The sequence below is a fragment of the Panthera onca genome, chromosome E1 (assembly GCF_046562875.1).
Source record: "Panthera onca isolate mPanOnc1 chromosome E1, mPanOnc1 haplotype 2, whole genome shotgun sequence".
Taxonomy (NCBI): Eukaryota; Metazoa; Chordata; class Mammalia; order Carnivora; family Felidae; genus Panthera; species Panthera onca.
Window position 1 is genome coordinate 235,734 of NC_138352.1, and position 576,716 is coordinate 812,449.

Below are 576,716 nucleotides of genomic sequence, written 5' to 3' on the forward strand. Positions count from 1 at the left end.
TGAGGTGGTATCTGCTGTTTTTCTCCACTGAAAAGTTACTAATAGGCATTTCATAGGGTAATGCTTTGAAATCGGGTAAATAACCCATTCCTCATCAATCTTTACCCTCCATTTGGCATCTGTGTTCCAGTTTCTTGGCTGAATTACTATGATGGTAGCCTGTGAGTGTCTCCTAACCCTACCAATTTTTCTCCATATATTGGTTCTGTAAGGAAAGCTTTTTTTTCCTATTCATTTACTTCTCTTAATCTGGATTCAGATTTCTGTTTTATTTAGTGATTATTACATCTACTGTCATTGGTGCTCCTGTTACCCCAGATTTGGCCAGTGGGAGCCTCTTCAAATGCTTCTGTGATCTTGTGACTGTCCCCACGATTCTCAGAGCACTTCAAGCACAAGTTGTTCCAAGCTTATTTTACAGTTTCTCTGCCCCAGTCTGAATCCAGCATTTCCCCCCAAGAGGTGCTGGTTTCTTTTAGTGCAGAAAGGTATTTAGAAACCAAGCTGAGTGTGCTCATTGCTCCTGGTATGTGCCCGTTCCCAGCCCCCTGAGTGGATGGAGCGCCAAGATATTTGCATGTATGTACACACACACGTACTTGCATCTGTATTTTTATACTACTGCATATTGAAAACCATCAGTTCTGGGGCGCCTGGGTGGCTCAGACGGTTGAGCATCTGACTTTGGCTCAGGTCATGATCTCGCGGGTGACGGGTTTGGGCCCCGCGCCAGGCTCTGTGCTGACGGCTCAGAGCCTGGAGCCTGCTTCAGATTCTGTGTCTCCCTCTCTGCCCCTTCTCTGCTCACGCTCTGTCTCTGTCTCAAATATAAATGAACATTAAAAAAAAAACCAAAAAACTATCAGTTCAGATCACTGCCTTTAGTACCGATCCAACACAAGATTTATTCTAGTTTTTATTCTTCTCTGTACTTTAGTTTCCTTTTGCAACAATCCCAAACTCCTGTGGTCCTCAATATATGGGGGCCGATGCCCTCATATATATATTCTGATGCCCACACCAAGTCACTACTGCCACAGCTCCCCGCCTCACACAGAGGCCCTGCCAGAGTCCAGCACCCCACCACCACCACCCCTCCGCCCTTGCACTAACCTCCACCTTGCTTGGCTTCATCTTTAAAGGGTAAGAGAAAGGGAACTTCCCATCTCTTCCATTACACTGAATGCATTTAAAACTGGAAAAGGCTGAGTCACTGGGATGGTATTTCACTTATCTTTTGGGATGAGGAACAGATATATTAAATGATCCACTAAAACCTTCCTTTGGCATTTCTGAGGCATTTCCAAGCAACAAGAAGAGTTTTGATTCCATCTTTGGGGCACTTGACTTGGGCTTTGGGCTTTAGGTGTAAAAAAAAGAGCCTCTTTCTGCCCGCTGCTACCTTTTCTTCTCAGTCATCTGCTACACTCTGTTCCCTTGCCCTCTGACTTTATCTGTCAGCCTGCCTGAAACGCTGCCGGAACTTTGTGTAGTTTTCTAGCCTCGGAATCACTAATACTGGGCAGAGAACCATTAAACACGGTCAGGGTAGATTAAAGTAGGACTTTGGTGCCGCTCAAAAACACACAGACTGGACTGTGTCTGACTGCCAACAGTATCTCTTGATAGTCTCTTTTACGTTTATTTATTCAATTGAAGTACAGTCAACACACAACGTTACATTAATGTCAGATGTACAGCGTAGTGATTCAACAACCCTCTATTATGCTGTGCTCGCCACGAGTGGAGCTACCATCTGTCATCATGCAACACTATGACAGTACCATTGACTGTGTTCCCAACGCTGTACCTTTCATCCCCTGACTTATTCATTCCATAACTGGAAGCCTGTACCTCCCACTCCCCTTCCCCCGTTTTGTCCATCCCATCCCCCAACCCGCTCCCCCCCCCCCCCCCCCCCCCCGGCAACCACCAGTTTGTGCTTTGTATTTTCGAGTCTGATCTCTTGATAGTCTTGATGCAAGAAAAGTGCTGCGTTGGCTGGGAAGGTAGCTCCACGTGTGAAACTGCTCAGGAAGTTGTGTGGTTTAGATTCAAGTCTAATGGAGAAGTTTCTGAAACTGACTGGTCTGCCTGAGTAGCAGTTAATTAGGCGGAGGAGATAGATTCAATATTGCTTGGAAAATGAGTAACGGTCTGAGAAAGGTGGGTGCACGGGGACTACCGTGGGAGTGAAGCCATGTTCATGCGGGTGGCGTCCAGGGTCAGGTAACACCTGGAGTGCATGGGTTCTTATGCCGCGAACCCATTCATCATCAAAGATTCATCCCCTGGTTTATATACTTCACTGGAGCCTGGCCTCTGCTAATGCCGTCAAACCTGTGCTTTGCAATGGCTCCACTACCTGCCTTCGTGTAAGTTCCCACTCCCTGGGGCTCTGGTTGGAAAAGTAGGGCCTGGGACGCCTGGGTGGCTCAGTCAGTTAAGTGTCTGACTTCATCTCAGGTCATGATCTCACGGTTCATAGGTTCAAGCCCCACTTCGAGCCTTGTGCTGGAGCCCGCTTCAGATTCTGTGTTTCCCTCTCTGTCTGTCCCTCCCCCCACTCGTGCTCTGTCTGTCTCTCTCAAAAATAAATAAACATTTTTTTAATTAAAAAAAAAAAATCAGAACCCTGGTGACTTAACAGGAAAATGAAAACCCAACGTATTAAGACATTCTACTTTCCTCGGGTTGATCCCTATCTTTGCCTAAAGATGTTACTTTAGTAATCGTGGGGAGTCGTATGTAGCTTAAACGACGAACTCAGGACAAACAGCTTCTTTCACTCCGTTCACAGAGGTCTGTTCTTTGGTTTGTGGCTTCTGCTGCTATTTTCAGAGCCCTCTGCATCGATGCATTGCAGGCTTTTATATGCTTCTGAATGTGTGCAGGTGTGCAGGTTGTGCAGGTTGATTTGGGAACCTCGGTTAGGAGGTGGAAGGAGCATTAATGGTAAGTTTCACAGGTAAAAAATACTGAAATGGTGCACTATGGCCCCCTCCCTTTATTTCAGTGAATTTCTAGGTTCAAGATTGGACATCGCCTCACCTGCAATTCATGGAACACAGTGCATGACCAAGTTACCGAGCAAACAGCCACAGTTGGATTCCATGCTCCAGTGGGGGGACCCTGAGACACAGTAAGTAGCCAGTATCCTCGACAAAGGCTCAAGCTTGGCATCTTCACCCTGAGGCGAGCCCCAAACTGCATTCATTCCTTCATTCCCCACCTTCCTTTCTCTGAGTTTGGATTTCTCCATTGAAACTTAAAATATCCTCAGAAGGAGCCGTACCTTGAACCTTTATCAGCAGTGGCATGTTAGAGAAACCCCTCCAAGGGGGAGGAGAAAGCCCTGACATACCTGCTGTGGGTAAGCCCCCCACCCCTTCCCCAGCCTTGCTTCCCATTCCTCAACGTACATTGGGTGAGTAAGGCTGACGGTGGAGCTCATCATTTAGTGGGGAACTTTGGATTCTCAACACTTAGCAGAGCAGCAAAGCGCCTGGCCCTTGGTTGGCACACAATGAACGGGGACTGACTAAACAGCTTCTTCCTGCCCTGCCCCCACGCCCCCCCCCCCGACACCCACTGACACACAGTTTGTGTTTAACTTCAGAAGACCATCGTGTACAGGGCTATGGTTGCCAGTATCAGCAGCTCAAGCTGGTTTAAAGGCGAAGACAGAAGGTAGGAAAACACAGGGTGTCTCATGACCCCCAGGACAGAAATGTACAGGGGCCTCAGAAGAGCCCTGGGAAGTGTGTGCCCACCATTGCCCCATCTCTCTGAGATCCGCTCTCCGCCCCTGTAGGAGGCAACCATCACTTGGCTCCTGAGACCTGATGCGTCTGTTAAATGGGTGCACAGTGTGTGCGTGTCTTTGTCAGTAAGCTGGTCCCAGAATAGGTCTACAGGCCAGGCAGAGTCTCAAAAGGCATCCCCAGAGCACTGTTTTGTTTCATCCTCCCAAATACTGACCCCTGCGCACCATCATTATTTCCTTGGTCTTTTAAAATAACTGATATTCTTACATTTATTTTGAAAGGAAACTTTATATCACTACTATAAATGTAAAACAAGTATCACTCATCATGAGCAGAAGGTTTTTTTTTTTTCTTTCTCTTTCAGAAGGTATTTTAAAAAATAAATACGGTGAGGGGTGCCTGGGCGGCTCAGTCAGTTGAGTGTCTGACTCTTGATTTCGGCTCCGGTCGTAGGATCCAACCCCACGTTGGGCTCAGCGCTGAGCATGGAGGCTGCTTAAGATTCTCTCTCCCTCTGCCCCTCTCCCCCGATCGCACACTCTCTCTCTCTAAAATTAAAAAAAAAAAAAAGTAAAATACATACATACAATGAAAATTTAAAAATCTTATAAATTCCAGCTGGATCCCGTTGCTGACCAAAGGCTCTGAACCCCAAGCCTAGAAACACCAAGCAGAGTCACAGCTGTCGTGGAGCTCACGTGTGGTTCATCCATAAAACATGAATCAGGTGGGCATGTGCCAGGAGGATTGAGCAGGGTAGACAGAGGTGGAGGTGGAGAGTCGGAGAAAAGGCCCTTGCAGATGGGGTCTCCTGGAGGAGGTGACATCCCTCCCGGATGTCTGAACAAAGAGGCTTCTAGGCAGAAGGAACAGCCACTGGCCTAGTGAGAGGACCATGATAGACTCCACTCTCCCTGCCCCACAGCATCGGGAGTGCTGAATTGCTCACCCTTGTCAGAAATGCATCTGCCTTTAGCACATTTTATTTTTTTTATTTTTTTTTTTTAACGTTTTTTTTATATTTATTTTTGAGACAGAGAGAGACAGAGCATGAACGGGGGAGGGTCAGAGAGAGGGAGACACAGAATCCGAAACAGGCTCCAGGCTCCGAGCCGTCAGCGCGGAGCCCGATGCGGGGCTCGAACTCACGGACCACGAGATCATGACCTGAGCCGAAGTCGGCCGCTTAACCGACTGAGCCACCCAGGCGCCCCTGCCTTTAGCACATTTTAATAAGAGCATTACTCAAGTGCACTATGTACTAAGAAATGAGTAAGAATGATTATCTGTCTCCTACTGACCCTCACGTCCAGGGTCTGGAGTCTTCTCAGTTCATCTAGGGACTAGTAACATTATGAAGCCAGCCCAACTCACCAGAACCTGGCATATAAACCAGGATTATTGACCTGTGATCTCAAACTTAACTGACAAGCCGAGGGGATCCCCCCAGGAAAGGAAGCTGCTTGAGAAACTGAAGATCAGAAGTTGATTGTTAAGAATACACCAGAGCCCAGTAGTCAGGTGGCCCCAAGATTTCTGTCAAACTGTGGCCGAACCAAGGTCCCCCGTCCGCACCAATGAAGCTGATGCTGAGCAGATCTTTAGTAACATTAACCGGCGTTTGTTTAGACCTTAATACTCTTTAAAAAGCTTTTCATACATTTAATCCTCACAGCACCCCTGTGAAATATAAGTGTAATTATCTCCATTTTACAGATGAAGAAATCTGGTGTTCAGGGAGGATAAATGGTTTACCAAGGTCAGATGGCTAGTGTTAATTGTCAGGTAATTAGCCTAAGATTCAGGAGGGGTATTTTGATATAAATGGTATTTGACATAATATATGGGTTTAAACATTCTTGGCTCCAACCAACTGTGCCTGTCTGGAAAATGCCACACCTGCTCAGAGGTCAGCCCTGTTGCCTCCCACGTGGGGGCGGGGGGAGAAGAAAGAGCACTGGCCCCACACCACCCACCCCCCACCCCAAACCTCCCAAGAAAAAAGAAAACACGGCAACTCTCAGAAGTGTGAAACAATTATAGGTAGTCCATGAAATCTCTTGCGTAAATTGTGTTGGTTTTGCAACATTGTACAATTTGCGACATTTTCCTCAAAATAGTAAAAAAATGTAATCCACCAGTTTTACCCGGTGCCTGGGAGGCTCCCACCCCCTGGGGTGAAGGAAGGATCCGGGCCTGCTTTTCCACAGACACTCCAGCCCAGGGGGGCGCGTCCTGTTCAGTCACACCCCTGAGCACTCAGAAGGGCCCAGCTAGGCTCAAAGCTCTGCTGTTGCCATCTGGAAATGCTTGATAATGTTTAACAAAGGGCCCCTCAAACTGTGTAGCCAGCCTTGTCGCTGCGTCCTTCTTGCTCCTTCTTCCTGTCTCTTTCTCCTTCCTTAGAAAAGAGTGGTCTTCTCTTGACTTGTTTTTCCCTCCCCACCTGTCTGCTGATCCTTGGCTGCCCCGGGTTGGGCCTTCTTGTCCAGGGAAGGACCGCTTGCCCACCTTCGGCTCTTCCTGCCTTTCCGTTCTCCTACTCAGGCAGGCTTTCCAGACGTGCCATACCTGGACCCCTCAGGACTCACTGCTCCTACTCTCCCAGAGCCCTGCAGGTACCCTGTCTTCTCATGACTTGTGGTTTCTCCTCATTCAGCTTTCAACTCAAATGTCCCTCAACCTGCGAGAGTCCTTCTCTGCTGATGCCCTTGGCCAATGTCACTACCACCCCCTACAGCTCTCTCCTTTCCCTCAGTCATACCGCATTATGGGGCTTTATCTTCTTTATGACACACTACCTTATTCTTTTTTTTTTTTTTTTTTTTTTTTTAATGTTTTTGAGAAAGAGAGAAACAGAGCACAAGCAGGGGAGGGGCAGAGAGAGAGGGAGACACAGAATCCGAAGGAGGCTCCAGGCTCCAAGCTGTCAGCACAGGGCCTGATGCGGGGCTCAAACTCATGAACTGTGAGATCATGACCTGAGCAGAAGTCGGACGCTTAACCAATTGAGCCACCCAGGCACCCCATACACCGTATTATTCTTAATTGTATATCTACCTCCTGTCTACTGTGAGCTCTTTGGGGTCAGGGATTTTGTCTGCTTTGATCACAGTTGTATCCTCAGTACCTACAATAGTGTCTGGCCCATAGTAGGTGCTCAACAAATATTTCTTGGGTGGGTAAGTACATAGAAGGTCACCCAGGAACTGGGTCCCTAGTTGCCCATCATGGAAAGTGAGGAAAGTCAAGTTGTGTCATCTAATCCAGTGAGAAATAGTTTGTCTGGAGATGGAAGGTGCCCCCTAAAAGTTTCTCAGAAACCAACCATCCCTGGGAAAGCATAGGGACCAAGAGCCACCAAGGGAGCAAGACTGCCCAGCTACCCGAGAGAGGAGGCCCAGTCAGAATGGTTTAAAGGTGCAGAAACAGCCATAGGGAACTGGCTGCTTGGGCCCCATGATACAGAGAGACCAACACAGTGAACAAGATGATCCACTTTGAATTTTGAAAGGTCACCAATACTTGGATAATTCCTCAGTTTTATGTCATGAGCTAAGGATCTCTCACCTGAGCCTTGAACTAGTTTATCTAAATACCTCCTAGACATGCCTCTCCCCTAGAGGGCCTTTGGGTACCTCAACTCTGTCCAAAACCACTCATAAGAGCACAGACTGAGGTTGAAATCCTAGAGTCGACATTTCATTTGTTCTCTGTGTCACCCGGGCCCAGTCAGTGGATTCCTCTGATTCTCAGTTCCTTCAACTGCGATTTGGATATAAATAACAGGATACACATAATCCGGCAGCCCTAGTGGCCCCCGTAACACAACCCCAACTCCTTGCAGAGAACACCATTGAACGCCAAATTCAGTGGGCTATTTATAAGACTCCTTTGTGGAAGATACATGTCATTATATGTTGTGTATTTAATAGTTATACCAACCGTTTGTCCCTTGGCCTGGAAAGAATAAACATGTGTTACTGTGTGATCGTTGACAAGATTGTAGCAGAAAGCACAAAGCTACATGTCTTCTCTAAGCTCCCAGAGAGCAGTGAAGAGGAGGTAAGACCTTTGGGCTTTCAACAAATTTCAGGTTTTCCCCCTTAGTCAAGGCCAGCTTCTCCATCAGGTACAGAGCACATTCAGCCTCAGGCCCATGATCCTTCGGGGGTCCTGGGAAATGTTTTAATGTTAATTTATTTCAAAAGCAGAAGGAAAGAAAAGTGAATATAACTTTAATGAATTTAATGAATATATGATAATGAAGGCAGCCTAGCTTATGTTTGTTTTTATATCAACACATGTGTGTAATACAGTTACTTTTTTTTTTTTTTTTTTTTTTTTTGAGGAAAGGATCCATGAAAGCAGACATGCCCAGAACCCACGTAAGTCACAGTGTGATCCCACTGTCGTCAGCCCATCAGATGCGGGGGCAGAGGTGATAGAGGTAAATGTGGGTGAACCCTTCCCTCTACCTTCCCTCTCTGTCCAACTCGCACTGCCTTAGGGAAACACATTTGTGGAAAGAAGTGTTTTGTAAGGTCTTTAGCATTTATATATGCAGGTAGGGCAGTCTAACTGGGAGAACGTATCTATGGGTGAAGAGTGTGGCATGGCAGCATCCAGGGCGTTGAGGAACAAAATCTAACCTTTTGCATTCTTTCTTTCTTGCATTCTTTCTTTCTTTCTTTGAGAGAGAGCACGAGCAGGGGAGGAGCAGAGAGGGGGGAGAGAGGATCCAAAACAGGCTCTGTGCTGTGAGTGTGGAGCCCAACATGGGGCTCGGACTCACGAACCGTGAGATGATGACCGGAGCCGAAACCAAGAGTCAGACGCTTAACCAACTGAGCCACCCCGGTGTCTCCCCTGCTCATGCTCTCTCTCTCTCTCTCAAAATAAATAAACTTAAAAAAAAAAGACATTTAATAAAGTTACCTCTGGCAACAATTCAGAGAGATAATCACAGAGGACAAAAGGGTGTGGTGGGGAGAACTGTAGGGGAGACCAGAGCCGGGAAGGTCCTGGAGAAGATTCCACTAGTTCCAACACTGGATGAACCAGCGCTATGGAAGTGAGGGCAGAAAGTTGGGAACAGGGCCAGCCCGCACTTAACCAGTATAATGGACAGAAGTGGTGGTGGGTATGAGGTAAGGGAGGCAGGGAGTGAGACAAACAGAATAACCTGGAAGTTTCTGGCTTTAACCATGGTGGGATGTTAATGCCATAATTAGGGTTTCAGTCAAGAGAAAGAGGAAGAGATTTGAGGCTATGGAGGGAGAGTAATGAGCCTATAGTTTGAGTCACCCACAGGTATCTCCTGGAGAGGCCAGATCCAAAAACCAGATACAAATTTGTAGCTAAGAAATAGGCAGGAGAGGATTTAATGAGGGAATCACCTGCTCAAAGGTGGTGATTGAAGCCACTACAAGGGATGAGTGAGTTGGAAAAAAAAAAAAATGGGGTTAAGAATCAGAACTGTGGGGGTGCCTGAGTGGCTCAGTTGGTAGAACACATGACTGTCAAACTTGGGGTCATGAGTTTGAGCCCCACGTTAGATGTGGAACCTACTTAAAAAATATTTTTTAAAAAAGTTGGGGCACCTGGGTGACTCAGTCGGTTAAGCATCAGACTTGGCTCAGGTCATGATCCCGATCCTAAGGTTTGTGAGTTCGAGCCCTGCATCAGACTCTGAGCTGCCAGTGTGGAGCCTGCTTGGTATTCTCTCTCTCTCTCTCTCTCTCTCTCTCTCTCTCTCTCTCTGCCCCTCCCCCACCTGTGATTTCTCTCTAAATAAATAAATACTAAAAAAAATAAATAAGAAAAAGAATCAGAACTGCACTCTGAGGGGGCTGAGAGGAGAAGGGCCCTTCAGTTTCATGGCTGGAGACTGTCCAAAGAGAAGACAACAGAGTGATTAGAGGCTAACAGTGGTTGTCACCAGCTGGTGGAAATCTAGAGTCTCCTTCCCCTCTATTTTCTGTGTTTTTGAACTCTTTCATTGGTAACTATACATTCCCCTTTTTTGGTTAAAAGTCTTTCATTGGAAAAATTAAAAGGGCGGTTCCCCGATAGGTTAAGTGCTGCCCAGCACACTGAAGACTAAGCAGAGACGTGGAGAAGACGAATTGGGGTGTTATACACACACCCCTTTCTCCAGGACCAGCTCCCCTTCTTCAGCCCCTCAGCCCCGGAAGAACGAGGGCAGCTCCCGGCAGCCATGTTTCCGCCCGGTGACCTTCTCCCTGGCCACAGGTGATTGGACAGGGTGTGCATGTGACACTGGCTAAGCCAATCAGAGCCCTTCCCAGGACATTTACAAGGGAGGGCCGAGGACGCTGGTGGGCAGATCTTTGCTGTGTGAGTTGAGGGATGTCGGCAGCCATGAAGGCCGAGGACAGGGCAGCTGAGGAAGCTGAGGAGACCCAGAGTAAGAGCATGGCCGCCCGGAGGCAAAAGCCAGTACAAACAAAGCCCTGTGGGAGGCCAGGGTTTGGTCACCAGAAACAACTTCCTGGGAGGAGGTTGGAGAGAGGCGGGGCTGAGACCACCAGGGCCTCATAAACCCTGCGGAGTTGGGATGTTTTCTCATTATAATGAGAAACTGTTGGAAAGTTTTACGAGAGGGAGCTGCCTGACCTGGATTACATTTTAAAAGATTAGCACGGGTGGAAAATGTATTGTAAGGGTGGAGAGCAATTTGGAGGCCCCCAGGGTATCCAGGCCGCTAAGGGTAGACCAGGCTTTGGTAGTGGCTGTGAAGATGGGAGTCCAGACCGGACCCAGTGGGGGGTGGGGTGGGGAGGGGGTGTGGCAGGGAGGAAGGGGCGGAGTCAGAACCAGAGGGTAAGTGAAGGGTGATGCTGTTACTGAGATGGGAAAGGCAAACCTCGAGGCTTCCATTTGGACATTTTAAGTTGGAGGTGCTGATGACACGTCCCAGGGAAGATGCTGAGAAGAAGGCAGTGGGGTACATCAGTCTGGAGCTGGGGAGCTGGGTTAGAACTGGTTGGCCCCGGATACGGGAAATGTGGGAGGCATCAGACTGCAACTGGTCTAAAGCATGGGCCTAGATGAGACCCCCTGGGAGCTCGAGAGGAGCACAGAGGCCTGAGGAGGACATTCAGAGGACTGGTAGAGGAGAAAGAGGAAGGCGGAAGGAGAGGAATGTGCGGTGACCCAAAAGCCCAGAGGAGACCGCTCTGGCTGAGCCCCAGCTGAGGCCAGAGAAGCACCCTTTAGATTTGGTGATGAAGTTACCCTGATGTTGGACAATCTGGGTGGAGGTTTAATCTGGAAGTTCAAATCCAGTCATCCTTCACTGGAATCTGTAAAACATAGCTACGAAGGACATTTTGGGGGCAAATGGAGAAATCTGAAAATGGACTTTATACTGAATATTTACTAGCATTCGCTTTCTTGTGTGTGATAATGGTGTGCAGTTAAGTAAGGAGTATCCTGGTTCTTAGGAGACACACGTTGTAGTATTTATTGTAGTATTGAGGGGTGAAGGAGCAGGATGCCTGGCAACTTTCCAATGGTGCAATAATAACAAAACCAAACATACCTACCGACATATATTTACATATACTCATTTATGTCTATTACCTGTGTATATATGTTACATACTTTATACAGGTATATTATCTATTAGAGCAAAGGAAAGCAAATGTGGCAAAATGCTAATTGGAAAATCTAGGTCTAGGGTATTTTAATACTTTTCAACTTTTCTGTTGGCTTATGTAGGAAAAAAAAAAAATTGGAAAAAAGATAACTTAAGGGCGCGTGGGTGGCTCAGTTGGCTGAGTGTCCGACCCTTGGTTTTGGTTCAGGTCACGATCTCACAGTTCATGGTATTAAGCCCTGTGTCAGGCTCCACGGCCTGCTTAGAAGTCTCTCTTTCCCTCGCCCTCTGCCCCTCCCCCACTCACACTCTGTCTCTCTCAAAATAAGTAAGCAAACAAAAAAAAGATAACTTAGGGATGCCTGGGTGCTCAGTCAGTTGGGCGTCTGACTTCGGCTCATCAGTGAGTTCGAGCCCCGCCTCAGGCTCTGTGCTGACAGCTCAGAGCCTGGAGCCTATTTCAGTTTCTGTGTCTCCCTCTCTCTCTGCCCCTCTCCCCCTTGCACTCTGTCTCTCTTTCTCTCAAAAATAAATAAACATAAATTTTTAAAAAAAGATAACTTAGAAAAAGTGAGTGAGAGATGAACAGGTAAGGGATACAGCAGAGTTTTCAAGGAGAGAAATGGTACAGTAGCTGGAAGGCAACACGAGGCCAAGGGAGGGTTTTATACAAAATTTTTAGAAACGAGAGCATGTGTGTGTGTTGACAGGAATGATCCTGTGGAAAGAGAAATTGGTGATGTAAGAAAGGGGTGAGAGGTGCAGGGCAAGGTCCTCGGGAAGGCCAGTGGCAGATGCCAGCCACGAGCACACGGAGGGCAGCCTTGGCCCAAGGGGACACTGATCTGTGCTGGGCCTGGCCACGGGGTCATCGGGTGGTGGGTTTTCCTGTCTGATGACTTCCAGTTTCTTCACGAAGTAGGATCTTGGGCTGTGGGCTGGCTGACGGGACCTGGAGGTCAAGTGAGAGGTTCAAGCAGCTTGGGGCACAGGGCCAAGAAAAAAACTGGCAAATTTATTGTTTTGTGTTTAAGATCTGAATGAAGACTTATTCATTGGTTTAAGAAAGGAGCCAACAGAGGAGAGATTTAAGTGCTTATGCCTCAGTTTTTCCATCTGTAACACAAGGGGATCGTTCTGGGAGATCTCACAGGACCCTCCAAACTCCTGTACGCTGAGGTCCCTTCGGGACACCTGCTGGGGAGCTTTTACTGAACAGCATGTGTTCGCATTGTCTAAGAATTAGAGATAGCTAGTAAAAACTGGACGCTTGCCTAAGAGATTTCTAATTGAGGGTAAAAACTAATATATACAGAGAGACACTTGAAAGACAGGACTGTGTAAGGCTTCAGGGCACCCCTGGGGAGTGTGGGGGTGGCCCAGAGGTCCCTGGGCCTCTGAGATGCCTTGACGAGGCGCCGTTTGGGTGAACACAGCACGAAGCCCTTTGAGAGTAAATTCTGCTCTCTCCTGGCTCTCACTGAAGTTGGCACCACACAGCGTGAAATGAAACAGCAGATTAATGTGATTAACACTGAATAAACCTCTGTGTGTGAGCAAATATAGCATGAAGTGGGTTCAGGAATTTTAAAATATCTATTATTAAAGACAGCCCGCAGGGCTGCGGTGGCATCGGATGACAAGCCATAGACTGTACTGGAACCTAATATTCCCACAGTCCTTTCCTCAGGCAGGGTGCAGTTGCAGGCTTCCACACTCGTGCTCTTTCCAGATCCTCTCGGGAGATTACCACCTCTATCCCATTTTAGAGATGAAGAAACTAAGAGCAGTCAACAGTAGGTTTCTAGTATCGTTGAGGGCAGAGACCGCGGATGTCATCACCGGCTCCCCGTGACTGGCTGAGCGCCAGCGGGAGGGAAGGAGCCTCTCAGCTCCTGAAAGCCTGCCAGCACGCCAAGTGCACTGCACCGGGCCATCCATTTCTGGCGTGCTCTCTGGGCGCCAGGCTCTGTGCTGAATGCTTTGTGCAGATGGTCTCACTCAGTCTCGATGACAGCCCTTGGCGGTTGGCATTATTAACCCCAAGAGGAAACCAAGGGCAGAGCGGTTAAATAACTTGTCAAAGGCCACCCAGGAGAATCAGGATTCAAATTCAGATTCGAGTGAACTGAAACTTGTTCTCTTGACTGCCCAGCCAGCCCAGCTGGCTGCCGTCGTCCAGGAGAGCACCGTGTGGACGTTGGAGTTCTTGTAGCCCTTTACTCGAAAGCCTTAGCGCGGTGCTGAGCGCAGGTAACAGGGCACTTGACAAGGACCAGTGACTGTTGACAGAGGGACAGATGAATGAATGAGTGGAGATGTGAATTCCTGTCTTGTGGGGCCTTCCTCTTCAAATTGAAGATTTCCCCATAACTTATGAACGCTCACTCTAATTAAAGCAAAGAGGCATCAGAGAATCACTGGGCCTTTCCTTTATTAACTGTCAAGTCCAATCTGTAGGCTGTTTACGTGCCAAGGTCAGAGATCAGTCTTTAGCTGCTCTCCTTTGATTTCATTCCGCAAAGCCCTGAACATAAAGTTTATTGATGTGAAACTGATTGGCAGGCAGAGGTAACGAGGTGGCAGGGACAGGGCATATCAGAAGGAGTCTAAGTCACTCTAGGAATCAGTCCTGCTCCTTTGCCATGCTAACTTCCCATGCTCTGGGTTATCAAGGCATGGCTCTGTGCGCTACAGTCCAGATGAGCAGCAAATGTCATCTGGACCTTGGGCAGTGTTCACAGACCTCATCAAGATGGGGAGGGGAAGAGGCACCTGGCTGGCTTAGCTGGTAGACCATCTGACTCTTGATCCCAAGGTTGTGAGTTCTGGCCCCACACTGGGCATGGAGCTTATGTTAAAAAAAAAAAAAAAAAAATGGGGTAGGAAGGAGCCCTTACTTCTGGTTTTGTCTATTAACTTGGAAAAGAGAGAGTGAGGGACAGAACTTAGGTAGGGATGGTCTTGAAACTTCACAGATCAAAGGAACTCCTGTGTAATCCTCCCTCAGACAGGCCTGGGAATCTGAAAGAGGGAGGTCATTGTTACATGTGCAGTTTGCAGCCAGCCCATGACTGGGATTATCACCACTACCCCACTGTACAGCCCTGTGTCTGTTGAGCAAGGTAGAAAGCACGGGCTGCATACCTGCCTCCTGCAGAGCATCCCAGGGATAAAAACCAGGACTTAGCTAGTAAGTTTCAGGAGAGGGAAGTGGCCACTAGAGTGGCTGAGAGTGGCTGAAGCTCGTGCCACTCAAAATATGGAAAGGTCTTTAATATTATTCCTTTTTATCAAGACCAAACTTGCTTCTGTCTGATCTGAGAAAAAGCCATGTCTACTTAGTCTCTATAACTTAGAAATAGTGGTTTTCCAGAGCAAACACCTATTTGGATTCCCCCCCCCCCCACATACTTACAAATTAAGATAGTCCATTTAGAAGCAAAATAATGATGATGATAATTGTAACAAAATTAAACCAACCCTCACCCTCTCTTGTTTTATTTCCTTAGGAAATAGTCCAGGTTCAAGGTCTAGTTTGAGCAGGAATGTCTCCTTTCCTGGTCTGTTTCTGGGCAGGCAGGGAGACAAAGTCCCTTTTCCTCTTCTCCATGGCAGGGCTGGGCCCAGGGGCATAGAGTGCCAGACAGAAATGTCCACTGAGGAGCAGGGAGGGACCTGGAGCCTCAATGGCTGTGACCTTCCCTTGAATTCAATGAATGTTGAGCAACTGTTATGGTTAGGCACTAAGATGGGAAGATGATTAAGAAAGGATCCCAGAGGGGCACCTGGCTGGCTCAGTTGGTAATACTCTTGATCCTCCGGTTGTAAGTTCAAGCCCCACGTTGGGTGTAGAGCTTACTTAAAGATTTAAAAAAAAAGAAAAGGATCCTGGAGACCCACACACTGACCATTAACCATAATATAATATAATATAATATAATATAATATAATATAATATAATATAATATAATTAATATAATATAAGCTGTGTTTGCAACAGGAATAAAGTATTTTAGGTGCACGTAGGAAGAAGGGAAGTGGGAAAGGCTACAGTGGTTCTAGAGAGGCTCCCAAAGCAGCGGCCTCAGCCTCACCTGGGAAGTTAGAATTGCAAACGACGACAGGCTCCACCCCAGACCCACTGAATCTGAAACTCTGGGGATGGAGCCCAGTGATCAGCCTCTGAGGAAGCCCCCAGGTGATTCTTTTTTTTTGAGCTGTAGGCAAAAGTTGATTAGAGTATAAGATTAGAAAGGAAGAATAATAGGAAAGCTCTCTTTACAGAGGGGACATTCGAAAATGAATGCCCGGAAGAAGTCCCCTTCGTGCTTCTAATGTCAGTTACAGTTTGAGAATCATGCAGGGGTTGGCAAACCACCTTTGCAAGCAGCAGCTTGTTTTTGCAAACGGAGTTTAATTGGAAATAGCCATAGTCCTTCACTTATATATTATCTGTGGCTATTTTCCTGCTAGCCCTCAGAGTTGCAGCAGGGTCAATAGCCTGTGAAGCCTGAAGTATTTACTATATCTGACCCTTTACAGAAAAAGTTTGCTGCCTCCCAAGGAGTGGGGGGAAGGAGAGGCTGGGCCCCTCTCCCCCCTCCATCCCTCTTCTGTGGCTGGTGCTGCTAGGGCCTCTGGCCACCACACTTCAGTCAGCAATGCTGGAACCCAGCTCTAGTGCAGAGACTTCCTGAAAACTCTATAAAGTCAATTTTATGTATTATAAATCTGTACCGGCCAACACAAGTGGGAAGGTGGTTTTTTTAAAAGTCAAATGAGCAAAAGAAGAAGTCCTCATTCCAGGAAGACCCATGTTACAGCCTGTCTGTTTGGCCAAGCACTGTGCTTGATGCTTTAGGTATGTCCTTCTGGAAGGGTATTGTATCCCCATTTTATAGAGGAGGAAGTTGGAGCTTGGAATATGAAGTAACCAGCCCACGTTCACAGAATGGCGTTTGGACTGGATCCTGGTTCAGCATTTGCTCCGAGGTCAGGCTCTTTGCCCCACACCCTACACCTCTGTTTTCCCAGTTGTAAGACAGAATGCCCTCAGTGGACAAGGGGACACTCCACAGGAATCTGTTAACATAACACACACACTTCTCTTTTTCTGGTGGAGGAGACAGACCAGCAGGAGCTGGAGAACCAAACCCAAGCCTACTCCCTAGGGGTGGGCTGTGCTGGGGAGCCCGGTGAGGGGAGGGGAGGCCGTGGAAGGCCCACGAGGGCCCAGCTCCCCACCCGCACGAGCCCAACAGGGCAGCACAGAAATGCAGCATCAGTGCCAGGTGTGATGCCAGCTTTCTGGAGGCATGAACACCTGAGGCCTCCCAGCCCCCACCCCTTCCCTACGAACCAAAACCCAGGCCGCAGGGCCTTAGCTCAGCTCCTGGTTGTCAATGTGGGGGTTTGTGTAAGGGTTCCCCAGGGAAGAAGGACTTGTTTGTCAGGTGAGTCTTGCGTCTGTGTGAGAGGAGAAAGGCACCTATCAGGGTGTTCGTGCTTTGACACAGGAGTGGCATGGATGGGTCAATAAGATTTCAAGTTCGCAATCAGACTGGGGAGCCTGTTACCATGTGATATCCTTGCAGCGTTGAAGCTGGTGACCGAACCTCAGAACAAAAGTAAAATCTTAAGTAACATGGGGGCTAACACACCATTGTCTTGGTGGCTAAAACAGTGACCAAGAAGTCCCCCCCTCGTACACACAGTTATCTATTCTGGCTTCCAAATATTTTGTTAGATTAGGAAGTCAAAAAAACATTCTTAACAAACAAACAAAAGAGCTTGGGATATCAGGCAAAAGTCAAAACCTCAGAAGAAAGCTAGCATTTTGAGGCGATTAATGATAGACTGTTTTCTCTTGTCAAATCAGTTGCCGTGACTGATGTTTTTATTGTTTTAAACAAGCTTCTTTGGAAAAAATATTAGCAAGCATCTTTGGAGTCTCTGCTACATGCCAACCTTCATGCTAGTCTCTCTTAACTTGGGTCACCACGTCGTGGCCTCACAGCCGTTCTGAGGGCAGGTCATCTGAGCAGCCCTTTTACAGACGGGGAGCAGCCAGGAGCTCAGTCCGGGGAGTGACTCTTGGCTGAGCTTCACTGATAGGCAGAGCTGACTTTTGAACCAGGTCTTATGACTGTGTCTTGTATTCCTTTCACAGCATTGCACTTACTCTGCACCAAAATCTGGATTTAGGGAAGAACAATGGGAGACCAGGCAAACAATATCCCTAGTCTGTGGATGGCTTCAAGTCGAGATATTAAGTATTTTTTAGGGCAGTGGTTCTTGGACCAGATAGAATCACGCTCCCATCAATAATGGACACTGGGCTGCTGGGTAGACAGTACAGGCTGTAGATTGTGTGCGGGTTTCTGGGGCCAGCTCTGATGTCACTTTCTCTTTCCCTGTTGCAACTGTTGATATAGGGAGGTCTTGCCTTGAAAAATAATTTCATTTTTAGGGGCGTTCACTTTTGAATGCCCACTCTCTGTAAAGAGAGTTTTCATACTGTTCTTCCTTTCTAATCTTATACTCTAATAAACTTTCGCCTGCTGCTCATTTTTAAAAAAAGGAAAAGAAAAATCATCTCAATTTTTATTTACATACTTTTTTTTTATAATTCTCAAAAAGCTTTGTTGTGTTAACAGGCTTAATGCTTGAGAAAGCTGGGGAGGAGGACAGGTGTTAGCTCTCAGTTTGATAGATGAGGACGTTGAAGTAACTTTCCCAAAGTCTTTTTTTTTTTTAAGAGTAGGTTTTATTTTTATTTATTTAGAGCGAGAGGAGGGGAGAGGGACAGAGGGAGAGAGAGAGAATCTTTTTTTTAATTTTTTTATTTTAGAGCGCATGCAAGTGGGGGAGAGGGGCAGAAGGAGCAAGAGAGAGGCATGCTGAGCATAGAGCCTGATGTGGGGCTCGATCCCTCTGGGATCATGACTTGAGCTGAAAACAAGAGTCAGACACTCAACTGACTGAGCCACCCAGGCACTCCCTAAAGTCTTATGCTAATAAATAGAGCAGAGCCTAAAACCTGAGGCCTCACCAAGATACCTGCAAAACCCTGAGAACAAGACTTGGAAGATTCAACAAGTGTAGGATGAGATCAGCCACCTACAAAGAAGCAGAGTTGGCTAAAAATGGGCGATCCAAATGTCTAAGAAAATGTAAGCCTCTACATTGCTTGTGGTTTCAGAAGAGCTGTGATCTGCCCACCCAGCATCCAAGAGAGGAGTCTAAAAAGCAGGGCTTTGGTGTAATTTCAGGACAGGGACAGACCAATGCTCTGGCCTTTTAGAAGACCATGTCCTGTCTTGAGGAATTGAGAACAGCAGCTGAACACAGCTTGACAGGTGGAGCCGGTAAGATTAGCCCACTCATTCCCCTGGCTCACCGAGCCACCTCCTGGGGCGGTCTGCCTTCCTGAGTAGCTTTTCTGTGAGGAGAGTCTGCTGGTCAAACGCCCCTGCTTGGCAGTCACGTTCTCCTTTTAAAATGAGTGAAGTGACATCATGGGTGTGTCCCATTCTCTCAGTGTTTTGATTACATTCTTCCTGAGCTAGATGAACTCTGAAGCAAGGGACCTGAACCAGATTCTGGGTGCTGATGAACTTGATAAGAGTCTTACCTGAGTAACCACCTGCCTGGGTGTGAACTTTCAAAGGAAATGAGAACTAGCTGCCAGCTAAGGAAAGACGTGGCACACAATGAATATGGGGTAATGAAACAAGAAACCAGAATGAGGTGAAGGAAAGTTAGAGTTAACTGAACCAAACTAAAAGAGCAGGTGGAACCTGGGGCAGGCCAGGAGGGGCAGAACTGGGCACTCAGCCCACCTGCTGCCACCCAGGCCCAGTGGCACAGGTGGCGAACTGCCCTGGCTCTGGAGCCAGACGTTCTCTGGGAGGATTCCCCTGCAGCTGCCTGTGAGCTGGCTGGGGACTTCATACCTCTCCTGCACTTCCTCCTTGTCTGTATGGTGGGCCTCCCTCAAGATTGAAAGGATTAAATGTGATAATGAACATGCTCTTATTCTAGTGCCTGCCCTATAAATGCTCAATAAGTGCTTTTTGTTATAATCCCTGTCCTTTGGGATCAGACATTAAACACAGGCTCAAAACTGCTGAAACTCGCTACAGCATTGAGTACCCTGTTGTAGCAGAACCTTGCTGCACCTGTGGTCTGCCCGTGTGCTCTGCTCTGCGGCGGGCATCTCTCTCACTGTATCACACAGAGCCCAGAAAGCCCAGAAACACGCTTTGACAAAATAGGCCTGCGAGTTTGTGGGCCCAGGGCATTTTCATTCACTGTTCTCTCTTCCTGGAAGGCTCTTCCCGTAGACAGTGACGGAGTTTGTACCTTCATTTCATTTAGGCACCTGCTCAGATGGCATGTTATCGAAGAAAGGCTGTCTTTGACCTACCTCCCTATAGAAAGTAGCATCTACACTGCCACCAGGGCCTGGTGCTCTATTCATGTTTCCTGCTTTCTCCCCACAGCAGTCATAACCCTTGACATAGTCACGTGTTTATTGTCTGTTTCTCCAAGTGGCATGGACATGAGAGCAAACATTTGATTTGGGGCTATGCTCTTCTTTTTAAAATACCCTCCTCACTTCTTCTACTCAAAAGCCTGTAATGGTTGTCCCTTGGAAGAGGTGGGAGGCTCTTCTCACTCTGTCATGGAAAGACAGCTACTTGCCAGCTCCGTATCATTATCAAATGTACACAGAAGATAGGACGCACTTCAGGTGATGTCAAAACACGTGGCCAACGCCAGTTAGGCATCTGATGGAGAGCATTCCAGGTGGAGGGGCAGTAAGTACAAAGGCTCTGAAGTGGGAGCAGACAGGCTGGAATGAAAGAGCTGGGGGTAAAATTGGAAGAGGATAATTCCAAGCTTTCTGGTCTAGATTGTAAAGAATGGAATTGACATTTGCTAAACCAAGTCAGCTAGGGGGAGAAACAGGTTTGGGGTATGTGACTTTTTTTTTAATGTTTTATTTATTTGAGAGAGAGAGAGCGTGTGTGCATGAGCAAGTGGGGAGGGGCAGAGAGAGAGAGAGAGAGAGAGATACAGAAACTGAAGCAGGCTTCAGGCTCTGAGCTGTCAGCACAGAGTCCGACGTGGGGCTCAAGATCAGGAACCATGAGATCATGACCTGAGCTGAAGTCGGACGCTTAACCGACTGAGCCACCCTGGTGCCCTGGGATATATGACATTTTGAGATGCTTGCACAAATCCAGTGTGGCATACCACGTGCTTTGCAAACATCATCTCTGTTGCGCAGGTAGGGAAATTGAGGCATGAGAGCTTATGTGTCCCTAGGTCTCAGAACATGTATATAGAAGGGCTAGATTTGAACCCAGGCTGTTTCTCCAAGGGTCTGAGAACACTGGTCACTGAAGGAAGAGCTAAGAGAGGAGACTTGCCTCAAATTAGAAAAATCAAGAATAATTTGGATAAGGTCAACTCAGACCTCTTTCTCAAGTTCCGGAACACCTAGAAAGATGACCTTTCTGTAGCTGGGATGATAAGTTTAGGACAAATAAAAGGGAGTCTTGGGGCGCCTGGGTGGCTCAGTCAGTTAAGCGGCCGACTTCGGCTCAGGCCATGATCTCGCGGTCTGTGAGTTCGAGCCCCGCATCGGGCTCTGTGCTGACAGCTCAGAGCCTGGAGCCTGCTTCAGATTCTGTGTCTCCCTCTCTCTGACCCTCCCCTGTTCGTGCTCTGTCTCTCTCTGTCTCAAAAAGAAATAAACGTTAAAAAAAAAATTAAAAAAAAAAAGGGAGCCTCACATAACAGGAGTGTTGGGGCCCCCATCCCTTTGGCCTCAGTGAGGTTGCTGGCAAATCCATTTCCACATCCTTCAGGCTGTCACATGATGCCAAAACAATGGAACGAAATGTGGAAAGTCTGTTTGAGGTTATTATGGGTTGCACTCCAAGTTTTCATGTTTTCTAAGATTTGCTTACTTAGAAATCATTCACAAAAATTGATGTAACAGACAAGCCTTACAAGGCCTTGATGCTCAGGACGGTCTACAGAGCAGCAGCAATAGCATCACCTGAGAGCCACTGGAAATGCAGAATCTCAGGCCCCATCCCAGACTTCTTAAATCAGAACCTGCGTTTTTGCAAAACGGTCAAGGCTTAGTACAAATTGAGAAACCCTTGGCCTGGAGCCAAGGTAGACACACATTTTCTGTAAAGGACCATATAGTAAATGCTTCAGGTTTTACTGGCCTGTCATGATTATCGAGTTTTGTTTTTGTGGTGCAAGGGCAGCCACAGACAAACATGTAAAGGATTAGTGTGGCTGTGTTCTAATGGAACTTTATGGATGCCAAAATTAGAGTTTTATGTAATTTTCATGTGCCATACTATGCCTCTTTTTATTTTCTTTCAACCATTTAAAAATGTAAAGTACATTCTTTTTTTTTTTAATTTTTTTTTTTAACGTTTATTTATTTTTGAGACAGAGAGAGACAGAGCATGAATGGGGGAGGGTCAGAGAGAGAGGGAGACACAGAATCTGAAACGGACTCCAGGCTCTGAGCTGTCAGCACAGAGCCCGACGCAGGGCTCAAGCTCACAGATCGTGAGATCATGACCTGAGCCGAAGTCGGACGCTTAACCGACTGAGCCACCCAGGCGCCCTGTAAAGTTCATTCTTAACTCAGAGGCTATACAAAAACACGCTCATCTTCTGACTTGCCTTTCACGGCTGACCGTCCCCAAGCGTCCTGCCCCTTGCTGGGTGATCCCCTTTTTTTCATATGGGCATGGGGCTTGGGCCCCCTTTCCCTCATGACCTGTGTCACTGTGTCAGAAGGTTAATTACTTAAGCCTAATATAAAAAGCCAACAGAAGAGGGATGCCTGGCTCACTCAGTCAGTCTGACTCTTGATCTCAGGGTTGTGAGTTTGAGCCCCATGTTGGGTTGTATAAAAATAAACTTTAAAGACCTGTATTTACAAGAAAAAAAAAAACCACAGGAGAACTGAGATTTTAGCAGAGTTTTATTTATTTTTATAGTTATTTTTTAAAGTAGGCTCCACCTCCAACATGGGGGCTTGAACTCAAACCCGAGATCAAGAGTAACATGCTCTACTGACTGAGCCACCTACCCATCCCTGAAGAACAGAGATTTTCAAAATACACTTTGTCCGTTTCCAAAAATATCGTGTGTTTGCTGTTGTTTCCTGTCTTGAAGTTTTCTGAGAAAGACCAGTATGGGGGATTCAACAGCTAAGGGGAGGGGGCTGGCTACACGTCAGTGGCCTTTACTCTCTTTCACTCCTCTATTTGTCTATCTTGCATTGCAGCTGCTGGGAAGAAGGAACACACAATGCAGGGAAAAGGCAATTATTAAAAAAATACCATTTGGGGATGGAGTTGGAAGAGGAACTTAGAGAAGGGAGATACTCTTTAGGAGAATAAGAATATTGTTCCACCCTCAGGAGGCTGGGGGGGAAGAATGCAGGACATGATAAATAAAGCAAATGGTGTCAAGGGCATCTGCTCAAGAGGGGTTTGTGGAGCAAGCTAGTCAGTAGAGGACATGTCAAACAGAGATAGGAGAGTGACTGGCAGAGAGTCTTATGAAGGACAAGATCTGAATTTTTAAAATCTGTAGTGCATGTTCATGGCAACCAGACTCTTTTCCATTGTTAGGAATGGGGAGAAGAGGGGAAATGATGTTGACTAAATGCCTATTGTATGTCCCATCCAGCATGGTTATGACATTTTCCATCACTGTTTCAATTTTTTTTTTAGTTTTTTTTGATGTTTATTTATTTTTGAGAGAGAGAGAGACAGAGTGTGAGCAGGGGAGGTGCAGAGAGAGGAGACACAGAATCTGAAGCAGGCTCCAGGCTCTGAGCTGTCAGCACAGAGCCCGACACGGGGCTCGAACTCACAGACCGCGAGATCATGACCTGAGCTGAAGTCGGACGCTCAACCGACTGAGCCACCCAGGCGCCCCATCACTGTTTCAATTTTAATTAAAGCAACTCATGGAGTTAAGATGTGCTGGCCAGTTTTCAGATGGGGAACCCAGAGGTGAAGAGACAGGATCAGAACCTAGCTCTGTCCAGTCACAAATACTTTAGTGGTGTATACTGTCCTGCCTAGTGCAATCTATAGTGGAAATATTGCCTGCATGAAATTCCGTATTTCTTCAGAGGATGAGAAACCCTCAGTTCTTAGGGGTGGGGGAAAACGACATAAAGAGACCAAGCAGGCAACTTTTGTTTTTCTCTACTCCCTACACCACTCCCCCACAACAAACATAATGCTTCATTAAAAAGACATTAAGTCTTTTTTTTTTTTTTTCCTTTTTCTGTTATGAAACAGCACACCTAAACAACTCAGTGCATTGGCAGCCTGGTTCCCAAAGTTAAACTGTGTGCCTCTAAACCAATCTAATGACAAATGTACATAAACCCTTTGCAGAAATGCGGAGTTCGGGAATCATTTATTCAGGGATTACTCTATCAGGCACATATATATTATCTCATTTAATCCTCCAACAGTCCTGGGAGATTTTATTTTAACACCATTTTATGGATAAGCTAAAGGTATGGAGAAGTTAAATATCTTGCTTAAGGCCATACAGCTGGTAAGAGGCGAGACAGATTAAAATCAAGGATCTTGACTAATAACTATGTCCTCTTTGCCACCCCACTGCAGGCTCCTTTTAGAAAAGGTGCAATCACACTAAGACTCACTGTCAACCTGCTCAGTAAAATATGCCAGGATCTTTTTGCTGCAGATGGTGGATATTATGAAACATTCAAGGAGATGCCGGACAATCATTAGTGTGGTATAGGCCAAGAGCAAAAGGAAGTTAAAACTAGTTTCCCCCAGTGTCTTCCTCAGAACACCTTTCCCATGGCTACACTGAACCAACCAATCAACAAAAAACAGTGATGATTCCAAAATTAAATGGGAACGTGCTGAAAACCTCCATCCCCCTCCTGGAGATTGCCATATGCATATTACACATTTTAGGCTCCAAGTAGTACTGAAATAACGGATTCCATTTAGGGTTTTTTTAAGTTTATTTATTTATCTTGAGAGAGAGAGAGAGAGAGAGGCAGGGAGGTGCAGAGAGAGAATCCCAAACAGGCTGCGCAGTGTCAGCACAGAGTCCTCCACAGGGCTTGAACTCACAAACTGCGAGACCATGGCCTGAGCCCAAATCAAGAGTCAGCCACTTAACTGAGCCACGCAGGTGCCCCAACGGATTCCACTTAGCTTTAAGCAAGAACTTCCCAAGGACCAATGTACATCTCTTCCCTTTAAAGCATATTAACCTACTGAGGTTTGCAGAGCACTCCTTGGGGAGGATCAGAACTAGTCTGAGGCACGTCCAGCCAGCTCCGTGTTCTTCTCTGTGACTATGAACATAAACCTGGAGGAGCTGTCCTACATTCCCCTGAAGATAGGAAGGAGCAGCTTGCACAATGTGGACAGCTTCTATTTGGATCTATTTGCCCACAGCCAGTGGGCCTTTGCATGGGGAATGTCACCATTTGCCAGTCTGTGACAAGCTGAGTCTGACAAAGTTACCATGTGAGCAAACATACTTTAAACACATTGATTCATGAACCAAAGGTTCAATCACATTGTGAGAGGAACCATTGGACAATTTTAAAATTGCCCATCTGGGGGTGCCTGGGTGGCTGTTGGTTAAGCATCTGACTCTTGGTTTTGGCTCAGATCCTGACCTGTTTGTGGATTCCAGTTCCACGTTGGGCTCTGTGCTTGCTTGGTGTGCAGGGCCTGCTTGGGATTCTCTCTCCCTCTCTCTGCCCCTCCCACTCCCTCACTCATTCTCTCTCTAAATAAACTTAAAAAAATTGCCCTTCTTACTCTGGGAAAGGGTAAGGTTATTTTCCCTTGCTGTTGATATTTGATATCTTCTTGTATATGATGCTTATAAACAGAAGCACCCAATCTTTGTGGTAAGCAAATTCATTAAACCCCTAGAAGCAATTCCTACTGGGATGAGTGTTAAATCTAGAGCATGGCTGTGAACAGGCCTGTGGCAGTGGAAGTTCTCTGACATGCTGAGAAAACACACTTGGAAAAGTGAAACGAAAATAACACCTTTCCCTGTATTCCAATGATTATTCTAAATAATTACTTCAAAAAATGGAATCATAGCATTTTAGGTCTGGAAAGGACTCCTTCATGGATGAGGTTGGCAAAGCTTGAAAAGGTTAGGTAACAGGTCCATGTGGCTTGTCTGTGGATCAGCAAGGCTAGAACTCAGCTCTCTGTCCAGTGCTCTTTCTCTTAAACTCTTTTCTCTCCACTTAAGACATTCCAGTGTCATTTAAGGAGTTACTTTCCTGATTATTCATTAGAACGCAATTTGCTGGTCTTCTGTGTTGGAGTGGAAGACAAGCCGTATGTATAATATGCGTCCCTTGGTTCACCTGCTCTCTGGATAGCCCTCCACCTTGACCTTTTTTCCCTACCCTCTGCCCTCCACTGGATCTCCCCCTCCCCTTCAAACACTGTTATCTTTGGAGACATGTGTGTGCACTTTCCAACCTGGCTGGGATCAGGGGCAAGGTGCCGCTTGGTTTAATGGATTTTTTTCCCACAGTGCCTTAATTTGCCCAAGGGTTTGGAAGGTCACACAACTAACAAAAAGTAAACCGCAGTCGTTTGCCCTTTCAGCAGGTCTGTGTTTTGTGAATATAGCAAGAAATAAGAAAAAACTAGTAAGGAAAAAAAGGCAAAACTCCACTTGAAGTAACTGCGGACCCCCTGGAAAAGTTCAAGGCTGTTGTTGATTGTTTGAACTTTCCCCCTTGTGATTCACTTGTATTCCTTAAATCATCTTCAGACGTCTGATCAAGGAAGTGTTAGAGGAAAACACAAAGTCGGGTATTGGCATTGCAGTGTCCTGGCTCCTAGAAGTCGGTGGAGAATGTGCTTCTTTTCTTTGGTGCTGGGTGATCAGAGTGGGAGCCTTTTCCTGTGCAGGAAGCCCTCTTTGCTGCTGGGGCTACTGTGCGCAGGAACGCACCCCTTCCTAGTTCTCGTTCCTCAGTAGACATTCTGTGAAGGGCAGGCCTTTTTTTTCCATTCTAGTACTTACACTCAGGTCCCGCTAAGTACCAGGAGGGCCGTGTTTTTTTGTTTTGTTTAATCAGAGGTTGAAATGGAACCTCCCCCTGGGTGCCCGGGGAGTCGCTTTGGGGTAGCGCCCCCCCTTCCGGAGGGCAGCATCCTGGCGGGGGTGGGGGGTTCAGCTTTGATCCCAGGGCACCTTTTGTCCCTGGAGGCGCCCTCTGCCAGCCAGGTATGTGGAGGGAAAGTGCTGTCCGCTTTCCAGGGCGGCCAGTGTGGGTCTGGGGAGCCGGAAAGTCCCTTTGGAGAGTGGCGGGGCGTGCGAGAAGCCAACACGGTGGCCACAGCGAACTCACTGGGCGTCTCCGAGGAAGTTCGGGTGGGGTCCGCCGGCTCTCGGGCTTTCTTCCTCTGAAATCCATCCCTGGGCAGAGCAAGCCCACTTCTCACCCAAACTCGTGGAGACGAGGGACTAGGCGGGCGCGGGGTTCGTTGAAGCGGATCGGGGAGCGCCTGGCCCAGGCGGCGAGGCCCCTCCAGCGCCGGTCCACGGCCCAGGGCGCCGGCTCAGCCGCCTCGGCCGGGCCGGTCCCGCGGGCGGGGACCGTTTACACGCTGACGGCGGCGGGGGCTCCGGGACTCCGGCCCGGGTCGGGCTCCGGGCGGCCAGTCGCCGGCGCCGCCCGTGCGCCAGCCCTCAGCCGCCCGGCGAGGCGGCGGCCTCCTCCGCCGGCGCGGGGTCCCCTGGTTAACCCCTGCCCGCCAGCCTGGCCGCTGATTGGAGGAGGCGGGGCGCCGGGGCAGCGGGGACCCCCCCCCCCACCTTCCTCGTCCCCTCCCCCTCCTCCCCCACTGTCGGCTCTTCCCCCACCCCCCCAGGACCCCCCCCTGCCTCCCAGCCGTGCAAATCTCGCGAGGAAACACGCGGTTTCACTAGTGTGTTTACACCGATCACTACTAATCCGGACCGAACCGATCCGGATTAAGGGGCCGGAGGCGGGTCCTGGGCACCAGCGGTTCCGACCCCCCCGCCCTCCGCGCCGCACCCGAGTGGCCCCCAACCGAGCGGGCCCCCACCTCCCGGCCCGGCCTGGGCCCTCCTGCGCCTCCCTTGGCCTTTGTCCGGCGCCAGGAGGCCGGTCCCGCGCCCCCCGCGGCCGCCCGGGCCCGGGCCCGCGTCGGGCGCCTGGCTCTGTACGCGAGCCCGGGGATCTGCGGCCTCCGCGGCCCCCCTCCCCCGCCCGCCCTCTCGTGGAGCCCGGCGCCGGCGGCGGCTGCCCGGGCGGGGGGTTGCGGCGCTCAGGAGAGGCCCCGGCTCCGCCCCGGGCCTGCCCAGGGGGAGAGCGGAGCGGTCGGCGGCCGGGTCGGGTCGGGGCCCCTCCCGGGAGGAGCGTGGAGCGGCGGCGGCGGCGGCGGCGGCGGCGGCGGCGGCAGGTGAGAGGCTGAGCCCCGGGCGGGGGAGGGCGCCGGGCCTGGGGCATTAACCGTCCGGGGGACCCCCCCCTCCGCTGAGGAGGCTGCGGCCCGGGCCCACCCGGGGGCCGGGCCGCAGCTCCTCCGCGCTGAGGCGGGAGGGGCTCCCCGAGGGCTGCGGGTCGCCGAGGGGCCGGGCTGAAGATGGGGGAGGCCCAGGCAGCCCCGGCCTGGGAGTGGGGCCGGCGGCCGGCAGGGCGAAGGGGACGCCCCGGCAGCTGGAGGCCCCGGCAGCCTCCTGGGCACCCCCGAGAGCCGGCCCGCCCTCCCTCCGTGACAGGTGGGCCTAGAGTTGGGGAAAGTTTGGAGCCGGCGGGAGGCAAGGGGCGCCGGGACCAGGCCCCATCGGTTCTGTTTCCCGGCTGTGGGCTGCAGGGAGGATCCCAGTCCAAGGCCCCGCAGGAATGAGACAGAGTGGAGATTTCCTTAACATGAGTTGACATTAAATGGAATAACCGCTGGGGCGTCATTTTCTGGGCCAGGCCTGGGGATGGAGGTTTAGGAAATGTTCTGAGAGACCCTAGGGTTTGAGGGAGGCTGCAACCTCTGCCATTCCGGCCTTGATTAGGGCAGGGCGAGATGCGAGGAAGGCCACTTAGGGGAAGCACACTCTGTCCCCTTTTTCCTTTCTTTCTTTTTCTTTTTTAAGATGCCTTTCTGCCTTTTCGAGAATTTCCTTATTCCCTCGCTAACCTGCGCTCGTTTGTGTGGGTGAAACTTTAATTTGTCACCCTTTCATTCCCCTTTGCCCCAGGCTCTCAATCCAGGAAGGGAAATGAAACTGGAAGACTGGTAGGGGTTGTTACAGTTAATGTGGAGTTGTTAGATTGCAGAGGAGCATGTTTAATTCATGTTCTCAGTGAACTTTTAAATCATGCCAATCATTCCAATCGCTGTTTAATAATATGTTCAAAGGGGTTCTGTGTAATGGTATATGTTCCTATTCCACTTGTAATATTAGGTTTCCAGTGGGCTCTGCAAGAGTTGATCTCTTGCGATGGATGGACGTATTTGCTGAAAGTAGCCTGTGCATTTATTGGTTGTGGAAGGAGTTTAAAAATGGTGTCCTCCTGCCCTTCCCTGCTTGGGAGGAGTGCTAAAAGCAGATGTCTAGAGAAACCTACTGCTCCGGGGAGTGGTCAGAAAAAAGATTTTGTAAAGGGATGGTTATGGAGCTCTGCTAATTTCCTGAGTGAATGCTGGTTGATGGTTTTACCATGGGTTCTCTATTAAATTTAAAATAATTAATTCCTTTTTTCATGAGCTACTGTGAGCTCTTCAGAGAAAGGAGCTATATAATAGCGTTATTTGAAGTTATTTGTAGCATCTGATTCATGCTGCATTATTTTTAAATTATTATTAATGATTCATATTTTTAGTTTAAGAACTAGTTCCTGTGGGTTTGGGAAACAAATATCCGAAAGTACTTCGTTAAATTCAAAGGTTGATGGAAGGAATTTTTGTCGTTGTTTTGCAAGCTAGTCCTTGTTCAACTTTTACTGAGATTATATGAGGGGTTTGAGGTTCTTTGCTGTTAAAATCAGAACTAGACAAGGATATAGTAGCCCTCCGAAGAGGACTTCTGAGCGTTTTAACTTTCAATGTATTACTGTTTGATGCAGCACATTGTAGTTTATCGCTTGTATGCCGTATTTACTTGAGGTTTACCTGTATGTGACCATTCAATGAAATAATTACGTTTTGTTGTAACTAAAAATCGGTGCCTCGTGTTTTAGCTTTTATGGTCTCACAACCTACTTTTTCTTTTCCAGTAGAAATGATGGAAGAATTGCATAGCCTGGACCCTCGACGGCAGGAATTACTAGAGGCCAGGTTTACAGGGGTTGGCGTTAGTAAGGTGAGTAAAATGACCATAATGAGCACTGTTCACGGTCAAATGGAAACACATTTAGAAAACAGGTATGATCATTTTGGGTGGGTCATACTGGTAGATTGCAGGGGAGATGGGCTCACCTGTTCTGATGAACTTTTAGCTCCTACCAGTCATTCCGCTACCTTCACGGTACATTTGAAGGGATTCTAAATGGAACTATATGCATCTCTTTCCCCTCTAATTTAGGAGAGGTTTCCCATGGGTCTTGTTGCAAGGATACTAATGGGATGTGTATCTGGCTTTTGTGCCATATTTTGTCAAAACAACTCAGTCATTAAATTAAAAAAAAAAAAAAAACTTAACGAAAAGGTATTGGCATAGATTCATTACGGTAGGTTTTTTGGATAGTTCTGTGATAAGAGTTTGAAAAATCTGCTTCTGCTGTTTGTCAGTTCTCCAGATCTGTAGCTCAGCAGATTCCTCCTGGTTGCACCCCCAGACTGCTTTCTCTCCTCCTATTTTTCCTTCTTGTTCACTGTTTTTGTTCAGGGAAGATAAAGTAAGATCAAGCCCCCAGGTGGTTACATTAAGCAACGTTATGGCTTCCTCTGCGTCCTTATGTAGTTCACTCTGCTCTCATAGGACGGTTTTAGTACAATATACTTATGATTTTAATACAATATGTAAAATATATTTACGATGTTGTATTTAAAAGCTTCACCATTCTAAGATCGTTGCATTCATTGGGCTTGAGACTTGTGAATTTTTGATCTTTGACTTCACGTGATACATACCTTTCCATGCTTCTCAAGAAATCTTATTTCTCATGGAGACCTGAATGTCAGTGACCTGCTTTGGTCAGTAGCTTCTTAAAGAAGAAGGTGTTTGTCAAGGTTTAGTTGGAAAAACTGGCTGCTTTGAGGGGTCTCATAATTTTGGTGAGCTGGAGTAGGTTGTTAGTTTTTGTTCATTCAACAGATAAATTGAGTGTCTACCGCATACTGGACACTGTGCAGGGTGTGAGGAATGACACCCCAACTTAGAGCCTCCAAGCCTCCGTCGTGGAGGAAGCGAGAGAGAGATGATACCTCGGTGACATCTGGGTTAGAACCGTGACCGGGTGCTGTGGGAACACAGGATTTGTTGCACATTTTGTAGTTCTTGGTTTCTTTGGCCACTTTGATTAAAGTGGCACTTAGGGCACTTTGGGAAGGCTATGCTGACTGTTGACACGTATTGAAGATACACGTATAAGTGTAAGTTTTCTGATCTAGGAGAAGTAGCTTCAACTGGAAGTGAGCAGTATGTTTGAGTATTAAATTGATCTCTGGATTAAATTGATTATGTGTCTTCTCATTTGGGAATTCAGCACAAGGTTCCTATCCAAATCTGTCTGTTCAAGTGGTCACCTATGGAATAAAAGTAAGTTTGTATTCAAATTGTATGGTAGTTTAAACTCATTGGGTTTTGTTGTTAGTATGCCTTTCTTTTCCTCGATTTTTAAGGTCGTGATAGCTATATCCAAGTACTCTTTTGGTGGGGTGGAGCATAAGTGATGGCGATAATTGACCTTGTGAATCTTGCTGCCCAGGCCTAAGTTAAAATCTGGTAATTAAGGTGTCAGAAGACTTAATCTGTTTAATAGGAAGTTCTTCCTGTTGTATATGTAAGGAAGTATATTTATATCCAAATGTTTTTTATGCCAGTAACTGTATGTTATGTTGATGTTTTTAGTCTACTATGACTATACTTACTGTAGTATATCATAATAAATATTATTCAAGGACTGGCAAGGGATTTTTTTTTCCCCATAGCAAAGAAACTTGGGGGGGGGGGGGTGGGAAGCAAGTAAATATTCTGTAATTTGGAGTTAGGAAGAAGAAAAGAAAATATCCATTTTGTATAACTTCTTTTGCCTGCAAGACATTGTATCCCTCAGACCACTGATTTGAAATGGGACTGAGGAGGAGGAGGCCATGTACTGGGAGAAAAGGTGCTTTGAGAAAAACTCCGCCTCCTAGCTTTGAATTCCTCATTATGGGTCATCATTTCCCATTGAGGATGTCACTGAGTTGATAGTTTTCAGTTTCAGCCCTTGCTCCAAATGGGAGAGGAGAGTGACTTTCCTGTGATAGTGCCATCTAGTGGGACTGGTGCAGCCACAGGGGCTGTCTCTTGAGTTTCTCCTAACTATTCGTAACATTTTCAGTACTTTTTGATGTCCATAGAAGGAAGAAAGTTAGTGCCATTGTGGATTCTTTCCTAGTGGACAAGGGTGTTTTAAGTGGCTGCAGTCTTTGAACTTCCTGGTTGTTAATAGATCTTTTGTTATGTCGCTTCAAGTTTTTTACACCTGCAAGTTAGATCTACATCACAAGACTTAGACTGAAATAAAATGGTCAAAAGCCACCACATTTATTATTTATGTTTAAGTTGCTCTTATGGGTAGGATTTTAATTCACAAATATAAAATTTTCTTGCATTTAAATGCATTCAGTTTCTCTTTCTTTCAGCGTGTTTAATTTTTAATGACTGGTAAACCAGAAGGATTTGTTTTGTGCCTTGGGATGCATTGTGTGGATTTTTAAGAGGTTGGGGTTTTCTGTCACTAGTGGGTTGATGATAGGGGAAAGTAGCCTGATGGACACCAAGAAAATAGGGTTGGTTTTTCTCCTCTATCTAGCTGCCAGTTTTTTTAGGAGGGCATGTAACCATCCTTTTAGCATTTTTGAGGTGATAAGGTTAAATTGGGTTGTGAACCTACTTCTTCATTTCTTGTTGACCTGATATGTGAGCTATCCTACTTCTTTTTTTAAGGTCTCCTCCCTTATACTGGATAAGCCACTTCTAGTTATGTGAAGCTGACTCTACCTTGTATTTAAATGTTTTCAGTGAGGACCTATTGTAGCTTATATTCCCTACCCTGCTTTCTCTCTCTCTTTTTTCTTTTAAGATTATATTCTTTTAAGTAATCTCTGTATTCAAACTCACAACCCCAAGATCAGGAGTCATATGCTCCACCATTTTAGAGCCAGCAGGGCACCCCATTTGACAATTTAAGTACAGGTAGTCTCTGTGATTCCAGAGGCCATGTGAAGTAGGTAGAATTGCACCCCTGCACGCACTGTATTTATAGCTAGTTTAGTTTTTTTTTTTTTTTAAGTTTATTTTTTTATTTAAGTAATCTCTATACCCAACGTGGGGCTCAAACTCACAACCTCGAGATCAAGAATCTCATGCTCTTCTGACTGAGCCAGCCAGGTGCCCTTGTAGCCAGTTTAGTTTTAATGCTAATATAGTAGTAAATACTTACACGGTACTTACTAAGTGCCAAATACAATAAAAGTGATGTGAATTTAAATCTTTTGTAACAGGGATACTAGTCTTAATAAACCTCTGTTCTCTTTTTGTGAGACCTGCTAATGCCCACTGCATTGCTCCCGCTGGTTGAATTCTGGACTTACCAAGGATCACATTGTTACAATTTGCACTTGTATTATAATTACATAATTTAATAAAAAATTTTGGAGACCAGTGAAATATAATTGCAAAATGTAAGAATTGTTGATTCTATGAAAACTAAGTTGACTGCCATGGAAAAACTGTAAGGTGAGCCAATAAGGAGATACTTCTAAAGGTTTATAAGTTTTTGTTTTTTTGTAATCTGGAAGAATTCTTCATTTAGATCCTTGGCAAATATCTCTTAAGTCTTGCTTCACTTTTGAAGAAGTTGAAACTAGAAATTGTGGCTGATGCATTATGGGTGTGGTTTGTGTGAGACCAGGACTATAGTCTGTGGATCTGTAACTCAAAAGGGCTGCATCAAAAGACTTGCAACAGAATATACATTTACATGTTGCAAGTTCAAAGAAAATGTCTAAGGTGTAGTTTTTTTTTTTTTTATATTCCCCACTGCAACCTACTTTTTTGATTAATGTTATTAGTTTCAGTTGTATTGAATAAAAAGGATTAATATGGTCTGTGATGGATGGTATCGAAAAGAAGAGAGGGGCGCCTGGGTGGCGCAGTCGGTTAAGCGTCCGACTTCAGCCAGGTCACGATCTCGCGGTCCGTGAGTTCGAGCCCCGCGTCAGGCTCTGGGCTGATGGCTCAGAGCCTGGAGCCTGATTCCGATTCTGTGTCTCCCTCTCTCTCTGCCCCTCCCCCGTTCATGCTCTGTCTCTCTCTGTCCCAAAAATAAATAAAAACCGTTGAAAAAAAAATTTAAAAAAAAAAAAAAAAAAAAAAAAGAAAAGAAGAGCAAAATGAGAATCCATGAAAGTGGGACGGTCTGTACTGACACAAGAACCTTCACTTTATAGAGCCTGCTGTAAGACCATATATTTTTAAGTAGTATCACATAGTAGATTTTTTCATGTCTTGAAGAAAAGTGATCATTTTCTACCTCTTGTAAGTTTGTGAGTGATACGTGATCAGCGTATTTAAAATATTTTTATTTTTTTCTGATACACGATCAGTTTAAATGATCAGATTTAACTTCTGAAAAGATATTTAAGCAACTGATAACTTTTTCTCCTGTTATTTAGTTAATTGCATCAATTAGAAGGTGTCAGTTTTGGATAGCTAGTGTTAGCTATTTTACATACCAATCCAGTAATTTAAAAAAATATATGTTTAGGTGTTTTGCATTTAATACATAGTTAGACAGTGCTTAATAAGCATAAATTCTGAGAGAAAGTCTGTACTTAAACCATTGAATTTTAAGGCACTGTTAAATTTATTGTTATGTTTGCCTTTATGTTGACTTCTCCCTTTCGTTCACTTCGTATTTGTTTAATTCTCACATTTCACATCTAGCCAATATCAGCTCCTGTCTCTTCTTTCTCTGAAATTTCTCAAGCATTTGTCTGCTCTCCCTGCTACTTTCTCAATCCTTCCTCGTTCATAACTGTAATAACCAGCCTCTCCTACCCCATTTATCTTTCTGTAAACTGTCTCCAGTTATATTTCTAAAAGTACCAGTGTTGTTTTATTCCCTTGCTTTAAAGGTTCCCGTAGACTGTTGGACTGAATTAAAACTCCTACCCTAATTTTTCAACTTCACAGCCAGTGGTCTGTTCTCCTAGTGCTGTGCTCTGCTTGCTCAAACCGTGACTGATCTGTTAGCAAACAGGCTCATGCTCTCTCCTTTACCTTTCCTTTTTTATTTGCCTGCTGAACTTTCAGCTTACTGTTCAGAGCGCAATGTGTCTTTATAGCTTTTCCAGATACTTGCACCATTCTCGTTGAATTATTTTATTAGCACCCGATAACCTACTTTTATTATGACATGCATTGTTTGTTTCCCCTATTAGTCTCCTTGAGAACACGTATGACTGTTGAAATGCTCAGCACATCATGCACATTGAATAAGTCTTTGTTGAGTTAGAAAAGAGTATTGAGAAGATGAAAGTAAAGTTAGTTGTCACCCATAGGCATGGTCTGCTCTAGCTTATTGTTTTACTCCAGTCTCAAAATTCTTGTCTTTTATTTAGGAGATTTAATTCATCCACATATAATGCTATGACATATATTCAGGCTTAAATCTTCCTTGTGTTTCTTTTTAAATCTTTCTTACGCCTCTTTTACCTTCTCTTAAAATGATTTTTTTCATTTATTGATTTTTCTATTATGAAAGATAAAGAAATAAGCATTTAATACTTTTTCTCTCTCCATCTCCAAATTTTTGTCAGTTATTGTTAAATGTTTATTTTTTTGAGAGAGAGAGTGAGCATGAGTGCATGAGCCGGGGAGGGGCAGAGAGAAGGGAACAGAGCATCTGAAGTAGGCCCCATGCTGACAGCAGAGAGCCCAGTGTAGGGCTCGAACTCATGAACTATGAGATCATGACCTGAGCCCAAACCAAGAGTTGGATGCTTAACCGACTGAGCCACACAGGTGCCTCATCGTTTTTTTAAAAAATTATTTATTAAAGGAAGAGCGAGCTCTCGTGAGCATATGCGCACGAGTGGGCGAGGGGCAGAGAGAGAATCCCAAGCAGGCTCCACACTGTCAGCGCAGAGCCCAGTGAAAGGCTTGAACTCACACACTGTGAGTCTAACACTCAACTGACTGAGCCACCCAGGCACCTTGATTTTGACCCATCATTATCACCCATAGTCTGTAGTTTACATTAGGGTTCACTTTTGGTGTTATACATTCTATGGGTTTGCTCAAATGTACAATATTTCTCTATTATAGCGTAATACATAGTAGTTCTATTGCCCTAAAAACCCTCTGTGCTCTGGCTCTTTATCCCTCCCTCCCCAGCCTTTAGCAACTACTGATCTTTTTACTGTCTCCATAGTTTCATTGTTTCTGGAATGTCATATAGTTGGATCACACAGGATATAGCCTTTTCACACTGGCTTCTTTCACTTTGTAATATTCCTCTTAAGTTTTCTCCGTGGCTTTTCATGGCTTGTTAGATCATTTCTTTTCAGCACTGAATAATATTTCATTGTCTAGATGTACCGCAATTTATTATCCATTCACCTACTGAAGGACATCTGGTTTGCTTTCAAGTTTTAGCAATTATGAATAAAGCTGCTATAAACATCAATGTGCAGATTTTTGTGAATGGTTGAAGTACTTTTATTTATTCTCTTGGGATTCATTGGGCTTCTTGAATCAATGGATTGCTGATTTTGATCAGTTCTAGAATATTCTCAGCTGTTGTCTCCTCATATGTCTCCTCTGTCATTGTCGTCTTGCACTCTATTTAAACGTGTTAGAACTTCTTACTGTATTTTCACTGCCTCCTACCTTGTTTTCTGTATTGCTGGTCTTTATCATTTCCCAGGGCTGAATACTGTGTTGTTTCTTCTGACCTACGTTCCGCTTCTTTATTTTCTTTTTAAATTTGTCTAATCTGCGTAAACCTATCCATTGACTTTCCATGAGGGCTGGTTTGTTTCTGGGTCACTCTTGCCCTGAAAAGGTAGCCCTGTGCTCCTTGTTTAAAGTATGGGGTGGATTTCTCAGACTTTCCTCATTGGGGAGGTCCCAGGCTTTGACTTTATTCTCTCCCGACACCCCAGGCCTCCTGAAAGTATAGCTCATTTTCGAAGTTTTTCTTTGGAATTAAATCTGCAAATGCCCTCAAATAGAAGTAAATTTTGAGTGCTGAACTTACCTTTCTTTTTCTTTTTTTTTTAAGTTTATTTTGAGAGAGAGAAAGAGTATGTGTGCAGGTGGGAGGAGGGGCAGAGAAGGAGGGAGAGAGAGACTCTCTGGCAGCATGAGCCTGATGCGAGCCTGATGTGGCTCCAATTCACCAATTGTGAGATCCTGACCTGAGCCAAAGTCAGGCGTCAGAAGTTTAACCAACTGAGCCACCCATCTGAGCTTACCTTTCTGAGTTTTTGTTTTCTCATGGATTTTGGTGCAGTAAGTCCTCATTTCATTTTTTAATTTAAAAAGTTTTTTTTAAGTTTTATTATTATTTTGAGAGAGAGTGCACATGGGAGGGGCAGAGAGAGAGAGAGAGGGAATGAGAGAGAGAATCTTAAGCAGACTCTGCACTGTCACGGTTGCAGAGCTCGATGTGGGGCAGGATCATGACCTGAGCTGAAATCAAGAGTCAGTTGCTTAACCCACTGAGCCTCCCAGGTGCCCTCTTTTGTTAGTTTTAGAATGAGAGTGAGAGCGCACACATGTGTACACATGAACAGAGAAGGGGCAGAGAGAGGGAGAGAGAGAGAGAGAGAGAGAGAAAGAAAGAATATCCCAAGCATGGAGCCCAACATGGGGCTCAGTGCCACAACTTTGGGATCATGACATGAGCTGAAATCAAGAGTTGGTTGCTCAACTGACTGAGCTACCCAGGCACCCCAGACTTTTTACAGTCAGTGATATTATAAACCTGTTTAACACTTAAAAAGTGTGCATGAACTCTTGTGCCACAGCAGGTAAAGAATCCATTTAGGTTTCTCCCTTGTGATTTTTCACTTCTCATCTGCTCCCTTCCTTCCTGTATGGGGTGTTGTCATCACTCCTGGCCATTAGTGTCACTTGTGTTATTTCTTATTCTCTGTTTACTTTTAGGTGAATAAAGATTGAATTGAAATATTCCTTAAAACTATTTAAAAAGGCAAGGAGAAGGGAAATAAATAAGGTATATTATCAGTGATTTCATATTTCAACCCTAAGTCTAGGGATGATTTGGCTTGGTCGGTCTTGTTCTTCTTGGCCTTGTCTGGGTCTCAAATTGCTAGGTCTCTCTTGGTGGTAGGTTTCACTTGGCCCTAATTACTACTAGATGTGATGGGACTGGATTAGTTTACATTATGCTTCCTAGTATGTTAGCCATGTTAAATGCTTCTTGGGCTATTCTCTTTGAGCTTTTACAGTGCAGTTGCCCCGTTACCCTAATCCAGAAGGAAACTACTTTTTTTCTAGTTCTAGATATTCCTTCCTTGGACTTTAGACATATTAAAAAAAAATCATTTCTGGAGTATTTGGTGACTTTGCCCTACAGAGGGGTTCACCTTTCCGTTTCTCTATTCTCTTTGGTTCATTTGAGAGTAGTCTTTTGGCTTAGTGTGGGGCCACAGAGCTTCTCTTGTAGGGTCATTTGTCTTAGCACCTGCCTGCCCCTTGGTCAACTTTTTTGCCCTTACAGCGACTTTAATGGGAAATCTGGTTTTATAATTTGGACTGTTCTTTTTATTTATGTATTTTTATTTTAGAGAGAGAGAGAGAGAGAGAGAGAACATGAGCAGGGAAGAGGGGCAGAGGGAGAGAGAATCTTAAGTAGGCTCCATGCTCAGTGTGGAGCCCTACCCCACGACCCTGGGATCATGACCTGAGCTGAAATCAAGAGTTGGACACTCAACTGATTGAGCCACCCAGACACCCCTGTTCTTCTTTTTTTTTTTTTTCTTTTTTTAAGTTTTTAGTTCCAGTATAGTTAACATACAGTGTTATATTAGTTTCAGGTGTATAATGTAGTGATTCAGAAATTCTGTACATCATTCACTGCTCATCAGGATAATAACTTTTTTGTTTTAAGAAATACTTAAAGGGGCGCCTGGGTGGCTCAGTCGGTTAAGCGTCTGACTTCAGCTCAGGTCAAGATCTCGTGGTCCGTGAGTTCGAGCCCCGCGTCGGGCTCTGGGCTGATGGCTCAGAGCCTGGAGCCTGCTTCCGATTCTGTGTCTCCCTCTCTCTCTGCCCCTCCCCCGTTCATGCTCTGTCTCTTTCTGTCTCAAAAATAAATAAACGTTAAAAAAATTAAAAAGAAATACTTAAAAACATTTCTTTTAATGTTTATTTATTTTTGAGAGAGAGAGAGAGAGAGAACATGAGAGAGAGGGAGACACAGAATCTGAAGCAGGCTCCAGGCTCTAGAGCTGTCAGCATAGAGCCTGATGTGGGGCTCGAACTCACCAACTTGTGAGATCATGACCTGAGCCAAAGTCAGACACCCAACCAACTGAGCCACCCAGGCGCCCCTCCAATCATTTTTCAAAAAAATTTTTAAGTGTTTATTTTTGACAGAGAGAGAGAGAGACAGACAGACAGACAGAGTGTGAGTGGAGGAGGGGCAGAGAAAGAAAGAGACACGGGATCCAAAGCAGGCTGCAGGCTTCAGGCTCTGAGCCGTCAGCACAGAGCCCGGATGCGGGGCTCAAACTCACGAACCGTGAGATCATGACCTGAGCTGAAGTCAGACACTTAAACCGACTCAGCCACCCAGGTGCCCCCTAATAATTTTTTTTAATGTTTATTTCTTTTTGAGAGAGTGTACATGTGGGCACCAGTGAGTGGGGGAGGGGCAGAGACAGAGGGAAGCAGAATTCAAAGCAGGCTGTGCACCATCAGTGCAGAGTCTGATGTGGGACTTGAACCCATGAACTGTGAGATCCTGACATGAGCTGGAGTTAGATGCTTAACTGACTGAGACACCCAGGCAGCCTCCCCCATTCTAATCATTCTTGAGTGTCCAGTGACATTAAGGACATTCACTTTGTTGTGCAGCCATCACCACCATCTCTCTCAAGAAACTTCATCTTGCAAAAACGAAGTCTATACTCATTAAACAGTAACTCCCCATTTACTCCTCATCCCAGACCGTAGCAATTACTATTCTGCTTTCTGTTCCTATGAATTTAACTGCTTTAGAAATGTCACATAAATGGGGTCATACAGTGTTTGTCTCCTTGTGAATGGCTTACTTATCTCACCTAGCGTAGTATGCTCAAGGTTCATCCATGTTGTAGTGTGTGTCAGACTCTCCTTCCTTTTTAAAGCTGAATAATACTCCATTATGTGTACCACATTTTATTTATCCATTTATCTGTCACTGGACATTTGGGTTGCTTCTTCCTTTTGGCTACTGTGAATACTGCTGTGAACATAGGTGTACAAATGTCTATTTGAGTCCTTTCATTTCTTTTGGGTATCTAGGCAGAAGTCAAATGGCTGGATCATATTAAATTTCATTATTTGGTTGGAGTTTGACCTCCCTTCAGCTCTTATAATGGACAAAGGGCGGCCAAAAATGGTGATTCTTTTTCTTTTAGTTTACATCTACAAAAACCTAAGCTTAGGAATTGCATTAACATCTATAGAAGAACTAGTAATAATACTCATTGCAGTTTTTCAGATAGTACAGTTGGCCTAGGAAGTTGAAGAAATAAGCCATCGTGTAATTTGATGAGTTACATAGGATAGCCTTTTATTTTAGCCAGCTTTAGAACAATAATAGCAATCTATCCAAATTTGGTGTCGTAGAATTTTATTTTAACCAGTATTGTCTTAAATATTAGGTCCTGTGAAGACTGTTAATGTTGCCCACATAAAGAAAATAAGATATTAATATCTGTTGTAATGGATGTGACCTGTAATGACTGATAACTTTGCTTCTATATGGAGTAAATATGTGACTTTTATCACATAAACTGCTGCCAGAGTTGGTATTAATATGGTTCCTGTTTTGCCTGACTCCAGAGGAATACTAAGGATTAATTGTGGAATTAAAATGTAATCTGAAGGGCTGGCTGATCTCAGGAGATGGTGCCTCCAGCTCAGGATATCTTCTGTTAATTAACTCTAACAGACAGATTTAATGTTGAAATTTAGGAGAAGCTACTAGCATCAAAGCAAAACCAACTTACCCAGTCTGTGTTAGGTTAACGATTGACTAGCTAGAACCGAGACACAAAACATTCCATCAATTTCTTATGAACCGTTTGACCCTCTTGTATGATAATCTGGATAAGATGAAGGAAAAGAGACATAATAGCTAAATTGAAGTTTTAATGCTCAAAATTTTCAGCAGTTAGAGTTCAACCAACTTCTATTGAGTCTGTACTAAGTCTAGGTGTTGTGGAGGATTATTAAAAAAAAAAAAAAAAGCAAGATGCACTATATGTTCTTGAGGCACTTAGGCCAACATGGACCCAGATGTCTATAGCACACAGCTGAGGGTGAATATAGAGATGTGAAGGTACTGTGAGCCTCAAAGAAGGGAGTGTAGTTTGCTCAGGAGTCAGATTGTGTGTGGAAAAGATGAGACCTTTTCTGTGCTGCTCAGAAAGATCACCGTAAGATACACCACAGGTTAACAACCTAAGAAAAGTTCTGATAAAATGTTATTACAGAATAAGTCACAGAATGATAGCACAGCTTGGTTTTGAAGCTTAACAAAACTGCTTGGGGTCTAGGGTAGAGGTTCTTTTTTAAAGATTTAATTTCAGTTAGGTATGATATATTTAGTTAGTACAGAACTCAGAAGATTTCAAAGATATACAGTGAAACATCTCTTTGACACCTTTCCTATGTCCATCTGGTTTCCCTCCCTGGAGACAACCATTAACAGTTTCTTTTATTTATATATGTGATAGGATAGGTGTGATACAAATCATATATATTTGTTGTGTATGTAATATATTTTATATATACATATGTGTGTGTATATATGTATATGTATATATATATATATACATATGTGTATATGTATGTGTGTATACATACATATGTGTGTATATATGTATGGGTATATATACACATATATACATATATACATATGTATATATACACATATATACACATATATACATATGTATATATATACATATATACACACACACATATATGTGTATATATATATACATATATATGTATATGTGTATATATATATGTATATATATATATGTGCAAATACATTGCTATATTAGCCCCTTCCATTTTTTTTAAAGTTTATTTATTTATTTTGAGAGAGAGCAAGTATGAGCAGAGAAGGGGGGAGAGAGAAAGAGAATCCCAAGCAGTCTCTGTACTGCCAGCTCAGAGCCTGTTGTGGAGCTCAAACCCACAAACTGAGATCATGACCTGAACCAAAATCAAGAGTTGGATGCTTAACCAACTAAGCCACCCAGGTGCTACAACCCCCTCCAATTTTTAAAAATACAGTGACAAGTATATTATATATACTATTGTATATTTTGCTTTTTGTGCTTAAAATCTTAGAAGTTGTTTTATAATAGGATGCATAGAGCTTCCTAGACCTTTTTCCAGAGGCTGCTTAAATTCCATTGTACAGCTGAACCATGTTTCCTGTTGATGGACATTTAAAATGGACAAGATTTGTTTTTGAAGTTTATTTATTTAGAGAGAGCACGCAAGTTGGGAAGGGGCAGAGAGAGGGGCAGAGAGAATTCCAAGCAGGCTCCTGATGCAGAGCTCGAACTCAGGAACTGCAAGATCATGATCTGAGCTGAAATCAAGAGTTGGATGCTTACCAACTGACTGAACCACCCAGGTACCCCAAGCTTTTGTTGATATAAGCAGTGCTGTAGTGAATAGCCTTGTACATAATGGCATTTCACATGTGTTTATATATGTTTACAGGATAAATCCCTAGAAGTGGAATTGCTGGGTCAAAGGAAAGGAGCCTTTGTAATTTCAGTAGTTATAGCCACATTCCTGTCTGTGGAGAGGAGGAATATAGTTTGATACCTGTCTTTAAGTCAGTCAGTGTTCTGTATCTCTGAATAAAACCATTGGTTTCTTCATAGTCAGTTATGGCAGAGGAGTTCATGGACAGGTGTTAGGGTTCTTGAACCTCGTCAAATGGTAGGTAAAATTTGTATACATTTATGGATGTATCTTAGGTAAAATTTGTACATATTTATGGATGTATCTCTTCTGGGAGGTAAGGGTTCTGCAGCTTTCATATATTCTTAAACAGTCTTGTGACCCAAAATAGGGTTAAAAAACACTGTATAGCAGTTGGTTACCTCAAATTAGAACACATATTTGTCTTTTACAAGAAGTATTTGAGTGGGGCGCCTGGGTGGCGCAGTCGGTTGAGCGTCCGACTTCAGCCAGGTCACGATCTCGCGGTCCGTGAGTTCGAGCCCCGCGTCAGGCTCTGGGCTGATGGCTCAGAGCCTGGAGCCTGTTTCCGATTCTGTGTCTCCCTCTCTCTCTGCCCCTCCCCCGTTCATGCTCTGTCTCTCTCTGTCCCAAAAATAAATAAATGTTAAAAAAAAAAAAAAAAAAAAAAAAAAAAGAAGTATTTGAGCATGTAAGTAGTTATTAGAGGGATGTTGTATGGAGAGTTACTGTGCCGGAGACTTGACTAATTCCCAGTCTTTTGTTGTTCTTCCCTCACTCCCTTGAGAGGCCATGTTTTATTTTATTTAATTTATTTATTTGTTTGTTTTATTATTTTTTCATGTTTATTTTTGAGACAGAGAAAGGGAGAGCCTGAGCAGGGGAGGGGTAGAGAGAGAGAGGGAGACACAGAATCTGAAACAGGCTCCAGGCTCTGAGCTGTCAGCATAGAGCCCGACGCAGGGCTCGAACTCACAAACTGCGAGATCCTGACCTGAGCCGAAGTTGGATGCTTAACTGTCTGAGTCACCCCGGTACCCCCACCTCAATCTTAAGGAAGGGAAAGGGAAAAAAACCCCAAGATGTGACAAATAGGAGAAAAATTAGTAATATGGCAGATTTAAATACAAATGTATTGATATTAAATAGTTAAAGGTCTAGCACTCCAGTTAAAAGGGAATGTCAGGTTAGGTCACTGTTATATGCCCCACCAAATGCTGTCTATAAAGAAACCCACTTTATTTTTAATCTGTATCTTTATAATTAAAAGGATGGAAAAAAATACTGTATAAACACTAAGAAGGCTGGAGTGGCTATGTTTGTATTAGACAAAGGAGTCTCCAGAACAAAGAAAATATTGTAAGGGATAATGAAGCACATATCATAATGAAAAAAGGATCAATTCATTGGGAAGACCCAGCAGTCCAAAATGTCTGTGCATCCAGTAATAGAGCAAAGCAAAAACTGACAACTGAAAGCAGCAATTGACAAATCCATAATTGTAGTTGAAAATTGCAACATCCTCTCAATAATTGATAGAATAAGCAGGCAAAAAAAAAAAAAAAAATCAAGGATATAAAAGATTTGGACATGTCTATCAATGGACTGTACCTAATTGACAGTTCTGGAACACCATGCCCACATTCTTTTCAAGTGCACAAGGAACATTTATGAAAATAGATTATGCTGGGCTATGAAACATGTTTCAACAAATTTAAAAGGATTTAAATTATAAGGAGTATTCTCACTACAATGGAATTAAAGAAATCAAAAAGAAAAAGATATCTGGAAAATTGCCAAATATTTAAAAGTTAAATAACATACTTCTAAATAAAAATAACATACTTCTAAATAAACTTTAAATTTGAATTCACAAGGGAAATTAGAATCTATTTTGAACTAAATGAAAATGAAAACACAGTATATCTAAATTTGTGGAATGCAGCTAAAGCAGTGCTTTTAGGAGGAAACTTAAAGGTTCAAAAGAAAGGTCTAAATAACCCATGCTTCTTCTGCCTTCAGAAGCTAGAAAAAGAGCAAACTAAGTGGAAGGAAAGAAATAAAGAGCTGAAATAAATGAAAGAGGCAAATTTGAATAACCCTATATTTATTTTTAAAAAATGGATTTGTAATTAAAAACCTTTCCACAAAGAAAAGTCCAGACTCACATGGCTTTATTGGTAAATTGTATCCATCAAACATTTAAGGAAGAAATGGTAACAAAAATTTCACAAATGTCAGAAAACTCTAATGAGGACAGCATTATCTAGATATCAAACCAGGCAAAGACATGAGGTAAAAAGAAAACTGTAGCTCAACATCCCTCATGAAAGTATAGTCAAAAATCATTAAAAAGTATTAGCAAATTGAACCTCTCTCTCTCTCTCTATATATATATATACATACACACACATACGTAAAGGGTAATACATCATGACTTATTGGGTTTAATCCCAATTACAAGGTTGATTTAACATTAAAAGTCAGTGTAATTCACCATATTGATAAAAAAAAAAAAAAAAAAAAAGCAGAAAAGCCAAATGACTTTGTAACAGATGCATGAAAAACATTTAAACAAAGTTGACTAATCTGTGATAAAAGCTCTCAGCTAATGAGGACTGCTAGAAAGGAGCCTCCTCAATCTGATCCAAGGCGTTTGTGAAGAACTGGCAGTGGCCCTCATACTTCATGGTAAAAGATTGAATGCTTTCCATCCATTGTCCAGAACAAGTTAAGGATATTCATTCTCACTTCTGTTTAACCTGTTCTGAAGATCCTAGCTGTGTATTAAGGCAAATAAAAGGAATAAGCCTACAGATTGGAAAGGAAAAGTAAAACTATGTTTATTTTTTAGATGTCTTATAAATGACATGATTGCATATGTAGAAAGTTCTAAGTAATCTATAAAAATGCTATTAGAGTTTCAGTTTAGGATACAAGATCAATTTATGAAAATCAGTTGTATTTCTGCATACTAGGAATGCACAGTTGGCAATTGAAATTTGAAAAGCAATACCATTTACAATAGCATCAAGTAATATAAATATAAAAACATTCCCCAAGAACAGAAGAGAATATTTGTTGCAGTTCCTTGTAATAGAAGTTACCTTGTGTTCTCATTTCATTGTGAGGGCATCGAGATACAAAGGGTTATAGAACGCTTACTTGTTCATGAGCCCGCCTTTATTAAACACCTATTAAGTAACAGATACTGTGCTGGGGATAGTAGTATATGGTAGTGAATAAAGAAGATAATTCCTGCCCTCATGGAGTTTATAATCTAGTGGAGATTGAAGGAAGAACTGGATTTAGGTCACTGAATTTACAGCTTTGGCTTAGCATTGTTAAATTTTACTTATCTTTCTATTTTTAAAGTAAACTCTACACCTAACACATGGGGCTTGAACTCACAACCCTGAGACCCATGCTCTGCCAGCTGAGCCAACTGAGCCAGGCGGGGGGAGAAGGGGCTGCAGCTTTAATTTAGGTGAATGGTTCAAAGTCTTTACCTTTTGGTTGTATCTGAAATATTGCAACTAGTTGAATAATCTGGTCTCTGTGTGGGCAAACTGTTTTGTTGTAATACACGCTTGACAGTTTATAGGGTGAGTAAAACTGGTTGGCTTGGCTTCTTGAACTGTTGGTGGGAATGCAAACTGGTGCAGCCATTGTGGAAAACAGTATGGAGGTTCCTTAAGAAATTAAAAATAGAACTACCCTATGATCCAGGAATCGGACTACTGGATATTTACCCCAAAAATATAAAAACACGAATTCAAAGGGATACATGCACTCCTATGTTTATTGCAACATTCTTTAGTATAATAGTATATAGTATAATGCTAAGTGAAATAAGTCCATCAGAGAAAGACAACATATGACCTCACTTGTGTAGAATTTAAGAAAATAAGACAAACAAGCAAAGGAAAAAAAGAGAGAGAGATAAACCAAGAAACAGACTCTTAACTCGGAAGAACAAACTGATGGTTACCAGAGGGGAGGTGGGTGCAGATGGGGGAAATAGAGGATGAGGATTAAAGAGTACACTTACCATGATTTTAAAAAAGGAAAATGTTTTTTAGAAAGAAAAGGATGTGCATCTTTGTCCTTCTAGCGATGAGTCCTTTCTGTGCTGTTGAGATACACATTAAGTTGTGCAAAACTGATAGCAATGTGGGAAAAAACAAGACAAAACTCGTTTGGTTGGTTGGTTAAAATTTCATGTTAAAGATGGTCTGTGAATAGCCTCCCTATTCCCAAGGGGAAAGAAATGCCTAGTCTTCATTGAGCACCACCTCATAGAAGAGGCGTTTTCTTCCTTCCCCAGTATATAGTATTATTTTAGTTAATCCTTTTACTATCCCTAAGGTGGGTGTTTTTCCCTCTTTTTATCATGGATGAAAAGAGCTCATATATCACAGAGCTCATATATCATATCAGTGATTTGCCCAGTTTCATACACTGGTTCACTGATTCCCACACCTGTCTGATTTTAAACTGTTGGTACCAGCCGTTCTCAGTAATTTTTCTATTGGTCACACTCCTGAGCCATCTCATTCTTTCCCATTCAGGAAATGCACTTAACGGTTCTAAGTTTGAATCTATTTTTTATTTTATATTTTTTTTAAATGTTTGTTTTATTTTTGAGGGAGAGAGCATGCAAGTGGGGGAGGGGCAGAGAGCAGGAGACCCAGGATCCTAAGCAGGCTCCGTGCTGACAGCTGAGAGCCCCATGCAAGGCTCAGACTCACAAACTGTGAGATCATGACCTGAGCCAAAGTCAGATGCTTAACTGAGTGAACCACCCAGGTGCCCCAAGTCATTGATTATATAAACTTAAAATTACTGTGTTACATTCTAGCTTTTGAAGGGGCAGAGAGTGCATTAGTGATGTCTGACTTTTTGGTTTCGGTCTGCCTGGCTCTTTACAGATGAGTAAATTGAGGCTCAGAGCAGTTGACTTGCCAAAGGTTGTACCACAATCATTAAATGGCAGAACTGGAATTTAGACTACTGACTCCTATGATTGTACCAATATATTGGGCTCTGCAATAGAAATTTTGTGATAGTTTCCTGTAAGAGATGGCATAGGTTTGTTTCTTACAGATTAATTAATGATCTCCTCAAAACAGTAAAAGCCAGGAACTTAAACTTACTGATCATCAAACTTTTTTCACGGTTTTGTACTTCTTGCATATTTTGAATCTAGATTATGTTGATCTTTGTTTTTCTTATGACCATTTCTTCTGTGTTGTCTTCACTGTGAATATGCCCCCAGAATTTTGTACAGAACTCCTCTTTTCTATTTGTAAATATTGAATTTGTAGTTTTTAATCTGTAAAGGAGTTTCTAAGCATAAGGAGAAAGACTGAAGCTAAAATATAAGCTTTCTAGTGAAATACATAGTAAGTAGTCCGTATGACTTGCTTCTACATGTGTTGAAGTCATATTCCTTTCCCTTACAATTAGTTTTTATTGATTTTTAATTATATAAGGAGTGCATGCATACTTTTACAATGATGTAACTGTAATTGCTCTGAAAAGTTTGAGATGTATCCGTCTAGACTTAAAAAATTTTTTTTAATGTTTGTTTATTTTTGAGAGAGAGACAGAAGGCGAACAGGAGAGGGGCAGAGAGAGAGGGAAACACAGAATCCGAAACAGGCTCCAGGCTGAGCTGTCAGCACAGAGCCTGATGTGGTGCTCAAACCCATGAACCGTGAGATCATGACCTGAGCCAAAGTCGGATGCTTAACCAACTGAGCCACCTGGGCGCCCCTAGATTTTTAAAGTATTGTACTTATCCACTTGCATACGTATTTTTGCATAGAAAACACATTACTGATTTTTGTGATTTTTACAGAAATTGAATCCAACTATCATTGCTGTTCTGCAACTTGCCTATTTTTCACTCAGCAGATGATTTTGAGATCTGCCATTTAGATGTTGCTACATAGACCTAGTTTGGATGATTGTTCTTTCTTTCACTCTCTTTTTTTCTTATGTTTGTTTACTTTTGATGGGGGGAGTGAGAGAGAGACAGAGACAGAGAGAGAGACAGAGAGAGAACTCGCACATGTGCACACTCAGGAGCAGGGAAGGAGCAGAGAGGGAGACAGAAGATCCGAAGCAGGCTCCTCGCTGACAGCGGAGATGTCACCCCCCAAACCCCCTCCCCTCTCAGTTCTAGGCAACTACCAGTCCACTTTTTGTTTCCATAGATTTGCATATTCTGAACATTTCGTATAAATAGAATCATACAATATGTGGTCCTTTGTGAGTGGCTTCTTTCATTTAGCATCATATTTTCAAGGTTCATTTATGTTATAGCCTGTATCAGAACTTCTTTTTATTGCCAAATAATATTCCATCGTATGGATATACCACATTTTGTTTATCCATTCTTCAGTTGATGGACATCTGGGTTTTTTCCCCCATTTTTTGGCTATTATGAATAATGGTGCTGTGAATATTCATGTACATATTTCTGTGTGTACATGTATTTATTTCTCTTGGCTGTATTCTTAGTGGTGGAATTGCTGGATCTTATGGTTAAGAGATACTTTGTTAAAGGCTGGAGCTAACGTAAAACTCAAAAGATCTCTTTTGTAAAAAAAAAAAATTTTTTTTATTTTGGGAGGGGGAGAGAGAGAGAGCGCGAGAGCGAGCGCGCGTGTGTGCCTGTGCATGAGCTGGGGTGGGGCAGAGAGAGGAGGGAGAATCTCAAGCGCGCTCTGTGCTGTTAGCTCAGAGTCTGAGGCAGGGCTCAATCTCACTAACAATGAGATGACTGAGCCACCCAGGCGCCCCTAAAGATCTCTTATTTTAGTCATTAGTCTGACTATTTGAGGAACTGCCAGACTTTTCCAGTATGGCTGCCCTATTTTATATTCCTGCCTGCAGTGTGTGAGGGTTAAGCTTTCTCCGTATCCTTGCTGACACGTTATTATCTGTTTTGATTATGTGCATCAAATCTTGAGTGAATTATGTAGACTTTTATAGGCAGGTTTCCAGGAGAGAAGACAGTTAAAAGATTTCTTGTTTTTCTTATTGTTGGGCTTGCTTGTTGTCTGGAAATCGATATTATTAAATTACATGGTTAGAGTTTGGCATGACTGAAATGTTACAAAAAATCATTAATATCAATTAAGGATTTTTTTGACAGTGTAATACATTTTTGTTTACTTACTAAAACAAAAATCATTTAAAATCTCTGTGTGTGTGTGTGTGTGTTTGGGTTTTTTGTTTTTGGTTTTTTTGGTTGAAGGTGTGTTTTTGTTGTTGTTTTGGCCTGGTATATTCACTGTAAATTTCAGTTAATCTGATTTTTTGTTTGTTTGGGGGGAGGTTGATTTTTTCAGTTTTTAATTTTAATTTCAGTATAGTTAGCATACAGTGTTATATTAGTTTCAGGTGTACAATATAGTGATTCAGAAATTCTGTATTACTCAGTGCTCATCATAAGTGTATTCTTTTTTTTTAATTTTTTTAAACGTTTATTTATTTTTGAGACATAGAGAGACAGAGCATAACAGGGGAGGGGCAGAGAGAGAGGGGGAGACACAGAATCTGAAACGGGCTCCAGGCTCTGAGCGGTCAGCACAGAGCCCGACGCGGGGCTCGAACTCACAGACCGCGAGATCATGACCTGAGCCGAAGTCGGACGCTCAACCGACTGAGCCACCCAGGCGCCCCTCATAAGTGTATTCTTAATGAAGGCTTTTTTAAATGAGGTGTAATTGTCATACAACATTATATTTCAGATAGACAATAAAATCACCCCCCTTTGCTCAAAATTAAATGGAAGTAAAAAATGAACTTCCTTATACCTATGCCACCCAAGTATGTTTGCTACTGTTATTATTAGAGTTAAACCACTTGATTCATTTGAACATTTTTTCGGGTTTTCTAGGATAAGTAGATAGCTTCACTTGGAATCGTGACTGATTATCATAGTAAAAAAGCTACCTCAGTTACCAATAAAAGTTATATTGGAATGGATTGAGATGGTGCTGCCAGGTTTTAAATAAGTCAAATTGTTTTTGTTCTTTACACATTTTTTTTCTTTAGGAGAGTGTTGCTGAAAATGATTTTATAAGTTTAAAGGTACCGTACTCCCTGCTCAATTGGGAACATTCTGGAAGTAAGGGGGTTCTGCCAGTTGCTGAGTATGTGTATTATAATTATGCATTCTGAAACTGGAGAAATAACCACATCAGTGTTCATGACCCACTGTTAGGTGGGCCTGAGCTAAAACTGTATTGTGATCACCTGACCTCCATCAGCCCCTCTTCTGACTGGTGGACCACAGTGATGTTTTGAGTTTTCTGGAATTAGTATCTGTTCAGAGCCAGTGTCTAATAATCCTCAAAATGTCGTTGATGATTTCATTTTCCCCCAGGCGGTCGCCTTGGTAAAAGGTGTAGTCCTTTTGGGGAAAGCCTGGAAGAGAAAGATTAAAAGTGTAAATTTTTGGTTGTCTTCCTCAAGGAGACCCCCCCCCCCCCCCCATTCACTGGTTCTGGGCCTATAAACTGACTCAAATCTTGAGATTGACTGAAGGGTTGTGGCTCTGTGTTTTTAACGATTGAGGTTATGCTTTTGTTCACTTGACCTAGACTCTTCTGCTCATACAGATCAGGAGGATTAATAAGACTTCTCATCTATTTCACTGCTGAGAACACTGATCAATTAGCCAGTGCCAGAGGTCTCTGGGAGTTAGACTGCTCTGATTGCTGACTTGACTCGGCTATGGTGTGAAAAGGCGGGGCTACTACAAGTGTGGAGACCCTTAGTTTTAATTTCCGTTAGATATAGACTAATGGAGTATCTTCACTACATCAGGTAGTTTGACCCTGTCGTCAGCTGTGCTCCTCTATACTTAATCAAGTTTTGTCTGCTGTTCTCAATTCCTTTTAAGATGCCAATTTAGTCTCAGGAGGAAATGAAAACTTTAAAAACTCAACAAATGTTGACATTTTAAGCTTTTACAGGAGTGAAAAGATTAACCTTTGGCCCCTACTTCTACAAGTTTTTCTTCTGTTCATACGGGCGTCATTCATGTGCTAAAGGTGGTTGTCAACCTTTTTTCAAGGGTTTATCATTTATCCACTTTTTTTTTTGGCTTGTGACTAAAGTACTTTTTTAAGCCTCCCCCCCACCACCCAAGTGCATTTTAAGTATATTAGAAATGTGTTTTGTTTTTGAAAACCATACTTTTCTTTAAACAAACAAAAAAAAAAATGGATTTTTTGTCAATTTCTTAAACTGTCATTGGTTTTTTTACTTATGAAAAAATGATCAGTAGCAGGAGACAGGGTAAATAGTTGAAATGTTGGCATAGAAAATGGGGCTTTTGCTAAGGAGTCTTACTATCATACATTATTAAAAAAATTCTTTCTAGCTTCTTTTTGAGCCTGAGAGGACTCTTTGAAGGGACAGTTTCCTCTGCCCAGTGACTTGGATGTTGGTAAGCGTTCTTCTAAATAGCTATTGTGTATCAAATAACAAGTGACAGACTATTTTACTTAAAAAATAAATGAAAAAATACTATGTAGTTATTAAATTTATCTCATGTGGAAAAAGGCATACTTAACATAGAAGAGTATGAATTTGCCATCACAACTTAAGGTTTTAGGGAAAAAAAAGAACAAAATAATAAAAATACAAGAAGAAATAAGTACACTGCAAAACAGAAGACTAGCAGTTAATCCAGAGTTGGAAAATTGGGAAACAGGAAAAACTGAGGGAGTAAATTGGGTATAAAAAAAGATACTGAGGACCTACAAAGTAAAAAAACCTGGAAATGGACGCTGTTGGTTATAGCCTGTTCATTTAAAAGTCTTAGTGAAGTAGATGATTTTACTCAGTAGGAATTCATGTTCACAAAGTAAGATGTAAAAATCAGGATAGTCTCCTCTATTACCTAGGAGAAGTCAAGATTATGAAATGATCTCCTCCTCCCTGTCCTGTTCTTTGAAGGAGGCAGAAATCCGCTCCCTATTTACTGGTGCTCTCTCCTAATTTTTCAAGGACTAGATCTATCTAATAATAACACAGAAATAATAAACACCAATAGCAAAATTTGACAACATTGAGGAATTAAAAATATAGCCTTATCTCATTTATGATCCTGAGCCGAAGTTGGACGCTTAACTGAGTGAGTCACCCAGGTGCCCTGACAAGGATGTTATATTAAAAATATATTTTGGGGTGCCTGGGTGGCTCAGTCTTAAGCTTGCAACTCTTGATTTCAGCTCAGGTCATGATCTCACAGTTCACGGGTTGGAGCCCCACATCGGGCTCTGTGTTAGGGGGACGGAGCCTGCTTGGGACTCTCTGCCTCTTCCCTGCTCATGTGTGCTCTCTCACAAAAATAAACAAACACTTAAAAAATTGATTAATGTCTCTAGAGTCAGTATAGCTCAAAGTCACATATTTTGACGCCACATTGCTTAGGTCTGGATCCTGGCTCTGCTTCTTACCAGCTGTGTGATTTTAGGGAGTTTACTAAGTTTTCTTATAGTTTCTTCATCTGTAGATGAGAGTAATCATAGCAACTCTCTTATAAGACTGTGCAGCCCTTAGTTTGCTAGGGCTGCCATAACAGACTGCGTGGTTTAAAGAACAAAAATGCATTTTCTCAATACTCTGGAGGCTGGAAGTCTAAGACCAAGGTGTTAGCTGGGTTGGGGTTTTTTTCTGAGGCTTTCCCTCCTTGGCTTGCAGATGGCCACCTTCTCGCTGTGTCTTCATACGATCTTTCCTCTCTGTGCATATGCATGTCTGGTATCTCTGTGTCCTGATTTCCCCCTTATGAGGCCATCAGTCGTCTTGGATTAGGGTCCACCCTCACAATCCCATTTTAACTTAATTACTTCCTTTAAAGGCCCTATCTCCAAATACATTCTGATGGGGGCGCCTGTGTGGCTCAGTTCATGGTTTTGTGGTTCATGAGTTCGAGCCCCACGTTGGGCTCTGTGCTGACGGCTTGGAGCCTGGAGCCTACTTCGGATTCTGTGTCTCCCTCTCCTTCTGCCCATCCCCCGCTCATGCTCCATCTCTCTCTCTCTGTCTCAAAAATAAATATTTAAAAATATATTTGTTTAAGAAAAGAAACAAATACATTCTGATGTCCTGAGGGTTAGGGCTTCAACATAAATTTAATAAGGACACAGTCGAGTCCTTAACGGGTTGTTAACGAGGATTAAATGTGCTAATATAGAATGCCTTGCCTATGTAGCAACCGCTACCTAAGTATTATTACTTACCTATAGCAAGTAAATAATACATAAAACCTAAAACCCTTTTTATTTCAGAATAATTACAGATTCAAAGGGAATTGCAAAAAAGGTATTGGGAAGTGTCATGCATTTTTCCTTCCCTAATGTAACCATCTCGCATAATTACAGTATAGTATTAAAATCAGGCAATCGATATTGGTAAAATCCACACAACTCACTCAGATTTCACATTATACGAGCACCATTAGTGTTTGTGTGTGTGTGTGTGTGTGTGTGTGTGTGTGTGTGCATCTGTGCACTTTGATCACTTGTGTAAGCTTCTTGTACCCACAATCAAGGTGCAGAACTGCTCCTTCACTATAAGGCTCTCTTGCGACTCCTTTTGTAGCCACCCACACCTCCTCTTTTGACACCATAACTCCTGACAACTGCTAATGTTTCTATCTCTATAGATTATTTCAAGACATACGTACATATATGTTATATGTATAATATAAAAATGGAATCATGTGGTATGTATCCTTTTGAGATTGGGTTTTTTGACTTGGCATAGTTTCCTTGAAGTCCATCCGGATTGTTGCATATATAAATAGCTCATTCCTTTTTATTACTGAGTAGTATTCCATGGTGTGGATGTCCCAGTTTGTTTGACTTTTACCCATTGAAGGACATTTGGTTTGTTTCCAGGTTTTGGCTATAATGAATAAAATCACTGTGAACATTTGTATGTAGGTTTTTACGTGAACCTTATTTCTCTGGAACAAATGTCCAGTAGTACTATTGCTGGGATATGATTTGTGTTACGTACATTTTTAGCTTTTAAAAGAAATTGCCAAACAATTTTCCAAATTGGCTGCATCTTTTTACATTCTCACCAGCAACGTATGAGTGATTCAGTTTTTCTGTATACTTGCCAGCATTTAGTTTGTCACTATATTTCATTCTGGCATTCTGAAAGGTATATAAGGAAATTTTATTGTGGTTTGAATTTGTATTTCCCTAATGGCTAATGATGTCGAACATCTTTCTCATGCTTATTGGTCTATATATCCTTGTCAGTGAAATGTCTGTTCATGTCTTTTGCCAGTTTACTAATTGGATTAGAAAATTTATTGAGTTTTGAGTTTTTTATACAGTTTAATTTTAAGTCCTTTGCCAGATACGTGGTTTGCAAATCTTTTCTTTTAGTCTATGATTTGTGTCTTCCTCCTACAAGGTCCTTTGCTGAGTAAAAGTTTTTGATTTTGATGAGGTTCCATTTATTAATTTTTCTTTTTATAGATCAAGATTTTGGTGTCATGTCTAAGACCTCTTCACCTACTCCTGTGTTGTGAAGATTTTCTCCCTTTTTTTCCCCCTAAATATTTTATGGTTTTGTTTTATATTTAAGTTATTGATTCTGTTTGAGTTAATTTTTTTTTTTAGTCTATTTATTTTGAGAGAGAGAGAGAGCATGCCCAAGCATGAGGGCAGGGGTAGAGAGAGAGAGGGAGAGAGAGAGAATCCCAAGCAGTCTCTACGCTGTGAGCACAGAGCCTGGCATAGGGCTCGAGCTCACGAACCTGAGCTGAAATCAAGAGTCAGATGCTTCACTGACTCAGCCGCCCAGATGTCCCTGTTTGAGTTAATTTTTAATTTTTTTAATTTTTAAATTATTATTTTTTATTTTGAAAAAGAGACAGCAAGCAGGGGAGGGGTAGAGAGCCAGGGAGTCAGAATCCCAAGCAGGCTCCGTGCTGTCAGCACAGAGCCTGAGGTGGGGCTCAAACTCACAAACTGAGATCATGACCTGAGCCGAAGTCAAGAGATGCTTGACCAGCTGAGCCACACAGTTGATGCCTGAGCTAATTTTTAAAATAAAGTATAAGGTTTAAGTCAAGGTTCACAATTTGGCCTATGGGTGTCTAGTTGCTGCAGCACCAATTTGTTGCAAAGGCTATCAAAGTGTTTTTGTGACTTTGTCAAAAATTAGTTGGGACATATTTGTGTGGTCTATTTTTAAGTTGTGAGAATGAAATGTGCTAATATAGAATGCCCAGCCAGCCCAAAGAAGCGCTACGTAAGTGTTGACTATTATTACAATAGCAAATAAGTAATAACTTTTAAGAAAGTATTTGGATGAACTTAGTAGCCGTCCGAACTTCCTAATTTAAAAAACAATAGTTTTTTTTTTTTAAAAAAGCTTTGATTGTGGTAAAATACATATAAAATTTACCATTTTACATCCCAACTAACAGTGCACCAGGGTTCCGATTTCTCCACATCCTTGCTAGTGCTCGTTACTTTCCTTTTTTGGATAGTAGCCATCCTAACAGGTATGAGGTGTTAAGGTATCTCCTGTAATTTTGATTTGCATTTCCCTAATGATTAGTGATGTTGCATCTCTCCATGTGCTTGTTGGCTGGCCCTTTTCCTTTTGTATATCTTTGAGGAAATGTCTGTTCAAGTCCTTTGCCCTTTTTTTTTATTAAAAACATTTTTTTTCTTTAATCTTTATTTTTTTGAGAGAGAGACAGAGTGTGAGCAGGAGAGGAGCTGAGGGGAGGGAGACACAGAATCAGAAGCAGGCTCCAGGCCCTGAGCTGTCAGCACAGAGCCCGACGCGGGGCCTGAACTCACGAACCATGAGATCATGACCTGAGCCGAAGTCAGACGCTTAACCGACTGAGCCACCCAGGCGCTCCATTTATTTATGTATTTATTTTTTAAAGTAAACTCTACCCCGAACATTGGGCTTGAACTCATGACCCTGGGATCACGAGTTGCATGCTCTACCAACTGAGCCAGCCAGGTGCCCCTGCCCAGTTTTTAATCAGGTTATTGTGTTTTTGTTGATTTGTGGGAATTCTTTGTATATTCTGGATATTAGCTCCTTATCATAGACTATATGGTTCACAAATATTTTCTCCTGTGGATTCCCTTTTCACTCTGTTGATCATGTGTTTGGGTTTTTTTTGTTGTTGTTTTAAAATTTTTTTTAAGTGTTTATCATTTTTGAGAGAGAGAGAGACAGAGTGAGTATGGGAATGACAGAGAGACCAAGACACGGAATGCAAAGCAGGCTTCAGCCTCCGAGCTGTCAGCACAGAACCCTACGTGGGGCTCGAACTAACGAACCAACTGTGAGATCAACTGTGAGACCTGAGCCAAAGTTGGCTGCTTAACCAACTGAGCCCCCCAGGTGCCCCTGTTGGTCATTTATGTTTATTTGTTTTTGAGAGAGAGAGAACACTAGTGGTGGAGGAGCAGAGAAAGAGGGAGACACAGAATCCAAAGCAGGCTGCAGACTCTGAGCTGTCAGCCCAGAGCCCAATGTGGGGATCGACCTCCTATGACCTGAGCCAAAGTCGGACGCTTAACCGACTGAGACACCCACGAGCCCCAATCATGTTTTTTGATGCACAGAGGATTTTAATTTTGGTGTAGTCCACTTTATCTTTTGTTTGTTTGTTTGTTTGTTTGTTTGTTTGTTTGTTTGTTTTTGGTTGCCTATGCTTTTGGAGTCCTCGATTTTGAGTTAATTCCTGTATGTGATGTAAGATAAGGGTCCAACTTCATTCTTTTGCATATGGATTTCCGGTTTTCCTAACACCATTTGTTGACAAGAGTGTCCTTTTCGCTGTTGAATGGTCTTGGCATTCTTGTTGAAAATCTTCTATGTCAAGTCATACTTTAAAAAAATTTTTTTTGGGGGGTGCCTGGGTGGCTCAGTCAGTCGAGCATCTGGCTTCGGCTTAGGTCATGATCTCGCAGTTTGTGGGTTTGAGCCCCGCATCGGGCTCTGTGCTGACAGCTTAGAGCCTGGAGCCTGCTTCTGATTCTGTGTCTCCCTCTCTCTCTGCTCCTTCCCCGCTCATGCTCTGTCTCTCTCTCTCCTTCAAAAATAAGTAAAAACATTAAAAAATTTTTTAAAAAAAATTTGTTTAATGTTTATTTATTTTTGAAAAAGAGACAGCACAAGCAGGGGAGGCGCAGAGAGAGAGGGATACACAGAATCCAAAGCAGGCTCCAGTCCCTGAGCTGTCAGCACAGAGCCCGATGTGGGGCTTGAATCCGCAAACTGCGGGATCATCACCTGAGCCACACTTGGATGCTTAGCCGACTGAGCCACCCAGGCGCCCCTCTATCAAATCACCCTTCTTATGCAGTACATCTTAAACTCATACAGAGCTGTGTGTCGATTAAATCTCAATAAAACTGAAAAAAAAAAATCAAAGAAAAAATTGGAATAAAAAACCCCCCAACAAACCATTTGACCATATATGTGAAAGTTTATTTCTAGGTTTCTGCTTTATTCCATTTTGTCTCTATCTTGTGTTTATGCCAGTGCCATACTGTTTTGATTACTATAGTATTATAGGAAGCTTTGAAATCAGAAAGTGGGAGACCTCCAACTTTGTTCTTTTACAAGATTGTTTTGGCTATTTGAGGGTTTTTTTGGTTTTTTTGTTTTTGTTTGTCTCTCTGTTTTTGCAGTTTTATACCTTTATTTGACAATCAGTGATTAGTTCTCATCCACATTAACTGTACATTTTTGAAAGTAGTGACCGTGATAGATACATAGGTAGCCAACGTATAGAGCTTGTTTGGTGAATCTTCATCCTTGTTACGTTTTCTGGATAACCATACGCGCATATGGGGTGGAACATTCTTTATTTCTTTGATGCAGACAGCTTTGTCGAGCCTGGTGTCGGTGCGCACATCTGGAGTTCCTATCTCCTATATGGCAAATTTCTGGGTCTCTTTGAGTGTGCAAGGGGCACTCTTCTTGAAAGCCACTCCTTGGGTGCACTTGTAAATGTTGATGGTACGTTGTCTGGTCACTACCTTGATGATGGCAGAATGGCCCTTCTTCTTCTCCCTGCTTTGCGGGAGCCATTCTGCCAGGCCCTGGCTGGAAAGTGCTATTTGAGGTCTTAATACAGCTTTTAATGGTAAAGCACTAGAGGACTTACCTTGAAAAAGAAAAGAACTGTGTTCTCTCTATGCTTTGTATTTCTGTTTTTTATTCAGTACAGTAAAATGTGAAACAAGTAAGAGATACAAATTGTGGAAAGGAAGATATAAACTTATTACTTAAAAATGCTGTGATTTTGTATCTGGACAAGTAAACCAAAGGAACAAACTAACAGATGATTAGAAAGAATAACAATTCAGTTAAGTGATTTAATGAAATATATGAAAATTATATAATTCCTGAATGTCAGCAGTGTAAGAGAAATTGGAAAAATTAAGTCCCAGTTGTTAGAGCTTCAAATATATGACATGGTCACAGTGGTGAATGGGAGTTAAACTTGATGGCCCCTAAGCTTTTCTGCTTTCGGGTTTAATTTACCCCTGGGGGTGGTAATTGAGTCCAGAGGTCTGAACTGGAACTGTATAAAGCTGGGAATTGGAAAGCTTCTCTGTGAGCTAGGACTGGTAAAACGGCCCACTGGTCCAAGACATAGGACAGAAGTGAGCTACTTATATTAGGTTTGTGGCTGTTAAAAGCCACCTTCAAGAAGTGGGGCACCTGGCTGGCTCAGTTGGTAGAAGATACGACTCTAGGTCTCGAGATCCTTAGTTTGAGCCCCATGTTGGGGTGTAGAGGTTACTTAAAAAAAAAATAATTAAAAGCCACCTGCAAGAAATGGGAACTTCAACCTTGTGTGGAAATCTTGGTCAGGATGACTAATGTATAAATAAATGTGTTTGGAACTGATGAATAGTATAGGGCATTGGCAGAGGCAGACATTAAACTGTTTTTGGGACTGCCCCTGACCCCTGAAATGTAGAAGACGCTCGGAAAGCTGGACATGAACTCATACAAAACGTACAAAGCACTCTATTAAAAAGATGCATCCAGGGGCGCCTGGGTGGCTCAGTCGGTTAAGCGGCCGACTTCCGCTCAGGTCATGATCTCGCGGTCCGTGAGTTCGAGCCCCGCGTCGGGCTCTGTGCTGACAGCTCAGAGCCTGGAGCCTGTTTCAGATTCTGTGTCTCCCTCTCTCTGACCCTCCCCTGTTCATGCTCTGTCTCTCTCTCTCTCTCTCAAAAATAAATAAAACGTTTAAAAAAAAAAAAGATGCATCCAATGGAAAAATTTCAGTTGAGGAACTGATAATAATAGACCAATTTGTAAAAGCACTTTATAGTCCATATTCAGTTTCTGCCTTTGTCTCAATAATGCCCTTTATAGCTGGTTTTGATTTGTTTCAATATTCAGGGTCAGATCAAGGATCATATATTTAATTTACTCATACCTTCTTATCCTCTTTTAGTTTAGTTGAGTTTTTCCTGCCATTTTTGTTTGTTTTTTAGTGATAGTGGCATTTTTGAAAGATAACATTCAGTTTGCCTAAAAGCTTTTATTTAGCTCTTTTACTAGACAGTAAGCTGCCTTAGAACAGGGAATATATGTCATTTATCCCTGCTAATCTAATTTAATCTAATGATTTTATAATAATTTGGGATGCTGTGCTTCAGAAAAGGACAGCAAAAGGGAGGATTAAATAATTCTTAATCCTTTTTTCTTCTGGTTAGGCACAGAGAACCATAAGAAGCCTTGTGCCTCACACACAGCATTTCAAACACAACAGTGTGCATCACTGTTAGGTACACTTGTCAGTGTATTTCATTATCAGTAATTCCGAGTAAAAAGTAGACTGTTCAGTTCTCTGTTCTCTGTATCACATTTGCCATTTCCTCTTGAAAGTGAGGGATATTTGGTGAGTCAAGTGTATAGTTAAAATACGATGTGTGGTTTTATTACTATCCAAAGGAAAAAAAATGCTTCATAATGGTTACAATAAAGGTAATTCATGAACAGAATATTTTGAAAATTTGGGCATAGGAATGTTCAGTTTAAATTATTGTAGAATTCTTGGGGCGCCTGGGTGGCTCAGTCAGTTAAGCGTCTAACTTCAGCTCAGGTGATAAACTCATGATTCGTGGGTTCGAGCCCCGCGTTGGGCCCTGTGCTGACAGCTCGGAGCCTGGAACCTGCTACAGATTCTGTGTCTCCCTCTCTTTCTGCCCCTCCCCCACTGATGTTCTGTCTCTCTCTTTCAAAAATAAATACATGTTAAAAAAAAAAAAATTAGGGGCGCCCGGGTGGTTCAGTCGGTTAAGCGTCCGACTTCAGCTTAGGTCATGATCTCGTGGTTCATGAGTTCGAGTCCTGCGTGGGGCTCTGTGCTGATAGCTCGGAGCTTGGAGCCTGCTTCGGATTCTGTGTCTCCCTCTCTCTCTGTTCCCCCCTACTTGCTCTCTCAAAAATAAACAAACATTTAAAAAGAATTATTGTAGAATTTTTGTGTAAATAAAACTCCTTTTTGTCTCATTCAAAACATCATGGAACTCTATACCATTGTAGGAATAAGTCTTTTGCTGAGTTATGTCACTAGGAATACATGATTTGATTTTGTTTCTTCTCCCTAGTTTCACTTTATTATTTTCGCAGCTTCCCAAGTATCTCACTGTGAAGCTCTCTGTTGTAGTGTGTTTATTAAAGTAAGTGTGTTAAGAATATGGCGAAAGGAATACTTGATACACCCTAGTAAGAATGCAAATTATTTTTGATAGTAAGCCTAGTGACTATTGGTTTTTAATAGTTTTATTGAGATATAATTCATATACAGTACAATTTACCCCTTTTAAAATATGCAATCCATTGCTTTTTTAGTATATTCACAGTTACATACCATTCCGTTCCATTGTATGGAATTTTGTTTATCCATTCATCAATTGGACATTAAATGTCTTTTGTGAATAATGATGCTGTACATTTGTGTCCAAATTTTTGTGCATATTCGTTTCTTTTCCTTATATACCTAGGAGTAGCATTCTGGGTCATACAGTAATTATGTTTAATTGTTTGAGGAGCTGCCTGTTTTTGAAAGCAACTGCACCATTTTATGTTCCCACCAGCAATATATTTCTGGTGAGAACATAGTTTCTCCACATTCTTGCCAGCACTTTTTTTGTAAATCAAGTATAATTAGCATATAGTGTTATATTAATTTAAGGTGGATAATACAGTGATTCAACAATTCTGTGCATATCTCAGTGCTCATTGCCAGCATTTTCTTACTTTTTTTTTTAATGTTTACTTATTTTTGAGAGAGAGAGAGAGAGAGAGAGAGCGAGCAAGTGAGCTGGAGAGGGGCAGAGAGAGAGAGGGAGACACAGAATCCAAAGCAGACTCCAGGCTCTGAGCTGTCAGCACAGAGCCCGACACGGGGGTTGAACTCATGAACCTTGAGATCATGACCTGAGCTGAAGTCGGATGCTTAACTCACTGAACCACCCAGGCACCCCCCTTACTTCTTTTTTAGTCTAGCCATTCTAGTAGGTCTGAAATGGTGTCTCATTTTGGTTATGATTTGTATTTCCCGTGAGCTAATGGTGTTGAACTTCTTTTCATGTGTTTATTGACCATTTGTATATAGTCTTTGGAGAAATGTCTGTTCAGATCTTTTGCCCCTTTTTAAATTGTTTTTGCTCTGAAGTCAGCTGTTAATCTTATTGGGATTCCCTTGTAAGTGATGCATTATATTTCTGCTTTTTAAGACTTTCTCCTGAGGGGGTTCCTGGGTGGCTTAGTAGGTTAGCGGTCTGACTCTTGATTCCGGTTCAGGTGATTGTTTGTGGGGTTGTAAATGGGGTCTAGCCCTGCTTGGGATTCTTTTGCTCCCTCTCTCAACGCCTCTACCCCACTCACACGCATGATCTCTGTCTCTGTCTCAAAAATAAATAAACTTTAAAAAAAAAAAGAGGGGGCGCCTGGGTGGCTCAGTCAGTTAAGCATCTGGCTTCACCTCAGGTCATGATCTCACTGCTTGTGAGGTCGAGCCCTGTGTTGACCGCTCAGAGCCTGGATCCTGCCTCAGATTCTGTCTCCCTCTCTCTGCCCCTCCCCTGCTCACACTCTGTCTCTCTCTCTCCCTCTCAAAAATAAACAAACATCAAAAAAAAGGGGGGGGGTGTGTGTGCCTGGGTGGCTCCGTTGGTTAAACATCCAACTCTTGATTTTGGCTCACACTTGGTGGGTTCGAGCCCCGAGTCAGACTCTGCACTGACACAGCATGGAACCTGCTTGGGATTCTCTGTTTCCCTCTCTCTCTGCCCCACATGCGCATGTTCTCTCCCTCTCTCTCACTGTCTAAAATAGATAAATGAACTTTAATTAATTTCTTTATTTTTAAGATTTTTGTCTTTGTCTTTTTTCTTTCCTTTTTTTTTTTTTTTAGAGAGACAGAGATAGCATGAGCAGGGGAGGGAGAGGGAGAGGGAGAGAGAGAGAGAGAGAGAGAGAGACAATATCCCAAGCTGGCACTGCCTGCTCGAACCTACAAAGCCATGAGATAGATCATGACCTGAGCTGAAACCAAGAGTTGGACGCTTAACTGACTGAACCACACAGACTCTCCAAATAAATAAACTATAAAAAATTTTTCTTTCAGAAGATTTTCTCCTGTCTTTGCCTTTGAGCATTTTTCCTGTGATGTGCCTGTTTGTGGGTCTCTTTGTGTTTATCATGCTTGGAATTCATTAAGCTTCTTGGATGAATAAGTTGTTGCTTTTCAGTAAATTTGAGAAATTTTCAGCCATTATTTCTTTGGATATGTTTTTCTGTTTCTTTCCTGCTCACCTCTCCCTCCCTCCCTCCCTCTCTCTCTCTCTCTCTCTCTCTGTCTCTCTGTCTCTCTCTGTCTCTCTCACCTCAATTATGTGCATTGTGGCATACTTAACATTTTCCCACGTTTCTCTGAAGCTGTTTATTTTTCTTCTATTTTCTCTCTGGTTTTCAGCTTGCATAATTTCTATTGATCTATCTTCACATTTGCTAATGATTTCTTCTGTCACTTAATTTCTACTCTTGAGCCTCTCTAGTGCATTTTTTTATTTCCATTATTGTGGTTTTCAGCTCCATAATTCCCCTTTTTAAAAAAATATATATTTCTTTGTTTCTATTGATATTCGCTGTTTAATACAACATTGACATTCACACTTTTTTTCTTTAATTGTGGTTTCCTTTGGCTCTGTGAACATACTTATATGGCTGTTCTGAATATTTTTCTGTTAAATCCAATATCTAGTCACTCTCACAGGTAGTTTCTTTAGTCTGCCATTTTTTCGTCCTGGTATATGGGTCATATTTTTGTATTTCTTTGCATGCCTCATGATTTTTTGTTGGAAACTGGTCATTTTAGATGACGTATTGTACCAACTCTGGGTACTGAGTTCTCATCCCAGTCTTGAACTTGTTATTGTTTTGTTTTTAAAGAGAAGCTCTTACTTTTTTTTTTTTTTTAAGTTTATTTATTTTTGACAGAGAAAGACCGAGAATGAGTGGGGGAGAGGCAGGGTGAGAGGGGGACAGAGGCTCCAAGTAGGCTCATGCTGACAGCAGAGAGCCCAGTGCGGGGCTTGAACTCACGAACCATGAGATCGGGACCTGAGCTGAAGTCATGCTTAACTGACTGACCCACCCAGGTGCCCTGATGGACTTATTATTGTTGTTTGCTTGTTTATTTGTTTAGCGACTGGTTAGATTATTTTAGTGACGTCTTTTCTATCCACTGTTCATCCAGTGTCAAGCCTCTGGTGGTGACTTTGGGGAGACACAGCTTTAAGTATGCCTACAGTCACCCTGGGATGACTGGTACTAACAGAGCTTTCGTTCCCTGACCAACCCAGCTGTTAAAACTCCACTAATTGCCCGGATTGCTCTCTTGTTTTCAACAGTGCCCTGAGGCTTAAATTCCTCTACAAACTAATCAGATCAAATTGGGGCTCCTTGGAAGGAAGAGTTTCTGAGGTCAGTGTTTGCTGTTTGTTCTGACCCCAGGAGGACTTCTCCCAGGTGTCTTATTCCCTGGTTCTCTTCTGCAAACTAGCTGGCCTACAATCTAAGCCGTATCTTCATTTCACCCACAGATCTTCTGTTTGCCTTTCTTTTACCACAGCTTCCACTGTTCTTGAGAATACTCTTAGGCTTAAACTCGTCCATGGGAATGAAGTCAAGTCTTTTGGGAAGAGATTTGGTACTAAGTGTTCCTGCCTTTCTCCTGAGGCAGAGTATTTGAGTCAGGTTCCTGGACTTGGGGATGGGGATGATGGCAATCTTTTCTGTGAGTGACATTCTGGATCTGGGAGCTGAGTGCTGGAGCTGGTGGAGGATGGGAGTAAGGTGGGAGGGAAGTGCATGCAGCAGCCTATCCGGATGTGGAGCCACCATCATCTCATGAGCGGGACGGAAGAGCTCTTGGGGTCCCACTATGCTCAGTGTGCCACGCCTGAGGTATAGCTTCTGTTCTGCAAGTGGGGGTTGCACACGGGGGAGCCCCTGCTTTTGATGTACTTGCCTGGGACTTAGTGTCAGCAGCAGGGGCCTGGGGACAGTCCAGCTCCTTAGAGAAGAAAGCTCTTGGACTGAGAGCGGGGGGAAGAAGGAGCCATGTGTTCTTGGCCGGTGCAAGAACGGGAACATTGCTGACATGGGAGAGGGGAGGAGTGGGAGTGGTCTGGGTTCAAATTCCTCAGACTTTGACCTTTGAGCCTAAATTTTCATAGATTTTATTGAATGATTATTTTCTTCATTTACTGTTTCCCCTTAGGGACTATTTCCAGAGGCTTTGAATGATGGGGTTTTTTTTGTTTGTTTGTTTGTTTTTTAAATAATTTTCACCAGTTTCACTGAGGAGCGGGCCAGCAGAGCCCCTCATACCATTAGGGTGGAAGTCAGTCTCTTGTAACTTTGGTTTTTGAGCTAGTGGTCATGCCTCCTTAAAGCCTGACTCAGAAAAGCAGTTCCTTCATATTCTAGTCTCTGACCATTCTTTGTAAGAAACTCTTAACATCCTCCTTAACATATCAACTTTCAGATGATGCCTGTATGATACAGAAGGGCAAGAGAATGGATTTCCCTTGCTTATTTTCCTTAAAAAATGAATTCACTGCGTGCAGAAGTACTCTAGAAGGGAAAATTTGCACATGATTACAGAGTTGGTATTTTTAAATGTTTATGTATTTATTTTTGAGAGAGAGAGCACGAGCGAGAAAGAGTGAGCAGGAATGGGGGAGGGGCAGAGAGAGAGGGAGAGAGAGAATCCCAAGCAGGCTCTGAGCTGTTAGTGCACAGCCCCTCGCAGGGCTCAAACTCCTGAACTGTGATCATGACCTGAGTCAAATCGAGAGTTGGACACTTAAAGATTTTATTTTTAAGCAATCCCTACACCCTACATCATGGGGCTTAAACCTACAACCCCAGGATCAAGAGTTGCATGGTTTACCGACTGAGCCTAGAGAATTTTAATGTGAGGGCACCATCGTATAGTTGATGGAGTTCTTTTCAAGTTGGCTTTTACGGGTACTGTAGTTAATTCTTGACTTCTTTGACTTCAGACATCAAAATTGGCAGGCTTCTTCAGTGTTGCTGTCATCTTAAATTAGTTTCTTTTGATTCCTTTTTTTTTTTTTTCCTCTCTTTCCAGGGGCCACTCAATAGTGAGTCTTCCAATCAGAGCTTGTGCAGCGTGGGGTCCTTGAGTGATAAAGAAGTAGAGGTAAGAGGCCACATTCACTGTGAGACTACACATTCCCACACCCTCAGTCTGGGTTGAAAGGTAGCACTGCATAACTCCAGGATTCTGATTTAGGACTTGCCTTCTATCTTCTTATAAGTTTGATATTTTGTACCTACCCTCATACTGTGAAAAAGTTAACAAAATGCTAATTGTGATGTATATGGTATTTAACAGACTCCTGAGAAAAAACAGAATGACCAGCGAAACCGGAAAAGAAAAGCTGAACCATATGAAACTAGCCAAGGTATTAATAATTTCATACCAATAAAAATACTAAATTCTTGGAAGTTAGATACTTAGAATTTCCAACTCACACGAAATAATTAGTTCCTACACAGGGATTCCTAACAAAGGAGATTTGTGTACCTTAAGGGAATATCAGGCTGTTTATTATAGACTCGCCATTTGATACACACTTGCCAAAAGTGTCAGTTCTTTGGGGACCCTCGTTTTCCCTGTTGTAAGTTAACGATCTTCTCACCACAGGTTTTTCTTCAGACTAAGCGTGTATTATACAGAAAAGAGGTTACATTGGTGTTGTAACCATGTCTTGCATTAGCTCAGTGATTTGTTAATAATTGGTAGCCAGAAATGGTTTCATTTACATGGCTGTCCTTTGTACCTGCTCTCCTGTGGCAATTCAGTTGAGCATTGGCACCCAGTGGGCTAAATCTATAAATATGATGGGTTATGATGCCGAATATCTTTGTGTAATTAAAGAGGGAATAAATGGTTTGCTTCGTCACCTCCACCCCCTCTGAGGAATGGAAGTCACAGTCTTTTTTGCATTTTTCTTATTTTTTTATCTACAAATTATTTTTTACTTTTGGGCAGGGGGCAGAAAATTGTCCCAAAGCGACATGGTCACATAAAGTTTTTTGTGGCCTAGCATAAAACCCTTTAGTCCTGATGAGTTTGTTTTGAATTTTTTGTTCTCTTGATTGAGGGCATGGACTGTACATTTGTTTTATTTTGATTCATAGCTGTGGCCTAGGTTTTCTTACCATATTATAAAAGAAAGATTAGCAAATCTTAAAGGAAAGCAAGCTGAGAAAAAGTCTTCCTTTCACTGCTTATTAAGGCTTTTATTAGATGGAGGAAACTGTCTCTGTTCTTAGGATACAGGTAATTTGGCTTATTTGTTAAAAGTAAAGCCAGTACTTGAATTGATGATGACATACGCAGTTAGTGAATGCATAGTACGTTTTAGTGAATGATGGTTTACGTATGTTGTTGAAAAAACTATACTTACTTTGGTTTCGTTTTCAGGGAAAGGCACTCCTAGGGGACATAAGATTAGTGATTACTTTGAGGTAAGTTAAATTTTTGGAAAAAAAGCTTATAGTGACTTTTTAAAAATCTGAATCCTTGCCTTCATTTAAGGCTTTAGAAAGCAATGTTTTGCCTTTACTGTGCTCTCCTCCCCTTCCTCCCCGTCTTCATCAATCTGATGTTGGCCCATCTCTCTCTGTTAAGAGGACACTGCTGCTGACTTCCTAAATTTAAATTTGTTTATGATGTGTCTTGTCTGTGATGATATAAAAATTCACAAATGGTGATGTTTCTCTTGGCCAGACTAGGTTTCGGGTCTTGCAAAGATTGAAATGGAGTGACTTGGACTCTTCTTTTGTCCTCTTCCCTTTAGTTCGGTGGGACACGTAGCGAGCTCACTGACCCATCGTTAGTGGTTCCTAAAGAAGACACTAACATCCACTGTACCACTCACTGTATTCCTGCTTCGGGTTATTTTGAGACAAGAAGGGAAAACATTCTTCTCTGGTGTCCTTTCAAAACCATGTGTACCTTCAGCTTTCAGCCACGTTTTCTTTATATCTTTTTGGTACATTTCTGCTGGAGCTCCTTCTTAAAATCTCGCTGAAAAGCTAGCCAAAATTTGACTTACATGGTATTTTTCTCTTTAGCATGAGATGTATTGACTTAAAGGGGCCATATAGTTAAGACCTGTTTGTGTGTTAATCTTTTACTCTCCTTATCTGAAGCACAGTACTGTTTTGAATTATTCATATCCGTTTTTCCCTGTTGGCCAGTTTGCTGGGGGAAGCGGGCCAGGAACCAGCCCTGGCAGAAGTGTTCCGCCAGTTGCACGATCCTCACCGCAACATTCCTTATCCAATCCCTTACCGGTAAGCATTCACCTGGAGAAATTTGACACCTGTTGTAGGAGGCGAGAACCCAGGATCACTCCAGCAGTTTCTCCTCCGTTAACTACCCAGGGGAATCAGGCACTGAGGAGAAACATTCAGTGCTACCTGTGAGTCACTGAGACTCAAGTCTGTCTCCGTAAATTTATGTTGCACAAGAGCTACCCCTGTTTCTCAGTATAGTAAGTTACCTCTAAGCCTACAGCTCAGTTCTGTCAAGGAAATGATTTCCAATTTAAACGTAAACTTTGTATCCTTGCCAAACTTAAATATAAGTTTGGCATTTGATTTATTTTCAAGGCTTTCTCAGTGATGTGGTAGAGAAACTCATGTTACTCAAATTGGAGATGGGTTTGTTACCTTCCCCCTTTTTTTTTTAATAAGATTTTTATTTTTAAATAATCTCTACGCCCAGTGTGGGGCTCGAACTCACAACCCCTGAGATCAAGAGTCGCAGGCTTCACCGACCGAGCCAGCCAAGCCCATCTGTTTCCTTCCTTCAAGTGAGAACTGAAGATCTTAAGACCATTATAGCCAGATTAGTGGTTCTCAACGTGGGGTAGTTTTGCCTCTCAGGGAATATTTGGCACTGTTGGAGTAATTTTTGATCACAACTGGAGGGTGGGAGGAGGGGGCTGTAGGCATCTAGTAGGCAGAGGCCAGATGCTAGTAAACATCCTACAAAGTACAGAACAGGCCCTCATGGTAAAGAGTTACTTGCTCCAATTGTCACTGGTGCCGAGATTGAGACTCCTGAGCTAGCTACCTAATAGGGGATTTTGTGTTAATTTACTTGAGTGCCTTTGGATAAGTTGTTGATACCATACGAGATCTTTGTACTCAGGAGTGTGTTCTCTCTGCTGATGCCTCAGGTATTGCTTTGGGATTTGGGGGAAGAGGGATCTCCCTATGTTCAGTTTTTGTGCTAGGTCTGTTTTTAGGAAAGCTGTTTGACTCTGCTACCTTAGCAGAATTGGGTAATACTGATCTTCTCCTAAGTGATTTAGTCTTCTGTGTTAAAGTGTTTAGAATGCATTTCTTTTCTTCTTCTATCTCGTAAAGACATGCATTCATTAAGGTGACCGCAGTTATTAAAGCACTTAGTAAACTGTATCCAACTTGAAAATTTGGCTATTATCTTGTCATCCTTGCTATATTTAAAAATGTTAGAAATGTGAAGGGGTGCCTGGATGGTTCAACTGGAAGTGTCCTCCTCTTGATCTCAGCTCAGGTCACGATCTCACGGTACATGAGATCAAGCTCCACATCAGGGTCTATGATGACAGCACGGAACCTGCTTGAGATTCTCTCTCTGTCTGTCTCTCCCTTTCCCTCTCCCTCTCTCTCCCTCCCTCTCCCCAACTCCCCCCCCCCCCCCCGGCACTCCTGCAAGTGCATGTCAGCTCTCTCTCTCTCAAAATAAACATTTTAAAAAAATGTTAGAAATGTTTGATGTGTAGATCTATTTGGTTAGGTTGAGGGTTTTTAGGTAACTGTTGAGGAGGCTTGTGTCTTTATTTTTCTTAACATTTATTTATATGTTCATTAAAATTTTTTTTTAGAATTTGTAAAGTAATCTCTACACCCAACGTGGGGCTCAGATTCACAGCCTCAAGATCAAGAGGTGCATGCTCCACTGCCTGAGCCGGCCGGGCACCCCTATTTTTAATTTTTAAACCAATTAAAGTGCTTAAAGTATTCCAACACAAGAAAGAAATATTACCAGCCTCCCTCCCCAAACCCCCTTATGCTCCCTGCCAGTTATTAGCCCCCTCCCTGTCATTGGGAATAGTCACTGTCCTGATTTCTAACAGCAGAGATGTTTTTTTCTTTCTGTTTTTGTATTTTGTATGAAAGAAATCATACAATGTACACTCTTATGTCTGTCTTCTTTTGTTCAACATTACTTCTGTGAGATGAATCCATATTGTCGTGTGTTATTTGTAGATTACTCATTGTCCCTGGTGTGTGGGATGATTTTAATATTTTTATTTATAACATTTTAATTAAAAAAATTTTTTTAAGTTTATTTATTTTGAGAGAGAGTGTGAGCAAGCAAGCAGGGCAGGGGCAGAGAGAGAGGGAGGGAGAATCCTAAGCAGGTTCCACGCTGTCAGCACAGAGCCCATCATGGGGCTCAAACTCAAGAACTGTGAGATCATGACCTAAGTTGAAATCAGGAGTTGGACATTCAACCAACTGAGCCAACCAGGCGCTCCTATATTTTAATTTTTAACTATTTGGTTAATCTGTTGCACATCTTCTTCCACTAGAATGTTAGTCTCATGAGACCAGGGACTTTGCTTTGTAGTTGATTGCTGTTTCCGTCTCTCAGTCTTATTACCTAATGGTATAATTATTTTTACTGTTTTTTTGACTTGACGTGAAGAGATAATATCTTGTTCAGTTTTTGGTCTTTAACACCCAAAACCGTGCTTGGCACATATAGCAGATACTCAGAGTTGTTGAAAAGAAGAATCGAGGGGCGCCTGGGTGGCTCAGTTCGTTAAGCGTCCAACTTCGGCTCAGGTCATGATCTCGCGGTCCATGGGTTTGAGCCCCGCGTCAGGCTCTGTGCTGACAGCTCAGAGCCTGGAGCCTGTTTCAGATTCTGTGTCTCCCTCTTTTCTGACCCTCCCCAGTTCATGCTCTCTCTCTCTCTCTCTCTCTCTCTCTGTGTTTCAAAAATAAATAAAGGTTAAAAGAAAAAAAATTAAAAAAAAAAAAGAAAAGAAGAATCGATGGATAAAGAATTATTTTAGTTTCTTTCCCCCTAAGTATTTTTTTTTGTATTTTTTATTTTTAAAAATTTACATCCAAATTAGTTAGCATATAGTGCAACGATTTCAGGAGTAGATTCCTTAGTGCCCCTTACCCATTTAGCCCATCCCCCCTCCCATGACCCCTCCATTAACCCTCAGATTGTTCTCCATATTTATGAGTCTCTTCTATTTTGTCCCCCTCCCTGTTTTTATATTCTTTTTGTTTCCCTTCCCTTATGTTCATCTGTTTTGTCTCTTAAAGTCCTCACATGAGTGAAGTCATATGATTTTTTTCTTTCTCTGACTAATCTCACTTAGCATAATACCCTCCAGTTGCATCCATGTAGTTGCAAATGGCAAGATTTCATTCTTTTTGATACTCCATTGTATGTAGGTATATATATACATATATACATATATACATATACATATACATGTATACATATATACATGTATACATATGTATATGTATACATGTATACATATATACATATACATGTATATGTATATGTATACATGTATACATGTATATATATACCACATCTTCTTTATCCATTCATCCATCGATGGACATTTGGGCTCTTTCCATACTTTGGCTATTGTTGATAGTGCTGCTGTAAACATGGGGGTGCATGTGCCCCTTCGAAATAGCACACCTGTATTCCGTGGATCTGTGCCTAGTAGTGCAATTGCTGGGTGGTAGGGTAGTTCTATTTTTAGTTTTTTGAGGAACCTCCATACCGTTTTCTAGAGTGGCTACACCAGCTTGCATTCCCAGGTTCTTTTGTATTTTTTGTTGAAAACAAAGAAGTACCTAAAACATGAGGCTTTTAATGCAGGAGTTTGGTAAAAACTACAACTCATAGCTGGCAAACTAAGAATGATTTTTAGATTTTTAAAGAGTTGTGGAGACAGAAGAATATATCGCAGAGATGTTATATGGCCTGTAAAGCCTAAAATATTTGTGTGGCCCTTCACAAAAAGGAAATCCTTATAAAGTTAACTCCATATACTCATTCCTTAGGTCAAGAAGTAAAATATTTTCAGCACCCTGGAAACCTGTGTGCTCTTCTCTGATTACAACGCTCTCTACCCTGGAAACAGCCACTGTTCTAACTTTCGTGATTATAATGTGCTCTTCCTTACAGTTCGACCATGTGTGTATCCCTAAACAATATAGTTTTGTTCTGTCATTAAGTCAGTTTTGTTAATCATGGCGTTTAATCATAGTTTTTAAATTTTCTGTATTCTGATTTTTGGTTGTTTGTCCTGGCAGTTACCAAGAGAGGTGTATTTATTATCTCTCATGATTGTGCGAGTTGTTTCTTCATGTATTTATAGTTTTGCTTTGTGTATTATTAAGTGACCCTTCATCTCTTATGATACTTTTTGCTCTAAATGCATTTTATCCAATATTTAATGTATCCAAACCATTATATGGTATAGATATTTCCATTTTTATACTACCAGCCTTTTCATTATGTTTTCAGTATACTTGACAAATAGTTGAATTTTTCTTTATTCTGTCTAAAGTATTTTTTTAACGTTAGCTTTTATTTTATTTTATTTTATTTTATTTTATTTATTTTTAACATTTATTTACTTTTGAGAGACAGAGAGAGGCAGAGCATGAGCGGGGGGTGGGGGAGAGAGATTCAGAATCTGAAGCAGGCTCCAGGCTCTGAGCTGTTTGTTAGCACAGAGCCCAGTGCGGGGCTCGAACTCGTGAACTGCGAGACCATGACCTGAGTTGAAGTCAGGTGCTCAACCAACTGAGCCACCCAGGCGCCCCTTTAGCATTTATTTGCCATCTTTTAATGTGTTTTCTCTTCATGCTGCATATTCTCTTTTCTTTCATTCCTTGCTTTATTTGGGTTGTTGTTTTTTTGGGGGGGCGGGTTAATCATTGTGTATTCTCATTCTCCACTAGAAGCTAGGTCCTGTTCGGTGTTTCTCATAGAAATTACGACACATATCTTCAGTTTGCCAAAGTTTGATGTTAATAGTATCTTTATCCTCCTCCCAAATAAACAATGACCTCAGAACATTAACTCCATTTACTTGCTACTAACTTGGTGGTGGTGGTGTATGTTTGTATTTTGCTTTTGTTTGTTTTTTTTTTAGCCTCATAAAACATTATTAGTTTATATTGTCACTGTTCATCTATTTGATACTGTCAGTGTTCATTTACCTCTTTCTTTGTACTTCTTTTTTGCATCTTACGTCTTCTACCTAGGGTCCCTTTCCTTCTACCTGAAGTATTCCTTTAGTATTCTTTTATTTTTTTATTTTTTTTTTTTCAACGTTTTTTTTATTTATTTTTGGGACAGAGAGAGACAGAGCATGAACGGGGGAGGGGCAGAGAGAGAGGGAGACACAGAATTGAAACAGGCTCCAGGCTCCGAGCCATCAGCCCAGAGCCCGACGCGGGGCTCGAACTCACGGACCGCAAGATCGTGACCTGGCTGAAGTCAGACGCTTAACCGACTGCGCCACCCAGGCGCCCCTAGTATTCTTTTATATGTATCTGCTGAGGAGTTAATTGTCTAGGTTTTGTTTACTTAAAGTACTTAATTTTGCTTTTATTCTTGAAAGATACTTTTGCTGTGTATATTTTTACATTGGCATTTTTTTTCTCTTAACAGCTGAATGTATTATTACCATCTTTTGACTCCCATTGTTACTACTGAGAAAACAACTTTCATATATCTCTCATTTCTTTGAAATTACCTGCTCTTGTTTTCCCCTGGCTGGTCTGCAGTTTCACTATGATGCATCCTTTTATTTCTCTTGTTTGTAATGTGTTAGGGTTTTTTGTTGGGTCTTGTACCAGTTCTGGATAATTATTAGCCATTGTCTCTTCAGATATTGTCTCTGCCCTGTTCTCTTTTTCTTTTTCCTATGAAATTCCAATTAATTGTATGTCACACCATCTCACCTTATCACTTTGCCTTTTGACTTTTTTCTACTTTCTCTTAGTCTCCATTTGCTCCATTCTGGATAGTTTCTTGCCTTTCTGGTCCCAGATTCTCTTGTTTTGTTGCATCTAATTTGCTGTTAACCTCACTGAATTATTATTATTATTTTTTAATGTTTATTTATTTTTGAGAGAAAGAGCGCAAGCAGGGAAGGGGCAGAGAGAGGGGGACAGAGGATCTGAGGATCTGAAATGAGCTCTGTGCTGACGGCAGTGAGCCTGATGTGGGGCTTGAACTTGCAAATGTTGAGATCACGACCTGAGCCGAAGTTGGACACTCAATCGACTGAGCCACCCAGGCTGTCCAACCGCACTGAATTGTTAATTTTTGTTATTGTGTTCCCTGCTGATACTTTCAAGTTTGTCTTTTATTTATTTATTTAGTAGAGTATTTATAATCTGTATTTGATAATTCTGGCATTTGATGTGTTATGAATCTATTTGTTGTCTGTTGTTTTTCCTAGCTGTTGCTCAGGGCTTTATTTCTTTTACACTTCTTTGGTTTTTTGACTGTGTGACGCTCATTTTTCCTGAAAAATTATTTGTGAAATTTCTTTGAGATCTAAAAGATGTGTTCCTCCAGGGAGAATTTTTCTTTGCTTCTTCCAAATGCCTAGAGATTTTACCCATCCAGTACTACTTTAAACCACTGAATTCATGGCTTGCATTTTGTTTGATTGGTTTATTTTGTTTGTTTGTTTCAGCTACCCAGTCGGTATTGATCTGGATTGTGTTAACATTTCTCAGGGGAGCCCCCACTCCCTGTATTGCCAGGGCAACTTCCTTGTAGTTCTCTGAGGGTGGAGGAAATTTTTCTCCTGGTTTACATTTTCCCTTAGAGTGTAACCCTTTGAAAGTCCTTGAAGCTTGAAGTGCGAAGGGTTTCCTTATTGAACCCCCTGCCCTCAGTGGACTTTGGCCTGTGACGATCCGTTTGGCACCTTGTGCTCTGTAAGCGGGATGGTCAAGATCTGCAGGTACCCTTAGGGCAAATATGATTTTAATGCTTCATTTAAGTGTCTTGCATTCCTAATTTCCCTTAGATTTTTGCCCTGGCAGATCCCTTATTTTATCAACTCTTCAATGCTTTTAACATCTTTTTTCCCCCCATGTTTTGTCCTGTTTTTATAATCATTTTCTAAGGGAAGGTTAGTTCAAACATCCTAGCCTGCTGTATTTCCAGAAATATTCTATAAAATCTTTCAATCCTTGGCAAAACATTTATTGAGTACATAGCAGAATGATTAATTTTAGTATTGGGGCTTCGGAGATACAGTCTCCCAAGTAGTGCAGATATTGCTGTGAATGGGTATCACAAGCACATTGGAGCCTGAATTTAAACAGTTGCATTTGGTTGGGGTAGGAGTGTTGGTCTCGAGGAGGTGGACTCTGCTTACAGATTAAAAACCTAAATTCTTTTGTTGGGATCATTTTGGTTAGTTTATTTTACTTTTATTTTCTAAAATGAAAATGTTAGTTTTTCCTCATGAAGGGATACATACATGTTGATTATGAAAGTCCAACCATTCAGGTCTCCTCCAGAACTGTTATTAAAGGGTTTACTGGGCATATATGTGTGTACCTGTATGTTCATATAATAGTTTCCTAATTTCTGTTGTTTTATTTGTTTAACCAGTATCCTGTAAACATTTTTTTTGTCCTCTAAATAGTGCCGTAACAAATGTCCGTGTGTGTGTGTGTGTGTGTGTGTGTGTGTGTGTGTGTGTGTGTGTGTTCTTTCGCATTTCTTTTCTTTTGCTTTGGATAAATTTCCAAGCTCTAATGCCCTAGTCAAAGAATATGCTTACTTTAAAATGTCATCACATAATTGCTAGCAGATTATCAGCAGTTCGCAGGTCCCAGTTTCCGTGTACCCTCCAAATACTGAAGTTTATCACTGTAATTTTGTCAGTGAGAAGAATACCTTGTTTTACCTTGCATTTCTTCATTAGTGATATTAAACATATTTTCATAAGTTTAATGGCCTTTTGGATTTCTCTTTTAACGCTTCTATAAGTTCTTTGCCTATTTATTTATCAGAGTGTTTGTTTTTTTCTTCCTGATGAGGAGCACATTATTTATTAAGGTTGTTAACTCATTGTCATTTATATGGTAAACATTTTTGCCTATTTATAATTTTATCTTTTAACTTCAGGTTGACTTTTGCCGTTCAGGAGTAAAAATATTTGGAGTCAAATTTGTCACTGTTTTCCTTTATGTTTTACTGGTTTTATGCTATTCTGAGATATACCTGAATGGTTTGTATTTTTAATATCATGTTTAAAAAGTCCTTCACCACTAGAAAGTCATAAAAATACTTGTTTGTATTTTCTTGTAATTTTTATGTATAAGGAAGCAATCTACTTTTCTACTTTTTTCTGATACCTATACAAATACCCTACCATCTATTTAGTAAGTTCCCACTAATCTGAAATACAGTTTAATCACAGATTATATATCCATATTATAGGGGTCTGTTTCTGAGTTTTCTGTTCTGTGCCACTGGTTGATCTGTCTGCTCATGTACCGGTATTATACTGATGTGGTCTTGCTGTTTTGTGGTATGTTTTAATAACTAGTCAAGTTTCCCTGCTGTTCTTTATCAGAAGTTGTGTGGCTAATTTTGATTATCTTTCCGAGTGAACCTTAGAATTAATGTGTGAAATTCCACCAAATCAACTCCCAAAAGAGAGCAAGAGTGACACTGTGATCACTGCACCACTACAGCACTCTCTCGTAGCAGGAGAGAGAGAGAGAAAAGAAAAACAAAAGTAAATAAAAAGCCACATGCGTTGGCTTTTAAAGAAATTTGACATTTATAAAATTTGAATGCAGGCGCATGGTATTACCGTGTAGATCCTCTTTTACATCTGCCAGTGAATCTGTAGTTTTTCTTATATGTAATCTCCATATTTCTTAAGTTTATTTCTAAACTTATTTCTCTCGTATAGATTTTTTGAAATTTTGAATCTGCTTTTTCTTCCATTATATATTCTGGTAATAATCAATTATTGGTATATGGGGAAGCTGTTGTTTTTTGTATATTTATTTTATATTCGACCATCTTACCGAGCTCTTATTTGTTGTTTTTCAGTTGATTTGCTTAGTTTCCTTTGTGAATAGTTATATCATCCAAAAATGACACTTTTTAATCTTTAATATTTCCCCTTGTTTATACCTCATTCCCCCCCTTATCACATTGCTAAACCTTCTGTAATAATGTTGAATGATTGTGATATTAATGTGTTAACCCCTTTCTAGTTTTCTTAACTTTCTTGAGAGTGTCTTTGGTATGGCACCATTAATTTATGTTCATCTCTGAAAAAAAATACTGTGTTGTATTAAAGATGGATACTCCCAGTGTTTTTTGTTTTTGTTTTTAAGAGTTGCCCAACAATGTGCAAATCCTCTTTTGGCATCTAAAGGGAAGAATCTTGATATCTCTGCTCCCCAATACTAATGTAATGAATTATATCGGTAGATTTGCTAATGATGAACCATCCTTACATTTCTGGAATAAACCATACATAATTGTGTTATATTACTCTTTTAGTGTTCTGTGGAAATTGTGTTGCTTGTATTTATTTTCGATTTTTGCATATAAGTATAGCATGGTAAGGATAGAATTGAGAGTGAAATAAGCTTCCTGTAAATTAGGGGACAAATGTCTTCATCCTCATTTACCTACAGGATAGAAATAACATTTCCTTTGTAGGTTTGAAGGTATTGTGAAGTCGATTTGTTGAACTCTGCAAAGTAAACTGCAATTTCAGTTGTAGAAATACGGAACAATTAAAATTGTAAAATACAATTAATTTTACAGAATTCAAGTGAGATACTGTCCCAGATTTACAGATAAGTTATAATCCAGCGACAAACATATTTGTTTTCAGAGAAGGTGTTTTTCAAAAATTACTCTTCTGTGCGCTGTGTTTTAATCCATTATGTGTTTTGGCAGTTTCTGGCTGCTTTCTCATGTAATCCGTGGGGTTTCTTTGATGTTTTGCAGCGGCGGGTAGAGCAGCCCCTCTATGGCTTAGATGGCAGCGCTGCAAAGGAGGTGTCGGAGGAGCAGTCCGCTCTGCCAACCCTCATGTCGGTGATGCTGGCGAAGCCTCGGCTTGACACGGAGCAGCTGGCGCAGAGGGGAGCTGGCCTCTGCTTCACCTTTGTGTCAGTGAGTACCAAGGCTGACCTGATGCAGATCCGTGTTGCCCTCGAGCTCCTTGATGGAGTTTGGGGAATTATGTTCGTGAAGAGATGATGCCGTTACTAACTGTGTGCCTTCTGAAGGTAGCGTGGTTTTCTTCAGTGTCCCTTCGTTCCAGGGGGCGAGAGGGACTACTCTGTTAAAGTCTGGGCACACCGTGGGAAAGAAAATACGGTTTTAGGTTGACAAAGAAGTGAAGAAGATACAGATCGAATTCCGTTACGGCCAAAGTACTTGTCTAATTAAAATCGCCAAACTCCAGGCGTCACTTATTTGAAGCAGCGTGTAGGTCAGAAAATGTTAGCAGGTAGGCGGGCATTCTGTAGTGTGTGTGCCAGTCTGTCTCCCCTCCGTGGTACTGGCGTGACCTGTACGCTTGCCTCCTCTCACCTCTTCACAGTGTTGGGACAGATACTTTTTCCAGGAGTATTTGGCTACCTGTTTGCTGTTCTCAGCTTGCTTCTTTCTCTCTCCTTGGAGAACAAGTAGGTCTGACCCCATTTTTACTTACCAAATTATCTAGTGCAGTTTGACTCCAGAGTTGTTATTTTTCTTGGTTTCTGTGCCCCACCACAGATGATACAGAGCAAGGGAAAGCCCCGTTACCCTATTCTTCCATTTTTGGGGGCCTCTTTCAGAGCTAAAGTCATCACTGATCCAAATTTCTTTCTCTTCTCCTGGTTCATTCGCTCCACTTGTAACCTAAGTTTTCTCTTTATTTGTTTCGTGGATTCTGAGTCATTAATCCACATGCAGTTGTATTCAAAAAGGCCATGAAAAGGGTGGGTGCCTTAAGGAAAGGAAATAAAAATTATGAAGTAATTAGCGAACCATTGGGCACAACTTGGAATACTTTCTTACAGTTATTATTGCTTTTCCTCAAAGAGATATTACAGCTTTTTTTTTTTTTTTAATTTTTTTTTCAACGTTTTTTATTTATTTTTGGGACAGAGAGAGACAGAGCATGAATGGGGGAGAGGCAGAGAGAGAGGGAGACACAGAATCGGAAACAGGCTCCAGGCTCCGAGCCATCAGCGCAGAGCCCGACGCGGGGCTCGAACTCGCGGACCGCGAGATCGTGACCTGGCTGAAGTCGGACGCCTGACCGACTGCGCCACCCAGGCGCCCCGAGATATTACAGCTTTTAAACTTAGAGAATTTTTTAAGCATCAAAGGAATGGAGAGACTTCTTGTGTGAAGAGGGTCTAATTTTATCTGTGGGTGTCAGAAACACAGCACAAAATTGGAGAATTGACCAATACAGTCCTGTGTGTGGGCCTGACAGTAGTATGGCATAGTTTGTGTGAGAATGTTGTGGTGCTCTATAGTATGCTTACAGAGTGTGTGTCTGTGCGCGTGTGTAAAAATTACATTGTTTACTATTCACTGACCATTAAATCTTCATCTTCGAGCTAACTTTTCCAGGCAAAACCTTGGATAATCAGAGGTTTGTTTGTCCTTATGTTCTTTTATTGCCTTTTTGAAAGCTATTTCCATTTCACTTGAGGGGAGTTCCCTTTGTTTATTGCACGAATACTTACTGAATGCCCACTGTGTGACAGGCATGTAGCTAAGTACCCAGGATTTCGATCAGCAAAACTCGGTCCCCTATTGTGAGCCTTCCAAAAAAGGTATTGGGATGGGTGCACGTGGATAACGGCTTCCTCAGTCCTATCAGCTAGTGCACTCAGGCTGTCAGAGGAGTGCAGATGCTATAGCCAGATTGTTCTCATGGAAGGGAGAGATGGCAGAGAAGAGTAAGAAATGAACGTGTCTGAAGAAGGAACAGGGAAATAAATGTGAAAAACAAAGGCTTAAATGGTTTGGTACCGTTCTGGATCTCTCTGCTTCTCTGCAGTTCCAGCCAGGATATAAGCTTTGTAGTCTAAAGAAAGAAGAAAGCAAAAGAGTTAACATTAACATATTTAAAAAAACGTTTTTAGTAAATAAAGACCAGCAGTTTCCTGACAAATAGGCAAAAGCTATTAATTAGCAGGCAGTTTTACGGGGTAGGTGGAGGGAAGACAGATGACTAATAACATGAAAACTGCCTAACTTCAGCCGTGGAGAGATGCAAAATAAAACAAGGTATAACACTTTTGACCTGTCACGGTGTTAAGGATTGTTACATTTGATAATTCTCAGTGTAGATTATAGTTTAGATACACATGCAAGTTTTATACTGACTCTAAATTGGTGCAGTCTCTTGGGCAAGTTGGTTTGTATCCGAGTGTTAAATTTACATGTCCTGGGACCCAGGAATTCTATTCCCATAAAACTATATGAAGATGTTTATTGCACTGTTTATTATTGCAGAAATCCGGAAGTGGTTTCCCTTCACCGGTGTTTCACAGGAACTTGTATCGAGGGTGTCTGTGGCCTCCACACTGCTGCACCCAGTGATCAGTCCTCAGAATGTATCTGTCCAGCATGATTCATTAGCCATAACTGATGACTCCTTTCTCCAAGCGCGTCCTCTTGTGCTCCCCTCCGCTTCCACTCTTTTTGTTCTTTCTCATTTCCCAGACCTCTAAACAGTGGAGTGCCCCAGGGCTCAGTCTTCAGACTTTTGTCTACCTTTATTCTCTACATAATCTCATTGAGTTTCTTTGCTTTAGTTATCACCCATATGCAGAGCACTTCCAAGTTTATATCTCCAGCCCAGAGCCCTGCCCCGAATTCCAAATGTATGTAGTCAGTTGCTTCTAGACTTTTCTTTATGTCTGATAAGCATATCAAACCTAACGTGTCCAGAACTGAATTCAATCCAAACCCATTTCTTCAACAGCCTTCCACATCTCAGTAACTGTCCATTCTCTCCTTCTAGTTGTTTAAAAACCATGGAGTCATTCTTGTCTCTTCTCTTTATTTTATATCCCAGTTACAAATCCATCAGTAAATCTTACTATTACGGTTATGTTCAGATTCCTACTGCTTCTAACCTCTTCACTACTCCTACTACTACTTGAACTAAACCGTTGTCCCCCACTAAGGTTATCGTAGTAGCCTCCTAACTGGATTCTTTGCTCCTACCTTCTTTGCCTTTTAATCTGTTTTCAACCGATGAGAGTGATTCAGTCATGTTTGCTCAAAGGTACTTAAAATGGCACATAAAGACTTGCGTGGTCTGTTTCTCACCACTTGGCCATCTCTTACTGCCACCTCCCTTCCTTACTAGGTTCCATCCACACCGGCCACCTTGCCTTCTCAAATACTACCTGGCATGTTCTCACCTCAGGGACTTTACACTTGGTGTTGCCTTTGTCTTAACATTCTTCCCCCAGATAGTAAGTCTGGCATGCTTCTTCAGTTCTTTGCTTGAATTTACCCTATTAGAGAGGCCTACCCTGATCACACTCTATTAAATAGCAACTCCTCCTTGCCCACTCCACACAATGTCTACCTCCTATGCCCTGCTTTGTTTTTCTTCTCAGTCTTATCACCAGCTGACCTGCTATAATTTACTTGTCTGACTCCTCCCCTGCCCCCACTGGCATGGAAACTCCATCAGGTCAAGGACTTTGCTTTGTTCGCTTTTCTTTTTTAATGTTTGTTTGTTCTTGAGAGACAGAGCATGAGTGGGGGAGGGGCAGAGAGAATGAGGGACAGAGGATGTGAAGCAGCCTCCACACAGAAAGCAGCAAGCGCGTGGGGCTTGAACTCGCGAACCCTGAGATCATGACCTGAGCCAAAGTTGGACACTCAACCAACTGAGCCATCCAGGTTCCCCTGCTTTGTTCCTTTTGATTTTCCAGTACCAGAACAGGATCTACTCTAACACACTCTCAGGGCAATTATGTGTTGTGTGAATTGATAAAGGCATCCTTCATATAGAGTCTAATGGAATGTTATACAGTTGACAGAAGAAGTGAGAAAGGTATATACGCAGTTGACCCTTGAACAACATTGGGGACTGGGACACCCAACACCCTGCTGGCAGTCAAAGATCATGCAGTATAACTTTTGACCACCGCCCCCCCCCCCCCCAACTTAACTATTAACAGCCTGTTTTTGACCAGAAATCTTACTGATAACATAAACAGCTGGTCAACACATACTTTGTATGTTATTTATATTGTATACTGTATTCTTGGAATAAAGTAAGCTAGAGAAAAAATGTTATTAAGAGCATCATATGAGGGGTGCCTCCGTGGCTCAGTTTGTTGAGCATCTGACTCTTGCTATCAGCTCAGGTCATGATCTCATGGTCATAGGACCAAGCCTCACATCCATGCTGAGCATGGAGCCTGCTTAGGATTCTCTGTCCCTGTCTCTCTCTGCCCCTCTCCTGCTCATGCTCTCTCAAAATAAATAAATAAACATTTTTTAAAAAAGAAAAGAAACTCATAAGAGAAAAAATACACTTACAGTACCTCACTGTATTTACTGAAAAAAATCTTCATATAACTGGACCTGTACAGTTCATACCCCTGTTGTTCCAAGGTCTACTGTATATGCTGACAGAGAAAGATGTCTAGATAGGTGTTGATAAATAAAAATAGCAGGTGGCAGAATATCGTGAGTTCGATCCTTTTTATTTTTATTTATTTTTGAGAGAGAGAAAGCCTAAACGTGAGTGGTGGAGAGGGGCAGAGGGAGAGGGAGAGAGATAATCTCCCGGGGAGGCGGGGGGGGGGGGGGGTGCTAGATCACATGACCCTGGGATCATGACCTGAGCCCAAGTCAAGAATTAGATGCTCAATTGGAGTGAACCATCCAGGCACCCCGAGTTTGATTCTATAAATATCTAAAATTATATTGTTAATGTAATTTTACATGTTTTAACATAGGAAATTCAATTTTTTCTTCTTTTTATTGTAGTATAATTAACATACAGGAAGTTGATTTTTTAAATTGTAAGATAATATAAAAATGTTTTTTTTTTTAATGTTTATTTTTGAGAGAGAGAAGGAGACAGAATGTGAGCGGGGGAGGGACAGAGACAGAGGGAGATGCAGAATCTGAAGCAGGCTCCAGGCCCTGAGCTTTCAGCACAGAGCCCTATGCGGGGCTTGAACCCATGAACCGTGAGATCATGACCTGAGTTGGTCTGACGCTCAACCGACTGAGCCACGCAGGCACCCCGTAATACAATTTTCTAAATTGTAAAACTAGTATATGTACATTGCCCACAAAAAAATTAAAATGATGGAGAAGAGTCTTTCCTTTGCAACCCTCAGAAATGTAACTACTGTCCAGAGTTTGTTTTAGATTTTCTACTGATTTACTGTTTTAACTTCAAATAATGTATCTCTTTTTAAAAAAAAAATTTTTTTAATGTTTATTTTTGAGAGAGGGAGAGACAGAGTGCAAGCTGGGGAGGGGCAGAGAGAGAGAGGGAGACACAGAATCTGAAGCAGGCTCCAGGCTCCTAGCTGTCCGTACAGAGCCTGACACGGGGCTCGAACTCATGAACCGTGAGATTATGACTTGAGCCGAAGTCGGACACTCAACCGACTGAGCCACCCAGCCCCTAAATAATGTATCTCTTAATTAACTATAAACAAGATCTCCCTATCCTCCATTATTTTTTAAATTTTTTTAACGTTTATTTATTTTTGAGAGAGAGCGCACGAGCGAGTGAGGGAGGGGTAGAGAGCCAGGGAGACACAGAATCTGAAGCAGGCTCCAGGCTCTGAGCTGTCTGCATAGAACCCAACGCGGGGCTCTAACTCATGGATGGAGAGATCATGACCTGAGCCGAAGTAGGACACTTAACCAGCTGAGCCACCCAGGCTCCCCTGTCTACTCTCCATTATAAGAGATGAATTTAACATACAAACTGTCACCCAGCTGCTTTCTCATCTTTCAGTTTTTTAGTTAATGTTACGTTGTAAGTGTGTGCTATTTATTTTTTATTTTATTTTATTTTTATTATTTTATTTTAACCATAATTTAGTATTTTCTGTTTTCCAAATTCTTCTATAACTTTGAAAACACTTAAGGAACGTTTACAATATTATGACGGTTTCATTATTAGGCATTGCAAAACCAAGTCATTGTGTTGGATTCACTGAGAAAACCATCCTAGTCATTGATGAGTTTTGATTGAATGAGACAATTCTAGTTGTCAGGGTCTTCTGGATTTTTTTTTTTAACGTCAGGTTTATTATTTTCTTGAAGGCTGCATCTTTTAACATTACACAGGATATTCTTAAAAGCTTGGATTTTTAAAAATGTACTTTCATATTGTTTTATGCTGAAGTATTTTAAAGTACATTTCAGAAATTCTGAACGCCTATCTCTGAATGACTTAACAGGTATTTTCTAAGAAATATTGATATTTTCCTAGATAGCGTGATTAACATTATCACACTTACCTTTTATTGATGTCTATTCTTATGTAAAATAGAACTTTCCTGTCAGCATCTGGGCCTCTTTGGCTACATTGACTTACAGTTCTTCAGAAAAGCAGGTTAAATGCTTAGTTCTTACCTTTTAATTACCAATTTTAATTTTTTAAATAAAATTTTAATTTTTAAAGGAAGGAGGAATAGCTGTATGAAATGTTGACAAATAACTTTCTTTTTTTTAATGTAACTTTTTTTAATGTTTATTTTTGAGAGCGCATGTGTGTGCGTGTGTGTGTGTGTGTGTGCGCACGCACACACAAAGGGGGGAGGGGCAGAGAGAGAGAGGGAGACACAGAATGTGAAGCAGGCTCCAGGCTCTGAGCTGTCAGCACAGAGCCCAATGCGGGGCTTGAACTCATGAACCACGAGACCATGACCTGAGCCAAAGTCAGACACTTAGCCAACTGAGACACCCAGGCGCCCCTAACTTTCTCTTCTTTGGTTATCCTTATGGTCTCATGGATTTTTGAGGATGTGTATCTGTAAATCTAATCATTCCTCCTGGTGCTCAGCTGCTCACAGCCTTTTTTATCCTTTCATCATTTAATGAACATTTTGGTTGTTTCCACTTTTTGGTTATTATGAATGATACTGCTGTGAACATTCATGTCCAAGTTTGTATAGGCGTATGTTGTCATTTTAGGTATGTGCTAAAGAGTGGAATCGTTGGGTCTTATGGTAACTATCTCTTCAGAATTGCCAAACTCTTTCCAAAGCAGATGTACCATTTTACAAACCCAGCAGTAATACATGAGGGTCCTCCACACATCCTTGTCAACACTTGTCATTATCTGTTGTTTTGATTATAGCCATCCTAGTGGATGTGAGGTAATATCTCATTGTAGTTTTGATTTGCGTTTCCTGAATACTAATGATACTGAGCACTTTTAAAATTTTCTTATGGCCATTTGTATATGTTCTTTGAAGAAATGTCATATAAATCCTTTGTCCATTTGTAAATTGAGCTATTTTTGTTGTTGTTGAGTTGAAAGGGACCCATGTCAACTATATGATTTGCATGTATTTTCTCTTGTGGGTTGTTGTTTTACTTTCTTGAAAGTGTTTGAAGCACAAAAGGTTTTAATTTAGAAAAAGTCCAGTTTATCTTTTTTCTTTCGTTGCTTATGCTTTTAGTGTTTTAGCTAAGAATACTTAACCTGACATAAGGTCATGAAACTCTACTTCTGTATTTTCTTCTCAGTGTCCTTTTGGCTCTTATATTTAGGTCCGTGATCCATTTTGTGTTATTCTTTGTGTGTGGTGTCAGAAAGGGGGGGGGGGGCAACTTTATTCTTTTGCATATGGATATCCAGTCAGCCCCCCCTGCCCTCTCCCCCCCCCCCCACACCATTTGTGTGGAAAGACTATTGTTTCTCCATTGAATTGTCTTGTCTTGGCACCTTGTCAAAAATCAGTTGACCATAAATGTAAAGCGTTTATTTCTGGACTCAAATTCTACTCCATTGATCTATATGCCTATGCTTATGTCAGTACTACAGTCTTAGTGACCATAGCTTTGTAGTAATTAAGTTTTGAAACCAGGCAGTGTGGTTCCTTCTACTTTGTTCTTTTTCAGGATTGTTTTGGCTGTGGGATCCCATGCATTTCCATAAGAATTTTAGAATCAGCTTTTCAGTTTCTGCAAACAAACCACCTGGGATTTATGGCAGTTGTGCTGAATCTTTTGATCAATTTGTGGAGTATTGCCTTTTTAAAAATACTAAGTCTTTATTCCATTAACATGAGATAACTTTCCATTTATATAGGTCTCTTTATTTTCTTTCAATGTTGGCAGTTTTAACTTAAAGTGGTTCAAGTGGACATCCTGTCTTATTCCTGATCTTACGGGGGAAAGCATGTGATCTTTGACAGTATTAGGTTAGCTATATGTTTTTCAGAGATGCCTTTTTGGGGGTTGAAAAAGTGACCTTCTGGGGCGCCTGGGTGGCTCAGTCAGTTTAGTGTTCGACCTAGGCTCAGGTCATGATCTCGTGGTTCATGGGTTCAAGCCCTACATCAGCCTCTGCGCTGGCAGTGCAGAGCCTGCTTGGGATTCTGTCTACCTTTCTCTTTCTGCCCCTTTCCCAGTTGCTCTTTCTCTCTCAAAAGAAATAAATAAAAACTTAAAAAAAAAAAAGAAAAAGTATCCTTCTATTTCTGAGTCTGTTAAATATCTGTGTCATGAAAGTGCTGGATGCTTTATCTAGATCTATTGAGATGTATATGGTATCTTTTTGTTCTTGAAGTCTGTCTACTGTGTTTTTCTCCATTAATACTACTTGTCATATAGTAGGCTTTTTCACTCTTAAAATGTGCCTTTTTATCTCAGAGAAGTTTTTATTTTACTCTTCCTTGATTATTTCTTTCTCTTTATTTTTTTCTTCAGGAGAGCCTATTAGATCGTTTTGGAGCCTCTGTGTTGTTCACATTTCTGAACTTTTCTTTCCTTTATTTGACTTTTTTTTTTTTATCTTCTGGGAGATTTTCTTTTTCTTTTTTTTTTTTTAATGTTTATTTTTATTTTGAGAAAGAGAAAGAGTGAGTAGGGGAAGGGCAGAGAGAGAGAGGGAGGGAGGGAGGGGGAGAGAGAGAGAATGAGAACCCCAAGCAGGCTCCACACCGTTAGGGCAGGGCTCAATCCCACGAACTGTGAAATCTTGACCTAAGCCAAAATCAAGAATCAGGTACTCAACTGTGCCATCCAGGCACCGCCCCCCACCCCCCTTTTTAAAGTAGGCTTTACACCCAACATGGAGCCCAACATAGGGTTTGAATTCACAACCCTGAGATCAAGACGTGAGTTGAGATCAAGAGTCTGACTTTTAACCAACTGAGCCACCCAGGTGCCTCACTTCTGAGAGATTTTCTTGGCATTGTCTTCCAGATGACTGATTCTATATTCAACTATGTTCATTTTGTTATTTAGCTAATCTATTCAGTTTTCAAATTTTTGATAATTTTAAGTTTATTTTCATGTTGTTTGCTTTTTCATTTTTATAGATGTATCCTTTGTCTGAGGACATAATTTATTTTTGAAGTTGTTTTTATGGAGTTATCTGTTTTCTCTTGGATCTTTGTCTTTTCACATTGGATCTTCCTTTTTGCTGTTGGCTTTCTTGAAAATGTGTATTTAGCTTTAGTTGGATGAAGTAGTAAGGTGGTTAATATTGGTTATTGGCGTGGATTTTCCTTTGCAAGTGGCATAGTTCTTCTTCCCAGATGGTGGGAGGGCTGACTGTGTGAATGTTTGGTAAGCTCTGGGCAGGAACGCCAGCTCCTCTACCAGTGTCTAAATCAGGAGGGCTTTGTTTTGATGGGTGAACTGTTTTACTCTTTGCAGTACCTTCCATTTCTTTCTCCATTATATCAGTTGTGGAGGGCAGGGGTACTGTACTTTCTTTGCTTTTTCCCTCAAGCCACAATGTTCACACCAGGAGCCCTCCCCTGGACCCACTTAGTTTTCATTTTTAAATCTTTCCTTTTTTTTTTTTTTAAGCCTTATTTAAGAGATCTGTTCTTGTGCTTTGTCCTGGGGTCAGAATGGTAGTATCCAGGCCCTTCAGTATGCAAGGGGAGGGATCCAGGGGGTCCTTACTGGACCTTACCGGTTTTAAATGCATGGTAATTGTCACATGGTTTACTCCTGGTTTTTGTGAATGTAAATCTCAAGTGGAGCTTTTCAGGAGCTCCCTTGAAAAGACCCAGTCTAAGGGCACCTGGGTGGCTCAGTTGGTTAAGCTGACAGCTCAGAGCCTGGAGCCTGCTTCAGATTCCGTGTCTCCATCTCTCTCTCTGCCCCTCCCCTGCTCTCTCTTCTCTCTCTCAAAAATAAATAAACATTAAAAAAAATTTTCTTTAATTAGAAAAGACCCAGTCTGTTTCACTGGTGATGTTTTAAGCTATGAATGTATTTCACTTTCTCTACCTGAACCCAACTGTTTTTGAATGGTTCTTAAAATTTAATGTTTTAAAGCATTTCTGATCCTTGACTCTCTCTTGTTTCTTAGTGCTCTTGTGATTTCATTTTAAAAGTGTTTCTGCATATCAGTAGGACTTTGGAAGATCCATCTTGTCATCATGAATTAGAAGCCAGTATTACTTTTATAATAGGAACAAAGAATACGGACATCTGGGGAGGTGTTTTGCAAGGTTGGGGTTGGACTAAATTAACAACTACTGTGGCCGGCTTAGAAGAGCCAGCGACTTCTGTTCTCATTTGGGAGACTAAGCTCTCTTTGCTTTCCAGTTTTGCATTTCTAGAGTTTAACCAGGACCAGGCACAGAGAAACACAGTTAATATTGAATGAATGATCAGAATGAAGGCATTTTTTTTTCTACCATGGACTCATTTATCACAATAATAGGTCCTTCTATTTCTGTAGTTCTTTTGCCTTTGGAAAGTATTGTTTCCCTTTTTATGAGGATTTGCTACTTCCTAACCTATGTCCCACTTGCTCAGCTAACTTTTTGCATTTTTACTTCTTATCATTGAACTATTTTACATATATCTTTACAGAGAGCTTTAATTTGGCACATCCCACTGAGTTACATTCTAGCACCCTGTTTGCTGAAAGAAAACTCAGAATCAGAAATGAGCACATATAAAAAGGCATTTTAGCAAAGCTTGTATACCAAAACCTGAAAGTTATAGAAGAGCCTTTTAGTCAGTCATGTGATTCTTACTGGCTCTTATTATATATAGTTTGAAAGTCATATTTGTTTAGAAACACTTCAAAAGGAGAGGATTATGAGAGAAATCTAATGATAACTGAAGGAGATAATGCTCATATAGTTCAGTATAATACTTGAGGTTCATATCAATGACCCTTATTAATTAGCAAGTAAAAAAAAAAATTTGCTGCATCGTAGAGGGTAAAGAACATTTTCCGTTATTTGGACTTCCCTGAATGTGGCTCTGATCCCAGCTCTGTCATTTCGGGCTTTGCACGGTGTTCAGCCTTTTTGAGACTGGTTTCTCATTTTCGACTTCTTTGATCCCCACATCAGTCTTCTCTCTTCCCCTTGTGTTTATGTATACATTCTCTCCTGGGAATGACCTGACCGTCTCCTCCTTGACTGCTTATTTCCTTCACATCTTAACTCTGATGCTGCTTTCCTGAGGCAGTCATCCCTGACTCTAGATTAGATTATGTGCCCTGTTGGATACTCTTCTTTCCCCCCCCCCCTGTTGAATACTCTTTACAGCACTTATCCCAGTTGGAATTTTGTGTTTACTGTGTGATTGTTTATTTAGCAGTTTCTTTCAACAAATATTTATTGAGTGCTTAATAAATCTTCACTGGGATTCTAAGCTCTGTTAAGGCAGAATAATGACTGGGTCTGTGGGTTTTATTTCTGTTTGACTTGGTCATTGTGTTCTTAACATCTAACACAGTGGTTAGACATAGGGAGTGAGTAGTTGTTGAATGAAGAAATCCACGTGCAGAATATAATACTGCCTGCCTTATTTTACAAGGCTGTCGTGAGCCTCCAAGATAATTATGTGTATGAAGTGCTTATTAGCTTGCTTGTGGCCTGGTGAGACAGTAACTCTGTTACTGAGAGGGAGTCAGTCTGCTGTGGCCATTGAGAATGGTTATTGTAGATGAAAGTACTCCTTAATTCATGGTCTCTCACTTACTAGCTCTGTGACCGTGCATAGGTGCTTAGAATCTCTGATTTGCATTTCCTTTATCTATAAATGGAAGTAATAATGACTATCTTACAGGGTTTTGTACAGATTGCATGTGACCATGACATTGAAGCAGTTAGCTGACAGTAATTCTCAGTAGGTGGTGGTTATAGTATCGTTTATATGTTAATGGATGAGAAAACTAGTTTAAGGAGTGTATAGAAAGTATCAAAATTCACATATGTGGAAACACTACATCTTCTCTGATAAGATGGTAGCAGTAGATCTCAGATAAGATTATGGGATTAGCCCATAATCCTCAGAATAGCCAATATTTTCTAATTATGTCTGTGAAGGGTTGTATTATGTTAGGTTCAATCTTGTTTTTTAAAAGGACTTTTGGGAGTATAAGGATTGTATACTCCTGAATAGATGAATTACATTAAGACCTAAACCCTATAAATTTTAAATGCCTTAGAATGCCCAGTGTGACTATGTGACTATGTATTAAAGTCACATCAGCAAGCGACATCATTGGAAATCAGCCTGGATTTTTGGACTGCTGAATGTTCATGGGTAAGGTTTATGGATTTAGGAGAGTATTCTGAATAGTAGTTCACAGTTCTTTCTGCCTAGAGTCACAAGCATCCCCTGTGTGGTGGATGCTTTGCCAGCCTTTTCCAACAGAAGCATATTGCCATGACGTACAAGTAAAAAGAATATATTATTACAGGAATAGCTTTCAATGTTCTGTGACTTGCAGATTTAAAAATTCATTTGGGCACATTTGAGTACTTCACACTATTTACAGGGACATGATCCAAGCCACCATGTTATAGCCCTCGCTTCTCATTTTTATTTATTTATTTGTTTGTTTGTTTGTTTGTTTATTTAAGTTTATTTATTTTGAGAGAGAGAGCAGAGGAGGGGTAGAGAGAGAGGGAGAGAGATAAAATCCCAAGCAGGCTCCACACTGTCAGTGCAGAGACTGACACAGGGCTCGAACTCATGAACCATGAGATCATGACCTGAGCCGAAACCAAGAGTTGGACACTTCATCAACTGAGCCACCCAAGTGCTCACCCCGCCCCCCCCCTTGCTTCTCATTTAAATTGTTTTACTTTCATCTTGGGCTACATGACCCTGACTTCTGACTTTCATCAGAAGGAGTGTGTTTTATATAATTGTTTGCATGCCTACAAACGTTTGTGGGGAGGGTGCGGGGGCGCCTGGCTGGCTGAGTCAGTGGAGCATGCAACTCTTGATCTCGGGTTGTGAATTCAAGTCCCACTTTGGGAGTTGAGATTACTAAAAAAACAAAAACAAAACTAAAAATGTGTGTGGAGAAAGATGCAAAACTTTCTAGTGATTAGTTGATATACCTTTTTTACAGGCTCAGCAAAACAGTCCCTCTTCTACGGGATCTGGCAACACAGAGCATTCCAGCAGCTCCCAGAAACAGATCTCCATCCAGCACAGACAGACCCAGGTAGGTTGGTGATCAATATGCAGAGGAAAAGATGTGCTTAGGAATAAATGCTAACCACATATGATATCTTGGAGTCCTCTCTGTCTTCCCTTTATTTCTCCAACATTACCTCATTATTTGTGTGTATTATACTCAGAACTTGCATTTTGAGTATTTAAAGTCTTTTGGAAGGTGCTTTAACTTTTTGAGGTGTCTCTTTACCATTCTCGTGTGTTGCAGTAGAAATGCCTACACCGTAGCATGGTGTTGGGGAAAGAGCACTCGTTTTGGAGAGCTAGGCTGGGGTTCAGATCCTCACTCTGCAACTTGCACTGTTATTTTTTTGGGCCTCAGTTTTTTTTTTAATAGAAATCATCTGTAAAATACGGTTGATTCTATTTATCTCAGTGTATACGAAATGCGTATTAGGACAGTGCTTACAGTACACCTCAGTGATTTTTCATTCCCTACTCTATGAAAGTAGTTGATTTATTCCTTATTCTTGTTTATTTGGCAAGAATAAAGCTAAAATTCTTAAACATGTGGCACACCAACACAATTTCCTCCTTAAAGAGTTTTTAAGAAACTTTTAAATTCAGGGAATGTTGGGAATAATCAAAGTTAGTATGTGAAAAGGATAGCGGATGCATCCTCCACTCTGTAGTTTTGATATAGCCAAATCGTATACTGTATTTTCTTTGAAGCATCTTGGCATTGTGTTGCCTTTAAGACAAGATGCTTGGCAATCTAGGAGAATTTCTTAAATCTCAAGAGCTTTCGGAATAGATTTTTATTTTATCTGAATTACCAGCTTTTGGCCAGTTGGACAGACTTTAGATTCAGGTAACTTCATTCTCTCCCCTTCTGATGTTCTGTATTTCCACTAGGTGGCATGTGTGTTCTTTAGACATTTGGGCCCTGTCTCCTCTGAAGTCCTTTTCTATTCAAAGTTAGTTTCATTTCTAGAGTAGTATGTTTCTGCATTATTCAATGCACAATAGTTTGAAGATTCATATATTTGATACCAGAGGTAACATGTATTTGAAGTGCACGTGTAATAAAATACAAGGCCTAAAGAATGGGCTAAGGAAAGCATATTTAATTTCTTTAGCTATGTGATTCCAGACTATTTGTGTTAGCAGGTGTTTTGGTTTTTTGTTTCCCCCCAGAAAGGTAATGAGAAAAGTATGATAACATGTAATATTTTGAGACTAATCCTAAATTTGTTTTCTCTTTGTATAGTCTGACCTCACCATAGAAAAAATATCTGCACTAGAAAACAGTAAGAATTCTGACTTAGAAAAGAAGGAGGGAAGAATAGATGATTTGTTAAGAGTAAGTATTAAAATATGGTAAGAGATTTTATAGGAAGCACTGATTGATGTTGTATATATTTGGATTATGTACATATCATAGAGATCATTATTTCTAAATAACAAAGATAAATACTAAACATTTGGATATTTTCCTTTAATCTGAGGTAATCTGAGTAGGAACTAGGATCAAACCTATATTCTAAGCACTGTCTTTAAATTGGATATCTTATGCTGTAGAATTTTAATATTAAAATTTTTTTTTAATGTATGTTTATTTTTGAGACAGAGACAGAGCATGAACGAGGGAGGGTCAGAGAGAGAGGGAGACACAGAATCTGAAGCAGGCTCCAGGCTCTGAGCTGTCAGCACAGAGCCCGACGCGGGGCTCGAACTCATGGACTGTGAGATCATGACCTGAGCCGAAGTCGGCCGCTTAACCGACTGAGCCACCCAGGCGCCCTGAATTTTAATATTTAAATATATACGAGAGAGATAGGTGGAGTATTCTGTTTCATCTAGAACTGTGGGAAATGATATAAAATACTGTTTTCCTATTCCAGAGAAGTTTTAAAATATTCTTGAACTTTTTAAAATATTTTATTATTTTACAGAGAGAGAGAGTGGGGGAAGGAGCAGAGTGAGAGAGAGAGGGAGAGGTAGAGAGAGAGAATCTTAGGCTCCACGCTCAGTGAGGACCCTGATGCAGGGCTCGACCCCACAGCCCTAGGACCAGGACCTGAGCCGAAATCAAGAGTCAGACAGTCAGCCAACTGAGCCACCCAGGCACCCCAATATTCTTCAATTTTTAAAACTATCTCACAAGTACTTTTCAGCCCTGGTTTTACATTTTGTATCTTTTATAAGTATTTGTCTAAAGTTTTTTTGTGCTTATAAGACAAACTTCAGAAATAATCTGGAATTGAAAAGATACTTCTAGAAAATATACCATGATATATATATATATTTTAATGTTTTTCTATTTTTGAGAGGGAGAGCACAAGCAGGGGAGGAGCAGAGAGGGCGGGGGTGGTCAGAGGATCTGAAGCAGACTCTGGGCTGACAGCAGGGGGGTTTGAATTTATAAACCATGAGATCATGACCTGAGCCGAGTCGGCCGCTTAACTGACTGAGCCATCCAGGTGCCCCTATCCCATGATGTCTTTAAGGATAGATTTTTTAATATGCAATTTATCATATTGACTGACACATTCTTAAAAAAACTTTTTGTTTTAAATAAAAGCAATATATGCTTTTTACAATAAATGTAGAGAATACTGAAAGATAGGATACCCATAATTCCATTAACTAGGTAAAACATTTGGCACATTTCCTTCAGTAATTTTTTTGAGCCATTTTGTAGTGTATGTGTGTGTATATATGTATATACACATATAAATAACTATTACTGATATATAAATAAAATTGACTAACATTTTTATCTTCTCCAGTGATTTAGAAGGTATAGGTTTGATTCTTATTTGTACTAATGCAGTAGTTTTCCACCTGGCTCTATGGGGCCTTGAAGGTTCTGTGGAGGAACCTCCAGGGCTCCCATGACACAGCTGGGTGCGGATCTTGCAGTCTTTTTTACTGGGTAAGACTGTCTGAAGGAAGGGTTTTGTTTATTAACAATAATAATAATGTTTAATAATAAAAATAATAAGAGCCACTGTATTTGTAATTTTCTCCCTCCAAAAATGTTTACCTATATTTCTGTAATTATCAAAATATAGTATTAGTTTATTTGACTCCCTCCTGTATAAAACCTGGAATTTAGCACATATCTAAACCATAAACCTGGTCGTAATGAGTAAAATCTGATGTTTTTAGGCTATTCTTATTAAATTATTACTTTTAATATCATATATAAGAATAATTCTTATATGAAAAGCAGTTTTATGACCTAATTTACAATAATTAGTTACACGTGTTTGTTAAACTCATTGGTAGTATATTTTTTAATTTTTGTTTTATTTTTTAAACAATTTTTTATTTTTTTATTGTTTTTTAATTTTTAGAGAGAAAGTACATGTGATTTGGGGAGGGGCAGAGGGCAAGGGAGAGAGAGAATCTTTTTTTTTACATGTTTATTGATTTGAGAGATAGAGAGAGAGCGGGAGAGGGGCAGAGAGAGACAGAGACACGGAATCTGAAGTGAAGCGGGCCCCGACCTATCAGCGGAGAGCCCAACGTGGGGTTAGAACTCATGAACTGCAAGATCATGACCTGAGCTGAAGTCGGACATTTAACTGACTGAGCCACCCAGGCGCCCCTTGGGAGAGAGAGAATCTTAAGCAGGCTCCATGCCCAGTGCAGAGCCCAACACTGGATTTGATCTCATGACTGTGAGATCGCGACTTGAGCTGAAATCAAGAACTTAACCACCTGAATCTCCCAGGCGCCCCAACTGAAATACATTTTAAGTAATTACTTTTCAAGAAGGATGTATTAGTGTTAAGTTTTTTTGTTTCCTTGTAGATCTGAGAACTCTTTCTCTTGCCTTTCCATATAAAAGGTATTTTTGTGTTACAACCTATTAGCCTTCACCTCTTACCTTCTTGTAACACGCATACACACATGTGTGAACCTTTGCAATTTTTTGTAACATTCAATTTTTCTGAGAAGACCATGACCAAAGGAACAAACACTGCACTGTAATCTGTTTTTTGTGATGAGTATAGGTACTCTCCCCCCTTATTCTTAGATTTCAAAAAATTTTGCCAGGGTACTTCTGTATGCATGGGTCTCTAAATTCTTATTCTGGAAATGTGTGGTTATGCTTAATTTTTGCCTCTTTCTGTCTTGTGTTGGCCTCTTCCTTGGTTTCTAGGCTGGATCCCTGATTTCTTCCCTTTATTTCTATCACTTGGAGTCTTATTTAATATGATCAACCTTCTTTTCTGAATCTTACTAAAATGTTAATTTGTGTTCCATATATTTTCTGCTGTTTACTGTATCTTATGTAATTTTGATTCTGTTATCTACATTTGAACTTACTTTTTTCCCTTATCTAACTCACTTTCTTATTCCGTCCTGTACATTCTTGATGGTTTTTTGCTCTGATTTCATAGACAATCATGTCTTTTTGTGTTTTATGGACTATGACAAGCAGTATTCTAAAATGTTCTTTTCATTCTTTAGGGAGATCATTTTCATCATTCTCAAGCTGATGTTCTTTTTCCTTATTCAGAAGTAGTTTTCCTTAGGTCTGATTTTTGGTTGTTTCCTTTTCTCCATCTTTTGATTTGGAGAGGCATATTTAGAGTCAGTACCTATCTTCCATCTTTTATTGTTAGCATATGTGCTTGCTTGGGGTTGCTCTTAACTCCTCTTTTTGTTCATGTGGGTGCTGGTTGTATTGCCAGGGTTTTAATTAGCTAGACTGTGGGTTTAGAAAGCTCCTAGCCCAGTTCTAGTACCGGTAGGCTTTTGTCCTGAGAATCTCTGCTGGATTGAAAAAGGAGCATGGGTTCATCTTTCTTCATCACCCAACTCTTTCAGAAAAGATTGAGGAGTATATGAAAAACTTGAATCCTGACTTAGCACTGTTTTTGAGTTAAAAAAAAAAAAAATGCTTTCGTTTTCTAGAAAGTAGTATGCTCCCTTTACTCACCATTGCCCACCTTCTACTACCTTGTTTTCTAAAGGTTGTAGTCTTTTCTTTGGCTGTAGAACAATACCAAAGGAATGGATACATCAAAAAGGAAGACACTGATGGCAGCTGCCATTTTTCTCAAATTGATTAAATTTTGTGTTTGGATCGGGCAGGATGGGCAATGAGCACTCCTCATGTCTCCTTTTAGGCAGGCATGGGTGGTTCATTGGGTTTTTCCATTTTAGTGATATGTTGGATAAGGCGACATCAGGAACTGATAGGCAGGTGCTGTTGTAGACCTGAACACAAATTGTTAATGCTAGAAAACCAGAAAAATTTAGAGTTCTTAAAATCATTTACTTAGTTATTTATTTTTAAAGAAAGCTCTCCACCCAGTGTGGGACTTGAACTCTTGGCCCTGAGATCAAGAGTTGTCACATGTTCTAGTGACTGAGCCAGTGAGGCGCCTGTCGAGTTCTTAAGATTTTAAATAAGCTGCCAGAGATTGATTGGTTCCATACATTTGATTATAGATTTTAAGGGAGTGTTTACCTTCCAAAAAAAGATTGAATTTCATATAAACATTACATAGTCTTTGTCTTAAAGATTCTTTTTTTTTTTTTTTTTTTTCCTCCAAGATTTTATTTTTAAGTAATCTCTACACCCAACGTGGGGCTTTAGTTCACAACCCTGAGATCAGGAGTCGCAGTCTCTACTGACTGAACCAGCCAGGCGCACCATGGATTCTTTATTATGAATTAGTTACATTTCCCCAAATGTACTTGCACTTTGCCTTTGATAGAGTGGTACATAGAACTCTGTACAAAAAACAGGTAGAAATTAAACTTATGAGAAGAGTAGAAATTTGGAGATGGAAGCTGTTGTACACTGGTCACTTTAAATATGAAGCTGAAAAGTCTCTAAAATTGCATGTGCTGTAACATCTTCCATTTGTGCTTTTTACTGTTTCAGAAACACTTATATCATTTGATTGGGAAATACCAGATTTTTTTTCACAACTCAAGCACATTATTATAAAGTAGCGTTTATTTGTTGAAAGAGTAGAGATCTTTTGTTAATACAAGAATAAATTTAAGAATCGCAGGGCAAAATTGACCTTGGGTTAGTGGTTCTTCCCTTCTCTGTTATTGTAGGAGGTTTGAATTTTCAAAGTATTTAGCCCATCCTTCTGACCGCAGCTAAATTAACTATGTATTTACATTCTGGCATTCTTGAGAACCGGGACCTTATATTCATCCCCTTTGTTAGTTCTGTCTTATGCGGGCATAGGTGTGCCTGGCTTCTCTGGAAGGAAACACTTATGTAAATTCATGTCTCTTTTTCTTTGGAAACAAGAATAGAAAAACAAAGAACAATCGATCCTGAGAACGTTATGTGGTTTAAAAAAAAATTCTGCAGTTTTTTTTGTGTTTAATTACCCTTTGAAAGTATTCTGTGAGTGCTGTAAAGTGCTTCATCAACTTTTGTATGTATTTTAAACATCTCCCTAATTGTAGGTTTTTTATTTTGTGACAGTTTAGGTATATGTGATGTACTAGATTTACCTATAACTGCTTTTTGAGAGGAGTGAAATACGATCAGTAGAAAAACATGCCCACTTGTAACAGAATTCATCTTTACTAAAAAGATAAGTTTATTAAGAGAAAAAAAGGAAGGAAATATTATAAAAAATTTTAAACATAATTAATCTTAGCTCTTTGGACTTTAATTTTGCTTTTAATTAACAATAGAAATACTGTTTGGACTCCCTAGAAACTGCTTTTGTATTCATCTATCTTCCTTGGAGCTAATATAAAAAATATTTTCCATTGAAGGCCAACTGTGATTTGAGGCGGCAGATTGACGAACAGCAAAAGATGCTAGAGAAGTATAAAGAACGATTAAATCGGTGTGTGACAATGAGCAAGAAACTCCTTATAGAAAAGGTGAGTGATTAACGGTGGCCTGACCCCTGCTCCCAAGATCCTCAGGGTATTATTTTGTGCCTCCTTATTCCTTACCTGAGATGGAAGTATTTTAAAGTTGGGCTTTTTAGGGAAAGACTTTTTTTTTTTAATGTCTGTTTGTTCATTTGTTTATTTTTGGAGAGAGAGCATGAGCAGGGGAGGGGCGGAGAGAGAGAATCCCAGGCTGTCAGCGCGGAGCCAGATGCAGGGCTTAAACCCACAAGTCGTGAGGTGATGATCTGAGTTGAGACCGGGAGTCGGATGCTTAACTGACTGAGCCACCCAGGCACCCCTTTAGGAAAAGACTCCTTATAATTTGACAGTTAGAATTCTTTCTTCCATGGACACAGCACCAGACATCCAGAGTGATAATATGGGACATCGTTTCTGGTTGTGCTTTGCTCTGAGTGTGATGTTGATCAGACAGGGACAGCTTGTCCTGGTTTGTTTGCGGTGTGGCGCTCCTTGGTTCTTAACACTCATCCTGACCTTTGAAGTACATACCCTAGAACTCTTACAAACATGTAGCAGTACTTACATTTCCATTTTAGAGATGGTATTTGAAGTAACTTATGTATATAAAAATGTGATAATTAAGTGCTTTGTGCTTTAAAAAATTAAGTCAACCTATACTTATGTATGGCCGATGTTTCCTTTATTATAGTAATTGATTAGTTGTGACTTGACGTTAATAGTTGTTAGTAACTGTTTCTTGAAAGTTTTTTAATATGTCCCCAACACACACTTATCTTATATTGAAAGCAGTACTTGCTAATGAAATTATTATAAGCTAGAAGTTTGAGAGACTGGTGGTTACTTTTGCTGAAATCTTTGGAATGCTGTTAAAAAGACAGGGAACGCTGATAGTAGGTCATTTTATTAATGTCAGAGATAGGAGAACTTTGTTTCAGCTTTTAATTCATTGATTTTATAGAAAAGAAACTGCTTTTTTCCATTTTTATTTTTGAAATAAGACGGTATATGTTAATGCAGAGAATTTAAAGTTTTAAGGTACTTCCCAGAGTCCATGTAGAATCAGCCAGTTGTACTAAATGTTGATCAGTACAGTACAGAAAGTAAACATCATGCTATATCTGAATTCTCATAGGAGAATAAAATTATTTTCTATTTGTCCTTTCTCCTAAGTCAAAACAAGAGAAGATGGCATGTAGAGATAAAAGCATGCAAGACCGCTTGAGATTGGGCCATTTTACCACTGTTCGACATGGAGCCTCTTTTACTGAGCAATGGACAGATGGTTATGCTTTCCAGAACCTTATCAAGTAAGTGAAGTGCGATGATCACATTGAAATTGAAAAGTTGCTTTAAGTTTGCTGTAATTGTAGTCATTAAAAATCCTAGTAGTAGAAGTCCTCTTTTCATTCAGCTTTAGTCCCCACATGTGTAATGAAAGGTAGGGAATGAGGTGAAGTCCTGGGAAAAATGACACAAGTTATTAGAGAAAAAAATAAAGGAGTTCTACATTAAAGCTTAACAAAGAATAAGAATTGCTGAAGCTAAGGAAGAAAAATCCTAGGACTTGTTATCTTTTAAATTATGTAATGGATTTTCACGACGAGTCCATGAACGTATTTGTTCTGGCTCCATAGAAAAATGACATAGGTAAGGACCTGAGGAAGAACATCCTGAGTTAGGTATAAAACAATAAAAACCCTAGGCAAACCTTTAGGATCTGTCCCTGAGGCCCTTTAAGGAGACCGTGTCTAGACCTTAGAGAGAGCGGCTACCTCAAAGGCAGGGGCTGAACCAGTGGTCAGGCTGGTGGCCAACCCCAGTGTCTGTCAGTGACTTGGAATCCTAAGCACTCAACATTCAAGTATTTACTCCAAGGAGGGAATTACCATTTAAAATCCTAAAATTCCAATTGTGTAAATAGCTAATATTGGCTCTGGACTTAAGCAGATCTTTAGATTGTCGTGTATTTGGGTATATCTTATTTATTTTTATTAGATTATTTCCATCTGAGACTGGGGAGAACGGCATTGTGTTTTTAATCATGGGCTCTCAAACTTGAGATCTGTAGCTCACTATGAATTAGAGGATTCTATAGACTGCTTTTCCTACCTTTTTTCCTAGCTGAAATAACTTCCTGCGCAGTAATTGGAGAGTGTGGGACTCCTTTAATAGTAAGGAAACATAAGAAACAACAAATATATGCCTGAAATAAAGTATAATACTAACCTGGATTGCATATTAGTAGTCACTGCTTTATATGTGATACATTACCCTCCCCTTGGCTTAGATATGTTTTTGCCTCACACATGTACCTCGAGTATGTGTAATTTGGTGTGATAAGAGGCTAGCTGTTGAGTCAAAGATACAATACCCACGAAGGAAAACAAAGCCTTTTGAGTTAAGTCAGGTGCCAGAGGCTCAGAATGACATCCACTCCGAGCACTAAGCATGGGTGACTGGTGATAGCAGGAACGCACCAGCGCACTATAAGTGGCTACGACATGGAGTCATGGTACCCACCCATTCCTTAACACCCTGACCAGGACGTGCACATTGTCCTGCAAGTGACACCCCATCCAGTTTCATTAGAGTGCGATCTGAAGATACAACTTACATCCCCAGTACTGGCCATAGCCACCTCATGCTCAGACTGAGTCCCAGATGTGATAGTGACCCTACAAGTCTTTGACAATGGTTACTTCTTAGATGGCTGTCTTTAAAATATCTGAAGACTTTGACTGAAGATAGTGTGTTTGTATAGAGATGTAAAATGTAATTACTTTTAAGAAAAATGTTCATAGTTTTTGCTGACAGCGATATTTTATCTTTTTACTCTGTAAGCAGCCCCCGAGTCCCAGAAGGTTCTGGAAATCTTACAGAGTACAAAATGATGACTTAGCTGTAGAGCCATCAGAGAAATTGGGACTATCTAAATGAGATCCCTAACTAGGATTGTTCCTCCTAGGTGGATAGCATTTTTTCATGCTTTTATGTCATATAAAATATCTCCATCTCTTTTGGGAAGCTGTCTGGCCAGTGTCTAGTAATTACAGGTATTTTATTTTCTAAAGTTTTGCTTTAATAAATTAATTCCCTTTCAGTTTTAATGCAGCAGTTGAAATTCTTCAGTTGTAAAGGCTATGTTTGATATCCTTATAAATGATTATTTTCTGTATATGAGAAGCTCCATGACAACATAATTTGTGGGTGACGTGGCTGAACACCAGGTAGCAGTACTAGGTTTTACGAGAAGAGACCATCCTCAAAACATTTAAAAATTTAATCAGATAATCAAGTACAGTCTCAACAGGACCTCCAGTGCAATTCTTTTGTTTTCACTGTGTTCTTCTGCTCTTTTCAAGTGATCTTTATTCCCTAACACCGAAGATTTACCAGCTAATAAGAAAATCATATCAAATTTATATTATCTTTTGTCCAGGTTAGCAATTTTTCCTTTCCAAAGTATGTTTGAACCTGTTGAAGAAGTAGTTTATTTTATAGTTTTGAGAAACTAGTTCTGTTACATACTATTGTTATTCAATATACTCTTTCTTATTTGAATAAATCTTAAAATCTCAGTCAATGGCAAGGCAATAAAAAATTTGTTTTTGATGGGGGGGCATGGTTTTAATGTTTTTTATTGAAGTGATCTAAATTTCACCGTTAAATATTGAGCCTAAGTATATGCTTGTCCTTAGGTCAAGATTTCTGAAATGCAGAGCTCGAACAGATCACTTTTGAAGGATGTAGAATATATTAGATAATTAGAGAATCTCGGGGGAGTGGTAAATTCTCTCAAACATTTATGCATTTAGTGACACAGATAAACTGTAGGAAGAGCATGATGTGTAAAAGTTTGGATTGGAATTGGAGGAAAACCCATTTAGGACAGAAGGGAGGTCCTTGTTGCTGAGAAGAATCTCCCCTTGACTTCAGACAAACTAAGACTCTTGTCAGTTTACAAAAACCACTGAACTTCACAAAATCCCCATTAGGCAGGAGAAACAGTATCAACAGGATAGATGAAGGATTTGGGTTGTGGGAGTTGGCAGGTCTGCAGAGAGAGCAAGGGTGGCTGGGCTGGAGGTCAGAAACACAGCTGGAGGCTGCCACTCAAGTCCAGCAGCTATAGATTAGAAGAGCAGGCTGGAAAGTCTGGATGCAGCGTGGTTGGTGCATTTCTCAAAAGGCTTTGCTTTCCAGTTAAGTTCCTAGGATGTTTTCCTCAAAGAGGGAAAAAATTCTTTACTAAGATTTTGTTTAGGGGCGCCTGGGTGGCTCAGTCAGTGAAGCATCCGACTCTTGATTTTGTCTAAGGTCACGATCCCATGATTTGTGAGATAGAACCCTGTATGGGACTCCAGGCCGTTAGCGCAGAGCCTGCTTGGGATTCTCATTCTCCTTTCTCTCTCTCTCCCCCACCCCATCTCTCTCAAAATAAATAAATAAACCTTAAAAAAAAAAAAGATTTTGTTTAGGGACACCTGGCTGGCTCAGTCCGTAGAGCATGTGACTCTTGATTTCCTGGTCATGAGCCCCACATTAGGTGTAGAGATTAGATAGATAGATAGATAGATAGATAGATAGATAAAGTTTTTTTATATTGAAATGAAACAACATTGAAGTAATGGGATTTGATTTATAAACAAAATTGTGGTCATTTAAGAAGTGGATTATCAGCATGAGTAAATTAAACATTATAGCATCATAATGATACTCTGGTGTATAAGGAATTATAGAATCCCATTTTTATTTTATTTTATTCTTTAAAAAATTTTTTAAGTTTATTAATTTTGAGATAGAGCGAGTGGGTGGGGGAGGGGCAGAGAGGGAGAATCTCAAACAGGCTCTTTGCCGCCAGTGGAGAGCCTCATGGTGGGGGGTTCGAACCCATGAAACGGTGAGATTGTGAGATCGTGACTTGAGCTGAGATCAAAAGTCAGATTCTCAACCAACTGAGCCACCCAAGTGCCCCTAGAATCCCATTTTAAAGTGATCTTGTGAACCATCTGATTCTTGGTTACATGATCCATAATGAAAAACTCTCTTGATTCTGTAAGTGTCAAGATCTCCCTTGGGTATCCATACTGTTTGGCAGTAGATACAGAACATGAAGTTGTGGGAATCTTTAAAAATTCTTACCTGGGCTATTCAGGAGCTACCTGTAGATCATTGCTAAATTATTTTTGGTTAAAGTGATATCTGAAAATACGTGCGTTTGCTTTTTAATACCTCCTACTAGTATGTATGTATGGTGGGTTGGAGTCAGGAATACAGTGTTACTGTTGAGAGCGCCTATCATTCATTTCCTAGGGCTGTTGTAACAAAAATACCATAAACCGGGTGTGTTAAACAACATAAATTTACTCTCTCATAGTTCAGGAGACCAGAAATCCAAAACCAAGATGTTGACAGACCATGCTTCCTCTGAAGCCCCTAGGGGAGGATCGTTCTTTGATGTTCTGTGGCTTGTGGCAGCATAGCTTCAGTCTCTGCCTCCATCTTCACACAGTGTCCCCCCCCCCCTCCCCGTGTGTCTCTGCGTCTTCTCTCCCTTTATAAGGACATCAGTCATATTGAATTAAGGGCCCACCCTACTCCAGTATGACCTCATTTGAAGTAAGGACATTTGATGACCCTATCTCCTAAGGTTATAATCTGAAGTTCTGGGAGTTAGAACTTTTAACATACCTTTTTAGGTGACCTACCTCAGCCTGTAGCCTGTAACGATACCTAAGGCAAATTGTCTTGTTTTCTTGTAGAGGCAGTGGCTTTTTAAATAGGATTATTTAGATTTGAGTGAGATGGATTTATCAAATCATCAATACTTGTGTAAAAGATAGTAGTAGTGGTGGTGGTAGTACTCTTTCCATGGGTGGTAAATGGCAAGCATTCTCTAAACCTGATGCAATGCAAGAAATAGTTAAGGATCAGTTCTAAAAGGCAGTGTCAGATGTGTTGGAGATACAAGGCTTGATAAGACACGGTCCTTTTCTAAGAGAAGTTTCCAAGTTTACTGACATAACTCCAGATTCTACTCCCAAAATAAACCTAAATTAAGTATCACTGATGGTCTACCTTTAGATAACTTTTATTTGTCAGTATAAATAGCTAAATCATTTCAAGAATATCAAGAATTAACGTAGGAATTGTTATATATAATCGTGAACTCTGGCGCATCCATTTTTGTGTTCAAGCAAGCGCTTGTTCTTAGTATATACGGTTTAATATTTCCCCAGAGGTGTTTTGGCATCATCGCACCCTGTGTTTATGCTTTAATATGTATGATGACTGTGGGGCCCCTTTCTTTATGAATCTCTGGAGATCAAGTTTTTGGATTCTTACTGGAAACCATAGAAAATTAGTTGTATGTTTGATAAGGGTGATTGCTAAAAATCTGTCTTCCAAAGCAGCCAGTCTTCAAAGATAAAATGTTGTGGTACTTCACTAGCCCCACTATAGTTTATAGTTTAAACTAAATATTTATGGTTATCTCCAGAGAGTTTATTGTGCCTTGCATTCATGGTCCATGAAAGGATAAAAAGGAGCTAAAGATACTTTACCATTTTTTTTAAATTGGGAAACTCCTCTTTTTTTTTTTTTTTTTTTTTTAAATATATGAAATTTATTGTCAAATTGGTTTCCATACAACACCCAGTGCTCATCCCAAAAGGTGCCCTCCTCAATACCCATCACCCACCCTGCCCTCCCCTCCCGGGAAACTCCTCTTGAGAGACAGTTCAGAGACCATGCTATCTCATTGAGTCAAAAGGAGGATTTTGATTTTACCTAAGGATTCTATGTCTCAATCCAGAATTCTTTCGAGCCAGGAAGGATTCATATTACATATTCTTTGGTGGGGAGGCATATCTCTAATGATAGTTGAAAGGGTTTTTCAGACAAGAAAACTCTTGAGTTTTGATTTCCATTCTGTTACATTGACATCCAATCAATGACCCAGCTCATCCTAAAGCCAAGGGAATTGTATTATGAGATGAATGGTTATTTATTTAGAGTGTTTGGACTAGGTTAATCTTGCTTACATTATTGTCCTTATAGATAATGGCAGCATAAATTGTATAATGGGCATCTGCCCTGGAATATAGGCTTATTTTTCTGGTTGCCATTCTTCTAAAGAAAATACACTGAGTATAGGGAAAGTCTAGAGACTGACTTACTACAGTGTTCAGGAAAGAGAGTTGAATAGATTTCATTTGAAAATGGGTTAAAAACTTAGATTCTCTTACTTTGCAAAAATGAAGGTGGAATCAAGCAAAGGAGGTAGGGGAAAGCATGGTAGAAGAAAGAGAAGGGAGCTAGCATTTGATTCTCAACTAGGGTTGGTGATTTACAGATTTTAGTCTTTTGAATGGTTAATCTGAAATCTTGGTATATTTTTAATATGCCAGGTCTCCAAACTTTAATATCTATTAGACATATACAAGAGAAAGTAGTTTTCATATATTGGTATTTTTATTGGCTACTAATGTGCAAATGGGTTTATTACAGAAAATTCAGACTTCTTTAGGAAATCCTCTAATGGTAATGGTGTTAGATATCTGAAGAACCTTTTTTTTTTTAATTTTTTTAAAAATTTTTTTTAATGTTTATTTATTTTTGAGACAGAGAGAGACACAGCATGAGCAGGGAAGGGTCAGAGAGAGAGGGAGACACAGAATGTGAAGCAGGCTCCAGGCTCTGAGCTGTCAGCACAGAGCCCGATGCGGGGCTCGAACTCATGAACTGTGAGATCATGACCTGAGCTGAAGTCAGACGCTTAACTGACTGAGCCACCCAGGCGCCCCTTAATTGTTTTTTAAACATTTATTTATTATTGAGAGACAGAGAGACAGAGCATGAACATGGGAGGGGCAGAGAGAGGGGGAGACACAGAATCCGAAACAGGCTCCAGGCTCCGAGCTGTCAGCACAGAGCCTGACGCGGGGCTCAAACTCACAAACCGCGAGATCATGACCTGAGCCGAAGTCAGACACTTAACCTACTGAGCCACCCAGGTGCCCCGATATCTGAAGAATCTTTATGTATATTTTTTGTGAATTCATTTTACGTCCTAGTCCCTAAGGAGTTTTTTACTAGCTGCAAGGCTTCATTGTGGTTTCTCTGAATGTACTTGATTTTTAAAAACTTAGTTTAGGTTTGACCATATCAGTGAGTGGGAATGACTATGGGGGTGGTAATGGCTCACTTAGAGTTAGAATAAATGATAGATCTAAAAGCAAAATCTTTTAAATTTTTTTTTTAACGTTTATTTATTTTTGAGACAGAGAGACACAGAGTATGAACAGGGGAGGGGCAGAGAGAGAGGGAGACACAGAATCTGAAATGGGCTCCAGGCTCTGAGCTGTCAGCACAGAGCCTGACGTGGGGCTCGAACTCACAGACCGTGAGATCATGACCTGAGGCTGAAGTCGGACGCTTAACCGACTGAGCCACCCAGGCGCCCCGCAAAATCTTTTTTTTACTTTGTTCAGCATCCCTCATATTAGCTAACTTTCTAGATATAATTTGAGGAAACTTTAATTCAAATAAAAAAAATAAAAAGGCCCTTGGGACCTTTTGTATTATTTTTCTTACATAAATACAGTTTTTTAATGGAGCCATACCAAGAGTTGTTTTCTTTTTAAAACAAAAAAAAATTTTTTTTTTGTTTATTCATTTTTGAAAGAAAGTGCGAGCAGGGGAGGGACAGAGAGAGAGGGAGACACAGAATCCGAAGCAGGCGCCAGGCTCCGAGCTGTCAGCACAGAGCCTTGACGGGCTCAAACTCGGGGACCGTGAGGTCATGACCTTAGCTGAAGCGGACACTCAACGAACTGGCGCCCCAAGAGTTCTTGTTAAATTGATACCACCCAGGCGCCCTGAGAGTTATTTTCTTAACTGTTAAAAAGGAATCAGAAAATTCTTTCTGGAGTCAGAAAATAAGGTCGCAGTGGAAATTTGATATTGTTCCTGCCTACTTTTCCTGTTCGGAGAATAATCATAACTACTGTCTTAAAGCACAGACTCATTCCAAAAAAAAATCTTTCTATCATCAGTTATTTGGCTTTTCTAACCTGAAGTTATAATCAAATTTCTACTTGATTTAAAGGGGCTTACTTTTTCTCAAGTCTATCAAATATATAGGTGCCAAGATATTTGTGTTTACTCTCCAGCCATGTTACAGTGTTTTGACCTTCTTCTCTGTGCAACATCTTTTATATCTGTAGGCAGCAGGAAAGGATAAATTCACAGAGGGAAGAGATAGAAAGACAACGGAAAATGTTAGCAAAGCGGAAACCCCCTGCCATGGGACAGGCCCCTCCGGCAACCAATGAGCAGAAACAGCGGAAAAGCAAGACCAACGGAGCTGAAAATGAAACGTATGTTCTTTATTAATGTGAACTCTGTGAGATACCACAGTCTTCCCCAAAATACAAATGCCCTGTGGAGTGCCACTGGAAAAAAGGATAAATTACGAGGATTTCTAGGGCGTAAGCTTTCTTTTTAGTTACGTTGGTGAATTTGCTCACAACTTATATAAAAACCACGTAAAATTCATTCATTTTCTTAGTCCTCACCTTATTTGGGTATTTTCTTTCTTTTTTGTTGGGGGGGTGGTTGGGTGTATTTTGGGGTTTGTTTTCAGTTTTATTTAGATACAACTGACTATAACATTGTATCAGTTTTAGGTGTACAACATAATGATTAGATATGTGTAGATATTATAAAATGATTCCCATAATAAGTTTAGTTAACATCCATCACCTCACAAAGTTACAATTTTTTTTCTTATGAGAATTTTATGATCTACTCTCAGCACCTTCCACATATACAATACAGGATTATTAACTTTAGACGCCATGCTATGTATATGTATATCACAGTTTCTTTATCCATTTATCCATTGGTGGACACTTAGGGTTTTTTTTCATGACTTAACTGTTGTTAATAATACTGCAATGAAGATGGGGGTGCATAGGTCTTTTTGAGAGAGTGATTTCATTTCCTTTGGATAAATACCCAGAGGTGAAATTGCTAAGTCATAGGATAGTTCTATTTTTAATTTTTTGAAGAACTGCCGTGCTGTTTTTCATAACGGATGCACCAATTTACATTCCCGCCAGCACTGCACAAGAGTTGCCTTTTCTCCACATCCTCACCACCACTTGTTATTTCTTCTCTTTTTAATTATTATTTAGGTATTTTCAAGTGAGCGGGACAAATAAGGTCACTTGACGTCATGGTCTTCGGCCACTCTCACAACAAATGTGGTATCAGCATGGTGGTCAAATGCTAGAGTTGTTTATGTGTGGTTCTGGGTTATGGTACATTGGCATCATCTTAGGGGGATTACCTGGCTGTTCTTTTGAAGTAAAAAATGTCTAGCTGGAGAATGCTCTTAACTGGTCTAAAGAGCATTTGGTTAACAGTCACAGAAACTGTAGGAGCAAGCTAAGAAAAAAATAGGTATTATTTTAGGAAAAAGATATTTTGCCACTAAGCCAAATCTTGACATCACCAGTATTTTTTCCTGTTCTGTGGACCTGTGGGAAACACCAATATCTTCGGTTGCAGTGTGGTCACATAGCTGCCATGAATAGGAGGGATAGCATAGCCTTGGTATAGATGCTTTCTTTTTTCACCCCTGCCCTGTGTCAGATTTCCCTAATTGATCATCGCATTCTTTTTTTCTTTAATTTTTTTTTAATGTTTAATTTTGAAAGAGAGAGACCAAGTGTGAGCGGGGGAGGGGCAGTGAGAGAGGGAGACACAGAATCTGAAGCAGGCTCCAGGCTCTGAGCTGTCAGCACAGAGCCTGATGGGGGCTCAAAGCCATGAACCGTGAGATCGTGACCTGAGCCGAAGTCAGATGCTTAACTGACTCAGCCACCCCGGGCGCCCCTGATCATCCCATTTTGACCACTAAGAGAATCTTCGTCTAGGGCAGGAGTTGACAGGCTTTTTCTATACTGGGCCATGGTAAATACTTTTAGGCTTTGTAGGCAGGCTGGTCTCTATTGCATCTACTCTGCACTGCTGACTGTTGTAGCCTGAAAGCAGCCATACACAGTACGTAAATGAATGGGGGTGGCTATGTTCCAATACGACCTGATTTACAAAAACAGACTATGAGGTGAATGGTCCATGGGTCAACTAAGCAGGAACTGCCAAACAGAATTGACATGGGAAATAAAACCTATATATTGTTTACCTATTTAAAATATTTCTTATACGTACTTAATATGAAGACATTTAAGTCATGGCCTCTGTCTTCAAGAAGCTTTCACATAAAAAAGGGAAAAAAGAGGGGCACCTGGGTGGCTCAGTCTGTTGAGCGTCCGACTTCAGCCCAGGTCATGATCTTGCGGTTTGTGGGTTTGGACCCCATGTTGGGCTCTGTGCTGACAGCTCGGAATGGAGCCTGCTTCAGATTCTGTGTGTGTGTCTCTCTCTCTCAAAAATAAATAAACATTGGGGTGCTTGGGTGGCTTAGTCAGTTGAGCGTCCTACTTCGGCTCTGGTCATGATCTCATGATTCCTGGGTTGGAGCCTTGCGTCGGGCTCTGTGCTGACAGCTCAGAGCCTGGAGCCTGCTTCAGATTTTGTGTCCCCCACTCTCTCTCCGCCCCACCCCTGCTTGTGCTTTGTCTCTCTTTGTCTTTCAAAAATGAATAAACATAAAAATTAAAAAATAATAATAATAAATAAACATTAAAAATTAAAAAAAAAAGGCAGGGGGAAAGATCTATAGATAGTAGTGTAGGCAATCCCTGAAGAATTGATGGTAGCCATGAAGCTCATTCCTGAATTGGATGTTTGAAATTTAAAATACATTTTTCATAAAAACAGTAACCAGTATTGTTATCTGTGTATCTGTAGTGGCTTCATTGGTTTTTCAAGGGAAAAAGAAATTTTGCAAAGCTGTCATTGTGGGAGTCTTTGGCTGAAAATAGGTTTTAGGTCTAAAGATAGACACAAAAGATAATGATATTGTATAATTTATTGAAGAATATGTCTTTTTCCTTTATGTTTTCGTATCAGTTCTCAAAAACATTAACCTCCAATCCACCAAATATAATAGTGTGTGTACTGCACTATTGTTTAAGGTCCATGACATCCCATTCCAGTGGGAAAGATGGCTTAATACCATTCCTTACTCCATACATACTTGATGTTTTGGGGAGCCTTTTCCTGGACATTCATTTAGTAAGTTTATGGTAAATGCATATTGTACAATTGGCCTTGGTCTGGACACTGGGGATACAGAGCTAAAGGATACAGCCCTAGCCTTAGGAGCTTACGGTTTCTTTAGGGGAAATGAACAGGTAAATAAACTAATGATTTCATTGAGGATAGTGATAATAGTATACACAGTGAATAAACTTGGACAACATCTTCATTCTTATAACTAAATATTTTACTAAATATTTTAAAACTAGATTTTAAATTTAAAATATTTTCTTTCAGAAAGTCCAAGTAGGAACCCAGATTTGGAAGATTCTCTGGGCAAATGTTGTACACATCAGTCTGATCATTGTCTTTTTTGTGACCACTCCCAGATTTATTTTGTGAAGAGACTGTCCCTCCAGTATTACTTGAAAATTATTTAATGCTAATGCATAAGACTGTTGGCTTAGTAGTAATAAAGAAGGCATAGGCTGTTTCCTTGCCATAGAACAATAATTAGAACTCAGTCTAGGCCAGTAGTGTGTCAGTAAGCAGTTGCCATCTGGAGTCCTGTGTAAAATCCAAGCTGGAAGGCCTTTAGTCCAGTTTTTAATTAAAGTATCTGTAACTTGGCTCATTCCTTTGGCCAGAAGCCAAAAACAGTCCTCTGGAGCCTTAGAGTGAGTCACATTATCACCTCTGATATCAGTCCTATTTCAGGCAGAGAGAATCCCTAACTGTATTTTCATTTCTCCCTTTTCTACTCGTGTGATACGGAGTATGGATAGAAGTACTTCTGCCTCTGTGAAGGGACAGATGTAACAACCTAGTGGATGTATTTCCTCTTGTTAGTCTCTTTTAGTCAGACCTCAAAGGCTATTTTGTAGCTCTTCCTGGTTGATGGGATAGCTGTTCCTTCTTTCTCCTGCTATTTGGAATATAACTGAACAGTGACATCTAACACACTGAAGTCTGTGTGTCTGCTTCTAGAATGTGAAGAGGGTGAAGATGGAGGAGTAAGTGATCACTCCTTAAATGCTCGTTCTTAAGATACAGAGTTGTGATTGGAGTAGGTGGAACACAAGTGACCACCCATTCAAGTCAGCCCTTTGAGTATTGTATTCAAATACCATTTTACAACTTAGGAATTATTTCCCATTCTCACTTAATAGTCACAACAGCTTTCTTAGATGGGTGCTATTGCTTGCCACCCTCTTAAGAAACTGAGGCTTAAAAAGTTGCTTGTCCAGGTCACATGGCCATTGGCCTGAGTTGCACTTTGAACCCTAGACCTCAGACTCCAAATCCTGGACTCTTCCGTTATGTCGTCCTACTCCTTGTTACCATGGTATCAGAGTCTAAGAGATTCTCAAAAATCATCACATCCATTGGCTTATTACTGTCTCTTCAAAAAGAAAGTTCAGGCATATAATTTTTGGCTACTTTCCCAATGGATTTTCATCTGAGATTGTATGGACAAAACTCATTTCATAAATAATGTAAAAATATAAGCTCATTTATTTTTCTCATTTTTTTATAAATTAGCCTCCTTTCTTCATGTCACATCTGATAAATCACAGAAGTTTTCTTTTGTCAGATTGCAAGATAATCTAGCTTTTAGTTATTTTAACAGACTGACTCTACCATATGGCATGCTTTGGCATTTCTCTTTTGATAGGCACACTACAATTTCAAATAATTTACTGGAATTTCTACCATTATCTTCTAGGTTAACATTAGCAGAATACCATGAACAAGAAGAAATCTTCAAACTCAGATTAGGTCATCTTAAAAAGGTAAGTATAATGAGCAAAATATGTCTGGAGAAATCAGTCTACATGTAGTATTAAAGCAAATGTCATAGTTGGACATACCTGCTAAAATCTGGAGTAGTTCTTCTCCCTATTATATCCTGTATTCCACCGTGAATGGTGGAATTCATGTCTTTGAATTTTTGAGTCAACTCCAGCCACCCAATGAGAGCACTTTTTTCAACCAGTGATATACCAATAGATAACTCTGCATATCTCATAAAGTTTCATAAGTAGTTATCCTTAGGTAAAAATTAAATATTCAATATGAGCAGGTGGTTCAGATTTGATCTGAAAGCTCTTAATATTTTAAACTTGTACCAACCACACAAAGTCACCTACATAAAAATAGGTATTGGGGCGCCTGGGTGGCGCAGTCGGTTAAGCGTCCGACTTCAGCCAGGTCACGATCTCGCGGTCCGTGAGTTCGAGCCCCGCGTCAGGCTATGGGCTGATGGCTCGGAGCCTGGAGCCTGTTTCCGATTCTGTGTCTCCCTCTCTCTCTGCCCCTCCCCCGTTCATGCTCTGTCTCTCTCTGTCCCAAAAATAAATAAAAAACGTTGAAAAAAAAAATTAAAAAAAAAAAAAAAAAAAAATAGGTATTGATGATGTTCACAGAGGCGTCTTAAATATGGATTGCCCATCTCCTAAATTCAACAGCCCATACATTTTTGGTAGATACTACTTATGGGGATGATGGTCAGTAAGCATTTAATAAACTGCCTTTGGTGTGTGTTTTTCCAACTGGGTTCTCAGATCTTGTTAAATCAGTGGAACTTAAGGCACCAAACATAATCCATACTTACAGAGCAGAACCAGATACAGAACCTGATTTTTGAAAAAAAAAAAAAAAAGGAAAAAGAAAAAAAGGAAAAAAAAGATTGTACGCCTGTATATAAATACAGAGAACATTTCTGAAAATTTACACAGGATACTTAACAGTAGTTACATCTGGGGAATGGGCATGGAGACGAGAGGGCAGGGCAGCAAGAGGGCTTTTTTCTTACTTGTACTCCTTTGTATGGTTTCAGTTTTATTTATTATTTACTGTGATCTTGCTTTTTATGATTAAAATTCTAGTCCTTAAAAAAAAAAATCCTTTTTAATGTGGAAGAAACATTTTCCTTTAGTTTTTCGAAAGAAAAATGTCTGTTTTTGAAATGAGATTCCTAAAGGGTAGTTTCCTGTGTTCTGAGCTTTTTCTTTCCTTTTCACTTTAGGAGGAAGCAGAGATCCAGGCAGAGCTGGAAAGGCTAGAAAGGGTTAGAAATCTACATATCAGGGAACTAAAAAGGATACATAATGAAGATAATTCACAGTAAGCAACTTGGGGGTATGTTGGGTTGGAGATTGCTAAACAGTTTCTGACATGAATTGAATGGTCTAGAATGATGGTTCTGCTTAATATAAATTGGGTATATGATTCCATGGTGTATTTAGCTCTATTGCAGGGTGTAATACAGGTTTGTGAACACAACTATGACTTGCTTTAATTTAAATATATATAGGGGTGCCTGGGTGACTCAGTCAGTTGAGCATCCGACTTCGGCTCAGGTCATGATCTCATGGTTTGTGAGTTCGAGCCCCATGTCGGGCTCTGTGCTGACAGCTCAGAGCCTGGAGCCTGCTTCGGATTCTGTGTCTCCATCTCTCTCTCTGACCCTGCCCTACTTGCGCGCGCGCGCTCTCTCTCTCTCTCTCTCAAAAAATAAACATTAAGGGGTTCCTGGGTGGCTCAGTCAGTTAAGCATCCGGCTTCGGCTCAGGTCATGATCTCACCGTCTGTGAGTTCAAGCCCCATGTTGGGCTCTGTGCTGACAGCTCAGAGCCTGGAGCCTGCTTCGGATTCTGTGTCTCCCTCTCTCTCTGACCCTCCCCCATTCATGCTCTCTCTCTCTCTCTCTCTCGCTCTCTCTCTCTCTCTCTCTCTCTCTGTCTCAAAAAAATAAATGTTAAAAAAAACTAAAAAAAAAAAAAAATCAAAAAAATAAATATAAATAGATTTATATGTTAAATATGTATACATGTATTCTAGCATTTTCACACAAATAGAGGTCACTAAACAATATAGCTTTGCAGTTGTAGGTGGTTGGGATACTCTGTGTTTTCAGATTCCTGCAGAGCCCTGCTAAATGGAAGCACGGGTGACAGTGTCATGGCATGGAAGGGTTCCTGGGTTGGGATGGCATGGTTTTAGAATGACCTTTAAGGCCCTTTGGGTGCTGAGATTTTAAACAAGACTGTCTTAGGTTTAGGTATTAATTGTAGATGAATGCCCACCTTTGTTTATAAGTCATTTAAAAGATTGAAACCGAAAAGTAGATTGATATGGGAAATACCTTTAGTTTGTAATCTTTTCTTTTTAAAATTTTTCTGACTCTGAAACATGATTTTTTTGGACAGAGCTATTGCTTGTGTATTTTTGTTTGGCCAGTGTGAGCCATGGATTTTTCTTTCTGGGAGGTGGCAGGCCACAGCAGTTACCGTGACCGAGCACTCTGTATGTGTCAGGCATAGAGCTGTCTTCATGAGAGCCCCACAAAATTACGTTGACTTGACCAGGGACCCACAGCTGTGCGACTAAACAAAGAGCCGAACTTGCTGTGGAACGCCAGAGCCGACCGCCACGCAGCAGTGGCACCCCTCTGCAGGCACGCCACTGTCTCAAAATTAAAATAGTTTTCCAGGATTAACAGTGGGGCAGTTTAAGATCAGGAACTAGGTAGAAATAGTTTTAAAGTTATTTTTGCCAGAATCTCTCTCGTCTTTGTCTTATTGTTAGAAAACAACACAAGGTGGAATCCTGTGTGGCAGAAACAGTTATATCATGAGACTGTCTCAAAGAGGGAAAATAAATGTACATAGAACGGACATGTGATTTACTTTATAGTCAGATCTGTTTTTAAGGCTATGTAAAATATCTTGGAGTTTCATTGTGTTAGTTTTGGAATGGTGGGAACATGTGGCTTTTGAATACTTTGGAGGAACTGAGTAGTGCACTTTGGAAATCCCTGATCTAGTGTAGTCTACAGTCCCCTCACTTCATAGCGAGGCAGACAGGGAGGAAGGTCAACACAGGTCACAGCTCCAGTTGTGACTGTGCTGAGGCTGGCATCTATACCTTACGGCTCTGTAGCCAGTGCCATCCTTGTATTTATGTAGTCTCTTTGAACTATGTAACTTATTTCATGTTTACAATTAGCTATATTGGTGGTGTTACCAAACTGGCAGCAGCAGCTATAATCATGTGCATAGCATGTTGGATATTCTGGGAATTTTGCTAGTATGGAAGACTGTGTAGTCCTTGACCTCAGTATGTTCTGTATTCCCTGTTTCCACAGATTTAAAGATCATCCAACGCTAAATGACAGATATTTGTTGTTACATCTTTTGGGTAGAGGAGGTTTCAGTGAAGTTTACAAGGTAAGTGTAAGAAACTGGATACAAAGACTAAGATTAAATTATTGGTTATTACTGACTTGGAGAACATTAAGAATAGTGATAATTGTGGATTGATATCTTTTGGTTGAAACTCAAAAACTTACTAAGGCAGGATATAGTATTTTGCCCTGTTCTCAAGTTTGGAAAATTAAAAAAAAAAAAAAAAACAAAAAAAAAAACAGGAAGGAAAAACAGCACTGTTTCTCAGTAGTGAAATTATGGTGATTTATATTCTGTTTCTGTACTTCCTGCCTCACTTACATTTGTTAGAAGTAAGTATGGGGGTGGGGCGCCTGGGTGGCTCAGTCAGTTAAGCATCCGACTTCGGCTCAGGTCGTGATCTCACATTTCATGAGTTCAAGCCCCGCATCGGGCTCTGTGCTGACAGCTCAGAGCCTGGAGCCTGCTTCAGATTCTGTGTGTTCCTCTCTCTCTCTCTCTCTCTCTCTCTGCCCCTCCCCTGCTCATGCTCTGTCTCTCTCAAAAATAAACATTAAAAAAATTTTTTTTTAAAGAAATACGTTTGTGTTACTTTTATTCTTATGATTTTTTTAAATAGATGCCTTAAAGTTCATTCTTATTTGAAAACCTGCTTCTTATTTTTAAAAAGTTCTCATGTTGGGTGCTTGGGTAGCTCAGTCCATTAAGCGTCTGACCTAGGCTCAGGTCTTGATCTCGTGGTTTGTGAGTTTGAGCCCTGCGTTGGGCTTTGTGCTGACAGCTCAGAGCCTGGAGCCTGCTTCATATCCTGTGTCTGCATCTCTCCTGCTCGTGCTGTTTCTCTCTCTCTCTTTCTCTCTCTCAAAATAAATGAAACATTTAAAAAAAAAAAAAAAGTTCTCATCTTCTAAGAGCGTTAATTAGCTCTGGGATTCTGAAGCAGCGTCCTGGCTTTTTAGCCAGGCCAGTGAAGGTCAGACCACTGTGCCTTTAGTTCATTTGTACTAAATGAGAAATTCAGCAGGTTTTCAGTGTAGCTGCAGATCCATAACATGTTCACCAGTCACCGCCTCCTTGTTTCTGTAGGTGTTTCTGGCACCAGGATTTTACATGCAAAGTCAGTTTATTAAATGGTCTCTACTGCCTGGCCCTGTGAATTCCCTTTTCCTGAAGTGCAGTCTTCACTCTTGGGATTTACATTATGCCTTGTGAATTTATATATGGGAAATAGTTTGAGCAAAATAATGTTTTCATTTCAGATAAAAACAGTAAAAACTAGTTATGTACCCCCCTTTCTTTTTTAAATATTTTATTTTATATTTATTTTTAAATATTTTATTAAAAAAAATTTTTAATGTTTGTTCATTTTCGAGAGAGAGAGGGAGTGAGCGAGCATGAGTGGGGGAGGAGCAGAGAGGGGGAGACACAGAATCCGAAGCAGGCTCCAGGCTCTGAGCTGTCAGCACAGAGCCCCAACACGGGGCTCGAACGCACGAACCGTTAGATTATGACCTGAGCCGAAGTCGAACGCTTAACCAACTGAGCCATCCAGGCGCCCCATGTGTATTAATGTTTTTTAATCGAAGTTAGTTGGCATACAATGATATATTTGTTTTAGGTGTATAACATAATGATTTGACGGTTTTCTTTAGTGTTAATTTTTACTGTGATGATATATATAAAAATTTACCATTTTAAGTGTGCAATTTGTTTGCATTAAGTATGTTCATAATGTTGTACAACTACCATTACTGTTCACTTCCAGAACTAGAATATTATTTTTAGTGTACTACTGGGCTTGATTTTCTAGTATTTCATATTTTTTATCTCTATTCATAAGTGCGGCTGGCCCATAGTCATCTTTTGTGTGCAGGCAGCATTGTCTAGCTTTTATGTCCTAGTTATCCAGAGTAAGTTGTGAAATTTCTTTTTTCCCATGCCCTGGGATGCATTGCATAGGAATTGTTGGCTCCTTAAAAGAGCAGGGGTACCTGGGTGGCTCGGTCTGTCAAGCGTCCAGCTTCAGCTCAGGTCATGATCTCATGGTTCATGAGTTCGAGCCCCGCGTCAGGCTCTGTGCTGACAGCTCAGAGCCTGGATCCTGTTTCAAATTCTGTGTCTCCCTCTCTCTCTCTGCCCCTCCCCTGCTCATGCTCGTGTGAGTTCTCTCTCAAAAATAAATAAACATTAAAAAAAAAATTAAAAAATAAAAGAGCAGACTTCGAATCACATGGGTAGATGTCATTGTAGAGGAAAACATTTTGATAACCTTTTTAATTTCTTCTACAAATACTGATTTGCTATTTTCTTCCCCTTCTTAAGCCAGTTTTGATAATTTTCCTGGAAAATCTCCTATTTCACCTTGGTTTAAAAATGTCATCCATGGGGCACCTTGAGTGGCTCAGTCAGTTAAGCATCTGACTCTGGGTTTCAGCTCAGGTCATGATCTCACGGTTCGTGAGGTGGACGGAGCCTGAGTCTGGTTCTGTGCTGACAGCATGGAGCCTGCTTGGGATTCTCTCTGTCTCCCTTTCTGCCCCTCCGTTACTCTCATGCTCATGCTCTGTCTCTTTCTCTCTCAAAATAAATAAACATTAAAAAATATATATCATCCATACCTTAGTTATTTCTCTTTTTTATGAAATGTTTATTTTTATTATTTATTTTTAATTTTTTTATTTTTTGAGAGAGGAGACAGAGCACTAGTGGGGGAAGGGCAGAGAGATGGAGACAGAATCCAAAGCAGGCTCCAGGCTCCAAGCTACGAGCTGTCAGCACAGAGCCCGACTTGGGGCCTGAACTCATTAGCAGTGAGATCATGACCTGAACCAAAGTCAGACTGAGCTACCCTGGTGCCCCTGAAGTGTTTATTTATTCATTTTTTTTTTAATTTAATTTTTTTTTTAACGTTTATTTATTTTTGAGACAGAGAGAGACAGAGCATGAATGGGGGAGGGGCAGAGAGAGAGGGAGACAGAACCAGAAGCAGGCTCCAGGCTCTGAGCCATCAGCCCAGGGCCCGACGCGGGGCTTGAACTCACGGACCGCGAGATCGTGACCCGGGCTGAAGTCGGACGCTTAACCGACTGAGCCACCCAGGCGCCCCTGAAGTGTTTATTTTTATATCTCTTGAGTGATAGGTCAGAGATGAGTCAATGTTTATTTTTTCCTCTAAGAATCAACTTTTTATTTTGTTGATCAAGTCTACTCTTTGATTTTTTCATTAACTTGTGTTTTTTTTTTTAAATTTTTTTTTTTTTAACGTTTATTTATTTTTGAGACAGAGAGAGACAGAGCATGAACAGGGGAGGAGCAGAGAGAGAGGGAGACACAGAATCTGAAACAGGCTCCAGGCTCTGAGCTGTCAGCACAGAGCCCGACGCGGGGCTCGAACTCACGGACCGTGAGATCATGACCTGAGCCGAAGTCAGATGCTTAACCGACCGAGCCACCCAGGCGCCCCATTAACTTGTGTTTTTAATCTTTCCTTCCTTTTGCTTTCTTTGTTTTTGTTTTCATTCTTGAATCAAACACTCTATTTTTTGTTTTTGATAATTTTAAAGTGTAAAAAAAACACAAAATTTATCATAACCACTTTTAAGTGTACATTTTAGTAGTGTGAGGTGTATTTATGTTGTTGTGAAACAGATCTGCAGAATTTTTTCATCTTGCAAAACTGAAACTTTACCCATTAAGCAACAAGTCTCCTCTCCCAGCCCCTGATAACTGCCATTCTACTTTCTGTTTCAATGAACTTGACTACTTTTAGATACCTGTGTAAGTGGAATCACAGTATTTGTCTTTTTGTGACTGGCTCATTTACTTAGCATGATGTTCTCCAAGCTCATCCATGTTGATGTGATAGGATTTCCTTCTTTTAAGGCTGAATAATACTCCATTGTATGCATATACTTCGTTTTCTTTATCCATTCCTCTGGCAGTGGATGTTGGGGTTGCTTCCTCTCCTGGTCTGTAGTGAATTGTGCTGCTTTGAACATGCATGTGCACATACCTCTCAGAGAAGTTGCTTGTAATTCTTTTGGGTATAAACCTACAAGTGAAACAAATACTTTTTAAAATCATCAGCATTTGTTCTTGGTGCTTCCCAGTTACTTGTTAGTTATTTCTTCATCCTGTGTTTTCCTAGTGTGTTCCTTAGTCGTGTTTACATTCCTGAAATTTAGATGCTTCTTAAATCGGTGGTGGATCACAGTGTCTTGGATTCAGAAATAGGGTACAGTAGGTGGACAAAAAGACACTTATCGTCTCATTAGTGCTCTTACAAATTAGGTGGTATTTGATCTGGCTTTTAATGGTTTTAAATGGTTTTTTCCTGTAAAGGCATGATGTTCTATAAGCTTGTAGGTGGACTTCAGATTCTATAAGAAAAACAGAGTTCAGAAGTTTCCATTTCTGTGAAATAAGCTATTCTGTTTAAATTGTGTAGTTTTTATATTTAAAAAAATGCTGGTTTAAATTTAGTATAAATTAGAAGTTTCTTTCATGAGTAGCCATCTCTTGCAGTTAGTGCTTCCCTAGAGGTAGCTTACATTTTAAAAGATCCGTAGAACGGGAGTCATGACTTACCCTGTACCTGTTGCTTTCATCTGTCCATATATTTGTGGAAACGGGTAGATGGGTGGTAATAGTGCTGGAACTGAGGCATTAAATTTCTTACTGAACTTTAATTTGTTTATGAGTTTATTTATTTTGGGGGGGGGGGAGGGGCAGAGAGATAGAATCCCAAGCAGGCTCCACACTATCAGTGCAGAGCCCGATGGGCTCAATCCCAGGAACCATGAGACCATGACCTGAGCTGAAATCAAGAGTCAGAGGCTTAACCGACTGAGCCACCCAGGCACCCCTCATCTCAACCTTAAGAATTAAGAAAAACTATTCATCCCAAAGGAGTTGTTCAATAAATTCTTTTGTATAGGAGAAATACCCTGTTGTGTTAAAATACTACTCACGTTATCAACTTGTGATTTACACTTAGCATCCTCACAAACCCACCTGTTCCCCTTCTTCCCCACCCCCGCCCCACGATCTAGCACTACCTAGCTGATGCAGGACTTTCCAGCAGTGGCGGTCTTTGGGGAAAGTATGTCCTTTTCTTTGGACAGTGCTGGAGACGTGATCTGGTGTGACAACTTTCAGACATGTTGGGATTGAAAACTGCTTTTTATTTGCCCATTGTATATGGGTGGGGCTAAAGGCAGGGTGTTATTTTATTTGTTTGTATTTTAATAAACAGTGTAACAAATTACGAGGTTATTTTCTAAACAAACAGTGAAGAGGTGTATCTGGAGGGGTTATTTCTCAAGGAGCAGATAGTGTGTGTCCCCAGCATTTTAGAAGTGTCCTGTCCCAGTGTCAGCAGAGGGGCGAGATACAACGCAAGGGAGTGAGGCCCCAGAGCGGGTGGATATTGTCCACAGAGAGAACTGTTTGGCAATGACTGGTAAGGCACGGGCTGTCTTGCTGTTTGTGGTGTGTACTTGGTTGTTTTCTAAGCCCCTTGGTGCCAGTGAGTCTGGAGACTTCTAAATTATCTGATCACAAGTTTCAAGAAGATGGTTGCAACTCTGAAACAAGTATGTGATGTGTTGTCATCCACTGTTGTTTTTATTTTACAATGCATTTGGGATTTTGAATCACGGATGTGTTAAATAGAAGCTTTGAGTCCGTTACTTGCCTGTAATTCTTGTTAGCATTTATCCAGAACATAATTTATTCCTTTTCTTTGCAGGCATTTGATCTAACAGAACAAAGATATGTAGCTGTGAAAATTCACCAGTTAAATAAAAACTGGAGAGATGAGAAAAAGGAGAATTACCACAAGTAAGTGATCCTAGAGTATCTGATTTTTCAAAATCTGGAAGTAACAGCTGTAGTTTGGGCCCTGTGCTAACAGCTGTACATGCATTGTTGTTGTTTCATTTAATCCTTATGACTATCCTGGGAGAGTGAAGAAATTTTCCATCTTACTGATGAGCAAATTGAAACTTACAGAATTTGAGTAATAGTTAAGAAATGGCTGAGCTGGTGTTTAAATCTAGACTTCCCTTAATCCAAAACCCATGCTCTTCAACCTCCCTTTCCGTTATGTGTGTAACATTAGCTACAGTAAACAAGTAAAGCCTCGGAAACCGTCTTGCTGTCTATAGAAAGCAGATGATGGAGTCCTTCAGTGGCCTGGGCATCCTGAGGGGCTCTGGGCTGGGCTTTTTCCTGCTTGTTCAGTCATTTGTTCATGGAGGAAACAGGAAGGGGGGGGGGGGGTACCTGGGGTGCCTCTTGACTGCAGTGGTGCTTGTTGGACATTCAGTTCCTCGGTGCTGAGTCCCCCTCCCCCTCACAGTTTCCCCTCCGAATTCTGTGTTCAGGGTCCTGAATGCCACTGGCTGGCGCTCCTCTTCTGTGTTGGGAGAAGGGCTGGGAGGGTGACTTCTTTAGCTTGAATAATGATTACACGTACAGGTGTGAATTTCTTTGATCCACTAATGGTGGGTTTTGCTTGTTTTCCCCACCCTGCCCCAAGCTTCAGAACGTTGGAATTCATGGCTCATTCGTTGGAATTCATGGCTCATTTGGTTTGGAGGCCACTCATACCTGATTTGCTGTTAGGATCCCCACTGGGCTTAGTATTGTTTCCTTGTTGTAGGTAAAAGCACTGAATTAGACATGTCCTGACCCAGGAAGGAGAAGATAACCACTTTTAATGTAAACTCACCTCCTTTCTATGAGAGCAGTTGTGTTTTTTTTCTTACAGGTTGTACTTTGAAGGGAAAAAAAGCAGTAGACTTTGAAGTAGCCTTTTTTTTTTTTTTTTTTAAGTTTATTTTATTTTGGGGGGGGGGGGGCGCAAGTGGCGAAGGGGCAGAGAAAGAGGGAGAATCCCAAGCAGGCTCCGCGCCATCAGCACAGAGCCAGATGCAGGACTTGCACCCACAAACCACGAGATCATGACCTGAGCCAAAATCAAGTCAGACGCTTAACTGACTGAGCCACCCAGGCACCCCTGAAATAGCCTTTTAATTGGCTTCTAAATCTCAAGGGAAAAGTAAAACATTTCTATATCATCAATTGTTCTTGGGGCATAGACCAAGGCAACTCTTGCTGTATACATGTTCCTTATCAGGGGTCCAGGAACCTCCCCTCCCCTCCGCTGCTCCCCTCCCCCCCCATTCTGTGCTGGATGGCACTCAGCACTGGAGAAGTGAAGGTTCCTGTGGCGTTAAGAGAAATTGGGCTTAGCGGAGGTAGCAAAAAGGATGAGGTGTGCTTTATGCATGGCACCTTGTGTGTGTATCTTACGTGACAGGCAGCTGCAGTCCAGATGCTTCTGAGGAACAGTTACATTATTACAAGCACATTCCAGTCACTTGGCGTTCAGGGACGAATGGCATATGCCACAGTGAATGCCAGGAGCACTTCAGAGAAGGAAGCCACATGTTGCTCTGACCAGTTAGAAACGCGAAACGTCCCCCTTACATTGAGACTCTCAGAGTGCGTAGGGAGTTGGAATGGTACTTGCTTCTCTTTAAAAATGCTCTCCGGCTATCCTTGGAGCCTGTTCTGTATCTTATGTGTGACCTGACCACTCTAAACCACTTGACTTTATGAGGGGCCAGCCTTGATTAACCTTGAGAAGGTGGTTCCTGTGCTGGGATTTGCACATACTTTGCCTAGTTTCAGCGTCCAGCTCTTAGGCTGGCCCTAAAGAGAACTCTGCTGAGGAATACTGTGATGACTGCTGATGGGGTGCTGCCCACCTTAGCCTTTTGAAACAGTGAGGGGTCGAAGCCTGGACCTTGTACCTCTGTGACACATCTGGCAAGCTGCTTTGAGTGCTGGTGGGTAGAGATTGGGTATGTTCCTCATGTTTCTCTACCAGGCAGAGTCCTAGAGCAAGTGAAGGGGGGCGTCTCAGCTTTCTGAGCTCTTTACTGGTCCCGCTCCAGGCTCATGGTGGTACCTTTCTACTCTTCATTTCCTCATCAGAGGTGGAATCATGGCACCCAAGTACCTTCTATGGAGCCGTCTCTGCAGGGGCCATTTCCTAGCTGACAGACAGACACATGGGGAGGGAGCGTGCCAAGTTCTTAAGACCTTTGCCCAAACCTAGGGAGAAATTCTTACACACTTCCACCTTTCTTTGAAAGATTTTGCTTATTATGAAATCATACTGATGAATACAGGCTATACAGATGATAGTGAATTAGCAAAATGTCATTAACTCCTTGGAACTTACAGAGGTGTATATCAAACATATAACAGATTTTAGACAGTACTTTCAAAATTTAGTATTAAACTAAAAAGTGGTACACTTTAGTGTTAATGGTAACATTATAAAATATGAAAATGCTGCTATCCTGCATAGTAACATCTCTGATTGCTTTTACTTTCATGGGAGTGACTTCCCAGTCCCATCTGGAATAAAGACATTTATTTGAGTCTTTATTAAGAAAAAAGGAAGAACTCAAAAGGTTGTTGTTTTAATTTTGAGTTCTGCTCTGCACCTCCTTTCTTCTCCTTCCTCCACAAACGAAAAGCAAACTGATTATTTTACTTTTGCATTATTAAAGCATTAGTAGGTATTATAAGATTCCTTTTTTTTAACAAGATTTCTTTGACTCCCCCAAATAACATATTAAAAACTCCACAGTAGGAAACCTTTCATATAAAGCTGTCCACAGAAATAATTTTATCTGAGTTAGTATACACTTACATATGATGGTCTTCTAATTTCTTAGGATAAAGTCATTTTGTAAGCCTATTGAATGTATACCCACTTATAAAAGAGTAAAAGACTAACACATGAGCGGATAAGATTCTTCCCGTTTCTAATTAAGCTTTCTGTAGTGCATTAATCCCTTGGATGCTAAATTAAAAGTTGAACATTCGAGGGATGTGGAAAGAGCCACGGCCTTGCCTGATGAAGCTCGAGAAGCGGGCTTAGAGCTTCACATGATGCTGAGGGAGTGTGCTCAGTGACACAGCAAATGCCGTTAGTTGGGGAGGACTTTGACCCTTCCTTTGGTTCTTAAGTTTTGCCTCCTTTAGTTGCCTCTGTTTCTTGTACTTTGAGGGAGAAATCGGTCTCTGCCCTGAAATGCACAACAAAACCAAAAAGTTACAACAGAAGGGCAGAGAATTGTAGATTTTTAGTATGTTAGAGGAAGAAATGACTTGAGGGTTATCTGGTTAGTTCCTAGCTTTCTAAACTTGGTTTTTGTTAACAGCATCGTCTGAATTTTACTGAACGAACTATTAGGTGGGATCTCGAGATACGAAAAGGACACATGTGATGCTGCTTAGGTGGAATGAGGAGCTGGGCCAGAGCTACATTTGCTCAGGGTCCGCACCGGGGCTCTGGAGGCCTGCATCTCCAGGGAGCGTCCTCGGAAACCTCCAATCCTGCGCAGCGTCGGGGAAGCCCAGCGAAGTGGCGTTACACAGCTGGGACTCTTGCAGCCAGGTTTCCAGGTCCCAGTGTAGTGGTGTCCTGACACTTCTCTGCCTCAGTGCTTGGCATGTCTTTTCTGTTCGGAAAGACATAAAGATGAGGAAATGAAGTATCACAAGAAGCAAAAACTGCTAAAAGTGGCAGCTTGAAAAACAAGCTCAGTCAGGCTCAGTTTCCATTCGGGAAAAATAGATTTTAATTACTTTTAGATTCTTGTTCCTCTCTCCTCATTGCCCTGATCATTTCCTCATCTTTTCTTTAGTTGAGTACTTTCTGTGTATTTTTGACATACTGGGACACACCAGTTTCAGAAAACATCACCTGATTATATTTTACCATACTCTGGAAAGTTTCTCTTTTCTGATCTTGCCTTATAAGAAAATGCCCCAAGCTAAATGGTGCCGGATTACTTAAAATATAAGAATTTTCCGTTCTTCTCTTTGTAAATAAGAACTACCTTAAAAATTATTAGTAATTATATTGAATAAACACGTTCTAGTCTTTTAAAACTCAATGAATATGTCGGATTATGTAGTATATTTTTGTTCCTAATCTCATTAAGTGATTTGAAATTGGAAAAGTATTTAATAAAAAGATGTTAATTTGCATATATGTAGATTCTCATTCCAAGAAAACTAGGGCTTCATAATTTTCTATCAGATTCACATTTTCTTAGAAGAAAGTCAAGCTGATAGCCCTTTAAGTTCTTTTTGTAAGGAGAGTTTAAAAACAAATACAGAATACTACTAATTGCCTTGTACAGTCAGTAATCCTTTTACCCAAGGAGTTTACATGCTAAAATTGATTTCCTTGATGTATCCCCAGGATATAAACAGTTAGAGATATTAAGTTTTTGAGGAGAGAGAAAAACTGTCTTTATAATTTTTAAAGCTTCGATATTTGGGTATAAATATAAAACAGGTGAGATTGTGATAGAATGAACTTGAAACGGTCGGCATCCATTCATTCAGCGATATTTGAGCACCTACTATTTTCTCAGATTGGTGGATACTATTTTCAACAGATTGGCGGATACTAATAGTGAAAACGGGATGAGGAAAGATACAGAGCCAGCCGCATCTGAATGGAATGAATAGGCAGAAGCAAGGAAAAATGAGAGAATGTGTAGAAGTATCCTTTTAGAGGTCTAAAAGACAGTCCAAAATACAAAATGTTAATTTTCCACTTTGTTTGCAGGCACGCATGTAGGGAATACCGGATTCACAAAGAACTGGATCATCCCAGAATAGTTAAGCTGTATGATTACTTTTCACTGGACACTGACTCGTAAGTGCCGTGACATTTTAGCTTAGCAGTTATGCTGTTTTCTTCCAGTGTGTTGACTACTCATGAAATGGAGCTTAAATCTGGGTCAAGGAAATACTCTCTGAGGGAGTCAAGTGTATGTATTTATGGGCAAATGATCGTGTGTGAATTCATGTTTGGGTCAGCAATACATCTCTTAGCCACAGGACTTGTATAGTTGTGTGCTGGTTAATGTTTAACAACCAGCTTGGTGGGGGTCGGAATAGGGCTAATATGTAGTATTTGACAATTTCTGTGATAATAAATTTCTCAACAGGTCCAATTTCAAGCTACTAACTTAAAAAAAGAAAAAGCTTTATTGAGATATAATTTAAATGCCATATAGTTCACCCACTTAAAGTAAACAGTTCAAGGCCTTTAGTATATTCACAGATCTGCAATCATTGCCATAGTCATTTTTTTTTTGCCATAGTCATTTTTAGAACATTTTCACTACCTCAAAAAGAAACCCCATACCTTTTGCTGTCACCCCGTTATTCTTCCACCCCACCGCCACCCCACTCCCAGCCCTAAGCAGCCACTAGTCTGTTTTATTTTTTTTTATTTTTTTTTTTTTGGTCTCTATAGCTTTCCTATTTTGGACTTGTATAGGAATCACTCATGTAGTATCTGGAGTCTTCTGACTGGCTGCCTTTATTTGAGATGATGTTTTTTCAAGGTTTTTTATTGTAGCATATATTAGTACTTCATTCCTTTTTACGACCAAATATATTCCATTGTATGAATAAACCACCTTTTGTTTGTCCTTGCATCCTACCAGTGGCTTAATAACCAGCTCATAAAATTCCTGAAAATTAACTGTCAGCTCTTGGTAACTGTCACAAGTTGGTGCCAGCTGCCTCTGACGTGCCCCAGTGGGTGTGGACTATACAAGAGAGCCTCTGCCCCACCCCAGAGATTCTGATGAACCGTGACGGGCCTTTTAAAGAAGTACCAGCAATGTGATTTTATCATAGAATGGGAACGAATGTGGCACAAATGAAGGCATAACCCAGTGCTGCCTGTGAAAACATAGCCTCACAGGCATGTGGGATGTTAGAGTTGGAAGGGATCTCAGTTCAGCTTTATTTTATAGATGGAAATTTGAGGCCCAGAGAAGTGAAATGACTTGCCCAAGATCTTTAATACTCTTAGGCATTGTTGTATTTTATTACTGGGTAAGGTAAGCTCTGTCACCTCTGGGTTTACCCAGGAGTTTAGGAATATTTCAGCATTTGGAAATGTTTTCTCTGTAGGAGTCTGAACTTCAGAGTCTGGTCGGCAGGTCTTCCCTCTTAGCCTTCCGGGTGATTCTAGGCGTTCAGGCCTATTCTAAACAGCAGGTGTCTCAGAGACTGCTATGCCAAGAACCACCCCACATTTAGAAATGTTTCCCAAAGGGAGAGACCTTCATTCCCTTTGGAAATGTGTACGATCCCTTTTTCCATCTGCTCAGGGATGACCCCTTTCCAGAAGGGTGGCCCTCGGACCAGGCATAGTCAGTGTGTGTTTAGCGTGGATGGGGTTTAGAAGAATATCTGGTTAAGAGAACAGGTTTCGAAGGGTGATTAAATTCCTTGAATACTAGGTAGACTGCCCCCCACCCAATAACAAAAACATTTCAGAAATAAGGAGAACGACTTAGATTATCTATGGTTTCAAATTGTATATATACTTTTAACTAATCTAAGAAATTGACTTGGTTGTGTGCTATTCTTGAGTGGTTTATTTTGTTCTTCCTATTGTGTATGTGGTGACTTTTCACCATCATGTTAGAAAATCTTCTGAGAGTTATTTGGGTGTTAAAGTGACATTTTATTTTAAGCTTGCACTTGGATCAAAGAATACCTCCACTAAACATGAGAATCTATATCTTAGATCAGAGAATCTATAAATTTTTGATATTCATTCTCAAATAGGGTGCTAGCGTGCCCTAATATGCTTCATAGAAAACACAAGCTGCTCAGTTTGGGGATCCTGCAGGACGGTGTATGTCCACCTTTCATCGCAGTGCTTTTTGAAGGCCTCACATTTCCCAGAGGCCTTCTAGTCCTCTCTAGTCCTGAGCCTGTTAGCGCTCAGGTCTGCTCCTCACCCTTACCCTGTTCTGCATCTTAGGGAAGATGACCTTTGTAGGCTGTTCTGCCAGGCTCCGGTGTCAGTTGTTGTTCAGCTGGGCTCAGCCACTGGGGAGACCGAGATGGTGGTGGGTAGGGACACTCCTCCCCCTCCCCGCTGTGATTCCAGTCTCTCTTGGTGACCCTGGGTTCAGGTTGCACCATCTCCGCCCTTTGGCCCCTAGGGTGCTAATGGCTTCCTGTTCTGGATGATCTCTGGGGTGCCTCACTGGCCAGTTTATCCTCTCAGCTCTTCCATCATCCATGTGATCAATTCCCTGAGCTAAAACTTCTCTGTTTTAAATACTCAGGTGGTTTTTATTTCCTGGCTAGATCCTGAGTGATACAACCATATTGTCACAGCTTAGGATAGTTTAAAAGGTCTTCATCTCTCAGGAATACTCAAACAATTCAGGAAGCCTTACTTCAGTTTATAATTCCCTTAGAAGATAGACACATGACCCTTCATGCCACAAATGGTATGTTTTACAAATGGTAGTTTTACATTTGGGTCTATATGATGAATTGATATAAGTGAAGGAAAAAACTCACACTATGCAATAGCATATTTGTTAGAACAACAGATACTGTACTTTTAAAAGTTCTCTTGTGTTTAGCAAAAAGCAATTATATACAGTATTGTGCCAAACTACCAGGAGACATGACATGAAACCAGTTCTTGGGACGTGGGCAAACCCTAGATTTTTTCTCACTGTCAGCGCTTAGGATCATTTGAAATGTTTGCATTGAGACTTGTATACTTGAGTACCGTATGCTTGTTTAGAACTGGAGCACGGTGTGGAAATGTGTAGGAGACCCCTCTGGAGAGATATCTAGCTTAAGTACATTACAGTTCTTGTCAGTGTTCTTATAGACTAGATTTAAGAAGAGGTATGCGTGGGCGAATTGTAACACAACAGATTCCAGTGTGGAGGGTGTGAAGGCTCTTCACCAGGAGAGAAAGCAGTTTCCTTCCTGGCAAACACTCAGGTAGCTACTACTGAATAAAGAATAGAAGAGTACTTTAAGGACTAAAGAACAGAGCAAGAAGCTAATTAAAGTTTTCGCTGGGGCTGGCTTAGTTAGTCTTGATTTGCTTGCTGTTTCCCACAGTCAAAAATGTTGGTTTATTTGTCTTCAGGTTTTGTACAGTATTAGAGTACTGTGAGGGAAATGATCTGGACTTCTACCTGAAACAGCACAAATTAATGTCGGAGAAAGAGGCCCGGTCCATTATCATGCAGATTGTGAATGCTTTAAAGTACTTAAATGAAATAAAACCTCCCATCATACACTATGACCTCAAACCAGGTATGTCCTAACTTTTAGGTGACAGTATTGATGGCTTTTCTCTGGTCTTAAAAGTGACTTCTAATCTGATAAAGTTAGAGAATGTGGCAGGAGCCTAGAAGGCCTAGTAATGTCTGGCTTTGCCTGGGTAGGTGTGGGAATGAAAGAGGCCCAGCCACACAATGCTGGGTTTGAGAGGATGAGTTGGATGAAATGCTCTGGAGAAACGATGCCCTTGTCTGTAGAGCCAGGGCAGGTCACTGTGTCAGCCCGATTTAGCAAGGACTGCTCTGGGTGAGCTCCATTTCACACTACATAGTAGTCCTCTAGTCCAAGTCTTTTCGACGAAAGTGCCTCTAAATTAATGACTTATTTTGCAGGTATGCCTCCCATTTCATTAAATTCGAACAGATTTACATCTTTTTGTATGGTTACTATCTAATTTCAGTAGTCCTCAGCAAACAGTAGAGGGCAGTTAGACTTTTTACCTCTGTTTTTTTTGTTTTTGTTTTAAAATGTTTCTTTATTTTCACGATAGAGAGGCAGTGCGAGCGGGGAAGGGCAGAGAGGGAGGGAGACACAGAATCTGAAGCAGGCTCCAGGCTCCGAGCTGTGAGCACAGAGCCCGGTGTGGGGCTCTAACCCACAAACCATGAGATTATGACCTGAGCTGAAGTTGGACGCTTAACCGACTGAGCCACCCAGGCGCCCCACCTCTGTTTTTTTTGTCGTCATCCTCAGTTGTTTTTTAGAAGTCTGCATATGTTCTCTGTAGACAGCTGGAACCAGCTTTGGCTTGGGTGTTGGGAAGATGGTTCCCATTTACCTCCTGGTGGGCGCAGTTGTTAACTCTGCTTTCCTCTACTGGTAGCTACCTATTAAATCTCACTATTCACTATTCTTTAATGTTCTAATACAATTCAAATGACAAAAAAAGTCATTATAATGAAGTGGTTTTTAAAACGACAGCTATTTGTGTTATTGGGTTTTCCGGCACTGAATCCAATACATTTTCCCATCATAGGAACTGTAGGTGGCACTGTGGTACTAGTTTTGATTCCCTTGTGTGGGTTGTTTTTTTTTTTTTTTTTTTTTTTTTTTTTTTTTTTTTTTGGGTTTTTTTTGTTGGTGTTTTTTTTTTTTTTTTTTTTTTTTTTCCGGTCCTGAAACTACTGTTCTAAACAGGGTGGTTTAGAGATTGTTACTGAAAGCTCAGATGAAACTTTCCCACCATTTTTGACCAGCCGTCCAAGTGATATTTTACTTTGGCGAGTTGCTATTTTTTTTCCACTGCTCATAGTGGTGGTTTTGGCACATCTAGCAGGTGATTCTTGGAAAATGGAAGTTTGCAGCCAGACACTGAGGACTCTCCTCTAGCATCCAGAGTCCAGATCATTTTATTCCACGAATTTAGATGTTTGCTATTACGTGCGAGAGTTTGAGTTCACTTGTCCCCTTCTTGTCTGTTTTACCTTGAACTTTTCTCTTAATTAGTAAGTCTCTTTTTATTCATGAAGATTTTCATCTTTTTAGGTAATATTCTTTTAGTAAATGGTACAGCATGTGGAGAGATAAAAATCACAGATTTTGGTCTTTCCAAGATCATGGATGATGATAGCTACAATTCAGTGGATGGCATGGAGCTGACGTCACAAGGTGCTGGTACTTATTGGTAGGTATCTGGGAGATCTGCCAGGTTGGCTGGTGGAGATATGGCTGTGCTATACTGAAATGTTGGTAATTGATCATTAATATCTACATCCTGTCTTAGGCAAAATGCAGTAAACCAAAGTAGATTTTCCTCCCCAAATATTACTGCCTTTTCGGCCGTTTGACTCTCTGTATTTATATTAACTTGTCTTAATTTTTCTTTCCTTTCTGGAAAACTATTGAGAGAGATTATATATGGCCAGGTGTTGGAGTTGTGTGTTTCTTTAGAGCTGGCTGGCCCTATGGAGTAGGGAGAGAACGAGATTGCTCCTGTGTATTTAAAGAATGGCCCTAAATTTTTTTCAGTACAAATGTAGGTCTCTTGTTATGGGTTAATGGGATGAGGGATTCATTTCTAGAGTTGCCTACGGATGATGCCCTGTCAAGAACTAAGAAGTTGTAAAGATTAGTATGTAAAGTAACCCCAGCATCCCTTGAAATCTAAACAGGAAAAAAGTAAGCACAGTTTGCAAAGAAATTTATCCGTACCCATCAGCCATGTTCTAAAATGTTTTGAGCCACATTTCTTCCCATCTGTTGTCACTCGTCTCCCCACCACCACCCTACCCCAGCTAGCTCTACCTGCTTATTCCATGACCTCTTATTTCTGCCTGCTTTTGACAGCAGGAGCCATAAAAGATACCTACAGCCCAAACAACTCACTTTGTGATTGTAAAGGTGTGTTAACAGAGCTTTCTTTTTCCTTCTGAGGTGGTAACAGAAAGCTGCCAATTGGACATTTGATTCCAAACTGAGGTTGGGGGCGGGGTAGAAGTCCCACATATATTAAACCCCAGGGTCAGTTGGTCAGATCACTTAACTTTGAGACTGGAGGGCCCTAGGCTTTAGCAGAATACTGACTGCCTGGGAATGAGGGCGTTGATTGGAAGCAGACAGAGAAGGGAGAGTATCGTTTACAGCCCACAGGATGAGCTTTATTCTCATCAGTCTGATCATATGTAAATTATGTATATTAGAGAATCCATCAAATCCTTAGAAAAGTATCATGTGCACAAAATTCCTACTCTTCATTGCTCCTTATTTTTTGTGGAGATGGTACCTATAGTGAAAATCAGTCCCTAAATTAAACCTTTGAGATCCTGGGTTTAAAATAGAAGCTACATTTACAGTGTTTATTTACTATGGTGGTTATTGTGGGTTAGTGTTCCTGTCACTAAATGGCACAAAAATATCTGTTGTTGGAAATTCTGGAAACAGGTCTATACCTCTGCTATATAAATTCACTGAAACTTAGATTTTAGCTTTTTTGTTTGGTAACTTGTTCTTATAAAAAGTTAAGCCTTTTCGTGTTAAATTCATTTTCTCATTGCTACCTATTGCTGTATTTGCTGAGCTATAAAAATTCAGTGCTTGGAATTTAAATAATAATTATGTGATGTTTGGGATTTGCTTCAGAGTAATCTGTTGGTGGGGGGAGGGGTGTATATGAACAGAGATTGGCCCCATGTTGATAATTATTGAAGCTCAATGATGGTTACTTGGGGGTTCATTTTACTGTTCTTTCTACTTTAGATTATATTTGGAGATTATTTTCATAACAGAGAGGTAAAAAGGGGGCTACTGAGAAAACTTAATTCTGTGGGTTCCTCTGAAGGTTTAAAAAATCTCCATATTGGTAGTGCTAATAAGCATTGTCATAATCACACTCCTCATATGTCATCCTCTTAGGTCCTAGAGGATCGATACAAACAGGGTGGGAAGACATAACAAATTCTAGGCAACGGTTTGCAGTATTTTGGTAGTTGCAGTGTTTGGTAGAATTCTTCTACATTGAATACTAGTTTTTTAAAAAAATATTTTATTCTTAAGGAATCTCTATACCCAGCATGGGGGCTCGAACTCATAATTGTGAGATCAGCGCATGCCCCACTGACAGCCAGCCAGGTGCCCTCAATACTACTTATAAATAAATGACCTATAGATTAGGCCCTGAGAATCCTGTTTCTGTAGGATGATTTTATTATGACAGAATATGCAATTATGTTTTTAAACATAATTTCGTGCAATATCATAGAACCGTCCTCTACTCTCTCCTGAAGTCCTTGATAGGGAATTAGAGTACTTATTATTGTCAGTATTATTTGAGTGAAGAACTAGTTTATTTCTTCATTTATACATGGGGAAACTGAGACCTAGAAAGTGACTTTTCCAGACTGATACTGTCAAGTGGCAGTCAACGTCTTTTTTTTTTTTTTTTTTTTAAATCAATGTCTTTTGTACTGTGAATATTTGGCTAAATTATTACTCATCATTTGGACAAATTCAACAACTTCTGTCCTTCTCTACCACCTCCACAAGAGTTATAAATACATTAAAATGATCATTTTGGAACCAAGGTTCTATTTGTTGTTTATGCAAGATCATATTTAAATTATGTATGTTAAAGAATCAAGAACCGTGAAAAGTCAGGTTCAGGGAGGTTTTAGTGACATTTGGAAGAGCTGTTCTTTTTATTCTTTTTCCTATATTCTTGTTACTTTGTTTTTTTCCCCACTTCATGAGTTCAGTGTGTGTTTTGGCTAACAGTTTTCATTGTGAAGTAATAATGTAGGTCAGTGGTCTTAATCATCCCCAAATGTCTGTTAAAAATAAATAAATAAGAAACAAGAACATAAGACTAAACTTTTTTAAAAGAAAAGAAAAAAGCCCATCATGGAACATTTTCTTCCTCTCAGCTCTTGTGGCCCCCTTCGAGTTGTAAGTTTAGATTTTTATACCAGAAGCACAGCAGGGTCTAAAATAAAGAATTTTTCACAGAATTGATTTTGCCAGCATGAAATCTGCAGAAATCGATCTGTTATCTTCAGAATGCTGCCTTCCAGCTGTGCCATGGCTAAGACCCCAGGCAGTGAGTGGAAGCGTATTTGTTTGGTTTCCTAAATGCCAAGAGGCACTTACCTTCCACACCATACAATTTGGTGTGGTTGGCTGTGCAGCCAGTCTTTTTCCAAGCCAGGAGTGGGTGGGGAGGGAAGGAATTCAGATGAGGATTGAGTTGTGCTAACTACTAGTTTGGTGGGCTTTTTCTCCCCTATTTGTTAGTCTTCAGGAAGCCTCTGATCACCCTTCAAGTGGGCAACACAAAATACCCTTAGATAACTTGGACTGTAGTGTCACCATTTATTATATATTGTAGTTATTCCCAGTCCAAATTTTACAAAGAGAGCTACCTTATGAAGGCAGACAGCCCCTCCCCTCAGAGATTAATACTGGGTTCTGAATTCATTTGGACTTTTATTATTTTTTTTAATGTTTATTTTAGAGTGAGAGCATGTGTGCAAGCAGGGGAGGGGCAAAGAGAGAGGGGGCAGAGGATCCAAAGTGGGCTCTGTGCTGACAGCAGAGAACCTTATGCGGGGCTTGAACCCATGAACTGCGAGATCATAACCTGAGCCAAAGTTGGACACTCAACAGACTGAGCCACCCAGGCACCCCTCCCCCCCCCGCCCCCGACTCCTTTGGACTTCTAACATAGTTATTTTAGAGACAGTCCTCTTTCTCAGCTAACATGAAAGCAAACCCACACCACTTCAAGTTCTGTTTTGATGTTTGTTGCTGCAGCTCGTATAAAAGGGAATGCACTGCTTTTGTGTTCCTCCTCCTTTTTGGAACTTGTTGAATGACACTCCTATTAGGCGCAACCCTGGGAAAAGATGCTGTGGTGGGTGAAACGGGCCAGGGGGAGAATATTTGCCTCTCTCGGTGAACTGAGAAATGTATTTTAAGGCTTTTAGGACATGCTGCCTCCTTAAGTTACAGTGTTTTCTCACGGACTTTCCCCAGCAAGGCCCATGTCGCTTTTTCGTCTAAATTTCAGTTAAAATTCAGATATTTTTTATTTCCCACAAGGTCTTCTACTTTGCCTTTTTGTATATGTCCTAGATTTATACAGTCATTTTATTTTCCTTTTGTCCCAGGTATTTACCACCAGAGTGTTTTGTGGTTGGGAAAGAGCCACCAAAGATCTCAAATAAAGTTGATGTCTGGTCAGTGGGTGTGATCTTTTACCAGTGTCTTTATGGAAGGAAGGTAAGGAAGGTCGGATGTGGTGGCTTGATATCCGGCTTGGGTGGCACATGTATGTACTGGCATGGTGTCTGTTATTCTCTTGGAATTAATCGTTTGGTTGTACAGAACTTTTGGATGTGGTTTGAGGAAAACACAGACAACAATAACAGCTTTATGCATAAGCAGAACTTTTCAACAGAGTACCTAATGAATTTCACTGGGCTATTGAAAAACATACATTTTTACCGTTTTCAATTAGATCCAGGATCGGTTTTGATTCTGATAATATGTATAAGGAATTATATGACCTGGTTTATTTCAAATATACAGTTGTCCCAGGAGGCATTCTTCAGGGTCCCACGGACTGGAACTTGGAAAATCTACAGGGGTCTTCATTCCCAGCTACCCCAGTAGTTAAAGCTATTATTAATAAAAGCGTGGTTTCTATCTTCTGTACTGGGGAGATGTAGTGTTAGAAAATATTCACCGTCTGTTACCTCTGGATCAAGGTGATAGGTCATTTGGACACATAATAACCTAGGTAGTGAACTGTACCTAATGAATTGTTCACATTTATGTTTTCCTTATGAGAATGTTCCCTTAGGGTAAACATACATACTAGGATACAGGGCACATATAGCCGTATTTTTGCTGTCAGTGTGTTATAAATAATCAAAATTTGTAGGTGGTTCCAACAGTGTAGGTTGTGAGTATAAGCCATTTGGGGGTTCTGCGACTCCCCTGGACTCTTAATACTTTTGTTACAATCCCTAGACTAAGCTCTTAATTTAGATTTCAGCTTCCTCTTTAACTTCTCCTTGGTCTTTGTTTCTCTCTTTTCTTTTCTTTTTTTTTTTTTTTTTTAATTTATTTTTGAGAGAGAGAGAGAGAGACAGAGTGTGAGTGGAGGAGGGGCCGAGAGAGAGGGAGACACAGAATCTGAAGCAGGCTTCAGGCTCTGAACTATCAGCACAGAGCCTGACCCTGGGGCTCGAACTCACAAGCCATGAGATTATGACCTGAGCTGAAGTTGGATGCTTAACCGACAGAGCCACCCAGGCGCCCCTTGGTCTTTGTTTCTGTATCTTACCCTTTGTAATATGGGGAAACTTCAGAGCCAGTAATGGTTAATTATATTATTATCATTATTGTTATTATTATTATTATTAGGTTTTATTTTTAAGTAACCTCTACACCCAACGTTGGGCTCGAACTCATGGGCCCAACATCAGGAGTTGGGTGCTCCACTGACTGAGCCAGTCATGCATCCCAAGTAGGAGTTAATTATTATTTATACTCTCTGATAATGAGGAAGTACTGCTGATAATGTTGGCAGAGGTTATGTAGAAAGAATTGTGATCTCTTAGTAGAAACATTGTAGAGATGACACTGAACTTGAACTTGTATTTTAAGGCTATTAGAAAATGGCACATTGGGGCCCAGTGAAGCCGCTAAGTAACCCCAGCTTTTATTCCACGCGCCTGTTCTTACTCCGTCTCCTGTTTGCTTCCTTTTCCATCTGTCTTTATCTGGGTCTTGGGTCTGCCAGTGGCACACATGTGTACTACTTAAGCCTACAGTTGTCACTCAGGGCAGAAGAGGTTGCCGGTTCCTCCTAGGATGGCTTTTGTTGTCAGCAAACCTCAACAGAGGTATTATCCTGTGGCAGACGCTGCTTCCAGTGCCAGCCCTGCCTTAACCTCCGTGTTGGACCGTGAGCTTGTTAGTACGTAACCTCTGACCCTTTCCACCCCTTACCTATAAAAAGAGAGCGAGGAGACCATCTCCGAAGTTCTTTCTAGCAGTTCTCATCAAAGCAGATCTTCTCCTTTCCCTTCACTATGGTTTTGAATTGTGTTCTCTTTAATTTTAACCACAGGCCCACCTTTGTTTGTTTCGTTTTTATCTGATAGCCTTTTGGCCACAACCAGTCCCAGCAAGACATTCTACAAGAAAATACTATTCTTAAAGCTACTGAAGTGCAGTTCCCGCCAAAGCCAGTAGTAACACCTGAAGCAAAGGTAAGTTTTGACCTACTGGTCAGCAGGAAACAACTGCTCTGTTTTCTGGATTATCAGTACAAAATTCAAGAGTCATTAAAAGCCTTCTCCCCTTCTAAATGTGTATTTTTTCAAACCCTTACCCTCTTCACCCGCTCTCCTACAACAGATACTTACCGAGTGCCTGTCGAGTACTAGACACTGTACTAAGTCATAGAGAGGGAACGGTGAGTGTGTAGCAATGAAGTACAGACAAGTTCCCTGCCTGCTAGGAGGTTCTGTTCCACCAGGTGAGATGAACAGTAACTAACAACGGTTCCATCTCAGATGGTGATAGAGATTATGAAGAAAAAGAAAGGGAGGGTACAGGGGTGTGGGAGCAGGAAGTGATGTTTTTGAGCAGTCTTGAATAATGTGATGGTGGGAGCCCTGTGTAGATTTGGGAGAAGAATTTTTTTTTGTTTTTAAGTTTATTTGTTTTGAGAGACAGAGCAGAGGAGGGGCAGAGAGAGAGGGAGAGAGAGAATGCCAGGCAGGCTCCATGCTGTCAGCACAGAGCCCCACGCAGGGCTCGAACTCATGAACCCTGAGATCATGACCTGAGCTGAAGCCAAGAGTCAGACGCTCAACCGACTGATCCACCTAGGCACCCCTAAGTTTGTTTATTTTTGAGAGCACACGAGTGCGAGCAGGAGAGGTGCAGAGACAGGGAGAGAGAATCCCAAGCAGGCTCCGTGCTGTCAGTGCACAGTCCCAACTCGGGCTCAGTTCCACGAATTGTGGGATCATGCCCTGAGCCAGAATCAAGAGTGGGTCGCTTAACCGACTGAGCCACCCAGGTGCCCAGGGAGAAGAATATTTTAGGCAGAGAAGCGCACGAAGCTCAGATGTGAGGACAGGCTCAGCAGATCCGTAGAACAGGCAGAACAGAGGCGAGTATGGTAGGCAGGGCAGAGGATGCAGAAGGAACAGAGGAGAGTGTGGTAGGCAGGGCAGAGGCTGCAGGGCAGATTGTAGACCGAGATGGGAGAGATGGGAAGCATAGGAAGGTTTTACTCAAGGCAGCCGTGTGATCTGATGGCTGTTTCAAAAGCCTGCCCTGGAGGCTGTGTAGAAAGAAAGTTCAAGGTGGCAGTTTGACCAGTATTGTATCCAACCCAAAGTAACCCATTTAACTCAAGTTACCGTGTCACATATCTCACTGAGAAGGGTCGTTCTTAAAGGCCAAGGATTATTAAGTTTATTTCTGTGAATGCGTTTTTATCTTCCAAATACTTTAATCAGGCAGCTACCTACAGGTGTTTTTTATTTTGGAAAACCAGGATTGTTGTTATACTTACGTGTTTTATTAATTAAACATGGGGAAAAAATAATACATTTCGTGTTTTAGGTTGTTTTTTTTTTTTAAGTAGGCTCCACACCCAGTGCCAAGCCCAACACCAGGCTTGAACTCAACGACCCTGAGATCAAGACCTGAGCTGAGATCAAGCGTCGGATGCTTAACTGACTGAGCCACCCAGGCGTCCCTGGATTTTTTTTTTAATAGACTTTGTTAGACTTTATTTTTTAAAGCAGCTTTAGATTCATAGCAACACTGAGCAGAAAGTAGAGAATTCCCATGTACTTCTGTCCCCACACATGCACAACTTCCCTCACTGTCAGCATTGTGCACCAGAATGAGACATTTGTTACCCTCGATGGACCCTACATTGGGACATTATGATCACCTGAATGTAAAGTATGATCTTTGGGTGGTAATGACATTTTAGATTTTTAAAAGTCCAATTCCTGTATTTAAAATAATTGCATTATGAGACTTTGATTAAAATGGTCTGGTTAAAAAATAGGAAAAGATAAACCATCTGTTTAAGGGCCTCTGTGATACAAATTACAGAAACTGATCCTGTGTAGCCCTTCATACCTAGCACAAAGGAAGCTTCCATGTTGGTAGTAAATTAGGATTCTTTTTTTTTTTTTTTTTTTTTTAAAGTTTATTCTGAGAGAATGAGCTAGTGCAGATAAGCGGCAGGGGGGGGGGGGCGGGGGGCGGCAGCGCAGAGAGAAGGAGAAAGAGAGCATGGAGGCTGATGTGGGGCTTGAACTCAGGAACCACAAGATCATGACCTGAGCTGAAATCAAGAGTCGATGCCCAACCGAGCCACCCAGGTGCCACTAAATTAGGATTCTGAATGAAACCCCACTCATAGCATGATTCTCTGTCTGCAGAGCTCTTGGGAAAACAAGTCCTGTTCAGGTTTTCTTTAGTACTTAGGTGTGTGCCTCATCATTTGCTTGATCACCTTTTAGGGAAGAATGTGATACACAAGGCAAGCATTTACCAATCTGTGACACGTTGTAGTGTTAGTGTTGGTCTCCTCACCCTGCACGTGGCAGTGGTTTGTCATTACAATTTTTACTTTCTCAGGATGTGGCGAGTTCACATGGGGCCGTGATTTGTACACGCAGGACCATTAGGTTAGATGTGCCTGTGTAAACCGTCCAAGGCAGAGAGATTTTTGCGTTGGTCTTTGTGCTTTGGGGGCAGAGGTCTCTAGAGGCCAGGTCATGCCCCATCCCCACTCAGGAATGGCTCAGGTGCCTCTGTCAGGGAAGGAGCCTGTGGTCATAGAGAGGTGCTGCTGCCCGTGTGTCTCCTTGCCTGGTCCTCTCCGGGCATGATTTCCGGGAAAGGCCCCAGGCCCCTTCTCTTTATAGAGGGTGTTTGCTCTGGGCCTGGGCCCTGGCAGCTGCCACAGAGCCTCAGGGTTCCCTCTGGGAGCAGCAGGATTATCTGCCTCAGGCTTCTTCAAGAAACTTTCCTTTCAGGCGTTTATTCGACGATGCTTGGCCTACCGAAAGGAGGACCGCATCGATGTCCAGCAGCTGGCCTGTGACCCCTACTTGCTGCCTCACATCCGAAAGTCGGTCTCCACGAGTAGCCCTGCTGGAGCTGCTATTGCATCGACCTCGGGGGCGTCCAATAACAGTTCTTCGAATTGAGACCCACTCCTAGGCTGCAAACTGTTCAGCACACACAGAGTGGACAAATGGCATTCAGCAGCGGGTTTGGAACATAGCGAATCCGAATGGATCTCATGAAACCTGTACCAGGTGCTTTTATTTTCTTGCTTTTTTCCCATCCATAGAGCATGACAGCATCGATTCTCATTGAGGAGAAGCCTTGGGCAGCTCTGGCCAGGCCTCGTAGGAAAAGGCCCCGCCCGAGGTTCCGGCGTCAACGGCCACTACGTGTGGCTGCTCTGAGTGAGGAAAAAATGAAAAAGAAAAACTGGTTCCATGTACTGTGAACTTGAAAACATGCAGACTCAGGGGGGTCCCTGATGCAGTGCTTCAGATGAAGAATGTGGACTTGAAAATACAGACTGGGCTAGTCCAGTGTCTATATTTAAACTTGTTCTTTTCTTTTAATAAAGTTTAGGTAACATCTCCTGAAAAGCTTGTAGCACAAAGGCTCAGCTGGGGATGGTGTTTGACTTCGGAGGAAAAAAGTTGCTATTGCCCGTTAAAGGCACTAGAGTTAGTGTTTTATCCCTAAATAATTTCAATTTTTAAAAACATGCAGCTTCCCTCCCCCCTTTTTTATTTTTGAAAGAATACATTTGGTCATAAAGTGAAACCCGTATTAGCAAGTACGTGGCAATGTTCATTCCAGTCAGATGCAGCTTTCTCCTCCGTCTGGTCTCCTGTTTGCAATTGCTTCCCTCATCTCAGTAGGGAAAACGTCGAGTGGCAGGACTGAGATGTGTGGGGCTTTGCCATTGGACAAAGAACGAGGTTAGAAGCCCGCAGCTTGGAGTCTCTAGGTTTTCAACTATTTCTTCACAATTTGAACACTTGACGGTTGTCCCTTTTAATTTATTTGAAGTGCTATTTTTTTAAATAAAGGTTCATCTGTCCATGCAGTCCTCTTGAATTCTCTGAATGTAGTAACTATCAAAAAACTGTTCCAGAGGTAGGCAGAAAATGGGCCAGGGAGCCAAATGCTCCAGGGATCAGGAGGTCCTACCTGTGGTCTCTGTGTGCTTGCTAAATGGTGTACCTTTCTTGTTAACCACGATATTAAAACTTGATCAGCTCATAAGCTTTCCTCTGTTAGATCCTTTGGCAGGAAACAACCTCCAAGCCACTAAATTTTGTGGGTGTGTGCTGATGTGTGTGTCTGTGTGTGCATGTGCACACACGCTTTGTCTAACTCACCTGAATAGATCGATCAAGTGGAATTAAAAAAATAATTGCAGGGGGGCGCCTGGGTGGCGCAGTCGGTTAAGCGTCCGACTTCAGCCAGGTCACGATCTCGCGGTCCGTGAGTTCGAGCCCCGCGTCAGGCTCTGGGCTGATGGCTCGGAGCCTGGAGCCTGTTTCCGATTCTGTGTCTCCCTCTCTCTCTGCCCCTCCCCCGTTCATGCTCTGTCTCTCTCTGTCCCAAAAATAAATAAAAAAAAAAAAAAAAAAAAAAAATAATTGCAGGGAGATAGGCATTTTGAATATGAACATTCTTTTGGAGCTCTTGTTTTTTTGTTTTGTTTTGTTTTGTTTTTTTACATTTGGTCGCTTCTGAGATGTGCGAGCAGCTGAAGACGGAGCTGAAACAGGAGATGTGCGGCCCCACGTGCCCTTGAAACAGCACAGCACTCGACAGCAGGGAGGGGAGGAGGCCAGAGCCTGAGCATGTGGTAGCCAGCTTGGAATGTTACTGACATATGTGGCAAGAGGGCTCAGCCAGAAATATTTAAAGATGCAGCATTCAGGCATGCGAGTTCCCTGGGCAGGGGGAGGGCAGTCAGGAAGGGCAGAGAGCTCTCAGATAACTGTAGTCTCTCTTCCACGTGTGAAAAATGTCACTGGTGACACTTGCGCTGGGACCTTTGTTGGTTTTGTGGACCTGCTCTGCCCCAGTCTCCCCAGTACCGGGAGATCTTAGGGGAAGAGGGGGTAATCCCAGTCGGAGAGATGTTTGTGGGTAGATACGGTCTGCGGAACTTCGAACGGAAGGAAGTCGGTCCAGGAGTCCTCGGTGCCCCCAGCTTTCCATTTTATCATCGCAAGTGTCTATGCATGGGTTGTACACATGATCTATGTCTGTGTGTGTTTGTGTAGTACCTTTTTTTAACCATTACTTTCAAGCTGCTAAGCAGAGAGTCCCTACAGGGTCTCAGGGGTTGAGCACGACCCTGAAAGCCCTGAGAGGATGGTGTCTGCGTATGTGAAGAGACGGAGGAGGCGAGACTTACTCAGCATTATTACGTTCTCTTCCTTGTTTTCTTCTCGTGCAGTGATCTTGCGCGACCTTTTTTTTCTTAAGGTTGAAAGAATGCCGCTTCTTTGAGCCGTCCCTCTAACTTCCCGCCGCCTTCTCCCCATGTGCTTAGGTAGAAGAGAAGCTTCAGGACTTTATCTGTCCATCTGTCTTTTCTCCCCTCGCCCTGTCTCCTCGCTTCCCTCGGGTCTGGGGCCTGGCTGGAGCTGACGGGGCTCGCTTGAGTCTGGGCAAGGCCTCTTTCTACTGCATGGACTAGCCCCGGAGAACATGCGGAACGCTGACTTTTTCTAGACTTTTAAGTAGCCAGTGAAATCACGAAGTGGGGTTCTTCCATGACATATTTTGTTAATATGGGTTTCACTTTTTTCAAGGATGATCCCTTATTGCCACAACTGATTTACTTTAAACAATGACAAAAAAAAAAATGTGTATTAATTTGTAATTAAACCCAGTCAGACTGTTTTGGACTTTCCCAACTTGGGGGGCGGGGTGGGGAGGATATTAAAATAAGTTTCAAGAAGTGAATCTCCCAGCCTCTTGATTTTGCTCTAGTTCTTAGCTTCAAACAGGGCTCTTAGCATTTAGGGGGCGGGTAGGTAGGGGAGTCCTGCAGGGACCGAGTCCCAGTGGACATCGCAGGCATGATGGCCATGTGTCGATTCGTAGAACACCTTTTGTACCTCCAGTGTGCCAGCAACGAATGCTTGTTGGTGGGGATACAGCAGTGAACAGGATAGGGAAAGCCCACAGCCATCGGCTTGCAACCCAGGGGTGAAGGCTCTGGGCCCAGGAAGGGAAGGGATACAGGGCTCTGATGGGAATGAATCGGGCTCCAACTTAACCATCAGGAGATGGGCAGCTTTACATGGAGACTTGCTGCTGACAGCAGTATGTACCCCACTTGTGTGGCCGACCCACACACACCTGCTATCCTCTGCCTTTCCCCCAGGGCTGTGAGGACAGGTTTTCCTCCAGGTGAGAAGATGAGCAGTCAAGGAGCTCTTGGTTTCCTCATTTAGAAAAAAACTCTCTTTAAACACAGTCATCTTCTAGAATGCTAGAGCTAGAAGAATCTTCAGGTCCAGCTCCTCGTTTCTAAGAAGGCGACATGTACAACTAGCCTGACCCACCTTGGGGAGTTCTGCTTTCTGAGAATCTCTACCCCTCCCCCCTCCCACTTACTCATCATTCTACTTGCCCAAGCTAGCTCAGTCTGTAATTAAAATCAGCCCCGGGGTAAGTGGGGGAGAGACGTGGTACACACACTAGTTGAGGTATGGAAAATCTCTGCTTCCTAAAATTAGCTGTTCTCTTTTTATTTCTTAAGGCAGAATCACCTAGAAGTTAAGATTGTGGGCTTTACAAGTAGGTCTGGTTCAGATCCTACCTCTGTAAGCTTCAGGGATAGCTCCTTGCATGGTTGTCAAGAATAGAAATAGGGTATGTAAAGCACTTGGCACGCAAGAGGGGAGTAAAAATGTGGTTTAGAGACGGATCACAAGATCAGTGAGTAAGATTGCTGAGACTGAAACCCCCAAGTTTGCTGGTGAAGAGTCAGAGCCTTTCTACTTGCCAGGTGGTCAGGAGGTCCTTTTGCCTTGGGTAAGTGATGCACACTTTAGGCTTGAGATTCCCTGTAAACCTTTATAGGTTCATTCAACAGTCTCTTATTACCCTGGGTCCAAGACTGCTCTGGCTGAATCTGGGAGGAATGGCTAAGAGGCCAGTGTGGTTCCCAGGCCGGCAGCATCCGCATCACCTGAAACCTGTTAGATATTCACATTCTCAGCACTTCCCCGCCCCCAGTCTGCCTCCCAGATGGCTGGAGCACTGGAGGGTCACAAGTCCTCCTGACTTCCTATCAGCTGCAGCAATAAGGATGGGGCAGTTGGAGAGGGTGGCTGTGAGGCTTTGTCTAAAACTCACCTGGCTGGAAGACAGAGATGACTGTTTTATTTTCTGTGTTAGAGATGAAAATCTGTCTCCTGCTCTGGGCTGTTCTATATGTTCATGCATATATACTCCGTTACGGGGAGCCCCAGGAGTGGCCAGACAACACATCTCATACTGGTGCCTTGGTACCTAACATACTATTCAGGAATCATTCACTCCTTTGGGCAAAGCTTCTCATCCTTGGTCTTCTCTTAAAACATATAACAACTCACCGGTACTTTATCGTGAATTAACTTAGCATTTTTTTTCCTTTACCCGTGGGGTCCAGAGCTGCAGGAAAGAGGTGCGACCTGGGTCAGACCTGGATGGGCCCGTGAATCCAGCCCGGCACTCTGGATCAGGAGTGAGGAGAGCCTGGGATTGCAGCTCTTTGGATGGAGTGAGGGTGGAGGAAGCAGAGAGTTTGCAGGGAGAAGAGGGTTAAGGAGAGAGTGGTTAGGGACTCTGGCTGCTGCGGGGCTCTGCGGGTGGGTTGGGGGAACCTGCCAGAGGGAAGTAGTGGGACCTGGTAGGGGCAGGAAATACAAGAGACCCATTGTGCTGGGGTTGCTCAGCAGGGGCCCGAGACAGGCTGGAGTCAGCAAAAGGGTGTGTGTGTGGCACTGGACAGGAGACCCCCACTGTGGGTAGCAAGGGGTCAGACAGCAGCTGGCAGGCTGACTCGGCCCCACCCACCTCGGGCCTGTGGGTTCGGGCCTCCCTGCCTGGGAGGAAGTGCCTGGCTGGAGAAGGAGGGTAACCTTTGCCCTCAGTAGCCTCCAGGCACCTGCAGCTGTGGGGCACAGTGGGCAGTATCAGCAAGGGGAAGGGGCTCTAGCACTGGTGCCGTGTAGGGAAGTTTCAGCTGTGTTGCTTCACAGCCCAGGGGTAGACAAGGTAGGAGTATCTTGCTGATTTTGCAGATGAGGAAACGGAGTCCCAGAGATTTGGTGACTGGTAGTAGGTTGAGCAGGATTGAATGGGGAGGGACTACAAGCCTGAAAATTTGGGGGGGGGGGGAGGGTGAGTCTCTGAGTGCCATCCTTGGGCACCCACGCTGTGGGTGAAGGCTGTACCTCGGTTCCCAGCTGGAAGCTATCTTGCCCTAACCTAGGGTTCCACTCTCCCACACTCCCTCACGGCCAGGCCAGTCTTAGAAGTCTAGCTGGAGGCCCAGCTGGCCTGAGCACCAGCTCTGTCTCTATAGTCCTAGGCCAGAACTGAACTGAGGTGGGGAAGCTGGGGGCATGGCTTCACAGAACATGTGTTCTTCAGGTTCCTGCGTATTCTAGAAGATCATGTCATCTATAGATGAGGAAATAGAAAATCCTGCCCCACACCCCAGCCCTGGCCAACTGCTGTCTTCTTGTCCCTCGGTGTCCTAATGGACCGGCAGTAATGGCCCCCTCTGCCTTGGCACCTCCCAAGTTGCTGTCAGGCTTGGAGTGAGTGGGAGATGTGTTGTTTTTGGCAACTGAAAAGGTAAAAAAGGGTGTTGCTAGATGCCGGCTCTATGTCACAGGGGCCCCTAGAGAGAGGTTTGCAGGATGTAGAAGCTCCCCCAGTGAAGGCCTTGGCCTGTTCTAAAAGGAACCTGTTCTAGAGCCAGACCTGAGCCCTTCAGCCTGGCTCCATGCCCTGAGAAAAGGGCATGCCACTGGGAAGCATGAACAGGAAGGCCTTCCCACATACCAATACTCCCACATACCTCCAGGCCTTTGCAAATGCTGTTCACCTGCCTTGGCTGTCTGACCTCTCTGAAAATTTGGCTCTGGCATCACCTGCGGCCAGCCTGCCCGTGTCTGGACTCTCACATCGCCTTATACACCTTTCCCTGAACTCTTGCCTTGCTATGTGTATGTGCTCATTTGGCACCAGGAGAACTGAGCCCTCGGTAAGCCTAGGGACTGCTTAGAAGGATGAAGTAGTTAGGGGCCCAGGACTGTACCGGTGGGGGCGGGGGGGGGGGACCTCAGATAGGAGACAGAGGAGGAAGTTGGGGCCGGTCAGGGAGTGAGCAGATAGGAACTGGGCAGGGCCAGCCAGGGAGCTGAAGTAGCTGGTTCCAGGTCCTCAACAGCAATATTAAAAAAAAAAAAATTACACTCTATGCCTAACATGGGACTCAAACCCACGACCTTGAGGTCAAGAGTTGCATGTTCCACTGACTGAGCCAGCCAGGTGCCCCAAATATTTAAAAATTAAAAAAAATTTTTTTAATGTTTATTTTTGAGAGAGAGAGAGAGTCAGAGAGAGGGAGATACAGAATCCAAAGCAGGCTCCAGGCTCTGAGCTGTCAGCACAGAGCTCAATACCCCCCCCCCAATATTTTTAAAAAATTTGATGGACCCACAGTAAAAAGCACATAACATCTCAACCCAATACATATTTCACAGAACAGAATTTAGCTCAACATGCAATATACTCTGATATTTACTGTTTTCTTTTTTTTAAATGTTGGTTACCACCTGCTGGGGCCCCGACAGGTCCACTTACTGCTGTGTCACTCGGGACTCTGGAAGGTCTGGCCAGCCTCTCAGAGCTGGGGTGGGATGGTGGGCCAGCTGGATGCAGCCGCCTGGCTCCTGTTCTCGTCAGGGGCTCTATTCCAGCAAGGGTCTAGGATGGGTCAGGGGAGGTTCTGTGTCTGCAAAACCACCTCCTGCATGTTTTGCCTCCAGGCCAGAATCCGCAAGAGTCCCAGGAGGCTATTGGCTAAGACTGGGCCCAGCCTTGCTTCGGAAGGTCAAGTACTGAGACTAGAGTAAACCTCCTGCCTGTCCTCCCTGAGTTGGGCAGAGGGAGGCAAGGACCAGGGAACCGCGTCAGATGACCTCCTGAAGAGGCAGGTGCAGAAGCGTCCAGCCTAGCCAGTGCTGTGGACCAGGGTGGGCCTCGACTCCTGCCTCAGCCCTACCCTCGGTGCAAGGACAGGCTCAGAGGAGCTGCAGCTCCAGGTTGGGAGAGGCCCCTGAGAGCAGACAGGATAATGTGGCATTTTTCTTCCCCTAAGCCCTGGTACCAGCTGGGTAGGGCTGTAGAGGGTTCTGGAAACTACATCCCATCCAACTGCAGCTGGTTCTTCAGCTCAGCTCTGCCATCCCCACTTTGGCACCTCAGGCCAAGCTCTGCTCCTCTCTGAACCCCCACTGGCCAGCTTGCTCCTGACCTGCTAAAGCCTTCCAAATAGAGACAGGAGCCAGTGATGATCCTGGAGACGATGGATTTGTGGCCCCTGCTGCAGCCTGCGACCTGGGCTCTGCTTGGCCCACCTGCTCTGAACTTAACTCCAAGGCCCTGACGACTTCTGAAGGCTTGCCTCCTTGGAGGGGTTGTGAAGTGATCATCTCCTACCCCTAGGGTTTGGATCCCTTTAAAGGAACGATCTTCTAATATAGGCCTTGGGCTGAAAGCCAATGGATACAAACTCAGTGGCCCTCCAGGGAGTGGGGGGGGGGGGGGTGTTCTCCAACAGAAGGTAAAGTGGGCAGAGTTTTTCTCAGGTTGTATCTGTGGTCATTATAGGGTAGACTAGTCAAGAGAGAGTGGTAAGATTCCTCAGTAATGTTGCTACGGGGGAAATACTTCCTTTAGGTTAACTGTCCCAAGGTCGTACAACCTAGAAGAGGAGGAGCCAAACTTTGAAACTTGGGTCTGTCTGAATCCCAATCTGCCGCCTTTCTTCCCTTTATAGTCCAGTCCCTTCTGAGATCCTCAGTGCTGCGGACGAGGGGGTAGTAGCCGCATGGACTCAAAGGGTGGTTTGTCTGAGTGGAGACCCAGGTGTTTGAGTTGTAGGAAGAGTGGGGAGAGGAGAGAGGGGGTGGGAATGGCATAAGCCAGCCCCTTGCTTGGCCAGACTTCTCCCCTGGCTTGGAAAGGTCCGGGGTGAAGAAAATCATGGCTGCCCCTTTGGGTTCACACCCTCTTCTCCAGGTAAGGACCGACTGCATCTTTCTTTACATCCTCCTGCTGGGGGTGTCCAGAGGTCTGCATCTCCCGGGCACCCTCTGGCTGGAGAGGCTGCTGAGCTCCAGAACCAGGGAAGAGGAGACTAATGCGAGAGGAGCCTGAAGCACAGTGAGTAATGATGCCAAGAAGTGCACATCCAAGGGCTCCAAGGCTCAGAAGGGAAGTGACTTTGCTCAGGGAAACATGGTGAGAACTGACAGCTGGCATTCCAATTCAGCGGTAGCCCCCAGGCCTGGACTCATCCCATTGCTCCGTGCTTGGTGATTTATGGGCGTGCATTCATTAGCCAGCCGTGGTGGGCATTGACCACGGTTACACTCCAGAACACCAGTTTTGTATACAATTTAATATGAGATGTTCAGACAGGGAGGGGAGGTTGTATTCTCTCAGCCAAAGGAAAGCCCCCAGTGTTGCAATCCTGATAAAACTGCCCTGTGCAGCTCTCATGGACAGTGGGGTTGATGGGTGGCTGGAGAGGCAGGCAGGGTGAGGGATAAGGAGTAAGGAGACACCCTGATGTTCAAATGGCGAAGGTGGGAAGCAGGGAGGGGACGAACATTCCCTGAACATCTTTATCTGGGGCTGTGCCATCCCTTTATACGTCACGTTTAATTGTCAGGACAAGGTAAGAATTGTTGCCTCGTTTATAATAGGAATCATGAACTCAGAGCTTTAGTAACACTGAATGCCGCAAGGCTGGTAAGGGAGAGAGTCAGAATTCGAACTGGGGTCTTTCTGACTCCAGAGTCTGCTCTTTGTACTCACTGAACTGGTTTTGCTGAAATCCACAAACCCACAGTGCCTACTGCTGGCTGTGTCTGAAGGAGAGCCATTTCTCAGTATCGATGGCATCATAGTAGATATCATCCCGGTAGAAATCTCCTAGACCAGGTCACAGACCTCACTAAAGTCCCAGCACCTAGCCTCATGCCTGACACATAGTAATGAATGGCTGTTCAGCTGAGCTTTAACAGGAATGGTGAGGAGGCTGTAGGCACAGAGGACACTGGCCCTTCTTTGGAAGTAGAGGAGGGCCTGGGTGCTAGTAAAGGGTCCCATTGAAAGCCTTAGCCCTCTCAGGACACCCACCACTCCTGCAGACTGTGACCATGTTCTGTTATCAACTGATGGTGTGCAGGATCTTGAAGCAGTGGGGGACCGGCCGGATTTTCCAAAGAGAACTGCCCAGACATGGCCCAGCTCTCTGCCCTCCGAGTTCAAGATCTAAGACAGATGGTGGCCGCAGATGTGGGCCCAGACAGTCAGCAGAATACAGCATGTAACCCTGACACACTGGAGCAGGAAGTCTCACGCTCGGCAGAGACTAGAATAGGGCTTCAGAGACTTGGCCAGACATCTGTCCCCGCGAGCGCAATGCGCTTGTGCTCCTCAGCCCCCGAGCTGCCTGCCGTCTTCTCTGCCTGGAGGATGGCAAAAATTGGGTCTATTTTCCCCACTAAACAAAACTCTTCTAGGGCTACGACTGTTGGCTGATCTTTGTTCCCCCAGCAGCTAGCACAGGGCTAGCAATCAGTGGTCATGAAGTGGGTGAATGAAGAAATGAGAGAGCATCTCCTGTGTGCTGGGGACTCTGTGTCCTGTGCAGGCAAGTAGTGGGGCTTTTGGACCCACGTGATTGACTGGTGAGGTCAGGTAGTTGGCTTCTGCCCTGCTGGTGGCAGGAATGGTGGGGAATGTTGAACCGGCCCTATTCCAGAACATGGAGGGCTCCTCGGGTACCCTGCCTGAGTTCCCCTTCAGAAGAAAGGGGACCGCTTGGTAAGGACTGCGGCCAGCACATCCAAAGATAAGTCAGCAGCCTGTAAGATGACTTCGAGAAAAAGCATCCTGTGATCTGGCCTCTCAGGACAGAAAAAGAGCAGCTTAGTTAAAGCTGGCCAGTCGTCAACCCCTTGTAGATAACAGGACTGTGAACAGGGGAGGCCAAGAGGATGATCTTTGAGGCAGCCCCAGCATGGCCAGTCACCTGCAGAGCACTGGGGTCCTGGGACATGCCACATCAAGAAGATGTGTCCCAGAAGGCACTTGGTTCTGTCAGACTTCCCCAAGCCAGCTGTGCAGTGCCAGGGGCTCCCCTGGCCTGGTGGCTAACCATTTTTTTAGGGCCAAAGTATGGATAGTGGGAATCTTTTCCAGGGGACTGTAGGCGATTTCACACGGGTGCTCACTTTGGGGCCCTGCAGCCTCTGGACTCACATTTGCCAAGAATCTCAGCCCAGCAGAGACAGAGTTAAATGAGCATCTCTGGCCCCGTATTCTTACTGCAGAGATGGGGAGGGGAAGATTTACTGAAGGTAGTTAAAAAGAAAAAAAAAAAAAAAGCTGAGTTCCCTATTTCCAAAAATAGCACCGAGGTGGACAGCCCAGGAAACAATAAAATTTATATTACAGTTTCCTAGTGTTTTTATTGGATTACTCGTGGTGGGAGAACGTGAATCTCCTTTGCATTTAGGGTCTCTGAATGCCTCAGTCCTCCTTCGAGCCCAGAGATCCCAAACGACTTTCCAGAGTTGCTCAGGGAATCAGAGGTAGAGCTGGGGCTAGGCTCCAACATCCTGACTCCCAGTCCAGTGCTCTGCACTGCGGTGACCTGTTGCATAATACGGAATAACTGTGGATTGTCTTTCCTTTTATGAAATTTCCATTCGGCCCTCTGCGACCGGCCAGCAGTATGGTTGCTGGTAAGAGTGAGGACGTCTGTCTTCAGTGGACAGATTTTTCTCTAGGTTTCTGGATGCAACCGCAACTAGCAAAAGCACTGCGCCCCTTTGCGCCAAGGACGCTGACCCAGGGGTCGCGCAAATGCTAAAACGACGTGCAAGTGTTTGCGCTCCGCACACGGCCGGGGGCCCTGCCTCCCCCTCCCCCCAATCTTCGCCCTGGTGGCCGAGCCCTGGGCTCCGCCCCTTTCCCCCCAGACCCGACCAGGGGTCCTCCTAGGCGTGGAGGTAGCGGATGCTCGCCAGAGCAGACGTCCGCAGAAAGGCGGGATAGAGGGGGCGCCCGCGGCAGGGCTCTGGCCGCCTGGGTCTGCCGCGCGCCCCCGCCCCACCGAGCCTCGCAGCCCAGGTCCCGCCACGCCGTGAAGTTTGCGGAAACTTTTGCAGTCGCTTCCCCGCCCGCGCCAGCCGGGGAGCTGTGACGCAGCGTCTGGGGCTCCAAACCCGGACTGAGAAGAGAGGGAAGGCGAGGCGGGGAGAGGGAGGGCGACGGAGAGCGAGAGAAAGAACGCACGCCGGGGTCCTCCTCGACCCCGCGGATCCTCCTCTCCGCTTCCCCTTTCTTTCCCCCTTGGCGCTCTCTCTGCGGCCCGGGCCCCGGCCCCGCGCCCGCCCGCGCCTCCTCCCCTTCCCATCCCACGCTGCCCGCTTCCCTTCCCCTCTGCCCCTCAAACCCTCCTCCGGGTTCTGCGCTCCTCCCTCCGCCCTCCCTCCCCCCCCCCCCCGCTCCGGGCCAGCCTCCTTCCCTCCTCCTCCCCTCTTCTCCCCGAGAGGCATCACTTCGTCCCGACCCGAGGAAGACGCGAGCCCCTCGCGGGCGGTCGTCACAGCCCAGCGCCCGCTCTGCCACCGCGCGCCGCGCCCGTGCGCCCTCGGTCCCCGCGTCCCCCAGCGCCGCGGGCATGGGGCCCCGCCGGCCGGGCCCCGCTCCCTGGTCTCGTCACCTGCTGCGCTGCGTCCTGCTCTTCGGGGGTCTGCACCTCGGCCACCCCGGCGCCCCCGGGGACGCCGCCGCCTCCGCCCTCCCGGGTAAGGCGCTGCCAACTTGACCAACTTTGGGGGCCGGGCCGGGGAAGGGGGGGGCGCCGGGGAGCGGGCCGCTCTCGACTTTTCCCTCCTTTTTTTTTTTTTCTCTCAGAAGCGCGTGTGCGTGTTCGTGTGTGCGTGTGCGTGCGTGTGTGTGTGTGTGTGTGTGTGTGTGTGTGTGTGTGTGTGTGTGTGTGACTGGGTTTTTAAAAATCGTCTCCGCTTTTCTGAAAGCGGGGTGGGGAGGAGAGGGGAGGAGGAGCACGCCGGGAGGTGGGGGAGGACCTGAGTGGAACCAGATGTGGCAGGCGGCGGGGGAGGGGAGCTCGGGGGTCTCGAGCTGCCTCGGAGGAAGAGGGCGGGCTCCGGGAGGACCCCCGCGCCCGCCCTCGCGGACCACCCGGCGCCGGCCCTGCCCTGGGCCCGGAGACCTGCAGGGCGCGTCCGGGGAAACCAGAGGCTCCCTCCAGGCCAGTCTCCTTGCTTTGCCCCAGGACCCATACGTTATTATTGTTTTCGAATTATTCGTAAGGGCTCCTTTGCCCTTCCTGGCATCTCGGGGGCGTTTATATTTTCTTTTCCACACTTGTTTTTCAAGGACAGCTTGTGGCATGTGGCAACCTCACTGTTTGAAGGAAACATTGTGGGGCACTTTTGTGCCCCCAGGATGCAGCGACAAGCTGGGCACTGTGTGTGTGTGTGTGTGTGTGTGTGTGTGTGGTGGTGTGTGGGTGGCTCTGACCAAACTGGCACCCCTCCAGAGTAGACAGACCTTGGGCCCCAAAAAAGCTGCTAAAGATGCAAAAATCCAACCAACCAACAAAACAAAAAACCGAACTTGTGCCTTTTCTTTCTGCTGCTCTTTCAAAGGGTGACAGTGACGTGTGGGGACAGACAGACCCCTCACCAAGAATCTGAGAACTAAAGGGAAAGATCTACTTCCGGAGGTGGGGGGGGGTGGCGGTGCAGGAGTCAAAGCTGGAACCTCCCAGGAGTGTAGTTACTACAGCCCCAGTGCTGGGCCCAGCTTCATCTTGCTTTATGTTTAATTTGCGGATGGGGGTCAGTGGAAGGGGACAGTAGTGCAGTGTTTGCAGTTTTGCGCAAAACCCAAACAGCCCCCCGGAGGGTCTGGGTTCTCTAGCCATGGCCGATGCTTGCTTGCTTGCTTGGCCTGGGCAGTGTGACGTAGAGGACCACGACACGTATTTGCCCGATTGTGCTGTCCGGATTGTGTGGATGGGAGCGATGGGGTTTGGAGTGACCCACATTCACGCCATGTAGACACCCCACCCCCCACCACTGAACTCCACACCCACCTGGAATTGAATGTTAGACGCAAACCAGGCAGCATCTCCCTACCCCCCGCTGTCCCCTGCCTCCCTGCCCTCCTGCCTGTGTCTTGCTCCTCTGTGAAGGATCCCCCAAGAGGCAGGGTGGGAGGGGTGGAGGAGGATGGCCCTTCCAACAGCCCAAGAGCACATTTGAAAGTCAGGCCCTGGGAGAGTGGTGGCCTAGATGCTGACTCGGCCTTTTCCCTCATGGAGCTTTTGACAGAGGGAGCTGGAAATGCCTGGGGAGAGGCCCCATCAGGGAGGGGGAGAGGGTCCCTTCTCCCTTGCCGTCCCCCCTCTTCTTGCCCTCCCTCGGGCTGCGTCTCAGGACGTGTAGCCCCCACAGCCTCAGAGGGGCCCCTTCCCAGTGGCATCGCATTGAACACCCCCGCACGAAGCTTAGGTGTGGGCAGGGAGGTGGCGGTGGGGGGACGGGTCCCCACAGCGGCAGTGGAGTGATGGGAAGGAGAAGTTGTTACCAGTGCTATCCCTGCACATCATTGTTCCCTCGGCCGGAATGCCGCTCCTCTAGGCCGCAGTCCTTCCTCATGCCCCTGTACCTGATGAATTTGGTAGCCACGGGTGGGAACAGTTTACCGCCGTCAGGATCCTAATGGTCCAGGAAATGCTTGGGGGGGATGGATTGGGCTTGGCAGGCCAGTGTGCTGGGGCGGAACTTAACCCTGGGGGGTGGGGGTTGTCTGCGAGTGGCTGTCTGACCACCAGCAGGGGAGCCCTGTGGGGTGAGAGTATGGGGCACCACAGAGCCCCTTGGGGGCAGCGAGGCAGCAGTTTGGCAGTGCCTTGTGGGTGTGTGATGGCAGAACCCGTCTCTTCTCCAGCACCGTGGAGTGCCCCACACAGTGTGGCTGGAAGACCTCTTTGTTAATTGCAGGGTTGGTGTGGGTTTTTTTTTTTTTTTTTGTAGCATTCACTGCTCAAGGCTGAACCAGATACTTGGGGGGGGGGGGGGGCGGGTGGAAGGTACAGAAGAGTGTAAGACGCATCCTCAGAGCAAGTTTTGTTGGAGGCGGGAGAAACTGAGTGGGGCAAAGGGTCCCCAGGGCTCTCTGTGGGACCAGGCTTTGCAGCGGCAGGGAGGGGAGCCGAGAGGGAGACCCGGAAGGTGGGCTAGCTGTCTGGGAATGATGTGGGTGAGTTGGGTGGAGGAGAGGCTTGAAAGGGGAAGCCGGCCAGGTGGCTGGGAGGCCAAAATGGGGGAACCACTTGCTGGTGGGGGTGGGGAACCCCAGGGACCCCCTGGGGTTTCTGAACAGAGGAGGAAGGGGATGCTGACTGGAAAGAGGGTTGCTGGGGTCCCGGGGATCAGGTACCCAGGTTGAAGGGTGAAGAGACCTTGGGAGGTCTTCCTGTGGGGACAGACCACTGTCTGGAGAACAGGGAGGGAGACGTTCCTTCTGAGAGGCAGGCAGGTATCCCTGCTGCTGCCAGTCAGCCAGACAAATAGCCTGCACTTCCGGCCCCGCTCCTGGTGAGTCACGGAGTTCAGAGCCTCCTTATTACCCGCCAGCCCCCCAAAACCCAATCTTCCCTGCTCCACCCCGCTTGCCTTCTGTGGGCTGCCAGGGCCGGGGTGGCGCCTGGCTTGAGCCGCAGTTGATGCTGGGGAGCTGGCCCTCCGCCTCAGGCTCACCTGGACAAGGCGAGGGCGCAGGCAGGGGAGGAGGAAGCCCAGGTCTTTGTCCCCATCAGTGCACATTAGAGAAATCTTCCCTTTCTGATGCTTGCGTGGTGCAGGGATTTGGGCCGGTGAGATGATTTCAGAAGTGCCATGAAATTCTCAGAAGAGTATTCGTTTGGATTCACCGCTAATTTAAGCCCTGTTGCACCCTGCGGAGGGATGAGGTGATAACAGCGACGGCTACCATTATTCATGGGCGCTACCATTATTCATGGGCCGGGCGCCGCGCCCAGGGCTCAATAGGCAACAGCTCTTGTATCTCACAACCCTGGGAGGGCGTCACCACCACCGGCAGTCAGCAGATGCGAGATGTTAAGTCATGTGCTCGAGAGCACACCGCCACAGCGCTAGAAGGTGGTAAAAGCAAGATGCGAACGCAGGTGTGGCTGCTGAGCCTGAACACTTCGGTACCAGAACATGCTGCGTCTCCGAATTACGTGGTATGTGTTAGGAAAGGCTGGAAAATTCTGCTGGGTGGGTTTTTCCCCACTAGCTCTAAGCTCTCTAGAACATCCTCTCGATGAGTCTGTCCTGAGAGGAACCCTAGGAAGACGGTAGAGCGGGCAACCCTGTGTTTATTTATACCTTGGCTGTGTCAGGGGGCTTGTCTCTCCCCCAGTCCCACTGGGCCCAAGACACAGGGACTGAGACCTGCTCAGCGTCCTCAGGATATCTGAGATGCCCCCTCTGAGGAGGCCTCCATAAGCGAGTGACGGAAGGGGTCTGATGGAGGAGGAGCCAGCCCTCCTCCCCCCGCCCTGCACCCCAGCTTCCCAAAGGTTAGGGATTCATAGGCTCATTCATTTGGTCCGAGGATCGTGGGGCTGCGCTGAGAGCAGGGATGGCTGTGGCCTGTTCTTTTGAGCCCACCTCCGCCTACCCCTCTGGTGGGGGTCCCTGGACTTGGAGGGCCTGGGCACTGCTGACAGGAGTGTCCCTTCCTGTTTGGTCCTTCATGAGATGGGAGGGGCCGCTTCCCATGACTGGATCCTATAAATCTGGGTGGGGTGGACCATGGCAGTGGTGATGCAGCTCTTGGATCTCACCCTGGGCACTGCAGATCCCCATTACTCCTCACTCCTCAGTGGTGTCAGTAAACAGGCAGGCTGGGTGAAGGCCACACAGTGGCATCTGTGACCCTGGGGACCTGACCTGCCGGCATCAGCCAGCTCCAGCCACTTAGGGGACAGATTGAGTCGGTTCCCAAGCTTCACACGTGGCCTGATGGACAACGCCAGGGGGGTTCCTGCCCTTCCCCCTCCTCTCCCCTTGACTGTGCAGACCCCTCCCATCCTCCTTGGCCACAGGGTGGGGGGATGGGGGGATGGGGGGGCTGCTTCTCTGCTTAACCTCAGCCCTGCCCTTCCCCACTTCGGTTCCTCTGACTGTGCATTCTGCCCCCACAACTCTGGTTGTGTTGCTAGATGATGGCTAGGAGACCATAGCCTCTTCCCAGGTCCCCCGGCCCCCGCACCTTCCCCCTGTCCTTAGCACGGTCTGCTCCATCCCCCCTGAACCTTCCTCTGCCCCGGGATGCCCTTCCCTTCTTCCTCCCTGGCTCCTGCCACTCTGCCTTTCAAAACTCAGGAACCTAGGGGCGCCTGGGTGGCTTAGTCGGTTGAGCATGCGACTTCAGCTCAGGTGTTGGTCTCACAGTTCGTGAGTTCGAGCCCCACGTCAGGGTCTGTACTGACAGCTCAGAGCCCGGAGCCTGCCTCGGATTCTGTGTCTCCCTCTCTCTGCTCCTCGCCGCCCCCCATGCTCTGCGTCTCAAAAATAAATAAACAAACAAACAAACAAAAGGACTCAGGATGCTGGGAAAGACACAAAGGAGTCTTGGTCACTGCCTCGGGCTCACCTGGGCTAAGGGGAGACCAGCATGCAAACACTGCACGTGGGGCTAAGCCCCAGCATGGGGTGGGGTGCCCTCTCTGTATCTCTTTCTCTGGGTCACCTCTGGGATGACACAGTGACACACTTTTGTCCTGAGCTTCCTACAGGTAAAAACAGGAAGCCAGATTCCCATCTGTTCCTGGCACCCTCCCGAGAGTGTCTGGAAGGGAAAGCTGATGTGGTCCCCCCACCCGGCCCAGGTGTAGACTGAGGCAGAAGCAAGGTGTGCCCAGGAATGTCCCACCTCCCCTCAGTCCTCCAGAAATGTAAATCAGGACTGAGGTAAGGCCGCTCACCAGCTGTGTGAGTTTCTTCATTTGTAAAAGGGGAAAAATAAAACAAAACCCCCTCTTAGGGGTATCATATTACACAGAGATGAGATAATATGTGTATGAGATGCATGCCTGGTACAGAGTCAATTTCCTAGCAAACCGTATTAAATTATTGCTATTTTCATTATTATTAGGAAGGGAGAACACGAATACCAAGGGACTTAAATGTGAAAAAACACAGTCCTCAACAGATGAGATCCTAACTGTAGCACTTTTGTTTGGAGATCAAAGCCGGTCTAAACCTGTTACATCTCAGTGACACTTCACCAGCTACTCTGAAAGTAACCATATTTTTTCTGAACCTCAATTTAAATCCGAAAGGAAAAAAAAAATCCTATCCTCAGTTGTTCTTGCTCCTAAAACCCTTCAATCCCCCACCTTCCCTCTTCACTTCCCTTCTTTTTTTTTTATTTTATTTTTATTTTTTTTTAACATTTTTTTTTTTTTATTTATTTTTGAGACAGAGAGAGACAGAGCATGAATGGGGGAGGGGCAGATAGAGAGGGAGACACAAAATCGGAAGCAGGCTCCAGGCTCTGAGCCATCAGCCCAGAGCCCCACGTGGGGCTCGAACTCACAGACCGTGAGATCGTGACCTGAGCCGAAGTCGGATGCTCAACCGACTGAGCCACCCAGGCGCCCCTTCACTTCCCTTCTTCATGAAGCTTCTCCAGCTGACCTTCACGTAGGAACTGAGGAGTTTCCTAGACTGGACTTTAAGTGTGAAAACCCAGACAGTCCCCGGCAAATGGAGCTGCTTCCTGACCCCCGGCCACTGTAGCGTGCTGCGTCTCAATGGTCCCGGTAACTAGGCTCCCGGATTATTAATTCCAGAGACCCTCCTCAGGCCTCACCTTGCAGCGTGGGGGTGCTGTCGATACCCTCGGTTTAGAGAATGCATGCTCGGTGGAAAACAGACCATACGGAAGTGAAACATAAACAGTTTGGGGTCCTCCCTCCCCTCAGCCCACAGCTTACAGTAACCCCTGTCATGGGGTCATCTTCCGGTTTTTATGCATATGCACACACACACATAAATACTCCTTTTAGACAGTTGGGGCCTCATTTTATACTCTATGGTGTGACAAAGTAATTTTTATTTTATAATATTCTTGTGGGTCTTTCCATGAGAGGCTAGAGAGCTGCCGCATCCTTTTTTTTTTTTAATTTTTTTTAATGTTTATTTTTGAGAGAGACAGAATGCGAGTGGGGGAGGGGTAGAGAGAGAGAGATGAGACCCAGAATCCAAAGCAGGCTCCAGGCTCTGAGCTGTCAGCACAGAGCCCGATGCGGGGCTCAAACCCACAAACCACGAGATCATGACCTGAGCCAGAGTTGGATGCCCCACCGACTGACCGCCCCCCACCCCCCCCGCCCCGGGTGCCCCACTGCCACCTCCTTAATAGTGCCCAGGATTCTGGTGAAGGGGTGTACAAAAAAACTCCTTTCCTACGGATGGACACTTTTTGAAAATTCTCTCCTCCTCTGGCCTTTGTCACTCAGTTTGCATCCGTGGTCACTGCCTCCTGTCTTCCCCTCCATCCTCAGTGCAGAGCCCAGCATTGCTGCCACATTTGTTCCTAAAAGGCAGATTTAATCCTCAACAGAACAAGGTCTGAACTTTCAGAATTGGGAATTTGAGGGCCTGCTGAGTTCAGGTTCTACCCTTTCTCTTCAACCCCTGGCACAAATCAAACCGACCTACTTGCTGTCGTGCAGAGATGGCCCTGGTTCTGCCCAGTGCAGCCTCTGCTCAGGCTTTTCTCCCAGCCTGGAGTGCCTGCTTCCACAGGTCCGAGTCCCGGCTCATACCTGAGGCCTCAAGTTGCCCTCAGCTGGAAGAAGCCTTTCTTTCTAGAACTCCTCTCATGTTTCATCACTGCCACCTGCCTGGTGGAGCCACTCCTTCCCTTCCTGGACTCCGGGACAGGCATTTATGGCCCCACACTGGCCCCGCACAGTGCCTTGGACACGGTGGCATTTAGTAAGTAGTTACTGAAACAAAAAAAGGAAAGAAAGAAAAGAGCAGACCAGTGTTCCAAAGAACCTCCCGTCACCGGTTTTACTGAGGTATAATTGACCTGTAACATTGTATTAGTTTAAGGTGTGCAGCATAATGATTTGACACACATATATGTTGTGAAATGATTGCCCCATCCATTGCCTCAAATGGCTACAAAAATTTTTTTCTCATGATGAGAATTTTTTTTTGTAATAGGCAATAAGGAGAGCTATCCTTCCAGAGTTTTAGATGACGTCACAGTCATGAAAAACATATGGCATGGAATTAAACAGAAAAGAATCCAATGGACTGGAATAAATTCCAGAAGTAGACTTAAACTTGTTATAAGAACTTAATGGGAGAAACACCAGAAACAACACATTAGTGGGGGAAAGAATCTTTACTTTTAAATATTATTGGACAAGTAGATTATAATTATTACAGTTTTAATTTCAATCTATAGCTGATCACACTTAAGGGAATTTATAGGGCCTGTTGTCACATGTAAAGTGAAAAGATCGCTAGCAATTAAAGAAATTAACTTTCTTTAAATATGTAATTAAACTAGCAAAAACAGAATATCTAATCTTGACAGCTATGAAGACACCAATCTGTATGACTAGGGCACTATAAATTGGTTCGGTTTTTCAGGATTCAGTCTTTCAGACAGTATGTAAGAAACTAGTTATGTAAGACTCCATATCCTTTGACCTCATTATTCCACTTTGGGGAATTTATAAGGCATTAATCCCAAAGAAAAAAAAATGCTCATAGTAGTGCTATTTATAGTAGCAAAACAAACTGGAAACCGTTTAAATGCCAGATGGTAAGATAATGGATAAGCACCTAAGGTGTCTTAACACAATGGACAATTTATGTAGCTCTAAATGGCAAATATACAACTAATGTCAGTGCATGCAGATGTGTCTAAGAAGGCAAGTTCTCATGACCACAAGGCAATCTTACAAAACACTATGCACATGCTAGTAACAAGTGGAGACACATGCCTTATCACGGACCTTCATTTTTCGTTTATTCACTTAACTGTTTTGGTTTTGTTTTCCTGAGTGCAGACAATGTGCCAGGAGGACCCCCAGGGGTGGCTCAATTAGTTAAGCGTCTGACTCTTGATTTTGGCTCAGGCCATGGTCTTGCCGTTTGTGAGTTTGAGCCCCACATCAGGCTCTGCACTGACAGCTCTGAGCCTGCTGGGGATTCTCTCTCTTTCCCTCTCTCTCTGCCCCTCCCCCATGTGTGCTCTCTCTCTCTCGCTCTCGCTCTCTCTCTCAAAATAAATAAATAAACTTTAAAAAAAGAAGAAAGATGGGAGCCATAGACATCTCTGCAATCTCAGACATGGGGTTGGGAACCTGAGAGGAGAGAAGCTGTGAGTGAGACCAGCCTGGGCAAGTAGGAATTCAACTGGAAACAGCCTTGCAGTCAGTCATGGCCCCCAAGAAAGGATTTTCTGGTATAACCCCAAAGATGCTTAACCTCATTTCTGAAGGATCTGAGGCTAGAAGAGCAATGCTGGTTTAGAAGAGCCTGGAAGCACTTTATAATAGCCAAACAAACAAATGTACATTGAAAGAAATATGGATAAATTACAGAGTATAGACACACAATGAAATATAACGCAGCAGTGAAAGTAGTGAACCTCAGCGACATGCGTCATCATGGGTGAATCTTGGAGACAGAATGTCGAGTGGGGTAAAAAATCCCAGAGTACTACTTTGATATTATACTTCCTCAAGCCATTGGAAAAGCTGAGAAAATAGTGAACACCCATATACTCTTTACCTAGAAGCACCAACTGTTAACGTTTAGTCACATTTGCTTTAGCTCACTGTGTGTGTGTGTGTGTGTGTGTGTGTGTGTGCGTGCGTGTGTGTCTGTCTGGTGAAGCTTTGAGACAGTTGTAGGCATGACATTTCACACCTAAATACTTCACCATCAACTCAAAACATAGACATTATCCTTTATAATACCATAATCACATTCAAGAAATATACAACCTTTTTTTTTTCTTACATGCAGTCCTTGTTTGGATTTCTCTAGTTGTCCCAAGAATACCCTTTACAGCTGTTTTTTTTAAAGTCCAGGATCCAATTTGTTGTCATGTCTCCTCAATCTCTTTTATTCTAGAATAGTTGCTTGGTCTTTTTGTCTTATAAGCATTGCATTTTTTTAATGACTTCAGGCCAGTTGTTTTGTAGAATGTCCACAGTCTATATTTGTCTGATGTTCACTCATTACATTCATGTTAAACATTTTTGGAAAGAAAACTACATGGGAGATGTTGTGTCCTTTCCATTGTGTCACATTAAGTATGTTTGTTCCTCAGTTGGTAATGCTAACTTTGGTCGCTTGGTTCATGTTGTTTACCAGATTTCTCCACTAAAAAGTTATGTTTTCCCCTTTGTGTTTAGTAGATAATCCAAGGAGCTTCAACTAAAACAAGGAAAGGAACAGCTAAAAAAGCAAAGTTATTAATAGCAGCACTATTCATAATAGCCTCAAACTGCAATCCAGCCCCAACTAAAAACTACCCAAATGCCCATCAACAGTAGAAGGGATACATTATAGTAGCCCCACACAAGGGCATAGTATAGAGCAATGAGAAGGAACAATCTGCAACTCTGTGCAACAGTGTGGATGAAGTTCACAAACACTGAGCAAGACGCAAGGGAGCTCATGATCCCGCTAATATAAAATACAAGAGGCAAAATTAATCTATGCTGTTTGAAATCAGGAGAGTGGTTACCATTAGTGAAAGCAGTTGTGACCAGAAAGAGTCTTAAATAAAATTTAAAAAGAACAACACACAGGGAAGAGAGATCTATTATGTCTTTGGCAAGAAGCTCATAGAGGCCAATAGGGAAAAACACAAGAATCTCCAGTAGGTTTTGTTTTTGTTTTTTTTTTAAGTTTATTTATTTCAGGAGAGAGAGAGTGAGAGGGGAAGAGAGGCAGAGGGAGAGAGAATCCCAGCTGGCTTCATGCTCTGTGAAGAGCCCAATGCAGGGCTCGATCTCACAAATGGTGAGATCATGACCTGAGCAGAAATCAAGAGTTTGGCGATTAACCCACTGAGCCATCTAGGTGCCCCTCCCCAGTAGTTCTAAGGCATCTAAAATCAGAATAGGTAAGACAGCACAGGCTGTGAACAGAGTTTTGCAAAGAAGACGAGTAACAGTATCTAATAAGCCTATGGAAAATGTTTAAAATTACTAGCAAACAAGGTACCATTTTCACCCCTGACGATAGTGCCAACAAAGATTGATGTAACAATATGTTCAATATAACATTATTTATAATTATGAAAATCTATAAATTGAAGACTATTAATAGTGAATAAATGAAAGGTAGTATACAGCGCCTCATGGAATAGCATAGCCATGAAAATGGTTTTTACAAAAGTTTTTAGAGACAGAAAAATCCTTTTGCTGAGATGTTAAGGACAAAAACAAGATTCAAAAACGTCTGTGTAGGTGTGTGATGTATCTGCATATATAATGTGTGTATATATATATACACACACACACACACACACTGTACACATATATGCATATTATGTGCATACACATGAGTATATAGTGTATTTTGAGTCTATAGATAAAATTGGTAGGAAAGTCATACCAAAATTTAACAGATTATAGGTCACATTCTACTGTTCTATACCATATTGTGTTATGTATTATCCAACAAGGGTGATTATAGATAAGGCCTTTTTTTTGTTTGAACACGTCTGCGTGTTTGGCAATTGGGAGGCAGGGGGCAACTTTCTCCTCGTCCAACCACGTGACGCCAGCAGCACTCCCCTGACTTCCACCGCGTAACTGGTCCGAGCCCGAAGCACGTGACTCCGCAGAGCCAATCAGGGGCGCTCTGGAAGGGCGGGCCTTTCTTGGGCGGCCCGGACGCCAAGGTATCTGTCCTGGGCTGCGGTTCGGCCAGGCGACAGCGGCCTGGCCCCGGGAGGCGGGAGGGATGCTGGGGAGCGGGGTGGGCGGCCCTGGGGCCTGAGACGCTGACCTGCCGAGACCTTGGCTGCGGTTTTCCCCCCGCTGTTACCCACCCTCCTCTCCCGTCGTTTTTTTAAGTGCCGAATCGGAGTAGGGCCTCTCCACCCGGGGCTCAGCCTTCGGGGCGGGTTTTCCGGAAACGCAGGCAGGTTCCCGGGGCGAGCGCAGGGTCGCGGAGCGGCTGTGGGGACCCACCTCCACGCTCTTCCCCTTAACAGCCCTCCAAACGCGAGGCTGCCCCTCTCTACCTTGTACTTAGCCGCCGAGTGTGTACAGAAGGGGGCTAGGGGAGAGGACCCACGACGCTGAAGTGCAAGTTTGCACTTAGACAACAGCAGGACACAGCACTCTAGAAGCACTCGGTAGCACTACGTACGTCCCATACTGGAGAGCACATCAGAAGGGCGCCAGTTAAGGGACGGGCTTTTGGAAGGCTTTGTGCTTTTTAGAATTGTATACGTTTCTGTATAACACTGTTTGTGCAACAAATGGGAAATGGAGACTACACGAATATTTACTGAGCGCATCAAGTCGGCCAGAGTCAATGTTAAGCAATTCCACGTATACAATATTTTAAGTCTCCTATGCCTCCCTTTCACAGATGAGGAAATTGAGCCAGAAACACTCAGAGCCAGGATTACATAGCTGGTGAGTGGCAGAGCCAGGGATGTAATGCTGGCCTGTTTGGTTCCTTCCATGGTCTTCTTTTATTTTACAAATAAGTATTGATTAATGTATAATGAACGTTTGGGAACCCACCACCTAATCCAAGACAGAGGACATTCCAATACTTCTGTCTAGCTATGTGCTTCTCATCTGTCTTCCTCTTCATTCCCCCCAACCCAACTCTGCCCTGAACTTTGTGTTTATCAATCCCTTGGTTTTAAAAGTTTTAATTCTTGGGGCGCCTGGGTGGCTTGGTCGGTTAAGCGTCCGACTTCGGCTCAGGTCATGATCTCACGGTCCGTGAGTTCGAGCCCCGTGTCGGGCTCTGTGCCGACAGCTCAGAGCCTGGAGCCTGTTTCAGATTCTGTGTCTCCCTCTCTCTCTCTGCCCCTCCCCTGTTCATACTCTGTCTCTCTCTGTCTCAAAAATAAACGTTAAAAAAAAAAAAAATTTAAAAAAAAAAAAAGTTTTAATTCTTGAAGTATAACATAAATATAGGAAAGTGAACATACAAATGTTCAGGTCAATGAGTTTTCACAAACAACACACCCATGAAGCCAGTGCTCAGATCCAGCAAATAAGAGCATTACTAGTATTACTAGTATTCCAAGTGCTTGTAAAGATGTTCCGTGGCCTAATTAGACATGAACATTTTTTCTTTGTGAACTGTGTTCCTATCCTCGATCATCTTCTCGCTTCAGATCTAAGCGGCTTAAAATTTTGCAGGTGTCTGTGTTTTTCTCATTGACTTACATAAGCTTCTTGCTGCATTTGTTACAAGTACCTTCCAGTTTGTTCTTAAGTTAATTTTTTTATTTGGGTGGCACCTGGCTGGCTCAGTCACACAGCATGTGACTCTTGATCCGGGGTCATGAGTTTGAGCCCATTTTGGGTGTAGAGATTACTTCAAAAAATACATCGTAGGGACATCTGGGTGGCTCAGTCGGTTAAGCAGTTAAGCATCTGACTTCAGCTCAGGTCATGATCTTGTGGTCTGTGAGTTCGAGCCCCACATCAGGCTCTGTGCTGACAGCTCAGAGCCTGGAGCCTGTTCCAGATTCTGTGGCTCCCTCTCTCTCTGCTCCTCCCCTACTCATGCTCTGTGTCTTTCTCTCTCAAAAGTAAATAAACATTAAAAAAATACATTTTGGGGTGCCTGGGTGGTTTCGTCAGTTGAGCGTCTGACTCAGTTTCGGCTCATGTCATGATCCTGGGGTAGAGGGATCGAGCCCTGCATGGGGCTCTGTGCTGAGTGTGGAGTCTGCTTAGGATTCTCTCTCTCTCTCTCTCTCTCTCTCTCTCTCTCTCTCTCTGACTCCTCCCCCACTCGTGCTTTCTCTTTCTAATAAAAAAAGAATACATTTCCACGATTGTAAAAAATTGCACTTACTTACAGCATTAAAAAAAATCAAATAGAAACAAGTTACCAAAAAAGAAAATTTACCTGAAATCTCATCACTAAGAAACAACCACTGTTAACATTTTGGAGAATATCCTTCCAAATTGCCTCCCTTCTCTCTCCCCTTTCTTTTACGAAACTTGACATAAATGTTTTCATGTTGTTTTGTAACATTCTTTTGTATGCCAATACGTTATTGAAGCATTTCTACCCAATGCTTCTGTTGGTTGGGTAGGATTCCATTGTATGGTTATACCATAACTTACCCCTTGTTGGACATTTGGGTCATTTCTCATCTCGCTGTTGTGGATAATAACTCTGTATGCATCTTAGCACATTGGATCTACGAAATAATGGGTATCCTGTCTCAGGCTGGGGAGGTGGCTTGACTGGAATCAGTTTAATGCATCCGGACTCACCCAGCTTCTTTGTTGTTACGAGTCTCTGCTCCTTGGCACAAGGACTAGGTGTTTTGTCTCCCCCATCTGTAGACTTTCCCGGGGAGCATCTCTTCTGGTTTATTTCTGTAATCTCCCTTTCCAGATGGGCTGAGTTTAGTGTAGAACTCTGCACATATAGGTTGAGGTCACTTAGGGCTACATTTGAAACAAAGGACAGACACACACACACACACACACACACACACACACACTCTCTATCTTTTTAAAATTAGCAAATATGTTCATTGTAGAAAATGCAAGGAAGAGAAAAAAACCCACCAGCTATCTCTTAAGTCAGTGATAACTAACCACTGTTGACACTTAGGTGTATACAGTGGTTCCGAAACTCTGGGGTTGCCTGGGAATCTTGTTTACAATCCAGATATTCCTTTACTCTGCGGTTCCAATTCAGTAGGTCTGTTGCCAGGCCTGGGCGCCTACATTGCTCCCCAGGCAATTTAGACACTCAAGTTTAAGAACAAGAAAGTACCAAATGTTTTTCCAGACATTACTTGATTTAAAAGAAAATAGAGGGGTGCCTGGGTGGCTCAGTTGGGCAACCAGCTTTAGCTCAGGTCATGATCTCACAGTTTGTGGGTTGAGCCCCGCATCAGGCTCTATGTTGACAGGTCAGAGCCTGGAGCTTGCTTCGGATTCTGTGTCTCCCTCTCTCTCTGCTCCTCCCCCACCTGTGCTCTGTCCCTCTCTCTCAAAAATAATAAGTAAGCATAGACATTTTTAAGGAAAATAGAAGTGAGATTGTTTTGTTTTAATATTTTATTTTATTTTAGTTTTTAAAAATATTTATTTATTGAAGTAGTGTCTACACCCAGCATGGGACTTGAACTAATGACCCTGAGATCAGGAGCCGCATGCCCCACTGACTGAGCCAGCCAGGTGCCCTGCATTTGTGCTTTTGAAGGCTTTTGATATATGTTGTCAAATTCTCCTCCAAGAAAGTCACCCTCCTACTACCATGGAGGTTACTGCTACTTCCATAAGCTCACTTTTCGCTGGGCAGGTTGGTGAGGCCTTTCTGTCCATGGTCTCAACCAGTACTGCCAACTACCTGGTGGGTAGTACCCAGCACGGCCCCTGGCACAGGCTAACCCTTTTCTCCACTGAACAGATGACAATACTGAGGGATGAAGAGGTCACATAACCAGTTTGAGAGCAGGGATTCAAACCCAGCCTTGTATCTGGAGCCTGAGAGCTCTTAACCACACTATGATTTTATTTATTTTTTATTTATTTTAAAATACATCTTGTTTTCTTTTTTTTTTTAATTTTTATTTTAGAGAAAGCACACGTGAGCAGGGAAGGTAGCAGAGGGAGAGAGAAAGAGACAGAGAGAGAGAGAGAGAGAGAGAGAGAGAGAGAATCTCAAGCAGGTGCCACACTCCTGGAGGAGCTGGACTCAGGGCTTGATCCCATGACCCTGGGATCACGTCCTGAGCCGAAATCAAGAAGTGGCCATTCAGCCAACTGAGCCACCCAGGAGCCCCACCACACCATGATTTTAAATTGATATCAGAGAGTGATGGTTGTGGGAGCAGTACTTTTTTTTTAATATGGTTCTAAAAAATGTACGAAAGAAATCAGGAAAAGGCATCGGAGGCTGGGGAGAGAGAAGTAATATGAGGGGACCGGCACAGACGTTCCTTTGTAGGTCAGGTCTAGTGTGTTACTGTGGGTCTGGGTGATGTCACAATGGTGGTGGCTGTAGTGCGGTGTTGTGTATGAGACCCTTTGTTTCCGTCCAGGGCAAAGCAAGTTACATTCACAAACATTGGACACTGAGGCAGGTTCTGTGGGATATACTGAAATATTTGGTTTCTTCAAAGGTGTTAAGATCCCCTGTGTCTTCCTTCCCTCAGTTTTATTTGCTCTAGAAACATTATAACAATATAATCGAAAGTTATGTGTAATCCCAACCTCCTGGCACAACAAATAATTTTGTGGTTTCACTTTATTCCCTTCTGTTCATTGTCCATATGGAGATCTGTTTTTAAGAGGGTATAATTTAGAGGATGTTAAACCCTTACCCATAGGACACAGCTTGCCTTCTCCCTCCCCTGGTCCTGTTCAATTCAGCACACACATAGGGAACGCCTGCTGTATGCCATGCGCTCGGGAGGCGCGTGGATGAGACACAGCTCTTGTTCTCCAGGAACTGGTCACTGAGGGAGACAAAACCCTAAAAGGATCGTGTCAGTATTCCATAGACTTCTCTCCCTGTAGATCTCCCCAGGAGTCTGTGAAGAGTCAGGGAGAATATTTTATAATTCAGTTTACGGGTAAGAAGAGAGTCCCCTGGGGCGCCTGGGTGGCGCAGTCGGTTAAGCGTCCGACTTCAGCCAGGTCACGATCTCGCGGTCCGTGAGTTCGAGCCCCGCGTCAGGCTCTGGGCTGATGGCTCAGAGCCTGGAGCCTGTTTCCGATTCTGTGTCTCCCTCTCTCTCTGCCCCTTCCCCGTTCATGCTATGTCTCTCTCTGTCCCAAAAATAAATAAAAAAAAAAAAAAAAAAAAAAAAAAAAAAAGAAGAGAGTCCCCTAACGTCATTGAGATTGTAATGGCAGGATCAGAACCTGAACTCCTGAGCCAGATCTGAGATTTCCTTTCCAGCCTCCTTCTTGTAGGTAATGGGGCCCCGCAGCCGTGTGACTGCTTGAGCCCCAGAGAAGGTCCCGTGCAGACTCTGTCCACCCGCTGTCCCAGCATCTGCCAGGCCGAGTGGTGTGGGCGCTACCCCACTCCCTTCCACACTCTCCCTTCCAGCTGCGTATTTTGTGACCTCATTTTCCCTTTACAACGGCCCTTGGAGTTTATTTCTGCAGAACCGGAATGTGGTAGGGACCAGGGTACACCCCAGGCCGCCCTAACTCTCCCAGAGACCCCCTCGCTTTGCCCTGACACACTGTGCGGCCTCTTCCGCCTGTATCTCCCTTCCAGGCCCACCTGGGGAGGGGCCGAAAGTTGAGAGGCCAGAAACAAATGGTGGCTGCCAAGGCACCCACGGGAATTGGGGGGAGGATCCTGCGTCCGGACTGTGAATTTATTTTTCTTTTAATTCTGTGGAAGACCAGCTTAAACACTTTCGTCCTTGGCCTTATTTCCTCTTATCGTTTCCTCTCATCCAGATAGCAGCATCTGCTAAGCCTGGTTCCCAGGCTCTCTGCTGCAAAACAAAGATTCTTGAGCTCACAGCCGCAGTCAAGGCAGAGGCTCTTGCTTAAATATCAAAAAATAGTTATGGCCCTTCCACTTACCGAGGACTTATCAGGTACAGAGCATCTTCAAGCATTTTCTTGCATAATCCTCCCAGAAACCCAGGAGACGGGCCTTATTAATGTCCTTCCAAAAGCAAGGCTTGCAGAAGTGAGGCAGCCAGCCCCAGGGCCCACACAGGGATTTGAACCTGGGTGGGTACAGATTGCAGAGCTCATCTCCTAACTGCTCCACCGCTGTGCTTCCCGGAGAAGGTGTGGGCAAGGTGCTCTCGGCCTGTCATTCCAGAAGGCGGCAAACATTTGATCTTCGGCATATCATGTTAGGGAGATCTAAAGAGTGCCACGCTTTGCTTCTAGAACCAAACAAGTCATCTTTGGCTGCTGCCACGTCAGAAGGTCAGGAAGTTGCCAGAGAGCAGAGGAAAGGGGTCATTATGAAATGTGTCATGATTTCTCAGAGTCTTGTGCTGCGATTCAGAAATGTGTTACGAAAGGGATACGACATGTCACAGGGACATTGTGCTTGCAATAGAGCCTCACTTAGAGGACCCTCCCCCCCTTTTTATTTTTGGTTTTGAAATAGGCATAGCTCTCTGGTCATTTTTTTTTTAAGTTTATTTATTTATCTTGAGAGATAGAGAAAGTGCAAGTTGGGGAGGGGCAGAGAGAGAGGGATAGAGAGAGTATCCCAAGGAGGTTCCACACTGTCAGTGCAGAGCCCCAGCCCAACCCGGGGCTCAAACCCAGGAACGGCCAGATCATGACCCTAGCCAAAGTCGAAGCTTAACTGACCAGGCCACCCAGGCGCCCCCTCTGGTCACTCTTAATAGAGACCAGGATACTGAAGAACATTTCTCCTCTCTGATAAAAACAGTCGTGCAAACATGATAATATGTGGCTGCTTTCATTCTACCTCAGTGTTGGGTTGGGGACTGGGGGGTTTGCAAAAGTGGTGGGTGGGGACTGTGGCAAGCTAGTGAGCGCCCTCCCAGGTGGGCAGCTCCACCCATGAACCGGGACTGGCTGCCTGTGGACACACTGGAAACTGGAAATCCAGATTATTATGTAAAATCTGTCTCTCTCTCTCTCTCTCTCTCTCTCTCTCTCTCTTTAAGTAGGCTCCATGCCCAATATGGTGCTTGAACTCGCAACCCTTAGATCAAGAATTGCATGCCCTACTGAGCCAGCCAGGGGACCCTCTGAAATCTCTTCAGTTTTAAATGTTGCCTCACTTTTCTTTCACACACTGTGATGACCAAATATAACCCACCTGTAGGTTATCAATTTAAAGCACCTGGAATAAGTTGTTCAGTGCTCAGCTCTGCACCCGGTCCTCTTGGACTCCCCTCTGAGCTCTGCCCCTTATCAAGCTGTTATCAAGCTGTCTTAATCTCTCATTTAATACCTTATGTTCCTCATCTGTCAGGTGGAGATGGTAATTTTACCTACTTCTGAGGGCCGCTATGAGAATTAATGAGAAAAGGCTTGAAACCTGGCACCTGGTACCTAGCAAGCCCACAGTAAACATTAACTTTTATATTTCAATACTTTTACATATCATTATTTGTGTCTCTTTCCATAAGTGCAGGGTGACGTTATGTCCTAGTTTGCCTGGGACAGCCCTGGTTCAATCTTGTGGTACATGTGTAATTATCATGAACTCCCCTTGTTATTTTCAATTTTAGACAATAAATTATATGGTCAACCTATTTAAGCAAATGCTGGCATTGTGCCATTTAGGACTTTAACAAATTGTATTTCAAATGAAAAGATCATGGTTCCAGTTGACAAGTCACTTAGGCTTTCCATGTTTCTGTTTCCACATTCTTGTCAAAGTTTCAGAAAAAAGAATGAATCACTGAAGTATAATTAGTAAAAGTTTCTTGTGCACACACCAAAGATTGCAAACCAGGAGGACTCAAACCAAAACATGGAATGAGGCTCAGCAGTATATTATTATAAAGCACTTAGATAGTGTGGAGGCAGTGATTGTTTATACTTCACAGTGATTAGTTATAATATTAGAGCTTTCTTTTTTTTTAAGTTTATTTATTTATTTTTGAGAGACACACAGAAAGTAAGTGGGGAAGGAGCAGAGAGAATGGGAGAGAGAGAATCCCAAGCAGGCTCTGCACTGTCAGCACAGAGCCCGATGCAGGGCTCGAACTCCCAAACTGAACTCACCAACCGTGAGATCATGACCTGAGCTGAAACCAAGAGTCCCATGCTTAACCGGCTGAGCCACCCAGGCACCCCTAATATTAGAATTTTCTTAAATGAAAGGGAAATGGTTCATGGTTATCTCGTATGAATTTTGGGGATCCATTTAAGTTTTGCTTATGATTTTCAGAGGCATACGTTAAGTATTGACCCAGTTCAAGTTAGATTTGCTTGTGTTGCAAAATAAGCTAAATTAAGCTTTGCTTTTATGACTAAACTGGTTTTGTCTGCTCAGGGAATTTTCAAGTCTGGTCTCCCTATGTGTTTGATTTCACTATTCTAAAGGATTGACAAGATGAATTCTAAGATTCCCACAGTCTGTGTTCATTTTGTCATTTGACAAACATTTATTGTGAGTCCAGACTATGCCAGGCAAATGCCCAGCATGTGGAGAGGCCAGAGACGGAGGCCAATAAGGACCTCTCGGGCAGCGGGGTGGGAATCCCTACCAGGTTTTAAAAGTGTTATTTGAAAGACTTATCTAGAAATTGTTCACAAAATGTTTCTAGTGAATGGAATGTTTATATTTGAAACCTCAGTTTCTAGCAAACAAACCATTACATGCAGTGTAATTCTCTACACATTTCTATCTTGTGAGTGGCTATCTAATTTTAAAAAATTATTTCAGTGTGGAAAATTGGAAAATACAGAAAGGCCCAAAGGAAATTCTTCCGTTGACTCTTCAATGAGCCAGGGGCCATCTAATGTTTTAGCTTTAGGTTACTCCTCGCCCCCACACACCTCTGAGGCCACTTTGTCAAAGCTAAACTTTAAAAAGCTGCTCTCCCCACATTTGCGTATTTCCTAATAAAGTAATTCTCCAGCCATCCATCCATCCTCCATCAACCAGGTATGGAATACCCAACCTGGCGCTGTGCCTGGGGCCCCAGACGGCTCTCTTGTCAGCGATATAATGAAATTGTCCGTTCGCGACTTCATTGTCCCAGCGACTGCACTGCTGGGCAGGTGACTTGGGCGCCTCGCCTCCAGTCCTGAAGCTGGCTCTTCGCGGGCGGGCCAGTGGGGTTGGACGGTGCCGGCCCAGAAAAAGCCACTTCCTGCCGCGACCTGAGCGGGCCGTCGTTGTGAAAGCGGCCCCCTGGGGGAAGGAAGTGACTTTGCGCTGTTTATTTTGGCTGCGGGCTGGCAGACGGCGCCGGGGGCCGCGGGCCGCGCAGACCCGGCGTTCGCAGAACGGGGCCGTGGAGCCGGTGGGCCGAGGCCCCGCGCCGAAATGCTGGGGGCGCGCTGCCGAGAGGGGGCGCCGGGAAGGGGGGCGGCGCGGCGCGGAGGGGGGCGCGCGGCCGGGAAGGGGGGCGGCGCGGAGGGGGGCGCGCGGCCGCGAGGACCCAGAACTCCGGGGGCCGGCGGCCCCCTGCCCCCAGGTCCTGGGGCGGGGTGAGGAAGGGGTCGAGGTGTGCCCGCCCCGGGGATGCTCCCGTGAGGAGTCCAGCTGGGGAAGGGGCACAGAGGACAGGCCTGGGAGCCGACGGTCCGTCCGGAGCTTAGAGGCGTGATCGCTTCTGTAGGGGCCCGGCGGCATCCCCGTTTCATCCTGCCAGATGGGGCCCGGGAAAGGACAGGCCGCAAAGATTGTGATGCCTTAGTTTGAGGAGACAAAAGCCGGCAGAGGGTGAGATCAAACACCACTAAATCGCCAGAGGGGAGGCCAGGGCCTGAGAGTATTTGGTTCCCAGAGAGCCCGGAGGGTGGGGGCCGAGGGGTGGGGGTGGGGGGACCCGGCAGAGTTGCAGGAAGGTGAAAATCGCCTCTCCGATTTTACGAATAATCCAGGTCGCTCCCACCCGCTTCACGTACCCCCTCTCTTGCGTTTATTACGTGGACGTGACAAGTCCACCTCAACCCGTTCCCGCCCAGAGTCTGCTTTAACATCTTCCTGGGATGGAGCAGGTCACATTTTGCAGCACATACGTTTTAAGGGGGGAGAAGAACACCTCTAGAAATTACTGATAGAGGAAGCTCACCATGGCTGGAGGGAGAGAGGGAGAGACACCACACACACGTGTGACAGCAGCAGAGGGGGGCTGCGTGTGCCGAGTTTGGTCACATGCACTTTAAGCAATGGAGAGCAGGCAGTTTGGCCCCGCTGGAATGCAGGGGTGGTTGGGAGGAGGGAGGAGAGTGTGAAAAGCCTGGAGGGTGGAGAGTAGACGGAAGCCCACAATCGCCCAGGATTTGGGTGGAGATATCGCACAGTTGGACAGGGCATTGGGCCCCTGTGTCTGTAACTGTCCTGCCCTTCTGTGAAGGGATGCCCCGCCTCTCCCATCCAGGTCCAATGTGCGCATGGACCTTCTAGCAGAAGGTAGGGCAGGGTGGGGTGCTGGGTCCCCAGGGTTAGCTTTTCAACAGGGAGGGGCTGGCAGCTTCTGCTGACTCAGGGACATTTCCAGGCCTGGCCTCAGGGCCAAGCAGCTTATTGAAAGCAGCTGCTCCTCTTGGCTGGTGGCCCTACTGGCCCCTGGCTCTCCCTGGGATGACCCTTTGCCTCTGCGTGGCCTGAGGAGGCCTGAGGAGAAGGGCCAACTACGAGAGACTCAGTGGTTAGAGGTCACCCTGCCATGCCCCCGGGGACCAAATGTGGTCAGCCCCCAGGGCTCACCAGCTGGTCCCTAGGAGCTGAGCCAGGCTGGTGACTGGGTCCCCAATCTTTGCTCTCGCCATTCCCCCACCTTGGAACACCTTCCCTTGCTCTTGTCTCTGCTGGTGCCTCTCAGGGTTTTGTTTGACATGCCTCTCATTCAGCAGATTTTGAGAGTCTGTTGAGTGCCAGACACTCTGCTAGAATTAACTTCCCCTCTGCTTCCTTCAGCACCGTGTCTTTCTTGTAATGGAGAGCAGCCGTCTTATCCGAGGTCAGACCTCTGGCTGCCTTCGCTGCTGGGCTGAGTGCCGGGAAGCTGCTGGGACAGCTGAGAGCTTTGCTCCTGAGAGACAGAGACAGTTCTGAATCTTTTGCACTCAGCCTCAGGACTCCGCCAAAGCATTGCGTGTACCTCACAGCAGATGGGAAAGGAAAAGAGGCCACAGTGAGAGTCAACAGGGAGGGAGGAGACAGGGGCTCCTCAATGTAGGGCACATAGCCTTAAAACCCAGTTGCTTCTGAGCACAGGCATAAATGTCTAGGCTGACGACTTGGAGATGTCTGAGAAGGAAGGAAGTGTGGACACTGCAGCAGAAAGATTCCTGTTATCTGGAAAATCCATGCTTTCCAACACCTTCATCCCCAGCCACGCAGTATGAATTGGACCTGGGGGTTTTACACACTGGCTGACGTGTTGCTTGTAACTTTTTCATGGATTGCTTCGTGAGTTCTGCCTCTCCGGCTTCATTGTAAATGTCACGAGGCCAGAGGCTGCATTGTCTAATTTCCCCGTCGTACCTAGTCATAAATGCTTGTCATCTGCACAAGTGAGAAAGCCTCTGGGGGAGCAGGCAGAAGGGTGATTAAGGAGGATGGGGTGGGGGTCTGGCCTCCAAGTACCTCCTCTGACAAGCCCAAGAGGCCCATTGCTGGTCTGAGGGTCAGAGGGAATCCTGGAATGGTAGCCTCTGGGGAGTAAGGAGGCTGGGAGAGAGGCTGTGGCTCCAAGACGCAGGGTTGTGTGTTTATCAGGGTCCTTTTGGTTACAAGGACAGAAACCCTTGTAGACAAGCTCAGCACAAAGGGGGAATGTGGCTGCCAATGAGCCGGAGTGATTCACAGGCTGGAAGAAGAGCCACAGGAACTCTGGGTCTGGGACTGGGTATTCAGCACATGAAGACTAGTTTCCTCCCCTTCCACTGCTCAGCTGTGTCTCTTTCTGCAGTGTCCCCATTCTCGTCTGTAGCAGGAAGAAGGTCTTTCCCTCATGGTAGGAGACATGGCCATTGGCAGCCGCAGTGTAGCGATCACAACAGGGAGAGAAAATCACGTATTCCAGGGGAGGCCTCTGATCAGCCCTGTTTGAGTTATGTGCCCAGTCACCGTGCCAGGGGGATGGACACTGTTACTGGCCAGGAGTGAGCCTTGTGCCCACTCACGTAGCCAGAGCAAGAAAATTATAAATAAGAAGAAGAAGGGATGGGAAGTTCATTGGACAGACAAAAACAAAGGCCAGAGACTGAGAGAAGTTCAGTGAGGTTCAGGGATTCTGTCACCATCTCCATATCTTCCATGTAGAGCCCAGTGCCAACCAGACCATATGGTGGTGGGGGCCAGATTATGTCTCTGTTGCTCCCCACTGTACTCTCGGAACCTGGCACCGTGCCTGGCACCTGTGAAATTCTCAATACGTGTTTGTTGAATGAATGAATGAATGAATGCATGCATGCATGGATGGATGGATGGATGGATGGATGGATGGATAGATGTGCTCAACACATAGCTTCCTGCCCGGTTTCATTCATTTCTTTATTCACCCACTGAGCAAGTACACAAGGAGCCACACACAACCCGGTGCACAACAGTGTGCTGGTCGTGGTGTGGTTGCAAACAAAATGCAGGAGGTCGTCCTTGTCCTTGAGGGATGTACGTACCACAACCCTAGTGAGGGGCATTTCTACTTCCTGTGCTGATGCCTGATGCTCCCCAGGGCATGTGGAGTGAGGCTAAGGGATGGGTAAGGCTGGAGGGGGCCTTCCTGGGATGGGGGGGGGGGGGCATCAGGCCTCTGTACCCTGAGCTCCCTCTGCTGCCTCATGCGGGCTGGCTGAGCACAGGGCTGCAAAGAACACGGTCTCGGCTCAAACACCTTTGTGCCCTTCCCTCGCCCCCTTACCATTTCCAGCTCAGCCAAGGCTGGGCTTGATCTCTTCCTGCATTGGGCCCTGGAGAAAGAGCCTCCTTTCTGTGAGGGCCCAGGCACTACCCCTTAGACTTTGGGTGGAAAATGCTCTCTCAGGAACTCGCCCCACTCAGGTCCCAGCTTGGCAAAGTCCCCTGGATCCACCTCCAAGAATCCCCCTCAGCTTCCCCTTTGTAGCTCTCTTGCCTCCCACCCCTCTGCTCCCAAATTCCTTGTTCTTTTCTCATTTGCTGCCAAGGCAGTTCTTTGACTTGCATTCTTCACCCCTGCCTCCTCCAGACCCTCAGTGTCTTCAGAGAGTCTCCCGCCCCCTCCAGAAGCACAGCTCTCTCTGACGCCCCCAGACACCTGGCTTTTAAGGGCTTGTTTGCCTCATGTTCTGCCATGTCCAAACCCACTGTCCTTCTCTAACCAGGACAGTGCTGTGTGTTTCCTCCTGGCCCCAGCGTTGCCTGGGCCATGCCACACACAGCAGGTGCACCAGGAAGATGCGTGGATTTGAACCCAGAACCTAGGATGTCCTAGGATGGAGGGGACTTGCAGGCGTGGTTCATGTGACAGAGCAGGAAACTGACACCTTGAAAAGTACTGCGATTGGGCATCCTAATCTCTTCTCCTCTCTGGGTCTCAGTTTCCTCATCTGTCAAGTGAGGGAAAGGTGGCCTGACCCTGGGACTGCCTCCCCCCGGCTGACACAGACCCCTTCAGACCCCTCATTTGCCATTTATTATGATGCACAGCCTGGCTGGAACGCTTCAGCCCATATGTGGGTTTTCTGGTTGGGAAGGAGCAGAGGGTTCTATCCCCCTGGGCTGCTGTGGGCTCCTGTGATGTTTTGGGCTGCATTGTCCTGTCCCATCTCTGAGAAACATCTACAAAAGCAAGCACTATTTTCTCCCTTTTCCGGTCCCATGCCCTTTCCCTACCCCCTGCCAAGGGCCACTTTCTGTTACTACTGACTCTTCTCACTGGAGGGGACGTTTTGAGAATCAAACACCCAGTCCTTAGAGGAGCCTCAGGCAGGCCTGGATTAAGTCATGGGGCCAGTTTATGGTTCCAGAGTGTGGCTGGAAGGGAAGGAGCAGGCTGTGGGGAGGGAACAGAGGACCCCCATCCTGGTTTTGTTGAAGAATAGAGTGACCAGTGTCCCTGCACCATCAGCCTTCTTACCGTGGTGTTTTGAGCACTCAGTGACAGAAGCTGTGACAGTGTTCTGTTTTAGGAAAATTAATTTGGCAGCTGGATCAAGGAACAGAAAGATAGACTGATTGGTTGTGATTGTTATCTAGGCAGGAGTTTCGTTCGTTCGCTCATTCATTCCTTCATTCATTCATTCATCCACGTGTTCATCCAGTATTTATTAAGCACTACTGGGTGTAAGGCCGAGTTGTAGGTGCTTTGGGTGCTGTGGTGGAAAAGACTGAGAAAGTCCTTGGGAGCTTATGAACAAGAAGAGAGACACACAAAATAGAAACATGTCAGGTAATGAGTTCTGCTTCTGGAAATACCAGTGTAGTTGGTACCAGTCTAACTCTCTAGTCAAGGGTACTTATACACAAAGGATATAATATAAAACACAGTGGTTTGAGAGCAATCAAAAACAGGCAGATTCTGGGGAGGAAAAAAATCGCCAAAAGAAAAGAAGTGGATGAGGTGAGAGGTTCATTTAAGCAGCATATCTCCCTGAGAGCACTGCCCTATTTGAGGACCTCAGACAGAAAGTAGCAGTTTTACTGGTCACCGTTTGGGGCTTCCGGAAGCTCCTAAACTGTGCATGGGCAGGGCGAGGCATTCGGGAACCCACCAAGAAACAGCAGCTGAGAGACAGAGGTTTCAGATGCTGCCTGGTCCTGAGGGAACAGAGTTTGGAATTCAAGATCCACTAAGTTAGAGGGGCTTGGTAATTGCCTAAGGTTTTCCTTTGAAACTCCAGAAGGGTCTCACCTTATGATTAAACCCAAGGCTAACAGCCGCACCCTAAGACTAAAGGCGAAACCAAAACAACCCCACCCTAGCAAAGCCTAAAGCCAAGCCTCTACAGGATCAAGATGATCCACCAGTAATTTAACTGCCTGCCAGAACAAAACTCAACATTCTTTTCAGGAAGATAAAAAAAAAAAAAAAAATTCAGACTCCCTATAACATGTCATCCACAACATCCTGTATACAATAAAAAAAAAAAAAAAAAATCCAGACTCTTTATAACATTACCCACAATGTCCAGTATGTAACAAAAATTACTAGACTTGCAGGCAGCTGGAAAAGTGACCCATAATCAAGAGAAAAAATAATCATTAGACAAAGGTGCACAGAGAACCCAGATGTTGAAAAAAAATCAGAGAATAATAAATAGTGAAGAGAACTACAGTTGAGCAATATGATAGAAAGTAACTGAGTAGCTACTACAGGTCCGAAGGGGCTCTTTAAATTTTTTTTTTTTTTCAACGTTTTTTTATTTATTTTTGGGACAGAGAGAGACAGAGCATGAACGAGGGAGGGGCAGAGAGAGAGGGAGACACAGAATCGGAAACAGGCTCCAGGCTCCGAGCCATCAGCCCAGAGCCTGACGCGGGGCTCGAACTCACAGACCGCGAGATCGTGACCTGGCTGAAGTCGGACGCTTAACCGACTGCGCCACCCAGGCGCCCCGAAGGGCCTCTTTAAAGATGTGACTTTTCTGAGAAGTGAAACATCAGGCAGAAAAAACCATGCAAAGACCTTGAGGCAAGAAAGTACGAAGCCTGGGGCTCCTGGCTGGCTCAGTCAGTGGAGCACATGACTCTTGATCTCAGGGTCGTGAGTTGGAGCCTCATGTTGGTTGTAGAGGTTACTTAAAAAAATAAAACCTTAAAGAAAGAAAGAAAGAAAGAAAGAAAGAAAGAAAGAAAGAAAGAAAGGACCAAGCCTGTTCAAGGAAGGGAAAGGAGAGCATTGTGATTTGAGCAAGGAGCAAGTGTGATCCAGGATCAGACTGGTAGGCAGGACCAGATCATGTAGGATCTTGTGGCTCATGGTAGAAGTTTGAATTTTATTTGAAGAATGATGAATTAATTGCCTTTGAAGGACTTTAAGTAGGAGGGAAACTTACCTCACGTATGTTATTTTATATCTTACTACGAGTGAGGCTGTTTCAAATAGTTACGAGCCAGTTGCATTTCATTTTTTTAGCTGTGTATGTGTGTTCTTTTCTACTACGCTGCTGATATTTTCCTCATAATTCATTCTATTTTTTGTAGAAACTTTTTATATTAGGGAATAAGCTATTTGCCACCAGTAATTTATGTATATAGTTGTCATTGGAATTCTGGCTTTGTTCATGGTATTTTTTTGCCATGGAAAAGATTATTATGTCATTGAATTCATCACTGTTTACTTTATGACCTTCAACACTCCAATATTATTTTTTAAAAGATTTGGGACTCACTTACATGTTTAAAAAATCATTCTAGCTGGCCAAGAGAATGACGTATAGAGGGATGATAAGACCATGGTGGAACAGAAGGAGCTTGAGGTTTGGACTCCGAAGACCAGGACCAAATTTCAGCTCCTCTCTGACCAGCCTCGTGATCGGTCAAATCATTTCACTACCCTTAGTCAATTTCTTTACCTATAACATGGAATAGTAATGATAATAAATGGCAACAGCAATAATTTACAGTGCTCTTACTGTGTGCCTGACCCTGCTCCAAACACTTTACAGGTATTCTCTCATTTAACCTTTACAATAGTCTGATGAGGAAACTGAGTCAGAGAGAGGGAATGCGGCTTGCCCAAGTCACACGTTAAGTGGCAGAGCTGGGGTTTGTACCCTAGCAGTCAGATTCATGCCTTTAAGACCTGGAAATTATCCCAAGGGGGTAGTGGTTCATGGATGCAAAAATTCCTTGGTGACAGGGATGTGCTGTGTGTGTGTGTTGTGTACAACTAGGTGATGAAACATGGATGTCAGGCCTGGGCTTGCTTCCTGGCTGTGTGACACCGTGAGCAGGTCACCTCATGACTGAACTAACCGTGATCCTCTCTCTTTTTTATTCCTGTCTCCCTCCCTCCCTCCTTCCCTTCCTCCCTTCTTCCTTCCTTCCTTCCTTCCTTCCTTCCTTCCTTCCTTCCTTCCTTCCTTCCATCTCTCCCTCTCTACCTCTGTTTCTCAGCTTTACTGAAATGTAAGTCATGTCTCAAAGAACTCATCCACTTAAAATACACGATTAATTGGGTTTTACTCTATTCACAGAATTTGACAGCTATCATGACACTCTAACTGTAGGACATTTTCATCATCCCAAAAGAAACCCTGTACCCCTTAGCAGTCATCCCCCATTCCCATCACAGCCCAGCTCCCAGGCAACCACTGTCAACTTCCCGTACATTTAAGTCTCCATTTCTTAATCTGTAAAGTCAGTGTGCTCGGGGGCAGGTTGGGTTTCACTGCCTTCCCCAGAGTGTCTGCACAGTGAGGCGATGGGTGAATTGATGAGTGACTGGGGGAAGCCCTAGCTTTAGCCCAGCTAAATGCTGCTTAAAAAATGGTGTGCAATGGTTCTGGGAGGCATGAATGGTTGGATATGGAGGTGGAGGGCATTCTAGAAGATTCTAGAAGTCAGGAAAGGAAGGAGCCAGTGAAGCTGAGGGGCCAAGGGGAAGAACAAGACCAATTACTCCAGGCCAGAGAGGAACTTTGGTGGGAACACCACACTGTGTCACGGAGCCTGGGATAAAGTTGTGATGTGCTGAGTGATGTCAGTGTGTCCACTGCTCCTCACAAGATCTTGGGAAAAGTATACAGCGCCCAACTTGCCAGGTGGAGTCGGGCTTGCTGTTTGAAGGTGGGATGGAGGGCTGAGTCCTGCCTCTAGGCTGAGCATGGGGCTAGAGCAGAGGCTGGCCATGCAGCCAGTTTCAGGCTCAGGGGCAGCATCTGAAGGTGGCACTGGCCATCAAGAGCCAGCCAGGAGAGCCCCTGGGATGGCATCATGCCCTGCCTTCCCTTCCAGAACCCAACGTCTTCCTCATCTTCAGCCATGGACTGCAGGGCTGCCTGGAGGCCCAGGGTGGGCAAGTCAGAGTCTCCCCAGCCTGCAACGCCAGCCTTCCCGCCCAGCGCTGGAAGTGGGTCTCCCGAAACCGGCTCTTCAACCTGGGTGCCATGCAGTGCCTGGGCACGGGCTGGCCGGGCACCAACACCACAGCCTCCCTGGGCATGTACGAGTGTGACCGGGAGGCCCTGAACCTCCGCTGGCACTGTCGCACCCTGGGTGACCAGCTGTCCCTGCTCCTGGGGGGCCGTACTGGCAACACATCCAAGGCCGGCAGCCCCGAGCGCGGCGACCAGACCCGCGGTGGCCAGTGGCGCATCTATGGCAGTGATGAGGATCTGTGCGCTCGGCCCTACTATGGTGAGAGGCCGCTTGCCGGGAAGAGGTGGGCCCCCGCCCCAGTGTCAGGAGGACTGGAGCCACAGAGTGACAGATGCGGGAGCGACAGATACAGACCCTTGGCAGCCGTATCTTTAATTGTAATGGGAAGCATTTGGGAATAATTAAGAATATTAACCTCAAAGCATTTATTTTTAAGGACTTAAAAAATTAATACATGCTTGCGAGGACCTCAAACGGTGCAAAAGCGTATCACGTAAATTTAAAATTCCCTTCTCCCAGGCCCACTCTCCAGGGTAGACCCTAGAGTAACCCCATTGGTGTCTTGCTCCCCATTTTGCAGGGGCGACCGGGGACCGGGGTCACTCGGTGAGGGGCCTTTTGTGGTGGACAGCTCTGTCCAGGGGGGTCCTCTTCCTGTAAGACATCCTGAGTTCTGAGATGGAACTTGTGGGGAGGGGCAGCTGGATTTTGGACAGGCATGAAGGGCGCTGGGGGGACCCCTTCCCAGCGCTGTGGGATGAGCAGCAGGACCTCTCCCAGGCTCCTTGGCTGATCTGACGGCGGAGGGGGCCTCAAAGCCTTAAGCGCCACTTTGGCCTTCGCATCGCTGCCCCATCCCTAGCTCCCTGGGGTAGGAGGTTTTCCCTGAGTGGAGTGGGGGGGGGGGGCGGGCAGCCTCTGGGGTCCAGATGCCAAGACACTGGCTCCGTTCTGCAGAGGTCTACACCATCCAGGGAAACTCCCATGGGAAGCCGTGCACCATCCCCTTCAAGTATGACAACCAGTGGTTCCACAGCTGCACCAGCACGGGCCGTGAGGATGGGCACCTGTGGTGTGCCACCACCCAGGACTACGGCAAGGACGAGCGCTGGGGCTTCTGCCCTATCAAGAGTGAGAGCAGGGTGGAGAGGGTGGGCCAGGGTGGCTCCTGGAGGGAGGCCGACCACGAGGGGCCTCAGCATGGGTGGAAGAACTTGCCGGACTGGGGTGATAAGATGCCCCTCCTCGTAGCGCGGAGCAGCGTGTGTGGGGTCTGCACTCCTTGAGGGACTCCCGTGTGGGACCCATGTCCCGCTGTCGTGGTGGCAGGTAACGACTGTGAGACCTTCTGGGACAAGGACCAGCTGACTGACAGCTGCTACCAGTTTAACTTCCAGTCCACGCTGTCGTGGAGGGAGGCCTGGGCCAGCTGCGAGCAGCAGGGGGCGGACCTGCTGAGTATCACGGAGATCCACGAGCAGACCTACATCAACGGTGAGGCGGCAGGGCAGTCCCCGGGGTGGGGGTGGGGGGATCCTGGGTCTGGCGGCCCCGGCAGGGCAGGGCGGCGGCAGCCTGGGCCCTGCTGCCCATCTTTGGAGGGCCCTGGGCCCTTCCTGCTGGTGGGGCACGGATGCCCTTGGGGGGGGGGGGGCCACACAGTGGGAGGGCCGCGGGTGGGCCAGTCCCCTTCTCACTGTCTCTGACTTGCTGTCAGGGCTCCTCACTGGCTACAGCTCCACGCTGTGGATTGGCCTTAATGACCTGGACACCAGTGGCGGCTGGCAGTGGTCGGACAACTCGCCCCTGAAGTACCTCAACTGGGAGAGTGGTGAGGCGTGGGGTTCGGGCGCAGGGTGGCCTGGGGACTGCACAGGCATCTGGTCTCCTATTTATTCCTCCCCAGGAACCCTTCTCCAGGCCGTGTGGGGGAGGGGCGGCGGGGCAGGTTCCACCCCCTCCTGGACCGGGTCCCGCCCCATCGGGGCCCGGGGCCCGTGCAGTGGCCTTGCGTAAACTAGAACCCGATGCCCTCTCCTCAGGGCGCAGGGCCTGGGGCACGGGCTGGATTTCAGGCCCTGTCCGTCCCTTCAGCTGCACCCAGGGCACCGGCAGCCCGGCCAGGGAGGCCCCGGGGGCCGGTCACCAGTGTCGGGAGGAGGGTTTGGGCCCAAGGGGGGAGGGGGAGGCGGAGGTGAGAGGCAGCGAGGGGCCCCGAGGGAGCCGGAGGCTGTGAGGAGGGCCCGGAGGAGGCCCGGGTGTGAGTGAGTATCTCTCTCCCGGGCTGCTGGCGCCCTCCCCTCCCCTCCCCACAGATCAGCCGGACAACCCGAGTGAGGAGAACTGCGGGGTGATCCGCACGGAGTCCTCGGGCGGCTGGCAGAACCGCGACTGCAGCATCGCGCTGCCCTACGTGTGCAAGAAGAAGCCCAACGCCACGGCCGAGCGCCCGTCCCCCGGTGAGCGGAGGTCCCGGCGCGGGGCGGGGGACGGGCCTGTCGGGCGGCCGGCGACGCAAGGGACTCTCTGCTGAGGGACTAACCGGAATGTGGTTAAATGCTGGTAATCCGCACGGTCCTTGTAGCAGTCCCACTCAGCTGGAGGTGACAGACATCTCAGCACACAATTGGACTATCCCGAGTTGTGTACCACTATAAAAATATGTGTAATAAATGTTAGAGAAGACATGCCTAGAGAAGACACTGCTTAAGCTCCTGAGAGTTAAGGAGGGCTTCATGGACGTGACATTTGATTTGGGCTTTTTAAGTTGACTGTAAAGAGGTGTAAGGGAAGGGCATTCCTGGCAGAGGGAACAGCATGTGCAAAGGTGCAGAGGCATGGGAGTATACAGCAGCTTTAAGTTTGGTGAGGATTGCAGTCTAGTTGGAGTGTAGACTCTTCATAGGGTGTGGTGTTTGGACCGGCGGCGTGATGCTGTTCTAAATGCAGACTCTCAGCCCCGCCACCTGGCCTCCATTTCACAGGATCGTCAAGCAAGGTGTGTGTGCAGGTGCAGCCAAGGCACCCTGGCTTAGAGGGCATGCTGAAGAGAACAGTTCAGAAAGGCAGGTTGCAGCCAGTCCCTGAAGGGTCTTGGCTGCTGGGTCAAGTTTGGGTGGGGCCAGGTAGGCTGTGGGGAGCCTCTGCGGGTTTTTAAGCCAGGGAGTGTCTTGCTCACATTTGCGATTCACAGAGATATCTGTAGGGGCCTATGGAGGAGGTTGGGGTAATGGGCACAGCACTGTTCTGGGGACTGCTGCGTGTGGCTTTGGGCAAGGAGCTCTGTCTCTGAGCGCAAATCGCGAATAAGCTCCTACCCCTTGCAGGGTTGTTGTAAGGCTGGAGACAGGGCCTTGCCCAAAGGAGCGTGACCGTGGGTAGCAGAGGATGTTCGTCAGTGTGGGTTGGAAGGGCTACGACAGGAGTCCAGTAGCCGTGGGAGCCACTGCTTTCTCTCCTCCTCCCCTAGGGATTGGCACCCCACACATAGGGCACCTCCCCTCTAGCTAGAGGGGGCCTGGGGCAGGCACCAAGTCAAGGTCTTCTCAGACCTAGAAGGAAGGAGGGCCCTACTGTGGGCAGGCCTGACCTATCTGTGGCCCCCTTTGGGCCTAGCTCCTCACCAAGTCCCCTGGCTCCTGGATCTCCCCAGTGTGGCCCCATTGGGGGAGGTCTCCTCTGAGGCCTCCTGGATCTGCAGATGTGTCTGTGGCCTTGGACTGACTCTTTCATCCTGCTCTGCATGAGGCATCTTTTCCGAGCAATTTCTCAAATGCGTTCTGTCTTCTGGGTCTCATCATGCAAGGCATGTCATTCCAAAGGCAGGCACCGTTGTGTCCGCAAAGCATCCATATTTCCTGAGTTTCTTTCCTCCCAACAGCTGGAAGAAGGCCCCCTTGGGTCTGAACTTGGGTTCTGTCTGTGGCGGCAGCCTTGGGTCTTAGCCGGGAGGCCCAGGAGATGATTGACAAGTCAGAGCCGAGGAGTGAGTCAGCTCAGGCTCAAGCCTCTGAGAAACACTATGCTGGACCCTGGAGCGTCTCACAGAATGGAGTGGATCCCAGAATCCCGGTCTGGGGTGACGCTTCCAGTGGGTGCATGCTTTCCTGCCTGGCTGGGCAGAGTCCTGCCCGAGCCTGACGTTGTGGGTGGTTTAGTAAAGTCTTGTTTTCTCTTGCCAAGGCCCAAGTGAGGGCTTGTTTGCTTCAGCTGCTCTGGGACCCCGATCTCTAGAGACTGACCCTGAAATGCATGGAAGTGGGGGTGAGGAAGAGCCTGTCCCTGGTTAGTTTCTCAGCCCTGAGTGGAGCTGAGGGTAGGGGAAGGAGCAAGTGACTTCTTGGGCCTCTGGCCTGGTGGCCCCACTTCCCCATCCCTACATCCTGGACTGCCAAGGTCAGCACTGGGTCCACACTCAATATATGCTCTCTGAGGTAGTGACAGTGGTCTCATTTATTAAGCAAGGTGGACATGAGCTAAGTTTGAATCTTATAATAGGAAATCCCATTAAAAAATGTTTTTAATGTTTATTTTGAGAGAGAGAGAGAAACAGCATGCGCGGGGGAGGGGCCGAGAGAGGGAGACACAGACTCCGAAGCAGGCTCCAGGCTCCGAGCTGTCAGCACAGAGCCCAACGCGGGGCTCGAACCCACGAACCGTGAGATCAAGACCTGAGCCGAAGTCGGTCACTCAACGGACTGAGTCACCCAGGCACCCCAGGAAATCCCATTTACAGAGGAGGAAACTGAGGCTCCCAGGGCTGGTCTGACCTGAGTCTCCCCACTCATCTCTTTCTGAAAGCCCTAGCTGGAGGGGCTGTCCTGTCCTGGGTGAAATTTGCCACCACTTCCTGGGGCTCTGCTTCTGGGCTTCCAGCAGCCCTGGAGGGCTTTGTCTTTTTAGAACCTTTCAGCATTCGGGCCTGTTCTGGCAGCCAGGGCTGATCTGAGGCAGGTGTGGGGAGGAGGTGACTTCAGGGCCCTGCCCATGTTGACACTCAGCGGGTCAAGGCATCCTGGCTGGGTGGCTTGGTCCTGAACGGCATCTCGTGGGTCTCCGCAGACGTGTGGGCCAACGTGAAGGTGGAGTGCGAGCCCAGCTGGCAGCCCTTCCAGGGCCACTGCTACCGCCTGCAGGCTGAGAAGCGCAGCTGGCAGGAGTCCAAGAAGGCGTGTCTGCGGGGCGGGGGCGACCTGCTCAGCATCCACAGCATGGCCGAGCTGGAGTTCATCACCAAGCAGATCAAGCAAGGTGAGCGGCTGCTCGTCCACACCCGGAGTGGAGGGCAGGGCCTTGCCAGCGCCCATCCGGTCCCACCCAAGAGGCTGTGGGACTGCCCCTCTGCTGCTGGTGGCTGAGGCTGACCTCTCCGTGTCTTCTCTCCCCTGTCCCCTGCTGCATCCCAGAGGTGGAGGAGCTGTGGATTGGCCTCAATGATTTGAAACTGCAGATGAATTTTGAGTGGTCTGATGGGAGCCTCGTGAGCTTCACCCACTGGCACCCGTTTGAGCCCAACAACTTCCGGGACAGCCTGGAAGACTGTGTCACCATCTGGGGGCCGGTGAGAACCCCCTCTCCCCACCCTCCTGGTGCCGCTGTCAGCTTCTGCCTCTATACCACCACCCCATGGCCTCTCAGAATCCCCCACTTCCCCACCAGCCCCTTCCCTTCCATGTGCAGAGATCGTGAGGATTTGAATCCTCCCCACCCCCAACTGGCTGGGGCACCTTGGGCAAGTTACTTAACCTCTCTGTGCCTTGGTTTCCTCATCTGTCAATGGAACACTAACAGTGCGAACCTCATACGGTCATTGGGAAGATTAAAGGAGTTAATTCTTGTGAAGCCTTTGGATTCTGCCTGGCACGATCTTGGTCTACCGGCTGCCCTTGCCTACCGGCAGGTGGCATCAGAAGCCACATTTTGTGGACACACTCCATTGGCTGGGCTGCTCTGTGCCAGCCCTACCCAGCCCAGGGTCCTGTCTCCTCAAAAAATTATGGGGTGATGGCTGTTTGCCATGGTTTGGGCTCAGAGGCAGTGTGGGTAGATGTAGGAATTGATGTAGGGCTTCAAGTAGAGACAAGAGAACCTTTAAAAAGAGACCAAGTCAGAGGGACAGAGGATGGACTCCAGGGACAGACAGGACATTCTGCTGTGAGATGCTGCAAAACGGTGCCAGGACTGCAGAGACAGAGCCATCTGGCATAAGGGACGCTATTTAAAAATTTATAAACAATTATTTGTTGAGTGTCTGCCACGTGCCAGGCATTCTCCTGGGGACTGGGACACAGACACCTCTGCCCTCTGGATGGAGCTAAAGGCAGATAAACCGCTGGCGAGGAGACTGGGGACACAGGACAGTCTGGAACACAGAGAAGACAGGTCTCTTGCTCAGGATCACACAACAAGTTGGAGGCAGGGGCAGGTCTAAAAGTCAGGTCCGCCAAAGGGTTTGGGGGAGGGGGGGCTGAGACTCTCCCTCATCCTGTGTCCCTAGGAAGGTCGTTGGAATGATAGCCCCTGTAACCAATCCTTGCCGTCCATCTGCAAGAAGGCAGGCCAGCTGAGCCAGGGGGCCGCCGAGGAGGACCACGGCTGCCGGAAGGTGAGGGTGCTTCTGGAGCTGCCCCTGGGTGGGGCCAACCAGAGGGGCTCCCAGAGGAGGGAGGGAGGGGGCAGCCTCCCCCGGCATCCTCCCGTGCTTGGCACATCCCTTCCTCCTGCTCTCCACACTGCTCTGTTCCAGAAAGAGTGATAGTGGCTGAGGCAGGGTGGGGGTAGGGTGGGGGCTGTTGGGAGGAAGCAGAGCTCCCCACCCCCGCTCTTTTTGGGGAAGCTACTTCTCAGAGGCGGCAGGGAACAGGAGGTGGGTGCGGGCAGGCCCCCAAGTCCTCACCTGAGTGAGACTGCCGGGGTGCATCCCCCACCCCCGCCCGCCGGCTCTGTCTCTGCTGGCCCACACCTTGCCGTCTGACACACGGTGCGCTTGTCTGTCTCCTGGAGGAATGAAGCCCTTCTGGTGTCTCCTTCCTTGCATTCCTAGCCCCAGGGGCTTCCAGATGTTCAGGGAGGGAGAGGGCCAGGACTGCCCACGTTAGTGGGGCAGTGCGTGTATGAATGAGGGACCCATGTCCTCCTCCAGGCCCTCCCAGGCTCCCCACAGCCTGGCCCTCAGCCAAGCAGGGGCGTAAGTGGTGTGGATGAATAAGGGGAGGTTACTCAAAAAAGACACTTAATGATGTTTTGGCCCCTGGTGGCTCCATCTGCCGAGGCCACGTTCCTGCCAGCCCCTTGCTGCCAGTCTGGCTGCTCACTCTGTTTTCCTTTACCGCACCCCCACCTCACTTGAACCCCATGCTCTCCCCCGGGGAGGAGCCCGATACAACGACAGGCACGACCTGAAGTGGGGAGGAGAGAGAGCAGGGGCCCTGCTGAAGCATCTGGGGGGCCGGCATGGGCAGGGACTGGCCCGGGGGCTCTGTCCTGGCTTGGGTGAGGTGGGGGCAGGGGAGAGAGGAGGAGTGACTAATGGCCCTGGCCCCAGGGCCACCTGAAATGTGCGTGCAATGTTGAGCAGCCCCAGTTAACACCCTGGGAGACCTGGGGTCTTAGCACAGCCTCCCCCCCCCGCCCTCCCCCCCGCCCCGCCCCACCAGCTTCTCTTTTGCTTGGGCTCATGCTCAAGGGGCTGTAACTTTCTCCCAACCTCAAATCCACCCCAGGCCTTCCCATTTCAAGAGCTCCTGGAGGTGAAGGCCCTGGCAGGCACCTTGTGTCATCTTAGGATGGAACAGGGCTGTGGTCAGGACAGGAGCAGCCTTTGTGGTGTGGGTTCAAGTCTGAGCTCCACCTTGTACTGTCTGTGTACAAAGTCCGATCACTTAATTTCTCTGAGCCTCGGCTGCTGTTGTGAAAGGCAGGAGCAGAGAGCTCAGGGTGGCCCAAGGGGCGGGAGGTCTGTTGGGTGAAGCCTTGCCTGGTCTCGTGGGGGTTGGATGGTAGAGGACCAACCATCAAGGAGCAGCTTCGCTGCTCCTCGCTGAGGGTCCGTCCCCCCACCCCAGGCTAGCTGCCTCCTCTGCTCACTGTACCTTTTCCAGGACCTGAGGATTACCCAGCCTTTCCTGGCAGCTCTCCCAGCTTTTCAGCTCTGGTCTCGCAGCCAACTGGCAATTTTCCCACCGTGACTCTTGGTTTAAATGCCCGAGAGAGGAGTCCAGTGGGCCGCCCATCTTTCTTCACTGGCCCACAGGCGGGTCACTGGCTGCCTCCAGATCAGCCGCCCTTGGGCCATGCTTCCACCTCTGATCTGGCAGTTGTGGGTGATGGTAGGGAGTGGGGAAGTGAAGTGGTAAGATGCAGAACACAGCACAGGAAGAGCCGTCTCTGGTGTCCAACCAGTCCCCTCTGTCCTGTGCCCAAGCCTGTGGCACATTCAGTGGTGCCACCATGGCATCCCCCACCCCAGGAATTCTGGCTGAGGGAGGAGAGTCCTTCCCACGGACGTCCCTCTTTTGCCCACTCTCTCGAGCCAGGGTTGGACATGGCACAGCCCATCCTGCTACTGGCTGGGAGAGGACCAAGTAAGCTACGGTGAGGCCCGGCGGCTATGCACCCATCACGGCTCTCAGCTGGTCACCATCACCAACAGGTACAGGCCGGGACCGTGTACCCAGACTAGCCCTCAACGCCTGTCTCAATGCCTAATGTGGACCTTGCACCAAACGGGGTGGCGTTGTAACATTAAGCACAGAGGGACCTGAGTCCTGGGAGCCTCAAATGACTTCAGGACCTTTTTTCTAATATTGCCATGAGAATGATTCCCGTTTATTAAGTGACCCCAGTGTAGGGCAGGGCCTGGGCAGGGGCAGGAGCAGGAACAGGTGTAGATATGGGTTGGATGCCCAAGAGAGGCCTTGGCTGTGTCTGATTTTCTCTACTTTCTTAGCAAGGCACGAAGGTGCAGGCAGTGGGCAGGGAGCTTGGTTGCTATGTGTCAGCTGTAGGGTCCCCATGGGTCCCCCAAGTTACTGGTTGGGGGGGCAGGGCATCTGGCCTGTGGCCCAGGGAGTGGTCGGGGCTGGGGCGAGCTCCCTGCCTGACCAGCTTCTCTTCTACAGGTTTGAGCAGGCCTTTGTCAGCAGCCTCATCTACAATTGGGACGGCGAGTACTTTTGGACCGCCCTGCAGGACCTCAACAGCACCGGCTCCTTCCGCTGGCTCAGCGGGGATGAGGTCATGTACACCCACTGGAACCGTGACCAGCCTGGTGAGCCCTTCCCGCACGGCACTTGGCCAACCCCTTCTTTGACCTTCCTTGGTGAAGCCAGGAGGCCATATGGACCTGCCCTGCCGGGACCGAGTCCCAGGGCTTCCCAGTAAACTGATTATTGGTACAGTGTGGTGAAATGGTTAGGGGCACAGGGTCTGGGGCCAAACCGCCTGGTGCATCTTTGAGCCTCAATTTCTCATCTGTCAAATGAGGATAAGGTACTTCGGGGTTGAGATGGATTAATAGATGTGAAGTGCCTAATTATTGTATGTGATGCTAGCACAGGTGCTTGCTATTATGATTATTGCCATTTCACATTCATTATCTTTTGTAGCCTTTTCAATTTCCTGATGAGATAGATGGTCAAATAGCCTCAGAGAAGTTAAGCGACTTGCCTAAGATCTCACGCAGGAGTAAACACAGAGCTGGGACTCTGCCTCCATTCCCTTCCGGGTCCCTGCTGCCGGCCGAGCTGGTCACCCAGTGTGCAGGGCCCGGCTGGGGTGGTGCCCTGTGGGGAGGACTGGACCACGAGTCCTCAGCAAACGGGTCTCTTGCTCCCCCCTCCAGGGTACAGCCGTGGGGGCTGTGTGGCCCTGGCCACAGGCAGCGCCATGGGGCTGTGGGAGGTGAAGAATTGTACCGCGTTCCGGGCCCGCTACATCTGCCGGCAGAGCCTGGGCACACCGGTGACGCCTGAATTGCCTGGGCCAGACCCCACGCCCAGCCTCACCGGCTCCTGTCCCCAGGGCTGGGGGTCAGACCCCAAACTCCGGCACTGCTATAAGGTAGGCAGCCTGCCGGCGTGGGAGGAGGGAGAAAAGCGGGAGCAAAGGAGCTGCACGCCCGGGGTGAGGGCAGCCCCAGCAGGGCCCAGGCTCGATCCAGGCAACTGGGCCCCAGGGACAATGTTTCCCCACAGCAGCTTGCAGACAGAGGTAATTTCTGATGACAGTCTTGTCAGTGGAATGTCAGGTGTGGCACATAATAGGTGCTCGATATACATGTGAGGGATTGAAAAAAAATCATGGAGATAATCAGTTTCAGAGGTTCCCAAATGTTGGGGCTGGGATGTCTGCTTTTCAGCATCATCTGGGCAGCTTGATAAAAATAAACGCCTGGGGCTGCCACTGTGGAGATTGGGATTTGCTAGATTGGGTGGGGCCTAAATTTTTAAACCGTGCTGGGTTCGGGAGCCACTGACATAGTCCAAGTTTTTTTGATACATGAGGAAAGAGTCCAGGGAGGGGAAGGGAGTGGCCCACAGCACACTGTGGCTGGTTCAGGGGTCTGGGCAGGGGTATTCTCTAGGAGCTGGCTGTGCTGGCTCCCCTCCCTGGAGCTCATTCTCTGAGGCTTGTCTTGTCTTAGGTAGCCTGCACCCCCGTCCAGTGCGGCCCCAGCCCCCCTCCCCACTGCTGTCATGGGAGGGCGTGTGGACCCATGGGGACAGCTGGGACACCTGGACTTTGTTCCTGTAGGTGTTCAGCTCAGAGCGGCTGCAGGATAAAAAGAGCTGGGTGCAGGCCCAGAGGGCCTGCCAAGATTTGGGAGCCCAGCTGCTGAGCCTGGCCAGCTATGAGGAGGAGCACTTTGTGGCCAACATGCTCAACAAGATCTTTGGGTACGGAGCCTGGGGCGGTGGCCTGCACGCACCTGGGTGGGCTCTTGGTTCTGCCGGGCGCAGGGCAGGGGGCAGGGTGAGGGCGCCCCCGGTGAGGCCTGTCCGAGGGCTCAGAATGACCTGTGTATCCGCAGCGAGTGCCAGGACCATGCTGTCCTCCCTCAGGTAGCCGTCGTCTCCCTGGACTTGGAAACTTTGTTGCTCACCAGTGTCAGGGAGCCAGCAGTGGCCCCCTCAGACTCACAGACTTTGACAAAAGTAACTGCCCTTCCCATCCCTCTGCAAGCTGATCCAAGTTGAGCATCAACACCCAACACCCCCAACACCATCCCGTAACAACCCACTCTCCTCAATAAACCGCTTTTCCTGAGAAAGAGGAGGACAAAAGCTACAAAAGTGAGCATTTGCCCATGGGGGTCCCTCCAGGACCCTGTGTCTGTCCTGTGGGCTCCCAGCACCCTATGACACAGAGCACCTTTAACCCCTTGGCACTGGGAAAAGGCCAAATGGACCAGGCTTCCTGAGATCTTAATTCCAGGGCCATGTCTTCCCAGCAAACATCAAGGTTACGTTATTTGACGTAAATACAGCTCTTGTCAATGGCCTCTCACCACGTCTCAGGCACTGCACTAAACATTTAATCCTCATTCAGGCTTGTTTTCAACCCTACGAAGTAGACATTGCCACTGACCCATGTGGGCTGATAGAGAGGTTGGGTTATTTGCCCACTGACACGGAGCTGCTCCACGGGTGACCCCGGACTGGAATCTACTTTTATCTGAGTTCAGAGCCCCAGGTCAATGCTCCATCCCCATCGACTTACTGAAATCCTGAAGTGAAAGCCCACAGTCTTGCTGGCAGGGCAAACCCCACCGGAAGGGAGCCAGGCCACCCTCCCCCAGTGAGCTGGGCATCTGGTCCAGCGAGCTCAGTTCTCTGGGTGTGAAGTCCAGACGGGAGAGGCCCCAGGCCCTTGGGACTGCTCCTCTTATCCCCATGTCTTCTGTCCCCACCCCTGTGTTGTGCTGAAGTGAATCAGAGCCCGAGATCCACGAGCAGAACTGGTTCTGGATTGGTCTGAACCGTCGAGATCCCGGAGCGGGACAGAGCTGGCGCTGGAGCGACGGCTTGGGGGTGAGCCGGCCTAGAGGGGACAGGCCAGCTGGTGGGCGGGGCTCGGTTGTAGGCGTGGTCTTTCCGGGCAGGACTGGTCCTGGAGGTGGGCGAGGTTTAGAGGACTTAGGGTATTTGGCTTGACCCCACACGTTAAAGAAAGGGGGGAGGGGCGTCCAGCCCAGGTTAGGGGTTCCCAGCTCAGGTCGGGCCCCTGTTCGTCTGTCCTTCGGACGCTGAAGCGTGTGCCTCGTGCCTGATAACTCTCTCGTACCTCGACCTCCAGTTCTCTTATCACAATTTCGACCGGAGCCGGCACGACGACGACGACATCCGGGGCTGTGCAGTGCTCGACCTGGCCTCCTTGCAGTGGGTGGCCATGCAGTGTGAGACGCAGCTGGACTGGATCTGCAAGATCCCTCGAGGTTGGGTGGGATGGCGCTGGGAAACGGGGGGATGGGGTGAATGGCGTCGGTGCCGGGAATCCAGGGGAGGGGTCTCCTTTCCCTGCAGCGTCTCTGTCCCTGTTGTCCCTGTAGGCACAGACGTGCGGGAGCCCGACGTCAGCCCACAAGGTGAGGCCCCCGCACCCCCCGGGGCTGTGTGGAGAGGGTGAGGGGGCGTCACCTCCCGGGCAGGGCCTGGCTGAGATGGAACGAAAGGAGTTAGGGATTCGAGCCCAGGGAAGGGGAATCGGGACGCCTGGAGCCCTGTCGGCCTCCGTCTCCAAGCAGGGGCAAGCGTGGGCCTGGAGTGGTTCCTGCCCCGGGTCCTAGCGGCTCGAAAGCCACCTACTACCTGCCTTTGGACCGGGCCTTGCCCACCGGGAGAGCAAGCAAACCCTGGCTGGCCGCTACTCGCATGCTCACACTGCCCCCGCAGGCCGGCGGGAGTGGCTGCGGTTCCAGGAGGCCGAGTACAAGTTCTTCGAGCACCACTCCACGTGGGCCCAGGCGCAGCGCATCTGCACGTGGTTCCAGGCCGAGCTGGCCTCCGTGCACAGCCAGGCCGAGCTGGACTTCCTGGGGCACAACCTCCAGAAGGTGAGCATTTGAGCGGGCAGGGGCCTGCGGGCAGGACCTGGAGGAGAGGCCCTGCCACCCCTCATCTGCCTGACCGGTTTCCCCAGTTCTCTCGGGGCCAGGAGCAGCACTGGTGGATCGGCCTGCACACTGCAGAGAGTGATGGGCGTTTCAGGTAGGAGCCTTCCTGGGGGGGGTAGCGGGTGTGGGGGATACACATGCCTGGATGGCCACCCACGGCCCAGGTGGGAGCTAGGGAGGCTGAGGACAGAGGCAGATAGACCTGAATTTGAATCCAGCTCTGTTCCTCACTGGCTGTGTGGCCTTGATCAAATGGGCCTTGATTTTCTCACCTAAAAATGAGAATAATGCTGCCTGGTAAGATTGCTCTGAGGATTAGAAAGAAGGTATGTGAAGTCCTTAGCACAGCATCCAGCATATAATTGGGCACCAAATAATGGCAGCTCATATTATGCTGGGGCCACTCTTGAATAAGGCCCCCTCAGGACATGGGCAAGAACATATGGTGTCCAGAGGGCTCTCTCTGTATTCAGTACCCACCTGCCATGCATGAAGAGGCTTGAGGCAGCGAGGACCAGGAGCACATAGGTATCTCAGCACACTGTTGCCCTTGGGCCTCTGCTCTGGGATTCTTGGGCTTTTCTAGGTAGAGAATGAGAGCCCAGGGAGGGCTGGGCTTTCCCTGGAGGCACCAGGTCTCTGGGTCCCCAGCTGCCCTGAGCTCAGTAGCCTCATTCTCAGCCTGGAGCCCCTGGACTTGGGCCCTTTCCTGCCCCCCTTTTGGTGGCCTTCATTGCTGCATACAAGGGAGGTTGGGCCCAGGGCCAATGCTGGAGTCACCTCTGCCTGGTGCCATTGCAGGTGGACAGATGGTTCCATTATAAACTTCATCTCCTGGGCACCCGGTAAACCTCGGCCCATCGGCAAGGATAAGAAGTGTGTGTACATGACCGCCAGCCGAGGTGAGAGCAAGGCGGGGGCAGAGAGGGTGCAGAAGCCCAGGAGAAAGTTGATGTTGGGGGCAGTGAGGTGAGCCTAGGCAGGGCCGACAGTCTCTTCTCATTCTCTTTGTTCCCACAACCCAAGAGGGGCTAGACCCAGAGAGGGGACCTGTCCCCACGGTCCAGCAGCCATAGAGGACTAGAGTTTAGATAGAGTTGGATACAGGCACCTGACCCCCATGCTCTTTTCTTAGGGCATGAGGTAAGGGTGCTGCCCGCCCTGCCCTATGCTAGAGCGACCGCCCCCCTCTTTCTGCAGAGGACTGGGGGGACCAGAGGTGCCTGACAGCCTTGCCTTACATCTGCAAACGCAGCAACAGCACTGGAGAGCCACAGCCCCCAGACCTGCCGCCCACGGCCCTGGGGGGCTGCCCCTCTGGCTGGAAGCAGTTCCTCAATAAGGTAGGAGATGGGGAGGGGGCCCCCCAAGGGAGTCAGGGGAGACGATGTGAACACGGCAAGGCCGACTTTCAGGAGTCCTGGCCCTTCGGCAACATCAAATTCGTGGCCCCTTGCCTATGCCCACCAACGTCTCTCCTGCTTAGCCCTGGTGCTGGGGCTAGACTCCCTGGAAAACAACTTCTTTTGGTAGCACCTTCTAATCCACCAGGTAGAGTGTCCACATAGTGCGGTGAGTTTTCGAGATTAGTGGTTGCCAAACATTTCGATAATGTTTGATAATTTTGATAATTCCTGTTAGGAAACAAAATACTGAACGTTCAAAGAATATGTATGTACATTGTATATATGTGTATGAATATGTATATATTTACTTCTGTACTAATGTGATTAATGTTATATGTATTAAAATATGCACAAGAACAAAAGTATATAAAGCATGAGCTAAAGATTGAAAGAGAATACAGGTATTTTTTTGAAAAAGTATTTAAAAAAATTTTTTTAATGTTTATTTATTTTTGAGAGAGAGAGAGAGAGAGAGAGACAGAACATGAGTGGGGGAAGGGCAGAGAGGGAGAATTTGAAACAGCCTCCAGGCTCTGAGCTGTCAGCACAGAGCCCGATGAGGGGCGGCTGGGTGGAGGGGGGTGTTGAACTCACAAACTGTGAGATCATGACCTGAGCTGAAGTTGGATGCCCAACTGACTGAGCCACCCAGGGGCCCCTTGAAAAAGTGTTTTTAAGTTAAGTTTAAAAATGTTTTCTATATTAGTGGTATGAGAAAAGGCCTCAAAAATGATCAATGATAATAATTTTTTGTATTTAAGTAATTTGGATAAGAGAAGGTAATTGCATTATTTCATTATTTAAAAAAATATCTTGGTCTGACACTTTGTGATTTGGGGCTTCACAGGTCTTGTTTGAAGTTCGAATTATTTTGGATTTAATGGTTATTGTAGATGAAAAGGTTGCCTCACAAAGACAAATACATCAGAATGAAAAAGTTCATTCATTGTTGGTTGGACTTTTTTCATTTTCCAGTCTTTCTACCAGTTAAACAAAGGTTTTTGTTTAAAAATCAGCTACGAAGTTTCCGCATTCTAAACTAATCTGCCTCATAAACTAATCAGAAGATCTGATTAAGATGGTTTAAGAACAAGCCTTTGGAAGATTTTTTTGGAAACGCCATTTAGGAAATTCTTTTCCCAAGGCTTCTGAGTGTGCAGATAGGAAAGTTTGGGGCGGTAACATGAATCAGAAGGGATATGTTTCCAAACAGGGCTTCAAAATGTTCCTTCAAGAGTGTGAATTTCTTCCCCACAGTGGTTACTTCTGCACTAGTGGGTTGACTTATAGATCTGATTAGACCTTCATTGTTTTCACCTCGTGGTGAAAACACTGCTGAGAGGAGCAGCGGTTTTTTGTTTGTGCTGGCATCATGAGTACGAGCTTCAGTCCCTGCTTGCTTTGCCGAGGTTGTAAAACCACTTAGCCGAATTGTGAGGATTAGATTAGTTAACCCTGGATCATATAATCCGTAAATCTTTGTCCTGTAATGGAGTGCAGCCAGCCCTTGGTGTCGTGGAGCTCTTACTGTCTTCAGAATATTCAAGAGAATATTATACCTTTTCTAGAAACAAACAGGTGTATTATTAAAACTTCAGAAAACACAGAAAGAAAAAAATAAAATTCACTCACTCATCCTCTCCAGAAATAACCACTATTAATATCATTACTCCGCTTCTTGCCTTTTTCCACATAATTGAGATTGTACTACCTAACACGATCAAACTACGTAACACGATTTTCTTTCTCAGGGCTGTATTGTGAGCATTTTTCTCATGTCATTACCTTTTTCAAAAACTTACTCTTGTGGCTTCTCCTACCTGATATAAAACAATATATTATGTGTAGGTAATTGGTCTTTTTCTTTAAAAAAAATTTTTTTTTATGTTTATTTATTTTTGAGAAAGAGAGCGTGTGAGCGGGAGAGGGGCAGAGAGGGAGACACAGAATCCGAAGCAGGCTCCAGGCTCCGAGCTGTCAGCACAGAGCCCGACGCAGGGCTTGAACTCACGAACTGCGAGATCATGACCTGAGCCGGAGTCGGACACTTAACTGAGCCACCCAGGCGCCTCTAACTGGTCTCTGTCTTAATGCATCAGCATCATTGTGAAGATACCAGTTACTCCCCTGTCAGAAGCCTTTGAATTATGAGAGGCTGTTTGCCCCTTCGCTACCTGGCCCCAGATACCTTGCTCTGCTAGTTTTTTGCCCTCTTTGCAGCCCCATAGCATTTGGATGTAGGGCGAGAGGGTAAGGATCCACCTCTCCCACTAGCCTTAAGCTCCTGGAGGGCAGGGCCACTGGCTCCTGACATATCACTAAATATACTTGCACATGATAGGAGGTCCCGTAGTGTTTGTTGGGCTGGGCTGAATACTTCCTCTCTTTAACTGCTGATACTTGCTGATACGGGTGTGACCTTGCTGCTTCTCATCTTGTGACTAATTTTGCTAGTTATTTAGAGGAGGCCTCAGTGTCTCTGAACTGCTTCTGTGAAACCAAATGCATGGGCTTCATGATAAACCTCCCCCAAACTCTTGCGTTATTTCTGGGCTTATAGTTTTCTACCCCAAATCTGACATTTGCATCAGTAAGCTCATGCTAGAGCTGCTCATAAGAGTAATAGTAAGAGCTTTTACTTGTTAAGCTCCTGCTCCTGTGTTGTGCACTGTTCTCTTTAACCTTTAAAATGACCCCAAAAGGCAGATTTTTTTAATCCCATTTTACAGAAGGGTTAAGTTAGATCTGGAATCTGAGCTGCACGTCCCCCGGCCCTCTGTGACTCCAAAGCTTCCTTCCTTTCTTTCTCCTCCATCCTACCAAGGAAGAAATCACTGGAAGTCATTCATTTTTAAATAGTCTTCACTTGAAAGATTTCCCACACAGGGTTCCTTTGACCTTACAGAAGTAGTGAAGGTGGGAACAGAGAAACAAAATTACAGAGTTACAGGCTGCTGCCTAGTAAAAATCATTCGAAAGTAAAGCTAAGGATGGGGGCGCCTGGATGGCTCAGTCAGTTGAGAGTCCGACTTCAGCCCTGGTCGTGATCTTGCGCTTTATGGGTTCAAGCCCCGTGTCGGGCTCTGTGCTGATAGCTCGGAGCCTGGAGCCTGCTTCAGATCCTGTGTCTCCCTTTCTCTCTGCCTCTCCCCTGCTTGTGCTCTGTCTCCCCAAAATAAATAAACATTAAAAAAAAAGATAAGGATATCATACAGGTGAACTTTTAAGTTCATGGGGTAAAATAGCGGATTTCAGGCAACACTCAAAAACGTGTTTAGCTGAAATCGAGACAGACCTTGTCTCCATGCGTGGTCCAGGCTCTGCTGTCATAGGTAATAGAGACTTTGGTGACCCAAAGAAATCCTGCCACTGACAAACTCTCCCGAGTGTAGGGACGTGTGTGTGAATGTGGGGTGCTGGGCTGAGAGGGCGCCAGAGCCTTGCTCAAGGAGCCCCAGATGTCCTGATTCTGATTTATTGTTCTCACAGCCCTCAAAGCCTCCCAGGGCCTGCCACTGAGGGCTGCACAGCAGAGTTTCTGGGTTTGTGGGACAGGATGGTGGGGCAGGACATCATGTCTCCCCCTCCGCCCCAGTGTTTCCGAATCCAGGGCCAGGACCCTCAGGACCGGGTGAAGTGGTCAGAGGCACAGTTCTCCTGTGAACAGCAAGAGGCCCAACTGGTCACCATTGCCAACCCCTTAGAGCAAGGTAGGGCCAGCCCATGGGAGGGCCCCAGTATCCTCTGACACGATCCCACCGCCCCTCCCCCAAGATGGCTAGAGCCGAGTGAGCAAGGGGCTGTCCTGTCACTCATAATTCTCTCTTCTGGGGAACTGTAGCCTTCATCACAGCCAGCCTGCCCAATGTGACCTTTGACCTTTGGATTGGCCTCCATGCCTCTCAGAGGGACTTCCAGTGGGTGGAGCAGGAGCCTCTGCTGTATACCAACTGGGCACCTGGGGAGCCCTCTGGCCCCAGCCCTGCTCCCAGTGGCAACATACCGGTGAGGAAGCCCCTCCCTCTGCACCCCCACGCCAACCTGCCGCACTTGCCTTCACTCCTGGGGTCCCCCTGTCTTCCAGCCTCTTTGCTCAGAGTGCAGCCTTTCCAGGGCAGTGGCACAGGGGAAAGCTGCCGGGGCTTCCCTGAGCAGTTCCTTTCCCCCAGACCAGCTGTGCGGTGGTCCTGCACAGCCCCTCAGCTCACTTCACTGGCCGCTGGGATGATCGGAGCTGCACGGAGGAGACGCATGGCTTCATCTGCCAGAAGAGCACGGGTACGTGTCACCAGCGAACTCAGAAACATCAGCACTGGGGCCAGATGCTGTGGGCCATGCCAGGAGGAATGAAACATAGTCTCATAGACCCAGGACCCCCCCTGAGGTCACCCCCAGAGTCTAGTATCTGCTTGGGAAGCAGATGGGCAGAAAGGCCAGGCGCCGGTCAGAGGGAAAGGCAGTGAGTGCTGAGGGTCTCAGGAGGAAGGTTTGGGAGGATGGAGGGCTGACAGGGGGCAGCTAGACACTGCGCGTGCCTGTTGTCAGGAACCTGAAGTTCCGCATCTGAGGCACCTGCAGCCCCGTGCATGTTCTATGGGTTCCTGGGGTAGGACTAGGTTGCTCCTCTGTTTATCAGCAAGAATGTGTTCTTAGGAACAGTGGCTAACATTTCCTGTTAGTCTGTGCCAGGCACCGTGCCCGGCAGAGACCTGGTTTCTGCCCCGTGGCTGGTGCTCTCTCAGCTTCATGCCTGGAAGTGGGGTGAGGGAGGCAGAGCCTGGCCTGAGCTCTGCCCCCTTCCCTGTAGACCCTTCCCTGAGCCCATCCCCAGCAGCGTCGCCCCCTGCCCCGGGCACTGTGCTCTCCTACCTCAACGGCACCTTCCGGCTGCTGCAGAAGCCTCTGCGCTGGCATGACGCCCTCCTGCTGTGTGAGAGCCGCAACGCCAGCCTGGCCCGCGTGCCTGACCCCTATACCCAGGCCTTCCTCACTCAGGCCTCCCGAGGGCTGCGCACCCCGCTCTGGATCGGGCTGGCCAGTGAGGAGGTGGGCCCCCAACACTTGTCCTGACGCCGGGGCTGGGGACCGCTCCCCTGATTTCCCTCCCTGTCTCCTCCCGACTCCTTGCCTTACCTTACCCACCTCCCCCCACCCCCCCATCCCCTCCCCCCACTGGCCCCCTTCTTCCCACCCTGATGGCCCCCTCATGCCCAGGGCTCCCGGAGGTACTCCTGGGTCTCGGAGGAGCCGCTGAGCTATGTGAGCTGGCAGGACGGGGAGCCCCAGCAGCCAGGGGGCTGCGCCTACGTGGACGTAGACGGGGCCTGGCGCACCACCAGCTGCGACACCAAGCTGCAGGGTGCTGTCTGTGGTGGGAACAGTGGTGAGTGCCCAGCCGCTGGGGCCGAGGGGTGGGCAAGGCGCAGGTTATCCCGGGGAGGACTCTGGGACACTTCTTCAACCCTGCACCCCCGCAGGGCCCCCTCCTCCCCGAAGAATAAGCTACCACGGCAGCTGTCCCCAAGGGCTGGCCGACTCCGCCTGGATTCCCTTCCGGGAGCACTGCTACTCCTTCCACATGGAGCTGCTGCTGGGCCACAAGGAGGCGCTGCAGCGCTGCCAGAGAGGTGGGCCGGGGCAGGCGAGTGCCCACGCGTGGGCATTTCAGGTGGTGACCCCTGGCGTGGACACTTACAGACTCCATGGATGCAGTCCCCCTGCTATGCTCCACCTGTAGGCCGCACTCACACATAAGTGCCCCGTCGTGTTCCGATTTACAGGGACCACATGTGACATTACACGCATGTAACACCTGCCACGCACACGCAGACGCCCAGACTCCACACCGTCCTCTACCCAGGCTGCCAGAGAAGAGGGCTGGGGCCTCTGGGAAGGGGGAGGGGGGTCTCCGCCACCCCCTGGGGAGACCTGTCTGCCCTGACATGGGCCTCCCTTGTGTCCAGCGGGTGGGGCAGTCCTGTCCATTCTGGATGAGATGGAGAATGTGTTCGTCTGGGAGCACCTGCAGAGCTCCGAGGGCCAGAGTCGGGGGGCCTGGCTGGGCATGAACTTCAACCCCAAAGGTGGGTACCCTGTGTGTGGCATCGGGAGGGTGAAGCCTCAGGGTACAGGGGGGAAGCCCTCCACCAGGGCTTGGTGGGGGTGAGGGCTTGCAGGAGATGGGAATTGGTTCTAGAACAGGCCTGCTCTCTTGCACCCGCTCCTGCTCCACCTTGTGTCCTCTCCCCCACACCCCTCAGTGTCTTGTTTCCCATAGGAGGCACCCTGGTCTGGCATGACAACACAGCTGTGAACTACTCCAACTGGGGGCCCCCCGGCCTGGGCCCCAGCATGCTGAGCCACAACAGCTGCTACTGGATCCAGAGCAGCAGCGGGCTGTGGCGCCCCGGCGCCTGCACCAACATCACCATGGGCGTCGTCTGCAAGCTCCCTCGAGGTGAGTGCGCTGGCAGACGCTGCGCTCAGCCCCCTGCCGCCCCCACAGCCGCCCCCACACGGCCGCCGCCACCGGCCGGTGCTGGGCCTGGGCCAGGGGCCTGCTTCTCATTCCGCCGGAGACACGGCGGGACAGGAGGGCGGGAACCGATGGGCCCCGGGGCTGCCAGGACCCTCCCCCGGGATAAATTGGTCCGTAGGAGGGACTGGCCCTTCCTACAAATTTCCAAACTAGACAGCAAACCCATCATTTTGTAGCGGTTAAGGGCAGGGACAAGGTTCAAGCCCCGGGCAAACCACTTTACCAACTCTGTGACCTTGGGCAAGTTACTTGAAGCCTGTGGCCTCAGTGTCTTCCTATGTAAAATGAGGATAATAACAGTACCTACGAATTTAAACGAGCTCGTGAGCTCATAACGTGGCTGGCACTCGGGAAGTGCTGTCTCCGTGTTTGCTTATTATTTCTGTTAACTACTTCGGTTATTGACTGGTCCCTCCCTCTCCCCTGCAGCTGAGGAAAGCAGCTTCTCTCCATCGGGTGAGTCTGCAGCTGGGCCCAGACCAGCCCTCTCCCCGCTTGTCCCCGCATGCAGGGCAGCAGGTGGGCAGGTGGGCAGCCGGCGGGCAGCCTGTCCCCTGAGTGTCCGGCTTGCCGCAGCAGCGCTCCCGGAAAACCCGGCGGCCCTGGTGGTGGTGCTGATGGCGGTGCTGCTGCTCCTGGCCCTGCTGACTGCGGCCTTGATCCTCTACCGGCGGCGACAGAGCGCGGAGCGTGGGACCTTTGAGGGCGCCCGTTACAGCCGCAGCGCCTCTGGCCCCGGCGAGGCCACTGAGAAGAACATTCTGGTGTCTGACATGGAAATGAATGAGCAGCAGGAGTAGAGCCAAGGGCGTGGGCAGGGTGGGGACAGGAGGAGTGGGGAGGCTGGGCCCTGGGTCAGCGGGGCCCCCCCACCAGCTACCAGCCCAGGTGGCCTATGGAGGGGTGCCTTTGGGATCACTGTCGGGAGCTGGGGCTGAGCAGGGCCTGGCTGGTGGGGTCCCTCCCTCCCATGAGGGCTGGGCTGAGACCTGGCTGAGTGCAGAGTGGTGTTTCCCTTTTGGGGGGCCTGAGGTCTTGTCACCTAGGCCTGTGCCCCCATGGTGACCGGAAGCAGGACGGGAGCCTCTTTCTGCCCCTTTCTCCCCAGGCCCCACTGCCCAGGCCTGCTGACCCACGCCCCAGGACCCCCTTCTCATTGCAGAACCTGAGGGTCCTCCCCTGAGCCCTCAGCCAGCCTCTGTCGCTTCTCTCCTTCCTGGCAGCCTAGGCTCCCAACCCCTCTCCCCCATCCCCTCTCCCTGCTTCTCATGCAGCCCTTCCTTCTGAGCCAGAGCCCCAGGGTTTGGGGAGCCCTGTTGCTCATGGTGGGTGTCAGCGGAGGGAGCCAAGCATCTGTCACTCCTGTGCCTGCTGGAGTGGCCCATGGGGCATGGCAGGAGGGGCCTAGGTTGGGCCTGAGAACCAGGGCACCACTGGGGTGTCACCTGGGCTGGAGACAGGACTGGGAGAGACGCCCTGACCTTCTGGGGGTGACCGGGCTGAGGTGTCATCTCCTGCCGGTTAGGGGAGGGCTCTGTCCCTAAAGAGTCCCCTGTGGGGACCAAAGTAAGTTCCCTAACGTTTCCAGCTCCTGGCTCTGGTTGGGAGAGAGGAGGGGGTTGCTAGAGCCCCGGGGACCTCAGAAGCAGGAGACCGCCCTCTAGTGGGGCCCAGAGGAACAGTGCCCAAGCTCCTGGGGGGCCCAGTCCCAGGGCGCTGACTCAGTGCCTTCCGGAACCCCGGCGGGGGCTGGGGCGGACGGCCAGTCCCTGTGCCATGGCGCGGGGCAGTGTGAACACAGACTCAAAGACGTCCTTTTTTGTAGTTCTTAATTTTTTTAATGTGCCATTATTGTGAAAAAAAGAAAAGAGAAAGAAGCAAACAAATAAAACACCTTTAAGAGGCTTGAGAGAGAAGGGTTCGTGCTTTGTTCTGTCGTCAAAACTTCCTCGTGTTGCCTCAGAGAGAAATGTCGTGTTTGGAGTTAGTGTTGTGTGCTCTTTCTGCAGTCCACCATTTTGTTACTATGCCTTGGCCCCATGGAGACCCCTGCACCCTTGTCTCTTCTTCTGGACCCTTGCCTTTCTGGGCCTGCTCCCCACGTTCCCTATTCCTGGGGACGTGTGTGTAAGTAAGTGACAGCTCAGGAGCCACCTGATGGCTATGTGAGCTTTGGCAACTTAGCTCACTTTTCAACGTGTGTAAGATAGGAGGACCGGATGAGCTTCCTGGGGCTGCTTTAAGGATATTTGAGGATTAAATGAAATCATCTGTGCAAAGCAGTTAGCAGCCCAGCACCTCCGAGCTCAGCCAGTAAGGGCCTCATAAATGCCAGCTGTTACTGTTATTTCTGGGCGGCGGCCCCCAGGGAAGCCTTGGAGGTGCTCAGGCCAGCCCTGGGCTGGGGGCTCCACGTCACCATCTTTCAAGGCAGCCACATACCTGTCTCTGAGCTTTGAGAAAGTGCACATTTGTTCTTGGGGAGTTTGGGCTCTGAAACCCCCCAGAGGCGGGGTCGGTGGCTTGCAAGACCTTTCTCCCACCAGCATTCACTCCGGATATTTGAGCTGCAGACAGCAGCGAACAAAGAGAAGGCTCTGCTAGTCAACGATGCCAGGTACGTGCTAGGTGCTATGGGGAAGACTGAACTAGGCCATGGGAAGGGGGTGTTAGTTTGGACTGGCTGGTGGGGTAGAGTCTTGTCAGAGGAAGTGAGATGAACCTGAAGGAGGTGAGGGAGTGAGCAATGGAGACACCTAGGTAGGTCCAGGCCGGGGGGGGGGGGGGGGGGGGGGTTGGGGGCGGTGCGGGCTGGGCCCTGCTGTGTGTTGGTCCCTGGTGCTTCAGAGGACCAGCAAGGAGGCCAGGCTGGCTGGAGGGTTGGGAAGGGGAGCATGGGGGAGTCCAAGGCCTTGAAGGCAGTGGTAGAGAGTATGGACGTTGTTTGAGGTGTAATAGGAAGTCGGTGGGAATGGCTAATCCGATTGTCCTTTGAAGATGGTGGTGTGGACCGGTACCTCGGTGTGGCCAGGTTCTGGGCGCCGGCACATACTACGTGCATGTTTTACCTTGTTTGTGATTTTGAAAACAAGTTTCTGTTTTTTGAGTAAGTTGTAACACCACGTGGTTCAGAGTCTAAACCTAAACAGTATGAAAAGATACACATTGAGAAGTCCAAAGCTTTTGGCCTGGACAGTAGGGTAAATGGGATGCCATTTTTTGAGCCGCCCCCCCCCCCCCACCGCCGAGGTTGGGCTTGTGAGCTGCTTCTCTGAACCCGTGACTGAGGCCAAGCCCGAGGCCATCGTCCAGCTCTCACCTCCCTGCAGTGGCTCTCCTCTGACGGGCAGCAGCAGGACCCGTGGAGGGAGCTGGTCACTTTGGGGAGGGAGCCCCAATCCCACAGGGGAGGGGTCCTTAATGATTAATCCACTTCCCCCTGAAACGATTTGCTCCCCAAATTAGGGAGCGGCTCCCTTTGTGCGCTAAGGGCCCTGCCATTATCTGCAGCTCAAAAGACTGCTTGACCGGCCTGCAGGGAGCCACCTGGGGGCAGAAGCTCCCTGGGCCTCTGCTGACCCCTTGCCCTGGGAGGGAAGAAAAGCTGAGGGGTAAAGGCAGGGTCACGGGATTCCTGGGGGTGGGAGGAGCAGCCAAGGAACTGAGGACGCAAATGTCTAGTGCTGCCTGGGGGTAGCGATGGTGAGTGTCCAGAGGTTTAAATTATTCCAGAAATACCTATCCTGGCCCCTCTATCCTTCCCTCAGGTGGCTGTTGTTCTCACCAGAGCCCTGTTCCCCGGCTAAACGCTGGACTTCACAGACACCTGGGGGCTCCCTGTAGACTTTGTTCTTTATGCTTGGGGGCTCCTGCTGGCCCAGAGGAAGGTAAGGGGACGCTCTGGCAGCTCTCTGTCAGGGCAGGAAGAAGGCTCTGGGCCGGGAGCAGCCATTTCCCTCGGGCTTCTCAACAGTGCTGGTTCTGATGGAGTCCGCTGAACCTCCTGTCTTTCTGTTCATTTCAATTCAATAAACATTAAGGACGCCTCTGCATTCCCTCTCTGCTGGCGGCAGGATCTCATCCCGGTGGGCCTGGCCGAGGGCACTGTGTGCCAGGCACCGAGGCCAACCTCCACCTGCAGGGCTAACCTGGCTCAGCTCTGGCCTCCTGGATGTTCGGTGACAGCTCACTGAATCCATGAATGAACGGGAGAGTGGGGCCGCCCTCCGGAGAACAGTGTCAGGCCTTTTCTCACAACCTCTCCTTGTCAAGGCAGAGATGGCCTCCTCCCAGGTGTCCTGGCAGAGCTGGGCTGGCCCAGTGGGCAGCACTATGAGGCCGCAGGGGTGAGGAGCCAGCCAGCCACACCACATGGCTTTCCTGGAACGGGCTGTCTGAGCCCTGCCAAGCTGCCTGGAGCACTGGGGCTCCAGTGTGTGACAGGCACAAGGTAAAGAGTTGCATCTTGAGGGCAGACCGGAGAAAGAAGGGCAGGAGGGGGAAAGGAGAGGAAAAAGGGAGGGGCCTCAAGGGGGGACAATGAGATCCAAGTGCCCAGACGTTCAGGCCTTTATCATAGGGCTCAGGGCTGCCAAGAGGCCCCAGGGAAAGGCTGACCTCAGTCTTGACTGCCACCAGAGTCGGCACAACCCGAGGTGTGATTTCAATCCTTCCTTGTCCGGAAAAGCAGGCGGGCAGCCAGCCCTGGAGGGAGGAGAGGAGCTAAGCAGTAAGCAGGCATCCGCCCCCCTCCCCTTGAAATGGATTCGTCGCTGGCACTCAATGCAAAAAATTGACTATCTTCTGATAGCAGATGGTGGAAGTTTAGTTTTAGCCGTTTCCAGGGAATCCTGCTCGGCTAAGGCTTTCTGGTCCACTGGGCGGTTTTCTCCTTTCCTCCCTGGCTCCTCTAAGTTCTGTGGTCCTCTGGAGTATCCAGCGACATGGTCCCTAGTCATTGCAGCTCCCTGCTGGTTGATGAAGAGATGCCCTTCTTTTGCCCTTGTGTATCTCCCTTTGGGACTTGGGAAACTTTTGGACAGTGTCTTTCCCCATACGGGGGCTGCAGGGGGCTCAGGACACTGCCTCAGACAGGCCATTCCTCCATGATAATGGTAAAAATCAAAATATTCATTGAGTATTTACTATGTGCAGCCCTGTTCTGTTTGCCATGAACTAACTGATTTTATCCTTTCAAGACACCACGAACAGGTGAGGAATGGAGGCACAAGAGGGGAGGACTTGCCATGTCACCTCTTCCCCACCCTGCCCCCCGCTGCTCTATAGGAATTGTGGCAGAGTCAGCCATGGGAACAGAGGGCCCCTGGGATCTTGAAGCCAGTCTCTGAGACTCAAGAGTTTTGTCTCAACCTATCATTTCTGCTTAGAGTTTCAGAAGCCTATTTTGAGCTTAAGGGTGGAGAAGGACGGCTTTCTTTTTGCCCTTCCAAGGCAGTGGAGGAGGGAGACGTGGGTAGCCTGGGCTGGGGTAGGGCTGAGGGTTACAATGTACGATGTGCGGAATTGCAGGGAATACACAGAAATGAGGTGGGGACTCGGTTGATATATTAGACATTTACAAGGTTAGGGATATTTAAAAACTCATATTCGCCTCCTCAGTGGGAGTTGACTCATCCAACGTGCTGTTGTGACAGGGTGCGCTCCCCTCTTTCCTACTGCCTGTTCTTCTGGGTCCTACTCTCATTGTGCCAGCCTGGGTTGTGACTATGGAAGCTTCCTGCTGCCTATGTGTGGACTCTCAGCTCCCTGTCTTGGCCCCAGGGTCCCCTAGCTCCCCTGCCCAATGAGCCCTTTCTAGCCAGTGGCTCCCACCATACCCTATGTTTGTATGTGCTCCCCACCTGCCCCTCCCTCCACCACCTCTCTGCTTACCTGAGCTCCACCATCCTTCAAGGCCCTTTTCTCCTCCACAAGCCTTCCCTGAACCTTTGGCCCTCCTGGAGCTGGTTAAGGATATTACTCCCTCTCTTAGGCAGTCTGGGAGCCCGGCCTTGGCCAACAGACTTCATCCTGTAAACTTTGGTGCATCACACAAAGTTAGGTTTGTGATGGTTAATTTTATGGGTCAATTCGACTGGGCTAAGGATACCCAGATAGCTGGAAAAGCGTTACTTCTGAGTGTGTCTGTGTTTCTGGAAAAGAGTAGCATTTGAATGGGTCGACCGAGTAAAGAATATCTCCTTCTCCAGGGTGGGTGGTCATCACCCTATCTGTTGAGGGCCTGAAAACAACAAAAAGGCAGAGGAAGGGTGAATGTTCTCTCTGCTTTGGCTAGAACATTCGTCTTCTCCTGCCCTCAAAAATAAGCCTTTCTGGATCTTAGGCGTTCAGTTTTTGGTGATTTTTTTTTCTTTTTTCTTTCTTTCTTTCTTTCTTTCTTTCTTTCTTTCTCTCTCTCTCTCTCTCTCTCACTCTCTCTCTCTCTCTCTCTCTTTCTTTCTTTCTTTCTTTCTTTCTGATTCTTATTTTTAAGTAATCTTTACATCCAATGTGGGGCTTGAACCCACAACCCTAAGATCAAGAGTCACACACTCCACCGACTGGGCCAGCCAGGCACCCCTGGCCTTCAGGTTTGAACTAGAACTACCTCACAGACTTCACTGGCACTTCAGTTTGCATGTGGTAGATGGCAGGACTTCTCAGCCTCCGTCATTGCGTGAGCCAATCCTTCATAATGAATCTCTTTCCATATATTTATAAATATACCTTATTGGTTCTGTTTCCCTGGGGAACCCTACTACAAGTTTCCTCTCAAGTAATGTGAGGTTAGTAATATCTGCCTCACAAGCTTATTGTGAGTCCCCAGGCCCAGCTTCTAGAAAGTGCTCTATGGGTGGCATCTATATTACCTTGATTTGACTTTTTCTGTATATATCCTATTGCCCCAGAAAGGCTATGTTCCTAGGGGGCGGGCATCATTTGTTTTCTGTGTGTCCTTACAACCTGGCAAATGGTTGATGGTTGATAAATGTTTGAGGGTCATGGTGAAGGCAAAGGTTTTGTTTTGTTTTTTTTTAATCCACGTTCCATCTACTGTGTCTGAACCTCTAATAGATTTTGACAATATTTACTCAGTTAGAAAGGGGCAATGTAGCCCTTTTCACCAGGGCCTTTTAATAAATGACACTTGATCCTTGAGGCACCTCAGGCCATGAGAAGCCCCATCAGTGGAGCCCTGGGCCACAGCAATGTTGAATTAATGGTGCAGGTAGATATTAGTTCTGCTGTGTCTTTCCCACTGAGACCTCAGAGGAGGAACTCTGAGGCACCCGAGGAGGGTAAATCCTTGAAATCGTTTTCAAAAAGTCAGTGTTGGCTGGTGTAAACCTGTGACAATCTCAGGGTAGCTGCCTCAAACACTGTCCCATCTTATAGTGGATTGGGCCTGTCAATGTTTATACGGCCACCTCAGATTCCATCAAGCTCTCTATAAAACTTATTTATTTTTTATTTTAGAGAGAAAGAGAGCACAATTCGGGGAGAGGGGCAGAGGTGAGGAGGAGAGAGGAGAGAATCTTTTTTTTTTAAATTTTTTTTAACATGTATTTATTTTTGAGAGACAGAGAGACAGAGCATGAGTGGGGGAGGGGCAGAGAGAGAGGGAGACCCAGAATCCGAAGCAGGCTCCAGGCTCGAGCTGTCAGCACAGAGCCTTATATGGGGCTCGAACTCACAAACTGGGAGATCATGACCTGAGCCGAAGTCGGACACTTAACCGGCTGAGCCACCCAGGCACCCGAGAGAGAGAGAATCTTAAGCAGGCTCCTCGCTCAGCACAGAGCCTGACTCAGAGCTCCATCCCATGACCCTAGAATCATGACCTGAGCCAAAGTCAAATGTCGGACACTCAACTGACTGAGCCACCCAGGCGCCCTAAAACTTTTTTTTTTTTTTTTTAAATATGTATTGTTCCTTCTTAGACATTTCTCAGTATTGGCTCCTGGACCAATTCTTTAGTCTTGAGTCAACCTTTGAGTGCAGTTGAAAAATAAAGGCCCATTTTCTCATAGAATGATTAGGGCTTGAGGCTGCATTTGTGAATGGAAGAATTTGAGGTTTTAGGAGTTTTATTTACATCAGGGAGATATTTTCAACTGGAATGGCTCTTGTAGATTCTATTAACATTCAAAGGCGTCCCTGTGCTTTGCTCTCAGCTCTTGGAGCTAGGCTGCCTGGCCACACCCACCAGCTTGCAGTAATAGAGTCACTTTAACTGGATCGTGTCAGGGATGGACAAGATTTTGAGGGAATTCAGTCAGAACTCAGATTTCCTAAAACCCTGCCGGCACCATCGCTCGTCTCAGGTGACCCCATCTTTGTGGCAAAATCTGCAATGGCTACTCCTGGTCTTGGAAGGTAGGAGGGAGACATACTTCTTTCTTCTCATTTTCCCTTTCTCTCTCCCTCTTCTCTCTCATTCTCTGTCTTTTCCTCCATTTTTAGAGAAAATTTATTGAGGCGTATTTTACAGTTATACCACAGAGTTCATCCATTGTGAGCACCCAGTTCGATGAGCGTTAGTAAATTTGTCCAGCTGTGGAAGCATCACCCAGGACCCAGCTTTAGAGCAGCCTCCTCACCCAGATCCTCTTGAGCCCGTGTGTAGACAGTCTCTCCTTCTGGTCCCAATCCTGCCACTCCTGATCTATCTCTATAGTTTTGCCTTTTCTAGAAATTGTGTGTAAATAGAATCGTACAGTGTTGTCTTTTGTGCCTGGCTTCCTTCACTTAGCATCATGCTTTTTTTACATGTATTAGAACTTCATTCCCTCCATCTTTTATTATTTTTTTGACCTTTGTCCCTCTCTCATACACACACAAACCTTCTCTGAGCTTTTAATTTTTTTTAATATTTATATTTGAGAGAGAGAGAGAGAAAGAGAGTGCGTGAGGAGGGGAGGGACAGAGAGAGAGGGAGACACAGAATCTGCAGCAGGCTCCAGGCTCTGGTCTATCAGCACAGAGCCTGATGTGGGGCTCGAACTCATGAACCGCAAGATCATGACCTGAGCTGAAGTCAGATGCTAAATTGACTGAGCCACCCAGGCACCCCTGACCTTTTTTTTTTTCTTAACCTCACATGTTGGCCTAGTCTTTGGGCCCTACGGTGTCAATAGGAGAGTTGTATGGAGTCCACACACCAAGCCCGACCTAAGTAGGTACTACAGGGGCTGCTGGCCATTCAGCCTGTCACAGTCCACAGGGTCCAGGACATGTCACCGTGATGGTGGGGAGCAAGGAGAGGTGGAGGTGGGGAGAGGGGTGAGATATGCTTCCCTGTCCCCCAAGTTTGAGGCCCTGAGCCTTTGTGCAAAGAGACCAAAACAAAACACACACACACACACACAAAAGGGAGCTGGGTGAATTAAGTCCGTTTACTGAGGATGTGGCTCGATTCCACTCAGCATGGAGTAAGGCCTGACCAGGTGCCCTCAGCAGAGGGCCCCCCGGGCTGCTGGGCTGGCAGGGCTGCTGGGTCACCTGGGCTTCTGGCTGAGCCAGCAGCGGGGCCACCTGCAGGGACCCAACAAGCCCCGGGCTGCTTGGCTTGCGCTGTCTGGGACTGCACTGGGGCTGCGCCGGTCGCTGCTGCCGTCTGTATTGCTCGGGCCAGACCCCGAGAAGAGAGGGGCACGAGCGGAAAACGGTAATGTAAACACTTTGGTTTCCGTTTCAGTAAAGAGGAGGAGGAGGAGGAAAGGAGGCATACGGGGATGTAGAAGAAGCGGCTGTGGGGCGATGTCTTTGCAGAGCTCCAGGGCCAGCTCCCTTGCTAGACAACGTGGCCGTTGCTATCGTTTCCATCCCCCAGCTCGGAATCTGGAAAGTAAGAAGGCGTCTCAGGCTGTGGAGCCATAGTGGACAGCGAGCTCTGTCAACCAGGGTGTGGCTGGGCTTCCCCTCCTGACCCCCACCCCAGCACCTGTGCCCGGGCATTTGCGCGCACGCATACAAACACACTCTCTCTCTCTCTATCTCTCTCTCTCTCTCTCTCTCTCTCTCTCTCTCTCTCTCTCTCGCTGCAGTGCCGGCAACAGCGTGGATAAGGGCCCGCTGTCCGGGGAATCCTCGAATGCCCCTCGGGGCTTCCAGCCAGGCCAGGGCAGAGGGGACTGTAAGCCCCTCCACAAAAGCACATCCTCGCCTGACCTGGTGCTGCAGATGTTTGCAGGGTGAATCCCCAGAGGAGCCTTGCTGCCTCTCGGGGCAATGCCTCCACATAAACCTCTACTTCCTTGCTGGGTGGGGGAATGGGGAGAGGGTTGACCTAGGTCTTTAAGAAATCTTTCAGGGGCGCCTGGGTGGCGCAGTCGGTTAGGCGTCCGACTTCAGCCAGGTCACGATCTCGCGGTCCGTGAGTTCGAGCCCCGCGTCAGGCTCTGGGCTGATGGCTCGGAGCCTGGAGCCTGTTTCCGATTCTGTGTCTCCCTCTCTCTCTGCCCCTCCCCCGTTCATGCTCTGTCTCTCTCTGTCCCAAAAATAAATAAAAAATGTTGAAAAAAAATTAAAAAAAAAAAAAAAAAAAAGAAATCTTTCAGAGATCAAATGGCTGGAGGTAGAGGGTCCTGGGATGGGAAGACAGGGAGCAAAGAGGCAGTGGGGTGGCAGTGGGGGCCCCGGGGAAGAGGGGGAGTATGGGGGAGTTGTCTTTATTCTTGGGGGAACTCTTGTTCTCAGAATACTTTTCCCATTGGCATCAGGAGTGCTCCCTGACTTATCTGGAAACCACTGAAGAAGGGCAGGGAGCAGGATTAATTGACATCCTGGACCCTCTCTGCCTCTGCCTGTGCTACAAGGAAGCTCCAGCCCCACGAGCTGCCCCTGTGCCCTGGCCTATCCTGTTCTTTCCCCCAAAGCTAGTTGCCTAGACTTGCGTCTATGGGGGTGAGGTGGTTTGGCCCAGCCTTTGGCCTGAAGACCCTCAAGGCTGCACCTGTCCACACCAGTACAGCTGGCTACAGGAGGCATTGTTCCCCTCCCAGGCCTTGGAGTTGGCTGTGGTGACAGTCATTTGTGTCAGTCATTTGTGAAGTGCCTGTTGGGGGGGGTGGGGCTGGGTCACAGAGCCATATGGCAAGTGGTGGAACTTGGGCACACCCACCCAGGAACTCTCCGAAGCTGCTTTTACCTCAGTGCTGCCGGTGGCATTTGTGTGCTCCAGATCCAGGGGAGGGGGGAACCCAGTGAGAAGCCTGGCATGGGCACCATGGAGCCCCAAAGAGGTTGGCGTCTCCTTGTGCCACCTGGTGGGCCCCGATGTTTCATCTTTTTCCTCCCTTTTTACCTGAACTGAGCTAGGGCAGCTGTGACTCAGCTCTGGCAACCCAACTTTAAAAAGTGCTGCCGACCAGTTGAGCCATGCCAGGCTGCTGGGGAGCAAAGGAGAGTGTGGCTGGAGGAGGACCGGAGGCATGTGCATCTGTCTGCCTCTGGCTGCCCCGGCTTGTCTGGGTCTTGATTGTGGCCCCGGCCGGAAGCTAGGCAAGCGCGGCACCTGACCAGCGTGCCAAGATAGCCCCTCTGTGCAGGGCCCTCTTCCACCCGGGCTGTATCCCCAGTGTCTGGGATAGTGCAGGGAGAGAAGGCCTAGACCCGCATTTCCAGGGGAGCATTGGCTGGCCCGCGTTGGGGCAGATCCTACAGCTAGTCCCAGCTTCCTGAAGAGGGGAGGGCAAGTGACGATCAGCGGGACCATCTGCCTCTGAGCGACGCAGGGGGGCAGCAGCGCAGCGCCAGGCACTTGCAGGGAGGGCTCCCTTAGGTCTCGGCGGAGACTCTTTTTTTTTTTTTTTTTTTTTTTTTTTTTTTTTTTTTTTTTAAGCAGAGCCCCAGGGATGCTCTTCCCCCTCTCTCCAGAGAGGGCAGGCTCCCCTGCGGCCCGGGCGAGGAGGCCCCCAGACCCCCGGGGAAAGGCTGCGTCCCCGGGACCGCAGGGCGACAGCGGCCCGCGCTGGGCACTAGGGGTCGCCCCAGCCCAGCCCAGCCCAGCCATCGCGCGCGGGCCGCGGGTTTCCCGGGACCGGTTAGAGCCTCCGGGGCGGGGGCGCTGGGAGGGGCGCCTCCGCCGCCCTGCCCGGAGCCGCGGCCCACCCCCCCCTCCTCCCCGGCCGGAGCGCGGGCCCAGGCGCCCGAGGTCGGCTCCCGGCCGCGCCCATTCGGAGCAGGGGCTCTCGCCGAAGGCTGCCGCTGGGACCTGCGAGCGAGGCGCAGAGGCGCTTTCCCCGAGACACAAAGGTCTTTTCTAAATCTCCACGCTCCCTTCCCGGCTGCCGCAGGGGGAGCAGCGGCTCCGGGTGGGCCCAGGCGGCAGGGCCGGGAGGCGGGGCCCCGAACGGCCCCGGGACCTGGCGAGGGCGCCAGGGGACGCGGGGGGGACACCGTGGCGCGCTCTGGGCTCCTTTTGTGAACGGAGGGAAGCGTCTCCTCCCCGCGTCCCTGAGAACGGTCAGTCCGGGTTCTCAGCGCTGCGTGCCCCGAATAACAAATTGGGTTCTCTGGGGTCGGAATCCGGGCCCCACCCTGCGGGGCTTTGAGCTGGTCGGGGTTCCCCAAAGCATCGCCGCGATCGGCCGCGTCGGGATCCCCGGGGGTCCACCCCACCGTCTGAATCCGAACCCCTGGGAGGGGCCCAGGAACCTGCCCTTTTGGTAAATCGCCCAGGTGATTCGGATGGCGAGGCCAGTGTGGGAATCGTCGTTCTAAACCTTCCACCTGCCTTAGGGCGGGCGATTGTAAAATTTCTCTCCTGAAGAACTTCTGGAGATGGGATTGTCACACCCGCCTCAGTCCACGGTAACGTTCATTCTCCCTGCTGATGGAGGAATCCTTCCTGAGTCTGGCTGTAAACCCTCCTGCTTTAATTAAGCACATTTTCTTCCGTGTGGTGGGGTGTTTTTGTTTTAGTTTTTTTTTTTTTCTTTTCTTTTTTTAATGGGATAACGAACCTGTTGGAAGACAGCTGTGCTGCCTCCTTTGTGGGACCTTTCTCGGGAGACCTGCTGTCCTCGTTCAGCCTCCGTATCCGGCTGGGCCCCCTGACTGGACCGCGTGGTGAGAGGATCCAGGACAGCCACTAGCCCGTGAATGAACATGGTCCCTTCCCGTGATGGCTAAACAGCTCCCTTCCAGGGTTTAGAAGATAACCCAGGAGGCTCCCCAAGTACCGGATACTGGAAAATCCCAGCAAAGGCGAAGGGAAAAAAAGCCTGCAGCCAGCCCTCCGGAGCCCGCCTGACCATACCATCTTCCCTTTGGCTGGCCCTTGTCCTTGATTTCAGGATGAGTTAAAATTCTTATCTGCTGTGCCTCCAGCCTACTCGGACTCGCTTTCCTGACTGCTGCAGCTAGACTTTCCCAGGCTTGGTGGGGTTATTTTTGCCTCTGGGTGGTGGTCATTACTTCCTTCCACAGTATGAGGTTCAACACAGCCACGGGGGGGAAAAAGAGTAAGTTAGCAAAAACACCCTCAAGATGGCAGGACTGACCCCCAAACCTACTTTCATTTTCTTCCGGTCTGGGTTGTGGGTAATTTCTTGACAACTATGAGAAAGAAGACAATGAAAAATGAATTTTTTTTTTCTCCAAAGCAATTGTGAACAGATGTATAATTCCCCGCTCTCAGGAATGTCCTAGGACTCCCTTACATCACCTTAAAGGGGCAGAGGTGCCAAGGGCAGTGTTGATATTCACCCGCAGGGCTTAGCCTCTCCTAAAGACCCCGGCGGCCACGACCCAGGTCACCTTTGCTGGTTCAGGGCTTCTAAATTTGGCCATGTGTGCGCAGACTTGCTTCCTTTCAGCAATTGATCTGAGTAGCAGAATCCCATTCTGGATGGCCCGAATCATCTACAAGCCAGTGGGGGTGAAGGCCGTGCTAATTGGCCACTTGCCTCACCACTGGCTTTTAAACAATCGGTTGTATTCTCTGCCCGGCAGGAAGCAGCAGGCCCATCAAGGCTCTGGGCTCCCTCTTTGTTCTGACTTTATGGCATTTTATGCCACAATGAGAAACACTGTGTACTCCGTGGGAGCCCATTGTGCCAGGCTGCAAGGATGTGGCTCCTGTGCGGAAGGGCTGGTGGTCTTCCCCCCAGCAGAAGAGGGGCTTTGTGACAGGCTGGAGGACAAAACGAGGGGTGCCAGACACTGTTCCTAGGGCAACTGCTGGCCATTGTGGAGGCAGCGTTGGCCCCTGGGTCCCTGTCACCCGCAGACTAGGGGGAGGGCAGGAGAAGGATGGACTCTGTCCTAAGTAGCAGTCCTGGGTATGGGGTAAATTATACGCCAGGACTGAGCTATCCGCAGCTCCCATGCCCTCCTGCTGAGCCGGCCACATCCCAGCCTAGACTCAGAGCCAGGTGACCGCATCTATATTAACCAGGCCTCATTCCTCAAGGAAATGCCTTCTGGGTGAGCAGGGAAGTTTCCCCAAATGAGGGCCAAGCCTGGGCCTCAAATATTTTGGGTAGACTTGGTCCTTTGAGGCAAGAGTTTGGGGTTTTCTACGAACAGTGTGAATGGGAGGACCTGGAGAAAGTCCCTGTGGCCTCACACGTGAATGGGCCAGTGGGGTTTCAGAGCTCCTTCAAGACCCTGCCCGCCTCCCAGGCCAGCCGCTGCGTTCCCTGCCCCTCCTCCCAGTTTCACACAGGTGGAAGTTTCTACAGGTGAAATGTTAATACAGCACACCCGGGGCAGGAAACCAGGGCGGGTGCTCACTCCAGGAGGACACAGGCACTGTCATGATCGCTGAAAGGCCCGGGGTCCCTTCTGCTCTTTGCCTTTTAGCTCATGGACCGAGATTCTTTCTATGGTTTGACGTAGTCCATGGAGGTCGGCACTTTGGGGCATCGGGGAGCTGCCTTGGGCAAGCAGGAAGAGGGATTCAGGGTACAGGTACATTTCATTGAGGAAATGGAGAGCACGATACTGACAAAACCTATGGCTAGGAGAGAGCCCAGGACAGGGGACTTTGGGGGTACAGGCCCTGAATAATGGAGTACCCCACATGGGCACTGAGAGGGAGGGAGGTGAGGGAAGGCGAGTCCATTTAGCTTCCCCACAGAGGACAGCCCTGTGTCCCCATCAGCTTAACAAGCAGCTGATGGGGTCCTGTGTTCTCTGGAGATGCTTCCACCGCGAGCATTTGGAGAAAAGGCCAGTTTCCTGCTGGGCCCTTGCAGAGAGTAACAGTCACTGTTTCCTTCAGCCTGGACCTCACTCTGTGCCCTTTCCGTCTTCAGTGCCCCCACCTGGGCCCCCTTAACCCATCCCACTGCAGCAGCAGCTGCCCGCCCTCCACGTAGCTGCTGCAGTTTTCGCTCAAAAATGCAAATCTCCTGGCCTGCCAGCCTGGGGCTTGAAACCCTCCCAGAGCTGCACACAAACCCTCCAGCCCCTGCTCCCTGCCTCCGCCTCCACACTCACTTCCTGCCAGCTCCAGCCGTACTCCTCTCCTCGACTCTCTCAAACATACAAGTCTTCCTCATTTCTCTGAGCCTCTGCCTTTCCTTCTGCATGGAATGCCCTTTCCCTCACCACCATCCCTTGTCCAGCTGCTAAACTCCCCAAGATTTGGTTGGGACATCACCTCCTGAACTGATCAGGTGGGGGAAGCAGCTTTGGCACGAGGCTTCTCAAGCAGTGGGAAGGCCCATGGCAGAGGGTACAACCCAACTGGATTAAAAGCAAGTCCTCTTGGAACGTTAGTTTGTGTCTCTGAAGACCCTGCCTGGACAGTTGGTCCTGGAGAAGGAGTGGTAGGAAGGGGTGAGAAGGGTGGTTCCTCCCGGGACCTAACTGCTCTGGGCGCTTCCGCATCTGGCTCCTTCTTCCATCGTAAAGCACATTTCTTGATACTCTTGGTTACATGCTTATCTCTCTTCAGACTCGGAGCCCCTTATAGGCAAGGAGTTTGTATTCCCAGAATTTAGTATAGAACCTGGCACGTAGTAGGCATACAGAAATTCTTTGAATAGATAAATATATACCTTGAACTTGAGAGGGTTCCTTTACCTAGAATATTGTTCACACTCCACAAATTTGTGCTACGTTCTCCAAAACATAACTCAAAACTCACTTCCTAGAGAATAGGCTTTGGTTTATTAGTTCATTGATTTGAGCATCAAAGGTTACTGAGCACCTACTATGCGGCAGGCATTTTCTAGGCACTGGAGGTTTGTGGGGCACAAAGAGAGATAAAAATTCCACAACGGAGCTGCCAGTGACCGCCACCGTCCCCCACCCCCCAGGAGACCATGTCCTCATTTGCAGTCATTTAGCATTTTGGTAATCACTCAATGCCCCTGGCATCCACAGTGCCTGTGACATGATCATCAAATATGATTGGTTCACTGTATGCCCAGATCATCAGACAGGTGTAGAAGGCCCGGCTTTGCCTTCAAGTAACACAACCTCATGAGGGAGACAAATTGTTTGTTTATGGGATCACTGGAAACCCCAGAAGTCCCAGCCAGGGAAGATCTTGTTAATTCACAGCCTCTAGAAATTCACTGGATCCACTGGTTCTCTTGACCAAGTGCTACTTTCCAGTTATTTCCAGTCTTTATAAATATGTGAGTCTCATCTTCCAGCTTGGTCAGAATGGCACAACATGGCGTCATGTCAGGTGCCCACTTCCCCTGATTCGCATCTCGGCACCCGAAACAAGCCAGGGCATGGATGAAAGAGTGAGTGAATGATCATTGCCATGGGCAAGGATTCATCACTGGGTGTCTTAATGAGACACCACCAAGGAGTCAGACATGAATGGGTTCTCCAGTTCTGATAGGTAAAGGACAGAAGGGTTTTTTCCCCAACATAGGGCCTTTTTTTTTTCTTTTTTTTGCTACATGTTACCCTCAGATTCTTGGTATTTTCTACAAAAAGATCCCGAGACTCCACTCCAGGAGAGTGTGAATTTGACAAAAGTCATTTGTTTTCGTCCTTCCATTTGGGTCCCTCTTAACTGGCTATTTGTACCGGTTATTGTGTGGTGGTTTTAGTGCGTGAGATCTATTTCAGGGTTTCCCAAATTAAATGTAAGCCTAAGAGTGTTGCCCTGTCCATTCTGCTTCCTTCTTCCTTCCCAGCAATCTGGGTTCCCAGATTGCTCCTGCTGTCACTCCTTCTCTAGGATAGTTTTACCAGAAAGTTCTGTAGACTCAATGCTTTAAGGCCTTGGTTTTCACCCATGGGGTTGTAGTGTACATTGTCCTCTCATGTTTGTCCTGCAGTCCTGGAGGCTAGCATTGCTTACATTAGCCTGTTGATGTTTTAGCCATCTGTAACCTATATCAAACACTGGGTGCTTTGAAGTTCAATGTGCAATAAAAAGTTCATTAAAAAAGATGTGGAATCATGAAAATAAGGTTACAGAAATGTTAACAAAGGATCGTTTCCTGCTTCCTGTATTTTTTTTTTTAAATGTATTTCTCTGAGGAATTTATGTCACCATTAAAACTACGGAAGAGTTAAAGGAAGGACAGGCCTGGGTCAAAAAGAGGGTGAGATTCCTGAGGAGATATCTTGGCCAAGACCCAGCCTGTTTTCTTAATTGAGAGCTTGAGGTCTAAGGGGAGAACTTACGCCAGAAAAAAAAAGGAGGGACAAATCCAGAATTCTTATGACTGATGGTTTGAACCCAGCATCATTAATAGGGATGGCTTAGAAGCCTGCTGTCATTGCAAGATCTGGGCTATGTCAGGGACCCTCAGAATCACTGGGTTCCAGCCTCCAGGCAGGTGCCTCTTACCCACTTGAGGAAGAAGAGGAGAGAGACATGAAGACAGACAGCGGGGGACAGAGAAGAGAAAGTCAAGAGAAAGAGAGATGCATAGGGAAAGGGTGACAGAGTGTCACCAAAACTGCCTTGTGACACCACTGGTGGCTTTCCCGTCGCCCACACTGCCTTGCTTGCCAGTCACGACCTCCTGATAGGAGCAGAGGTCAAGTTTCAGGCCCCGAGGGGCATTGAACGCTAAAAGCAGACCGGTCCCTGGCATGACCTTAAGGTAAATGAGGTACCCATGTCCGGCTACAGAGTACGCTTTCCTGGCCTGGCCACAGACAGGCATTTAGCCAAGAGGGAAGTCCCTTGGGGCTCTGCGTTCTGACTGGACAGTGACCAAATGTACATTTTGCTGGACTTTGCTAAGTCCAGGCTCCGATTAGTAGCGGAGCCAGGCTTCTCCCCCGAAACTGCGTGGCCTCATAGAGGGCTCCTGGTTCTCCTGTTAAACGAAGGGCGGCCCCAGATGACTATTCCCGGTGAACACATTGTCTCCTCTCTAATGACAAATGGGACACTGTCGGCACCTTTATTTCCTGGCCTCACACATGCAGAGACACTGGAATAACACACTCTGGGAGCCGAGGCAAAAGAAACAGTTCTCCTTGGGGGAAGGCCCCTGTTTTTTACGGACCCTCCGAGCTTGGGCCGTGGGCACGCCTCACAGCCTTGCTGGCCTCTACTTGGGGGAGCAAATATCTCCAGAGACTCACTTGCTTATATGACCAAGAGTGACCATTTAATTGCTATTTATGTTCAATAGGAAGCAATCATGTGATTATCCCTTACTTTTCAGCCAGAAGGCCCACTGTGCATACACTTAGCAGCCACTACGTCTTAGTCCTAATGATGGCAGTGCCACATCCTACCAAGTGACCGTGAAGCCCCCAACAGATTGCACACGTATTAACCAGCGCTGCAAGGTTTGGGGGACTGCTGCCGACGGCCCGGGTCGGAGCCACACTCACCCTCTCTCTGATGACTCGGTTGTAGTTGCGTCTCATGAGTTCTGCAAACCTCTGCTCGTAGAGGTGAAGCAGGAGCGCCAGGTACAAGCCTGAGTTCATCAGCTCATTTTGTGCCTAAATATGGAAAAGAGACTCCTAAGTGCATCTATAAACTATTCACGGTCTACATCACAGGGCAGAGGGTAGTAAGGACACCGGGTGACAAGAAGTGGGACAAGACCCCAAACCCCAAGGCAAGGCCTGCCTTTGGGGATCAGAGAACAGAGCAAGAGAGGGGGGATCCTTTACTGCTCTCTCAGGGCAGAGGCTGGAAATTCTTTACTGCTTAGTGGAGGGTGCCCTGAAAAAGCCCCGCGTTCCAGGCTCAACCCCATGCCTCGAACGTTTATTGAGCAGTTACACGTCAAAGCCTTGAGCTGGGTGTTGTGGGGAATATGAGGTCCTGCTGGGAGCCCATCGTCTGGTGTGGGACAGCCTCGTCCAGAGACGGTTCCAGTACCAGCTGCAAGTGTCACGTGCTACACTGGAGATGCACGGGGAAGAGAGACCAGTTTACTAAGACGTGGGGAAGGCCCCTTGGACGGTCCCGAACGGATGGGAGCACCTTGGGTGGGCTCTGAGGGTTGGTGAGGGCCTTTCAGACAGAGGCATGGAATGCCAGCAAAGGCACAGGGGCGGAGAGAGCAGAGCACGTATTGGGTAACATTCCCTACGCACTGGTGTGGCTGGAGTGTATGGGGAAGGTGTTTGTCTTGGACTGAAAAACTGTTTGGGCATGGGCTGGCGAGATGGGAAGGTGGGAGGGTATGAGGCCGAACCAAGAGTTTGGATGTCCTGCTGTGTGTGTATACCTCGCTACCTGAGCGGAGGAGTAAACACAATGAGATGTGCATCTTAGGAAGGAAAAGTTTTCTGTGGGAGAATGTGGAGCACAGATGCCACGGGCATTTTGTTTTCCTAAGATCCCTTGTTTGTCCAGAGAAAAGGCCCCAGGTCTTAGTTCTGTGTGTTTCTCTCTGTATAATTGGGCTTAATGATGGTCTCACCTAAAGCCCCCAGCCCTGGCTGGTCCATTAACTCCTAGAGAGCAAGCTGAGCATGTGCCCTGTAGAGTTCCAGATGGACTGCGAACCTCAGGGCCTTGGCTCCCCTCTTCCTCATTCCATCGGTGGGCTTGGTTTGTTCTTCTGTTTTGAGTGCCCCCCGACCCCCTCCCCTCCCCCCCACTCCTTTCACAGGACTTCCTTCTCAATGTCTCCTGCTTGTAGAAGCCTTCCTGATGAACCTCTTTTTGTTCCGATCATTCCTTTACTCTCTGATTCCTAAGTCTTTATTTTGTACACTGCATCTTGCACTTGTTAACGTTTTTGCTTTTCCTCAGCGGTGGGTTGTGTTTTATTTTTCTCACAGGTGCTGGGAACATAGGGAGGTACACAGGGAGGGTCTGGCTGTCTGGCTGAGGACAGCTCCTCTGTCCTCAGTGCCTTTGGTGGTCTATGCCACAAGGCCTGTGGACCCTTCCTGGACCTTCAATAAATTAGGGGCATTAGAAACGACTCCTCCCCCTCCGCTTTGTTTCCCTGCCTGGCCTCCCATCAGATCCCCATGGGTGGGGGATGGAGAAAGGCCAGACCAAGCTCAGGAAGCCCCTGGGAGACTAAAATCCCTAGCAGAGGACATGGCCCTCTGCATCACCCTGGGGAAAGGTCAGAAGTGTGACTGTTTCCCTAGGATAACTGAAGCTCAGACCTGACGCGGCGACCACCTCAGTGCTTTTCCCTTCCTTCCGGGCCTATCTCCCTGTTCCCATTGCATCAAGGGTAGCTCAGGAAGAACAAAACAGCTGCCAGAAGAGGTGCCCAGGTTGAGCAAGGATCGGTGCACTCTTCCTTCTGGATCAGGTCCAACTCTGGATCTTGACCACTGGCCCCAAGGTCACGGCTCAAGGCCCTTCCGCTCAGCTGTCCTTAGCAGTTAGCCTCCTATTTTTAGCCTTTGGTCGTGTTTTCTGTGCTCTCCTGACCTTGGCCTAGAGCGGGCAGAGAGGAAGTTGCTTGTTTTCACTTTTTTCCTAATTGCCTCCTCCCACCTGCCTCCTTGTCGTCTGTCTCGCAAGCCACCGCCTCCGGGAAGCCTTCCTAGTTCACACCCTTCGGCTCCTCCCTGCACACCGAGCCTTCTCCCTTGCTTGCTTCTATCGCTGGCTGGCGGTGGCCTCCCGCGAGCTGCTGCTGGTTTTCTCTCCAGCACCCTCTTCGCCAGTAAGCCTTTGTGCTGAGAGACACTCCGATGCATAATGGCAAATCAATCAGCTAGAAAATGGCTTGGAACGATCAGGTTTGTCAAAGCATTCAGGGAAATCATTTACTTTTTATGACTCAATAAGGCCCGGAGGCATGCAGATGGGGAAAATATCCACTAATGTTTTCTGCAGATAATTTGAAAAGTCACTTCTAGCAGATTGTGTCTCTTCTCTGGCCTGTGGGAGGGAACCTGTCACGTGGCGCCATAAATCTCACTGGCCGGGGCCCCTTGATGTGCGCCCTTTGCAGAGCTGGTGATGCACCACAGAGGGGCTGGGCTGACCAATCAGAGCATGCGTTTGCTAGTGAACTCAGTCATCTCAGGCTCCGAGCCACAAGTGGGAGGGACTTGTTATCACAGAGAGTTCCAGGGCATTTGTTCGGCAAGGGCAAAATGAGCTAGGTTTTGGAGCGTTATTTTTGTAGCTCTCCTGACCCTCCCTCCCCGAACCATTCTGGTGGGGCATTGACACCCATGTGCAGTGTCGGCAGTGGGTGGGTGGGGGGCAGGGAGGCTCGAAAGAGAGGAGGCTCATGAAGCCATGGACAGGAGGCCCGAAGCACTCAGGCTGCCTGCCAGATGTTTTTCTTTCTTTTCTCCCACCTCCCTCCCACCCCTTCATTTTGTTAATATTCATTTGGGCCAAGAGATTTGCTACCTATGGAAATTCTCCATATAATCCACTCAAAGACGCAGTCAGCCTGGCTGAATGTCCTATCAAGTCTTCAGATGTGTTCAAGAGATGCTCCTAGGTGTGAGGGTGATTAGGTGGCTGCGTGTGTCCAAGGACATCTGTCCGTGGCTGCGATGGAGCAAAGCCAGGCCTGTGCTTCAGAGCAATGACAGCCAGAGGCCCGCTGAGACCCTCCTGTGCAGCCGGGCAAAGAAGACAGCAGCACATCTCCATCACGCAGTGGGCGTGGGCCCCCAGAGCGGGCAGCCTGGGGCCATCGAGTGCTAAGACTTTGGGCAGAGTTTTAACCGGGCCTGACCCAAGTGACTCCAGTTATAAAAAGGGGAGAAGTAACCTCTATCCTGCCTGTTTCCCCAAGGTGTTTTTGGCAGAATGAGCTAATACAAGTGGACGTGGTATTTTGCAAAAAAAAATATCCTATGAGAGGCAGAGAGGAAAGATAGGACTCAGGGCAAGGACCACATGTGCCTGTTTGATCCTGTGCTCGTGCCTAGCCCTGGATATTTGGTGTGTGCTCAATAAATATATGCACAGATGAAAGAATGACAAAAATGTATGATTTTGGACCAGACAGTGGCCCATTTAGCCGTGTCTTTTGACCCTAGTCACTCCCAACTTGAATGTGCATCAGAATTACTGAAAGGGCCTTTTAAAACATAGCTGCTGGGGGTCACCTGGGTGGTTCAGTTGGTTAAGCATCTGACTCTTGATTTCAGCTCAGGTCCAGATCTCATTGTTCGTCGGATTGAGCCCAAGCCTAGCATCAGGCTCCGTGCTGATAGCATGGAGCCTGCCTGGGATTCTGTCTCCCTCTTTCTCTGCCCCTCCCCTGCCTCTGCTCATATGCAGTACACATGCTCTCTCGCTCTCTCACTCAAGATAAATAAATAAACTTAAAAAAAAAAAAAAAAGCAGTTGCTGGGCACCACCTCTCCCCCTCCCCCAGATTCTGATTCAGTGGGTCTGGTGGGTAGAGCCAAAGAATGTGTATTTCTAACAAGTTCCTAATTGATGCTGATGCTACTGGGGATCACCCGTCTTGGAGAACCACTGCTCTAAGCTATGGATCAACAATGTGGTCTGGGGATGTGCTCTGGTGGGAAGGAAGGAAGGAAGGGAAGGGAAGGGAAGTAGGGAGGGCGGAAGGAAGGGAAGGAAAGAAAGGGAACGAAGGAAAGGAAGGATGGGCAGACAGACACGAACTTCTCCAGTTGGAGACAGTACTCTCCATTTTGCCTCGGTGACCACCTCCCTTTATTATAATGATGCCTGCAGGATTCCGACCGTTTAATATGGGCCTGGCCTCTATGGCGTCTGAGTGTACAATCTGTGATCTAAACTGTGCTTCAGCCTGCTTTCTCCTGGCCCGTCTTGGAGTTTGGAATGTTAGTTCGAGCTCTATCTGGGGGGTTCTTCCTTGCACCCCAACACTGAGTGCCCCAGCCAGAGCCAGATCTGAGGCCTACTTCCCAGGTGAGGAACGTCACACAGGACTCCTCCTTCCTGGACAGCACCCACAGAGCGAATGGATGCTTCTTGGGCTTCCTTTTCAGGCATCCTTGAGTAAGGAGGGTGGGAGGGTTGAGCTATGATTGGGCCACCAGGTGCCAGTGGCCCCAAAGTGCTGAGTCCAGGTCCTAGGGCCCCCGCAGTTGTTTCCGCTTCACGGGGCCACTCTGCACACAGCCTGTAGGAGCTCCTAATCCAGCCACTAGAAGCCAAGTAACAAGCCTTGATGTACGGGGCCTACAGGAACCACCCAGTGTCCGAGGGATGGGGCATAATCACATTTCAATGCCCTGTTAAAACCCATGGGCAACATTCACTCTACTCCTACTCAGGTGCATCGAAGCAAACCAGGAAAACACTGGTCTAAGCCCCTCCACACCCTCAAAGCCATAGACAATGCTGACTGGACACCCAGTGGGCATGACTGCGATCTGGGATCAGATCTTGCGCCAGGTGTCTTTCTTTGATATCTCAGATTTTGCCTTCAAGGGCACGTGGATAGAGAGCTCACTCCTCTTTTTCCTTCCTGGTCTTAACTGTCTCTACCTCAGGGAATCTTTCTCTGGTCCTGAGAACGGGTCAGACCTCTTTGTGGCTGTTCCCAAGCTGCCTGCGCATCCCTCGTTGTGATGCTCCCACACTAGGGTTACCCTCCCTGTGCCCTTCCCGTTAGAAGGAAGTGACTGTGTTGGTCTTGGGCACCTCGGTGTCTCCAGCAGAGCATCTGATATACAATAGGCTCTCAATATGTGTTTTAAAAGTTAAACTTTTATGTGTATTTTGCCACACTTCAAAAAAAAAAAAATTTGATACCTGGGCCCATCCCAGATCAATTAAATCAGAATCTCTGGGGCCCAGCCTAGACACGAATACTTTAATAGGAAAATAAAAAGGCATGCAGCTAAATGTTAATTATAGGGGATTTTTGCATGTTTGTGATTTTTATAATTGAGGAAAAGCAAAAAAAAAAAACCAAAACCAAAACCAAAACCAAAAAACCCCAAAACCACCTAAAGAAAAAATGCATAAGATAATAAGTTAATTGTTAATTAGTGAGTTAGCAAGTTAGTTGAGGTCAAGTGAGACCCAGACTGGGCTGAAGTCAGTTCTAGGCTTCTTCTGGTTTTGATCTTTTCCTTGTATATGTCTGTTTTGGGGACCAGCTACCTCACGTCTCAACAAAGGAACTTGTTTGCCAGGAGTGAAGGGCACTGGGCATTGGTTAAGATGGCCAGAGGACCAAGGTTTGGGAGTCGGGAAAGGCCTGGACCTCAGGAGCCCGTGTAGACATAACAACTCCAAGGCCAGGCCAAGGGGCCTCCCCGGCTGGGGACGAGCCGAGAGCATATTATATCCTCCATATCTTTCTGTTCAACAATAGTTTCTTCCGCCTTGGTCCACGGAGTTTCTGAACTTGTCTAAGTCATGCTTCCCTACTGTCTCAAGTTTAACTCAGACTGTTGGCAAACAGACTCCATTAAATCCACGAGGGTCCATCAGAGCAGTCAGAACCATTGCGAAAGTGTGAGCCCGCAACTGTTTTCCACCTGCAGGTGAATACTGCGCGTTGGTTCCTGGGACTGTTGTTCACCCACCAGGGTGGGTCTGTCAGTCTGGTTTCCACCTGTGGTTATAATGAAGGGCATTTTCAAAAGGCTTTGATGGCCTGTCAGGTTCTTGCTGAAACTCATTTAAACTCTTTTCTGCTTCCATGTAGAGTAATCACTGTGCTGGGTATTTTCTGCTTTCCCCTCCAGATTCAGTTTCCACCCTGTGCTGTGACCTACACGCCGATCTCAATGGATCGCATTAACTAGACCCCCTTGTTCTCTGGCTTCCCGTTGGGTTTGGCCAATGGGAGGCCCTGGCAGGGGACCAGAGGGCGGGAGGAGAGGGAGGCCGGGTGGTTATTCTTCTTGTTCCCTCTCTGCTGGAGAGTGGTGTGGCAGTGGCTGCTTTCCGTTACTGAAGGTCACAGGCCATTGCGGACTCTCTCTCCTATACCTACAGGTCTCCTGATCCTGGTGGTTGCACCCTCCCCTTGTCACTTGAGGCCTAGGAATGGTCACGATGCCAGTCTCAGGATACTTCATCCTACCTTGTTGGTTTCTTTTCCTGCACATTTCTGCTCTTAGGTCAGCTCTCCTTACTCACCCCTGTTGAGGGTGCCTCAATCTCTTCCACCAAGATTCTGGCTAACACAGTGACTTCCACGGTTCTGGTTAGGACATGCTTGTAGATGCTTCTCTCCACTGGTAGGATGCAGTGAAGCCAAGGTTACGGGTATGACCCCTGCATGGGCTGGTTGGCTTTTTTCAGTGATGGACTCTAGCCTTGTCCTGGCGTGCTTAGCTGCCTCCCTCGAGTCCAGAGAGGTTGGGCATCTCTGGGGCTGTAACACAGTGGATCTCATTTCCTGAGCGCCTTCTCTGCACAGGTCCTGGATTAGGGGTTATCCTCAAGTCTTTTCCTACCTCCCATCCTGCGGGGTAGGAACTATCTCCTCCTTCCTACAGATGAGAGAACTAAGATCCCGAGAGCTCGTGTAGTTTCCCCGAGGTCACACAGCAACTGTGGGGAGGGGAATAGGGATTTAGGTTCACACCTTCATCAAAGCTGGTGTGCTCTTCGGTGGGGTAGGCTGCCTCTGGCTACGTGAGGGCAAACATTTTACTACAACTTGAAAAGTCTGCTGTGAGTGAGTGAATTCTACAAATACCAACGGTAAACCAACAGCGCACGGTGGTGGTAGGTGCTTTGCAGAGGGTGGACGATGCAGAAATACTTGGAACCAACAGGGGTCTTTACTAGACAAGGCAATCCCTTGGGCTGCACTGTGTGATGTCTGCAGACCGTTCTGGTAGCATTCCACATAACCTGGCCTTGTCTGGACATGTCCTTCTCAGGAAGTCCCACAGGTTCCATTTCCGGAAATAATCCTCCAAGATGACCACGTGGAACCTTCTGCACCCTGGCTGGCATCCTGATCTCAGGTGCTCACGGGCCCTGGTTCCCTTCAATAGTGTGGTTCCAGAATCACTTCTGTTTCTCATCTCAGTGCCTGGGGTTTGTGACCGAGTGATTCAAGACCCTCAGGCCTCAGAAAGGATGGACTCAAAATACATTTATTTCTCAGGAAATTCTTTCTTCCTTTTTTCCAAGTTTTCCAAGAAACTTCTTGGTTGTGCTATTCAAATATTTCCTTCTTATCAATAGTTTGTCCTTCTGTCTCGAAGCCTTAGGGTTTTAAAAAAGGTAACTAAACAATTGCCTAGACTCAGATGCAGCATTTTGACTCAGCTGTGCTTTTTTCCAAAAAACAAACAAACAAACAAACAAAAAGGTCTGGGCACAGGCTAATGATTTAAAAGTCAAAGGGACTCCTCTGAAGAATGACATTTTAGTTACTAACAATGATTTTATAGTTTTAAAGTAATGTGCTTTACAGTTATGGTTATTAATCCTTTTTTTTTCCTAATCATGTTAAATCATAATGGTAATGATTATTTTCATTTGATAAATACTTACTGACTGCTTATTACATGCAAGGCACCTTGTAGATAAACATCACCCGATGGAAATACAATGTGAGTCACAGATGCAACCCCGGTATGTAACTTGATTCTTCCCAGTAGCCACATTAAAGAAGTGAAAAGACACTGGTGAAATTAATTTTAATAGTATGTTTTATTTAGCCCCGTATATTCAAAATATTATTTCAACATTTAATTAATATAAAATTATTTATGTGATATTTTGCCTTTTTTAATACTGAGTCTTTGAAATTCCGTGTGCATTTGACACAGCACATCTTTCTTTTTAATTTTTTTTTTTTTTTAATTTTAGAGAGGGGTGGAGCAAGGGAGGGGCAGAGGGAGAGAGAGAAAGAGAGAGAGAGAGACAATCTCAGGGAGGCTAGCGTGAAGCCCTACGTAGAGCTCGATCTCATAACCCTGGGATCATGACCTGAGCCGAAATCAAGAGTCAGATCTCAACCGACTGAGCCACCCAGGTGCCCCTCACATAGCACATCTTGAGTGGCAGTAGCTACTTGTTCATTAGCCACATGTGGCTTGTGGCTGCCATATTGGACAGTGTAGTTCTAAGGAAAAAGATCGTTTGCCTGAGAACTGAACAGTTAACTATTATTCTGAGCACGGATCACCTTCCCACATAAGGTTACCTAGCTTTTTCTTTCTTTCTTTCTTTTTTTTTTTTTTTTTAAATTTTTTAACATTTATTCATTTTTGAAAGGCAGAGAGAGACAGAGCGCGAACGGGGGAGGGGCAGAGAGAGAGGGAGACACGGAAACAGAAGCAGGCTGCAGGCTCCGAGCTGTCAGCACAGAGCCTGATGCAGGGCTCGAACTCACGGACCGTGAGATCACGATCTGAGCCGAAGTCGGCCGCTTAACCGACTGAGCCACCCAGGCGCCCCGCTAGCTTTTTCACAGTATTAGAATTGCAACCCAAATGCCCCAGGAGAATTAATTCACCAGGTGTTAAAAAGCACACACTAGGTGCTTACTACCTGTTAATAAACAGTAAAGCAGTTTCTTATTACGCTAGAGTTACTTGTTATGTAAATTAGGGACCATTTTTTCCAAGACCCTGATTTTTTTTTTTCCTTGTCGCTATTAAATTTAAATTACTTCAGCAAATCGGGGCATGGAGCTTGCCAGAGTATTCCTGTTTCTGTGTCCAGTCGGCTACTCTGGCTTCCTACTTTTGCCCCTGACAACAGCGGGACCTCAACCCCAGGTGACCAAGACTTTGAACCCTCCCGACGGTCTGATTTAGTAGCAGACCTTCTTGGAGCCGCGAGTGGGGGGGGGGGGGGGGAGCATTCCCAGAATCACGCCATGCACAGGCCTAATACCGTCCCTTTATCAGGGAAAGCATGTCTTCCTACCATGCGCCGCCTCTAACTGACTTTGACCCGTGGAAGCAGATTGGCGTGAGTGTCTCTTACCCGGGATTGCTGGTGTTTGTGGTAGAAGTCGGTCACGTTAAAATCATCCAGATCGACCAGCAGGTCTTGCTTACACATTTCGCAGGTCTTTGCGGCACCTAGATCCGCTCCTGAAATTAAAGAATTCTTTGTTACATGTAGCCCTGGGTCTCTCTGTGCTGACATTTTGGGAGTGAACTTGTGTCTGTTATGAATTCTGAGTTTCAGTGACCTTTTTAAAGCCAGCCATTGTCTGTAGAAAAGGACCTTGAATCTGAGATCTGGAAAATTTCCTTCGTAATCGTTTTCATTATTATGTACGCAAGCTTTGTATACATGAAATTCTCGTGACTTTTAAATAGGCCTTGCTTTCTGTTTAAATATAAACACACTGCTTCATAAAATTGGAGTTGCTACATGGAGGCAGAGAATCTGTAACATAGGTGTTTGCCAAAAGAGTGAAGATTGGCCTATGTTGTTGTTTTTGTTGTTGTTGTTGTTTTTCTGACAGACATAACACAGGTCCAAGCAAATAAATGAGGACCACATTGATGGCAGAAGCTATTCTCAGTCTGTGGCCTAAAAATCTGCCTTTACTCTCACCCAGGTGACTTCCCTCCTGAGGGGGTGAGGGAGCCGGGGGCCACGTATGGGAACTAGCACGGCAGTATCTCCGGCCAGCCCCTGAGACTGAGCTCAGCCTCATCTGGGAAAAGAAACATGAGAAGCCTTCCTTTGTTGCTGTGGGGTTGTTGGTTTTTTTAATTTTTTTTTTTTTTTAACATGCATTCTAGATCAGCATTTTTTCTCCGCTTATCCTGGTCCCCAAAGCAAAAATGGAAGATGCAGAACTGTGCTGTGTTGAGGCAAACGCTATGCCCAGCGTCTTTTCCCGGCACGTAGGTGCTGCAGTTTTGCTAATGATGTCCTGGTGTTTATTTTTATGCATTAGAAACTAGAGGCCTGGTTAGTTACCTGCATTTATTTGGGAAAGGTAGGGTTGGTGCAGTTTTATACCCCAGTTCTACTCTGCCTCAATGGGGACGTAAAGAAATAGTAAATGGTAGAGAACGTCAAAAGACAAGGATGAATGGTGATCCCGTGTCTGCATTTTGTTTGCTTGATTTTTTTTTTTTAGGGCCTCTCGGTAATGCTTTAGGCTACTGAGTGTCCCATGTGCCTCTGATCTTGATGGCGCTCAACACACCCCTACTGATGCTGGCGTTTTACAAGCAGTTAGCAGCGTTTTCATTGCACATTTCATGAGTGATCTTTTCCTGTGCTAGATGTTTAATTGGCCCAAATTTGTGGTAAGATAAAACACTGCATGACAGGGTCATTAGCGGCCAAGATCCCCGTTTCCTCCCCGTCTGAAGGACTGAGTACCAAGCTCGCTACGTGGAGATGTGTTTAAGCAGCTTGGATGATGGGCCCAGGTTTGTTTCCCTTGCTCGGGAAAATGCAGAAGGTGGACAGGGGATCAGGGAGGAGACGGTTAATGTGATCGGCCCACGGTTCCTGCCTCTTTCTCTGGAGGGGACGTGGCCACTCCCTATGGGGACAGGATAAAGCTCTTAAGTCTCCCAGGCTGCCTGAAAGAGTGATAACCAAGGAGGAAAACACGGAAGAGAAGAGAACTAGGATCCAGCTATGGGGTAAAAGGTTTTCAGGGAGTTGTCTCTGAAAGACATAGCAGCTATTTTGTAATGGGTTCTTTGCATTGCCGTTTCCTGTTTTGGGTTTTTTGTTTGTTTTTGTTTGTTTATTTTGTTTTGGTTTGTTTGTTTGTTTTTGGTTGTTGTTATTCAAGTTGCCCTTCTTCCTCAAACCATGTTTTAAAGAAACCCCCTGTTTTCTGCCAAGAAAACCACAGCTGACCTCCCCATGTGGCCGTATTTAGGTTATAACCTCCCCAGGGAGTTGAGAAAGGGCTTCACATTCAGTTACAAGATCTGCAAAAGACAGAGCTGACAAAGCCAGCACGCGGAAATCTCTTTACCTAATACGGTTCTAGAAAATTAGATCAGCGCTCTTTCCCTGCCCCTACTGCCAAAACGCAGCTTTGCTCAGTTTCTTAGGTGACACCCTCCTTCCCCCGCAAATAAAAGGAAGCAGAACTGCTTTTGCCAGGTGTCTATTAGCAGGCATGGCTGCTGTGTGCTTTTGCTGAGGTGCAACCACTGACCTATTTCAGTTTCCTTCCTCCTGGGAGGGAATCTTAGCATCTCTGCTCAGGCTCAAGCGGGGTAGGATTTAATAGCATCGCCAAGATTCTTCTCTCAGACTTGGAAAACAAATTCATTTCTCTCCCATAATTTAAAGGCAGCATTTAGACCCGCTACTATCCATCAGCGCTGTGAGCAAGAGTCCTGGGGTCAGGGGCCATGGTTCTTCTGGCTACTGCTTAGGAGGAGAGGGGACAGTTGTCCAGGCTCGGAGTCCCGCACGGTGGTGTCTCATATTAATTATATGTTGGCTCACGTTTTCCGCTTCTCCTTCCCCACCCACCTGATGTTATTTTCACTTTCAGCCACTTTTTCAGGCACTCCTGATGAACAAACCGCAGGCTTCCCACACAGCCGCAAGGCTCCAGGAGGGGGTTGGTTGGGGAACCCCCGGCTATCTGACAGATGCGACACAAGTCTCCCTCCTCCTCTGAGTCCTCCTCCAGGAGACTAAATGGAAAACAAGCCCTGGTGAGCAGGGGTCTGCACAGTTGCAGTGTCTACAAACTACAAATACCACGTCCCGGGATGTTCAAGGGGGAGGCCCCCCCCCAGGACTCCCCAGGCCCACCCCCTGCTCCCTCCCACCCTGCTGAAACTTCTTCCGGGTTACTGATAGCAGGTGCACAAAGTCTTGTGTCAGGCTCCTCTGAAGCTAGTGGTACGTGTGAGCTGACCAGGAGAACCAGCAGTGCCTCCATAAATCTAGAGGCGTGGGACAGGGCTACAGAGGAAAGTCATGGAAAGGGCTGGGCGCCCCTCCCCCTGTCGTGGCCACTGTGAGGGAGTTGGCGGTGTGGCTTGTTGTTGAGTACGTGGGATTTGCAGGCAGGGGGCCTGGGTTTGAGGCTTGCCTCTGAAACGTGTGGGTTTGGTGACTCTGGACCAGTTCTCGAAGCTTCTCAGGTCTCTGTTTCCTCACGTATAAAGCCATGTGGTGCCAATACCACCACTACTTATCTAACAGGGTCTTGGGCAGCCTGGATGCCATGATGGCGGTGTCACCGCTCTGCAAAGTGCATCGAGAGCCTGGCAAAGTATTTGCACATAGAGACCCCTCGCTAGATGTCGTTTGGGATGATGATGAACCAATGAACCTGGATGTGAATTCACCAATAGCATAACACTTGCCAAGAAATTTTGCCAACATTCCAGAATGTAAGCTGCTGGGATCTGATAAAGATGGAATTAGTGAAAACGTAAGCAGATATGTTTGTGTCTAATCGACGGGGAGTGAAGACTAGCTGGTTGATGTTCATGTTGGGAGGCCCTTGGGAAGTCTATGGCTTGTTCTTTAGAATCCTCATGGCCTGGGGACTGTCTGGTCAAGGAAAGGAAACTGGCTAGAGACTCAAATCAAAGGAGAGGAAGAAATGGGCATTGCTCTGGAGATAGAAGTGTGTGCTGAGTTTCTGAAGAGACCTTCCTCCCCAGGAAACAGAAGTCATGAAAAGGAACCGAATTATAGTTTTCTATTATGGGCACAAACAAAAGAGGAGATAACTCATATTTTTTAAAGACTCAGTATCTCTAAGATGTCAGTTCTCCCCAGAATAATCTACAGATTCAATGCAGTTTCAGTGAAAATCCCAACAAGCTGATTCTGAAACGTGTATAGCCCAGGACTCTTAAGGAACAAAGTGGGGAGGCCTACCAAAGGGCACCACTGGCTACCAAAACTTATAAAAGCCACAGACATTAAGGTGACGTGGTATTGGATTAGGGAAAAACAGAAAGGAACAGGCCAGAATAGAGAGCTCTGAAGCAGACTCGTACATTTATAGTTATAAGACAGAGGTGTCCCTTCAGTTGAGCAAGGAAAGATCTTGGGACAGTTGGGCATTCACAAAGCATACCTCACATCACATATTAAACATTACTTCACATTTAAGACCAAAATCCATTTCACACTAAGTCCTAAGTGTTCAAAGTGAAACTGTACAGATTTTAGAAAAAAATAGGAAGAATATCTTTAAAACAATTTTTTAAAAATGTTTATTTATTTTTGAGAAAGAGAGAGAGACAGAGCGTGAGTGGAAGGGGGGCAGAGAGAGGAAGACACAGGATCCGAAGCGGGCTCCAGGCTCTGAGCTCCAGAGCCCAATGTGGGGCTCGAACTCATGAACCACAAGATCATGATCTGAGTCAAAGTCACTCAACCTATTGAGCCACCCAGGTGCCCCAAATAGATAGAACATGTTAATGGCCTTCAGTTAGTAAAGGATTTCTTCATCAAGATAACAAGATACAAATCACAATCCATAAAGATGGATATATTTGCCTCCATTAAAATTAAAAATTTATTTTCATTAAAAGACATCAAGAGGGGGCCCTGGCTGGCTCAGTCAGAGGAGTATGCGGCTCTTGGTCTCAGGGTTGTGAGTTCAAGCCCCACGTTGGGTGTAGAGATTACATAAATAAATAAATAAATAAATAAATAAATAAATAAAAAAAATCAAAGGAATGAGAAATACAATGCAAGAATGGTTTCCTGGGGGCAGAAAGGATATTGGGAGGGGGTAGATGAGATAGGGTGGGTGAGGGGCTCAAGGGCTCCAGTAAAGTTCTATTAGCTGGAAGGTAGGCACAGGGATATCTGGGTTTTGCCTTATTTCGAATTCTCTAATTATTTGTATGCATTAAAGTAACTAAGGGAAAAATTTTTAAAGAGTATAAGTGGCATTGGGAAATGGGCTTGAAATATTTAAATGAGGCATATTATAAAATATGAGCCAATGCTTACTAAAAATTGCATTTATATGCAAAGATAAAAGATGGGAAGCAAAGTTATTTTATAGTGCTTATCTCTGGATTATAGGATTACAGGTGATTTTTCTTTTAAGTTTATATTTTTCATACTTCCTAGAATGAACATTTTTGCGGTAAACAGAAAAGCATAAGGTTTATTACATACAGAAAGAAAAAGGGTGTCTGATAGGCGAAGTACATAACTCATAGCTGTTTAATGCATTGCCATGCCGAGACGTGGATGTATTTTTAAAAGAAATCATTTTTAGCTCCAAGGCATCACTTTGGGATGGTGGAAGACCAGACTCCTGACAAGTGGGTCTGAAGCTGTATTTTTGGACAGGTGTAGATGGGTGAGTGTGAGGCCTTTTGGCCCTTAACCATGAGTCGGTCTGCTGGTAGCTCGTATAATAGGGAAAGGAAAATTGGGGTGCCTGGGTGGCTTAGTCGGTTAAGTGTCCAACTTTGGCTCAGGTCATGATCTCGTGGTTTGTGAGTTCGAGCCCCCCGTCAGGCTCTGGGCTGACGGCTCAGAGCCTGGATTCTGTGTCTCCTTCTCTCTCAGCCCCTCCTCTGCTCATGCTCTGTCTCTCAAAAATAAATAAATAAATATTAAAAAAATAAATAAATATGGAAAGGAAAAGGTACTAATAGGAGAGTGACTTAACTCCTGGAGTTGGATAACAGACCTCAAGGAGTAGTAGGTGTGTGTCCTGTGTCCTCTCTTACCCTCTGCATTCTAATTCATTGCCTTAGAATTTCCCCACTTACAATGAATATCAATAGATAACTAACGGCTGAAATGGGCCATACTAACGTACACAAAGGCGGCTTGCATTCACAGAATGCGTTTCCTGATCAGTAAGCCAACATCAGGGTGTGGTAACACCTATGTAAAGGAAACAGAATCCTGACACGGTATCTAATGATGGCTTTAAAAAGTATCAAATTTCATATATTGTGGATGTTGTGAAATATCCCCACATCATCTTACAAGACAGGGAAGATCAAAGGAAAGGGCAATCCAGAAAAAAGACCTGTTTCTCTCTCATGCGTGAGAAAGAACACATAAAATGGAAGCTGTGGTTACCCCAGCGTAGCCCTTCGGAGAACCGAGGTAACCATGGTAACGGTTTGGGACAGGCCTTTTGGTTGGAAAGATTCAAATTCTAGAACTGTTGGCTGGATTTGCACAAAGTCCCATGAGGGAGAGCTGGTGAACTTCAAGTGTGGAGTGGCTCACTCTCTGGGGAGATAGCAACCTTTTCGTAAAAGATCCTGGTTCCTAATTGCCCATGAGAAGAGCTAGCCCTATGTAGCAGTCAAAAATCCCTTATGTCTAGCAAACTTGCCTTCCTTAAAGTTATGGTATTTGGGGAAAAAAAACATTTGGGGAATACTGGAGAGATTGAGCTGGAACACCAAAATTTTCCTCATAGATACACACATTTTAAGAGCAACAAAATAGATAATGTTGTCGATAAAAGCAATCATTAAAATGTCAAGGAAGGGCCTACTTAGGATTTAAAATTCCCATGATGCTCTAATGAAGGCAGTGCTTATTTCTACCTGGAAAAATGGAATAAAAAAGTATATGCATATCATTATGAAAATTCCTCACCTTTCTTGCAGTTTCTTGAGTTTCTCAGAGTCTGCCTTTATCTTATTGGCTTCCTTTTCATCTGTGAAAGCAGAGACTGCCATTCTGTTCCCGTTATCACTTTGATTTGGGAAATCAGAGACCGCGAAGAAAGTAAAAGGCGTATTTTCTTGCAGGGACCCAGGCACGTGCAAATGGCCTTGTAAGTTCATTCTGGATGGTGAGGAGCTAGAAGACTCCCCCAAGGACAAGTTGCTTTGAGGATTTAGTAAGAGCTCTTCCGTATATTCTAGAGCCCCCTGGGATGGGTTCGTCAAAGGAATATCTTCTGCTCCCCTGACATCAAATTCATGTGCACTATTTACTGGAAAATAACCGTGGTTCTCAGCACTGGCGAGTGGATTCCTATTTCTAATAGGGGACAATGGTCGGCGAACATTAAACCTTGAATTTCCCTCTGAGTCTGAACTGTGAATAAATGTAGACGACGTCGACAAGTCTACTGGAATATCATCTCTCGTGGCAGAATGCATTAGTGATCCAGGAGTGTTATAAGATAAACTCACTGGTGATCTTGGAGCTGTTGGTCTACCAGAAAGAAAACAGTCAAGAGAATTACTAGAACTGCTTAAGTAGGCATGCCAATCTCTTTCATAATCACGGATACCAGGCCTGTCTTCCGTGGAGGTACAGTCTCTAAATCCATTTTCAGCATTGAGGTCATCATCTAGACTAGCTGTGGATTTGGTGTCCCATGAAGGAAAGGTGCTTTTCTCATGTTCACTGTCACCACTGTCATTCCCATTAGGAGAACCTCCACCAGGTGGCTTGAGGTCTTGAAACACCCTTGGCCCCACAGGAAGCTGCTCTGTCACTGGTTCCATTGCATTGCTCATTCTTAATGAGCCACGACTGGACTCAGTTCTTCTTACCGAATTTGCTCTGCAATTTTCAGGACCTTCTTCAAAATTTTTACTTTTGGCCTGAGTGGCCGACGTCCCAAGAAATCGACTTCTCTTATGACTGGGAGGAGAACGAGGCCGGTGCATACCAACCAACAAAAGTTCTTCCTCTATGAGGGTCTCCTCCTCAGTGTCATCATTTTCTTCTCCAGGGTTTAATGATAAAATGGAATAAAAATCTTCATCTCTGAACCTAAATGGTGCCCTTCTTGACCCTCCCATGGTGGTGGTTAGGAGTGGTGGCCCCAAGGACTCACTCGACACTTGAGGGCTGTTTGTTCCTAGGAAGGCCTGAGATAGGCCTGAATGCGGCTCATTCTGAGAAAGAACACTTGAGTCTCCTTTTTTGGCTCTCTCAGAGGTATTCTCAGTCATAGTCATTAGCTGTGAAGATGGGACTAAGTGTCTTCTCTCTCGAGTTGGCCTCTTCAGCTTGGTGCCACTGGCCCACACTGGGCCCTCTTGTTGAACTATTGGATCTGCATGGAGAAAAGACAAGTTTATCATTCTTCTATAGGTGCTCATGGATGAAAGAGCTCGAACACTAAGAGTGAGAGTCCCTCAAGGAAACAAGCAAGCCTAGAGAAGGAAATCTGCATGGTTAAAACGGCCGGAGGTACAGAAGCAGGACAGTAGAGGTAGCTTCATTTTATGCTTCTGGAGTCTTCTTTGTACATTTTGTGGAGCTCGGGCTGGTTCTGGGGCGACAGGGTGACCCTGAGGATACAGGTCTTTTTTTTGTGGAAGCTTTGGGAAGACTGTCCAGCCCAGGTCAGTCAGGGCCGATTACGGGGAAATCTCTCAAATGCTAGTTTTCATAACAGTGTTTGTGGATAAGGAAAACCAGCACTCCAGGAATGGCTTCTACAAAAACCACCAGTGCCTTTTCATCTGGATTCATTCAACACGCATTTATGACACTCCTGCACCACACACAGCTTTAAAAAATCTTGAGAAAATATAATCTACCTGGGCAGATTGGGAGGAAGGCTCTAGAAGCTGGTGTCCAGTTACCCTGATGACTTGGGTTACATTTAGTGCTTAGTGCAATAAAAATTACAACTCTCTCATGACATCATTACCTTCTCTTTGTCACTAGCTCCCAGTCGATTTGTAACCTCGAGTAATAATAGAATTCCTCCCCTGCCCCCTGATTCTAAATTATGAAGAGATGTATGGAGAAGAGGAGGCAGAGTGCCCAAATGGGTAGCAGTTTCTAGTGGTGAAGTCACTTGGTCAAAACTTGCCTTACAAAAATAACGACTAAGCATACCTTACTGCGGGCTTATACTGAATGGGCCAGGCACCATACTAACTTTATTACATACACACATTTTGCCTCAGAATCCTAGGAAATAGGTGCCACAATGACACCACTTTATGATTGAGGGCACCAAGGCTTAGGTCACAAAACTTACCCAAGGTCACGTTTCTAGGAAGTCAGGGTGTGATCATTCAAACTCAAGCCCGCCTGACACTATGGTTTGTGTTCTTAACCCCGACCCTGTGTGCCCCTTAAGAAAATGGCTGGACTTCCAATTTCCTTGTGAAAATGAGTATCCGTTTAATTCATTGTGATGTGCATGTACTGTTCAGGATTTTTTTTTTTTTTTTTAACCCTCTCAGTGCAGATAGGACACTGAAAGTACTTACTTCTCTGATCCCACTTCTCTTGGTTTCCTCCTGGCATCAGCCTCCTCCCGGCCCCACCCCCCCACCTCCCCTGTGCTATCCTGCAGGATCTGGTCCTTATCATTTACTTTCCAGAGCCGTTCGCCCCCTAGAGTGGACAGGACTCCACGGGTTTGGAAAGGCCTGTGTGGTAATAGCTCAGGCAAGTGAAATGCAAATCCGCAGAGCCTCCGTCCCAGCCAAGGGCCAAGTCAATACTGACTCACTTTAATTGAGGGCCTCCTGGGAGCACCAGCTTCTAAAGTCCTAATACTCTCTAAGCCTCTTTTATTGTTAACTGCATGGGACACTCAGCGACTCAGTGTGAATTTTTACTCATCAGCTCTTCTAGAAATCAGTTAAGCTCTCCCAATCAGGCCCCTCGCGGGTTTTATAAACCCCAATAAGAGATATATCAGTGATTCCAGGAAGCTCTGAGCATCTGGCTGTATGTGTATTAGGAGTAGAGCTGGTATGCCCACTCAGATCCCGTTTGGGGGGACAAATTCTTCTAAGTGACCAACTGAATTCTCTTGATTTTTTTTTTTTTTTTTTTTTGAGAAAAAAAAAAAGTGATACAGAAGATTCAGAAATGCAGGCTCCGGTCGATTGCTTTTCATTTTGAATCCAATGAAGCACCGTGGAGATTAGCTAACAAGTTGCTGGAACCTGAATCTTCAGGTCTGTCCCTGAACACACAGCTGTCCCTCTGCCCTGAGCCAGTTCAGTCTGGGCTTCAGGAGACACCTGAGCAAAATGATCGGCCAGGACAACTTTTGCAAATCAGAACTGGACACTCAACAGGAACCACAAGCTTATTTCAAGGAAGCCAGAGAGCTGTCGCCCAGCAACACTGGCTTCTGAATGCTGCAAGGCAGCTCCTGTGTATCCCAAAACACCCCAGGGAATGCGTCTTCACTCTCCTTGTCACCACCACTGCCTTCCTCTTTAAAGGTTCAATCAGCGTTTCCTTGGTGTGTTTCCCCTAAAGGTGGCAGACTGTGCCATTCTATATTTCCACTATTTTAACCCTATTTCTTGCGTCTATCAGATAGGGAGCAGACTTCATAGTGCGCGGGCAGGGAATAAACACCCCATTTGGTATGCCAGGATGCGCTATTCATAGACCAGGCCCTACAGATTCTGCCGAACACCTCTTGGGCCCTGTGTGGACTCCAGCTCAGAAGGGAGGGGCTCCCATTTCCAGAAGTTCAACCAGGTGCCACTGAATGTTCCAGGTGCAACAAGATGAAACCAGAAAAAGCATCCATCCTCTCTGTCTTTGGTCTAGATTTCTTCATGTGCTTGACCAACCAGTCCTAATGTAGGAACCATATACTTTTACCTGTTTTCCTCTGATTATACAAGTAGTTGATGTTCATTTGGAGAAAATTTGGAACTTTCAGAAGAGGATGAAGAAGAAATAAAAATCCCCATAATCTAAGACTCAGACTGCCCTTGTTCCTGTTCTGGAATTCAGGGGTGGGTTGCAAACGCAAGACCCCTGGGCCATTTTCATCCTGCAATAGTGGTTTGGCTCGGCCTCTGAACACTGAGTTAACTGCCTTTAGGTGGAGCTTGTACGTTCTGGTTTACCTCAGTCCCCACAGCCTCGGTTACGTGTTTCTCCTGCCATTTCCATGGGTTCCCTGAAGTCATTTGAATTTATAAGTCAGTGCTCTTACCTAGAAATACTTTTTTTCAAAAAAGTCAATACTGGAATATTCGGGTACATAAAACTTTATGCCCTGCTTTCTTTCCCTAATTTTTTTCTTGTGAGCATTATCTCCTGCCAGAAGTTCAATTATTCTTTAAGAGCATTATATTAAGGACAGGTTAAGATATACAGGGGCGCCTGGGTGGCTCAGTCGGTTAAGCGTCCGACTTCGGCTCAGGTCATGATCTCACAGTCTGTGAGTTTGAGCCCCGCATCGGGCTCTGTGCCGACAGTTCAGCTTGGAGCCTGCTTCCGATTCTGTGTCTCCCTCTCTCTCTGCTCCTCCCCTGCTCATGCTCTGTCTCTCTCTGTCTCAAAAATAAATAAAAACAAAACAAAAAAAAAATCATACTAACTCAAAAAAAAAATAAAAACATTAAAAAAAGATACATTATATAAATGTATCATAATTTGTGTAACTCTTCTCCTATTCTTGGGTACATAAGTGGTTTCACGGTTTTTGGTATTACAGATTACACCATGATAAATGTCCTTGCTCGTACGTCTTTGACTACGTGTCTTCTTAGAACAGATTCGCGGGCATGGGATTGCTAGGTCAAAAGGTATGACCCTTCTAAAGACTTTTCACACATGTTGCCAAATTCCAGTTTGTACCAAATTACCCTACAGGTACGAAATGAAAGCATCTCGTATAGCTGTGTCACCAGCAACTCTTGCCAAGGGCTTGGCATGACATTGACACAACAGTGCGCAGGAAATGTTATTCGTTTCACTATCAGTATTGGGTATTATTGTTAAAACCTTAGCCAATTTCATGGGCCAAATAGATCTTGTGCAAATTTACATTTATTACTTAGTGAGGTTCAACTTGTTGTTTTCTTCCACATGTTTATTAGCTGCCTGCATTTCTTCTGTGAAATTGTCTGGTACGCCTCTTCCCATTTTCCTATCGGGTACTCGGGTTTTCTTATTGATTTGTAAGAGCTTTCTATATATTACCTCTCTGTCACATTGGCTTCAAATTTCTCACAGATGCGATTCAAACATCTGGCTCCTACTCCAATTTATACAAACCACTTGAGAATGTGAGAGAAAGAATGAAAGAGAGACTAGTGAGGAAAAAAATTGGGGGAAGACAAGGAGGCCTTATCCTTATATAATGGAAAGCTGAATATATACTAGAAAATTGGGATAAATTCTCAGTGAATCTCAGGATAACAGAAGATGTCTTCCAGGTATAGGTGGAGGATTATATGAGCCTCATGGGATGTTTCACGCATGGGGAACCTGACCTTTCATATAATATTCAAGGGTTTACTAGGACCATTGGCGCGGTGCAGGAGAGAAACTAACAGTAATTTGGAGCCTACTATAGCTAGGTGCTGGTCGGTGTATTACTTCCTTTAGTTATTACAGCAATAGTGAGGTAGATTATATTATCTTTTATTTTTTTAAGTTTATTTTTATTATTTTTGAGAGAGTGTGAGCTAGCAGGGGAGGGGTAGAGAGAGGAGAATCCTGAGCAGGCTCTGAGCTGCCAGAACACGGAGCCCAACGCTGTGAGATCCCATGAACTATGAGGTCATGACCTGAGCCAAAGTCAAGAGTCAGACAGCTAACCTACTGAGCCACCCAGGTGCCCCTCGTTAGCATTATTTTAGGACAAGGGAACTGTAACCCAGAGGGGCTACTTGACCATCCCAGGCTCCATGGCAGGGAGGAAGAAGACCTAAAATTAGAAGGGAGGTCTGCCCTTCTCAATAGGAGGTGTTACATCACTGGGGGCCTGTGACATATGGTTGTTGCAGGTTCACATATGCTCTAATTGCCCCTAATTCCAAGCCATCCAAACCACTACCCTGTTTGATATTTATAGGTGTCCACTGAAGTATATATCACATTTTAAAATAAAGCCTACTGTGTTCATCGGGTGGTGAGGAAGTGTGATGCTCAGTGGTTTCTCCAAGGGGAAGACTAGGTCCCTGGCGAGGTTGGCTGTCCAGTGTAACTTTCTTTGAGTCCCATGGAGACTCTTCGGGTCCTATTCCTTCTGCCATCACAGGGGAGGGTGATGTGGTCAGTGGAGCAACATGGCCTGGGCCTTTGGATGAATGCTCAGGACGGAAAGAGGACGTATCCACCAGACCAGGGTTTTGAAGGAAAGTGTCTATTTGCTTTGATGGTATTTCTTACACACTGAGATCTCAACACTCTGGATGGCGAGGCGAGAAGATCCCTGTGGGAGGTGAGCAGTCTGCCACCCACAGATCCCCCTCCCCGCCTCTTGGGCCAGGTGAGATAGCCCCAGAACTGCAGACTGCTTCTCCACCCCTTGTCCCCCACCACCCAGATGCCCTCTCCAGAAGCCGAATGGCTGGCCCCCACTCAAAACCATGCACAGTCATGCTTATGGAATAAATGGGAGAAAAAATAAAAACAAACTCCCCTGCCCTACCTTTTCCGGCCAGCCTCTCTCCGAGAAGGAAACTAGATCCAATAGTTTGCTTTCAAATCCTTTTAAGCATTTCATTTTAAGGTACACTGTCCTCCGCATAAAAGCCCAAGTGTCTGAAAACCATATGGAATTCACCAGGTAACCACACAAGTCTGACCTCTCTGAGGACCCAGACGCATGGGTCCCAGGTCCTTACCTGGTCCCCTGAGGGCCGGCGACTTCACTGGCAGCTGCGATTTCTGTCTGCTCCTGTCCCCTGGCACTCTTGGGCTCTGCGTTTCTGGGCTGACTGTCAGTCTCCCCAGGTTTGGCCTCCTCTTCCTTGATAAAATTTGTGGTGCCTGGGCTGCTGAAAGGTGCAAAATCTTTTCAATAATTTTTACAGGGAAACAGCTTCTGCATAAAGAATGCTCCAAAGGCCCAGCAACGGGGAAGGCAGGTAAGGGACTGGGGCCCAGGTGGTCAGAGAAGAGCTGGATTTGAAACCTGGTTCTGTGACCTTGTAGCTGTGTGAACTTGGGCAGATCACCTCACCCCTTGCAGCCTCAGTTTCCTCCCCTGTCAAATGGAAAATCATAATACCTACTTCACAAGGGTGTTATCACTCACCGTTAATGAGCACCTGTGACACCTGCAAGCAGGGTCTATAAGGGGTGTGTCCTTCTGCTAAGATGCTTCTAGCTTCCTGTTCATAGATGTTGGGATGGGCATGCTGGGAACCCTGTCGAGAGCCCTCTGCAGTTGGGACATGCAAAGGCCCTCTCTCCAGCTGCTCTTCCAAGGTTGAATCACAGCCTATTTTGTACCCTCAGGTTGTTTATTAGCAGCTAAGATGGCCTTCCAGAAAAGTCCCAAGCGTCTGGAATCCCAGGTATACCTATTTGCTTGGCTATGTGCTGGGAGGATGAACTCACGGGAAAGACAGTAGTGGGAATGCTAACGTGGAATGAGTTCCCGATGAATTTTTTTTTTTTTTTTTGGAAATTCACATTTTGAACTAGGTTGCTAATTGGTTTGAATAATCTCAAATGTCTTCTGCACATGTAGGAAGCGTCAGTGCCCGCGGAGTTTGGGGCAAGCGTTTCAGTATTTTCCATGCCTCTCTGCAAGTTCTTGAGTTTACGAGGCAGTTGAATTGTGGATATCTGAACTAGATCTTTCCAGGGGAATTTGCCTGGCTCATCCCCTCTTGGACAGTTCAGAAGTTTCACAAATAACCGTCGCCAGCAGGCAACATGGGTAAAGCTGGGAAGGTCCTTGAGTTGTGTGCGAGAGAGCAGCCGTTCTTGGCCTGTGGAGACAACTGGATTTATGTTCCAGAGAGTAAGTTGTGGTTTTTGTCCAGATTCAGGAAATGAATGAAAGTTCTTCCTGGCAGCTCACGAAGCCGAGTTTAATGCGATTAGGTACGACCCGCTTCTCCTGATGGGCCCCAGGAGGGGAAGGCACTCAGTTCTGTGTCCCCAAGACAGAAGGGACCATGTTCTACTGGGGATGTGCGGAAAGAGGGGCGTGGCCGGTGGTGATGACTCACGTAGGGTGAGCTGGTGGGGCCTGGAGGGGTTGCAGGTGTGACCGCAAAGGAGAGAAGGGAGTTCTCCAGGAGATGAGGGTATATTCTTCAGAGGGTGTGGGGTGGTGATGAGACACAATTTCACCAACCTGGAGGAGAGTGAGAGGGGATTTACGCTATGGGAGCCAGGACGGAGGGGGGGAGCGAGGCACTTTCTCGGCACCCAGATTGCTTTCCTGCAACCCACAGGTTTCTCCCTGGTCACCTAGGACCTCATCCCTCCAGCTCTCAGCAGTCAAAGACTGCCTCCTACCTCTCCCCTGATGGCCAGGGCGGGAGGCAATGGGATTCCTACTGAAGAAGCGGCAGCTGGAGGGCCGAGGGAGGGGCAGTCTTGGGATTCAGGCCCGAAGGTCCCGGTCACAAGGATTGCACGTTGATTCCTAGCGGGAATCCCGTTAGAATCTGCATTTCCTTCAGAGCCCAGGGCAGCAGAACCTCACACTGCCCACTGCCCCATGCCCTCGCCCCCCTCCACACCCTCCCAGGGTGCAGGGGTGGGGTCCTCCTCCCCAGGGGCCTTTCTGCCCCAGCCTGCCCCAGCCGGCAGGTCCTTCGAGGCCTATTTCCACTTTTATGCCCACCCATGCGGCTCTGACTGTGCTTTGGCCAGAACTTTCAGGATTCCTAGGACCTTTAGCATTGAAATAGTCTAACGTCGCCCGAGGTATACATCTTTTCTCTTCTTAAGGATGAGGACCCTGTCTTAGCCTGCGTGTGGTCTGGTCTCCTTCAGGACAAAGAGTAATTGCTTAGTGTGATGTGCGAAGGTGCATTCGGCTACCCGGCTACCACGGGGGAGTCCAAAAGTAGAACAAACTTTTTCTTGGGCTAACCATCCAAGATGACTTAAGGTGATTTTGTCTTGTTCAAAAAAAAAAAAAAGCGCTTTCTTCGAAGCATCAGCTCTTTTAAATGATTTCCAGAAATGAGCCTGTCTGTCTCTAACCGAGGGTTTCAGCAGACTAAAGTAATATAGCTGAGAACCCGGAGATGGTTTTACGAGGTCTGGCAAGCGAAGCTGGCAGGGTGGGCAGGAGCCCCTGACTTTGGGCAGTTTGGACCTCAGGCTCGGCATCTCTGAAACGGGAATATCCCTATCTTGCCGAGTTACTGCGACGTTTCGCAATAATGTACGGAAATGGCCTCAGAGTCCGGTGCTTCTTGGCCGCTCTCAATGGTTGTTGCAGCATGTGCCACAGACAGTTTACTGCTACTCCTACTAATTGGGGATCTGAAGTTGCTCCCCGGAGAGAATTGCACTGGCCCAGAACGTGTTCTGCAGGTTTCATCCCTTGAGAATAACCTACTCGATAACCTTCATTTCTGTGCTGTTCTTGCCAAGCCGTCCTCCCTCAATCCTTTATAAAATCCAAAAGGCAAATAGCAACTCCCTATTATAATCTGCTCGACAAATACCCGTGTGCCTTTGCTATGTAATAATTTGAGGGTTCGCAAAGATGAGTAAGACAGTTTGGTCACGACCTTAAAGACTGTAATCCAATTTGGTGGTGCTGCTGACTTCTTCCTTGTGATTACCCTCTCAGAGTCTATGGAAGGCAAACTCTTACAAAATATCCCTTTTCACCACCTGCCGTTGCAGGCACAGATGAGGTGACCTGGGCCGCGCAGCTTGTATGCACCCTGTTTCCGGGTCCTACTCACCTTCCCCGTACCCAAATCAAACCAAACTTCAGACCTCTGGGGCCTTTCTACCGTGGTCCTCCCCGTGGCATGGTACAGACCTTAACCTACAGAGAGACGGAAGTTAGAGTCACACTGGAAGAGGAAATAGAGCTTCCTCTTCAGGTTGGAGGACAGACCCGCTGCCTTGGAGAGAAGGCATCTGTGCTCAGCAGTCCCATTGTTGCCACTCAACACCCTGAAGTTTGTTAGCGAATTTGGGGAAGACTGGTTTGCTTTGCACTGGACCCTCTGCTAGTGTCTGAGCGAGGCGATGCCTCCAGGGACAAAGAAACCAAATGGCTGTTTCGATACAAGGTGCCTGTCCTAGTTCTCTTGAAGATGCTGGGATGCTGTAATTGTTGATTGAATAGTTCTTAATTTGACTAGGGGGGAAAAAGGGTAGTAATCTATTTACCCAAGGCCCTGATGACTGAGAACCAAATCCACTTAATTGTGCACGTTAATTCCATGTGCCTCATCATTGCTCAGTTCTTTGCATGCTTGCCAGACACAGGCACGGTTCTTGATAGACCAGGTCGAAGAGAGAGAAAAATACAACTCCTAAACCTTTACTCCCTCCCCGTCTTGACAAGGAGGTGCCAAGATTCTGTCTAAGAGATGCCTTCTTAAAAAAATGTCTTGCTTCCTTTACTCTCTCAACATAAATAAATAAACTTAAAAAAAAAAAAAAAAGTCTTGCTTCCTTTAGATCGTGGGAAGAATTACAGCTTAGTCGCAAGGGCCGGTGTTGCCCTGGAGTAATAGGCAGCTTTCTGTACAGTCACAAATAACAGACCGCGTCGATTTGCCTATTTGGGTGTGCTGGAAATGTGTGCTGTCTCACATACCCAGAGGAGATCTTAATTAAAGCTTAATTATGTACCATAAATATGTTTTATTTTGGAGCCCAGGAGGTGGGATTTTTTGATTTTGGGAAATGTGGTGCCTAATAAGTAGGCAGGAAAGGGAATGTAAACAGTGAGTGAGCCCTTTAATTTGTCCCCTTTCGGCACGGTTCTGCGTGGCTTCTCAGTCCCAGCGTGTGCCTTGGGAAGGGCCTGCCCCCCCCTCCCCCCACTCCCCGCGCCGCCCTCTCGGGGCTGCCATCGGACACAGGAGGGCCTGCTCTGTTTCTGGGCGTCATGTTCCAGAGTGTGCCAGCCACGGGAGCGAAGAAATCAGATGAGTCTCGAGAGAGGACGGGATTTTATTGGTCGCTCACGCCTTAGCGCTACGAGGAGGTCGAGTCAAGTGGCAGCTGTCTGGTCTTCCTGCTCCCCTGCACACCTCACCGCCTGGGTGTTGCTCGTGACCTTGCCCTCTGGCCCCCCACCTCTCCACCTGCCTTCCGGAAGCCCGAAGTCCCCCTCTCCCTGACTCCTCTGTGCTGTGTGCCTGGCCGAGGGCGACTTACCACACGAGGTAAATCTTACTGGGCCTCCTGGGGCCCGGCAGACACAGCACAGGGGTCTCCGCTGGGGTCGGGCAGGACACGGGGAAATAACACAGGGTGGCCGGGGACTGGGGCACGGGGCCCGGGGACAAGGAAGAGGGGTTGGTGAAGGAAGAGGGGGCAGGAGGGAGTTGGGGGAAGGGGTCCTGGGCCACCGGGGAGGCTGGCGGCAGGAGCGGCAGGAGGAGGCAGCAGGAATTGGTAATGGGCTGCGGGAAGGGGGAGAAAGCAAAGACGGAGCAGTAAGGGGAATATTCAACACAGAACAGGGGGTGCTCGCTGCTGTCACCTGCACAAAAGAAAAAGAGCAAATCAGGAAGCAGCACTCACGGTGGGAAAGCCTGTGAATGAATCAGAACACAAAGAGGGTTCTTCGGGCTGGCCTGTCCAGGTGTCAGAGGGGTGGCCGATGGGATCTCAAAGTCACCCGAGAGTTAACTGAGGGACGTGGCCTCATCATCACACCCTCTTCCAGCCAATAGTCTCTGGCGTCCCTGACAGACGCCGGAAAGTTCTTCCCCCACTAAGTTCCTGCGTGGCAGCGCGGGGTCCCTTCTCCGCCCCCACGGCCAGTCTAATTAGCTGTGCCCGCAGCAACATACGGTGGCTGGCAGGGTCTCACCTCGGTAAGGCTCTCCCCCTCCAGTCCTCCAGCTGCCCGCAGGAGGAGGCGGCAGTCATGCCCTAATCTGGCCTTTCTGCTGCAGAGGGGAGGTTTGAGAAAAAAGAAAGAAGCAGAGATATCCTGGTGGGATCATGGAAAGGGGGAGGGACCAAGGAGGGGAAGAAGCAGGTGGACGAGGGAGGTGTCCAAGTGAAGTGAATGATTTGCCCGCTAAACCCACACTTAATCTGCCAACCTTCTGGAGGCGGAGTATGGGCACCTGATGGAGACACGATCCAGAGAGACCCCCTCGTGCATGACAGATCTCTCAGCGCTGCCACTAGCCAGCTGGGTCACCTTGGATCATCTGTTTCCCTTCTCAAAAACTATTTCCTCATCCGCAAAATGAGACAGGTGTTTTCTCTAGGCCTTGTTCCCCCACGGGTGGTCCTTTGACCACCAGCATGGATGTCCCCTGGAAGCTTCTTAGAAATGCAGAATCCTCGCCCCCTCCTCCCAAACCGACCGAATCACAACCTGCAGCTTATTGGAGTCTCCAGGTATCTCATCAACTTTAATGTTCTAGAATCAAGGCTGTGAGACAGGTGTCCAAACCTCTGTGATGAGAATCACCTGCTGTGCTTGTTAAAGATGTGGTTTTACAGGCTGCCTCAGTGGAGATTCTGATGCTCTGGGTCAGGAACGGGAACCAGGAATGTGTCTTTTCATCAAGTACCTGCCTGGTGACTCTTATCAGAGAAGTTCGGGAAAGGCTGCAGCTGCAATCAGTCCCAATTCTAAAATGCCATCATTGGAAGCATCCAGTTGAAAACCATGATCATTACCTCCAGTATAATTGGGGGTGGGGGTGGGGGTGGGTCTCAGCCCTTAGTTACTCCTATCCTGTGCAAGGTCTGACACAATTATCTGTTCCTTCATTTCCCAGTGCCTCCCTAGGCTTTTGCAGTAGCTGCTACTTCTTGCCTTGTTTCTCTGTGGTTGTCTTCTTCTGTCCTTTCCCCACATCATCCCTGCTTGCTCCATGAGCTCTCACAGGGGAGGCCCTCTTCAGCTCCCTTGCTCTCCCTCTAGGCCCTTGGATTCCTGCTGGTGGCCAGGAGCTCTCTGCCCAGCAGCAGACCTGGGTCCTCCGGTGTTTCCTGGCATTTCCTCCCGGCCATCCTGCCTGCCCCTCAAAGACCACACTCACGGAATGGGGCCCATTCTCTTCTTGCTTTCTCAGCCTTGACAAAGGCAACCTCCACAGGCCTAGTTTTCTGGGCCAGAGCTCCAGCTTCTCTTTGGTTCCTCCTTTTTCCTTATCCCCACACCCAGGAGTCACCACCAAGTACTGCCAGGAGTACTTCCTTGAACATCCCTCAAGCCCAGCCCTCTTCCCCATCCCCTCTGCTTTTACTCTAGGCCAAGCCCTTCTTATTTCTCTCTGGGTGCAGTGCACGTACAGCTTGTCTGGTCTCTTGGCCTCTGTCAGACTGCTCTCACTCCCCTTTCAGGCCCCTCTTCATGCCACAGCCCACTTGTAAAAGTGACAGTTGGGTCGCACCACATCTCACTTAGATCCCCTCCCAGGTTGATGCGCCAATGCCTTTCCGCTTGACATTCAAGGCGCTCAGGGACCTAGTCCTTGTCTCCCTATAGGGTGTCAGCTTTATACTCTCCTCTTCCTAATTTGTAGGCTGACCCTAAAGCAGAGCTTCTCAAACTCATCTGTGCACACAAATACCCCAGAGATACTATCAAAGGCAAGTTCTGGTTTGGTCAGTCTGGACTGGGATCTGAGGTTCTGCATTTCTACCAAGCTCTCAGGTGACGCCTCTGCTCCTGGTCTGGGGACATTTTAAGGCCCAAGGCCCTAGACTACTTGGAGTTCCTCAATTTTTTACAATAAAGTTATAACCTGTCTTACATCTCAGACTAAGATGGCTTTGGTTGAGCAGCTTATAAAAAGATGCCAGGCCTGGAGCAGCAGGTGGTGGGGGTGGGAGTCGGGATTTCCAAGCAGAGGGAGGGTTGGGGACTGACCTTTCCCTAAGGCCTAGTCTCCCCACAAGGTTTTAATCCTCCCATCTACCTGGTGAGGTAGGTAACAACTCGACTTTACTGATGAGGAAACTGAGTTCTGGGAAGTTGCCAGCTCACATTTAGGGCTATAAAGTGGTAGACCAGGATGCTGAGCCATGGTTTCCCGTTCTGGGCCCTGTGACCTCCCTGAGCCCCACGGTCTCGGAAGCATTACCATAAACGACTGAGGATTAGTATTCTCTACGTAGAAAGAGCGTTCACTTATGGTGGTTGTTTTCTAACTTGGGCAGATGGCCTGGAAAGTTGTTGGGACACCAAGGGACCTGCCTGGAAATTCATTAATCTTGGCCTTTCGAGAAAACCTTCCACAGAATTTATTTGCAAGGTAGGTTATGAAGATTTGGGATTTGCGTCAAATTTCTCTTCCAGGCCGCCCTTCAAATAAATATTTCCCGACTCACAAGAGACCACAGTTATGTTAGATGTTTATCTTTTTAAATCTGAGTTCACTGCTTTTTCTTGGTTTTACAAGAATACGTCCTCACGAGAAGCCATTATTAAGCTGAATAGGCTTTGCTACTCCCACAAATGTGAATCTGGTAATGACTAACATTGAACTCAGTAATAAGTGAGGATAATTTCAGAACACTTGGCTTTGTTTAAAAGGGCAAGATTTTGGAAGCAGGCTCTAGGACTCCATCCAGATCCATTTTCCTGGCACAGAACTAGGAGACCGTGCCCAAGCTCTAGGTGACAGGAGAGGGCATGCTCTTTTCCCGTGTGCCGGGCACTGAGGCAGAGAGGTCTGCAGGACTCCGGGCGCCAGAACCCCGCAGCACAGTGGCCTTTGGATGCCTCTACGCATCCTGGAAAAGGAAGATGGCTCCTTTACAACTCGGGCTAGCACTGGGCGGGGTCTCGGGTATAGGCAGGAGGCCAGGAGGCCATAGTAGCTCCCTGTGCTTCTCTGTCCCCCAGCGTTTGCGGGGCCTGGAGACCTGCTCAGCTTCTCCCAGATCCATGCAGAATTCTGAAAGAATATGTAGCTCTGCTTCTGTCCCTCCCTGGACCAGAGTTCACCTTGATCGTGAAATAGGATTTCTGAATCCATTGCACATCAGACACAGCTGGGTCTGGACTCGCTGCCCGACTTTTCCATGTCTTTTTGGAGATGAAGCAAATCTCTGGCTTGGTGAATGCTTTCTGATTATTCATTTCTCCCCCTTTTGTGTTCTGCTCTGGAAATTCAGGGTGTAGTAAAAGTGTTTGTACCTGCATTTATATTAGGCTTTAAAAAATATAACTCGATTTTTGGTAAAGGGGAAAAAAAGGATTGTGGGGAGTGGGGGCAACATTAAGACAGAGAAAGCAAGGTTTTATAATTCATTCCCTACTAAACATAGTTCTTGTGTCCTAGATATCAATATGCTGTAATTTAACAGGTACTTAATGGTAACAGGCACTGTTCTAATGGCTGAGCGTACATTTTATCATTGAAACTTCACAGCAATCCCAGGAGGCGGGATCTGTTTTGACCCCCCACTTTACAGATGAGGAAACTGAGGCACAGAGAAGTCACTTGCCCAAAGGCACACAAGCAAATAAGAAATGGTACCCAGATGCTAATCCAAGCATTTTGACTCTAAGGCACTTCCCCGACACTACACGGAGGCGGGGGGGGGGGGGGTGGGGGGAACGGGTAACACGGAGAATTACAAGCCAACTCATTTAGCAGCAGTTTGATGGGAATATGTGAACTTACTTAATTTAAAATGCGTGAACTCCTTCTAAAAGAGTGTGAAGAACAATGAAAATCTGACACCTTCTCAGTTATAAACCTATTGGTAGAGGGCACCATGGGTTCCTCTATTGTAAATAGCCTTCTTGGGGGTTCTAGATGGTAGGTCACATGGATATAAGGAAAAACTTGATTTCAATGGATTATCATTACATAGATTCGCGTGTAAGGCAATCCACATTTCCCAGCTATATTATTTTATTCAGGAAAAGCCTAGTAGAACTCGGTATGGAAGGTTAGTCTATTACACAGGTGTTGCAAAGGGATTTCACTGGCTTGGATGCTTCAGTTTGACACAGAATCTCAGTTCTGAAATGGGAGGAGTTTTGGTGACTCACTGTCAACTTTGGCTCACCCCCAAAATGCTTTAGGAAAATATTCCTCTACAGAGGTAAAGAAAAACAGGAACCTGGTGAGCTGGATCAATGTGTCTAGATAATTCAGACCCCCAATCCTCTTTTTCTAGAACCACAGGAGAGTCCTTTGAATTTTCTGAGTTGCTAGCGTCACTCAACTAGACTTTTCCTGAAAAGACTCAGCTTAAATTCTCACCATGTCTCTGGGCTCTCATTTCACTGTGCTAATTAAGGAACTCTGAGGGTGCATCTACACATGTAAAACGAGTGGATCTTAACACGCCAACGCTTTGCTTTTAGCCAACTTCGTGAATCCGGTTTGCTGTACAACTGATCAGGCTTCTGTAGCAACCGGCATTGATCACCAGGACCGCTGTGCTCACTGGACAGCCAGGCCCCAGTCTAGCCCCTTCCTGCACGGGTCCTGGACATGGTCTGGGGTCATAATAGGACGATAAAGCTGGTACTTTTTAAAAGCTTTTACTCCAAGTAACATCCCTCATTTGATGAAATAGGTAGCCTTCTGCCAACTTGGCTCTCTTGCCTAAACCTTGGTGTTTCCAGGCTAGTAATTCTTCAGACGTGATGTTTTATAAAATGTAAAGTGAATTAATTCTTCCTTTTGTCAATGTTGTAAGGTCCATCTGGAGTTTGCTCGGTCAGAAAAGCATCTGTATTAATCACACAAACTAAGATCATCTAGTGGCCTAAACCGTACATTTTAATGATTTTACTTGACAGATGACAAAGTAGCCCAAGCAAATAGCTACCCAGTTTTAGCAAGAAGGTTAGAAATCATATCTAGTGAATGGAATTGCATTATTTAAACTTCAATTTTTTTTTTTATTAAAAACCTCCCCAATTCAATAAATTACCACATATATTTTGAAGTAATTGGGGAATCATCTTATCTGCCCTATTCCATTCTTAAACAGCTGAATTTAAAACATGTTTCCTACTGGGGCGCCTGGGTGGCTCAGTGGGTTAAACGTCTGACTGTGGCCTGGGTCATGATCTCATGGTTTGTGAGTTTGAGCCCCGTCGTAGGGCTCTGTGCTGATAGCTCAGAGCCTGGAGCCTTCTTCGGATTCTGTGTCTCCCTCTCTCTCTGCCCCTTTTCCGTGTGCCCTCTTTGTCACTCAAATATAAATATTAAAAAAAATTTTAAACACACTTCCTACTAAATGTCTTAAAAATGAGAAATTGTTAACTATTAATGATACTTTCCCCTAATTAAATAAGGAAAAAGTGTTGGGGCTTTGCTTGGAAGGACATCATTTCAGATTTTTTTTTTTTTTTTTACCTCATTAAAGCAACAAAATGTGGGTGGTTAATCTGAGGGAAAGCTGCCATTTTCTAAAAATGCATTAAGACTTAACTGGACGGGTGGTTGCATGACAAGAGCTATTTAGGATTAGAAAGTAGTTGTGATTTGTATTTAAATGAATTGCACGCTATTTACAAATTCTTCGGCAGTTAATTTGGATCCTTTCCATTCTACTGCAAGCAGAAGGCAGACCTTTCTGCCTAGTTACCCCAACTTCGAAGTCAGTTCCTGGAGGAATCAAGTTTGTCCTCCATATGTTGGCTTTGATGGGGATGAGCCCGAGGGACTCTACGCTTTCACTTGAATTTATCCTCTTTCTGGATACTATTAAATCATTCCTGCCTCAAGCGGAGGACTGATCTCTGCTTCAAAGGCAGCTAAAGAGTGAATTATTTACCAAATTGCACAAAAGGGAGGATGTATCAAGCCCCCTTTCTCCCAGAGAGGACAACCCCAGTATTGGAGGACTTTATTACTCTCTTTCTTGGCTATAAATTATGCCATTCAGATGCTTTTGAAAGCTTCTCTTCATGCTCTCGCTTGAGTCATAAAATTTGATACCTGGGGCCAAATGCCTTCCCCCATCCCCACCCCAGAAGGGTAAGGAAGATGAAAAGGCGCCAATTGTAGGGAAGTGTCACACAAAGCCAATGACTGGGCAGCAAATTTGGGCAGTGGGAACAGTTGTTCTGCATAAGTCACACCTTCTTGATTTGCTCTTCTACTCTAGAAGGAATTTTACCACTTGTATAAGATCACCGGACCCTCCAAAACCTGAATTCGCCACTCAGAGGGCCCTCGGTGTAACCGGTACCACCAGTCTGAGTGTTGGCATTACCTGTAGTGCTGGGATTTTAGAGTTTGTGAATTTCCACACATCAGTCACTCACCTGAAGAGGGTTTGCTGGGGCCCCCCTTCTCCGGTTTCCGTGGGGTCATGGTACTTTTATGTTTCTGTTTGACTGATGTTTGGTCAATTGCCGGGAGTCTGGAATCACCCTTGACCGAAGAACTCTTGGTGGAAAGTCTTGGTTCGGCTACAGAATCCTCCTCGCCAGAACTCTACCAGAAATGAAAGGTGTCTGAGTATTAATGGCCAAATAGGTCATCTCTGCTGGGCAGAGGGAAAAAGAGACTAGCTGACTGCAGGGATCCCTCCAACACTAACACTGGAATATCCCGCCATGCTTAATATGCCCTTTTACCAGTGAGGTTTTGATGGACTGTATCAATTTAGAAGAATCAATTAGAAATAATAGCAAAGTTAATGAGACTATTTTGCAGAACACCATAAAAAGGAGACACTTCTACGAGTCTATCTTATAGAACGTTATGAAAAGAATACATTTCTGACCCTTAAGTAATTTGATGACCAACAAACAGCTCATGTTATGAAAACTATGTATGAAAGCAAAAGAAACAAGCAATGCCCTTAAACTTCTTGCTTTTGTTATCTGAACTGCTTTGGGGGTGGGTGAGGAAAGATGTTCCTAATGGTAATCATATACTTGACAATGAAAAGGAAATTTAGATAGTGTGTTGGGACTGAAAAAATTAGACCTCCGTTTACTGTTCTGAATTACTGGGTGCAACGTGAGACAGACTAATCTTTTTAAGAGTCTCCTAGTTGTCCGTCTTCTATAAAGAAGTCAGTATAAACCTATGCACAGCCAAATCATGATTCCTGCAGTGTCAGAGTGTCTCAGCGCAGCCTTGCCAACACAACAAAAATTATCCAGGCATTCGATAGTTTTCTACTTTGCCGCCACTACGCTCACCAAAAGAATAATGAAAGCAACGTAACTGGCTATGGGAAATCTGGTCACAGTGGGTGAGTTAAGTCCTACCTTATGGTTTTAGGTCCTGGTGTTATGACTTGTGATACACTCTGCAACAAACTAAACCCCAAGGTCTCCGCCCCTCCCTCCCCAGGGGGAGGGTCACTCAGTTCTTCTACAGGCACATTAGTCCAGTCTTGGGAAAGTCCTCTCAGGATGCACGGTCTTCTGCAGACAGAGTGCTACATTAATGCCCCCCTCTTCCCCAAACGTGGCGATTTGTATTGATCTTGCTCATCGTTCCCGCTGACAATTGTGGCATTTTCATTTCAAGGGCTCCTGACTCAGGAAAATAGTGTGTTGAGGAGCTTTGAATTATTGGGTGCAACAGAAGACAAACTAAATTCTAAAAAAAATTCCCCTGCTTGTCAGTCTTCTTCAAAGATGTCTGTATAAATCTACAGGTGGACAGATCATTATCCTCTAAGATTATAAATTGTTGTTTTGTAATTTAGAGTCTGGAGACAGCCTTCAGACAAATCATTATTGTTTCTCCTTGTGTTTTCAGAAAACAAATCAGATAAAGAGACAGGAAAAAGAAAGGACTTAATGAACTGGTTGTTCTCCATTTTCCTTTTCGATTCTGGAATTTAATAGAAATCCTTGAAAATGATCCTGAAATGTCAAAGGTGAAGCATTAGGTCATTTTTTTAAAAGTTTATTTATTTATTTTTGAGAGGAAGAGTGTGAGCAGGGAGGTGGCAGGGAGAGAGGGAAGAGAAAATCCCAAGCAGGCTCTGCACTGTCAATGCAGAGCTCAACATGGAGCTTGAACTCATGAACCGTGAGATCATGACGTGAGCCAAAATCAAGAGTCAGACACTTAACTGACTGAGCTACCCAGGCACCCTATGAAGCATTACGTCCTTTCTGAACATGAGACAGGTTCTCTGTTTTCAGAGTAGGAAATGTGGGCAAATTTTAATTATGATGCCCAAGACTGTCCTAGGCAAGGAGAGCGTCAGTGAACATGGGATGGAATTTTTTCCACAAACTGCCCAACAAATACCTCCTGTGAGTGGGTGGACAATAGAAAGGGTCTATTCTTCAGCCCTTTATTTCTAGCCAATGCAAAGGCAGGAAAGATGCTCTGGGCTACGACTACCAATATCCATGGTTACAGTATCAGGAGCAGTAAGAGCGTCCACCGTTACTGGTGGGTCTGTCACCCTCAGCCAGGGCTGGATTCTTTGCTTGTCCCGGGCAGTGGTGAATTGGGAGGAGTTGGTTACAAGACTTTTGATTGGGTGGGCGTTAAGCCATATTTTATCCTTCCTTCACCCACTCATTATACTTCAAGCCTTTAATAGCACCAAAGGTGAACGAAAGTTTGGTCCACGAGACAGTGCCTATTACATAGGGAATAGTGTTCCTGTGCTCTGAATACATCCTTTTCCAGTTCCTAGTTCCATCAGCCTTACTTACCTCCAGTTGCTAATCATTCTTAAGAGTCTAGAAATTGACGCTGGAAGGGGGTGTTTTGTCAGTGGGAAACTCAAGTCGCAATGGCAGAAATAATAATACTTATGATGAATGTGCTTGCTTCACTAATCGTAAGCAAATCATTTCAACTTTTTTTGTGCCTTTATTCACGTCTTCTTGTGTTCTCTGCCGTTCTCTCTCCTCTCTTATGAAAACACATAATATTAATCAGGGAGGATGATCCTTGGTGTGACAAGTGTAGTAACTCATTCTGGCACCAAAGTGTAGTATTTAAGACTTCCTGGGAGGGGATTCTGGGTTTCACAGGGTTATTGTGTGACATAGTGTTAATTTTGGTTCATCTCTCTGCATCTCAGAGTTTTCCATCCATGAACCATAGTGTCTACCTTGTGGTGGTTCTGCGAGGATTAAATGAGTTAGGACGTGCTCGTAGCACTTAGAACAATACCAGGCATGCAGTAAATGCCATGTGAGTGTTGGCTTTTGTAATTATCCATTTAAAAAATTAACTCGTTAACAACCGAATATTAACTACCTGTGGTTGAAAGCAAAACCCAAATCCCCAGTGAGAAATACTATTGAATTTTCACTTCATCTGAAGAAATGTGAGCAGAGAGGTAGATCAGATCTTACATCAGACTCTTGATTTATTTATTGATTGATTTATTATTTTTGAGAGAGAGAGAGAGAGAGAGACAGAGCACAAGTTGGGGAGGGGCAGAGAGATAGGGAGACAGAATCTGAAGCTGGCTCCAGGCTCTGAGCTGTCAGCACAGAGCCCAACTCAGATCCCAAACCCACGAGCTGTGATATCATGACCTGAACTGAAGTCGGACACCTAACCGACTGAGCCACCCAGGTGTACCTGGACCCTTGGTTTCTTTCACAAGCTATTGAATTTATGATTGTCTTCTAAGTACCCAGCTGAAATTCGTCTGGTCTTAAGAAAATATGGCACGATTTCTTTTTCAGACAGTAAAGCTCTAATGGAAAATATTTAACAACAGTCAGAGATTATCAAACAATAATCATTAAGTTATGTTGATTTAAAGTTGATCTTAAAACTGTCTTTTCCCCCTTGTAATTTTGAACAGTAATTACAATGTTCATTTCTTCCCCCATATGTTCCTAAGTTGAAATGTCACATGGAGGTGGAGGCAACAGCACATTTTGCTATTCCTTTGGGGGAAGAAAACCAGCTTTGTCTTTCAAAATCAAAGTCTAAAGCATTAAAAAAAAAAAAAAAAAAAAAAAAAACCGAACTAGAAAGAAACTTTTAAAAATCAAGCTACAGGATACATGTGAGGATTCTCAGTTCCCTATTCGTAATTTGGTAAGAAAGTCCTACTAAAGCCATGTGAATAGAAATAAGCTATTGTCAAAATGAACATTTTTCTAGAGTGTTATTGCTTTTGTATTTATCATTCTCCCCCGGTCCCCCACTTGCTCTTCTGGCAGAATAGAGAGACCACCTTGCCCAGGGCAAGGCTCTCTCCAAAGTTCAGAGAAAGACTCCTGTCTGGGAGTCCCATTAGGGACTTCCATAGGGAACAACTTATTGATGCTATAATGGTTCTAGTTAGGCCTCCTGGAAGACGGAGACCCAGGGGTTGGGAAGTGGAACACATTGCCTCAGGGACTTGAGAATGATGAGATTATTTCACCCGGGACCTCACAATGTGGGATCTGGAATGGCAAGGTGACAGTGAACAGAGACAATTAGAAGAGAATGAGACCTAAGTAGTCAGGGATGGACGAGACCAGGTTATTTTCCAGCTCTTGCCTGATGGCTCATTTCCAAGACCCAGGAAGCTGGTCCTCAAATGGGATGGCCCCTCTCTCCCGCCCTCCCTCCTTCAGGGTGTGCTACTGCATTCTGATTGACGTAGACTAGCCCCATTTTTGCCACATGTCATGTGATGGAAAGCTGGGCTGAGCAGATCTCCCGATATGGTGTGGATCAGGGTACAACCTGCTGCGAACAAGAGGAAAAGAGTAGTGTCGGGCTATTGCCAGAGAAGGACCGTGTGTTTATGACACTTGAAATAAGTATGTTTTCATGAGAACATGAAAGACAGTGACCAACGCGGTGACACTTGACGTCCAAACAGTAACAACACGGGAAGGGTGACTGAAGGACTGTGGGTGCGAACGCGTACCTTCAAGTTTCCAAAGTCTACATTCAAATTGTGCCTCAGACACAGAAACAGCCTTAGAGAATCGAAGGTAGCTTGTATACGTAGCATTCTGGACAGGGTGGACTCCTTTGTGCATTCAAGAAGCATAAAAGCATGTTCTACACAGAGGGCTGGCTTGTCACAAAGCAGGCTAACCTGTCTCTAATCTAGAACAAACTCTAAAAGCAGCAAAGTCCTTCGCATGTTCAGGACAGTGTTGAGCTCCATTTCGCCGCAAGATGCTTTTTGGAGTCAGGTGGGCTGCCACGTGTGTAAATATCACGTGCACCTGTGTCTACCATGGACTTCGGTAAAGACCGCCCCGCCCCCCACCTGCCGCGGTCTCTGTGATTTTCATGCTAGCAAGTTGGAATGACTCAGCCTGAGACACTGATCTGTCACTAGTGGCCTTGGTCAAAGTCTTCCCAACATCTGATGACCACGGCGTCGGCTCCCTGAAGGAGGGGCACGTGAGACCATAGGATTTGCTTCGTGATGACTCTCCGTCTGACTGTGGAATAGCCTCTGGGTGAAGCTCAGAGCTGCAAGCTACTCAAATGGCAGACATGACAGGTTTTCTGACACTTGCTAGCTATTTCTTGTAATGCAAATTAATCCCTTGTGAGTTGTAGAAATCACTCTTGTGGGTGGTGACACATTTTCATGCTTTTGGGGACCTGTGCGAGTGAGTGAGTGCGTATGATGTGCTCTGGGATGGAGTTCTGTGTGGTGGGCAGCAGGTGAGGAAGTGGTGTGTGGCCAGAAAATGCTGGATTTTTAAAATTTGAACACTAAAGCGTAGTGGTTAGTAGCACATCGAGACTGCCCTCCGTTGGATATTTCTCAAGTAGAGTTTGGCTACAATAAATTTCTCCTCCATTCTTTATTTGAATTCCTGTGCCCCTTTTAGCTGAGAGGAGCCTCTGAGGAACATGAAAGATTTGGCCATCAAATGGAGATCATCTACAAAAGTACCTCCTACTCGAAATAATATGTCATACAACGTGGGAATTAATTGAGAAGCATCATTTGCAACGACTATGCCTTCAACCCTACTCAAAGCACCAGGAAGGCATTTAAAGACAAGAAGCTTGCGGTGGGAGAGATGAGATTATAATCTCATGAAATGCAAAACAACATTTAATTAAGCGATAAATCGGGTGGCACCAATTCTGAATTCCAAAGGAACGCACAGAAAAAGATGCGAAGTCAAGGCAGGGTTCCTGAGGTTTCTGGAACCTGAAGTATGAGTGGCGACTGCCTTAGGCTGGAGGCAGCACAGGAGCCAAGGTATGGATGGAGTAATGAGTAGGGCATGATTCTCAGACGACAGGGCAAGGGGCCAGAGAGAGTGGGGGAGGAGGGGGAGAGAGAAAGCTGGATGGCAGGGTGGTGTCAGATTGGGGGTGGGGGCCCTGAGATGCAAGCAAAGAACTGAGAGTCAGTGTGATAGAAAATGGGGTCCAACTGAAGTTTTCTGAGTAGAAAAATGCTTAACATGGTTCCTAAGATGAGCATGTATGTTTCTCTCAGAGCGGGAAAAGAAAGCATCCTGAAAATTTGCCAGTGAAATGATCTTTTCATAGTTTCAATGGCTTTTTTTGGTGAAGTGTAACTCTTCATTACAAAAGGAATGCATGCTCATAATGGACATATAAAGAGAAGCCTAAGAAAGAAAATTTAAAACATTCAAAGCCCCATTAACCTAGAACTAAAAACTGCAAGCAGCTTGGTCTATATTCTTTAAGACTCCCTTTTAATGACTGCGATGGATTTCCACTGAAATCCCTTCTCAAGCAATAGGGTGAAGCTGGGATATGGCCACCCTCCTTGAACAGAACGTTTCCATCTCCCCTGCCACGTGGTGTGGCCTCGGAGGAAAGTCTCACCCACCGACTGGGAGTGAAAGTGTCTGCCCTCACTTCTGCCTCAGTGTCTGGCCCGGCACTTCAGCTAGAAAGGCAACAACTTTGAAAGTCCTGCATTGAAGACAACCGAACTGTTATCAGCCCGAGTCTCTGAAAGTCTTGGTGGAGGAGAGCTGTCTGCCCATCTGGTTCGTCCAGCCTGAACTGTCACAGGTGCAAGAACTAAACTGCCTTGATTCACTCATCATATTTTTTGGTCCCTTTGTTACAGCAGCTGACATTACGCTAACACACGTTTATGCCTATACAAGTGTGATTAAAAAAATAGAGGGGCACCTGGGTGGCTCAGTCGGTTAAGCGGCCGACTTCGGCTCAGGTCATGATCTCACAGTTCGTGGGTTCAAGCCCCGCGTCGGGCTCTGTGCTGACAGCTTAGAGCCTGGAGCCTGTTTCAGATTCTGTGTCTCCCTCTCTCTGACCCTCCCCTGTTCATGCTCTATCTCTCCCTGTCTCAAAAATAAATAAAACGTTAAAAAAAAAAAAAAAATAGAATTGTGCCATACATACTGTTTCACTTAACAATATGTTGCATCAACAGATACCTTTTAATAATGTTTCAATCTTATTCTGAAAATGTCAAATCTATAGAACAGTTGAAAGAACGGTACAAAAAACAGCCATTACTCTATTTGCACGCTACGCTGTCTTGCGCCCGCTCTCACACAAGTATGCGCACACTCTCTCTCTATATATATTCTTTTTCTAAAGAATTTCAAAGTCACTAGACTTCATGATAGTTCACCCCTAAATACTTAAACATCCATCTCTTACCAAAATAGACATTCTCCTGCAAAGCCACAGTACCAGCCATCTTACCTAAAAAAATGTAATAGTTCCATGACATTGTCTAATACATATAGCATATTCAAATTGTCCCCAAAATGTCTCTCTAGCTGTTTGTTTTGATCTATGATCCAGTCAAAGTACTTAGATTGCATGCAGTTTTTATGTCCCTTTACTCTTTGGTTTTCTGCCTTTTTGGCTTCTTCATGTTTTTTACTGTTTTGGAGAGTCCCAGCCCCATAGAAGGTCTTACGTTCTGAATTTGATTGTTTTCTCATGATAAAATTCAGGTTAACCATTTTGGGTATGCATATTCCATAGGTGGTGTGGTGTCCTTCTGTATAACATCACACATCAGCACCTAACAATGCTATTGATAATGCTGTTTGATCTCTAGCTAAGGTGGTGACTGCCAGATGTCTTCAATGTAAACTACATTTCCCCCCATTGTAATTAGTAGGTAATCTACGAATGATTCTTTGACACTGAATAGCCTATTCATAAACAACACTTTACCCAATGATTTTAGTATCTCTTGATGTACTTTTCCTGAATTGATAATCATTTGGGGGTAGTAGCAAAACAATTGTCTTTTCAAATTCTGTCATTTCTTCTACAATTAATAACTGGCATTCTTCCCTAGAGAAGAACATTCCCCCCACCTTCTCTTTTATTTATGTACATATTTAATTTATTTATTATCACTGCAGTCTCAAGGATATATTTTCTTCAATTATCTCATCACATTCTTTCATGCTCAAATTGTACCAAAATTGGTGAGTGGGAGTCCACTGAAGTTGACTTTTGACATGAGTTTTTGAGCACTTCTTTACTTTCTGGTACAATAAAAATATCATAGTTTCCCCCTTGTATTTTACCTGCCTCAGACCTGGAATCCAAGTAGCTCTGGTTCCTTTTAGTTAAAATGGTAGTTAGGACTTAATATATCCATGCTGGGTGTGTTCATTGCTACTGGAATGACACTGTTTCTAAGTCCTTTCAATAGAATTCATTAGAAATATGTATTTAGGGGCACCTGGGTGGTTCAGTCGGTTGAGTGTCTGACTTCGGCTCAGGTGATGATCTCATGGTTCGTGGGTTTGAGCCCCGCATTGGGCTCTGTGCTGACAGCTCAGAGCTTGGAGCCTGCTTCAGATTCTGTGTCTCCCTCCCTCTCTGCCCCTCTTCTGCTCATGCTCTGTCTCTGTCTCTCTCAAAAATAAATACACTTAAAAAAATATGTATTTAAAAAAATCATGAGTTCACAGCAATCTTTCTAATTAAAATTTAACACTATATGGAGCTTTCCATTCCTTTGAAAAGTTTTATATTCATATTTTACATTTAGCATCTTTATTCCTTAATTATATTAATATTTTTATTCATGTTTTGCTCTGTAATAAATGTGAAATAATGTCAGAATTACAATACAAATATTACTGTAAGAATAAACCCACTAAGTAAAGTTCATTCTTTCTTGGTAGTTCTCTTTGTTTGTTTTTTAATCTTTGTTTACAATTTCTTTTTTTAAGTTTTTATTTATTTAAGTAATCTCTCTACCCAATGTGGGGCTCAAACTCACAACCTCGAGATCAAGAGTCACATGCTCTGCTGGCTGAGCCAGCCAGATGCCCCAGTTCTCTTTGTCTTCAGAATACACTCCTCACTGAATGGATCGATCATAATTCTTTTTGTTGATCATGTACTTTGCTTCCAGCTTTTTGCTATAATAAATAGTGCTATGATGAATATTCTTCTAGATTTATGCACATCTTTAATTATCTCAAGTTTCCCAAAGTGGGAATTTATATTAGTAGATTAAAAGCATCACAAAGATTTAAAATTTTTTGTTCCCAAATTGTCCTCCAGAAATATTGGTATCAACTTACATTTGTAGATGTATGTGAGAATGCCAACTTCCACATAACTTTTCCAACTATTATCTTTTTTTGAAAAGTCATTTTGGGAGATTATAATTTTGAATTGTAACTCATATGTAATTTTAATTATTACACAGGCTCATTTATCTCAGCTATTTAGAATGTATATTCCACCTATTTCTAAAAAGGTTCTGAGATTACTTAAAAGAACTCAAAACCGTTTTTAAGAAATGGAACAAGAAAAGGCAGAAACTAATTTATGGAGAAAATACTTAGAATAGCAGCCGTCTCTGAGAGGGACAGGGACGGGAACTGGCTAGAAACGGGCATAAAGAATCTTCATGGGGTGATGAAAACTTGATGGGGGTGTGGGTTACAGGGCACATGCATTTGTCAAAACTCATTAAATATTACTCTTAAAATCTATTCTATACAATTTACTTCAGGTAATTTCTACCGCCTAAGCAAAAACTGGAAAAAAAAAATGAACCATCAAAACCACAAAAGCCATAAACAGGTATTCAATGCTAGTTAATGACGTACATGCTGAAGTATTTTGGGGGGCAGAGTACTGATCAGGTTGCAAGTCTGCAACTTGCTTTGAAATGCCTCAAAACATGGGCGCCTGGGTGGCTCAGTCGGTTAAGCATCCGACTTTGGCTCAGGTCATGATCTCACGGTTTGAGTTCCAGCCCCATGTTGGGTTCTGTGCTGACAGCTTGGAGCCTGGAGCCTGCTTCAGATTCTGTGTCTCCCGCTCTCTCTGCCTCTCCCCTGCTCGTGCTCTCTCTCCGTCTCTCAAAAATAAACGTTATTAAAAAGAATTAAAATGAAATGCGCCAAAACCCAAGGTGGATCTGTGGATGGATAGATGGACAGATAGATAGGTGATAAAGTAAATATAGCAAAATGTCAACAATTGTAGAATCTAGGTGGTAGGTATATGGATATTCACTATACAATTCTGTCAAGTTTTCTCTATGTTTTGAAGTCCTCAGAGTAAAATATTGGGGGGAAGTGGAGCAGAAATATAGATAGATATTGCCAGGCTGCCAGGATAAAGTAGGTACTTTGTGGGAACACTGCCAGTTTCTTTTTATACCTCATAATAAACGTTTCATTAGATTTAAAATGTTTCCTTCATGATACCATCTGGTAATAATGAGAGATCAATGATCAATACAGAGAAGTCAATGCAGGATAAATTTTAAAAGATATGCCTCATCTTATACTTGGTGATTTAGGATGAACATAAATTTATACTAACAGAGACCCTCCACGGAAGAGACAATACAGCCACATATGTTGGGATATGCGAATGACGAGTAAAACAAAGATTTGGTTCTTACAGAGCTTACAGTCTAGGTAGGAAGGTAGATCATTTAATCAAATAATTATTAATGTAAAATTACAAGTCCTAAATTAAAAAAAAAAAAGGAAGCATATGGAAAACCATAGAAGATAGGGCAGAAGGGTCCGAATCTAGTTGCGGGAGGGGACAGTTGGGAAAAAGCTCCCTGAGGAAGTGACCTGGGCTGACATCTGAGGCATGGTGGGAAGGCAGGGTGCGTGTTGTAAGAGAGGTGTCCTGGCAGGTAGGAAGACCCGAAGCCAGGGTGGACGGACTTGGGGCAGTACGGAGGACCAGATCCTTCAGGCCCTTGTTGGCTCCATGACGAATTCTGGTTCCCATTCTGAAAGTCACAGAAGGCCACGGAAGGGGTTTCAGCGGGCCAGGGACATGATCTGAGTTCCACTCGTCACTGTCACTCCATGTGGTACAGAAAGTGGAATTTAGGGGGAGGAGAAGTGTGAAGACTGGCCAGGAGGTGTCGGCAGTAACCCACGTAGGCAATGGAAGAAAAGTACACACAGACCGATTAAAAAGCTCTTGGGGAAGGGGTGCCTGGGTGGCTCAGTCGGTTGAGTGTCCAACTCTCCATTTCGGCTCAGGTCATGATCTCACAGTTGGTGAGATCAAGCCCTACATTGGGCTCTGTGACAACAGCGTGGAGCCTGCTTGCGATCCTCTCCCTCTCTGCCCCTCCCCTGCTCATGCTCATTCTCTCTCAAAAGAAAATAAACATTAAAGAAAAAAAGCAATTGGGGAAGTAAACGGCATAGACTTGGTGATTGAATTGAATATGAGGGTCAGGAGGAGAGAAAGTGCCAGATTTGGATGATGCCACACAAAAGGAATCATGAAGGACCAGGCTGGGGACTATGGTGTTGGGCCTGTTGAGACTTCCAAGTAGACGTATTGAGTAAACAGTTGAATATTCAGACCTGGAGATTACAAGTGAGTTTTGGGTTGGATATGCAGATCTGGAGGTCTTTGGCAGTTAACATCTTGACTTTGGCAGTTAACATCTTGATGAGGTGACCTAAGGAAAATTTATAGAGCAGGGCTTCTTGGGGGGCGGGTCGTGAACTTGGATGGGGAAAAAAACTATATCTTTATTTCCACTAACCCCCAGCTGAAAGCTAAGCGTAGCTTTCATTTCTGAACGCAGGCAACGAACCACGGTGGTATTGGCAGTTCCTGTGACTTTGTCGCCAATAGAAATCACAGATATTTTCACATTTCATTAAATTTGTTGCAGATGTCTCAAAATACCCTTTACGCCCATCACTTGTTATTTAATGTGTTAATAAAGAAGCACATACATTACTGAATCACAGATTTCTAAAAATATTTTGATGACTATTTCGATAAAAGTGGCTTCCTTTGAAATCCTTTGTATTATTATTTTATGTGTTTGAAATATTCTGAGAAGAGGATCTAAGAGAGTTCACCATAGTGCCCATGAGGTCTGTGATACAAAATTAAGATAAACCCCTTGGTATGGAGTGGGAAGAGAGCCCGAGCCTCGAGGAATCCCGGGACTCAGGGCCTGGGCAGCAGTGGAGGAACAGGAGGAGAAATCACCTCCAGAGATACGGGAGGAAACCCAGAGGAGAAGATGGCTTTGCAGGAGCTCAGGGGCACATGCTTGGGGGGGACTGAGTGAAGGGGCCAGTGGAAGCCACTGGGAGGGCAAATGTGGAGAGGACCCAAAGACCTGCCCCATTCATAGATGTGGAAGTCGTTTGACAAAGTGCCATTTCAGTGGAACGAGGGAGCATGAGAGCCAGATTGGAGTGGGTTGAGGAGTGAGTGGGAGGTGGGGAAATGGAGTCAGTCAGTGTAAATAATTCTTTTGAGAATTCTGACTGTGAAGGAGAAGAAATAAATGGAGGGACAGGATCAAGGGAGAACTTTTTTTTTTTTTTTTTTTTTTTTTTGGTGGGAGACTGTGGATCACGATTAGATGCTGATAGAAGGTTCTGGGTCAGCTGGGGGTGCAGGCAGGGTGAGGGAACTGGATGGAAAAGGGTCTGTGGGCAGCAAGGAGGTGGGATCTTGAGGAGAGGGTAGTGCACAAGAGAGGGGATGGGTGGGCAGGGCAGCAACGAGCTGGGGAAAACTCTGAGGACCACTAAGGTGTGGAATGGAAGAGAGGAGGGATTGAAGACTGGGCAAAGGGAAAGAGGATCCAAGTGAGAGAGCTGAGCAGGGCAACCGGGCAGCACTGAGGGGTTCCAGGAGATTGGTGGCTGTGACCTTTCAGTAAGACCATTTCTCAAATCTGAGTGACTTTTCTGCAGCAGTCACCAGAGGCCTGGATATGGACCCAGAGACCACGGAAGGCTGAGACTGCCAGAGAGGCGAGAAAAAAAGACAAAGGGCAGGGGAATTATTAAGAGGATTAAGCACAGAATCTAGGCTGCTTAGGAAGGGAAAGTCAATAAGGGGGTGGGGGGCAGTGGGCACAAGAGGAGAAAGGGCCAATGGACCAAAGGTTCCCAAGAGGTGGGAGAGACGTCAGAGTAAAAGTGGATGAGCAGGAGAGCTGGAAGACTGTTGTCATCAATGGATTTTGGACATGGAGACCTTTTGGTTGATGGCGTAGTCTGGGATGTGCCGTGGGCTGGGGGAGGCGGCGGCTGAGGGGAGTGGAGGGGGGCACTTAAGACGCATCAGGAACTGAGAAGCCAGGGTGTGGCCTGGTGGGTGCCAAAGTCATCCAGGATTGTGGCAGGAGATCAGGGGATGGGTGAGCAGAGACCAAGCCACTGCCAGCGTCTTCACTGAGTAAGAGAGTGGCCAGGAGACAAGAGGGATGGTGTGCCGGGGGGGGGGGGGGGTGGTGGGGGGGCGGAGAATGGTGGAGCGAAACAGCACAAGCCTTAGGGCACCCGTGTTTCCATCAAAGCCTGGGGAGCAGTGGTCTGGGAGCAGAATTTGGAGTGAGAAGGGCACCCTCCTGTGTCCTGATCCTAAGGAAAGGGTGCAGGGGGGTATGACGGGTGTCCTCCAGGGAGGGGAGCTCTGAAGAGAGGTCTGATGTACATTTCCTGTGCTGCAGGAAGACTGGGCGGCTCACCCTTTCCCAAACATGCCCATCTCTCTTTGATTTCGGCTCTTCCTTCCACCTGTGATGGGAGCCCTGCCTCAGCTCCCCACCCCCCACTCCCAGCTCCCCAAATCCTGTTGTGCCTTAAGATCCAGATGAAAATCTGCATTCCTCTAGGAAGCTTTTCCAGGTTTCCTTTTGCCTTTTTATTACCCTCATCAGATACCGTCTTGAACTGTAGGCATTAGTGTAACGTCTTATTTCGCCCACACTGTGAACGGGCGGGGGCACGGCTTTGTTATTACCGTGTGCCCACAGCATCTAACACCGCGTCTTGGACACAAAGTGGTTTGTAATTCCTTAATGAGTAAAGTGGTATAAAAGCAAAAACAAAAGAAGGTTTCAGGATGAGATGTTGTATGTTCTAACTCATGTTTCACACAGGTATGCACCTGAATAATATCTTGCAAGTGAAAACATTTTTAAGTTTGATAGCTGAGTTTTAATTGGTTTTTAACAAGGTTTGGGTTTTTGTGTTTTTTTTTTTGGTTTTAAAAATTAGGGCCATTTTTTTTAAGTAAGGAATTTTAATAAAAGGTAGTAAACCAAAATACATAGCACTGCATAAAATGGGCAAAAATCTACTTTGTTATAATCTTCTCTCATGCAATTTCGGAGCTGCTGAGTCCAATTAACACCAGGAGCCCTCTGGATCAGAGGCCACCAACTCTCGGCATCCCCAATTTCACTGAACTGGGATAACAATTGGTGTTTGTATCACCCGGCCACGTGGCAGAATTGCCCTAGTGGAAGGATTGACTCTAGGCTTGTCTTGCTTATCTGTTAAAAAAGGCAGGACAACATTCTGGAAGCAGCTGCAATTTGAACTGACAGTTGTCCCATTTTACTGCCATGGCCTATTTTTAAATTACCTAGTGGAACTCAGACAAAGCACAGAAATGAAGGAGAAGGGAAGCATTCCTGGCCTTGGCCACGATACAGTTACTGTTTGCTTGCTCCATTAATGCTGTTGGAGACCTTCAGCACCCTGGTTTGCCCACAGAAGGGCATGCACGCCAGTGTATTCCAATTAATCTATAACCTAATTATAAAAGAAATATCCAATTTAGTCTGGTGACTTATCTGGTGGAACATGAATTCCCATCTTTATAACAACATGACTTCTGTTATAAAGTACAGCAGAGTCCTGGACCAACTTTGGGCTGTTCTGAGTTTCCTCTGTCCACGGAGAGCCTTGAACCCAGCCCTTCTACGTCCTCGTGTTCTTGCCTATCTGTGACAAAAGGAACTTACCCAGAGCTTTGAAGAAGCCATCTGTCCATTCGCGGAAGGGTATGCACGGAAGAGTGCTCTCTTTCATTGGTCACTCTCTGGTGATCACCACTGTGGAGGTTTCCAAGTGGTTGATTGGAATGGATTCCTCTTCAAGCCCAAACTGGCCATTGCACACCGGCAACCTTACTAAACTACTTGCCTCTCAGTAATTGCAAGCAAGGTCAGGGAGCATTCACCACTCCACTCCAAGTAACAACATCTCCTATTTTCTCTCGTGCAGGGTGAGGATTCCTATTTTGGCTGTTTCGGCTATATGCCTATAACACGTGCATGTTCCTAAACCATTCCGGTAACTGTCAGCCGTCAGCCATTCCTTGAGTTCCTGTTACATGGTGGGCATTGGAAATATGACAACAAATGGCACCTGCTCTCGAGTGGCTTCCAGCCTAAGGGAGGAGGGAGATAGGAAGAGGAACCCCAAGGTGGACTTGAGTCCAGAGGGTGTTATGGGAATACAGAGGAAAGACAACAGCAAAGTCACCTGACCCCCAGGAGAAGCTCTAGAAACTTCACAGAAGAGGTGCCCTCAGAGTTGAGAGGCAGGCCGGCCAGGGCCTTGAGAACCTTGCTAATGTGTTTGAACTTGATCTGTGGGGATCCACTACAGAATTTTCAATAGAGGAGTGACACGATCCAGACGGATCACTCTTAGTACCGTCTGGAAGACTGGCTGGAAAGGGTGAGGTGAGGGCAAAATGTCCAAGGAAATGACTCTGACAATTTCCAGGCAAAAACAAGAAAAGAGATGGCCCGGCAGAGGGGAGTGTTGATGGACAGATTCCCGAGAAAGGAGACAAGATGATCTGGCTTTGGTGTGTGATTACTGTGAAGTGTGAGAAATAGCAGCAGAAGGAACCCAAGATAATTTCTGGAATTCTGGCTTGGGCAGAAATTAATTCAGGAAGAGGGACCATTTTGAGGGAACCAGATGACGCAGTCAGCATCTTGAGTCTGAGGTGCTTGTGGGACACGCCATGGGGAAAAGATCAACAGCTAAAATGGAAAACAAACTCAGATGAGAATTCTCACAGATCTGCACTTGTCAAACTGTGAGCTGCACATTCTCTCTCCATGACGTACATTTGGAGCTTGAGATGTCGTGTGCAGAGCCACGTTATTGCTCAGGTGCACCTTGAGGGTGCGGAATCTGAGCTACAGTCGAGAGGGTGGCTAGGAGAAACACCACACCAGGTGCTAACGGTGACTCATAGCCTCCCAGGGTGGGGCCTTCTGGCAGTTAGAACCGGTGTGTGTGTGTGTGACCTGCCTCAGCCGCACACCGGCCTGGAGCCAGAAAGAAGGGAGGCCCGACCCTCAAGGAATCTGACAACGGACAAGCAGAAGTTAGAAAAATGAGAAGGATGAGTCATGGAACGCTTATGCTATGTGCTAAGCCCTGGCTGCTTTCATGACACCGGTAAGGGTGTTGGTGGGTTGACACTGACAGATTAATGGGAGAATAACTTCCCCAAGAGCTGTTTGAAAGAGGAGAAGCTGAAGGTTTCACAGGCAGGGTAGGCTGAATAAGAAGGTAATGAAAGGAGGCATGCAAATATAGCGAGGTCACAGAAAACACAAAATGCAAATTGAGCCAGCCTTCTTGGACAGCTGCACTGTCCTCAGAGAGCTAACATTTGCAAAGAGCCACAGTATGTAAAGCATCGTATTGTGGATTATACTTTCTGGCCCATGGGCTCTTGTCTTGTTTTGTTTTTTTGAACTTGACCACAATCTGGAGCAGCGCTGTCACATAGAACTTTCCGCAATGGTGGAAATGTCCTATGTCTGCGTGGTCCAATACGGCAACCACGGGATACGTGTGGCTACTGAGCATGTGAAATGTTGGCTGGTGCGTCTAAGGAACTGAATATAAAATTTTTCTTTTGATTAATTTAAAGTTAAAGGTAACTAGCCACACATGGCTAGTGGCCACCTTATTGGACGACACATTTCTAGACTTTCGCCGGCCTCACGTATGGATGGACATTCTGACTTTTTAAGCCACTGCAGGTTACTTGAAGAGGCTTTCTTTTTAATTTTAACCTCCAAAGTTTGTGTGGATCATTATGGACAAAACAATTAAGATGTTTATGTTGGGTAGTTGCCTTCACACTTGAGAGTACCGTGCTTTCTGGGAGGTTCAGGTGATCTCACTGGTCAACATCCCACTGAGCCAGGCCTGGGGAAGAGCCAGTTGCTGCTGTTAACAGGTTTACTACCTCTTTCCAATGTAACGTTGGGTCCTTGTGACCTGGAATCTAAATATTTAGTTGCTGGTTGCTGATGGTAAAGGACAATAATCTTGTTCCTATTAGCAAAGCAAACAGTACTCTTGAAAAACCGAGAGCTGGGTGGTCTCCCCCTTCGTTGCCGGCAAAGTAAATGCAGTGACAATCTGTCCTAAGTCCTTGAGGTTTGTGCATTTGGACCAGCAAGGATAGATGAGAAATGCTCATGATGTCCCTTTTCACAGAAGGTTGCTGCCTGCAAAGTCATGGGCTTATCATTTTCATCATTTTCTTTCTTTGAAAAAAAAAAAGATTTTTTTTTTTAATGTTTATTTTTGAGAGAGACAGAGCGTGAGCGGAGGAGGGGCAGAGAGAGAGGGAGACACAGAATCCAAAGCAGGCTCCAGGCTCTGAACTGTCAGCACAGAGCCCGACACGGGGCTCGAACCCAAGAACCGTGAGACCATGGCCTGAGCCGAAGTCACACGCTCAACCGACTGAGCCACCCAGACGCCTCTCATTTTCATCATTTTCTATGGGGAAATCAGGGCTCCTGTTTCTTTTCTGTGAAGGTTTGAGAAGGCAACATATCCTGTCAATCACAGCAGGGAATGATCCAGGCGATGTGTCCTCCTCTAGGCCAGCAGCTCTCCTGGGGACACTGTTTCCTGTTCATATTGAGAGACTGCTTTGTTTTTAGTCTACTGCTCATCCAACTCCTAGTTGATGACTTTGTGGAGCTGTTACGTATTTCCCTATTTATTCTAATCTGATTCGTTAATAAGGTTGCATGTAACTTTGAGAAGGGTCTAAAATTAAGTTGCCACATAAGGTTGGCTTTTAGTAATGTGGCCTGGGATTGGGCTGAGGCAAAAGAAGGTATTCTAGAAGTCTCAGAACCCAATACCTACTGGAGCACCATTTGTAAGAACAGCCGGACACCAAGGCAATTTATAATGTAATCAAATGTTAGTATGAACGCAAGAGTCTCACTTGTTCTTGCATTGATCCCACAAGATAAGCATTAATAATAAGTACCTCCGTGATGGGAAACTGAAGTGCTTACAAGTGCTTTGTCTGAATTCACACTGTAATGAGGGACAGAGATGGCCCTTGATGATAAGTGTTCTTTCTATGCCACACCATTAACTTAAATGTATTTAGGAGGTACCACTTTAAAGAACATCTCAGCACGAGCTGGGTGGTTATTGCTTTATCTTGGATTTAGATGTAAGACAACCTCTGCCTGAGGCACTGGTCGTGGTGAGGCGCTTGTGCGGAATGGTGGGGCCACCGCGTTGGGAGATCTGCCCCCTGCCAGGCAGGTGTCTGGAAGCGATGGCTTGATACTGGATCTGTTACTTGATGATAAATGTCTCACTTATTCCAGGTTCATCAGAACTGTGACAATCTGAGATTGGGGAAAGGAAGGAACGAGTGACAGAAGTTGCAATACCAGTGTCAAAATACGGGTGGTGGTGCACTTCACCTATTGACCGTGTGGTGGAAAACTTCCCATGGATTAAGCAGTCCACTTCCCTACCACCCGCTCAGTCAGAATGAACTTCCCTTCACAGATCAGAGGCAAAGCGTTCCTTGGAGTTTTCAGCCATGGGAGTCTCTAAAAGGGAATTACTTAGGGGAATGTTTACCTAGGGAGGAGGGCTAGGTTAGGTTTACATCTGCTCATGGACACGTATCTTTCTCCTGGTCTTTTCTCATCGACCAATGATCTTTTGCAACTCTAATTGTCTGATGTGACATTCAATACACTGAGTTCTGGAAACTGGGACTAATCTGGCCTGGGTTCTCCTTTGGGAGGTGCCCATGTTCTTATACCCTCCTCTGGGACCTGATGATCCCATCCTCAGGGATCCCCTGGGATCCTCATCCTCCCTGGCACTGAGGTTTGATAAAGAGGTTTGATAAGTTCTGTATCCCCTCAGGATTCAAAATATAGCAGGGCAGGCCCAGACTATGAAGGCTTAGGAACAGCCAGATTTTCATAGAAATTTGGGTGGGGGTCCAAACCTGGGAGGAGAGCTCTCCAAACCAACCCATGATCCTGGGGATTGAAGAGTTCTGGATACGGTTTGTCTCATAAGGGATCTCTGGCTTCACTTGTACCAAGCAAAAGTGGAAGGACTGAGCAGGGGGTGGGGTCAACACTAGGAGCACACAAGTCATATGGCTGTTGAGTGATGCTTTCAGTGACATTCTCGCTCCCCCTGACCTTCCTGTGCTTTTGTATCTGGGGGGAAATTCTCCAGTATCCCCCAAAGAATATCTGTAATACAGACAGGAAAGCAGAGGTGAATTTCACTGGGGAAAATTCTGATTTTGTCACTCTTCTTGACACAGAAGATGTGACCTTGAAGGCACTTGTACAATCAAGGCCCAAACCCTTGGGATATCATTACCTGGAAAATAAATTTGAGATTACTTAAGTAATGTTGTTTTGGGGTTTCTGGCAGGTTGAGGTACAGTGGCATAGTGCAACATGAAAAATCCTGTTCTTACACTTTAGAAATTGCCAGCTTTATGCATTTTAGCACATATTTTTGTCCTTATTTCATAATTACTTTTATATGTACAACCATATCCTTTTTTAGATGTGGTCTGAGCATTTTGCCATGATGATTTAAAGAATGAATAATTTTTATAGCATAAAGAAGAAAACTACAGAAATCTGTCACCAGCCTGTCCCCTAAACAAAGTTTATGGAGAGGAGCATAAAACTTCTAGTCCTAGAATGTCCCAAATGTGTGAGTATTGCCATACAAAATGGCCACGGCTATGCATGTGAATCTTTGCATGAAAATAGAAGAACCCAGCTGCCCATTTCTTTACCAATCTAGGAAGATTGCTACATGCTACCGTTCGACTTAAATTGCCTTTTTTCTTATCAGTCCTTGAGTTTTGTTTCTAAGTGCAAAAAATGTGAGAATTTATCTTAATGCTAGAAGTGTGCTGTTCGAGCCAAACTAGATTTAATTTTTGGATTAATCTCACTCCCTAAGTTCAATCAGCAGCAGGCATTATATTTAGTCTTTGACTAACAGGGAGCGATCCAGGCGATGTGTCCTTCTCGATGCTGCCAATGTTAGAAGATAGTCTCTTTCACCTTTAGACTCTAGGTGGAATATCTCATTGTGTGATTTTACGTTCCTTAATAGGGAGTATAGATCTCACCCAGGGATACATCTACACCCATATACATCAATCGCTGATGTTTCTGAGGGATCCTTTGAACATTAAATAACTGCAGTGTGAACCTCCTAGATTAAAAAGAAATCCCAACAAGAAATCGATTGATATCAGGTGTCCAGGATCTATCTCAGGGATCCACACCGCTGACAGAAAGCGAGAGTCCATCCTCTAGAGTATATTGCAGGCATAAAATATTAAATAAGAATTCATAAAAGGCGTCTGGCTCATCTTAAATCAATTCGCCATGCTAACAAATGGGTGTTGAATGCAGCTTGTGGTGTTTGGTGCTTACATAGGATAAGTAAAATTCTTACTCGGATAAGATCTTAAACATGAAATATGATCGTATCGTTCAGTGGTTCAGAGCACCTTCCCCGGGGTTGGGCTCCCTGGAAAGGAACTCTGACTCTACCACACACTGGCTATGGAGTCTTAGGTCAATTTTCTGGTCTTTTCTGAGGCTCAGTTTCTCATCTGTGAGGGGAGGTAAATATATAGAGATTTATGAGAATTAAATAAGCTAATATGTATAAAACATTTGGCGCAGTGCTGGAACACTGCCACCACTCAGATGATGGTAATGACAGTGACTAGTATTGTCATTGTCTTATCACTATTATTTGGATCTTATCCTTTTTTATTATCATCCAGACAGAAATACTTGAGCAATTTCTAGTCATTACACGATGCAGTTATTACTACATTTTAACTGTATTTGAAAGACCAGACTAAGCAATGCAATGAGTTAGACTATAAGTCCATACACAAATAAGATATATCTTCGTATCCATATCTATGTATGGCTGTGGTTATATGGACCGATCAGATAGACACAGGTGCAGGCGTAGATGGAGAGATGATGCTGTGCTTTAGAAAGCCCAGTGCCTCAACTCTTGAAGTGGAAGAGTTGTAGCATTTCTGATTTGGATGGTATCTCAGAGACCATCGCCATGGGACCCATCAGGAAAGAAGAGCGAGGCCCAACCTGGGTGAAGGGGGGCAGTCACACAGCAGAGGAGTGGCCCAGGCGGCATCCAGGATGGGATGTCCTGCCCCTGTATCTCCCTGCTCTGAACTGTAGGATTTGTTTGTTTCTTTGTTTGCTTGTTTGCTTTATTTATGAGGGAGAGGGTGTGCATGAACATGAGCAGGGGAGGGGCAGAGAGAGAGGGAGACAGAATATCTAAAGCAGGCTCCGTGCTGACAGCAAAGAGCCCGACGTGGGGCTCAAACTCACGACCCGTGAGATCACGACCTGAGCTGAAGTCAGACGCCCAACTGACTGACCACCCTGACTTTCAGGATTCTCCAGTACCTCCTTTGGGAGTTGGCTTTTTCCTAAGTGACGTATGCATGTGCACGCACGTGTATACACACACACACACACACACACACACACACACACGGCAGCAGGAGGGTATCTCCCAGAGTTCTAAGTACCTGTTTGGAAGATGACCCAGTTGAAAACCGGGGTCTCTCCAAATTTGTCTCTTGCCCCCCAAATTGATCTTGTTTCTTCTCATTTGGGTCTCTTCTGTATTCCTGTCGTCTCAGACAAGCCTGCAGAATACAATTTTTTTTAAAAAGTATCGTTGGCTTAGGTCTGCGACAAACTTTCATGACTCTTTGCTTAATTCCTATCGTGAGGAACATGAAATACACAATGTCCAGCTTCAAGGGCTCATCGGCACATTTACCAAGTGTCAAGACGCTCAGCCAGGCATCACGACTCTCTTCCCTTTGCCCCAAAATGCCAGGTCAAAAATAGTCATCTCTGCTTTAATAAGTTACAATGACAAACACACTAAGAGGCGTTTTGACAAGTGTGTCCCCAACAATTGCTTCCTTAAGGCAGGAAGTACCTGAAAGGCAGCATTCACTTCCCCTCTGTCTTCATTCTCTTCAAAGCTCTGCTCATTCCAACGTGGCTCTCTGTCCCCCTGGATCACTCCCAGTTATGGGATCAGACCCTTCCTACCTGAGAGCTTTCGCACCTGCCCTTCCTCCACTTTGAATGCCTTTCACAGGGGTGTTCACAGCACGGCAGGCAAATCTGTGGATCTACTAAGATCCAGCTCAAGAGACATCTCTCGCCTTGCCAAGCTCTTCTTCCCCAGGCCGAATTAATTGCTCCTTTATACAAAAGCAGCTGGAATTACACAATTTTCGTTTTTACTGTTGTATTTAGTTGCTTTGTTTTGAGCCCGTGTCTCCTGCTGATCAGTGAGGACCCCTCAGGGTAAGGACCACGTCTTACCTTTTGAATCCCCTCAGCGTCTAGCACTGCATGTTAGCTCAATTGCATTATTGTTTCAGGGGGAAATATCAGTCCCTGAATGCAAAATAATAAAAACAAAATAACCAAAAAAAAAAATTCCATTTTCAAAAAACGAAATTAGGAGAAAAATCTAGTACCAAAAGATTTCTTCTCCAGTATCAGGACTGAACAAACCCCAAGAAATCATGTGCTATATGGGGGTTTCAAGTGATATTTTAAATAGTTTAAAATAGGAAAACTTCTTGGAGCATTTCTGTAGATCCAGTGCCCAGATTCACCTTTGCTCTGCTAGAGCCAAATTATCCCCTGTCATGGTAAAGAAACGCAACGTAAGGACCCAACAATACTGTTTCTAAACAGGGCCTGACATCTCCCTTTCCTGGCTGGGTTAAGAAAGGAAAGATTCCTTCCGCATTTTCCCCCTTTGTTAGAAAATGCATCTCCTTCTTTGATGTGGAAGGACATGCCAGAATTTCACACCACTGGGAAAGCCTAATATCATGCTACATGGTTACAAATAGAAAGGACCTGATATTAACAAAACATTTACCACTTGGAATTGGGAACAGCAAGTTGGTTTACATTGTGCCTCGCAACAATTGCTGGTGAGGCACTGGCTTGGGGGTTGGGGCGGGGCGGGGGGGGGGGGGGCGGGGGTGTGTGGCTCATGCACTGCTGGCCAGGTGATACATGCAGCAAGTGGAATCCTGGATTCCCAGGAGAAGGGTACCGTTCCACCCTGCCTTATTGGGGAAGGGAGAGCACTCCAAAATGGTTGCCGCTTTATTTTCCCCCCTGTCTCACTGTTAACCTTATTTTCAAAACTAGGCTATCTAGATAGCAAGCCGTTTTAATAAATCGTGGGCAGTGTTTGTTTTAATCAATAATTGAAGCAAGAAAACCCCCCAGAATACTGGACAGTAACTATAATAAATAAGTGAAACAAACACCAAGTAATAAAATAAACCAAGGTAAACCTAAAGAGAGTTAGCCAGAGAGTTCAATGACGTTCAAGTAAATATGGGCCTCTTCTTTTCCATTCCTTTTACAATGACTTCAGATTGGAGCTCGTTTGGGAGGAGTCCTGGCTGCCACTGTTGTTTCCTGGAGCGGCAGATGTCTGTGTTATCCTAACCGACTGGGATTAAAGGCGCAAGAGGCAAATGCTGATAGGCTAAAAGTGCAGGACGGTGTTAGCAAATGCACGCAGGACCAAGGCAGATTTTGTGGGATGAACAGAATTCTTGTGGGTTGAGTGTTTTTTGAAAATTCTCTCCAAGAATGCATGCAACTTAAATATTTCTTTACCAAAGGGGGAGGAGGAGTAGAATGGTTTGCAATGTAAAAAAAAAAAAATTTTTTTCTCCCTCTGGTTCCTTATGCCTCCTCTCACAGAGGAGCAAGAGAACAAACCAGCATCAGGGTAGGTCCTTCCTCATTTTTATCTTGATAAAGCCAAGCAGTCTTTCTGTGTAAATCAAGCATTACTCCTCTCGAAGTTACAGCTTTGCAGAGTTGAAGGGACACCAGGACAGAGAGGCAAGTCTAGACTTCCAGTCCTAGAAATAACAAGAACCTAGCCATAACTGCCACCTCGTCCTCCAGGGGCTGGTTTGCTTGTTACTTGCTTTTTTTTCCATCTTTTTTAAATGTTTATTTATTTTTGAGGGAGAGAGAGTGTGTGTGAGCAGGGGAGGGGCAGACAGATAGGGAGACACAGACTCCGAAGCAGGCTCCAGGCTCTGCGCTGATAGCAGAAAGCCCGATGCGGGGCTTGAACTCATAAACTGTGAGATCATGACCTGAGCTGAAGTTGGATGCTTAACCAGTGAACCCCCAGGTGCCCCTGGTTTTCTCGTTATTTGTAATGTGAATGATTTTTGTTGTTGTTGTTGTTGATGCTGGTGTTGCTTCCTCTTTGGGGGTCCTGGAGTGACAAGGGCAGAGTGTGAAACCCTAGGATGCAGGATGCAGAGGTTGAATTGATTTGTAATGATCACCAGGGGCTCCCCTTCCTCTGGAACTTTAAAAATATTCCCCTTTCAGAGTTCCACATGTCTGGAGCTAGATTGCTATAAATAAGTTTCTGTTCATGTGACAGAACTGGCTGAGGGCAGTCTTAAAATGGAAGGCTTCAGGTAACTCCTCATTTCCTCCTTGGGATGGGCGGCTTCCTCCTCCCCTCCTCCTCTGGTGTAGCAGCCCCCCGCCCCCCAGCCCATCCCTGTGACTGCAGGCACCCGTTAGTCCCCCACCCCCCACGCATCGCTGTGACTGCAGGCGCCCAGCAGCCCCCCAGCCCCCAGCCCATCCCTGTGACTGCAGGCGCCCAGCAGCCCCCCAGCCCCCAGCCCATCCCTGTGACTGCAGGCGCCCAGCAGCCCCCCAGCCCCCAGCCCATCCCTGTGACTGCAGGCGCCCAGCAGCCCCCCAGCCCCCAGCCCATCCCTGTGACTGCAGGCACCCGTTAGTCCCCCACCCCCCACGCATCGCTGTGACTGCAGGCGCCCAGCAGCCCCCCACCCCCACCATCCCTGTGACTGCAGGCACGCACAGAGCACAAGCTACCACTGTGGGGGCAGAACACAGAATGTGCACATGTGCCTGTGGGGCATGACGTGGTTTCTGTGACTCACGGTAACTCAATACGTGTAAACACGACAGACCCGCACTCTGCCACTTTCTCCAACGTGACCTTGGGCAGGCTGACTACCTCCATTGATTCTTGTTTCCCTCATCTGTACGAGGGAGATGCCCTATGCCGCCAGACTGCTGGAGAGCCTGGGGCCCCGTTGGCAGGACGCTCAGCAGAGTGAGTGGCTTATGGGGAGTGTTCAGTGAAAGACACTCATCACCGCCGTCATCGCCGTCGTTAGCATCATTAGGCTTTGTTGTTTCTGATCCCGTTTCTTGGTTTACTTCTATTTCTAAAGTCAGCCTTTGCCAAATCATGTGACTCTGATTCTGGTCAGGGAAGAAGAAAGGATCTTTCTGTCTGGGCCTGAGGTTCATCCTTGTTTTTGTGCTCTGGGACCAGAGGTCTGTCTCCTGAGCCCGCAGTTCCCCCGCCAGACAACTGAGGAAGTCCTGCTCTCAGTCAGTCAGGCTGCCTTGGAAACTGATTTTTCTTCAGTGTTACAGATTCCTTCCTTTCCTTTCCTTTCCTTTCCTTTCCTTTCCTTTCCTTTCCTTTCCTTCCTCCTTCGTTTTTCTTTTTTTCTTTTCTCTTTTCTTTCTTTCTTTCTTTCTTTCTTTCTCTTTCTTTCTTTCTTTCTTTCTTTCCTTTCCTATCTTCCTTCCTTCCTCCCTCCATCTCTCTCTCACTTTCTAAGTGTATTTATTTTAAGAGAGAGAGAGAGAGAGCACAAGCATGAGCAGGGGAGGAGCAGAGAGAGGGGAGACAGCGAATCCCAAGCAGGCTCTGTTCGCACAGCACAGCACAGCGCCGAGCCCTATGATGCAGGGCTCAAACTCATGAAGGGTGAGATCATGATCTGAGCCAAAATCAAGAGTCGATTGATCGTGTAACCTACTGAACCACTCAGGCACTCCAAGTGTTAACAGTTTTCGGAACCTACAGGGGTCCTCAGTTTCTCAATCAGTCCCTCCTAGTCACCATCCAAGCTCCTGGTGCCTTAAGAAGCCACATACCCCAGGAACACTTCCCAGACTCACTGGGTTCTGGTGTGAACCGCCCCCCTCCCCCTCCCCCACTCCCCCTCCCCCTCCCCCACTCCCCCTCCCCCCCCCACCACAGCACATCCCTGCCTCTTGAGCAGGTGGCCCCTGTCAAGGTTATTGTTGCTTGAAGTCTCCAAGCATTTTGAAACGTGGGAGTTGTCCCTGCTTCAGTGGGTACGTTTTTGTTGTTCTTATGATCCAACATTTTGGGATTTAATTATCATTGGGGGGCATTGTTCAAGCTCATTAGTTTTAAGAGGTTAAAAAAACAAAGGTGTAAAAATAATTTGACATGATATTCCCCTCAAATGAGTTTCTTTTCCTGTTCTGTCTGTGAAGAGTATAGAAGCATGTACCCCAGAGGTGAGCAGAGCAGGGAACCCACCTGGCTCCTATGGGAGAGGAAGCCGAATTATCTCTACTCCTTCAACCCCCTGAGTCGATGGTTCCCGAGCCCCTGCTACCTGGTATAGTCACCTAGCACGTCTTTGAACAAGTTTATATCGTCATGTTGAGTTGTTTGCCTGGTACGTGAAAGATCAGGATGAATAAATGACGGGAAATGAAACCCATCTGAACACATTTGACAGATTACCGAATAACATTCTGAAATGCCAAGTGTAATCTTTCTCTCCAGCTTTCAGTAGACATTAATGGCTAAATTCTGCCTTAAGTTACATAAACATGTTTGACCAAAAAAGAAGCCTATGCAGCATGAGCACCCTTGAAGAAATAAGAGCCAGATCCTGAGATGGCATATAATTATGTACTAGTTACCAGATTCCGAAATAGCATGTAATATGCCAAATAGATGTTTATTTCCTCTTTTTTTTCAAAAGGGCCCCACCCAACCACTGAAAGGAGTAGCATCAAAATAACTCAGGGTGGGTTTAACCCACCTCTCCTGTTGCCAGCAGACAGACCTGTAAAGGCACTGCTAATTTGGTGCGTACCAAGCCTTTGCATATTTTAGGATGTAGCAGGAATAGTGCATACAAGAGGTTTCCAAGGGCTTCAATTTGAGCCAGTTCATTAAAGGCAAGTGAAGCGCAGGAAGGAATCTGTGGCAAATGCATGATTTAGGAGTCATATCTAGTTATTAGGTCTTATGCTATTTGTACACCCTGAAATGGGACTCACGGGTGTCCAGTGTCCAAGCAGGTTGCTGTGCTAGGAGCGAGAGCTGGGATTTCTTGGGCCACAAGTAACCGGCCAAGCTCATTGATGACCCAGGATTTCAATACTGACCTAATGCAAAGTCTACCTTGGTCAATTATCTAGATACACACAAGTCATATATGGACCAAGTTATTGAGGGGTTATTAAGGTCACGTAACAGATTCTTAAACCCCTACTTTAAATCCTTCCTGGAACAAGACAAGGGATAGACTAAATAATACGAATAACTTATTACTGTTCCCTTCAAAGTAGTTTTGCTGGGTTGCTACATACTTCATTCAACAAGACTCAGAACATATTAAAGACAACCATAATTATTTTCTGCAGACCTTGTGGTGAGTGGTTTTGAAAATGCTCAATGGGGGTGGACTTGGCCTTGAGGAATAGTTACAAGTCAGCTGAATCTAAGTCTGATAAACAGAGTTGGTGGTCAAGTTGGGTAATGCTGACTCACATCAATGACAGGGCATTCAGTTCAACATAGAAAAGTAAGACTCCATCACTGCCCTTAAGAGGCTGTGGTCCGGATTGAGAGGAAGTCACACAAAAGACAATTTCAATACTATTTCATAAGCAGTGTGAAAGAGTTAGGAAAGGATGTTTTGGTATTGGGAGTGATGGAAATGTTCTAAAACTGGATGATGGTGATGGGTGCAACTTTGGTAAATGTTATTAAATTACACACTTAAAACAGATGAATTTTATGATATGTAAATTATACCTCAATAAAGTTGTTTTTTGTAATTTTTTTAATGTTTATTTTTGAGAGACAGAGCAGGAGTGGGGGAGGGGCAGAGAAACATGAGACAGAAGATCCGAAGCAGGCGCTGCCCTCTCAGTGCAGAGCCTGATGTAGGCCTTGAACTCACAAACTATGAGATCATGACCTGAGCTGAAGTTCGGATGCTTAACTGACTGAGCCACCCAGGTGCCCCTAAAGTTGTTTTTTTTTTTTTTTTAAAGAAGGGTGTGGTGGGAGTACAGACATTCCATTTAGTTCTAAATTCAAACTGCAGTCCTCACCACCCTTGTCAAGAGAGTAAAGAAGGGAGAAGAGGAGATCGGAGACGTGGTTAAGGTTTAGGCTGGTCTTGCTGTGGTTCTTGGGTCTCGGGCCTGCCTTTAAGTGAGGGGAAATAACTCAAGAGCTGCATGCATTCCGACCACATAGTCAAATTCACATTTTAGATACACTTCAAAAAAGCAATCTGAAAGATGCCAAGGTTGGAGGCAAGGAGACCAGTAATAAGGACAATGGAACAATCCTGGAGAGAAACGGTGGCGGTGCGAACCAGAATGGCAGCAACGGCATGGGAAGGAAGGCACAAGTTCACGAGCATTTGGGTAATGGTGGCAGGACTTGGTAACTGGTGGGGTGTGGGTGGTGAGGAAGAGAGAGGAGTCGGGCAGGCTTAGGTCTCTGTCGTCAGGGAGGGAACGCAGAGGAGGATGGCAGGGGGTGGAACAGGCTGGCGTCCCTCTGCAACATCCAGCTGGAAATGCCCAGCAAGCAGGCGTGCACGTGATGTCGACACTTTGGGGGAGACTCGGGATTTCAAATCGTTAGTCTAGGAGTGGTGGTTAAAAACACAGGAGGGATGAGATGGGTCACAGGGACCGTGTGAATTAGAAGAAAACTGGGCTGATGGAAACCTGGGGGAATTAACATTTGAGGGGCAGAGAGAAGACTGTGACAGGAACAGAAGGAAAATCAGAAGAGTGTGATGTCAGAAAGGCAAAGGAGTAATGTTTTGAGAAGAAAAGAGTAATAGTGTCAAATGTAGATAAAGCTTTAGAAAACAAAGCCTAAAAAGGCGTCTGCTGGATTTGGCTACTGACCTTAGTGAGAGAACAGTTTCAGGGGAGGGGAGGTGACAACCAGGCCACAATGGGTTAGGAATGAATGGGGAGCCGGGGAGGGGAGGGGGGAGGTGATAGAAATGTAGCTGTCTGGGGACATCTTGGGCTGTGGCCAGAGAAGGACACAGGGTCCTCAGGCAGCTTTGTTCTTTTGTTCTGAGGACAGGAGGGACTTGAACGGGTTTGTAGGCTGAGCCAATTAGAGGAAGGAAATGTCCATGATACAGATGAGAAGTGCCTGGATGGAGAGGGGCTGGGCACAGCGGGGTGTGGACCAAGAACTCGGGCCAGGCACTGGCAGGGAGAGTGTCACTTCACCCTCGGGACTTGAGGGGCTGGATGGATGCGTAGCCTGGAATGGAAGGGGAGGAGTGCCGTGGCTTCCCACCTGATGGCCTTGCTTTGTTTCCTGTGTGTGTAAAACAGGAAGGGAAGTTCTTTGTTGAAAGTGTGGGGATGGGAGGTCCGAAAAAAAAAAAAAAGGAGAAAAGTTTAAAATGGACGATGACAGAGGAAGCTGATGGACAAGTAAACATGTTGATGTGAGTCAACCTTCGTTCCTTTCTCTCCCACTCCGCCTCTCCATCTATCAGCAAGATGTCTCTTCTGCTTCTGTTTCCTGGGTTGGGCCACATCTCACCGCCTCCACTCCTACCCTCGGGTCCAAGCCGCCATAATTTCTCTCCTAAATTTCTACCAGGGTTTCCTTACTAAGTTTTTCTGCTGCTTCCCTAGCCCCTTTTGGTCCTTTCCCCACACAGCAGCCAGAGTGATCTGGAAAAGCTGTAAATCAGGGGCGCCTGGGTGGCTCAGTCAGCTAAGCATCTGACTTCTGCTCAGGTCATCATCTCATGGTTTCTGAGTTTGAGGCCCGCATCAGGCTCTGCGCTCTGAGCACAGAGCCTGCTTTGGATCCTCTCTCTCTCTCTCTCTCTCTCTCTCTCTCTCTCTCTCTCTGCCCTTCCCTAGCTCATGCACTCTCTCTCTCAAAAATAAATAAATAAATATCACCACCCTTCCCCACCTCCCCGTAAATCAGATCATACCACCATCCAATAATTCTCAGTGAGATAAGTATAAACTCCTAACACCAAGCTTTGTCCTGAGAGATTCAGGCATCATCTGGCCCTTTTTACCTCTCCTACCTTGTCATGTGCCACATTCTCCCTTGGTCAAGGTGTTTCAGCTACTCTGGCCTTCTCTTGTTTCTTCCAGGGCTCCAAGTTAGTTCCTGCCTCAGGGCCTTTGCACTTGCTTTCCTGCTACTCAGGATGCTCTGGCTGACTCTTTCCCATCTTTTACCTCCATGGCCAAATGTTACTACCCAGAACTTCTGTTTATTTGCTTCCTTATATTTATCAGTAATTGAAACTATCTTACATATTTATTTACTTGTGTGTAGTGTTTGTTTCAATCCCAGAATAAGAACTCTGGGAGAGAGGGGACTTCATTTAGGACATAGTAGGTACTTAAGAAGTATTGTTAAAGGACAGTGTTGAAGGCTCAATGAGATTAGAAAAATACGACCGTGGTGACTTTAAGCCACACATTTGTGTGATTTTCTTAAGCACAGACCATCAAATAATGATGGATTTTCTTACATGCCTATTCTGGAGACAATTTCAAACACGTATTTCCAAAGGAGGGTCAGGTGGCAGAGGCATCCTGGTGAAAAGTAGATGGATTCCCAGTGTGACCAGTTCAGATATTTATGTTCTTATTCATTGTACAGAAATTCCGTCAATTTTACAGTCTTGCACGTGGGCTGGCAAGTTGTGGGAGGAAATTGCTGACTTTGTTTCCAATCCCAAAGCTAAGCTGTGTTATACAGGTGAAATCAGGTTACTAAGATAGGTCTGGTTTCCTTGGTGACCCAGGAGGTTTGGTTATATTTGAAATTGCTAAGAAGGAGAAAAATCTGATAACGACAGTTCTGTGTTTTCCTAAGGGAAGGAGCACTTTTCAATCCTCGGCTGAGGCTGAGGACATGCCTCCTTGATTGGCGAGGGTTGACCTCTGGGCATCCGGCTGAGCGACACTTTCTAACTGCTCCCAGAATCCCACACCCAGTCTGGCAAGCTTGTCCTATGCCAGCTCTGGGTAATTACATCATGACTCCTCAGGCTCCCTGTCTGGTTTGTTTTTGCATGTAAACACTGTAACTAGGGTGACGAATAGTTAGCTTGTTGGAGAATGTGCTAACACCTTTTTTTCTGGTGGGATGACAGTGGAAGGCCATATTATTTTATAAATGGTGCGTCGATCCAGTTAACTGTTTAATGGTTTTTTTCTTGATAGCTGTTTTATCAAATGTCATTTGTTTATCAAAGGTTTGTGAGCCAAGCTCTGTGCTAAATACTTTTTCAGTATTATTTTATTTTCATGACACTATTATGAAGTAGGTACTATTATTTTTTTTTTAATTTTTTGAGTTTATTTATTTATTTGGAGAGAGACAGGGACAGTGTGAGCAGGGGAGGGGCAGAGATAGAGGGAGAGAGAGAATCCCAAGCAGGCTCTGCACCAACGATGTAGAGCCTGACATGGGGCTCGAACTCACGAAATTGTGAGATCATGTCCTGAGCCGAAACCTGAGAGTCAGACGCTTAACCCTCCGAGCTACCCAGGCACCCTGAAGTAGGTACTATTATTAGCCCCATTTAAGTTAATGTTTATTTACTTTTGAGAGAGAGACAGAGCATGAGCAGGGGAGGGGCAGAGAGAGAGGGAGACACAGAATCCGAAGCAGGCTCGGGGCTCTGAGCTGTCAGCACAGAGCCCGACGCGGGACTCGAACTCACGGACTGCCAGATCATGACCTGAGCCGAAGTCGGACGCCCAAAGGACTGAGCCCCCTGGGCGCCCCATTAACTCCATTTTAAAGATGAGGAAGCACAGAGAGGTTCAGTGGCTTTCCATGGTCACACATCTAGGACGTGATGGGTTTTGGATTTTACGAAACGATTACTGCTGATCAAACACTGATACTGCACCCTGAATTCTCCCATAAAGCTGTAGGCGGAGGGGGAGGATAGTTCTAGTTTTCCACACTTACCTGATATTCAGAGTCCGCTTTGTGCTGTATGTCCCGCAGATACTGAACATCACTCACGAACTTCTGCCTGTCCCTTGCTTCGTGCAACATGATCCTTAATCCCCAACCTGCATATACAAGATAAATGAATGTGCTGTGGCACAATTCTTTGTTGCTTTGCCATATTTGGATTTATCGTAGTATAACTGCTTTTATTCTCTTACAAATCCAATTGCCATTGTTTGAAAGCCACAGATGCCCCTTTCAGCCTGCAAAGACTCTTTGTATTGGTGTTGATGCCCTTACAGCCCTCCTGTTCCCGGCATAAATAATGCAGCCACGTTCATCAGCTGGCTTCAGTGATCCTGTCCTGGTTATTCAGAGAGGGTTAGATCGACAGACACAGGCTTCAGGAGAAGTTTTACAACTTGACAAAAAAAAAAAAAAAAAAAGAAAACCTAGCTACATTAGCGACGACTGAAGTTATGAGCCCTTGGTGATTTAAATTTACTCATGCAACAATTGTTGTGTCCCTACTCCAGCTAAGGCACTAGGCTGGGCACTGGGATAGAGCAGTTGGCCAGAGGAACATGCCCTTTGCCTTTGCCTTTGTGGTGTGAGACCCTCTGGGTTCAAATCTTAAGCCTTTGAGCACTGACAAGGGAACATTGATTGTGACAAGCACTATGGAGTGGAAATGTGGGCTTTTTTTTTTTTTTTAACGTTTATTTATTTTTGAGACAGAGAGAGACAGAGCATGAACGGGGGGAGGGTCAGAGAGAGAGGGAGACACAGAATCGGAAGCTCCAGGCTCTGAGCTGTCAGCACAGAGCCCGACACGGGGCTTGAACTCACGGACCACCAGATCATGACCTGAGCCGAAGTCGGACGCTTAACTGACTGAGCCACCCAGCCGCCCTGGAAATGTGGGCTTCTATGAGAGATGGTTATTATGGGGAGGGCATTGCATGATCTAGGGGGCAAGGGTTCCCTTAGGAGATGACCCTGGGCTTGCTAAGGAGTGAGCCAGGCAAGACGCTGAGCAGAAAGGACAGCAGGTACAGGAGCTTTGGGGGCAGCAAGGTGCTGGTGCGGTTGAGGAACGGGTGGGCCAGTGCAGCTGGAGCAGAGAGAGGGGAGGACAGCAACAGAAGGGCTGCAGGGTAGGCAGGAACCAGTTCACTTGGAGTGTGGAGGGTTATGACTGGAAGGGCCACACAATGCCACTGGAAGGATCCAACCTGGGGAGTAAACGGTTAGATTTGCATTTTAAAAGGCCCCTCCAGATCTAGTATGGAGAATGAATGGAGGGTGGGGGGTGGAGTAAAAATGGAAGTAGAAAGACCACTGGGAATATATTACAATAATCCAGACAAGATGGTGACCACACTTGGGTAGCAACAGGGGAGAGGAAGAGGAGGAGGCCATAGGTGCTATTTACTGAGCCTGCTGAAGTGCCAGGCACTGTTCTAAACATTTCCACACGTGAACTCACTCCATCTTCCGGCCCATGCTTGCGGCAAGCATCACATTTCTCTTTTGCTGATAAGGGAACCGGGGCCCAGCGGGAGTAAGTCACTTGCTTAAGGTTACAGAGCTACTAAATGGTGGAGTTGGGAGTTGAACCCAGAGGGTCTCACACCAGGGCCCCCATGCTAACCACGATGGGTTGGAGGGCTACTCAGGGCTGGTGATTATATGGATGGCGCAGGAGAGGGAACGTGGAGGAAGCCGCCCAGGTTACTGGCTCCAGCAGCTAGCTGGTCAGGGAGAAGGTCCCCTCAGACGATTCTGGACGAGGGGCAGATAAACAACATGGAGATGTCAGGCAAGCAGTCGGACGCGGGGCTCTGGAGCTGGCTGGAGAAGTGAAGGTCTGGGCACCACTGGCATTTGGGTGACAACCGAAGTCGAAGGCAGAAGGTATGCTGCAAAGAGGAGAACCCGAGACAGGATTCTGAGGAACGCTCCAACTTAAGAACATGGAGCGGAAGAGAAACTGCAAAGGAGCCAGAGAAGCAGGAGGAAAACCAGGTGGGTGCAGTTTCAGAGATTCTGGGAAGAGCAGGCTATTTATAACCTTGGTGAGAGCACTTAGCCGAGAGAGCGGCGGGGCTGAAGACAGATTGCAGGGAACCGCGCCTGAGAGGTAAGGAAGGAGCGCCAGTGCTTCCAAGGGCTTTGGCTCGGATTGGCGTGGCCTAAATTTATGGCCAAAATATTTAAGTTCACAAGGTTATTAAACGCCGCTGTTCATAACGAGCCTGCTAGACCTCAGCAGTATGGTCGTCTAAGGTCCCGCACCTCCTGCTGATCGGCCAGAGAAGTGTTCTCTTGGTTTCTCTAGGTATTTTTTTTTTAATTGACATATAACATTCGTTTCTCGCAGACAACATTCTGATTTGATAAGTCTAGTTAACATCCATCACCCACACAGAGTTAAAATGGTTTTCCTCTCGTGATGAGAACTTTTAGGATCTATCCTCTTAGCAACTTTCAAATATACAGTATTATTTTATTTTCAATGTTTATTATTTTTGAGACAGAGAGAGAGAGAGAGAGAGAGAGCGTGAGCGAGGAAGCAACAGAGAGAGAGAGGGACAGAGGATCCAAAGCCGGCTCTGAGCTGACAGCAGTGAGCAAGATGCGGGGCTCGAACTCATGAACCGTGAGGTCACAACCTAAGCCAAAGTCGGATGCTCATTTGTCTGAGCCACCCAGTAACCCCAGTAACCCCAAATATACAGTATTATTAACTACAGTCACCATGTTGTATGTTACATCCTCAGTACTTATTTATTTTATAACTGGAAGTTTGTGCATTTGGACTCCCTTCACCCATTTTGCCCACCCTCCCCACCTGCTTCTGGAAACTGCCAGTCTGTTCTCTGGATGTTCTCTCTGCCTATGAGTTTTGTTGTTTTCTTTTTTTAATCCATTTGAGGTTATACAGTATTTGCCTTTGTCTCTCTCTCTCTCTCTCTCTCTATATATATATATATATATATATATATAATGTAATATATATATAATTATATATCATATATCTCCCATTTATCTATTCGTCCATCAGTAGATACCTAGTTGGCCTCCATGGCCTACTTGGCCTAACATGGAGTTAGTTAGTGTTTTGGATAAATATCCAGAAGTGGAATTTCTGGATCATATGGTAATTCTTATTTTTAGTTTTTTTTTTTTGAGGAACCTCCATACTGTTTTCCATAGTGGCTGTACCATTTTACATTCCCATCAACAGTGCACAGTGACTCCCTTTTCTCCACATCCTCACCAACCTTTATTTCTTATCTTTTTTGATACTAGCCATTCTAACAAGGGGGAGCTGATATCTCATTGTGGTTTTATATGCATTTCTCTCATCATGAGTGATGAACACATTTCATGTACCTGTTGGCCATATGTATGTCTTCTTTGGGGAAAAAAAAAAGTCTATTCAAATCTTCTACCCATTTAAGAATCAGGTTTGTTTTTGTTTTTGTTTTGCCATTGAGTTGTATACATTCTTTATATACTTTGGATATTAACCTTTTATCAGATATATGATTTTCAAATATTTTCTCTCATTCAGTAGACTGCTTTTTCATTTTGATGATAGTTTCCTCTGCTGTGTAGAAGCTTTTTAGTTTGGTGGAATCCCACTTGCTGGTATTTGCTTTTGTTGCCTTTTTTTTTAAGTTTATTTATTTAAGTAATCTCTACACCCAACATGGGGCTCAAACTCATGACCCAGAGATCAAGAGTCGCATGCTCTTCTGACTGAGCCAGCCAGGTGCCCTGCTTTTGTTGTCTTTGATGCCTTTGGTAGCAAATCCGAAAAAAATCTTGCCAAGACTGAGGTCAAGGAGCTTACCACCTATGGAGTATTATGGTTTCAGGTCTTAGGTTCAATTATTTAATCCATTTTGAGTTAATTTGTGCATACAGTGTAATATAGTCCAGTTTCATTCTTTTCCATGTGCCCATCCAGTTTTCCCTGCACCATTTATTGAAGAGACTGTTCTGTCCCAATTGCAAATTTTTGGCTCCTTTGTCATAAGTTAATTGACCACATATGCATGAGTTTTCTGAGGCTCTCTATTCTGTTCCACTGATCTACGTATCTGCTTTTATGCCAATATCATACTATTTTATTACTATAGCTTGGTAATATTGTTTGAAATCAGGAAGCACCATGTCTCCAGCTTTGTTGTTCTTTCCTACACACACTTTTAAATAATTACCACGTGACAGGTGCTGCTGTAGGTTCTGGGGAAAACAGTAGGATCAGATAGACAACATCCCTACCCTCAGGTGTCTCTGCATTCTGAACCTTTCCTTCCCCTCTCCATTTTTTTTCAGTTGTGTAGATATTGGCAAAATCAGGTTGCCCCTGACTCGTGGTGACTCCATGTCTGGACTGGTCATTGTGAAATCTCACCAGGTTTATCACCTAGCTCTGAGCAATATCATCTAGCAACTTGTGCTGCTTCCTGCAGAGTTACTGTCTCTCTAGTACAGAAAGTTGGTCTTTGAGGGTCCGAACCTGAAACTATAATCCAACGGATAGTTCCACAGACTACACACAAAACCTAAAGTTTGCCTCTGACCAGCTTAGTAGTCATTTATGGAACTGCACTTTAAAAGATCACTTTCAACTTTTCCTATGAATTTGTACCTGCACAGAATGAAGTTATGTTCCCACTCTTTTCAGAAAACAATGGTGTTAAAACAGGCAGAAAGATGAACCCTTGCTGCCACTGTTGGAAAGAGAAGCCTGTCTGAATATTAATCAGGCAGACAACATGAGGATTCATAATGAAAATATGTTAATGGTCACTAAAGGGACACATCCCAGAGTCCACTTGGATGATACATTTTGGTTACAAAGTTCACATAGAAAAACTAGCTAATAGAGTCTGGCTTTAATGTGGTGTTATTTTAAAGAGGCTCCTGAGTCAAGAGGCAAAACTTTGTCTAACTAGGTAGGAAATAACACTATTTGAACTACTTGTTAGGTTACCTCTGACTTCACAAACACCTACCAAATAAAGGACTTTGAAATTACCTACAAAAGTCTCTTTACCCTCCCATAAACTCTCTATTACTGTACTTTACTATAAAATGTATATTTAGAAGCATCGTCATGCCACAAGTGCTTTCTTATTTAAATACCCCAGTACTCTCTGAGAGTAAACAAATACCATAGGCACTAGGCAAACCGATTATTAGGAGATCGCCACAGTTTAAACAGGTAAACACTTTCCACCTTTCTGAAGTATCACTTGAATTTCATACTGTACTGCAGGTTCGAAAACTGCCCAGGATGAACAAGAAACAGAAATAACTGTATGGAAGTAAGTTCACATGAGATCGTGCTTAATTTGCAGATCTCAGTTTAGTGGGCCTCTCAACCAGATGGCCATTTGAAGCCCCCAAATTTTTCCTCAGCAAATACAGACAGGGAGTGTGTGTGTGTGTGTGTGTGTGTGTGTGTGTGTGTGTGTGTGTGTGTTGGGGGGGGGTGACAATAAAATGTGGGCAAGGCACATGTTTCTAAAATAGCACCCTGTATTCTCTCCCATTTCTCACCTTTGAACTGCTTCTCAATTTAAAATCCACTCATGGTCATGCACACTTCTGTTTTAAGTCTCTGGTGACAATAGATTGGGCCAAACTTGTGCTTTAAAAATCAACATAAGAAGCCATATTAAATTGGGAGAGGGAGAAGGAGAGAAGGGTGTAGGAGGGATGTGGGGAAGGGAGATGAACCCTGCTTTGCTGAAAGGAAGAGCGACTGCTTCTTTTTGGCCTCAAAATTCTACATATCTGTGAAATTTCAATGAGGAATATTCTAAGAACTTTGTGACATATGTATTCCTCTCTAGTGTAAGATTGTGATGAATTCAAACCAAGTTTCCCTGACTAAGGAGAACAGACTCTGATTGCAGAATATATTTCAGTTCTCTAAAATATCATACATACTGTCCTGCTCAGTGACCACACTTGTCAAAAGAATTGAAGGGAGCTCTTTTTAATGACATCAACTATTTCACTCTTTTCTTATTAAAAGTTTCTAATATGGTCTTTTAGAAGTATTAAAGTGAATATTTTCTTGGTTCAGCAATAAAGAAAAATGTAAATTTAAGCCCCTCTTTAGGCTGAAGCTTCCTTTGAACCAAAATCTAAATGGCTATATGAATACCTGACAATCAGGTTTCTAAAGTCCCCCTTTTTCACAAGTGGGTGCTTGGAAGAAAGACTTCAGAACTTAGTTCTCCTTTTAATTAATTTGTAATGACAAAGATTACAGGATTCCTTTAAGTCTCGGCTTTAAAAAAAATCTTAAGAGTTTTAAAATCTTATAAAAATGACTTGAATATAAGCAACAGAGATGAGTGATCTGGGGCCAATTTTCCTAACACCCTGCTACTGAGAGAATGCTGTGGCCCAAGGGAAAGTGGAGGAAATGAGATGGATGGGGGGTGGGGGGTGCGCAGATAATCGGACTCTCCCAGCCAATTTGGTTTAAGAAATCAAGGGCTGGGTTGGGGGTGTGTGTAAGGGGCTCATAAGAAAAGCTCTTTGGCGGTGACTCTTCATTTTATTGTGACACTGTGGCAGAGATGGGCGGCCATACCCTGGGCTTGCAGACCAGAGGAGCCTGCGGGGAAGTTTTGTAGCTGCGGGGCGGCTGCCAGAGTGCGAATACACGTGACCACAGAGCCCACCCCCACCCACCCACCCCGCCCCCGCACCTGTCCCTTTGAGGCAGGAAAGCACGGGGGACAGGGAGCGGCCAGGCCTCCAGGCCTCGGCCCGATTTCCCTCCAGAATGGCAGGAGTCGAAAGGCTAGGTTGTCCCCCTTCTCCCCACGCCTCGGAGGAGGACCGGGGGGCGCAGGGGGCGCGCGCGGCCGGGGCGGGCAGGCCGTTACCTGGCGGGTCAGTCCTTCCCCACCTGCGAGGGCTGAAGGGGCCGAGGGGCGGGGCAGGCGGGCCGGTCCAGGGCGGAGGAGCCGCCCATCAATCACGCGGGGGCCGTCTCGGTGCTCCTCTTCCCCCTCCTGTGTCGTCTCCCCTCCCTCTACCCTGCCCCTCTTCCTCCTCCTCCTCCCCGGGGACAGCTTTCCGCGGCGGCGGCCGGGCTTTCTAGGGGCGGAGGCGGCGGGGGCGGCTGCCTAGCGTCCTCCCGTTCCCTTGGCAACGCGACCTCCTCGCCCTGCGCGCGCGAACGTGGGGGGGAGGGGGCGGGGCGGGGGCCGCGGCCCTGCGGTCCAGAGCCCGGACGCGCGCCCCGCGGTTGCCGTGGGAACGGGATGCGGTCGGGAAGGCCTCGCGGTGATGGCGGCGGGCGGAGAAGACACGCTGAAGGAGGAGGCCGATTGGCTTTGTCTTGATGCCCAAACCCAGGCCCAGATATTGAGGCCATCACTTCTGCCCTGTGTCGGTGCTGGGCTTTATAAAGAACGTGATTAGAAAACGAGAGGGGAAAATGTTTTTAACTGAATAAAGTAATATTAAAGACAATGCACGGGTAGAGGAAAGATAGGGCAGCCCTGGAGTTTGAGGGAGTTTGGGGCATCTCGGAAATACCTGCTCCAACGTAAGAAGAAGTAGATGATTAAGAGGGGCACCCCGCCAGTGGTAGAAGGGAGACCAGACCCCAGTCATCTCCTGGTTATCAGTAATCTTGGCTGCCTTTCCCAAGGAAGGAGGTTTTTAGAGCTTTAGACTAGTGCCCACAGATTTGGAAAGAAGGACCGGAAAGCGGTGCTAGCCTCACCTTCTCTCTGCCAGGTTTATTTCTGTCCGTGGCTTGGGGTATGCAAAGATGACTCTTACATTTATTTTGCATGCGTAGGCACTCAATAACTTGCCAACTGATGTCAAGTTAGGGCAGTTTTGATTGGGTGGAGAACGGGGAGAAAGGAGACTAGAAATTCTTGGACTTTTTGTCAGTGCCCAGCGTCCCTAGGTGTCTGTGGCTTGGGGTGTCTTCTCAGCAAACCCCCAAATCCAGTCGGCATCTATATCTCCTGCAGCATGGCACCATTCCTTCTATTCTTTTTAAAATTTGTTAATGTTAATGTTCATTTATTTTTGAGAGAGAGAGCGAGCACGAGTGGGGGAGGGGCAGAAAGAGAGAGAGAGACACGGAATCAAGAGCAGGCACCAGGCTCTGGGCAGACAGTGCAGAGCCCACACGGGGCTTGAACCCATGAACCATGAGATCATGACCTGAGCTGAAGTCAGCTGTTTAACTGACTGAGCCACCCAGGCTCCCCTCTTCCTTCTATTCTCATCACCACCATCCTAGTTTGGACCTCCAGGACTTCATAACTGGATTATTGTAAGGGCCTCCTGCCCACATCTTGAGCCCCTGTCTTCCTTACCCTAACCCCCCCCCCCCCCCCCGTTTCCCTTATTCCATAAGCAGCTTAGGTCTCATAGTGTGGTGCCCTTGTTAAGCAGCTCTCTGAGATTCCTCACTGACTGTGGAATGAAGTCCAAACTCTTGACTATGGCTTTCCCTATACCCTCCCCCAGGGCTTGCTTTCTTGGTTCTCCTCTGTCAGCACTTCATTCATACTTCAGGCAGACCAGACTGCATATTACATCCTGAACATTACTCGCTGCCTTCACGCCAACCTCTAAGGCATATCCTGAGCCGGGCAGACTCCAGATAATATGTACTTAGGTAAAACCTTTTTGGGGGCATTTTGCCATCTAACCTTCATTGGTCCTTCAGCATTCACGAGTACCTTTCCATCCACGGTACCTCAACCCACGTTCTGTTCTTGTTCTCAGCTGGCTAGCAAGTAATCCTTATCAAAGCATTAACTGCGAATTAAAGCATTGTCTGATAAGTACTAACCTGAGACCTCTCCCCGTGGGTTTAACATTTGAATCTTTTTAAAAATTGGGTTTTTTTTTAAATTCAAGTATAGTTGACACACAATGTTACATCAGTTTCAGGTGTACAACATAGTGATTCGACAAGTTTATACATAATGGTTTGCTCACAACAAGTATAGCCACCATCTGTCACCATGCAACGCTCTTACAATATCATTGACTATATTCCTTATGTTGTGCCTTTTATTCCCATTACTTATTCATTCCATACCTGAAAGCCTGTATCTCCCACTCCTCTTTACCCATTTTGCCCCTCCCCTCCCCTCCGGCAACCAGTTTGTTCTCTGTATATACTAGGTCTGATTCTGCTGTTTGTTTGTTTGTTTAGATTCTATGTATGAGTGAAATCATATGGTATTTGTCTTTCTCAATCTGACTTATTTTACTTAGCATAACACCCTCTAGGTCCATTCATGTTGTCCCAAATTTGCCTTTCAATCTTTTTTGTTTGTTTTTTAAAGTTTATTTGTTTATTTTGAGAGAGGCAGAGACTGAGGGTGTGAGGGAGAGGCAGAGCGAGGGGAAAAGAGAGAATCCCAAGCAGACTCTGCACTGTCAGCGCAGAGCCCTATATGGGGCTCAAACTCGTGAACCGTGAGATCATGACCTGAGCCAAAATCAAGAGTTGAATGCTTAATCAACTGAGCCACCCAGGGGCCTCTGCCTTTCAATCTTTCAGACACACTAATCAAAACTATAAGTGAAATTATAGGTGTAGACCTTGTTCTGTTGAAGCCAGGACCCCCTTCAAATAAAAATAATCATAATGATTAAGGATAATCAGTAACTAGTAATGACTAACAGAGGGAGGAAGTGAAAGCCAGGCGAGAAAGTTGGAGAGAAGGGACATGCTGGAGGACACATGGTAAGTAGCAGACCAGGGCTCAAAAGTAGGGCTTCCCATTCTCAGCTCCTGATTTTGCCTACTAGTAAGAAAAGCACCTTAGTATATATATTAGACCCAGATTTTCCTCCTTCCACTTCAACATCCATATAAAATAGAACATTGCTGTGCAGATTAAACAAGAGAGGACAAAGCATTTAACATCATACTTAGTATATAGTAAGCACTCAATAATCAGTACCTTTACTCTCTGAGGCACATTTTAAGATTTTATTTAATGCACATGGATGCCAGCTGTAAATATTTTCAGATTTTATTGTATATACATATATATATATATATATATATATATATATATATATATATATATATATATATATATTTAAGTAGGCTTCATGCCTAGCATGGAGCCCAATGTGGGGCTCGAACTCACAACCCTGAGATCAAGACCTGAGTTAAGATCAAGAGTCAGACACTTAACGAACTGAGCCACCCAGGTGCCCCTATTTTTTTTATTTTTTAAGTAATCTCTGTGCCCAATGTGGGACTCGAACTCAGAACCCCGAGGTCGAGTCACATGCTCCACTGATAGAGCCAGCCAGGTGCCCCCGTATTTTCACATTTTTAAATAACAAGGTTTGGAGATGGCACTTCATACCTCAGTTTTAAACTCTTCTACATTTCAAAGTGTTTCTGAAAATTAAGTTCCATGAAAAGGATCTTGGTGCTCTTGAAAGAATGTGGCAGTGCTAGGCGTCAGCCTGTAAACAGTTACCCAGTGACTCCAACTTCAGTGTTTAATGAGTGAATTTACGCTTGGCATGTAAGTAACAAATAAGCTTGGTTCTAGGATTAAGAAGCAAAGTGCTAAGGAAGAGAAATATTAGCGTGGGGAGGAAACACAATTTCTGCTTGGACAAAGAATCCTACTCTTCCTTATTCTTTGCAAAATGTCCCTGGTAGATGATGAATAAGTGAAGAAAACAGACTTGAGTAGATCATGGGTTCTAAAGATAGAGATATTTGGTGTTTACAAATAAGCATCAGGAAGTTCTTTAGCTTAATCTAAACGTTCTGCAAAGGGCAGCTTTAAGTATAAAATTTCAGAAATGTTCCAGGTCTTAAGTTTCAGAAATAACATTTTTGAGGGAAGTAATTGAATTTGTGCAGAGAGTAAGCTGTCCCGAGGGGGTAGCTATGCATTCTAAGCCTCCCAAGACTGGGACTACGCCCTAAGCCTGGGATATCCAAGAGCCTCATGGAGACCTGGCTCAGCTACTCACTCGATCCCGAACAACACATACTTTGTCCATCTAATATTTCCCCTTCCTAAGAGAGGAGTCTAACAAGGTCACTTTGTTACTGTCTAATCAGGAGCTCTCCTGAAAAGTAGAGAGCTGTATACTAAGTGGCCTCAGAAGCTGATGACCTCCCTCATACACAACATGGTCATTTTTGCCTTGGGTCTTGCCATGACTAATGGGTTTCTGTTGTCATCAGTTGAGGCCAATGTGGCGATGTTGCTTTCATGCAATGCACAAAGCATGGGCCATGGCAGTTTTACAGAAAGAACCTCTAGGAGAGGCTTCCCTGAGAAGGGGACTGTGGGCATGGTAGTCCTTTAAAGATTCACGGGTTCTCCTCCAGAACCCCTTTATGCAGGGGATTCATCTGATTATTTTAATTTATTTATTTATTTCATTTTTCAGTTTTGAGAGAGAGAGAGAGAGAGAGAGAGAAGGAGAGCAAGCAGGGGAGAGGGGAAAAGGGGGGGAGAGAGAGAGAATCTTAAGCAGGCTCCACACTCAGTGCGGAGCCTGATGCAGGGCTCGATCCCATGACCCTGGGATCGTGAGCTGAGCTGAAATCAAGAGTCAAGATACTCAACCCACTGAGCCACCCGGGCGCCCCTTCATCTGATTAATTTTAAAAACTGGCTAATGGCTTTTTGAATTTGCCATGGGCTCGTGTGACATTCTGTGTTCATCCCACAGCTATATTTGGCCAGGCTAAGCAAACAATGTGACGGTCTCTTGATGTCACTTATTAAAAGTGGCCTGTATAGGTGTCATTAAAATGGCTAGAGAGCTTGGGTAGGTTGTTCCAAGGTGTGCCCTCTGGACATTTTGAGGGAGGTCACTGAAGACCCAGGATTAGGCCCTCGATTTTCTAAGATCAGAAACACCATTTTAGTTCATTTGGAGCCGATCTTTTTAGGAAGCGATTCCCAGGAGTTTCACTCAGCAGAGACTAAATGCCCTCCACCTGACCAAGTTGTTTTATCTCAGAGAGTATAGCCGGTAGCTGACCAGCCCTGGTCAGGTACCAAAAGTACTTTCCCCGGGGAGGGGGGTGGAATGGGGAGGAAGGCATCCCCAGGAGATCAAATTAAAGATCATAAGGCTTGGTGAATATTGAATTAGATCCAAGCGACCTGAGTATTCTTCAGGGATATCTCCAGCAGGCTGAGGAGGCCTTAAGGAATAATGTGCCTTCCCTCCAGAGTTGTTTCAGTCTGGAATAGCTGCTGTGGATTATTCACCTCAAGGCGTTCAGAGACTTCACCACATCTTTGTTTCAGTTAACTGACTTTCTGCTTAACTTCACGGGACCATTTCTCTTCCACTTATGGCATTAACAGCATAGTTTGGGATTGAGAAGAGCGGGGTTGGAGTCCCAGCAGTGACACTTGCTGCGTGACAGTGAACTTTCAGCCCCCTCACACTTCAAAATCCTCATAGTTAAAATGGGAATAGTCAGAGCCTCCTTGCCATCCTTGTGAGGATTAATGAAATAGCAAAGTTTCTGGCACCGAGTCAGCTGCGTAATAGCTGCTCAGCAAATGGTGGCTATCATTATCATTTATATCATGTAGATTTAATTCTCCTGGCTGAGATCTGAGGACACACCAGGGTACATCACCTACAAATTTACCAAACCGCTCCAAAGGCTTGTTATTTCTTTAAAATGGTAATCTTACGTTGCTGATGTCATGGTGGTTAATTTCATATTGATATTTTTTTATCCTGAATTTCAGAGACTGACATTTTATGACCTCATCTCTAATTATGAGGGTGTATCCAATTTGGGGGTTGCAGTCATCCATGAACTATATGAAACTTAGTAATGCCTTTTGGGCTTTCATAGGTCAAATATCCGAGATTTGATTCTCTTGTGGAACAAAGCAGACTCTAGTAAAGATTGGCAAACTCCCTATAATTGATTTAAAAAAATACATCTCCTTTAGGGGATCCCTTAGAATTTTCCTCATTTGGAATTGTAGCTGGCCTATTGTGCTGTCTCACAAAGAGAGGGCAAACTCATAAATGTTTTTGGATCCTATAGTGTTGAGATACTTCTCAAAAGTTCAAGCAGGCTTTGATTTCTTTGTCCGTTTTGGATGCCTCAGACTTTTCAGAACCTTCATTATGGCAATTGATGCATCTTATACAAGACTGGATGTGATTATAAGAACTTTGGGGGTACAAAACATACTGCTTTTCTAAATTTCTGAGCAATTGTTACCAAAGGAAAGGATTTGACTTCTTTCCAGAAGGAGTATCTGATTTGTTTGGACTTTGGATAAACTCAAGCCATACATGTTTTTGGCCAAGAGTTTAATTTGTGGACTGATCATCAAGCTCTGAGCAAGATGATCCCAGGCTTCAGAACCCAGGCTTCAGAAAGCCATGACAGTGTCAGGATTGCATGTGATCTTTAAACATGTTTCTGGATGGATAAGTACTCAGGCCAAAAAAAAAAAAAAAATTCTTATCAAGAGGGCAGAAGAACATGAGCACTAAGCAACTCCTGGACCTTCAGGAAGTAAATGTCACCCTGGGATGTTCTGTTTGGATAAAAGTGCTGAGCCAATGAGGGAGAGAGCTGCACGAAGGTAGCTGGATGGAGGAGCAGAGGCAGCTCTGGTTTGGGGGGCAGGTGGCCTCTTTTCCCACCGCCCATTTCCTGATGGCAGCAGCCAGGGAGCTTTGGCTCTGAGGAATGCCCTCTGCACTCACAGGCGTGCAGTGGGGATCTCCCCGCCCCCCTGAGGACCGTACCATGCAGAGGAACATTCATCTCTGACAGAGAGCATTTCTAATCTCTGTGCTCTTTGCTCTCCAGGGCTCGCTTTTTTTGTGATGTTCTTTCTGTTTTTCTAATTATACAGATGGAGCAACCGGTTAGTTGCTAACTCTAATGCCCTTCTTTAACTTCTTGAGGCTTCTGATTGAATCTGCCCCACCCAAGGACAGCTGCTTGCCTCCCCTTGAACTAGTAGGTAGCCAGGAACGGCTTCACGCAGCGGGAACATCTTCAGGGCCAAGGTGGGAACGAGTTGTGAGGCAGCAGAGAGGAGGAGGAGACACTTAGTAAAGAATGGCTGCTGGGGACTGCTACCAGTGTTCAAAGCTGGGCATCCCAAATCGGTGAATCTAGAACATTCCACCTGTTCACTTAATTCACAAATATTTGATAGGTAGGTGTCAAGGACAATTTACAGGTAGACAAATCAATAAATATACACTGACAAATGATAGTGCTGGGACATTAATAGATGCAGAGATGAAATGCTGGGGGCAGCGATGGGGAGTGTGGGACCCTATTGAGACAAAGTGGTTGAAGATGGCCTCACTGGGTGAGTGAGGCGTAGAGGATGGAGAGGAGCCAGCCCTCTGAGGGTGAAGAAGGGGCACAGGTGGATAAAACAACACCGGGAAAATCTTGAGGTGAGAGGGAGCTCACGGGATTCAGGGAACTGTAAGGCAGCAGGTATGGCCACAAGGCTGTTATGAGGGAAGGCTGGTAAGACTCAGGAGTTGGGGTGGGTTTTATTCTAAATACAATGGAAAGCCATGGAGTGGTTTTAAAGTGTGAGTGTGTGTGTGTGTGTGTGAGAGAGAGAGAGACAGAGACAGAGACAGAGACATATCATGTGGAGACCTGTGAGGAGGTTCTTTACCAGAATTGCTAGTGATGACCTCACGATCCCTATCCCAGCCTTTGAGGAAACTTCAAAATGTCATTCAAGCACATGCTTGTCCATTGGCACGAGACAAGCTGATTAAAGATGAATTGCAAGCTACTTCTCCTAGTCCCGGGACACTGACACAACCAGAGGTGCCATATTGGGTGGTATATCCTGATTTTTCACTTCCAGCTCTCATCACAGTGCATCTCCTCATAACGTCCCTTACTGATGCATTTGTGTCACACACTGAGTCTTGCTGTTTTTACACCCCTGCCTGTCCTCCTTTCTCACTCTCCTCCACCTCTCCTTCCTCTACTCTCCTTTCCTCAGCGCTCTTCACCTCTGTTTCTTCCTCCTTCTCTCTCTGCCTTTCTCATTAAGAGACAATTATGAGGTGCCTGGGTGGTTCAGTTGGTTAAGAGTCCGACTCCGGCTCAGTTCATGATTGCATGCTTCGTGAGATTGAGCCCCACATCAGGCTCTCTGCTGTCAGCTTGGAGCCTGCTCTGGATCCTCTGTCTCCCTCTCCCTCTCTGCCTCTCCTTCATTTGCACTCTCTCAAAAATAAATAAATGTTTAAAAAAAAAGTAAAAAAAAAAAAAAAAAGTTACTTGCCAAACCACAGCTCTTTGATTTCTGTTTCCCAAATTTCTTGGCTCCTCATTTTTGTCATTGCTTTTCTCCTCTCATTCCATGCTAGTCCCTCCCCTGGTTCCACTCACCTCCCCTCTAGGGGCTTCTCCCCACACTCCCCTCCCTCAACAGGCCTAACCCCCAGGTCACACGATTTGAAAAATGTCATCAGGAAAAAATGCTCTTGCTCTAGCCCTGTCAAAAGATGTGACGGAATGAACCTCAGTGACATCAGTCTGTGGCCATCAATGCAGTGGAAGACAGGTCTTGAAAACCAGACAAAACAGAAGGTATCACCGTGCAACCTCCTTTCAGTGGCTCCCTGCGCCCTCTGAGTCAGGATAATGAGAGCACATTCTTAGAACATGACTTAACCACGCTCAGGCCTCAAACAAATTCCTGGATGTGTGTGGAAGACACGCTACCAGCAAGCCTGAGCACAAACGTGCGGGCGGGCTTGGTAGCATTCTTCAGAGCTGCTACCTGTACAAAGCCACCTTCTGAGCTGGTTAGTTTGTATTACGGGAAAAAAAAAAAAATCAACAACACAACATGACAGCCAGTTAGTCTGTACAGTAGACACACTCTGGGGCCGTTCATGGCTGCGTTTTCATGGTTTTGTGTTGTGTTGACTGGGTCTCTGCCTTGGGGAATTTGGGAGCCTTTGCCATCATACTTTAGCAGGAAGAAATTATGGAAAATTCTTGTCAAATATAGAAAAAAGAAACAGGATATTGTCCGTTTCCAGAACAAAGTAGGGGTAGAAAGTCACAACACAAGTGTAGTCTGTCTTTTATTTCACCTACACCTGGAGGTGTGTGGGGTGTGTGTGTGTGTGTGTGTGTGTGTGTGTGTGTGTGGTTAACATAGGCGGCTTATCTGAGTGGATTTTAGGAAATTAATTTAACTGGAAAATGATTAAATTACAAAGAGGAAAAAGCATTCAGTTGGCATCATACGGGGTCAGAGGCCATTGCTAATGCAATATTTCATCAATTGACTCATTGCTATTCTTCCATTGATGTGATTTAGTTTCTCAAATAGCCCTTATCGTGGCAGGCTTGCAATGGATACATTGCACAGATGCCTTATAATCATTTCAGTGTGTTTACTTAAAAAATTTTAAAAGCAATTAAGCGATTTAAAATGTATGTGTGTGTGTGTGTGTGTGTGTGTGTGTGTGTGCGTGTGTGCACGCACGCATCCACAGAGAGATTGTCTAAATGTTCGGACAAGGGTTCTGAGAACACTAGGGCAAGTGTTAAATTTATACACTGTAGTGCCCTTCATGCATTTCAAAGAGCTTCATGCAGACTAATGTTAAGCTTTCTTCATACCCATTGAATATACCACTATCTCTTTTAATGCACTGAAGAAACCAGAAGACAAAGAATCTCCCTGTATTCCTTGTCCAAGGCTACGCAACTGTTGCTGGAACCTTGAGCTTGCTGAGTGCCAGCCACTTATTTGCAGCACATATCGTAAGTGCTGGAAAACGGTGGTGGGTCTGTTTGTTAGAAAGTATAGTCATCAACTGTCATGGGGGTAGGGCTTTGATAGACTCTGCTTTTCATTTATTTTGATACACAACAGAGGATAAGGAGTCACACTAGTGGCTTTTCTCATGGAAACCTACTGGGGCGCCTGGGTGGCTCGGTCCATTAAGCGTCCGACTTCAGCTCAGGTCATGATCTCACAGACCGTGAGTTCGAGCCCCGCGTCGGGCTCTGGGCTGATGGCTCAGAGTCTGGAGCCTGCTTCCGGTTCTGTGTCTCCCTCTCTGTCTGCCTCTCCCCCGTTCATGCTCTGTCTCTCTCTGTCTCAAAAATAAACGTAAAAAAAAAAAATTTAGAAACCTACTGAGGACAGGGGTAAAACAGTGACACATGTCCGTGGGAAAGGGCAGAGCGACAGCAGGTAAGTGGGTCTGTGCGCACATGGGTGGTGGTATCTTCATGCTCTGACCTGTCCTGTGCCTCTTCCCCTTTATCTTCGTTGCGCAACGTTGTGTCCAGAGTTGAGAAAGGCAGGCAGAGTTTGATGCAGGGGAGCCGAGCGCCATGGGCAGGATGACAGACTGTCCTGCTGCCCCCAAAGAGGCAGGGGGGCGCAGTCACACATTCATTCATCGAACGCTTATGAAGCACTTAGGTGCCAAGTGGTGTGCTGGGTTCTGGGGACTCACAGAGGAGTAAGGCCTGGCCTTTGTGCCTGTGGGGGAGGAAGGAAAATAAACAAGACCATGAGTAAGTTCGACAGCAGAGGTAGGTGTGGGCCTGGGAGAGGGAGAGGGGGAGATGAGAGAGTGGAAAGAAAAGTTCTCACGGTGCCTCCACGTATCGCTTGAGGCCCTACTCAGTGTTGCCTGCCGGGGCCGGTTCCCTTCAGACGGAAGCATTTCTCACAGCGCCAGACGCTGGCTGGACCGTGAGCTAGATGACGTCTGTCGTCAGCTCTCCCAGCCTTCCCGACTCTGCCCTCTTCCTCTCTCCCTGCCCTTTCTTTCCCTTCCCGTCTGGAAGGGGGGTCCTGACGGTCTTCTAGGAATCTGCTTAGGGCGGCCACACACACAGTCGATCAGGGTTCATTGAATCGAATTGATCTGAAAGGTATTCACGTTAAGCCATAAATGACTAAGGTGGGGTGCACGTGGGAGCGTGTGCATTTATGAGGCCTCAAAGCCTTAAGCAGAAAGGGCTTCAGTCAGCTTAAGAGAAAAGCGTTTGCTTAGTGGGCTGGAGTGTTCCTGGCACTTCTGAAATCACATATTCTGGACAGTTGCCTACTCTTTCTGCACTTAAAGCTGGCCCTGTTTCCAAACATCCAGTCTTACATGTTTCCCCTCCTGGCCCTCTATTGTGGCTGCAGGATAAGGCAAGGGCGGGGGCTGACAACTGCTAATCTGAGACCTTCTGGCTGGAAATCCTGTTAAGACTGCGGACACAACCACGGTGAGGCATTTGAGAGACAAGTGATAAAAACCAAAGGTGGGTGAATAAGACATTGAGATGTTGTCCCTTCGAAATGCTCTCATTCTTCTAGTTCATTCTTGACCCTGTGTATGCTGCAAGCACACAGCTGGCGGGAGTGCAGGACTGGGGGGAGACATCAGGAGAGGGCAGATGTTTTGAAGTCACATTCCTAACGTTAGGTGGAAGGAATCACCACATCATTGTCCCCACCGTGTTCCACTAGGATTCTCCCAGGGGCCGTATGTGGGTGCACAGAAGTGTCCTACTGGTTAAAGTACAGATTTTGATTTGCATATCCCCGTCCAATTGAGGCTGGGTAGTTCCAGTAAGTTCTATTAAGAATAGTCCCCTTGTGTGGTGCCTGGGTGGCTCAGTTGGTTGAGCGTCCAACTTCGGCTCAGGTCATGATCTCTCAGTTCACGAGTTCGAGCCCCACGCCGGGCTCTGTGCTGACAGTGAGGAGTCTGCTTGGGATTCTCTCTCTCCCTCTCTCTCTACCCCTCCCCTACTTGCATGCTCTTTCTCTCTCAAAATGAATAAATAAAAAACAACAAAAACGAAGAGTCCCCTTCTAGGATCCTATGCAGTAAAGACTAGTAATTAAATGTTTTTCAAACCCCGACTGAGTTCATTCTGAGGAGCTGTCTTTTTTTAATGTTTATTTATTTTTGAGAGAGACAGAGAGTGTGCAAGTGGGGAGGGGCAGAGAGAGGGAGACACAGAATCTCAAACGGGGTCCAGGCTCTGAGCTGTCAGCACGAACTGTGACGAACTGTGAGATCATGACCTGAGCCAAATTCGGACACCTAACCAACTGAGCCACCCAGGCACCCTGAGCTATCTTTTTTTTTTTAATACTATCAACTTTAATTAAAGTTTAAGAAAGTGGACATCTCCTAGCACTGTCCAATAAAAATATAATGGGAGCCACCTAATTGAAAATTTTCTAGGGGTGCCTGGGTGGCTCAGTCGGTTAAGCATCCGACTTTGGCTCAGGTCATGATCTCGCAGTCCGTGAATTTGAGCCCCGCGTTGGGCTCTGTGCTGACCGCTCAGAGCCTGGAGCCTGTTTCAGATTCTGTGTCTCCCTCTCTCTCTGACCCTCCCCTGTTCATGCTCTGTCTCTCCCTGTCTCAAAAATAAATAAAACATTAAAAAAAAAGAAAGAAAATTTTCTAGTAATCATATTTTGAAAAGTAAAGAGCCAAAATTAATTTTCATTATATATCTTATGAACCCACTCTATTAAAACATTACCATTGCAACATATGATTGATAAAAGAATTATTAAGGAGATATTTTACTTCTTTTTGTACTCGCCATGCAAAGCTGGGTGTGTATTTTTCACTTCCAGTGCATCTCAACAGGGACAAATGACATTTCAGCTGTTCAGGGCAACGTGTGGCTGGTGGTTATCTCATTATACTGGGAAAGTCTTGGTATCTTTCAAATGGCAGCAGTGTAGATACCTTCTCCAGATAAACATATTTAAATTGAAGGAACGAGTGTGCTTTGTACAAGCGATACCTGAATGTGGTTGTAGAGAGTGAATTTAAGGGAGTGGGTGTTTGAATTTGGGTTTAGTGGCTTAATAAATGAAAAACTATGACCACACTTTCTTTCTTCTTCTTCCTTTCTTTCTTCCTTCATTCCTTTCTTTTTCCCTCCCTCCCTCCCTTCCTTCCTTCCTGTGAAAGAATAGTCTTGGCTTGCAATCTGATACATTACCAGGGCAAATAGCTATTCTCCTGGCACCTGCTACCAAGCCATGAGACCACGAAATTGGACACTGGAAAGGAACCTTGGCAATCATGTTGGACCTTGTCTCTCCTTGGAGATCATGTTGAATTGTGTCCCTCTCTGTGCCTCAGAATCACAGAGAGGAATGTCAGGAGAATACTGATTCTTGGATCCCCCCTCAGAGAATCAGATTCAGTTGATCTGGGATGGGGCCCAGGTATCAGTAGTTTTAAAAATACCCCAGGTGATTCTAATGTATGGCCTGGGCTCTGAATGCAGAAACATCCCCTTCCTTTTACAGGTGAAGAAACAGAGGCTGGGTTAAGTGACTCACCTAAGGTCTCACAGCTGGTTAGAGGCAGGAAGTGGGGCAGAATCCGGGTATTCATCTCTACCCCATCTCATATACAGAAAGACATTTCAATAATGCCTCCATAGTGGGTGTTTTTCCTGTTTGACCTCAGAATTATTCTCATTCTAAATTGAGGTACAGTACCCAGCTCAACTTAGATTTGACATCACCTCCAAGAAAAGACTCTGAGCCCTTATTTCCCAGAAAATCTCCAGATCAATGATAACTTTGAAATGATTCTCATCTGGGACGATGGCCCTAAATGCCTCCCATTTTAGGTCCACTTGGGTTCTGCAACTCTATACTTTATAATAGAGTTTCATTGGAAGAGTAGGGAGGAATCCCAAAGGAGCAGACACCTGAGCCTGATCAGTCTTGTCTTCATTGACTCACAGCTAAAGCTGGAACAGCTCATTGACAACAGCCTTCCAGGTAAATATATCCACGCACCAAGAAGGCAACATGCGTGAGTAGGGTGGGTTGGGGAGACTCTGGGAGGGGAAACGTCATTGCCCAGCCTTTGCGTTTCATGCCTTGGCACAACGATGCAGGGGCTCTGTTGCCAGACCTTCCAATTATTCCAGAAGACAGGGATGCAGGTTTGTGTTTGTTTTGTTTTTGTGAAATATCCCGATTTGTGATGTTGACAATGAATTCAGTTTTTTTTTAATTTTTTTAACGTTTACTTATTTTTGAGACAGGGAGAGACAGAGCATGAACGGGGGAGGGTCAGAGAGAGAGGGAGACACAGAATCTGAAACAGGCTCCAGGCTCTGAGCGGTCAGCACAGAGCCCGACGCAGGGCTCGAACTCACGGACTGCGAGATCATGATCTGAGCCTAAGTCGGACGCTCAACCGACTGAGCCACCCAGGCGCCCCATGAATTCAGTTTTTAGAAAGACACCCTAAAGGTCAAATAAAGCCCACTCTTTCATAAGCTCTATTCTACCTGCAAGCTGTCTGAGTGCCACCTTCTAGGTAAGTCTAAGACTGCTTCATACTCAATATTGAGTTGTGTTGGTTGGCAAAATGTTGATCTGATCCTCATGCTTACTTTTGCCCTAGACCCTGAGGACACTGATGAACGTGAACATCCATACCAGAAGGAAAAATAGTAGAAAAGCAAGTATGTCAGTTCCTTTTCAAATTTTATTCATTTTCTCACTGACCACATCATTCCTTTTGGGTTTGGCACCTGTGACATGTCATAAATTTTCACAGTGACATTGAAGGTAAAGATCATTACAGTTGCTAAAATCTAGCATCGTTTATTTTTAAATTCTTTTGGAACATAAAACAAGTCAAGCAGTTACTAGCACTTGCCATGGGGGAGACTAGTTCCTCCATACACATCTATAGAAAGAAAATGTTTTCCTTCACCGTAAAATGAAATAGAAGTTTTGTAGCACTACAACAACCTCTTAGCCAATGAAACGATGATCCAAATAAAAATCGGAATTACTCGTAACCACATTTTTCATTTCAAGAAACACCCTGGATAAGTACACGGCATTTATATTGAGAGCCCTTGATTTCAAGTAATCTAAAGTGTTAATCACAGGTGAAGTCTTTTTAGTTAACAATTTAAGAGTTGATGCGAAATTACCCTTTAATCCAAAGTATTCATACAGCAAAAATAAATGTAAGTTATTTGCGGAGCATGTTAGAGATTAACATAAAATATGTATGTCGTTTGTATCTTGGTTATTCTTCCTACACATAACCTTGAATTTTGCCTCAGTTCTTTTTTTAAATGTAAAAACCTTAGAATATGTACTTGTAAGAATCTGTTTCAGGTATATTTCTGTGAACAGTTCCACTGTCCTCAAATAACCAGAGGTGGGTAACAGTTTCTGACAAAAGCGGAAGGGAACAGGATTAAACAAGAATTAGAGCGATTATATTTTCTTTATCGAAAACCTTCACGTCTTTGGAAAGCTGCTTGGTTTCTATTTTGAGCCACACTGCCCACATATCTTAACGACAGAATCATGGCATAATTTTGCTTTTCCTCTTTTTATCTCTGTTTGGGTGTATTTATTATTTCATACGTGATGATGCAAAGCTCATGAAAAGGTCCATTTATATTCTTGTTATCTAGATGGGGACCTAGCTGTTTTTCTCTTACTGTTTATAGAACCTCACTGTAATATTCAGATTTGCTGGCAATGAGCCCTTGCTAACACAGTATACATTCCATTCCCCTCTGTGACTCTATTTATGGGAGGCTATGTGATTTACTCAAGGCTAATAAAGACTGTAAAAGGATGGGTCACGGATTTATCCATCCATGGAATTTTAGCACTTTTGGAGGGAGGTTTATCTTCTGTTTTTTGTTGTTGTTGTTGTTGTTTGTTTCCAATTTAATTAAAACAACAGCAAAAAAGCGTTAGTTCAAATGAGTGACAGTTGGCAGATCTGCATTATTCCACTGGAGGGACTCCAGAGTTTCTGATGCTTGGAGATGGACAAGTAATTACCTCCTGTCGGCGACTATTTTCTACCAGGCGAAGCCCAATGTTTATTGTAAACTATCTGCCATTAAAAGCTGTAATAGCAAGCCTTATGTTCCCACACCATAAATTTGACTTGAACTGTTTTTTTATTTACCTTCATGTTTCATTATATTCTTTGAAATATTTCATTTTAAAGGAAGATAACAGAAGAATGAAAATTGAACAAATTCCAAATTCATGCTTGAAGAAAGATACGCTTAGCATACATATTTTCTGAATACACCCGGACAGCTTGATGGCCACTTTCTGGATATTGGCAGCTCCTGTGTAGTTAACTATTAGATGTGGTTGCTATTAGTATATCACTTGTTCAATGGTCTAGAAAATAGCCTACAAATTAAAGTTGGACTAAACCACAGAGGCTTAGCGCAGTGGTTCTCAAACTTTTTGGCCTCAGGACCCCTTTATACTCTTGAAAGAGTTTTTGTTTGTGTGGATTTTGTCTGCCAATATTTCCTGTATAAGAAATGAGAACTGAGACCTTCACAAAATCATTTACTTAAAAACAATGTTAAAAACCCATCACATGTTAATATAAATAGCATTTCAAAAGAAAAAAATTATTTTCTAAAGAAAAAAAGTTTTTTTGAGAAAGGGATTGCTTTAGATTGTGACTTGATAGAGGAAAAGTGGGTTCTCCTATCCATTTTTCCATTCAGTCTGTAGTGATCTGTTGCTTTAGTTGAAGTATATGAAGAAAATCTGGCCCTGCACAGCTATGTAGCTGAAAAAGTGTGCATTTTCACAGCTTTTTCAAATAATTATGGGTATTATTCTTGGATTGCAAACCTAAATTTGACAAGTGGTGGTTTTTTAAAGGTTAGTTACAATGAGGAATCTGAAATCCCATCAGTGGACTTTTTTTTTTAAATTAATGGACTTTATTTGTTGAGTTTACTTAAATAAATAAAATCTTACACCCAACATGGGACTCGAACCCATGACCCTGAGGCCAAGAGTCACACATCCTGATGACTGAGCCAGCCAGGCACCCCAACAGACTTTGTTATTTGTTTGTTTCATTTTTAATGTTTATTTCTTTCTGAGAGAGAGAGAGAGAGAGAGAGAGAGAGAAAGAGAAAGAGAAAGAGAGAGAGAGAGAGAGAGAGAGAGGCAGAGAGGGAGACCCAGAGTCCAAAGCAGGCTCCAGGCCCTGAGCTGTCAGCACAGAGCCCAACACGGGACTTGAACTCACAAGGCATGAAATCATGACCTGAGCCAAAGTCAGACGCTTAACTGACTGAGCCACCCAGGCTCCCCCCGCCCCTCTCTCTCTCTCTCTCTCTCTCTCTCTTTTTTTTTTTTTTTTTTAGAGCAGTTTTAGGTTTATAGAAAATTGAGCAGATAGTGCAAGAGTTTTGAAAGAGTTTCCTCTATGGTTAATGTATTGCGTTAATGTAGTCTAACATGTGTTACAGTTGATGAGCCCATATTGCTATATTATTAACCAAAGCACACAGTTTAAAGTAGGGTTCACTCTTTGTGATGTATAGTTCTATGGGTTTTGACAAATGCATGTCATGTATCCACCGGCACAGTATCACACAGAATCGTTTCACTGCCCCCAGAATCATTGTGGTCCACCTATTCACCCCCTCTCCTCTTCGCCTGAACCTCTGGTAACCATCAATCTTTTCATTATCTCCGTAGTGTTTCCTTTTCCAGGCTATCTTACAGCTGGAATCACATAGTGTATACCGTTTTCAGACTGGTTCCTTTTTTTTATTTTATTATTTTTAATTTTTTAAATTTACATCCAAATTAGTTAGCATATAGTGCAACAATGATTTCAGGAGTAGATTCCTTAGTGCCCCTTACCCATTTAGCCCATCCCCCCACCCACAACCCCTCCAGTAACCCTCAGTTTGTTTTCCATTTTTATGAGTCTCTTTCTGTTTTGTCCCCCTCCCTGTTTTTATATTATTTTTGTTTCTCTTCCCTTATGTTCATCTGTTTTGTCTCTTAAAGTCCTCATATGAGTGAAGTCATATGATTTTTGTCTTTCTCTGACTAATTCCACTTAGCATAACACCCTCCAGTTCCATCCACATAGTAGCAAATGGCAAGATTTCATTCTTTTTCATTGCCGAGTAATACTCCATTGTGTGTGTGTGTGTGTGTGTGTATACACACACACATATATGTATATACATATACATATACATACATATGTATATGTATATGTATGTATATGTATATGTATATACATATATGTGTATATATATGTGTATATATATGTATATACATGTATGTGTATATACATGTGTATATATATGTATATGTGTGTATATATATATATATATATATACACACAACATCTTCAGACTGGTTACTTTAAGCAATATGCATTTAATGTTCCTTTATGTCTTTGCATGACTTGATAGCTCATTTCTTTTTATCGCTGAATAATATTCCATTGATGAGTATATAGCAATCTATTCACCTTTTGAGGACATCTTAGTTGCTTTCAGCTTTTGGAAATTATGAATAAAGCTGCTATAAATACTTGTGTGCAGCTTTGTGTGTGGACATAAGTTTTCAACTCATTTGGGTGAATACCAAAGACTGTGATTGTGGGGTCCTCTAGTAAGACTGTTCATCTTTGTGAGAAACTGCTGGACTATTTTCCAAAGTAGTTTTACCATTTTACATTCCACTAGCAATGATTTAAGAGTTCCTATTTTGGGGGCACCTGGGTGGCTCAGTCGGTTGAGCAACCGACTCCTGATTTTACCTCAGGTCATGATCCCAGGGTTGTGGGATGGAGCCCTATGTCAAGCTCTGTGCTGAGTGTGGAGCCTGCTTGGGATTCTCACTCTGCCTCCTCCCCTCTGCCTCCTCCCCTCTGCCTCCTCCCCTCTGCCTCCTCCCCTCTGCCTCCTCCCCTCTGTCTCCTCCCCTCTCCCTCCTCCCCTCTCCCTCCTTCCCTCCTTCCCTCTCCCCTACTCGTGCTCTCTCAAGTTAAAAAAAATAAGTTTCTATTGTACATCTTCACCAGCATTTGGTATGATCAGGGTTTTTGGTTTTTGTTTTTGGATTTTAGCCATTTTAATAGATATACAGTAGTATCTGATTATTGTTTAATTTGCAATTCCCTAATGACATATGATGTTGAGCATCTTTCCAATGCTTATTATTTTTGAAAAATGTTTATTATTTTGAGAGAGAGGGAGAGTGTATGTGCACACCTGCACACAAACAAACAAGTGGGGGAAGGGCGGCAGGGGGGAAGAGAGAGAGAGAGAGAGAGAGAGAGAGAGAATGAGAAGAGAATGAGAATCCCAAGCAGGGTCCACGCTGTCATAGCGGAGCCCAATGCAAGGCTAGATCTCATGATTCATGAGATCGTGACCTGAGCTGAAATCAAGAGTCAGACACTTAGCTGACTGAGCCACCCGGGAGCCCCTCCCATGCTTATTTTTTGTGTATCTTCTTTGGTGAGGTGTCTATTGAGATCTTTGCCTGTTTAGATACTAGTCCTTTGTCAGATATGTGTTAAGGAAATATTTTCTCCTGGTCTGTGGCCTGTCTTTCCATTCTCTCAAATCAATAGGCTTTCCATACTAGTAGAGTGTGATGCCATTGCCCTGATTTATGCTGCAGCCCCAGCAGCGTTACCCAGCATTGTTGAGTAACATCAGTGCAAATCTCAACACAGAGAAAAGGCAAATAACATTTTAGTAGTATTGTAAAGACAGTTTTGTGGACACCCCCAGAAAGGCCTCTGAGTTCCCCAGGGCCCACAGACTTTGAGAACCATTGCCTTAGAGCAAACAAGTACAACTCCTACGATTTAGTTCAAGCTTCAGAAAGACCAAATAGAATTGGAAATCATGAGCTCTCCAAATGTGAAATGTTAACTTCATTTTCTGCAAAAATGATTTAGAAGGCACAGAAGAAATATTATGCGCTGAAGTTAGTGTTCTAATTCATTGGGCAGAGTCAAAACCAATTTTGTTTAGACACTTTTTTCCAATGATTCTTGGCAGAATATTTTCCAAGAAATACATTTTGTGTGTGTGTGTGTGTGTGTGTGTGTGTGTGTGTGTGTAAAAATATCAACTAAAGTCTCTGAGCCAATGTCTCCCAATAGCCAAAAAATTGCTAGCTGATGCCCAGTAAATGGGCTTATAGTTTATTTGTATATAGAGACAATATATGGAGCCCCAAACTTTCTCGTTTTTATTCCTCCAACAGTGTCCAACAGCATAGAAATGGGGAAAGAACTCTAGCTTGGCAAACCAGACAGACCTGGATTTGAATCTTGGCTACGTAATCTTATTTAACTTCTCTGAGCCTTCTGTTCCCCATCTGTAGAAGGGAATGGATATTATGGCTAAGGCTGCGAAGATTATATATATATATATATATATATATATATATATATATGATATGTGAAGGAAGGGTCTGGAACCTCATGGATATCACTCAAGTAATCAACATCATCACCGAAAGCCATCCCCTCCATTTTTAATAGTTTCATAATCTCATTTTCTGGCCCAGGAAATTATGCCTTCTTGTGAGCTTAGTGAAGAAAAAAATACTAATAAGTCTTAGTGTTCCCCTTTAGGAATACTAAGTTTTCACAGGGACCAAAACCAGAGCGAGAAATCTCTAGCATTGTCCGTCCTTAGCAGAGGGACTACAGACATAAATGAACACGAGAAACAACTAGAACAGAACCTAAGGATAGGACCATAGGAGGTGGGATGTACAACTGATGAAGTGGCCAGGGCCCATTCTAAAGGCAAAGGTCTAGTAATGGTCAAAAGTTCATGATGAAGGGTGCCTGGCTGGCTCAGTCGGCAGAGCATGTGACTTGTGGTCTTGGGGTTGTGAGTTCAAGCCCCATATTGAGTGTAGAAATTACTTAAAAATAAAACCTTAAAAAAAATTCAAGACGAGACCAAATCATGGAGTGTGTCCCAGAAGTAGGGGGAGTGAAAAACCAGCGGCCACCCACCAGGGAAATGTCACAGTGATGTACTTGCCCACACAGAATTCCCATGGGCAAGATTAGTTGCCTCTTCTCTTCATCCAGAAACACCTTAATGCTGCTTTTGGCGAGGATGACATACCAAGAAACAGCTGGAATATTTTTAGGGCAGAGGAGGCCACCTTGACACCCTTGAAATTAAAAGTTTGGGATCTGGAGCCACACTTGTTATGCGTTAAGTCCTGGCTCCTTTGCTTGGTACTGAGTGACTGAGGGCAATCACATAAGGCAGTTCTGCCTCTGTCTTCTCATCTGTAAAATGGGGGAAGTGTTCTGAGGACAACACTCCATGTAAAGCATCCAGAACAGTACCTTATGTGAAGTATGGGCTCAGTAAATGACAACTTTTTGTTATCTTCACCCGTGTAGCTCACTCATCTGACCAATGCTGAGTATAGCTGTGTGAAACTTCTGTGTGGTTTACCCGCACGCCTTTCACCCTTAGACACCACGATGTTTTTATGAAGTGACGCATCCCACTTATGCTTTCACTTCTATTTCCAAATTAATGCAGGGCCAGGATTACCAGTTAATTGATGGGCAGCATGGTGTTTTTAAAAAATTCTTTTTAAAAATGTTTACTTATTTATTTTGAGAGACAGAGACAGCATGTGAGCAAGGGGAAGAGAGCATGAAAGAGAGAGAGAGAGAGAGAGAGAGAGAGAGAGAGAGAGAGAGAGGATCCCAAAGTGGCTCTGTGTTGTCTCGCAAACCACAAGATCGTGACCTGAGTCAATATCAAGAGTCACCAACTGAGCCACCCAGGTACCCTCCACCAATGATCACCGCTTTAGGTCACTGGGTTTTAAAAACTCTTCCATCTACCCTTAGAAGGATTTTTGTTTTGTTCTTTTCAGATATAACACATGATCTTTGTAGAAAACTTAGGACACTAAGAAATTTTCAAACACACATCATCTGAGTTAACCCTGGGATTTTGATAAATTTCTTCTAATCCTATTTTTCACCCATACCTGGAAAGCTAAGTTCTTTCCACCATAAAATGCAAATACTGATGGAGAAGGCATACCTCAAGCCTTTTCAATTAATAAGCTAATTTTTAGCCAATATCAGTTCTAATCGTTGAGGTTTTAAGTCTGCTCTTGATGTGGTAAGAGTCTTTGGGGCAATGAAGCACACGCTAGGTCAAGAAGGAAGTAGAACATTAGTCATAATGCATGTATTCATTCAATAAACATTTATTAGCTTGGCACTGCTGAGCCCTGGTGATACAGAAATGAAAAACAAGCAAATACCCAAACAATCGACTCCCTTGTTTATTGAGGTGCTGTTTTTAATAGGAAAAAAATTATATTTATTAGCAACCTAAATGTTCATTAGTAATTTATGGCACAGCCCTCCAACAGAGTCCTTAAAAAATAAGTAGCAGGGTGGTAGAGTTGATTCACTTTTCCCTATTCCTTCCACTAAGTATAGCTAAAAACCCTAGACATTATATATGAAATGGTTCTAGGTAGTTTGACTGCAAACATTTTCACTGCTTAACTAAGAGGGCATCCATTAAAAAGGACATAATGAAACCTGAAAAATGAAGAACAAGATTAAAAAGACTTTCCTGTGAAATACAGAATAGTTGAATACACTTAAAGGATATGCAGATCCATGGCAATACAAGGCAAATAACTGATCTAATTTTGTGGATTGTACCTAAGCACCTATCTTGCAAGTCTTTCATTTAAGGTGATAAGCTGTTTTTTTTCCCCTCTCTTGTTGATTTATGTCCTCATTCAGCATGGCATGTTTTCTTTTTTTGTTACAATTTCTTCATTAAGAGAGGTATCCATTTCCAAATACTAGGATGCACACTTTAAAAAAAATTTTTTAATGTTTATTTATTTTTGAGAGACAGAGACTGAGCACGAGCAGGGGAGGGGAAATGAGAAAGAGGGAGACACAGAATCTGAAACAGGCTCCAGGCTCTGAGCTGTCAGCACAGAGCCCGATGCGGGGCTCAGACCCATGAACCGTGAGATCATGACCTGAGCCAAAGTTGGATGCTTAACCGACTGAGCCACCCAGGCACACCTAGGATGCACATTTCTAACTAGTTTTGTGTTGCATTATAAAAGCCTTCTACATGGTTGTTCTTGGCATATTGTCACATGTCTGTTGATAGACGTTCTGAAGTTCTATGGGAAATGTGGGTTCAAAACTCTATACCACTGTATAGATTATTATAAAGGCTATGATTTATATAAAAATGAGAGTACTGCATCAATGGGGGAAATGAAACCAAACTCAACCAGTTGATGAAACTAAACTGCCAAACAAACCCAACTGTCAACTGGTTATTTTTTCTCTTTCATGACAACATTTCCTCACAGCCAATTACATGGCAAAAAAACTTGTAGCAAAGATGCTTACAGTGAAAATGCCAGACATGACCTGAAACAGGAGAATGAAAGGTGGAGAAGAGACAGAATGGCTAGGGATTTCGGGACCCAAGGAACAACACGGCAGCAAGTTCCTTGAGTTTTCTTTTTGCCTCCTCCGTCCCAGACTTGGAGCTGAAGAAGCTAGCAACCTAGAAATGCCAACAGAAGTAGACGAGAAAACCCTAACAATAACATGCTGTCTCTAACTAAAGGACTGGGAGAGGGGCCGCCTAGCAAGACAGAAAACTTCTCGATAATGCTATGGAGTGAACTGTGTGCCCCCAAAATTCATATATTGAAACCCTAACCATCAATGTGATGCTATATCGAGATGAGGCCTTTGGGAGGTAATTTGGGTTAGATGAGGTCATGAAAGTGAGGCTCTCATGATGGGATTAGTGGCTTAGAAGAAGAGAAAGTGAGATTGCATGTTCTCTCTCCCTCCCTCCCTCCCTCCCTTTCTCTCTCTCTCCGCCTTATGAAGACACAGCAAGAGGTGGCCATTGGCAACCCAAGAAGAGCATCCTTACCAGGCATGGACCCTGTTACATCTTGGACTTTCAGTCTCAAGAATGGTGAGGAAAAATTTGCTTAAGTTACCTAGTCTATGCTGTGTATTTTGTTACAGCAGCCCAAGCAGACTAAGACAGATTTTGGTCCTGAAGTGGGTTGCTGTTGTGATAAATACTTACACATATAGAAGTGACTTTGGAACTGGGTAATGAGGAGAGGCTGGAAGAGTTTTGAGGTGCATTTAGAAATACAGATGTTAAGTGATTCTGGTGAGATCTCAGAAATGAGGAACAGGTATCTGGACACTGAAGGAAAGATGATCCTTGTTATAACATAGCAAACAACTTGGCTGAACTGGGTTCTAGTCTTTTGTGGAAGGTAGAACTTGTGAATGATAGAATCGGACATTTAGCCGAGGACATTTTGTACAAAAAGTGTCAAAGGAGAAACTTGGTTCCTCCTGAATACTCACAATAAAATGTGAAAGAGGAAAGATGAATTTAAGAATGAACTATTAAACGAAAAGGAACCGCACTTGAAGATTTGGAAAATTGTCAACCTATCCATACTGCAAAAAATGAGAAAGGGTTTTCCAAAGAGAACTCTAAGAGTGGCTGAACATCTATTTGATAAAGAGATAATGGGTGTGATTCATGAAATTAATCTGCCATTTCAACAGAAGGCAGGAAAAGAGATGGGATTATATCAGTAAAGACACTGCCAATTTGAATGAAACAGGACATTTAAAAATAAGATAAAATGAAGGAAGGCTGTCAGATTGCTTAGGTCCTACAGGACTGGACCATAGAGCTATTCAGTTGCAAACAGGTGCTATTCAATAAAAGGGAAGAAGAACCCTGAAGGCAATTTAGAGATCAAGGCTACCACCTGGGTTCCAGCAGGGTTCATGACCTGACTGAGGATAGGGTTTCTGAATCCTTGGGGGTATGATTCCTGCCTGGTGGAGCCAGAGAGGTGGGACTCCTGTCCCAGTGAGTACAGAAGGCAGAGCATCCAACCAAAGAGGATTATTCTCAAGCCTTCAGATCTAGTGGAATTTGCCTCAGTGTGTTTGGGATTTGCTTGAGATCCATCACTGCTTCCTTCTTTCCTATTTCTCCCTTTAGTAATGGGAATGTCTATCCTGTGCCTTTAGGCATCTACAAAATGTCTACAACAGCTAACATTCTAGTTAATGGTGAAAGACTGATGCTTCCCCTTAAGATTGGGAGCAAGGCAAGGATGTCCACTCTAACCATTCTTAATAAACATAGTGCTGGAAGGTCTGGCCAGTGCAATAAGGAAAGAGAAGTCCCATAAATTGGAAGGAAGGAATAAAAATTCCTATCTGAAGATGACAGATTGTCCACATAGAAAATCTCAAAGAATTTGCAAAAGGGGAAAAAGAAAAAAAACAAAAAGCCATGTGAGACTAATAAATTAGTTCAACAGGGTGTGTGATACATCTTTTTATATGATTTTTATATGTGGATCTTACATCTGTATACTAGAAATGAACGCATGGATACCAAGATTAAAAGTATAATACTATTAACAGTCAAGTACTTAGGTATAAATCTAATAAAATAAGTACAGGAGTTATATGTTGTAAACTATACAACATGATGAAAGATATCAAAGAGGATCTAAATAAATTGAGAGATTCCATGTTCATAAACTGAAGTCTCAGCATAGCAAAGATGTCTCTTTTCCTCAAATGATTATAAAGATTTAATGTAATTCCTATTAAAATCTCAGCAAGATATTTTTATAGGTATAGATAAGGCAATTCTAAAATTTATATGGAAAATCAAAAGCTAAAATAATTTTGAAAAAGAATAAATTGGGAGTAATCAGTCTATCTGATTTTAAGACTTACTATAAAGCTATAGTAATTAAGATTGTCTAGTATTGGCAAAAATACACATTAAACACATAATAATAGAATAGAAAAAATAATCTAGAAATAGACCCACACAAATATGCCCAAATGATTTTTGATAAAGATGTAAAAGCAATTCAATGGAGGAAAATCTTTTCAAGAAATGGTGGTGGAGTAAGTGGACATCCATTGGTGGGGAAAAAACAAAAACAAAAACCCTTGCCCTAAACCTCACATTGTATACAAAAATTAACTCAGAGTCACAAACTTTTATATGAAGTGTAAAATAATAAGATTTTTAGAAAAAATAGAATCTCTGAGATGTAGGACTAGGCAGAGTTCCTAGATGACATGAAAAGCATGAGTCATAAAAGGAAAAATTGGTATTTTATTAAAAAAATTTTTAATGTTTAATTTTGAGAGAGCATGAGCAGGAGAGGGGCAGAGAGCAGGAGAAAGAGAATCTGAAGCAGGTTCTGCGCTATCAGTGCAAAGCCCAATGTGGGGCTTAACTCCTGAACTGTGAGATGATGACCTGAGCCAAAGTCAGACACTCAACTGACTGAGCCATCCAGGAGCCCTGGAAAAATTGATAAATTAGACTTCATCAAATTTTGCTCTGCAAAAGACTCTATTAAGAGGATAAAAAAAAAAAAAAAAACAGTTGTGGACACATTTCTACAGGGAAAATATTTGTAAGCCATATATCTGACAAAGAACTAGTTCTATAGAATATATAAAGAATTCTTAAATCTCAACAGTAAAAGAAGCAAAAATCCAATTAGAAGATGGCCAAAAGACATGAAGAAGATCTTAAGGAGGGCAAATAAGCACATGGAAGGGTGTTCAAGATCATTGGCCATTAGGTAAATCCAAATCAAAACCATGAGATACTACTATTTCCCTGTCCAAATAGTGTCAATACCCGGCAAGGATACCGAGAAACCGGATCACTTGGAAAACATGGGTCATCTGGAAAACAGTTCGGCAATTTCTTAAGCATGTAACAACCATATGATTCCACCATTACACTCTTGGACATTTATTTCAGAGAAATGAACATGTATGTTCAATTTGCACAAAACCCTGTACACAAATGTTAATTACAGCTTTACAGCCAAAAATTGGAAACAACCCAAATGTCTCTCAACAGGTGAATGGTTAAATGAAGTGGGGTACAGTCAAAATACTATTGAACACTATGAAGAAATGAACTACTGATACACATAATGACCCCTGCATGACCCTCCAGGAGATTATGCAGAGTGAATAGAGCCAATCCCCAAAGCTTATATGTGATACTATTTATATGACATTCTTGCAATGACAAAATTACAGAAATGGATTAGTGGTTGCCAGGGATTAAGGAGGGGAGGGGGCAGTAAGAGAAGCAGATATAGTAATAAAATGCCTAACATGGGGGATCCTTGTGGTAAAGGACATTGACTGTATCAATGTCCATCCATAGCCTGGTTGTGATACTGTGCCATAGTTTTATAAGAAGTTACCAGTGGGGGAAACTGGATAAGGGTATATGAAAATTTTCTGTATTACTTCTTATAACTCTTGTGAATCTACAATGATCCCAGGATAAACATTTAATTAAAAAGAGTCAGGTAATGTTTTTGCTGCTTGGGATATGGCTGATATCTTAAAGGGTCCTCCAGCTTTGTCCCTATTCCAAGCCCACCTCAGAATGACTGTTCAACTACTCACTGTCAGTGGTTCCCTGTTGACTCTATCTAGAACATTCCATTTAATGCTTACTGCAACCCTGTGAAGTGCCATTATTCCCAGTTCTCTGATGAGGAGCCTGAGGTCAGTGAGGTCCCTTGACTTGCCCCAGACCACACAGGTACAAACCCCAGTGTTTTCAGACTCTGATGACCATGTTTTAAACCACCCTCAAGATACAGAAGATCACAGTTAAAGTAGGTAAGAGGTGGAGAAAAGAAATACAACACCTGAGGTGTTCAGGGAACTCAGGCAGTTACAAGTCCAATTATAGGTCTCCACCCATCCCATCTTGCCTTTTTAAAAAAAATTTTTTTAAGTTTATTTATTTTGAGAGGGACTGAGACAGTGTGAGCAAGGGAAGGGTAGTGACAGAGAGAGAGAGAGAGAGAGAGAGAGAGAGAGAGAATCCCAACCAGGCTCCACACTGCCAGCCCAGAGCCAGACATGGGGCTGAAACTCACAAACTGTAAGATCACAACCTGAGCCAAAACCAAGAATCAGATACTCAACCAACTGAGCCACTCAGGTGCTCTGCATCCCATCCTGCTGTGATCATCCTGCCCAAAGGCCACTCCCTCCAGGATGCCTTTTTCTATTTTCTAACCCAGTGACATCTTGCCCTTTTCTCCCAGATTTTAGAGCCTCTGGTTCAGTGTAGTCCACACTGCTCGTTGGTCAACCTCAAGGAGATCTATCTATTGAAGATGATAAACAGGTACCCATGGAAAACCCCCATCCTGTGTGACAATGCCAGAGCAATCCAGGAGCCCAGAACGACCAGGTGCTGGCGAGGGGAGAGGGTTGAACAGGACAAAACCTTCAGGGGCAGCAGGTCAAGACTGTGGGTCTTGTCACACAGAACTCAAAGGCAGAGGATGGGGAAATAGAATGAAGAGGTTGGCAAGAACCAACTGCACATTTTAATCCCTTGGATGGAGGGTTAAAGATAGCACCACTTGGGCATCACCTTGAGAGATCCAGAATATAGTTCATCTGCAGCAAGTGCAGCCTGGCAGTTCTGATGTCCCAAGTTTGAGGGGATGGGGTGGGGCTCGCACACAGGCCCTGAGTTTCCTATAGTTTCCACAACCAGCCCAGTATGAAATTATGGCTATGCTAACAACAAAAAAGTCATGGTTTAGAAATACATACAGAAGTATTTACAAATGAGTTAGTTTATGAGGAGTGTTGAATTCCAAGCTGAAGAGTTTGGTCTGTATTTTGAAGGCTAAAGGTGTCTTTTGAAGAATTTTAAGGAGAAGTGGTTATAAATCAAATTTGTAATTTTCAAAGGTCATTGGCATTTGTTCCAGTAATGTCCTTTATAGCAAAAGAAAGTCCCAAATTGCATTCTGTTGTCACAACTCTTTAGTGACCTTTAATCAGAAATGCCTCCTTAGTGCTTTTGCTGTCTTTCATGAACTTGACATTTTTGAATGGTCTGGCCAGTTATTTTGCAAGTATGTCTTGATTTGGGTTTGTCTGATGTTTCCTCATGATTATATTCAGGTTATTTTTAAAAATGTTTATTTATTTTGAGAGAGAGAAAGAGAGAGTGCATGCAGAGGAGGGGCTGAGAGAGAGAGGGAGAGTGAGAATCCCAAGCAGCCTCCATGCCCAGCATAGAGCCCAATGCAGGGTTCGATCCCATGAACCGCAAGATCATGACCTGAGCCAAAATCAAGAGTCGGATGTTTAACCAACTGAGCCACCCAGGGCCCCTCAGGTTATACATTGTGACGGGAATTCTCCAGAAGTAATGTTGTGTCCTCCTTAGTCCATCACATCAGATAATGTCAACAGGTCCCGTTAATTGTATTAATTTAGCTCACTTGGTTAAAGTGATGCCTGTCTAGTATTTTCATTGGAAAGTTAGTTTTCCCTTTGTAACTTAGAAGATCATTTTCTTTTGAGGAAATAGATTTTGAGACAATTATAAATATGCTCTTACTCTTCAAATTTTTACCCTTTAGTTTTAGTAAAAATGAATGACTTTTACTTGGATCTATTATTACAATGATGGTTGCCAAACGGCAATTTTTTACTTCCAACATTCCTTCCATATTTATCAGTTGGCTTTATTCTGTAAGACAGAAATGTCCTTTGTCTTCCATTTATTTATTTACACACATACAGACTCCTATTCCTATTTTATTCAATGAATTTCTTGACTTTTAATCTCTTTGCATCCTGTCTTAGGTGTTTCTCTTATAATCAGCATACAGATAGGCCTTCCCCCACCCCCACCCCCTGCCCCTAGACTGTCTTTCTAACCTTTAAATGGTAAGTTTTATTCATTTATATAAACTGTGAAAATAGTATTATGGATTCATTTCTTAAAAGTTTTTTTTAATGTTTATTTTTGAGAGAGTGACAGAGTGTGAGTGGGGGAAGGGCAGAGAGAGAGAGAGAGGGAGACACAGAACCTGAAGCAGGCTCCAGGCTCTGAGCTGTCAGCACAGAGTCTGATGCAGGACTCGAACTCATGAACCATGAGATCATGACCTGAGCCGAAGTCAGACGCTTAACTGACTGAGCCACCCATGTGCCCTTATGGATTTATTCCTTCAAAAAAAAAAAAAAAAAAAAAAAAAGATATCTGTATGTAGTCACGTAGAAAAATGGCTAAGATGTAGTTCAAAGGAAAAAACAAATTGCAGGAAAGTATATATAATATGAGCCCATCTGTTGGAGGAAGAGTGCATGTAGGTGTATTTCCATAGTCCTAAAAGTCTGGAAGGTTACACAAGAAGTGTATGTTGTTACACAAGAAGGTTATACAAGAAGTTAACATTGATTACTTCTGTGGAGCTGGGGTGGGGGTCTACCCATACTTTTATACATTATTTGAATTTTAGTATCTGTGAATATTTTGATGTTTTGTTTTTGTTTTTGTTTAATAATTAAAAGGTCCAACATCTGCCTCCTAGAAGCTCACAGCACAGGACAGAGACTGATGAACACTTGTACCGCACGTTAACCTGAGGCCAGTAGAGGAAGGGCTGGCCAGGGTGCTGTAAGGGCAAGCAATGAGAAGAGTCAGGGGAGGCCCCCAGAGAAGACATCTGAGTGTAGTTTTAAAGGGAGGCCTCTTGGCTTCATGGAAAGAATGTAGGCACTGGAAGCAGGCAGGCCTGGATTGAAATTTACCCATCGGCTGCATGATCTTCAGCAAATTCTGCAAGTCCCATAGGGTTGGTGGGAGGATTAGAAATTAGAATCTATGTGTAGAGCACCCAAACAGTGCCAGCATCAACAGTCCATGTATTTTTGAAGAATGAGTAGGTGTTTAGCAAGGGAAGAAGGTGGACCAAGAGGGGAAGGCCATCCTTCAAAGGAATAGCAGGTGGTTTACTGGGTGCTGGCCTGGGGCATTAGGGGGGCACTGAATTCCAGGCTAAGGAGTTTGGTTTGCATTCTGAAGGCAAGGGGCATCTGTTGAATAATTTTAAGTAGAAATGGTTACAAAATCAGATTTGTGATTTGGAAAGGTCATTGGCAAGTGATCGAAGGGAGAAGGGCTAAAAGTGGACTTAGGAAGGCCAGTTCAATTTTACTCTAACCCCTTCTGGGTTCAGAAGGAAGAAGAAGAAGGCCTGGACTAAAGCACTTAGTTATGAAGGAGGCAGAATCAAGACCTTAACATCTATGATCTCTGAGAGTCAAGAAGAAGGAAAGAGTCCAGTTATCTTTGTCTTAAGCATTGTGTGTATGGTGATGGTGAAGGTAGACAGAGGAGTAAATGTGGAGGAAAGAAGAGTATAGTTTTGGCATGTTGAATTTAAGGTGACTTTGGGACATCTGAGTGGTGATTTAGCGAGCCCCTGGGTGTGTGAGGCTAGAACTCAGGAGGAAGTCTGTGCAGGAGTTAAACTCTACTTCATTTAGTGCAAGAGAGGATAGATGGTAAGAAAGGCATGATAATTTTGGGTAATGATCAAGCATGACAGGGTAGATTACTTGGTCTCAAGGTTCTAAATAAAAGGCTCATTAAAAGTTTTAGTATCAATAACGATTAAGATCTAAGGGAGTATGAGAGGTTTAAGGATGACACCAGGAGGCCATTACTGTTAAAAGAACCAAATAATTTGGATGTCTCCATACCAACCTGAACTGTTTGTGCTTCCAAGGGGAGCTATTAATGTGACAACTGTTGAACACATTTGGCAAGTATCACCTGAAACTGACAATTTCAGTATTACTTCCAATTAGAGATCTAAAGATATGGTTTGGAGAGTCTCTGATAAAGGCTATTAAATCAGATAAGAATCCTCAGTGAAATACTCGAAAGGCCATGCTCAAAACTTTAGGTGTGGTTCATAGTCACATCTACATGAGAATTAGGTAAAGTGATCAGAGCAGCATTAAAGTTAAGAATCCAGAATTTTGCTTCCACGACCAGCACTATATAACTAATAGAGTAACCCAAGGTCATTGCTATGGGCTGATGATGCCTATCTATGGAGGTTTTCAACCTGGGTCCCTAGGTGAGGGACTTCACAGTCATAGAGACCTACAGATGATTTGCAAAGTATTAGGTGAATATGTATATATGTGCATTGCTGGGGAGAAAGCCCACCCCCCAAATTACTATGGAAGCAGTTGGCTTTTTTCTTTCTCTGACTTCCCTCTTTTTCCTTTTACCTATTTCCCTTTTCGTTTTTTCTTTCTTGACTATGCCTTGGTTTTAACAGGCCATGGAAAGAATTTGCTTATCCCATTGTCTAGCCCTGTTCATCCCACATATGGTTAAAATGACTGCTGACCCTTGGTCTAGAAAAGTGATTTCAAGTACCCTCATCTCTTTTTTGAAAATAAATATATAATAGAACCTCCCCTAATCTTTTCGTTTTATCAAACAAAATCTTGCATGGAGACCAGTTTAGCAAATGGATTTAAAATACAAAGAACAGCTGAGTGTGTACTAAGTGGGGAAGCCTGGTCCCACCCACTAGGCTATCCCACAGTTGTGTATTTGAGGTACATAGTCAAGCAGGTCATTGAGATGGAGATCAAGAGGACAGCTCCATGATAATCCCTACAGGGGAGCTGTGTTACCTGAGGTGCCAAGGAGTGCAAGATAAGTATATTTCTGACCTGCTAGGCTTAAAAGCTTACTCAGATGGGGTGGCCCTTGAGGAGGGAAAGGAGGCAAACTCTGGCTCTCCTCCGTTAAGTTGTGGAGTATAATGTGAGCAAAATGGAGGCTTTGTGCCTGATTTCTTCTTTGGTTTGAGCAGTTTCAGGTTGCAGCTGGGCTATTTGTGAGCGAGATAAAGTAGGAGAGCTATGTACAAATCCACCTTTAATGCCAGGGAAGGGAAAAACCAACCCTGCAAAACCGTGCATATGATTTGTCAGTTATGACAAAAGGATCCTTTTGTACACGTGTGTCTTCTGATGGCTACTGGATATTTAAGAAATCAGCAGGAAATTGTGTCTGAGTCCTTAGTCCCTGTTCCATCTTAACCCTTTATTGACTGACTATAATGAATCTTCATTATCTTCATCCTCTTCATCCATATGCTCCTTCATCCTCTTCTTGGGACAAAGGAGGGACCAACCAGGTGGTCTTGAAGGTTTTAAAGTAGTTGTGGCTGTTCCTACAGCGGAAGTGCCAGATGCTTCCAGGGCACCACAAAGCCATGTGGCCTGGCCACCTTCTTGTCCAGCCCTAGGTGAGGCCAGATCATCGTCTAGCTCCTAGTGGCCAGGTGGTCTTGGATATCGTGGAAATTTCTACTCGCCTGGGCTTTGGTATCCAGGTTACTGACCTAGTTCCCATGCTTCCACATCCAGTTTTAGATGGATTCTCTTCCATACTTAGCCAAGTTTCTCCAACCATCAGGGTTCAACTCTCTGAGCTGGCCTTACTTAATGCTTTTCTCCCTCATGACTCACTCCTTCCTTTATCCAGGGATTTTATTACCTGCCTGGACTCACCCCACCTAGTTTCCTACCACATCCCCTCCCCTGCCTCTTTCCTGCCACGTCCTCTCCCCTGCCTCTTTCCTGCCACTTTGCTGCTGTCCCGGGTAGATGTCCTTACTCTCTTGTAGGAGTATAAACTACACAGGTACTTGGAGAGGCCAAGCCTTTATTCCAGCGATGATGGCACTACCCAATAACTTATTTGTACAGCTCTGGTCTTAAAGCGTGTATCACGTTATTCTGAATATCTTCAGTGACTCTACTTCAGGGGTTGACTTTTTTCAAATGGCCAGACATTATTCAGGGTCATGCACAGTAATGAAGACTGTGATCAGACGCAACACAGTGATTTGTGTCACTAAAGTAATCAGGTGGATTTTTTTTTGCAGTTTGTAACCTGGGCTCCAAAAGAAATCCCACTCGACTGTAGGTGTGAGGGCAGGGGCTGTGTGTGCTCTACTCATCACTTTATGCTCAGCTTGGAAAATCGTAGGCGCTTAATAAATAACGTTGAGTGAATGAGTAGGAGGACTTCCAAGAATGTCTAGAGCAGAAGCTTCAGCATTGGAACAAGCAGGTGACCTCTTAAGGTGACAGTCCTTAGAGGACCCCACTGGCTTAGCGCAGAAATCCTGATACGCCCGGTTCCTCTCCTTTATGCTCACATGGAAATAAACTGCCGACAAGTTGCAAGCCCAGCGAGTTAGTAACAATTAAAACAGGAATGTAAACCTTGGGATCATCTACATGTTGAAGCCATGTGTGCAGACATTGTTTCCAAGTGAACTGCCGTAGAGGCTGATGGTCAGTACCATGTGCCTTGAGTCTTTCCATTGTAAATCATTATTCCCAGAAATTTTTTAAAAAATGTTTTCAAGTACAGCTCAGTGCTTTAGATAGATTTGTTTTTCGCTTCATGTGGTAGACTCACATCTGGACATTAGTGAGATATATTTCATCTAAAAATAGCATTTATCCAATTTACTGTCACTTGAGGAGAGAAATCTTTTCTTTTTTTTCTTTGAGGCAGACTCCACTTATTCTCTGCAGTCTTTCATGGCTCGCTGCCATTTAATATGAAAAAAAAAAAGTATCAGGTTGTGTGTGTGTGTGCGTGTGTGTGTGAGTGTGTGTGTGTGTTAGAACGTGTGTGTGGAAAGGAAGCACAATGAAATAATTATTTTATAGCCTGCAAAAATATGACAACTACCTTGTCATTCTTGTTCTTGTTTAAAGTTGTTACTGATCTTGGTGGTTATGTTGTTAAGCCCTAAACTCAGCCCTGGTATGAACTCCATCAGACTTTCCTGAGTCATTACTTCAGAGCCTCAGCACATGAATTTGGGGATTCTTACCTGTTTTCTTTCAGACTGTCTTCTCGTTACTCTGCTTGGTTGTGTCTTCTCAACAATCTGTGGTTTGGGGGTTGGAAACAAAGGAGCGGAGAGATGAGAAAGGAGTCCACAGTAAGAGGTGAAGCAGTGTTGTTAAAGCGCCAGGCTCGTGGAACCCTGTGGGGCAGTCTGCACACATTTAAGCCAGAAACTAGAATTCAATATGACTAAAGAAAAATCAGTATGCTGCTGCTGCTTCCTAAGGCACTGACGTTAAGTAAGTCGGAGTCGGCTCTGGAAGGGACTGGTTGTAAACGAGGAGGCACGTACTAGTCCATCCCAACTTTACATTTGTCAAGGTCCTTCGTAGTTCTGGAAAGATTTATCTTTGGGTACAGGACTCAAACGCTTGTCCTGTCTCCCTGAAGAGAACTCTGGCTTTTGCCTTTTTTCTCTGAAGGCACATCTCTCTCCTCAACCCTCCACTTACCAATGGGATCATTACCATTGGGATGGGCATCGTTTCGTTTCTTTTCTTTTTTTCTTCACACCTTCCAATAAGAACTAATAGTCTGAACTGTAATTGTTAAAATGTGTTAAAGTGGCTTCCCTGGCCTTTGGTACAGCTTGTGCTCGGCATTCCTTTCCATGCTGTGGGTAGGGGTTTGCCTGAGTTCATCCACAGCCTCTGCCCTTCTCGTTTGACCTCCCATAGGGGTGCATGGAATGTAAAATGACAGAGAGATGCTAGGGCTACCGCCTGACCTACGGAATTAAGCAACACTGGCTGAGCCGTATGGTCATTCAATCCAGGCCCTTGGTCTCATCAGTATCCTGTTTAAGCAAGTTGCTAATAGCCCACATGTCCATCCAGATGAGTTTAAACACATCTGCTCAGAGGATTTTCTTCCAATCTGTCAACACAGGGGCCTTCCAATTCCTAAGCATGTTCAGTCTGTACAAACTTTTGCAACATCAACCCTGAGATTGGACCTATTGAACCATTTTCAAATCATGAAGTATTTTTATAGATTTTTTTTTTCCTCTGGGTATGTCTCAGCATAAATGAAACAACAGACACTTTAAGAGGGGATTTTCATTTGAGTGCAGTTATTTGCAACCTCCATTTCTCAACTATAAAAATTGAACAGATATGTAGGTATCATGGGTGGAATGAAATTAATTTTTACCACCCACAACAGTTCATTAGTGAAATAAGGAAAGTATTTAATGGATCTGTGCTTGGCGTGCCTAAAATTATTTCACCGTAACAAAAGGTCTTGAAAGACTAAGAAAAGGTCTGATGACAATTAAGTTGCCTATCTGAACGGTATTACTGTATGAAAGAAAAACAGTCTTAAAAATAGCTCATTGTAGAGCTGAAAGAGAGGGAGAGATTCATAAAGGAAGCACAAAGATGTTGCAAATGGAATGAAAATCTTTTTAAAAATACAAATGTCCCTTACTTGCACAGAGTCCCTGTTTTGCCCGATTTTTCATGCTTCCATTTCATTCTTGTGGACGTGCAGCTTGCTTCGGTTAGTTGCCTAAGCAAGCTCTATTTCTCTGCTCTACAAGGTAAACCAGAGCGCCCGGGTGGCTCTTGAGCGTCCGACTCTTGATTTTGGCTCAGGTCATGATCTCGGGGTTCGTGGTTTCAAGCCCCACCTCAGGGCTGACAGCAGACTGACAGCAATTCCTGCTTGTAATTCTCTCTCTCCCTCTCTCTGCCCCTCCCCCACTCATGCCCATGAGCACACTCTCTCAAAATAATCTTAAAAAAAAAAAAAAGGTAAATGTTCATTCCTCCCAAAGGTACATCTTTGAGACCTACTAATTAAGAATTTGACACTATTGGGGCACCTGGGTGACTCTCTCAGTTGAACTTCTGGCTCTTGATTTTGGCTCAGATCATGATCTCATGGTTATTTATAGGATGGAGCCTGGTGTTTGGCTCCGTGCTGAGCATGGAACCTGCTTGGGATTCTCTCTCTCCCTCTCTCTCTGCCCCTCCCTTCCCCTAAAAAAAAAAAAAAAAAAGAATTTTACAGTATCTATGAAAAAAGGCCACCAGGACAGAGAGACAGGAGAGAATATTTAACAAACAAACTTTGCCCAGTCCTTTAAGAGTGCCGCCTTTATGACATCAGAGGGAGAGGGCATTTTAGCAGCCTCTAGTCCAGACCCTCTTCTATAGATCAAGACCATGGAGCAGGGAGAGGGAAAGCGATTTGCTCAAGGGCACAGAACCAGCGGGTGGCCAAAGAAGGGGTGCAGCCTGGTGCGTTCCCTCACCATAGCTCCTGGACACCCATGATCACTTGTTTACCTGATAAAGGCTTTCAGGACTTCAGCACGAATACATTTTCACAGAGATTCGCCTTTATTAACGCATGTAATTGAAAGTCCCTTTAAAATGTCCTCTAATGCAGACTTTGCAGAGGTAACACCTGAGCACTGTGCCCTCTGCTCTACATCCTGAGCCCAGGGCTCGTTTGCTTTGAAGATGTTTTCCTACAGACATTGTTGCAAGCCCAAAGGTAACCAGCAGCCTTTGGTTTCTTAGGTCAAAGAATGGTGACCCTTCTGAAAATGAGGAGGTTCTGGAATCCTCATGGTCCCATGAGACCTGTTTGTCTAAGTCTGCCTCTCCTCTGGTTCTCTTGACTCTGAAAGGCAAAAGCGAGGAATAAAGCCCAAATTTCTTTTTTTCATTACCTGGTAATGGTGTGCTAAAACAACTGTTTTACTTTTCCGGCTGTCCAGCTGCTTTTCTACTGTCTGAACTTAAAAAAGAAAATTAAAAAAAAAAATTTTTTTTTTAACATTTATTCATTTTCAACAGAGACAGAGTACAAGCAGGGAGGGGCAGAGAGAGCGAGACACAGAATCTGAAGCAGGCTCCAGGCTCTGAGCTGTCAGCACAGAGCCCGACACAGGTACAGCGAGATCATGACCCGAGCTGAAGTCGGACGCTTAACCGACTGAGCCACCCAGGCACCTCTAAAAAAAAAATTTTTTTTTTTTAATGATAAAGAGTTGTGTTGTGAAAGGTCACGAGAAAGGCGGCTGTGAAATCTGGATTCAGTGTGGGTCCTGCGTTCAGTGCTTAACTCTGTGCTTGGCATTTGGTACATGGAAGGAGGGATAAAAAGCAAAATAAACAATAAAGCAGACCAGAGGGTCCCCCTCCTCAAAGAATTTTTAGGCTGTAGGAAACAAAACAAACAGAAACAATGAGAAAGTATAGGTGGCTTACTGATGATACAATAACTGTGTGGCTGTCACCAGGGAACTTTGTAAAGTGGGCCACATTTCATCCCTTCTTTCCTCATCAGGCAGCTCACCCAGATGTAAAGAAGGGCTGGAACCAGGGCAAGGCCAGCAAGGCACTTACCCTGCGTGTACAGTTTCAGGGGGCACCAAAAATTAAATATTAATTAATTAAAATGTTAATCAAGAATATTTTAAAAATCCAAATTAATGCAAAAAAATCAATGATGAACAAGATATCAATATTTTAAATAAAGAGAAGACCAGTATTAATGATTTTTCTTTCCTCTGTTGCTTTAGGCTCTAATGTGACTCAGCATGGCGTTTGAGTTAATATCCAGGAATCAGAATAAGAAAGTGTGTGTATGTGTGTGTGTGTGTGCGTGAGACAGAGATAGACTGATGAATGACAAAGCTGGAAGAAATCTTAATCCCAAAAGGTTAGTCCAGTCAACTTTACAGGTGAGGAAACTGAGAAGTTTAATGATTTACCTCAAACCAATCCTATATATCTTCAAAGATACTAAAGCCCAGGGCTCTTGACCACCGGTCTTGTGGATACTTGCACAGTGGTGGCTTCCAAGGCAGGGGAAACACCTCCCCCCAAAGGAGGCAAGCTCAATAAATTTGTCAAATTAGGGTATTTTTATTGGCCACAGACCTAGAGATAGAGTTTTTGTTTATTATTTTTAGAGGGAGAGCACAAGCTGGGGAGAGGGGCAGAGGGGAGAGAGAAAGAGGATCTCAAGCAGGCTCCACACTCAGGGCAGAGCCTGATACAAGGCTCGATCCCATGACCCTGGGATCATGACCACAGCCAAAATCCAGAATCAGATGCTCAACTGACTGAGCCACCAGGGCCCCAGAGATAGAGCTTTTCAAATAGAGGTTCAGGGGTGCCTGGGTGGCTCAGTAGGTTAAGCGTCCAACTTTGGCTCAGGTCAGGATCTCAGGGTTCGTGGGTTCAAGCCCTGCGTTGGGCCCTGTGCTGACAGCTCAGAGCCTGGAGTCTGCTTTGGATTCTGTGTCTCCCTCTCTCTCTGCCCCTCCCCTACTCACACTTGGTCTCTCTCTCTCTCAAAAATAAATAAACATTAAAAAAGTTTTTTTAATAAAGTGAAAATAAAGTAAAATAGAGGTTCAGAGCACATGCCTAGTCTGTTCGGATACTGTACCTGTAAAGATTCCTGAAAAATAAAGCATGGCCTGGAGACCTAGCCACTGCCTCTTTTTGGATGCCAGTGCTTCCAGAGAGTTGAGGAATTATTGAGGAGCTGAGGGTAGTAGTTTCGGGCCCAACTGACACACCTAATGCCCTCGCTAGGAGACCTGCCTGGCTTTAGCCATTGGTGCAAATGCGGTCTTGCTTTGTGCCCTGGCCTTGTTCTTTGGTTGTGCTCACCGGTGACTCTCCTGACATGGCTTTTCCTCCCATGGCAGTGGTTTGAGCTAAGGTTTGGATTTTGTGCTTTGGTTCTGATTCAGCCAGAGGGAGCCTTTTCAGGGACACAGGCCAGTTCACTGGAGTTTGACAACAGGGTTTGGGGCCAAAGTGCCAGCAGAAGTAAGTGTTCCTTTGCCCTCAGTGAGTGTAGACTCCCTTGTGACCTTGCAGGAAGGAGTATAGGTAGAGGAAAGGAAGGTTTGGGTGTTGCAGGTCCCTGGTCCAATTCGTAACAGTCCTATATTTCTCAGTCTACAAATAATCTAGCAACATCCCACGTTGACAAGACTTAGAAATGTACTCTAGGTATGTGATGATTGTGAAAATCTCTGTTCCTTCTTGCTCCTTCCCCATCCAAATCTAGGGGGACAAAGCCTGCCTTGTGTACACATGAGGGTTCTGAACACAGCAAGAGTTCTGAATAAGGCAAAGGACAGCTACCGCCTGCAGTTCCAGATCTAGCTCTTTGTCCCCCCACGGATTTGCCTAAGCTGTAGGTCCCATGGATCCTGGGGAACAGGTCTGAGATGATAAGTTATAGTTAAATTGATCAATCTGTATCAGGTTACTTGGGACTTTTCTGTTTTTAACAGTGAACTCCCAAGTCCCAGGAAATAGTTACAACGGGCCAGCCTGGCTCTAGTGACCAGCAGCCAGTAGTCATTAAGCTACACAGGGATCTCTAGTCATTATTGGAGGTGGAGCATTTGACTTTTTCTTAAGAATAGGAGGGAAGCCCAAGTGTGTAAAGGGGTAGATGAACTTGCTTTTCAAGTTTGGGCATAGGAACTCTGGTAAAACCTGTCCTTCAGCCTCTGATAAGAATCAGATGCTTTTGGCCAGGGTCTGTGCTGAAGGCCGCCCTTCCAAAGCAGTAGAGTTGACTACTACCCCCATGGCAGTTAGGCTGTGGGCCAGAGGTGTCTAGAAAATCCTGGGCATTGGATTCCTACAACCATTAGAATCAGGGCAGAGGGAATAAAGGCAGGAACTACTGTATCCAACGTCCAGGGACAGGGTGGCCAGGATGATACTTTGTGGTTGGCCTTACAAGACACTGTGTCTTCACAGTCATGAAACCCATGTTGTCCTCGGTGCTCAGGCTGTCTCCAGAGACGGGCTGGTGGAGATACTAAGTCAACATGAATAATATGGAGCAGCCTCTCACCTGGATTTTGAGAGGCAACTGTGGACAGGAAGGCAAGAGAGAGAATGAGCGTTGGCAAACAGCCCTGCATTGGGCTCTGTGATGAGCATGGAGCCTGCTTGAGGTCGTCTCGCTCTCGCACGCTCTCTCTCTCCCCCGCCCCTCCCCCCTGCTCATTTGCACTCTCTCTCAAAATAAATAAATAACAAACAAAAACCAAAAATACCCCATCATAGATATCCAGGAAACATTTCTGATAAAAATTGAAGTAGGATTTAAGCACGGATTTATTAAAGTTTAGGGCATATATTTTGGGACAAAGAATAGCCATCATATATGTGGAAATAAACTTAGTGAAGCAAACTGAAGTCCACTGTAACAAGAAACATCAGAGTAGACTGAACTACAAATTATTTCTATCGCACATGTAAGGCAAGTTATTAAAGCTTTAAAACTAATGTATAAAAAGTACATATGTGGGGGGGAGCGTGTGTGGCTGGCTCAGAAGGGGGTATGACTTTTGATCCGGGGATCATGAGTTCAGCCCCTCGTTGAGTGTAGAGATTAAATACTTAAAAAAAATACATGGACTTCGTCAAGTTTGTGCACATCATTTCCATTAATACAACTTTAACTCTTTAAAAATAGCTCATAAAATCAGAATGTAAATTAGAATGACCAGTTCCATGTGAATCACAAAGACCAATGTGTAACTTGAAAGGGCTTTGGGTCTGCAGGCTGCCACTTCATCAGGGATCGCACCTCTTTAGCGCCAGTGAGCTGCTGACTGCTGGCTGAAGCATTTGTTGATGACGATGCTTCACTGCTCCATTCCTGCAATCTTTTTCTCTTCGGTGCATCACCTTCTTTTCCTTTTTGCCTTTCTACCTCACAGAGGCTATCGTCTGCGTGCCCACTCCCTTCTAGGGGCATCTGCCTGCCTTCTGTTCACCATCTAGCTCTCCAGCAACAACTGCTGCTTGTTCCCACTCTTCCTGAGGCCTGATCGCTCAGATTTCTGCAGGGTCCATGAGATTTTACAGCCATCGCCCTCACGTGAGCTTGTCTGAGATTTCTGTTCTTGTACCCAAGAGCACCTCAGACCCCTTCCCTCTCCTTCCTCCATTGGAGATAGACCTGCCAGTCACCCCCTGATGAAGCTGAGCCTCTATGGTGTCACCCAGGACATACAAGGGATGACGCTCAACCTGGATGCTCTGAAGCATCAGAATATTTCGAAATGGGTAGATGGTTGAATTTTCTTTTTATTGAAGTGTTTTAGTATCTTGTGGACAAGGCTCTTGGGCTACATTTGAGGACCTTGCTGAGACCATCAAATGAATCTTGTTATGCAAACAAGGGGATTCATGTTGGTATTGCCACTAAGCCCTGTCCCTGTGCTACATGGAGGTGGTCAGGGATTTCTGGTATTTTTTTTTTTTAAGAAAGACATTTAAAATTGAGAAATAAAGTGAACTTTATCTCTGTAAAAGTATGGCTGTAGAACAGTAAACCGTTTTCTATCTCCAGAAGGGAACTGTGGCAAGAGAATAGAAGCTTTATAGGGAATTACTGGTCTTATCAAAGGCTTTTCAAAATAGACTTGAAATGAATAGTTGTGTGCTGGTTTTATTACTACTTTGTGAGTTTACATTTTGTTTTTGTATGGTATTTTTCTCCCCTCTATGAGATGGTTGCTAGGGCAGGAGCGCAAATAACCTTTATTGTGTTAAATTTGGGACTGAATACAATTATCTTATAATTTGGGTTCATAGTGCCATTCTTGACAAGTTATATTATGAGCTTTTTGAGGAAAATTGAGCCCACATGCTGTAAGCTGCTTCCTATTCAGTTGCCCTTCGAGTTAGGGTGTCTCTGCTCTCCCCTCCCCCATTCCTCTGCACTGGGGCAGCCTCAGGACCAGATGCTGCTGGAGGCAAACCAGATGATTTTGGGTGCAAGCCCCACCGAGCTCCAGCACTGTGTCTTCTGACAAGACCCTTATCCCCAAGTCAGCATGTTTTTCTGGAGGACTCCACGGACATAAGTCTCAAGGGTGCTGCCCTTGGCTATCACTACAGGCATGCTGCATTTCTCTGCAGGAAAGTCGTGAGTAAACAAATTTTGTAATCAAGCCAATGTTCCTAGGAACTTCCAGGACTGTTTCAGAGATGCTTCATATCTCCATTTCTGATTGGTCTGCAGCACTTCTTACCATAGCATTTCTGGAAAGGTAGGTAACAAGCTGTAAATAAGCTCTTAAATGTACCATGGGAGCATACACTTACGGAAATTATTCATTTTTGAGAGAGACAAAGCACAAATGCGGGAGGGGCGGAGAGAGATGGAGACACAGAATCTGAAGGAGGCTCCAGGCTCTGAGCTGTCAGTATAGAGCCTGATGCAGGGCTCAAACCCACAAACCATGATATCATAACCTGAGCCAAAGTCAGATGCTCAACTGAGCCACCCAAGAGCCCCCAGAAATCCTTCTTTTGATCAACATTTTTCTCTGTTCCTTCTTATGGGCCTAGAAGAAGTTGGGGCTCCCCTAGCAGCAGGTCTGGAGATAAGGGTTTACATGCAAATGGTTTCCTAGGGAGGTAATGCCAGGAAACACCAGCAGAGGCTGGAAAATAATAAAGGGAAGGAAGTCCATTCAAGATAGGACGTGGAAGGCACTACGGTGGGCAAGTGGTGCTCAGTCCCGTTGGGAACCTCTGGGTAGAAGGCACACCTCAGGTTTATACCACCTGGGGGTGAGGGAGCCTGGGGCTGTTCACACACTGGCTCCAGTGTCATTGTTTGAAGGCTGCATTCAGGGAAGGGGGTGTTAATTTCCCAGCCCTTCTACCCTCTACATGGCAAGGCCTACCACAATCCAAGAAAGCTCTTGGATAGTAGGTGCTGGCAGTTGGAAGCCAAGTCATAGCTAAATGCCTGAAATGTGAATGGCTGTGGGCAGGACACCAACACATCTGCTACACTTAGCTTCTCAGAGCACATGTGCGATGAGGGTAGGGCTCTCCATTGCTCCCAAAAGTCGCTAAAATAACTACTCCTCACTGGTGTCTTCTAGGTGAATTTTAGTGGATGGAGGGTATAGAAGAAAATAAATACAGCCTTTACTCTAAGATGATCTTTGATCCACCATTAGTGGATTTCCAGGGTTAGCATATGCTTACTGCTTAGATGATTTTCAAAAGTTCTCTCCTATCCTGGGTACCTTGGGGACCCTGCTGTGGGAGGCAAACTATAACTTGCCCAGATGGGCAGGGTCCAAAAGGAGGTATGTGACACTATATTTAGGGACCAGCTCCAAACACTGACAACTGGAAAAGTGTGATTAAACCCATGCATCCTAATTCCCATTACATAGTCTTGGTGACCCTGAAACCTCAAGTCCTATTGCTCTCTTTATCCGTAATGTCACTTTGGCAGGTGCCCCAGTTGGTCTCTTGAGAGTTGATAAGTCTAAGTTCCTCATATAGCATCAGAGAGAGACCTTGGCATGAGCTCAATGAATTGAGCTCGTGGAGTCTGTATTGCACACACATGCCACTGACGAGTGGAGCTGAGCTTCCCTTGAGAAGCATAGTAATGGATTGGCATCTTGGCAAAATGGAATCCAGAACACTTCTATATCAAGTCCGCCTAAGTGGCGGCCTGTATCAGATCCGTTGACCATTTCCACTTGGACTCCTAACTCTAGTCTCTAATACGTAATTCGTGAGGTTTCAGAGCTAGGAAAGACTTTAAAGATCATTTAGCCAACCTGTCTGCTTAACTGATAAGGATACTGCATTCCAGTCTAGTTAAGTAATTTGCCCAGAGTCAAACAGCTAGTGAAGAGCTGGGCCTAAGAGGGAGAGGCCGTCTTGTCCCTCTTTGCTGTGAAGCTATTAAGGCAAAATTTCTCAGTGGATTCAGAAGAAGTAAATGTTTGGTTCCACACATTTTGTTGAATGCTCACTCAAGACAGCTCAAGGCACAGTGACAGATTTGAAGAATGAGACATGGTGTCCTCATGGCCCTTAGTAATGCAGGTGTAGAGAAATACAGTATAGAACAGTTTTTTGTGTGCTTATTTTTATTTTTGAGAGAAAACGAACACGTGTGAGCTGGGGAGAGGCAAAAGAGAAGACGACAGAGAATCCCAAGCAGGCTCTGCACTGTCAGCACAGAGCCTGACGCGAGGCTTGAACTCAGGAACTGAAGAGTCAGACGCTTAACCGACTTAGCCACTCTGGCACCCGGTAGCAGAACAGTTTTAATATGTGAGTACACATCATAGACTGAGGCACTCGCCTTGCACCTCAGGTTTGATGAGGCTACTGTTACTGGCAAGGAATCCAGGCTTCCAAATCTGTGCTGGGACATGGGGCTCCAGGGGCATGGCAGAAGAGACAGGAGAGGCCATCCATGTACAGGTAAGAGAGTAAACTCCCCAGTCCTCAGCCTCCCTTGACCAAGATGACCAAGTCTGAGGTCTGCTGCGTGGAAAGGTGCCCAGCCACTACCCACCTGCAGCCACTTTCCAACTCTACAGCCTTGGGCAGGTACTTCATCCTAAAGTTCAATTTCCCCGTTTCTGAAATGCTATAAACAGCATCTACAGTGTTGGCTGGTATGAAGACTAAGTGAGGTAATGCATGTCAAGTTCTTAGCACTCAATAAATATTATCGTCAATGTTATTTTCCCCCGTTGCTACCGCTGCCAGTGTCCCATAACACCTCCCCCTTTCTCTATCCCTTCTGTACAGTTTTCCCACCCTTACTTCCTCCCCCTGCTCTCTTGCACTGTCTGCTGAAGCCTTGGGCTTCCCAGCTCTCTTTCCCTCCTGTTTCTGCTCTCCACTCTCGGTCTTTATTCCTTTCGACTCATCCAATTCACTCTCCATCCTGCTTCCTTATAATTAATGTCCTTCATTTCAACTCCCCTCTTCCACCACCTGCCTCTCCCCATACCCCCAGGTTCTCTTTCCCTTCTCTGCTGTTGGTCTCCCATCCCCCCTCCAATCCCCCCAGCTGCCCCTTCTAGACACCTTTGCTCTGCCCTCCTGTGTGTTCCATGCCTAACTGGGAGCCCAGTCTCCACCCCTCGTCTCTCCCACTCCCAGTTTGGGTCCAGGAAGCATACTTGATTATTGTGATAGCCTCTGAGATGGCCACCCATGGTCCCCACTTCCTGGCACCCATACGGTCATGGAATCCTCTCCTTTCAGTATGTGCTGGACCTAGTAACTTGATTCTAATGAATAGGATGGGAATGATGGGATGGCACTTCTGAGCTTAGGTTAACTGGGGGCTCAGCCAGTTGAGTGTCTGATTTCAGCTCAGGTCATGATCTCATGGTTCATGAGTTTGAGCCCTACATTGGTCTTGCTGTGTTAGCCTGTCAGTGAAGACCCATTTCAGATCCTCTGTCCTCCGTCTCTCTGCCCCTCCCCTGCCTGTGCTCTTCCCAAAGTTGAAAAAGAAAAATAAAGACTGCTGCTTCCATCATAGGCGTCTTAGGTGTTCTTTGGCTTGCAGAAAGCCGGCTGCTATGCTGTAAACTGCTCTTATGGAGAAGCCCACGTACCCAGGAACTGAAGTCTCTGGCCGGTGAGAAGTCTCTGCCAACAACCAGGTGAGTGATGTACCCCATTTGAGCCTCAAGAGGACTGCAGTCCCTCTGCCATATTGATGTAGTCTGAAGGATCCCTGAAATCTGAGGCACCCAGCTGAGATGCTCTGGATTCCAACCCATGGAAACTGTAAGATAACAAATGTTTACTCTAAAATTTAGCAGCTTAAAATAGCAATTTGTTATGCATCAGTATTAAAAATGCAGAGTTGTGCTTCATAGATGCAATGTTTCCCTTCAGATGCACCCTTCAGCAATGTTTCTCTTCTATGACCTCGAGCAAATCACTGCTGTTCTTTGGGTCCATCTCCTCCTCTATGAGATGGGGATTAGAGGCCAGTGCCCCAAGTCTCTCATCCATTAAGAAGTGGTCAGTGATGCTACAAGGCCTATCTCTCCTACTGTTTAGCATAGGAAGCCCCGTTAAACCTGCACATCTTTGTATTTTAAACTCTATGTCTTTATATTTGCTTCACATTATTCACTCCTATTATCTGAAGTCTGTTTCTAATTTCTGACAGAACTGCAGTGGCCTATTGTGTGCCGCGCTCCGCATGACATGCCAATTTCATTTTGGAGTCACGGCTATTGTCTTTTTCCCTGCTAATCTCCCTTGTTTTCCAAAATTCCAATAGAAAGTGTGAACATAGAGAGTTGCCCTTGTGCCTGATCTTGGCGTTGTGTGGCCCCCAAACAGGGGTGGATGATAGACAGACAGACAGCCTGTCTGCCACCCGAGGCATCTTTTCTTGCTTAAAAATTTGCTTTCCAGATTGCAGACTCCCTTCCAACTCGAGCAAAGACTGGAACATATTAAATAAGAGCAGAGCTGAAATTGGATGGAATGTCTCAGCCACTTAGATTCAGACCTCTCTTTCAGAGGAACACGTGGAGAAGCAGGGGATGGGACGTGCCTACATGGATAATGTAGGGGAAAAAGGCTTCCATACCTTTCTCATACCATTCAAGCCTTAAGCAGGGGCAACATTTTTTCTTAAGCAGGGCCTGTAACCCAGGATCCATCACTTATGTATGGTGTCCATGGCAACCAGGCAATGGTATGGGATCCCTTCTCACTGGGGAATTCCTTTTATGGCTCATTTCCGAAACCAGCATGGCCAGTACAGGAGTCTGCAGTTTGCCAGTTGCTTAGCAACCAGCTCCAATGCTCTAGTCACTAGGAAAAGCAGAGTTTTTTTTTTTTTTTCTTTAAGTGTTTGTCGTCAGAATCATATGTTACATTCTCTCTACTTTGTCTCTTTAGAATAAAATAATTAGTGTGTGATAAGGATGCGGGAAAGGGCAACCGCTCCCTGTTGTTAATGCCTCCACTGCTCCTGGCGGGCTGTTGCAGGCAGGGAGAGGGAGGAAAATGTTAGCATGCTTTCGGCTGGTAATTAAGCAGCGCGAGCCATCTGCACATTGAAAGCTCTACATTTTTCACGTCTCGTGGGGGCATCAAGTAAGTACAGGGCCAGCAATTTGTGCTGTTCCCTCCCCCCAACCAGAAAAGCCCGACCCCACCCACAGGTGTCATCTGTCCTTGGCTTACCCTGGGGGGGGGGGGGAGGGTAAGGTGGGAGAGTGAGGTTTGTTGGGTTTTTGGTAGAAAAGGATACCCTATAGCTCTCTTGGACTTACAGTAGTGGTTTTCAACCAGGGGTGATCTCGGGCAACATTTGGTAAGGTCTGCAGACATTTTTGGTTGTCACAACTGGTGAGGGAGGGGAGAGGTTATTGATAGCTAGTGGAGGATACTGCTGGCTGGTGGTCTAGAGACCAGGGATGTTGCTAAACGTTCTACAATGTGATGGACATCCCCCAACAACAAAGAAGTATCCTGCCCACATATCAATATGCTGAGGTTGAGAAACCCTGAGTTAGAGCAATCAGAAAATCCATCTGTCTTGTGAAAAACCAGCACTACAGCTGACTAGGAAAAATGTTGACAAGGTAAAGGGTGGGACTGATCACAATCCGTTTGACATAATTCCAACCTGAATATCTGTATGGCACAGAACTCCTCCGCCCCTGCCAGCAGTGGACTTAGCAAAGGTGTAGAGCAGAGAGCCCTCTGTGGTTTGTGGTAATGGAGGCAACCTCTGAGGTTATAAGGAAATAGCACAGAGATGTAATGGTCTCTCCTTCCAGGGAGGCAAACTTTGGTGCCAAACAGATGTAGTTTTACATACTGGGTCTACTGCCTATGCACCATGGGCTCTTAGGCATGTGACATAATCCGAGACCCAGTCTCAACTCCAAAATGGAAATTCACATGGGGTGCTGGGAGAATTACATGTCAAAACACTCAAAATGCCTGATCTGTTAGACTCCACCATTCGCCATCTTGTCTCAGCCCCAGGATCCTAATGTCCCCCTCTCTCCAGCTGGGCACTTTGAACTGTAGAAGTCTATGAACAAATGTGCAAGTCCTATGATGGCTGAGATCATTTTTTTCCAGCAACGAGCAAAGGACAAAACCACCAGTTTTGGAATTTGAGGTGGTAAAGTCTTAGGCTAAATTTAAACATGAAGGCCAGAAAAGAAATGTGTGAGAGGAGAGGCAGTAGGGTCATTAGGAGTGTGTCTAAGCCTCAACTCTCAGCTCCTCCAGTTACTGGGTATGTGACCTTGAGTCGTTATTCAACTTGAGTGGTTTCTCACCTATGAAATGGGGGTAATTATTATCTCCTGCAGTATAATGAGGATTAAAGATAATGTATATAAAAGTGCTGACCATGATGCCTAATATTAGGTAGGCACCTGATAAAGAGGACAATACTTTAAAAAAGTAAGATTGGGATGTGTGGTCCAACGCAGGATCTTTTCCACCGACGCTGAGGGTGAGGATAGGGCTGTATTTAGGAAGACACACTTGGCCTCTCTATTATCTACAACAATCACCTTTCCCTCAACAACCCAGGATAGTTCCAGCAGCCACAATGTTATGTAAGCAGCTTTGAAGCTATTTCTATTTTCAGCCTATGCCACCTCTTGGGGGGTAAGGAGTTCCATACATTTAGTAACCTTTTTTTACTTCCTTGACCCTATCTCAGAATACTTCTCCTTCTAATAAGTGGGTTTTGGTCTATGTTCACATTATCCGTGCCTTTCAGAATTTTCTAGACTGGAGCATTTCCCCTGTCAGCCTCCAGCCTCCACCCTGGCTTCAAACTGAAGCTCCTGCAGCCCCCTGACTTAAAATGCCTTGCGAACTCCATTATTCCTTTCTTCAGATGCCTCCACTCGAACTGCACATTCTTTATAAAGGTAAGGTAATATCTCTGTATTTTTGTTCATTATTTTTCCTAACAGTTTCCAAAAATTGGTAGGCCTTTTGGGGCCACAGTCTTTGCTGCCCACTCTTACAATGAATCCCAAGTCCTTTTGTGGGGTCGCAACAGTTGATTTATAGTGGCAGCATCTCATCTTCTATAGTTTTACTTGCCTGGCAGGTCAATGCTCTTATTCCCGGCAAAAAAGTTTTGGCCACTCACCCAGGCTGGTTTAATCTCACCACAGTTGGCTTCTTGTTGAGTGCCTAATGGAACCCTGCAGATCTCTAAACACTTAGAGATTTCACACCCCCCTTCTAGGACATTGTATGATCCCATCTGATTTTGCCCAATCAACAGAAGCTTCTTGGGAGTGCAGCTCTAAACACATCACTGCTAAGATTCTCCCCCTCCACCTGAGATAATTAAATGATGTGAAATTTAGAGGATTCTTGTTCATCCCTCCCAAGGGGAATTATGGAATCTCACCTGGACGCCACCATAACTGGGAAGAATAGCAGAAGGGTATTTACTGGGCATGCATCAGCCCAGCCCTCCAGAATGTAGCACACAGGTGTCTTGTTTCTGATCAAGCAGCTGGAGCCACAGGTACCCCAGAACAGGGAGCAGCTGGAGATGGGACATCTCCAGGTTTACCCGAAGGACCAGAAGTGCTCAAAGTATGTAGAGGTCAGGGCAGCAGTAAAGAAAGAATACAGGCAGGCTGGGGAAGGGTCAAGGGGCATCAGGCAGCACATCTGGGGTCCGGGCTGACAGACAGGAGATTCCAAACATGAAACCATTAGAGACCTGAAACAAGGCAAAATTCTTTCAGGGCAAGAACAGAGCTCCAGGAATGAGAGCAACTGGGTCTGGCTGAAAGGAAGGCAAAGGGTCAGTTGCTGAAGGCAGCTCCTTGTAACAGTAAAGCAACAGGGGAATCAGGGAGGGAGGGAGGGGACTGAGGCTGCTTTGGGAACAAATAATTGTCTCCCTATTTGTGCAACGACAATATAGGTTTCTAGAAGATCAGTCAGTTGGTCTATTGGCAGGTAATGTTGATTAGCATCCGCAGGAACTCTGTGAAAGTAGTAATCTCATGTGGTGCTCCAAGAAAGACAAGTTTATGATCACTAAGTTCGGGATTTTTGCAAACTACAAGCCTGTCTGGGAAATTCACAGTGTACATTAGCCTTTTAAAAGCTCTAAAAACCCCTGCATAGAAATTTGTTTGTTTTAATTCAGTGTTTCTCGCACATAGTTCACAGCAGGATCCTTTTGTTACGTAAAAAGTATGAATATCCTGTGGACACACCTTGAGAGACATTGTTCTAGAACATTCCTAATCTGGTGTTCCCAGGCCCTTTACAACCTGGGCCTGCCCTTGTTTCCCAACTTGACCTTCCTTTATTTTCCTACCTTCCAGCTGCACTGAACTCTTCCCATGTACAGGCCACTGTTTCACATTTCCTTCTTCATTACGGCAGGTGATTCATCATCTGCCCAAAAATGGGGAAAAAAAAAAAATGAGCCTTCCTCATTTCACTCCTGCTCCCCATTTGTATGTATTAAGGCCTACCTCAGAAGGGACACTTGATCCATCTCTGCCCCAGCCTTCCTGTTACTATAAACAATCCCTTCTCTTCTCTGATGCCTTATGTCACACTATTACTTTTAGAGCACTTAGCACTTTAAATTTATGTATGACCACTTATGCTTTTCTTTTTAGAACACAGAATCCATATCTGATTCTTTTTCGTGTCTCCACCCCAGAATCCAGTACATTTATAGGACTATTATGGGGTGCAGTTAAAACAAATTTCTCAACAGGCCAGAGATGGCAAAAATCTGGCTCACCTGCTGCCAAGCCACACTCACCTGTGGCAAAAAGACCCATCGATCACCATATGAGTTCCCCTGGGGCCCAGATAGTCTCCTAGAATGCTTCTCAACAGTCATAATCACTGGGTTAGGGCTAGCATGACAGAGAAAATCTAATTGTCATCCCTGAATTGGGCTTTCCCATGAAGTGAAAAGAGAATCTAGCAAGCCAAATATGGGAGCCATTTAATACTTCAGATCAGGAACTGTCCATAACAGAAAAGAGCAATTAGCAAAACTATTCATTATACTTTCATGTTCATGTCTAGTCTCACGGCTAATTATTTGTATAATTAACATGTTACCAAATGCAAATAATTGATGAGCCTGATTTCTTGGAATGAAACACGAGTCTTGTGAAGTGTAAATAGCTGTGAATTATCAACAGCTTTCCTTTACTTAGGCTTTCTAATAGGGCAATGCCTGTAAATTAAAGAAACAATGTAAGTGTAATTCTCATTTATGTTAAAACAAACTGACAAAGACAATACAATGTGTTTAAATGCATAGAAAAAAGACACGCTTTAAGTCTCTACCACTTTCCAACTGGGTGACCTGGGCAAGTTACTTAATCTCCGCTTACTCATGTTAACTTGTAAGTCTTAGTTTCTGTAGTTACTGAATGGGTGTCCTATGGAGCCCCTAGTTCACAGGGTTGTTGTGAGAATTAGAGGAGAGTTGTGAGAATTAGAGGAGAGTTCATTTGTACAAAGCACATGGTAAATGTGAGCCATTGTTTTCATTATTACACTTACCTTGCTTAGATTTTTTTACATCGTGCCTAAGAAACACTGGAGGGAAAGGGACACAAAGGTCTCTGCTGTCACACCATCTATTTGTTCCTGAAAAAGCTCCCATAGTCTACAAAGTGGGCTGGTGTGGACAAAATTAGGTTGGGGCAGACCACTCAAAACCTATACAACTTTGTAACTAGAGGGCTAGCAAAACCTGTCAAAACTAATAAAATGTGAGCTCCGCTAAACCTCAACTTGCACGGTCATCTGCACATTGCATCCTGGCCTTGAAGTGGGGGCTCCTGGTGGTGCTTTTGAGATAAAAGTCCTGGAGGACAGGAGCACCTGGGTGGCTCAGTTGGTTAAGCATCCTACTCTTGATCTCAGCTCAGGTCTTAGAGTTGTGGATTTAAGCCCTGCACTAGGCATGAAGCCTACTTAAAACACACACACACACACACACACACACACACACACACACCTGGAAGACATTAATTTGTAATAGGGACCAGTTGAATCACAATTAGGCATTGGATTTAAGGAATGGTGTTCACTAATCAATCCTGGTTGAAAGTTAGGAAATATCTTGCCAGCTTCATTTGAAAGCTTGCTATGAGGGTAACATGGGGATTCTTAAAATCAGTCAGTCCTTTTCTGCAGGTAAAGAGGGCAGCTCTATGTATTCTCAACTTTTCCTAAAGGCCTTCATAGAATGTTAAGTTTCCTCTTATTAAAGAGGCAGGTACTGTGGAAGGCTTACCTCTGGTTGCTTCAAACATTAAGAGGCTAGAAAAAACATAAGAACTAACATGACTTCATGTTATACCAATTCCCCATTTACCTATAGCATGTGAGGCCATTCACTTAAGGGACACATAGTGTAGCAAAAGAGCATGTATTGAATATCTCCTATCATTTGCTGTGGTAAGAGCTAAATATAAACCATGTGATTTAATATGCACATTAACCTAATGTGGTATGTGTCCTTGTCCCTGAGACCCAGGGACATTAAATAACTTGCCTGAGATCACAAGTTTTGTTTTGTTTAGCAGAATACTTTTAATTTTTTTTAAATATTTATTTTTGGGAGAGAGAGAGCATGAGAAGGTGGGGGTGGGGACACAGAATCTGAAGCAGGCTCCAGGCTCTGAGCTGTCAGCACACAGCTGATGTGGGGCTCTAACTCACGGACTGTGAGATCATGACCTGAGCTGAAGTCAGATACTTAACCAACTGAGCCACCCAGGGGCCCCTGAGATCACAAATTTTTAAGTAGCAAAGCCAGGATTCTTAGCTAGAGTCCAAATGACACCAAAACTCATGCTCTTTGAGACCACAATACCCCGTTAAAAGTGGATGGAGGCAGGAAAGAAAAGACCCTCCCCCCCCCAACCTCCCACTGTTGACTGGAAATAAGGGCAGGCCTGACTCCTAACCACAAGCCACTAACATTTAATCTCATTTTTAAAAAAGTTTTTGTTTTTAAGTAATCTCTACACCCAACACAGGGCTCGAACTTACAACCCTGAGATCAAGAGTCACATGCTTCACCAACAGAGGTAGCTAGTTGCCCACATTTAATCATCACAACAACCTTGTTACTTAGGGATGCATTCCACTACTTTATAATGAGGAAAGTGAAGCTCAGAGGAGTTATAATTGGCTGATAGGGGAGCCAGGATTCAGACCTAGACCCGCTGTTTCCTAAACTGGGATCTTTCTCCCTAGTTCCTATTTATGTTCATGCCTTCATGTTTAAAGACACCATTTCTTGAACATCTTGGTCAATCTGCTAGTTTTCAAAAAGCTACAAGTTGGACACCCCCATTCCCCCATTTTCTTTTTTAAAAAAAATTTTTTTTTTCAACGTTTATTTTATTTTTGGGACAGAGAGAGACAGAGCATGAACGGGGGAGGGACAGAGAGAGAGGGAGACACAGAATCGGAAACAGGCTCCAGGCTCCGAGCCATCAGCCCAGAGCCCGACGCGGGGCTCGAACTCACGGACCGTGAGATCGTGACCTGGCTGAAGTCGGACGCTTAACCGACTGCGCCACCCAGGCGCCCCCCCCCCCCCATTTTCTTATGTGGCAAGTTTCAGTATATGAAACACACACACTCATACAACTGGCAATTCTTATGGGTGCAGCTTATCAAGCATGTTTCATAGCACAGCCATAAAGTAATAGGCTCTCACTTTGTCAGTGTTTTTGAATATTTTCTTTTTGCTATTTCTGTTCACTTTTAAACATCCCAAAAAAGAATTCATCACCGGAAAAATACTACCTACTTAGGATCCAAAAGAAGGAATTTGTCATATCATTTATTGATTCTGTTAAAAATTAAGTAAAAAAATATATTAAGGTGACCATGCATTTGATTTTTACCAAATTATAAAATTTTATTGCCATAATACTGTTCCTCATGTGGAAATGTGTTCTCTACTGATCAGACAACTAAACAAAATTAGATAAATGATGCATGAGCAAAGAGTTCAAAGAAATAAAAACCATCAAAACACCCCCAAATAGAAATTATAGAACTGGGGAAAACAAAACAAAACAATGACTGTACTGAAGAATTCAATAGAGAGCTTTAAAACTGGACTCAACCATGCAGAAGAAAGAATCAGTGACCTAGAACACAGAAAATGTGATACTATCCAGTCAGAGAGCAAAAAGAAAGTGAAAAAGAATGAAGAAACCTTACAGGATTTCTGGGATACAAAAGAAACAATATCCACATTATGGGAATGCCAGGAAAAGAAGAGAAAGAGAAAGGGACAGAAAGTAGTATATTTAAAGGAATAATGGCTGAAAACTTCCCAAACCTGGAGAGAGAAATGGACGTCAAGATTTGTGAGGCCCAAAGGACTCCAAATAGGTTGAGCCTGAGTAGGGCACAAGAAGATACATTAAATGGTCAAAAGTCAAAGACAGAATTTTGAAAGCAGCAAGAGAAAAGAGAAGTTACATGCAAGGGTACCCTCATAAGCCTCTTGGCAGATTTCTTGACAAACATTTTAGCTCAGATGAGAATGGGATGATATGTTCAAAATATTGAAAGAAAAAAAACCTGTCAACCAAGAATTCTATACCCAGAAACACTGTCCTTTGGAAAGGAAAGAGAAAGACTCCCCAAACAAATAAAAGCTGAGGGAGTTCATAATCACTAGAACAGCCTTACAAGAAGTGCTAAAGTTCTTTGAGTGGAAGTAAAAGGATGCTAATTAACATTATAAAAACAAAGTATTTAAACTCACTGGTAATGGTGTGTGTGTGTGTGTGTGTGTGTGTGTGTGTATATATGTATATACATACAAAGTTAGATTCTGTATTGTAACAGTAGTGTGTAATTAGCTTGTAACTCTGGTTTAAAAGTTAAACAGGTGGGACACCTGGGTGACTCAGTTGATTAAACATCCAACTTCTCAGGTCATGATTTCAAAGTTTGTGAGTTCGAGCCCCGCATCAGGGTTTGTGCTGACAGCTTGGAACCTGAAGCCTGCTTCCTATTCTGTGTCTCTCTCAGCCCCTCCCCCACTTGTGCTGTCTCTCTAAAATAAAATATTTAAACAAAACAAAACAAAAAACAACAAGGGGTTCTTGGTAGGTTAAGTGTCTGACACTTGATTTTGGCTCAAGTCATGATCTCATGGTTTGTGAGTTTGAACCCAGAGTCATACTCTGCGCTGGCATCAAGGAGCCTGCTTGGGATTCTCTCTGCCCCTCCCCCCACTCTCTCAAAAATAAACATTAAAAAAATAAAAGTTAAATAAATGTAAAAATAACCATTACTACAATAATCTGTTACTAGTTACACAATATAAAAAATTTGTGAACTGTATCAATAAGCTAAAATGTGAGGGGGAGAAGTAAAAGTATAATGTTTAGGCTTGCTATTGAAGTTATAACTTTAAAATAGGGCATCACAATTTTAAGATATTTTATGTAAGCCTCATAGTAACAAGAAAAAAGCCTATAGTAATTATACAAAAGAACATAATAAGAGAGGTCAAAACTTATAACAAAAGGCATCAAAATACAAAAAATAAAAATTAAAAAAGACAACTGAAACAAGAAACAATAGAGCTATAAAACCAGAAAACAACAAATTGGTAACAGTAAGTCCTGACCTATTAATAATTACTTTAAGTGTAAATAGATTAAATTCTCCAATAAAAAAAACACAGCATGGCTGAATGGATTAAAAAAATAAGATCCAATGAAAGCTGCCTATGAGACTCACTTTAGACTTAAAGATACACATAGACTGAGAGTGAAGGAATGGAAAAAGATATTTCAAACAAATGGTAACCCAGAAAAAGTCAGGGGTAGCTATACTTAGACAAAATAGACTTTAAAAATACTAAAAAGAGACAAGGTCATTATACAGTGATAAAAGGATGAATCCAACAAAAAGATATAACAATTGTAAATCTTTATGCAGTCAATATCAGAGTACCTAAATATACAAAGCAAAAAATAGCAGAGCTAAAAGGAGAAATAAATAGCAATATAAGAATAGTCAGGGACCCTAATATTTCACTCACAGCAATGGGTAGATATTCACACAGAAAAAAATAAGGAGACAGATTTGAGCAATACTATTGACCAAATGGACCTAACAAAGATATACGGAACATTATGTCTGTATTAGCAGAATACATATTCTTCTCAAGTACATATGAAACATTTTCTATGATAAACCATATGTTAGGCCACAAAAACAGTCTTAGCACAATCAAGAAGACTGAAATCATATCAAGTATCTTCTCTGACCACATGGTATGAAACTAGAAATCAGTAACAGGAAAGCTGGAAAACTCACAAATACATGGAAGTTAACACTCTCCTGAGCAACCAATGGATCAAAGAAATTAAAGGGAAAATGAAGGAGACAAATGAAAATGGAAACACACCATACCAAAACTTATGGGATACAACAAAAGCAGTTCTAAGAGGGAATTCTGTAGTAATAAACATGAAGATAAAGAAACAAGATCTCAATCTATGCCTTTAGGAACTAGAAAAAGAAGAACTGAACCCAAAGGTAGCAGAAGGAAGGAAATAATAAAGATTAGAGGATAAATAAGTGAAACTGGAAAGCAATAGAAAAACATTAAGTTGTTTTTGAAAAGACAAAATTGACAAACCTTTAGCTAGACTAATCAAGGGAAAAAGAGGACTCAAATCAACAAATCATAAATGCAACTAATCCTACAGAAATGCAAAGGACCATAAGAGGCCACTATCAATGACTATATTTAAATAAACTAAACAACCTAGGAGAAATGGAAAAATTCTTAGTAATGTACAACCTACTAAGACCAAATCAGAAGTAAATAGAAATTATGAATGGACCAATTACTAGTAAGGAGATTCAATAAAAAAAAATCTCCCAATGAAGAAAAGCCCAGGATCAGATGGTTTTACTAGTGCATTTTACCAAGCATTTAAAGAAGAAATACCAATCCTTACCCAACTCTTCCAAAAAAATCAAAGAGGAGGGAACACTCCTCAACTCATTTTATGAGGTATTACCATGATACCAAAGCCAGAAAAGGACACTACAAGAAAATTATAGGTCAATATCCCTAATGAATATGGATGCAAAAATTCTCAATACTAGCAAACCAAATTTAGCTGCATGTTCAAGGGATCATTCACCATCAACAAGCGGGATTCATCCCTGGGATGCAAGGCTGGTTCAACATATGCAAAGTCAATATGATACAGCAGATTAATAGAATGAAAGAGAAAAATATTATGACTATCCAATAGACACAGAAAAAACATTTGGCAAAATTAAATATCCATTCATGATTTAAAAAAAAAAAAACCTCTCAATAAATTAGGTATAGAAAGATTGTACCTCAACACAGTCAGGCCATTTCTAACAGCAATGGTGAATGTTTGAAAGCTTTTTCTCTACCGTCAGGAAAAAGACAAGGGGGGGCCCACTCTCACCACTCCTATTCAACATAGTACTGGAAGTCATAGCCAGAGTGATTTGCCAGGAAAAAGAAATAAAGAGCATCTGAATAGAAAGAAGTAAAATTGTCTCTATTTGCAGATGACATGATTTTATATAGAGAAAATCCTAAAGACTAAAACAAAACTCTACCCACCCCCCAAAACCCCACAAAGAACCTCTTAGACCTAATCAATGAATTGAGTAAAGTTTCAGTGTACAAAACATACAAAATCAGTAGCATTTTTATACGCTAAAAAATCATCTGAAAAAGGAAAATTCTATTTACAATAGCATCAAAAATAAAATGCATAGGGATAAATTTAATCAATAATGTGAAAGAAGTCTACATTGAAGATGTCTATAAAACACTGGTGAAAGAAATCAAAGATGACAGAAATGGAAAGGTATTCCATGTCCATAGGTTGGAAGACTTAATATTGTTAAAATATCCATCCTACCCAAAGTCATTTATAGGCACAACGCAATTCCTATCAACATCCCAAGGGCATTTTTTACAGAAGTACATAAAAAGCAATCCTCAAGTTTACATGGAACCACAAAAGACCCTGATAGCCAAAGCAATCATGAGAAAGAAGACCCAAGTGAGAGGTATCACCTTTCCTGATTTAACCTATATTATAAAGTTATAGCAATAAAAAGTATGGTATTGGCATAAAAACACATAGACCAATGAAACAGAATCAAGAGTCCAGAAATAAACCCATATATGTGTGTGTGTGTGTGTGTGTGTGTGTGTGTGTGTGTGTGTGTGTGGTCAATATTGACAAGGGAGACTAGAATACTCAATAGAGAAAAGATAGTCTCTTCAATAAAGGGAAGAAAATTGGATATTCACATGTAAAAGAGTGAAACTAGAGCCAGAAAATAGATTAGTGGCTGCCTAGGGCTGGGGGGGGGGGGGATAGAGGGATTGTGGGGAGTACATGGTTAGGGAGTAAGGTTTTTTGTTTTTTGGGTTTTGGAGTGAAGAAAATGTTCTAAAATTGTGCTGAATGCACAACTCTGAATATCCTAAAAGCCACTGAATTATAAACTTTAAGTAGATGCATTGTATGGTATGTGAATTGTATTTCAATAAAGCCATTTTTTAAAAAGATCTGAATGACCCTAAAGACTTCACAAAAAAACTGAGAATAAATGATTCAGTGAAGTTGCAGCATACACAATTTTTTAAATGTTTATTTAATTTATATTTTGAGAGAGAATGAGTGAGTGAGCAGGGGAGGGACAGAGAGAGAGGGAGACAGAGAATCCCAAATGTGCACTAATAGTGCAGAGCCTGATGAGGGGCTCGAACTCACAAACCATGAGATCATGACCTAAGCCGAAATCAAGAGTCCAACACAACCGACTGAGCCACCCAGGTGCCCCAGGATACAAAATTAATATACAGAAATCTGTTGCATTTCTATACACTAATAATGAAGTAGCAGAAAGAGAAATAAAATATCTCATTTACTACATGAAAAAGAATAAAATATCTAGGAATAAACTTAACCAAGGTGAAAGACCTGTATTCAGAAAACTATAAAACACTGATGAAAAAAATTGAAGACCACGCAAATGGAGAGACATACCATGCTCATAGACTGGAAAAAATATTATTAAAATGTCCACACTACCCAAAGTAATCTACAGATTAAGTGCAAATCCCTATCAAAATACCAATAGTATTTTTCACAGAACTAGAACAAATAATCCTAAAACTTTCATGGAACCACAGAAAACCCCGTAATAGTCAAAACAACATTGAGGAAGAACAAAGCTGGACGTATCATAAACCCAGATTTCAAGAGATACTACACAGCTATAGTAAGTACAGTACTGGTACAAAAACAGAAACATAGGTCAAAGGAACAGAATAGACAGCCCAGGAACAAACCCATGCTTTATGGTCAATCTATGACAAAAGAGGCAAGAATATATAATGGGGGAAAGACAGTCTTTTCAATAAATGGTGCTAGAAAAACTGTACAGCTACCTGCATAAGAAACTGAAAACTTTGTTATACCACACACAAAAATGAACTCAAATGGATTAAAGAGACCTGAGACCTGAAACCATAAAACTCCTAGAAGAAAACATAGGCAGTAATTTCTTTGACATCAGTTTTAGCAACATTTTTGTAGATATATCTCTTCAAGTAAAAATAAACTATTAGGACTGTATCAAAATAAAAACCTTTTGTACAGTGAAGGATACCATCAACAAAACAAAAAGGCAACCTACTGAATGGTAGAAGATATTTGCAAATAATGTATCTGATACTTAACTCCTACAACACCAAGAAAACCCAAATAATCCAATTAAAAACGGGCAGAGGACCAGAATAGACATTTTTCTAAAGACCACATGCAGAGGGCCAGACACATGAAAAGATGCTCAACATCACTAATTATCTGGGAAATGCAAATCAAAATCACAAGGAGATATCTCCTTACACCTGTCAAAATGGCTAGTATCAAAGACAAGAAATAACAAGTGTTGGGGAGGACACTTGTGCACTGTTAGTGGGAATGTAATTTGGTACAGCCACTGTGGAAAACCATACAGATGTTTCTCAAAAAATTAAAAGTAGAAATATATGATCCAGTAATTCCTCTACTATGTATCTCCCAAAACAAAAACAGTAATCTGAAAAGATACATGCACCCTATGTTCATTTGCGGCATTATTTACAATAGCCAAGAAATGGAGGCAATCCAAGTGTCCATCAATAGGTGAGTGGAATATTACTCAGACATAAAAAAGAATGAGATCTTGCCATTTGCCAACAACATGGATGGAGCTGGAGGGTATTATGGTAAGTGAAATAAGAGAAAGTCAAGTGCCATTGTGCTTATATACGGAAAATGGAAAAAAAAAGACCAAACAAAAACAGAAACAGACCCATAAATACATAGAATAAACTGGTGGTTGCCAGAAGGGAAGGAATGGGGGCATGGGCAAAATGGGTGAAGAGGAATGGGAGATATAGGCTTCCAGTTATGGAATGAATACATCGCCAGGATGAAAGGTAGCATAGGAAATATAGTCAAAGGTATTGTAACAGCCCTGTATGGTGACGGATGGTAGCTATACTTGTGGTGAGCATAGCATAATGTATAGAATTGTCGTCATTATGTTGTACACCTGAAACCTTTTAACACTGTATCTTAACACTGCTATACTTCAATTTTACAAAGTCATTGATAAAAGGTTTGAATGGACACTTTCCAATGGAAGATACCCAGATGGCTAAACATATAAAATGTTCAACATAATATTTATCAGGGAAACACAAATAAAAGTCACAGGGAGATAGCTGTCTCTACATGCCTACTAGGATGGCTAAAATTATGAACACTGATGACACAAAACTTTGGCAAGGATTTTGAGCAAATGGAATGCTCATACATTGTTGATAGAAGCATAAAATTGTAAAACCATCCTGGAAAACAGTTTGTAGTTTCTTACAAATTTGAAGTTATATATATCCTATGATTTTGAGCATTCCACATCTAGGTATTTACCCAAGAGAAATGAAACTGTAGGTCCATAAAAAGCAGTTTTATTCAAAATAGAAAACTGTAACCAGTCCAAGTATCCATCAATTGGAGAATGGTATATTCTCCAATATATATATATGATATATATATATATATATATATATATATATATATATATATCATATATATCATATATCATACCATATATATATCATACCATATATATCAATTGGAGAATGGTAGAACTTTGGTATATTCATGCAATAGAAGAATACTCAGCAATAAGATGGAACTACTGATAATATACAAAAACATGGAGGAATCTTTTAGGCATTATGCTGGGTATAATAATCCTGACACAAAAGAGTACATACTGTATGTTTCTACTTATATGAAACTCTAGAGCAGGCACAAGTAATCAATGGTGAAAAAATCAGAAAGTAGTAGCCTGAAAGAGTGTAGGATGGATTGAGAAGAACCACAACAGAACTTCCAAGGTGATGGAAATAATCTAGATCTTATTGATGTATGTATTTGTCAAATCACAAATTTGTATACTTGTATACTTAAGATCTGTGCATTTCACTTTACTTGTAAATTTGACCTTACAGGAGAAACAATCTTGAACTCTAGTAGGTTTGCTTTTCACAGTGGTACCAGTTAGCAATTCTGAAGCTTTATTCTGCTTATGGCAAATAAGTAAAAATATTCAGGATAATGAGATCCAGCCTTCTCACTATAGAGAATAGAGTTAGTATGGAAAAGATGTTAAAAAGAAAAAAAAAAAAAAACCTCTTAAATACAGAGAACAGATTGGTGGTTACAGAGGCAGCAGAGGGTGAGGGGTAAAAGAGAGGTCAAAAGGTTGGAAGTTTTGATTTATTCCAGTTATAACTAAGTCCTGTGGATGTAATGTACAGCATGGTGACTATCATTAAAACTATATTCTATATTTGAAAGTTGCTAAGAGTAGATTTTAAAAGTTATCTTAAGAAAAAAAAAAAACCTTGTAGCTATGTGGTGACGGATGTTAACAATGCTAATTTTGGTAATAATTTCCCGAAATATAATCAAATCATTATATTGTACATAAAACGAATACCATGTTATATGTCAATTATGTCTCAAAGGAAAACAAAGGATGTATCCTGCAGTGTTGGTTTGGAATTTGGAATTGGATATCAATATGAACTCATGATTGTGTGTGTGCGCGTGTGTCTGCTTCCTGTCAGAGCCTAGAAATAATATCACATCAGTAGAAATGAACACATCAAGAGTGAAGATCTTAGTTTCAAAGTATTTCCCACTGAAAGGAACCACTGGGGAAAAGATTAATTCCAGGGTTGAAATAGGGAAAGCACAAGATAAGCCTAGATCTTGTTGCACCAGAGAGTGTCTGAAGGAGCTCCTACTGTCCAAATCCCAGACAATTGGAGCATCATAGTAAATAATGATAGTGATAGGTTATAACTTTTCAATAAAATAGAATTCTGAGTCCATAGTTGATGTAAATAAATGAAAAAAATGCAGAACAGAAAGCTCCTTATAGTAGCAAGGCAACTGATGTACATAGAAGATATGATGGTGTTAGGTAATCTATGGATGCTAAAACCAGTAGGCAATTTTTTTATGGGAAACAGCATATTTACATAATCTCAAAGTATTTCTCCCCAAAATTACTAATCATAAATGGAAAGGTAGTAACTTTACAGTGGAGAAACTGAGCAGACACCATCTAATCAAGTGATCATATTTGATACCATCAACATTGGGACACACATCTATCATGTGACATGTTTCCAACTTATTCTCAAGTTGCTCTGAAAATTAGATACACACAGGAAAGAAAGGAAGGGGGGGTGGGAAAGAGAGGCAAAATGTAATCAGCAACCACAGGGGTATAAGAGAGTTCCTTGCACTATTGCAACTTCTCTGTGTCACCCAGAACGTTGGAAAAGATATTGGAGACAATTCTCCATAATCTCCCACGTTTCTCCTGGTCTTGTGGCAGGTGCACTGATAGCTTTTGTCCCAGGCTAATTTTATGAGGATATTTATTTAGTGAAAGAGCCTTAGAAGATAAAGATTGTATCCCTCTTGTAGAACGAAGAGCAGGTTTGTTTACTGTCAAATATAATGTCTCCCACCAGGGCAAAGTTTGGGCAGTTTCTCTTGTAGTCCATTATAAAAGATTCAGATTCCCTAAACTCAGGGTCCTCAGCTTTGAAGCAAATCTGTGTGCACAGCATCTACCTGCGCCCCTGTGTGTTACCCTTTATGATTTGGGGGACAAGAGGAACAGGTGGAATTGTGAAACTAATACTGCTTGATATGCCATGAGTAATACAGTTTTTTTGGTCTCTGACCCAGTAGTCTTATGCCTTCTGTCAGCATTTATGAAACAGTGATAGGTTAACCTCTTAATTTGCAAGTACAGGAAAATCTCAGACCCTTCACCATTCTTGGCAAAAGGAAATGTAAAAACGAGCACTGTCAACCAATTTGATAAATGTGGATATGTGTTGTTTTACATTCACAGGCACACAGTGGAAGTCATGGGGAGCTATATATGTGTTTGGGAAAAGTGTGGCTTGAGAGGAGTCTGGAGAGAATGGATGTCAAACAGGGAAAGGAGGAGGGAACAAAGACAGCAGAACAGTGGTGGGGGAGCAGTGATTAAGATCAGAATTCCAAGGTATACAATACAGAAGCAAGTGTCCCGCAGCAGTAACAGCAGTGAAAAATTGATTTTGGGGGGATCCTGGGGGATTATTTAGTTCCCATCTCTCATGTACACACAAAGTAGAGACTCCGGAGGAATTCTTCATTTGGGTTTTTAAGCTAATTGAGGCCAGAGAAAGTGACCTATGTTCCTTTATTTTGCCCCTACTAGCGTGTAACTCAGTGGTTAGCCCAATAAATGACTTTTTTTTTTTTACAAGTTTTTATTTACGTTCCAGTTAGCATAGAGTATAATATTAATTTCAGGTATAAAATATAGTGATTCACCACTTACATACATCATCCGGTGCTCATCACAAGTGCACTGCTTAATCCCCATCACCTATGTCACCTATTGCCACACCTTCCCCCTCTGGTAACCATCAATTTGTTCTCTATAGTTGAATCTGTTTCTTGGTTTGCCGCTTTTTCTCCCTATGATTTTTTGCTTTGGTTCTTAAATTCCACACGTAAATTAAATCATATGGCACTTGTCTTTCTCTGATTGACTTATTTTGCATAGCCTAATACCCTCTAGCTCCACCCACATTGTTGCAAATGGCAAGATTTCATTCTTTTTTATGGCTGAGTGATATTATGTGTGTGTGTGTGTGTGTGTGTGTGTGTGTGTGTGTGTGTGTGTGTGTGAGTGTGTGTGTGACATCTTTATCCATTCATCAGTCGATGGACATTTGGGCTCTTTCCACAATTTGGCTATTATTGATAATAAATGACTTTTAATTGATCAATTCTATAAGAAATAGCCCTATTTTTGTGCTGGTAAAGAAACAAAACAAATTTTCATGAATTCCCCTCATACTATTTCACTTAAAAAATGCGTTTTAAATCCTCCTTATGGAAGCAATAAATGTTTATTATAATAAACATAGAAAATTAAAAGAAAAACAATTAGATCTTCCTCATTCCACTATTTAGAAAAAAATCATTAATATTTAACTTCTTTTCATTTTGTACAAAATTAAAATTCTATTGTATAATTTTGTATCTTGCTTTTTAACCTAATGTTATACTAAAATAATGTTTACATCATGAAAATTTTTTTGAAAGCATGACTTTAATAGCTACATAATATTATACCTAATGAATCTACCATGATACATTTAATTATTTTTCTGGTCTGGGTCATTTTTATATTGTTTCCAATTTTTTCCTTTTGCATGATAAACTGATTATTTGTTTAGGATTTACTTCCATGGGTAGGACTCCTGGTTGAAGTCATTGTCAAGTAGCTTCCTAGAAAAGTTCTACAACTTTGCCATTCCATATAGAAACACACTGGGATGCATGTATTGCCTGGGAAAACCTTAATAAAATGTAATAACCAAATTTAAGTTAAAATATTTGTTTTATTTTCTGATTATTTAAAAAGATTTTTTTTAAATGTCTGCTTATTTTTGAGAGAGACAGACCGAGTGCAAGCAGGGGAAGTGTCAGAGAAAGAGGAAGACACAGAATCTAAAGCAGGCTCCAGGCTCTGAGCTGTCACCACAGAGCCCAACACGGGGCTCAAACTCACAAACCATGAGATCATGATCTGAGCCGAAGTCAGACACTTAAGTGAATGAGCCACCCAGGTACCCCTCCTTGTGATTAATTATCAATGAGGTTTATACTTTAAAATTATTAATAAGACACTATGGTATTGGCTTAAAAACAGACACATAGATCAGTGGAACACAATAGAGAGTCCAGGAATAAACCCATGCATATATGGTTAATTAATTTATGACAAAGGAGCCAAGAACATATGGTGGGGAAAGGGAAAGGGTCTCTTCAACAAATAGTACAGGGAAAACTGGACAGCCACATGTGAAAGAATGGAACTGGACCACAGTCTTACACCACAAATTAACTCAAAATGGATTAAAGACTTGAATGCAACACCTGAAAACCATAAAACTCCTAGAAGAAAACATAGAAGAAAACATGAAATCTTAAAACTTGAAAGGGAGAAAATTTTTGCAAATCATATCTGTCAAGGGGTGAATATATTCAAAATATATAAAGAACTCATACAGCTCAATAGCAAAAACACAATATCATTTTAAAAATGGGGAGGAGATCTCATAGACATTTTTCCAAAGACATACAGATGGCCAACAGACACATGAAAATATGCTCAACATCACTCACCACCAGGGAAATGCAAATCAAAACTCCAATGAGGTATCACCTCACTTGTGAGGATGGCTTTTATCAAAAAGATAAGAAATAAGTATGAGGAGAATGTGGATAAAGGGAGCCCTTTGCACCATTGGTGGGAATGTAATTGGGACAGCCCCTAAGGAAAACAGTATGGAGCTTCCTCAAAAAGATTAAAAATAGAATTACCATATGAACCAGCAATTCTACTTCCAGGTATTTATCCAAAGAAAGTGAAAACTCTAAGGGTATAGAAAACTATACAGGATAGAAAACTCTAAGAAGGTATATGTTCATAATAGCACTATTTACAATATCTAAAACATAGAAGCAACTTAAGTGTCCATTGATGGATGAATAAAGAAAATGTGGTGTCTATACACACAATGGCATATTATTCAGCTATAAAAAGGGAAATCTTGCCATTTGTGACAACCTGGATGGATCTTGAGGGCATCATGCTAAGTGAAATAAGTCAGATAAAGACAAATACTACATGATCTTAATGATATATGGAATCTAAAAAAACAATCAAAAAACAAAACAAAACAAAACAAAAGAAACAAAACCCAAACCCATAGATACAGAGAACAAATTGGTGGCTATCAGAGGTCAGGGGTGGGAAGTGAATGAAACAGTGAAGTGAAGGGGGTCAAAAGGTACAAACGTCCAGTTATAAAATATATTTTATTTTTTAGAGAAAGAGGCAGGAGTGGGGGGAGGGGGAGGGGGGGAGAGGGAGGGAGGGGAAAAGAGAGAGAGAGAGAGAGAGAGAGAGAGAGAGAGAGAGAGAAAGAGAGAGATCTTAAGCAGGCTCCATGCTCAGTATGGAGCCCGACACAGGGCTAGATCCCTCAACCCTGGGATCATGACTTGAGCCGAGATCAAGAGCCTGGGCAACCCAGGCGCTATCTCCAGCTGTTATAAAATTAAGTCATGGGAATATAATGTATAGCATGGTGACTGTAGTTATTATCGTATTTCGCATTTGAAAGCTGCTAAGAGAACAGATCTTAAAAAAAGTTATCACAAGATGGGGCACCTGGGTGGCTCAGTCGGTTGAGCGTCCGACTTCGGCTCAAGTCATGATCTCGCGGTCTGCGAGTTCGAGCCCCGCATCAGGCTCTGTGCTGACAGCTCAGAGCCTGGAGCCTGCTTTGGATTCTGTGTCTCCCTCTCTCTCTGCCCCTCCCCCACTCATGCTTTGTCTCTCTGTCAAAAATAAAATTAAAAAAAAAAAGTTATCACAAGAAAAAAATTCTAGTAACTACGTATGGTGGCAGATATGAACTAGACTCTGTGGGCTATAAAGGAATACAGAGGGAGGAGCTCAAGCTTAGGAGGCAGAAACCCTGGGGTTTAATAATTCCTCAGTGTTGTGAAATTAAACTCGATAACATTTATGAAATATATACTGTATACAAAGTACCTAAAATAATGTCTGACACTCAGAAAATGTTGGTTTTCTTCTCCTATCTGGTTTTCTGGGACTGCAAAAAGGAAATTCTTTGATAACAAGCACGGATAGGAACCTTTTTTTAAATTTTTTTATTTTTTAACTTCAGAAAGGCAAAGGAATGAAAAAAATGTGCCTTTCTGTTGATAGACTGATTGCCCATATCCCAAATGAACTGGAATTTCCAAAAGGTAAACCTGATTTTGGAACATTTTTAATCCAATTTTCTATGTACTTCATGAGAATTGTTTTCTCGTTGCCTATACCTTTATTGTCAAACTGTCAAAATAGCCACTTCCTACTTAAGTTATATTTACACAAGCATATAAAGTGCTTTCTATTAAATTTAATCTTGGTTGAATTAGATGGAATCTTTTAGAGGAAATAAATCATTCTAATAGCAGTAAGAAGTTGACCTTACGGCACCTTCCTGAGAATGATGTTTCATTAGTGCTGGATCAGCTTTTAGTGGCTGCAAGACAGTCTGAGGTCTGGGGACTTGGAGCCGTACCTCTCACATCCATACTTTATCAAGCTTTCTGCCTAACCCACCTTGATGGTGGCTTACTTTGTTTTTATTCTCTTTCCCTGTGACACAGACTGATGCATTTGAGACAAAACCAGTAAGAAAGCAAGAAGCAGGAGCCATCTTTAAGCATCCCAAGTAAAGTCAAGCCTTTAAAGGTAGAAATGATAAAGAAGTTGTTTACTATGGTCCATTGTGAAAGAGATCATTTGGCACACATCTCACAAATGGAGAAGAAAAAAATGGGAGTGGAGGTGGGAGAGGGGGGCGTTCATATGTAGAAATTACCAGAGTTTAGGCCCTTGGCTTCTCAGCCTGCAAATCCTGGCTATGATCAGATTTGGGTACACGAACTTTCCAGAGATTGCTGGAGAAGAAATCACCTGCTGGCTGTGTTCTGCTGGTTGGGTTGGGAAGGAATAGGTTTACCCAAGCACTCAATTTTTACTGCAGTTATACATGCCAGCACCAGGGGAAATGGATGGTAACCAATCGTCTGTGTGCTTTTGTTAGTGTCTCTTTTCTGTGGGGTTGGTCTACACAATTACCGGAGCCCTTGAGAATGCTTATCGTCAATGGGAGTAATTTCACATCCTATCCATTTAGTGAAAAGCTGTGAAAATTGATCTCGGTTCTGCGGTAAGATTGGAACCAGAGCGCAGGCTACAGATGCCTTGGAAATAAATATGTGCCCATCGTTGTTTTCATTAGGTGTTGCAGTTGACCAGCCTCCAGGAGAATGAACTCTAGTCGGGCTCTTTCTGTAGAAGTTCGATGTGTCCCCAACCTGGTGAAGTAGGCTGGCAGTTTCATTTATTGTTAGATTTTTTGTAGTGGTTGTCAAGTAAGGGGCTGGCAGCCCTGAAGAGTGCAGTTCTCTGTTTTATCCACAGACAGGAGACAATGTAATTTGACACTTACTGCCAAGGAGGAACCTGTCCTTCCAATTCAGCTTATTGGTTTTTGTTTTTTTTTCTTCTTTTTCTTACGGGCTCTGTAGGATTTCAAAAGTTTCTTAAAGGGCAGCAAAATTAGCCTTAAATAGTATTTCTTGGATGGTTTTTAACAATGGCAGTAAGGCCAAAGCTTCTCATCTTGACATAAGTGGTTCCTTTACAACTTGTTTTTATCTTGCCAGAATAAGCAAAATACAGTACTTTAAAATGTATTTTCATTAAGGCGAAAGACCTTGTTTTAGCTGAGATCTGCAAGGAGAGAACCAATCTGCAAATGTGTTTCTTACATCTCTCTTTAGCTTTCTGCTCCTAAAGCAAAAAGTAGGCGGGTTTTGTTTGTTTGTGTTGTATTGAGGACTGGCCTTCACTTAGCACAATTAACATAGCAACAAAAATTTGTGTTGCCTAAGTTCTACATTTCACTGTCAAGAATCAAACTTTTAAAGTGACATTAAAATTTTTTTTTTTTTAAAAGGAGCGCTGGGTGGCTCAGTCGGTTAAGCATCCCCCTTGGGCTCTGTGCTGACAGCTCAGAGCCTGGAGCCTGCTTCAGATTCTAGATCTCAGTCTCTCTCTCTCTCTCTCTCTCTCTCTCTCTCTCTCTCTCTCTGCCCCTCTCCCACTCACACTCTGTCTCTCCCTCTCTCTCTCAAAAATAAACATTAAAAAAAATTTTTTAAGTGACATTCATTTACCAAGAGCTGGAATCAAGATAAAAATCTTTAAAATTAAACTTGGAAACAGAAGGCTAAATAAAAGCATAACATAAACGATTTTGTTAAGTCTTCTTCCCTTGCAGGTGACATTAGCCCAACTTTGATCTACAGACATGATATCATCTACAGGGTACGCCCAGTGCCACATGACTGCCTTCTTTTGACCAAAACAGTGGTTTTGTGTAGCCTTACAGATACAGCCTAAGTAGCTTCAGAGTTGGCCTGCATCTTCACAAACAGGTCAGAGCAGATTTGAGTTACGCAACTTCTGCGGACAGAGCCTCTTCCCCCATGGCCAGCTGGAGAGTTTACGTTTGTCAATTACTTCCTTCAGGGCCTGGCTCAAGATTCATTTCCTCCAAGACTCCCTCTTTTACGAACTCACTTCACTCAGCCGCTCCCTTCTACCACATCTGCTTATTACTCATCTAATACTCTTTGTTCTGCTCTGCCACGCGCTGTTATGTTTTACCTCGTGATCATTCTCTAAATTTTTACTTTATCCTTCAGCTAAATTAAAATTGCCTTGAAAGTAGGGCCTGTCTGCTCCTTCTTTTGTGTACTCCTGTAGCACTTAAGTATAGTGCTACACGTATAATCGTTTCTTAATAAAAGAGGAATGTTTTGTGGTTGTTGGGTTGGGATTCTGCCTTTGTCTTGTTCCTGAAAACCAAATTCACTGCTTCAACATCATGGGTTTTCCCAGTCTGCTCTAGTGATGGTCTCACCCTGGCATATTCTTCTCTGCTCTGGCCCCAGAAATTTCTCTCCTAACATCTCATGGATTTGATCTTTCAGGGTCAGACTTCCCACAATCAGGAAGGTAGGGATGAGGAGGCAGGGAAAAACCATGTCTGTGCAGAGTGATATTAAGTGAATAGGACAGGATCCAAGAAGGGATGGCAATAAACCTCTATGTGGTAGACGGAACAGTGTGGGGCATAGGTAGTTGGGATAGGGCACAGCAAAAAGCTTGAGCTCTTAGCAAGAGGCTCAGATTGCAGAGGGGCTGGGGAAATTTAGAGCAAAAGTGTTCAGAATCAATGCCCATTTGAAGAAGAGGCCCAGGTACATTTTGGTATCTCTGAAAAAGACAGTCTCCTACATCTCTAGGGGGAAACACAGCAGTGTGCTAGGGGAAATATGAAGCCGCAGGATAAACAAGGCACTTTTTCTGGAATGTCTATTTTACTCAACAATTTAGGAATCTTTCAGTTGCAAATGGTCTAGCCCAAGCAAACTCACCCCACCCTTTTATGGAGGGGGTTCACTCGACTGGAAAACTTATGAAGCTTCAGGTATGGTTGGATACAGTGCTGCAATTACATTCCCAGAGCTCCAGCTCTCTATCTTTCTGCTTTGCTTGGCTTTATTTTGTGTGCAGGCTTTTTCAAGTTACATTTGATTGCTGGCAACTCCAGATCTTCACCCTTGCTTAGCCACCCACAAGAAGAAAAAGGGCTTCTCTTGGGGGTGCCTGGCTGGCTCAGTTGGTAGAGCATACAACTCTTGGTTTCAAGGTTGTGAGTTTGAGCCCCACACTAGGTACAGAGATTACTTAAAAATAAAAGCTTTTAAAAAAAAAAAAAGAACTTCTCCCCATATCCATACACCTATTTAAAAAAGAGGCTGTTGGGCCTTGCTTGAGATATGTGCCAGTAGGGTACTGTGGTCAGTCTTGCCCATGTCAGCAGCCCAGCCCTGTGACCAGGGATCAGTGCCATCATGAATGATAGCTCAATAGCAATGATGCAGCAGGGGACTAGGATTTCCTCCAAGGAAAGGATGCTAGCAGACAAAAACATCATGTCCAGAACACTCGATGTTCTGTAATCTAAAACATTTTTATATTCAAATAAACCCACCGTGGGGTGGGGTACATGGTTTACTTTTTTCTGATAATAGAACTTTGATGAAAAGTTTGAGGAACACTGATCAATATACAAGCTTTTTAAAACCCACAGCTACTGTGTGGAAGTAGGTGTGACTGTATTTATCACGCTGGATGGCTGTGCCTTCCAGAGGGAAGGCTGGCACTGTGGATGTTGTAAAATTAAAGGGTGTGTTTCCAGTTTCCTGGACAGCATCAATCTCCTTGCTCCATGGATCACACAGACCTGAATTGTTGACTCGTGTAATAAGAGCCATTCATGGGTGCTGCCACCCATCTTCACCCCAGTGGAATGGACACCCTAGAAAGTGATAGGAGGGTAGGAGATAGGACTGGAGAAATAACAGGAAAATATGCAGAAGTATGAAAGAGAACTGGCATGGAGGAACACATTGCTCTAGTCAGCACACAAGGTATCCCACTGCCGACCTGCCCACGCTTGACATGCATAGCACCAGACCCGCCACGGTTTCATGCTCTCCACATAAAGGTAAAACCAGAATGAAGGAGTAGCAAATGCTCTCAGTGCCCCACCTTTATCCCTTTGCCTTACCGCTTCTAATCCAGGACTACCAGACTTCTAATCTCCAGCACCGACATTTCCTTGCCTTAATGGTACTCCCTGGCTACTGCTAGTGTGTCTGGCTAGTAATGCCTGGGTGTCATTTCTCCCGTGGCAGCCCTTAGCCAGTGACTGACCGGCAAGAGCTGAAGAAATACGCCGGCTCCTCATCTCTTGGATGGGATTCCTCGGAGGTGCATTCTACACTGGCTCTCAGACTTGCCCAGTGGGATTAAGTTCCAGTTGTTGTTCACAGTAGTAGCTGGCTTGGTAACACATCTTTTATTGTCTGCTCTTCCTTCCTTGCATCACTCCCTCCCACACTTCTATCACTTAAATAAACTACTGGCACTTGCACCTTTATCTCAGTGTCAACTTGTGGAGGAACCCAAACCAAGATGGAGCTTCCTGGTAAAGTCTTGGGATCTTTCCTTAGACCGGGGGAAGACTTTCCGTCATTTTGGATGGGAAGAGTGGGCCCATTATGCCACTATCCACTAATGTCTCTGTAGATTCATTTGGTTATTAACCCTCAAGATATTAGGCTGATTCTGAGGTTACGGAACCACTGGAGAGCCAATATGACCCCATAACACCTCTGTTGGTTAATTATTATTGCACAATAGTAATCCACCATAATAATAATAATCCCTTGTTATTACAGTTCATGCACCTAGGAGTTTGGGTTGGCTGATCTAGACTGGGCTTGCTCATGCAGGCAGAGTCAGTTGGGGTGCTCTGGTAGGCTGAGCTTAGCAGGGCAACTCTGCTCCATGTGTTTCCTTGCATCCTGGGACCAGGCAGCCAGCTTGGGCACATTGTTTTCTTGGCAGTGGCAGAGTAGAAGAGTAACGTGCCCAACTGAGTGCTTTTCTAAGCCTCTATTTGCATTGTGTATACGAGTGTTTCTTTGACAAATGTAAATCAAATGGCCAAACCCAGAGTCAAAGGGCAGGAAAATCTATTCTTCCCCTTTTGGGGGAAATCTGCAAAGTCACAGGGCAAAGGGTATGAGAGAGGGAAGAATGAGGAATTGAGACCAAATCTACTCAGCACCTAAGCATTTGTCCCAAGTCCACTTTTCTACTTGTCTGTCCCTGGGAAAGTTGTGCAGGAAATACTTGGCTGTCGTCAACTTTAGTAACATGTAAATTATGTTCTGACTTGCCTCTTTTTCTTAAAGAATTTTATATGTATTTTTCTCTTATGCAATAAACCTGTTTTTATAATTTAAAAAGAATCCAATAAAAGCGCTCATCTGAGCTTGCCTTAGTACTGAACTAATGAATTTGAAGTGAAGTGTGCATTTCAATAGCTGAAGCATGAAAGGAACAACCAATTAGCAACCAGGAGCACAGCTTTAAGACAACACACAAATTTCCAGAGGTGTTTAATTGGAAGATTCCTTTTCATGAGGATTCAGACAGCCTTACTTCTTAAACTTGACACAGACCATCCTCAGGCCTTCCCCAGACATGCTGAAATGGCAGTGGTATGGAAACACCTATCATCAGTATTCATGTTAGTCTTTTTTTGTATTCTCTGTCCATCAGAGGAAGGAAAAAAAAAAGTTTTATGACTCATTGTTTTTCAAGGATGCTGCTTCCTCTGCAGTTTTTAAAGTTGTTTTTGGATAAGATTTTCACCTTGTTTATATACTGCCCACTGAAGTTCTTTTTATATCCCAGGTTTGTAGTTTAAGGGCCCATTAGCAAACTTCATAATACTATTTTCTGCCTCTCAATAGTCTGGTGCTTTGAAACTGACTTGATAGACCAAAGAGAAAGAAAGGTGGCTAGATTTAGCCAGTGCCATTAAAAACAATCCTATTGTTTGACCCATTCCTCTGATGATAACCTTTTATGATAGTTCTGTTTCCTTAGATCCGCCTTTTGGGATGGCCTTTGGCCATTTCTGAAGTGGCAAGTTTCTGAGATTCTCTGGGGAATTGTCCCATAATATGTGGGAGCCCAGGAAGGAATTTTACAGTAATTCTGCTACAGTGAAACATTTGCCTCCAGGCCAGAATCAAAAATAGCAGCTGGAAGGACATTTGGAAAGGGGGGCGCGGTGTGGGAGTGCAAGAGAGGTGGAGAGGGAGAGCTTTTCACATTTGGATAAAAACATTAGCAAAAACACTAGGCAAAACTGAGACAGGGCTGGCATCTTTTACCCTTGAAACCATCCCATCTCCTCGGGCTTGGCTCTCCAAGCCAGTGATTTCAGTGCCGAGAGGGCTGACCGGGGTCAGTGCACTGCGCTTGGCAATAGACAGTGGGCACCAAGATTCCTGGATGTTGACCAGCAGCACTGGCTTCTCTTCTACCACACCAAGAAGCACAGAGAGACTGCTGCTCCTCCCACAGCAAGTTAGCATCCAAAATGTAGACCAGTTTCCTGGAGTAACTAGAAATTGAATGACTAATTTCAGCCCTCTGAAAACTTTGGGGAAGAAATGCTCCAACTTTACCAATAAGCGTCACTGCAATAAAGGACACAGATTATAGAAGGGTTGCACAAGAGCCCAGGAGAAATAAACAAAGGAATGTAAAGGAGGAATAGGAACATCTACATAATCATGATAAAAGAGACCGTGGCAGCCAGTTTGCAAAGATGGCCTCCAGTGAACCATGCATCTCGGTACTGTATTAGTGTCCTTGTAAATTTCCTCCCTTGAATCTGAGCTGCCTTGTGACCTGGGACTATTAGAATATGGCTTAAATGACACTGTGGGGCTTCTAAGTCTACGTCATAAGCAGCCTTGCAGCTGCTGCCTGGATTTCTTAGGCAAAAGGAGATTCCTCTGGGACACTCCCTCTCAAACCCAGCCACCAAGCTGTGAAGACCCAAAGGTAGATACTCTAGTGGGCGGCCCAGCTCTACTCCGCCCCCAGCATCAGAGGACTCTGAAGCCAGTCATTTCAGAGGACTCCAGCTGCCACTTGACCGCAACCACATGAAACATCCCAAGAAAAACTGCTCAACTGAGACCACTGAACACACTGAACAGGAGATAATGATGTTGTTGTTTTAAGCCTATTGTTGGTTTGTAATCCAGCAATAGGTAACTGGAACAGAAGTTATACATTTACACACATGGCCGTATACATTTATGGAAGGAAGTATCAATTGATGGATTAGCTGAATGGCTGTTTATTTACTCATTTATTCATTTACTCAACAAATATCTATTGAGCCTACATGTGCCAGGCACTGTGCTAGTCTCTGGGAACACAGTGGTAAAAAAATTAATTACGTCTCTGTCTCCAAAGAGCCTATAGTGGGGATGAGGGCTAGACAATAAACAAGCACACACATACTTGTAAGATTATAAGTTACATCAAGTTTTATGATAAAAAAAAGACCTTGGTCCTATGCCAGAACAAGACAGGGAGACCCAACTTAGCCTGAGTGATCAGGAAAGGTCCCTATGAGGTGATGATTTTGACGTGGATATCTGACATATAAGAAGGAGCTAGCCCTGCTAGGGGTTGGTATTGCAAAGAGCTTTCTAGAATAAGGGAATGATGAGGGCCCTAAAGTAGGAAGGAGCTTGGGGCATGGGGAGGAATGAGAGAAAGCCAGCATGGTTGGGCTGGAGGAATTCTCAGGGGGAGAGAGGCAGTAGAGGGAGACCTGGGTCACAGTAGGCAGGCTTGTAGGAGTTTGGATTATCTCCTAAATGCAATGGGAAACCCTTAAAGGCTTTTAAACAGGAGTGACAAGATCCAATTTACATTTTAAAAAGGTCACACAGGCAGCCTGGTAGATAGCAGATTAGAAGGGGGCAAGAGGGGAATCAGGGAGGCCATCATCTGAGTGAGAGGATAGGGGCCTGGGACACTCAGCCCTAAGAGGCACCACGTGGCACCTGCTTCCCGCCCTGTCACTGGGGCCTCTACTCCTCAAACGGCCCCAGCAACATTTGTTCTAAGGCAGTTGCTCCATGGAGTGTACGTCTGATTGATGACAAATGCCACAGAACCACCAGTTCTTATTCAGAGAATCTAAATTGTTTCAGCCAGTGCAAACACCACCCTTGTTTCAGCTTGATAGAGATGAACCATGCTTACAGCCAACCCACCCCAGTGGCCTCCTCACCCGCCTCTCTCTAGCACACCATCATTTTCCATAAGACACCACCCCAGGGATGGCTGTGGGTGTGGGGCTGTAGGATGTAGGAACATCACTATCCCCCATAGCAAATCCTGTATCTTGGGACTCTTGAGGTCAGTGGGGCCAATCCATTTGGTTGACCAGATTTACTGCCTGGATGAGGCCGTGTTTCCTGACCAAGTTGCTTATTATAACCAGCAGATACTGGGTCCATGTGTTGTTGTTACAGTAGCTGTGAACAAAAGGAAACCTGAGTAACTAAAGCCTACAGTAGCCATAGGCTAGAGAAAACCTGTCAATAGTCATTATTCCCCAAGATCATCATTACAAAGGTATTTAGCTCAGCATGTTCAGCTTCCCTCTGACTTTCTCAGGATTTATAGATTGTACTTTCACAGAAACTGCCAGACACATTTCTGACACCCCACTCCCACCCACCCACGTACAGCCAAGTGTGTGTGGCAGGCACTGAACTGAGCCTTCAGGGGAACGGATCCTGTTGCCTGTCCCCAACCCTCCCCTGGACTTTGCACCCCACCCCCACCCCCGCCAGTCTCCCACCTCCCCCAGCACCATCTGCCCACTGCCTGCCATAAGTCTGGGAGTCAGCCTTGACCTTGTCCTTCCCCCTTCCTCCCAACACTCACAGAATACCCTTCCAAACCATTCACTTTGTTCCCTCTGCCCAGGGAGTTCAGGACGCCCACAGCAGCAGCAGCCACCGTCGCCTCCGCCACATCTCCAGTGTCTGCATCCAGACTCCTCCCACCCAAAATCTGCGGCCTCCTGTTAACTCCACCCCCTGCTCCCACCTCCTCCTTTATGCAGCAGCGATACCCATCAACAGTCCCACAACTCTGCTTTCTCTCAACACTGGGCCTTCCTGTATGCCAAGGAGTCAGCAAGCTAGGATCTGTGGGTTTGCTGCCTGTTTTGTAACTAAAGTTCTTTTGGAACACCTCCATACACATTCACTTATGTGTTGTCTACAATACAACATGCAACATGCAATACTCAGCAGCAGAGTAGTGGCAACAGAGACTCTATGGCCTGCAATGCCTCAAATATTTACTCTCTGGCTCCCTATAGAAAAGCTTTGCTGTTCTTACTATAGACCATTCCTTCTGCCTGGAACTCTTCTCTCCTTATGTCCTTTTGCCTCGTCCACACCTTCCCTCCCTTCACCTGGGTAATACCTACTTATCCTTTAGCGGTAAGCCTAGTGATAATTTCCTCCAGAAAGTCCTCCCTGACCACACCCCATCTCATTTATACGTTTTTCTAGCACTCTGGTGTTGTATCACAATAACTACATACGTGCACCAGTTTCTCCCACGAGCCTTGAGGAGCTGGAGGCTGGGTCTATCTTATAGGCCTGCTTCTCTGTTTGTGGGCTGTGAGGCAAGAGTATAAATAAAGTCCCAGTTTCCATTTGTTTAAATATTTAAGCGTTATAAACTATATTATAAACTACAAGCTAACACAGTTAAAGAATAGGTCTTTATAATCTTACTCTGACAAGTAGTCCTTCATATGCAGGAAAAAATACATGTAAAGCTAGGATTCTGAGGGGATTAAAAATTGGCAAAGTATTAGAGACAATTATCATGTCTAAGGGTTCCCCTAATAGACTAGTGCTGTTTAGCTGATCCATGAAAATGACACACAAGAACTAGCATATATATACATATATATTTTTAAAGATTTTTTTTATTTTTAAGCAGTCTCTACACCCAACATGGGACTCAAACTTGCAACCCCGAAATCAAGAGTCGCATGCTCCACCGAGACAGCCAGCCGCCCCAGAACTAGCGTATATTTTATAAAGTTTATTTTTTTCGTCTTGGTTTCAGTTTAACTACTGTTACCATAACCTGATTTTTACATAATGTATGTTCATTTGCTCATAATCTAAAGTATTAGAAATAAAAATTGTGGGGCACCTATGTGGGTGGCTCAGGCAGTTAAGCAACTACTCTTTCTAAAATTAATTAATTAATCTATTTATCTGAAAGAGAGGGAGAGACAAAAGAATATTAAGAAGGCTCCATGCTCAGCACAGAAAGCGACGTGGGGCTCGATCCCATGACCCTGGGATCATGACCTGAGTTGAAATTAAAAGACATTCAATTGACTGAGCCACTGGGTGCCCCAAGTGTCTGACGCTTGATTTCAGCTCAGGTCATAATCTCACAGTCAAGGGATCAGGACTGAGCCCTGTGTTAGGCTCTGTGCTGAGTGTGGAGGCCGCCTAAGATTCTTTCTCTCCCTCTTTCTCTCCCCCTCCCCTGTGCATGCTTGTGTTCTTTCTCTCTCTCTCAAAAAAATAAATAAATAAATAGAAATAAAAATAAATTTAAAAAATTGTATTTAAAGTACAAATTTGGGTTAATTTAAAAAAATTGAAATTGAAAATAAAAGCAAATTGAAATAAAATTGAAATAAACGTTGAAATTTTTTGAAATTGAAATAAAAGTAAGCAAAACATGATTGTATGTGCTATTCTTCTAAATTACTAAAAACTGTATCTTAAGGGGCAATACAATTAATGAATTAAAATTGTTCAAAGCTACTTTTTAATTTTTTTTTTTTTTTTTTGAGAGAGAGAGATAGTGTGTGCGAGTGAGACAGGGTCAGAGACAGAGGGACACACAGAATCTGAAGCAGGCCTTAGGCTCTGAGCTGTCAGCACAGAGCCCAACACGGGGCTCGAACCCACAAACCACAAGATCATGACCTGAGCTGAAGTGGGACACTTAACTAACTGAGCCACCTAGGTGCCCCCAAAGCTACATTTTAAATTTAATTTCATAAAAATGAAATCTTACTAAATACATAGGAATAAAAGGATTCCAATGCTAGTGTGCAATGTCTACTAGTTAAGAAATGGTATCAGTCTTCATATGCTGTAGCTAGACCTACACATGCACAAATAGGAATGGTTTAATACAGTTAATATAACACTCTTTCATAAGTACCCTCAGAACTAGGACTTAAAGTAATATGAAGGGTGGAGAGCTTGGGTGGCTCAGTCAGTTAAGCATCCAACTTCGGCTCAGTCACGATCTTGCCATCTGTGAGTTCGAGCCCCACATCAGGCTCTGGGCTGACAGCTCAGAGCCTGGAGCCTGCTTCGGATTCTGTGATTCCCTCTCTCTCTGCCCCTCCCCTGCTTGCACACTCTCACTCTCTCTCAAAAATAAATATTAAAAATAAATAAATAAAAGAATATGAAGGGAAGCAAGGAAGTGGACCTTCAGCCCCACTGGGAAATCGTTTCTACAACTATCTATTGCATTGATGCCTGAAGGAGGTTTTGACAACTTACTTGCTTTTTCTCTTACCAAAGCCCTTCCACTGCTCAAACAGGCTGAAGAGGTATCTTCCTCTGACATTAGCAGTGGCACAAGCCACATCTTTGTGGCATTGACCCATTGTCTTTAGTCTTTTTAGTCTTAAGGACACACACTGCCAGGGATGCAGCAAATAGTTTTCATGAGGGCCAAATGGCATGAGCTGCAAGAATAGTTGCTCAGAGTGATAGGTCATGCTGTGCCAATGCTGAGCACTGGGGCCCAAGGGACAGAAGCAGAACATAACCCTTCCTGTTTGGTTGTGTCTGTAAGATGCATAGCCCTCTATGGTAGGGGCCCCTCTCGCTTGAGTGTAAGGGTAATATAGCCCTTATCCATTGTTGTAGCCCTACTTCTTACCATAGAGTCTGACACACAGCAGAGCTCAGTAAGGGCTGACTTAGGTACACTGCAAAGGATTTTTATTGTTTTGGACCAATGAGGCACTAATCTATAAATGACTGGTCTCTGGCTTAACCACCATTAGTGTAGCCATCTACTAGAGCAGGGATCGGCAAACCTTTCCTTTAAAGGGCCAGATAGTAAATAGTTTAGGTTCTGTGGGCTATATCCCCTCTGTTGCAAATATTCGACTCTGCTCTTTTCATACCAAAGCAGCCATAGGCTATGTACGTACGTACACACACACACACACACACACACACACACACACACACACGTGACCGTACTCCAATAAGACTTTATAAAAACAGGTGGTAAGCCAGATCTGGCCAGTGGGCTGCTGTTTGCCAACCCCCATACTAGAGTATAGGGGGAAAGGGACAGTGCTGATGGAGAGGACGCAGAGTTGGAAAATACTTAGGAAGTGAGATTATCAGGAGATGACTGCTAAGGGCATGGCCTACCTACCCTATGGCCTTAATTACTCTGGCATGGTAGTGGAAGTCTCAGCTGAAAGTGCCAAGGGATGATCAAGGCATCCTCTAGGCTGGCTTTCCTTCATCTGGGTGGTTCCTCTCTGCTTCCCTGGTTTGTCACCTCGACTATTGGTCTTCCTATAGAGATCAGTTTTCTGTCTAGCTCAGTGCTTCTCCAGCCTGAGTGTGTATTAGGATCACTCAGGGAGTTGATGAGAAAGACCTGTTCAGACTCTCCCAGTGTAGTAATCTGCTTGGGCTGTCATAACAAAATATAACAGGGGCACCTGGGTGGCTCAGTTGGTTAAACAAGAGTCCGGTTCTTGATTTCAGCTCAGGTCATGATCTCACAGTTCATAAGTTCAAGCCCTGCATTGGGCTCTGAGCTGACTGGGTGGAGCCTGCTTGGGATTGATTCGTTCTCTCCCTCTTTCTCTGCCCCTTTCCCGCTCACTCTCTCAAAATAAAATTTTTAGGAAAGTTACTATAGACTGGGTGGCTTAAACAGAAATTTATTTTCTCATAGTTCTGGAGGCTGAGTCCAAGATCAAGGTACTGTCGAGGTTGGTTTGTGATGCAGCCTTTCTCCGTGGTTTGCTAATGGCCACCTTCTTGCTGTCCTCACATGGCCTTTTCTCTGTGCAAGTACTGGCAGAGAGAGCAAACTCTGGTGTCTTTCTTTTAAGGACACCAGTCCTATCAGATTAGGGCCCCACTCTTATGACCTCATTTAACCTTAATTACCTCTTTACAGGCTGTATCTCCAAATATAGGCACATTCTGAGTTAGAGCTTCAACACAGGAATTGCTGGGGTGGGGGAGAGAGGGGCACAATTCACTCCTGCAATACTGGGATTTATAAGAAATATATATTTGGCCCACCGCTCCTGGCACGTAGCTCCTCACACCCTTGCAAAGAGCCTCTTTGTAAAGGGGCACCTTTTGTTACAATATTTAGTTTTTCCTCAGTTCCTGAAATAGCTTCCGAGCAGAAAGTGAGTGTCTTTTGTTATTCATAACAAGCCCCTTTCAACCACTCTGAGTTTATGTTAATGAGGTGACTTTTGGAAAGCCCCTAAGGATGGGGGCTGGTTGCCAGGGGAACCAACCAAGATTAGAGGGTTGGAACTTTCAGTCTCCCATCTCCACCCCCACACAGTCTCTGGGTAGGGGAGAGGGGCTAGAGATTGATTAAATCATTGTCCGCTCATGATTGAACTCGGTCATGTCTACGTAGTGAACCCTCCATAAAAATCCAAAAGGATAGGGTCTGGAGAGCTTCTGGGTTGATGAATAAGTAGGCATCCATGTGCTGGGAGGGTCACAAACTCCAAATTTCACTGGGACTGAAGGTCCAGTGCTCAGGACCCTTCTAGACCTTGCTCTACGTATCGTTTCATCGTATGTTCTCATCGGGGTCCTTTACTGTTCCTTGTAATAAGCCAGTCATCTAGCAAGTAACCTGGTTTCCTGTGTTCTGTGAACTACCCTAGCCAATTTGTCAAACCTGAAGAGGGGAGTCTGTAAGTTCAGATTTATAACCAATCTGTCAGAAGCACAAGGTGACAATTTGGACTTGAATCTGAAGTAGGGAGGAGGCAGTCCTGCAGGCCTGAACCCTTAGCTTGTGGCATGGGACACCATCTCCAGCGTCAGAATGGAGTGAAATTGTAGGACATGCACCTGGGAATACAAAATTGCTTGCTGTGTGTAAAACCTACACATCTGGTGTCAAAAGTGGTATGATAGTATTGACAGCAAAGACACAGACCCATAGGAGATGCATTTTTCCTTTAGAAGTCCACAAGACCAGATCTGGAGACTAACTGGTTTCAGATGGGGTCCAGGTACACAGATAATTCTAATGCTCAGTTCAACTGAGAAGCCATTTAGAGGGTTGGGTTTTTGTTTTTGTTTTTTTTTTTTTTTTTAATGCTTATTTACTTATTTTGAGAGAGAGACAAAGTACGAGTTGGGGAGGGGTAGAGAGAGAGGAAGAGAGAATGCCAAGCAGACTCCACACTGCCTCACGCGGGGCTTGATCCCATGAACTGTGAGATCATGACCTGAGCTGAAATCAGGAGTTAGAGGCTCAACTGACTGAGCCAACCAGGTGCCGCAAGAAGCCATTTTGTACCTGGCAGTGAAGGATAGGTTAAAGAGGGTCAGAAATGGAAACCTGGAGAATTTTAGCACTTAAAGGTAGACAAAGTTTCTAGTGAACAAGACTAACAAGGAGCCATTTGTATTAGTTGAAAACTAGAGGGGGCGGTGCCCGGGTGGCTCAGTCAGTTAAGTGTCTGACTCTTGATTTTGGCTCAGGTCATGATCTCACAGTTTGTAGATTTGAGCCCCGCATCGAGCTCTGAGCTGACAGTGTGCAGTCTGCTTGGGATTCTTGCTCTCTCCCTCTCCCCTGCTTGCTCGCTCTCAAAAAATAAAAATAAACTAAAAAAAAATTTTTTTTTTTTTAAGAACTAGAGGAGGGTATATAAAGGAGGAGAAAATTATAAAACATAAGCAAGAAACTAGGTTTAAAAAAAAATCTTAAGTATCTCCTGGATTTGACAATTAGCAGGCAAGGACAAACTTCAGGAGACGTTTGGGGGGGTGTGGATGCCAGCCTCAGTTTGTCCCTGTTCTGAGCCCTGGAGGGTCCACCCATATGGGCAAGACCAGTGGATTTCCTGGCTCTTGGCTTCAAGTCGGATTTGGCCAATGGGGAATATTAACAGGAAATCAGAAGGAGAAAGGAGAGAAAGGTCGAGGTATTGATCCCTTCACGTGGGCCAGCACAGGCTGGCTGCAGGCCTTATGAAGGCCATCACTCTTGTTGGATGGGCCTCTCCATACAGTACTCTCTCTCAGCCTGTGCTCCTCTACAGGAGCCTTCCGCTTTTCCTGCAGGCCTAGGGTAATGACAGCTTCCTGCTGTTACCAGCCCCTGGGGTGCCACACTATTCTTTTGGCTACAGTATCCTGTCAGCATCTTTGTAAATAGTCGCTATGTTAAACTCTCCTCAAATTACCCCATTTGCGCCCTTTGTTTCCTGCTAGGATCCTGACTGATGTAGGACACAATCCAGACTGCAGTGGACAGGGGAATGAGTGGGAGATTGCAGAATGTACGGAATAGGTTATTTTGAAAAGTACCATAGAAAAGTACAGATAATGTAAAACTATGTGCCACCAGAATGAAAAAAACATTTTATCATTTTCAGATTAAAAAAATAGACGAAGTTTCTTTTGTTTTCCATGTCAATCCCCATCTCCTCTCTTTAAGAAAAAAATTTTTTAATGTTTATTTACTTTTGAGAGAGAGAGAGAGCGAGCAAGAGAGAGGGAGAGCTCGAGCAGGGGAGTGGCAGAGGGAGACACAGAATCTGAAGCAGCCTCCAGGCTCCAAGAGGTCAGCCCAGAGCTGAGGCTCGAACCCACGAACTAGGAGATCATGACCTAAGCCAAGGTCTCATGAGCCGAAGTCAGATGCTTAACCGACGACTGAGCCACCCAGTCACCCCTCCTCATCTCTTCTCGTAACAGAGGCCACTGCTCTCATGAATTAGGTATGAAACCTTCTAGCCCTCACAAAACCCAAAAACTTTATTTGTATGTGTATTTTAGAATTTACCTAAATGCTGCCATACTGTATATATCACCCAGCAGATCCTTTCTTTTCTCACAAATACATCTTTGAGAAGGATCCATATTGTTTTAACTGTTGCTTACTATTTTTATATATATTCTCCTGTTCATGGACATTTTTATGATTCCAGTTTATCTACTATTAAACAATACTGAAATGAACATTTTTGTACCTTTCTCCTGATAGAAGGTAAATTGCTGATCATAGGGTTTATATATTTAACTTTACTGGGTTTTACCAAATGGACACCTTTCCCAAGCTCCCGAAAGTAGTTCTACAAACTCCTATAAGCAGTGAGTGCAAATTCATGTCTCTTCACTTCATGGTTAACATCTTAAGTTGTCAGAGTTTGTGATTTTGGAAACTCTGATAATGGTAAAGTCAGTATACAAAAACCAACATACAACCGTTGCTATAAGTTATTTTCGGAGTGGGCCATACATGCACACGGTATGAAATCCAGAAGGTACAAGAGCATATGTAATGGAAAGGGACTCTTCCCAACTCCTGTCTCTTAACCACCAGAGCTCCACCCAGTTACTGGTTTGTGTTCTTCAGATACATTCTGTAAATGTGTGTCATAACACTAATTGTTTATATTATGCTTCTTTTGCTTCAGTAGATTCTACAGTTTTATAGACTCAGTGTTAACTGTGTTCATTTTTATCATAAGCCCAGTTTCCTCAGATCCTGCAAACACAGGTTCGGGTGACAACTTGAAGAACCCCCAAACCTGGAAATCAATGGACTCACCACCTCCAAAGATGCCATCACAACTGTTCTGAGGGGCTTAGAGAGCCTCTCTATGAAATTCTACAGTCCTAGGGTTACCAATGGAAGCTTGTAGACTAGGTTCTTTTATCAGGGAAACAATCACCACTGTATTTCCAACAGGAAGGGTTTTAGCACAGGGAATTAGAGGCTTTCACAACTCTAAGAAAGCTACAGGAGAAATGGAGGCTAGGAACCCTTTCAGGGAATCTGGAAGTGCACAGATCACAAGGAAACCACTGCTACTGATCTCAGCTGCCTGTAGGGAGGATTCTCAGAACTCTTAAAAGCTGGAGGCAAAAGTCCCCCATCACCCGTTCCATCTGCTGCTGCCCATACTTCTGCCCATAAGATCCTCCAGAAAACAATGGCTTCTCTTTCTCTTCCTCTACCAAATATCATGTAAGTGCCTCTCATTGGTGGAGTCTAAGCAGACCATCTTCTCTTGTGGAAAAGGAGGAGCCAGTGCTCAGAAAGGCAAATAGGATACCAAGTATCCACAAATGGCAACTGGCATGGTTCCCAATGAACTCCCTCCCTCTATACATGGGTAATAACTCAACTTTGTAATATTACATTCTGTCCTTCATAGGGGCAGACACCAGGAGAATTTGTAGGACAGCTATAATTTAGGTCATAGATTTTATATAGGCCAACAACGATTAAGCACCTATTTTCTCTTCCAAATGGCCCAGGAGGGGACAAAGATTTGGGGAAGAATAACAGAAAAGGAAAGACAAGACCTGGTTCCTGTTCTTAAGGAAACAGCATTCATTCAACAAACTTTGACTGAGAACCTACTATGTATTTCAGAACCCCTAGGAAAGCAGAACTTGGTAGGGACACATATTGATTACATATTTATGTAATCAAAGGATAAAAATCTGCATGGGAATGATAAAAAAAATTCAGGGTAGAGATTTCTTATGGGTAGGAAGAGACACAACTATAACTGTGCAAGTGAGATTTTAAACTGGATAGAGTAGGTGTACCTAGGTGGTTCAGGTGGTTAAGTGTCTAACTCTTGGTTTCTGCTCAGGTCATGCAGGATCTCACAGTTTTTGAGTTTGAGCCTTGCATCAAGCATCTGTGCTGACAGTGCAGAGCCTGCTTGGGATTCTCAATCTCCTCCTGTCTCAGAAATAAATAAGCATAAAAAAATAAACTGGATGGAGTATACACATTTGTGTTTTACCTCTAGTTTTTCCTGTGGCTGAAATATTTCATAAAAAAAAAAAACTAGGTATCTGTCCTTGGGGAATTTTTTTTAAAGACTTCACTTTTTTAGTCTTGAGAAGAGAGAGAGTGGGCACGTGAGCAGGGGAGAGACAGAAGGAGAGAGAATCTTAAGCAGGTGCCATGCTCAGCATGCTGAGCTCAATCCCACAACTCTGGGACCATGACCTGAGCCAAAATTAAGAGTCGGATGCTTGGGGCGCCTGGGTGGCTTGGTCGGTTAGCGTCCGACTTCGGCTCAGGTCATGATCTCATGGTCCGTGAGTTCGAGCCCCGCGTCGGGCTCTGTGCTGACAGCTCAGAGCCTGGAGCCTGTTTCAGATTCTGTGTCTCCCTCTCTCTCTGCTCCTCACCTGTTCATGCTCTGTCTCTGTCTCAAAAATAAATAAACGTTAAAAAAAATTAAAAAAAAAAAAAAAAAAAAAAAAAAAGAGTCGGTTGCTCAAGCGACTGAGTCACTCAAATGCCCCAAAGACAGACTATTTATCTGTTGAGACAGAGACAGACACAGACAGACACAGACAGACACAGAGAATCCCAAGCAGACTCTGCACTTTCAGCACGGAGCTCCATGCAGGGCTTGAATCCATGAACCATGAGATCATGACCTGAGTTGAAATCAAGAGTCTGATGCTTAACCAACAGAACCAGAACCACCAATGCCCCTCAAAGACTTTATTTTTAAGTAATCTCTACATCCAACATGGGGCTTGAGATCAAGAGTCACATGTTCCAACAACTGAGCCAGACAGGTGCCCCAAGGAACTTATGTTGTAATGGGAAAGGTCTCTCTCACATAAACACATGTAGACACATACACACACACACGTAAAATCAACTAACAATGTCAGAAATTGACATGGGGCTGAGATGCTCTCTTGGGTAGGAGAGCTTTCTGAATACCAATCTTTGTGGAGTTAATCAACTAGGTGAAGTAGAGAAATTATACATGAACTCTGCAACAAAAGATAAATTTAGCATTGGCATAAAATGTTAAAAAATTTTTTAAAGTTATTTTTGAGAGACAGAGAGAGACAGAGCATGAGAAGAAGAGGGGCAGAGAGAGAGAGAGAGAGAGACAGACAGACATAGACTCTGAAGCAGGCTCCAGGTTCTGAGCTGTCAGCACAGAGCCCAAGGCAGGACTCGAACCCTTGAACTGTGAGATCATGACCTGAGCCGAAGTTGGACACTTCACCAACTGAGCCACCCAGGTGTCCTGACAAACTTTTTTTTTTTTTTTTTTTAAATCAAGGTGATCACACTTAAAATGTTTCTTGCTTTGGGAGGTGAGACAGAATGAAACTTAAGGTCCACCTCATGCTGACTTTCTATGATTCTACATTAAACAGAACACTCTACAGACCAAAGAAATAAGTGTAAAGGGGTAGGAGGTAGAGCGGTAGGCAGCAGGTGGTGAAGGACAGTTGAGTTTTGAGGCAGGCTTTGGTAGGTAGAAAAAGGATAAGGAGATGTAAGGAGTGCAGCAAAAAGAAAGGGAAAGAAAAAGAGAAAAAGAAGGCAAACACTAAAAATTCATTTGCAGTTAAAGCTATAGATTAGAAGTCCTAGAAAGTTCAAAGCATAAGACATGTTCCCTGGCCTCAAAATCTTAAGTATTTGCCCAAAGGCATGGACTGCCTAGAATAATACGGTGTTATGTGCTTTGCAAGGATGGTCTCTGTTAATTCACACGCTAACACGCTAATCAAGTGACCACTTCTAAGTCCATATTATGGTGAGGAAACTGAGGCACAGAGCAGTTCCAGAACTCACCACCCTCCACCAAGAAGGGGAGCCAAGTTTGTCAGCACTATTCTTAACCGCTGCCCCCTCCAGGTCAGAAAGACTTTGATGGATGATGGAACTGAGGAGGTCTGGAAAGATTTGTCTCTAGAAGGTAGAAACCTAACTCATTCATTCCTCAGCCTCCTCCCCGGGTCCCAAAGATTTATTTTCTGACTCTGTGCTATTTTAAGTCACATTTCTTTATCCTCCTGCCCTCTCTAATCCCCTTTTCTCCATGCTCATGGTCTCTCTCTGTCCCTCTCCTCTCCCAAAGCCTCTCCAAGGCAATACATATATACCAAACAGTAAGCTAGGCTTTTAGTTTTCCAAATGGTCTTCAGTCTCTGGGTCTATGTTTGGAGGAGATGTAATAGACAATCTCTAGAGAGCCTTTCAGACTGTAATTTTCCCCCTCTGTCCTCCATCATTCCCATCAGCTTGGAAACATAGTTTAGTACTCTCAGCTTTTTGTAGAAAAGTCTTTTTTAAACACCTGTGCTTGACCCCACATACTCTTGCGACCCTATTTCTCTACTCCCCACTTACAGTATCTTATAAGAAGTTGTCTGTAGCCACTGTCTTCATTTCTCACCTCTCTTCAACCCACTTTACTGGCTCCTGTCCCGCTCTCTATGCTGATAACTCCCAAATTTATATTTACAGCCCCAACCTTCCTTCTTAACCAGCTGCCTACTTCACATCTAATTTGGATGTTTAATTTCCAAATTAACATGCCCCAAGGCAAACCCTGGTTTTCCCAGCCTGATCTGTTCTCCCAGCTTTTCCGATCTAGCAAATAACTTTAACAAGAGCCCAAGCTAGGAGTGTGGGGCTCGCTCATCCCCCTCATTAAATCCACCACTGAGTGCTATCCACTCTCCTCTACCTCCAGAATATCCCAAATCTGCCTGCTTCTCTCCATCTTTATCTTTATCCAAGCCATCATCAACCCTCACCAGCGTTACTGTTATAGCCACTTTATATAATCCATTCTCCACATGGTAGCCACAGTAATATTTTAAAGTGCAAGTCAGATAATACCATGCCTCCACTTAAAACGCTTTGAGGTCTTTCCATTACATTTAGCATTAAATCTGGCCTTCAAGGCTTTACACGATCAGGTTTCTGGTCCTCCCTGACTGGATCATCCCTTCCCCTGCTCTCCCAAGCCATACATGCCACCTTTGTTTGTTGAGCATATTAAGTTTTGGAGTTTCTGTGCTATTTTCTCCCTCTTCCTAGAATATAAATTCCCTTGATCTGCCATTACTGGCTTCCTCCCAATATTTGGGTCTCAATTCAAATGTCACTTTCTTGGAGTAGCCTTTCCTCATGACCCAGTTTAAAATACTCATTTACTGTCACCCTGTCCTATTTTCATATTTGACCTTGTTACTCCCTAATGCTCCATTTCCGTGTGGGTCAATCCACATTAGAATGCAAGCTGTTAGGACCTTGGATTTCTTTTGTTTTGCCACATGCTTAGCACTTAGAATGGTGCTTAGCACATAGTAGGCACTCAAATATTTATTTAATAAATTAGTGAAAGATAAGATCCTTGAAATATGAAATTAGGACTCAAACTTTTTTTTTTTTACATATCTGTTTTGGGAGACAAAGAGCACGTGAACAGGGGAAGGGCAGAGAGGGAGGGAGAGAGAGAATCCAAAGCAGGCTCTGTGCTGCCAGCACAGAGCTCAACACCAGGCTCCATCTCAACAACAGGGAGATCGGGGCGCCTGGGTGGCTCAGTCGGTTAAGCCTCCGACTTCGGCTCAGGTCACGATCTCGCGGTATGTGAGTTCGAGCCCCGCGTGGGGCTCTGTGCTGACTGCTCAGAGCCTGGAGCCTGTTTCAGATTCTGTGTCTCCCTCTCTCTCTGACCCTCCCCCGTTCGTGCTCTGTCTCTCTCTGTCTCAAAAATAAATAAACGTTAAAAAAATTTTTTTTTTTAAATTAAAAAAAACAAAAACGAAAACAAAAAACAACAGGGAGATCATGAGCTGAGCCGATATCAAGAGTCAGATGCTTAACAAACTGAGCCATCCACGTGCCCCGACTCAAACTTCTTTATAACTTTTCCCAACTGCCTAGGGACATTGCTGCACCTCGTACGAGCTCTCAAAATGCTGATGAAAATAGACAACACATCTACCTTAAAAGTTCTAGCAACAAAGGGAAAGTGAAGACCTTAATGTAGGCTTCATTTTAATGAACATTTCTGATGAGAATTTGATGTGATAAATAAAAGTTATACTAACTGCAATCCCCCTGTACATGGCAACTTTTTCTAGGTTTGGAGTTCAGGTCTTAGAAACAGTAAGTGGTTGGTAAGTCCCAAAGACAAAGCATTCCTTAACCGCCTTCATCTGTTACCCTCGCCCTCCTTTCTCCTCTAACCTGTGAGGGACAGGAGCAAGGACTATTTAAGAATTCTTCTCTTCAGGGGCACCTGGGTGGCTCAGTTGGTTAAGTGTCCGACCTCGGCTCAGGTCACAATCTCACCGTTTGTGAGTTCGAGCCCCGGATCAGGCTCTGTGCTGACAGCTCAGAGCATGGAGCCTGCTTTAGATTCTGTTTCCCTCTCTCTCTTCCCCTCTCCTGCTTGCATTCTGTCTCTCTCGCTCTCAAAAATAAAGAAACATTTAAAAAAAATTAAAAAAAAATTCTTCTCTTCCATCAGGTAACAATGTCAATAATTCCATGCCCTGGAGAATGTCAGGGTTTCAGAGTCTATATTATGAAACACTTTTTTTTAAAGTGGGTTATAGGCACTTTTCTATCCACTCTGTAGAACTCTCATAGGTTGTGTAATGCCTCACGAAGGGCCTGAATGCTCACCACCCACATCTCCAGTCTAAAACTAGGTTAGGAGTAAAATGAAAACTCTGCAGGAAAAAAAAAAACAAAACACATTTCCTCCTGCTCCTCATAAAGTCCTCAGCTCAATTCATATCTTACAGCCATGGAAATCCAGAGCATGTAAAGAGGTCAAGAACCTAAATAATTACTCAGCTACTAATGAACAGTAGCAAACACTACCTTTGAAATTGTGGAAATTCTCATTTCCACACTGAAGCCAAGAGAACATGGCCATGACCAGCAGGCAAGAAGACTGAAGTGATACTTTCCTTATTTACCAGGTAGTTCTTGCCTTACTTCATTCAGAACAATACCAACCTGCCACACCTGGGGTTCGGGTAATTTTGAGGAGGAGGGGTAGGATGGAATGGAGAGACTTTATCTAGTCTGGGAAAGTGCCCAAGTGAAAACAATTGCATACCGAGTCATTTTCCCACAAGGCTGGCAGAGGTCTCCACAGATTGTCAAGCTTCAACCACTCTGTAAACTCTAAGATCACTTTAAGGCCCTACTTTCTTCCTCCTCTGGGGAGAGGTCTTCACTCTAAGAGGTTAGCCTGGGAAGATATGGTTATCTTCAAACTGCAACAAAGCCCCTAGTCCTCCCATAGTTCCTGCACTCCACCCTAATTGAGTTTAGGAAACTGATAAGGCAGCTGTGAAAATAGAGTGCAAAACATTCTCTTCCATTCAAGGCAGCTGGCATCGTTTGCACTTTTTACAAAGGGGGCGAGGAGGCTGTTATTTTCCATTTTTAAAAATGGTTATGGATCAAAACACAACTAAGCAACCACACTTGCATTGCATAGTCAATTTGTCCACTCATTAGTGCATATGTAGCTCATGATTATGCATATATTTAGAGCTTTGTGTGATCAATATTTTAAAATGCCCACAAAAGTAGAGAGAATGTCAATGAACTCCATGTATTTGATACCTAGCTCCAGTGATTATCCACAAAAATCCATTCCATGTTAATGCTCTTACAACAAAACACAACATCTTGCTGTGAGAATGAGCCCATGTGTCTCACTGGGTACAACATTTAATTTGTTATGATACATAATAACTTCTTTAGAGTTTTGGGGCAGAAGAGTAAAACTTCACAAATTCTGACTAATTGGCTATAACTCTGTCCAAATTATTGAAAAAACTGCATTATGCAATTTTTTAAAGGCAGTTTTATCACTTCCAAGTTAAAGAGGATCACAGAAGCATTGCCAAGGAGAGGTCCTATCAGCTTTGCTTTAATGAACACATGCAAATGGTAACTGTAAAATTATTAATTTTCTTTGCATGCAGATAGGTGCTTCAAAGTAACATAAGACGTATTAATCAGCTCATACTGTCACAGCAAAACAACACACACCAGGTGGCTTAAACAACATCGATTAATTTTCTCACAGTTCTGGAGACTGGAAGTCCGAAATCAGGGTGCCATGGCGGTCAGGGTTCTGGTGAGAATGCTCTTTGTGGCTTACAAACAGCCACCTCCCACCGGGTCCTCACAAGGCAGAGAGAGCAAGCAAGCAAGCGCTCCGGTAACCCTTCTTATAAGGACACTAATCACATCATGAGGGCTCCACCCCCATGACCTTATCTAAACCTAATTGCCTCCCAAAGGCCCACCTCCAAAAACCACCACATTGCGGGTTGGGGCTTGAGTATGAATCTGAAGTGTGGGGAGGGATGACAGGTGCACAATTTGGTCCACGGTAAAAAAAAAAAAAAAAAAAAAAAAAAGTTTTCTTTTCTTTACAAATTATAATTATGTAGACATTATGTATTTGTCTGGCACACCCTTTTTATTGATGGTGCAAATACAAACTTCAGAACAATTGATAACATCACAAATTCCGTATTGGATACATTTTATTGACTAGGTTTTACAGTATATGAAATAACTATCCAGTAAGTGCCTGCCATACTGACACTCTTCTCTTTGCCCATACATGTTCCCCTAAATAAACTGATAAGGGACAAGAAGTGACAAGGAGTGGATAGGCTTTCTGAGTCTGCCCCTGGTCTTGAAGGTGGAGGCAGGGTAGGGAAGACACGGTACCTTTTACAACGGACTGGTTTTGGGTTTACAGAATTAATTATCAAAGTTTACCTAATAAAACTCAAGTACATACTAGGATTTTCTAAAAGTAACCTAGATTTAAGTCTTGCTTATGTTTTTTTTTAATGTTTATTTATTTAATTTGAGAGAGAAAGCATGTGAGTGGGGGAAGGGCAGAAAGCGAGGGAGAGAGAGAATCCCAAGCAGGCTCTGCACCACCAGCGCGGAGCCCGAATGTGGGGATGGAACTCACGAACTGTGAGATCATGACCTAAATTGAAATTGAGAGTCGGATGCATAGCTTACTGAACCACCCAGGTGCCCTTTGCTTGTGTTTTTCTAAAGATCAGCTATTTTTTTATTGACAAAAGTGAGGATGCCTACCAGGAAACCTGGAAAAAATCCAGACCCTTAAAATTCCCCTTGAGTTTTCAAGTGGCTAATTCATTATTCCGCTCCTGTCCCACCGATGCCCAGCTGTTGGCGGCTGAACTCTCTCATAAAGGTGACGCCACTAGAGAAGTGAGGTCATGGTTGCGGAGCACTGTTGAGAGCTCACCTTGGGATGAAATGGGGCATCAATGCGCTTCATAAGACCTCTCTGACTGGAGATGAAAATGCTTTGGGGACTTGGGGCCAAACCTCATGAATTAAGAGTAAAAAAAAAAAAAAAAGGTATTTTTGTGAAGGGTATCTGAGTTGCCAACACACTGAGATAACTTAAGAGTGATCTGTAACTGACCACAGTGAAATTTTGTCTTGACATTTTCCTGGAAGCTAGAAGTAAATATTGAAAATCAGAAAGCTGGGGTCCCTGGGTGACTCAGTTGGGTAAGTGTCTGACTTCGGCTCAGGTCAGGATCTCACAGTTCATGGGTTCGACCCCCGAGTTGCGCTCGTGCTGACAGCTCAGAGCCTGGAGCCTGCTTCACATTCTGTGTCTCCCTCTCTCTCTCTCTCTGCCCCTCCCCTGCTCACATTCTGTCTCTCAAAAATGAATAAATGGTAAAAAAAAATTTTTTTTAATTAAAAAAAAGAAAATCAGAATGCTTAGTTTGAGGAATAGCAACAAATTAACTGAAATATGGCTCATTATGACATATATCCTTATTATACCTGATAATATTATTATGTAATAATATTATACCTAAGATTATTGCTTGTGAGGCTTGTGAGTTCAGGAAGTTCTGAGTTCAAATTCTGACTTTAGTAGCTATGTGACCTCAGGCTAATTCCTAGGCCTCCTCACTTTTTGTTTTTGTTTTTTCAACTCCTTAAAACACACCTACCACCACATACCTTCATTAAGTAATTGTAAGGAATAAATAGTAAATGTAAATAGCTTGGCATAGTATTTGGTATAGAGTAAGAGCCAAATAAATGGTGACTGCTATTATTAGCATAGCATAATTTAACTTCAACAGTTTTAATTAACTACACTCGCACAATGTGAGTAAAAGATTGCTTTACTTACTCATCTCAACAATCAGAAACACCTTCTCAAGGGAGGGGAGGTAGATTTTTAAAACTCTTGTCAGTGGTAGTTTGTATATCTTTGGAGTATTTTAAAAGATGGTAACCAGTTTTTGTTTGCTTGTTTGTTTAGCACTTTACAGTATCCTGGTTCATAGGATTTTGGTAGCTTATTTGCCACTTACATAGCAGCTGTGTCCTAAGTCTTACTCTGCAGAAAATAGTAGGAATATTCAACAAGCACTTTACAGAAATAAGAGTAAGACATTCAGCCAAGATTCTGGGGATACATATACAGTGCAACAACATAAATAAGGGGTCTCAATGTAATACAAAATGCCACTCAAAATAAGAGTTTACTTCCCCAGGGGTATAGGAGTCACCCAAGTGGGCTTCTCTATTGCAATCACAGTAGAAAGACGAGCTTGAGCTGATTGTAGCCCTGGGGTGCACCCAATGAGATAGTCCAGCCTAGATACGCCTCTGTTTCTCATTTATGGTGAGGAAAGCAGTGTTTGTCTCAGGGACTGTGAACTCTATCTGTAGATTTCAAGGGGAAGGCTGGAGGCCGAAGACTATGTGAGGAGACAGGAAGTCTTTTAAGAAAATATTGTGAGGTGGTAATATGAAAATGATGCTCTTGAGTCCTATTTCCCATCAGTGAGGTGCTTGAGAATAGTTGGTCTGATTAAGACAGAGAAAAAATATCCATGTGCCAGAAAAAGAAAAGTGGGTCTTGCCTTGTGGTCTCCTTGCTTACAGCAAACTTTTTTTTTTTTTTTTTTTTTTTTTTTTTTGTCTATTAAGAGCTACGTAAGGGAGGTGCAAAATTCTGTATTTATGAATAGTGTAAATCAAGTTTCACTAATTGAATTCTAAAACAAGGGGGTGATTAGAAAATTGTGGGGTAAAATGTTTCATCAGTGTGAAGCCTTGTCAGCTGCTGCAGTTGGTATACTAATATATCCCTGGGTATAGCTATGGTGTACTAGTGACAGGAGTGTTCTAGTTAATCTGGGTTTGATAGAATACTGATAATCACGCATGCTCAGTGGGCCTGGGACTGTGTGTTTCAGGTGATGTGTTCAGGCTCCTTCATCCTGAAGGTTTTCACAGTGTTTCTCAATCTCGGGTAATATGATGACCTCTTCTAAAGAGGAATGAAAATTCTCCACTGGTCCTTACATTTATCCAAATCACACTTAGTATGTTATCTTCATGTAACAAAAATAAAACTAGGTACAAACTCCTAATATTTATAGTTCTTATGAACCAAATACTTTTTCCAGATTGAATTTAAATAAAACTATCAAGCCAGTGATATCTAAATTGACAATATTAATTTAATGAGATAGATATTATTTTGCAAAAACTATATAACTAATTATAAAGTAAGCATGCTACTTATTGCCACAGGGCAGGTTCTTTTGATTTCAGTGCATTTGTAATGGCAATTTTTCTTTATTTGAACCATTAGGTTACCTTCCTTAATACAGTGGTAATACATCATTCGTATACTAAGGCCAACTCTATTCTTTTCTCATTTGCCTAGGACAACTGGAGAATGCTACATTGTGCCAATTTGATCACAAACACAAAGCAAACATGAGGAGGGGGCCTGGGTGGCTCAGTTGGTTAAGCGTCCGACTTCAGCTCAGATCATGATCTTGCGGTTTGTGGGTTCAAGCCCTGCATTGGGCTCTGTGATGACATCTCAGCCTGGAGCCTGCTTTGGATTCTCCCTCTCTCTCTGCCCCTCCCCTGCTGGCACTCTGTCTCTGTCTCTGTCTCTCAAAAATAAACAAACATTAAACATTTTTTTTAAATAAAAACAAAGCAAACATGAACAAAACTATAGTACTCAGTTATAAAGTGGTCATTTTATTTTTAATGAAAATGTTGTGAATCTGCACTATCCAATGCCACTTGTGGCTACTGAGCACTTGAAGGGGACTAGAGTAAGCCAGGGACAGAATTTTTAATGAAATTTCCACTCAAACAGCCAAATGTGGCTAGTGGTTACTGCTGGCCAGTGCAGAAGACTAGCTCACACATTTACTATACAGTTTTTTAGATTATCATCAGAATGGAATCACTAGCTGTGTGAGTAGGGCAACGTATTTAACCTCTCTAAACCTCACCACCTTCACCTATAAACTGGGATGAGGGGTGCCCGGGTGGCTTAGTCAGTTAAGCGTCTGACTTCAGTTCGGGTCATGATCTTGTATTTTGTAAGTTCAAGCCCCACATCAGGCCCACTGCTGTCAGCACAGAGCCCCCCTCTCCTGCTGCCCATTCCCTCCTCATTCTCTCCCTCTAAACAAATAAATAAACTTAAAAAACAACAACAACAATACCTGGGGAGGAGATAGAACACATTTAATCACTTATTGCAGTGCTAAGTGTAAAGAAACAATGCTCAACCCTTAGGGATGAGAGTAGGCAAAAGGCTGGGAGGAAGGTTTGCCCCTTTTTCATAGTTTCCATCACTGCCCTCTCAAGTCACCCCTGGTTGTACTTACTCTTTGAAATGCACAATTAATATTTTCTCCACTTTATGTGAAGTGCCAATAAAGCATATTTAGCTAAGTGCTATTTTTATTAATCTATGACAGGCAAACTAAGTAAAAACAGTGTGATTGCTATGAAAAAATAGCTTTGATTAGTCACCTGCCTTCCACTTAGATTGTCCCCCTGAGCCCCTCCTATATGGAAACTCTGGAGCCGCCAGTGATCTTAAACAATTGTCACAGGTGCATCAACTAGGCCTCATTTTTATTTCTCTGGAAAACAGTAAGCCTAAACCCCCTTCAGGGTATAGTGGACCATAATGAAACTGGTTACGTCACACTACTTACTGCCTCTGTTGCTGTTTCTGCAGGGGATGCTCTTCCAATCCCCAGGCCCAACTTATACCCCATTTGCATCTGGCAAACATTTAGCCTCATTTTCCAGAACCTGCTCAAATTTCACATCCTTTATGGAGCCTTTCCAAACCCTTCCAGATAAAGTTTATCTCCTTTATCCCCTGTCCTCACCCTGTACTTTACACAGACTTGAATCATAGCAACCACGTTTTTCACATTTATTTTACATTTATTTTTACCTTCTGCTGTTGGCTGAATTGTTTTCTCCTCCAAAAATACGTTTAACTTCCAGTACCTCAGATTATGACCTTATTTGAAAATAGGGTCATTTGGGGTGCCTGGTGGCCCAGTTGGTTGAGTGTCCAAGTTTGGCTCAGGTCATAGTCTTGCCGTTCGTGGGTTCAAGCCCCGTGTCGGGCTGTGTGCTGACAGCTTAGAGCCTGGAGCTGCTTCAGATTCTGTGTCTCCCTCTCTCTCTGTCCCCTTCCCCGCTCATGCTCTGTCTCTGTCTCAAAAATAAATAAACATTAAAAAAGAAAGAAAGGAAGAAAGAAAGAAAGAAAGAAAGAAGGAAAGAAAGAAAATAGGCTCATTGCAGATGAAATGAGTTAAGAGAAGATGACGTCATACTAGAGTATAGTGGAGTATACTGAATTGTTATGACCAGTATCCTTTTAAGAAGAGGAAAAGAGACAGAGACACACGAGGGGAGAATGTCATGTGACGACAAAGGCAGAAAATTAAGCAGTGGAGCTATAAGCCAAGCAATGGCAAGGATGGCAGGCAAGCCACCAGGAGCTAAGAAAAGGCAAGGAAAGATTTTCTTCTACAGGCTTCAGAGGGAGCGGGGCCCTGCCGACACCTTGATTTCAGACCCAGCTGCAGAACTGTGAGACGATACACTTGTTTTTTGGAGTCACTCAGTTTGCAGTACTTTGTTACGGCAAACCTAGGAAACGAATACATAAAATCATAAGCTCCTTGAGGACAGGGACCTTGCTTGATTTATGTGTCCTTTAGAGCTGTCACAGTGTGTCTGAAACAACATGTTGGACGGATAAACCTAAGAACACACTACCTATTCCTTTGCCTTAATCTGGTCTCAAATTGGAAATGCAGAAAAATCATTCTAAATAAATTCAGTGCTGTGGCATATGGCCATACAGGCTTGTGTGATGTGGTGACCTTCGACTATTTCTTATTGTATAACTTAATCTACATAAGGAAAGTCAATTGAACAGCGAAACTCCATGCCATCTGTTAGAAAAACAACCACTATTGTGAGGTTCAGCTCTTACTTTGCCCAATAGCAGAAAACCATAAATAATTATCCTCTAGATCAGGGCCTGGTAAACTACAAACTTGAGCCAAGTCCAGTCTGCTTTTGTAAATAAAGTTTTACTGGAACACAGCCACACTCATTGATTTACACATTGTTTATGGCTGCTTTAATACTACAATGAGAGTGATGAGTGGTTGTGATGGATAGTGGTTACGATATTGCCCAAAGAGCCTAAAATAGTTACTATCTGGCCCCTTACAGAAGAGCTTGCAGAGCCCTGCTCTAGAGAATATAAATTGGTAGACATTGCCAGAATGTTTTATATTAAGTGGTAAAAATCCCACCTTGAAACTGAAGCAATTCATTTTATCGCACTTTGGAAGATTCTATGCTACTACTGTTAATGTTGACATGCCAGAAAAAAAAAAAAAACAAAAAACTATGTGTAGAAAGTAATTTATTTCTTCCTCAAAATGGGAGCCAGGGATTAAAAAGAAAAGAATGTATGAGCTTATTTATGTTGTGTATGTGAATAGGGGGTGTGGGTAGAATAAGTTTCAAGCAAATCTAATACATGTAACTCCTACAATTAGGTGCTCTGTATAGGGAATTTTTTGAACTATGTCCAGCTCCTCAACTTGGAGAGAGGTGAGAAATGGAGAAATGGATGGAGATCTATTACAAAATCCAGGAGGAGAAATGCTTTCCAGTGTTTATGAGAACAGTCCTGCCTGCAGTTTTATTCTTTCTGGAAAGTATTGTGGAAAGTTTTAGGCTTTTGGCGAGGTCTTATGCATCAAGTCTGCCATGTGACCCCATCACCCTGGTCTCAGCTGATTGGACCAAGGCTGGATGCCTGATCCAAAGGTCAAAGGCCTAGATAATAGCCTGGTACAAGGACTCTGTCTGGTAGGGATGAATACTGGCCACACCAACCACCACATGCTCTCCTTTGGGAGTTTAGAGACTTATGGAGACAGTGAATCTATTTATCAAGACTAGCAAAGCAGAAACAGAGCATACTTGTTACCACAATGACAGGGCAATTATTACCTAAGAAGAAAATCTGCTGACAGAAGTAACACTGCATCCTGAGTGATGTTGTCATTTCCAGAAGTCTCACTGTGCCACAGGTATGGTCTAGTTGTACCATTTTTGTCTTACTGGAAGAGAATGGGTTTAGCTCAGTTTCTTTATTCCATCACTTAGTCCACTCTCTTCCCATCCTCTATTCCCTTGCCTGATTATCTTTTTATTTTTTTCTTATTCTTTTTATTCTTTAGAGAAAGAGAGAGTGCACAAATGGGGGAGAGGGGCAGAGGGGAGAATCTTTTTTTAAAAAATATTTTGTAATGTTTATTTATTCTCGAGGGAGAGAGAGATAGAGAGTGAGTTGGGGAGGGGCAGAGAGAGGGAGACACAGAATCCAAAGCAGGATCCAGGCTCTGAGCTGTCAGCGCAGAGTCGGATGCGGGGCTCAAACTCACGAACTGTGACGTCATGACCTGAGCCGAAGTTGGATGCTTAAGTGACTGAGCCACCCAGTTGCCCCCAATACTTTTTACTTTAAATTGACCTGCACAGGGTCATGTGAAAAGGTTGTTCACCTGTACTTGATCACGCAGTGATAACCTTACCCCTTGTTCCCTAGTATTCACTCACTGGGTCAGAACTACTCATTTCTATAACAGAGCAAGTCTGCTGAGCCTTTCTATTACTCTCCCTGATATGTGCTCCTTTTTTTCCTCCTTTTCTATTCTTCCATATGGCAACAACCCTGTGAGGCTGGGATTATGACCTCCCCGACCACTCCATTTCTTAGATCAGGAAACCTCAGCTCAGAGAGACTAAGTGACTCAACCAAGACCACACAGTTAATAAGTGCCTGAACTTGGATTTGAACTCAGATCGGATGGATTGTGTTAGAGGCTGAACTTTGTCTCCTCCATAAAAGGTATGTTGAAATGTTGCCCCCCTCAGTACCTCTAATCCAATACGATAGATGTCCTTATAAAAAGAATGCCATGTAAAGAGACAGAGGGAGAACTTCATGTCATAATACATGATTGGAGTGATGTGTCTATAAGGCAAAGAACGCCAAAGATCGCAGGCAAGGCACCAGAAGCTAGGACCAGGTAAGGAAGGATTCACCAACAAGTTTCAGAGGAAGTGTGATTTCAGACTTCTGGCTTCCAGGACCGTGAAACAATAATGTTCTCTTGTTCTAAGCCACCCAGTTTGTGGTTCTTTGCTACAGCAATTAACTAACTAGGAATCTAATGCAGATGGCAAAGCCATCTCTCCCCTGTGCCGCACTGTCTTAGATATTTAGGGCAGGGTTGGCTTATAAGGGATGCGCAGAGAAAGAATGTGTGCTTAAAGAGTCTAGAGATTTCATTTCAGGTGAAATCCCAAAAATAGCACCCAAAAGTACCTAAACCATGTTATTCACATTATGCTACCCGTGGATGTGAGGAAGTAGGTCCTCCAGTTGACCAAGTACGAAGTTCACCAGAAAGAGTACATCAGGAAAAATCAGATGTTCCCCTGGGACCCCTCTCCCACATGTGTTTGTCACTGCCCACCTCCTCACACCCAAATTCAGGATGACATCTAGGGACCTCCCTAGTTATATCCAATATGCTTCCCTCTTCTGTTATTTTTTCTTCTCCCCACTCCAGAACCCCAACAACCACCGATTTTTTCTCTTCAGCGTACCCTGATTTTCCTTTAAATCTGGCAGTGCCACCCAAAAGCTTTTTGTTAATCCGACTGGAAGAAAACAGAGTACCAAAATATCTAATCCCTGCTTTGCCACTTCAATCCACATGTATTCCTTTGAACAATGTGATAACTCTCCCTGGTGCTGCTATCAAGACAGGGAGTTGGGGGCAGGGAAGGCAGAGAGAGAGAGACAGAATCTGTGTAGCCAGAAGAGGAACAGAGAGGGTAAAAAGTAACATGAAAGTAGACATGGAAGTGGGTGACTAAGGGTCACCAGCTTTTCCTCCTGGAGTGGATGTTCTGGAGCCTCTTGACCCTTGGGAAATAAGCATTTTCCGATGTTTCCCCGCCTTCTGTTCCGAATCTCTTATTCTGATTTTTAGAAGTGAAAAAAATATTTTGATTTAAGCCATATGGCCTTTTTCTCCTTGCACTGGAGCTGTAGAAAACTCAGAGGGGGCAGGTGTGGAAAGCAGTGGCAGCAGGGTGGGTGGTACATAGGGTCTGTGTGTCTATAGCTTATGTAGCTCTGTAACTATGGCAACCATGTGCAATGTCACTTGCATAGCATCATAACATGGCCCTAGAGTTACCCCTCTCTCCTCAACTATTCCTCTTCAATGCACTGTCTGTGCTGCTGTTTCCTAGCTACCATGGCTCTGTTATATTTTTTCAAAGTCGTGCTTAAGTATTGTTTCTGTCTGCTGTGCTTGCTGTCACTCTACTTCATCTGATAGCGAAACCAAAACCCCATTTCTTACAGATACTGTTAATTGTTACAAAATTGTCAGTTCTTGGGGTGCCTGGGTGTCTCAGTTGGTTAAACGTCTGACTTCAGCTTAGGTCATGATCTCGCAGTTTGTGAGCTTGAGCCCGCGTCAGGCTGTGTGCTGACAGCTCAGAGCCTGGATCCTACTTTGGATTCTGTGTCTCCCCATCTCTCTGCCCCTCCCATGCTCATGCTCTGTCTCTCTCTGTCTCTCAGTAATAAATAAACGTTAAAAAAAATTTTTTTTAACTGTCAGTTCTTAAACACATTGAGTTATAAAGAATCTTGAGCCTGTGATCTGGACAACATGACCACTTGAGACTTTTTCTAGTTCTAAAGGTCCATGCCGAATCCCATTAGAGCTAATAATAGTTGACGGCCTGCTTACTGAAAATCCTTCCTTTTCTTTTCTTTTCTTTTCTCTTCTTTTCTTTCTTTTTTTTTTTTTTTTTTGCCAGTTGTTACAATTTCCCAATTACAAGAGTAGTAAAATTAAAATTTACAACAGTGTATGTAACTACATCCCATGGAGCTTGTACACAGGAAATATATGTATGTGTACCCCATAAATGAAAATTTCATTGCATTAATTCTGAAAATATATACATGAATGATTTATTTATTGTTAAGAACAATCCCCAAATCCTCAGAAATATTTCTGCTGTAATTAAATTTAAATGCTTTTTAAAAAATTCATGTGAGTTGGCAATTTACTATGTTCATATTTTAGCTTCCTTATGTTTGGTCATTAATTGTGGTATCATAAACAGCTAAGATTTAAAGCCCTTAACCTTCCCAGGCCCAAGCAGAAGCAAGATGTCAACACCCGTAAGTTATGAGCAGGCTCCCAAAGGGAATGTAATACAAAATACACTTATAATTGAATTAACTCGGGAGAGGATTCTGGGAAGATGACAGCATCAGTAATTTTTCATTTTCTCTAAATCCCTACATAAAAACAGAGAGAAAAACTGCATAGTAAAACCCCAAACCTGTGAACAATATTTACAACAGAACTAGGTGACAAGGAACCCTCACAAACTCCAAAATATAAGTGGATGGGTCCAAACCATCATGAGCCATAAGAGCTGCATGTTATCAGTGTATGTGTGGGAGAAAGGATAAGGGAGATGCATCTGATGGACCTGAGCACAGGAAGACCCCCAAATAGCCAACGGGCATTGACTTTCTGGAAAGAGGGCAGGCCAATTTGAGAACAGCAGCTGAAACTGGGAGGGGTTTTGACCAATACCAGTATTAAGCCCAGGGGGGCGGTGGTGGATGGGTGGGGGGAAGGTCTGATAGGGCTCCTGTGACCACTCAAAACTAAAGAGAAACTGCTTAGGGTGGAATTGAAAATTTAACAGTACACGGACAACAGAGATGAGAAAAAGAAAAGCTCCAGACCAAAGTGGTGCAACATCATAAAGCAAGCTGCCTTGTTTTTTACTTATTTATTTTTATTTTGAGAGAGGGAGAGAGAGAGAGAGAGAGAGAGAGAGCGCAGATGGGGGAGAAGGGCAAAGGGAGAGAGAGCATCCCAGACTCAGTGCTCAGCTCGACCCAGGATCATAACCCGAGCTGAAATGAAGAGTCAGACGCTCAACTGATTGAGCTATCCAGGCACTTATTTTTTAATGTTTTCCAAAACCAACAGAAAAAGTTCTGTGAAGTGAGGAAAGCTTTCCTGAATGCTACCTTATTACAGAAGTTCAGGAAAACTAATTTCAAATTACAAGAAACAACAGAAAAATATAAAGGTAACATAGTTTTTATAAAGAAAAAAAAAAGGAGGGGAAAGAAGCTGAATAACATCCCTACAGACAACGAGAGCACTCTGGATAGACATACCCACAAAACAGAGCAAAACTGTAACCGCTAATTCCAAATGAGCTAAAAGACATTAAGAAAATAATACAAGATATGAAATAACAGAAAAAAGAATTAGAAATCCAGAGATGAAGTGATAGGACTCAAAAATATAATTAGAAATAAAGAAACAGGGGTGCCTGGCTGGCTCAGTTGGAGGAACATGTGACTCTTGATCTCAGGATTGTTGAGTTCTGGCTCCACATTGGGTGTAGAGATTACTTAAAAATAAAATCTTTTAAAAAAGGAAAAGAAAATAATAATAATCTAAGAAATAATGAGTATTCTAGAAAGGAAATAAGAGAAAATAAACTCAATAGTAGTGCCTTAAGAGAAACAAATGAAATACAAGAAAAGATTTAAATTTTTTTTTAATGAAGAAAGAGATGAAAAGATTTGAGAGAAAGCAATGGATATTGAAGAGTGACAAAGAGGATCCAAAATCAGATAAAAGAAGTCTTTAAATTTTTTTCTTTAACATTCATTCATTTTTGAGAGAGAGAGACAGAGCATGAGCAGGGGAAGGCAGAGAGAGAGGGAGACAGAATCTGAAGCAGGCTCGAGGCTCTGAGCTGTCAGCACGGAGCCAGATGTGGGGCCTGAACTCACAAACTGTGAGATCATGACCCGAGCTGAAGCCAGACGCTTAACCAACTGAGCCACCCAGGCACCCCTAGGTAAAAGAAGTCTTTAAAGAAGAAAACAAAAATAAAGGAACAGAACAAACACCAAAACTATGTTCAAGAAAACCTTTCTGGAAAAAAAAATTGAAACAATTCAGACAGAGTACACCATGACACAGAGTGACAAATTCTGGTAAGGTTATTGGATTTTAAAGAAAAGGAAAAAAAATCCTTTGGGCCCCTAGAAAAAAAGGAATGTATGGCTTAAAAAAGAAAATATGAGATTACTATCAGACTTACTTTTTAAAATTATTATCAGAAAATGTGGTCAAATCTTTAAGATCACTAAGGAAATAAATGAGTCAATTATGAAGAACACAGGCAAACTGTTAACAGCATCTAAGAACTCGAAGAATATTGTTCCCATAAGCCCTTCCCAAGGAATTTAGTAGTATATGAACTTCAGGCAAACAAAATGACTATAGAGACATCAACATAAGAACTGGGGGTGAGCACTAAAGAGTTACTGGCATAACTAAGACCAAATAGGAGCTAAAACAGATTATTATACAATGGCTATATGCTCCAACAATGTAGATATAGCCTAACTATAAAATACGGATGGGGGATAACTATAAAAAATGGTGGTGGAATTAATATTATTATCTTAAGATTATTCTGGGAAGACAAAAGCTGGAGTTCAGGGTCTGTATTATTCAAGATTCTCCAGAGAAACAGAACCAATGGGGTATCTATCTATCTATCTATCTATCTGAAGAGATTTATTATAGGAATTGGCTCAAGCAATTAGAGAGGCCAAGAAATCCTATTATCTGCCATCTGAAGGCTGGAGAACCAGGAAAGTTGGTAGTATAATTGAGTTCAAGTCTGAAGGCTGAAAACCAGAAGAAGTGATGGTGTAACTCCCAGTCCAAGGCCAAAGGCCTGAGAATGGAGGCCTGCTTGTGTAAGTCTCAGAGTCAGAAGGCCTGAGAATCTCAAGTGCTGATGTCTGAGGGCAGGAGAGGATGGACATCCTAGCTCAAGGGGAGAGAGAAAGAGAGAGAGAGAGAGAAGGGGAGAGAATTCATCCTTCTTCCACCATTTTGTTCTATTCGGGCTCTCAGCAGATTGAGTGATGCCTGCCCACAGTGGTGAGGGCGCTTTTTGTTAGTCTACTGATTCAAATGCTCATCTCTTTTGGAAATACTCTCACAAACACTCCCAGAAATAACATTTTACCAGTTCTTTGGGCATTCCTTAGCCCAGTCAAGTTTGCACATAAAATTAACCTTCACAGGGGCACCTGGGTGGCTCAGTCAGTTAAGCGTCCAACTTCAGCTCAGGTCATGATCTCACGGTCCATGAGTTCAAGCCCCGTGTCAGGTTCTGGGCTGACAGCTCAGAGCCTGGAGCCTGTTTCAGATTCTGTGTCTCCCTCTCTCTCTGACCCTCCCCTGTTTATGCTCTGTCTCTGTCTCAAAAATAAATAAATGTTAAAAAAAATTAACCTTCACAGGATCCATCAAGGAGAAGGAACTCCAGAGGTACCTGGGTGGCTCAGTCAGTTAAGTGTCTGACTCTTGATTTTGGCTCAGGTTATGATCTCACAGTTTGTGGGATCAAGCCCCATGTCAGGCTCTGCACTGACGGCTTCGAGCCTGCTTGGGATTCTCTATCTCCCTCTCTCTCTGCCACTCCCTTGCTCATGTGCTCTCTCTCTCAAAATAAATAAATAAACTTTTTTTTTTTTTTAAAGGAGAAATATGGGCAACTAATTTTTGACAAAGAAGGAAAGAATATCCATTGGAATAAAGACAGTCTCTTCAGCAAGTGGTGCTGGAAAAACTGGACAATGACATGCAGAAAAATGAACCTGGACCACTTTCTTACACCATACACAAAAATAAACTCAAAACGGATGAAAGACCTAAATGTAAGACAGGAAGCCATCAAAATCCTCGAGGAGAAAACAGGCAAAAACCTCTTTGATCTTGGCCGCAGCAAATTCTTACTCAACACGTCTCTGGAGGCAAGGGAAACAAAAGCAAAAATGAACTACTGGGACCTCATCAAAATAAAAAGTTTCTGCATAGCAAAGGAAACAATCAGCAAAACTAAAAGGCAACCGACAGAATGGGAGAAGATATTTGCAAAGGACATATCAGATAAAGGGTTAGTATCCAAAATCTATAAAGAACTTACCAAACTCAACACCTAAAAAACAAATAATCCAGTGAAGAAATGGGCAAAAGACATGAATAGACACTCCTCCAAAGAAGACATCCAGATGGCCAACCGAAACCACAATGAGATATCACCTTAGACACCTTAGTCAGAATGGCTAACATTAACAACTCAGGCAACAACAGATGTGGGTGAGGATGCAGAGAAAGAGGATCTCTTTTGCATTGTGGTGGCAATGCAAGCTGGTGCAGCCACTCTGGAGAACAGTATGGAGGTTCCTCAAAAAATTAAAAATAGAACTACCCTACAACCCAGCAATTGCACTACTAGGTATTTATCCAAGGGATACAGGTGTGCTGTTTCGAAGGGACATATGCACCCCAATGTTTATAGCACCACTATCAACAATAGCCAAAGTATGGAAAATGCCCAAATGTCCATCAATGGATGAATGGATAAAGAAGATGTGGTGTATATACACAATGGAGTATTATTAGGCAATCAAAAAGAATGAAATCTTGCCATTTGCAACTATGTGGATGGAACTAGAGGGTGTTATGCTAAGTGAAATTAGTCAGTCAGAGAAAGACAAAAATCATATGACTTCACTCATATGAGGACTTTAAGAGACAAAACAGATGAACATAAGGGAAGGGAAACAAAAATAATATAAAAATGGTGGGGGGGACAAAACATAAGAGACTCATAAGTATGGAGAACAAACAGAGGTTACTGGAGGGGTTGTGGGAGGGGGGATGGGCTAAATGGGTAAGGGACATTAAGGAATCTACTCCTGAAATCATTGTTGTACTATATGCTAATTTGGATGTAAATTAAAAAAAATTAAATTAAAAAAAATAATAAAATAAATAAATAAAGGAGAAAGAACTCTGATAAACAAGGGTTTTAATTAAGAGTCTTGAAAAGGCTGTGCCCTCACATTAGGGCAAGTTAGTCTTACCTGGATAAAGGTGATATGCCTGAAGTCTGTCTCACTGCCAGAAGAAAATGAGTTCTTCTGTGGAGAGTAATATCATCATTAAGAGTCTTATAATTTTTTATATACCAAATCTAGCATTCAATTAAAAAAATCAACAATTCCAGGAAACAGGACTAAATGATTGAAAATCAAGAGACAAAACAGACCATGAAAATAAACCTACAGGGGACAAACATACTTCACTTATTTAGTCATAATTTAAAAAATATGATTAGTATGTTTAAGGAATTAGATGAAAAGATACAGAATTTCACCAGAGAATTAGTATTAATAAAAAATAAATCATTGTAAATCCTAGAAGTGAAAAATATAATAAGTGAAATTAGGAATCTAATAGATGGACACTTGTACACTGTTGGTGGGAATGTAAATTAGTGCAGCCACTGTGGAAAACAGTATGGAGGTTCCTCACAAAATTAAAAATAGAAATTACCATGTGGTGCAGTAATTCCACTAATGGGTATTTATCCAAAGAAAATTAAAATGTTAATTTGAAAAGATCTATGCACCCCTATGTTTATTGCAGCATTATTTACAATAGCCAAGACATAGAAGCAACCCAAGTGTCCACTGACAGATGAATGGGTAAAGAAGACGTGGTACACATGCATGTGTGTACACACCCATGCACACATACACACAGGCTGGAATATTACTTAGCCATATAAAAGAATGAGATCTTGCCATTTGTGACAACATGGATGGACCTAGAAGATATTATGCTAAGTGAAATAAGTTAGATGGAGAAAGACAAATACCATGTGATTTCACTTATATGTGGAATCTAAAAAGCCAAACTAATGAATAAACAAATAAATAAAAAGCAGAAATAGACTCATAAAACATAGAGAACAAATGGTTGCCCAGAGGGGAGGGGAGTCAGGGAGATGGGCAAAATGGGTAAAGGGGAGTGGGGGATACAGGGTCCAGTTATGGAATAAATAATGCATGAGGATAAAAGGTACAGCATAGGGAATATAGTCAATGGTATTGTAACAATGTTGTATGGTGACAGATGATAGCTACACTTGTGATGAGCAGAGCACCATGTACAGACTTGTCAAATCACTATGTTGTATACCTAAAACTAATGTAATATTGTGTGTCAACTATACTTCAATTAAAAAAATTCAGGGCACGTGAGTAGCTCAGTTGGTTAGGTGTCTGACTCTTAATCTCAGCTCAGGTCTTGATTTCAGGGTCGTGAGTTCAAGCCCTGCATTGGGCTCTAGTTGGGCGTGAAGCCTACTTAAAAAAAAAAAAAAAAAAGATACCCAATTGATGGGTTTAAACCATCTATTGGACCCTGCAGAAGAGATTAGTGAACTAGAAGATAGGTTGATAGAAAATATCCAGATTGAAGCATAGAGAAAAGACTATGAAATACAGAGAATAGAATATAAAAAACATATGGGACATGATTAAAGGTTTTATTATTATGATTGTCAGTGGAGTCCCAGAAGGAGTAGAAATGTGGCAGGAGACATATTTGAAGAGACACTAGCCAAGAATTTCCCCAAACAGAAGACAGTAAGTCACAGAATCAAGAAGCTCTATAAATCTGAAGCAAGATAAATACAAGAAAAACCACACCTAGTCAAACCATGAAAAACTAAATGCTAATATTAAAATGCTAAAATTAGCCAGAGTAAAAAAAGGCACATTATCTTCAAATGAGCAACAATAAAACTGACAGCTAACTTTTCCAACAGAACTGATGGAAACCAGAAGACAATGGAGTGACATCTATAAAGAGTGGGGAGAAATTACAGCAGACTTAGAATTCTATAGCTAGCAAAATATTCTTCAAAATTTAAGGTAAAACAGACATTTTCATAAAAATTAGAACCTACAGAGTTCAATATAAGCATATGTGCACTAAAAGAAATAGTAAAAGGAATTCTTCAATAGAAGTCAAAAGAATCAACAAGAAGGCCATAAATGCAAGAAGGAACAAACAGCACCAGAAAGAGGACATCTAAATTAGTATTGATTGGTTAAAACCACGTCTTGTGTTTAAGAAGCTTTTCATGTACCTATTCATACAGATGGACCAAACACACATTGTCATTCAAACACGGCATGTATATTCTTGCCTCTGCCCTCTGGTCTCTCCCTTGCCCATTCCTCGAGGCCAGATGTACATAATAACATCTTCAGGAAGAGTTTACTGGCCAATCCTTCATTTATGTCTCCTCTCCCATCCCTCTAACTCAGCACCATATTGCGCTGGTCCCTTATTCAGACATAAAATGGAGACCACTTTTGTTCTATATTTTAAAAATGTTTATTTATTTATTGGGGGGGGAGGGGCAGAAAGAGAGTGAGAGAGAATTCCAAGCAGGCTCCACATTATCAGTGCAGAACCTGACGTAGGACTTGATCCCACAAACCATGAGATCATGACCTGAGCCGAAATCAAAAATCTAATGCTTAACTGACTGAGCCACCCAGGTGCCTCTTCAATTTTTGTTTTTATTTCACTTTGTGTTTCTTGATTTCTCAGATAGAATGTAAATTTAATGTCCTTTCAAGGTCTACTCTATGTTATCTATACAGTATGTGTTGCATAGATGTTTGTTAAATAATTAAATTTGTTGAAGAATAAATTGGTAATGAGTGGGCTGACCTTGTTGCTTTCTAGGACAGAATCTTCCATCCATTAGTTAATTATTATTCTGAGATCTGATAAAGGCATCACTATAAACATATACCAAAAAAGTTTTAGTAACTTCTTGAATGAAAGATCCAGGAGGGACAAATTGGATATTCACATTACATCTATAATTTTTTTTGAAATTGATTTTATGCTTGTTTAATAAAATATTTCTTGGTCTCACTGTCAAATGTATAAGGCTGGTTGCAGTATGTCACAGGTATGGCATTTATTTCATTTTAATGTGAGCCATTGTACTATTTCTGGATGCTAAAGAAATAAAAGTCACAACTCTTGAGTTTCCCAGAGGATGTAAAATCTGGAGGCTAAAACATATACATATACATATATATATATATATGAAATCTAAAGAAATATTTCAGTAACTGGAAGACACTATGGTATAGTGTAGACTAAAGCTACAATAGATAAGAAAACTAAAAATAGTAAGTGATCACACTCAAGGTGTGATTACTGGAGAAGTTATGTGAAAAGAGGTATGTTCTGGTTTTAAAGGTTAGATGGAAATATATAGAAGAGAAGAGGCATAGATTTGTTTCTAAGCAGGGAGAAGAACATGAAAAGCACAGAGGCAAAATAGTAAGTCATGTTCAGGCAACTATATACAGACAATTCTGAGGAATGGAGGGAATATGTGAAGCTAGAGAGAGGCAGAGGGGCAGTTGATAGAAGATATCAAATATGTTTATTTTTAAATTTTTTTTTCCCTTTTTTAAAATTAATTTTATTTTTTTCAATTTACATCCAAATTAGTTAGCATATAGTGCAACAATGATTTCAGGAGTAGATTTCTTAATGTCCCTTATCCATTTAGCTCATCCTCCCTCCCACCCCCTCTCCAGTAACCCTCAGTTTGTTCTCCATATTTATGAGTCTCTTATATTTTGTCCCCTTCCCTGTTTTTATATTATTTTTGTTTCCCTTCCGTTATGCTCATCTGTTTTGTCTCTTAAAGTCCTCATATGAGTGAAGTCATATGATTTTTGTCTTTCTCTGACTAATTTCACTTAGCATAATACCCTCCAGTTCCATCCACATAGTTGCAAATGGCAAGATTTCATTCTTTTTGATTGCTGAGTAATGATCCATTGTACATATACACCACATCTTCTTTATCCATTCATCCATTGATGGACATTTGGGCTCTTTCCATACTTTGGCTATTGTTGATAGTGCTGCTATAAACATTGGGGTGCATATGTCCCTTCGAAACAGCACACCTGTATCCCTTGGATAAATACCTAGTAGTGCAATTGCTGGGTTGTAGGGTAGTTCTATTTTTAATTTTTTGAGGAACCTCCATACTGTTCTCCAGAGTGGCTGCACCAGCTTGCATTCCCATTTTTAATTGTTTTTAATGTTTATTTTATTTTTTGAGAGAGAGAGAGAGAGAGAGAGAGAGAGAGAGACAGCACAAGTGGGGGAGAGGCAGAGAGAGAGACTGAAGCAAGCTCTAGGCTCTGAGCTGTCAGCACAGAGCCCAACACCGGGGCTTGAACTCAGGAACTGTGAGATCATGATCTGAGCTGATGTCGGACGCTTAACCAACTGAGCCACCCAGGCCCCCCCAAATACGTTTATTTTTCAAATAGTGTGGAATTTTAGTTCTCCTTTCAATAAAAATAACCTTTATGTCAACAGCCCCATCAGACCCCTTAGTGGATATAATGACGATCCCAGCTTCCTAGGCTACTAGTCGCAATAATTTTAGCCATATGAGGGTAATGGGAAAAACACACTGCAAGCGAATTACTTTTGAAATGTATTGCATGTTGACATTTGGGAAATTACACCCTGAACACAATGCACCCTGATTATTTGAGGTGCCTTCCCACCATGAAAAGATAAATTCAGTCTAACAATTAACAAAAGAAGAACTGCATGTTAGATTCATTTAAAGTTCTGTTCTTTGGCAAGGTTCTTCTCAAAACTTTTGGTTACTATTCAGATGAATAACCGTGGGCAGGGATTATTCCTTTCCTAAAAACAATCTGGTCTCAAGAGTCCAGATGCCCTCATTCAAACATATTTCAGGTCAGCCTCTGGCAGTAACTGTCAGCCTAGCCCCATCTTGTGAAGAATTCTGTTGTGCCCATTCTCTCTGTACCCAACATATCAGTGCTAGAGATGACCCTGCTAAGCTGGCTTCCTTTTCACTTTCTGGAAAAAAGCACAGCCACACTTTTCTATGAAAAACAAATGAGTCTTCACTTCTCTATTCCCACTCAGCAAATTCCTCTGGCACCACTGGCCCATCTCATCATGAATATACATTTGCTCTAGCCCTTCCTCCTCCTCCAACAAGTTTTGTGTTGATGGGCTTCTGGGCTGAGCCACAGTAAGTTCAGCAGTCCTAAATCCAGAAGCACAGATAAGGAATGAGTTTGACAAAGGGCCTTCTGAGATACCATAAATGCTATTTCAAGGCAAAGCCTTCCTTGTTTATAGAATGCATCCAATTTGTGTGCTGAATAGAGCAATGTGATGAGAGGAGAGGAAGATGGACAGGGAGAAAATGGGACCTCACATGAAGATTACAGCAAAGATCTGGAAATTAACTGGGAATGCCAAAAAGGAGTAAGGATATAAATGGAATAGTGAAGGGTCAGTAATGTCCACATAAATCAGACCAGATTATTATTTTGATCATTGAACTCAGCATGCATATAACCATGGCTTTATATATAATAGCTCTTGGCCATGAATCTGCACTTTGGAGTAAGAGAGACCTGGGTTTGAATCCTGGCTTTACTGCATACCAGATTGATGATTTTGATTCTGTTATTGGACTTCTTCAAATCCTCATTTCTTTATTTATAAAATGTGAACGCTAATAGTATCTCCTTCAATGGGATTATTGTGAGGATTTAAAAGACAGTACTTGTGAAGAGCGTATCACTTTGCCTAGCATGCAGCAAGCACAAAATACATGTTATCTTTTATTGTTTTAGAAATTTAGGTTAGTCTAATTTCTCTAAGGCAAACTGGTTTAAACTCACTAGGAGGAATGTCTAATTAAAAGAATCTTACGCTGGAGTGGCTGGGTGGCTCGGTCGGTTAAGTGTTCGGCTTTAGCTCAGGTCATGATCTCACACTTGGTGGGTTTGAGCCCCGTGTTGGGTTCTGTGCTGACAGCTCAGAGCCTGGAGCCTGTTTCAGATTATGTGTCTCCCTCTCTCTCTGCCCCTCCCCTGCTCATGATCTGTCTCTCAAAAAATGAATAAACGTTAAAAAAAAGAAAAAAAGAATCTTATGCTAAGTCTTTGGGGGCAGCAAATTATCACCCTCTGACTGACCTTTTTAGTGCATGTGTATTTTCATTGAGTTGGCTTAAATCAAGTTGCCCCTGTAAATATAAGCATGCTTGTGCTGCCATGAGCAAGTTTTCTTATAGAAAGCTAGGCATATATTTAATAACTAGTTAATAGAATTTGTGATTTCCCCAAGGCAGATTTGGTGAATACCTCTAATACCCAAATTCTGTTGTGATTTTATACATATACATTAAACATATAAATATATTTTTACCTATTTTCTATATAAATGTTTAATAAATAATATTATATACAAATATTTATAAGCATTATAATATTTATGTTATTATAATATATACATATATTATACACGAATATTATATAAATATATTATATAAATATTATAATATTTGTAAGTTATATACAAATACATATAAAATACATATATTTTATAGCTCAGGACACTGCAGCAGAAAGAGATTAAAGTTACAGTCCTTACTGGATACATCCGCTTGGTCATTTTCCAGGTGTCTTATACCTAAGTATTGTCCAAAACTGAACTCATTATTTCAGCCCACAAACTTCCTCTTCCTTATATTCCTTTTCTCAGTTAATGGCACAGCCATCTACCAGCAACCCAAGCCAGAAACCTGTGAATCATCTCAGACTTCTTCCTCTCCCTCACGCATCATCACACCAAACGCTAAGAGTTTTAACTATTAAATGTTTTTTTTAGTCTGACTTCCTCTTCTCCATTCTTACCACTACTGCTTTTGTCAAGCTTCCACACTTTCTCACTCAAACTACTGCAACTGTCTCCCAGCTGATCTGATACTAGCCATACTGCCTTCATATCAGTCTTCTATTCAGCTGCCAAAACGATATGTTAAAACACAACACTTATCTTCTGCACAGCAAAGGAAACAATCAACAAAACTAAAAGGCAACTGACAGAATGGAAGAAGATATTTACAAATGACATATCAAATAAAGGGTTAGTATCCAAAATCTATAAAGAACTTATCAAACTCAACACCCCAAAACGAATAATCCAGTGAAGAAATGGGCAAAAGACATGAACAGACACTTACCAAAAGAGACATCCAGATGGCTAACAGACACATGAAAAGATGCTCTCAACACCACTTGTCGTCAGGGAAATACAAATCAAAGCCACAATGAGATACCACCCCACACCTGTCAGAATGGCTAACATTAACAATTCAAGGCAACAACAGATGTTGGCGATGATGCAGAGAAAGAGGATCTCTTTTGCACTGCTGGTGGGAATGCAAACTGGTGCAGCCACTCTGGAAAACAGTATGGAGGTTTCTCAAAAAATTAAAACTAGACCTACCCTATGACCCAGCAATTGCACTGCTAGGTGTTTATCCAAAGGATACAAAAATGCTGATTCGAAGGGGCATGCATCCCAATGTTTATACCAGCACTATCAACAATAGCCAAATAATGGAAAGAGCCCAAATGTCTATCAAATGATGAATGGATAAAGAAGATGCGGTATATATGTGTGTGTATATATATATATATATATATATACACAATGGACTATTACTTAGTGATCAAAAAGAATGAAATCTTGCCATTTGCAACAACATGGATGGAACTAGAATGTATCCTGCTAAGCGAAATCAGTCAGAGAAAGATAAATATCATACGATTTCACTCATGTGGAATTCAAGAAACAAAACAAATGAACATAGGGGAAGGGAAGGAAAAATAAGATAAAAACAGAGAGGGAGGCAAACCATAAGAGACTCTTAAATACAGAGAATAAACTGAAGGTTGCTGGAGGGGTGTTGGTGGGGGATGGGCTAAATGGGTGATGGGCATAAAGGAGGACACTTGTTGGGATGAGCACTAGGTGTTATAGGTTAGTGACGAACCACTAAATTCTACTCCTGAAACCATTATTATACTATATATTAACTAACTTGGATTTAAATACAATTTTTAAAAAATTAAAAAATTAAAACAAAAAAATAAAAAACAACACTAATCATGTTGACCCCCATCTTAGAAACTTTCAATGGTTCCCTGCTTCCTCTAGAATGAAGCACAGGTTTATTAGTATGGACTTCATGATCTCAAAGCACCTCTATCTGAGTCTTAACCAAGGTAATTTAAAATGGAGTGTGTATGGAGGGTTGTTTTCCCTTTTAGACCCCGGGCTTGTTTCATCTTTGTATCTCAGCAAATAGCTGTGTCAGTAAAAAATTGTTAAACTAAACTAAAATGATGATATCAGGTTTAAAGTCAAGTGGATCAGCTCACACTTTCTAACATGGTATTTATTCTTTAAAATATTTGAGATTAAATCCACCATTTTGGTATATTCAGTGGTTTTTAGTATATTTGCAGTTGAGCAAACATCACCACTAATTCCAGAATACTTTTGTCATCCAAAAAAAACCCCTGCTTACCCATTAACAGTTATTCTCTATTATTCCCCCTTCCTCTTTACCATCAAGAAAGTGAAAAGGTAATACATAGAATGGGAGAAAGTATTTGCGAACCATATATCCGATGAGGGACTAGTATCCAGAATATATAAAGAACTCTTACCACTCAGAAATAAAAAAACAAAGAACTCAGTTAAAGAATGGGCAAAGGATCTGAATACCTATTTTTCCAAAAGAAATATACAAATGGCCAATAAGCACATGAAAATATGTTCAACATCATCAGTCATCAGGGAAATGCAAATCAAAACCACAAAAATAACACTTTACACCTAATAGGATAGGTATAATCAAAAGGACATACAGCATCAAATGTTGGGAAGGATACAGAGAAACTGGAACCTGCATACATTGCTGGTGGGAATGTAAAATGGTACAGCTGCCCTGGAAAACAATTTTTCAGTTGGCAGTTTCTCAAAGAGTTAAACACAGAGTTACCACATGACCCAGCAATTCTACACCTAGTGTATATCTAAGAAAACTGACAATGAGGGGCGCCTGGGTGGCGCAGTCGGTTAAGCGTGGCGCCTGGGTGGCGCAGTCGGTTAAGCGTCCGACTTCAGCCAGGTCACGATCTCACGGTCCGTGAGTTCGAGCCCCGCGTCAGGCTCTGGGCTGATGGCTCGGAGCCTGGAGCCTGTTTCCGATTCTGTGTCTCCCTCTCTCTCTGCCCCTCCCCCATTCATGCTCTGTCTCTCTCTGTCCCAAAAATAAATAAAAAAACGTTGAAAAAAAAAAATTAAAAAAAAAAAAAAAAAAAAAAAGAAAACTGACAATGTATACCCACACAAAAATATGTACATGGATGTTCATAGCAGCACCAGTCATAATAGTCTCAAAGTCAAAACAACTCAAATATCCATAAACTGATGAATGGATAAATAAAAGGTGATATAGCCATACAAGGGAATATTATTCAGCTTTAAAAAAGAATAGGGTACTAACACATTCTACAGCATGGATGAACCTCAAAAACATTATGCTAAGCAAAAGGAGCCACAAAAGACCACATACTGAATGATTTCATTTATATGAAATGCAAATGCATTGTATGAAATAAGCAAATCTATAGAGACAGAAAGTAGATTAGTGGTTGCCTAGGGGCTGGAAGTGTTGAGAGGAAATGGGGAGTGACAGCTAATGGGTAAAGGTTTTCTTTTTGGGGTGATAAAATGTTCTAAAATCTATTGTGGTGATGGTTACACGACTCTGAATATACTAAAAACCATTGAATTATACAGTTTAAATGATGAATTTGATGGCATATGAATTACAACTTAAAATATTATAAAATAAAAAAGGCAAAAAAAAGCAACATACAAATATAAAACCAACCATTTACACCTGAAAAGGACAAAGCAAAAAGAAAAAGATGGCTATCCAGCCTTTTCTATCTTAAGTAGGGCCAAGCCTAGGGTAGGATGATCAGGTTGGCAGGAATATCACTAGGATCAATTGCTTGGAGCAAGACAAAGGAAAGGGGATTTAAATATCCTTCAAAAAAGAGACAATAGCGGTTGAGGGGGTAGAGAAGGAATTATACATTTTCAGGTTCACCCCAAAAACTCTGGTTTAAACAACTGTTTCTAATTTGGGCTGCTACGCCACTCTTGGAAACAGATATCTAGTCCCGCTTATTCTGATCGAGATCTTGAAAGCATAACTGAAGAGTGCTGGCACGGTTTATCCCAGTCCAGGACCTGACTTCGATGCCAAATTTAGCCTTTGGCAACTTCTTTCTGTTTAGAGTCCCTGGGGACTTGTTTGACCTCCTTTTGGAGTGCTGTAAGGGAATTCACTTCTGGACGGTGGCCCGGCAAGCAGGGAGTGGCTCAGCAGGCTGCCTAATCCTCTATTAAGTTAATGATAAAGTGTACCTGGGCACAGTCCACTGAAAGGCCAATTCCCTATATGTGGGGTTTGGACCAGGAATTTTCCAGATAACCAAAGGTAATTCCCAGCATTAAATATTAGAATCATTTTGAGAGGAAATCTTACAGAATGTATTATTTACACTCCTGCCTTTTTGTACGTGGGCTTTTTTCAACTGATAATGAAAGTATTACATAGCCGCTATGGAAAGCTTGGAAAATATAATGCTATTCTCCTTCCCTAGAGTTAACCATTGCCAATAGTTTGGTGTGCATTTTTCAGACCGTTTTTTTCCTCATCTGTTTATAAGCATAGATACACACACACATACATGCACACACACTGATACCCTTAGCAGGTTTTTTAATCTTTTTTTTTTAAACATAAGTAGGAGCATACTCTACCTCTTGGTCTATCACTTGCTTTTCCATTTAACAACATATATTGGACATCTTTTCATGTCAGTACATATAGATCTACCTTATTCTTTTTTATGCCTGTATATCATTCTTTTGTTAAAAAAATTTTTTAACAGTTATTTATTTTTGAAAGACAGACAGAGACAGAGAGGGAGCAGAGCAAGGGCAGAGAAGGAGGGAGACACAGAATCTGAAGCAGGCTCCAGGCTCAGAGCGTCTCAGCACAGCGCCCAATGTGGGGCTCCAACTCAGGAACTGTGAGATCATGACCTAAGCAGAAGTCGGACGCTCAACCAACTGAGCCACCCAGGTGCCCCTATGCCTGTATATCATTCTATGGTATGGATATACTATATTTAATCATTCCCTAATGATGCATATTTCCTATATTTCAAATGTTTATTTATGATCAAGAATGATGAAATAACTCTTATACAACATTTTTGTGTACATATAAGAATATTTGGGGGGATGTATTCTCAGAAGTAGGATTTATATTTTGAAATAATTTCAACTATACAAAAAAGTTGCAAGTGTGGCATAATAAACTCCCCTATCCTCTTCAGTTCAATTCCCCACTTGTCATCATTTCTTTTGCTCGTCTCTTTCTCCACTGCTCCACATATAAGTTATATACATACAATATTTTTCTAACCCATTTGAGACATCTGATCCATTGTGGGCATAAAGCCCTTACTTCTAAATACTTCGCCATGCACTTCCTAAACACAGGGCATGCTCTTATGTAACTTTAGCACAAGCATCCGAATCAGGACATAGGTATAGAACTTTGAGTTCACGCCAATTTCTCCAATCCAACATCATAGAGTTCATTTTAGGTTTCTCACTTTCCACATTTGTAACTCCCTTCTCCGACAGAAAACCGCTTTCACCAGCCTCCATGTACTTCTTCATTTGCCCAATACCCTTGAATAGGACAGATCTCCCTGCCATGCCAGTTATCACCTCTGCTCCGCCCCTACTGCCTGCTGCTTGCTTGGCTCCAGCTATCCCAATCTTAGCCATGTTGGCCTCCACCATGCTGGCTGCTGCCTTTTCAGGCTTTGGCCCTGACCATGCCAATTGCTGGGTACGGGAAGTTAATTATTTTTGAATGATGTGATATAAGAGATATACCTTTCCGTTTTCTTTCAATGAATAACCAATTGTCCCAACACCTATTCTCAATTATTTGAAATGCTTTCACATGTGTGTGTGTGTCAGTAGCTAAGGATCTATTCTCATTCAATAATCTATTCTACTTATGAGCCAATATGACACTTTAATTACTGTGATTGTATAACATGTTTTGATATCTGGTAAGAAGACCCTCATGATACTTAAAAAAAAAAAACAGTCTAGCTATTCTGAAGTATGTACTCTTCCAGATGAATTTTAAAATTAGCATGTCAATTTCATTAAAATTCCTGGTTTTAGTTGGAATTACACTGACTTCGTAAATTATTTGGGTAAAACAGCGTCTTTATAATATTGAGTCTTCCTATCAGGGAACATGGCATGCGTCTTCATTTATGCACTTTTGAAATTTCCTTCAGTGAATATTTAGTTTTCTTTGTGTGAGTATTGAACATATAGTTTGTTCCTAGGTTTGAAAAATGGTGTGAGGTGGCGTTATTAATGCGATCTTTTCATTTCATTTTCTTTCTATATATTTTATACATCATTGAGATTATGTTGCATATACAATTCTGTATTCTGTTTTTTAACTTAATATTTTGCCATACAAGTTTCCTAATTAAAAATATAGTTTTATGGTCCCATAATTGTCCAATAAATACTTATGTGTCATAATTTATTTAACCATCTTTAAGGCTGGTAAATTAGATTGCTTCTGATTTTTAAAATGCTAAATACTACCATGATGAACATCTTTGTGCATAAATCATTGATCTATTTTGGATTATTTCTTATAATATATTACTATAAGTAATATTTCTCTATCTTATGCATAATATATTCCCTGAAAAGTCTTGGATGACATAACAGTAAAGTTGAAAATAACTTCATACTTGTTTAAAGTTTTAATATTTTGCTCTTATTCAAAGTACTTATTCTCACAAACTGGTCCTGCATTCTTCCTCTTAGTCACTTTTTGGACATGGTTAGAAAGTAACAAAATAGGGCATAAACAATAGCAGTGTCATAACCCAGGTTGATGCAGTGAGAGTCTGTGTGGGAAAAAAAACCATGTAAGACTGACCATGGAAGGCCATTATCTCCTTATACCTGCACCTTCTGCCCTTACATTCTTTCTTTGGACAGTTCATTTGTACACTTGACTTCTTTACATTTTTCAGTGTGCTATATAAAATCTCTCACATCTTCACAATTTTATTATGTGCCTTATGGAACTATTTACATAAAGCTGAGTGCTGCATAACTCAGGGAATGTCTTTATACTGAATGTAATTTAATTTTCTTGATTCCTCAGGGTTAATATAGAAACAATTTTTAAAATTTCTTCCCCGAGGCCTATGGAAGCATGTAGGACTGTTTTCTCCTATGCTAAAGGCACTAAATTGCTGTGTTTTTTGATCATGAATTCAATTTTTATGCCTTTTTTTCTCATCTCTCTCTGCCCTGTTTAAGACTTCCAGCTTTCTCTTTTCACCGCTATCTGCATGTCTGCATGCGATAGTTTCTCCTCCCTCTTCTAGTTTACTGCTTTTAATTTTTTATGAGTTTGGAAACCAGATTGCCAGGTCTTTTAAAATCGAATCCAAGTAAAAATTAATAGCCTCTGAGAAAGGGCTTCAGTGAATCTCTAGCAGTAATGAGTATGATGTTTAGGGCATGGACTTTGGTGATTTGTTTTGTTTCTGTGGAGGTCTTTTTCCATCCCCTGTATTTCCCTGGGTCTTTTCTGTGCTCCAGATAGATGAGATTGTCAGATAATCAAGTTCCACATAAATGAAGTTCCATTACAATGGTTACATTGGTAACATTAAAATGCCTCTTTTTCTTCTCCTCTACTGAATTCTGATTCTCCTGAATTCTTTCTTTTGTTCCTTTTACATTGTGTGTCAGGTTGGGTTGACTAAATCTGACAAAATGTTAATTGGGCCTCAGATGTGTGAGATGAGGTCCAATTGAATCAAAGCCTCTCTATATTTCACACCAACAAAACTACAATTCCCTTATATTAAAAAAAAATAATTTCTTATCTAAAGATTCTTTTGATTAAAAAGAAATAGAGTGTATTCCATTATATGAAAGAAAGACAAGTTACACAACTCTACCATATTCTTACCTTTACTTTTACTCATGGCTAATTGATAAGGGCTGTGGTACTAAACCAAGATTGTGTGGTCATTCTCTGTAAAGGCCAATCATTCTCCCTTTGCTTCTAATGGCCTCTCCTAATATTTATTAAAAACCTTGTAACTACTCAGGTGCTTTGAGTGAAGGTCTGGCAGGTTCAATAAAACCCATACAATATTGAAGAATCAACTCAAATGTCATGACTTATTAATGGTGGGTCAGTGGCATCATCTTTTGTGTTGGGTACAATAAATACCCTTGATGATGATAATAATATTTTTATGAGGATTAGATTAAATAATGTAGCATATACAAAAAGCCTAGGCATAGGCCTATTATACCGAATGATAATAGTCCATAGAGACTTGCTATTTATATGCCAGGTACTTCCACATGTAACAACTTAATCTTCACATCAACCCTATAAGATGGGTATAGTATTTAATCCCCAATTCACAAATAAGTAACCTGAGATCTAGAAATGTAGAATAACTTTTTTGAGGTCATACATTTAGTAAATAGTTAATTTAGGATTTGGGCGCAGTCTGGGTCTTAGGTCCTTGCTCTTAAATACCTGTGCTATCTATATTCCCTGTGCATGAATATTCATTTTCTACCCTTTCTCATCTAAATTCCACCAGTTTACTGGTCTATTTCCACTTGGGTGACTTTCCATTATCTTAAATCAAGAATTCTTACCTGGAGCCCATGGGTAGGTTTCAATTAATATCTTTGACTTCTGAATTAATCAGGACTCTCATATATAAATGGCAGAAATGCAGCTCAAAGAAGCTTAATCATGGTGGAATTTCAATAAGGGACTAGGGTATCTCCTGAAATCCAAGCATAGAAATGTGATGGATCCATGGCCTCAGATGCCATTAGGGTATGTTCTCTCTCTCACTTCTGACCTCTGTTTATCTCTATAAGACACTCTCTTCTCTCATTCTGCATTTAAGCATTTTCCCTTTCTCAGGCTCATGTGTTAGGAAACAGATCAGCCAACAGCTTCCATACCTTAAGCTACTAGGGAAAGATTGATTTGATCCTTTGAATATAAAGTACAAAAATTCCAGAAAGGGCTGTGATGGGCCAAGCTTGGGTCAAGAGTACTCTGGCTGTTAATTCCAAGGGTATTCATCACAAATACATAGCATGTATAGGTATGAATAATTTTTTTCCTAAAAGAGAGGATCCATTGATTCCATCAGATTCTTGAGTGATTTGTAATTCAGAAGCAATAAAGTACTACAAACACAAAATATGCCAACACCATCTTTCTGTCTTCATTTTCAAACCAGTCCTTCTGACTCCTCTGCTTTTGTCTTCTAGACAGTCTTGTCATCTTGCTGTATTTTGCTTTCTCAGTCTTCTTTACCCCCGCATCCAGTTATTCAGAAAGTTCTGTTAATTCTTCCCACACAATGGTTATTGGAACTATTCTTATTTCCACTGCCACAATTCTTGACTATCAACTGTCACCTTCTTTAGCTCATAAAATAGTAATATCTTCTTAACCATATCCTTATCACTTGTCCTTCCTTGCTGAAATTCACCCATTAGACAAAGCTTTGAACACTGTCTTCTTGTCATTGTTCTGCTCAAAGACTTCACGGTGCCTCCTTTTCTGGGCAATACTCTCTGCAGTTCAGTCCTGGTCCAGATGTTGGTAAGATGTTACCAGATGTTTTATCTCTTAATAAGTAAATACTATTCTATTCATCTACACTTGTTGCTTATTGGCTGTTTTTTTTTTTTTTTTTTTTTTTTTTTTTTAGGTTGCATCATGTTTATTTGTAGTTCACACCAATGCTTGTCTTTGTTAAGAAAGCAACTAACCTCCAAAAGGGGTTCATTCTTTGACCTAAGAGTTGTTATACTTATTACCTGTTTTAAACTTTTGTTGATTCTCTAGGGCTCTTCCTGGAATAGTCCTTCCTTCTTTCCATTTACATATTTTTCCCATTCTATTTTCCTCAAGTAGCAGTCCCATATCATTCCAGTCAAAGTTATCTCCCTCCCTTTTATGAATTGTTACAGAACTGTTTTACCCATGTTTTGACAATTTAATATTTAAATGTTTAAAGCATTTTGTTTTCTAAATAGATTAGGAGGTTCTAGTAGCCAAGACATCTCTCAAACTAGTTAAATATGCTCAGTGGCACTTAACCACAGTTATATGCATACAGCAGGCACAAATACTTGTCAAGTGTTTATAACTGTCAGTGTAAAAATATATGGAATTTTGTTTCTTAATATTGTACATGAATTTTTCACTTTCCAAAAAAGAGATTTACTAGAAACTTTTTTTAAGTAGTAGCTCCTCTGTGTGGAAATACTTTTAAGTGTTAGTCTTGAAATTATTAAATATTCATCAAAAGACCAAGATGGGAGTTGGTGAGGAAAATGTTGAAGCTATTGAATTAGAAGTTATCAACTACAGATAAAAAGAAATCAGATTATGAAAAACAATCAATGAGAAAAATCTCTTTTACATCAACTTTTCAGACATACCTTTAATTGTGTAATATTGTTCACATTTTTAAAATGATGTATTCTGTGTTCTCATTTATATTTTATATAGCATTATCCTGAGGGTAACTGACAGAGGACAAAGTTTGTTTGGGTTGATTGTGACTCTGTTCACCATTCAGTGTGATCTTGAACTGGTCATTTAACCTCTCACCACCTCCCCCGGCCCCGAGATAAAACTGAGATAATACTGATAGGATGTTGTGAGAATTAAATGGGGTAGTATATATAGGGCATTTAGTAAAGCATTTGCAGCCAGTAGGCAATCAATCAATGGTGGTCAATGGTTGATGTCACTATTCTTTATTCAACAGGGAGAGAAATGAGGGAAAAGGGTAGACAATGTGAGCCTGATGGTTTACTTAAGAGACTTAGAGGGGCGCCTGGGTGGCGCAGTCGGTTAAGCGTCCGACTTCAGCCAGGTCACGATCTCGCGGTCCGTGAGTTCGAGCCCCGCGTCAGGCTCTGGGCTGATGGCTCGGAGCCTGGAGCCTGTTTCCGATTCTGTGTCTCTCTCTCTCTCTGCCCCTCCCCCGTTCATGCTCTGTCTCTCTCTGTCCCAAAAATAAATAAAAAACGTTGAAAAAAAAATTAAAAAAAAAAAAAAAAAGAGACTTAGAGTTGCCATGGGAAGACATACGCAGAGGTGAGTGTGCAGAGTTGAGAGACCAAAAAAGGGCAATTTAACTGCTATAGATGGCACTGACAAGTTGAGCAGTATAGGGTAAGGGTGGGCTAATTCATGCACATTTGCATGTTCCTCTTACGTAGCACACGTTATGTTTCCAAATTTAAGTTATAGACAATATTATCATCTTGACTAGAATGGGTTTTTAGTAAGTTAAAAAACAGCATTCTCAGGATTTCAGGTATCACTGACAAAAAGCAAATCAGGAGAAGAGCTGAGAATAGGGGTGGCTTCTCTAAACAATGTTGCTCACCATCCCTACAGCACCCCACTACCCTTACCTCTGTCAGGGACAGAGCATTTCCTCCATGAAGTTAGAGCACGGCAGCAAATTGCAAGACTTAACAGCAGTACTATGTGGAAGAGAATGGGCTGAATAGAATCATGTTGGATGATCAAGACAGCAAGGCAGTGAGTTCATTCAGTGGGTACTCACACTGCTCAGTGTGAACATGGGATTTGGGAAAGGTCAGCCAAAGGAAATGGAGACTGATCTTTGGGACTATGATGAGGATAGTGAGTCAGAGTTACTCACTTCATCAGAGCAAGAGACCCTGTGGGTCACAGCTATGAGAGCTTACTGTGGGAAAATCCAATAAAGAGAGCTCTGCTGCTAAAACTGAACAATTACAGTGTTTTTCTAATTTCCAGGAAAAATTGACTTAAAGGTTTTCATTTTGTGAACTGTTATTAAACTTTTGGTACTTCCTACTTTGTGAAAAGTTGCAAACAAATTTTAAAGGAAAAACACAGACCTATTATTTCTTAAAAATGCACTTTAAAAAATTATGTGCGAGATCTGCATAAACATAATACAGCCAGATTCAATGCTAGTAAAATTGTGTCATGTCCATATGGCAGAATTAAATCTATCAATATTTCATGGGGTTCCACAATAAGCACAATAATTTCTAAGTCCTGCCACCTGAACTAGTTTGAAAACTAACACATTACACCCCTGACTGCCTTTTGTTATTTCTTGCAGGAAGGGAATGTTATTAGCTTCAGTGAAACTCACAGGCAAAGGATGACATACAAAGCAATCTTTAAAATAAAAAAAAAAAAACAACCAACAACAAAAACCAAAGGAAAATTGAATAGAGTAAATCTGAGTGTAAGAAGAATAACAATAGCTACTGCTCACCTAAACACTTACTACATACCAGGCTCTGTGCTTAGTATTTTTCAAAGATAATTTCATTTAATTTCTACAATCTTCCTGTGAGGTATCATCACCCACATTAAGTAGATGAAGAAAAAAAAAGCCTTGGAGACTTAAGGTCACACAGATGGTAAGAGATGGGTGACACTGAGATTTAAACCCAGGTTTCCAGACTCGAATCATGATGATGTTGTAGCACCTCTTTGTGTGTATGAATAAATCTTTTTGCATGTATATTAACCCTTGTAGTCATTAGCTAGATCAAGATATCAAACTTTTCTGCCAACAGAGAAGGCTCCCTCCTGCCCTCTGTCAATTCCCCCATTAGTAATCACTACTATGTGTTTACCGCCATAGATACATAGGTTATTGCTAGAGTAATCTAAGTTTTTGGCGTTATCACCAAAAGATTCCGTATACCGGGGTGCTTGGGTGGCTCAGTCGGTTAAGTGTCCTACCTTTGATTTTGGTTCAGGTCATGATCTCATGGTTCACAAGATGGAGCCATGCATTGGGCTCTGTGCTGACAGTGGCAGAGCCTGCTTGGGATTCTCTCTCTCCCACTTTCTCTCTCAAAATAAATAAACAAACATTAAAAAAAAAATCCATATATTAACCCTTCACGTTGCCATTTTAGCTGCAGTATTCAAAGCTGTTCTAGCTCTAACTTTTCAAACATTCACTGTAGAGGGTAGCTGTTGGGAATGGCCTCATATGCAATTTCTTGTATAGTTGAGATAATACTAACGAAAAAACCCACAAACTCCTGGATGAAGTAGATTCAAAGAACTGTTAGCAAACAGATAAAACTATCTTAGAGACACCACAGACATAGCTTCCTCTCCTCGACTGAGGTTAATTTGGGGTTTCTATTTCCAATCATGGCGTCTCATTAGGACAGAGATGACCACGAAAGGTCTTCTCAGTTTATGGAAGGGAAGATTAGCCAGGCAGACTACATAAGAGTGATTGCGTTGCATCATCTTACAGCACACGAAAAAATATCTTCCACCGTTGATGTGGTTTTATGATGCAAGGGAAAGGAAAAAAGGAAGAAGATCCAGGTGGAGGGTAATGGGAGTAAAACCTCCCGGGAAGCTTTAATGTGGTGGCTTTCAGGGCCTTGCGCACTAGCTCTTAAAACCACATCACTTCTTGTCCAGCCTGGCAGGGACAGAGGCAGCCTCACAACTTCACATCAGGCTCCCAAGCCATGGTTGGTGAAATTTCAGCAATTGTTCTAGATAACACAGTCTCCCTTCTCTCTCCTCCCTCCCCACCCACCTGCTCACCCATCGCTGGTTTTGCACCTCATTCTGATTGCCGCCACAGCCAACTGTGGCATTTGAAGCAATTTACAGATTACAATTGAGCATCAGGCAAAGAATGACCGACATATGTAGGATTTGAGGACTCCGGGAGTGAGGTGTACGTAAGGTGACTGAAGCGGGGGAAATCTAGAGGAACGTTCTGGCCATGAACGAGGGAGGACAGGCCCAGAAGTGGGCGCACGTGACAGCAGCAGCACCTCGAGAGTGACATCACCCCTTCGGGGGCGGAGCCGAACTATTTAGGGCCTTGTCTGCTATTGAGCTTCCATCCTTCTTCCCCACCAAATGCCCTCGACCCCACCGGTCAGAGCCCCCTGAGGAAACGAGAAATGCCCAAACCTCACAGAGCGGCAGAATCCGGGCCCAACCTCTCCGCGCAGGGAAGGGTTCGGTTTTCACTCTCGTTCCCAGCCGCTCCCCACCCCCAAACTGTGGAGGGGGCGGGGGCGCGCGCGCTCCACCACGCACGCGCCCCCACGCACGCGCTCTCCCTCCGCGCTCGCGCTCCTCCCCACCCGGGCCCGGAGGGGGCGGGGCTGCGGGCGGCCGGGGAGGGTGTGACGCCCCCGGCGCGGCGGCGGCGCTAGCGAGCGGCCGGCCGGGCGCGGGTTGCTGGGCGCGCTGCTCCGGCGGGGCCCGCTGGCACAGCCGCCTCGCGAGAGCCGCCCGCCCGGCTGGGGAAGCTACGAGCACTCCGAGCGCCGGGCTCGGGGCTGCCGGCGCTGCCCTCCCGCCGCCGCCCTCCGCGCCTCCTCCGGACGGCCCCGCCCCCGTTCCCATCCCCCTCGCGCTCACCTCCTGGCTGTGCCGCGCGCGAGGCGGAGCGAGGCGCCTGCCGCTGCCGCCGCCGCTGCCGCCGCCGCCACCGCCACCGCCACCACCGCCGCCGCCGCCGCCGCGCTTAGGGGCGAGAGCCTGCACCCGCGCCGCCGCTGACAGGACGACCGCCGCGGGCTGCGCTTGCCCGCCTCGAGGCCCCGCCGCGCCTTTCCGGGGCGCAGATCCACCGCGGGCGTCGGAGCGCAGCGAGGTGCTCTGGGAATCGCGGGCGGCGCCGGCGGGCGGCGCGGTCCTCACTGGAGATCCCGGGGACTGGGGCTTGACCCCGAGGTGCAGCGAGCCCCTCAAAGCGGCAGGTAAGACACCGGGGAGCCGCGGAAGGAGAGGTCGCCTCAGTGACAGGGGCGTTCGCCTTCAATGCCTCCGCTCCAGGGAGAGGGGCGGGGGCGAGCGGGGAGACAGCGAAACGGGCAGCGAAGTGCCTCCGGTGTCCAAGGCGTGGGGAAGGTTGGCTCCAAATGTGGCACCCAGGGTGACTTCAGATAGGACCGGGGTTGGTTACTTCAGTGTCACCGAAGGTGTCAAGGAATTTGGCACCGAGGAGAGTCTCTGGATGACGGGGACCCAGGATGAGATGCGAGGCAGATTGCTAAACGTGGCAGAGAATGTGGTGCAGAACGAGTTGCAAAATGTGCCCCCAGAATGCAGCATAAAAAGTAGTTGTGAAATGTGCCAGGTAAGGCGCAGGGTGGGTTGGCCTGTGTGGCATTGAAATTCATGGTAGAAGTGTTATTAGTGATATTAACAGTCTCTCTTGGGAAAGGGGATGTAGTGTAAGAAAAGATTAATAAGGCTCATTGCTAGATGTTTTATCACAGGAATTCGAGAGGAGCTGTGATATGCTATTTTTTTTTTTGAGATATAGTATGTACCCACGTGAAAGAAAAAAAAAAGCATACTGTATCTGGTTGTGAGATGGAAAAATAGGGCTAAAATAATTCCAGGTTTCGCCGTCAGCTTGTAGAGCTGTGATATAATTGTATCCTGTCCTTTATTTCAGTTGTGGAATGTTTAAAATGGGTTTCACAAAACATAAACAATGATAATTAACATTAGGAAGATTGGGTGTTTTGGGTGTCTTTCACTCTATTCTCTGCCCTCTCCAGGAAAAGAAAAACAATAAACAAACAAACAAACAAAAAAACACCCCACCACATCTTGACCATAATTCCGAGTTCAAGATCATTAGGCAAAGGGATTTTTTTTTTTTTTCCCCCTATGTGTCTCTGTCTTCCTTTTCACACAGGTGAAAATATCTGGAATGAGGAAAACAAAACAATATGGTGAACAAAAGGGATAAATTTTCAGGCATTTTGAGGGGTTGGAGCCAAAAGCTATTGCAGTGGTTAAGTACAGTGAATGACAGTAGTGATATATTCTTGCATGTTTTTGGTGTTGGGGTGGCAAGACAGGGGGAAAAAATACAGTAAATGTAGCCTAAAAAGCAGCAACATGGATACTGTCAGTGGAGCACTTCTTGCAGCGTTTCTCAGGTACATCATCTTAGGAATGAGAGCCCAAGAATAAAATATTAAATATTCTTTCTCTCTCTCTGTCTCTCTCTCTCCCTGTAAAATTACCCACATGCTGCGAAACATTGTGACTTCCATTTAAGAAGAACATCTGCGTTTTGAGAGGATTGTCAGAAAATAGCTGGAATTTCAGAAGTAACAAAAGATAGTTGAATGAGCTGTGTAATATAACTTACACATGTATGTCCAAGGAGTGTCTGTGTCCTGTGAAACCAGCAGAAATACCTGGATGTGTTCATTAGGATATAGTTAATGGTTGAGATTATAGTGTTTTATGTTGTGACTATTGTAGAGAAATTGAATTACTTGCCTGAATGTTGTTCTTATAATAACAGTAAGTAGTTTGCCAGATAATCTGAAAATCCATACTGATTGGCTTCCTCCTGGATGCACAATTCAGCCACTGAGGGATCATTTGCTTCAAAGACAAAACTGGATTTTCCTTGGTGATTAATATTTGGGTTTTAGTGTTTTCTGTAGATACGTTACTCACCTTGAGGCGATGTTGGGGCTAAAGCAGAGAGGAGAGGGCCAGAAGAGAATAAAGAGCAGTTCTGTTGGGTCTTCCTGTTTTGTTCTGACTGGAAGCCGTGTGTACTGCCACCCCCTACTGTCTGTAGGAAGAGGTGTTGCAGAGCCCCATTCTTTTCTTGTTATCACTGCCCCCTTGTGTAAGGGAAGAAATTGATAGTTGCACTTGGGAAAACTGCTCTCCTACTGTTCTTGACAGGGGTGTTACGTGGATCTCTTAGTGATCTTTTCAGAGTTGCAGGGCTTTAAACTTACTGTTAATTAGGCTCCGGATTTGATGTCTGTTTTTAATAGTATCTAGTTTTAGTCAGTAATTCAAATTTCTCAGAATGTTTTCAGTGTGTTTGGGAAGATGGTGGAGTATTATCACTAGTAGGAGAACTACTGGTGATGGCTCCCCCTTATGTAGCACCTACTCTGTGCCAGTCCTGTTATACGTGTTTTAACCAGTTTCAATGCCCTGTGAGGTGTGTATGGTTATTTCCATTTTCTGATGAGAAACTGAAACACAGAGATGTTCAGTAACTTGCATAGGACAGTCAAGAATCAGATTTAGCTAGCAAGCAGAAGAGTTGAATTTCAATTCAGTAAGTAGTAAGATGCATAAATATTAAGCCTACAAATATACCAAAATTACAGTTACTTGTAGTATGAACATTTCTCTTCTGGAATTTATTTTTGTCATTTATCTCTGGAATTATGAGTAGAGGAGTATCAGTGTTTTTTATGTGGTTAAGGAGATGTTTGTGATGGAGGTTGGTTTTGGGGGGAACTTTAGAGGTAGAAAGTTACTTTCAGGTAGGTTGGTTTGTGTGTGTGTGTGTGTGTGTGTGTGTGTGTGTGTGTGTGTATGTATACATAGTGTGCAATAAAGGTTTACTGGTGCTTTCAAAATTTTTTTTAATGTTTATTCATTTTTTTGAGTGTTTATTCATTTTTGAGAGACAGAGACAGAGCTTGAGCGGGGGATGGGCAGAGAGGGAGGGAGACTCAGAATCCGAAGCAGGCTCCAGGCTCCCAGCTGTCAGCACAGAGCCTGACGAGCTGGAACTCATGGACCTCGATATCATGACCTGAGCTGAAGTCAGACACTCAACCGCTCAACCAACTGAGCCACCCTACTGGTGCTTTTAAAGAGATAGTACTATACGCACGCACACGCACGCATGCACACACACGCACGCACACACAACTAACTACTGTCTCTTTAAGAGCACCAGTAAATTTACTGTAACTTTCTCAAGGAAAATTAAGAAGGAATTATCTATTTTTTCTATCTATTCACACTTTTATGATCTCTATTTTGTAATTAAAAAGTTTTTTTTTAATATTTATTTTTGAGAGAGAGAGAGAGAGAGAGAGAGACAGAGCATTAGCGGAAGAGGGGCAGAGAAAGAGTGAGACACAGATCCCAAACAGGCTCCAGGCTCTGAGCTGTTAGCACAGAGCCCAATGCGGGGCTTGAACTCATGAACTGTGAGATTATTACCTGAGCCAAAGTTGGATGTTTAACTGACTGAGCCACCCAGATGCCCCTGATCTCTTTTTTTTATTTTTATTTTATTTTAAGAAGTAACAAAAATGGATTGGACATATATGTATATTTTACTGTTTCCGTCAACAGTTGTTGGCTTAGATTTTTCTCACACTTAAACATTTTTTTATATATATTACATATGAACTAATATTTATAAAAACGTGTAAAGAATATCACCTCTTCTACTTGTAACAATTATTTTCTTTTTTAAGCCAAACTGCCATTCTGTGATTCACATGTCTCATATAATCAAACATTTCTGTATTTTTGTATACATGTGTTGTTAAGGGAATGCAAGGTAATCTACTGATTATGGCTAAGACTTATTCAGGATGTATATTTATGTATTTTAGTATATTTAATAAATTGTCATAGACTTGATCATGCTCTGTATTTTAGGTTGGTTGGTAGTTCCTTTTAGTGTACTTCACTTATAAAGCCTAATTTGATGTTTGCATCTTTATCATAAGGTTTTTTGTTTTTTGAGTTTATTTATTTTTGAGAGAGAGAGAGCACACGAGTGGGAGAGGGACAGAGAGAGGGAGTGAGAGAATCCTAAGCAGGCTCCATGGTCCATGCAGAGCCCAACATGGGGCTTGATCCCACCACTGTGAGATCACGACCTGAGCCAAAATTCAAGAGTCAGACGCTTAACCAACTGAGCCACCCAGGTGCCCCTGTTTTCGTATTTTCTGAATGACTCTCTGTGCATTATTTTGAATGGGGAAGAAAGTAAGCCTAGAAAGAAGTACAGTAATCCCCCCTTATCTTCAGGGGATACATTCCAAGACCCCAGGGGATGCCTGAAACTGTGCATAGTACTGAACCCTGTATATACGATGTTTTTTTCCCTATAAATACATACCTATGATAAAGTTTAATTTATAAATTAGGTATAGTAAGAGATTAACAATAATAAAATAGAACAGTTGAGCCTGGGTAGCTCAGTCGGCTAAATGCCTGACTTTGGCTCGGGTCAGGTCTCATAGCTTGTGAGTTCGAGCCCTGTGTCTGGCTCTGTGCTGACAGCTCAGAGCCTGGAGCCTGCTTCAGATTCTGTGTCCCTCTCTCGTTCTGCCCCCTCCCGCTCATGCTCTCTCTCTCTCTCTCTCTCTCTCTCTCAAGAATAAATAAACATTAAAAAAATTTTAAAAATACAATAAAATAGAACACTTGTAATAGTATGTTGTAATACAGTTGTGTGAATGTAGTCTCTCAAAATACCTTATTGATTGAATTCACTCTTCTTGTAATGACATGAGACGATAAAATGCCTGTGTAATGGGATGAAGTGATGTAGGCAGTGTGATGTGGCCTTAGGTTACTATTGACCTTCTGACTAAGTATCAGAAGGAGGAGCTTCTAGACTGTGGGTGGATTAGCAGGGACTACTGTACACTAAACCAATACTAGTTCTAAAAAGTGAATATCAGGGTAGTTGATACTGATTAGATGTAAGGTAGAACAAGTGTGCCTAAAAGAAATGCATCAAATTTCTTTCCTTGTCATATTTGTTTCCTTTACAATATAATTAAAATTGAATTTCTGAGACATACTGATTAGGCATAGTAGTTGAATGTACTTACACAGAATCACAGAATGTTAGCTGGAATATTTTTACTCAGGATTCCAAGATTTTATTTCAGGGAGCTAGAACAGACTGTTGCAGGTGGCTGTTTGCTTTTCCAGTACTAGTCTGACCAAAGTAACAAATATAAACTAGTTTGGAAACTAGTTTAATTATCTGGACTTTTTTTTCCCCTTTGTGAATGAATTGAAGCTCAGCGTTGTCATATCTGCTGAGTGCCTGTAGTTAACAAATACTATTATTATTTGGAGAGAAGGCACTATATAAATATACTGTATAAATAGATAGTCTTTGTTATAATACCATGAAAACTGTCACTTGGCTTGTTTGAGTAGCATCTTTTGTATTACATGAAAATTGTTTACAATAAAAAAATGAGGGGCTCCTGGGTGGCTCAGTCGGTTAAGCATCCGACTTTAGCTCAGGTCATGATCTCATGATTTGAGTCCAGCATTTGACTCTGCAGTGATAGTGCAGAGCCGGCTTGGGATTCTCTCTCTCTCCCCCTCCCCCGTGTGTGTGTGTGTGTGTGTGTGTGTGTGTGTGTGTGTTCACGTGTGCACTCTCTCTCAAAATAAACTTTAAAAAAATGAGTTGAGATGTTTATATGATGATGGAGGGTACCTATGCCTGGTGAGTCTCTTTAAAATTCTCTGGAGGGGTACCTGGGTGGCTCAGTCAGTTAAGCGTCCTGCTCCTCATTTCGGCTCATGTCATGATCTCATGGTCGTGGGTTCTAGCCCTGCATTGGGCTCTGCGCTGACAGCATGGAGCCTGCTTGGAATTCTCTCTCCCTCTCTCTATGCCCCTCGCCTGCTCTCTCTCTCTCTCTCTCTCTCTCTCTCTCAAAATAAATAAACTTAAAAAAAAGATTCTATGGAAAGAAATAGGTTAAAAGAAGAGCTTAAAGATTTATAGCTTTATTTTTCCAGCCAATGGCCCTTTTCCTTTCTTTTAGAGGTATTTTACCTCGAGTATTTAAGATTCCAGGTAATATTAGATGGAGAACAAAAAATTGGGGCCTAAATTTTAAAAGGTTAAACAGGGTAAGGATGCAATAAATTGAAAAAGTTTCTGATAGGGATTGTTCTTATTCCAGAAATCTCTAAGTAATTACAATACCACAATTATTTCTGGAAACAAATTATTAGGTCAGTTTATTTTATTTAACAAAAATATAAATCTTTAGAAAGTTGTGTTTGTGGATGTTTTTAGTGTGAGATAAGTTGCTTTTTTATGGGCCACACATTACAAAAATATCTTATTATGTTCAGCTTCTGTTTGTCCTTGAATAGTTGAAGGTAAACTTGACTGAGTTTAAGAGGCAAAAAAATTAAGTTGGTATTAGTTTTAATCATGCTTTTGCTTTACCCTTTTCTTCCCCATAATACTAACTTCTGCCTTTATCCAGTGCATAGTATATATATCCTATCTCTCAAACTTCTTCCTTTTTATCAGAACTTGAGATATTCTGATGTCATTTATTTTATTTTTTTAATTTTTTTAATGTTTATTTTTGAGAGAGCAAGCGCACGTGTGACCGAGAAGGCAGGGGAGGGGGAGAGAGAGAGGGAGAGACAGAATCCGAAGCAGACTCCAGGCTCTGAGCCATCAACACAGATCCTGATGCGGAGCTCAAACCCATGTGAGATCATGACCTGAGCTGAAGTTGGAATGCTTAACCGACTAAGGCACCACGTTGCCCCTATTCTGATGTCATTTAAACTGAGTAGTTGCATCATAGTGAATAATCTTGTTGGTATGTTTAAAAAAAATCCATTTGCCCTGTAGACATCTTTACTTTTTAATGTCAAATTTATGTACCTTTTTTCCATAGGTACTTTGCTGCCAGAGTGATCTTTCTAACATGGCCATCTGATCATGTCATTCTTTTCTTCAGAATCTTATTGTGGCGACTCATCACTTAATGGATAAAATGGAAACTCCTTAGCAAGCCATGTGAGGTCCTTCATGATGATCTGATCTTTGCCTCCTTTTTAGACTCATTGCCTGCCTCATTCTTCTTCAAGGTTCTATGCATCAGGAGATATGTGTGGAGAAATATACATACATATACACAACATCAAGAATATTATTCAGAGTAACTTCTGGACTGTCGTTGAAACAAACTCTAAAGATAAACCAAATTTTATTCCTTATTTATTTCCTGAGTTGGGGGAGGAAGATTAGAAGGTTCTCTGTGTGAACTGTAGCTGAATTATTTTCACTATATTATGGGGGTTGGCAAACTACAGTGCATGGGCCAAATGCAGCCCAATGTCTGTTTTTGTCTGACCTGCAAGCTAAGATTGGTTTTTTTATAGTTTTAAATAGTTGAAAAGATATCAAAAGAAGAATGCTTTGTGACATGTGAAAATTATAGGAAATTCAAATTCACGCCCTGAAGAAAGTTTATTGGCATATTGCCATACTCAATCATTTACATATTGGTTATAGCTGTTTTCTGAGTATAGCCACAGAGTTGGGTAGTTTCTAAAGAGACCGCATAGCCCACAAAACCTGAGTATTTACTATTTAGCCCAACTAACTGATACTAACTTTATTAACTGATAAAAGTTACCAGTCATTAGTTTATACTATAAATGGTCATTGACTATCATGAATTGGAGATAGACCAACTATGTCTGTTGAAGGCCTTTCAGGGCATAATTGCTTCTGTCTATCTACTGAGAAAAGATTGGCTACTTTGCCTTCATAGGGATTTATCTGACAGTCTCCTGTTGTGTCTCCATTTGACACCCATATTATGTCTAACTCTGAAGAAATTTCTTCCAGAGTATATTAATTGACTATTCCTTTCTCTCAAAAGAGGTATCCCAAGTGAAGAGTTTTAGAGCATGGCATATAAGAAGATTTTTCTTTTTCCAAGTCTCTCATATGCATATTTTGCATTAAAAAAGATCATTGTTATATGAAAAAAACCTTGATTTTTTAAATATTAGTTTGCTATATGGATACCTTGTGTTTAAGGTTTATGAGTTCAGTTAGATTACTTATATTGGAAAAATTGGGGGGGGGTTATGCAGTATATTAACTCATTAAATCATTTGCTTAAATATTTATTGACTACCTGCTATGTATAAGTAGTTACTTTTGCTATTGTAGTCTTTCAGTTGAAGGTGGACATTTCAAATTCTTACTTAATAAAAGCTAATAGTGTAATTCAGAATTCTGTGTCCTCATATCCATTCTGCCTCTGGGGAAAATATGGTTTAAGAAAATCCAGTGTATTACAGTTTGTCACTTCCCTAAAGTTTCATTAGCCAGTGTTGATAAGTTTTACTGTTTTCATTAGGTGGCAAGGTATTATGAAAAGGAAAACGGTGATTTGTACATTCCTTCTTATAAATACCAGCAAGTGTTGTAAACCTAAAATTCACAAAGAAAAGTATATAAACAATAGTAATGGACAGTTTATTCCAGATACCTTTGGACTAGGTATCCTTGTTTATTTCCTTCCTCTAATACTTGCATTATCTAATACTTGCATTAATACTTGCATTATCATATCTGATTATATCGGTTGACATCTCATTATAGAGATTGACAACTTGAAGAAATATGGCAACAGGTTTTTATTGCCATGGAAACCCCTCCTATGGATCCAGCCTTATGAGTGGATTAGTTAGTTATTAAACTTGGAAATGGGATGGGGTATCTAGATGTTGTGATTCAATCATCTTAGCCATAGAGAATCTGCCTCAGATCTTAGTCAATTCCTTCTGCCTAAATGAAGGAAGTCTCTTCTTAGCACTTTGCAATCTTGGGTTGTGGGGTCCCACAATGTCTGGCCCTAGCTGCTGAAATTTGGTAAGGCAAAAAGCTAGTCAGGCTATGGAAGCTTAATGTGTATTTGTTGTTACTCTAGAATTAGTTCTGTTCAGATCCCAAGGAATTCTGTAGGGCTCCCTCGGATTGGGAATTAGGGTGAATGAAGTAATTCGTTTTATTAGGATATGTGGGATGAAGATTTACTACATAATCAGAGAATACATACAGCATCAGAGAATCTTAACTCTTCCTTTTTAGGGTTTTGAAGAGGAAGAAAGACTTCCTTTGGAAGTTGTTACAAACATTCCTTTATGATAGGATGACAATACTATTTATGTAAGAAGCTTTTGAAATTCTACAATCATGAGACCCATTTTATAGTAGAACATGAATTTGAGAGTTTTTGAATCATGAAAACATTCAAATTATTGCTCTGTCACTCACTAGATGTATGAGGGGCTAAAATCTATCTTGTAGGGTTTTGATGATGACAATGAAATAATCACTGACAATCCTTAGGACCATGTCTAGTGCTTAAGGAATGGTAATTTTTATTAGACCTTGGAAGGCGTCCTGAATTTCTCTTTTTTGATGTGTGCTTGACCCAACTCCTTTCCAGAGTGTTATACTAGCATTGTCAGTACAGCTTTTCCTTGTCTTGTCTCGCTCTCCTTTTCAGCCTTGCAAGGCATTTAAAAGACCCATGGTTAATTCAGCTACTGATTTATTTTGTATCCTGAAATTTTCTTTTATGAAAGATTTGATGAGAGCTGAGAGAATTCTTAAATAACTGTAAACTTTAAAGATTCTTATAGAAGTGAGATGCTGTTGGGCAGACTCCTGGTGTGCATACCTTTTGGGCTGTTTCCCTTTAAGTACCACAGGCTTGACAAAAATTAGTTTTTAATCTCCTCCATAAAATAGCAAACAGTGGCATTTCTTTGAGACAGTGAGCCCAAGTTCTTTTTTTCAATTCGATCACGTAAATGTTTTCAATGTTTATAAACATTTCTCACATTTGTTAATAACTGGAATTTTCTATGATAACTTTATCCATCACCCATGTCACATGTTGGTAGCTTTTTGTAATTTTTCTTTTTTAAAAAGTTGTAGGTGGCAATCAGTTAAGTGGTTGCTATTTTTTTGTGTGATTTGCTTAATAAAAATGGCCTTGTTTATTTACAATGTAAAATAATACATTAGGAAAAGTTTGCCTCTCTTTAGTATAGCTATAACAAGTTAACTATTCAAAATCCCATTTTTTCCTGAGTTTTAATTACTTCTGTGACATTTTGCCCATTTATGCTAATCAGTGTATCATGCATATAATTATTCATTGAATATTTTTTTTACTCACTTTTTCTTAGTTTTATCCTTATTTGTCAAAATATCCATGAACTGATAAGTTTGTGCTAGTTATAAGTTTGTGCTGGTTATAAAATAAAAACTAGTTCATCCTGAAGTCATCTTGCTTAATGTACTTGAGAAAGACCATTCTTATGCAGCTTTGGTTCCAGATTGGATTATTTTGTATTTTTAAATAAATGAACTTCATAATGATTCCTCTCCTTGCTTACATAATTTAATTCTAATTTTGTCTTTGGATGTATTAAAGGTAGACATTTATTAGTTGTCAACAAATGTTAATTGTCATTACTTTTAATCTCCTCACCCTCCCAACCCATCTAGCTTTATAAAAAAATTATAAAGGTAATTCTCTGCTTGCAACCCTGAAAATAAACAAACCAGGGTGAATAAAGGAAAAGTTAGTATTTTCCCTTCCCCTCAGGTCTCTCCCTTCTCTAGTTTTCCTCCCTGGTGTAGCCAACATTAACGAACACTGAGTATTTTTCAGCATCTTTTTCTCACTCAAAAACACATAAGTATGTACACATACCTATACAGGCTTTTTGTAACTTGCTTTATTCATTTACAAACATATCATGGTATCTCTCCAGTGTAGTAAATGGAACTCTAATTGTAAAAAGCTCAATAACATTCTATAGGGTAGCACACCATAATTTATTCTGTTGTTACGTAACTAATGGATATTAAGATTCTTTCTTTCTTTCTTTCTTTCTTTCTTTCTTTCTTTCTCTCTCTCTCTTTCTCTCTCTCTCTCTCTCTCTCTCTCTCTCTTTCTCTCTCTCTTTCTCTCTCTTTCTCTCTCTCTTTCCTGTTACAAACATTAGTCCATTCTTACTCATGACCAGAGAAGCAAACATTCTATATAAAGTGTTGACAAGATAAAACTAGTAGTATATTTAAAAGATAATACATCAGGGGCACCTGGGTGGCTCAGTCAGTTAAGCGGTTAAGTGTCTGACTTTGGCTCAGGCCATGGTCTCCTGGTTTGTGAGTTTGAGCCCCACTTCGGAGCCTGGAGCCTGCTTTGCCTGTTTTGTATTCTTTGTCTCCTTCTCTCTCTGCCCCTCCCCCACTTGTGCTTTGTCTCTATCAAAAATAAATGTAAAAAAAAAATGTTTAAAAGATAATACATCAGTGTTTATTCCAAGAAGGCAGGGACAGTTAAATAGTAACATAATTTAACATATTAACAGATTACAAGATAAAAACTATATGAGTATCTCTCTCTTTTTGGATGAGTTGGAGGACTTTGTATTGTATTTAGACAAAATAGCATAGGGAAATGTCTGCCCATGCAGATAGTAGTCCAAGTTTTGTACAGTTCTTTGACCCTCAAGTGATAAGCAGAAGCCTTTTCTTCCAGAGTCTTTGTGGAGACTTTGTGGGGCCTTTCTGCTTTGACCTTGGCTTAACTACAGGACTTTGGTTGCTAAAGCCTGGTACCTTTGACATATGGAAATAAGTATACTTCCTGAGACTGGGATGGATGACAAGGGTGAGCCTATCCAACTTAGGGCTGGCACTTTTTGTGATCTTGTGTTTGATAACTTTGGGCTTAATGAGCACCTTGTTGGCCTCTGTACTGGTGCTCATTGTTTGGAAACATTGGTCTGAATCATTTTGAGGCCTTTCTCATGCTTGTTGGCAAAATATGCATTCCTTAGGATCTAAGTTTCTTGAAGCTTTCTAGGACTGGTTGGTTGTATATAATATTCTTGGATTTGGCCATTTCTATACTGCCAGCCACAACTCTGGGAGTGGTAGAGACTGGAAAAAAAGAGACCCATGACCGTCATAATAGATGCCAGAAAAGCATTTGGAGTAATTTCCTCAGTGGATGTGGCATAATTTCTGAGTTCTTGCTTGAGTGAAAATGCCCATCTTTTATCTTGATCAGTGAATGATATCTTGGCTAGATAGTGTTCTTGGATCATCATTCTGGTTTTTTTTTTCCTGCTTTATAACATGTATACCTTATACCACCATTTTCAAGCTTGTGCAACTGATAAGTTTGATGCCTTTCTCCTTTCTTTATAAGTAACTGGTTGTTTATCTCCCACACAGTCTTGCCACGCTTATGTGGTCTGAGATTATCAGATCTAATCTCATTATGCACTTGATCCCTTTTATATCATGGGAAAGCCAGTACTGCCCATTCATCTTGCATTTCCTGGACTCCTGCCTATATTACTGTATTTTCCCCTTTCTGGTCCCAGTTTTCTCCTTTTTTTTCCTTCTTATTCTTTAATGTTTAGTAGTAGTATAGTAAAATCATTTTAGTGATTCTGAGTTGTTATTCTCAGGTACAAATTGTTCTTTCAAAATGTAGTTTCAAATATTTATTTCAGGAAAGTTTTTTTTTTTTTTTTTTTAACGTTTATTTATTTTTGAGACAGAGAGAGACAGAGCATGAACGGGGGAGGGGCAGAGAGAGAGGGAGACACAGAACTGGAAGCAGGCTTCAGGAAAGTTTTTTGACATACTGTTTTTACTATTCTGTTTTTTGTGTTGATTTCCTTCTTCAGGTGTTCCTATCACTGTATGTTCCATCTTCTTTGCCTGTTTTCAGTATTTGCCAGTTTTTCTCAAATCTTTTTGATCTCTTTGAGTCTTAAATTTTTCTTTTTTTTAACCTATTTTTCTTAAGGGATTATCTGTTTTTATTCATTCTTGTCTTCTGGAATGATTCTTTCCTTTTGTTTTTAATTATTTTGTGTCATGTCATCTCATTTTGAGTTTTTATAATTCTTAGATCTATTCTTTCATGTCTTTTGTCATTTTCTTAAGGTCTTTTAGTTCATTTTGAAATGGCATGTTACAGAGTTGATCTTTTATGTGGGCACGTCTTTCTGGTATGCTTTTATTGTCTGTAGGGATGTTGTTATTATTTTAATGTTTATTTATTTATTTTAGAGAGGGAGAACAGGGAAGGGGCAGAGCGAGAGAGAGAGAGAGAGAGAGAGAAGAAAGAGAGAATCCCAAGCAGGCTCTGTGCTGTCAACACAGAGTGCGATGCTCGAACTCATGAACCATGAGGTCATGACCTGAGCTAAAATCAAGAGTCTGATCGACTGAGCCATCCAAGTGCCCCTGTAGGGATGTTATTCTGCTCCTTATTCTTTCTTCTTGTAACTTAGTATATGGAATTGACCTTGATACTTTCTGTGATTCATTTTTATTTGAAATTAATTTCAAAAAATCTTTTAGAAAATGTCTGGGTTCAGGAAATCTTCTAATTTCATAGAGCTTTTTCTGTGATTGTTTTTGTGTAGTGTTAAAAAATATGGTGGCTTGTATTCTGAGATTTCCTGGCCTTACTCTCCTCTAGTAGTTTTGTTTGGACCTTCTCTTTCCTTCATCTCTCTTGTTTGATCCCAATTTTCACCCTTTTGTGATCATTAAACCCTTTCTCTCTGCCTTCTGGAGTTCATCTGCAAAACTCCCTTTGTCTTTAACCTCTTCTCTAAACATGAATACCTTCTTGCTATAAGTAAAACTTCTCCCCTGAGGGCCATACTTCCCCATAGAGTTCTAAAGTGGTGGCTCCTCCTATTGATGTGGGTTAAGTGTTCTCTTTGCTTTCTCATAGTTGCTTCTAGACTTCTTTGGGGGCTCACTGGTACTCTTTACTACTCCAGTTATGATTATTGGTATCTTCAGTATCCATACAGATGACCCTTCTGGTATTCTGTCTTCTTCACTTCCTCTCCTCTGCTGATCTTGTCCTTTGCCTCAGCCGTTTACTTCTGTGGCATATTCTGTGCAGATGTTTTTATTTTTTTTTAATTTTTTTTTTCAACGTTTTTTATTTATTTTTGGGACAGAGAGAGACAGAGCATGAACGGGGGAGGGTCAGAGAGAGAGGGAGACACAGAATCAGAAACAGGCTCCAGGCTCTGAGCCATCAGCCCAGAGCCTGACGCGGGGCTCGAACTCACTGACCGCGAGATCGTGACCTGGCTGAAGTCGGACGCTTAACCGACTGCGCCACCCAGGCGCCCCTGTGCAGATGTTTTTAAAACCCTCAGTGCATCTGCATTAACTGGGAAGCTTTGAGAAACTACAGGTGCCTAGGACTCACTCCCAGAAATTCTGATTTGGTTAATCTGGGGTGTGGCTTCATATGTTATATTTAACAGTTTTTCAAGGTGACTTTAATGTGCAGCCAGGATTGAGAGTCACTGTTCTAGAACTCCTTATTACCAATAGCTACAATTTTCTATAATATAATTTCTGGCATTTTACTCTCCAACTATCACCTCCAGTGTTACTGGCTCACTTCTAAGTACCCAACAATCTTGATTCTTTGACCCCACTGGGACCTTTAATTTACCACCTTTTCACTGTTCCTCAGGGCATACATGTCCTCAGTTCCTTTTCTAACTTGCTGAATTCTGATTATAATTGCTCTTCTGCATCTATCCTCAACCCTCTTCATCTCTTTCCCTTGGTTGTTCTTGCCTGGTAAAACCCGATCCTGGTTAAAACCAACCCTCCTTTTTCACACCTGCACACTTGTAGCTGTATATGGCTCAGCAAAACAGTCATGTTGACTTTAAATTCTTAGTACCCAGTGACTTTAACTTCATTTTAGTGCTGCCAAGCTATCCTACTTTATCATTCTAGTTCTTCCACACTCCCATTTGCTTAGTTGATTATATCTGTTCCTTGCATGCAAATCTTCAACATTTCCCTTTACGTCCTTTCATTCAGCTGGTGACCTTCCTATTTTATTAAGAAAATAGAAACGTTCTTCCCACCATCTGCATCTTTACCAGTTATTGTGAATTAACTGTCTTTTCTTCTATCGAAGGTCATTCCCACCAATTGTTCCTTTGAGCCCATCCCTTCTTGCCTTCTCAAGGACATTCTTCCTGCAATTCTTCCCTGTTTTTCCTTTTCTGGATCACTGTCAACAGATTAAGAGCATATTGTAATTTCTTTCATTTGAAAGAAATGCTCTCTTGACCTTACTAACCCTTCCGGCTGCTATCCCATTTCTTTTCTCATTTATACCAGACTCCGGAAAACAGTTTTGTTTACTTTATCCATCTCTCTTTTTTAAATAGTTTAATTAATAGTGTAGAGGTGTAATGTACATATTACAGAATTTACTCATTGTAACAGTATGATTTACTGATTATAGGTAAATCTATAGAATCGTGCAGTTGTCACCACAATCCAGTTTTACAGTATTGTGATCACTCCCCAAAATTCCTCTGAGCTTATTTGCGTTCCATCTCCATTCCTAACGCTAGCCTTAGGCAACCACTCATCTTTCTGTTTCAATAAGTTGGCCCTTGGACATTCATATAAATGGAATCATAAGTGGGTAGTTTTGTTTTATAATATGCAGTCTTTTGCTTCTGTCTCCTTACACTTAGCATGATGTTTTTGAGGTTAATCCATGTTGAACATGTGTCAGTATGTCATTCCTTTTTATTGCTGAGTATTTTTGCATTGTATGGATGCAAAATGCCATCATCAAATGATGGGCATTTGGATTGTTTCCAGTTTTTGGCTCTTATGAGTAATGCTGCTATAGTCATTCATGTACAAGGCTTGGTGTGGATATATGTTTTAATGTCTTCTGGATAGATTCCTAGGAGTGGCGTTGCTGGGTTTGTGATCCATTTTGAGTTAATTTTTGGAGGTGGTGTGAGGTAAGGATGTGAGGTTTTTTGGGTTTTTTTGTTTTTGTTTTTTTTAATGAATATCCAGTTGCCCCAACACCATTTATTGAAAAGATTATCCTTTCTTCCTATGAATTGTCTTGACACAATAAAAAAATGTACATATTACAAAATTTACCCTTTGTATTTGGGGTATGAGAAGGGATTATACTCCTGTGGTTGTCTCACTACTTCGAACTTCCTGTTAAATCCCCAGATAGGCCATTGGGTTATTGCTTGCTCTGAACAGGATGACAGCCTCAGGCTAGGAAATCTGACTGTTCACTTGCCACTAAGATGGCTACTTTAATTGGTAGTTCTATTAAATTGAGTCCTTTGCTGCAGTAGCAGCAAAGCTCCAGGTTTTCTTTGGCCCACCCTGCTTGAGCTACTACTTGTAGGGGGCAAGATTAAGGAGAATGAGAGTAGTCCCAGGCAAAATTGCCACAAGCTTCCATTGTTCTTACCCAATTTTGCCTAGTTTGCTTGAATAAACATTTCTTTGTTGTATGCCTTTGGTTGATTTCCAGAGTGCTATAAAGTCAGATCTCCATTCTCTTTGAACCCATCCCAACCAGGCTTCCTCTCCCACCGTTTCACTGAAACTGCTTGTTATGGTCATCAGTGGCTTTCATTTTGCTCAATCCAGTGATCCTTTTTTAGTCTCTGTCTTGCTTGATCTGTCAGCACCGTTTGATAGAATTGATTACACTCTCTCCTCCTTGAAGTCTTCGACTTCCAAAATACTTGGTGGTTCTGTGTCACGGGATACTTTATTTTTGTGGATTTCTTTCACTTAGTCCTCCTCATCTCATAGCCTATAAAACTTGTAGTGCGTTAGGAATTTTATCTTTCCTGAGGACATTATTTCTCTTTCTGCCCTCTCAAGTGATGCCTTTCCCTTTTTTTGTTCTCATAACCCTCATGCCACTGGATATGGAGATAGATACTCTCTTTATTCCCCTTTTCAGCATTGAAATCATTCTCTTCCCTAAAGTTCTTTAGCTTTGAAATTCACATCATCACATTTTATTTGCTACAAACCCTGTTGGTGTTGACTGGATTTTCTGGTTCACCCCCATACAGTGACTTCTGATGGTTACCACCTGGAGTTAGGTCACACTTCACAAGTTAAGGGCATAGTCCTCCACTAGACAGCTCTCACTTCAAATACCAGCTTCAGGCTTGGGGGTTCCCAGAATCATCCTCATTTCTAACCAACTGGCTGTAAAGTAAATGTGGGGATTCCTGCTACTCCCTCACAGTTTTACTGTGGCAAAAAGGATACAAAACAGAACCAGCCAAAAGAAGGGACACAGAGGGTAAGGTCTAGGAAGCTCTCAAATGTGCAGCTTCTGGTGTCCTCCCCCTTTGGAATCAGGACACATCCTCCTCCTGGCACATCTTTCTTCTGGCACATCAGTGTGTTACAGTACATAGACTATTGTTAACCCTAAGGCTCACCCAAACTTTGGTGTCCTGGGTTTTTATTGAGGCTTTGGTATGTAGGCATGATTGATTAAATCATTGGCCACTGATTAAACTCAGTCTCCAGCCACCTCCACTCACTGGACGGCAGGCCTCTAATTATATAGTTGGTCTTTTTGGTATAGCCAGCCCCCATCCTGAGTCATTTTGTTAGCACAAACTATTTAGGGGCCCGCTATGACTCATCTCATTAACAAAAGCTATCAGGTTCCACCATGAATAACAAAGACACTCCTATCACTCAGAAAAAATTCCTAGGATTTAAAGACTACCCCCCAGTAACTGGGAACAAAAGCTAGCCAAATTTCTTTATTACATAGGATTCCTTCCCTCTTCTTACTTTTTGGTTTTATTTTGTTTATACTCCCCTTCTCTCTCACAGTACTATTTCTGATCTCAATTCTTGGTCATTTCAACCATGTAGATAGTTTTTCAACATTCAGATCTTTCAGTTCTTTGGATTTCAGTTTTTGAATCTCTTTCTGTGATCTTGTCTTCCACCTCCCCTAAATCATTATGACTACCAAAGTTATTCCCTAGCAATAATAATTGCAACCTCCCCATAATTTCAGTTGTATGTGTCCCACTCTCTGGCCACTACTTGCTGTCTTTCTAATCTTTTCCCCTTTAGTACCCTGACTCCCATAATTCTTTAACCCCACTAGGACCTCTTATCCAGTGATTCAGCCACCATTTCATTGACTCTTTCTCTTGATAACTTCTTTCCCTTCCTTACTGAAGTCACTTTATAATCATAGTTCTCCCTTGCACATACCTTTGACATTGTTTCTTCTCTCTTGATTCATTGTTCTTGCTGTGCCAAAACCACATTCCTAGTTAAATCCACTTACGACCTCTTCCATGCCTGCACCCATGAAGCTGAAATGTGGTTGGTGTAAAACATACAACCTTGCTCATTGGTTTTGTTTTAAATTCATGGCCATAAACCTCAAGTGGAACCATAATGCTTCCAGATAATCATGCTGTATATCCTTAGTCTAGTAGGTGGGAGAATGAATGGATGATGAATTTATACATTTTCCCTCTTTTTTCCCCTCTCATCTCACTTGTAATACTTTCATTCTTTTTCTCAGCTAATGACTTTTCTTCCTACTTGATTGAAAAAGTTGAGGAGAACTTCTGTAGAATTCCACAGTCATATGTCTACTTCTGTCTGAAGGCAGTTCCTTCATTCGTCCACTAGATCATATCCACTCTTGCCTACTCAAGAACATTCCTTCAGTTATTTTCTCCTCTTTTAATTTTTTTTCTCTGATTCATTCCCGTCAGCATTCAAACATGTTACTTCTCTCATGTTAAAAAAAAAAAAAGTTTTCTTGATCTTACTTTCCCCTCCAACTACCACCTAATTTCGCTGTTCTGTCTTGTAGCAAACCCTTAAAAGAGTTGCATATAATGCTGTTTCATTTTTCTCCTCCCATTGTACTATATGCTGACTAACTTGGATGTAAATTTAAAATACACACATACATACATACATACACACAACATACTTTGGTGTTTTTTTCTCTAAGAACAGGGATATTCTCATACACCTCATATAATTATCAGAATCAGAAAATATTTAATATATATGTATATAAATATTCAATATTTATTGTTGGTATAATATATTATCCACAGTCTGTGTTTAGATTTTATTTTTTTCCCTAATAAGTCCTTATAGCGTTTTGCACACTGCCCCCCGCCAAGTCTGGGATTCATTGTAGTATTCCTTCCAGCATTGCATTATTGGATTTATTATTTAATCTGGAGCAATTCTTTAGCCTCTCTTGTTTCTTGTCATTGACACTTTGGAATATTACAGCCAGTTATTTTGCAGACTATACCTTGACTTGGTTTGTCTGTTTCCTTAGGTTTTATATTTTGGGGGCAGGATACTATATAAATGATGTGTGTTATTGGTGCATCCTATCAGGAGGCATATAATTCTGGTTGGATCTGTTATTGATCATGTTAACTTTGATCATTTGGTTCAAGTGTTGTCCACCAGTTTTTTCTACTATACAGTCATTATTTTATTTTTGTAGTATATGAATAATTCATGGGAAGATATTTTGAAATTGCGGTTGATCCTTAAATGATGCAGGAGTTGGGGACGCTGACCCCTTCATGCAGTAGAAAATCTGGGTATAACTTGGCTCCCCAAAAACTTAACTAATAGCCTGTGTGACCAGAAGCCTTACTAATAACATGAACAGTCAGTTGACTCATATTTTGTATATTGTATTATTATATACTGTATTCTTATAATAAAGTTAGCTACAGAAAAGACTATGTCATTAAGAAAATCATAGGGAAATGAACATGTCATGGGAATAACAGGTACATCATAGGGAATATAGTCAGTGGTATTGTAATAATGTTATATGGTGACAGTAGTTACCCTTACAGCCAGCATAGCACAGTGTATAGAGAAGCTAAATCTCTATGTTGTACACAATGTTGAAATGAATGTAACATTGTTTATCAACTGTCCTCAAAAATTTTTTTCTGTTTTTAAAAGTTTATTTGAGAGAGAGAGAGAGAGAGAGCGAGTGAGTGTGTGAGCACTGGAGGGGCAGAGAGGGGGAGAGAGAGGAAATGCCACGCAGGCTCTGCACTGACAGCACTGAGCCCTATGCAGGGCTTGAACTCACGAACCGTGAGAACCAAGAGTTGGACATTTAACTGAGCCACCCAGGCGCTCCTCAAATCAAATAAAAAAATTTTTTAAAGACTAAAAATAATTTTAAAAAAGGAAAATCATTAAGAAAGAGAAAATACATATGTAGTACTATACTGCATTGAAAAAAATCCATATGTAAGTGGACCTATGTAGTTCAAATCTATGTGGTTCAAGCATCATCTGTGTGTAATCTCGTTGCTCATCAACTTTTACCTACTTGTTTTAGTATCATTACTAATTCTCACTGGAATTAATTATTATTACTAGGATGGCTGCAGAATAATGATTCTCTAACTCAGCCATTGTTTCTGCATTTATTAGTTGATATTTAAATTGGAAAAAATCAAGTGTTTTTTTTCTTCTTAAGTAGGGAAAAAACCAGGTATGTGCTACTTTGTTTTTCTCTTGTGTGTCTACTTTAACTATTTACACAAAATATTTTATTTCTGACACTTCTAGTCACCAAATGTGTGGGGGTTTCTCCTTACAAAAATAAACAAATCTCTGACACCAGCTGAGTGTCCTACAATTTAATTCAATTTTCACACTGTGCTGCCCAAACATAGTGTCAGATCTCACAGGTAAGGGCTCTGTTTCACAAGAGTGCTCTCCCTTACCCCAACTTAAGATGCCAGTCTCAGGCTCAGGTTATCACCTGTGTTTGTGACCAACTGGCTGTAAATTAGAGGTTCCCATGATCTCCCTCCTCGGGTTCACATAATTTGCTAGAGTGGTGCATAGAACTCAGGGAGACACATTTACCAGTTTATTAAAGGTCATGATAAAGAGTACAGACAGCTAGATGAAGAGGTACATAGGGTGAGGTATGGGAAGGTCCCAAGTGCAGGAGCTTTTGACCTGGTGGAGTTTAGGTGTCACCCTCCTTGTGTGGATGTGTTCACCAGTCTGGAAGTTCCTTGGACCCCACACTATTGGTACTTTATGGAGGCTTCCTCATGTAGGCATAGTCAATTACTAACTTTGTTTCTAGACATCCCCCCCCCCCCCCCCTTCTTTGGAGGGTGTGGAGTAAGGATGAAAATTCCAAGCTTCCAAACCTGGTTTGTCTTTCTGGTGACCAGCCCCCACTTAGAGCCATCCAGGAGCCCGCCTAGAGTCACCTCATTGGAACAGAAGATGTACCCCTAGTACTGTCATCATTTAGGAATTTATAAGGGTTTTAGGAGCCCTGTGTCAGGGATCGGTCAAAGACAAATATTAGAACAAGAGTTGCTCCCAGTGTGTGTATCACTTAGGACATTACAACGGTTTTAGGAGCTCTGGGGACAGAGACCAATATATGTATTTTCTATTATTTCACAATATTCTGCTATGGAAGAGCCAGCCAAGCCTTCATCTTCCATTCTTTAATTAACAATATGAACTCATGGGTTCCTACTTTTTTTAGTGGGTTATGACCGATTTCTGTCATTTATTTGGTGCTCAAATTGTTCCTGGTTTATGCAGTGGGAGCAGCTTCAGGCTGGTTTCTTGTTACATGCACTGATCATTATTTTGAACACTTCTTTACTTTTTGGAGCACCAAGATATTCCAGCCTCAAATTTTGCTTTCCTATCCCAGCAGTAGAGTCAGACATTTCTCCTTGGAGCCTTGAATTCCTTATTTTCTTCCTTTTATTTGAGGTATGATTTACAAAGAATTAGATGCAAAGATGTTAATGTTATAATGAATTTTAGCAGTTATATATATCTATGTAACTATTACCCCAAACAAGATATAGAACATTTTTATCATCTAAGAAAGTTTACTCATGTCTCTTTATATCCAGTCCTCTCCCTTCCCCTAATTAAGAAGATCCTTTTTTTTTTGTTGTTTTTAAACTTCTGCTGCCATAGATTAGTTTTGTCTATTCTTCCACTTCATATACAGGGAATCATACATTAAGTGTTTTTTGGTCTGGCTTCTGTATCAGTCTGAATCTAGTCAGAAGAGAGAAACTACATAGTAATTTGAATAGTGAGTATTTAATATGAAGAGTTATTAACTACAGAGAAATGGATAACGAGGAATTGGCTAGTAAGAAGTAAAGACAAATTAGGAATAGCAGATATATGGAGGAGCCACTACTCCTAGACTAAGTGAGATGGAGTGTCCAGGGAAGAGTGCTCCCTCCAGCGCTGAGCTGACATCCAGCCTTTGTTGGAAAGGGCACGGCCATGACTCACTTGAATGGCAGAGAAATTGCTGTGATGTCACACTGAAAGAACTTTGTGGAAATCTGACTTCCAGAATTGCTGGAAATCTGTGCCTTGCAAAGGAAAACTATACAAGGGGAGGTGTCTCACCAAAGGTACTCTACTATAAAACCACCATAGGGAGAGTGTTTGGTGAAAGTGTTGGTTGCTGGGTACTCATGGCTGCCATGCAGCCCAGGGACAGGACATTAGAGAAGCTGCACATGCTGTAGTGACTTGATGCTGGAGAAGCTTTGCTACAGGAGCTAGGTGCTGGAGAAATCATGCATACAGTAGTAGTCTGCTGAGCAAGCACACTGGAACACAGAAACAAAACTCTTCCTTCCTGCAGAGTCTGTCCAGTGACTTCTTATAAAGCTTAATATTGTGCGAGCTGTCAAAGGAAAAAATATTTAAAGATCTCAGTTTCACTTTCACAGAACAGGCAAAAAAAGGATGAATTTGGAGCTGAGAATCAAAAAGTTATTAGTGCAGGTCACATTTTCTTTGCAATCTCTTACTTTTTATTGTATGCTAGGCATTTTGTATAAAAGAATAGTAGAGACCTAGGTAAATAATATTCACCTCCATAGAGGGGCATGCTGCTGCTTGTGTCTAGCAACTAACTAGAGTAGGATGCTTGGTCAATCTGATTTATCTTTGACCCGTAACTGGGCTTTATTGTTGCTTAGTTAATTTCATTTCACCATTGGCTTCAAATATATTGAAGGTGGTGTCAGGATTCTCTTGTCTGGAGAGCTTAGTATCTGAATATTGGCAAGTTTTCAGAGATCTCTCAGAAACTGAGTCCCCAGCTTTCTGAAATGCAGGAGATTTCTCTCTGTTTTATTGCCTGATTGTCAAATGTTTTTGGCTTATCCTTCCTGTGTTTATTCTTTTAAAAAATTTGCATATACATGCATATTTTTATTTCCTCTTTCTTACAGAAAAGGTAGCATAGTATACTACTCTTTTGCGTTTTGCTGTTTTTTACTTAACAATATACCTTGAAAATAATTTTATGTTACAGAGATGTTATTTCCTTTTTTTTTTTTTTTACAGTTGTATATAGTACTTCATTGTGTATATGGGCCATGATTTATTTGATCTCCTATATTTGGATATTTACCTAGTTTCCAGTATGTTGCAATAAAAAAATACTGTGATAAATAATCTTTTGTGTAAGTATTTTTATATTGTTGGAGTATATCCCTTTTTGAACTCCTAAACAGATACTTACCCTTTCTACTCCAGTGAAACTGCTCTTATCAAGGACCTCAGTGACCTCTGTGTTCCTAAATACAATAGTCATATCTAGATGAAGATTTCATGTGATCTCAGTCTGTATTCACTCCCTTGATGATCTCACTCAGTCTTAGGTCTCTGTTTACTGTCAATATGCTGGTAACTCCCAGGTGTATGTATCCAATCCAGATTTATTTCCCAAATTCCAAAGTCATATATCTAGCTGCTTACTTGACATTTTTACTTGGACATCAAATAGACATTTCAAGCACATTTTCCCCCAAATTAAACTACTCACTATCCTTTCCCTCTTCCCCCTAACTATTGTACCTGCAGTTTTTTCCATCTTGTTGTAGAAACTCCATCCTTGTACTTGTTTGGAATGTTGGAATCATCCTTGATTTCTTGTTCACTCCCCATATTCAACCTGTCAGGAGATCTATTGGCTACCTTCAAAACCTACCTAGAATCTGACTGCTACTGACCGTTTCTACCCAGGTCTGAGCTACTGATTTCACTTACCTAAATTGCTGTAGCCACCTTATTGGTTTGCTTCTATAGTTTCTCTTCAAAATAGCAGCTGGAGTGATCTTTTAAAAATTTGCCAGATCATGTTTTTTACTCTTCTTAATATCTGTCCTGTGAATTTTCATCTCACTAAGAATAAAAGGTAAAGTTCTTACAAGAGCCAGTAAGGCTCTACACATTGTGGCTCCATTCAATTCTCTGAACTCACCTACTTCTCTAACCCTTGTCTCTTGCCCCTGATCCACTGGGTGTTAGCTACCGAGGCCTTCTTGCTGTTCCTTGAATAACCTGAGCATGCTTCTGGCTTATGACCTTTGCTTTTACTATTCTGCCAAAATTTTCTTTCCCCAGGCATCTGCATAGTTTATTTCATCATCACTTTCAGGTTTGTGTTTATCCAGTTTACAATTACTACAACCCTCCAATCTTGATTTCTCTCAGCCCCCAATATTCCTGTCCACTTTCCCTGCCTTTTTTTGCCCCCTCACAGGGTTTATCTGACATACTATCTTTACTTATTTATTTATATAAATACTTATATAGACTCTAAGCTTGCTAAAAGCAAGGATTGCTGACTGGTTCCTTGCTGTATCTGTGTAGAATAGCGTTTGCCACATAATAAATAACCAGTAATTGTTGAATGAGTTGAATGAGTTAGTCATATCTGGAACTCAGATCTCTTTAAATCTTAAGGCTTAAATATTTTTCTCAGTTTAGAGCATTGGTTCTCAAACTTCAGCATGCCTCATAATCAGAAAGGAAAACTGAAATTTCATTTACTGTAAAAGTATATTCAGAGAAATTGTTTGAAATGTTATGAATGCATGTCAAGATTATAAAAAAATTGGTAGGAAAAATAGGATTTTAATAGATCTTGTAAGACTCACAAGGAGAAGGAAAGGCTAATATTAAGGAGGAAGACTGGGATTTTGTAGAGAAAGAGATTTAAAAGTGATAATAGGGATACCTGAGTGTCTTAGTTAAGTGTCTGATTTCGGCTCAGGTCATGATCTCACAGTTCGTGGGTTCAGGCCCTGCATTGGGCTCTGTATTGACAGCTTGGAGCCTGGAGCCTGTTTCAGATTCTGCGTCTCCCTATCTCTCTGCCTCCACCACCCCCCTCCAAATGAATAAACATTTTAAAAAGTGATAATAAATAAGTTAGCTTATCTGGTAGATAGGGATCTGACTGGGTGTGGGTGAGTGGGGTTTTAAGTTGTAAATATAAGTTGTCCTTAAAACTTCACCTCTCTTTTTTATCTCCAGTTTAATCTTCTGATTCTGTCTTGCTCTGTCTTCACCTTTTCTTTGCCCCTTTCTCTGATTATTGTATTACTTATCTATTCTGACTATTTTGTTTCATACCACATTCTATACTCTACTACATTCTGATCCAGAATTTTATGTTGGTAGTATTATTTTTCAGGTATCGTTTGGTAACTTATTTCATTATTTTAAGGTAAGAGTTCTGGCTGTTATTTTAAAAAGTGACTAAACTTTTTCTTAATCTTTAGTTGTCATTAACTGTCCATTTGAAATTTCACTTTATCTGAAATAGAATTCTTAGTTTTAGTTGTGAGCCCCTCCCCTTATTTGGACTTTTATTAATCCATTTAATTTTTAAACTGTCTCAAATTCATATACTTCATTCCATAGCATTTGGGCATGCACATTGTGGTGTGGGTATGCTGTAAGTATTAGGTGAATGAACTTATAAGATATAATAAGACTTTCACTTGTGATTTTTTCTTCTTTGTACCTCACCAAGGACACCTTTCTTGATTAAAACCATTCTTTGATTCTCTGCTGATAGAATTTTTGATACCTCAGTTTTTAATAACTGGGTTGTGTGTGTGTGCACGTGTGTTAGTTGACATCCCACTGTTTCATTGCTTTACTGATGAATAATTTAACACTACTGATGAATAATTGAACACATTCTGTTAAATGAGAAGTTTTGTGAGATAATTGCCTTTACTGGTCTTCTGGGTATTAGATTCTTTTCCTAGGTGCTTTTACATTCTATATTAGGGTTGTGTTCAGCTGCATGTAGCAGAAACTCAAGTACAGTGGCTTAAAAATTGAACTTCTTCTTCCAGAAACAAAGAAACCTGGATATAGGCTCAACTGACTGAGCCACCCAGGTGCCCCGATTTTGTGTAAATAGTATTTAAGATATTTTTTAGAATGTGATGCTCTTTTAGAAACGTTTATTAGTTTATTTATTTATTTATTTTTAATGTTTATTTATTTTTGAGAGAGAGAGAGAGAGAGAGAGAGCGAGCATGAGTGGGGGAGGGGCAGAGAGAGAGTGGGAGACACAGAATACGAAGCAGGCTCGAACCCCAAGAAACGTTTATTGGTTTAAAAAAATTTTTTTAACGTCTATTTATTATTAGGAGACAGAGACAGACAGAGCATGAGTGATGGAAGGGCAGAGAGGGGAAGACACAGAATCTGAAGCAGGCTCCAGGCTCTGAGCTGTCATCACAGAGCCCAACACGGGGCTCGAACTCACAGACTGAGATCATGACCTGAGCTGAAGTGGGACGCTTAGCCTGAGCTACCCAGGCGACCCACGTTTATTGTTTTTTTGTTTTTTTTTTTTTTAAATACAGCGAATACAAGAGGTTTCCTGCTGCTTGATCTTTTGGATATATAAAAATGATGAGATTCTTGTATCAGAATCAAGATAAACTGTGAATGGCGTGTGTAGTTTTATTGAGATCTGCTCAGATAGAGGATTATCACAGCATCTTACAAGGACTGTAGCTGGCTTTTCAAATTAAACTAAATATAATAATGTTTAATAACTTGGGAATTGTCATAAGGCAGATCATTTCAGGTTTCTTTTCTGAATTCATTAGTATTCTGTGATTTATAATCACCACCTGCCTAAATATTAATATTCTTAGCGTGTCTGACCAAAAAAAAAATCTAATATCTCAAATAATAAAGTGTCACCAATTTGATATTTTGATAAATGCTTTTATTAAAAATAAACTTGTTCTCATACTGGCAAAAGGTTCCCCATTTTGCTTTATATCTTTTTAATTTCTTATTTGCAAATTCTGGTACTTCATATACTTGTTTGGACCACATTATTCTTCTTTGTAGCCTTACTGATAACTACTCATTAAAGTGTATTTGTTTAGCTTACAAACATGTCGAAGATATGTATAGGTAGAGATATTAAAACAAGTAGAAATTATTATTTACACTGAGAGAAGAACCTAAGTTCTCTTCTCTTTCTCTGCCTTCTTCTTCCACTGCCAGGGTTCGTTCAAATCCCATTGATCATAGTTTGGTTGGGGAGGTGGTGGTTTGCATTAAGGAATAATGGGAATTTCCTCATCTCTCCCGGTGAGGGACTTCGAATGCCAGAATAATTAAACTAAACTTACCACTCTTTCAGAAAATATTTATTGAATGTTAACATGGGCGATAATGAGCAACTTGCTAGAGATACAAAGATGAATTTAGGGAAAAACATTACCTCATAGTACATGATTTGAAGCACAGGTTTTGGAGTCTGACAGACCTGAGTTCACATTCTGACTTGTTTATTTGCCAGCTGTGTGATTTGTGACAAGTTATTTGACCCCTTGAAGCTTCAGTTTTTTTGTCTGTAAAAGACTCATGTCAGTAATTTTGGATGAAGTGAATGAATGCACCGGAAGTGCTTAGCACAGTTTTTGGCATATGGTAAACTTCTCAAAAACTATTATCTACTACTGTGGTGATGTATAGTGAGGAGTAAACACACAATCCAATGGAGAGAAAGTGGGTTTTTTTTTTTAGGGGAGGCTGGGGGCAGGAGACTAAAACATATTAATAAGAGAAGTCACCTGTCACATAATTAAAAAGTATGTTAGATTGATATCCTCCACCCTTGTTACAGTGAATTAAGTAAGTCTCCACTGAACACAGTCTTTTTGACTCACCTGTAATTTTTTTTTTACTTAGTGTAATAATTTTTCTTGCAAGATATGGGACATATATATGAGAAATCAGATTACCTTGTTCTCAGGATGTCTTAGACTGGACCTACTTTCTTGCTTTAAATCTTTTTTTGTAGGTTTTCTTTGGCACTTAAGCTTTGCTCATACTATAATGAGGTTTTCTCTGGTTACATGTTGAGAATAGCAATGATGTTCATGTGTAAGAATGATTTTTGAAGTTAAATGCAGTTGATGTATAGTGAGATCGTGTATTAAGGTATATAATTGTTTTGGGTTATAGCCCCAAATACAGGTATTTAAAGGAAAATAGATAAGGAAAAAAATTTAAATGATATACAATTAGGGCTACATAATTAGGAAAAAATAATAAAATGATTCTGAGTATGATTTAGGTATCCCAGATTTACAAATCCAGTACTCAGGCACAGCTCTGACATTTCTTTCAGAGACCAAATCACCACCAACTCTAGTTGTTCAGCATGCCCGGGATCTGAACTTAGAGACAGAAGGAAGCAAGAGTAATATTCTACTTTCCTTCAAGATGGAAAAAAGAAGCCATGGTTTATGTGTAAACTTTCCCTTGAACTTTATTTCAGGGAAGCTAGGAGAAATTATTTTACTTCTGCAAAAGTCTACTTCTAGGAAAGTAGCATTTAAAAAAAGAAGTAGGCAGCCAGTATAAGAGACATGTTATAAATCAAGAACCAAGGAGTTTAGGAAAGTGATGATCAGAAGATACGGGAAAAATGGATGATGGTTTGTGTCTCCAATGAATACTGATTTTCAGTTCACACTTTAATGTTTAACAATTGCATAGTAGGTGCCAGACTGTGCTGAAGTGCTTTAGTTGCCTTAATTTTCACAACATATGAATGGAAAGTCACTTTCATTTATTTTTATTTTTATTTTTTAATTTTTTTAAACATTTATTCATTTTTGAGAGTGAGAGCGTGAGTGGGGGAGGGGCAGAGAGAGTGGGAGACACAGAATCAAAAGCAGGCTCCAGGCTCTGAGCTGTCAGCACAGAGCCTGACGTGGGGCCCGAACCCACAAACCATGAGATCGTGACCTGAGCTGAAGTGGAATGTTTTGTTTTTTTTTTTTTAATCTTTTTTTTTTTTTTTAACGTTTATTTTTGAGACAGAGAGAGAGGATGAACAGGGGAGGGGCAGAGAGAGAGGGAGACACAGAATCTGAAACAGGCTCTAGGCTCTGAGCGGTCAGCACAGAGCCTGACGTGGGGCTCGAACTCACAGGCCGTGAGATCATGACCTGAGCCGAAGTCGGACACTTAACCGGCCGAGCCACCCAGGTGCCCCTGAAGTGGAATGTTTAACTGATGAGCCACCCAGGCGCCCCAAGTCACTTTCATATTATTAGCCTCAATTTGCAGATGAGGAAATGGAGTCTTTGAAAGGCTAATTAGTTTGCTCACACTCAGAAAACTAGTTAAGTGGCTGTGGGGAATGTCCCCAAGCCCCAATCCTTGCCATTATACTAATACAATTAACTGTTTTGTTTGGTGTTAAGAGAGAATCAAATATGAGAGTGTTGATTAAAGACAGATATTGGGGGGCGCCTGGGTAGCTCAGTCGGTTAAGCGACCGACTTCATCTTCAGGTCATGATCTTGCAGTTTGTGAGTTCGAGCCCCACATCAGGCTCTGCGCTGACAGCTCAGAGCCTGGAGCCCGTTTTGGATTCTGTGTCTTCCTCTCTCTCTGCCCCTCCCCCTCTTACACTCTTTCTCTCTTTCCTTCAAAGATAAATAAACATTAAAAAAAAAAAAAGATATATTGGGAAACTTGATTTCTAAAGCTGGTTCTGATTTGGTGAAAATTCTGGGGATAGTTAAATAATCTGCCTCACATCCATTACTGAGCCATCTTCTTATCAAGCCTGGTTTCTCTTCTGATATCTTCTGCTTCCTATGTCTGCCAGTTTTAGAAATTGGAGGTTGGTCCTGGCATTATCTTTAAATGTCCAAAGTAGATAGCGGGGAGTAGCATAGAAGCCAAGTAAAGATTGTAAGTAACATTTTTGAAAATTTGAGGATGGTTCATATTTGGAGGATTAATGGATTTGACTTTGGTCCATATATCATGATAGAATCATAAAAAATTGCTTTGCAAGACAGGTATCTTGATAAGAGTAGTTGATTTCTTACTATAATCATTATAGTTATCAAAGTGTTCTTGTAGTTAAACTTATTTTGATCTTCTTAATGACAGTGTAGCTATTCTGCTAACTGCCCATAAAGTGTGAGTTTATTGACAGTGTTCATTTGATTTTAGATTATTGCAATGTCTAAGATTATCCAGTCATTGCTTTCTAAGAATGTTCGTTAGAAAACAGCAAACTATTTTCCATTGTCAACACTTTAAGGATTGAGATTTGAGTCTTTTGGTGGACATAAGCACTAATATATTCACTTCTGTTATATCACTTATTTTGAAAATGTGAATTATTTTAATGTGATTGATATATCAGGGGATGATTTGACCTTAATGGGAATTTCTCATGCTTAAGCACAATTTCCTCTGTGAGAAATACATGGTAAATGCAAAAAACTGTACCCCACTGAAACAGGTTGCATAGGAATATACAAAATGCACACACCTCAAACATGTACCGGCTATCCCAGTTTACCTTGTAGGTTGTGAGTTACACCCATCCACATTAGGTATTACAACTTTATATATGACATCTGATAACACTTTTTCCACCCTCCTTCACATCTACTTCCAAGTTAAAACCCTTCTGACACTTCCACGAACAAATCTCAGGTCTTTTTCAAGGTAAAGTGCCATATTTATTGTAGTATTTCTTTCTTAGCCATTTAATTTGTGTAAAATTGTGCTACTGTGCTACTGTGTTTTAGGTTCTTACTGCTGGTGGTTTTTTGTTTTTTTGTTTGTTTTTTCTTTTTTTATTCATTACTGACATAGTTTTGAGTGTTGTGTTCTCAACCCCATTTTTTCCATAAGCTTTCTGGTTTTTATCATGTGATTTTGCACAAAATTTTACAATGGGTTTTTCTATTCTGCAAGTCTACTATTTTTATGGCTTAGGTTTTTAATATTTTATTTCTATATTTTTAATACATCTAGAATTTATTTTTGTATGTAGGCAACAGTAGGAATCCATCAACTCCCTCTGCCATTTCTTTCTTTAATGACAACCTCCGCCACTTGACCCAACATTTACTAAATCTTCATCTTCCCTTGCTCCCCCCTCAGTTTGACATTTTACGTTTTCCTATACTTAACTTTGGACTCTATCTGAGCTCATATCAGTAAAAATTTTACTTTATATCAGTTAAAGTTGTATCTCTGAATACCTACTGGGGATTAAAAGAAATTGATGTATTTGTATAGATGGATTCCAGTTCTTAGTTTTAGGTTCTGTTAGTGTTTTGACATTAAGAATGTTTATCTTTGTTTGATACTTGGTGTCTTGCATAAACTGCCCTAAACACTCTCCGTAGGTCTAAATAACCAGGCTTATAAAGATAATGATTTTTGTGATTATTTTTTAAAATAGGGAATATGATGAGAGGATGCCGTTTATACTTTTTTTCTTTAAGTAATTTTTTAACCCACAAGCCAGCATAATAATTTTATTTAAATTCACTAAGATTATTTTCATCTATCTAAAGGTGGAGTAGATAAGCATTTGTAGTTTTTATACTACCCAGCATTTTGAGAATACCTCTGTCGCTGAGTTTTACATTATATGAAACCATCTGTAAGGTCTCTTACTTCTCTGTTAGGCTGTGAGTTTCCTTTCTTTATATATATATTTTTTAAAGATTTTATTTTTAAGTAATCTCCACATGAAACATGGGGCTTGAACTCATAACCCCAGTATCAAGAGCCATGGGCTCCATCGACTGAAACTTGCCCTGAGGCTGTAAGTTTCTTGAGAGCAGTTCACTGGTGGTATCCGTGGTACCCAGCATGACTCTGAGCATGTTAGTAGACACTTCAGAACTGTTTGTTTATTTAAACTCTCTTATAAACTCCCAACACTCTTTGTATTTCTCTTGTGCTACTAGCACCTTCTATTTTTAATTGTACTCGTCTTCGGTTTTCCTTAACTCTCATTACCAGACTGGATGCTCCTTTTAGGCAAGAACTATTATTAACTTAAAAATTTTTTCTCCAGTACCTTCTCAAGGCCTTATACTTTGTTCATAATGAACATTGAATAACTAGAAGATCAGAAGACATTTTATTTTAAATTTTATTTGTGGATTAAGACTAGAAAAAGATTTGAGGCAGCCTTGCCCATCTGTATTTCACATGTGTTAGAAGTAGAGAAGCTTTCGTAAGCCCAAGAGTATAATTTGTAAAGAATTTTAGCTAACGTGTTACTAAAATAAAGTTTTTACTATGTGTATGTGTGTTTTGGTTGTTTCTTCATGTTATTTATAAGAATGCTTAGTGCCTGGACTTAGTCCTCTAAAATAGCAGGTTAATTTTAACTTCACAGTCCTGCTGGACTGGTTCATTATATGGTTTGGAGAAACCGAGGGAAGGCAAATGATGCAGGAAGTGGTAGTGGTAGTTCTGTAAATACTCTGTGGATTTGACCTTTTACTGAACCTGGTGGCAAAACAGTTCTATAATGTAACTTTAAAATATTTGATTAGAAAATGTGTATATTAAAAAGGATCTAAAGTTTTAAATTTTGTTTTCATGATTTTGGATTTGTTTTTGGTGTAGTGCCATTGGATATGTATTGAGACATTGTAGGTTGGGGGGATACTTAGAAGCCGGTCAACTTGAAAGGCAAAGATTTTTCTAGAGTGCTCTCTGATCCTTCACTCTTAGAGATCTTATTTGTTTTGTGGGATTCACAGAAAATTTATACTGACTTAATAATTAAAAATTTTTACTGACAAAAATAAATACTTTGGGGGTGATTAAAATGTTTTGGAACTAGACAGAGATGGTGAATGTAGTACATGCCACACTGAATTTCATTTATTATTTTTTTAAGTTAAAAAGTGTGTTTATAAAAATTTTACCTTTATATCCCTTTTAATACTGTACTTATTTTCTGTTGGAACCTTTGTAAATTTTTATGTACATTTTCTGACAGTTCTAACGTATCTATCTATCTATATATATACACACACACACATGCATACATACATATGTCTATAAAGTCATAGTTTTAAAAATTATAATAAGGCCATACTTTACATATTACTCTGTGATTTCTTTTCACTTAAGGATAAAACTTGGAGAATTTTTAATCTTGAAATAGATGCACTGCACATTGTTTAAACTGTACATAGTATTCCACGGTTCATGGAATATGTCATACCATGGTACATGTCCAGAATTTGATCATTTCCCTATTATTTGATCCTCTTTCTGGTCCTTCTTTCCTACTTTAAAAAAGCAATTAATAAACTTTATTTTTAAGAGCAGTTTTGGATTCACAACAAAATTGAGCAAAAAATACAAAAGTTCTCGTGTACTCCCTGTCCCCACACATGCATCCTTTCCCACTGTCAGCAACCCACACCACAGTTGTACACATTTGTTAAAATTGAACCTACATTGACACATCATTATTACCCAAAGCCTGTAGTTTACATTAAGGTTCCTTTCTGGTTCACTGCATATTTCACTAAATTACAAAGTAGAAATGGCTAAAGAGAGAATTAGTGATTTGCAGATAGGTTTGAAGAAATTGCCAGAGTGCAGTGCAGGTAAAGAGATGGAAAATATGAAAGAGTGGTGAGTAGAGTAGTTTACTACTTCCATTCTGTAGTAAACTCTTTTGGTTCCTGCTCATAGGACTGTTTTAAGCCTGTTTTAATACTTAGAGGGAATAGATGGCTTAAAAAACATTTTTCAAAAATTGACTCAAGAAATAGAAAACCCGAATAGACCGATGACCATTAAATGGCTTGCATCAGTAGAGGAGAAGACTCAGTCCTGTTACTCTCTTCCTCTTAGTTGAATCCTGTGACTCCTTGTAAAATGGAATACTTCTTTTGCCTTTAGTCAGTAGAGTGTATGCCCCACTGACACTATGTGGCATTGCCAGGCCACATAGAAAGTGTCCTTTCTGGGCATCCTCAGTTCATAGATCAGAATTTTGGTTGGACTCTCTGGTCCAGAGGAAGTGTTGCATTCTATAACTGAACTGTGATTTCTTCCCAGTCCTTCACACTCTGCGTTCTCTCTGCCCTTCTCCTGTCCTTCTGCAGTACTGATACCATTCTCATACCCTTGTCCTAGATATATCGCAGGCACAATCCACAAACTGAGGCTTCTGCATTAGAGTATGTGAAAGGGAACTCATTGCTTCCATGTGTGGTAGTGGGAGGTGTCTTCCTTTTCTTTGAGAAGTAACTAAGGACCCCTTAATGCCTAAGGAGCATTAAGTATCCGCTCCCTCTTGTTAGGATTATTCTGTCCTCGTCACTTGTGGGATGGTGATATGTGTTGTTAAACGTGGTCGGTGAATGAGGCTCTTCTCTGCTCCCACTTGGAGCACTACTGGCCCATCTTTGCTTATTAGTGTCAGTTAGCAGGCAGGGATGGTTACTCTCCCTTCTTTTCCCTGCCAGGTTCTGGCCCTGGTTTGGTTGTACCATATAAGCTGGCAAGTATCCCTCTGAATCATTAGATTCTACTTCTGAGATAGTATACAGCTGTTTGCAAAACCCATTTACTGGAGTACTGTAGTCCCTTATACAATATCCCATTAGTTAGTGATAATTTCTGACATTCCTGGAATAGAGAACATCATTACCTTTAGTCTTCCCTATGAGAAGTGTTCACTTTCTCTCCTTTACTGCTATAGGATGCTACAAATCTTCCCACTTTATACCAATATTCCACTCTCATTTGGGAGCAGTGGCTCAAGTTTTAAGGGTATGTAAATCAAGACTGCTTCAGATACACATACAGAACTCTGATGACCTCCACTCCTCCTAGATTTTGCCTCAGTGGTTTAGGGCTAGAAGCTGTTGATTATGCACTAACAATAATGAGTACTGTGATCATAGTTTAAAGATCACTCTTGTTGCTCTGTGATATTCTATTTAATGCTGTTAAGGACATGTATGAGGTTTTTATCAATCTATATTTATGAAAGTATCTCTATACAAACTCCTTACATTTTTGGATAATCATTTACCTCAGTGATAAAATTCATACTTATTAACAGTTTATTAGTCTTTCTCTTGATAGTTTCTGAATAGGGAATGCCATATGTTTATTTTCTCCAAATCATCTTGATACATTATTGCCCCCTCAGTCATCTGAGGTGGGTATATAAAGGGTTATTGTGCAAAGGCTTATTGAGGTGGTAAAAAGTCATTACAGGGACACTGATTTTTCCAGCATTGTTTAAAATTGCTGCTTGCAGGCCTTCCCCATCTCTCTCCAAAACTAGGCTATAGATTGGGTACCTGCCTTTCCAGTACACACAGGTGCCCCTGCTATTTTCTTGCTGATATAAGATGCTAAGGCCTGGCAGGTTCTCTCTACTCACCTTGGCAAGGGCTTAGTGACAGCCATACAGTCTGTCTGTAATATTTGCTTAGTCTTTCAAAGATCTTTTCTCTAAAGGTGGTGCAAGGCCTTTGAGCACAGTCTTCTCTGGGTCTGTTCCTTGTTTGAGAATTTTTGGGTCTGCCTCATAGCTTCTTTAACTGAGTTACGGTAGAGCTGACACTCATCCAAGTGATGGTTTTAATTTTCTCCTTTAGGCAATATAGCACCATGAGAGACATTCTTGTCTCCTTAACTTACATTCTGCTTTCCCGTTGGTTTAGAAGCTTTGATTTTAGTGTGAGATGCCATTCTCAGTACTCCATTCACCTGGCCTAAGTGGGGCTAGAGGGGGAGGACATAGGCCTTAGCCAATCAGTGTGTCACATTGGTTTCTTCAGTACTACACACATTACCTAAACCATCTGATTGGAGTGAATCTTAGAACAAAGACCTTGCTCTCTTCTGCTGGACTGGGTGTGCTGATGATGGGAGTTTGAAGTTGTTGTGGACCACAGTGTGGAGGCCGAGAATAGGTCCAGTGTGGGTGAAGCAATCAAGAGTTGGATTCTTGTGATATCCTCAAGCCTTGGTTGCAGCAGAGGTCAACCTTACCCCTGATTATTCTCTAAAATAAACAGAAAGTTCTCTATTTTGCTTAACCCAGTGAGGATTGAGTTTATTTCCTTGATAGAAAGACTTAACTTCAGAGAATACCTTAAATAATTGCTTCTCCTGGGCCCGGCCCCTGGGTGGCTCAGTTGGTTAAGCATCTGACTTGGGTGCAGGTCTTGAACTCATGGTTCATGAGTTCAAGTCCTGAATCTGGTGAGCTTGTGCCCCACATCAGGTGAGCCCTGCTTTGGGTGAGCTCAGGGCCTACATCGGATGAGTTCAAGGCCTGCTTTGGATGAACATGAGCCTCTCTTTGGGTGAGCTCTGCTTCCCCCCCCACCCCCACTCTCACTCATTTGCATCCTCTCTCTCTCTCTCTCTCTCTCTCTCTCTCATTAAAAAAAAATTGTTTCTCCTATTTTTTGTAAGTCCTTCCAGATAGTTATGTCTTTACTAGATGTTGGGATGTTTGTACAGACTCTAAGACTTGATTGTCATGCCTGTTTTTAAAACAAACTTAATATGGTCCCTTAAATAATTGACTTGTGACAGAACAGTCTTTTGAAAATGTGAAAAATTCCTGGGATTTCTGTAACTCTATTCTCTTTTTACACTATTACTCCTGCCTTATGAGGCTGGTGTTGCTTTTTTTTTTTTTTTTTTAATTTAAATCCAAGTTAGTTAACATATAGTATAATAATGATTTCAGGAATAGAATTTAGTGAGTCATCACTTACACGTAACACCCAGTGCTCATCCCAACAAGTGTCTTCCTTAATGCCCCTTGCCCATTTAGCCCATCCCCCCACCCAACACCTTGCCAGCAACCCTCAGTTTGTTCTCTGTATTTAAGAGTCTCTTATGGTCTGTCTCCCTCTGTTTTTATATTATTTTTGCTTGCCTTCCCTTATGTTGATTTGTTTTGTATCTTAAAGTCCACATATGAGTGAAGTCCTATCATATTTATCGTTCTCTCACTGACTTATTTTGCTTAGCATAATATACTCTAGTTCCATCCACGTTGTTGCAAAGGGCAAGATTTCATTCTTTTTGATTGCCGAGTAATATTCCATTTTATACATATATACCACATTTCTTTACTCATTCATCATTCGATGGACGTTTGGACTCTTTCCATACTTTGGCTGCTGTCGGTAGCACTGCTATAAACATTGAGGTGCATGTGCCCCTTTGAAACCACTCCTGTATCCTTTGGATAAATACCTAGTAGTGCAATTGCTGGGTTGTAGGGTAGTTCTATTTTTAATTTTGGAGGGAACCTCCATACGCTTTTCCAGAGTGGCTGCACCAGTTTACATTCCTGCCAGCAGTGCAAAAGCATTCCTCTTTTGGGTTTTCCAAGTAGAGTATTATGCCATCTGTGAAGAGTGAAAGTTTGACTTCCTCCTTGCTGATTTGGATGCCTTTTATTTCTTTGTGTTGTCTGATTGCTAAGGCTAGGACTTCCAACACTATGTTGAATAACAATGGTGAGAGTGGACATCCTTGTCATGTTCCTGACTGTAAGGGGAGAGCTCTCAGTTTTTCCCCATTGAAGATGATATTAGTGGTGGGTCTTTTGTATATGGCTTTTATGATCTTGAGGTATGATCCTTATATCCCTACTTTCGTGGGAGTTTTTTATCAAGAAAGGATGCTGTGTTTTGTCAAATGCTTTCTCTGCATCTATTTAGAGGTGGTTCTTATCCTTTCTTTTATTAATGTGATGTGCCACATTGATTGATTTGCAGATATTGAACCAGGCCTGCATCCCAGGAATAATTGTTGATTGTGGTGAATAATTCTTTTCATGTATTGTTGGATCCAGTTTGCTGGTATCTTATTGAAAATTTTTGCATCCTTGTTCATCAGGGAAATTGGTCTGTAGTTCTCCTTTTTAGGGGGGGGTCTCTGTCTGGTTTTGGAATCAAGGTAATGCTGGCCTCATAGAATGAGTTTGCAAGTTTCCATTCCATTCTTTTTTTTTTTGGAACAGTTTCAAAAGAATAGGTGTTAACTCTTCTTTAAATGTTTGATAGAATTCCCCTGGAAAACTACCCAGCCCTGGACTCTTGTTTGTTGGGAGATTTTTGATTACTGATTCAGTTTCTTTACTGGTTATGGGTCTGTTCAAATTTTCTATTTTTTCCTGTTTTAGTTTTGGTAGTTAATATGTTTCTAGGAATTTGACCATTTCTTAAATGATTGTCCAGTTTGTTGGCATATGATTGCTCATAATTTTCTCTTATTATTGTTTGTATTTCTGCAGTGTTGGTTGTGGTCTCTTTCATTTGTGATTTTATTTATTTGGATCCTTTCCTTTTTCTTTTTGATCAAACTGGCTAGCGTTTATCAATTTTGTTAATTCTTTTAAAGAATCAGCTCCTGGTTTCATTGATCTGTTCTACTGTTTTGTTGTTGTTGTTTTTTTGAAATTGATATCCTTGATTTCTGCTCTAATTTTTACTATTTCCTTTCTTCTGGTTTCGGGTTTTATTTGCTGTTCTTTTTCCAGGTCTTCAAAAATTTTTCTTTAATGTTTTTATTTTATTTTGAAAGAGAGACAGCGTGTGAGCGGGGAAGGGGCAGAGAGAGAGGGAAACACAGAATCCGAAGCAGGCTTCAGGCTCTGAGCTGTCAGCACAGAGCCTGACGTGGAGCTCGAACTCACGGACTTTGAGATCATGACCTGAGCTGAAGCCAGACGCACAACTGACTGAGCCACCCAGGTCCCCTCTTTTTCCAGGTCTTTAGGATGTAAGGTTAGAGTGTATATTTAAGACATTTCTTCTTTCTTTAGGAAGGTCTGGATTGCTATATAATTTCCTCGTATGACCACCTTTGCTGCATCCCAGGAGTGGACTGTCATGTTATCATTTTCATTGGCTTCCATGTATTTTTTAGTTTCCTTTTTAACTTCTTGGTTAACCCATTAATTCTTTAGTAAGATGTTCTTTAATCTCCAAGTATTCATTGTCTTTCCACATTTTTTCTTGTGGTTAATTTCGAGTTTCACAGTGTTGTGATCTCAAAATATGCACAGTATGATCTTGATCTTTTTGTACATGTTGAGGGCTGATTTGTGTCCCAGTATGTGATCTATTCTGGAGAATGTTCCATGTGCACTTGGGAAGAATGCATATTCTGCTGCTTTAGGGTGAAATGTTCTGAATGTATCTGTTAAGTCCGTCCAGCCCAGCGTGTCATTTAAAGCCATGTTTCCTTGTTGATTTTCTGCTTAGATGATCTGTCCATCGTTGTAAGTGGGATGTTGAAGTCCCCTACTATTAGGGTATTATTGTCAATGAGTTTCTTTATGTTTATGATTAATTGATTTATATATTTGGGTACTCTCACGTTGGGGACATAAATGTTTACAATTGTGGTCTTCTTGGTGGATAGACCCCTTAATTATGATATAATACACATCTTCATATCTTGTTACAGTCTTTATTTCAAAATCTAGCTTGTCTGATATAAGTATGGCTATTCCAGCTTTCTTTTGGCAACCATTAGCATGCTAGGTGATTCTCCATCCCCTTATTTTCAATCTGCAGGTGTCTACATCTAAAATGGGTCTCTTGTAAACAACATATAGATGGATCTTGTTTTCTTATCCATTCTGTTACCCTCTGTCTTTTGATTGGAGTGTTTAGTCCATTGACATTTAGAGTGAGCACTGTGAAATATGAATTTATTGCCACTATGTTGCCTGTAGAGTTGGAGTTTCTGGTGGTGGTCTCTGGTCCTTTCTAGTCTTTGTTGCTTTTGGTCTTTTTTGTTTAGTTTCATCTTTTCTCCCTTCAGAGAGTTTCCCTTAAAATTTCTTGTGGTGTTGGTTTAGTCATCACGAACTGTTAGTTTTTGTTTGGGAAACTCTTTATCTCTCCTTTTATTTTGAATAACAGACTTGCTGGGTAAAGAATTTTTGGCTGCATATTTTTCAATTCAGCATGTTGCATATATCCTGCCACTCCTTTATGGCCTGCCAAGTTCCTGTGGATAGTTATGCTGCAGACCTGATCTGTCTTCCCATATACATTAAGGACTTTTTTTCTTTTGCTGCTTTCATAATTCTTTTCTTGTCTTTGTATTTTGTGAATTTGACGGTGATATGCCTTGATGATGGTCGGTTTTTGTTGGATCTAATGGGAGTTCTCTGTGCTGCTTGGATTTTGATGTCTGTCCCCTTCCTCATATTAGGAAAGTTTTCTGCTATAATTTGCTCACATAAACCTTCTGCCCCCTTTTCTCTCTCTTCCATCTTCTGGGACTCCTATGATTTGGATATTATTCCTTTTTAATAAGTCACTGAGTTCTCTAAGTTTTGTATTGTGCTCTTTTGCCTTTATTTCTCCTTTTTTCTGCTTCATTATTCTCCATAATTTTTTCTTCTTTATCGCTGATTCGCTGCTCTGCTTCATCCGTCCTTGTCAACATGGCATCAATTTGAGATTTCATCTCTGTTAATAGAATTTTTAATATTGTCCTAACTAGATTTTACTTCTTTTATCTCCACAGAAAGGGATTCCATGCTTTTTTGCGACCGCAGCTGGTGTTCTTATTATCGTGGTTCTAAATTTTAGTTCAGACGTCTTGCTTATATCTGTGTTGATTAAGCCCTTGGCTGTCATTTCTTCTTGTTCTTTCTTCTGGGGTGAATTCCTTTGTCTTATCATTTTGGAAGAAGAAAAAAAAATAAATATAAAAAATTTAAATTAAAAAATTAAATTAAAAATAAAAAATTTAAATTAAAAAATTTAAAACAAAACAAAAAACTCAAAGGAAGCTAGATGCTAGGTGTGTTTTGGTCTGCTTGTTGAAAGAAGCTTGATAGAATAGAGAAAAAAGGGAAAGAAAAGAAAAAAGGTAAAAAATTAAAAAATTAAAAAATTAAAAAAACTTATAGAATAAAATAGAATAAAATGAAATAAAGAAAATTAAATAGAATAAAAAATTTTAAAAAGTAAAAAAAATAATTACAAATTGAAAAAATTCAAAAAAAGAATATAAAAATAAATTTTTCTCTTTCGGTATCCAAGAAAAAAAAAAAGAAAAAAAAAAAACCAATTTAAATGAAAACGGAATAAAAAAAAACTAATAAATGAACGAGCAGACAGAATTAAACCTGAATGAAGTTACATCCAGTTTTTCTTAGAACTGAAAATATGAAGTCTTCTATAGTCTGGACACTAAATAGGTGAAGTGACTTGTGCTGGTCTTCTAGGAGATGTGCTTGGAGGGTGCATTTAGGTGGGACTTGGTGTAATGGCTCCGTTCTTCACTAGGTGGTGCTGTTTAGCTTACTGGGGTGGATCAGTGTGGTATGCATGCCCATGCACAGGAGAGGTGGAAATGACTTCACCCAGCTCCCTAGTCTCTGGCACAGGAACTTCCTGCTCTCACTCCTTGATCAAGCACCCCTCCTTTGTCTCTGGCTTCTGTCCACTCCCCGCCGCTACCCTGTTCATGTCCAAGCTGTCTGCCTGCCAGGTGGCGCCTCCCTCAAGAGTTTTATCTCAGATGAGATTGTGTTTTAGAACCCCACACTGTTCGTGAGATCAGTGCAGCAGCAGAGGTTCAGACATTATGGCAAACCGCAACACACAGCCAGTGCCGGGTTTCACCTCAGTCTGGTATCTTTGTCCCAGTAGCAGCAAACGTGGCTGTTCTCTGGAGTCTGCTGGGACCTTTGTCAGTGGGGAGGTCATGTGGCCTCTACTTTCCAGGCAGGGAAACTGCTTCTCCCCTTGTGGCACAAGGACCCCTTAGACCCCTCTATCTGCCCCTGGGGATTTGCCCTACTTCCTCCCCAGAGCACTATCTAGAACTTCAGACTCTGTGCTCCACTGTTTATAGAATCCTGGTGGTATTGAAACCCTCTCCTGTCTTCCTGTCACTGGTTTTGGGGAACAGATTTCTTGTTTGTTTGGTCCCCTGTGAGTGTTTTCACTCGTTCTCTCTTTCTCTCTAGCTACTTTTGGGAGAGTGTTTTTCTGTACTCTCCCGATGTATCACACTCTCCCCCTTTTCTCTCTTCTCTCTCTGCAAAAACAGCTCTCTACCCTCTGCGGCTTTTCTCTGCCCCATTTCACCTCTCTGCACCGGGTACCTGCCGGGTTCTATGGCTCAAGTTATGCAGATTGTTGTGTTAATTCTCAGATCAATTTCCTAGATGTGCAAAATGGTTTGGTGCTGATCTAGCTGTGTTTCAGGGATGAGACAAACTGAAGGTCTCCATGCTGTTGTGCCAAATTTCCTCCCTCTCCCTCATAGCTTGCTTCTTTAATCAGCCCTTTTTATTTTGGTAAATTGCTGAAATCAAAACTGTTTATCATCACCCTTTGGAAGGTGCTGGCTAAGATGTATAGGTGGTGGTCCCCTGGGTCCTCAAAGCTTCTGATTGTATAAAATTAGCAGACAGAGCATATATCAGGAGCTTGGTCAGATACTGCACCCCATTTAGTAACATGTATGTTATTATCTGAAATTGTAGTTGGTCAGTCTGATATGTTTTTTTCAGAACCACTGAACAGTTATCTTAATTCTGACCCTTTGCAGAGATAGGGTCAGATCCCACAGGTTAAGGGCTCAGTGCTATAAGATTGCCCCCTCCCTCCCACAGCCCACTTCAGATGCCTATTGCAAGTCTGGGTGTCAGGCTTGTGACCCTACTGGCTATAGATTGGAAGGTCCCGTGACCTCTTCCTTGTGTTCAGTTGATGTGCTAGAGTGGCTCGCAAAATTCAGAGAAACTTTTTACTAATGAGATTATCAGTTTTTTGTAAAAGGCTGTAACTGAGGAGCATCCAGGTGGAAGACATGCATAGGGCAAGGTATGCAGGAAGGGGCACGGAGCTTCCATTTTGTCTATGTGCACCCCACTCCCCAAATCTCCATGTGTTCACCAACCTGATGGAAGCTCTGTGAACCCCATCCTTCTGGGTTTTTATGGAGACTTCGTTACATACACACAATCAGTTAAATCTTTGGGCATTTGTGATTGATTCAAACTCCAGCCCTTCTCTGCTTCCTCCAAAGTCTGTGGGGTGAGACTAAAAGTTCCAACTCTATCCAATCACATGTTTGGTTCTCTTGGCAACCAACCCTCATTATTACATTACCCAGAGGCTTTCCAAAAGTCATCTTGTTAACACAAAAAATCACCTTACCACTCTCTTAGCAAAGTATAAGGGTTTTAGAAGCAGTGTGCCTAGAACAAGTCGAAGACTAAGTATATACAGTAAAACCTTGGATTATGAGTAACTTGTTCTGCGAGTGTTCCACAAGATGAGCAAATATTTCTAATAATTTTTAACTTGAGAAATAAGTGATGTCTTGCAATATGAGTAGTATGTGATGTGATGCTGAACTCCCATGATCACAGCTGAGGCAATGATTCTCTCTCTGGCTGTGGGATTGTGTGTGATAGTCAATGCAGTGTTGCATTTCTGCAAAATCTTCAAAAAGAGGCAAAAGCAAGTGTTGTTGGATAGGTTTCTTGTTAAAGTTGCACAAAAAGAAAAAGATTCCATTGAGCCAGTAGATAGCAGTGATTTCCTTTGTGATAGTGAAAGTAATCCTACATTACCCTCCTCTTTCTTGTCTCCCTCACACTAGCTACAAAGGTTGTCAAAGGTAAGTGCAGGTTAATTTATTTTCTTTATATTTTGTATTTTATTTATTATTTTGCATTATATTACAGCATTGCAATCATTTTTACGTAAATATTTTTGGGCTGTGGAATGAATCATCTGAGTTTCCATTATTTCTTATAGGGAAATTTGCCTTGATATACAAGTGCTTTGGATTACAAATGTGTTTCTGGAACAAATTATGCTCACAAACCAAGGTTTTACTGTATTTCTTTTTATAAAATTATAGTTTCACAGTTGTTAGCAAATAGTTCATCGGTACTGGTCAGGCTTGGAGGGCCAGCATACTGCTGAAATGTAGTAACTTCTACTTTCTTAACCCTAAGCTTCTTTCAGAAATCCTGGGCATTCCACGGGGAATCTTATGAGTCCCACTCCATTCAGATATTGTGAGTATTTGTTGAGTGAACCAGGTACAGCAAATAGACCAACTGAAAAATTGTTGTGGCTTATTCATCATAGCTTTTCTTAACTGAAACTTTCACTTGCTATCTCACCAGTCTTGGGGAAGATAGGAGATATTTGAAAGAATGCTGTGGGGTTGAGTCTAACGCATTGTGGATTCTGAGTATTTCCAATTTGGGGTTCAAAGATTATTTCTTGATCCTCTTTTCCAACAAATGGGAGAAGTTCTTGTGATGGATATGATTTATCAGAACATTGTATATTAGCAGGGTAACAGAAACTAGGTTACTGTTACCAGGGAGTCCTCTGAGTGTTTCTCACTTCCAGAAGATAAGGCTTAGAGGAATTTTTCACTGTGTTCATTATGGCTGTCAGCCCAGTAATGTGTTTCTCTGAAACCATGTCTGTTTGTTTCACTAAAAAGGGGTGTTTTTGTCAAGACGGGGGTACGGGTCATTCAATTCTTGCAAATAGTTCAGTTTCAGAATGATATATTTATAAGGTAAACCAATCTTTATGTTGCTAATATCAATTGCCTCTTAGAGCAGAACTCTGGTGAATTATTATGCATTGATAATCTCTATATCCTGGGTTTGTATGGATCAGGGTCCTGGTGTGATGTGGGGTGTGTGTGTGTGTGTGTGTGTGTGTGTGTGTGATTTGCTAATTGCCCTGGGAGGGGATGGACTAGGGCAAGATGTCATTGCAATTCATTTTCTTTGTAATCTAGTTATTACTGTGTTAGTTTATGTCTTCATTCTGCAAATATTTATTGAGCACCTTTTATGTGTTGGACACAGAATGTGCAGAGATAAAAAATTGAATTTTTGCATTCATAGGCTAGTAGAGGGAACAGTTAAAAAAGCAATTATGATAGAATGTAAGTGTTTATTATATGAGGAGGACAAAGGAGGGATAGGTAACCAGAACTTGGCTGGGGTAGTCCTGGGAGTCTTCTGGGAGATGTCTGAGCTAAAATTTGAAGGATGAGTAGGAGTTAGACAAGCTGAGATAGCAGTATGTTTGACTCTCTAATTTACATAAATGTCTTTATTTTTGTTAAATCTTAATAAAATAGTTATACAATTTTTGACTTTGAAGCCTCCTAAAATAATAGTGACCAATATTTAATGGGCTTTTACTATAAAAAATAATATATAATGGGCTTTTTCATAAGCCAGGCACTGTGCTAAGTTTTTACATGAATTATTTAATTTCACAGCCATCTGTAAGATATAGAGAGTTTAAGTAACTTGCCCAATATAACATATCTAGGAAGTAGTAGGACAGCAAGTGTGTCCTTTTGATCATTGTGGTACAGTGCTGTGTTCATAAAAGCCATCTAGTATAGTTCTCTTCTTATGCTTGAATACCTTTTTATCATATCCTGCCCGTGAACAAAGAGCATTCATTTAAAAAGCAGTGGAACATTTTTGAAAACTAAACATGTACTAGGCCCCCCAAAATCTCAAATTTTGCAAAGCAGAAATCTAAGAAACACATTCCTGACTACAAAAGGAAGAGCTAAAACAACAAAAAATTGAAATACTTGGGAAATTTTAAAACTCTGTCTTAAAATCCCTCCCTGCCACCTCCGCCCCAGCTTAAAAGATAATCAGCAGAATGATAGATTATATATAGAAGTGAACATCTGTGGGGAGTGTTGGAGGTGTGCAAGTGCTATTTGTAGAAAACTTTACAGTTTTAGAATGAAGCCCATAATGTATAAGTGAATTAAAGCCCACAACATATAAATGAATTAAACTCTGAACCTAAGAAACCGGATAAAAACAACAAAATAAAAAAGTAAAAGAAAGGAATTTAAAAACATGAAGGTAGAAGTCAATGAAGTAGAACTTTTAAAAATAGATTTAACAAATACACCAAAAATCTGTTTTTTTGATAAGAATATTAGGTAACTCTCTGACCAAGGAAAAGGTGAAAATATTTATAAACAACCTTAATCTCATGTCTTCACACCTCATATCACCATATCAGCAAATCCTGTAAGTTATATCTTTAAAATATAGCGCTTCTAACCAGATAGCATGTCATTTCTGTCATCCTGGTGGTAGTCCTCATAATCTCCTGGGCTACTCAATCTAAGAGTTGGAGTGCCTGCAATCTATTCTTTATGGACCAGTATTTCATCAAAATTCTCTAGTGGTGTCCCATCATACTGAGGATAAAATTCAGTCTTTACCCAGATCTACAGTGCCCTTTAAAATCTGAACCCTAACTATCTCTATGGCCTCATCTACCATTCCTTCTTATTCTTCTCCAGCCACATTGGACTTCATTGTTGTTCCTTGAACATTCCAAGCTCATTCCTGCCTCAGTATTTTTGTAATTGCTTTTTCTCTGGCCTCGATCTTCATATACATTCTGAAAGATTACCTCCTCATTTCATTCAGATCTCTGCAAATGTCATCCTCTCAGACAGACTTTCCCTGATCTTATTTGTGTAAGATATCACCTTCTCTCACTCTTTAAATGTTGCCCTTCTTTATTTGTCTTCATAGCATTTTTCACTCCTTGAAATTAGGTCATGTATTCATTTGTTTACTTATTGTTTCTTTTCCCTTCTAAATTAGAGAGCAAAAATCTTGTCTGGCTTTTGTTTTAAAGCTTTATATTTCCAGGGTGCCTGGGTGGCTTAGATGGTTAAGCATCCAACTCTTGATTTTGTCTCAGGTCATGATCTCATGGTTTGTGAGGTTGAAACCTGTGTCGGGCTCTGTACTGGCAGCATGGAGCCTGCTTGGTATTCTCTCTCCCTCTCTCTGCCGCTTCCTCCCACTCTCAAAATACACTAAAATAAATGAAATAAAAATATAATAAAATAAAGAAGTAAAAAGTAAAGTAAAATAAAATAGAGGTTTATATTTCTAATACCTAGAATATTGCCTGATATATAGTAGAAAATGATAACTCTTAGTTGAAGGAAGGAGAGAACAAGAGATTTAACTACATATATAATGAAGATTAAGAGCAGGAGGATATTGCATGTAAGTTTTGGTTTACAGATTGAAAAATTAGAAGAAATGATTTTTTGAAGAAAAATTTAAATTATGATATTTAAAAATAATTGGAAACCTATTTATGTGAAAAATATGGAATAGGTAAATCCATAGAAAGCAGATTAGTATTTATCAGGAGCTGGCTTCTGATTCTGGTATATTAAGTATATCAGGTATATTCGTATATATTAAGTATATCAAATATATATTAAGTATATCAAACTTTCCCCCTGCATTGCTGAATTGATTTTTCACAGTATCACCTCTTCCTCATACATATCTACTGTGGGTTTTGTGTGTATGTTTGTGTGTGTGTGTTACCTTTTAGATAAACCTTCCTTATGTCTCTTATCTCCCTTTTTATCTTTTAATTTCATGCCTTTTTAAAGAAAATGGTTGTTTTCTGTCCCTGTTTTATGAAGGCCATCTCTTACTGTATTGTCTTTTGGATTTGAATTAGATCCTTCGAAAGGGCATCCCTTTCCTTTGATTAGCTGGATCATAAACTCCATGAGAGAATGGACTGCTTTTTTATCATTAGCACCTAGGACAGTACCTGGTGCTTGGTAGCATGAAAATACATGTTTGCTGAATGAATGAGTGGGTACATGTTCCCTTTATTCTGAAGCATTTTAAGAAAATATGCTTCATATTGATTTACAATATTTTCTATGTTTATCACCAGATGTAGGGTATGGCTTGGTCTTGGTTTTGCCATCCATTTATTCATGATTTATTGAGCCTCTAGAATGTGCCAGTCAGTGTGTAGGTACAAGGATGGCAGTGAACATGACAAGCATGGTCTGTTGCCTCATAGGACACTCGTATGTTTAGTGTGGAAGTTGAACATTGTAATTTATTAGTGTTATAAAGGATCAGGAACAAGGTGTTTAAGTATTGGGAGTTATAATTGGCGGAGCTAATCTAGTCTGTGGCATGAGTGAAGGTATATTCTGACTGGTTAGAAAAGTTAGGTGAATTAGAAAGAATAAAAGATGAATAAACAACTTAGTGACAATGCTGATTTACTGGGCTGGAAAGTAGCAGCTACAATTAGAGGAGAGTGATATCCAGATAATAGGTGACAGAGTAATGGCAATCGATTAACTAGAAAGGGAGGTATTGAGAAAGGATTTTTATTTTTTAAAGTTGAGAGGATTTTTGAGCATAGGGAAATGCTGATGGAAGGAGCCATTAAAGGAAGAAGTTCAAAATACAGAAGAAGTAAAAATATAAAAGGTCCCAAGAAGAATGGAAGCGGGTGGAGTATAGAGCAAAGGTAGAGAATTTGAAAGTAATACATTTATCTATCTACCTATCTATTTTTATAGTGTTAGTGACAGAGTACATTTATTTTTATCCTATTTAGATTGATAACACTTCCTTCTGGAAGGAATTTATATGATTTTCTTTAAAAAAATTTTTAATTCCAGTGTAGTTAACATACAGTATTAAATTAGTTTCAGGTGTACAATACAGTGATTCAGCAATTTTATACATTACTCAGTGCTCATCAAGATAAGTATACTCTCAATCCCCTTCACCTAATTAATATATTTATTTTAATAGGAGGAGAAGGTGTGTTAATTGGCTTAAATTTGTAGGTTTGTTGGTAGGTAGTTGAAGGAGTTCTTATGATTTTGAAGACATGTGTTTTTCTTTGTGTTAATGGGAGCCAAAACCATTGGCTGAGAGTGATGGAGAGAAATGAGAGGTCAAACAGTGTTGAGAAGGAATTGACTAGAGAAAAACAGTAAATTGCTAAACAGTGAAAAGGGTCAGTTGAAATTTGCAACTGTGGATTTCTAGTGTATCAGTCTAGTCTGATGACATGACTTTTCTCCAGTAGTGCTTAATGGCCTTAGCAGAGTAGAATCAGCTTGAATTTTGATTTTTGTCTGGTGTATGGAACCAGAGAACAAAGGGGCTAGGGAGTTTGGTCAGAGAGTGATTGAAATGATAGGTCCAGTATTCTCATTTGGTGAAAGGAAACGAAAGACCAGAGGAAATTGATGCCTAGAACTCAAAAGCCTTCTTCATCTATATCACCATATTTGTTGAAACCACTTCCTAAAATCTGGAGGAAAAAAGTTTTATGTATATTTTCCTGTGCTGTTGCATGCCACACTTCTATTTATGTGCCCATCTTTTTTTTTTTTTTTTTGGTGATCTAACTAGAAAACTTTAAGATTGTATCGGTTAATAGCAAGATCTGAGGCTAAGATTTAGATTTCTGTACACCTTGCACATCCATGGCACACCCCAGTGCTGTTGTTTTTTGTGATATGTTGTGAGACTCAGGTGTCTTGTGAACTCTATAGCTATGGTGTAAATTTTTAATCAGTGTGTGAGGTTTATTTTTGTCACAACTATGTATTATTAGTTGAATGTCTTTTGGTTTGACTATAGAGCTGAGTTAAATGATGTGGAATAACTTGATGTAAGAAGTATAGAATTACTTTAAACTGGTGCCTCCCCTCAAAAAAAAAATCAACTGTTTTTCCTGAGAACTGAGAACTTTTGCTTTTACATATAAAAAGATAGATCTATAGAGTAGTATAGTAAACAGTTCTTAAATAAGAAACTTGGACAGGTACATTATTAGTGTGGCAGCTGCAGGCTTTTATAGGTGTTTGAGACATTGTTATGTGGTAATAATAACTATGTTATACATGTTTGTTGCTATTGTGATTGTATTCATTTCCTGTTGTTCTTGTAACAAATTACCATAAATTTAGTAGTTTAAAACAACACTATTATATTTTTTACAGTTCTGGAGATCAGAAGGTTGAAATGGGTTGTATATGGGCTAAAAACAAGGTTTTAGCATAGTTGTAGTCCTTCTGGAGGCATTAGGAGAGAATCTGTTCCTTGCCTTTTCCACTGTCTGGAAGCCACCTGAATTTCTGGGCTTATGGCCACATCACTTTGACCTTTCTTCTGTCATTACATCTTCTGAGATTGTTCTGCAGTTTTTTCCTGTTATAAGGACTCTTGTGATTACATTAGGCTTATCTAGATAAAATCTAGGATAATCTCCCTTTCTTAAATTTTTTAACTTAATCACATCTACAAAGTCCCTTTTGTCATGTAAATCCTAGAGGTTAGAATATGGATGCCTTTGGGAGAGGGCCTTTATTTTATTGACTTTGTCCTTTTTCAAGATTGTTTTGTCTATTCTGGATCCCTTGTATTTCTGTATGAATTCTAGAATTGACTTCTCGATTTCTGCAAAGAAGGTAGATGGGATTTTGTTAGGTGTATTGCACTGAATCTATAGATCAATTTGAAGAATATTGCCATCTCAACAACATTAAGCTTTCCAATTCATGAACATGGGTGTCTTTCCATTTAATTAGGTCTTTTTAAAGTTTTTTCAATGATGCTTTGTAGTTTTCAGCATACATGTCTTGTGCTTTTTTGCTCATTTTATTCCTAAATTTTTAAAAATTCCATTTTCCATTGCTCTTGTAAATGGAATTGTTTTCTTGATTTCATTTTTGGATTTTCATTGCTAGTGTATAGGAATACAATTGATTTTTGTGTGCTGCAGCTTTGCTGAATTCTCTTATTGCTCTGATGGGTTTTTTGGTGGATTCTTGAGAATTTTCAGTATATAAGGTCGTGTTATCTGTGAATATAGATAGATTTACTTCTTCCTTCCCAATTTGGATACTTTCGTTTCTTTTTCTTAATTGCCCTGGCTAGAACTTTTGTAACAATGTTGAATGGAAGTGATGATAGCAGGCACCCTCGTCTTATTCTTAATCTTGGGGGGAAGTAATGTCTTTCAGCATTAAGTAGGATATGAGCTGTAGGTTTCTCATAGATGTCCTTTATCAGATTGAGGAAATTTCCTTCTAAGTGTGTTTAGTGTTTTTGTCATAGAAGGGTATAGGCTTTTGTCAAATGCTTTTTTTGTTGTTGTTGAGGTGATTATTAGAGTTTTGTCCCTTATTAGTATGGTGTATTACATTGATTGATTTTTCATATATTGATGGTTCATTTCTGTGAATGACCTTGCATTTCTAGGATTCACTCATTGATTATTGAATGTGAGAAAATTCATCTGTCATAAGGTTATCTGAAGACTCATAGGCTGAGATTTTTTATGTGATCAATTAAACCTTCATCAGCATTGAGAGTGCTGTTTTCTCTCTTTTTGTATTCATCTTCTCATCTAATACTTGTAAAACGTCTTCCTTTGATAGTATTCTTCTCTGACATTTTGGGCAGAAAATGAAAATTCCTGTATTCTCAAATGTGTTCTCTGAGGGCTTAAAAAAAAACAAAAGCAAAAAACAGTGGCTAGAAAGCTGGTGTCTCCAAACTTGTGTCTTGAAAGTTGATGCAACACTTTAAGGCAAAGTGATAAGAAAAGCAAAGGAGGATATAATAGTGATAATTTATTTCATTGTTGAATCATTCTTTTAGAAAATTCCAGATGTTTCTATTTCCTTTTTTTTCCCCCTGTTTTTTGTAGTGAACAATACTGTGTAATAATAAAGCAATTTATCCACTGAATACCTTTTCTAAATCCTATTATCTCATCTGGGTTGTTTCCCAGGCATTGTTTCCTAGGCAGTGCACCTCAGGGGCTCAGATGGTATTTGTAGCTATAGTTGGGTAGGAATGGCAAACTGAGGACATACTGATCCTTGGTCTGTGATACAAAGATCCAGAATCTGGGATGAATTGAGAACTCATCAATTGTAAATCCATCTGGATAGATTACCTATGCTAAAATAATTGCTTGAGTTGAAATTTAGAAGTTAGGCAGCTTAGCTTAATGGGGAGGAAGGTTCGGAAGGGTGTAAGGAATAATGCTATCTTTTAGATATTTTTAAAATATGTGTTTTTAAAATTCAAGTATGTATGTTAATTTTTAGTATGTTTCATTAAAACCATGTATTATAAAATATTACCACTTTTTTTCAACGTTTCCATCACATCTACATCATTAACCACTGCATCCTTTCATACAATATTTAAAAATTTCTTTGAAATTTTGTAAATGTGTGATTGTGTATGTTTTGTTCCCTTACAGAAATTTCTCTGAAGGGAAGCTCTAGGTTGATACATGCTGGAAAATGGGTAACATTTACTTTAAACATATATAATTTACTTTTTTGTAGTTATACCAGCAGGTTGTTTTCAAGGGAACTCTGAAGGCACTATCCAAATTAGCATTGTGGAGAAAATCATAAAAGGAGGTTTTGTTGGTTGTCTGGGTAAGGAAAGATAATACTCATTAATCCATCATTTGGATCACTATGCATTCTTGTTTTTGTAGTTAGAGTTCTACAGATAATGTCTTACTTTATTACCTTTCCTTACTTTTTATTTTCTTACTATTTGAAACATTTTCTTCAGATCCCATGGAACTTTAAAAGCACTTGAATGGTGTAGTTTATCCACTAGGCATAGTTCTAATGTCAAGAAACTTGTTTCTAGAATTGGAAAACAAAAATATAAGAATAAGCCAATCCATCACAAAACCAAAAATGAGAATAAAAATAATACCAAGCACTCAAAATGGAAAAGGATATAGAAAAAGATTTTTTTAAGAAAGCTGGCTTATACTGAAAGATACCCTCTGTGGAAAAGCTAATGGGAATACCATAATTATTTAGCCTGAGTAGTGCAGAAGTGCTTAATAGTTAATTTGATTTTGTTATTACATAAACATTTTTATGAATAAAATAGTGCAAGACTGTATTGAGTAATAGGTTGAGTCTCCAGCCTTGGTGGACCATTTAGAAAATAGTCAATACTTTTCTTGAATGGTTTAGATCAGGTGTCATAAGCATAAAATGCGTAGGGGCCATGCAGATAACATAATGTTTGAATCAGTTAAGTTTAAGACAATTAGAAATGACTGGGGGGTTGTGAATGGCTTCTTTGGTATCTTACTGCCAGAGATTTTTACTTGCCAGGAATTTATTTGATGATTTCTCCTGAGAGAGTTACCATTTTTAAATTTGGATATATAATTTGGAAAAGTAAGATGAAATTTAGCCATATATTACTGTCATAAATCCAATTAGGTGAAATTGCCATTTCCCACTTAGCTTCAGTTTTGTGGAGTTTCTATATTAATATTTTATTACAATAAATTTTCTGGTGATGTGTTATCTTGAATAAGAAAGTCATTTTATCAACGTGTAACTATGAGATGGCTAATTAGTTTTAAATAAGTATTTTATGTTTCATTTTATTCTTTATACATTTCAGTCAACTTTTATAAAATATTTTAGGACTAGCAAAGAAAAAAATCTCTACACTTCAAAAAGTGATCATTGTAATTATTTTATTGCATACATCATCGTTTTTTACTTAAGTTAACCTTAGAATATTATCTTGGCTTATTTTTAGACATGAGATTTTTGTTTGGCTCCTGGTCTAGTAAATTTTAAATAATGGTTTAGTCACATAATCTGTGCTGTTAATTTTTTTTCATTTTGAGACTTTGAAGAACTGTACATACATATTCAAAGTTATATGTATATAGCTATATAACTTCTGAGTTAGGCAGAAGTTTGAAGTATGACTAGAATTTTCTTGTCTGTTTCTCATATAAATATTTGAACTTGCCTAGAGAATTTCTCTGTTTCCCTGGTGCTTAATCATCCTAGGTAGTGCCCATTGTTATCGTTAATTCATAACCTGTTCTTGTCTATTGAAACTTACTTGTATTGTGTCCCCTTACCTCTTTAACAGGTTAGTAATCTGATGAATCCAGTTCTTTGCTCAATTATTCATTCATTTATTTACTCATTCAAGAAGTGTTGAGAGCCTCCCATGAGCTAGGCATTGAGGATAAAAAGAGTTAAGACCAGGTTTCCCTTATAAGGGATTTGATTTGGACAGTGATACACAAACTGAAGAAATGTAATTGATTAATTCAATCAATATTTATTTGGCATCCACTGTTTACCAGGCACTATTCTCCAGTTCTGGGTTTGCAGCAATGAAACAGGCAATTTTCATGTCTTCATGGAGCTTATATTCTAGTGGGGGGACAAACAGGTATATCATTTACAGATGAGTATTTGAAGAAAAATCAAGCGTAGGAAGAGTTGGGTGAGAGCTTTGGAGCATAAGTCATACCACAAAGTTGTCTCCCTTTGAGTTAAAGGAGATGGTCTTTTGTACCTCTCTATTAAAAAGTCATTGGTGGCTCTAGTTAGCCTAGATCATTCTCTGAAGGTGGGAACAGCTCTGAGCCATTAATTAACACCTGAGGAATGTGTACTCTGATCCTGTTACGGGGATCTGGGTAGGATGTCATAGAGTCCACTAAAGCAGGGTATCTTTTCTTTTCCTCCTCAGTGTGTTTTGTCGTAATTTTTCTTGGTACATTTGCAAAGACTAAAGCCAACCTGTAACAGTATGTTTCTTTCTTTCTTTTTTTTTGTTAACTCACTAGATTAAGGTAAAATGAGTTAAAAGGCATTATTTCAAAAGTCAGAGTCAAATGGAATAATACTTGAGACTTTTAATTAGGATCACTAGATTTAGAACTTTCATAGTTTCAGTTAATGTTTTAAATAGATTGTGTCCCTTGTATAAGAATAGGCACTGAAGAGGAGGACCAAAAGCATGGGTTCAAATATGGTCTTAAGCTTATATTAGCTGTATAACTGTAAGCATGCTATTTTACTTTCCTTTATCTCAAATTTTTTCTTTAAAACAAAGCAAATACCACCCATCTTGAGGTTTCGTTGAGGGCTAAAAGAGATCATACATATAGAATATTTTACATATTTTGTTGATGTTTGTATATTCATAGAAAATCTTATACATAAGAAAATAGTTTTTCATTCTCTTTCAAGAAAATAAAAATTGAGGGGTGCCTGGGCGGCTCAGTCTGTTAAGCCTCTTACTTTGGCTCAGACCATGATCTCACGGTTTCTGGGCTCAAGCCCCGCATCCAGCTGTCTGCTGTCAGCATGGAGCCTGCTTCAGATCCTCTGCCTCTCCTTCTCTCTCCCTCCCCTGCTTATGCACTCTCTCTCTTTCTCTCTCAAAAATAAGTAAACTTAATCTGATGTGAACATTTACTGAATCTTGACAGATGCATACATCTGTGTATTCCAAACTCCTTCAAGATACAGAATTTACCATTATCTTGGAAAGTTTCCTTGTGCCTTTTCTCAGTTAATCCTCACATCTACATGCAAGAGACAATCATTACTCTTGATTTTTTTCTACCATTAATTACTACATACACTTTCATGTAAGAGTCTTTTATTCAGCATATTATATTTTAAGATTTGTCTGTGTTGTTGAACATATGAATATATGAATTATTGCTGAGTAGTATCCCACTGTATGAAAATCCCACAGTTTATCCATTTTCCTACTGATGGACACCTGGGCTACTTTTTGGCTGTTATGAATAAAGCTGCTATGAAAATTGTCAATACTAATCTTTTTATGCACATGTTGTAATTCCTCCTGGATTATATAATGGGTGGAGTCATAGGTATATGCTTAGTTTTATAATAAACTGCTAGACTTCTGTCCAAAGCAGTTATACTCTTACACTAAAACAATATATTAAGAGTTTCAGTTGCTTTTCATCCTGGTCAATATTTGATATTGTCAGTCTTTGAAAAGTTTGCACTTCTAGTGAAGCATAGTGTTGGCTCTTTGTAATTTGTATTTCTGCAGTGACAAATTGTGTTATCTCTTTCAATATGTGTGTTGGCCATTCATATATCTTCTTTATAAAAGTGTCTATTCAGATCTTTCACCCATTTAAAAATTTGACTGTCTCTTTACTGAGTTGTAGTTGTTCCTTATCTTGGATATCAGTTCTATGTTAGATATGTGTTTTGTGAATAATTTCTCCCAGTTTGTGACTTGCTTATTCGTTTTGGTGATGTTAATTTTTTATAAGTACATGTTTTTTAAAAATTTAATAAAGCCCAAATGTATCATGTTTTTCTTTTATGGTTATTACTTTGTGTGTACTAAGAATCCTTTGCCTATCTCTAAATTATGAAGATACTCTTCAGTGTTTTCTTCTAAAAGCTTTATGATTTTAACGTTTATGTGATGTTTAATGCTTGATTTATTTTGAATTAACTTTCATGTATAGTGTAAAGCACAGATCAAGGTTAATTTTTTAAAAGTGAGTATCTATTTGTTCCACCACCACTTGTTGAAAAGACTTTCCTTTACTCATTAATAACTTGGTAAAAAAAATGACCATCTAAGTGTAGGTCTTTTTCTGGGCTACCTGTTTAGTACTATTGATCTGCTTGATGATACTTATGAGAGTACCATACTGTCATGATTTCTGGAGCTATAGAGTAAGTCTTGAACTCAGGTCGTATAAACGCTGTAGCATTTTTTGTTAGTTTCCAAGATTGCTTTGGATATTGTAAGGCTCTTTTGTATGCATTTTATGCATTTTGTATGCATTTTAGAATGAACTTCTCAATTTCTCCAAAAAATGACTGCTGGAATTTAAGATTGTTGTCTCTTTAGAACATTATAGGGAGAATCAACATTTTGACAACAGTGAACTTTCCACTCTATGAACATGGTATATCTCTACATGTTTAAATATTCTTTAAATTTTCTTTTTAAGTAACCTTTGTAATTTTCCATGTCTTCAAGTAAGGATTTTTGTTCATAAGATTTGTGGTCTGTAATTTTCTTTTCTTGTAGTTTCTGTTAGGTTTTGGGATTAAGAGCATGCTGCCCTCATAAAATATGTTTGGAAGTATTCTGTTTTCTTAAGGAAATTTTATAAGATTGGTATTGTTTGTTCCTTAAATGTTTGGTAGATCTATATAGTAATCTGGCCCTGTAGTTTTCTTTGTGGGAGGAGTTTTGATAAGTTCAATTTCTTTAATAGAGATAGGCCTGCTTCAAATTTTCTGCTCAATTTTGTGTCAGTTTTGGTAAGTTGTATTTTTCAAGGAATTTGTTTTAAATAAAATGTTAAATTTGTTGTAAAGTTGTTATATTATGTTCCTATTTTAAAAAAGCCTTTAAGGGACGCCTACGTGGCTCAGTCAGTTGAGCATCTGGCTCTTGATTTTGGCTCAGGTCATGGGATTAAGCCCTGTGTCGGGTTCTGTGCTGAGCATGGAGCCTGCTTAAGATTCTCTCTCTCCCTTTGCCCCTCTCCCCTGCTCACGTGCTGTCTCTCTCTCTCTCTCTCTCTCTCTCTTAAATGGAAAAAAAAAGGTCTTTAATATCTGGGGCACCTGGCTGGCTCAGTTAGAAGAGCATGTGACTCTTGATCTCGGGGTTGTGAGTTTGAGCCCCATATTGGCTATAGAGATTACCAAAAAAATAAACTTAAAAAATAAAAATAAAAAAGACTTGAATAACTAAAATGATGCCCCTTATTTCCTTTCTGATGTTTGTAATTTCCCTGTTATTTTTTGATCAGCCTTGTTAGGGGTTTATTAATTTTACTCCTTTTTAGAAATCCAGTGTTTGGCTCATTGATTTGATCTTTTTTGGATTTGTTTTCTGTATCATCCATGTCTACTCTTTACTCTTTCTTTCCTTCTACTTTCTTTGATTTGCTGTTTGTTTTTGAACTTTTGAGATAGAAGCTTAGATATTGATTTTCATTTGTCTCTTCTAATACGTGCATTCTTCTTTACATTTATTTACAAGTATTTTAGTTTCATTTTCTATGTTTCCATAGTTTATATTTTCATTATAATTTATTGTAAATATTTTTAAATTTCCATGATGATTTATATACTTTTATTTTTTTGACTCATGGGTCATTTAGAAGTATGTCACTTAATTTTCAAGCAGTAGGGGAGTTTCTCAATTTTTGAAAATTGTTCACTTCTAGCTTAATTGCCTTGTAGTCAGAGAATATACTCTCAGAGACTTCAGTCCTTTGAAATTTAATGAGATTTGCTTTATGATTCAACATATGGTCCATTTTGTATGTGTACTGTGTACAGTCTATATTCTGTTTTTATTTGGAAGAATGTACTATGTATATTAAGTCTGGTTGGTCACATAGTTCAAATCTTCTGTATCTTGGTAAAAATTTTTTTTCACCTGCTTAATCTTGTAGTGATTAACAAAGGTGTGTTAATCTCCCACGTGATTATGGATTTGTCTGTATCATCTATTAGTCTTGTTTTTTGAACTTTTTTTTTTTGCTTTGTATGTATTAAAGCTTTGTTATTGGGTCCATTCATACATAGAAGTATAATATCTTTTGTTGGTATGACTTTTTAATTATTAAGAAATGTCTTTTTTTTTTTTTTTAGTAGTGCTTATTGCCTTAAGTTGACTTTATCTGATATTGGCTTAGCTATGACAGTTTCCTTTTTATTGTTTTTTTGGATAGTACACTTTCCCCCCATCATCTTATATTTAATCTTTCTGTGACCGTAAACAGTCTTATAGTAGAGGGAATATTTAACATAATAACTATAATTTGAGTTTAAAGTTACTATCTTACTATTTGTGTTTCAATGATGTGCACTGTGCCTTTTCTCTTCTTCTTTGGTTCAATGAAATATTTTAATTATTCTTTTTCTCACCTCAATTAGCTTTTTTAATGGCTATCCTAGAAATTACTACATGAATTTTGAGTTATTGCAGTATGGTGTAGGTTATTACCTCTGCCACTTCCTGCATAATGCAGATATCTTAGAAACTTTGACTCCCATTTACTCCAGTTCTGACTTTTTAAAATTGTTTTCATGCATTTTAAAATTTTAAACTTAACAAGATAGTAATATAATTATTTTTATGTCATTGTTCATGGTCATTGTTCATGTTTCCCAATATTTACCTTCTTTACAGCTCTTACTTTTTGCATTTGTTTTTTTTTTTTCCCTAGTATTATTTTCTTTCTGTTGGAAGAATTTGTTTTTAGTATTTCTTTTACTGATAAATTTTTACTTATTTTTCTGAAATCACTTTTATTTCATTTTTCAAACATTTTTTAAACTGTGAATAGATTTCTTAATTGGCACCTATTTTCTTTCAGAATTTTTTTTAAAGTTTATTTATTTTGAGAGAGAGAGAGAGAGAGAGAGAGGGAGAGAGAGAGTGTGTGTGTGTGTGTGTGTGTGTGTGTGTGTGTGTGTGTGTGTGTGAGAGCAGGTGAGGGGCAGAGAGAGAGAGAGGGAGAATCCCAAGCAGGCTCTGCACTGTCAGCACAGAGCTCATTGTGGGGTTCGGACTCATGAAACTGTGAGTTCATGACCTGAGCTGAAATCAAGAGCCGGATGCTCAGTCGACTGAGCCAGCCAAGCACCCCTTTCAGAATTTTAAGAAGTCATTCCGTTGTCTTCTGCCATTCATAATTTCTGTCTAAAGTTATTTTTCAGTCTGATTGTTGCTTGCTATTTATTTATTTTTAAAGTTTATTTATTTTGAGAGAGAGAGTACAAGCAGGGAAGGGACAGAGGAAAAAGGAGAGAGAGAATCCCAAGCAGGCTCAGCGCTTTCAGCACAGAATCTGATGAGGGTCTCAATGTCATGAACCATGAGATCATGACCTGAGCTGAAATCAAGAGTCATTGTGCTTAACCAACTGAACCTCCCAGGCGCCGTGATTGTTGCTTATTTAAATCTGTTTTTTCCTCTAGGTCTTTAAAGATGTGACTTTATATCTTTCACTAATGTTAGAAAGTTCTTGGTTGTTATCATTTCAGATATTGCTTCTGGCTTATATTCTCTCTCTCTTCGTCTGGGAGTTCAGTCATGTGTGTGGTAGAAGCTTTCAGTGGATTCCATAGGCCTGTTTTTCTCTCTTTTACATTTTTCAACTTTTATTTCTCACTGCTTTGGTTTGGATATTTTTTTGGAACATCTGTTTTAGTTCAAGTTTATTCTGTTCAATCTGCTAGAGGCACCAAGCACTAACAACACTTTGGAAATTTTGCTATGAAGAGTAAGGATATAGGAGCAGTAATTGGACCATGTGGGAATAAAGAGAGGGACTTACTTTTCGTTTTTGGTTAGACATACTAACATGTTTATGTTATGATTGAAATGATTCAGAGAGAAAAAAATTAACTCTGTGTGGGAAAGAAAAGGAAGATGATTTTTGGCTAAACGTCTCTGAGGAGGTGAGAGAGGACATAATCCAAAGCATAACTGGGAGAACTTTGCTTTGATAGAAGTGGGACATAAAGAGAATAGGCACTAATTTATTAGTAGTCTTTGAGGTGGAATTCTGGCTTGTGATGGAAAATATGCACTGTTGTAAGTTTCTAGACTCTTAAACTTTGGGAGTGTGTGTGTTGGGCATATGGGAAAATTGTCCAAGAAATAGAGAGTTAGTGAAAGAGTAGACTGTATTGAGAGCTACTTAATACTTTCTTCTACTTCTGTGTGCCCTCAGCGATAGCTACCTTTATCTTTTATGGTACTCAAAGTACTACAGTGTACTTTTAAGGAAATACTTAAATGTTTAGTTAAGTTAAATTAATTAAATGTTTTTCTCATACCATTAAAATTTCTTTACTATATATTTGAACATAGTTAATTCCTTAAAGTGCATTTAAAATTAATTATTAATAGTATTTTGAATAGGAAAATCCAGGTTTCTAACATTTTCCCATATTATCTTTTACAGTTCTGTGAGTACTAGAATAGCACAACCATGTTTCGGAATAGTCTCAAGATGCTTCTTACTGGAGGGAAATCAAGTCGTAAAAACAGATCAAGTGGTAAGTGACTATGCTACATTTATTCTGTGTGCTATTTTAGAAAGGGAAGTTCTTTTAGGGATCTGAATTGATGCTACAACTTTATATATTTATTAAGTGGTTAATTTTTAAAAAAAGGAGGTTTACATTTCTCTAGGCTGCCATACTCTTTTTTTTTTTTTTTAAAGTTTATTTATTTATTTTGAGAGAGCGTGAACAGGGGACAGGCAGAGAGGGAGGGAGGGAGAGAATCTCACGCAGGCTCCGCACTGTCAACATGGAGCCCAGTGCAGGGCTCAAACTCACTAACTGCGAGATCATGACCTGAGCTGAAATTAAGAGACAGATGCTTAACTCAGTTACCCAGGTGCCCCAAGGCTGCCATGCCATACTCTTAATATAAGACGTAGGAACACTTAAATATTTACCAGGAACAGTCAGATAAAGGAGTTTGTGGATGAAACATATTTATTTCTGATATATGAGGGAGTAAAGCTTCTGTGTACTGCTTATTAAAAACTTTCTAGACATAAATTTATTTTTTGAATTAACATAGGAAATTATTTCATTCTTAGGCACCCTTTGGGGAATGAGACTGTAGAAATAGGAACTGCCCTCAAAGGGTTGTACAGAAAGTGAAATATAAACTTAGATTTTTACAGTCATTAAAATAAAGTTTATGAAGTTTGTTTTAAGAATAAGGAGATAATTCTTAAGCTTTTAAGGTAAAAAACATAAACTTGTATGTATACTTTTTTTGGAGAAATGTTGATAAGAAATGTAGTAAATGTTTTCTGTTAATGGGTTGTAGATACTTATTGTTTCAATCTTCTGATTTTCTAATTTTTCTGCATTTTACAAATTTACATTGGCGGTATATTCATTATTATTCACTTAAAAATGTTTTTAAACTCTCATTGTGATTTCTTCTTGACCCATAGGTATTTAAAGTGTAATTGTTAATTTCTAAACAGTTGGTGCTTTCCTGTTTTCTTCTTATTATTAACTTAGGTTCCGTGATAACAGTATAGTTAAGTTCTCTTATATTATTATTTTATTTTTTTGATTAAAAAAATTTTTTTTACTGTTTATTTATTTTTGAGAGAGAAAGACAGAGTGTGAACAGGGGAGGGGCAGAGAGAGAGGGAGACACAGAATCCGAAGCAGGCTCCAGGCTCTCAGCTATCAGCACAGAGCCCAATGCAGGGCTCGAACTCACTGATGCAGGGCTTGAACTCAGCAACCTTTGAGATCATGACCTGAACCAAAGTCGGATGTTTAACGGACAGAGACAGTCCAGGTGCCCCTATTTTTTTGATATTTTTTGAGATTTGCCTTACAGCTCAGCTTATGGTCAATTTTTGGTGAATGTTCTAGATGCATCTGAAAATAATATGGATTCTACAGTTATTGGGTCTAGTGTGGGTCAGTTTTGTTAATGGTGGTACTCAAATATTTTATACCCTTATTTATTTTAAAGAAAGTATTTACTGAGAAAGATGTGATTAAATCTCACACTATGGTTGTGGAATTTTCTCCCGTTTCTCCTTCTGGTTCCTGACAATTTTTGCTTTATATATTTGGAACCTATCTTATTAGACACACTGAAATTTAGAATGGCTGTATATTCCTAGTGAATCTGTTTTACCATAATTAAATGTCCTCTTTATTTCTAATAATGTCTTTTGCTTGAAAGTTGAGTTTATCTAATATTACTGTAGCTATCCTACCTTTCTCTTGATTACAGTGCTTGCAGAGTATAATTTGTTTTATTCTTTTACTTTCAGCATTTCTGTATGGTTTTACTGTTAATAGGGTATAGTTGAGCTTTCTTTTTTTAATTTATTCAGACAAATTTTTCTCTTAAGGGAGATGTTGGTTAATCCACATTAATTCAACCAATGATATATTTGTGTTTAAATATAACACATTACAATGTGCTTTCTACTTATACTGCCTGTTCTGCATGCTTTCTCCTTTCTTGCTTTATTTTTGATATATCAAAACATTTTTTATTCTGTATCTCTTCCTTTTGACTTAGAAATTACATATTCTTGTACTTCTTTCAGTGCTTACCTTAAAGATTAAAACATCAATCAAAGTTTGATGTCAAATGGTACTTTTCCTTTCTTCTTGGACAATGCAAGAGCCTTAGCCTTAATGTCTCTACAAGACATTATTGTTGTTTTATATACTCACCATTATTTAGGTTTACCTATATATTTGATCATTTCACTGATTCTCATTCCTTCTTTCATCCCTCACTTCTTCTAGATGGGATCACTTTTAGTTTTGTCTGGAGAAGACCCTTTAGTATTTCCTTCATGTGGCAAATTTACTTTGGTTTGTGGAAATGTCTTTATTTTGCCTTTATTTTTGCAGGATATTCTTGCTGGGAATAGAGTTCTAGATTGGCAGTTGTCTTTCAGCACTTTCAAATATAGTTGTCTTCTGGCTTTTTTTTTTTTTTAACTTTTTTTAATGTTTATTCATTTTTGAGAGACAGAGACACAGTGTGAGTTGGGGAGGGGCAGAGAGAGGGAAGCACAGAATCTGAAGCAGGGTCCAGGCTCCGAGCTGTCAGCACAGAGCCCAACGTAGGGCTTGAATCCACAAACCGTGAGATCATGACCTGAGCTGACGTCAAATGCTCAACTGACTGAGCCACCCAGGAGCCCCTGTCTTCTGGTTTCTTGAATTATTTCTGGTGAGAAGTCAACTGTTAGTCTTAATTGCTGCCTCTTTAAAGGCGATCTTTTTTCTCCTTGTTTTTAGTTTTCTAGATTTACAGTGATGTGCCCAGGAGTGGTTTTCTTTTTTTTTTTTATTATTATTAAAGTAGAGTTGACATACAATGTTATATTAGTTTCAGGTATACAATAGTGATTGGACAATTAGTATACTGTACTTTTCATCTCCATGACTTGTTTTATAACTGAGGGTATGTGCCTCTTAATCTCCTTCACCTTTTTTGCCCTTCCCCAAACCCCCTCCCTTTGGCAGCCACTAGTTGGTTCTCTGTATTTACAAGTTTGTTTCTATTTGGTTGGTTGGCTGGTTGGTTGGTTGATTTTGTTTTTTAGATTCCACATACCAGGGAAAACATACGATATTTATCTTTCTCTGATTTTTCACTTAGCACAATACCTTCTTCCATCATTGTTCATCATCTGTTTATGTTTGTAGTGTTTCTTGAATTTATGGCTTGTTGGCTTTCATCACTTTCAAAAAGATATTATCCATTATCTCTTCAGATTTTTTCTTCATTTTCACTCTTTCCTTTATTTTTAGGACTCCAGTTATGCATTTGATAGACCACATGCATATCATCTCTGTCTCTTAAAATCTCTTCCTATCCTTTTCTCTCTATATGCTTTATGCAGGATATTTTCTTTTTGATAAGGATATCTTACAGTTCACTAATTCATTCTTCAGTGGTGTATAATCTGCCCTTAACTGTATTCAGTTCTTAATTTTAGTTTTTTGTGTATTTCAGTCCTAGAAATTCCATTTGCCAACTTAAATTTTTTTGAAATAAATTTAAGCTTACTGAAAGGATGCAATAATAGTACAAAGAACACATGCCCTTCCACACATTCATGAGTTTTTAACTTTCACTGCATTTATTTTATCACTCTCTCTATACATACATACATGTTCTGTCTCCCTCTCTCCCCAAGTCTGTCTTCTCTCTCACACTCACTTTTTAAAAAATCACATGAGAGTAAGTTAAATACATTGTGCCCCTTTACTCTTTAAAATTTTTAGTGTGACTTTCTTGAGGAAAGGAGGTTCCTCTATATAACCACAGTATAGTTATCAATTTCAAACAGTTTAACATCGATATACTTTTTATCTAATCTACCATTTATTTTCCACATTTTGTCAGTTTACCGAGTAATTTCCTGTGTAGAATTTTCTCCCTTCTTCCCAAGCTCTAATAAGGATAAGGCATTACATTACTTTGTCATGTCTTTTTATTCTCATTTAATTTGAAATGCTCAACCTTTTTTGACATTTTTGAAGAATAAAGTCTCTCTTTTTAAAAATAAGCAGAAGCCCCTAATTTTGTGTTTGATTTTTTTTTTTTTTTAAATGACTAGATTCAGGGTATGCATCTGTGGTCTGAATGTTACTTAAATTTATGTTTTTTCTTCTTGGGGCATCACAGCTGGAAGCGCACAGTGTCCATCTGTCTCTCATTAGTGATTTAGATCACCAAATCAAGGTGCTCTCCAGGTTTTTCTACTAATGGGTACTGATTTTCCCCTTTCAACTTAAAAACAATCAGCAGGTAGACGCCATTTGATTCTTTTTATGGTTTTCATTTCTTTGCCAGTATTCTCAGTCTTGTCTCTTATGTCCCTAAACATAGTAAAATCTGTGTCTGGTAACTAAATGTGTCTGTTTCTATTGTCTTTTTCTTTTGGTTTTTACTAATGTTATTTCATTTCCTTGTTTGTCTGTTATTTTAGTTTTTAGTTATTTTTTTGAAGTAAACATTTTATTTTGGGTTAAATTTGGATTTAGAGAAAAGTTGTAAAGATAGTACAGACAATTCTCAATACCACTTACCCACTTTTACCCATTGTTACATCTTATATTCTTATGGTCCATTTGTCTGAACTAAGAAACCAACATTAGTAAACTACTGTTTACTAAACTGCAGATCTTTATTTGGATTTCATTAGTTTTTCCATTAATGTCCTCATTATGTTTCAGAATCCAGTCCAGAGAACCACATTACATTTAGTTATTTTGTCTCCCCACACAGTTTGAGTTTGCAGAAGACAATTATTGGCATCATTTTTTGATCACATGCACACACACACACACATACTCATAGAGATCAGAGATCTGAGTGGTTTCCAAATTTGACACCTAAAAAAATGGCTTATCCCAAATTTATTTTCTGGCCTAGAACCATGATTTTCTTAGACACCTTCAGTTGTTCACTTTTGACACCAGCACTAGCATTTTCTATCACTTCACAGCTATTACCTTCTATAAGATATTAGTAGAAATCAATAAAGTCATACTAGGATGCAGTTGTGAATAGACTTTTTGATCTGAGTACCAGATAAGTGACTTCTGTATACATACTATTCTGATTAAAGGTAGGCATCATATTTGCACTTTAGCAAAATTACAAATGATTATATCTTAGGCTTCAGAGTAAGTACAACTCTAGCAGAGATATTATTAAATCCATACATGTCAGGGTTCTACTGTAGTATTAAAGCTAATTCCTTTTGATTTACTAGATATTTAATTATGTCAATAATGATTTTGGGGGGTCTCATTTTACTATTTATTCTTCTCCATGGTTTTTCGTGTAAAATGTTTATAATTTAGTGTAGTTATAAGTTAGATTAGGTATAAAAATAGTGCTTTGTATCCTGTGTGAAAAGAAGCCAAATGTACTCCAAGGTAGGAAATTATAAAGCAAGAATAAATTTTATATTTTAAAAAAAGTATACCTATCGAATAACATCATTAGTGTTTTCATTATTATTTTTTTTCTTTAACTGTTAATGAATAATTGGGTGGACTTTATTCTTTATATTAACTTTTGCTCTTAGCTTATATTTAAGATTCATAAGGTAACTTTTCTCATAAGCATAATTATTTGTTTTGTTTTAGGAAACTAACTTAGTATTCATTTAAAAAGAATTTGTAATAAAGGGAAATTGTCTTGTTGTAATTTGTATTTTAAATAGTTGATCTGAACTTTTGTGTAGGCCACTATATAAATATTTCACAGAAATAGATTTTATATCCAAAAATAACAAATGAATTTTCTCAGGCAAAGTTTTCTCCCTAAGCATATGTAAATACCAGTTTTATAACTGAATTTTATAACTTCTTTCAAAATTTTCATGTAAAAATTATTTTTGATACATGTAGGACTAGATACATGTAGGACTCCTAAGTTTTATCAAAAAAAAAAAAAACAATTGTATGACTCTTTTTAAAACATTATGAGTTATAAAGGAAATATATATGTTTCTCTTTTATTTTAAAAGTTACGTTTAGGGGTGCCTGGGTGGCTGAATCGGCTAATTTCCGACTTCAGCTCACGTTGTGATCTCACAGTGTGTGAGTTTGAGCCCTGCATCAGGCTCTTTGCTGATAGCTCTGAGCCTGGAGCCTGCTTCAGATTCTGTGTCTCCCTCTCTCTCTCCCCTTTGCCCACTCACACTGTCTGTCTGTCTGTCTGTCTCTCTCTCTCTCAAAAATAAACATTAAAAAATTAAAATAAAAGTTATATGTTTATATATTTTCTTAATTTTTGTCTTAACTTACTATTTTAAACACGCAAGTAATTAGTGAAAGTTAAAAAATGCTTCTTTGAAAACATTTGACAAAATACAGCGTCCTTTATTGATAAAAACCATTAAGAAAGTAGGGATAGAAGGGTCATACCTCGAGATCATAAAAGCCATATTATGAAAGACCCAACGCTAATATCATCCTCAATGGGGAAAAACTGAGAGCTTTCCCCCTAAGGTCAGGAAAAAGACAGGGATGTTCACTTTTGCCACTGTTACTCAACATAGTATTAGAAGTCTTAACCTCAGCAGTCAGACAACACGAAGAAATAAAAGGCATCCACATAGGCCAGGAGGAGATCAAACTTTTATCACTCTTTGCAGATGACACAAAACACAAAAGATTCCACCAAAAAACTGCTAGAACTGGTCCATGAATTCAGCAAAGTTGCAGGGTGTAAAATCAATGCGCTGAAATCACATTGATTGGTGCATTCCTATACAACAATAATGAAGCAACAGAAAGAGAAATCAAGGAATCAATCCCATTTACAATTGCACCAAAATCCATGAAATACCTAGGAATAAATCTAACTAAAGAGGTGAAAAATGTATACACTGAAAACTATAGAAAGCTTATGAAAGAAATTGAAGAAGACACCAAAAAATGGAAAAAGATTCCATGTTCCTGGATATGAAGAACAAATATTGTTAAAATGTCAACACTACCCAAAGCAATCTAAATATTCAATGCAATACCTATCAAAATAACATCAGCATTCTTCACAGAGCTAGAACAAACAATCCTAAAATTTGTATGGAAACAGAAAAGACCCTGAATAGCCAAAGCAATCTTGAAAAATAAAACCAAAGCAGGAGGTATCATAATCTCGGACTTCAAGTTGTATTACAAAGCTGTACTCATCAAGACAGTATGGTATTGGCACAAGACCAGACATTCAGATCAATGGAACAGAATAGAGAACCCCGAAATGGACCCACAAATGTATGGCCAACTAATCTTTGGCAAAGCAGGAAAGAATATCCGATGGAATAAAGACAGTCTCTTCAGCAAGTGGTGCTGGGAAAACTGCACAGCGACATGCAGATAAATGAACCTTGACCACTTTTTTACACCATACACAAAAATAAACTCAAAATGGATGAAAGACCTAAATGTAAGATAAGAAGCCATCAAAATCCTCGAGGAGAAAGCAGGCAGAAACCTCTTTGACCTTGGTTGCAGCAGCTTCTTACTCAACATGTCTCCAGAGGCAAAGGAAACAAAAGCAAAAATGAACTATTGGGACCTCATCAAAATAAAAAGCTTCTGCACAGCGATGGAAACAGTCTGTAAAACTAAAAGGCAACCTACAGAATGGGAGAAGATATTTGCAAACAGTGTATCAGATAAAGGGTTAGTATCCAAAATCTATAAAGAACTTATCAAACTTAACACCTGAAAAATAATCCAGTGAAGAAATGGGCAAAAGACATGAATAGACACTTCTCCAAAGAAGACATCCGGATGACCAACTGACACATGAAAAAATACTCAGAATCACTCATCATCAGGAAAATACAAATCAAAACCACAATGAGATACCACCCCACACGTGTCAGAATGGCTAACATTAACAACTCAGGCAACAATAGATATTGGTGATGATGCAGAGAAAGAGGATCTCTTTTGCACTGCTGGTGGGAATGCAAACTGGTGCAGCCATGCTGGAAAACAGTATGTAGGTTCCTCAAAAATTTAAAAATAGAACTACCCTATGACCCAGCAATTGCACTTCTAGGTATTTATCCAAGGGATACAGGTATGCTGTTTCGCAGGGGCACACACACCCCAGTGTTTATACCAGCACTATCAATGATAGCCAAAGCATGGAAAGAGCCCAAATGTCCATCAGTGGATGAATGGATAAAGAAGATGTGGTATATATATATACAATGGAGTATTATTCAGCAGTCAAAAAGAATGAAATCTTGCCATTTGCAACTATGTGGATGGAACTAGAGGGTATTATGCTAAGCAAAATTAGAGAAAGACAAATATCACATGACTTCACTTATATGAGGACTTTAAGATACAGAACAGATGAGCATAAGGGAAGGGAGGCAAAAATTACATAAAAACAGAGAGGGGAACAAAACATAAGAGACTCAAATATGGAGAACAAACAGAGGGTTACTGGAGGGGTGGTGGGAGGGGTATGGGATAAATGGGTAAGGGGCATTAAGGAATCTACTGAAATCATTATTGCACCATATGCTAACTTGGATGTAAATTAAAAAAAAAATAAATCAAAAAAAATTAAAAAATATGCTTCTTTGATAGATGTTAATGTCATTAATTGGTATCATTGCATCATTGTAATTGTAAACCATCATTCAAGTATGAATGGGAAAAATAACTGCTAATTTCACATATTTGAGAACTCAAAGTATAGTACCCTAGTGTAACACAGCTGTCGGAAGAACAAAACTTGAGGGTATCTCCCGGCAAAGTAGAAAATAAATGTAAATTAAGCAGGAGGTAAAGAAAGAAAAGCAGGCCAAAGTAAATAAGTAAAACTTATAGTTAAATATAAATAGTTGCTGATGATGTACTATAACAAGTAGAATTTATGCCAGGAATGCAAAGATGTTTATATAACAGAAAATCAACAGGTGTTTGACTTAGAAAAAAAATTAAAAACCACATTGTTGTAGCATTATATTCTGAAATAGCATTTTATAAAACTGAGCAGCAGCCTTTAAAAACATCATCAAATAGAAAGAAAGGTACTTTAAGTATAATAAAAGCTAGTCACCAAGTCTAAAACTAAACATCATACTGAACAAAGAAGTACTCTAGCCACTTCTACTAAAACAGAAACGTGGCCACGATTTCTCCTGTTACCACTCTTTTTCACAATTGTTTGGAAATTCTAGTATATAATAAAGACAAGAAAATAAAATAACTAGTATAAATATTGGAAAAGAAAAGACAGTGTCATCTTTATTTTTAAATGAATGAAAACCCTAGAGAATCCAGTAAATATCTAGTAGAAATAATATAAGTTGGGGGGTGGTTGACACTTTTAGCTCTACCAATATTTACTGATTAGAAATACATAACAAATTTACATTCACAATGATAACAACCATCATATTCTCAGGGATAAATTTGACAGGGAACCTGTGTAAGACTTGGCCAAATGGAAAGACATATCATGTTATATGATTTACACATTAATTTGTTGCAGTTTCATTCAAGGACAACGACAGGTTCACTTTTATTTGGTTAAAATAATTTAAGTTCTGTGGAAGAATAAATGAGAATAACTGAAGATGAAAAAGAATAATTGATTTTGGTGGGGGTGTGACTTACAAAGTACTAAAGCTAATTATACCTGCTCACATGGTTAAACATAGGCTAGATGTGTCTAGGACAGAGAGTAAGGAAAACCATGGCATATTAATAAGGCCAGAGCACTATTGCTACTTTGTTTTTTGAAATTGTCCAATGCATTGTAGGACAAACTGCCATTATGACTGAGGGATACCTCCTAAATTTTTAAACCATCAGAGTCTGCCCGTGATTGAGACCTGAGCTAGAGATACAATAAAGGGGTTATATTTTTATGTTTTCTTGTGTCATCGTATTACCTTAAATGCTTGGGGTGCTAATTTTTCTGCTGTGTTTTATGACTTGTTCCTGGTGGGTTATTTCCTCATGTGTTTTTAAAGTTTGTTTATAAGCTCATCTTGGGTAGGAATTGTTTTCTGTGGGAGATTCTGTGCTGTTGAATATTGAAATCGTCTGTTCTGCTAGGCATTGCACTAGTATTGCAGGCCATGGACTAATCTTTTGAAGTTTTTTTATTGTGGTAAAATATATATAACATAAATTCTCTATTTTAACCATATTTAATTGTACAATTCAGTGGCATTAATTACTTTCACAGTGTTGTGCAGCCATCACCACCATCTGCCCAAAACTTCATCAGCTCCCAATTTTTCATCATTCCAAACACAAATGCCATACCTATTTAGCAGTAACTCCCCATTTCCCCCTCCCTCTAGCTCCTGATACCCTCTAATTTACTTTCTGTTTCTCCGAATTTGCCTTTTTAGGTTTTTTACATAGTACAATCATACTATTTTGTCCTTTTCTGTCTAGCTTATTTCATCTGGTGTGGTGTTGCCAAGGTTCATTTGTGTTTTAGCATGTATCAGAACTTCGTTCCTTTTTCTAACTCAATAATATTCCTTTTATGTATATGTCACATTTTGCTTATCCATTCATCTGTGGACAAACACTTGGGTTTTTTTTTTCTTCTTCTTTTTCACTATCGTGAATAATGTTACTATGAACATTGTGATACAACTAAGTTTGTTTTAAATTTTGGGGGAGAATATTTATAGGAGTGGAATTGCTGGTCTAATGGGAAAATGTACAGGGTTTTGTGTGAACATAAGTTTTCATTTATTTCAGATAAATGTCTAGAAGGTACTTCAGTTGCATGTTTACTTTCTAAAGAAAATGCCGTCTTTGCCAGAGTGGCTGTTCCATTTTACATGCCTACTAGCCTTGTTTAAGTGATCTGGTTTCTCTTCATCCTTGCTAGCATTTGTTTTTGTCACTATTTTGATTTTAGCTGTTTTGGTAAGTGTATAATGGTATCTCATGCTTTTAACTGCATTTCTGTACTGGCTGATGATTACTGAGCATTTTTTCAGGTGCTTATTTGCTGTCTGTATTTCTTTGGTGAAATATCTACTCATATCTTTTCACTGTCTTCTGATTGGATTATTTTGGTTGGTGTGTGTGTTGAATTTTGAGAGTTCTTTATATATTCTAGCCTTTGTTAGATATGTGGTTTGCAAATATCTTCTCCCAGTCTTTTGATTGTCTTTTTACCTCTTTATCAGGGGCTTTTGTAGAGCAATGGTTTTTAATATTGAGGAAGTCCAGTTTATCACATTTTACTATCTAAGTACCAGGTAGGGTACTGGATGTTTGAATTTGAATTTGAGTTAAATTCCCTTTAAATACCCCCATGAACAAAAATTACATTATCTGTAAAAATAAGGCACTTTATTAGAAGTATTTGTTACTGGTGGGTTTTTCCTTTTCCTTTTTCCTTTTTTTGGGGTGGGGGAGGTCTATAGTCCACTGAAGTTAATTAAAATCTTTATTGCTCTTTGAATAATGATTGTTCATAATAAACTGTAAAGAAATACATATAATAGTATTTAATGCAAATATAATTGTATTGTAAAAATATCTTTTTCCCTCTGGGGACAGTACGTTTATTTCACTAATAAACCATGAAATTACAGCATATGCTTTTTAAGAGTTTTTACCTTTTCTGTAACCTGTTCTAACAAAATTTGGTTAAAAAATACACTCTCGGGATGCCTGGGTGGCTTAGTCAGTTAAGTGCCTGACTTTAGCTCAGGTCATGATCTCACAGTTCATGAGTTTGAGCCCCGCATCAGGCTCTGTGCTGACAGCTCAGAGCCTGGAGCCTGCTACTTTGGATATCTGTCTCCCTCTGTCTCTGCCCCTCCCTCGCTCATGCTCTGTCTCTGCTTCAAAAAATAAACATTAAAAAAATATACTCCCATTTAATATGAGGAAAGGATCCTGCTTACTTAATTTAGAGCTACAAATCTTTTTGTAATATCACCTAAACCTGTCATATTTTTTTCTCCAGTACAGTATCTCCCTTTCTGTTTCTCTGCCTATCAATTTTTCCAATTTGTGGTTGGCTGTTGAGATCGTTCTTATGAAATTCATTTGTCCTTGCCAGTTAAGATAGGTTGTCATGGAATTCGAGGTGAAAAGTCATTGGAGAAAGCGACAGAATGTGGTCATATAACAGAGAATAAGGATTCTTATTTGGCAGTAGACAACAGTGAGCCAGAAAAATTAATGTGGTTGGGGAATGAAAAAAGTAGTGAGAACCTTGAAGTTGCATTTTGAAACAAGTTTGATTTTATTGGTTTCTTTTATATTTCTGATATTTGTAGCAGTTTAGTAATTAAATTAAGAACACTTCTCACCAGATAGACACATACACTCACACTCATGTTTTCACATCTATTTTTTCCCAGTTTAATTCTCATCCCTTTTTTTTAGAGTTGTTTTAGAGTTGTGCTAACTTCACAAGATGAATTGTTATGGTTTCTATCTTTCACTGTGCTTTATGTATCGTATAAATTATTTATTCCTTGTAAGTTTAATAGAACTCATACATAAAAATGGTTGACCTAGGTTTCCTGAGGGGTTTTTATTGGTAGTTTTTGGACAGTATTTTCTATTTTATTGTCATTCATAGAATTAGGTTTCCTTTAGGTAATTTAGGTAGTCTGTTATTTTCCCAAAAAATTGTCCATTTCATTGAGATTTTAAAATGTACATAAAGTTATATATATTATGGTCATTTGAGATTAATTTAGCTTCTCCTCATACTATTTTCATATTTCTTATCTCTGAGCTTTCAGGCTTATCTTTTTTATTAGCTTATTTCCAAATTTACAACTCCTTGATTTATCAATTTTATCTTTTTCTTGTTTACATTATACATTTTCCTTATATAGCTTTTGCCCTATTCCATAAACTTCTACATATAATCTCATTATTAACTATTCACATGGTCTATAATTCTTGATTTTCCTTTAAACCTGAGTAATTTAATCAGCTTAAAATTTTCCAAGTCATTGATTTTGTTTGTTTGTTAATACTTTGTTATAATTTTCTAGTTTAATGTATGGTGGTTAGAAAATGTCCTGATCATTTGCTTCTCTTTAAAGTAGTGATGGGTGAACTACCTCCTGTAAAGAAACCACCTGTATTTGTAAATAAAGTTTTATTTACATAGCATCACATTTGTGATAGAGACTGTACAGCCCACAGTCCTAAAATATTTACAATCTGGCCCTAAAAGAAAAAGTTTGCCTTGCTTTTAAAGTATTGGAATTAATTTTTCTTGGCTGAATTTTGATCAGATTTTATAACTAGTGGGTTCTGGAGAATGAAATGTATTTTTAATTCATAGGACGAAGTTAACTATATTTATTAAGTAAACCACTAATTTTTTAACTACTGATCTTTAATTTTTAAACTACTAATTTCTTCTCTTTTATGTTAACTTCTTTTGCTTAGTTGAGCTTTCAGTAATTTTGCCTTAAATATGTCTGGATTTTGTATTTAAGGTGTATCTCTTATAAATGTCATGTATTTTTTGTCTTGTTATATCCAATTTGATTTTCCATTTTTAAATGGTAAAATTAGTCCATTTACATTGACTATATAACTTGATATGATTTGGTTTAAGTTTCTCATCTTGCTCTTTGTTTTGCATTCCGTATGTTTCTTGTTCTTTTTTCCCCTGCTTTCTGTCTTGAAGATTTATCAAAAAAATTTTTTTATATTCTTTCCATTTTCTTGGCCTTTTAGCTATACCTTCTTGGAATTTTTTTAAAGAGATTACACAAGGGATTACAGTATGCATCTTTAACTTTTTGTGGTTTAACTTGAATTTTTATTTTACTACTTTGTTAGCACTGTAATGACCTTATGATATTTAATTCTATTTATAGCACACACTTCCATTGTCTTATATTTTACTTCTATAGTATATATTTTACAATACATTGTATTACTGTTGCTTTATGTAGTCAGCAGTCTTCTTAAGATTTAAAAAAAAGTCTTTTTTTATTTACCCATATATTTACCTCTTCTAGTGTATTCCATTCCTTCTTATAAAATGGTGTTATATCTGAGATTTTTTTTCACCCTGTGGAATTTCCTTTGCATTTCTTGAAGTGTGGGTCTGCCTGCAGTGAATTATCTCAGCTCTTGTTTTCCTATGATGTTTTTTTTTTTTTTTTTTTTTGCCTTTATTTTTTGAAGGATATTTTCCTTAGGTATGAAATTGTAGATTGGTAATTTTTTTCTTTCAACACTTTAAAGATGTTATTCTATTATGTTTGGACTTTTATTGTTTCTAATGGGCGCTCACCCATTATTTGCTGTGTTTCTCCCACCCTTCCCAACTTGGAATATAATGCGACCTATGTATTTATTTAATTTGATCTGGTTGTTTTTAATTTTTTTTATGTATCTTGGCTTTTAGTATTGGGCTGTGATATTGCCTAGGTGTATGATTTTCTTTCTCTGTTTTGTATTTTGGAGATGTCTCATCAATTGTGGACAGCCTGAGCCATTATTTCTTAAAGTAGTTCTTTTTTTTTTTTAATCTGTGTTTTAGAACTTTATATATATTAGATTCTTTGATATTATCTGTCACGTATATCAACCTGTGTTCTTTTTGTTTTTTGGACTTTTTTTTCTCTTTGGTTAATGTATCTTGGCCTGTCTCCATGTTCATTGATCCTTTCTTCTGCTGTGTTCAGTCAGCCTTTATGCCCAGGAAATTAATTCTAATTCAGATAATGTTTTTCAGTTACAGATGCTCATGTGGTTCTTTTAAAGATAATTACATTTCTCTATTGAAATTTTCAGTCTTTTCTATTTTTTTCTGCTTTAACCTCTTTTTTCTTAACTTACACATACTAGCTAAAAATAATAGTTTAATAGCTGATGTCCCTGCTAAGATATATATGCATCTGCTTCTATTAATTATTTTGCCACTTGATTATGGGTCATATTTTCTGACTTCTTCACATATCTGAGTTTGATCTTTTGGATTTGATGGGTCGTTGAAGTGGATAAGAGCTAGGTTATAGTTTAGTTTGTTTCAGTTCACATGTATTCCATATGTCTAGGGTGAGATCTGTGTGTATGTCAGTACTTAGCAGGATTCTGGCTAATTCCATCTGATTAGGAGATCATAATCAACTCTCTTGTCAGGCTTCCAGTCCTCCGTGCTGCCACTGTGAACTTGGTGGAAGTCCTGTGTGGAGAATCATTGGGCCTGGAGACCTACTTTGAATATAGGATTTCTTCATCTTCTGTATCAGAAGCTGGCAAACTGTGGCCTGCAGGCTTAATCTGGCTGCCACCTGTTTTTCTAAATAAAGTTTTATTGGGACATAGCCATACTCATTTGCTTATATTTTTTCTAAGTCTGCTTTCATGCTATAAGAGCAGAATTCTGTGGTTAGAACAGAGACTGAAATATTTAATATCTGATTCATTAAGGAAGAATTTGCTGACCTCTGTTCTATACTATCAAGCAAGTACACAGAGTAAATAAAAATTTTGCTGATTTCTCTTTATCTCACTGGAGCCTCTGCCTGTAGCAGAAGTATTCCTCCTACTACCCATGCTTTGATTTTGTAAATGACCATAGTGATCTTAAATAAATTTAATCGGATCATATCAACCCTAATCTTAGAGTCCTACAGTAGTATTAGTAGGTCTTAGAATAAAATTCAAAGTCTTCATCTAAATTTATAGAGCCTTTGGTAATATAAATACTCCCTAATCTTCAACCTTCTTCTTCTTTTTTTTTAAATAGACTTTATTGGGGCACCTTGGTGGCTCAGTCAGTTAAGCATCTGACTTTGGCTCAGGTCATGATCTCACAGCCTGTGGGTTTGAGCCCCACATCGGATTCTGTGCTGACACCTCAGAGCCTGGAGCCTGCTTCAGATCCTGTGTCTCCCTCTCTCTCTCTGCCCTTGCCCTGTTCATGCTCTGTCTCTCTCTCTGTCTCTCAAAAATGAATAAACATTAAAAAAATTTTTAAGTAGACTTTATTTTTAGAGCAGTTTTAGGTTTGTGGCAAAATTGAGGGGAAGATACAGAGATTTCCCATATACCCTCTGCTCCCCCACGTACATTAATATTCACTGGCCTTTCACCTCAGTCTTCTCACTGAACTTCTTTCTCAGCCCCTACCGTGTTCATACTCCATCCAATTACCATTTCTGTCCTTATAGTAGATACCATTTTTTGATATAGTTTACTTTGCTTGGTTTGGATTATTGTTTATCTTCCTTAATAAATGTAAGCCCTACAAGTTCACTATCTTATTTCTAGCATCTAGAAATTAGTAGATCTATAAATATTTGTTGAATGAATCAATATACTGTTTTTCTCTGACTCACCATCATCTGCCTTCACTCTCATCCTGCTGCCATATTACTTTTATTAGGGTACTAATTTTAGCTAAAAAATTCTTAGTTGGCAGGACCTGACCTCACCTACCTTCTGTAGCCTCATCCCTGTAATATTTATTTTATTTTGTATTTAAAAAAGTTTTTTTGAGAGAGTGCATAAGTGAGTGAGGGGCAGAGAGAGAGAGACAATATCCCATGAGGGGCAGAGAGAGAGAGAGTGAAGTGGGGCTCACCTGAACCAGAGCTCAATTTCACCTACTGCAGAACTTGAACTCATGTGAGATCATGATCTGAGCTGAAGTCAGATGCTTAACCGACTGAACCACCCAGAAGCCCCTCCCTGTAATTCTTATTAAGAAACTTTCTACTTTATCTAAATCAGACTTCTTAATACTTTCTATTTTCTGTACCCCTTTGATCATGACATTCACCCTGTATAGAATAAACTTGCCATTTATCCTTGAGTTACCTCTTTAGTCCTATCTAATCAATCACTAAAATCCAGCTTATGTGTCATTTTGGTTCACAGTCATCAGTCTTTTCCCTCACATACTGTAGTACTACTTACTGCCTGTATTGCTAATATGAAATTTAATAATATAATGCCTTCTATTATTTATGAACTTTCTAGAAATGTTTTCCTAATATAGTTTATCCTAAGGGTAAGAGAGATGCACACTTCTTTCTGTCCCCCCATTAGTTCAGACTGTCACTGTATTTACATTTATATATCTGTATTTCATTCAAAGTAAATGTAAGAAGTCATGTTAAGTTACCGTCTTTGATGAGGCACGTATTGAGTAACTGTTACCTTACATTTGCATATGTTCTATGTTTCACAAAAGCAAATGACTTTAAATATATTACCTAATTTAGTCTGTATAACAAATACCACTTCATTTTACAGATGAGAGAAAAAAGACTTGCCCAAGATAAAAAGACTTTCTCAAGTGTCTACAGCTAGTAGACAGCTGTAGCAGAAAACATCGAATTTTTACTCTTCATATCTGAAGAGTGACTGAATAAATTAGACAGTTCATAGTGAAATGAAGTCTAAACTGAGATCTGAAAACTATGTCTTTTCTTTAAAGTAGCAAGTTGGATGTTATGAGATCTTAAATTGGTAAGGATTATATCAAAGGAACAAGTAGGCAAGAGTTTGGTGGCTTCATGTTAAAAAAATGGGTACTAGTGTTAGGGGCTGCTGGGTGGCTCAGTTGGTTAAGCATCCAACTTCGGTCAGGTCATGATCTTGCAGTTCGTGAATTTAAGCCCTGCATCAGGCTCTGTGCTGATAGCTCAGAGCCTGGAACTTACTTTGGATTCTATGTCTCTTTCTCTTTCTGCCCCTCCCCTGCTTGTGCTCTGTCTCTGTCTCTCTCAAAAATAAACATTAAAAAAAATAGGTACCAGTTGTATGCTGTGAGTTGACTTGTCAGTTTCCTATAGTTTATTATTTGAAAAAATTGCCTTAAATGTAAACTAACATTAGCATCTCTCCATGGCTTTCGTGATTATTAAATGTACAGTAATACACTTGATGTTAATTTAAAACATTTTTTCATGCAGCAGAATATTGGCCTCAGTCATTTTTCTGCCCATACATTCCTGCAATATTTACTGAAAATATTAGGGGCTCTCATCTAGAGTGGTAAAGACAGAGATTAGAATGGGAGACATTAAGTTAGATAATGCTCCACTTCCAGTTGTAGAAATTTTCTCCTCTGTTCTTACTGACTTAAGGTAGAGTATTTGGGGATGGGCTGGTGGGAAAAGAAAGTTGGCAGACAGAATGGAATGATGAATACAAAGGCCATAGTGAGAAATTACAGCAACAAGTACCCCTTCTTTATGTCCCTCCTTTTATTTTGTACCCCTTTTATATTTTGTCTCTGTTGTAATTATCACTATTTATCTTACTGTGTATCTTGTTTCTCTTGTTTTTTAAATTAAATTAAAAAAAATTTCTTTTTATTATATATATAAAGAGAGCATGCACAAGTAGGGAAGAGGGGGAGAGAGAGAGAGAGAGAGAGAGAGAGAGAGAGAGAGAGAGAGAGAGAGAGAGAGAATATCCACACTCAACATGGAGCCCTATGCAGGGCTCAATCCTATGACGCTGGGATCACAACCTGAGCCAAAAATCGAGTTAAACGCTCAACCAACTGAGCCACCTAGGCGCCCCTTATTTCTCTGTTTTATTTTCTTCCTTTCCTACTGGAAAACAAGTTTCATGACAAGTTCACTGTCTTTCCCACTTCTGTATCCTGTCTGGCACCTGGTAAGCACTCAATAGTATGTATTTGTTTTATGAATGAATAACATTTGAAGGAAGTTAACTCTGGGGTCAGTGTATAAAATGGACTATGGTGAAGAGATAGTAGTTCAGAGATGATGAAAGAGCCAAAGAAGTGACAGCAGGGGGCCCCTGGGTGGCTCAGTTGGTTAAGTGTCCAACTTTTGATTTGGGTTCAGGTCAGGATTTCATGGTTCACGAGATTGAGCCCTGCATGGGCTCTGTGCTGGCATTGTGGTGCCTACTTGGGATTCTCTCTCTCCCTCCCTCTCTGCCCCTCCTCTGTTCTCTCACTGTCTCCCTCTCTCTCTCAAAATAAATAAACATTAAAAAAAAAAAAGGCGACAGCAGGACTAATGAGGTTACACAAGGAAGACATTTTTGGGGTGAACTAGAAAGGATTTGGGTACTAGGGTATCAGGGAAAGGAAAAGAATGAGCAGAAATAATTTGTTCTGAGATTTCTGACTAGAGAGCCTGGCTTACTGGTGTCATTACGTCATTCCAGGCCCATATTCTATGCACAGTGATCATATATTAAATGAATAACTGTCCAGAAATAAGCTTTTACCTTTTGCACAAAATCTTGCTTTTAAATGTAATTTGTTTAACTCCGTGGTTTATTTCCATTCTTCTGGGTTTCTTTGTAATTTACTCTTTTTTAAATTTTTATTTTTTGAGAGACAGCATGTGTGCAAGTGGGAGAGGGACACAGGGAGAGAGAGAATCCTAAGCAGACTTTGTGCTCAGCATGGAGCCCAACTCAAGGCTCAATTTCAAGACCATGAGGTCATGACCTGAGCCAAAATCCAGAGTTGGACTCTCAACCTACTAGACCACCCAGGTGCCCCTATAATTTACCCTTATTTGAGCTTTGAGATTATGCTTCCCCTGGATTTTAGGACAAATTAATGTTACAGCCCTTTTAGCACTGCTCTGCAATATAGCAGCTCAAAGTCATAGTTTGGTACTTTCATAGTTTACCATTTCCATCATTGTTGCTGAAGAAAGAAGCCAGAGAAAAATATGTAGAGGTTTTGCTGTTAGCACAAGTCCTTTTGTGACTAATTCTTTCCAGCTTATAGGAAGTAAGTTTTCATTCTTCTAATTAGCTTGTGCTTATTTCCAGGTGCCTATACTCTGCATATTGCACAAGGTGCTTGAAATATAAAATACTGATTGAAGTTCCTCTGATGAAACTGACTTCCATTATTAATCCAATCATATGTTTTAAAATTTTTTTTTAACGTTTATTTATTTTTGAGACAGAGAGAGACAGAGCATGAACGGGGGAGGGGCAGAGAGAGAGGGAGACAGAGAATCGGAAGCAGGCTGCAGGCTCTGAGCCATCAGCCCAGAGCCCGACGCAGGGCTCGAACTCACGGTCCGTGAGATCGTGACCTGAGCTGAAGTCAGACGCTCAACCGACTGAGCCACCCAGGCGCCCCTCCAATCATATGTTTTAAATAGCAGTTTTTTAAAAGATTAAATTATTTAAACTGGTTTAATTTGGACACTTTCTGCAGATCAATTACTATAAAAAGCCAAGTATATTTCAGATATGCCACTTATGATCCTACATACATAAATCAGAATGTTCAATGAAGAGAGATAAATATTTAGGAAATATGTTCTAATTTCTGATCTAAAAATAGATTTAAATAGTGGTCAAATATATACTTTTCGGGATGCCTGGGTGGCCCAGTTGTTTAAGCATCAGAGTCTTGATCTCAGCTCAGGTCTTAATCTCAGGGTCATTAGTTCAAGCCCCATGTTGGGCTCTGCGCTGGGCTTAAAAATAATGTATATATGTGTAATTTTTTAAAATGTTTTTTTTATATAGCATATTTTGATGTATAGTAATGCTCTCACCAAATTAAAATAGTAAATTAATGCTGTCAAATTTTTCATCTGAATATATGTAGTTTTTGTTTTCTTAGAAAATTTTAAATATTTCAAATTAAAAGCCTCTAGATTATAGATTTGTGGTTTTGCTAATTTGTGGTATTCTATATTATCCCATGGTTTCCTCGTACATAATATATAATCATGCTTACTTTTTATGGTATATGGCAGTTTTAATAATAATATATACATGTACTGATGATAGTAAAAGGTTAATGAGAGAGCCATGAAATGAATGAGATGCTAAAAGGAGAAAGTGTCTTTTAAAAATTGCTTTGGTGCAGCATTCATACACTCTTGCCCTCAAGAATCTCTGGAATACAGTTCTGTAAATGGGAAGCATTTTTCATACAAGTATAATTTGTATGTCTTTAAAGAAACTCAATAACCAAAAATTTAACATTAAAAATATGCTCTGCTCCACCCCACCCCATTTTCATAGATTTTTTCTATCAGGTTTTATTTGACTTCTGGAAAAAATAGGTTAACTTAATTTTTTTTTTCCAGATTCAGAATGTTCTGAGCAGGAGTCATATTTTTTTTTAATTCATCCCTAAGTATCTTCCATCAAAAATCCTGGATCTTTAAAGGAATTTCAAAGGAATCTTTTATGCATTATCAAGATGTAAAGTAAACTGGTCATGTTTTTAAACTAAAGATAAACGAGCTGAGTTTTTTTTGTTTTGTTTTTTTCCTAAACCACCATTAATCTTTTAATAAGTTGAAGAAACAAGTAACACTGAAAATGTTATCTTTACTATTAGAATGACTGAAATTCTTGCATGTAGCTCTGTGATTCAACAATTTTCAAATGAAATGTCTTTTGTAAAATTACTTTGTGTAATCAATAGGGTATATCAGTGAAGTAATATTAATAAAAATGTATAGGATAAAGATATAACTATAACACTTTATTTCTTTTTTTATGACATTTTTTAAAAAGTTTATTTTTGAATTTTTTTTGTTTGTTTATTTTAGAGAGAGAGAGAGACAAAGTGGGGGAGGAGCAGGGAGAGAGGGAGACACAGAATCCAAATCAGGCTCCAGGCTCTGAGCCTGACGCAAGGCTTAAACCCATGAACCATGAGCTCATGACCTGAGCCGAAGTTGGACACTTAACGGATGGAACCACCCAGGCGCCTGTTGAAAGTTTATTTTTGAGAGAGAGAGCGCAAGAGCGAGAGCACATGTGCATGTACAAGTAGGGGAGGGTCAGAGAAAGAGGAGGCAGAATCTCAAGCAGGCTCCACACTGTCACCAAAGAGCCTGATAGGGGGCTCAATCTCACAAACAAAATGGTTCATTTCTATAACAAAATGGTTTTACTATCCTCAGATGAGTCTATGTCATTGAAATGTCCTTTCTGTGTGTATTGTCAGGGAGCAGGAATTCCTGTCTTCATCAAGATCCTTCTTCCCAGACTAAGAATCAAATGGACATTGACAGGTTAATAGGAGAAAATCAAACTTAATAGGCTAAGAATGGAAAATCCATATAGACATGGAAATTACAAATGCAGGCAACATAAGGTATATATATGTCATTCTGAACTAAGGAGAGGAAGGGGTCTGGGGCTTTAAAAGGAAGGAATGCATGAAAAAAGGTAAATGTTTAGTAAAATGTTTGCTAGGCCACTCTGACACAATGCTAGGCCACTCTGACACAATGGGACATAGAGGACTTTGATCAAACAGATCTTGCTAGGTTCCTCCCTATCTACCATACTTGGCTTATGTAATAATGTGGTTATCTATGGGAATAGCTCTTTTCCTAGAGTAGGTTATCTAAGTTCTTTTTAGGCAGTTGAAGGGGAAGGTAAAGCACTTTTCTTGAATTTGAAGGGTTTTAATTGCTTTTTTTTTAATGTTTTAAAATTTATTTTTGAGAGAGAGCACACGCACACACACACATACACACAAGCATGAGAGGAGGAGGAGCAGAGAGAGAGGGGGGACAGAGGATCTGAAGCCGGCTCTGCACTAACAGCAGAGAGCCCAACTTGGGGCTTGAACTCATGGAGCTCATGACCTGAGCCAAGCTCAGATGCTCAACTGACTGAGCCACACAGTCTCCCCGTTTTAATTGCTTTTTAACTCAAAATGATCTTTATACCAAAGTGGCCCATCTTGGGGCAGCCTGTTGTTGGCTCTTCCAGTACATAAAGATATAAAACTTGGAAAATTACTTTGTTCATCTGCATGCAATAGATTCAGGATCAGCATACATTTACTGAATATTTATTATGTGCCTTTCACTGTGTTAAATACTTTAACCCAAATTATACTCGTGTGTTAGTCTATATTAACTTGAAATATGTGTAAAATTTGAAAATTGTGGGAAAATTTTGCTCACTAAGGATTTTATTTTAGGGAGCTTATTTTGATTAAGAAGAATTTGGTAAATATCATTTATGGTTATTATACAGCCTTTAGGTAGTAGTCTGTGCTCAGACCAAGAATGTTATTGAGAACAGAGACATCTCTTATCTGTTTCGTTTCCTTGGTCCAGTTTTCTTAATAAATATTTGTCACATGGCATGAATTTTCTGAAAAAGCCATAATATTATTTCATGTTATATTTTGTAACTAAAAAAAATCAGATAAAGCTAGTTTTAAATCACTTTGAAATAACTTAGTGACCCTTTAGAATAATACTGTTCAGTAGAACTTTCTGTGATGATGGATATATTTTTATAAGTCTGTATTCAATAGCATAATGGAAAGAACTTAGGACTGCCCCAAGTACAGTTAATTAAATCTCAAAGATTTTTTTTAGTACTTACTTTGTAGTAAGCATTATGATACATGTTGCGGATAGTTCCTGTTCTCAGGGAGCTCAGACTCTAATACAGAAGAGAGATTCCAAACCTATCAGTGATAATACAGTTGGGGATAGGCAGGAAGGAGAGGAGAATTCAAGTTGAACTTTGAAGGATAAGTATGCATTGGGGGTCCACGTAGAGAAAGTAGCATTTGCCAGTAGATGAAGATGGGAGACTATATGGTGCATTCCAGCAACTGTAAGAATTCTCTATTCCTGGAACCTAGGGTGAGTTAGAAAGTTGCTAAAAAGGATGGACAGTTAATCACTCATCAGTTAATGAAATGTTTTGTGTGCCATGCTAAAGAGTTTGGATTATATCTTTAAAGCCATAAGGGAGCTGTTACAGGGTTTTAAACTGATGAGTAAAAAAGATTTTAGCATGAGGGCACCTGGGTGGCTCAGTGGGTTGAGTGTCCGACTTTGGCTCAGGTCATAATCTCATGATTTGTTAGTTTGAGGCCCACATCAGGCTTGCTACTGTCAGTGCGGAGCCCGCTTACGATCCTTTATCCGTCTCTCCCTCTGCCATTCCCCTGCTTGCACTTTCTCTCTCAAAAAATAAATAAAACATTAAAAAAAAAAAAAAGGAGTTTAGCATTTTAACTCAGTACCCTGGTCCCAGGTTTATTTAAGTTTGAAATTTCTAGAGGAAATGAGAACTTTCTGTTAAAATTTATGTTTGATTAGATCTTGTATAATTTTTTCCCTGGTCAGTTTTATTTGCTGTTGTAACAGTTAGAATGGTTAGAATTACCAAAGATCCAGTTTAGAATGACTGAAATATGAAGAAGATTTATAAGCTCATATAATAGAGAATTCAGGAGGTGTGGTGATTTATAGATAAGTTAATTCTGAGGCTCAGCAGCATCACGAAGGACTCTGTTTCTTTCCATCTTTCTGCTGTGCCATTTTCAGCATCTCGGTAGTGGTTTTCTGGCTTGTTCTTAAATAGCTGCAAGAGAACTACCATACCTTCAGCTTGTATACCTACACACAGCATTGTTTGGAGACTGGTAGAACAACAGGCCTTTCTGGGTCCATTTTTAAGATTGAGGAAAACTTACCAGAAAGCTTTCTCTCTCCCGCCCCCATTCGCTTCACATCCCATTGGCCAAAGTAAAGCACATAACTTTTTTTTTTCGTTTTTTGTTTTTGTTTTTGTTTTTTAATTTTAGAGCGCATGTGAGCAGGGGAGAGAGAAAGAGAGAGAGAGAGACAGAGAGAGAGAGAGAGAGAGAGAGAGAGAATCTTAAGCAGGCTCTATGCTCAGTGTAGAACCTAATGTAGGGCTCAATCCCATGACCCTGGGATCATGACCTAAGCTGAAATCAGGACTCGGAAGCTCAACTGACTGAGCCACCCAGGTGCCCAAGCACATAACCTTTCTTAAACCAATTAGTGGAATTTCAACTGTTACTATTAAGATTTATTTACTAGTTAAGGTTTATTTGCTGAGGCTAGGGAGAGAACCAGCCTAAAATACCTGAAATAAAATCAGGGTTATCTGCTTTGAAGACATATCTTCTTTACAGACTTGGTTTATGACCTGCAAAGCTGAAGACGGCCCTGAGAACCATAGGATTTTTCTGTGTAAGAGGCCTTGCCTGGGAAACAAACCAGCTGATCAACCTAGAAGATAGATTTCTATATTGTTCTTGACCAGGGTTATTCTTTTCTAGTCTAGATTAGGAGTACATGGGAGATTTGCTCTTACTAAATTTTTTCTTCCAAATATGTATTTTTAATGATAATGAATCCTTTTTGTGTCTTTTGTTAAGGAGCCAGATTTTTCAAACTCAAATATTTGGAACAGGTTTGTCTGCCCTTTTGCTGTCACTTTCCATCCTAACCGCAAAAGACTTGGCTGCTTGAAGTTTTGGGTGTTTGGTGGGAGAAAGACAATATTGAAGAAAAAAACTGATTATTTCAAAATAATGCTTAGCTGTACTTTTTCTGCTTTAAAAATTTACTTTATGCCCCGTTCTGTTACCTCTGGTATTATTCATGTACTAGTTAGTTAGTGTAGTCATTTCTTTACTCAGAATATTGTGTTACTTAGCAATTAATTCTTAGTTCCCATCTATGGCCAGACTTGGAGTAAATCTCGTTTCTGTTAACCTTCCAGTCACTTTATATTCTGAGGCTAAAATACTATTAGGAACTCTGTAGATACTTCTTTCCTCCCTTCCTGTCTGTGTGCTGTCTTTTCATCCCTGATTATATTGTGAGCACCTATTATGGGTCAGGTAAAATACTGAGGGATACAGTTTACTTAGAGATATAAGACATAGTCTCTCCCAGATTATACTCTATGGTATAAGTAAACCTGTAGTATTAAAATACAGTATGAGAACTATTATGATGAAGTTCTGTACAGGATGCTGTTAGAGCATAGAAAAAGAACTCCATCTCAGACTTGAGGGAAATGGAACAATTCTGGGAGGAAGTAGTGACTTGTTTTAGGTAGAGGATACAGAAATTATAATGGCTGAAGTTGTGAGGGAACTTGATACATTAGGGAACAACATACAGATAGTTTGGTACTTTCTTATATTTGCTTTCTTTATCTTATATCTGCTTTCTTATATCCATTTCTTATATCTGCTGCTTTCTGTATGTCTGTTTCATTCTTCTCTGACCTTACACATTAGTTTCCTCTGTTCAGTTCACATAGTGGAACATAGCTACTAACAACACTTCACTTTTACATCTTAACAGCTTAGGCACCCAGAGGTGAACACCAACTCAATCATTTTGTTTTCAAATCCATATGCCCATGGGTAGGTTCACTCTCTCCTAACTTAGGTCTTGTATGCACCCTGGACAAATCAGTTCTACTCTGGACTGGGGTTTGGGTAAGGTTTGTCATCATGTCACCTTGGGTTAGGTAACTTACCTCGGTAGAAATCAACCATGGCAAAGGGAGGGAGTAAATTAGCAGATGGAATGAAGATTGGTAAAGGGCAGTTCCCAGAAAGGGGTGTGGTATGATAGTGGGCAGGGCAAAACAACGCATGTCAATGTTAGGAGCAGTGGCAGCAGTGTCCAAGTGAGAGATAATGAGGGCCTGAAATTAAAAGGTGGCAGTGGAGATGGAGAGATCCCACTGGACTTGATTGATTGAGTTTGGGCTAAATGAAGAAGGTGCCATCCTTTTATTTATTCATTTATGTATTCACTCAACAAAAAATACTGGCTGAGTGCTTGCTCTATGCTAGCTATAGTTAGGGGTACTGGAGATACAGCAGTACCATAGTTCAAGTTATTGTCCTGGTTATGCTGTAACTTACTCAAAGATTACTCTCATGTTTCTGGCTTAGATGGTTGGGCGAATGGTGGGTTCCATTCACTTGAATTTTAAGAGGGAATGCAATGAATTAATTTTTGGAGATAATAAGTTTTCAGTGATAATGGTATATTCAGGAGAAGTTAGATACATGGGTTAGGGGCTTAGGAGAGGGCAGAGTAAGAGGTCTAGAATTGGGAGTCGTGACCACATGGTGGTGGCTGAAGTTTTAAAAACTTGTAAGGTAGGATTTACTTTGTATGTGTGTATGTACAGTTCAGTGAATTTCAACATGCATATGGATATATGTAGCTGCCACCACAATTAGCATACGTAATGGTACAGGTTACATTGTGGTACCCCTTCTGGTTACACCCTTACTCCATCCCTAATCCTGAAAAGCAATGAGCTATTTTTCTTTTTCTCTGTAGTTTTTGTTTGTTTGTTTTAAGAATGGGATATAAATGGAAAACAGAATAATAGAGCCTTTAAAGACTGGCTCCTTTCATTCAGCATAATGCCTTTCAGATTCATTCAAGTTGTTGTGTCCAGCAATAGTTTGTTGCTTTTTATTGCCCAGTGGTACACCATTGTATAGATGTACCATTGTTTCTTTATTCATTCACCCACTAAAGAACATTTGGGTTGTTTCCATTTGGTCGAAGTTATGAGTAAAGCAACTTAGAAACATTCATGTATAGGTTTTTGTGTGAATGTAAGCTTTCATTTCTCTAGGGTCAGTGCCTAGGAGAGAGATTGTTGGATTATATGGGAGGTATATGTTTAACTTTATAAGAAACTGTTAAACTGTTTTCCAGAGTGGCTATACCATTGTCACTCCCACCAGCAGTGTATGAGAGTTCCAGTTGTTGCACATCCTTGCTAGCACTTGGTACTTTCAAGATAGGTAGCTTTTAATTTTAGCCATTCTGTCAAATGGTCAGTGGAAGCTCATTGTAGTTTTAATTTGCATTTTTCTAGTGGCTGATGATGCTGAACACATTTTCATGTGATTATTTGCCTTTAATATATATATCAAGTGTCTGTTTAGATTTTGTCCCATTTTTTAATTCAGTTATTTGTTTTCTTGCTGTTGAGTTTTGAGAGTTCGCTGTATATTCCAGATATCCATCCTTTGTTGGATATGTGAATTGCTTTTTTGGTTCTCACAACAGTGATTTTTTTTTTTTTCAGAGCAAAAGTTTTAAATTTTGATGAAGTCCAGTTTATCTTTGTTGTTGTTGTTGTTGTTGTTGTTGTTTAAATGGGTCATCCCTTTGGTGTCATATCTTAAAACTGTGCCTAACCCAGGTCATAAAAATTTCTCTTATTTTTTCCCTGTAAGTTTTATAGTTTAGATTTATGGTCTGTTTTGAGCTATTTTTCATATAACATGTAAGATTAAGGTTGATGTGTGTGCTTTTTACATATGGATAGGCAGTTGTTCCTGTTGTTGAAAAGAACATCCTCTCTCCTTAGAATTACTTTTGCATCATTGTCAAGTCTGTTGGCCGTATTTGTTTGGGTCTATTTCTGTGCCATCTATTCTTTTCCACTGATATGTTTATATCTGTGTATAATAGCATACTGTCTTGATTACTGTAGCTTCTAGAAAGTCTTAAAACAGGGTAGTGTGGTTCCTGTAACTTGATTTTTCTTTTTCATACTTGTTTTAGATAGTTTAGATCTTTTGCCTTTCCATATACATTTTAGAATCTGTATCTATAAAAAAAAAAAATCCTTCTGGGATATTGGTTGGAATTGCATTAAATCTACAGACCATTTGGAATAGACTTGAAATCTTTACTATGTGGGGTCTTCCAGTCCATGAATATGATATGGTTTTCCATTTATTTAGATCTTACCTGATGTCTTTCATTAGCATTTTTTACCATACAGATCCTATATTTGTTTTGTCAAATTTATGCCTAAATATTTCTTTTCTTTTTTCTTTTATTAGATGTTGTTAATGGGATGCCATTAGAATCTTGTTTTCTATTTGTATATTGCCATTGTGTGTGTGTGTGTGTGTGTGTGTGTGTGTGTGTGTATACATATACACACATGTATATGTATATAGATTTATGATTGATTTTTTTTTTGACATTGTACTATGACCTTGCTAAACTCACTTCTTAGTTCTACGAGGTGTTTGAGGGGGGGTGGTTTGTTTGATTTTGGTAGATTCCTTTCGATTTTTAAGTGGACAATAATGTCTTCTAAGGATAAAGATAGTTTTAGTTCTTCCTTTGTAATCTGTGTGCACTGATTAGTACTTCTAGTATGATGGTAGCCAACAGTGGTGAGAATGTGTGTTCTTGCCTTGTTCCTGATTTTAAGGGGGAAGCATTTAGTCTTTACCACTAAGTATGATGTTGACTGCAGGTTTTTTGTAGATGTTCTTTATCGAGTTGAGGAAATTCCCTCCTATTCCTAATTTTCTAATGTTTTCATGAAGGGATGTTGGATTTTTTAAATACTTTTCTGCATCAAGTGATATGATGATGCAATTTTTCTTCTTTAAATCATTAATATGATGGATTACACTGAGTGATTTCCATAGTAAACTAGCTGAGCATGCCTAGTATAAACTCCTCTTGGTCACTGGGTGTGTGTGTTTATACATCATTGGATTTGATCTGCTAATTTTTTGTTGAGGATTTTTGTTTCTGTGTTCAAGAGGGATATTGGCCTATAGTTTTCTTATTTTGTAATGTTTTTATCTGCTTTGATATCAGAGTAATTTTGTCTTCATAAAATGAGTTGGGAGTATTTCCTTCTCTTTTCTGGAAGAGATAGTGTAGAATTGGTGTTATTTACCTAAATGTTTGGTAGAATTACCTGTGAAACCATTTGGGCCTGGAGATTTCTTTTTTGCAAAGATTATTTAATCACAATATTTATTTAATAGTTATAAGAATATTCATGTTACTATTTGATTTTGGTTGAGTTTTAGTAGTTATTAATTACTTATTAAAAGATGTGTTTGGGGTGCCTGGGTGGCTCAGTTGGTTAAGCATCCGACTCTTGGTTTTGGCTCAGGTCATGATCCCATGGTTCATGAGTTCAAGTTCCACATCGGGCTCTGTGCTGACAGTGTGGAACCTGCTTGAGATTCTTTCTGTCCCTCTCTCTACCCCTCTCCACTCGTGCTCGCTCTCTCTCTCAAATAAATAAACTTAAAAAGAAAAAAGACATGTTTTGAGGACCAAGTTTTGCTGCTGACTAGCTGTGTGACCTTGGGAAAGGTACCTCAGTGTTAACCTCTCTGGTCCTTAATTTGTTCATCTGAAAAATTAAAAAGACTTTTTTTGATTCCTTAAGATTTTTCCTGGTTTTTGGATTCTAGAATTCGGGTAGGATAAAAGTGTATGTGTTTGAAGTTTATGTGAAAGGATTGTGAGCCTCTGTTTCTTTTTCATCTGTTAGTGTTTGAACATTGGTTTACCTTGATTCACTTAGCCTTTTAACAGAGAAGTTCTGTATTTTCTTATCAGTGGATTATGTACTGATGAAAAGGTATGGTTAGAGGCAGGCCTTTTTATGGATTTATACATGATATACTTACGGTATACGAAAAATTACTTTCATAATTATGTAAGAAGATGTAAGGTAAATCATATGCTGGCTTTTAATGTTCTATATTTTTGAAGAATTAAATTACCAGTTTAGAATTTATAGAGTGTTAGAAATGCATTTCTCTTTTGGTGATTACTCTTCTGAATCTTCATAACATAGTGATTATCTTTCTGATTTAAAAAGTCACTCATTTTTAGCTACTTAATGGAGATAATGTCTATAAATATTTTATGTACAATTCATTTTCAAAAGGTGCACACTTGTGTATCCTGTCCATTTATTGGGTTAAAGCAAAGTGAAAATAGCATACAGATCTGCTGCTGAAGGAAACATTAAGTGGCAGCTGCAGCTGGAGGATTTTACGTAGGCACCTGTGGGTTTGAGTGCGTTCAATATACAGACTGCAGCAGGAGGCTGGCACTGCCTCTGCTGACTCCAGTACACTCCTTCACTGCTGTCTGCCGATCTCTCCACTGGCCAGAAGACAGACAAAATGGTGCAGCACGTAGAGGGCATGGGAAAAAAATAACCGTCAATATGATTCGAAGGTGGGTTTGCTGCATTGAATAGCAGAGAAAATTGTTTAACAAGATTAAAAGCTTGGATATAGTTCAGTGTGTCAGAAATCCTTAGCTGTTTTAATGTTTGATTGTGACCATTTAAGAATGAAAATGTATAGTTCTGAAATCTGCATGCTCCCTATATATAGAGGTTTCGGGTATATTGCATGTGTAACATTTAATAAATGTATGCATGGTAGATTATAAACAGATTTATATTTGTACTAAATGTGTATAATGTGTGTGTGTGTTGTGTGTATATATATGTATAGATAGATAGATAGATATAACACACAACACACACATACACATGAAGGGTTTTTTTCCCTATTAATACTAGATTGTTAAAAAGTAAACACAGGTTTTATATTTTTTCTGTTTTATATTTGTCGCAGCTCCTACCAATGTCTTTTTCTTTATATTGTTCATTTATAATAGTAGAGAGCATTAGTAGAGCATTCTCTGGTGAGATGGAAAATAAGTAGAATGAACACTGGAGTTGGCACTTCATATTTTATTGATGACTGTAATGCAGTGTGAGTTCGCATTGCACATAGTCATGATTTAAATGATTACCTCTTTTATGAAAGCAAAATGTTTGTAAGAACGGCCATGTTGTAGACAGTGAGTATAAAATGAAGAGAGGAAGTAGGACAAGTAAAATTTCTCTGTCCTTGGTTTCTTGAGCAATGTTCAGCATTGACTCAAGGCACTGTCATTTTAGAAGTACAGTATAGAAACAATTGAACATCAAGCATAGAAAAAACATGGAGGTTTAGTTTCCCACCCCTTCCCGGAAGCACTTTACTTATGTACTCATATATTTTGGGTTTCAGTGGCTGCATGTTACTGGGGAGCTGTCCAGTTGAGACAAGATATATTTACTTAAGCCACACCCAACAGATTGAGCTTTTTTATGCATTCGGGCACTATTTTAATCCTGTGCTGATTTGTAACCATCATATGTGGGATGCCTTTGAGTTGTAAAAAGAAACAAAATACTAGATTCACAGGTTTCAGCTTAATGTGCTCTTGAATATCTGAGTTGTTTTATTAATAGCACAGAAGAACAGTATTTAAGTTATGCAGCATTATCTGAGGCAGAGAGAGAGATTGAGAGAGGAAATATTTGTATGGTGCCAGTAAAAGTGTACTGCAAGTGCTCTGATCATATAGGAACAGTGCTGCTGGTATACTATTTTTTGGTTAGTGTTGTAGGTGTTAAATTGGGGTTTGACATTAGAGTTCAAATTCTCTTCTTTGAGAAAGTATTTGTCCAGGTGCCTTAAATATTTCACTTAATTTTTCTGTGCTTTAAAAAAATTGCAAAAGATTAAGCCTGAGTTTAAATCTATTTATAATATTGTATTCTATACTAGTGACATGTTGTATGTGAAATCTATTTATAATATTTTATTCTATACTAGTGACATGTTGTATGTGATAAGAATTAACAACTGTATGGCTGTTTGCCACTGTGTTGGATTACCTCAGCCACTTTACTATAAACAGAAATAAGGAGGATCAGCACGCATCTGAGTAGTCTGCAGAGTGCTCAGATGCTGTATTTTCACAAACTCTTTCTTTTAGACAAAGCAAATTCACTGTTTTCTTCCCCGAAAGAAAAATAACCCTCTCATCTATACTATATTCCTTTGATTTTATTGAATAACACAGAAGAATAATATGGGATTTTTATATGTCAGATTTAGTGACAGTAGATAGCTAACTATAGACTGAAATATCCTATATTATTAGAATGTTTCATGTATCTAAAATGTTATATAACCCTGATGGAATGTTGCAGATGAAACAAAGAAATCTGATTGGTTCCTCACAAGACACAGCAGCCTTGAAATCTATTCTAACCAGAGGCTTCTATAGCAGACTGGATGGCTAGTTAGCATCACAGTAAAAGCATAAAAAATACAGTGGAGACAGGGAGGGGTTTGAAAGAGAAAATGAAGTTAAAGCACTTCAGTAATTTCTCTCTTTGGAGCATTTTATTTCCTTGCAGGGGTTCCCCCCCCCCCCCAACTTTGGCCTTTTTTTTTTCTTACTGTTATTTCAAGGGTGTTATATTCTATTAAGTTAACAAACTTTCTAAATAGTATTTAATCAACTAGAAGAGCCTCTCTAAAAAGAGTTTTACTTTAAGTGATGGTGTGGGTTAATGAAGAATATGATTTCAGAATACTTATTAAATATAGATGAGTGGGACTTGGGGGAAGGCAGGAGGATGTGATGGTAAAGAGTTCTGAAGAACAGGCCACTAATAAGAACTCTTTGGCCCTACCCTTCACCATCCTATTAAAATTGTATTAGATGATTTGTCATCTAAGACTTCAGTGATGCTTGGTGAGGACACATTGTTATTGACATTCAAACAGCAGCCCATTGCAAGTCAAAACAGGTGGAGAATTGTTTGCTGTCTGCTGGCTGTTAGAAACACCCTTGAAATGTGCGAACAATATATGTTATCTATTATGTATTTATTATTCTTGGCTAGATGGTCTGCTGGAATATAGTTGTAAATTACAGTACCAAATGTCCAACCCTTTTATCTTTTACAGAAAATATTTAAAATACATGTGTAGTTTGTTTTATTAAAATTTGAAATTCTTATATATAAACAGTAATAGGTCAACCTCATTTATAGGTTTAGGGGAGGGAAAATTACTGTGAGCAGGAAATGAGCATTTAAATTAAGAAAATTAATTAAATTGAAAGGAAGTAGAGAAACATAAAGCATATTTAAACAGTAATATCTAATATATGGATATATTCTGATAAAAACCAACTGTATCTTTTAGGTTCCATTTCTGTGCTTACTTTCTAAATTATCCGATATGCTAATAGAGTCAGGCCGAAGGCAGCTGGCTGCTAGTGTTACAAGCTGAAAACAAAATGGCTGGCAAGGATTAGTACTGTAAATTTGCAATAGAGAACTGGATGCAATTAAGATATCTTTTGTGGAAGGAGACTGTTACAAAGTAAGTTGATGAGGGAATGACTGTTGTAGTAGATGTCTTGGGCAATAAAGAAACATCTTTTTATTAAAGAAAATGTAAAAATACTTTATTACAGCGTAAAAACAAAAGATTTTATACTGTAAATAAAGAGTAATTCATTTTCAGCAAAGCAATAAAAAACCTCTTGTTAATATTCATTTAACCATCATTGTCTTTGTAATTCTAAGATCCAGGTAGTTTCTGAGTGTATTATTTATGAATCTTTCGGATTAACAGTATGGTTACAGATAAAAGAAATAAAAAATGAATATATTCTTAGAGTAGGGAGGAAATTCAGAGATAAGTTTTATTAGTATTTTATTAGTTTTATTTAGTAATGAATCTTTTAGATTAGAATCTTTCAGAAGGATAAAAGAAATAGAATAACAGGAAAATTTAGACATAATGAGAATAGAGTTTAGAAAGTAACTTCATCTATAGGTTTGTATATTAATATGGATTTTTCTCTGTATAAAACTATAAGCCTTATCTGTTGATTTTAAGCAATTGTCAAAAGATTAAATGATGTCAAAATTGTTGGTAGGCTCAGACTGAGAAATCGCTTCAGGACGTTTTAGTTACTTAGGTTGAAGATAGCACATTAGCTCACAAGTTTGTCTCTCACGGTATGATGGCTACATACGGTAAAGAGGGCAGACAATATAAATTTGTCATCTCCACTTCTCCAGCACTTAGTGCAATGCCCTAGCACTTAGTGGGTGCCTCCTAACTGGTGAAGAATAATGATAGCAAACACTTTGTATGTGCATAGAAAGACATACACCCACACATAAATACATACATAATTATACTCATTTACTTTTCAGAACCTGTGGGATAAATTATATTACAGTTGACCCTTGAACAATTGAGGGTTGGGAATGTTGATTCCTGCGCAGTTGAAAATCCACAAATAACTTTTGACTCTCCAAAAATTTAACTACTAATAGTCTACTGTTGACTGGAGGCCTTACAGATAACACAATTGATTAACACATAGTTTCTGTGTTATATGTATTATGTACTATATTCTTATAATGAAGTAAGCTAGAGAAAAGAAAAAGCTAAGAAAAGCATAAGGAAGAGAATATACATTTATAAAATCACGTATAAGGGTCCACACAGTTCGATTCCATGTTGTCAAGGATCACCTGTACTTTATGTTACTCACTTAGCAGATGAAGAAACAGAGGCAGAGAAAAAGAAGTTAAATGACTTGGCCAAAGTCCTACAGCAAGTATGGAATTTGTTCTTGTACGGTCCCGAAGTCTTTTATCGTCTCTTCCTCAGAGGTATTAGTATTCACCAGTACCCTTAACCCTCAGGAGGACATGTTGTGCATATAATCTGGCAGAAACTGCAGAGCGGAGAAAACCTTTCTGCTGCATCTCTTTCAAAATTGCTTTAACTGATATTTTGTTTTCTAAAATCCTTTTCTATCACTTAGCTATAGCTGATGGACCATTATCATCATCAGCTAGTGTAGATGTCACTTTTGAAAGCTGTTTAAAAGCCCATAGCGAGCGTATTCAGGAAGCAGTTGGGAAATATGTGAAGCTTTCTGCACTCCCAAAATGGCTGCCAACATGTAACCTGCCATCAAGTCCACTTGATTAAAACTTCTGGATGCTTCTCAACTTTGTCTTCTCTTGTCCTCTTCCATTCTCACTTCCTAATTTTAGCATTTCCTTTTTTCTCACTTAAATTATTATGTCTCCAGTCTTAGTACCCTTAGTCCATTCTTTATTTTGCTACAATAATGAATTTTCATAAATGTAAATCCCCATAACTTTCAAAATAAAATATGGCATGTCTTTTCACTAGTTCTCATTGCTATAACCATATCCTAACACAGATGCACACAGACATAAATAATACAGACTCATACATACAGATTTAGGATTTGGTTAAAAAAAAAAAAAAAAAGTTGGTTTTGAATCTCCTTTATCAGAGATGAAAAGTCCTAATACAAATGTATCCATGAGCAGTATTTAGTTTAGTATTATACGTATTCTAAAATTTACTAAGTGGTAACATTCTCTCTATAGAATTCTGCATCTGGCTTATTTTATTTTGCTCTTGTTGGTATATAGGATTTGGTTGATTTCTTGTATGTGTTGTATATTATTCAATTTTATGAGCATACTTCTTTTATTTTTTTTCCCTCCTAACAGAAATCTGAGTTTATTTCAGTGTTTGTTTTGTTCTGTGTTATTACAAATAATGCTGCAGTAAATATCCTTACACACATATCAGAGTTTCTCTAGGAGCTATACCTAGAAGTTGAATTGCCAGGATGTAGATTATTTGCATTTCACTTTTACTAGATAATTTCTGTGCTGTGTCACTACTAATTTATAGTCTTCTCAAAAGTGTTTGAGAGTCCCGTTTTGCCATATCCTTCCCAACATTCACATGGTCAGACTTCTTCATTTTCCTCAATCTGGTATGCTCTTTTTCTTATTGATTTATGGATATTCTTTGGATATGGCAAACTATATAGCCCATGGGTCAAATCCAGTCTACCACCTGTTCTTGTGCAGCCTGTGAGCTAAGGATATTTTTTACAGTTACTTTATGATTCAGCAAAAAAAAAACAAAAAAAAAAACAAAAAAAAAAAACCATAAAATGTCACAACATGTGAAAATTATATGAAATTCAAATTTCAAATTGTAGATTGATCCTTAGTCCTTGATAGTTATTGCAAATATCTTTTCTCAGTGTCTTTTCTGTCTTAAAACTTTGCTTTTGGTTAGACCAAAACTTTGGTCTTTTGGTTAGACTAAGACTAAAACTCTAAACCTCTGTGGAATGTAAGTTTAAAATTTTAATTTATTCATGTTTTTCATTCTTTATTCCCCCTATGTTGTTTCAGAAAATTGTTTTTAAATAGTTGAAGTTTTGTGTTTTTTATTTTCAGATTTTTATTACATTTTGATTTTTTTCCCCTTTCCCCTTAATTTTTTGATAATGAGAATATGGCTTGACAGGGAATCTATTTATTTTTTCTCCTGTGAAAAAGTTAATTTTTGTACCTTATTTGTTGTTGAATAGCCTTTCCTTTCTCCAGTACTTTATAATGCTGTTTTCTCATATATGAAGTTCCTTTATTTACATGTGAGTCTTTATTCAGTTTCTTTATCCAGTTACTTCCTTATTTTTTGATTAAATATTTCTATATTCTTTTTTCCTAATGTTTATTTTTGAGAGAGAGAGAAGCAGGGGAGGGACAGAGACAGACAGAGAGAGAGAGAGAGAGAGAGAGACATAGAATCTGAAGCAGGCTCTTACATCTCAGAGCCTGATGTGGGGCTCAAACCCACAAACCATGAGATCATGACTTGAGCTGGGAGTCGGATGCTTAACCAACTGAGCCACCTAGGTGCCCCTAAATATCTTTGTATTCTACTAGATCCTAATGATTCCTTTTATTCAACCACTTAATCATTGTTGTATTTACATTTCCTGGTTACTTAAGAGAAAAATACAATATAGTAATACTCTAGTAAAGACCTTACACATGACAAGTTTAGAGAGGGAAATAATGTTTTGAATTTGTATGTTACATATAACAAGGTTTTTTCTTTAAAAAAACTTTTTCTGGGGCACCTGGGTGGCTCAGTTGGTTAAGTGTCCGACTTCAGCTCAGGTCATGATCTCGTGATCCGTGAGTTCGAGCCCCGCGTCCGGCTCTGTGCTGTCACCTCAGAGCCTGGAGCCTGCTTCAGATTCTGTCTTCCTCTCTCTCTGCCCCTCCCCCACTCATGCTCTGTCTGTCTCTCTCTCTCTCTCTCAAAAATGAATAAACATTAAAAAAATTTTTTTTTAAAAAACACCTTTTTCTGTAAAACATTTTGACCTTGAATTTTTATTTTCATTGCCCTTATAATGAAATAATATAGGCATATGGGATAAACAAAGTATAACTTTTTTTGTGAAAAAAATTGAGGGATAGTTAGATAATATTTTTTATTGACTTTTTATTACTTTGGTTTTTCAATGAGTGTCAATAGATTTAAACACACTTATCAGAACAGAAAGATGTGCCTTTTCTTAGAGGTGAATTTTGGGAGGGGAATATTTGATTTTTAGTCTGGTAACTATCATCCTATCCCTTTAGGGAGTAAGAGGAATAACTATGAAAGTTTATTTTGTTATGAACATATGACATAAAATAAAAATTTTCTATTAGTAGTGCTGTTGAAACTTATCCTCATATATGAAGGCAGGAATTTGAGGTGAAAACCACTTTATCCTGACTTCCCAGGTATATAGTAGTTTCTCATAGACATCCTGAGGGTAGAGATCAGAAACTGGGGGACAAAGGGAGATCTAATTAGAAATGAAGCAGGAAAATGAAGGTCTTACAGACCATGTTAAGAATTTGTATCTATTCTAAGGGGGATCACTCTAACATTTTAAACATTAGATGGGAAAACTATTACATTTGCATTTCTAAATGATTACTCAGCTATTTTATGGATAAACATTTAGAAGAGAATGGACATGGGAGTTGGAGACAGGTTGGGGTCAAGGGACATTTAGGAAAGAAAAATCAGCAACATTTGGTGATGAATTCATTGAGATGAGCTCTGATAGAGTATCAAGTTTGAAAGGGTGAGGGAAAAAGTGAGAATTTCGTGTTTGGATGTTTTGAATTTGAGGTATATACGATACATTCAAGTAGAGATTTCAAAAAGGCAATTAGTAATTAGTAGACGAACCTTTCCAATTTTTACATAAATAGATGAATAAGGAGCTCCCTAGTAGAATAAAGGATTTAAAAGTAAAACATAGGGGCGCCTGGGTGGCTCAGTGCAGACAGCTCAGAGCCTGGAGCCTGCTTTGAATTGTGTCTCCCTCTCTCTGCCCCTCCCCCACTCACACTCTGTATCTCTGTCTCTCAAAAAAATAATAATAATAAATAAACATTAAAAAAAAGTAAAACATAAGCATTTGTGTTGAGTATTAAGAATCGTTATAGAGCTCCTGTTGGAGAAATACTTGTTTGGTTTAAAAAAAAAAAATCAAGGGATGAAATAATTTCATTTCTAGCTGTTCATTTTTTCCTCCTTCTAGTCCTAGATCTAGAATTGATAAGGCACTAAATAGAGGTTAAGATTAATTAGATTGTAAATTAAATTTTTTGTTAAAGTGACTTATTATTTATCCTTTGCAATCTCCCATCTTATGTTCTCTATCTTGGTTAATGGAATTACAGTCAGTCCTTCCCAATCATGAGTTCTAAGGCATCCAGAATTCCCTTCTTTCACTCATTTCACTTTTTTTTTTTTTGCCTTATTATATAACAACATTTGTTGCAGTTAATCATTCTCTTTTCCTTGAAGTTTTCTCTTCACTTAACTTCCAGGATACCACCCTCTCCTAGCTCTGTTGCTCCCTATCTCCCTGGTTTGTTCTTTCTCATCGCCCCAGTCTCTAAATGGCATAGTGCCCCAGGGCTCACTTTTCACTCATTAATTAATTCAGCAGCTATCTTTTGAGCACCTACGGCGTGTCAGCGGTTGCTCTAGGCATGGGGGATAGAACAGTGGATACAACATTATTTGCCCTCATGGAAGTTACATTCTAGTAGAGAAGCTGCCCAAAATTAAAGTACATAAGTAAAGTACAGAATATATTAGTGATAACTACTAAGGAGAGACAAGAACCAGGGAAGGGAGACATACTTTTTACTTGTCTATGCATTTGTGTAAAAAGTATGTCTGTGTAACAAAACTGAGAAGTGACCATTGGATTTAGCGATGGGCTTTATAGGAGATCTTGGTAAATGTGACTTTTCTGGAGCGGTGTGGGCAAAAGGCTGATAGGAGTGTATTTGAGGAAGAAAGGGGCAGGAAAACTGATGATAGTGATTAGAAACATCTCTTTCACAGGGATGCAAGGTCTTTGTGATTCTCAGTCCCAAATATTCCATGAACCTACCCTTTCTTCTGTATTCTCGGTGTTAGTGCATTTATTCAGGCTTTCCTTTCCTTTGGGCTTAGTGCAGTGATCTCTTTGCCTTTAGCCTGTGACCCCATAATGCCAACTTAATATATGCTTGCCAAATTTGTCTTTTGAAAACACTGGTCAGATCATGCTCCTCCCCTGCTCAGTGTCCTTCATTTTCTTCCCTACTTCACTTAGAGGGTGAAGTCTACTCATAAATAATGACTATGCCTTTTGTGATTATGCCTCTGCCAACTTTTCTGCTTTCATAGCCTGCCTCTTCCGTATACTTTCTGCACTCTAGTTCTGTCAAACTCTGGATTTTCCTAAGTGCACCATGTTCTTTTATTCTTGTCTGTTTTTATAAATAAAGTCTGGTACTGTTCCTGAACATCCCTTCTCATACTTTAGGAGCTGTGGCTTGCCTGAGACCAGGTTAATGTGAAGAAGCAGAGGCTATTCCAGTTTTTAGAATCTTATTAGGAAGCTTTTCATCTAGGTGACATCATCATCTTGGTGGTAGAACTTCTCAAGCCCAGCCCGAGGGAGTAAATTGAGTCTAGTTATTGATAGGTTAAAACCACCTTGACATTACACAATATTATCCCAGTTTAGTCCACAATCCCCCAAGCCACCAAAATCAGTAATAAACAGGGAGTTAACCCATGAATGTAAACTTCATCCTCAATTTAGAGATCATATCCTTCTGTACAGTTAGTGTTTCTTACCTGTAGGATCTGTCTGTTAGCACTGGAAACTTGCAGATGGATCCGGTTCATCACTGTCTCATAGCTCCGCTCAGTGTCTACTAACGCTTCTTGACTTTGGCTGCACGTTCAGTCATCCAGGGAATTTTAAAGACCCTGTCATGCTTGGGTCTGACTCTAAGTATTCTCATTTCATTAATCTGGGTGGTAACTTGAGCGTAAGGATTTTTTTTTAATCCCTGGATTTCTAGACCAGTCTGATATGTGGCCAAGATTGAGACTTATATGTATCCTCAACATCCAGTTCCAACAGATAAGAACACCAAAAATACATAAGGTAAGAGTGTGTTTGTGTATACACCTACTGACATTCAGTTATAATTTTTTTTTAATTTTTAATGTTTTTTTTTTCTTGAGAGAGAGAGAGCGAGAGACAGTGTGAGTGGGGGAGGGGGCGGAGAGCAAGGGAGACACAGAATCCCAAGCAGGCTCCAGACTCTGAGCTGTCAGCACTGAGCCCGACACGGGGCTCAAACTCACGAGCCATGAGATCATGACCTGAGCCGAATCAGATGCTCAACTGACTGAGCCACCCAGGTGCCCTGACATTCATTTATAATTTTAGCTGTTGTTAAGTTGCTGTGTTGGACTCTTTTATTCAAAGCCTCAACCCCACAAAGTGTTTAAAAAGTGTAAATTGACAAAAATAAACTGAAAATTCCTTCTAGCTCTGTCATTCTATGCTTATCTGTAAGAGATATCTATGCTTCCTAAAAATTCCATGCAGAAAAAGCTGGTGAACTCAAGAATTTGAGTGAGCCATACTGAGTATCTAATTTGAGGTGAAGAGGTTTGAAATCAGAGATTGTTTCAAAATCACCTTGGAATTTTTTCATCTTTTTTTGGTCTCGTACCAACTGTAACATGTCATGATATATTTGTGTATAGAAAGAGAATGGTGGAGAAGAGAACAGGCTTTAGAATTAGGCCTGGCTTCAGATCCTGGATCCTGCACTTAACTAACTCCAGCTGTGGCCATATTTGCTGAAAATCTCAACTCCTGTTTCCTGATCTATCAAAAAGAAAAAATGATAATTAGATTATAAGGTTTTATTGAGGATTGAGTGACATAAATTTGTAAAACACTTAGCACAGTGCCTGACACATAATAAGAGCCAAAGAGGTAGTGTCTGTTTTCATCAATGTTGGCACAGCTGAAGAAGCTAGGGCTTGAATTTTCTTTTGCAGTGATGTAGGGCATGTCAACATGTCTACCTGTTTAGTTAATTTGAGTGTATGGACAGTGTGCATTCTTGGAATTATATGATGAGGATAGCAATTTGCCTTTGTGGTCTTCCTCCCCTAAACCTATAACCAAAGTCTAATCATGAGAAAAACATCAGACAAACCCCAACTGAGGGCATTCTACTAAACTGACCCGTACATCTCAAAACTGTCAAGGTTACCAACAAAAAAGTCTGAGAAACTAATCTAAGGAACCTAATATGTGATGACTAAATGTAATGTATCACGGAATGGAAAATATATATTAAATAAAAACTGAGGAAATCTCAAAGTGTGGACTTTAGTTAATAATGTATCAATATGATTCATTAGTTTTGGCAAATGACTAATCTAAGTGGGAAACCAGGTGTAGGGTTTATGAGATTTCCCTATACTACCTCAGCAACTTTTCTATAAATCTAAAACCATTCTAAAATAAAAGTTAGTGCTCCCTTTGGCAACACATATACTAAAATTGGAACGATACAGAGAAGATTATCATGGCCCCTGCACAAAGATGACACACAAATTCATAAAGCATTCCATATTTTTGAGGAGGACAGATATCATATGTTTTCACTCCTGTGTGGATCTTGAGGAACTTAGAGAAGACCATGGGGGAAGGGAAGGGGAAAAGAATAGTTACAAACAGAGAGGGAGGGAAGCAAGCCATAAGAGACTCTTAAATACAGAGAATAAACTGATGGGGGTGGGGGGTGGAGGAGAGGGGGAAATGGGTGATGGGCATTGAGGAGGGCCCTTGTTGGGATGAGCACTGGGTGTTTATGTAAGCGATGAACCATGGGGATCCACCCCAAAAACTAAGAGCACACTTTGCACACTGTATGTTAGACAATTTGACAATAAATTATATTTAAAAACTAAATAAATAAAATAAAAATTTTATTAATAAAAAAGAAAAAATATATCATTGTAGATACATTTTTTGTTTAATTTTTTTTTAACATTTATTTATTTTTGAGAGAGAGAGGTACAGCACAAGCAGGGGAAGAGCAGAGAGAGAGGGAGACACAGAATCCAAAGCAGGCTCCAGGCTCCAGGCTCCGAGCTGCCAGCACAGAGCCTGACGCGGGGCTCAAACTCACAGACCGTGAGATCATGACCTGAGCCGAAGTTGGCCACTCAACCAACTGAGCCACCCAGGCGCCCCGATACCTTTATTTTTAAAGGTTGCTCCATTAATTTAATTCTGTGTTAGGCTTGACATTTTGTATATTCATTGTGCACTTTGAAAGCACAGTCATCAACTTTTAAGATACATTATTGCTGGTGATTGCTCCATTTACAATTAGCGAGTCTACTTTGTTTTCCTCTTATTAGTCCTCATCATTGATGCATAGCTCTATCATGAGAATCAAAACATTCTGTGTTTAGAACTTTTCTTGAGCCTACGGATCAGACCTTCTGGGATACCTTAGGCAATTTTGGATAACTTAGGCAAATATAAGTTAATAACTCATCATAGGGAAGTTATTTTTCTTATTTAGATTTAGAATATATAAGCTAGATCTGTGAAAACCTGTGAAAAGTACTGATAGCATTATGTTAATAAATACTTCTTAGTTGGTATAGTGTGCTTCCTTTTTTCTTTAGAGGAAGAGCCACTATAGATGTTTTCTAACGAACAAAATCAATTTTAGGTGGCTCTGGGCTTCCCTATGAAAGTTCTTATTGATAATTAAGATCTCTGAGACTGTTATGGAGGATAAGGGCTTAATGTTTAGGATAATGCCACTCTTCTTTTTATAGTTATAGTTTGGATAAGAAAAGAAAAACACTGAACTTCTTAAATTGTGTCTCAAACCACATTAATACCACTTATTTTTTTCTTGAACTTGATTTGGTTTTATGAATGCATTAATTTTAGAGCTGGCCCTTGACAAAATTAATTCAACAATGTTTTTTGTTTGTTTGTTTGTTTTGAGAATACCCATGCCATACCAGATTCCAAGTTGGCAGTGAAAATACCAAGATGAAAAAGGCTTTCAAAGGCACACTTTAAACTTTTTATAGTCCAAAGATAGTCATATAAATAATTAATCATTATGCAGTGTGGCAGTGCTGTAAAACAGATATGGGTAATGTGCTATAGAAGCACAGAAGAGGGAACAATTAATTCTTAATGGGAGGCATCCCAAAAATCTTATAGAGAGGATCAGGGAATGATATTTAAGCTATCTTTTGGCGAAAGGATGTTGTTACTGATGGGATGATGATAAATGAAGATTCCAGTTATCAAAAAAAAAAAGAAAAAAGATTCCAGTTTCCATTTATTCCTAAGTGTTTATTTAGTGCCAGGTGGCATGCTGTGTTTTATATACATTACTACATTTGTTTTTTACTACAACTCCATAGGTATTATAGCTTCATAGATAAAGAAATTGAGGTTCAGGGAAATTAATGAATATTCCTAAGTAGTTCAAAGATTGAGTCCAGCTTAGTTCTGCTAGACACCAATCCCTGTTAAAATGTGTTGGATATAATTTCTTATATTGTCAAGTAAAGGCAGCTGCATTTTAAGTAGAAGAAATAGCGTGAATAAATTGATGGAGGCATTATAATGCATTTCCTCTTTGAATATCATCAAGTAGTTTGGTGTGCCAGCATATAGGGGAATGTATTATTTAGGATGTTACAGTTGCAGGGAATAGAGTATTTGTCCCAGAATTGCTTGAACCCGGGGTTCGCTAACTTTTTCTGTGAAAGTCTGGATAGTAAATATGTTAGGTGTTGTAGGCCAGATAGTTGCAAATACTGAACTCTGTCATTGTAGTGTAAAAGCAGCCATTGACTATATATAAATGAGTGATCATGACCACATGCTAATAAAACTTCATTTATGGACACTCAAATTTGGATTTGATATACATTTTATTTCACAAAGTATTACTGTTTTAACTTTCAGTCATTTACAAGTGTGAAATCTGTTCTTACTTCGCTCACTGGCTGTACAAAAATAGGTAGCAGGCTAGATTTGGCTTATGTGCTAGTTTATTCACCTCTGGTTTATATGATGGTGAGGATTTATTGGACCAGAAGTAGGGTAATTTTCTTCAGTTATCCAGTGTTAGTAAGGACGTTGGTGTCTTCCATCTCTGTCCTAATTTCCATAGTAATAACTTTATCCTATGATTTATTCCCTTTATTTTTAAGAATGGCAGCCAGAATATCCAGTTAATGGGTTAATGGTTAATGGGTTGTCTTCTATGTCTAGTGAGAGAGAAGACCTTCTCCAGAAACTCTTTCTAATCTCTCTTGAACTTAATCCCATCAGGTTTCATCCCTACCACTCCACAGGAACCATGTTAAATCATCTACATTGATTAAATTTAGTGATCCGTTCTCAGTTTCATATTACTTGACCTATCAACATTTGATCTTTTCCCTTCCATGAAACTCTTTTCTTCTGTACTCTTCTAGTTTTGTTTCTGTTCTCTGGTTACTACTCCTTATTGTCTGGTGTTTTTCCTCATACCACCAGCTTCTGCATGTTGGATTCAGCCCCAAGCTTTAGTCTTTTGACTCACTCTCTCTCTCTCTCTCTCTCTCTCTCTCTCTCTCTTTCTCTCTCTCTCTCACACACACACACACACACACACACACACACACACACACACACACACTTATACTCCCTTATGTGGGGATGTCATACAGTTTAAAAGTGGTTTATGTACTGATGGCATATGTATGTTCATGTTCACGTCTGCTTATTTGTGTAACAGGCATCTCAAGCTTAGTATGTCCAGAACTGATTTCCAAATACTTCCCTCATACCCAGACTTATTCTCTCACAGTCTTTCCTGTCTCAGTAAATTGCAGATCCATTGGTTGGGTCCAAGATACTAGAATTACCCTGATTATTTCTTTATTTTTCTCTTCTGACAGTAGATTCTCTCTGCTGTACCTTCAAGATAAATCCAGCATCTGACTCCTTCTCACCACTTCCACTGCTCCCTTAGTTGAAGTGTTCATTCTTCTTCTGGATTTTTGCAGTAGCCTCTGAATTGATTTCTGCCTGCTTCTGCTCTCTTTTCCCTGAAGTCCCCCCTACCACCACTTTAATGATTTCTTTGTTATAGGGGCACCTGGGTGGCTCAGTTCGTTAAACAACCAACTTGGGCTTAGGTCATGATCTCGTGGTTTATGACTTAGAGCTGTTTCGGGCTCTGTGCCGACAGCTCAGAGCCTGGAGCCTGCTTCAGATTCTGTGTCTCCCTCTCTCTTTGTCCCTCTGCTGCTCATGCTCCGTCTCTCTCTTTCTCAAAATAAATCAAAATACATTAAAACAATTTCTTTGTTATAAAAGATAACAGTAGAGATTTTTGAAACCAGACAATTTGAATTTTAGGATTGTGGTGTGATTTGGGGACAGTAACTTTCCTTCCCTGAGTCTCAGTCTTATATTTAAGGGGTAAATGGGTGATTCAGTTGGTTAAGCGGCCAACTCTTGATCTTGGCTCAGGTCATGTGAGTTTGAGCCCCGCATCAGGCTCCATGCTGACAGTGTGGAGTCTGCTTGGGATTCATTCTCTCTCTCTCTGTCTCTCTCAAAATACATACATACATACATACATACATACATACATACATACATACATTCTATCTACCTACCTACTTACCTTTGGATAATAAATCTGGCTTATGTTCTTGGTCCTTCCTTTTGTATTAAAAAAAAAAATTCCACTCATACCTTCCAGTTCTTGTCTGCCTTTGTTGGCATTAAGTGTACATAGTTCTTACAGATTCATGCCTGGCCAGTAAAAGGAACCAGAGTTTATAGTTGAATAGTAAAAGTATTGTATTTTATGCAGTTTTAATACCCCTCCCATGCTTTCTATTAGGGCAGTATATTTAAAGTTTCCAAAGGAGAATTAAAGGCAACCAAACTTCAAAATTTTAATTTATAATCTCATCTGTTATTTATACTAGCACAGTATTTAGCTGAGAAGACTAAAGATGAGCTTAGGTTACCAAATTCAAGGTCACTTAAGTTGTTAATTTTTCAGCTGTAATATTTTGATCCTGGGTTGAGAAGAAGAATCATTTAAAGTATCCCCTACTTACAGAAAAGAAAATATTTTTCTTGGAATGGTTCAGGCACTTTCTTAATAGACTTTCTTTAACTTAAATCCCTTCATAGAAATCACTACATACTGAATATCTGTATATGGTTGGTATTTCTTTACCAGGACTGTTTTAGTGCTATAATACACCTGAGTTGAAAGCTATCTACCCTATGAAGTAAATTCTCCTATGACATTTTGCATAGGAAATAATGGGAATAGGAAATCTATTAAGGTTTCTCCATATTAAATATACATTGTTTTATATTACTTGCTGGGTTTAACTCAGTATGCAGGTAAAAAAACAAATGTTCTTTGCTGATTATCTTAAATCCAGGAAACCTAAGTTCTGCTTTTAACAGCTAGCACTTGAGTTGGACAGTCAGGTCTTTTTATTTCTGTACCTGTTACATCAGGGGTTTTCTTCTGTAAAGTTCACAGTATATCTGAAGTAAGTCTTTAATTCAAGTTTGATGAGTAAATTCTAACTTCATAGACACACCCCTGTCCTACTGTCTACACTCTGGGGTGAGGTAATAAGTGTCATGCAAATAGCTTGACTTGCTTAATGACTGAAGGTCTTCTGTTTTGTCCATAAATGTTGATGTGTCCTGTGTGGGAGGTCTTACTTGTACTGAAAGAATTGTGTGTTAAAGCAAAAACATTTATAGTACTGTATGTCACTGCAATCTTGCTATTTTGGATAATGGTTTCGTTGGTTCCATAAGCATACCGCAGACACTTTCAAAGGGGTTGAAATTTTTCCCTACATCATTTTGGGGAAGTGGTGAGTTTATTCTTTTTGAAAAATCTTTATTGTCTACTTTTACCTGAGGGTTAATCTCAGCTCTTATGATTAGTCTCCACTGAGGTAAGGCATGGTTGGTTATAAGGTTTCAGTCTTAGAGGAGTGCAATGTATTTCTGATTTTATTTTGAAAATTTAGGCAGTTAAAACATTATAGATTATGGTGGTATCAAAATTGGTGATTTTTTTTGTCTTCATATTCATTGGCTTGCTGACTCAAAATTATGTCTTAAGCCATTTCTTGCCTATTTTTTTCCTGTGTATTATTTTATCAATACCGTAACATTCTGGAGATCATGCAAATTTTTGAAGCCTAGTTTTTTATTTATTTTTTTCCTCTTATTGTTTAGGAAGACAGTGCTGCTGACAGAAACGTCTGTTTTATTCAAAGGACTTCTCACATACTTTAAGAGCATGTTTTGATGTTAAAACAGAAATTTGTGTGTATATATTTTTTATCCACATAGAAAAATCAGAAAAATGAAAATTTAAGACCTGCCTGAATATGAATGTTGCTCATTGTCATTGATTTCCAAGTAAAGGAAAAGAAAGAAAGACACTTGCATAAAAAAATTAATTACTAGGAAGGAAAATTGACTAGTACTGTATTTGCATATCCTGATTTAAGATGCCATATATTTCTAGTATAGTTTTCTATTTTTGATAAAATGAATCTTTATTCCACAATAATTTAGGACTGCATAATACTTTATCTTTTTTTTTTTTTTAATCTGTTAAAAGACTTAGGTTGTTTGACCTGTAAAATTTCCCATAGTCTGTATTTTGTTGATCATGTGCTTAGGAACAATTCAACATTTTCATCTGTCCTTCGTTTTTCCTGAAAACCCACAGATTCAGTAGTTTGACCAGACTCAGGTTTGATTGAAAACTATAACTGCGCTCCTGTCACCAGGAGACATACAGTGTCTGGTGTTTATTCCCTTTTTAGTGTTATTAGTAATTGATATTCAGTGCCTCTGGAGCTGTTCACTCATTGCAAGTTATGAAATGGTGATATTCTGATTTTTTCTTGTTTCCCATTTATTGTCTGGAATGATTTTATAGAAGATCTCTGTTATGTACTCTTGGGCTACCAGTACAGTTTATATAGGAAATGTAGGAATTATTTAATTCTTTCCTTTCCCCCCAAATTTCAAGATAATGAACTGGGTTTCTATCATGCTTAGAAGGTGACCAGTTAGTGTCATGTTGTTTTTGTAGACATCATTGTGATCTCATGACCAGTGAGAGCTTCTTTACTGAGTCTTTTTGATATGACCCTAGTTGTACATTGTCTTTGATAGCTTCCTTACAACTGCACGTCAGGATGGTCCAGGTTCATTAGTACATATCCTTTGCTAAACTATCTATGGTTTTTTTTTTTTAATTTAACTAAAAAAAATCTTTAATGTTTATTTTTGAGAGAGAGAGACAGACAGACAGACAGACAGAGCATGAGAGGTAGACGGGCAGAGAGAGAGAGACGGAGACACAAAATCCGAAGCAGGCTTCAGGCTCTGAGCTCTCAGCACAGAGCCCAATGAGAGGCCCGCAAACTGTGAGATCATGACCTGAGCCAAAGTCGCATGCTTAACCGACAGAGCCACCCACGCGCCCCTAACTAAAATTTTTTAAAAGCAAGCTCTACGCCCAACACGGGGCTTTAGCTCACGGCCCCAAGATCAGGAGTTGTATGCTCTACCCACTGAGCCAGCTGGGTGCCCCTAAGCCAGCTAGTTCTTTAAGAAGTCCTGGTTTGTCTTAATGGAGAATGGCATTTCAAGATCGCAGTCAGGGTGCTAGGAGTGGTCATTGCCACTCAAGCACTCTTTGTAAGTGCTTTTAGTGGACAGAACTAGGGTATACCCGTGACTTATAATATTGTATTTACATTTGCAATGTAGATTCAGTACTACAGAGTTTTTACTTCTGTGTATTTTTATATCCATATTTTCTTTCTTCCACACTGAGAATTCTGGTTCTCAAGGAGACAATAACATTAGAGTATCCCATAATTAATCATTTGCTTTATCCCTTTTTGTAAAGATCTCAGAACATTATTGCCACCGGTTCTGATTACTGAAATCAGTTAACTTTTTGTTGTTTTTTAAAATGCTTTCTCCAACCTCTATCCCCTCCATTTTTTTATGGTAGCACTGCATTTACATTGTCAGATCTTATAGCCATTACATTCTGTAATCTCCCCATTTAAAAACTCTGATTTATTTCGGTGTTTCTCCTGTTGCTTTGATTGCCTATAGCTAGTTCTCTAGAAGAGCCAGGACAAGTTCATTGGGACAGTATTCCCTGAGGTTTTGCATGTTGATAACAGTTTGTCTTTATACTAAAAGGTTAGTTTTACTGGATGTAAAATCTTTGGTTCAAGTTTTCTTTGTGTATTTGAAATTTATTATTTTCTCTTATAAATCATGTGACGCTTTTGCCTAAATGCCCAAGAGATTTTTTTTCCCCTTTTTTCTTTAAAGTCCAGTAATTTTAGTAAAAAACTACTTGGTGCATTGATCTAAGTTGATTATCTCAACTACACAGGGCGCTCTTGCAATATGTAGTTTCAGATGTACTGTATATACATATATATGTGTGTGAGAATGTATACATGTATTTATACACACATATAACTATATATCACATATAACGTATACACATTTTTTTCTGGGAAAGCATTTTTGTATTACAGTTTTAAATATTTGTTTTGTTCTCTCACTTTGTTTTTCTCCTTTAGGGCTTCTTTTTTTAATTTTTCTTATTTTCTGTCTTATGCTGAATCTTTTTTGCTTATCTCTGATATTTGGCACCTTCTCAAATCCTTTTTAATGTCTCTTTTTTTTTTAATTTGTTAAAGATTTTCTTCCTTTTTACTCTCTGTTTCTTTTAAGGTCTTTTGTTATGTTTATTTGTGCTTGTTTTCTTACGGTTTAGTCTTCAGTACTGAAATGATTTTTGTTTTATTTCTAGTTCTTAGTTTTTGTCTCCTCATTTCTGAGTTTTTCTGATTCTGATTTATATTGCTGTTTCATGTATTACCTAATTTTCTTATTATCTCTCATAAGACCTATAAATATAATTTTTATTAGTAAAACATAGAGTCCAGGGGATTATTTGACATACTTTATACAAATAAACAGCTGTAATTAATTTAGACATTGCTTTAAATCTTTAAGTCAAAGCTTCTATACTAGAATCTGTGAGTGAACTTTAGAGTTGATAAAGTTACTCATTACGTGTGAGGTAGAGTGTATAGTATAGGGGTAGGGAGAAAAACACCTTGAATTTCTTTAGACTTCCAGAGGGAAATAAATGTAAACTGTCCTCAAAAAAATATGGGTAAAGACTTTTCATTTATATAGGAAAAAGTCCTCAAATATTTTAATGATTAAGATTATAAGAGCTAAAAACAAATGATAGATATTATTGTTTTGAGATACAGATGGCACCACAGATAATTTCATTATCTATTTGCTCTCTTTCTACTTTTATATAGATGGAGGGAGCGAGGAACCACCCGATCGAAGACAGTCAAGTGTAGACTCTCGCCAAAGCCGCTCTGGGCAAGGTAAATTTTCATTAAATTTATTATTAAAATGAAAAAGACAAGATATCAGTTATTCCTTTCTAGTATTTAATCTGAGGATTGGGGTTTCCTTGGGTCTAGTTTGGATATTCTAGTTTCTCCTTTACAGCTTTAAATGTTACAGTCTAAAAGTTCTGTGATATCATTTATTCAAGATAAAATGAAAACTGGTGTCATGTCTTTTTTTAAATGGTAATACCTTAATAAGGTCTTAAGTAATTTTGGAGCATTTGATACATGTCTGGATATCACTGTTGGAATACAACCGAAAGTAAATTTTTTACATTTATAACAACACACTGGCTTTTTAAAATTTCATCAATGCAGGGCACCTGGGTGGCTTAGTTGGGTAAGCATGTGACTTGGGCTCAGGTCATGATTTCGGGTTTGTGGGTTTGAGCCCCTGTTGGGCTCTGTGCTGACAGTTCAGAACCTGGAGGCTGCTTTCGATTCTGTGTCTCCCTCTCTCTCTGCCTCTCCTCTGCTCGAGCTCTCTCTCTCTCTCAAAAATAATTAAACCAAAAAATTTTAAAAAATAAAATTTCATCAATGCAATATTGTTTTAGCTCTCTCAGAAGAATAATTTTTGTTTCTAATTTCCATCTTGAATTAGGATTTTCTTAATTAGTTTCCTTTTCTATTTAAAATTTAGTATGTGCTTTAGACTGGTTTTTTGAAGTGACAACTTCCAAACTAGGTAAAAAATATCTGGTATCAATGAAATCTTCAGATAGGTCTTCCTTAATTAACTTATTTAAATATGTACTAACTTATTTAAAATAGTAGTTATCCACTTTTTATTTATTTTATTTTCTCTGTCCAAAACTAGAATGAATGCTCCATGATTGCAGAGATTTTTGTTTGTTTTGTTCATTGCTGTATTTCCTGTGCCAAGAATAAGTACCTGATATATAGTAGTTACTAAATAAATACTGCTAAATGAATGAAATGATCTCTTTGAGAATTGAGAACCCAAACTGATGAATGTATTATAAAATCTCAGGCAGTCAATTAGTGTGTGTGATTTTTAGAGAATCTTTACTTATACATAAAATAAAGCTTAGAGTTACAAATTTATGGTGTTTTAATCGTATAAAAGTTCCTGATTTATTTCATAATCCTATTCCCTTTTTTCTCCAAGTTTGCTCTTCCCAAGTTTTAGAGTTGTGCTATTTTTATAAAATTGTTTGTTGCAGAATAAAAAGAGGAATAATATATGTAGGTTGATTTGCAAATTTTAACTTGTACTAGTATTTATTCATTTTTAATTAATACACACGGTATAAGTATGTCAAGAATTTGTCTAATTTTTTTCTTTTTTTCCCCCTTAAACATTTTTATATGAAAAAATAACTTGAAAAAATGAATTATAGTACATAAATATATCAAATCAACACATTGTACACCTTAAACTTTCATAATGTCATATGTCAATTGTATCTCAGTAAACCTGCAGGGAGGGGGAAGGAAAGAAAATGAGCTCATGTACAAAAGACCCTAAAAATAAAATTAGGAGAAATTAATTTTTAAAAGCATATTAATTTTTATTAAATATTATAATTTTTAATGTCATAATTTGTGTTAAATGTCACAGATATAGATGTGAGAGTTTATTCATTTACTTCTATCCCCTGAGCTTGTCAAAGTTTTTTTTCAAATCAGTGAGTGTAGTTGAATTCTAATAAAAACAGCTGAACTTAGTATGAACTTCATAACAACAAAATCAATGATCTCCATGTTCTTGAGCACAACTATCTGATCTCAGTTAAAAATGACCAGGAATGGCATCATCATCAGAGCTAACTAATAGTTAAATTGTGTTTCTTACCTTCTTGAAGATTTTGTTTGTATTATCTCTTTATTCAAAAGACGGAAATAAAAAATACAAAGCCATTTATAATGAGCTGAATGGGAGTCTTATTATCTGTATTATCAGGGATGAAGAGATGGGATGAATACACACTTCTACTTTTGGTCCTTTCAGAAACCTGCTAAAAGATCAGTAAAGTGTGATTGGAGAAAAGCCAACATGGACACACTTTCAGAAACTGGAGAGTATATGAATAATTAAAAACTGAACCCTAAATGCACTAACAGAGAAAGGCAAGAAAACAAACTGATTTACCCTCCAGAAAAAAAAACTCAAGAATGGTAGCATGTGGAAATGGAGGCGAAAGGAAGATTAGTGGAAAGTCTGTTGAAGAAATACTTGATTCCTGAGACCTCTTCCACAAAATTAGCTAACCAGTCTGCCGGGCAAGTGCCCAGCTCCCCACTCCTAACCTTGGCAAAGCACAGAAGTTTATTTTTTTGGAATAAAATAGCAATTCTAGACTGGGAGACACCTAACAAACATAGTTGAAGGCAGTCCTGTACTGAAAATAGGACAGTGGGACTCCAGTTGTCTTTATCCTACTGGCTACCAGAGTGCTGGCAGTTAGGCCTTCATATTTCAGGCAGGAGGTTGGTGTAGTCTTGTCTGAAGAATCTGACTAAAAAGAAAGACACAAAATGTAGTCATCAGAGATTCCTTAAATAAACAGCCCAGCTAGATCATTCTATGTATCACAGCTCTCAATTAGCCTCTTAGTCCTCTTCTCTTGAATATTAGCAACTAACCAAGGGTTACTAGATATTTGAGGAAACCCTCTAAGGTATGAAATAGATTAAAATAAACAGAATAAAGCAACTTTGAGAGAACAAAGATTTTGCAGAGGAAAATAAAGGAACCATTATTGACATTCTTAGAGAAATAGAAGAAAATCATACAGTCTTTTAAGACAGTTTTTCTTTTTGTTGTGACTGCCTTGTACTCTTTCTTAGGAATCTGTAGGATATGATTCCTCAAAATAAGAAAGTCAGACAAATAAAAGGAAGATATAGGTTATAGGAAATAGGAAATTCAAAGGAGAAAGGTAAAGAAATCTTCAGGATGACAGTGAGAAGATAGGAAAAGAGGGCAACCAGCCTAGGTTAGAGTAGGTTAGAAGCCTCCAGAAGAGTTGTTTCATGAAAATGAGATTGATAGAAACCTGATGCATTTAATTATCTTCAGAAAAATTTTAAACAATTGGCGAAAGGCTTAGGGTTGAAAAGATGATAAATATATGAAATAAGTGAAAAAAGTTCTAAATTCAAGGGAAAACAGATAATGTGTAGGAATCGAGATTTTCTTCAGAATTAAGTCCTCAGTCCTTGGGGCAGGGTCTGGGGTAGCTGCTGTCCATGCTGGTCTTATCAGTTTATTCCAGTGTGGTATAAATATTTCCATTATTTGATTTGGGCCATTATAGTCAGGAAGGAGAGTTGTAAAGCCCAGTGAGCAAATGTGGTCTATGTGGCCTCTTTTTGTACAGTTGATAGATTTGATTTACTAAAACAAGTGGGATATTGACCTTTAGTTTTCTTGTCTTACAGTGCCTTTGTCTGATTTTGGTATCTGAGTAAGGCTGGCCTCTTAGAATAAGTTGAAACTTGAGAAAAATTTCCTCCTCTTCAATTTTCCTAGAACATTTTGTGTAGAACTGGTATTATTTCATCCTTAAATGTTTGATAGAATTTCTCAGAGAAGCATCTGGACCTGGAATTTTCTTTATGGGAAAGTTTTAAAATATAAATTAAATTTCTTTAATAAAATATGACTATTTGAATTTTCTATTTCTTCTTGAATAACCTTTTAAAATCTGTAGAATCTTTAGTGATGTCCACCTTTTTCATTCTTGATATTGGTAATTTGGGTATTCTTTGAGATTATCATTCTGGGAAGAGATACATAAATTTTACTGATCTCAAAGAATCAATTTCAGTTTTCATTTATTTTCTCTATTGCTTTCCTATTTTGTATTTCATTGATTTCTGCTTTGCTCTTTATTATTTCCTTTCTTCTTCCTGCTTTGGGTGTAATTTCTTTTTCTTTTTCTGATTTCCTAAGATAGAAGCTGAGGTCATTGGAATTTTCTTTTTAGTACAGGAATTTTTGTACTATAAATTTCCCTCAATGTACTGCTTTAGCTGCATTTCACAGGATTTGATGAGTATGATTTCATTTAGTACAAAATACTGTCTGATTTTCCTTGTGTTGTCTTCTTTAACCCAGTATTATTTAGAAGTGTGTTATTATAGTTTCCAAATATTCAAGAATTTTCCATATATCTTTCTTCTATTGATTTCTAATTTAATTTCATTGTGATCAAAGAACACACTTTCTGTGAGTTGAATCACTTTTTATTGAAACTTGTTTTGTGTTCCAGGAAATGATCTTATGTTCAGTATGCACTTGAAAAGAATGTGTATTATGCTCTTTTGGGGTAGAAGTTTCTATAAAATATCAATCTGGTCAAGCTGAATTGATAGTGTTGTTCATGTCTTCTATACCTTTGCTGATTTCCTGTCTGCTCATTCTCTCAATTATTAGGAAAGGAATATTGAAATCTCAAACTGTAAGTATAGATGTATCTATTTCTCCTTTCTGTTCTATCCTATTCCTCATACCACTGTTCTTCTGGTCAAAAAGGATTCCCCTCCTTCAGAGATTTAAGTATCCATTTAGTGACAGCTGTCAATAGTGAAATAAGTTTGTCTAGGGGTCAGAGCTAGAAGAAAAAGGTAAAAAGGGAAAAAAGCCAAAGGATTTTCCCCACTCTCTCTGTCCTATATGGAGCCCTCCTCACCCCCTTCATTCATACTGTCTAACCAGGAAGAGAAGACTTGTCTTGGATCTTTCCTTTCATCCCTGCTGTGCTGTTCCAGGATTTGGATTTGGATTTCCTTTGAATTCAGGCTGGGAGTTTGGGGACATAAAATAACAAGAGGAAATGTGCCACCAAATTGGTTGTCCTTCAAACTCTGGTTTCCTTCCACAATTTGCCTGCTACTTTTTATTTTTCAGAGTCTTCAGATAGCTATTCTATCTTCTTTACAGGGATTTTAGTTAGATTCAGTTAAGGTGGAGCGTGCTTATTCCACCTTACCGCACAACTAGAGCTCTTCCATTTGATTATATTTTGTGTTTGCCTATCTGAAGGGGTAATACTCAAATTATTTAACAATTAACATGCCATAAACATCAACCAGAACAGATGGCAGTCTGTTCATAACATACACTAACTTTAAACAACTGATATGCCTATATAGGTACATAATGCCTGATAATCTGCCCTGCCTGATTGTGGATTCAGTTTCTATTTAATGTCTCTTCTCCAGTGATAATAACAGACATGTAATGTAAGGTGTCTGGTGAGCTATCTTATCCTTTAGGCATGATAAGCTCTCCTGTGTGTTAACTAACTAGCTTGGCCTCTGATCTGTCTCTCGGGTGCAATGGATTCTGACTCACACATACCACACTCACTGCTCTAGCTTAGGGGCAGAGACCTATGATGTCTTCTGCTTATCAAATGTGGGAGATGGTAGATGCCTGACTACTTGCAGTGAATCCGATCCTACTCCACTCATTCAGATTGCTGCCCCTGGGCACTTCCTGCTCCTTGCATCTCACACTTCTGTGCTTAAAACAGACTTGGAAACACTCATCTTTCACAGTTATCCTCCTACGCATGCTCTGGGCTATAATTTCCTCATTCCAATTGCATCTAGTTTGTGTCTTCCATGGATTTCTTAACATTTCTCCTCTATTATTGGCTTTTTAAAAATTTTATAATGCTTTAAGAATTTGTTCTTACAAATTCTGGGTGCCTGGGGGCACCTGGGTGGCCCATTCAGTTAAGCATCCAACTTTGGCTCAGGTCACGATCTCACGGTTTGTGAGTTCGAGCCCTGTGTAAGGCTCTGTGCTATCAGTTCAGAGCCTGGAGCTTGCTTTGGATTCTGTGTCTCCCTCTCTCTCTGCCCCTCCCCCACTCATGCTTTGTCTCTCAAAAAAATGAATAAACGTTAAAAAAATAAAAAAACAAATTCTGGGTCCCTGGGTAGCTCAGTCTGTTCAGCATATGACTCTTGATTTCAGCTCAGGTCATGATCCCAGGGTTGTGGGATCAAGCCCTGCAGTGGGCTCTGTGCCGAGCTTGGAACCTACTTAGGATTGACTCTCTCTGTCTCTCTCTCTCTCTGTGTCTGTCTCTCTCTCTCTCTGTCTCTCTCTCTCCCTGCCTCCCTCTTCCGCTTCTTCTGTCCCTCCCCCATTCACGTGTGTGTGTGTGTGTGTGTGTGTGTGTGTGTGCGTGCGCACCTGTGCGTGCACTTCCTCTCTCTAAAAAAAAAAAAATTAAAATACTTTTTGACATTCCATACCACCTCAGTTATTGCCATTTTAGTCTGAACTACCATCATTTCTTTCCTTTAATAGTGTCTTATTTGCATTCTTGCCAATCTGTAGATCTGTAGTCTGTTGCCCATGTGATAGCTATAGTGCTCTTAATAAAACAAATCAAATCATATATTTCCCCAGACTTGAAATAAAATTCTTCAGTAGCTTTCTATCACATTCAGAATAAACTCCAGGCTTTATTATCCCCTATAGGGCCCTACTTGAATTGCCATTTTCCTAGTACTCTAACTCTGTGCTCTCCCTCTCCTTCCACAGTTTATTTTGCTTCCTCTTTGCTGACCTTTTTACTTAAATATGTTGAATATTTTCTATTTAGGCCTATACACTTGCTCTTTCTTGAATAAAAGGCTGTAGATTTCTCCTTAGGTCAAAGAGGTCTTCTGTGACCATCCTATGAAATCTGTAGCCCTAACCTTCGTGGTATTTATCACTACCTGAAAATATTTATTTACTTGTTTTTTTGTTGTCTCAACTACCAGAAAATAGGGTTTATTTGAGCAGAGACTTTATCTTGTTCACCATTCTTGCCCTAGAACACTTGCATATATGAATTTGTCAGTATTTGTTGAGTAAAAGAATGAGCAAGTAGCACTTAGGGTGCTTGGGAAGGTATATGGATGTGCCTAGGCCACATAGTGATTCAGTGTTCACTTCTGTTACTTAACTAATAAAGTAAAGCAGTGTAAGAAATTTCTTAAATGTGGGTAGTTTATCAGACTACCAACTACCTATTGATTAGTGAAATGAGGCCCTTGGAATTTGATTCTAAAACTGATTGTTCCAGTTAAGCTTCTAAGTTCAGGCCTTCTGAGGTTGGGTGGTTATTTTCTCCTTTCCAGTATAGCATATTGTATATAATCGGATTACATTATTTATTGCATTTAGTCTTTTTTTTTTAAGTTTATTTATTTTGAGAGAGAGAGGGAAAGCATGAGCAGGGAAGGAGCAGAAAGAGAGAATCCCAAGCAGGCTCCCTGCTGTCAGATTGGAGCCCACCGTAGGGCTCAATCTCACAAACTATGAGATCATGACCTGAGCGGAAATGACTAGTCGGACGCTTAGCCAACTGAGCCACCCATTTGCTCCTTACTTGTTGTATTTAGTCTTATTTGTCTGATGCATCCCTATTTTTCCTAGTAATTTAAGAGTTCACTGACAGTAGGATCTTTGCATCTAGCACAGTGCCAGTATCTTGTATTTAAGCCATTCAGTTGACCAAGGAAGCTCATCAGTTCTACGAATTCCAGTTCTGTATTTCATGTGTTACTTCATCACAAGTAGTTTTGGTGTACTGGCTCTATTTTCTGCAGCAAATGATTTTTCATTAGAGGTCATCCATATGTATAACAGAACTTATTTGGTTCTAAATATTAAATAAATGCATGAGTCAATGTGATATGGTTGAAACGCAATTTTTATTTACTTTTGCAAGGATGGTACTATGCAGGCATCAGGCTCTGATCACACAAAATGCGTGTTGATGTAATAATGCTCATGACCCGTTCATGCTGGAAGACTGGGAAACTGTACAGTGTTTGGCTTTGCTTGATTCCCATTATCTGTATCCAGTTTTATTTGATTAGTACATGCTGGTGCATTTATAGGAATAATGTACTCAATTGTCAAATGTGATGTCTTCTTTCCTTGCTAGTATATAAAATATTTAGCGTAAGTGAGATGTTCATGCTCTTGAAACATGCACAAGTTATTTTTCAGTCTGGTAAGTTACAGAGATTTCTTTATTAAGAAACCAACATTGGCTTTATTAAACCAACATTGTTTTATTACATAAAATGATAAGGAAAATTATTTCAGTATTTAGCGTGTCATTTTTGTGTCATTGTAAGAGTATATCTGGTATAGTAGCATTGCTAGAGAATAAGATTTTTTATTGTTTTAATAGTTTATCGTTGTGATAAAAATCATTTAGCTTTCAAAGTAGATTGCTTTGAGAATAAAGAAAATAAAACTTTAATAATACCTATGCGCCAGGCTCTGGATGAGGTGCTCTCACATAATCTTCATTTAATTTGCAGAATAATGCCATGAAGTAGGTATTATTTTCCATAGGAAAATATTTCAGACATTGTACTAATCTATATCAGAAGTTTCAATCCGCTTTGTTGGTAGCATGTACTTAGAACCTTTCTGTTCTGATATTTAAAATACAAATTTAGGGCACCCACGTGGCTCAATTGGTTAAGTAAGAGTCCCAGTCTTGATTTCAGCTCACGTCACAATCTCATGGTTCATGAGTTAGAGCCCGTGTTGGGCTGCACTCTGACAGGAGGGAACCTGCTTGGGATTCTCTCTCTCCCTCTCTCTCTCTGTACCTGCCCCACTTGCGCATGCACGTGATTTCTCTTTCCCAAAATAAACATTAAAAACAATAAAATACAAATTTGTTTGTTAGTGGGTGGATAAGATCCAGAAGAAAAAATCTGACCTTAAATGATAAATCCCTCTGAAGTATCTTTATTTCTAGTCCTACATTTCTTCTGAGATTTAACTTAAAATACTGATTAATCTTTGTGTAATATTCTTTTCCATAAAATTAAACTTGAAATTGGCCCTTTTTCCAACAATTTCTTACTATCTTGATGTTCTAGGGATAGTTCAGAATGTGTTTACATATTTTAGCCATGCTTTATATTTCTTAACTTGAGATATAATAATTTTACTAATTAAAAAATTACTTTTTACCAACAAGGTAGATATTTTAAAAGAACACATTAAGGCTTCTTTAGCTTCCACTACCCTAAAGTAACCAATATTAACCATATTCAGTCTGTATCCTGCCATGCTTTTTCCCTGAGCTCATACTGGCATATGCAGGTAGGGGTGTGTGTGTGTGTGTGTGTGTGTGTGTGTGTGTGTGAGAGAGAGAGAGAGAGAGATATTAAATTTGAAGATTTTAAAAAATAAAATGCAATTTTAGTTCTGTTTTCTCCCAGTTAACAAGATAGCATGACCATCCCTCCAGTAACATATTTAATTTCTAACTTTTAAAAATCTGTATAATGGTTCACAGCATAAGTAATCTATAATTTATTTCACCATTTCCTCATATATATTGTTCAGATTTACAAACCGGTTCACATTCATTCATCTAGTAATATATCAAACTCTTGGCATATGCAACCCCAAACACGTTTTGTGTCAGAACATACTAAGTATTCTACTTTGCATTCTGATAATTGGCCTAGTTAACACTAGAAATCTTGTGGAAACCTCTCCCTGCTTATCCATATTTATGAAAGAAAAGGAATAAAAGAATGGCAACTAAAAAGGTTGGAAAAGGTATCTTTCCAAACATCTAGAAAGATTTTGAGTTAAAATATTCGTGGGGTGCCTGAGAAGCTCAGTCGGTTAAGAATTCAACTCTTGATTTCGGCCTCAGGTCATGATCTCATGGTTTCTTGAGTTCAAGCCCTGCATTGGGCTACCCAATGGCAGTGTGGAGCTTGCTTGGGATTTTCTCTCTGTCCCTCCCCACTCACACTCGCTCGCTCTCTAAATAAATAAATAAACTTTGATATATATACATACATATACCTGTGTATGTATATACTTATCAGAGTTTTTCTGACAAATGAAAATTGTAAAACCTCTTTGAAAAACTTCATAACCTTTAATGAAGGACCATACAAAATTGGATAACAAAGGATGAAGAAGAAACCTGTTAGTAGAGCCTGGGATAAAGTTATTAGTGAGTACATTTTTGTTTGTTTGTTTGTTTTATTTGAGGTACAGGTTGGATTTAGTCTTATTCCCAGTGAGAGATTAAAGAGATGGTTCCCACAAGGGGGCAGACTAAGACTACCTGAAAACCTTCATACTGTAAAGAATATTTTAAATTCATGGTTGATTTATTAAGAAGGAAGAGGAAATTACCTGGGGCTAGAAATGAGTAGAAAGATAACTGGCTGACCATCCCATGAATGGTGCCATATATTGGGGGCATCCACCTACCTCATCCCCAGTGTAAGCATGGACTGTTGGCATATTGGACACTCCGCTGTGGCTATGGGCAGATTGGCCTTGGTGAGTGGAAATCCATATTGCTGAGCCCATGATAAATTCCATCCCTGCTACCATGGCCACTGTGTTAATAAGCTGTTTGGACAAGGCTAGAGTGGCTGTGTAAAAAGACTGGCTGAGTCCTCCAAATAGGTCATGTGGTCTGCTATGTTGTTCAGCATCTTCTCTGCAATTTGCTCTTTGGTAAGCATTCACATAGGACATAAATTGCTTCTTTTTGGGGGCGCCTGAGTGGCTCATTCGGTTAAGTACCTGAGTTCAGCTCAGGTCATGATCTCATAGTTCGTGAGTTCAAGCCCTTGTGTCAGGCTCTGTGCTGACAGCTCAGAGCCTGGAGCCTGTTTCTGATTCTTTGTCTCCCTCTCTGTCTGCCCCTCCCCTGCTCATGCTCTGTCTCTGTCTCAAAAATAAATAAACATTAAAAAATTAAGAAGTCAATAAATTGCTTCATTTATTCTGTGCCCTTTCAAAAGAGGTCTGTTCATATGCCTCATCCCCAGATTTCCTTGTCACTAGTTTTCTAATTACTCCTTTCAAATCTCTGAATATCCATTAAACATTCTCCTTGAGTCAGCATAGGATAGTTCCTCTGTCATCTTTATTCCTAGGCTAAGTGAACAACTAGGGACCCTGTTCAAATTTCTGCCACTGGAATGGTTTCCCTTCACTAACGTCCTTCAAGACTACCACAAATTGGGAGGTTATAGTGTTGTTATCTGCATGTTATCATGCAGGGCTATCAGTAAATATGCCTGATTTTTTTTTTTTTTCAGTGAGATGGTCATAGAGAATTTACTAGGTTAAGTAAAAAGAAGCTATAGCAAGAGTAGGAACTTTGGGCATCTGGGCTACTTGCTCATGCAAATTATTTGTGGTTTCAGGACCTGCTCAAGCCTAATCTTGTGTACATTTCTTCCTTTTGCTGCAGTGCTGCAGTACACACCCAATCATATTGATTTGTTGGTTCAACAGTACTTAGTTCATGATGGGCTGCCAAGGTCATGAGCATTCATTCTAAGGTCCTATGGTAAGCCAAAAGCTAATTTTCAATAAAGGGTAGTATTTACATAGGATGGCATAGTTTTTGTTGTTGTTTGTTTGTTTTTACAAAGTACTAGAGATCTTCCCTGAATAGTTCTGCAATAACAATGTAAGAGCCCTATATACCATAGATACTTGAAGCAACGTTGGATCTGTTGGGTTATATAACCCAAGGGGCGAAGTAGCCCATATTTGCACAGCCTCCTGTTGGTTTGGGTCTCTCTCACATCCAGCAGTGTTGGTAAATGGTTCACAGTAGCATAACCAAATGAAGTACAGATTGCTTGAAAAAATCAAGGAGGTATAGGCATTGTACCTCTTTCCCAGATGTAAGAGAGAGTAGATGCAACAACCTCTTCACCTTGGAAAGGATATTTTGGATTGCTCGAGACCAGAGGGTACATAGAAATTTCAGTGTGGAATACCTCTGAATTTTTGTGGGATTTATTTCCCACTCTCTGGCATGCATGTTTTTATCACAGTATCTAGATCAGTTGCTGCTTCCTGTTCATACTTAATCATCATGAAATTACCAGTATAGTAGACCAGCAAAGGTGTCCTATGAAATGGAGGGATACTTAAGATTATTATCTAGACTAGGAGAATTAATAGGAGGTTGGAGAGTGAAAATATATAGCTGACTCTAACACCTGAATGCATACTGTTGCTGATTATCTCATTCTCTGGTCAAGAACTGCAAACCAGATATCAGGGATATGTTGATTTGCTTTAGCAACAAAACCACATCTAGAATAGTAGTAGCATTGGGAGTCACAACCTGAGTAAGTTATAGAAATACACTGGTATTCTCCAAGATTTGTCTGTCTTCTGCACAGACCATATAGGTAGGTTGAATGGGGATGTAGGAAGAGTCATCACCCTTGAATCTTTCCAGTGTTTAGTGATTGGATCACTTTTACCATATATTCTAGAGATGGAATAAACTTATTTCTGGATATAGGTCTAGTACTTCACTATCCAGTACAGTAGTCATTGGCCACATGTGCCTATTGAATACTTGAAGTGTGGCTGGTTTGAAGGGAGATGTGTTGAATGTGTAAAATATATACCAGATTTGAGACTATCTTTCTGTTCATTTCAAGAATGTTTGCCTTTACTTATTGAAGCATTGTTGTAGTAGTTGCATAAGGTCTTTAATTCTAACATCTGTGTTTTTTAATTCTAACATCTGTGTAATATCAGGAATGCTTTTGTTTATGAATTTTTTTTTCCTCATGTTGAGATTTTCCTGTTTCTTCATATGACATATAATTTGGATTATATTCTGAACATTTTGAATATTATATATGATACCATGGGTTTTATTTAAATCCTAAGGAGAATGTTGATTTTTTTGTGTGGTCAATGGCCAGATGGCCAGGAAATATTCAGGACACAGGTTCCTACCTGCCCCATTGTCAGTTTGGTTTTCTAAGCATTTGCAGTGCTATTTAGATAGGTCCCATGTATGTGACCCAGTGTCCATTCTGGGATCATTGTAGTGGTACATCTTGTTGCTCTGTCCTCAAAGCCTATGGTATGCCTTTTAGGGTCAGATCCATGCACACAGAGCTCTGAGTCCAGAAGTTCATACACAACTCGATGAGATTGTTTTCTTGATATCTCTTCTCACCCCAGTCTTACAATTTCCAGCTCCCTCCTTTCCCAGCCCTCTTGCTAAGAAACAGACTCAATTTTTTCCATTGTGCTGTTAGATTGCTGTAACTGTTTATATCTAAATCAAGTGATAAAAGGACAGAGGGAGAGCAGGAAAGCAGGGATGATTTACCCTTTGGGGTAAATTATACTCTTGGGATCACAATTCTTGGGGTCAGAGAAAAGGGTTCCATTTTACCAGGGTTTTAGGTACCTGCCCACTCACTACTACCATCTCTGTGCTGCTTCTGACATAGAATTGCCGGGACACTGGGATAGAAGATAAGGGGGAAAAGGGATTTCCCTGGTTTCTGAGACCAATAAAGGCCCTCTTTCCTGCTCCTCACCAACAAGGGAGGGATTTTCTTGGAGCTTTTTCTTTTTTTTTTTTTTTTTTTTTTTTTTTTAATTTTTTCCCAACGTTTTTTATTTATTTTTGGGACAGAGAGAGACAGAGCATGAACGGGGGAGGAGCAGAGAGAGAGGGAGACACAGAATCGGAAACAGGCTCCAGGCTCCGAGCCATCAGCCCAGAGCCTGACGCGGGGCCCGAACTCACGGACCGCGAGATCGTGACCTGGCTGAAGTCGGACGCTTAACCGACTGCGCCACCCAGGCGCCCCTCTTGGAGCTTTTTCTTACCTGGTATATATACACTTCTGAGTTTTGAGTGTCCAGGTCAGGCAGTACCTGAGGAAAAAAAAACATGGTAAACTCATCACCACTTCAATGAAAGTTCATACTTGGTACTCCTTTCCCAATCTGTCAGGTACTGTTAATTTTCGGAGTCCTCAGATAGCTATTCTATGCAACCTTTATGTTTGTTTTTTATGTTTGTGCATTTAAAATCTCTAAAACTAAATTTTATGTTTTAGAGTAGTTTTAGGTTCACACCAAAACTGAGTAGAAAGTACATAGTTCCCAGATGCCTCTTGGACCCACATATACATAGCTTTGTCCATTATCAACATCCCTCACCAGACTGGTACATTTGTTTTAAAAGACAAACCTGGGGCGCCTGGGTGGCGCAGTCGGTTAAGCGTCCGACTTCAGCCAGGTCACGATCTTGCGGTCCGTGAGTTCGAGCCCCGCGTCGGGCTCTGGGCTGATGGCTCGGAGCCTGGAGCCTGTTTCCGATTCTGTGTCTCCCTCTCTCTCTGCCCCTCCCCGGTTCATGCTCTGTCTCTCTCTGTCCCAAAAATAAAAATAAAAAAACGTTGAAAAAAAAAAAAAAAAAAAAAGACAAACCTACCTTGATATATCATTATCACCTAAAGTCCATAGTTTACAGTAGGGTTTACTCTTGATGTTGTACATTCAATGGGTTTTGACATTTTTATAACATGTGTCCACCATTATAGTATTATAGTTTCACTGCCCTAGAAATCCCCTATGCTCCGGCTGTTCATCCCTCCCTCCCCCTAATCCCTGGAAACCACTAATCTTTTTAGCATTTCTATACTTTTGCCTTTTCCTGAGTGGAAAAGTCAGAATCATATAGTATGTACCCTTTTCCAGTTAGCTTCTTTCACTTAGTAGTGTGCATTCAAGGTGCCCCAGTATCTTCTCATGACTTGATAGCTCATTTCTTCTTGGTACTGAATGATATTCTATTGCCTGGATCTACCACAGTTTATTTATCCATTCATAAACTGAAGGATGTCTTGGTTGTTTCCAAGTTTTGACAATTATGAATAAAGCTGCTATAAACATCCATGTACAGGTTTTTGTGACAATATATATTTGACTCATTTGGGTATGTACCAAGGAGCACAATTGCTGAATCAGAAGATTCGTGTATGCTTAGTTTTGTAAGAAACTGTCACACTGTCTTCCAAAGTGGCTCTCCCATTTTGCATTCTCACCAGCAGTGAATGAGAGTTTCTGTTGCTCCACATCCAAATGTCAGCATTTGGTGTTGTCAGTGTTTTGGATTTTGGCCATTTTAATAGGTGTGTGGTGGTTTAATTTGTAATTCTTTAATGACATATAATGTTGAACATCTTTTCATGTTTCTTTGCCAGATATTCTTCAGTGAGATGCCTGTTCAGATCTTTTGTTTTTTTTTTTTAACTGTGGTTTCCATATTCTTGTTTTTGAGCTTGTATATTTTAGATAAAGGTCCTGTATTACATTTGTCTTTTGCAGAATCAGGTGCTCAACTGCCTGAGCCACCCTGGTGCCCCACCAGAGCCAAAGTTTTAAATTTTAACGAGTCTAGCTTATTATGTCTTTTATGGATCATGCCTTTGGGGCTGTATCTAAAAAGTCACTGCCATACCCAGGGTCATCTAGATTTTCTCCTGTGTTATCCTCTAGGAGTTTTATAGTTTTGCATTTATATTTAGGTATATATTTAGGTATATAATCTATTTTGAGTTAATTTTTTGTGAAGGGTGTAAGTTCTCTGTCTAGGTTCATTTTTTTGAATGTGGATGTCCAGTCCTCCTAGTACCATTTGTTGAAAATACTATCTTTTCTCCAGTACTGCCTTTACTCCTTTGTCAATGATCAGTTGACTATAGTTATGTGAGTCTGTTTCTGGATTCTCCATTTTCTTACATTGATCTCTTTGTGCTTTCACCACTACGACACTGCCTTGATTCCTAATAGCTTTATAGGAAATTTTGAAGTTCAGTGTCTGTTCCCTGGCTTTGTTCTTCTCCTTCAAATATTGAGTTGACTTTTTGGGTCTTTTGCCATTCCAAATAAACTTTAGCTGCAGTTTGTCAATATCAGCAAAGTAACTTCCTGGGATTTTATTGGGATGACATTGATTCTGTCAGATCAATTTGGGAAAAACTGACATTTTGGCAATATTGATTCTTCCTATCCATGAACATGGAATATCTTTCCATCTATTTAGATCTTTGATTACTTTCATCAGAGTCTTGTAGTTTCCCCTATATAGTTCTTGTACATATGTTGTTAGAGTTATATCTAAGTATTTCATTTTTAAAATTCATAGTCTGATCATTCCAACATCCCTGCCATATCTGTGTCTGGTTCTGATGCATGTTCTGTCTCTTCAAATTGTATGTTTTTGCCTTTTAGTATGCCTTATAAGTTTCTGCTGAAAAGTAGGCACGACATACTGCATAAAATAAACTGTGGTAAATAGTAATGTAATTGTAAGGTGTCAGGGAGGGGAAGGTGCTCTGTAGACATAGAATTAGGTCAATAAGCCTGTGTGCCCATATACCCTGAACTTCACCAGTGCTTCTCAGTTGTTGTTTTTCCCCCTCCCTGTTAGGAAGCTGGAAATGAGCTCTCTGCATTCTTTCAAGGGTTTAAACTTGGCATTCAATGGGAGAGTAAAGGTGGAATATGCTTATTCCATCTTTCCTGGAACTGGAACCTAATCATGTTTTTCAAATATGTAATCATACTGATACTTGTAAAACACTCATATGATTTATTTCCTTGCATTCTCTTATGTAGAACAAGAGAAAATTTTGGGCTGAAGGCTTTCCTACATGGTATATATTCATGGATTTCTTTCCAGTATGAATTATGTCTTTAAAGGCAAGAGGGATCATTGAAGCCTTTCCCACATTCATTATATATATAAGCCTTCTCTTCTGTAAGTGTGTTCACATTTTTCCCATGGGATGAGTGACTTCTGAAAACATTTTCACAGTCATTGCATTCGTTGACTTTCTTCCCAGGATGTATTTATATGTGTTGGGTAAGTTTAAAGTTTCTGTAGAAAGCTTTCCTGAATTCATCACAGTCATTGTGTTTCTTCCCTGGGTGTGTTCACATAGGCATTGTGAGCTTACTGTTTCTACTGAAAGCTTTTTCTCAGTCATTTGTGCTTATAGAGTTTCTCCCCAGTGTGGATGCTTTGGTAAGAAGTCAAATGAGTGATCCTGTTGAAGGCTTTCTCATAGTCTTTGTGTTCATGGAGTTTCTGCCCAATGTGTATTCTCTTGTGCATCATAAGTCTCGAGATGTTTCTGAAGAATTTTCCACACTGTTTACATTAATAAAGTTTGTCTCCAGTAAAATCTCATGTATATTTGGGGGATGACTACACACTGGACGCTTTCCTGCTCTGAAATTATTTGAAGGGTTTCTCTTCATTTTAATTCCCCCATGTCTCTGAAGAGTATAATGGTTACTGAAGGCTTTCTTAGAATTCTTACATTTGTGATTTGTTTCTCCTTTATGATTTCTCCTGCAAAATAAGATTAGTGCTCCTTCTGAAGTCTTTTCCACGTAGATTACATTCATACAGTTTATCTCATTAAGATTCCCTTTTATTTGCATCTCATTTATGCAGACAGTGTAGTGAAAAGCTGAAAGCGTTCCCTCTCTGATATCTCCTATCACTTCTTTTCTTCAACTGTTCCTAGAGATCCTAGCCAGTGCATTAAAGCCTCTGTAAGGAGAGATGTTCTTTCTGTACTAAGATCAGGATGGTAAGAAAACACTGAAAAAAGACCATAGGGCAGAGCATTCCAGGCAGATGGAAAGTCCAGAGCCACACCCCCAAAGAAGATTGGGGGCCTGAGTCAGCTCTGCCACCTCTGCCCAACCAAGGGCTACCCCAGTATCCAAGTCTCAATTATGCCAAGGGGCAGGAGCAATAAATAAACCAGAGAACGTTTCTACTGTTATGAGCTTTCATTGTAGAGAAGCGAGACAAATAAAAGAACCAGCTAATTTCAGGTTGTGATAAGTGCCATCAAGAAAATAAAATAGGATTGGGTGACAGAGAATGAGAAGTGGGGAAAAGAGTGAATGGTAACTTTAGGTTAGTTCCCTCCTCAGAGGTAGGCCTCTCTGAGGAGGGAACATTTGAGCCAGAACCTTTTAAGACAGAGGAAAGCCAGCTTTGCAGGGGTACCTGGACTAAGCATTTTAGGCAGAAGAAGGCAAAAGCCTGAAGTTGAGAATAAATTTGGCCAGATCAAGGACCTGGAAGAAAGACAGATGTGATGGAAGCATTTTGAATTGAGGGGAAAAGTGAAAAATGATGGCATCAGAGAATTAAGTAGGTGGGGCCAGGTTGTAGGAGGCCTTAAAGAATATGGTAAGGATTTTCAGTTCTAATTGTCTTCTGGTACTGACTGACTATGTGATCCTGTATTAGCTATTAAACTTCCTCTGCCTTGTTTGTGATTAATACAGGAACTTGTGAGAATGTTGCAGACTCAGAGTGATAAAAATCTTGCTTTAAACCTTGCCACGGTTTAAATTATTAGGAAAAATTTAGGCCAAATCCCTTTGCTTTAGAAATATATGAAAGCACTTTGACAAATTATGCATTAAGTATGTCATGTTTCACATGCCTACACTTGTTGTAGGGGCCAGTTTATCACCTATGCTCTTATTTTTTCTATATACTTAAAAAAAATAGTCTTTAGTGGCACGCCTGGGTGGCTCAGTTGGTTGAGCATCCAACTTTGGCTTAGGTCATGATCTCACAGTTCATGAGTTTGAGGCCCGTATTGGACACTGTGCTGACAGCTCGGAGCCTGGAGCCTGCTTCCGATTCTTTGTCTCCCTCTCTCTCTGCCCCTCTCCCACTTGCACTCTGTCTCTCTTTCTCTCAAAAATAAACAAACATTAAAAAAAAATGTTTTTAAGATAGTCCTTAGTGAAATAAAATATGCAATCAGAAAAGTTTACAAATCATAACTATACAGTCAATATATTATCACAAAGTATTGTAGGGTTTTTTAAAGTCAGCTTATTGAAGTATAATTTATATATGGTAAAATTTATGCCTCTTAAATATATAGTACCAAGAAATTTTGCAACCATATATGGTCATGTAACTATCACTAAGATCAAATATAGATCATTTCCATCATTATGTAAAAGTTTCAACATACCCTTTTATAATCGGTCAGTCCCTTTCCCCCACCCCAATCCCTGCCAACTCTTTGATCTGTATTCTGTTACTACAGTATACTTAATTCTATAGATGAAACCATATAGTATGTAGCCTTTTGACTGTGGCTTCTTATGCTTTAATGCATTTGAGTTTCATCTATTTTTTTTTGTATTTTTGTATATGTGAGTAGTTTATTCTGTTTTATTGCTGAGTAACGTTCCATTATATGTATATCCTACAATTTTGTTGATCTATTCACCGGTTGATGGACATTTGGATAGTTTCCCATTTTTGGGGATTATGAATAAATCTAATTGTGTGTTTGTGGTGAGGGTGGTGGGGGGTCAATGTGTCTTCATTTCTTCTGGGTAGATTTCTAGGTATTGGATTCCTGAGTTGTATGTTAAGTTTATATTTAAACTACCAAATTTATATTTAAACTACCAACAACCTAGTGTTATATACCATTTTGTATTCTCACTAGCGGTATATAAGATTTTGAGTTCGTTCTTCCCAACACTTGGTTTGTCAGCATTTTGTTTTTTTAATTTTAGCCATTTCATGAGGTGTGTAGTGACATCCCCTGATTTGCATTTCCCTGGTGATCAGTGACGTTGAGCATCTTTTCATGTGTGTGTCAGACATCTATATCTCTTAATGAAGTGTCTGTTTAGATCTTTTGCCAATTTTTTTTGAATTGGAGTTGTTTCTTGTTATTGAGTTAAAAGACTTCTACCTATATTCTAAAACCAGTCCTTCATCATATATGTGTTTTGCAAATGTATTCTCTCAGTTGGTACTGGGTTTTTAATTTTCTAAATTAAAAGAGTAGATATTTTAAATATTTATGAGTTCCAACTTACCACTTTTTATAGTTCATCTTTTTGGGGTCCATTGTAATAAATCTTTGCCTGACACAAGTTCACCAGGTTTTCTTCTAAAAGTTTTATAGTTTTGGGTTTTACATTAAGGTCTATGATTCATTTCAACTTGATTTTTGTATGTGGTGAAAGTTTAGGTCATAATTTGTTTTTGCATATGAATATCCACTTGTTCTAAAACTATTTGTTGAAAAGATTATCCTTTAAACACTGGATTGCCTGTACACCTTTGTCAAAAATTTGACTAGGAGTGCCTGAGTGGCTCAGTTGGTTAAGCATCTGAGTCTTGATTTTGGCTCAGGTCATGATCTCATTGTCGTTAAGACTGAGGGTGGCATTGGGCTCTGCACTGACAGTGCAGAGCCTACTTAGGATTCTCTCTTTCAAGATAAATAAATAAACATTAAAAAAATTACTTGACTATATCTGTGTGAGTCTTTTTTGAGACTCTGTAGTCTGTACTGTTGATTTTGTGTACATTCTTTGGCCAGTACCACATACTCACTGGATTACTGTCACTTTACAGTTAGTCTTGAAATTAGGGACTGCAAGACTTCAGAGTTTGCTTTTCTCTACTCAAAATTGTTTTGTCTGTCTTTTTTATTTTTTAATTTTTACATATAAAGTTTAAAATCAGGGGTGCCTGGCTAGCTCAGGCTAGTAGAGCAGGTGACCGTTGATCTTGGGGTTGTGAGCTTGAGGATCCTGTTGGGTGTAGACATTACTTAAAAATAAAATCTTTAAACAAATAAATAAAGTTAAAAATAAAATCAGCTTGTTGATTTCTACTAAAATACTACTTGCTGGATTTTCATTGAAATTGTTTTATTTTTTTATTATTTTTTTAATATGCAATTTATTGTCAAATTGGTTTACATACAACACCCAGTGCTCATCCCAACAGGTGCCCTCCTCAATGCCCATCACCCACTTTCCCCTCCCTTCCACCCCCCATCAACCCTCAGTTTATTCTCAGTTTTTAAGAGTCTCTTATGGTTTGGCTCCCTCCCTCTCTAACTTTTTTTTTCCCTTCCCCTCCCCATGGTCTTCTGTTAAGTTTCTCAGGATCCAGGTAAGAGTGAAAACATAGTATCTGTCTTTCTCTGTATGACTTATTTCACTTAGCATAACACTCTCCAGTTCCATCCACATTGCTACAAAAGGCCATATTTCATTCTTTCTCACTTTGAGGAGAATTGACATAATGATGGGAACCTTCAGATCCATGAACACATTATATCTCTCCATTTAGATCTTTGATTTTTTTCATCAGTGTTTTATAGTTTTTAGCATACAAATATTATTATATTATTTTGTTAGATTTATTCCTGATTAACTTCATGGTTTTTTTTTTGAATGTTTATTTATTTTTGAGACAGAGACAGAGACAGAGTGCAAGTGGAAGAGGGAAACACAGATTTGCAAGCAGGCTTGAGGCTCTGAGCTGTCAGCACAGAGCCTGATGCGGGGCTCGAACTCACAAACCGTGAGATCATGACCTGAGCTGAAATTGGACCCTTAACCAACTGAGCCACCCAGGCGCCCCTCTTTTTTAATTATTAAAATTTTTTATAATGTTTGTTTATTTTTGAGAGAGAGAGTACGGATGGGGGAGGGGCAGAGAGAGGGAGACACAGAATCTGAAACAGACTTCAGGCTCTGAGCTGTCAGCACAGTGCCCGATGTGCAGCTTGAACTCAGGAACAGCAAGATCATGACCTGAGCCAAAGTCAGATGCTCAACTGACTGAGCCACCCAGGCACCCCTAATTTCATGTTTCTAATGGTGCTATTTGGGTGGTATGGTTTTTAAAATGTTTATTTTCCAAGTTCTTGTTGCTAGTATGTACAAAGACACTTGATTTTTGTATATATTGACTCTTTAATCTTTGAGTTTGACTAAACCCACTTGTTTTATTCTAGAAGCTTTTGGTGTCTGACTACATGATCCTGTACTAGTTATTATACTTCTTTATGCCTATTTCCTGCCTAATAATATGGATCTGTTGTGAAAATATTGCCAAGTTACAGAATGATAAAAGCCTTGAGTTAAAAGGATGTTTGGAGTAATTTAGGCAAACACCTATGTTCTTGAAATACGTACAAGCCCTTTGACTTTAAGGGCTAGTTTATTACCATGCTATGTTTTGTTTTGTTTTTCTGTGTACTTTTTAAAAACAAACCTTTAAACTTCTTTTTTTTAAGTTTATTTATTTAGTTTGAGAGAGAATGAGAATGGGAGGGGCAGAGAGAGAGGGAGAGAGAGAATCCCAAGCAGGCTCTGTGCTGTTAGCACAGAGCCTGACGCGGAGCTTGATCTCACAAACCATGAGATCAACCTGAGCCGAAATGAAGAGTCAGACACTTAATCAACTGAGCCACCCAAGTGCCCCTAAAAATAAACTTTTATTGAAATATAATATGTAAACTGAAAAATTCACAGATCATGTGTATAGTTCAATGAAGTATCATGCTGGAGGTTTTTGATATGTATGTTTTATTTGTGGTTATTCATGTAACTTGAAAAATTAGAAGGCTGTTCTCTAGAATAAGTATTGGCCTAGGCTAAAGAATTTATTAACTTGAACTTTAATATCTAATAATCATCTGTATTAAATATAAGACTTAGTGATAACTGAAATTTTTATTAAGTTATAATTACTTCTAACATTTCCTTAGTATCCATATACTTGATATTCTAGTGCTTTTTTAGTTCAGCTTTTGAATATTTAATCACCAGGTGTCTAGCATAACTGAATTTTTTCTGTCAAATTAGCAGTTTATTTTATTCTGCCACAGTTCTATCACATTATTTCAGTAACTTTATTTGGTTGATTGAAGCAGGAAAAGTGGTAGGAAAAAGAAAGGTAGAAAATGAAGATGAGTATTTGGAATACTACCAGTAAATGTCATTGGTAAACAGGATTCCCAATTTCACTTCCTAACTGTTATAAAATTCATTCCTTTTGGGGCGCCTGGGTGGCTTGGTCAGTTAAGCGTCCGACTTCGGCTCAGGTCATGATCTCACGGTCCGTGAGTTCGAGCCCTGCGTCGGGCTCTGTGCTGACAGCTCAGAGCCTGGAGCCTGCTTCCAATTCTGTGTCTCCCTCTCTCTCTGCTCCTCCCCTGTTCATGCTCTGTCTCTCTCTGTCTCAAAAATAAATAAACATTAAAAAAAAATTTTTTTTAAATTCATTCCTTTTGCTATGCAACTTTTCAGTTCCCGTTGAACTAGGGCTGAGTGGAATGTCAGTGAATAGGGATCTTAGATATGCTCCTTTGGTTTGACTTGGCCTCCTACACTCTTGTGATTTATCATGAGATGAGCAGCCTCACATATTCACTGCCTCTTCAATGACTAGGCCCAGTATTGAAGACCCATCAGAGTAGTTCTGAACCTGATAGCCCAACCTCAATCAGCTGACCCCCATTGAATCTGCAGATTCATGAGAAAAGTAAATGTTGTAGACTATTGAGATTTTAAGGTTGGTAGTTACCCAAGAAAAACTGACTAATACAGTCAAATTCTGTGAATGCTTACCAGTACTTTTCTTTACTTGAAACATATATTTTTAGTTTTTTCTCTATAGCTACAATGTGTTCAAGCACAATTTATAGGACAGAGAAGATGGAGGAAAATATTTTTAAGCAGAAAAGTAAACTAGGACATCCAGACCGGACTAATTGAAGTATTATTCCTTAAGGAGTATTATTAGATTCTAAAATTATCAGCCAAGTTTTAATATCGGAACATTTCAAGTGAAGAAGGATGCTACATTAAATCAAATACATTCTTCTAGATATATTGCTTTCAAAAATATCTAATGATGATTTTTCTCAACAAAAGGATTCCTCAATTAGGGAATTACATTAATGGCATGACTCTTTGTAAACCTATAAAATACTGTAATTCCATATAAACGATTCTCAAGCCTACTCACGAACGCCCGAAGATTAAAAATCTATGAAAGAAAAAGACTTGAAAAATATGTTTAGGGGGTACAGTATCCATCAGACCACAGTTCCAGAGAGAGAAAAAAATGGTTGGAAGAGACGAATTAGTCAACATAGTAAAAGAAAAGACCCAGAGAGTAATGAGAATAAAAAAGTTAAATCTTGGTAAAATTTTCTAAGCTCCAAGGATAAGGAATAGACCCTATATTCCTACCAATATAAGTTTTGGGGAAAATAATAGTAATCTGGACTATAGTAATGGTAGGAGAAGTGGAAAGATCATAGCTGATTTAAAATCTGATGTTGATAATCTGCAGAACTTCTAATGCATTTGTTGTGAAGGGTGTGTTAGGAAGAAATTAACAATGGCTTCTGGTTTGAATAAATATGTGAATAAGTGGTAAATATATACATAAAATTATTTTATTGAGGTAAAACTCACCATTTAAAAACGTACAATTCCCTGGATTTTAATACATTTTACAGTGTCGTACAGCCATTATTACATTCATCACCCCAAAAGAAATCCTGTATGTATTAAGCAGTCACTCTCCATTCCTTCCTCCTTATAGTTCCTGGCAACCATACATAGCCTACTTTTTTTCCTCTGGATTTGCCTGTTCCGAACATTTCGTATAAATGGAATCTTACAGCATGTGACCTTTTGTGTCTGTTTTCTTTTTCACTAAAATGTAATGTTTTCAAGCTTTATCAGTATTGTAGCATGAATCAGGCCAGGCTTCTTTTTGTTGCTAAATAATATTTGATTATATAAATATACCACATTTTGTTTATCCATTCACCAGTTAATGACATTTTAGTTTCCACTTTTTGGCTTTTGTGAATAATGCTGCTATAAACATTCATGTTTATCTTTTTGCTTGAAAACTTGTTTTTACTGCTTTTAGGGTATATATACAGAAGTGAGATGACTGTGTTACTCTTTAACTTTTTGAGGAACAGCCAAACTCTTTCACCCAGCAGCTGTACCATCTTATATTCCCACCATCAATGTATTAAAATTCTAACTAATTTCTCTACATCCTCACCAACGCTTTTTTGTTGTCTAGTTCTTGTTTTTGTGTTTAATAGCTACTCTACTGGGTGTAAAGTGATACATGATTATGGCTTTGATTTACATTTCTTTTTTTTTTTAATTTTTTTAAATGTTTATTTTTAAGAGAGAGAGAGAGTCAGAACATGAACAGAGGAGGAGCAGAGAGACAGGGAGACACAGAATCCAAGCAGGCTCCAGGCTCCGAGCTGTCAGCCCAGAGCCCGATGTGGGGCTTGAACCCACAAACTGAAAGATCATGACCTGAGCTGAAGTCAGACGCTTAACTGCTTAATTGACTGAGCCACCCAAGTGCTCCTGATTTACATTTCTGTATTGATTTATGATGCTGACTTACTTTTCATGTGCTTATTGTCCATTTGTATATTCTCTTTGGAGAAATGTCTATTCAAGTCTTTTGCCTATTTTTAAAGGCTTTTTTTTTTTTTTTTTTGGCGGGGGGTGGGGGGATGGGGCAGGAGGGACAGAGACCAAGGAGAGAGAGAGAATCCTAAGTAGGCTCCACGCCCAGTGCAGAGTCAATATGGCGCTCGATCCCATGACCCTGAGATCATGACCTGAACCAAAACAGAGTCAAATGCTTAATTGACTGAGCCACCCAGGCGCCTCTTCTTTTGCCTATTTTTAAGTCGCATTGTCATTTTGTTATTCTTGTAGTTCTTTATTTAGTCTGGATTCTGGACCCTTTTCAGATACATGATTTGCACATATTTTCTGCCATTCCAGGTGTTGTCTTTTCACTCACTTGTTACAGTGTCTTTTGATGCACAAGCATTTTATCTTCCAGTTTACTAATTATCTCTTCATCTCTATCTAATTTGTTTTTCAGTCCATCTTTTTATTTTCATAATTTTCATTCTTAGCTGAAATTCTAAACTTTTGTTTTGTCCAAATCTTAAGCATACTACTCTCTCCTTTTATACATGCAACATGACACAGACTTTTAATACAGCATTTGGTCAGTATTTCTCAGTAGAAACTCTCAGCACTTTGACCCAGTAATTCTATATGCATCATCTATAGAAATACTGTATAAAGAGCTACATAAGTGACCATTAACAAGAGACTGGTTATTATAATGCATGATATACTGCAGTAGTTTTTTTAAATAGTTGGAATTGCATATAATGAAATTACAACTATAACACATTTGGGAACCTTGAAACACTTGATTTAATTTTACTTCTCAGTGTAGACCACATTATCATCATTTCATGTAAGACCATGCTTGTTTTTTTAAGTTTCCACTCTTTTCCCCCAGGTTTGTACTTGTACAAATACAAAGTACAAATTGTATATATTTAAGGTATATAATATGGTATTTTAATAAGTGTATACATTGTGAAGTCATTACCACTATCATGATAATATCCATCACCTCACACAATTACTCTTCTTGTATGTATGTGAGAACACTTGAGATCTACTTACTTAGGAAATTTCAACTATACAGTGTATTATTATTAGCTATGGTCATCATGGTGTACATTAGATCTCCAGAACTTATCTAATAACTGAAAATTTGTACCCTTGACTGATATCTCTCTTTTTTCCCCATCCCCTTAGCCTAGGTAACCACCATTCTACTCTCTTTACTATGAGTTTGATTTTAGTTTTCAGATTCTGCACACAAGTGAAATTATGCAGTATTTGTCTTTCTGTGTCTGGCTTAGTTGACTTAGCATAATGTTTTCCAGATTCATTCATATTGTTATAAGCAGCAGGATTTCCCTCTCTTTTAAGGATGAATAACATTCATGCATGTGCATGCGTGCATGCCTGTGTGTGCGTGCGTGTGTGTGTGTGTGTGTGTGTGTGTGTGTATAAAATCACATTTTCTTCATCCATCTGTTGACAGACATTGAGGTTTTTCCAAATGATGGCTACTGTGAATAATGCTGCAATGAGCATAGGAGTGCAAGTATCTCTTTGGGATGATAGTTTTATTACCTTTTGATATATACTTAGAAATAGGATTGCTAGATCATATGGTAGTTATGTTTTACATAATGGTTGTGCCAGTTTTACATTGCCACCAACAGTGTACAAGAGATGTCTTTTCTCCCTATCATTACCACTACTTGTTTTCTTTTGACTTTTTGATAATAGCTGTCCTGACAGGTGTAAGGTGATATCTCATAGCGGTTTTGATATTTAGTGATGTTGAACAACTTTTCATATACCTGTTAGTTATTACTTTGGAAAATGTTTATTTATGTGTTTTGCCCATTGTATAACTAGGTTGTTTGTTTTTTGCTATTGAGTATGAGTTTCTTACATACATACTTTGGCTATTAACCCCTAAGTATGTATGGTTTGCAAGTATTTTCTCCAATTCCATAGGGATTGATTTTTCATGTTTGTTGATGGTTTCATTTGCTCTGTAGAAACTTTGTAGTTTGATGTAGTCTCACCTGTTTATTTTTGCTTTTGTTGGCCTGTGTATTTGGTATGAAATCCAAAAAAATCATCACCAAGATCAATTTCAAGGAGTTGTTCTCCTATGTTTTCTTCTAGGAATTTTATAGTATCATTATCTTATGTTTCGATCTTTAACCCATTTTTTCAGTTGATTTTTGTATGCAGTGTAAGATAAGGATCCAATTTCATTCTTTTGCATGTGACTATTCAGTTTTCCTGGCCCTATTCATTGAAGAGACCATCATTTCCCCGTTAACGTATTCTTGGTGCACTTGTCAAAGATTAGTTGACCATATATGCAAGGGTTTATTTCTAGGCTTTCTATTCTGTTCTCTTGGTCTGTGTGTCTGTTTTTATGCTAGCATCAAATTGTTTTGATTACTATCACCTTGTAATATACTATGAAATCAGGAAGTGTGATGCTTCTCACTTTGTTGTTCTTTCTCAGAAGTGCTATGCTAATTTGGGGTCCTTAGTGGTTTCATATAAATTTTAGAATTGCTCTTTTCTACTACTATAAAAAAATGCTATTGGGATCTTGATAAGGATTGTATTGAACCTATGGATGGCTTTGGGTCATATGGACATTTTACTAATATTAATTCTTTCAGTCCATGAACTTGGGATAACTTTCCACTTACTCTTCTTCAGTTTCTTCCATCAATGTCTTACAGTTTTCATTGTGCTGATCCTTCACTTTCTTGGTTAAATTTATTTCAAACTATTTTAATCTTTTTGTTGTTAAGTATACTACTTTAAATTCTGTGCCCTATTGCCCCATATTGTGAGACTATTTCTTTTGAATGGTCTTTCTTATTTACTTTTTTCATATTGTTTTATCTCTTTGTTATTGTTAATTAAGGGCCAGATACTGTATATGAAAAACTGTGGGAGTAATTTGAGACCTATGACGATGTTTTCTCCCTCTAAGAAGATTTCTGTTAGTTTTTGGCAGGCATTAGCAATCCAAGATTGTCTTAATTTAATTTTGTGGTAGACATTTGGAGCTGAGCTTTTTTTCCTGTAAAAGGCCAATCTAGCTTTGGTTCTTACTTACTCTTAGAGCATAGCCCTTTGGGCTTCCAAACAAAAGTGTTGGAGTTTTACCAGCTTCCCCTCTGCATCTTGGTTTCCCCTGCATTCCAATATTTGTCCTTCCAGCTCTTTAAACCTGTCAGTAGCTTCTTAGTCTCTCAGATGTCACTAAGTAAAAAGTAGCCCCTAATGCCAGGCTTCAGTCTTATTTTTGTAATCCTTCATCATACTATTAACTCTTCAGTGCCTTCAGGAAGATTTTAAAGCATATGTATAGTTCTGATTTTTCTTAAGGAAACATTGGTCTGAAGTATGTAATTTGCCATTACCAGAAGTCAACAGTATGTAAGTGGAAATGAACAGCCAATAACTTAATCTTTTTAAAATACTAAGGCAGATTCAAAAATCACCATATAACAATGTCAACCTTACCCACTTGTATTTTCACATACTTTTTTGGAGAAGGGGTAAGAAATAGAATTACAGTGTTCCTACTAGCTATTGCACATATTGGATCATCAAGGCGAATATCATCAGGTGAATATTTTCTTTCATGTGTCTTATCAGGAAGTTAACTGGAAAAAAAAAAGTGCTCCAATTGTAACACTTACTGAATTGTACCATCACTATTTTTCATGTGACTGTATCACTCATGAGACAGTGAAGCCCTTTACAAAGAGGAACGCTGTTTTTCCCATGTTTTATCTCCTAGTGCTACACCTGGAGTTAAGTGTCCAGTAAGTATACAAGTGAATGTAGGTGTTGAGAATACCTTATTTTGCTTTTCACAGTGAGAATCAATGTGGGTATATGCTGTTCTGAATCATCTTAAAAGATCAATTTTAATAGAGAAGAAAGAATCTTTTCTTATCAGCTCCTTTGTTCATCCTTTTCTATCTCAACAGGTGGCATCTCCACAGAAAGCGACTGTGCTTTTGAGCCAGACTACGCCGTCCCACCACTTCCAGTGAGTGAAGGTATGCAGCACATTCGGATTATGGAGGGCATGTCTCGCTCTCTTCCATCCTCCCCCTTACTCACACATCAGTCTATCAGTGTTCGGCTCCAACCTGTGAAGAAGTTAACTGGTAAGGACTTTACCTAAATTTAGTATGTTTAACAGGACACTTTAGGTCATATCAGATATGTTTATGTGCATCTTTAGGTTTTTCCTTTTTGGCCTTCCTAATGTCACAGACTCTTGGAAATTGGAACTCCTACTGATTTTAATTTAGGGAATTAGAATAGTACTCAGTTTGACAGATTGATGTATTTATTTTCTAAGTGATCCATCTGTTGTGGACATATTTTTCTAGGCTTTCAGGAAACTTCTAGTTTTGCCAGAACACACTGTTGTTCTGATTTCATTTATCAGCTTGTTCATGTCAGATTAACAGATGGGGATATTGTAATTTTAGGATAATAAGAGCTTCATAGTTCAGCAAAGGTACCTCAGTCATGGTTTTTGTTTGAAATCCTAATCTGTATATTTCACGTCTATTTCTAAAAGTTTGATTTAGATATTTTCCTCTCCATTGTACATTCCTGCAACTTCTTAGGATATTTACCATGATTCATAACTTGTGGATTGCATTGACTTAAATATGGTCTCAAAATACATATTACCCATTCAGATCAAGCTATTAGGTGTGAAACTGTGTCCTTATTAAATGAAGTTTTGTCCTTTTAAGCTTTTTCAGAGAAGAAATTTTACTCTGTTGGACGATACTTACATGTGAAAATATGCAAGCCTGGGTCATTTTCTTAAGTTTAACATTATCAGTATATATCTTGTGTTAGTAAGTTGATGGGTTATGAATGATTAGAGGCAAGAAATTAAGTCATTCCCAATAGATACATTAACTACTTCTTACGTGTCTGGCATTAAGTTAGACAGTGGGGAGGTTTGATTATCATATGACAATTCAAAAGAAAACAGGAACAAAGAGGGGAAAATGGAATCTTGGGACTTACATCTATTTTGAATGAAAATTTTATAATGTTTATAATTTTCATGAAAATAATAGTATTTTTTATTCTTTAGTTCCACAAAGCATAAGTCATGCCTTTTATATTGTTTACTGTTTTTTTAGGCTTCTTCAATTAACTGAATCAAAGTCTACTTTGATTAGATAACAATCTGTAAAATAGTTTAGTAACATTTTACTGAAATACTTATTCCCTTCTGATATGTAAAAATAGGATAGATTTTAGGTGCATGGGCCTTAATAAAATTTCTTTGCTTAGAAATTGCCCCTTTTTCTTGCAGTTTAAGGTGTTACTGATAACTGAAAATACAAATAACCATATATGAGATGGCTATCAAGTGATGTGCTTCATTTACTACACATGAGAAGAGATAGCAAAAGAAATTCCGTTTCCTAACAGAAGTGAACTGAATTGCCTGATGTTTCGGAGATAACACTTTCCTATCCCATTTTCCTGTCCCAATTTAAACTTCAACTTAAATAAGCAAACTTTATTAAAAGATAAATACATTTAATAACAAAGTCAATTACATGCCTGATATCAGAGGTGAGACAGGGAAGCAGTGACAAGAATCATACTTGGTTAATTACACGTATGACCTATTCAGTTTTAATTTTTTAATGTTTGAAGTATTTGAATACTCTCAAATAGTTTTATTTTTCTGAAGAGTTTGTCAAAGGCCTAAGAATTTAAAGGTTGAGAATGCATTTTAAAACTTCTGAATGAAAGAAATCTGTCTCCTGAAAGAGGGTGCCATGAAAATTTTTCTGTAGCCAATTTTCTACCAAGTAAAGCAGATGATAAGTTTCTGGTTTAACCTGGAATGAAATTACTTTGAAATTTAAATTTAAAACCTTGGTCAGTAGATTATTTATGAGCTATCATTCCTTTCCTAATTATATTTTGTTATGAGTAACTAAAAAGAAAGTTGAATAGAGAACGACTTGCTGACCACAAGTAAATGGCCTCCAGAGAATGGTTTTTAACAAAATGCATTAATTCGATCCACTTAATGATTTATCCATTATATTCCTTGTATTCATATTACCAACCCAACTGAGTAAGTGGGGCCAGAATAGTCATCTTATTCTGTTTTCTTTTTGATTTTCCAGTATTTGTTACCCTGTCTTTGTTATAGTCAAAGTAGTTTGCATATTATTTTTCTGTGCTTTTCACCTAATCATTCAGCAAATATTTGTTTAGGACTCATAAAATGCCAAGCACTACTCGATACAGTGGTGAGAAATGCCAAGCACTACTCGATACAGTGGTGAAAAATTATAGATAGTGACAAGTAATAAGAGGGTCATAAAATGGGATAGAGGGAGACTGGAGTGGGGGTAGGGTTTCTTTCTGTGGAGTGGTCAAGGAGAGTCAGAAGAAGAGCTATTTGAAGAGAGGTGTGGATAACAAAACGAAGCTGCTCATGGGAAGGTCTGGGGTCAGAGCCTTCTGGGCAGAGGGGACAGCCAGAACAAAAGTCCTAAAGCAGAAAGCAGCATTGGTATGTTCAAAGAATGGGAAGAAGGCAAGAATGGTTTCAGAATAAGTCAGAGGGGACAGTGGTAGAAGATAGTTGAAGAGGTAGGCAGAAACCAGAGTCTTTAGGTCATGGTAAGGAAACCAACTTTTGAGAAGAGCTGGAATGAGAAGTAATGTGATCTGATTTACCTTTTAATCAGATATTGTTGGCAAATGCGTAAAGAGTGGTGTATGAGGGACTAGAGTATGCCATGTTCACTAACCTTGTGTGTGTTTTCCTGATCTTTAAATAGATCTTTCACTTCTAATAAGTTAATACAGTGGTGAAAAGAATCTTTGTTTTATCTTGTAAGATATAATGAAGGAATAACTAACCTTTTCCTATCATTTTTATCATAGAACCTTTGTACTCCTAATGTATTTAGCTTAGTCCTTCACTCAGGTGTACATTAGAACCCATTTGGTATATCAATTAAGACTTTTTTTTATTCCAAGCAACAGAAGATAACCTAAGGTTGGGAAAGCCTCAAGGTTCATTTGACTTAGTTGTATATGGCTGTGCACTGAGGAGGCATGGAGGGGAGTGTGCAGAGACAGTGTTGGTCCCCGTTACTGTGCCGATGGAAGTGCTCCAGTTCTCCAGATTCTTACCCGGGGCGCTTTCCAAGATGTTTGTGTTCATAATATCTTAACGCCCCTCAAGCATACTTCTTAAAATGTAAATAATTAGGAGTGCCAGTAAATAGTTCATTCATTCAACACTTGCCTAATTCATACTGTTTGCCTATTATGTACACTGTAAGTCTAGTAAAAGTTAAATTTTGAGTATTCACATTATTGGTAGGGTAATAAATCATTGCAACCTTTTTGTAGGGCAGTTTGATAGTATGTGTCAGAATTGTAATGCACATAATCCTTGACACAGCAGTTTTATTGCAGAGTGTTTATTTGACAAATAAACTTGAACAAGTTTGAAACATGTATGTATGTACATATGTGTACATGTATATAGTAAAAAAATTAAAATGTTACTATTTATCATTAATAGTAATCCATTTGTGTGACACACACACATACATGCATACACACAAACATACACACATGCATACATTTTATGGTGGTGTGGAGATACATTGACTGTAACCCAAAAGTGGTAGAGGGATGACATAAATTTTGTTGCGTACCTTTCTGTAATGTTTGTATTTTTTTTATCACATGTAAAATCTAAAATTTCATGAGGCAGTATAACAAAATGGGCGCTGGCTGCCATTTCTTAACTGTAACCTTGTGCAAGTTTGCTAAAAGTCTCTGTACTTCAGTCTCTGTACTTATTTCTAAAATAGGAATACTAATTGTATCTGCCTCATAGGACTATTAAAAGAATTGGATAAGTTAGTACACATAAAGCTCATGAGACAGTACCTGACAAAGAAGAAGTAGTCAATAAATGTTAGCCACATTTATTATAATTCTAAAGGAGATTTGGGTGACTTTCTGTTGGTTATGTTAAATATGAGTTCTGAGCCTTTGGAAGGTGATCTGGAAGTAATTTCTTTAATTACCTTAAGTAAGCCCTTTACTTTTCTGAGGAGTGACCTTCAAATACTGATATCAAGTGGGTTGTCACATAGTCTTTTGGAAAATCTTTTTGGACTGATTTTAAAAGAATTCACTGTATAGATTGGAATGACGGTGTGGTAGTCCTATTTAGATGGTAAATAAGTCAAAATAACCCATCTGATTGTGCAGCAGCCTTGTTACTTTGGATGCTAGCTATGGCCAAAATATTATTTTCATCATGGATATAAAGGTATCATTGACTTGTTTATAAAGACATCCTGCGAAAAAGATTTAAAGCTATTTTGACATTAAAAAGAGCTTATATTTAATAACAGTTTACATACCCTGATATATTTTAGTGTACTTACGACACATTTTTCACATGATACTTATCTTGCAATTTTTGGAAGCACTGGAACTCAAGATGTACTTTAGTGAATTTTATTATTAGAAAAAAATACAGGGTTCCTGTGAAGATTGAATAAGATTGCTTAAACTTACAATTTAATACATAATAAATGTTAAATAAGTGTTACTTCTCATTTATAATCTTGGATAAAATGGAAACATAGTCTCGAGAAAATTATTGAAAAGCCAATTTGAAAGTATACAGAGCATAGAGATTACATTGGTCTTCATAGTCTGATTTATTGAAATGTATTCACGATTCTGTAGCATGAATAAATCTCTTATAACTTTAGGAAAAAATATTAGAATTCAAGATATATTGTAGTGATTTTATTAGATTAAAAATATAGTAGGTTTATATGGTAATCTAAGCTCTGTAATTGCTAATGTTAATATTTCTATTTTACTTTCCATATGGATAAAATAATCTTACCCAGTATCTCACTGTATGGTCCCTAGACCACTTGCATTAGAAATACTGGGAATACTTCTTTGAAATATGCATACCTGGGTATCCAGGTTTACCTAATCAACTTCACTTCACAGATTCTGTCTCATTAAATCTCGAGCCCCAGAATCAATCAATCAATCTCTCTCTCTCTCTCTCTCTCTCTCTCTCTCTCTCTCTCTTTTTAAGGTTAAACAAGAAAATGTATATGAAGACTTTTAAGCTCTTTGGAATGATAGTACTAATTAAACTAGGTCCCGACCTCATTACTGTTTCTAATGCATTACTGTTTCTAATTCAGATTCTCTAGTTTTATGGGTTAAATATCAAGCTATTGTAAATTCTAGGGTTTACTCAGTGCAGGAGTACAGAAGAGGGGGCCCTTACTTCCACTGCTGTATTCCTCTTGTCTTCCAGACCAAAAGTAGGGAATGTCAAGGGGATGTTATTTAATTCAGTTTAGGTAAGTTCAGTTATCATCAGTCAGTATTGTTAAAACCAGAGCTGGACAGTAGTTAATGTGGTAAAAGATTTTATTCAGGAACTATTGCAATGGAGAAAAGAGACCGTAGTGTAGAACTGGGCTCAATTCTAAATACAGTAAAGAAAGCTAAGGATTTATAGCCAAGGATAAAGGTGGATAGTATAGATAGAAAATTACTAAAAGGAGACATCAAGGGTAAAGGGATTCTTGCTAAAACCGGGTTAATAGGAAGGACTCTTGCTGGATGGGCCAGGGTGATCATATGTCGAGGGTGGAGGGATTCATACTAAGTGGACTAACCAGGATCCTTGGTGCTACTGAACTAGACTGCAGGCTTAAGGATAAGGCCCAAGGAGGAGACGCAGCAGAAGGGGGCTCAGAGGAGACTGACAAAGGCTAGTTAAGGAGAAAGTCTTTGTCAGTATGCATATTTTGAGCATCTGAAAAATCAACATGTATGATCAAATAAAGAATTCTTTCGAAATATTTACACACACTAGATTTGCAGTGTAATTAAACCGTTTTTTAGGTTTTATAAGAACTTAAGAATTTGTATATAAGAAAATAACTGTATTCTAATTACTTTCATAATTGAATGGAAGTCACTCATACAGAGTGGCACTATTGTTTATAGTGTTGTAGTATTTATTTATAGTAAGATTATTTATAGCAGCTGTAGTATTGCCATATATATATATATATTTCATTGAAATATAGTTGTTCTGTCTCCATACCTCTACTCAACCACTACCAGGGAAAGCTTGCAAAAATGCCACAATGTTCCTTAATGGAGAAGGGTCGAAATAACAAATTATTTACATTTTTTCTTATGAAATGGTTCTGTTTCTGTCAGGTTAGATGATGTGTATATGGAGACTTTCTCACACACAAAAAAATTAGCCTTATTAAAGCAACTGAATTTGACACTTGGAAGAGCAGTTTATTAGTATGTTTGGCTTCAAGTAACAAAATGCACAAGCAGTGGTGATTTTGTGTGATTGAAACAAGTGTAAAGAGCCCAGAGGTCCACCTTTCGAGCCTCCTCATCCATTCCTCAAGTGTAAGAACCACAAATATAATGGAAGTAAATGGGCTTTGCTCTTAAACTAAGTTGAATCTCAGCATTACCTCTTTCTGGTTGTGTTATATGAAGTATGTTAGTTAATTTATGCTGTCTTTGGTTTCCTTCACACACTTACCTTCACACAGTTGCTGTTAAAATTTAAGTGCAATACCTATACACTTTTTTGGATTGTACTTTTTTTCTAAGTTTATGCACCTTCTCCATCACACACACATTCACACACGAAAGAAAGGAAAAAAAAAGAGGGAGATCAAATTTGTGACTATAATACTATCGTAAAATCTTCACCTATGTGAAATCTCATGGACAGTGTTTCTCATTGTGTGGCCCCTAGACTGCTTGTATTAGAAGTACTGGGAGTGGGGCACCTGGGTGGGTAGCTCAGTCAGTTGAGCATCTGACTTTTGGCTTTGGCTCAGGTCATGATCTCATGGTTTCGGGAGTTGGAACCCAGCGTTGGGCTCTGTGCTCACAGCACAGAGCATGCTTGGGATTCTCTCCCTCTCTCTCTCTACCCCTCCCCAACTTTTCTGTCTGTGTCTCTCTCAAAATAAATAAATAAACTTTAAGAGAGAGAGAGAGAGAGGAAGAAAGAACGAAAGAAGGAAGGAAGGAAAGAAAGAAAGAAAGAAAGAAAGAAAGAAAGAAAGAAAGAAAGAAAAATAAGTAAATAAATAAATAAATACCAGGAGTGCTTCTTTGAAAAATGCAAATTCCTGAGTATCCAAATTTACCCAGTCAATCTCACTTCACAGATTGTCTCATTAAATCTGGAGCCCAAGAAACTCTATTTTTAGCAATCTATTTTGCTCACTGAAGTTTGAGAACCACTACTCTGAGGAGTTACTTTAGATACTTGTTTTATTCTAGTACTAAGAGTTTATCCCTTCAGATCACTAAAAAAAAAAAAAAAAAAACATTTTGGAAGAACATCTTTTTAAAATGCGTAAGTTACTTATATACTGAATTTAATCTGACCTTTTCTTTATGACTTAGAGTTGTTATTATGAACATGAAAATGAACTAGTCTATAATATATCTTTGGTAACCTAATGAAGATGTAGCAGTTTGCTTCTACACCATGTGTCCAAACCATCATAGTTTTTCTGTTCTCTCCTTTAATCACAGACTTTCTTGTCAGTTTTCTCTTCTCTGATTTTACCTATTACAGTTCTTCATCCCCTTATAGTTTGAACTTAATGATGTGGACTTAGAAATCCTATCTCTAAACCTGTTGACCTGATTGTGGAATTTATGAAGATGTTCTTTTTATGTGTTATTTTGGTGAGATTCTACAGAGTTAAGGGAGTTTCTGGACCCACATACTGACATTTTAGGGTCTAACTTGACTTAGCCAAGTCTGTGCAAGGTTGTAAGAAACCATGATGATACTTTTCAACAGAGCTGTGCTTTTTCGGTACCGTATTAAAAGAAGTCTTTCTTTATAAACTTTGCTCAGTTTCCCATTTACTTCTCTTTCTCGAAATGATCATTACCTCCTACGATGTATTTTTTTTTTTTTTCATTTGAGGACTAATATTTTCTAGAGGAAAATAGAGTCTTCCTAGGAAAATTATAGCATATGCTACAAATGAGGATAATTCCCAGGAAGATCTTTCTATAATTTTCCTGAGAAATGGTTATTAGTAAGCCTCATCTGTGTAAAAAATTCCTAGTATGTGTTCTTTTCTTTGATGTACAATTTAATTGGTAAGCTAATGAGCTGGCCCACTAGTTTCTTTTTCTATCTTAATAGTTATTTTGTTAGGGTCTCAATCATAGAAAACAGAGTTGTCCCAGCTAGTCTAAACAGAAAGATGTTTAGTGAAGGGTTATGATAGCTTTCAGAATCTCCAGGAGAGCCTGAAGAATGCAACCAGGAACTCGTACCTCCCTATAATCCTAAAGGAACACCACTGCCTCTATCACAATAGCCCCAAAGGAACCAGATGTCTTGACCTTAGTGTTTGCCAGAAAATGCAAACTTTCTATTTATGGCATTCTCTTACTTTGTCACTGAAGGCATGGGAGGATAGGCACATCCTGCTGGTAAAAACTTAGGTTATATATCTGTACCTTAACTCAAGGCAATTTGAGAAATGTAGATTTTTGGCTTTCCAGCCATAGTAGTATAGGAACACAAATTGGAACAGGTTGAGTAAACCAGCTTATAGTGTTTGCCATAGTGGTCTTCACATTGTGCTTGAGCTTAATAGTTTCATACTTTCTACTCTTTTAATGAATGACACATCCAGTCAGAGTTAGATTCAGGAAAAAAGTCCCCATTTAGTGAGTATTCGTAAGCTGTGTGAATACATCAGTGATGCCTTAGTGCATTTAAACGGCAAGTCTTTCAATATTTCTTATAGGTCTTTTCAGTAATGTGAGTGGTGTTAACTAATAACTGATAATTTATTCTTTTATATTATTCTTTATGTACTTCTCACTGCTACTCTGGTGCTTGGGGCTTAACAATTGGTCTCTAGGGTGATGGGTATTAAGGCGCTTGGAATGAGCACTGAGTGTTATATGTTAGGTGATGAATCACAGAATTCTTCTCCTGAAACTAATATTACACTGTACATTAACTAACTTGAATTTAAATAAAAACTTGAAAGCACACAAAAAAATTGATCTCTATTGGTGATCTGAAGTATTTCATAGTTTAACAGTTGATGCAATTTTACCAATCTAATTAGCACAAATATAGTTTTGTAGATGATTTTACTTTATAATTAAAGTAACTTTTAAACTGTTTGTCACAGTACAGATTCTTTTTAGTGATTATATTATAATGATTTATTATTAGGATGGTGGTAATATAAGTGCTGAAGTGAATTTCTTTAAAAGTAACCCTTTTGAAGTCATCCCAAAGGTGATGTTAACATTTTTCTACTTCTACATTTGCCTTCGTTCATGAACTATAGGTCCAAACATTTTATTTTTTTCTATTAAATATTTAATAATATTTTTATATTGACACTTTAATTCTTTAAAAAAAATTTTTAATGTTTATTTATTTTGGAGAGAGAGAAAGAGAGAGAGAGAGAGCGAGGGAGCAGGAGAGCATAGAGAGATAGGGAGAACCAGAATCTGAAGCAGATTCCAGCTCTGAGCTGTCAGCACAGAGCCTGACATGGGGCTTGAACTCACAAACCACAAAATCATGACCTGAGCTGAAGTACAGTGCCCAACCAGCTGAGCCACTCAGGCACCCCAATACTTTAATTCTCTTGATACCAATATACCATATAAAATTTTTGGCAATTCATATTATTTTTGATGTGTTTAATTATCAGAATGTTCTAATTATTATAGTTGATTTTTTTTCGGTGTTGTTACAGTTGACACACAATGTCACATTAGTTTGAAGTATACAGCATAGTAACTTGACAAGTCTATATGTTATGCTGTGGTCACAAGTGTAGTAGCTACCCTCTGTCACCATACAACATTATTACAGTACCATTGACTGCATTCCCTGTGCTGTATCTTTTATCCCTATGACTTATTCATTCCATAACTGGAAGCCTGTATCTCCCACTCCCCTTCACCCACTGTTACCCACACTTCTACTCCTCCCCTTTGGCAGCCATCAGTTTGTTTTCCGTATTTATGGGTCCACTTCTGCTTTTTGTTTGTTTATTCATTTTTTGTGTGTTTTAGATTCTACAGATCAATGAAATCCTATGATATTTGTCTTTTTCTGACTTATTTCACTTAGCATAATACTCTCTAGGTCCATCCATGTTGTTGTAAATGACAAGATCTTATTTTTTTGAGAATAACAACTCAAGCAACACTTGAGTTGCTTCGATTTCTCGGCCATTGTAAATGATGCTGCAGTGAACATAGGGGTACATATATCTTTTTAAATTAGTGTTTTCATTTCGTTTGGGTAAATACCCAATAGTGGAATTACTGGATCATGTGATATTTCTATTTAGTTATTAGAGTTGAAATAAAATATGGTTTATATCTTTAGAAAGATACATCATACATATCATTGATACATCATACATATAATTGATTTATTTTTAGTTTTTTCCAGTGTGCATTTATGTATATTGTATGTATGCTTGAATGCTATTATTAGAAAACAAACTGAAAGTA

The 576,716-nt window shown here is 42.1% G+C and overlaps 4 protein-coding genes, 1 long non-coding RNA gene and 1 other non-coding gene across 23 annotated transcripts in view; 4 read left to right on the forward strand and 2 right to left on the reverse strand.

Annotated features, from left to right (window-relative positions):
- Positions 1 to 27,806: 27,806 nt before the first annotated feature.
- On the forward strand, positions 27,807 to 142,075 carry TLK2 (tousled like kinase 2). 9 transcript variants are annotated; one of them, XM_081791083.1, is made up of 22 exons: positions 27,807 to 27,908; positions 29,732 to 29,820; positions 66,362 to 66,433; positions 66,629 to 66,698; positions 67,724 to 67,767; positions 68,503 to 68,598; positions 78,365 to 78,532; positions 91,944 to 92,039; positions 93,261 to 93,353; positions 98,765 to 98,875; positions 100,043 to 100,179; positions 108,100 to 108,252; positions 112,770 to 112,836; positions 114,072 to 114,169; positions 116,193 to 116,274; positions 121,982 to 122,073; positions 126,899 to 126,988; positions 130,265 to 130,434; positions 131,947 to 132,085; positions 136,062 to 136,173; positions 138,066 to 138,173; positions 140,979 to 142,075. In XM_081791083.1, exons 2-22 carry the CDS (start codon positions 29,740 to 29,742, stop codon positions 141,150 to 141,152), a joined length of 2,253 nt encoding a protein of 750 aa, XP_081647209.1. In that variant the 5' UTR covers positions 27,807 to 27,908; positions 29,732 to 29,739; the 3' UTR covers positions 141,153 to 142,075. The 9 variants fall into 9 exon arrangements, with proteins under 9 accessions (XP_081647209.1, XP_081647210.1, XP_081647208.1 ...); XM_081791084.1 differs by having other exon boundaries at positions 27,899 to 27,923; positions 29,738 to 29,820; XM_081791082.1 differs by having other exon boundaries at positions 27,904 to 27,923; positions 29,735 to 29,820.
- A 10,746-nt stretch (positions 142,076 to 152,821) lies between these two features.
- Positions 152,822 to 205,255, forward strand: MRC2 (mannose receptor C-type 2). Of its 2 annotated transcripts, none has more exons than XM_060645780.3 (30): positions 152,822 to 153,107; positions 182,148 to 182,549; positions 183,249 to 183,422; positions 183,621 to 183,785; positions 184,009 to 184,122; positions 184,607 to 184,750; positions 187,353 to 187,541; positions 187,697 to 187,851; positions 188,788 to 188,895; positions 190,826 to 190,941; positions 191,411 to 191,559; positions 192,133 to 192,350; positions 193,044 to 193,186; positions 194,218 to 194,320; positions 194,586 to 194,724; positions 194,839 to 194,874; positions 195,182 to 195,342; positions 195,429 to 195,496; positions 196,204 to 196,304; positions 196,603 to 196,745; positions 200,404 to 200,518; positions 200,650 to 200,813; positions 200,978 to 201,086; positions 201,616 to 201,854; positions 202,023 to 202,191; positions 202,286 to 202,435; positions 202,772 to 202,891; positions 203,086 to 203,265; positions 203,776 to 203,802; positions 203,923 to 205,255. In XM_060645780.3, the coding sequence occupies exons 1-30, from the start codon at positions 152,981 to 152,983 to the stop codon at positions 204,144 to 204,146; spliced, it is 4,452 nt and encodes a 1,483-aa protein (XP_060501763.2). In that variant the 5' UTR covers positions 152,822 to 152,980; the 3' UTR covers positions 204,147 to 205,255. The 2 variants fall into 2 exon arrangements, with proteins under 2 accessions (XP_060501763.2, XP_060501764.2); XM_060645781.3 differs by having other exon boundaries at positions 203,926 to 205,255.
- A 7,465-nt stretch (positions 205,256 to 212,720) lies between these two features.
- MARCHF10 (membrane associated ring-CH-type finger 10) lies at positions 212,721 to 296,233 on the reverse strand. Of its 9 annotated transcripts, none has more exons than XM_081791086.1 (11): positions 295,987 to 296,233; positions 294,618 to 294,708; positions 289,053 to 289,159; positions 278,440 to 278,559; positions 256,650 to 256,821; positions 245,116 to 245,268; positions 238,175 to 239,594; positions 234,089 to 234,255; positions 231,602 to 231,711; positions 222,124 to 222,237; positions 212,721 to 213,186 (listed from the first exon to the last, which is right to left on the reverse strand). In XM_081791086.1, exons 3-11 carry the CDS (start codon positions 289,140 to 289,142, stop codon positions 213,040 to 213,042), a joined length of 2,493 nt encoding a protein of 830 aa, XP_081647212.1. In that variant the 5' UTR covers positions 289,143 to 289,159; positions 294,618 to 294,708; positions 295,987 to 296,233; the 3' UTR covers positions 212,721 to 213,039. The 9 variants fall into 9 exon arrangements, with proteins under 9 accessions (XP_081647212.1, XP_081647211.1, XP_081647213.1 ...); XM_081791085.1 differs by having other exon boundaries at positions 295,964 to 296,233; XM_081791087.1 differs by lacking the exon at positions 295,987 to 296,233 and adding an exon at positions 295,784 to 295,922.
- A 99,528-nt stretch (positions 296,234 to 395,761) lies between these two features.
- On the reverse strand, positions 395,762 to 424,745 carry LOC132687480 (uncharacterized). Its single transcript, XR_013552231.2, has 3 exons — positions 424,623 to 424,745; positions 404,089 to 404,145; positions 395,762 to 396,118 (listed from the first exon to the last, which is right to left on the reverse strand). It is a non-coding gene; the product is annotated as an uncharacterized LOC132687480 (long non-coding RNA).
- A 105-nt stretch (positions 424,746 to 424,850) lies between these two features.
- Positions 424,851 to 576,716, forward strand: part of TANC2 (tetratricopeptide repeat, ankyrin repeat and coiled-coil containing 2) — a 291,625-nt gene continuing 139,759 nt past the window's right edge. The window contains exons 1-4 of the mRNA XM_081791317.1: positions 424,851 to 424,963; positions 485,598 to 485,691; positions 536,825 to 536,896; positions 566,054 to 566,236. Of these exons, the coding sequence (XP_081647443.1) occupies positions 485,625 to 485,691; positions 536,825 to 536,896; positions 566,054 to 566,236 (322 nt within the window). The 5' untranslated portion in view covers positions 424,851 to 424,963; positions 485,598 to 485,624. The remainder of the gene's footprint in view (positions 424,964 to 485,597; positions 485,692 to 536,824; positions 536,897 to 566,053; positions 566,237 to 576,716) is intronic.
- On the forward strand, positions 527,877 to 527,983 carry LOC132688709 (U6 spliceosomal RNA). The gene has a single exon (XR_009614678.1). It is a non-coding gene; the product is annotated as a U6 spliceosomal RNA (small nuclear RNA).

Bases quoted from the DNA above. Each gene is read 5' to 3' on its own strand.
- MRC2 (XM_060645780.3), top strand. From the start codon at position 152,981: ATGGGGCCCCGCCGGCCGGGCCCCGCTCCCTGGTCTCGTCACCTGCTG. The intron at 195,343-195,428 runs GTGAGCATTTGA...CGGTTTCCCCAG, and splicing joins TGGGGCACAACCTCCAGAAG to TTCTCTCGGGGCCAGGAGCA. The intron at 200,519-200,649 runs GTAGGGCCAGCC...GGGGAACTGTAG, and splicing joins TGCCAACCCCTTAGAGCAAG to CCTTCATCACAGCCAGCCTG.
- TLK2 (XM_078438320.2), top strand. From the start codon at position 28,107: ATGGGGGAGGCCCAGGCAGCCCCGGCCTGGGAGTGGGGCCGGCGGCCG. The intron at 66,434-66,628 runs GTAAGAGGCCAC...GGTATTTAACAG, and splicing joins TGAGTGATAAAGAAGTAGAG to ACTCCTGAGAAAAAACAGAA. The intron at 108,253-112,769 runs GTATGTTCTTTA...ATTATCTTCTAG, and splicing joins AACGGAGCTGAAAATGAAAC to GTTAACATTAGCAGAATACC.
- MARCHF10 (XM_060645776.3), bottom strand. From the start codon at position 289,142: ATGTTGCACGAAGCAAGGGACAGGCAGAAGTTCGTGAGTGATGTTCAG. The intron at 245,269-256,649 runs GTGAGTGACTGA...TGCACCTTTCAG, and splicing joins CCCCAGCAAACCCTCTTCAG to CAGCCCAGGCACCACAAATT. The intron at 222,238-231,601 runs GTAAGAGACACT...TTCCATATTTAG, and splicing joins ACAAACACCAGCAATCCCGG to GCACAAAATGAGCTGATGAA.